Source organism: Notechis scutatus, chromosome 3, assembly GCF_049901735.1.
Source record: "Notechis scutatus isolate UNSWTSFEM ecotype Mainland chromosome 3, rNotScu1.2, whole genome shotgun sequence".
Classification (NCBI taxonomy): Eukaryota; Metazoa; Chordata; class Lepidosauria; order Squamata; family Elapidae; genus Notechis; species Notechis scutatus.
The window spans coordinates 15,109,215-15,662,567 of record NC_142011.1 but is presented as its reverse complement, the minus strand read 5'-3'; the positions used below and the strand labels follow the sequence as shown (position 1 = coordinate 15,662,567).

The 553,353-nt window shown below is 39.2% G+C and overlaps 6 protein-coding genes, 1 long non-coding RNA gene and 1 pseudogene across 12 annotated transcripts; 5 read left to right on the top strand and 3 right to left on the bottom strand.

Annotated features, from left to right (window-relative positions):
• The first annotated feature begins 137,070 nt into the window (after nt 1-137,070).
• On the top strand, nt 137,071-522,243 carry STX16 (syntaxin 16). Of its 3 annotated transcripts, XR_015748426.1 has the most exons (9): nt 138,833-141,759; nt 145,984-146,091; nt 147,642-147,782; nt 149,617-149,779; nt 150,450-150,541; nt 151,708-151,851; nt 153,452-153,532; nt 154,478-156,204; nt 522,106-522,243. XR_015748426.1 is itself a non-coding variant. In XM_026664923.2 (8 exons), the coding sequence occupies exons 1-8, from the start codon at nt 137,672-137,674 to the stop codon at nt 154,580-154,582; spliced, it is 915 nt and encodes a 304-aa protein (XP_026520708.1). In that variant the 5' UTR covers nt 137,071-137,671; the 3' UTR covers nt 154,583-155,064. The 3 variants fall into 3 exon arrangements, 2 of the variants coding, with proteins under 2 accessions (XP_026520708.1, XP_026520706.1); XM_026664923.2 differs by lacking the exons at nt 138,833-141,759; nt 522,106-522,243 and adding an exon at nt 137,071-137,752 and having other exon boundaries at nt 154,478-155,064; XM_026664921.2 differs by lacking the exons at nt 138,833-141,759; nt 522,106-522,243 and adding an exon at nt 137,150-137,806 and having other exon boundaries at nt 154,478-155,064.
• Nucleotides 160,793-184,677, top strand: NPEPL1 (aminopeptidase like 1). The gene is made up of 12 exons (XM_026664919.2): nt 160,793-161,002; nt 167,248-167,433; nt 168,710-168,880; nt 170,782-170,871; nt 172,606-172,687; nt 173,516-173,658; nt 174,096-174,173; nt 177,859-177,959; nt 178,852-178,975; nt 180,333-180,509; nt 181,305-181,415; nt 182,842-184,677. Exons 1-12 carry the CDS (start codon nt 160,853-160,855, stop codon nt 182,998-183,000), a joined length of 1,572 nt encoding a protein of 523 aa, XP_026520704.1. The 5' UTR covers nt 160,793-160,852; the 3' UTR covers nt 183,001-184,677.
• Nucleotides 183,800-260,374, bottom strand: LOC113410493 (piezo-type mechanosensitive ion channel component 2-like). Its single transcript, XM_087959029.1, has 50 exons — nt 260,320-260,374; nt 260,056-260,151; nt 259,002-259,103; nt 256,716-256,758; nt 254,063-254,249; nt 248,239-248,331; nt 247,504-247,618; nt 243,437-243,570; nt 242,145-242,408; nt 241,621-241,726; nt 240,113-240,294; nt 239,285-239,433; nt 237,124-237,297; nt 233,537-233,578; nt 232,578-232,610; nt 231,521-231,591; nt 230,775-230,938; nt 230,126-230,302; nt 229,497-229,640; nt 228,824-229,024; nt 227,844-228,048; nt 227,557-227,658; nt 227,099-227,264; nt 225,980-226,223; nt 225,034-225,130; nt 221,222-221,384; nt 219,453-219,542; nt 218,581-218,672; nt 217,678-217,749; nt 214,259-214,371; nt 213,498-213,627; nt 213,184-213,255; nt 211,988-212,154; nt 211,121-211,287; nt 209,457-209,699; nt 208,539-208,797; nt 207,090-207,278; nt 206,050-206,206; nt 202,304-202,427; nt 201,073-201,220; nt 199,645-199,856; nt 196,840-196,998; nt 194,560-194,707; nt 192,641-192,823; nt 191,936-192,028; nt 189,820-189,989; nt 189,059-189,175; nt 188,603-188,682; nt 187,525-187,750; nt 183,800-185,969 (listed from the first exon to the last, which is right to left on the bottom strand). The coding sequence occupies exons 1-50, from the start codon at nt 260,372-260,374 to the stop codon at nt 185,714-185,716; spliced, it is 7,176 nt and encodes a 2,391-aa protein (XP_087815155.1). The 3' UTR covers nt 183,800-185,713.
• Nucleotides 271,841-273,851, bottom strand: LOC148131084 (uncharacterized). The gene is made up of 2 exons (XR_015748429.1): nt 273,759-273,851; nt 271,841-272,120 (listed from the first exon to the last, which is right to left on the bottom strand). It is a non-coding gene; the product is annotated as an uncharacterized LOC148131084 (long non-coding RNA).
• GNAS (GNAS complex locus) lies at nt 273,036-496,851 on the top strand. Of its 3 annotated transcripts, none has more exons than XM_087959239.1 (12): nt 273,036-273,624; nt 360,541-360,613; nt 403,302-403,356; nt 403,443-403,562; nt 441,106-441,203; nt 485,031-485,085; nt 486,515-486,588; nt 487,532-487,590; nt 488,242-488,362; nt 488,631-488,761; nt 490,670-490,737; nt 492,687-496,851. In XM_087959239.1, exons 1-12 carry the CDS (start codon nt 273,417-273,419, stop codon nt 492,831-492,833), a joined length of 1,209 nt encoding a protein of 402 aa, XP_087815365.1. In that variant the 5' UTR covers nt 273,036-273,416; the 3' UTR covers nt 492,834-496,851. The 3 variants fall into 3 exon arrangements, with proteins under 3 accessions (XP_087815365.1, XP_026520701.1, XP_087815366.1); XM_026664916.2 differs by lacking the exon at nt 273,036-273,624 and adding an exon at nt 355,400-356,947; XM_087959240.1 differs by lacking the exon at nt 273,036-273,624 and adding an exon at nt 357,010-357,193.
• LOC113410510 (U6 spliceosomal RNA) lies at nt 458,807-458,898 on the top strand (annotated as a pseudogene).
• On the top strand, nt 511,601-533,908 carry NELFCD (negative elongation factor complex member C/D). Of its 2 annotated transcripts, none has more exons than XM_026664915.2 (15): nt 511,601-511,938; nt 514,773-514,882; nt 515,153-515,262; nt 516,091-516,200; nt 517,282-517,389; nt 518,114-518,266; nt 519,904-520,034; nt 521,164-521,329; nt 522,954-523,088; nt 524,030-524,169; nt 526,192-526,306; nt 528,514-528,609; nt 530,793-530,933; nt 531,819-531,948; nt 532,940-533,908. In XM_026664915.2, exons 1-15 carry the CDS (start codon nt 511,873-511,875, stop codon nt 532,972-532,974), a joined length of 1,746 nt encoding a protein of 581 aa, XP_026520700.1. In that variant the 5' UTR covers nt 511,601-511,872; the 3' UTR covers nt 532,975-533,908. The 2 variants fall into 2 exon arrangements, with proteins under 2 accessions (XP_026520700.1, XP_026520699.1); XM_026664914.2 differs by having other exon boundaries at nt 511,811-511,938; nt 514,770-514,882.
• A 3,274-nt stretch (nt 533,909-537,182) lies between these two features.
• LOC113410378 (cathepsin Z) lies at nt 537,183-550,947 on the bottom strand. Its single transcript, XM_026664913.2, has 6 exons — nt 550,513-550,947; nt 544,850-545,013; nt 543,389-543,568; nt 540,966-541,116; nt 540,240-540,402; nt 537,183-537,448 (listed from the first exon to the last, which is right to left on the bottom strand). Exons 1-6 carry the CDS (start codon nt 550,650-550,652, stop codon nt 537,335-537,337), a joined length of 912 nt encoding a protein of 303 aa, XP_026520698.1. The 5' UTR covers nt 550,653-550,947; the 3' UTR covers nt 537,183-537,334.
• Between the last annotated feature and the right edge of the window lie 2,406 nt (nt 550,948-553,353).

Here is a 553,353-nt window from a genome sequence, read left to right as displayed (position 1 = left end):
ATAAATGTTGGGCCTCAATTGTGGTTGTAAGTTGAGGATCACCTCCTGTATATTACCATAAACATCTTTGATAGCACTGAAAGTCATCCATGGACTTTTAATCATGGATTTTAAGTATGGATTTTTGTTCTGTCAAACTCTCCTCAAAATAATTTAATTGTTGCTACACCTAGGTGGATAGAGGTGTCCAGCTGCCAGACTGGGATGTGGGAGATGCCCATACCAAGCAAAACAGCCAATAGGAGCTGAGTAGTTTCTATTCTGACTACAACCATTTGTTCAATAAAGTGTGGTGGTTAACGCTGACTTTTAAACACTTAAATCAGCTATGGGTTGGGCATGAGGCAACTGCAATGTCATGTGAACATAGCATAAGAAGAACATTTACTGGATAATGTGCATGCTGCACTTAAGGAGACATGGAGATAAGGCTTAGACTTTTTATCTGTTTTTATACAGGTCAAATTGTTCTAGGAGCCATTTCTGTGTACCCAATCCAAGCTTTTATTTGCTCATTCCAAATGTTGCTGAGGTTAGTGTCTTTGTGTTATGTTTCATGACATTTTTTAACCTCCAAAAATATACATTCTTTTTTTTTAAAAAAACAAGTTTTATTAATTTTTAAAACACACAAATTATCATTATTCATTACATGTTTAAACCTTTTTTCATTGTCAATTTAACAAGTCAGATAAATTATAATTCTATTTTAAACCATTTCCATACAACATACCAAAACCTCTTATTCAATTTCTCTTTACTTCTCTTTACTCTTATTCAATATCATTATTATTATTTCATCTGTTTCTTTCTGACTTAGTTACCATTATTCTCATTCTATATTTCTACAAGTTTTAACTAATTCTCCCCCCAAAAGACATATACACACAACACACAAAACATAAAAAAATCTTTTGGAAAGTAACTTGGACCCAGGTGTCTCTCTCTTCATGGACTTCAATTATATTCATGCTCATCTTACATATCATTACTTATTTTATTTACCATTCTAAGCCTTCTATATTAACTTCCCCACATATTTCACACTTCTTACTTCTATCTTAATTAATCATCTTAGCTTGAATCATTATATTTATATCTTTTGTCCATTTTTATCATCCCTTTGTCTCATTCCTTAAAAAAAAAGAAAATAAGTTTCTCCTGAAATCATTAATCAGAGTATGATGCCTTTCTATCTCCCCTAAGTTAATCAAATTAATCTTTAAAATAATATCTAATACCCAATCCGACTTTGCTTGGTACATTCTATCTAACTAATACATCCAACATAATTAAGTACATAATTAGACAATAAATCCAAATATTAAAAAAAAGATACTATAATAAAAATTTTATAATAACATCAATACCATAGTCTTATTAAACTCTTTAATTAAAACAATATTCTAAACCTCCCTATTATTAAGTTTTAAAGCCAATCATTTTTAAACATTTTAACATTTTAATCTCTTATCAACTCTTAAGTCATTACAATACTACCATCTCATCTTATGTACCTTGCAAAATCTTTTTTTTTTTTTTTTAAAAATTATACTTTATCCATTATCCATAAAAATTTCTTTTTTCATTTAATTTCAAAACATTGTAGCTTTTCTCCACCTTTTCCTTTCTTTCTTCTCCCAACAAACCTTTCTACCCCCACTTCTTCTAGCCTCTGCCTTACCAGCTTCCCTTCTCTGTCGTATTCCTTTTCCCTTTGTTTACTATCATCATATTGGTTTTGCACCTTATTTTCCCTTTCTTAAATGTTTTTTAGATCTTAAGTCCTTAAGTCCTTTAGTTTTCTTCTTTTCTCTTTTCTTTTCTTTTCTTCTCTCTTCCTTCTTTCTGGATCAAATTCTGAGATTCATTAAAAATGGCTCCTTCCTTTCTTTCTTGTTCCTCTGCTGTCTTCATCTGTTGTAATGTTTGTTGATAATTAGTAAGCGCCATTTCTAAGAAAAGGAAAGCTTCTTCCACACCATCTTTACCATTTTTTTTGCTTGTTCATATTCTTTTCTTAGTTCCTCAACAGAAAGAGCCATTATAAATCTTTTCTTTTCTTTTCCCTTCTTTCTTCTTACAACAACCAGAATATTCAAAAGAAAATAAAAAAATAAAACAGTCCCAAAGTTATCAGTCAGTCCAAACCAAGGCAGAGTTCTCACTTTCTCCTTCTGGGGTAATATCAATCCAAGAGAAAGAAAGTCCAAATCTGTTTAAAATCTTATTGCAATATATTCTTGTCTTCAAACCCTTAAGGCATCTGCTCCAACAAAGTCTTAGCATACAAATATTTTCTTTTAATCCTCTCTCTTCCCACTCATCGCTTAAAACCAATTTTCACCTAAAAGAAATAGGTTTCTTAATATCCAGTTATTTATTCCGTGAGGAAAAGAGGGAAAGCTATCCTTTCAGCACCTTCAAACAGCCGCTTTTTTCCTCTTCTGGCAGGTATTATTCAGAAAGTCATACTTTTCAGGAATTTTATTAAATATGTCTTAGAGTCCTAGGAGCCAAGAAAACTTTCTCCTCTCAATCACTTTCTCCACTTCCTCCTGCGCATTCTTACCCGGCTGCCAGCTTCTTTGTGGCGGCCATTACAGACCGCCGCTGCACCGTCCTGGGAAAAGGGAGTTCTGCGGCCAGGGAGGGAGTCTGCAACACCCCAAACCCTTCTCCGGATCCCCACTACCTTCAGCTGCCCTGCAGGGCAGCTTCAGCTCCGCATCCGTCTGGGTCGGAGCCCCAAAACGGCTAGCGCGGCAGGGATCGCAAGTAGCCGCAAATCCCTGCCGTCTGGCGGCCGACAAACCGGAAGTTTTCCAAAATATACATTCTTTTGTGGTGTTCCTGAGATTTCATTTTATTTTCCTGGAATTTATTTGAAGATTTGCCATTTAGTAGTAAGGAACGTGTTATCTAAGTGTTTCACTGTAATGCTGTTCTATCTTACCTGGGTCAATGTTCAACTTCCTAACTGTACTCCAAGTTTCCTTGCTGTTGTGAATCAAGCTTCATTGCTACTGTGCCCTATATTGTTTTTTAAGCAGCAAGCTCTTTGGTGGAGTTGGTGTTTTCCACAAATAGACCAAGACAAGGAAGAACATTGTTTCTAGAACAATTATTTAGGAGAGAGCAAGAATGAAATCAAGGTAGAAGAGCCTTCTGTTTTTTATACTCTGCTGACTGTTTCCTAGTATGATTTGATTTCTTATTGTACCCTATGTACCCTATGACTATCATTAAGTGTTGTACCTTATGATACTTGACTCTTGACAAATGTAACTTTTCTTTTATGTATACTGAGAGCATTTGCACCAAGACGAATTCCTTGTGTGTCCAATCACACTTGGCCAGTAAAGAATTCTATTCTACTCTATTCTATTCTATTCTGACAGAAATGGAAAGGAGTGCATATTTCTTTTCTTTGGGACTTTTACAGCCATTGCTTGTTTCTCTTTCTTTCCTCGATTGCTCTCAGTGTCTCTGAATACCTTCTTTTTGCAGTCTCTCGCTTAAGAATTCAACGTTTGGAGTTCTGGCATCAGAGGACACCAGCTGTGAATCTTCCTTTGGTCTCATGGGGACTTGAAAAGTCAAATAAGTAATTTTCCACCTCAAAACAGGAGATTTCCCACATCCAATGGACCGCTGGTTCTCCCTCCCAGAGAGCTGCCTGAGGACAGTACACAGTATTCGCCTAGAAATTAAAAATTGACTAATCTTAGACAAAAAAATATTATCCTTGCATTTTGCAAGCAAAAAACCAGCTGTTATGACAAAGATTAATTTGGTGTTGACTCTTGCATTTTACAGTAATTGTTTTTTTAAAAAAAATGAATGAGTTTGGGAAGAGGAGCAAAAATATAAAATGAATTTGTCTCAACTCATATCAATAGATGAAAAAATAACATATCCTATATTTTAACCCAAAAATAGCTACTTTTCAGCCAAACAAAATTAGTTGACTGTTTATTTTGAAAAACTGCCAATGTTCTTTTTCTGCAAAGGGAATTAAGCGAAAAATTGGGAAAAATAAGCATCCAAAATTAATTCAGCTTCACACACAATCAGTTTGACTTGTTTGGAGTCTTATTGATAATAGTCACAAGCTATAACCCAATGCATGTTGGTGCAAAAATAAGTTCCTCTACTAACCGATAAATAAATAGGCACAGGAATGGCTTAGAATCAATCTTATTGAATCCCAATGATTCTTCCTATCAAAATATAATCCAACACTACATGGATTCACAAATTGTGCTACGCCCTAAGTGTGATTTCTTTGGGGCCTTGAACGTTGCTTGATCACTTCAATTGTGGATCATGGTTTATATTTTAAGCTGTTATATGAACTCAGCCATTGTGGATTATTCAGCAACTCATGATTAAAACAGAAAAGTGACTTATATAAGCCCATATAGCTACTCAAAACATTTCATCAAACCAAATATGTATGAAGATTCTCAATCATCCAGGTCATGGTTGTCCCAAAGATGCTTTTTCAAAAGGCAACTGGACTTTAATTTTTTTTCTAAAACACCAAACTATCTTTCATGCTTCTTTCAGAGGAGGAATGAACCAACCAACCACATAGTGACTTCTCAGTAGCATCACTGAGAATGGTTCCATTCTTCAAATACCAGAATGGGCATCACACATAAGATCCCCAAACTTCCTCTCTTCTGTTTGAGAATATGGGACACTGGATAACAAATTTAAGTTAAAAGAAGGACGATTGTTTCGGAATGTTAGAAAAAAAACTTCCAAATAAAAAGAACACTTTGATAATGAGCCAATTAACCAGTGGATTCTCATTCATTAAATGTGTTCAAACAGAGACCAGATCCTCTTCAGGGATCCTTTGATTTGGATTATCCCACTAAGCAGAAAATCGGGCTTCATGGCCTAAATAGCTGTCTGTGATTTTAATCATTCCAAATTGGTAACCTCAGTATGGTATCTGAAGTTGTCAAGACTTCCCTCTGTACCTGCCCAGAGTCCCTATCCCACCTGATTCTTTTTTTTCTTCTTTTTAAACAGAAAACTAGCATACTGGAAAGCAATGCACCCATCTTAAGTATTAGCAGCAATGCCAAGGGCCCCACATAGTTTCCAGAGGGAGTCATAGAAAATCAAAATGGTGGGCAGCTTCAACCCAGTGCTTTGTTTAGAGGTGTGTTTGTTTCTCCAGAAAAAAAGGAGAGCTGAGATGATAGGAGAGAAATCTCAACTATGTTAAGTGTTTGGAGATTGGCAAATATTTTATTTCTTTATTTGTTTCATCTTTTTTCCCACCACAATCAACTGTCTTTTGTGACTGTTCTCCCAACATGGTCTCAAAAGACCAGAGGTGTATAGCAGTCCCCAAGATAGAGCCCTTCTCATGTAGAGCATATGCTGAAGCTGGATCAGCAAATTGTTAGTGCCTTTTGTTGGGTACGACCAAGCACATAATATAGCAATAGCACTTAGACTTATATACCGCTTCACGGTGCTTTACAGCCTCTCTAAGCGGTTTACAGAGTCAGCCTATTGCCCCCAACAATTTGGGTTCTCGTTTTACTGACCTCAGAAGGATGGAAGGCTGAGTCAACCTTGAGCCTGGTGAGATTTGAAGTGCCAAATTGCAGGTAGCCAGCAGAAGTAGCCTGCAGTACTACATTCTAACCATTGTGCCACCACAGCTCTTACTACTAAACTATTGTTCATATCATTAGAGCCACTATTCCAAGAATTGGCAAACCTCTAAATCAGAGGTGTTCAAATATTTGCTAGCAGGGAAATTCTGGGAATTGAAGTCTACAAGTCTTAAAATCGCCAAAGTTGGACACCCCTGCTGTAAGCTGTAATACAAGACTTTCAAACAGTCAGGTCATCATTAGTGCCATTGCTTGATCCAATCCCATACCTGTAGTTTTGGCAGCAATGTTAGACTCTACACAAATGCAAAAAAAAAAAAAAGCATATGTTTAAGAAGTTTTCTTCTAGAGAATAAACCAAGTGTTAGCAATCAGTGGGATAGAACAGCCCATAAACCTCCCATATCCCATGTTTCTTTACTGTTTGCTCTGCTGAAAGCCATTCAAGCTGAGCCTTGTTATGACTGGCACGGCTGGAAGCTCAAGCTTCTCCATTTATCAAGGACCAGGTGAGTGTTTCATAAAGTTCCCTTTCATATGGATGCTTGCTTGGGGACTGGCAGGATTTTTCAAAGAATTCTCTCCTAAGAGTCAGAATGCTTCTTGAAATAGCCTACAGGATGTTCTATGATCTATTGCAGCTGTGCAAGGCTTTGAGGCATGTGGGGATAGGAAGTAGCTGCATTGTTTCCAAAGATCACAGGGCCAGTTGATGGACTTGGAGATGTCCTTTTCAAAGAGGCTGAGATTTGGAGCCACATATTTAAATTCCCCACTTGCCATGCCATTGCATCAAGGAATTGGTAGATCTTTAAATGTGTGACAGTTGGTTGCCATAATTTCCACAGTCACCAGGTCGTCTGAAATTCCTAAGAACATTGCAACTGTCCATCATCAACACTGGTACCACTAGGAGCAATTTAAGCCCATCTCAGTCATGAGCAGGGGGCAAAATGATGATATGGGAACATAGAAGGAAAAAAAAAAGAGGACATGTCTGTGTCCTGGGCAGATGGGATAAAATCTATGTTCCAAAGAGAACTAAATGTGTGCAGCAGCAGCCAAAAAAGCTAATGCAATCCTAAATTGTATTAACAGAGGGATACAATCAAGACCAAGTGAGGTACTAATACCACTCTATAAAGCCTTAGTAAGACTACACCTAGAGTACTGCATCCAGTTTTGGTCACCACATTATAAAAAAGTTGTTGAGAAAAAGTACAGAGAAGAGCAACCAGGATGACTAGGGGACTGGAGACTAAAACATGAAGAACGGTTACAGGAACTGGGCACGGTTAATCTAGTGAAGAGAAGGACCAGGGGAGACATGATAGCAGTCTTCCAATATTTGAGGGGCTGCCACAGAAAGGAAGGGGTCAAGCTATTTTCTAAAGCACCTGAAGGCCAGACAAGGAATGATGGATGGAAACTGAATAAGGAGAGATTTAACCTGGAAATAAGGAGAAACTTTCTGACAGTGAGAACAATCAACCAATGGAACAGCTTGCCCTCGGAAGTTGTGGGAGCGCCATCACTTGAGACTTTCAAGAAGAGATTGGACTGCCATTTGTCAGAAATGGTGTAGGGTCTCCTGCTTAGGCAGGGGGTTGAACTAGATGACCTGGTTCCTTCCAACTCTTGGTTATCTGTTATCTGTTAAATAAGCAGCTACTCCATTCAGGATACTCCAACATGCATCTTCACCATTTTGCTTCTATTGGAATCCTTTATTCCTTTGGAATCGTCCAAGGAAGCTGCAGTTTTAAATGCAGTGTGGTAGACTTTCACAATAGTTTTATGGCTTCCAGTTTAAATGTTTCATTATTAAATCTTGCACACATGTTTTTCCAAACTTTTTCCATACACAATTATGGCAATAGATGGCATCCATCTCTGAGTCTGCAATATCCAGTTTCTAAAAGTCTATCAACTGTTCCAGTGCATGTTAATTGTAATTTTTCAAGGCTATTGAAGAAATAGAAATTCCACCCACCCACCCCCAAAAATAAGAGCCACCCAGAGTATTTTTCTGTTTAAAACTCACTAACATAAAGTGAGCAAACAAACAGAAATCTTGCCTGATATGAATCTTACAAACCACCCCAGATATTAGAACGAGTTGGGATGGCAATTTTGTTTGTTTTCTCTTCTGCTAAGAAAAGTTTATATTTTAATGATGATCAGGGATAAATTCTTCCAAAATATTTCTGAAACCCTCTAGTTCCAAACCTTTATGAAAGAAGAAGCCAGCGTGATTTGGATTTCTACCTTGCACAAGTTGGTTCAAGATATTGTGCAAATTAAAAGAGACAGCAAATGGATGTCCCCCTGATTCCTAAATACTCCTGTTCTATGATGACCCTCTTAGCCTTAAGAGGGCAGATAAGACTTGTCCCAAAGGTGCTTTTTCAAAAGGCAACTAGACTTTGTTTTTCCTTGAAGATGTTTTGCTTCTCATCCAAGTATTTTATTTAGTTCTGACTGAAGCTTCTTGGATGATAAGCAAAATGTCTTTAAGGAAAAACAAGCTCCAGTTGCCTTTTGAAAAAGCACCTTTGGGACAAGTCTTATCTGCCCTCTTAAGGCTAAGAGGGTCATTGGCTAATTGGAACAAAATAAAAAAAAATATTATTTAAAAATTCCAGTCTGGATCTCAACGATGGAGGCGATGATGCATCCAAATAATTTAGACCTTAATAAAATGATAAAATACAAAGACATTCTTGATGCGCAAGGAACTTTAAAATCATGGCAAGATCTCCAAGAACCAGGGCTACAAGTAGACCGGTGGGCTTATTTGCAAATTCAAAATAGATATAGCCAGGACAAGAAAAATTTTGGAATTTATTATAAGGCACAACAATTAGATAAAATCCTATTAGGTCCAGATAAATATAACTAAATTTTATAATTATTTATTAAAGATGGAATTAGAAGAGGAAGTAGTCAAAGGCAACGTGATAGCTTGGAGTAGAAACATAGGACATAGCATTACATTATTAGAATGGGAAAAGGTCTGGACAAGGAACAATAAAATTACAAAATCAGCAACATATAAAGAAAATGCCTATAAAATGTTTTATAGATAGCAACTCTCACCCTCAAGAATAGCGAAAATGTCTCCTAACATGAATCCGAATTGCTGGAAATGTAAAAAGAAACACGGAACATTCTTTCACATGTGGTGGTCCTGCACTGAAGCCCAAAGATACTGGCATAGAATTAAAAAATGGTTAGAGGAAATAACGGCGTAGCAAATTGAATTAAAACCAGAATTATTCTTATTGGGGATATTTAACAGACAAATTTCAAAAAAAGTCAAATATATAATACTGCACATTCTTACTGCAGCTAGAATAACCTTTGCACAGTGTTGGAAACAAGCAGACATTCCAACAGAGGAAATGGTCATTCAGAAGATAACAGCCTGTGCAGAGATGGATAAGTTAACCTTAGCACTTAAGGAAAAAGAAACATAAGAATATTATAGAAGCTGGGAATGCTGGTATGACTGGATAGATCAAAAATAGAAAATATATTAGTAAAAAACGTAAAATGTAAAAGAGGTAGTAATTATATATTCGCAATAAGATGTATTTGTAAACATATCACCAATATTGATAACAAACAAGGAACCATAGACTGTCGATAATAGAATTGCTAGTTTTTAATCATTTTCTTTGTTCCTTTTTCCTTTTTTTTCTGTGTGTATGTGTTTGTTCGATATTTTAGTTGTATAATCAATAAAGTTTGTTTAAAAAAGAAAAAGAAAAAGCACCTTTGGACAACCAGGACCTGGATGACTAAGAGTCTCCATAGGCAGTTAAGATTTGTTTATTTAGTAACAGATAACAGATAACAGATAACAGATAAAGAGTTGGAAGGGACCTTGTAGGTCATCTAGTCCAACCCCCCGGCCAAGCGGGAGACCCTACACCATTTCTGACAGATGGCAGTCCAATCTCTTCTTGAAAGTCTCAAGTGATGGCGCTCCCAAAACTTCCAAGGGCAAGCTGTTCCATTGGTTGATTGTTCCCACTGTCAGAAAGTTTCTTCTTATTTCCAGGTTCAGTTTCCATCCATTATTCCTTGTCTGGCCTACAGGTGCTTTAGAAAATAGTTTGACCCCTTCCTTTCTGTGGCAGCCCTCAAATATTGGAAGACTGCTATCATGTCTCCCCTGGTCCTTCTCTTCACTAGACTAGCCAAGCCCAGTTCCTGTAACCATTCTTGATAGGTTTTAGTCTCCAGTCCCCTAATCATCTTGGTTGCTCTTCTCTGTACTTTTGCTAGAGTCTCAACATCTTTTTTATAATGTGGTAAACAAAACTAGATACAGTACTCTAGGTGTGGTCTTACTAAGGCTTTATAGAGTGGTATTAGTACCTCACTTGATCTCAATTGTATCCCTCTGTTAATGCAATTTAGGATTGCATTAGCTTTTTTGGCTGCTGCTGCACACTGCTGGCTATTATTTAGCTAGTTGTCCACTAAGAATCCAAGATCCCTCTCACAGTTACTGCTATTGAGCCTGGTTTCACCCAGTCTGTATGTGTACTTTTGGTTTTTCTTGCCTAAGTGTAGGACTTTATTTTTCTCTACACTGAATTTCATTTTGTTAGTTATGGCCCAGTGTTCTAGTCTGTCAAGATCCATCTGGATCTTGAGCCTATCTTCTTGGGTGTTAGCTATTCCTGCCAGCAGTAATTAATTAGCATTTTGTAAATGGGTTTGCTATTAGATTTTATTTTAGTCTTAAGGTTGGCTTGTTGCATTATTGTAAACTGAATCACAGCAGGTAGTATACAAACTGTATACTACAAACAGCAAAGGACAGGCCTGTGTTGCGTCTGCCAGTGAAAACGGAGCTTGGGAGGGCCACATGTGGCCTTCCCAGCTCCATTTTCGGCCACAGTGGCCTCCTGCAGCCGTCTGCCAGTGAAAATTGAGCTTGTGTGTGGCCTCTGAACTCCATTTTCGCTGGCAGAGGGCTGCACCTGGAAATGAGTGATGCTGAGCTGACATGAGTGACATCCAGCTGGTCACACCCACCCCAAGGTCAAACACAACTCTGATGCAGCCCTCAATGAAATTAAGTTTGACACCTTTGCTGTTGATAAAGCTGTTTCAGGGCTGTACAGCAACTGCAGAATCGGGGCAGGGCACCATGTTTTATAAAGACCCTAGTTCTGCTTAATGTGTGAAGCCTACTCAGACTCTAATCCCAATCAGGAATTTACAGGTTTAAAGTAGATGGGTGAGTTAAAAAATATAACTGGAATATCCATGAAAGGACTATAGGTTATCAGTGGGATAATTTGTGATTGCATTTGTGCTTATAGTTAACTAGCAGTTCAATTTGCCACTGTGGCATTAACCAATAAATTCTAGGAATTATCCCAATATACTATTTGGTGAGTGCCAAGGTAGGGAAAACCAACACAAAACATTTTCATTGCAGATATTTCTGGCACAATTCTGTTTTCCTTCCAGAAGGTTATTTGTCAGATACTCATACTTTCATTCCATAAAAATACTGATGCTAGCTCGTGCTTTAGCTTTTATGATTATGGAATATATGCATGGCAAAGAGTTATGAATCAGAAAAACCAGGGAGACACGTGGAATTAAAATGAGGACTTGTGTATTCTTGACCTTGAAAACAATTTACTGCTCTACATACGGTAATAGTAAGCAAACATTTCACCACACCTTAATATCTGGAAGATCTACTATTGGCCAGAGGAAATTGCTCCAGGGATTGGATCAAGTCCATGAGCTGCCAACTGGTTTCCTTGCTACAAACCACTGAATATGTTCTTTTTTCAATAAATCATAAACATTCTCCATTTCGGACAGGAACTTTTTTCCTCAGGGCTCAATAGTTTGTCCTTACAAGAGCTGGCAGCTCTACAAACTGAAGAAGTAAGCTTATAAATGTCATTCAAAATGGAATAAACATAATTTTCTGTAAATAAAGTAAGAAATCATAAGCTAATTCTGTCTTTCCATAACCGAGGGATGTGGAGTCTCTTTTAGAATACATATTTCTTAGTGGGATTGTCAGTTTCCAGAAGCAACATCACCTCAGGACAATTAAACAGTCTTCAGGTAGCCAAGTTTTCAGGCTAGCTGATTTTTAAGTTTCAATCCTATTTGCTTTGTCTTCAAATCATCCTGCTAAAGTAAGTGAATACAATATCACTTAGATGTATATACTACTCCACAGTGCTTTACAGCACTCTCTGAGCTGTTAGAAATGTCAGCATATTACCCCCCAACAATCTGGGTCCTCATTTTACCAATCTTGGAAAGATGGAAGGCTGAGTCAATCTTGAGCCGATCAGGATCTTGACTGTGGGCAGAGTCAGCCTGCAATACTACATTCTAACCAGCAGGGCTCAATAGGCATAAAATTGGCCTGTGGGTTTTATTTATTTGTGTGGGTGTGGCTGTATGTGGGTGTGGGTGTGCTTCTAGGCATGTAAGTATGTGTGCATAAGCCATACAAAACCATATATACATTGTTTTTCATAGCAAATAATAGCTGAGTAGGATAATTCCTCTCCATTTCACCCAAGCAGCATAGAGTCCAAATAATATCTAGAAGTATTTTACCTTTGACAAAATACTCCTTTCATGAATGTTTCCAGTGATACTAATGGTGTATGAAAGGTTGCCTCAACCCATTTGGCCTTTGTGAATTGTGTTTCTAAGCTAGGTACACAAAGTCCAGCAATCACCTTTGCTGTTTATCAAGGAAGACATCTGTCTTAAACTCTCCAGTTCTCCAGCAGCTTAGTAATGAAGGCTCAGGTTGACAGAACTGTCAAGGTACTACTTTGTGTTGTAAATACAATAAAATGATAGGCTTAGCAAATTTAAAATAGGCATTCAACCAAATCTGCTACCACCTTACTGAAAATAAAATGGAGTCTTCTCCATCAATCATTTTACTTTCACTTTCTTGAAAAAAAAAAAAAACTATTTGCCAAACACAGATTACACGTGCTAAATCTTTTGAAAGGAGAGCAAGCATTTTTCTCTCTCTAAAGTATTAAGTGAGTTTAAGTTAGACTAACAACAGATCAAAATATAAAGAAATTTCATGTTTTCCTACCCCTCCAGTTGCAAAGGCAAAAATAAAGGCATAATTTGGAGATACACCATTTTGTAGTGTGCATCTGTGAATGTAAGCTGCCATTAACTTTTTTTTAAAATCACAACATAATTAATAACCATCCATCAGCTGATTCATTTTGGACATGGATTTAGTGCTCTTCCAAAATAACACTAAACCTGTTTTCAAAACCAGTCTAAAATACTGACAGACACTAGAAGCATTCTGTCCTCAAAAGAAATTAGACACACACACCCCTCTATCACTTCTCTCCCTGCCTTGCTAGATAAGGTTCTTCAGGTAAGCAGATCCAGGTTTGCAATCACATTTTCCTTCTGTCCAAATCAGCTTGTCTCTGGAAGACAGCCCAGAAGAGGGTGGGGGAGGGGGAGGGAGAGAGAAAGTGAGAGGGGGGGGAATTAGGATCATCTCACAAGTGAAATGACCCTAATTCCTAAAAGCAGGGGTGGGATTCTACCAGTTTGCACCTATTCTCTAGAACAGGTTGTTAACATTCTAAGCAGTTTGGAGAACCGGTTGTTAGAAGAAATTACTGGCCTAATCCTGTAAGGAAGGCAGGAAGGAAACATTCTGGTGTTGCTTACAGGAACTGCCTCTCCATTAACCCTTATTACATTCTTGGCAGGACTAGACTTCCTGTCTCAGGAACTTATCTGGAGTTTTTTTCCTCTCCTTTGCTGGTACTTTGCTTGTGTGGAGTGACCATTCAAAGTTACAATGGCACTGAAAAAAGTGACTTATGACCATTTTTCAAACTTACGACTGTTGCAGCATCCCCACAGTCATGAGAGGACAGGTGAGGAGATGTGTGCCTCGATGTGAGTGATATTGAGTTGGCCACACCCAGCCAATAACATAACCACCAAGCCATGTCCACCCAGTCACATGATTACCAAGCCACGCCCACTACCTAAGCCATGCCCACAGAACCAGTTGTTAACAACTTGAATCCCACCTCTGACTAAAAGTCACCAAACTGCTTTAGCCACAGTAATATATGTTGTGAAATACACAAGATTGCAGCTATGGCAAAAAATATGTTAGAATAAGGGGGAAAGCACTATGTAGAAAACAAAACAACTCAGAATGAATTAAGCTTTTTTGTTATTGGTTGGGAACAAGACAAGGTATGGGCTGTCACAGAGAAGAGGGAGTCAACTTATTTTCCAAAGCACCTGAGGGCAGGACAAGAAGTAACAGGTGAAAGATTATTAGAGAGAGAGATCCAACTTAGAACTTAGGGGAAATTTCCTGACAGTGAAAACAATTAGTGGAATGGCTTGTTTCTTGAAGTTATGGATGAAGTTATGGATCACTGGAGGTTTTCAAGAAAAACCTGGACAGCCATTTGTCCAGAATGGTATAGTATCTCCCGGACAGGTGGTTGCAACAGAAGACCTCCAAGGTCCTTTCCAGCCCTATTATTCTATGGTCTAAAGAGGAAAGGAATAATCAGAAGGATGTGGCATAAAAATAAGCTGCTGGGACATGTTTATGCAATTATTAGGTGCAAATGAGGAAAAGTTTTGAGATAAAAAAAAACCTGGAAGATACATCAAAAAGAACCTTGGAGTTGCCTCTCCACAGTTAGTACTGGGTTGCTACCCTGAGTAGCAATCACCGATAGTAGCTTTGTGTGCCATGATGAAGTTGCACTGCTACATAAATGACAGCAATGATTCTAATTCAGCAAGCTTAGTTTTATGTAATCCTTTATTCTTTTTTTTAAATTCTTTTTCCTGTTTTTCAGAATCGGTGGCCACCCAAGTAATTCTTCATTGAATGAAATACATCTAAAACAGCTTCTCCCAGCTGTTGTTCTACAGATGTGTTGGAAGTTAGCCCTCATTATCCTGAACTGTCCAGCAGAATCAGTAACTGGAGTCTAACACATCTGGAAAATAACTGTTGCTCTTCAAAAATGTACAGACTGTTATCAAAGAGAGTTAATTTTAAATGACACACAGAATTCACTCTTTTTCTGATGTTCTTCATTTCCCCTGTACCATCCTTTCCATTTCTCTTCTGTTTCCCTATTTCTGTCCCCCAACCCCCAAGATTTTTCATAAAGCCTCTCTTCACTCCCCCTCAAGAGTTATTCCTTCCTCTTCCTCTTTGGGGAAGGACTGGTTGTTGCAGAGTTAGGAGTTGTATTGCCTCTTCTAAGGCAAGAGTGAATAATCTTGAATAATTGATTTCTTGTCTGATACCTCAGACTCCTGCAGACCTAGGCAAAATTAATTCCCACAAGAGGTCACAGTTGAGGCCTCGGGACCAGGGAACTATCTACAATAAACACAACCATTTATCATTCAGCCTTCTGTCTCAGAGACTAAATTCACTTTCAAGCTATCAGTCCTCCCACTAATTTAACCTAATGGCCAGTAAGCAAATTTACAGATCTCCTGAGTGTGTTGAATTTATCTCTGGGGGTGGGTGTGGGGGGGAGGCTTCAGTTCTATTTCTTTCCCACCATCCTCCCATCAGTAAGATAACCAAGAAAAGTGTTGTACATACAACCAGGTTGTAAGCTATGTCAAGTGAGTTTCTGTTCATGAAAGGGTTTGGATAACCTAGCCAGATAATCAAGGCTGACATCTTGTTTAACCCACTTTGCTATCAGGCGTTGGGAGGATGAGAAATGGATGGGAACAGAAAGGAGAGGAGGTGGGGTGAGAGGGGCAGAGTTGTGTTGACTTTGTCAGTGAGAAGTGAGTGCAAATTCTCTTGGGTGGCCTTGTTAAATATCAGCACCAATTCTTATTTCTCTTCCTTCTTTCTTTTTTAAAGGAAGTGTGGCTCTTCAGATAAGTAGTGCATCAGACAAAAACCAGGGCTGGCAACTGTAAGAAAACGCCTTCCATATAGATAATACTCCTTGGCATGTATGCAATTGAGCACCATCTTGGTGGGATGAATAAAAGTAGTCTTCCACAATACCTCATTCTCATCCATAGGTCTCCTGGTGACTATTTCCACAATGAAGTTGACATACCATGTATGGATAGGCACTCTGGAACTACAATTCCAATCACCTGTCACCATTGGATGTGTTAGTTGGGACTACTAGGACTTGTAGATCAGCAACTGCTGGGAACTAATAAATTCTCTAATGTTGAACAACATCCAGAGGAAATCCCAGGCTCATAAACACACACACACCAACACAGTATTTGTCCTTTACTTATACAGCCAAGATTAGGAAAAGATTCTCTTCTTGTTAATCTCATTTCTCCATATTCTCCAGGGTCATAATTATGGTTAACACTGATTTATTTCAACGTCCATTTCATTAGCTATGCCTTAAAGCTAATATATTTGAAGTTAACCATCATTAAATGTAAACAGTATATTACTTCTTATTACCCTCTCAAAAAAAAACAAAACCACCCTATGGAAGGCTAAAAGTAAAAATAATTAATCTTGAACTTCTGCCAATTGTATGAGAAGAGGATAAAATATATAGGTAACTGCGTTACCTAAGGCCCACTTTTTAAAAAAAAATCACAAAAAAAATTATAGCTTAATATGATATGCAAATACCAACACTGATTTTATTTCCTGATTAAACAACTATTTGAGTTTTCATCTTCTTTATCAACATGTATATACTGCCTATTCAAACAACAAAGGGGATTATAATAAAAATTAAACATCACTAAACAAAAAATTTTGAGATATTTACAGTTATTAAAACCTTAACTGAATGTTCTTTGAAAGAGAATTATCTTTGCCAATTTCCAAAACAACAACAACAAGGGAGACAGCTAAAAAGGTAGCACTACATAGAGGGAATTTATGCATACTGAAAGTTCAAATTTTTTTTTTTAACAAAGGAACATAATATTTTTTCACCTGTATTAATGTTAAGGTACAAAGCCTTTTTTAAAAAAATCACAGCGCACAAATATTGCACAATGTCTCTGCAATTTCAGTCTGAACCTGCCCCAAGATAGGCCTTTAAATCTGCTGTCTTCAGTGACATTCCTCTTCCAGTTGTTTAAAGTGCCTTGTATATTTTACCTTATAGCCTTTTCTCAAAGTAGCTCAACATACAAATGTTATCACTGCAGCAGTTGGGACAATAGAAAGTTTGCTTGCCTAATCCCACAGAGTGAATCTGTGGTTAAAGTAGAATTGGATGAAGGGATTTTATAGCACACAGAGATCCCCATTATTATGATGATGTTTGATTTCACAATCAGCCAGATGTTTAGGCTGGATTTGGCATTATTGTCCACTTATTGAGTCCTTCCCAAGCACCTGGGCTAAGCAGATGTTGTTTAATAATACTAATGGTATCATTGTATTGTATTTTCAGCTCTGGGTTAGTTGTGCCTTCTTTATAAATTCTGTGTCCTTTTCCAATACAGAGCGGAAGAAGCTTCTTGGATGAGAAGTGAAATGTCTTCAAAGAAAAACCAGAAAGTCCAGTTGCCTCTTGAAAAAGCACCTTTGGGGCATTATCCAGACTTTTTTTTTTTTTTTTTTTGCCTTTCTTATCAACAATTGTTAAGTGTTGTCATTATTTTTCTAATTTTCCTATTCAGGGCTTTTATTTATTTTTTTATTTTGTTACGTTGTCGTTAGTATTTAACAGGAAGCCTTCCAGAAGAGAGTTTACGTTTAAAAAAGAGAAAACACTAAGATCAACATTAAAACCGAAAACACTGTGAAAGGGGAAACAATACAGCAAAATATTATACTTCTGATGAACTCCAACAAGAAATTCAAGGAATATTTGAGTGTCTAAATGATGACCTGGGGCTTTCTTATGAATTGCGCTGATGGATCCCAGGTGGGAAATGTAAAATTGCACTTTAATGGCTGCGAACACAATTTAGGCTTCACTTTAGAACCCATCCATTATAGTCTGTTATTAATATACATTATTTATTATTTCATACAATGTGGTGAATTTTTCCCATATAGTAGAAGGTGGCTTAAACCACTGTGAATTAATAGAACATTCTTATAAAAGTCTTCATTTTATGCTATGATGGCATTATATATTTAATATTTATAAATGCTATTTTTGTTCCTGGGCATCTTACTTAGTAGTCCTCATTTCCCAACAACTTTTTAAAGTTATCTTGTTGTGGGGGAGAAAAACAGTTCAAGAACATTGCATATGGTGCTTTTACTTCCTCTACAAAGGTGGAATAAAATTTTTATATACATTGAAAAATATATTAATATGTGGAGTTGCCACAAAGAAGAGGGGGGCAACCTATTTTCTAAAGCCCCAGAAGGCAAGACAAGAAACAATGGGTGGAAATTAATCAAGGAGTGAAGCAACCTGGCATTAAGGAGAAACTTCCTAATAGTGAGGACAATTAACAATTAACCAGTGGAATGGCTTGCCTTCAAAAGGTAAGGGTGCTTCATCACTGGATGTTTTAAAAAAGAGATTGGACATCCACTTGTCTGGAATAGTATAGGACAGTGAGGGCTAACCTTTTTGTCATTGCGTGCCAAAAGTACGTGCATATATGCACACATTTTATTTATTTATTTTATTTATTTGATTTGCCAATTGTTTACAAGATAATAAGTATAAGTGTATACATAGTTGTGAATACATGAAATGGGTACATATAAGAAAAATAAAAGAATAAGAGAAACAATAGGACAGGGACGGTAGGCACGATGGTGCGCTTATGCACGCCCCCTACAGACCTCTTAGGAAAGGGGTGAGGTCAATAGTAGACAGTCTAAGGTTAAAGTTTTTGGGGTTTGGGGAAGAGACTATAGAGTCGGGTAGAGTATTCCAGACATTGACCACTCTATTGCTGAAGTCGTATTTCCTGCAATCAAGTTTGGTGCGGTTTACTTTGAGTTTGTATCTATTGTGTGCTCTTGTGTTGTTATGGTTGAAGCTGAAGTATTCATTGACAGGTAGGACATTGCAATGTATGATTTTATATACCATGCTTAAGTCAGACCGAAGACGGCGTAATTCAAGGTTTTCTAGTTTTAGAATTTCAAGTCTGGTGGCATAAGGTATTCTACAACGAGTAGAAGAGTGGAGAACTCTTCTTGTGAAATATTTCTGGACTTTCTCAATTGTGCTAATATCAGATACGTAATGAGGGTTCCAGACTGATGAACTGTATTCGAGTATTGGTCTAGCAAATGTTTTGTATGCTCTGGTTAGTAGTGTGATATTACCAGAGAAAAAACTACGTAGGACATGTGTGCCTGCACCTATAATGCAATGCACGACTGACCCTTCCCACCTCCTGGCCATGCATGCGCCCCCTCCACATGCACCACACACCTCTGAGCATGTGCGCACGCCCCCCCATGCACCACACACCTCTGTGCATGCACATATGTCTTCCACACGCACCCCCACCCCCCGCGCATGCATGGCAGATACCCAACAATCAGCTGGCTGGTGGGACGCACGTGTGCATGCGCAGTGAACCTGATCCGGGACGATGGCTCGCATGCCAGAAGAGATGGCTCTGCCTGCCATTTCCAGCACCCGTGCCGTAGGTTCGCCAACATGGGTATAGGGTCTCCTGCTTGAGCAGGAGTTGGATCAGAAGACCTCCAAGGTCCCTTCCAGCTCTTGAGTCTGATTGATTGACTGATTGATCAATTGATCGATTGCTTGGTTGACTGACTGATTTACTTCCCAGGTGAGGCAGTTTGGTTTAGTTTTTAAGGCAGCATGGTAGAAGCCAGAAGACTGTGAGTTCTAATCCCACTTTGGGAATGAAAGCATGCCGAGTGACATTGGGCCAGTCACCAGGAGATGGTGAGTCCTTCCTTAGGCATGAGAGCCAACTGGTTGACTTTGGACAAGTCACTCTCTCTCAGACCATCTCCCTCATAAGGCTGGGGTAACAACCAGTTCAGTGAGCGTGCGCTTTGCACGTGCGCAGGAACTTCAGGCGCATGCGTGCCAAATGTGCACTTTGCAGCTCACCTTCTGCTGCAAGCCCTGTGTGTAAAATAGCTGATGCGTGGCAATCCACTGTGCCACGTGAAGCAGCTGAGCTGGAAAACCTGGAAATAAAGCACAGACTAGAGCCGGGGTGGGTGGGCCCAATAGCTGATCTTCGGAGCGAACCGTTTCACTCCCAGCTGATCTTCAGAGATACCGAACCGGGGCCGAAGCGGTAGAACCCCAGCCCTGGTGGAAAGTAGGAGGAAAAAGGAGTATTGCGTGTTTCCACCATCTTGAGTTATTTATCAAAATAACAAAGGTGGGATATAAAGAAATACATTAAAAATATCATCACGCAGAATCCTTTAGCCATCGTGTACTTAACAGTATTTTAGACAGAATGGTGAAAAACGATACTTGTGATATAAATAAATGAAATAGAGTATGAGAAATTGATATTGCCGGTGTCTCAAAAGATTGAGGAGGCTCTATCTTTTCCCATACCCGCCTCGGATGAAGAATTGATCTCTCTTTTTTTCCCCCTGGAAGACAGCAGATGTTCTACTGATGTTAGCAGCAGAAGCAAACCACAATGAAGTTAGTCTGTCCAAAAAGACCCCAGCAGGATGGAGAAGGCAGAGGCCAAAACTAACATTTCAAGGCCATGTGGTGAGTTTGTTTTCCATAAGACTCTCTTGGCTTTAACCGGCTGGGTGTATGACTCAAAATTAATGGAATGCAATAATTAATTTCACTTGTCAAGTTTGCCTGACCACATCTTCCGTGTTGGAAGTAGAGTCGCATCATGCTGGGTTTGTAGAATCATCTTCAAATGCATTTAATATGGAAAGCAGGCCTATGTAATCCAAGGTTGCTGCCTTAGAATTGGAGGGGGGAGTGGGGCGGGAAATGCAGCAATTTGAAAAACATCATCATCAAATACACGGTGCAGAGGAATTCTAGTATGCGACTGATGATTCTAAGGTCAAAAAAAGGAGGGAGTTCCTCAGACAGAAATATACTTTCCTGTCACCATCAAATTTCTTTATGCCCAGGAAATAACCCCATTAATTGCCTTCATTTTGGATGGGAGCTGCAGGCAGAACTTGATTGCCATTGTACAGGTAGTCCTTGACTTACAACCTCAATTCAGCCCAAAATTTCTGTTGTTAAGTGAGTTTTGCCCCAATCACTACAGTTGATGAGCTAGTAAACCGGGTGTTAAATGAAACTGGCTTCCCCACTGACTTTGCATGTCAAAAGGTGTGATGACCCAGGGTGTGGCACAAAGGCAACACAGTCGGATAATCAGTAGGAGTCCCTTTATTAGCTCCCAACTTTGCCCCCAATGTCCAGGTTATCTTCTGGCTGGAGAAAAACTCTCCCAGGAACAATGAGAAAAGTAAAGTCCTACACTTAGGCAAGAAAAACCCAAAGTGCGCATATAGACTGGGTGAAACCAGGCTCAATAGCAGTAACTGTGAGAGGGATCTTGGAGTCCTAGTGGACAACCAGCTAAATATGAGCCGGCAGTGTGCAGCAGCAGCCAAAAAAGCTAATGCAATCCTAAGTTGCATTAACAGAGGGATACAATCGAGATCAAGGGAAGTACTAATACCACTCTATAAAGCCTTAGTAAGACCACATCTAGAGTACTGCATCCAGTTTTGGTCACCACATTATAAAAAAGATGTTGAGACTCTAGCAAAAGTACAGAGAAGAGCAACCAGGACGATTAGGGGACTGGAGGCTAAAACATACGAAGAACAGTTACAGGAACTGGGCTTGGCTAGTCTAGTAAAGAGAAGGACCAGGGGAGACATGATAGCGGTCTTCCAATATTTGAGGGGCTGCCACAGAGATGAGGGGGTCAAGCTATTTTCTAAAGCACCTGTAGGCCAGACAAGGAATAATGGATGGAAACTGAACAAGGAGAGATTTAACCTGGAAATAAGGAGAAACTTTCTGACAGTGAGAACAATCAACCAATGGAACAGCTTGCCCTCAGAAGTTGTGGGAGCACCATCACTTGAGACCTTCAAGAAGAGATTGGACTGCCATTTGTTAGAAGTGGTGTAGGGTCTCCTGCTTGGGTGGTGGGTTGGACTAGATGACCTACAAGGTCCCTTCCAACTCTGATTATCTGTTATCTGTTAGCCTTTGGCTGCAGAGAATCAAGTCCAAAACGTGGTCAACAAAAACTGTATAAGTCCAATCAAGGCAAGATGAGATAATTAGTCCGGCAGGGCAGGAGCAAGAATTCCAGACATGAAGGCATGGCAATAACTCAACATGGTTGGGAAGACGCCAGGAACACAGATAAGCAAAGTCAACACAAGATAAACTCAAGTTTGCTCCCAGCAGCTGCTGCACTCAGCATGCATTTCCTTTAAAATCTCTTCCCAGCTGTGGGAATGAGGGCCCTTTCCTCCCCAGTAAGCCATGGAACCCACGTTGCTCTCTTTTCCATTCCTCCCTGCGTGCCCTTGGATGAAAAGGGGTTGGGGTTGGGTCTTCCTCTGAACTCCCTCTCCCTTGTTCTACCTCTTCCCTGCTCTGCCCAGCTGGACTTTGCCCTTCCCCAGTTTCCTCCATAGCCAACAGAGCCACACTCCCACTTCCTGTCAGCTGTTCATCTTCCTCCTCAGATTCAGACTCCGACAGGGGCATAACAAAAGGTTGCAAAAGGTGATCACATGACCTTGGGACATAGTAAGGTTTGTTTTTCTCGCCATGTATATGTATACATCTGGACTAGACTGTGTTGTTTCTCCGTGTCATATAATATATGTGATTATATGTTTAATTTTATATTTATTTATTTATTCATGTTCATGTGCGTGTATATTGGAAGTGGTGACTCTTTGAGAGCTATACACAACGAAATTTCATTTTAATGTATTAGTGTATGATTAGTGTACATTCAAAGTGACAATAAAGTAGTTCTAAGTTCTAAGTCTAACAGTCATAGGTGTGAACCGGTTGCCAAGCATCTGAATTTCGATCACATGATCATGGGGCTGCTACAAAGGTCATAAGTGTGAAAAATGGTCACTTTTTTCACTGCCATTGTAACTGTTGTGGTCCACCGGTAGCCTGCGGAGATGGCAGCAGAGTTGGACAGTGGGGAGGAACATGGGCCAGTTCTGGACTCTGGGGACGGCTCGAACGACAGATCTCCATCTGACACAGAGGTGGGGCCAGGGCCATCTGGGAGGTATGTGCTGACTCTGGAGCCTCCAGAATCTGACATCAGCAAGGCAGAGGAACAGGGGGAGCCTGTTCCCAGTGTGTGCTTGCGCAGAGCTGCCAGAAGGCAAGAACAGTTAAGGCAAAAGGGGCGACTCAGGAGTAAGGCTTGGAGATGGGCCCTCCCAAAAGACATAAAGGAGGAGTAAAGGGACATGAACCTTTGCAGGAAGCAACTTTATTTGTTCTGGTCAGTTTAAAATCTGAAGCTCTGTGTTGACTTTGTGCTCCATTTGGCCTTGTACAGCTAATTGGCAATTTAGTCATCGGCAGCATTTCAAGGGTGATAAAGGTGGGTGCTTATCGGCCTTATCCCAAAAGACTGTGGCAGACTTCTTTTGGACTATTCATAAACTGTTTGGGACTCATTACGGGCTGTGAATTTTTAAAAATGGTTTTGGGGAACAGGTGTAATTGTTACTGTCTCAGGAAACCTTCATCAGAACAGTAACTTTGAACAGTCACTAAATGAACTGTTGTAAGTCGAGGATTACCCATAATGCTTTCCTCTCCCCTCTCCCCCCTCCTCCCAAACACACTCACATATCTTATCTACAAACCTTCCTGCCCTTGCTTCAGAACAAAGACTTGTCCTGCCATTTATGTACAGGTAGTCCTTGACTTACAACAGTTCCTTTAGTGACTGTTCAAAGTTACAACAGTACTGGAAAAAGTGACTTATGACCATTTTTCACACTTACGATCGTTTGCAGCATCCCCATGGTCACGTGATCAAAATTAAAATGCTTCGCAACTGACTCATATTTATGACGGTGTCCTGGGGTCATGTGATCCTCTTTTGCTTTCATCTTTCTGACAAGCAAACCAGATTCACTTTACAACTATGCTACTAACGTAAATGCAGGGATTCACTTAACAACTATGGCAAGAAAGGTTTTTAAATGGGGGGGAGGGGAACTCATTTAACAAATATCTCGCTTAGCAACATAAATTTTGGGCTCAATTGCAAGTCGAGGACTACCTGTATTATACTTAGATGCCCCTCATCTTACCAAAAGTGCCTTGTTTCTCTGAGCATTATCGCAGACCTTCTCTTCCATAGTATTTAGCAATGATTTTTTCTCCTAAAGAAATTCCAGGCAAATGAGTAATAGATGTAGTAGGTTCTATCTTAGAGCACAAAATTATTTTTATTTTATTTATTTGTCAAACATGTACAAGATAACAAGTGTAGGTATGAACATAAACATGAACTAAGGAAGTAAATGGGGGCAGTAAGAGAAGGGACGGCAGGCACGCTGGTGCACTTATGCATGCCCCGGGTTGTTAAAAAATTTGAATCCCACCCTTGGTTAAATCCGTCTCCCCAAACTATCCCCTTCTAGAGGAATTTGCAACTGTAGTAGGCTGGGGGGTGGAGGAATTTTGGGATCTGCAGTCCTCACAGTTCAGAAGGGAGACAATTTTAAGATGGCTGTTCCAGTTATATTATTTATTTCCTCCTATATTTAATTTTAGAAAGAAGAAACACCTATTGTGCAATTTTTTTTACTTCAGGAACTAATATTTCAGTACCAAATGTGAAGGAATGAATTAATATACTGGGAATACTGGGAGACAGTTCCAGATATGGTAAAAGAAGTTTTTTTAAAAAAAATGCAGGTAATTTTGTTTTTGTATCTTCCAATAGTAAATTCTATAGAGAGATATTTGTAATCTGGCAAATAGGGCATATATTTTCTCTCAAGATCTTCAGCACCCCAAAACATCTCAGGACTGGCTTACTAGCGGATTGAAATATCTTCCATTTTTATGTGTCTCTGATTTTTTAATTCTTTTACCCAACAATATATCCTAAATCCATATCTGGTTTCCTGCTGTCTCCAAGAAGCACTTTGAGGAGTGAAAAATCAAACCCAACTATTTCCTCCAGTCGATGAAAGATTGCTTTCAGGTGCTTTAGGGGTTCATCCAGTGGATGTCCATAAATCAAGATATCATCCAATTGCATACTCAACATTTTTGCACAGCAGTGAACTCACATTTGCAAAAATGCTAAGGAACACCTTGTAATTCACACCAGCCATGGCCTAATACCAAGGAAGGCCCCTTCGTTAGTGTTGAAAACCATTTGGGAAGAGTTGTTTTTTGGATCTGCCAATACTTTCTAATAAATCTGAAATTTTAAAACACATGTGCATACACACATACCCAAGCATAACTGAAGCCTGGTACTTCATTAATTTATATAGCTTGGTGAAATAATTTGTTAATGCAAAGATGTACAACTTGTTGAGCATGGAATAGGCAACTCCCAAGTCACTACTTGTCCATCTTGTTAAATCTACAAGGAACTTTATTTCTGACTCAGCGTCCATGAATAAATCTTTTGCAATGTTTTCTTTGCGTAAATCTGAGTTTGTGTGTGCACACACAGATATGTGTGTACACACACAAGATACTGCTTTCCATTGAGGACCTGTATACTGCACTTCAAAAAGACAACAAACCCCTCACATCCTGGATATAATTTGTTTCAACTTCTACCTTCAAAATAATGTTATAGAGCAGTGCACACCAGAACAACTAGACACAAGGACAGTTTTTTTCCTGCATACCATCACTCTGCTAAACAACTAATTCCCACAACACTGTCAAACTATTTACTAAGACTCTTTTTCTATTCTTCTTCTCATCCTTTCTATTACCTATCTCCTTTTCTACTGATGACTATAACCTTGTTACTTGTATCTTACTATTTATATTGTTTTATTTAGTTTCCTAGTATGATTTTGATTTATTTAGTATCCTATGACTATCACTAAGTGTTGTATCTTATGATTCATGATCAATGTATTTATGATGACTTTGATCATGATTCATTACTTATATCTTTTATGTACACTGAGAGCTTATGCACCGAAGACAAATTCCTTGTGTGTCCAATCATACTTGGCCAATAAAGAATTGTATTTCTATTCTATTCTATATTGTGTGTTTCCTTTTCTTCTCTATTCTTAATCATTAGCACCATGGTTGACTTGTTCCGGCTTCACAGAGATAATATCTTCCCTTTCCTCCAGTTTCATCAGAGGGTGATTTTTTTTTCCATTGATACTTATTAATGCATTCTTTATTTATTGGTTTTAATTTTTTTCTTCTATCTACTTGAGAATCAAGACAGCATACAATAATAAAAATAGCAAATACACAGTAAACTACAATATAATCAACATCCAGATCAAAGCCTGTGAACTCTTTTGTGTGAGCCGTGGTGGCGCAGTAGTTAGTAGTAGTTAGTATTGCAGGCTGCCAGCAGTTTGATCCTGACCAACTCAAGGTTGATTCAGCCTTCCATCCTTCCAAGGTGGGTAAAATGAGGACCCAGATGGTTGGGGGCAATATGCTGACTGTGTAAACTGCTCTGAGAGAGCTGTAAAACATTATGAAGTCGTATATAAGTCTAAGTGCTATTATAGCTTATAAAAAAGGGACTAAGTGAACCTCCAATTAAACTTCCACCTAGTAAGGTTGAAACCAAATAATCAAACTCGGCGATATACAATATGTGATCACATTTTACATAAGTTGCTTTACAAAGAGAAATTGCAGGACTGGTACCATGATGTTTGAGAAGGTAGTACTTCTTTCTTGAAGACACTTGAACACTCACTGACTCATTAAGATTCATTAAGACATGCCTCAATTATTAAAACATACCTCCCCATATCATTTTAGTATTGCCAAATCATTTCATCAGAAGTTAGCAGGATTGGAAAATTTAGCTGGCAGCAGGTGCAGATGACTGAGGAGAGCGATGACTCTGATGAGGGGCCAGGACCATCAGGGAGTGGGCTGCTCCTTCAGAGATTGTGGGGGCTGGCAGCAGTGATGAGGAGGTTCCCGAGGAGCCTGTGCCAAGTGCACGTACACGAAGGATTACTCGGAGGAAAGAACATTTACAGCAGCACAGGCGACTCGGGAGGAAGGCTGCAAGGTAATGGCCCCTCCCTCAAGAAGATAAAAGACAGGTTTGGAAAAGCGTTCTATGCAGACAGCAAAGAAGCTCTGAAGCTCAACTGGTGGGCATCTTAGTTCGTGTTTGGAGAATTCTGTAAATTAGTTCTTATCTCTGGGTTTTTGGCAGCCTTGACAAACAACTTGGCAAGGCTCTTTCTTGTTGGAGCTAAATGTTGGAAAGCAGCCTTTTATCTATAAAGGAACAGAATTGTGATTAAACCTTAAAAGGTGGGGCTGCTGCCTTTGTCTGTATTTGCTCTCTGGGAACCCGGTTGGGTCGGAACAATTTTTGTGAATGTTCTACTAAGATTCTGATCATCAGTCTGGAACCCATATCATGTATCTGATATTAACACAATTGAGAAAGTCCAGAAATATTTCACAAGAAGAGTTCTCCGCTCCTCTACTCGTTGCAGAATACCTTATGCCACCAGACTTGAAACTCTAGACCTAGAAAACCTAGAACGACGACGCCTTCGGTCCGATCTAAATATAGTATATAAAATCATACATTACAATGTCTTACCTGCAAATGAATACTTCAGCTTCAATCATAAGAATACAAGAGCACACAATAGATACAAACTCAAGGTTAACCACACCTAACTTGATTGCAGAAAATACGACTTCAGCAACAGAGTGGTCAATGTTTGGAATACTCTACCTGACTCTGTGGTTTCCTCCCCAAACCCCAAAAACTTTAACCTTAGACTGTCTACTATTGACCTCACCCCTTTCCTAAGAGGTCTGTAGGGGGCGTACATAAGTGCACCAATCGTGCCTACCGTTCCTGTCCTATTGTTTCTTTTTATTTTTCTTATAAGTATCCATCTCATGTATTCAAAACTATGTTTGTTCTTATACCTGTATCTTGTAAGTGATTGACAAATCAAATAAATAAATAAATAAATAAATAAATCTCTTTGGGAATTTCATGAGATGTTGGCAGTGGTTGTGAAATCTAGCAATATTTTTACAATCTCATGAGAATTCAAACAACACCACTGGGTGAAATGATGTATATTAACATTAATTCATAAAAACAATCCCATGAATTTTTATAGACATTTCCCCCAAAATGCATATTTTTTTAATGTGCACATTTCTCTTTTTTAGTATACCTGTTTTTTAAGCAGTTTTTCAGCCACGAACTGGCTCACAAAATTTGGAGAAGTACACAAAGGATAACTATGTTCTGGTCTTCATTTCAATTCATGAAGTTAAAATTCATATCACTAATTTTAAAAATATTTCCAATAAGAAGTCTTACAAAATGATTAAACTGGAGCTTATATTATTGACAATTATTATATATTTTTTTAATATTGCAAAAGATTTCACACAAAAAACAATCAGATGTAACCAAATCCAGTATTCAAACATTCTCCTTATCATTTTATTCAAAAATATTTATGTCCGTCATGAATGGCAGCCTTCCATACATTTAAAAAGCATATACTCTGTAGAGTACGTTTCCAGTAGTTTTCAGCAGTTCTTTTTAATACTATATCGAGCCATGTCAGGTTTATATCTGAGCTATGCCAAAAATATCTCCCTTCTACATTTATGCAGCTTGGCCAGATTAAATCTGCTGCCACCCAAGTGGTAATGTTGCCTTAATATTAATTTTTATAGGAAACCCTATAACATTGTTTGTTCCCTTTCCCGCAAAAGAAAAAATAAACAAATGATAAAGTGCATTGTGGTTGGTCTTTCTTGTACAAACATGCCAGTCCTGAATTTACTGGATGACTTATTGAGAAATTAACAATTTAAAATAGCTGGCACACTTTTTTATACGAGAGCCGATATTTCAAAATGGTAGTATTTGGATAAAAATTACTATCTTTATTGCTTTAAGTGAGCTTTAGAGAATCTATGTGAATGTTTCATCAGTTGTTTTAAGTTGAAAAATAAAATACATTGTTTTTTTGAGTTTTGTCACTTACTTACTTACTTACTTACTTACTTACTTACTTACTTACTTACTCTATCGAAATAACACCTGCTTGCAATAATCTTCAGTTGCTCCTATAGGAAAGCTGTGTCTGGTTGGGCCTATGTGAGAAATATCTTCAGTTAGCAGTCAAAAAATTTCCCAAATCCAAGGCATGGAAAATTTAGCTATCCTGTTGAATGTTGAATAGTTGTGTACATCCATGTATTGGATTTCCTTCACAAGTGATTTAAATAAAAAGCTGATTTTATCCTTAGTTTAAGTTACTCAAACGTCAAAAGCTTACTACAGGATAAGCTGTAAGATGGTTGAATATTGGGCGCTATCACAATGAAATATTGGGCGTTAACACAATTGGGCATTAACACAATGAAATTAACACAATCAAATTAACACAATGAAATTCAATGGTAAAGAAAGTAAGGTTCTACATTTAGGCAAGAAAAATCAGATGCACATATATAGTATAGGTGTTACCTGGCTCAATTGTAGTAACTCTGAGAGGGATCTTAGAATCCTAATGGACAATTAATGGACAATGGTACACGACAAACTACTCCAAAAACTAAAATCTTACGGTATCTCCGGATACCTGCATAACTGGATAGAAGCTTTCCTGTCAAACAGACAACAAATGGTCAAAATTGGGAGCGTCCTATCAAATTCTGCACCTGTCAACAGTGGTGTACCCCAAGGCAGTGTTCTAGGACCAACTTCTCTTCATACTCTACATAAATGACCTCTGTGATCATATCAAGAGCAACTGCATTCTCTTCGCTGATGATGTAAAGCTATTCAACACCACAGACAATACTGCTACCCTTCAAAAAGAACATGACTATGTATCAGAATGGTCAAACAAATGGCAACTTCAAATCTCAGCAAATAAATGCTCTGTCCTACATATTGGCAAAAAAAATCAGAAAATAAATTACAAGCTGAATAGTCAAGACCTTGTTGATGATCCAAGCTCTGTCAAGGATCTTGGAGTACTAATCTCTAATGATCTAAGTGCTAGAGCCCACTGTAACTACATAGCCAAAAAGGCATTAAGAGTTGTTAACCTAATCTTACGTAGCTTTTTCTCTGGTAATATTATACTACTAACTAGAGCATATAAAACATTTGCTAGACCAATACTCGAATACAGCTCATCAGTCTGGAACCCACATTACGCATCTGATATTAACACAATTGAGAAAGTCCAGAAATATTTCACAAGAAGAGTTCTCCGCTCCTCTACTTGTTGTAGAATACCTTATGCCACCAGACTTGACATTCTAGACCTAGAAAATCTAGAAAACCTAAGCCGCCTTCGGTCCGATCTAAGTATACTATATAAAATCATACATTGCAATGTCTTACCTGTCAATGAATACTTCAGCTTCAACCATAACAATACAAGAGCAAACAATAGATACAAACTCAAGGTTAATCGCACCAAACTTGATTGCAGGAAATACGACTTCAGCAACAGAGTGGTCAATGTCTGGAATACTCTACCTGACTCTGTGGTTTCTTCCCCAAACCCCAAAAACTTTAACCTTAGACTGTCTACTATTGACCTCACCCCTTTCCTAAGAGGTCTGTAGGGGGCGTGCATAAGCGCACCAACGTGCCTACCGTCCCTGTCCTATTGTTTCTTTTACTTTTTTATTTTTCTTATATGTATCCATGTATTCATAACTATGTTTTACTTATACCTATTAACTTGTAAGCAATTGACAAAAAAAATAAATAAAATAAAATAAAAATAAATAAACAAAATTACTTAATATGAGCCAGCATTGTGCTGTGGCTGCCAAGAAAGCCAACACGGTTCTAGGCTGCATCAACAGAGGGATAGAAACAAAACAATGCGAAGTGTCCATCTGCCACTTTACAAAGTGAATGCTACTTTGTAATGCCTTGGTAGGACCACACTTGGAATATTGCATCTAATTTTAGTTGCCACAATGCAAAAAAAGATGTTGAGAGTCGAGAAATGGCATTAAAAAAAAGTTGACTTTCTTTTGCAAATGTACTGTCAAATGGATTATTTCCATCCTCGAGCAAAATACCCCATGATGGGTTTAATTAGAAATCTGATTTTGCCATAATTAATGACACATTTAAAATCAGGACCTTTCTTTTGATTTAGTACAGTTAAAACCACCCTCCTCCTAGGAAAATGAAATATTTTAGGACATACTAAAAAGGCAGAATATTTCCCCAGAAAGAAAAGTAGAAACTAAGAGGCAGAGTCTGGCCTGGGCCAGTCTATTTTACATAACAAAGCCCTCTACCCATCTCACCACATGGCCTGGGAAGATTGCATCAGCCAGCACTCAGGTGAAGCCATGTAGCCCAGACAAAGCCTACAAAGTTAGCTAAGACCGCCACCCACCCCTGGGAGTCTGACAGCCAATGGAATACAATTCTTACACAGGAACAGGAAACACTAACAGATAACAGATAATCAGAGTTGGAAGGGACCTTGTAGGTCATCTAGTCCAACCCCCCCACCCAAGCAGGAGATCCTACACCATTTCTGACAAATGGCAGTCCAATCTCTTCTTGAAAATCTCAAAAGATAGCGCTCCCACAACTTCCGAGGGCAAGCTGTTCCATTGGTTGATTGTTCTCACTGTCAGAAAGTTTCTCCTTATTTCCAGGTTAAATCTCTCCTTGTTCAGTTTCCATCCATTATTCCTTGTCTGGCCTACAGGTGCTTTAGAAAATAGCTTGAACCCTTCCTCTCTGTGTCAGCCCCTCAAATATTGGAAGACCGCTATCATGTCTCCCCTGGTCCTTCTCTTTACTAGACTAGCCAAGCCCAGTTCCTGTAACCATTCTTGATATGTTTTAGTATGTAGTATTTAGTATGTAGTATTTAGTACGTTGTATGTTTTAGCCTCCAGTCCCCTAATCATCTTGGTTGCTCTTCTCTGTACTTTTGCTAGAGTCTCAACATCTTTTTTATAATGTGGTGAACAAAACTGGATGCAGTACTCTAGGTGTGGTCTTACTAAGGCTTTATAGAGTGGTATTAGTACTTCCCTTGATCTCGATTGTATCCCTCTGTTAATGAAACTTAGGATTGCATTAGCTTTTTTGGCTGCTACTGCACACTGCTGGCTCATATTTAGCTGGTTGTCCACTAGGACTCCAAGATCCCTCTCACAGTTATTGCTATTGAGCCTGGTTTCACCCAGTCTATATGTGCACTTTGGGTTTTTCTTGCCTAAGTGTAGGACTTTACTTTTCTCTACACTGAATTTCATTTTGTTAGATATGGCCCAGTGTTCTAGTCTGTCCAGATCTATCTGGATCTTGAGCCTATCTTCTTGGGTGTTAGCTATTCCTACAAGCTTAGTATCATCTGCAAATTTGGTAAGTTCCTCAGTTCCCCTATTCCCTCATCTAAGTTGTTAATGAAGATATTGAAGAGTACTGGGCCTAAGACGGAACCTTGTGGCACCCCACTGCTTACTTCCTTCCATGTAGACTTAGACCCATTAAGGACGACTCATTAAGTACGGTTTGCCAGCCAGTTGCGAGTCCATCTAGTGGTGGTGCTATCTATTCCACTTTTTTCTAGCTTACTAAAAAGTAGGTTGTGGTCTACTTTGTCGAATGCCTTGCTGAAATCTAAATATATTATGTCCACAGTATTTTGCTGGTCTAGTAATTTAGTCACTTTGTTGAAGAATGAAATAAGATTGGTTTGGCATGATCTGTTTTTAACAAACCCGTGCTGACTGCTAGTTATTACTTTACTTGTTTCTAGATGTTGGCAGATCTGGGTTTTTTTATTATCTTTTCCAGTATCTTTCCGGGTATTGATGTTAGGCTGATTGGTCTATAGTTTCCAGGGTCTGTTTTTTCCCCCTTTTTTGAAGATGGGAACCACATCAGTTCTTTTCCAGTCCTCTGGTTGTTCCCTGATGCTCCAGGATTTTTAAAAGTTATGGTGCAGTGGTTCTGAGATGACCTCTGCCAGCTCCTTTAAAACTCTGGGATGTAATCCATCAGGCCCTGGTGATTTGTTTTCATCAAGATCAGACAGGTGTTCTCTTACTATTTTTTTGCTTATTTTAACTTTTATTTCTGATCTGTCTTTTTACAGTTATGTTTTTGGTGGGTTGAGCTATAGTTTCTTTTTGCGTGTAGACGGATGCAAAGAATGAGTTAAGCAGTTCTGCTTTCTCTCTGTTGCCTGTTACTTCCATGCCATCTTCTCTCTTTAGTGGACCGACTGTTTCCTTGATTTTTTTTCTTATTATTTATATGTTGGAAGAAACTTTTTATCTTATTTATTTATCTTTATTATCTTTGACTTTTGTTGCAAGTCTAAGGTTTTGCAAGTCTATGGTGGAGCCCAACAGAGGGTATATAACTAAGGGTCTCTCAGCAACTTGCCCCTTCTTTTCCTTCACCCAACATTTTGAAGCATGTGATCGTCCTTTTCACTTTGGAGCTCCAAGCCATGTGGTCCTGTCCACCATTAAACCACCATCTTTCCAAACAGCCTCCATGTTTTCAGTGTCTTTCTTCCCCACTTGGAACGGAACCCAGAAGGATAATTCTTCCAACATTTCAGTACAATATTTTAGGGAAATTCTACTTCTTGTATCTTAATCTGGAATTGCCTTCGTGTATTACAGTCTGATTAATTTTTAACTTTTGTTGGGATCATTTATTCAAGTCTGTTTTCAGCTTCCATGTACCCTCCAGGAGGTTACTAAAAATTTTGGGTTGTTTTTTAAAGAAACTATGCTGACTAAAGCATTAAGTCATTCTCTATTAGCTTCATTGTGGAGAATAAAATAGGTTTTGTTAAGAGTGTGGATGGATCCAGTAGGCTTTTTAAAACATCCTACTTCAAACAAAGAGGCCTACACATTTTAATGATGAGATTGCTATCTGGCAAGTCTGCACATAAAACTTATATTTTACAATCCACTGGTCAAATCATTAAAACATGGAGCACAAGCTCCAAAGAGAAATTAAGGTTAATGGATCAGAAATAAGTGCAAGAATGTTTATGGTTCAGAAATCAGTAAAAAAATATATTTGCTTTTAGATTTCTGTGCAGGCAAATCATTCAAAGGTCATGGTATTAAGACTTACCTTTGTCATGATCCCAACATTTAATGAGAGAAAAAAGAAAGAAAGGAGAAAGCAAGAAACAAGCAAACCCTTCCAGGAGCTTGTAAACATGGGCACTAGCAATTAAAATACAAAATGAAAATCATTTGGATTTATATCTAAGAACAGGACCTATTTTCCTCACAACAATCCAGTGAAGTCGGCTGGCTCAGAGAAAAATGATCCAAAGTCACCCAGTGAAATTCCATTGCCAAGAAGGGACTATACCTGGCATGTCCATGCAGCCCTGGACAGGTAGTAATGTAGCCGCACAAAATCGTAAACATTTAACATTATTATGTATATTTATATACATTAACTATATTACATATTTTATATGTGTACCAAAACAATTCCTCTTCACTCAATGCGACCCAGGCAAGGCAAAAGGATGGACACACCCAGATGATACCATGCTGGCTGGGGAATTCTGGGAGTTGAAGTTGCCAGATATCCCTTTTCTTAAGATTTTCTCTGTGTAGAGAAATTATTTTGGAAATAGCAATTGTTGAACTTATTCATTTATTTATTTATCCAATTTATATGACCACCCATCTCACAGAAGCAACTCTGGGTGGTATGCAACAATCAATAAAAGCAATATAAAAACAATCGTTATAAAAATATAAATTCTGCAGCAATAGAAGGTATCTGTTTTTACTTAGATCATCGCCACTGGCTCGGATCGGGGAGGTGCTCAGGCTAGGTTAGTGATGGCAAACCTTATACCGGGTCTAGGACAATTTGCCATGCCCAACTCGTTGTGTAACAACTCACCGGAGTCAAGAGTTACACTAACATTGAAGAAATGGTGGAATAGAATCATTAAAGAAAGGATGCCAAAGGAGGGACAAAATGAAATGTGGATGACAAAAATTAAAATAAAATTTAAATTATTTTAAATGATTAAAGTGAATTGTTGAATTGTCCTATAGTGAGTTGTCCTGTGGTAAGTTGGCCATTGCAAGTTGGGCATGGTGAATTGACCATGGAAAGATGGCCGTGGTGAGTTGGCTGCAACAAGTTGGCTTCAGCAAGTTGTCCAATTCTGACCTATACCATGCATGTCACAAGTAACATGTCTTGCCATTTGGGGTAACATGCCAGGCCTACAGACCCTCTGGAAGTTGCATGAGAAGTTTATTCTCATGCAGTCTCTGAAGCAGTGGTGGGATTCAATTTTTTTTACTACTGGTTCTGTGGGTGTGGCTTGGTGGGCATGGCAGGGGAAGGATACTGTAAAGTCTCCAGTCAGAGGCGGTATTTGCCGGTTCTCTGAACTACTCAAAATTTCCGCTACCAGTTCTTCAGAACTGATCAGAACCTGCTGAATACCACCTCTGCTCTGAAGTATCCAAAAGTCATGTGAGCTTTCTCACATGAATTTTTTTCAGGATCCAGAGATCCTTTGGCAGAGGTCTCCAAATTTGGCAACTTTAAGACTTGTGGACAAAATATAGAGAAACAGGGCCTATTTAGAGATAATGGGTGAAAATTTAATGGAAAAAGGGATTCTGCAAAGGTACACAAGATAGTATTGTTATATTAGAAATAGAAAGAATTTTAGAAAATATGAAACAATGTATGCTTAAAACGTTTGATAAAATAGCTATCATAATACAGTGGAATGCTTGTCAATAAATAAATGTAACAAAATGAATATTTAATGATTTATAAAACATATGTGAAGAGAAATAAGGGAAAAATTATTTATGGAGATTATACGTGTCTTTAAGGAAGTATGATATTTAATTGAAAAGAAATGTTAAAGATGTTAAGATTTTAATGATTATTAATGATAGAACTGAATTGGAATGGAATGAGGGTTTATAGTTACATATATTTATAATCCTTTTTTAAAAAGAATATAGTGTGTATTATAAGACTGTACCAAGCAGAATTTGATTGGAAGTTATGTATTATGTATTATATTGAAGGTCATAAACTTAAGGTATATATTGAACTTTAAATAAGAGTTGAATGGATGTAATTAAAAGATATAAAGGTGTCATACTCCAGTTAGTAACTACAGGAGAAAATTTGTTTAATGAGAAAAGATAATATGAAATTGAAACAGAACAGACAAAAGTATAAATATAATGATTTGAATTGAGATGAGATAATCAAAATAAAATTGAGAAAATTAAAAGAGGGGAAAAACTATATAGAAAATGTAAAATAGTATAAGATATGGAATAGAACACAAAAAGGAGCATGAAATTGAGTTTTGTGTCTGTATAAAGAAGTTCAACCCGGGACCATGCTATTTTCAAAAAAGATGTTTTACTTGTATTTTGTATGTGTGAAAACCCAAATAAAACTTTATTAAAAAAAAAAAAGACTTGTGGACTTCAACTCCCAGAATTCTCCAGCCAGCATAGCAATTATGGGAGTTGAAGTCCATAAGTCTTAAAGTTGCCAGGTTTGGGGACCCCCTGGTCTACGGTCTCATGCAACTTCCAGAGGGTCCGGATGGAAGAATCCAGAGGACAGGAGATTCCAAAGAGGAGGTCTGGAGAGGCCTGTTTTTGTCTTGGGTGATCCACCAGCAAAGTCAGGGTAGGCATTTTCTGAATTTTTGACATGCCGACCCCAAAAGATTTGCCATCAATGCTACTCAATGATGCTCATACTCAATTTTTTGATATTAAAGGGCAAACTGAGCATTCCGGGTTGGCAGCCTGGGACTGGGGGGAAGGGGAAGGAGAGGGGATGGTTTTGTGCAAGCTTCATTTGTGTGAGCAATGGGCATGCATGCCTGCCACTTGCGCAAGTGGGCCTGCAAGCTCTGGTGCCTGCCACTCAGGTGAATGGGATTGCCAACCCACCACTCACATGGCCCTGTTGCAAATAGCTCATAGCCCGGTAGTGGGTCACAGCTCATCGGTTGGAGATCTCTGGTCTAAGGTGATGGTATTCCTGATGGGAATGCACAGTAATAGCAACAATGCCCAGCCTTGGTGTCAACTCATAAAATATTTCTATGGTCTTTTTAGAGTTGCCAACAGAAAGGGAGGGGGGGAGCAGTGCGGCAGCTTGCAAACCGAAACTGCATTCCATAAATGTTTTCAAAGATAGTAACTAGGTGAGTGAAGTTTCTGCTGCGCAAAATTCTAACTGGAGAGCATGATTGATGACTCTTGGCTATGGATGTGTCCCATTGGAGAATATGAATTATGATACACCCAGGGGGGGGGGGAACCAGGGTCAAGGGTGGCAATGAATGATGTGTCTCAGAGTAGGCTACACCCAGGTAGTGCTGGACATTTTAACTCCCAATAAATCCTTTTGAAGTTTTGGAAGTTTAGCTTGAGACCCATGATTTAAATGGGGGTAACTGCCAGAATCCTGACACTTGGTGCATGCCAACTTTCACAGAAAAGGTGTCAGAAAGGGTGGCAGTGCATGATAATTGGCTGCTGGTATTAACATAAAACATTTGGACCCATTTTATGAATAGCTTGGGCACACCATGATTGAGAGTATGTAAAATTCTTGCTTGTTTTATTCTTTTGACTAAAACACATTCATTGCCTTTCAACATGCTGGCACTACGTTTTAAAGACCTAAACAATTGGGGAGCAGGATATTGATATTACAAATGGGTCAGCATCAGGTTCTCCTTGTCTGTGTTTGGAAGCTAAGCATGCTTGGGTCTGGTTGATATTTGGATGGGATTTCTCCCAGACATACCGTAGGCTAAACTGGAAAAAGCATCCTAGAAAAATGCAATGCCAAATTACTGCTATAATATTGCCAAAAGAGCTACAGGATGTACCCATGAAGTCACTAGGAGTTGGGCTTAACCCAAAGACTTTATTTATTTAAGCAACTAACTTCTACATTCTGGTGCAATCCTAGACAAGTATCTTTGCAGAGGTCATTCTTGAATGCTTCTCATTAAGGAATTGGCCTGGAAGAGGTACAGACTCTTCATGGTAGTTGCCTAAACACTGTGGAACTTAGTTTCTTTGGAAGCACTTTCTGGGCAAACCCTGGCAAATAATCAGGACTTTTTTTGTTTAAAGTCCCCTTTCCAGTCTAAGCAGCTATATACGGTCTTCCTTATGTACTGGCTCTCCAACTGTTCTGCCTTTCAGCTGGCTGTGTTCTTGTCTGATTGCTTCTCTGTGAAAGCATACCTCTGAAAAAGGCCTAAGATGCATACCTGAAGTGAAATTAAGCTAATTAAATTAATGTTTTCATATATTTGCTTGTACAAAGCATTGAAGGGAAACGTCCTCCTTTTGAATTGAAAAACTAAATAGCTGGACACTCAAAGCCAGTATAGCAAAACTATAAGCATCTTCACACACATGTGTGGGGCAAGCATGGGTTTGAATGATACAGATTCGATCTTGACAAGACCAGTTTCTAGTTAGGCAAAGACTTGGGGTCCCATTCCATTTTTAGAGCATGAGACAGTTTGTTTAGGAGTCCATGCATTGAGAAAGGCAAGCCCCATGTGTAGATTTATCTCAAGAGCTGAGCAGAAGGGTATCAAGAATTTACACTGTTTAGAGTGGTTTGAAGATGCACTTAGTCTTCTTCTAGAACAGCACTACAAAGTTAGGATTGACTTCAGAAAAAACTGCTGATGACTGATATTTGGAGTTATGAATGCACCCTCGCTCTCATGCAGTCATATGATCCAGTGGCAGGATTCAAAAATTTTTACTACCGGTTCTGTGGTCGTGGCTTGGTGGGCATGGTGTGGCTTGATGGGCATGGCTTGGTGGGCATGGCAGGGGAAGGTTACTGCAAAATCCCATTCCCTCCCCACGCCACTAACCTGCTTTCCAGCTCCGTTTTCCTGTGCAGGGCAACAAAAAAAAACCCTAGCCAATCAGCTGTGACTCCGGAAGCAGAGAATGGATGGGAGCAAGCCTAGTCAGAGGTGGTATTTGCTGCTTCTCCAAACTACTCAAAATTTCCACTACCAGTTCTCCAGAACTGGTCAGAACCTGCTGAATACCACCTCTGATATGATCATATTTCAAGCACTTGGCAATTGGCTCATATTTATAACTAGTTGTGGCATTTTGCGATCACATGTCCACAATTTGTGATTTGTTTTGCTGGTTTCTGATATAAAAAAAATGAACGCTCTTTCGGGAGAATTGATTCATTTAACAACCATGAGGTTCACTCAACAACCACATGTTTTGCTTAATGATTGCAGCAGTTTGCTTAACATCTGTTGTAAAACTGGTTATAAATTTTAATCTAGTCGTGTGAGAATATTTTCTCCTTTCTTGTGCCTGTTACCACTATTTTGATTTTTAAAGGGGCTTAATTGTTTCTTTTAGTTTGGCTGCTTTTAGCACTTAGCAATAGCACTTAGACTTATATACCACTTATAGCCCTTTCTAAGCGGTATACAGAGTCAGCATCTTGCCCTCAACAATCCGGGTCCTTATTTTATCAACTTTGGGAGGTTGGAAGGCTGAGTCCACCTTGAGCCTGGTGAGATTCAAACTGCCAAATTGCAAGCAGCCAACAGGCAGAAGAAGTAGCCTGCAGTACTGTATTCCAACTACTGTACTACCACAGCTCAAAATTTTAGAGATTTTTTTTTTAAATAAATGAGATAATTTTTTAGATAAAATCAATTGTTTCAACAGCATATTTCACACCTGGATATTTTGATTTTGGCCTATTAAGAACATCTGTTTATGAAGGTACATGTGATGGCAAAAAAGCTGGGGAAGTGTTGAAATTAATTTCCATTGAATGAAAGTGGGTTCCAATGTTTAGCACATCTGCCAGGAGCTATTAGAATAGAACAGAACAGAATGATGCAGTTGGAAGGGACCTTAGAGGTCTTCTAGTCCAACCCCCTGCTCAGGCAGGAAACCCTATATTATTTCATACAAAATGACTGTCCAATCTCTTCTTAAAAACTTCCAATGTTGGAGCATTCACAACTTCTTGAGGCAAGAGGTTCCACTGATTAATTGTTCTGTCAGGAAATTTCTCCTTAGTTCTAGGTTGCTTCTCTCCTTGATTAGTTTCCACCCATTGCTTCTTGTCCTGCCTTCAGGTGCTTAGAATAGGTTCAGCCTCTCTTCCCTTGTGGCAAGTCTTCAAATATTGAAACATTGCTATCATGTCACTCCGAGTCCTTCTTTTCATTAAAGAATTGGATGGAGACTGAGAATGGGTACAGCAAAAAAAAAAAAAAATATGCTGCTTAGTGTTCTGCTAGCTCAAGGATATCACTCTTAACTCAGCCATGAGAAATGGCCCATGGTGGATTTGTTTTAGGGATGGTGACAGAGTGAGGCAGGAGGAAAGATGGATAACACCTTCCTCGGTCTTTGTCATGCCACTGGCCCCTCCTGAACCACATTATCCTGAAGATACCCATAGGTCCTACTTCTCCAGCCTTGAAACAGCATTAACAAATATTATTCTTTGGCCTGGAGTTAGGATGAGGTGGAGAGGCTTTGGTCTGTTTTTATCTCCATGGGTGGGGACAGAATTGGCGGTGTCTCCCTCCAAATGATGCTGTCTTTGGAGTTTTATTTCCACATTTTACTAGTTTTGATACGTTTTATACTCTAAGCCACCCAGAAATAAAATAAAACAAGCAAACAAATTTTGATGGAGAGAGAGAAACCCATCCATCAGCATCCTTAGTGAGTGTAGAAGCTATTTGGCTCTGTCATCTATTATTTTGGAGCAAAATCAGCCATGAGGCCAGTCAATTTCATGCTGGGATAATTTGTTATTGATACAAGGATGAGCAGAGGACATCTCAGTTTAAAAATAGGAAAAAGCCCTAATTGCTGAATTTATTTTTCAAGCTGTGCCTCGGAATATTAACTGGTAGACCCTTTAGGAGGGTTTGCTATGATGTCTGGTAAGTTATAACTATTCCAAAATAATATAAATTAAAAATAATATTATAACACTGTAACACTGCAATTCATGTGTCACTGCTCTGGATATTCTTGATTTATTCTTCTACTTGCCTGCTAGGATATGATGAGGTAGCAGGGAATCTACACACCCTGTAAAAATAAAGGGAAGAGAAAAGGTCCAAGATATGTAATTCAGTATGTTTAGGGCGTGTGCGGCTCGCTGAAGGAAAATTTTGTGGTGGGGGGAAAAAAAGCAGAGAGAAACAGAAACCATCATCTTCAGGTCTTCAAAGGGAAGAGTTTCTCCGAGCTCTATTTTCTTTGTCATGTTCATAGAAAAATGAAGAGAGGGAAAATTCATCGTCGTGATATGTTCAAGATAGAGCCAAGCAACCTTTTCTGTTTCATACAGCATCTTCCGTATGCTCAAACTGAGGCCAATTCTGCCATTACACAGATATCCCAGCAAGAGGGACAGCTAGTCCTCGACTTACAACTATTTGTTTAACGACCGTTTGAAGTTACAATGGCACTTGGCAACTGGTCTGCCTTTAAGATGGATGCAGCCTCCTGGGATCGCATGCAACCTTCCCAAGCTGCCTTCTGACAAGCAAAGTCAATGGGGAAAACCAGATTTGCTTATCAGCTACTTCAAGGGTGTCAAACTTGCAGCGTCATGTGACTTATCGTGACTTTTCCCCCACTTCGCTAAATCGAGGGTTGGCATGGCCACCACATGGCGCATCGGGGCCACAGGCCATGAGTTTGACACCCCTCAGCTACATGATTCATTTAACAATTGCAGTTATTCATTTTGCCCTGCCAGGTTTTATTTTGGGGTGGGGGGGGTGGGGGTGTTTTCCTCCTTGGTGGAGTAATGTTTTTTACATGATTGTTTGTCTGGTATTGATTCCTGCTTATCTGAGTGTTGGCTCTTCAAACAGTGTCAAGAACTCTATAGCATTATCCGAAAGGTGCTTTTTCAAACAGCAACTGGGCTGTGTTTTTATCCTTGAAGACGTTTCGCTTCTCATCCAAGAAGTTTCTTCAATTCAGAAATTCTTCAGTTCAGAAGAAGCTTCTTGGATGAGAAGCGAAACATCTTCAAGAAAAACAAAGGAAATCCAGTTGCCTTTTGAAAGAAAGCACCTTTGGGACAACCATGACCTGGATGACTGAGAATCTCCATAGACATCCACAACATTATGACTTCCCATGTTTTTTCATATGAGCTGAGCTGAACTGTTCTCTGAGCCATTCTCACTTCTAAGAAAACAGCTGTTGGGTTGGGCTGCAGAGAATGTCTTTGAAGATCCTTCCAAGACAGTATTCTCACCATTTGGGAGGCAGGGGGGATCCGTACATGGCCATGTACAGTCTAAATGCATCCTTGATACAGAGTGGGATGGTTTCCCCTTAGAAAATGTCTTTCATTGCCTGTCTCATGTCTGGTGTTTACATTGCCATGGATCCTCCAGAAGAATTGTGCTCTTTTGTTTTCATCATGATCAACCCTTGGGGTCAAAGTCAGTTTCTCAGCCGCTTATTACAATAAAGAATTTGATTGGTTTTGTTTTTTTCCTTTACCGAACTGGGAGGACAGAGAAAAATGATTGTGTCTCCTGATTGCATACCAGAGCAAATGTTCTAGTGTGGGGACAGAAGCCATATGTAGATTGGCTTGCTAGTGTAATTATTTTATTATTATGGAGCTAGCAACTCCAACTGGGGATGTAAAATCAATTCTTATCTCATCAGACTTTTTATAATGTACTTTAATATAGTTTAACCTGAAATCTTCTTTTATCTCTTCTTACCCTTGTACTGATTTGATTCTGAAATATGTTAGCTCTTTTTTCAGAACTGAAAAAAAAGGTGGAACTGTTTTTACAAACAAAACAAACTTGACAGTTTTTATGGTAATATTCTGATTTCACAAGAACATATGACTGAAATCCAAAATCTCATTCTTTAGACAGGCCTTAATTCCTCTCATACCAATGTTTTCTTATGGTCTAAAATACATTTTTAATAGCAAATTCAAATGGAAGGCATCTAATGGAGAGGTTTGGTGGAAATGAAGGTAGTGATTTAGTTTAGTTTAGTTTATTGTCATTGCACCTCATACAATGAAATCAAACACCATCTTCAGTGCACATTGAAAATAAAACACAAACACACATCCTTCACCCTCCACACATTGAACTGAAAACTCCCGATACTGCACCAATACTGCACTATACAGCAGAATTCAAAAAAAGTTACTGCCCTGGGATAGAAGCTGTTTTTCAACCTATTTGTCCTTGTTTTTATTATTCTGTACCATCTACCAGATGGTAATAGTTCAAAAAAAGGGTGTCCAGGATGAGATGGATCTTTGAGAATGTTTTGAACTTTCTTAAGGTAGCGGGAGCTATAAAGCTCTTCCAAAGAGGGAAGAGGGCAACCAATGATCTTCTGGGCAATGACATTAACTCTCTGGAATGCTTTCCTATCTGCCACTATGCAATTGGCAAACCATACAGAGGTGCAGTAAGTTAAGATACTCTCCGTGGTGCAGCGGTAAAAGATCACCAGCAGTTTTTCATTCAGTTGTTGTTTTCTGAGAAGTCTCAGGTAGTATAATCTCTGCTGGGCCCTTTTGACCAGTGCTGCAATGTGAGCACCCCAGATCAGGTCCTCTTTTATGGTAACACCCAGAAACTTAAAATTGGCCATTTGCTCCACTCAGTCTCCATTGATAAGCAAGGGCTGGATGTCTGATAGGTTCCTTCTATAGTCTACTATAAGCTCCTTGGTCTTATTGGTGTTGAGGACCAAGTTATTGTCTGCACACCACAAAAGCAACCGGTCCACCTCATTTCGGTAGGTAGACTCATCCTCCCCAGAGATTAGTCCCTCCACTGTTGCATCATCTGCAAATTTAGCAATAGTATTACTAGTGTGAGTGGGAATGCAGTCATGCACATAAAGAGTATAGAGGAAGGGACTCAATTTCAGCTCAAATGGTGACTGGTGGCAAAGAGACATGAAGTAATAAAAGGATGGATAAACATTATGAAATACCCAGAATGACAAGAAAGACTTTGCAGGAGAAGGACTATGTTAGTTGGGGGTAGCCAAAAAAACAGGAGGCAGCATTCGTGGTACGTTTGGACAAGATGTGATTAAGCTGGGCTTCCAGTTTGAGCTTCTTCAGTGGCAGACTGAAACCTCGTCTCTGCGAGGCTTCGATCCGTGCTTGCTGCTGGAGTGCCCCGAGCCAGCTGGTTTCGGGGCTAAGCCACCCCGTAGAGGTGGTGAAGAGGGGGAAGATTGCCTGCAGGGTTGAGGAGAGCCACATCTCTCCTCCCCAGCTGGCCATTACTCCCTTTCCCAAAGGCGGTTGTAGCGGTGGTCAGAAATGGCCACCACAAAGAAGAACTCGACCGGAAAAGAATGTGCAGGAGGAAGATAAGAAGAGAAAGTTTTGGTTGACCAGGTCAAACAGCAAAAGCAACAAATAAGGTACCCTGGAATTGAAACTATTAAAAAACAATAACATTGTTCCCTAAGAAGATTTTTAAGCTGTGAAGGAGAGAGAAAAGGGAAAAGATTTGGTTTTCTTCTTTTCCTATACTGACAGCTAAGAGACTTAAGCAAGAAATTGGAAAAAAATCCACTTTGACATCAATAGGCATTTAATGCTGAAAATAAAAAGTCAAAGGGATAATAAAGATTTCTGGATAATTAAAAGCTTTTGAAAACAGGAAAGGAGAGAAAAAGAATAAAAGGGCAGGATCTGGAAGGGAGGAGACTGCCTGGAATTAAAAAAGAATTTACAGCAAAATCTCAACAAGACTTCCAAAAGATACATTCTAACTGAAATATTGCAACAAAAACCCCAGGAAAAGAAAGTCGAAATAGAAATAAGAAGATATAACTCAGGACTATCTGGATTACTTGATGATTTCTGGATTCTTGGTTATTGTTTTGAATGACTAAAATCAATCGGGTGGTTGTTTAAAACTGTTTAAAATGGCTCCACTTTTAGAAGAACTGAAAATGGAACTTAAAAAGTACAAAGAAGATGCACAAGAAGGGAGAGGTTCTTTTGGCTTCGTATTTCAGTTTTTAGAAATGGAGATTTGGAATTATGAGAAACAACAAGAAATGCCTGCAGAACAAGAAGATTGCGACAAAGAAGAAGCCATCTTTAATGAACAAGTAATCTTAGATGGGGGGGGGAAGGAAAGGGGGAAAGAGAATGGAAAGTTTAAGATTGGGAAAAACAACTCCAAAAAAATAGAGTGAAAAATAAGTATAAAATCAGAAAGCAACAGAAGAGAGAAATGCAGAAGAGAGAATTAGAACTAGAGAGACAAGGGGGTAAAAGGGGGAGGGAGAAGATGAGAGGGAAGAAAGAAAGGAAAAGAAGTTATAAAGGACAGAAGCAAAATATAGAGAAACAGGGCCTATTTAGAGATAATGGGTGAAAACTTAATGGAAAAAGGGATTCTGCAAAGGTACATAAGATAGTACGGTTATATTAGAAACAGAAATAATTTTAGAAAATATGAAACAATGTATGATTAAAATGTCTGATAAAATAGCTATCATAATACAGTGGAATGCTTGTCAATAAATAAATGTAACAAAAGGTATATTTAATGATTTATAAAACATATGTGAAGAGAAATAAGGGAAAAATTAATTATGATTATATCTGTTTTTAAGGAAGTATGATATTTAATTGAAAAGAAGTGTTAAAGATGTTAAGATTTTAATGATTATTAATGATAGAACTGAATTGGAATGGAATGAGGGTTTATAATTACATATATTTACAATCTTTCTTTTTCTTTTTTAAAGAATATAGTGTGTATTATAAGACTGTACCAAGCAGAATTCGATTGGAAGTTATGTATTATGTATTATATTGAAGGTCATAAACTTAAGGTATATGTTGAAGTTTAAATAAGAGTTGAATGGATGTAATTAAAAAATATAAAGGTGTCATACTCCAATTAGTAACTACAGGAGAAAATTTGTTTAATGAGAAAAGATAATATGAAATTGAAACAGAATAGACAAAAGTATAAATATAATGATTTGAATTGAGATGAGAATCAAAATAAAATTGAGAAAATTAAAAGAGGGGAAAAACTATATAGAAAATGTAAAATAGTATAAGATATGGAATAGAATACAAAAAGGAGCATGAAATTGCGTTTTGTGTCTGTATAAAGAAGTTCAACCCGGGACCATGCTATTTTCAAAAAAGATGTTTTACTTGTATTTTGTATGTGTGAAAACCCAAATAAAACTTTATTAAAAAAAAAGATGTGATTAAGCTACACAAGGGTTGAAACAAGCCACAGTTCAGCTGTATCTTAGAAACTTGTTTTTTTTAAAATCAGTACTAATCAAGATTAACCACAATCTTGATATGCTTAATTCTGAACAAAGGCTGGAAAAAGACTCACTTTTATAAAATTAAACTGTGATTCAACAACATGGTTCCCAAAGCATGCTAAGACATAAGGTGGTTTGGTAAGTACTGAATACTGTAGACTGAGAGTGCAAGAAATGTAGCATGAGAATCATATCCCATATGTAATATGCATTCATTTTGTGGTTCCTGGGGGTGCGGAAAATATTTTACCCTTTCCCAGATGTTTAAGGAACCTGTTTCACCCTTAAATCTTCTCCCCACAAAATAACTTCTTTCCCACCACCTGGGGAATATAGCTCTTACCACACCTGGGCAACACCTGGTAAGACTCACCAGCAAAGGAAGTTTTTCATTCCAGCATGAATCCAGCATCTGTGATTTGAAATTGATAGTTTATGTTTAATAAATTGTACAAATGCAGCCTACTTGTACTCTATTTACTAAGTTTTAGTTTGAAAGCCACAACATAATACAAGATGTGAGTCTGTCTACATCCAAATTCAGATAAAAAGTGTCATGGGAAATCTGAATAATTTCTTTTTAAATGTGCTTGAATAATTTGTAATTTAGCTTAAAAGCCCACAGTTTTGACATGTAATTTGCAGGTTTGCAAAAATGTGAGGCATATATTTGTCACTTTTATTAGGAATGCAATTCTTTATTCATCACAAGGAAAAGGTGAAAAGTAAACTTCCTTCTGGGGTGTCCCATCATACCTGCAACCACCATTTAAGACTTTTTAATTTTTTAATATATAATCTGATCTTTGAATTAGATTTGTTCTGCTAGAGAAATGTGATGGATTCCTTTAAGAAGTGGCTTTGGGGGAAGGCAAGTCTGGAGCAGAAACAAAACTGTTCCAATTCTGCACAATCTAGTCTCACTTTAAATAATATGAGAATTTCTGCCCTATCTGCTATGCTGATTTTTGTCAAAGCTGTTGAACCAATAAGCTGAAAAACTTCCAATTAGCATCATATGCAAATTTACCAAACTTTCCACTTACCTTTTTTTTAAAAAAAAAAAGTTGCAGTTTTCTGAAATTTGCAATAGTATTCGGTTTAAACAAATAGGCAAAAGAGGGGTATTTTAGGAAGAAATGTGGCTATAAAGACATAGCTAACTGAAAGCAGCATATCCAAAATTCAATCCTGTGAAGTAACGCTATTTGCAGAACATTAGAGGAAAACTATGCACTAAGATACCTGTATTAGAAGAAATAGCCTCAGGGGTGCCAGGTTTTTTTTAAAATTCTCAATCCAATACAGGCATATAATGAACCTGGATTAAAATGGGGAAATGAGAAATTGAAATTGATATTTGTTGATGTCTACTTAAATTGTTTTTTAAAGTTCTCTACACACCTTCTCCCAGGAACTGTGACTCATAGACCCCAAAATAAAAGCACCTCTCTAATTCAAAATTTATAAGAGACCCAAGGAGTTGTTGATGATGATCTCAGCCAGCAGCTGCACATACAAACTTGCTCAACATTCCTACAGAGTGAAGTCTACTCACCTGCAAGAGACAATAATGACCAACTAAGCATTAATGCTTGCAAATTCCATTTCCTTTTTATGGGTTACAGTACCACACTAATTGTACAACAGTTGTTCCAATCTAAGCAACTTAGCTCAGTAGACAGAAGACGATGTCCTACCTACAGGGAACTGAAAATGGCTATACATCACTTCCAAGATATGCCTCAAATATTATTTTTTAATAACAAAATGGGAATGTCACACTTCCTATACAAAGTGGGGTTGTACAAATAGGTCCCTTTCAGCTTTCGTATCGTAAACTCAGGTCATTTCTGCTTCCACCTGATATTTTTGTTTTCAAAACAGGAATATGAAAAATCCCTTTGATATACAAAATTTGTAAACAATTTCATACAAAGATTTTGTAAGCTGCAATATTTACGGTACTTTTACTACCATACGCATTCTTGCTGTCCTCTTTATATCAATTTTGTACTCTTTTTAATCAGATAAGGAGAAATGTCAATTTTAAATAATGGGTTTTTGTTTTACATGTTGATTATAATGCAAAATTACATAATTGAATATTAAATAGTGAAACAAGTTAATGTATCTCTCATTATGCCAAAGAGTTTAGATAAAACAGTTTCGTCTGCATAGCCATCTTGAAAGACAGAGTTGTTGGAGAAACAGCAAGTTTTATATATCACGATTAACATTTCAAGTTATATACTGTTGAAATCTTGCATTTAATTTAGAAGCTCCAATTCTTTAGAATTGCCAACTACTTTAAATCTTGGAGTCACATCCCATAGGCATTCTCCAAAAATTAGATAAGTCAATGCAAACATACCATCTGATTGCAGTCTAATAAAATAATAACATTTAATTAACATGATGGGTCCAAAGTATTAACTATTTTTATTGGGGTGCTATAAAAATATAATTTGGTGGTAACTTTTAGATGGGCATTGACAGTTATAACCAAAGCATTTGAGAAGCATTGAGCACTGGATTGCATATGCTTTTGAATCCCAATTATTGCAAAATATTACACAAATGTCCACTCCTTCAAATTTTGAATAAGATGATAAATATCTACACTTGGATGGCTAAATAAGGTACTAGTTGGTATTGAGAATTTTTGCCCATAAATCTGAAGAACATTAGATTGAGGAAAGTTGCCTTAATCTTAGAAGGAAATCTCAAATATGGTAATCAGGAAGGAACATAAGTATAACATTTCACACAAAGAGACAAGAAATATTATCATAGCAGCCCCTGGTAAAGGCAGTGAAGAAGGAAAAATACACAGAAAACAAGGTAAGTCTCAGTGATGGGTTTCCAAAAAAAAATTTACTACTGGTTCTGTGGGCATGGCTTGGTGGGCATGGTGTGGCTTGGTGGGCATGGTGTGGCTTGGTGTGGCTTGGTGGGCATGGCTTGGTGGGCATGGCTTGGTGGGCATGGCAGGGGAAGGTTACTGCGAAATCCCATTACCTCCCCACCTCACTAACCTGCTTTCCAGCTCCATTCTGCTGTGCAGGGCAACAAAAGAAGACCCAGCCAATCAGCTAGGATTCGGGAGGCAGAGAACAGATGGGGACAGGGCCAGTCAGAGGTGGTATTTGCCGGTTCTCTGAACTACTCAAAATTTCCGCTACCAGTTCTCCAGAACTGGTCAGAACCTGCTGAATACCACCTCTAGTAAGTCTTCCAAAAGATCTCCAAACCCAGAAGAAATTTTGAACCTCAAATTCTTATGCTGAAGCACACCAATGGAAGATAGTTACTGATTCAGTAGAATTGACACTGAGGAGGTGATAGCTTCTGTGTTTTGGGATTGACTATAAACACTAAAAAAAAATCAGCAGTCAAGAAATATGGCAGTTGGGTGATATGATGCGTCTTATCAAAAATTGAAATCATGCAGCCAGTGGATGTCAAAGTTAGACTTCAAAGAAGCCGGACAGAAAGAATATTGATGGATGCTGAAGAAAACAAACAAATGGATGATAATATAAATCAAGTCAGAGTTCTCATTCAAGGCACAAATGTCCAGACTCAAATTATCATATTTTGGACACATTGTGGGAACCAGCTCCCTTGAGAAATCCATAACGGTACGAAAAGTGCAAGGAAAGAATAACAGAAAAACAGAATTGGAAGGAATTTTCGGGTCTTCTGGTCCACCCCCCACCCCACTCAAGCAGGATTTCATTTCAGACAGATGGTTGATCAATCTCTTCTTAAAAAACCTCCACCCATGACTTCTGTAGACAAATAGTTCCACTGGTTTATTGTCAGGAAATTTCTCCTTAATTCTAGGTTGAAAAGGACCTAGAACTGGAAAAGGAGAAGAGAATGATGGTAGGTAGATGGACTAAGACATCATTCCCCAACCTTTCTGGCTTTGCAGAACAGAGGATGGTTCCACACGAGTGGTGAGCGAGCACGTGTGTGCAGCTCCATTTGCACAAGCGGTGGGCACACACAACTGCTGGTTGCGCAAATGGAGCTATGCGCATTCTCACCCACCTCTTCCGTGGCCCAGTTACAAACTGGGCCATGGCCCGGGGACCCCAAACTAAGGTACAGCACTGATGGGATGTGCTGTTGATGACCAAAAGGCAGATGTAGAACAGATCGTCTGGGATAAAATATTTCTATACAAGAATCAATACCAACTTGATGGAACATAACCAACTGTATAGAAAACAGGTGATAGGTATATTAAGTAACTGGAACAGGAGCGGGGGGAGGAATAGAAAAACATCCCTTCTAAATCAACTAGTTGGAGTTAAAAAATGCTAGTTTGGACTTCGTAATGAAAGCACCCAATCTGTTGCTTATCAAAAAGGCAGCTGTTTCGTTATAAAGCATCTTCCCCACCCATTTTTCCAGAATGAGCTAAAAGCTTTTCTGCAAAATCAACACAAGCCTTCATTACAAAATGCACCATATACAAGACTTCAAGTTGGATTAATTGTACCCCACTACTGGAAACAAAGGGGAAAAAAGTACACATATTTCATCAATGCTACGGTTTTCACTCAGTGAACTTCACATTTCCGCCCTCTGCTGAAGTCTATAATCTCCTGTCCTATCGCACCCAAAGATAAATAGTTAATGTGCTTAATTTATCTTCTAAAATGGCACACTAACTTCATAAGCAAAAGGGTGGATTAGAACCGGAAGGTAAATAAATTTATAAATACAGTTCTATACTCTCCTTAGAATTGTCTCATGAGTTCACGGGACATTTTCATGAGTCGATAAGCACAGAACTGATGCCTAAACCATTTTGGTCTGTGTGGGAGAGAACAGATTTAAACCATATATTATGGGAAGTACAGCAAAAAAGAATAAGTGAAATGTTCAAAGGCAAAGGGGTAAAAGATATATCTACCTAAGGCTTAAGTTTCTGAAAGCTATTACAATTTATGAAATGAGCTTTGTGTTTAGATTACAAATGGGCTGGTCAGGCTCTTTGCCACGTCTGGAGAATATCAATCACAATGCTGGCAATAAGCCAATACTGTCACAATAAATCTACAAAATAATGATCATAGCTAGAATTTTATTAGGAGGAAAAAATTCTATGCTTGGCCAACATTTTCTTCTAAGGAAGCCAAATTCTACAAATGATGCACATCATGCAAATTAACCAGATTTATTTCTTTAAAACCTTTTATTGTGGGTCTACTGCCTGTAAAGCATTGTCTATTTAATAGAATAAAGCAACAATTAAAATATGGCTGGCGGAAAATGGCACAATCCCCTTGAAAGCATCCTTGATAGAACTTAATTTTAATTCTCTCTCCAATCTCAGGAGAAGAAAATCCAACCTCAGAAATACTTGTCAGTGGTTGTTAGGGATATACACCCTAGCAGAACCTGCACGGCAGTCAGGCAGGCAGGCAAATATGTGAGATAAACGTTTTTTGTAGCTTACACTCAGTAAAACAGATACAATGTGCTAGTTAAATAGTTTATTCCAGTAATAGTTTTTAGCATAGTCAAACAGTCCATATATCATACACTATTTCAGTCCATCCGGGGATTATTCAGTTGCAAAGTCCAGTGTCGAAAAAGAGGTCAGTAAACTTACAAATATCAGTCCAGCAATTTATCTCTTCTCAGTAGAGATATGAAGAAGTCAAACCTCTTTTCTTCCTTCAGCAACAGCAGAGAACACTCAGTTAACAATTCATCATCGTCAGCAAGCAATCCAGTAAGCCAGCAATCAATCCAGTTCTCTTGCTCCCTCTTATGGCAATTTACAGCCGCACCCAAAATTACATGCTTTGCAGTTAAAGTGACACACACTTAAACTCACTATCATAGTTTATATATATTATTTTACCCAAACCACGTTAGGTAACCTATGTTATTCCTAACAGTGGTTAAGAAACTTCTCAGGCCAAATTCTTGAGATCAAAAGTCCAGGAACTAACTTCATTTAATCTATGTTGGTCTTGTTTCCTGTAGTGGGAATCATCGTCATCCAATGGACCAGGGAATGAAGGAAAAAAGTTGATATTCTCCCACATCAACTGAAGCCCAACAAGAGTACTCTTTTCTCGAAGGGTGCTGTATTTAAATTGTCTGCAATAATGACATTCATTAAACATGTTTAATTGTCATATTAAATTAATATGTTAACATGTTTTCTGTGTTTGCATAATATACCAAAATTCAACTAACCACATGGTTCATACAACATGCTAGGCTACTTGTACACAACTCGAATTAGGGGACTGGAGGCTAAAATATATAAAGAATGGTTGCTGCATGTTGTATTGGGTATGTCTAGTTTAATGAAAAGAAGGACCAAGGGTGACATGATAGCAATATTCCAATATCTAAGGGGCTGCTACAAAGAAGAGGGTGAGGGCAGGACAAGAAGCAATGGGTGGAAACTAATCAAGGAGAGAAGCAACCTAGAACTAAGGAGGAATTTCCTGAGAGTTAGAACAATTAATCAGTGGAACAATTTGCCCCCAGAAGTTGTGAATGCTCCAACACTGGAAGTTTTAAAGAAGAGATTGAACAACTATTTGTCTGAAATGATATAGGGTATCCTGCCTAAGCAGGGGGTTAGACTAGAAGACCTCCAAGGTCCCTTCCAATTCTATTCTATTCTATTCTATTCTATTTGCCCCTGGCAAATGTGTCGAACATTGGAACCCACTTTCCTTCAATAGAAATTAATTTCAACCACTTCCCCAGCATTTTTCTCTCCAGTAAGGATCACCATCACACTTTTACATGTACCTTCATAAACTGAAGGACTAGAAACTTTACCCTTTTGCAATATGACAGATGTGCTTAATAGGCCAAAATCAAAATACCCAGGTGTGAAATTTGCTGTTGAAACCATTAATTTTATCTAAAAAATTATGCCATTTATTTGTCTTTAAAACTCTAAAAGCAGCCAAACTAAAAGTAACAATTAAGCCCCTTTAAAAAAAATCAAAATAGAGGTAACAGGCATAAGAAAGAAGAAAATATTCCTAGCAGCAAGGAAATAATAAACTACAATGCAGCATTTTTATTTTTATTTTAAAAGGAAATTTCCATGAGCTTGTAGACAGTGCTACTGAAGATGCTCGAGTGGAATTAAGAAAGCTTTAGTAGCAGTAACTGGAGCTTTGTCCTATCCAGCCAAAGGCTTCCCTGCATAACCACATCGTCTGTAGATGCTTATTTATGTAGCATGCTCATAAACAGAATTCCTTCACAATCCACGCCAATATTAAAAACATACCTCTGTTTTCTTGGCAGGAAAAAATGACACAGGCTCCAAGTCAGCCTTGCTGTTATGGATTTTCAAATGTCAGTAGGCAGATGAGCCAATGGCAGGCCTTCAGCTGGGCTGCAGCCTGCGGAAAGGTATCTAATAAATGATGTTCGTTAAATCAGATAACCCATCCAACTCCTATGAACCATTACAGGAGTTGACTTTTTCTTTTTTAATAATGCTTACCTGCACAATCATCATCATCATTTATCACCCCATCGTTATCTTTCTTACCTGCCTTTTTATCCAATTTAAAAACATACTTAAGATTCTGATTTTCAAAATAGGCTGAAACTCTTTCATGGACCATGACTTCTGATTTGAAAAAACCTGCCTCTTCTTTTTTTTTAAAAAAAAATGTTTTTTTAAATTTAATTTTTTATTAATCACACGTCTTAGCACTTAATAAACATCATGTTGTCTGGGTATTTAATTTGCTTGACAATACAGGTGCCATTTTTACTCTCCAACCCATATTTTCCAACCACTGGTAATGTTGGAAGAATTATCCTTCTGGGTTCAGTTCCAAGTGGGGAAACAGACACTGGAAACATGGAGACTGTTTGGAAAGGTGGTTTAGTGGTGGACAGGACCACATGGCTTGGAGCTCCAAAGTGAAAAGGATGACCACATGCTTCAAGATGTTGGGTGAAGGAAAAGAAGAGGTGATATGCTGAGAGTGCCTGGGTTTTATACCCTCTGCTGGGATTTGAATTTGAGCTTGTGTTCTGATTGGCTGTCAGACTCCCATGGAGCCATGCAGGGGCAACTCTATAGGCTGTCCTTAGTCCCAGGCTTGGTTGACCCTTACAAGATGATGATGTAATGAAAGGGCTTTGGGCAAGTCCTATTATAGCTCTACCTGGAGTAGATCTTTGTTATGTAAAATAGACTGGCCCAGGCCAGAGTAATGGTCCATTAGCAAAGGTGTGGGGGCTGAGTTTCTGCCTCTTTGAATTTCTACTTTTCTTTTTAGGGGAAATATTCTATCTTTTTAGTATTTCCTAGAATATTTCATTTTTCTAGGAGAGGGGTGGGTTTTAACTTCCAACAGTAAAATAAGTTCCATGTTTAATAATCTTCTGTGTCTATCTGATTCTCAATGTAAGTCTATCCATTTCTGCACAATCTAATATCTTCTTAATTGTCTCTTCATATTGCGGTGTTTCTTCATCTTTCCAATATTGTGCAAGGATAATCCTCACTGCTATTAAAGCATGTAGTACTAAACAAATACTTTGCTTATTGATTTTTTTCTGATATCATCCCTAATTTTTTTTTTTAAAAAAAAAAGTCCTGCCTTTTCCATCAGCAGTGAATTGTTGTTCATTGGCTGTTGGCTACCTTTCTCTTTAAATTTTTTCCTCGCATTTAATTTTTGTTAGCTTAATTCCTTCTCGCTTTCATTCTTTGCTCTCATGCTTTTGGAGGAGACCAAAAAGCAAAGCAAAAGCAAATTATTCAGGGGGAGAGAGGAACACAAAGGAATCAGAATGCTTTCATATCCAAAGTACTTTGAAAAAAAAAATAACATCAAAACAAAACCCTAAAGTGCTTAATTTATTTTAAGTAAATAGGAAAATGCTGCCAGTTTTTAAAAACCAATTAAATTAATGCAAGAGAAAAATCTCCTGGATGAAGCATAATTATATGCTTTGCAATGGTTTAAGGGCTGTTTTTGTTTTGTGTTGTTTTTAATCAAATTGCCTTGGGGGATTTTTTTTTTCCTGCAGTGTTTGGAATCAGCCTTTTAATTCTAAATCAGTTACTAATAGTTGTTCTTTCACAGTCCTGTATGTATGATACAGCAGTGATATCCTCTGTCTCTTCTATGGAAAAATATTACAATATCTCGTGTTAATAAACAATTTGTTCTCATTTCACAATTTCAAAACAGATTTTCTCTAACCTCTTAATTAGAAAGATACATCCAATGCTCAATAAGTTGTGCACATTGATAAATTATTTTTATTAAAAAAAATAAGATACAATAAAAGAATAAAGCAATAAAGGGAGAATTAAAAATAAATAAATAAAAAGAAAACATAGAATTACGACTTCTGGTCTTCTTTCTATCAAGTCGTTCCATCTTATTTTTCTTTTCTTTTTTTATTACTTCCCCTTCCCTCTAACCTTTTTTAGTCCCCAAATTCATAAATTATCAATTCAGTCTTCTCTTCTTTTAATAAAAAGTCCATATAAGGTTTCCAGTCTTTCAAAAAAAGGGGGCCTTTTTCGATTTTCCCCTCACCAACGTGGTTCAGCTTTGCCATTTATGCAAGTTTTATCAGTTTTATAATCCAATCTTCCACTGTGGGTGTTTTATTATTCTTCTACATTGCTAAATTCCTTTTTTGTTCTCATTCCATTTTTTTTTATTTTTAAAAACAAACATACACATACAAAACATAAAAACATAAAACCATCTTCCATTTTATACAGTGTGCCAGTTGGTTACGTATCTTTTGTGCTATCCTTTTGTAGTCATTTACTCACAATTTATATCAGTCTTCACATTGTCAAACTAACATATGCTTATATATTTATCAGTTATTAATCATCCATGACTAAACTATTTATTCCATCATTTTATACGAGATGTTCCAAGTTTTGTCTTAAAATTTGTGTTATACTTTCAACCAGTGGTTATATATATATATATTATGTTTTATATCAATCTATTAAATTTCTATCACAAAATTATCTAGTCTATTACATTACCATGCCTTTTTATCCAACCATTGATAAAACAAATCCCATATCATATAAAATTGCTTGTCTTCTTGTTCTCTAATTTCAAATGTCAGTTTACTCATTTCAGCACAGTCCATAATTTTTTGATAACTTCCTCCTGCATAGGTATTTTGTCATTTTTCCAGTTCTTCACAAATACAATTCTAGCCGCTGTTAAAACATTTACAATCAAATATTTCAATTCTTTATTGTATACGTCCGGTATGACTCCCAATAAAAAGATCTCTGGTTTAAAGTCTATATGTTGTTTTATTCTTAATGGGTTGGACACAAACTTTAGGGCTGATGATTCAAAACTCAGAAGCACATAGCAAAAGTGTTATGTATTCTGTCAGAACTGAAATATTTAGAAATTGGTTATGTGAGCATTGGCATTGAGCATTTCTGTTAAAGTCCATGAATTAAAATTTGACATTAGCATGCAAATTTGGTTGTTTTAGTGAGTTGTAAAGCTCTGAGGAGATTTAGTAAAATGGCAAGATTTTGTTCTGAATTCTGCCATAAGTTATCAATAAAAACAGCCAAATGTTACTGCTATACACACAGGACCTTAGATAGTGAAGTGAGCTCAGGGCAGGCAATTGATCTGCAAATCATCCAGATATTTATTTCATATTAGTGAAGTTTTGCTCCCAGGGAGAGGCACTTGAAGGCTTTTCTGCTTCAATTGCAAAAATAACTTGGCCTCTCTTGAATATTATGTATGTAGATGTGGGAAGGAACTTTCAGGGTTGGCTCAAAGAGTGAGGAGTGTTATATTTTGGGAATCATGTTAGAGTGGCAAGCTTTTACTTTTATTAGTTATTATATTTTTATCCCAAGGAATGGGAAGAATTGTTTGTGGGGATTTTTTTCCTTCTCAAGCTTGGTAACTTAAATCACACTGGAGTTGAAGTCCACATGTATCCAAGCTGCCAAAGTTGAGACACATGTTCTAGATGTATACTAGAACTAGACTAGAATACTTCAGAATGTGGTTGGGTTCATGTTCACAATTGTGTCAATACATGGATGCTCTTTTCTGTGCTTTCTCAAACAACAAAGCACTTAGAGAAAGCATCATCTTCAATTGGGCACCATCAATTGCCAGGTACTACCCAAATACTAATTTTAGGGAAAGAAACTTGAGATGTCAAATTATGATGGTCAAGAGTAGATATCTGCCAAATATGAAATCACTCCAAGAGTGTTCGGTGTTTCTCAGTCTTGACAACTTTAACAACTTTAAGCCAGCATGTTGGCTGGGGAATTCTGGGAATTGAAGTCCACAGATCTGAAAGTTGCTGAGGCTGAGAAACACTGGTTTAAACCACTGATAGTAAATGCAAAATTCTATTGACCCTTTTTGGGAAGGTAAAGAGATAGATAGCTGGTTGTCATTGATAGTCAGATCATTTCTGATCAGGGACGAATTACATTATTTAGGGTGAGGGCTCCACTTATCTTTGGATATCACACTAAAGGCTACATTCAGAGACAGAAGTAGGAGAAAATTTTAAAACAAAAATCATGAAAATACAGGTAGTATTATTATTTCCAATCCATTCCCCTGCAATTCCCCTATTCTGTCACATTAAGATTATTCTTTTGGAAAGGATGGTAGATCTCCGATACATAATATACATGACAACAAACTGTGGTTTCATGATAAATGACTTAGGCAATGAATGATTTTGGAAGCAGGCTTCCAACATTTTATTTCAAGCCGCTTATCCAAGAAGAGAAATTGCTTTACATTCTTTGTTGAAGCCTATAATTATACCAGCAATTATGCTTCTCCACAACAAAGTTCACCGTTACTCCTTCCATGTATTTTATGCAATCAATTTGTAGAACTGACTAAAGCTGATGCTGCAATAACATTTCCAAAACACCATGATAGAACTCAAATTGCTTTGATCTCATATCAACAAATAATAAGCATAATTATAGGTTTTGAGTTAATTATCCCTGATCCACCCACTCAGATGACTTCTGGATATTTACTCCCAAAAGTCAATGCGGACATACTTTTCATTGTACCTACCTTCCATGAACTCTGTTTTGGCTGGTAGCCTGAAGTGGGATGACGTGGGGGATGATGGTGATGATTGGGATGATAAAATTTGGGTGCCAAACATTACAAGAAACCTGATTGAACTAGAAAGTGTTTACATATGTTATTGGGTAAATGTCACAAGCAACTTGAGCTGAAACTTTGAGAAAGTTCTAATTGTTGTTTCTTGCAAAAACAAAAAAAACCCTAACATTTGAAGAATGCTAACTGAACTCTAACGAGTCAGAATAGCCCTGGATATGGGGGCTTGTGGAGGTAAATTTATTGATGGCACTATCCCAGATAGATGCTGTTGGAAATCTAGGGATACTTCCAGACTCACAACTTCTGTTCAAAAAGCAAATAGCAGACATGGCTAGGAGGGCCTTTGCACAACTTTGCATTGTGCACTAGTTGTGCCCTTTCTTGGACCACTCAGTGACTTATGCCCTGGTCACCAGTAGAATGGATTACTGTCACACACTTTATATAGGGCTCCTCTTGAAGAGTATCTGGAACCTTCAGCTGGTGCAGAATGCAGTTGCACAGACAGCTATGTACAGCCCTGGGGTGGTGCACATTACACTCTGTTCCACAAGCTACGTTGGCTGCCAGTTTGGATGTAATTCTAAGTAAGGTGCTGGTTTTGCCCTACATGGCATGGGGCCAGGTTGTCTAAGGAACTGCCTTTTCCTGATTAATCTACCCACCCCATCAGGTCCAGCTGAAGAGGCATGCTTCGGATTCCATCTGCGAAAGAGTCCCATCTGGTGGGAATCAGATGTGTTCCTTTTCCTGCTGTGACCCTTGCCCTCTGGAGCATTATTCCTCCTATTATTACCTTCATTGTCAGAGTACAACATGTGTACAATGAGATTGGCTGAGCCTCCCTTCGTGCACCCCCTCCTCCAACTCAACTCACAGTGAGGACAGAAATCCCTAACCCAGTCCCAATCTTATTACACTTGATCTTATTACACTAATCCTGAGGAGAGATTGGTCTCATACCTGCTTACCTTTTGGAAGGCCCTGCAAACATAGTTTTTCCATCAACCCCCAGGCATCCAAGGTGATTCTATAATATCAAGTAATGGCTGTTTTCTCACTGTTTTGGATTTTTATGTTTTCTGGGTGGGGGGGGGGGAGTATTTATTTTTGAGTGTTTTATGGTTTTAACTGTTTTTCTAGATTGCATGCCATCCAGAGTCACATTTTGTGAGATGTAGGTTACATAAATTTGCTAAATAAATAAATGTCTATACCAGTCAATGTTTTGTTCCAAGATAAATGTTAATCTCCCCATTCCACTTAGATGTTTTGCTTACATTTTAAGAAAAATGAGAAATGAATCGTGACTATCAATGCAGGTTTACAAGCAGAAGAACTGAGACTGATGTTGGTATATATCACCGTTCTCCAAAGGATGGACTTTCAGCTGGGCTGGGACCAACTTCTCAACATTTCCAGTTCATAGAAGGTGGTGGTAATGATTTAAATATACTTTCATTATTTGGAACACTAATAAGAATAAAGAAAATAGAAATTTGTTGTAGACGAGCCATAAGATCCTACAGAACTATTAAAATAAAATAAAAAATCTATTTAATTGCTAAAGTGAGCATGCTGACTAGAGGTGTGTTTTATGCCTGTCCTCACTCTCTCTCTGCATTTATTGATCAAAACAGCATATAGAAACTGATCTATGCTTGACAACACTGGAAACAACATCAAACTCCATCAGAAGAAATGATTATTGAAAAAATCTCAAAATGCGCAGAAATGGATAAATTGACTTTGGGGCTAAAAACAAAGACACTTCACTATACTACGATAGTTGGAATTGTTGGTATAATTGGATTGACCAAAGATACATTATATATCATAAGGCATAAAAGAAAAGTATCAACCCATAATAACGAGGTAGCGATATAAGTAAAAAACAGGTGTGGTTATATGACACAAGTTAAGGTTATGAAAACAAAAGAAGATCTTGCAAACTGTTAAAATAAGAATACTTTTAACCTTGTAACCTCCTTCTTTCTCTCTTCCCCCTTTCTTTTTCTTTCCTTTCCCAAATTCTTTCCCTCTCTTCCTTTCCTCTTTTCCTTCTTTTCCTTTCTTTTGCTTATTTGTGTATGTATTGTGACTGGTTTTAATTGTAAAAATTAATAAACTATATTTAAAAAAAAGAAAGAAACTGATCTATGCTTGGAAGGTTATAGCTACACACCAGCGGTATACTCAAAACTGGCATTAATCCTTACAAAAGTATCCAAATATCTTTCAGGAATGTGTCGCACCCTTTACATGCAGCCAAACTTTTCTTAATTCCTTCTCTAGCACCCACATGTATTCTACGAATAGCAGGCTGTATCTTGCTTTATGATTTGATATACAGTCAGTTCTATCCTTAGGGTTCAGGTGTAGGTAAAATAAATATTGTCAGAAATCTCCTCCACTCTTTTATACTATTCCATTTACTACTTAGATCCACCAAAGTCAACTTGAATTGCTTCCATCATTTTTGAAAAAACTTCCTGTAGACTAAACCTTGGCAAGTACAGAGAAGAACATTCTGGGATGGGGCGGGGTGTAGAGTTTGTAGACTTTCACCATCACTTTACACCGTATTCAAACTAGGACAAGATGTTAAACTACGAAGTCCCAGAATTCTCAGTGATGTAGGCTGGAAATTCTGGCAATTGAAGTTCAATATCCTTGGAGGGTATTTGTTTGAGGGGTATTTATGCAACCAAATTTATCTTTCTCTTTTAGACGTGACAGAACAAAGGAATCATGTGGATCAATTTAAATTAATCTACATCACTGCAGAATGAGCACTCACACACAGTGGTGGATTCAATTTTTTTTACTTCCGGTTGTGTGGGTGTGGCTTGTTGGGCGTGGCAGCGGAAGGATACTGTAAAATCTCCAGTCAGAGGTGGTATTTGCTGGTTCTCCGAACTACTCAAAATTTCCACTACCGGTTTTCCAGAACTGGTCAGAACCTGCTGAATACTACCTCTGATCAGACAACATTCTGTTCAGTCCAATATTTCGAAGAACCTTTTTTAAAAAGAGAAAATGCATTCCCCAAATTTGAAGTTTTATATAGATCTGGGTTGTCAATATATGTAGTGTTGTATGAATTGTGTGTTGCAAGGGATATAAGTATCCATAATTTACATGGTTTTTTTAAGCTGTTCCCATTATATACATTACCTCTAATATATACTTGTATTAATTGCATTTTATTCTAACGTATTAAATTTCTTAAGACGAACTCCCAAAATACTTATTGCTTATTTTCTTACTATTAGCATTTAATTTTGGTTTTTGGCAAAACTGGTCAAAATTTGTTTGCTAAACAACTGTAATGTTGGTTTACTGACTACTTCAAAGAAGATTGTTAAATTGCGTCATTCACAAAAGTGACCTGCTTTGCTTCATGACTTACAACCAGGTTCTGTTATGCTTGCAAGTGAACGACTACCTCTATCTCCCTGTTTGCTCCTTATCTAAGAGATTGCTAATCAGAGGTCACTTCCTTCTGCCTTTCTTCCCAGATACACAAAAACGGAGCATGTGTTCTGAGACTTCTGGTAGGATGTAGCCAGATTCTTCAGTTCTCCTGAACTTCTTAAATACGTGTAACTTCCTTCAGGTCTGCATCAAAGAATCAAATCTAACTAAGCTGTGTCCCAGTGTTGGAAGAATTATACAGATACAGATCATCAGAGTTGGAAGGGACCTTGTAGGTTATCTAGTCCAACCCCCTGCCCAAGCGGGAGACCCTATACCATTTCTGACAAATGGCAGTCCAATCTCTTCTTGAAGGTCTCAACTGATGGCGCTCCCACAACTTCCGAGGGCAAGCTGTTCCATTGGTTGATTGTTCTCACTGTCAGAAAGTTTATCCTTGTTTCCAGGTTAAATCTCTCCTTGTTCAGTTTCCATCCATTATTCCTTGTCTGGCCTACAGGAGCTTTAGAAAATAGCTTGACCCCTTCCTCCCTGTGGTAGCCCCTCAAATATTGGAAGACCGCTATCATGTCTCCCCTGGTCCTTCTCTTCACTAGACAAGCCAAGCCCAGTTCCCGCAACCGTTCGTTGTATGTTTTAGCCTCCAGTCCCCTAATCATCCTGGTTGCTCTTCTCTGTACTTTTTCTAGAGTCTCAACTTTTTCTAGAGTCTCAACATTATCCTTCTGGGTTCAGTTCCAAGTGGGGAAAAAGACACTGGAAACATGGAGGCTGTTTGGAAAGATGGTTTAATGGTGGACAGGACCACATGGCTTGGAGCTCCAAAGTGAAAAGGATGATCACATGATTCAAGGTGAAGGAAAAGAGGGAAGGAAGGACCAAGATGCTGGGAGACCCTCTGTTGGGCCCCACCTTACTGTTTTCTGTTCCTGTGCAAGAAATGTATCCCATTGGCTGCCAGACTCCCAGGGGTGGGGTGTTAGATTGGGTAGCCACGCGGCTTTTCTTATAGAGCCGGTCGGCGGCTCGGTGGCCAATGACAGCGCTTTGAATCTCCCGCGATCGGCTCGTCCAATCGCGGTAGATTCTTAAGCGCACCAATCACAGATGTTTAGTTAGCCAATCAGGTTGCGGTCCGTGTGGACCAATCAGAACTCAGGATTTGGAGAATGTTAATATAGAACATGGGGGTCTTAGCTAACTTTGTAGGCTTTGTCTGGACCACATGGCTTCACCTGAACTCCAGGCTTGGTTGAGCCTTGCTGGATGATGATGTAATGACAGGGCTTTAGGCAATTTGTATCGCTCTACCTGGAGATCTTTGTTATGAAAAATATTCTGGCCCAGGCCTTAACGGCCCACCCATTAACAAAGGTGGGGGTGAGCTTCTGCTTCTGAGGTGAGTTTCTGCTTCTGAGTTTCTACTCTTTTTAGGGAAAATATTCTGCCTTTTTAGTATTTCCTAGGATATTTCATTTTTCTAGGAAAGGGGTGGGTGCTAACTTCCTACACCCTAAATTTCTGCTGAGAAGTGCTCATAAAATACATAAAATACAGGATGCCGTCTGAGCAGTATCAGGCTAGAAAGCACCATCCTGAATGATTAAAGCAGGGGTGTCAAAATCAAGGGCTGCGGGCCGAATCCAGCCCATGGGGTGCTTAGATCTGGTCTGCAAGGCCATCTTAGAAACAGCAAGAGATCGGCCCGTGGTGCCTCTGCCAGCAAAAATGGAGGCTCCAAGGCTACTTTTTCAGGCGTGACAGCCTCCTGCAGTCCTCTGGCAGCAAAAATGAAGTTTGGGGAGGCTGCACAGGGCACATCTAGGATCTGTTTTCAGCCATGACTGCTTCCTGCGGCCCTCTGCCAGCAAAAATGGAGCCCCGGAGATCCGCATATAGCCTCCCCAAGCTCCATTTTTGCTAGCAGAAGGCTGCATGAGGCCTTCGTGGCTGAAAAAGGAGCCTTTATGAGTGATGTCAAGCTGGCCATGCTCCCTGGCCACGCCCACCCTAAGGTCAAACACAACCTTGTTGCAGCCCTCAATGAAATTGAGTTTGGATTAAAATAGTGTGGTACAGGTAGCATTCACTTAACAACCGGTTGATTACTGTCCATTAGAAGTTACAACAGACCCTCCCCCCCAAAAAAGGCTCTTATGACCCAGATTCAAAGTTTCAATGACTACCAAATCCTCATGGTCACATGATCGCATTTTGGATGCTTGGCCCACAATTTATGGCCATTTGCAGCATCCTGCAGACACATGACTGCAATTTACAATTTGTTTTGCTGTAAACAAGTGTTTACTTCCAGTTACCAGCAAAAAAAAAAAAAATCCATTGCAGACAATGGGTTCACTTAACAGCTGTTAATGAATGCTGTGTTCACTTAATGACCACCACAAAAGATGTCCTATAATTAGGTAGGTAAACAAGGGTGCCTCAACTTATGACAATCGTGACATATGATGGAAAGTCCATTACGATTGTAAGTCAAGGACTACCTATGTGGTCATCCTGTAAGCTTTGCACATGCACATGCATGTAATGATACAACACATGAAGAAAAGAAAGAAAAGGGTTTGTGCATAGGCACACCAACGTGCCTACCATCCCTGTCCTATTGTTTCTTTTATACATATTTTTTATTTTTCTTATATGTATCCATGTATTCATAACTATGTTTTTTTTTATAAATATAGTTTATTAATTTTTACAATTAAAACCAGTCACAATACATACACAAATAAGCAAAAGAAAGAAAAAGAAAGAAGAGAGAAGAGGAAGAGAGGGAAAGAATTTTGAGAAAAGAAAGAAAAAGAAAGGGGGAAGAAAGAAAGAAAGAGGTTACAAGATAAAAAGTATTCTTATTTTAACAGTTTGCAAGATCTTCTTTTGTTTTCATAACCTTAACTTGTGTCATATAACCACACCTGTTTTTAACTTATATCGCTACCTCGTTATTATGGATTGATACTTTTCTTTTATGCCTTATGATATATAATTTATCTTTGGTCAATCCAATTATACCAACAATTCCAGCTATCGTAGTATAGTGAAGTGTCTTTGTTTTTAGCGCCAAAGTCAATCGATCCGTTTCTGCGCATTTTGAGATTTTTCAATAATCATTTCTTCTGATGGAATTTGATGTTGTTTCCAGTGTTGAGCGAAGGCTAATCTGGCCGCTGTTAAAATGTGTATTGTTATGTATTTGGTTTTTTTGGAAATTTGCTTATCAAAAATCCCTAGTAGGAAGGACTCTGGTTTGTATTCGATCTGCTCTTTGGTGATTTCTTCCAACCAAGTTTTGATTTTCTTCCAATACTTTTGGGTTTCTGCATAAGACCACCACATATGGAAAAAGGTTCCTTCTTTTTTCCTACCATTCATAACTATGTTTTTACTTATACCTATTATCTTGTAAGCAATTGACAAATAAAATAAATAAATAAACTTCAGGATAGCATTTTCTTCAATCTGAACCCTCCAACTATCCCCATGCCATAAATGCTGCTGCTTTGCAAAATGTGGAATGTTACTATGTTTTGAACACTGTAAAATACAACACTCTACCTGCTTCTCTCTCTCTCTTGCTATAAGCTTGCATTAGTCTAATACTGTACCAATCCAGGCATGACTTCAATACCCACAAAATGTCTCTAAATAGTTTTTAGATTCACATAGGAAGTGCCTCCGCAACAGATGGTAGGTATTGTATAACAACCTCCCCTGCCTGTGTTTTTGCAGTTATAAAAACAAAGCTTAAAACTCCCCCTTACAATCTCGGTGGGAGCCTGACAGGTGCCATCAGCAATAAAGTCAACCATGATCAAACCTGCAGGTGATAAATAATATTAAAAGAGCTGTCCAGGCTGAAGAGTCCGTGACAAATACCAAGCATTACATCCTGTAGGGGCTTATGAAAAGGTTCCATTTAAAAATTGTACTAAAAATGTTGGGCAAAGTTGATGGTGAATTGCCCAGAATTGCCTTTTGTCGTCTGCGGAGTTTAGAATCATAAATAAATTTGGGGTTTGGGTAGATTAAAAATCAACAACACCTTTCAATTCTCTAAATTTGTAAATTGTAAATATGACTCTATAATATTAAGCATCATCTTTGTTTTATAGATATAGTTTTAAGATACATAACAGTTGTCTTAAGACTCTAAGAGGCCCAGGAGCAGAACATTAATGTGAAGTTCACCAACCAGCTTAGAGTCCATCTGCTTTTTATTCATTTCATTTCATTTATTCATTAAATTTAAATACCATCCATCTCGTTATCAAGCAACTCTTGGTGGCATATAAATTTAATTCCTTTCGTTGAGACTTTTATCACTGACATTATAGAACCAGTAAATAGGAACTGGTAGTGGAAAAAACTCAAGATGGCAGCCAGAATAGTGCAATTGAAGTGTGTATGTGTATTTTGATACACACAAAAAAAGCCAGGCAGTTTTAATCATATTATCATGGTTGCCATCTTCTTGACTTGATTCAGATTAACAGAGCTGGAAAGGATCTTGTAGGCCATTTAGTCCAACCCCCCACCCATCCAAGCAGGAGACCATATACCATTTCTGACAGATGGCAGTCCAGTCTCTTCTTAAAAACTTCCAGTGATGAAGCTCCCACAACTTCTGAAGGTGAGCTGTTCCATTGGTTGATTGTTCTCACTGTCAGAAAGTTTCTCATTTCCAGGTTGAATCTCTCCTTGTTCAGATTCCATCCATTATTCCTTATCTGGTCTTTGGATGCTTTGGAAAATAGCTTGACCCCCACTCCTCTCTGTAGCAGCCCCTCAAATATTGGAAGATTGCTATCATGTCTCCCCTGCTCCTTCTCTTCACTAGACTAGCCATGCCCAGTTCCTGCAACCGTTCAGTGTGTTTTAGCCTCCAGTCCCCTAATCATCTTAGTTATTCTTCTCTGCACTCTTTCTAGAGTCTCAACATCTTTTTTATAGTATGGTAACCAAAACTGGATGCGGTACTCTAGGTGTGGTCTTACTAAGGCTTAATAGAGTGGTATTAGTACCTCACTTGATCTTGATTGTATCCCTCTGTTAATGCAATTTAGGATTGCATTGGCTTTTTTGGCTGCCACCACACACTGTTGGGTCATATTTTATTGATTGTCCATTAAGGCTCGAAGATCCCTCTCACACATTTTTGAGCATACCTCATGAACAGCCCTGAGAACCAAAAATACTGAAATAATTCTCTTTGAAATCTTATCTATCTCAACAGTGAATCCCATTTAATCTCACCTAGGAGAGGGATCCCCTCCATTTATGAGGCTGAAGGCAATTATACTGTATTTTTTAGTGCAGCACTCTTGAGTCAGTGTGGATTCCTAGGGACTGCCTGGATGAGTCCTTGAGGTTTTCCTGGTAAGATTTCAGAAATGGTTTGCCATTGATTGCTTCCTAGGGCTGAAAAAGAGTGACTGAACTCAGAGTCACCCATTTGGCTTAATGCTTCAGGCAGGACTACAACTCCCAGTGTCTTGGTTTCCAGCTTGTTGCCCTAACTATGTCATCAAGCGGACTCTCCTCTTTATTGCCCTACTTTTTGACATTAAAAAATATGCCCAATTCCAAATGTACTCAAGAAAATAATTTATCTTCTTCAGTTCTTCTGTCTTTCCTAACGTTATGAGGATTGAAGTCAGAGGTGGTATTCAGCAGGTTCTGACCGGTTCTGGAGAACTGGTAGCAGAAATTTTGAGTAGTTCAGAGACCTGACAAATACCACCTCTGACTGGCCCCGCCACCACCTATTCTCTACCTCCTGAGTCCTAGCTGATTGGTTAGGTCTTCTTTTGTTGCCCTGCACAGGAGAACAGAGCTGGAAAGCAGGTTAGTGGGGTGGGAAGGGAATGGGATTTTGCGGTAACCTTCCCCTGGAGCGGGGTGGGAATGGAAATTTTACAGTATCCTTCCTCTGCCATGCCCACCAAGCCACACCACGCCCACCAAGCCACGCCCACAGAACCGGTAGTAAAAAAAATTGAATCCCACCACTGATTGAAGTCCAATGCTTCTGCATGCCATGAGACTAGGGAAAACTAGAGAATGCAATAGATTGCTAGACAGATCATGAGGCTGGTTGAGGCAGGCTGGTATGTTTTTATGGAAATTCAAGAGGGTGCAGGGTTTTTTTATTTTATTTTTATTTATTTGATTTGATTTGCCAATTGTTTACAAGATAATAAGTATAAGTGTATACATAGTTGTGAATACATGAAATGGGTACATATAAGAAAAATAAAAGAAGAATAAGAGAAACAATAGGACAGGGACGGTAGGCACGTTGGTGCGCTTATGCACGCCCCCTACAGACCTCTTAGGAAAGTGGTGAGGTCAATAGTAGACAGTCTAAGGTTAAAGTTTTTGGGGTTTGGGGAAGAAACTACAGAGTCGGGTAGAGTATTCCAGACATTGACCACTCTATTGCTGAAGTCATATTTCCTGCAATCAAGTTTGGTGCGGTTAACATTGAGTTTGTATCTATTGTGTGCTCTTGTGTTGTTATGGTTGAAGCTGAAGTATTCATTGACAGGTAGGACATTGCAATGTATGATTTTATATACCATGCTTAAATCAGACCGAAGACGGCGTAATTCAAGGTTTTCTAGTTCTAGAATTTCAAGTCTGGTGGCATAAGGTATTCTACAACGAGTAGAGGGTAGAGGAAATATTTCTTGTGAAATATTTCTGGACTTTCTCAATTGTGCTAATATCAGATATGTAATGTGGGTTCCAGACTGATGAGTCAACATCTTTGTGGCTGGGGCTGGGAATATGCCAGAAACCAAATGATGGTGACTTCTTAAGCCACCCCCCCCACACACACACCCCATGGAAAGACCAAGAGAAATGGCTTTTTACAGCTTCTAGGACGAGAGAAAACTCTGCAGGGTCACTCCATTACTTTGAAGCCAATAGCCCAGTAAATACCTGAGGAGTGTAACCAGGAGCCAAGGAAACAAGGGAAACATTATAGTTTAAGAAACTTGTGGAAGTTACAACAAGGTCACAATTTATGGACTATGGAGTAAATAAATATTCGGTCCTCATTAATGCAGATGGGAGCTAAGTGGCTAATCCTCTCCATATTTTGTAAAGGATTTACCCTTCTGCCTTTTATAGGGCAGATTAATTTATGACCGCCTCGTGTAAGAGGCTGAGAAAATAAGAAAGAGCTCAGAACAAGACTATTTACTGCTGCTGCTTCTCCTTTTTTTTTTTTTTTAAAATGGGGCCTTTGGAACTAACACAAGAATTGGAGGTTGAAGAGAAGGAAATTTTAGATGAACTGTCAATGGAACTGCTCTCTATGAATCAGTTATCAGTTACTATGAATTAGTTGCCAAGCATCTGAATTTTGATCACATGACCATGCTGCCAAGGTTATAAGCGTGAAAAATGATCATAAGTCACTTTTTTCAGTAGTAACTTTGAACAGTCACTAAATGAACTGTTGTAAATCAAGGATTACCCATACTATGCGCACAAAGCATTTTTCAAGTATATATATTTCTCTTATTTGATTTCCTTGATATTGTTCCTTTCGGCAACTTTTAAAACAGAATAGAACACTTTTGCTAAATGTTCTTCTATTTCCCACATTTAACTTCAACATGTAGTTCGCTCAAGCTTGATTGCAAAGCACAACTCAACTCACAAAATAGCATTTGGTCCAAACATAAGTAAATGAGAAGGGAAACCAGTAGCAGTGATAAACATGAATTGAAAAGTTGGCATATTGACTAACTGAATTTTCTGTTTGAAACTAACATTCCTGACATATCTATTATTTTTTTTATGGGATCAACCTGAGAGAAATGATATATGGTCCCCAACATGCAGTCTATTACATTTCTCAAATATATTTCCTTTCAAAATCTTGAATTTGAACCTGAGAGAAACGATATATGGTCCCCAACATGCAGGCTATTACATTTCTCAAATATATTTCCTTTCAAAATCTTGAATTTGATCTGAGTGAGTCCTAGCAGATAATCCATCATTTGTTGCAGGAATTATCAAAGAGCCCATACAGTTAGAGAGGGCACTTTCACAGCCCTCTCTAAGTGGTTTACAGACTTAGCATATTGCCCCCAACAATCTGGGTCCTCATTTTACCCACCTCTGAAGGATGGAAGGCTGAGTCAACCTTGAGCCTGGTGAGATTCGAACTGCCAAATTGCAAGCAAATAGTTGATGTATTGCAAAATTTGACAATATTTCTCAGAATTTAGTGCTCCAGAATTTATAGCCCCATGATTCAAGCTATTTCATAAAGTCTCAACAAATACAATAAGGTTTTAGCACATTACAGTACAATTGTTAATTGATAAAATACTTGTAAATTTTCCCATATGCAGCCTGCATCTACTGTATATGTCCATTTTGTCTTTGTCACCTTCCCCATCCCCCCACTTCTTCCCAATTAAAATCCTAAATTAGGATTTAAATGTCTCCATGCATCATATGAAATGAGATATATCTCACCAAAATGTAGGTCTTTTAATACATTTTGTTAATCTGAAAAATCTGCTACCAGTTTCTTTCTGGTCCATAGCAGGAATGAGGGTAGGTGGGGGGAAGCAATTTGCATTCATTTGACCTCTAGTGCTGTGTTTCTTAACCTTGACAGCTTGAAGATGTGAAGACTACAACTTCCAGAATTCCCCAGCCAACATCTGGAAGGCGAAATCCACACATTTTCAAGTGGCCAAGGTTGAGAAACACACTAGCATTAGCTCATTTCAAGAAAATTCCTCAAGGAGTCACTGGTACTCCAACCACACATTCCAACATTTGTTGGAGAAGGTTGTCGATGACACAAAATAGGAATTGTTGGTTTATCTTGACGATTTAACTGTCTTTGGAAATATATTAAAATAACTTGAATGCAGATTTATGAAAGTCCTTGATAAAGTAGAAGCCTGTGGTTTAAAGTTGTCACTGGCTAAGGGTCACCTTTGTCACTGCAAATAACTTGAGTTGGTAGGACTTAAAAAGGATATTTCAAAAAAACTGGCTAAGACGGAGAATGTAACTATATGGAATCATACATAAATTGTTTTATAGTCATTCTGGGGTCCCCCCCCAGATTCTGTAGTTTTATAAGCAATTTGTAAAATGAAACTATTCCTCTCTCATTCCACAACAATAACAAACGAATAAAAAAAGATTTGGCACATCATCTGCCAGGAATCAAAATCCCTTGAAACAGATGAGATGATAAATTGTTTGAAAAACCTTTCCACAACACTGTGTTCTGTTTCAGTCACATTTCTGGCTTGGTTTTTTGCTGAGATCAGTAAAAGGCAAGTGTTTTGCAGACTGATGCCAGCTTGAGTGGCCTTGGCACTGTTTTATATCAGGACCAGGCTAAGGAATTACAGGTAGTCCTCAACTTACGACCTCAATTGAGCACCAAATTTATGATATGCGTTATGTGAATTTTGCCCTGTTTTACAACCCGCAGCCGTCCCGAGCTCTGTTTTCATTGGCATCTGTTTTTCATTTTCATCTGTTTTCACTGTTTTACCTTTGCTGTTTCCAGGACAGCCCCGTGGGCCAGATCTAAGCACCCTGTGGGCCAGATTTGGCCTCCAGGCCTTGAGTTTGACCCCCCTGATCAAGGACAAGGATCCACTACCCCTGAGCTGTGACCCACTACTGGGTCGTAACCTATTCACAACTGGCCTGCATAAGCAGCAGGCCAGAAGGCACATGCTCAGCTTGCAAAAGTTGAACTGTGCACGCATGCGTGTGTCTACCACTCACACAAGTTGATCTGTGTGCATGCATGCGCAAGCCAGCTCACCACTCCGATCTCCCCTCCCCTCTGCCAGGCCACCAAGACAAGGTTGGGGACCGCTGACCTAGGATGAAATCAGTGTAAATTTATAGCTTTACTCTGATTTTGTCCCATGTCAATTATTTCAATCTTAGAGATAGCAGCTACAGAAAGAGACAGCTTATAACTTAGACAGCTAATAAAACTTTCTGCTGAATTAAAATACCTTCAATAACAGGATGTTGGATCATCCTTCCAAAAAAAAAAAAAAAAAAACCCATCTGATCTTGCTGAATATAAAACTGATATTAGTGTAGGTTTTCCAACATAAGGCTTTTTGGAGACGCATCTTAGAGATTGCAAGGAATCACCATCAGTTTTATTCAATAGCCTTTGAACTCTTTGAGAAGCATCCAAGCATTCAGGATTGATTTTTATGATGATAATATGGTCTTGCCATTTGTTTAAATGTCTTAGTTAAATGCGCAAATTTGCACTGGTCTCTATTACAGCCAGTATACTATTGTTCTCACTTGGCTAGGCACATACATGTGATTATGGATACTGCCTAATTCTAATTATTCTCTATTCCATAAAGAAAAATCCAGCATTACAATGCATAGTTTTTGTATAGTTAACTTTGCTTGCGTAGTCAAACCTTTTTACTAGTTAAAAGAACAAATACTGCAAATATTGTTCATACCTGTCACTGAAAATTATAGTAATGTATTGTCCAGCAAAAACTTTGCAGAACTAATTTGCGGTCTTCACGGTAATCACTATATTCCAATCAATGCCTTGGGAATATTGAAATCATTGGGAAATATTACCATTTGTTATTGGAGCTAAATATGTTTAAATATAAGGATATTTGTTAATGCTTGCCAACTATACTCCTTGGTAAGAAACCTGATATTTGCTTAAGAGAGTTTTGGGGTGAAAATGTGTTGGAAATTGAAATGTTCTATATGCACACGAGAGTCTTCTGGGCAGTGAGAATCTGATCTGAGCAATGATTAGTGAAGCAGTTTTAAAGTTATATGAGAAAAGAGATGACTCTATAGGGAATGCATTTTAGGGAAAGCAAAGGCCAACTCCTAGGTAGCTCCATCCTACCAGGAGAAGAATGCAATAGCACGTGTTTCACATATTTATGCCTGAGATGAAGTCCCTTGAGTAACTGCGGAGTCAAAAGAGAGAGAGAAAATGACAAACAGGAGATACAGAGTAAATCAGGGTGGACAACTATGGCAATTTTATGACCTGTGGACTTCTACTCCCAGAATTCCTAAGCCAGCATTGCTGTTGAGGTCGCCAGGTCATAAATTTGCCATATTTACCCAACCCTGAAGTAAATCCTTAACTCTCTATCTACATCCTACTGCCCTCTTGTGGCCAGGAGGAGTTGAAGAGTCAATGGGATTGATGTTTACTGCAACTTGCATCTTCTGAGCAATAAAAATGGGCTTTTATTACCTTGAATAAGATTAGTTGTATGGTGAAATTTGTTTTCCTGGTAATTTTTCCAAAAAATTACTGTGCTGTTATTGTAGACCTCTGACTTCAAGATCTAAATACTAGCTTAGCCAGTTGACCTTATAATCTATCTGGCACTGAGTGATCTGTGTTCAAATGAGCCAAAAAGCATTTGAACTGACTTGAAAGCAAAAAAATTTGGACAACGAAGGACTTTGATATGAAAGAGTTGACTTACTTTAAATTAAGCATGTTTAATTCCATGTTTTAACCAAACATGCTAAAAACAGAAATCTTGCAAGTTTCATACCAGCCTATCCAGAGGTGATATTCAGCAGGTTCTGACCAGTTCTGGAGAACTGATAGCAGAAATTTTGAGTAGTTCGGAGAACCGGCAAATACCACCTCTGACTGGCCCCACCCCCATCTATTCTCTGCCTCCTGAGTCCCAGCTGATCGGCTGGGTCTTCTTTTGTTGCCCTGCACAGGAGAAAGGTTAGTGGGGTGGGGAGGGAATGGGGTTTTGCAGTATCCTTCCCCTGCCATGCCCACCAAGCCACACCCACCAAGCAATGCCATGCCCACCAAGCCCACCAAGAACCTGTAGTAAAAAAAAATGAATCCCACCACTGAGCCTATCTCCATTAGAATCATATTATGCAAAACCTTTGTGTAAAAAAATATAGAAGCTGATAAGTAGTAGGATACCATGGCCAGAATTTTAAAAATCAACCTTTATACAATACCAGCCTTGATATTTCCAATATGTATCTATTTCAAAGATAATATATGGAGAAAGTATCATTTAAAATGATTCATGAAAAATAAGTATTACTGTTTTACTAATCTTGTATTTTCACTGAAAGTCTCAGGGCAAACAGAACCACAGGTGGTTTCACAGGTGATTCCTTGATTAGGATGTTGATTATTCCTTGATTAGGCCTCTTCACCAGCAATCAACACCCAAATGAGCAGAAATTGATACCAAGATTAACATTAGACCAGGAGTGTCAAACTTGCAGCCTGCAGCCCGGATGCGTCATACGCTTGCCACACCCAGCCCCAGTTTAGCAAAGGGAAAAAAAGTTGTGACACAACACATGACGACAATGTGACACTGCGAGTTTGACACCCCTGCATTAGACCAACAATCAAGGAGGCAGGAACGACTGTACCAACTCAGACAGTAAAGAGCCCAACCAAGATATCTCCTGCCAATACTGACAGGGCAAGTACTATACCAGTATATAAAATTAAATGCAAATGCCACCCCCTACTAGCACTGCTGATGTTATCTAGTTTGGTAATGAACCGCCAGCAAGAAGTCAACCAAGCTCAGAGAGCACCATGGACTCCTCAGTTCAATTCTGAGCTATACATATTCTCTTCCATAGGTCCTTAATTAAACCACAGGGCCTCCAGAGGTAGAAGTTATTTTGCATCTTATGGGTAAAGAGTATGCAGCTGGTGCACCAGACATAGGTTAAAAAAGATGTTCATGGTCACTGCAGCACTACTTGAGACTCAGAAACATTTAATAACATATATAGAGTGTCTATGTCTTTCTTATCTCACATCAGTATGAATTATGCAGGAGTATTATAAAAAGTGGATTACAGGTTCTCTTCCTTGGAAATGCAAAACATTTAAGCTGTACAGAAACCATGTACTTCTACACCTGGTTAAGCACTGAGGCCCCCTTTCATAACCAGAATTCTTGAGCATGCTTCCAGATCCCATTTAAGACCTCCCATCAAAATGTAATTTCTTACCAGACAGAAAACAAGGGAAGGGATTACTAAAAGCACTGAATTAACTTCATTTCAATAACTGAATGTCTGAATCAAACCTAGATTTTATCCTAGCTCCAATTATGTTTGGCCTTTGGCTCCCAATGGGTTACTCAGTGGCCAAATGCAGCTTCAGATCTATTCATTTGTTTGTTTGTTGATCAGGTTTATATTCCACCTTTATTACTTTATAAGTAATTCAAGGTAATGAACATACCTACTACTTCTTCCTTCTATTTTCCCCACAACAAAAATCCTGTGAGGTGGATTTGGCTGAAAAGATGAATGGGCCAAAGTCACACAACTGGCTTTCATGCCTAAGGTAGGACGGTCTCCTGGTGATTCACGGTCTCCTGGTGATGGGCCCAAACTCTCACAGTTGGTTTTCATTTATTTATTTAACAAACATATATTGCCCATTTCCCTGAAGTGATTTTGCCTAAGGCAGGACTATAACTCCGAGTCTCCTCATCTCTCAAAATCACCCAGTAGACTTTCACTCCTAAGGCCAGACTAGAACTCACTGACTCCTGATGTCTAGGCCGGCAGCCTTGTCTCGAAGGATGTTATGCTTTCCACAGATGTGTGCTGTAAGAATGACGGATAGGTGTGTCTTTCTCCTGTCTCGGAACTCCTAGTTGCAATGGAAACTTACAGCTTCTGTCTTCCTTTTCTTCCCAAAAATGTAAAATGAAAGTAACCTGCAGGTTCCTTTCACAGCCAAAGATGCAGTCCCACCCAAGCTGTCCAGGCGACACCAAATTCATGACACGTCGAGTTTTCCACTGATGTAAAAAGAATCTGTTTTTTTTTAATTATGAGAAAGAATAGAAAGAAAAGGCACATTTGAATATGCTTCCATTGAGAAGTTATTTACTGTCTAGTAAATCCATTTATAACCACACCACATTTCACATCTGAATATTCTGAAGGACACACATGCTGTATATCAGCCATTATCAGGCACTGGAAGCTTTTGCAATGGTTCCCAGGCACCATTTCGAGACTGCCAAAGAATTCAGTACAACAGAGTTTGGAACGCTATGATTTTTCCCCACAACTCATACTGCCTGGGCTCAAAAAAAAAGGAAAAGAAAAGGAAGAATGCATTGAGGCTAGTGTGCCAAACTGATAGGCAATTCCTGGCCATAAAAAGAACAGATTTTGCCCTAGTCTTTCTTCCACATTAAGGTTACCAGATGTCTGGTAAAAGGAGGGTATGTCTTCCTTTTTTGTCCTAATTCCCAGGCTTAGTCTAAAAATCAAATACATGTAGTCTTATGACCATCATGAATTACAACCATAATGGATGGGCTTCATTAAGGTCGTAACTCAAGGACTACCTGCATTGTCCAGCTTTTTGAGTGTTTTAGTTGTTTTCTGGAGCGTTTTTACTTCAGTATCATTCAAATTTTCCTGCATGGTGACCTTGTAAGTTGTCTTCAGACACAACAGCCTAGATTTATGTTATCTCATTTATTTCCTGATTTCAGCCATCCCCTTCAGATCTACGATCATTGTCATCTGTAGAGCACAGGACCTGTTATACGTTTCGATTCTTTATTATCCCTTTTAAGTTCTTGAAAATAAAGATTGGTTGGAAAATAAAAAGTAAGTTCATATACATGTGTGCTTAAGTACAAGTGTTGCTGTTTTTCAGTGTAGCTTTTGTCATAGATGTCCAGAAAATAAAACACTTTCTGTTTTCTGTGTCCTCGTTTCCTAGTTCTGATATCTGGATAACTCTATAGACAGACCTATGAACAGGACTCCTTTTGAAGATCTATAAATTTTTCTCACAAAGTAGAGAAGGGCATAAAAGAATAATTAAAAAGCAAAATTTTCCACAAGTTTAACCAATAACTTCATGATGGACCATCCATACTTCTACTAAATATGGAGGAGGCTTGTTGTGGCCTTTTTTCCCACATGTTTTCCAAACTTCTTGGTCTAGTCTATAGCCCTGAAAATGGCCAATACTTTCCTATCCCTCGACTAATCAGACTTTGTTCTATTTAATTTGAGGCTTCCCCCCAAATTACCCAGATGATGTCAAAAGCATGGTAATGTACAGGATTTGCAGCCTATGCTAAGGATTTGCAGTCTATGCTAAGCTATAAACTGTTTGACCATGATTGTGGAATCCTTGGTGCTCACACTGATGATGTTACCTACTTGGGTAATAAAATGTCTGCAAGCAACCAACCAACCAGAGAGCACCAAGAAAGTCCAGAAATATTTCACAAGAAGAGTTCTCCACTCCTCTACTTGTTGCAGAATACCTTATACCGCCAGACTTGAAATTCTAGACCTAGAAAACCTTGAATTACGCCGTCTTCGGTCTGATTTAAGCATGGTATATAAAATCATACATTGCAATGTCCTACCTGTCAATGAATACTTCAGCTTCAACCATAACAATACAAGAGCAAACAATAGATACAAACTCAAGGTTAATCGCACCAAACTTGATTGCAGGAAATACGACTTCAGCAACAGAGTGGTCAATGTCTGGAATACTCTACCTGACTCTGTGGTTTCTTCCCCAAACCCCAAAAACTTTAACCTTAGACTGTCTACTATTGACCTCACCCCTTTCCCAAGAGGTCTGTAGGGGGCATGCATAAGCACACCAATGTGCCTACTGTCCCTGTCCTATTGTTTCTTTTTATTTTTCTTATATGTATTCATAACTATGTTTTTACTTATACCTATTATCTTGTAAGCAATTGACAAACCAAATAAAATAAAAATAAAAATAAAGAACTTCACAGTTCAACCCTGAGCTATAAATATTCTCTTCTATATGTTATATGGTCTATAGTAAAACTACAATTAATTGGATCCATGCAACTTCCTAAACTATAAAGGATGATTTATGCATCACAAAGATCGGGTTCCAAAATCTAAATTGGAATCAAGCAAACTACATTTATAGCTTAACATAAGACATAATCCCAGCCAAAGTTTCTTTTTCTAAACAAGCACTTCAAAGGAGGAAAGTCTCCCTCAGCTGTTATCGATTTTGACTTTAGGCTGGAAAAATGAAGCATTAAATGTTCCCAATTGCGGCTTTACATCCTTCCAACTCTTTGGTGATTTCCAAATGTGCCAAACTATAACTCCCATCATCCACAACTAGTGTCATACTGTCAAGGATGCTGGAAATAATATGTGGTCAGCAGCTGGTTGGGCCAGTCTCCCTTCAGATACAAAACAAGAATATCTGGAAGAAGTTCTACCATGCTGTTAAAACAGTATGCAGATGTTTCTCAACCTGGGTGACTTTAAGACACGTGGACTTCAACTCCCAGAATTCCCTAGCCAGCATAGTATAACTGGCTGGGAATTTCTGGGAGTTCAATCAATCAGAATAAAGCTGGAAGGTACCTTGGAGGTCTTCTAGTCCAGCCCCCTGCTTAAGCAGAAGATCCTATACCAAGGGTGTCAAACTTGCCACATCACATTGCCATCATATGATGTTTCATGATGTTTTTCCCCATCACGGAGCTGGGGTGGGCATAGCCTGTGCATGATGCATCCGGCCTAGGGGCCACCAGTTTGACACCCCTTCCTATACCATTTCAGACAACTGACTGTCCAGTCCCTTAAAAACCTCCAGTGATGAAGAACCCACAACTTCTGAAGGCGAGCTGTTCCGTTGGTTAATTGTCCTCACTGTTAGGAAGTTATTCCTCAATTCCAAGGTTGCTTCTCTCCTTGATTAGTTCCCATCCATTGTTTCTTGATTCCAAAGGCTTCTGGTGCTTTGGGAAATAAATTGACCCCCACTCCTCTTTGTGACAGCCTCTCAAATACTGGAATACTGCTATCATGTCCCCCCTAGTCCTTCTTTTCTCTAGATTTAGCCAAACCCAAATCCTGCAACTGTTCATATTCGTCATATGTTTTAGTCTCCAGGCCTTTAATCACCTTTGTTGCTCTTCTTTGCACTTTTTCCAAATTCTCAACATCTTTTTTGTAAAGTTGAAGTCCACGTGTCTTAAAGTCACCAAGGTTGAGAAACACCACAGAATGCTAATCTTCTCTGGGTAAGGAAAGGGGGAAAGCAGTTAATCCTACATTCTTGGCTCGCTGTCTGAAACAGAACAGACCATGAACATTTTTATCATGTACAGTAATGAGCTACTGGACGAGGTGATTTTTGATTATATGGGAAGTTGATGTCTGGAGTTGAACATAAGCTTCCTACGTGTTCATGCTTATCTTGGACTAAACCCCACCTAACTCAATGAGATTGACTTCTGTGCAAGCATGGACAGAATTGTACTGCATGATGGCATTTCTTATATGCATTTATTAAAAAGAGCAACCCCCCTCCTCCATTAAATTCCAAGTCACTTCCAAGTAAATAGGCATAGCCCCAGGCTACAAGGCAGTTGTCAAAATGAGTGGGCAAGAGCATTGTGTGTCTACCACGCTTCGCTCCCTTTGAATGTTCTGACACACCCTAAGAGCGTGTTGTTGCAGATAGAGCCAACAGATTAAAAAAAAAATACTTAATTGCTCTGTAAATGGGCCCAGTTCATTCCAAGGCATATATGAGCATCCTGCTGAGATGATTGGCAGGTGACAAAAGGATTGCTTAAAATAATAGAATAGAATAACAGAATTGGAAGGGATCTTGGAGGTCTTCTAGTCCAACCCCCTGCTCAGGCAGGAAACCATACACCACTTCAGACAAATGGTTATCTAATCTCTTCTTAAAAACCTCCAGTGTTGGAGCGCCCACAACTTCTGAAGGCAAGTTGTTCCACTGCTTAATAGTTCTGTCAGGAAATTTCTTCTTAGGTTGCTTCTCTCCTTGATTAGTCTCCTTCCATTGCTTCTTGTCCTGCCCTCAGGTGCTTTATAGAATAGATTGACTCCCTCTTCTTTGTGGCAACCTCTGAGATATTAGAACATTGCTATAATGTCACCCCTAATCCAAAGAATTAACTGGGTGACGATGTGGTTAGTTTTCACTGGCCTCCGTTGAGTTGGATCCTGCCTACAGAGATAGCTTCTGTGTTCTCTTCTGCTTGCCAAGAGTATACCTTGTCTCTTTAATAATTCATTTAGCTTTGCTGATAAGTTTCTTTAAAAAGAATAAAAGAAAAACAAAACAAGGCTAACCGCCAAGCTAAAAATGTTCCTGTTGTCTTAAAAACTTAAAACATATCACTGTGGGAAATTTAAATTGTCCAGATTGCTTCAGAAAGCACTGGGGATGAGGGAACAAGAAAGCTACAATAATACACTTTGTTATTTTAATCTCTTTTGCTCCCCTTCCTCTCCATCTAATGCTTAATTTTCTGCACACATTACGAGGTGCTTAAAAGCCTCTTTCCTTTAGTTCAGAATGGTAGTACTAATTGGCCCAGTCTGCACAGTATTTTGCCAAGACAGATAGTTGCTGCATATCAAAGAAAATGCATATCAACTTTTATCTTTGTTGCTGGAAAAACAATGTTGGAAAAATAGACAGAGCATTACAAACCTACAGTGCAATGCCTCTATATCAGTGCTTTTTAACCCCAGCAGCTTTAAGATATGTGGACTTCAATTCCCAGGATTCCCCCGCCAGCATGCTGCCCTAAAGACAGAGCTTCTTTGCGCCACAGGGGAATGAGTCATTTTGATGAAACCAAAGAGAACAGCTCTCAGATGTGTACTATCAATGATTAATGGACTCCCTTAAAGAAGGAACAGTTTTAATTATGTGCAAGTATGTGTAACTGAAGGGCTCACAGTTTGCCTTCCTCTATTTCCCTTCTCTCTCTTTCTTGTTTGCTTGTGTTGGAATTCTGGATTAAAATTGAGAGATTCTCTTTTTATATACCATAATCAACAGTAGAATAGAAAAACAGGATGTCCCTGGAATTTTCTCTGGTGAAATGAAGCCAAGATGGCTGAACAATTAAGATGCAAATTAGTGTGTTTCTGTACACATACACAGATCCACATAGTATTAAGTTGAATTTATTCTTAACCTTTAAATTTTATTCTAAGACTCAATGTAGCTTGCAACAATAAGAGTTGGGGGAGAGGGGAACAAGCCAGCATCTGTTGACTCAAAAGTACAGAAGAAATAACTCCAAGAGTTCAACACTGGGCATATAGGTATTCCCATAAATTATATCTGGCTATTCTGCAGCTGGGTCTCCAGGCAGAAGCTATTTGGAGGCAATAGGAGACTGGATGGCTGCAGGAACTGGGTATGTCTACAACATGAAAAGAACATTTAGGGGATGACATGATAGCACTCTTTCAATATTTAAGGGCCTACTAAAAAGAAGAGGGAGTCAACCTAGTTTCCAAAGAACCTGAAGGCAGGACGTGGGTCAGCTTTTGCCTTCAGAAATTGTGGCAACTTCATCCCTGGAAGCTTTTAAGAAGACTGCCATCTGTCAGAAATGGTGCAGAACCTCCTGCTTGGGCAGGGGGTTGGACTAGATGACCTACAAGGTCCCTTCCAACTCTGTTAATCTGAATCTAAGAAGTAATGGATGGAAACTTATCAAAGAGAGAGCCAACCTAGAACTAAGGAGAAATTCCTGATCGTAAAAACAATTAATAAGTGAAACCTCCAGAAGTTGTGGGTGTTCCATCACTGGAGGTTTTCATGAAGAGATTGGACAGCCATTTGTCTGACATGGTATATGGCAGGGCTGTCAAACTCATGTTGTCATGGTAGTCATGTGACATATGGCAACTTTTTTCCCTTTTGCTAAACTGGGCATGGCCGGTGAGTTTGACAGCCCTGGTATAGGGTCTCTGCTTGAGTAGGTTAGAAGACCTCCAAGGTACCCTCCAACACTGTTATTCTGAAGAACAGGAATAGTAGAGCTACCTGCCTGACACAACCTAGATTTGAAAAGGGGATTTCGGAATGCAAAAGCATTGGTCCTTATACCAAGGAAGAATTGTTACAGGAGCATGCTTGTATCAAGCTATATTTGAATCCTGACATGGTGGACACTACTCAAAAAAATGGGATTTGGCCAAGAATGGCTAGATGTGGATCAAAGAAGTCAAAATAAATGCTTTAGACCAAAATGTCGGACAGCGGAGTGAGAGATAGGATCCCCTCTCGACTGTCTCAGTGCTACTGATTCCTTAAAGGTATTTACTATAATTGCACAATTGAGTGTAGTATAAAAAACCCAAACTTTCCCCAAAGGAGCAATAAAATAAATATCCCCCACAATCACCTCATATTAAACCCAGTGGAGCCCACCTAATACACAGCCTACAGTTATGTTCTGCCTCCTAACCCAATGATCTTGGTATTAAAAAACTAAGAGATCACAGAAGTTAGAGTTAGGAAAATGAGTCTAGCAAATTTAAAAGCATGGGAATAGAAGCATAAATAAAACTACAAAAAGGCAGAGTAATGGGGTTTTGATATCTACAAATTATGAAGCTTGAGAGGACAGGGTAAAGTTTGCTTGGGTCCTATTATATCTAGGGTAGTCAACTTTCTCACTTCTGAAGGCACAGTGGAAGCCTCCAGAGATGTTCTCAGCTGACAGGCCAGTTCCAATGGGAGAATGCCTCCATGGAGAAAGTCCCTTTGAAAGAGATGAAATGCAACTCATGGCGCTCTTAATTCCTTCTCTGTTTCCATATCTACTTCCCACGTTTTCTCTTCGTTTTCTGGTTCAAGAAAGCCTACCCATGTCTGCTTTTTTGGCAATAACCATTCAGAAGTTCTTGCCAAGCATACTACATAAACACCAGCAACTCAACACTCTGAATAAAGCAGCGCTGAAGTATGTGATTTTTTTCACACACGACCATTGCTTATTGTCTTACGAGGGTTGGTTAATGACGTCTATCTCTTGTGGTCATGCCAAGACTGGCCTCTTTGCAGCTTCTCATGGGTAGGGAAAGTCATTTTCTCCCTTAAGTGAGTTAGGATACATGTGTTTGGTGGTGGAGTTTGTTTAAGTTTAAGTTTCTACAACTTTAACCATATAAAATTAAACACTTGTTGGAAGAAATTCCCGAAGCATCACTTAGAGAGGTTTTATATTATATTTATAAAATAAATATAAAATGTATATGTTAAAACAGATCACATGACAGATCAGCAGTGGTGGGCAAAGTGCTATGACTTTGGCTACAATACAGGGCAATGTTGTTTGTCTGAAGTCCGACAGAGTTTTCAAAGGAGGTGAATGGCTTAGATCAATGCTATGTCAGCCATTTTAGAGGCAGATCAGCCATTATATTTGGAGTAATCTAAAATGGCAGATATGAGCTAAGTGTGACATCTGAATGACTTTCCTCAATCTTGAAAAGCTCAGTAGGTCTGGATGTGTTTAATGCTTAGATGTGGACCATCATAAAATATCATGACCATAGCCTATACTGGGAAATAAAAACACAAGCATTATAGAAGAAGAGAGTGACAATTTCTGTATTATAGGTAGTCCTTGACTTACAGCCATTCATTTAATGACCATTTGAAGTTATAACAGTGCTTTTAAAATGACCTATGACTGGTTAGCACACTTAACGAGTGTTGTAGTATGATAAAAATTCAAGCACTTGGGAGCTGGAACTGTCCCGGGGCTTATCTGATCATCATTTGTAACCTTCTCAGCCAGCTTCTAACAACCAAAGTCTATGGGAGAAGCCAGATTCGCTTAACGACTACATGATTTGCTTAACAACAATGGCAAAATAAGTCATAAAATGAGCACAGCTTACTAACAATTTCCTTGTTTAGGAACAGAAATTTTGACTTCAACTGTGGTCCTAAGTCAAGGACCACCTGTATTCCCAAGCAAATTACATTCATGTCCATGTCTAGCAAGTATAGCAGCATTCCAATGTTTGAGGGGCTCCTACAAAGATGAAGGGGTCAAACTATTTTCCAAAGCACCAGAAGGCAAGACAAAAAAACAATGGGTGGAAACTAATCTCGGGGAAAAGCAGCCTAGAACTAAGGAGAAATTTCCTAATGTAAGAGCAACAAACCAATGGAATAGCTCGCCTCCGGGGTTGTGGGTGCTCCATCACTGCAGTAAAGAGACAGCCCTTTGTCTGAAATGGTATTGGGTCTCCTGTTCAAGCAGGAGGATTGGACCAGAAGACTTCCAGGGTCCCTTCCAACTCTATTATTCCATGTTTTATAGAGTTTGACTTGAAGTAGATTTTAAGATGTTAGACAGCTTAAGCAGAGTGTACTGGAATCATCACATCCGTCAACCACAATTCATTTTATCAGCTCCCTTTTAACTTATTTCCCCCAGCAGGTCCTATCATTTTTCATAGGAACCAAAACTCCACTGCAGACACACACACCCCCATAGAACACATCTGGGCGTTGAATTGTGGGAGTCAGCAGAAGCTTGGAATCAGGCAGAAGGAAGTCAATGCAGAATTTGACTGTGATGTGTGCTATAAATAGTGCCAGGCCTGAGGGGGCACTAAATTCTGGCGTTTCCTACGCTAAAATATATTTATAGCAATCTTCCCCAGTGCCCCTATGCAGCAAGACTCAGACTGAAAAAAAAGGAGTGAATTATTCCATATGTAGACTAAGGCATGATTCATGTAATCAGAAAGCAGTGCTAGTCACCATATGGGCACACATTTTAAGCCTCACTTAAATATCTCTCAAATGATGTCATTCTCCTAAAAAAAAAAAAACCCACCTGTGCAGTGCAAATATCTAAAGCAGAACAATCTTTTTGTGTTAAACTGTTTTGTAATCCATGCAAGATGCTGACAGCATGAAAACCAACAATTGTGAAACCAACAAAATCACAATTGCATGTATAGGTGTGTAGCCCCTCTTACAGACATCGAAGGGTCAATTTCATCTAAGCAGAACTTATGGGGCATGTTCAGATAGTACGTGATTTTTTTCTAAAATGCCTGATAGTCTCATTTTTCACAACACGGTTCAATGTAAGGCATTAAATGTTTTTAGTGATTTAGTGACCAACTACGTTATCCTCCAGATGTATGAGCTACCAGATGTATCAGAAATGGTCTCAGAAAATGTTGGGAATTCCAGCATTAGAGAAGACTATTGTATTCATTTGTTGGGAAAGCAGCCATAATACCATATATGAAATCCCACCAATTTATATTTAATTATTCCATTTTCTTCTGCTTTTCCATTTTTGGTCTTTCTGACATTTTTCAAAATGAAAGAAACTATAGAAATGTGATAAGCCACATGGGCATATAAGAAAGAATTTGGGTAGGTGCAGGCAAAGACACAAATCCAACACAATAATTGCTTTAGAAATCATACTAGGGAAATATTTAAATCTGGCAAGTAGCCCTTTGTTTAGGGCTCACCATCATCCAAGCTTGTTCTTCTACTCAGGATGTGTAGGCCCACTTTTAGCAATGCCCTTTCTGTATTGTCATGGTTTTTCAGTGGCTTTGTAATGTTGGAAGAAATATCCATCTGGTTCAGTTCCAAGATGGGGAAAAGACACTGGAAACATGGAGGTTGATTGGAAAGATGGTTTAATGATGAACAGAACCACCAGAGTTTATGGTTCTGGGTGCAGCTGACAAAATGGAGTTGAGAGTGAGGGTTTTTTAAATACTTTCTTTGTATTTGAGCTTCCTGTTTCCGTGCAAGAATATGTATTCTATTGGCTGTTGCCAGATTCCTATGGGGTCATGTAGGGGTTATGCAGGCGTCATAGCTGGCTCTATAGGCAAAAGAGGAAATGGAAATCCTAGGTGTTTGTCTGAGCTAATCTGGTCAGCCACTGGCTTATTGTTTATCTGAGCTTCCAGGTGACGTTTGGACCTCTCTGGGATGGTGCAATGAAGGCTTGTGTTCTGAAAGGGTGTTGGGCAATTCCTATTGTGGCTTAATGGCTTTCCTCCTGTTTTGGCTCTTGGGTGAGGGGCTGCCTCTAATCCTACCATTCTGCCTTTGTTCAGACATTGCTGCAGGGAGTTTCAAAATATCCTGTCTTGAATGGATTACCAAATCTGCATTTCTAAAAGTTAGCCTCCTCAGTTTCTGCTTGGGAGCAGGGAGACAGTGGCTGGTTTAAGATCATGTTTCTCCATTTCTCCCTTTGGGGAAATATAATATTTTGTCTTTTTAATATTCCTCAAAATATTTCATTCTTCTAGGGGAGGGCTTCCCACAGTAATTTTCAATGAGGTCCACTTCTGAACTTTTCCTTCCCCCAAGGTACAAGTTGCAAGGGACGTAGGAAGAGGCATGGCCAACTGTTCAGTGAAACTCAAAGGAACTATTGGTGGCAGTTTAAAATGCCAAGCAGTTGGAGAAAGTTGACTGTGCATTCAAAACTGAAGCAGCAGCTGCTCTTTTAAAAAAAATTAACTCAGTAAAACTGGCCTTTAAACTTGCATGCTGTATTCATACAGCAAGGTGCAAGTCACATTTATTTGGAAGGAAATCTCAATGCATTCAATAAACCTATTTGAGAGAGAATCTACATACACCTATGCTCTGGGAATGCCTTACAGATATTTTAGTGTGTACTCACACATGCATTTAGGCATTTGAGGTGCAGACCTCAAAACTGCTATTTTGACAGCAATTTGTTACAACCGTGGGAATTTCATTCAACCACTCATGTTCATTATTGATTAGATGGTGAATGCTTCTTGATGGACTTTTTAATTATGTATTCTAAGGAACTCTATGCCATTTTGCTATAAAATATGACCGGCTTCACACTTAGATTTATACCACAGATACCAAATGTGCTCCTGGAAGCTATTCAAATGCCTGCCAGCTTTCCTTCCCCCTTGATTTTAAGGTTCTTTTAATAACAAAGATTTAATGGGAATCCAGCATGCTGCAAAGAGAGCACAAACATTAGAGGTAGCATTTTCTTTCTTTCTGAGAATGTTCCCAAGCTCTCCAAACTGCACTGTAAATGAAAACACAGTGAGTGGTTGCAGCCATTTTTTTCTGGTTTGGAAGCAAGAAAAACTAAGATGGCAGAGAGGATTCTGTGGACAAGTTGTGCATAGACTATGGTCAAAAAAAGTCAAGATGGTGGTAACAAGAGATGGTGGTAAATGCACATAATTGGTTTCAGAGGTGATATTCATCAGGTTCTGACCAGTTCTGGAGAACCGGTAGCGGAAATTTTGAGTAGTTCGGAGAACCAGCAAATCCCACCTTTGACTGGAGATTTTACAGTATCCTTCCCCTGCCACGCCCACCAAGCCACGCCCAGAGAACCGGTAGTAAAACAAATTGAATCCCACCACTGATTGATTTTCTTTATCATGCCCTGTTATGGAACCCCCTTCTTGGGGAGACCAGAGGAAGTGACAGGGACTGACCAGTTTGTCTATGCCACATCAGCCATTTTGTAAACAGTAAATGGAGTAGTCCACTGTTTCTCAACCGGGGTCATTTTAAGATGGGTGGACAGGAATTCTGGGAGTTAAGGTTCACCCATCTTAAATTGACCCAGGTTGAGAAAAACGCTGGAGTAGTCAATTAATCCTTCCTGTTCATTCTTTGAAAGACCTCAATGCTTCAAAGGAAATAAATGGAGCTGAAATACAATGTATTCTCTGAGGGTAGCCAGGGTCTGGTTTATTTCTTCTTTGGCCATGTGCATAATATTATGGGATGGAGTTCTTCATGGAACATTTTCTTATTTTAAAAGGATAACCAGCATCTCCTACTTCCTTGATTGGAAGCAACCCACTCAGATAATGAAGCAAAAACGTCTCGGGCTCGATTTTGGATGTTTATTTTATTTCATCATTAATCCCTCCTATAATGAACATTCCTTTTGGCAGTGAAGATATCTAATCTGTCCAAACCACATAGAATTTGTCCACAGCCAGTACTATATCTCTGACTGCAGAGTTGTTTGCTCAGCTACTCTTGCCAAGAAAGTCAAGCAGCTGAAACTGAAAATTGGAAAAGGGTTGCGGTTACGGTCTCAATGAACAAAGACGGTTCTCTCCTGTTTTAGATACCACTGAAGTCCAGCGTATACTTGACATTCTGCCTTTATCTAGGAATGGAGAGCAAAAGAGTCTAGATACACTACCAAGAGACTTTGAAGGGGTCAAAAAAGGAAAGGTGGGAGTGGCATTCAGAGCCGTGCCTCCTTTTGTGTTGCACACAAAAAGCTTTCAAGGAAGACCAGACTAGGAAACCAAAGTTATGAATACTAATGCTACTTCTACTCTAAAGTTATAGTAACAGAATCTTAACAAGTCTGAATGTCTGTCTTCCTTCCTTCCTTCCTTCCTTCCTTCCTTCCTTCCTTCCTTCCTTCCTTCCTTCCTTCCTTCCTTCCTTCCTTCCTTCCTTCCTTCCTTCCCATGGTGGTGCAATGATTAGAATACAGTATTGTAGGCTAATTCAACACACTGCCAGGAGTTTGATCCTCACAGGCTCAAGGTTAACTCAGCCTTTCATCCTTCCAAGGTCGGTAAAATGAGGACCCAGATTGTTGGGGGCAATATGCTGACTCTATATATTGCTTAGAGGATGCTATAAAGCACTATGAATATTTCCCTTTTTTGGCTGTTTTTTTAGGTCTTAAATTCTCCATTCTCTCTCCCCCCTTTCCCCTTTCTTCCCCAGATAAAGCTACTTGTTCATTAAAGATGGCTTCTTCTTTGTCCCAATCTTCTTGTTGCGCAGTCTTTTCTTGTAGTTTCTCATAGGTACAGATCGCCATTTCCAAGAATTGAAAAACGGAGCCAAAAGAGCCCTTCTCTTCTTGTTTCTCTTCTTTATATTTTTTAAATTCCATTTTCAGTTCATCCACAAGTGATGCCATTGTAGATTTTGTTTTTAAACAACCACCCAATTGTTTTTAGTCATTCAAATATAATTTCCAAAAGTCACAAAGTCACCAAGCAATCCAAATACACACAAGCTGTTTCTTTTAACACTTTCTTCTTTTTTCACTTTCTCTTCCAGGGGTTACTATTTAGTTGCAAAGTTCCAGTTAAAATGTATCTTTTAGTCTAAGTTATTAGTCCAAGTGCTATTGTTATTCCTTGCTTCCTTGCTTCCTTCCTCTTTGTGAGAACAAGGAAGAGTCTTGCCTGAGATGCTTACATAGATTACAATTCTGCCCTGGACTCAAATCTCTGTTATCCAACTGTTATCTTGGTTGCTGCTCTTCCCTCTGCTCCTCATGGTTATTCCTTCTGCGCATTATCAAGAGATGGGACTTCAATTTCATAATTGCAGTTGCCATCTTGCCTTTTTGATCCCCCTCCCCACAGGTACACCAGCACAGCATGTTCTCTTAGGTATGTGAGTCAAGTCACTTTGCAGGCAGAAGTGATATGTTTCTTATTCAGACTTTTGTAGAATAATTGGCTGGGAATTACAGTCGGTGCTAAGTGTTGTTTGCTGGGAATCAGCTTCTCTCACTGGAAAGCAAGAGGCAGAAGACACATTTTATCCAAAGGAGAATACTGACTTTAAAAGGAGTGCCAGGAAGTAATGCAGTGAGAAATGTTTCACCAATCATCACTGCTTTGTCATCAGTTTTTATGTTTCAGGCTCATTTTTCTGAATTGCCCAGTGCAGTTTGCCAATATAATGCAGTATATAAGGTATATTAAAAAGTCTGCCAAAAAGTGCATAGATTTATACAAATAAGGTACAGGAATGCCTCTCTACTGGAGAAAAGGATGCAAAAACAGCAGACAGTTATGTGGATGCTTGGAAAAAAATGATCATATGCACAGAGTTTAGGGTGAACTTTCTTTCTTAAAAAATCTATTAGGTTAGAATAGGAATTGCATGTACTGAACTTAGCAAATGGCAAAGGAGAAATGGAATATAACTGGTAGTATTTAATACCAGATAAATTATCAAAGATTCATAAGGGTGTTTTGAATATAAAAGTACAATGAAAAAAAAACTAGCAAGGAACATTTGTACCATGATTAGAAGTAAGTTGAGAGACCCATGATAAAAGGTGGACTCAAGATGGATTGGGAAATTGTAACGTCCATTGTAATGCAAACTAGTTTCATATTAATTTTTAAGATTTTGTGGAATGAGGAATTAAGAGGAAACAAAATTGACATATTATGTAGCCCACCTATGTCTTTTTATTCTCCCTGGTGGAAAGTCCCTAAATAGCCGAGCACCAAGGGCTGCCATCCCAGTCTCTTTTTTTGCATCTGTTGCTTCTGATCTTTGCCAAAGGTTTAGGCTGAGAAGAGGAAGGAACATCAATCTTGGAACTGATGAGAAAAGAGAAAAGGGTGTAGCCTACAAGGATATACCATCCATTCTAAGTAATTAATTGTCATTTGAAATGAGGATTTCTAACCAGCCAGCTTAAAAAAAAGAGGGCCAGTATGAAATGAACAATGTGATTAATCTACAAGCTGTACAGCCAATATATTTTAAGCAAACTTTGAAAGAGTAATTTAAGTGGCCATTTAATTTACAGACAGTAACATCTTCCTTAAATTATGCATTCAATTGCTTTATTAAAATACACTCTTTTCACAGTACTTTTATTTGATTAACTAATAAAATCATAGACTCTTAGATCATTTGGAAGGAACTTTATAAATCATCTAATCTTGGCTCAGTGGAAAATCTCCAATATTACACAGGTCATTTTAATTATTACATATCCCTAAAATAGATTTAAAGAAAACATTCACTATTAAAATGGAATATTATATTTAAATGTAACTCTGATTATTTTAAAAGCCTGTGTGGGAAGCTAGATAACTACATTCTACACTGGAAACTGTAATGAAGTGCCATTGATGTGCAGTTTTAGCATTTTGGATCCAAGTTGCAACTCTGACATATTAGCTCATGTAGCTGCAGAGTTGTTACCCAGATCTCAATTAATTCAATGTAAAATTCTACTGCTTGCAGTTGAGCACCTAGGGGCATATCCAGGTTTCTTTGATGAGTCATGCGGTTTTCAATAGCCCAAGGGCAACAAACAAATGGAGAACCAGCTTTGTCCAAAACAAAATTGTGAAATGTTTTGAAGTTTCTCCACTGACATGCTTTTATCCCATGTGATTTTTCCTAGGACTAACACAACTGTACTACCAATCTCAGAAATGTGATTTTAATGTGACATAATTGCTGTCTTTATTGGAAGCTGTACTTTATGGGAGGATAATGTACTTCATGGTTTGGTCTACATCTAACCCATTGGAAAAATTGTGATGGGTTCTCATGAATATAATTATCCCTGAAATGATTAAAGAGTTGGTACCATAGTCTATGAAAGTAGGGTTGTGGTCAAAGGCACCGGGTCAGAAATTAGAGCAACAGCATGAACATCTTGATGCAGTCACCAGGAGTTAAGACTGACTTGAAGAGTATAGGTAGAGAGATAGTCTTGTACGTGGACAAGACCTTTGTCACAATAGTAAAACATTCTGGAAGTGAAAAATACAAGATTAACTTCTCCTGTTTCCAGCCAGGGAAATACTAACAGCTAGTGTATTTATATTCTTGCTTTGTGGAATCTATTGGTTTGTACTCTTGGTTGAGATGCTACATCAACTTTATCACTATCTCTTATTCCTTTATTTCTTGGCTGATACTTGCCAGAGTCTGCTTTCTTTCTTTGCTTTAAAGCCCAGATAACTACATGCTGACAATTTGTCCATTTTTAGAAAAACCATTGTCATTCAGGTTGAAAAAGAGATACAGCTTTCATGGTTATTTGAAGGAAATGAAAATTTTCATGGCTAAAGTGAGAACATGTAGCACAAGATGATTGAAAGGTATGTGCAACTGACCTCTCTTTCTACAAATATTTCCCTGAGGAAGGGACCTATCCAAAGAAGTATGAATAGTGGCCAGATATGTAGATTGAATGACCCCAACCATTATTATTTCTTCCTTGGTCTATGAATTTCCATTAGATGCTACTGCTACTAAGTTTGGCAATGTTCAGTCATTCCCCTGAGGATCCTCTGGTCAGGATTGAACTCCTGGCAGTGGGCAGAGTAAGCCTCCAATACTGCATTTGAAGAATTGACTCTAACTTCCCAAGAAGCTAGAATGACATCATGAAGGAACTAACTTGTGAGAATTAATTCTTAACATCAGAAGAAGAAGAAAACAACTCAATATCAGATTTGTCTGTTACCAAAACAAGAGACAGATGGAAACCAGACCAGCTATCCAAAGCAGAAGGTCACCCGGTCTGTTGCATAACTTCAGCAGCAGAAAGAGGTACAAGAATCCAAATATTAATTTCACTGTAAACAGGTTTCATATTTGATAAACAGCAATTACTGGAATTCTTTTCTAACAGCCTCTTACCTTTTTTTAAACAATAACATAACAGAATAACAGAGACCTTGCAATTCTGTTATTCTATTGCAAAAAAATGGTAAGGTACTGTTATAAAAGAATAAAACTACTTAAAAATAAAATATAAATAAATAAAATATGAATAAATAAAATTACTTATCAGAAATTCTTGGATTTTATGTCCTGCTTAGTTGAGTCCTGTTTAGTTGCTGGGAAAAGCATAGCTTTATGCAGCTCTCAAAAATTTTCAAAATATCCAGGCCTCTTCTGCACTCTGGTGCAGACACACACAAATGCCCATCATAAATAGCCATTTTCCCCCTATACCTAGAACTCATTAAAACGTGCTTTTCCTTCATTGAAATCAGATGTGGACATAATGCCAAAACTCTTCCATCCTTGAGAAAGAACAATTGTCATTGCTTGACTTTCCCTCCTAGGTCTTGTGTTAATAATGATAAGGTATTTCTGAGGTAGAAACCCAAAATCACGTCTCAATTGCAACACTGGGTTCATTTCTGTTTTTTTTTTTTTTTTCAGTTAGGGGCCATTTCTTCTATCTCTTCTGATTACAGTAGCTTCCATACCCAGCTGGACCTGTGCACTAAGTAGGGTGGAAATTCTGCAAAGATGGTATTTGTTCTGTACGATCCATTAACATACTTGCAAGCGCCGCATTGTGATTGGTCAGAACGCACGGCAACCTGATTGGCTGAGCGAGCCGCACTGATTGGCCTGCCGCGAATCCCCCGCGATTGGTGGAAACTAATCGCGGGAGATTCAAAGCGGTGCCATTGGCCACGGCCGCCGCAGCCAGAGAATAAAAGCCGCCACTTTTCTTCTGTAGCCCGGGCCGATCTCGGGACTTAATAAAGAGCTGAACTAAGTCACTGGCTCCCGAGTCTCCTTTCCCTGCGACGGACACGACAGTATTCTTTTGAGAACTGTGGAACATGTGGAGACTTAATTCATGCTACAAGCTAGAACAGTTTTTGGCATGAATGGAAAATGTACTTCATCTCTCTGTGGTCTTCCTTTGGCTTCCTTCCTTTGCCATATTATTCTTGAATAGCATGCAAAAGGCACTTCACTGCTAGCTCCATTTTGTCAATCCAATCCAACCCTTCCTGGCTTCTGGGTGGTCTCAGGGAAAGAGGAGAAAACCACACTGTGCTAGGGTGATATAATAAGCACAACAAATACTGATGTTGTTGTGTCAGGGGGCTTCCAAATCATTGTAACAATGGGATGTTTCCACCACCTAACCTTTCATTTCATTTCCTTTTCTCTTCTACTTCCTTCCTTCCTTCCTTCCTCCCTCCCTCCCTGCCTGCCTGCCTTCTTTTTATATATAAAGCTTTTATGAGAAAAATAGTATGTGTCCCTGAATGCTAGGTACAAAGTAGGGAATTACATTTTTAAAAGGTGATGATGCACTGGGAAAATATGATACAGTGGTTTAAAGCAATGGGCCAGGACTAAGATCTGTGTTAAAGTCCGATCTCAGCCACTGAAAGTCAATGGGTGATTTTGGGCGAGTCTTCTCTTTTTATTCCACTCAGCCTGCCTCCCAGGGTTGTTATTGTGGGTATAAAATAAAGTCACTTTGAGCTCTTGAAGAAAACATGAGATATAAAGATAACAAGTCTGTACTGGGAAAATTTCTTTTAAAAATAACAATGTGGAGTTAACTCAACACTGAATCCTATATGTTTGAAGACACTTTTTTTAAAAAAAAAAACAGCTCTGATGTTAGGATATAGTAGTTGGCAAGTAAAGTGAATTCAGATTTTTAATTTTGTTTTGTTTTTAAATAAAAACAGTGGAATGGAATACTAATTTCTAGCCAGTAAAAGAAATTTTTTCCTGACCAACAAGAGTTCATGGCATTTTTTTGTAACACCAAGCATTTTTGCAAAATTAGGCGTATTGTTACAATGCTTTTCTGAAAATTAACAATGCTGCTTTTCATACGGGTGAAAAAATTTGAAATAAACTGGAGTGTGCATGCCTGCAAATGCATAAAATATGATTTTCCTCAACAGATGGGGAAGGGTTTCTTGCCCTGTCTTTTTTAATTACCCCAGATCCTTATTTTCATATTAGATGTGCAGATTCCTGATATGGATTGAATACGAACCCAGCTTTTCTGGAAACCAGTGAAAAAGAAGAAAAGAAAATTTGTTCAACAAGGCTGTTCCTTAAAACTGAGTTCAACCTAAGATGATATGCTGCTCATAAATTTTCCATTGTTCTTGAGTTACGTTGACTTGATTTTACATGAGTAATAGTTTTATTCAGCGTTTTAAAATATGTGTGCCAATTTGTGAAGCTTTCCAGGAAAAGAAAGGGAGTAAGAAAATTATAGACTTTTTGTGGAAATTGGCTCTTCCAATGCTTGGCAAATTCAGAATTTGGAAATCCAGTGTACTAATTTATCAGTAAATCAGATATGTACTACCACACAAATTTATTTTTAGGATACGGCCATTTTGATCTGTTGCAGTGGAAAAATAACAGACTCCCACCACAGCATAATAGCTAATGTACTTTCTCCAACTTTTATAGGTATGAAAATACATTTCCCATTGATTACAGCAAATGCAGTGGGAGCTGTAATCCAATAACTGATTGCACAATTCAGTGGCTTAAAACCTGACTAAAATAATACATCAAATCACCTTCATAATTAAACCATTCAAAAAAATTAATTGAGGTAATTGTATCTTAGCACGTTTACACATTTAATAGGTTTTTGAGGTATACAAAAATAAAAAGATATACAAAAGATGTAAATGCTCTTTTGACCAATAGAATAAATATTAATGGATTTAAAAGTGTTCCCTGTATTCTACTTAAAATCTTTAAACTCAAGATGGATCTTCATTAATTATGACTCAAGCATCTCCAGAAAGAGATGGCTGGAATAGTGGTGGTCCCTGTTCATCTATATTTATAGTAGTTGTCAAAATTCAATAAATGTTTTGTAATTACTTATTGATTCACCTCTCTGCCCTGTATGTCTTTCAAAAGGGCAACGAAGGAGAATGTCTGTAACCAACTTGAATGAATAGTTCTACTCCATTTTTCAATATTGCATTAGGCTGCATAAAGAATATTAGTGATGATATTAGCTCTTAGGATTATGTTTTGTAACAGGTTCTAACAGATTATAAAACTAAAGACAGATTGAATGCAATTATGTAAGACTGGATTATGTTCTCCAATTATTTTTGATTTTTAAAAAAGTGATGCGGCATTGCCACCACTGTAGTTCTCAATTTATGACGGGGTGCTTAGTCCCAATTTGCAATTACATCTAACCCCAAAAATGGCACTTTAACATTTGAAGTTCTGACATCGGCCTAACCTGCCCATAGTCATGTGACCACATTTTGGGCCCTTAGCAACTGGCCCAGATTTACAACTTTTTGCAGCATTCTGCTGTCTCATGATCACAACTTAACAAAGTTTCCCCCCCCAGAAACTTGTGTTTACTTTGAGCAAAAAAAAAAAAAGCCCCATAGCAAATAATGGGTTCACTTAATGACTGCCACATTCATTTTACGATGGCCACATTCATTTAATGATGGCTATATCCACTTAATGAACTCTGTGAAAAAGGTCATAAAACCAGGCACAGTCACATGATGAGCCACTTTTCAACGAAATTATCACTCAATGAAATCATGTATCAAGGACCATAGGTTTGTGTTGAATTTATATTTACTGCGGAAGCAGTATGCTCCATCCCATATTTGGGTAGATCAGGTTACCCTCACTGGAAAAAAAAACATTCAAGGACCATAGGCTTTCTGCATTTTGACACCTTTCTAAATGTGGAAAAACTCATCACAATATCCCAGAGAACGTATGCCTTCGTTTGGGAATAACACAGCAGAAGAATACGTAGGAGATGACGTAGGAGATGGCTGAGCCTGAGGGAGGGGTCAAACGCATCATCAGTCTTGAATCCCTGTGCACCCACAAGTCCAGTACACTTTGAATGTCTTTCTTATCTCCTGCAAATTTCCCTTGACTGTTAGTAGCTCAGATTCTTGTAGAGAGCTTAAGATTCTAATAAATCTGTATACTCATCTGAATTGCCTGATTCTCCCGATTTCCCTGACAGAATATCCTCTTTCGTGTAGTTACTATGTTCCACTGCATATTAGGTAATTTAGAAGAGCCCTAAAAAATTTGCAATCCTCCAAGCCACATTTGCACCATCATTTACGTTCTTGACAAACAGGCAAGCAAGAAGTTTATTACATCCACAGCAAATGAAAACAAATGGTAGTTGGTTTCAAAGACATTGTCATCTGCTGTATCCCATTCTGCAATTTCCAATGCATCAACTCTTCTTTAAGAACCACCTGTTGAGAATATAGAAAGAGCTACCTATTTCAATAGTAACCAACAATACAGTAATAATTATTACTAACTTCATCATAGACGTAGTCCACAACTTACAATCATTCATCTAATGACTGCTTGAAGTTACAATAGCCCTGAGAAAAGAGTGATCCTTCACTCCCTTCCCAACGCAGCAGCAAGAAATTGACTCATAAGGCATAAACATAGTCTCCATCTTCCCATATTTCTTCACAGCAGCCCTGTAAGGAAGGTTGGACTGAAAGTCATCAAAGTCTCCGTCTGTGGCAGAGGTGGTATTCAGCAGGTTTTGACCAGTTCTGGAGAACCAGGTAGCGGAAATTTTGAGTAGTTCGGAGAACCAGCAAATACCACCGCTAACTGGCCCCGCCCACATCTATTCCCTGCCTCCCAAGTCCCAGCTGATCAGCTGGCTCTTCTTTTGTTGCCCTGCACAGGAGAATGGAGCTGGAAAGCAGGTTAGTGGGGGTGGGGAGGGAATGAAATTTTGCAGTAACTTTCCCCTGCCATGCCCACCAAGCCACGCCCACAGAACCAGTAGTAAAAATATTTGAATCCTACCACTGATCTGTGGCTACAGATATAGTAGAAACAGAATCTCTCTGGTATCGGTCAAATACATTAGACTCTACACCTGAGTCCTTGGCCTTTCCTATTTCATTTTTCAATGGTGTCCTACTCTGACGGGGTGGAGTGGTGGCTCAGCAGTTAAGATGCTGGGCTTGTCAGCTCGAAAGCCAGCAGCCCAGCTTCAAGACCCAAGAGCCATGCAACAGTGTGAGCTCCCATCCTTGCCCCAATTCCTGCCAACCTAGCAATTCGAAAGTATGCAAATGTGAGTAGATAAATAGGTACCATTTTAGTGGGAAGGTAACAGTGCTCCGTGATGTCATGCTGGCCACATGATCATAGAAATGTCTTCAGATAGCACTGGCTCAATGGCATTGAAACGGAGATGAGCACCACTCCAGTAGTGGGATTCAAAATTTTTTACTATTCCTTGGTGGGCATGGCTTGGTGGACATGGCAGGGGAAGGATACTGTAAAATCTCCCTTCCCTCCCCACCCCACTAACCTGCTTTCCCACTCCGTTCTCCTGTGTAGGGCAACAAAAGAAGATCCAGCCAATCAGCTGGGACTCGGGAGGCGGAGAATAGATGGGGGCAGGGCCAGTCTCAGGTGGTATTTGCCAGTTCTCCAAACTACTCAAAATTTCCGCTACCGGTTCTCCAGAACTGGTCAGAACCTGCTGAATACCACCTCTGACCCATTCCCTATAACCAGCAACTATTAGCAGAGTAAAATCCACAGGGATTCTTTTTTTTGTTTTAACTTACTCTGATGCTGAGGGTGGACTACCCTTTTCTTTGGTTGCTGGAGATCAGGTTGACTGGTCCCACCCTACCCCTCTGGATATCCTGTGATCCTATTTTTAAGGCATCAATGTTGCTGAAAATACTGGGTGATGCCACAGGAATAGCAACCTCTCCATCTCTCCTAACTTTAGCAAGGATCAAATTGGAACCATCTCTGAAAGGATAGTCATGAGTTGTCTAATAAATATTAAGAGGAACAACTGGTACCTTCTTCTCCTGCTGGTAGCTGATGTTTTGGTGGAAAAGTGGGGAATGACAATAAGGAATCAACCAATCACTTTCCTTCACTTGGTCCACATCAAAAGCATAAGGCCAATAGCGTTTAATTCTTGCAGCTTAATTCTTGTAGGCACTTTTCTCTAGCAATTTGAGCATTCAAAGAATGGTTTAAGATTGAAGGATTAGAAAAGGCCAGGGGTGGGATTCTACTGGTTTGGGCCAGTTCTATACAACCGGTTGTTATGATTCTACGCAGCTCGGAGAACCAGCAAATCGTGCCCCTAGCCAGCCCCGCCCCTCTCTGCCCACCCCTCCCCACCCAGTCCTTTTCATGCATGCGCAACATTGCACACATTGGTGACTGGATTCTTCCCTGCCCAGTCACTCCTTAAAGTATTCCTTTTATTTTTTCCCCCTCCTGACCATCAACCGTTCCTATGAACAGATGTGCCGGGATTCCCCTCACTCAGGCTTCCCTGAGGTCCAGGAAGGCAAAACATGGAGGGGGCGCGCAGCATCATCCCCACCCCACCCCGCGCTCCATTTTTTTCCTTCCTGGGCCCCAGGGAAACTTCTTGGGAGCAAAAATGCCCCCAGAAGGCTTTCCTGAGGCCCAGAAGGCTCCAAAATGGAGGAGGGGTATGTGTGCCAAAAAACCCCAAGCCACGCCCACCCAGTCACATGGCCATGCCCACCTAGCCATGCCCACAGAACCGGTTGTTAAAAAATTTGAATCCCACCCCTAGAAAAAACTAAGATAATTGTTAAAGAAGAACCCTTCAATAGTGGCTATCCTCCACCATTAGCCATGCTTAGTTGAAGTTGCTTGGAGCTGGTTCTCCCATTCCTTACATCAGAAGTAGGTAGAGGCTTAGGAATATTCTTGCTTTTATCTGCTCCGGTAAACCCAGCAGCTGACTTCAACAACACCCTGACAAACCACACAGATTCCATCAATTTCCTATTTCTATACTATGAAGCACTGCATACATGCGCAAACTTGGCCGAGCAAATTCAAAAACTTCTTGATTTTCCATGATTAGAGTTTAACATTTCCTTTGGCTAAAAAACGGATGGAAAAATATGTCCAGCTATTTAGCCAAATCTTACTGCAGATCTACTCCCAGTCCACCTGATGTCAGAATAAGGAGGAGCAATTACATTGCAATAAGGATTTTCTCTTTTATTCATTTGTCATGCTTATTGCATTCCCCCCAAACCTCAGTGGCTAGTTGCTTTTTTGGGTGCACTCCAGAGGTTTGGCCCAACTCTCATTTTACTGATGTCACATTGGGAAGGATGAATGGAAATGTAAAGGGACACAGGGCTTGCATCGTTTGGGGCTGGTGAATCATCTCAGGCTTACTTGGGGAGCGGGGTTTGCAAATGGGCTTGGGGAGGCTTGGCCACGGCTTACATGAAAATGTAAACAGGCACCCTGAGTACAATGGACTTGAAGGGGGAGGGTCTTCCTCACTGTTTGTTTTTCTGAAAGGAGGTTGGAGTTGGAGGGGGGGGGACTAAGGGGGAGCCCAGCACAAAAAACAGAGATGGCAAATGGCTGCTAAATCATAGCAAAGAAGAAACCGGGGAGTAGGTAGAGTGCTATAAACTGTTCAAGTTGCTTTCATTTCCCCTTGTGATGTCAACAGGAATCCTTTGCATGGCCATAGAGTTGTTATCAATCATCCGCCATCTGCTTTTCCTCCCTACTGTACGGTATAGTAGGAGGCATTGGGGTGAAAACAGTTTGCAAAGGCAGCTGGAATCTCTAAGCCTTGAATGAACGCCAGTGGGCTGTGCAGATTGCTCCGAAAATCCAAGCAATTAATCTCCAAAGTCTGAAGATAACGCAGCCCAACTGTTGTAGGTTGGGATTTCCAAACAACCCGATAACCCTCATTATTGTGAAGATATCAATGCTATTATTAGGAGTTGGGGGATGATTTAAGCCCATCTAGATATAGCTTCCAGGGCCATGAGTAAATGAGTGGGGGGTTTTAAAAGCAAGATATGAGTAAATAACACAATACAGAACTTCATTCTTCAAAGGCTAGTGAGTCTGTTATCGTTTTCTCTCTCTCTTTTTTTGTTCCCTATTTTTCCTTTCGTTGTGGTCACTAGCAAGACATGCTATTGCAGTTACAGGTCTGCCTCGTCTTATGACCACAACTGAGCCCCAAATTCCCGGTGCTAAGTGAGACATTGAGTTTTGCTCCATTTTACGACCTTTCTTGCCACAATTGTTAAGTGGATCCCTGCATTCGTAAGGCAGTTAAGTGAATCTGGCTTCCTCATTGACTTGGCTTGTCAGAAGGTCTCAGTAGGTGAACACGTGAGCCCAGGATATTGCAAACTTCATAAATATGAGTCAAGTTTCCAAGAGTCTGAATTTTAGACTGTGGGGATGCTGCAATGGTCATAAGTATGAAAAATGGTCATAAGTCATTTTTTTCAGTGCCATTATCAACTCATAAAACATTCCTATGCCTGTTTTAGCAGTTGCCATAAAAAGGGGGTAAAGGAAAAGTGCATCCCAATCCTTATCTTTAAAAGATGGTAACTAAAATACCAGAGTTTTTGCCCATGAATATATTTAATTGGAGAACATAAATGATGACACCCAGCCTGTGAACCTGTTCAATTGGAGAATCTGGTTTATGAGACATCCAGGGGGGAGGGGGGAAACAGGGTCACAGGTGACTGTAAATTAGGTATGCCAGAGTTGGCTTCATACAGGGCAGTGCCAGTATGTGTTCTGACCCAAACCCTTTTCCAGTAAAACAAACATGAACCAAAGGGAACAGAAACCTTTTAATGATTCTTACGAATCCCTGGTTAAAAGGCTGCTGCAAACTAATTAACTTTGATAAGCACGAGCCACGCCAAAACTGTGCGAGGCTGCCAAGAATAACAGATAAGGTTACCTAGAGATAACAACAACACAAGAGTCTTCAAATACCAACTAAGAACAACTCACCCCTTTCCTAAGAGGTCTGTAGGGGGCGTGCATAAGCGCACCAACGTGCCTGTCCTATTGTTTCTCTTATTCTTTTATTTTTCTTATATGTACCCATTTCATGTATTCACAACTATGTATACACTTATACTTATTATCTTGTAAACAATTGGCAAATCAAATAAATAAATAAATAAATAAATAAAATGTCCACAAGGCTTGAGTTTCAAATCGTCTTTGCTTCCTACAAAGAATGTTCAATTCACAGCTGGTTTTTTTCTTCTTGAAGGAGGGGCCATTACCTTGCAGCCTTATTCCTGAGTTACCCGTGCTGCTGCAACTGCTCTTTCCTGTGAATAGCCCTGGCACACTTGGCACAGGCTCCTCGGGAACCTCCTCATCGCTGCTGCCAGCCCCCACAATTTCTGAAGGCAGCAGTCCACTCCCTAATGGTCCTGGCCACTCATCTGAATCCTCGCTCTCTTCAGCTGTCCGCACCTGCTACCGGCTAACGACAACAGTATGTCGCCTCTAATGAATCCTTTGAAGTTTATTGAAGTTTGGCTCGAGAATCATGATTTAATTAGAGAGATTGCTGGAATCCTGACAGCCGTTGTAACTTTGAATGGTCACTAAACAAATTGTTGTAAATCGAGACTACCTGTACTACTGAAGATAATGGATGGTGATTTGGGTTTGGACTTCAGAGAGACTTACATCCTCTTCATTTTTGATTCATTTTAGTGCATTTTAGAAAGGCAAACAATCTTCACTGTTCTGCCTTGCATGGGGAATTTTCAGAAGCCACAGTGGTTCTTCACTTCATAAAGGTAAAGGTTCCCCTCGCATATACATGCTAGTCGTGTCTGAAGACGTCTCCATGGTCATGTGGATGGCATGATTAAATGCCGAAAACACACAGAATGCTGTTACCTTCCCATCAAAGGTGTCCCTATTTTTCTACTTGCATTTTTACATGCTTTCAAACTGTTTGGTTGGAAGAAGCTGGGAGCTCACCCCATTACGTGGCGCTAGGGATTCAAACCGCCGACCTTTCTGATCGACAAGCTCAGCGTCTTAGCTGCTGAGCCACAGCGTCCCCTTCTTCACTTCATACCACCAAGTAATTACCCTCTGTTTTTTATTCTAATTACAGTGTTGTTTTTTTAAAGAAATGTTTTCATTTCAGTTTTATGAAAGAGCCAGGACACCTAAAGGCACCATCTGCTTCCTGGTTTATGATAAAAATTATTCAAAAATTCAAAAGGCTAAATCTGTCAAAATCTTGTGAGGCTTTGAAGATTCCATAGAAGATGATTTGAAGCCTGACTTGAGAACAGCTGAACTCCTGCATATAATGTGGTCGAATACCACCATCTCATGCCCAGATTATGAGATTTCAGAATTCTGTTTTGGAGTGTTAGGAGATCAGGAGTTTTGACAAGTGGCTTAAAGATCTGCAAGTTTTAAAGCATCTCTTGTGCTCCTTAAACCTTCCAGTGCCCCAGGTTCAAAAAAAAAAGAAAAAAGAAAGTCAATATTTCTGGCACCCATCCTACCATCTGGAAAGGCTGAAAAAGAAATGGTGGCAGACAGCAAGTTTTTTGCACTCCTATTCTGCACAATGCAAAATGGCAGCATCAAGCCGATTTTGCTCAATCTTAGAAAGCCGAGTAAGTTAGTTCTTGGATGATTGACACCCAAACATTCCCAGACTGTAGACTAGACTGGGAAAGAAACATTCCAGCATGGAAAATCACCTCCATACTGTTGCCAACAAATTACATCGATAGGCCCAGGAGAACACCAAAAGTCCAGCTCAGTTCAAAGGAGGTTTTATTTATATGTACGATCCAGACAATTACAGGTCCTAAGCTATTGATGAGACATCATTGGCAACTTCAATGCTGGCAGTTTGCCTTACCACCTGCCACCTTTCCATTAAGTCCTTGCCTAAAGTAAAACTTGTGACTGTTTCTGTACTGCTTCAATAAACACACCTGGACCCCACGCTCTGCTTCTCCTGCTTTCAATTTCTTCAAAGAGGTTTTGGAGATATTGAGGACTTGTTTTTTGCAGCAAAAGGTGCCACAGAATATGGGATACCCACTTTTGATCACCACATTACAAAAAACATGTTGAGACTTTGGAAAAAGTGCAAAGAAGAACAATTAAGATGATCAAAGGCCTGGAGACTATAATATATCAAGAATGATTGCAGGATTTGGGTCTGGCTAGTCTAAAGAAAAGAAAAATTAGGGGTGACATGGTAACAGTATTCCAGAATTTGAGGGGTTGCCACAAAGAATAGGGGGTCAAATATTCCTCAAAACCCCAGAAGGCAGGAGAAGAAACAATGAATGGAAACTAAATCAAGGAGAAAAGCAACCTGGAATTAAGCAGAAACTTCTGAACAGTGAGGACAATTAACCAGTGGAACAGCTTTGCCTTCAGAAATTGTGGGTGCTTCATCACTGGAGGCTGTTAAGAAGAGACTGGACAGCCACTTGTCTGAAATGGTATAGGACCGTGATGGCGAACCTATGGCACACGTGCCAGAAATGGCATGCAGAGCCACTTCTGCCGGCATGCAAGAGGTCACCCAGAAGAGCCCCACTGTGCATGTGCGTATGCGCTCCACCAGCCAGTTGATTGTCGGATATCTGCCGTACATGTGCAGGGGGAGACGCACACATGGGAAATGCACACAAATGCACAGAGGCATGTGGCATGCGGGGGGGTTGTGTGCGCATACGTGGGGTGGGGTGCCGGCACGTGAGGGCACGCGCACGCACTTTTGGCATGCAACGTGGAAAAGGTTAGCCACCACTGGTATAGGATCTCCTGCTTAAGTAGGGGGTTGGACTAGAAGACCTCCGAGGTCCCTTCCAGCTCTATTCTGATTCTGATTCACTTTTGGCCCTTGCCATTGTCATCACACTCAGCTGTGGCAGCCCACAGTTGCCTTCATTTTGGAAACTGTCGTAAAGAAGATGAGTATCATTCTTCGATACACACGAAGGTAACCTTGGCCAGATGCCGTCGCAAACCAGCCAAGCCAGAGCATCCAACCGCTGCTCACTAGAAATGTAGGGAAACTTTATCGCCCAGAAAGGAGAAATGAGGTGTATTCAGCCAACAGCCATTTCTGCTCATTGACTGGTTAAAAATGTAATTGATGGCAATTTCCATAACAAAAATCCAGAATGTAGAGTCCAGTGAAAAGGTAAGCAAGCCAATGCTAGTGGGAATGGAAATATATTTTATTTCTTGTAGACTCTGTTAACTTAGGAGGAGATTTGAGATGATTTTTTTTAAAAAAGCAAACAAATCTGCCAACGTAACGAAGACTTCTTTCTTTTGGGCTGATATTTTTTCTTTCTAAGAAGTCAGAGTAAGGCTACATGCAGTCTTCAACTTACAACAGTTCATTTAGTGACCATTCAAAGTTACGACAGCAAGAAAAAACTGACTTATGGCCATTTTTCACACTTACAACCTTTGTAGCAGCCCTCGATCATGTGATCAAAATTTAGATGTATGGCAACTGGTTCATACTTATGACCGTTGCTGTGTCCCAAGGTCATGGGGTCACGTTTTGTGACCTTTTGACAATCAAAATCATTGGAGAAGCCAGATTCATTTAACAACCGGGTTACTAACTTATCAACTTGCAGTGATTCACTTAAGAACTCTGACAAGAAAGGTCGTAAAATGAGACTAAAACTCACTTAACAAATGTCTCCGTTAACCACAGAAATTTTGGGCTCAATTGTGGTCGTAAGTCGAGGACCACTTCTACAAAAGTATTATCTCTTCCTGATGTTGGCAACTGAGTTTGGAATGGAAATTTTTTTTTGCCCATTTTTAGTCCACCAAATAAGGATTTCTGTCTGTACATTTAGAAGCAGGAAGTTTTGTACAGGTAGTCCTCAACTTATGACTGGTCACTTAGTAAGTGTTCAAAGTTACGACCAACTCGAAAAAGGAGACTTACAACCAGGGGTGGGATTCTACCAGTTAGGCCCAGTTCGGCCGAATCCCTTTCCCCGAAAATCAGCTGGCAGCAAACCGGTTCGCTGCAACTAGTTGGCCCGCTTGCCCACCCCTACACTTTACCTACCTATATCCTCTCAACTGATTAGTGCAGCACAGTGGATTGCCACTTCTCAGCTGTGTTACTCAAGTGCTATGCATGCATGCAAATCACGTGATCAGCGAACCGGTTGTTAAACCTGGAGAATCCCACCCCTGCTTACAATTCAGGTTCGAAATTCCAATGGCTGAGCCCCCTCTCCAGTCACGTGATCCGAGCAGATGCTCAGCAAGATGGCTGCATTTATGGGTGTTTACAGCATCATGCAGTCACATGACCATGTTTTACATGGCTTTTGCCAATAACTGGTACTTACTTCCATTTTTTGGCAAAAGTGCACCCAAAGCAGACCATTGGTTTCCTTAAAGACCATTGTATTTGCTTAAGGACTGTGGCATTTGCTTAACAGCCATGATGTTTTCTGAATGACTGCCACAAAAATGATCTTAAAATTGGCTGGGTCAGTTTTATGGCCATCACATCATATGACCGTAATGGGCAGGCTCCATTACAGTCATATGTCAAGGATTACCTGTATGGTTGACATAGGTACTATTGGGTGCAAAATGAAATTATCTGCCATAAACCCTATGGAAAAGAGTGTTATGAGTCTTTTGATGTGATATTTTTAGGCAATAAAAAGCCTTAAAATTATATAATAATAATGCTAATTATTTATATGCAAAGAATCGTTCAGAACAATTTGCCTCAATCTGGCAGCCTTTCAACCTGTTAGATTATAACTCAACTTGCAACCAGCATAGCCAACACATCCTCAAATTACAAATTACCTATTGTTCAACTGAATGAGTATCAATCATCCTCTAACTCTCATCCTTTTTTTTCCTTTTGGACTCAGTTGTGAGACACAGCTGAAATTTATTATGTTATGGACTTTTCATAAAGGTGAATTTAAAATCACATTTTTTTTAAAAAAGGAAACTAATTAAATACTTTAAAAAGCCAAATGTAAATGAATGAATGAATGAATGAATGAATCTACCTACCTACCTACCTACCTAGCTATCTATCTCAGCTGGTATATTTGTCAGCCAGTAGAACTCTTTTAGTATCACAACTCTCAGCTTTAAAACTAAATACACATATTAAAAATAAATAAATATTCTAGTGGGACAAGCACAACCATCAATCCTTCTAAAAGCCTAGAGGACAATTTTGTCCCCATTCTTTTGGTTTCTGCTATACTGTAAATGTCTGCTTCTACCTCTGCTTTTCCAAGGAATTTTGAAGAGGGAGAGGTAATGTTGTGGCATGTACTCCTAACACTGAGTAAATTACCTACTTGAGACCTGATAAAATCATTACAGGGAAAGGAATTGGTCATGGGGTTGCCAGCTTCCTTTTCCAAATTACCATTAAGGAGATAAAATGGTGTATTTATTCAAGAAGTTTTCCTGCCGGGGATCTAGATGAAAGGAAAGGAAGTGGGAGAGAAGGGATTGAAGAAGCAGTATGAGCTTGAAATGGCTGGAGACCTTGCAAATTACATCTGAGCTCTTCTCCTAAAGCTCTTCTTTATACAAGTTGAAAATTAGTCATAGTTCAAACCCCCTACAGACTGCACTTAACAGAATAAGAGTTGAAAGGGACCTTGGAGGTCTTCTAATCTGACCCACTGCTTAGGCAGGAAATCCTATACTGTTTTGGACAAACGGTTTTCCAATCTCTTCTTAAAAACCTCCCATTTTGGAGCATCCACAACTTCTGAATGCAAGCCATTCCACTGGTTAATTTATTTATTTTTATTTATTTATTTTATTTTGTCAAGCGATTATAAGATAACGGGTATAAGTATAAACATAGTTATGATTACATGAAATGAATACATATAAGAAAAAGAAACAATAGGACAGGGATGGTAGGCACGTTGGTGCACTTATGCACGCTCCCTACAGACCTCTTAGGAAAGGGGTGAGGTCAATAGTAGACAGTCTAAGGTTAAAGTTTTGGGGGTTTGGGGAAGAAACCACAGAGTCAGGTAGAGTATTCCAGACATTGACCACTCTGTTGCTGAAGTCGTATTTCCTGCAATCAAGTTTGATGTGGTTAACCTTGAGTTTGTATCTATTGTGTGCTCTTGTATTCTTATGATTGAAGCTGAAGTATTCATTTGCAGGTAGGACATTGCAATGTATGATTTTATATACTATACTTAGATCGGACCGAAGGCGGCGTAGTTCTAGGTTTTCTAGGTCTAGAGTTTCAAGTCTGGTGGCATAAGGTATTCTGCAATGAGTAGAGGAGCGGAAAACTCTTCTTGTGAAATATTTCTGGACTTTCTCAACTGTGTTAATATCAGATATGTATTCTCATTGTCATGAAATTTGTCCTTAGTTCTAGGTTGGTTCTAGGTTGGTTGATTAGTTTCCATCCATCGCTTCTTGTTCTGCCTTCCAGTGCTTTTGGAGAATAGTTGTCCCCCTCTCCTTTATGGCAGTCACTTAGATATTAGAACACTATCATGTCATCCTTTTGCAGTTTATAGTATAGAATTATAGTTATAAGGTGTTGGCCAAGAATTAGGGAGACCCAAGTTAAAAGCTCTATGGAATTTTTTGCATGGTTGAGCTACCGGTAATCACTATTTTCAGCCCAGCTTTCATAGAGTTTTTTAGAGGAACATATCCTCTCCATCATCTTCTGTCTCATGTCATAGAATAAGGATGGGATGAATTTTGGGCTGCCTCAGCTTTGTTGAGGAAGTATTCTCCAGACCTGTTGGGATTTCAGCTCCCAGAATCCCCAACCAGCACACTTCTGGAAACCTGGGAGTTATAGTATCTCATCTAGGGAGCACCAGACTGAAGAATTATATAGCATGTATAATTCATCTCTCTTTTTGTGAAGTAGTTAATCCTTCCTATATCCCTGGGATGGAAGCTCTCATTGGTACCAGCAGTTCCCCATCTCTGTTAAAGAATGTTATCAGCAGATACATATTTCATTCTTCATATACCCAACGATAGGGCTGAGCTATTGCTAAGCCTTAGTTTATTTATTTTTCAGGTTTGCCCTCTACCATAATCAAAAGAATCTTAACAGCTGTCATCATGAAAGCATAGAATATTTGGCAAGTTAGCAGAATCTCACAAAATATTACAATAATAATAAAATATTCATCTGGGCTAACAAACCAAGATCCTGCAAGCCCCATCATTCTCTAGATATTCTCCATTCTGTTTTAGCCAACTTCCAAAGCCATCTGCTGCATACCAACCTGATTTCAACCCTTCAAAGGGCCCAGAAATTAAATCCAAACTGCTTGAGAACCACATAAGGAAAGCAGTGGAAGAGGTCAAAAAGTCAACAGTGAATGGAGCCATCTGGATCAGGATGATGAAGGCTCTTGGAGACTGAGCCAAGTGGAAGAGCCATTCCTTCTGCTCTAATGAGGAGGAGGTTTAGGAAAGCACATTTTAATATTTTAACATTAATTGCAGAGGGACAAACAAAAAGAGAGAGAGGTCAGAAAAGGAAAATCTCTTCACATCTGGGTCAAAATTTTATTTTTCTTAAAATAAGTTTATGGAGATTCTCAATCATCCAGGTCATGGTCGTCCCAAAGGTGCTTTTCAAGAGGCAACTGGACTTTCTAGTTTTTCTTTGAAGACATTTCACTTCTCATCCAAGAAGCTTTTTCAGTTCTGAGTAAGTAGTGGGGAATGGAAGGATTTTCTACTCCTTGTAGACAGCTGGTCATTTGCATTCTTTTTCCCCTTACAATAAAGCTGTGGGTGAGTAAGACTGTCCAATTCTCCATTTATTTAATACAGGTAGTCCTCACTTTGCAACTATCTGTTTAATGGCAATTCAAAGTTATGAAGTTACATTGAAAAAAATAGCTCATCCTTGAAGTTATGACTGTGGCACCGTCTTTGTGGTCATATGATTGAGGTTTGCAGCTTCCAACAAGCAAAGTCAATAGAAGAATTTGGATTTATTTAACAAGCATGAGGATTTCATTAAAAACTGTGGTAAAAATGATTGTAAAATCAGATCTAGTTATGAGATGAGTCAACAAATTACTAAAGGACTGAAATTCCAGTCCCAGCTGTGGCCATAAGTTGAAGATTACATCTGACCACTTAAGGGCTGCACAATGAGGGTGCCCTTACAATATAGGGACTTCTTTAAAAGAAATGGAGAAGATTTAGTCCCCCAAATTAAATTGACTTTCATTTTGCCTCACTGTCCTTTTCTTATGTTTTTCATTCAGTCATGCTGCGAACTGATATAAAGCTGTCCTTGTCCATGTATAAAGATAAATTTGCTTGTACAAATCTGAGTTATTTCACTGATTATAGGGATAATCATTCACAGAATAACAGAGTTGGAAGGGTCCTGGGAGGTCTTCTAGTCCAACCCCTTGCACAAGCAGAAGACCTTGTACCATTCCAGACAAGTAGCTGTCTAATTTTTTTATTAAAAACCTCCAGTGATGGAGCACCCACAACTTCTGGAGGCAAGTCGTTCCACTGATTAATTGTTCTAAATGTCAGGAAATTTCTCCTCCGTTCTAGTTTGCTTCTCTCCTTGATTAGTCTCCATCCATCTATTCCCTCTTGTCTTGCCTTCTGGTGCTTTGGAATATAGGTTGACTCCCCTCTTTAAACTTATATGCCACACAATTAAATTAAAAATGAAAGAAGATGTATATGCCACACAATTCCCAGTGACGATGGGTAGTTTACAAAGGCTTAAAAACATACAAAAGGAAACATACACACACACACACACACCAAAAAAAACCCTCACAAAAACAACAAAAGCAGCATGACTGCTTTTCAGCAGAGGTGGTATTCAGCAGGTACTGACCAGTTCTGGAGAATCAGTAGCGGAAATTTTGAGTAGTTCAAAGAACCAGCAAATACCACCTCTGCCTGGCCCCGCCCCCATCTATTCTCTGCCTCCCGAGTCCCAGCTGATTGGCTGGGTTTTCTTTTGTTGCCCTGCACAGGAGAACGGAGCTGGAAAGCAGGTAAATGGGGTGGGGAGGGAATGGGGATTTTATAGTATTCTTCCCCTGGAGTGGGGTGAGAATGGAGATGTTAGAGTATCCTTCCCCTGCCATGCCCACCAAGCCACACCCACCAAGCCACACTATGCCCACCAAGTCACGCCCACAGAACCAGTAGTAAAAATAAATAAATACCACCACTACTTTTTAGGTACCAAATGACCCAAAGCTACTTGTTGGAGAAAATCCATGTTTTCCATTTTTAAACAGAAAAGAATTTAAACCCAGCAGTAACGTTCTGGAGTTTGGCCTTACAGATTAGACTGGCCCCATTCTAACACTTTCGGAAGGGCCTGAAGACGTGGTTCTGTCAGTGGGCCTGGGGAGCCCAGAGTGAGATGGAACCCATTAAATGGCCAGGATGAATGTGTGTTGTTGCCAGGGTCCAGGGTGTGTTTGTGTTATTATTTTATTATTTTTCTTTTTATTGTTTTTATTTCTTGTATATGGTGTTTTTATATCCTAGTCAGCACCTTGAGCCATGTGCAAGTAAGTGATAATATAAATTTTCTAAATAAATACATAAATAAATAAATAGTACTTTTAATACTTGGGGTGGCGCAATACCTCAGCAGTTAAGAGACTGGGCTTGTCGGCTGGCAAGCTGGCAAGCCAGGTTCGAGACCTGAGGACCAAGTGACTGGGTGAGCCCCCATCATTTGTCTCAATTCCTGCCAACCTAGCAGTTCAAAAGCATACAAATGCAAGTAGATAAATAGGTACCACTTCGGTGGGAAGGTAACATCGCTCTGTGAAGCGGTGGGATTCAAAAATTTTTTACTACCGGTTCTGTGGGTGTGGCACGGGAAGGATATTGTAAAATCTCCAGAGGTGGTATTTGCCAGTTCTCTGAACTTCTCAAAATTTCCACTACCAGTTCTCCAGAACTGGTCAGAACCTGCTGAATACCACCTCTGGCTCTGTGACGTCATGCTGGCCACATGACCATGGAAATATTCTTGGACAGCGCTGGCTCAATGGCCTCTAAACAAAGATGAACATCACCCCCTAGAGTCGGCAATGACTAGCAGAGTAAAATCTACAGGGACTCCTTTACTTTAATACTGGTTTTTATTATTTATGGTTTACTTGTGTATCAAGCAGTCTTCTCTCCAAACTGATCTCCCTATTCAATTCCTTTTTCAATATGAAGTTATTTTTCTTCCTGGGAAATTTTTATGATTCTATTCTCTCACTCTGCACTCTCCTGGCGGCATCCAGGAGTTGCGGTTTCTATGTGCAACTGAGTGATACATTTTCCAGTCTTTTGCTCTTCTGCCTCTTACAGGAAGATGTGATTTTAAAGCTGAAGATCCCGTTTTGCAAGAATTTTCACCGCCTTTCTCCTTCGAACCTCAGGAAAGGGAAGAGAGATTTACAAGCAAAAAAAATGAAAGTTGTTTGGTTTACCTTTTTCAACATTGTCTTCTGTGTCGATATGTATTAGATGTCATTGTTGTTATCTGTGTGCGGCTAGAAATACTTGATCCATTGCATGTTTACAAATACTGAGCGAAGAATGTGTTAAAAGATGTTGGCTTTAATGGTGTCGTCGTTGCAGTCTTTACCATCAGGTCCTATCAAGGGGAGGATGGTTGCTTGAGTCTTTTAGTTTGTTGTTTACAAAATTGGCAAAAGCACGGGTGGAATTGGTGCTTAGAAGGTTTTTCCTCTTGTTTAATGTGGTTAATTGGTGCATTTTAATTTGACACATTAGTGCATTTCAATTTGACACAATTCCAAGTTGACACATACTGAATGGAACATTTTATATATATATTGACTTAGGACCACAATTGAACCCAAAATTTATGTTGCTAAGTGAAGCGTTTGTTAATTGAGTTTTGCCCCATTTTACGACTTTTCTTGCCACTAATCAGCCATCTAATCAGTCTTTGAAGAAAATATGAATGGAATGTACTTTTGATTCCATACTGTTGCCTGCTCTTTGAAACTCCCCCACCTTCTTTATACAAAATGTTTTATGAGTTGACATTGCTATTAAGTGAGTCATTGCCATAGTGAATTTAGTATCCTGGTTGTTAAGTGAATCTGGCTTCCCCATTGACTTCGTTTGTCAGAAGGTCACCAAAGCTGATCACATGACCCTGGATACTGCAACAATCACAAATCTGAACCAGTTGCCAAGCACCTGAATTTTGATCATGTACCATGGGGGATGCTACAACAATCACAAATGTGAAAAATGGTTACAACAATCAAAAGTGTGAAAAATTGCTACCATAAATCACTTTTTTTGGTGCCGTTTTAACTTTGAATGGTTACTAAATGGACTATTGTAAGTGGAGGACTACCTGTAATAGGCTGTGGCTTATGGAATGTGATCGTGTCATCAGCAAAAGGAATGCACTGATGTCTTTGGCACTAAGTTACATTATAGTTGCGCTGGGACTCACACGTTCATTGGAATGTGCCTAGGAAAAGCCATTGCTTTCAGAAAACAGACCATTCTAGCAATGCTTCAGATCCTATGTTACGTTAGCCAACTCTGGCTAAAGAGACCATTTCACCAAGGCTGCTGTTGGTGGCGCCATCTTGGCAACCAAACAAGACAGACGCAGACTTCAACAGATAATTAGGACTGCAGAAAAAACAATTGCTACCAACCTGCCTTCCATTGAGGACCTGTATACTGCATGAGTCAAAAAGAGGGCTGTGAAAATATCTACAGACCCCTCACACCCTGGACATAAATTGTTTCAACTCCTGCCCTCAAAATGACACTATAGAGCACTGCATACCAGAACAACTAGACACAAGGACAGTTTTTTCCCGAACGCCATCACTCTGCTAAATAAATAATTCCCTCAACACTGTCAAACTATTTAATAAGGCTGTATTACTATTATTCTTCTCATCTTTCCTATTACCTATCTCCTATTCTACTTATGACTATAACCTTGTTGCTTGTATCTTTATGGTTTATATTGTTTTATTTAGTTTCCTAGTATGATTTTGATTGTTATTTAGCACCCTATGACTATCACTGTTGTATCTTATGATTGAAGATGAATGTATTTATGATAACTATGATCATGATTTATCACTTATATCTTTTATGTACACTGAGAGCTTATGCACCGAAGAGGAATTCCTTGTGTGTCCAATCACACTTGGCCAATAAAGAATTCTATTCCATTCCATTCCATTCCAACTCTGGTCAATGACCCTGGATGACCTTCAAACAGTTATGCAAGTTTGATATGGCTACTGTATAAAAGGGAGGCCAGGTTTGCAAGACCAGATTGAAGAACTGAAAAAATACCCTGAAGAAAGGCAATTCCAAAAAATAAAATAAAAAAAGAACCCCCGAGTTTCGTATTTTTGCTAAAAAGAAGAAACACAGGCTGGATGTCTCAATGGCGTCCTAAGAACTCAAGAGAGATTTCACCTTTTTAACCACGATGTCCTCACTACATTGTCAAGCATGCCTGAGAAAGAACAATACTGGAGTTGTTTGCACTCGCTTTTCTCCTCTCAAACTTTTAATGGCATGTTAGAGATTAAGCTCTCGATCTTCTTCGCAGCCAACAATTGTTATGTGACACCTCTGTGCAACATAAATAGAAGCAATCTCTGTTTTTGATCAGAGCACGCTGGAATGCTGTGCAATCACGCATTCTGATTCCTCCAGTTTGTCTTATTTACTTAGCACCTGGGAAGTGAAATGTTGTGATAGTTTTTTTTGGCAGAGTTGTGACTAGAGAGGCTTCCACGGAGGTGTGGTTGCTGGTGAGGAATGCTACTTACTTGTCCTTTTTACTCGAGGACAGCATCCGTGCAGGATTTGAGGCATTTAAACATGCCACTATTGGGGGCTGTTTCCAAGAACATTAGATGCAGAGCCCCCAAAACAGAAATGTCTTTCTATATGGCATTTTAACGATTGATTTTTTTCCCCCAACACCTTGTAGGCCATTTGTGCATATCCCAGTCTTGAAACAATAATGCAAGACCCCATCTTTGCATAACCAGATGGAAGGAGAACAACGGCTGCAGTAGTGCTGTATTTATTTCAATTGGTGTTTTTCAAACTTTACAACTTTAAAATGTGTGGACTTCAATTCCCAGAATTCCCCAGCCAGCAACTTAAAAGTTGGCATATTTGAAAACACTTATTTAAATTGTGGCAATCCTATTGAATGAAATGGGATCAGGTTGTGAACAGCTGTCAAAGATTTATATTAAAAAAAAAAAATTATAAAAGGAAACAGGTTCATACAACTGCTACAAGGGGAAGATATTTCCTTGCTGGTGGCTTCCATGCTTTAAAAAAAAAACCTTTTCTGTAGTCCTCGGGATACAGGTAGTCCTTGACTTATGACCACAATTTAGCTCCAAAGTTCCATTGCTAAACAAGGCAGTTAAGTGATTTGTGCCTCATTTTACAACAGTTTTGCCACCATTATTAAATGAATCACTGCAGTTTTTAAGTGAATCATGCCATCATTAAGTGAATCTGTCTTCTCCCACTGACTTTGCTTGTCAAAAGCCAGCTGGGAAGATGGTGATCACATCACCCCAACACAATCCAACTGTCACAGTGCATAGAGTCACGAAAGGGTTGGGGTTTGGATTAGGGAAAGAGGTTAGGGTTTATTGAAAAAGAAAGAAAGGAAAAGATTTTCCTCCACTCGTCATTGCTGACCAGAGGGGGCAGTGCTCATCTCCATTTCAAAGGCCGCTGAGCCAGCTCTGTCTGAAGATGTTTCCAACGTCATGTGGACAGCAAGACATCACGGAGTGTTTTGTTTCCTCCCACCGAAGTGGTACCTATTTATCTATTTGCACTTTCATGCTTTTGCTGGAAGAAATATCTTTCTGGGTTCAGTTCCAAGCGGGGAAGAAAGACACCAGAAACATGGTGACTGCCTGGAAAGATGGTTTAATGGTGAACAGGACCACATGGCTTAGAGCTCCAAAGTGAAAAGGATGATCACATACTTCAACATGTTGGGTGAAGTAAAAGAAAAGGGGCAAGATGCTGAGAGAACCTTAGTTTTATACGCCCTGTTGGGCCACACCTTAGTGTTTCCTGTTCCTGTGTAAGAAATGTATCCCACTGGCTGTCAGACTCCCAGCAGCAGGGGTCTTACCTAACTTTGTAGGCTTCACCTGAGTGCTGGCTGATGCAATCTTCCCAGGCCAAGTGGTGAGGTGGATAGAGGGCTTTGTTATGTAGAATACTCTGGCCCGGGCCTTAATGGCCCACCCATTAACAAAGGTGGGGATGAGCTTCTGCTTCTGAGGTGAGTTTCTGCATCTGAGTTTCTACTTCTCTTTTAGGGGAAATATTCTGCCTTTTTAATATATCCTAAAGTATTTCATTTTTCTAGGAGGGGGGTGGGTTATAACTTCCAGCACTTTTGAACTGCTAGGTGGGCAGGAGCTAGGCAAAGACAGGCGCTCACCCTATTGTGCAACGCTTGGGTTTCTAACTCAGGTTGTCAGCTTTCTGACAAAGCCCAGCATCTTAACCACTGAGCCATTGCGCCATTGTTGAAAAGACATATCTGAAAATGAAAGAAGAAATGCAAGGTAAAGTACAGGACTTTCTTACTGAAAAAACAAAAAACAAAAGAAATAAGCAGTACTGACCTACTTGTTGTAACAATGCCCTTCTGTATAATGCCAAGAATGGCATTTCAGTGGAAGTACTTTATGCTTTGCCAGTTTGCCTTTTGACACTGCATCGCATGCTCAGGAAATGTGTGAAACATTAAGCATTTCATACTTTTGACATTCCATTTTTGGCACGCTATGCATTTCCTGGTATTCTATAAAATGCTTAATTTCACACACACTGACGGTAACATATATACCAGGCACAACCAGCAGCACTTAAATTCTGCCTGCTAATGAGCTACATTTAGCTCATTGTCCGATGTTATACAATAAAGTGATTTTTCTCACCATTTCCCAGCAACCCATAAACTATTATTCTCATCCAAGGGATGGGAAAAGATGATATTTCCCAATTTTGGCTCTGCAGATAATGTCACACTACAGCAGCCAAAGCTCTAACGCTCCTTCATCGCCCCTCACCTCATAAGTTAAATGACAGGAGAAAGTGCAATCAAGAGTGACCATCCTAGCTGGCCAAAGTCAACCATTTCTCTTCTCTCCAGCTCCCAGCCAAGTCATTAGCAGCAAGAGAATATAACTTATTGCTGCTTACAAAGAATCGAACAGCTTCTTTGTTGCCTGAAGTTCTCACAGCTCAGCTCAGAATATTTTGGATCAAGGAGCCAGGGGACAATAAAATAAGTAGTGGGATCCTACCTTAATAACTACCGGTTTGGTGGGTGATTGATTGCGTGCCCCACCCCCAGTGGTGGGATTCAAATATTTTTACCACTGGTTTGGTGGGCGTGGCTTGGTGGACACGCTTTGCACGCATATGCACACACTTTGCGTGTGCGCGTGTGCCAAACACGCACTTTGCATAGGCGTTTGCACAGAGGCGTTCTAACTCACCTCCTGCAAGCCTGCATGATCCTGGTCGCTTCAGCAGCTGCCGCGCACGGCACTCTTCTGTGCCGCGCGAAGCAGCTGCGCTTCAAATTCAGAAGATAAATGTGAGTATGGGAGCCCGGGCAGGCAGGTGGGCCCAACAGCAGCTCGGCCGACCTCACCCCTTTCCTAAGAGGTCTGTAGGGGGCGTGCATAAGCGCACCAACGTGCCTACCGTCCCTGTCCTATTGTTTCTCTTATTCTTCTTTTATTTTTCTTATATGTACCCATTTCATGTATTCACAACTATGTATACACTTATACTTATTATCTTGTAAACAATTGGCAAATCAAATAAATAAAAATAAAAAAATAAACATTGGGAGTCACCTTCCCCGTCCCCTCTCTCCATTTTTTCTTAATTTACACCAATGATCTCTTCATCAGATATCCCCTCTCTTATCCATAAGCAAATCCTTAAAGCATCATGATTTCAATCTTGGTGTCAGCAAAAGTCCTTTAAGAGTCAGAAGTAACATGTTTTAACATTGATCAAATAAACCAATTTTATATCCCTTCTTTTACTTCTAATACTCTTTGGTCCATTCAAGTAATGTCAATAAAATTTGATTTCTTTTCTTTCCTTTTTTTTTTTTGCAAGATTCATACAAACTTTAAAAAAACCTCTTTTGCAAATCCAATATATAAGAATTATCCAAGTCACTCTCAGTTTTTTATTTGTAATTCCCTTTTAAATTTTAAAGCATCGACTGATTTCTTTTGTATGTCCAATGAGACATCTCTTTCCATGTCATTCTTTTAGCCTTCATTTGTAGATTCACTTTCATTTCAACTGGGTCTCTCCTGTCAGTTAAAACTTGTTTTTTCTGCCAAAACATATTAAAATTTGTTCCTTTTCTTCCAAAACATATTTTAGACACAGTCTACCGATAGAAGCAAACATCACTATTGACATTGTTGTTGTTTTTTGAAAACAATTTTATTGATTTTCTACAAACAAGACAAACAAAACATTAAAACATCAACTCTCTTATGTAGTAAGTACATATTGACATGTTGATATTAACTTGGTTCCATTTTTTAAAAGTGTCCATCAGTATTTCCAATGTTATATTTTGTGTTATTTTATAGCTGTTAATTAGATTTATGTATTTTTCTCCTTTAATTAAAATCTTTAGTTTCCTCTAGTGTCCAATTTTGAAAATGGCATAGCTTTCTTATATTTTAGAAAAAAATTCAAACCAAGTCTATTTTCCCGTGGGAAGATTTCTTCATAATTAATTCTGAAATCTTATTTTATGCTATCTGGATCCTTAATCCATTTACAACTTTCTAAAATGCAAGTCTTAATCAGCTTTCTGCTGTTTATATCAATTTTTTAAAAAAATTCTTAACCTTGTAGTCAATTTTTTCTTTCATTGGGGATTGAAATCAGACCCAACTGCGTTTTTCTAGACTTGTTGATCCAAAGATCTCTAAAACGTGAAAAGTAGTTAACAAGCAAATTAAAGTTAACAAGCAGAGGGAAGATCAGCAACCAAGATAACAGTCGGATAACAGAGATTTGAGTCCAGGGCAGAATTGTAATCTGTGTAAGCATCTCAGGCAAGACTCTTCCTTGTTCTCACAAAGAGGAAGGAAGCAAGGAAGCAACAAATAACAATAGCACTTAGACTAATATACTACTTCACAGTGCTTTACAGCCCTCTCTAAACGGTTTGCAGAGATAGCACATTTTACCAACCTCGGAAGCAGTGGTGGGATTCAAAAAATTTTAATACTGGTTCTGTGGGCATGGCTTGGTGGGCGTGGCAGGGGAAGGATACTGTAAAATATCCAGTCAGAGGTGGTATTTGCTAGTTGTCCGAACTACTCAAAATTTCTACTACGGTTCTCCAGAACTGGTCAGAACCTGCTGAATACCACCTCTGCTCGGAAGGATGAAAGACTGAAGCAGCCTTGAGCCAATGGGAATTGAATTGCTGAACTGCAGCTGCCAGAAGTAGCCTGCAGTACTGCATTCTAACCACTGCGCCACCACGGCTCACCCATTATCTCTGAAGGCTCAAAATCCACAGGAAACTGCTGTCTTTTGGTTTCCTTGTGAGAAGCAACTGTCTGAAGCACTTGTGGGTGATCTCCTGCCCTCTCTGCCTGGAGAAGATTCAAGCACCAGTCTAGTCACCTATTCTTTGTTGTTTTCTGTGGTTGTTGGCTCCACTTTTCACTGGAACCATCTTCACACTTTATGACTTTTTTCCCTCTGGAAGTCCATAGCACTTAAAGTGTTAAAACAACAAGAAGACATTAGTGACAATATTTATTTATTTATTTTATTTATTTATTTATTTGATTTGCCAATTGTTTACAAGATAATAAGTATAAGTGTATACATAGTTGTGAATACATGAAATGGGTACATATAAGAAAAATAAAAGAATAAGAGAAACAATAGGACAGGGACGGTACGCACGTTGGTGCGCTTATGCACGCCCCCTACAGACCTCTTAGGAAAGGGGTGAGGTCAATAGTAGACAGTCTAAGGAATATAAGGAATATGGAAAGAGTTATATTATTCTTTCTTTCTCCCGTAGAACACTACTGTATAACATAAATATCTGGTAAAGGTGTTCAGCACTGAATCTGCAAAAAGAATTTTATGGCAGCAAACCCTAATGATTCATTATCCACACACACACACAAAAAGAGGATTTGGACTGGAACCTGTGAGCAAGTGTCTTCACATAGCAATCCCAAACTCCTAAATTGTATCAGATGAAATGGAAACCCCCCCTCCCCCATCTTTAATGCTCTTGGCTAACATCTTCCATGCAGGGGAGGAAGCGGTGGTCCAAATAAGCAAATTCCTGACCATTAAGATGTTACAACTGGTTTCCTGCTGGCACTGCAGAGCATTACTACAGCTGCTTCATACTTTCAGAATGGACCCCTGTAAAATGTGAAGCAATGAGCAATAATTAGAGTAGCATCTGTGTCCTTGCATTTCTCTTATTTACAAAATCTGCCTCATTTGCAAAAAAACAACAGGGCTTAATGGACGTAAACATTCCTCATCCGCTATCATGCTGAAGAAAAGCAGGTGGTGATTTGAAGGCCCCATCCCTACTGTTGGATGCTCTTTGCAATCATTTCAGAAGCTGAAGCTTTCTTCATTTCCCAAGGCTTTAACGAGTCCACATGCCCAAGTATTCAAGGAGTTCATCCAAAGTACAAAATGTACTAAATAAAAGGAAAATGAATCAGACTTGCTCTCGCCATCCCGTCCTCTTCTGATTCACTTTGGGAGGTGAAGTTTGCTCCCGGGTTCTTCAAAATATCTTTCTCCAAAATGCAAATTGCTTTGAAAGGAAAATTTGGTACTGTGGTTTTCTTCAGACAGAATTCCTTTGTCATTCAGGCTTTATTCAGGCTCTTAAAAGAAAGGCACAGAGAGACAATCTGGTTCTCCTCAGAAAATATTTGAGTGCTGTTGTAAATGTCCTTCTTCTGTTTTAATAGTTTATTATTGTATAGACTGCCTAGAGTTGCTTCAATGAATGAGGCATCTAATAAATTTGACAAACAAGCAAAAACAAACCCAATTTACTTTTGAACTTTCTTTCCTTTCAGCTATACGTTTGTGCAAAGCTGCAACCAGACACGTGAAATGCTGGATCTGCAGAGATGAGAATGAGAGTTGAAGCCAACGCTTCATTCTGCCAATACATCCTCTTCACTTGTTCTTCCAGATATGCAGAGAACACAAAGATAAACGGAACTGGGGTGGTGTGCCTAGTGGTAGAATGGGACAACTTACCATGGCCAACTCGTTGTGGCTCATCGAGGGACATTTCAACAATTCAATGTAATTATTTAAAATAATATATATATTTTTATTGTTATCATTCACATTTCATTTTGTCCGTCCACCATTTCTTCAATATATGTAATTCTTGTCCTATAGCAAGCTGTCCCACAGTGAGTTGGCCATGGTGAGTTGGCCATGGTAAGTTGGCTGCAGCAAATTGACCACTGCAAGTTGTCTGTGGCGAGTTGGCCATGGTGGGTTGGCTGCAGTGAGTTGGTCATGGCAAGCTGGCTGGGGTGAGTTGTCCCAGACTCCTTGGTGGACAGTTGTACTCATTGCCCAAGGAAGAACATCTGCACCTCAAGTCTTTTTTGGAAGCTAAAGAGGTTCTCCATTATAGTCTTTGTAAGAGGAGAGTTGTGTTTGTCTATGGTGGCAAAAAATAAAAATAAATCAGAAGTCCCACAGCAATTTTTCTGACAAACTTTATTAAAAAGGCATAAGCTTTTGTGAGTTTGCATCTGATCAAGCAAGCTGCAGCTCACACAAGCTTATGCCTTTTAATAATATTTATTAGTTGAAAAAGGTGTTAGCATATTCTTTTGATTTCTACTAAAGTCCAAATGTTTTCAGAATTAGCTATGATACCTTAGTAAAACCACACTTGGAATATTGCATCCAATTTTTGTTGCTATGATATATATATATAAAAGAAGAGACTTTAGAAAGAGTGCAAAGAAGAGCAACAAAGATGATTAGGGGACTGGAGGTTAAAACATATAAAGAACACTAGACATGAGTATGTCTAGTTTAATGAAAAGAAGGACTGGGGGTGACATGATAGCAGTGTTCCAATACCTGAGGGGTTGCCACAAAGAAGAGGGAGTCAAGCTATTCTCCAAAGCACCTGAGGGCAGGACAAGGAGCAATGGGTGGAAACTAATCAAGGAAAGAAGCAACCTAGAACTAAGGAGACATTTCCTGACAGTTAGAACGATTAATCAGTGGAACAACTTGTCTCCAGAAGTTATGGGTACTCCAACACTGGAGGTTTTTAAGAAGAGATTGGACAACGATTTGTCCAAAATTATATAGGTGCAGTGGGTTGGACTAGAAAGAAGACCTCCAAGGTCCCTTTCAACTCTGTTATTCTGATCGTCAGTGCACAAAGCGATCTATCTCCAAAGACTGGAAGCTGATGGCTATTATTGAACTGGCATGTGTGGAGTGAAATTGGCTGTGGTGGACTTAATAGGGCAATTCTTCTTTTGTTTGCTTTCTGGCCCAATTTATTCTAACAGTCTTGGTTGTAGTTCCAAGAATGGCAACCTTCCCAAGATGTTCCATATTTGTCGTCTGGAATGTTGTTTTCCGTGATATACAGCTATCTTCTTAGTCCTATGGGACACTATTTGGGGCAGGAAAATTTGAAAGCCTTCTGCCTTCAGACATCATCACCATCATCTATTAAATGTATATGTCACTCAACTCCCAGCAACACATACTGGTATGTGCTTTACTTTCAAGTAAAAGTTCTTACAGTGTGTGTACATAAGTATAGGCAATAGAGCATAGATCGTAGAACAACAGAGTTGGAAGGGACCTTGGAGGTCATATAGTCCAACCCCCTGCTCGAGCAGGAAAGTCTATTCCAAATATTAGCTTCTAGCATTCATTTACTAATGGTTCAAAATTACAACAGCCTTGGAAAAAATGACTTACGACCAGTTGCAATGTCCTGTAATCACGTGATCATGATTTTTCGTCTGTTTTGCTGATTTCCAGCAAAAAAAACGACCATTGGGAAACCTGGATTTGCTTAATGACTGCAGGATTCACTTAACATCCATGGTGATTTGCTTAACAACCACCATAAAATTGTCATAAAATTGGGTCCAACTCGACTTATGACCACAATGATTTACGATGGAAATTTTGGTCACCGATATGGTCGTAAATCAAAGACTACCTATAGTTCTCCTTCAAAGAAGCAGAACAGACATATAGTCTATGTCTGTGTGTTCTGTGTTTTCACTGTACATTAATGTTCTTAGACAAATAATTCTGGTTAAGGCATATGGTTTTGTAATAAAGCATCCACGTTACTCAACATTTTCCCCAATGTTCATTCACTCAACATACTTATCTTCTCACCTTAAATCAGCCAAGTCATCCAAATCCTAAAACTCTGCAGCATCTCAGTTAAGGGGAAGGGGCTGCATTTTTGGGGTCTTGTGGCTGTGATATATTTGGAAGCTGGAGAATGCCTGGATAATTCCACTGATTGTCATTTATTGTACTGCACAGACTTCCTTATTCTTTAATAAAGAATTCAAATCTCTACAAATAGTGTCCACTCTTTAGTGTTACAATTATCAGTGCACATGAATTCTTACAGAAAATAAAATTTAAATGCACGGCAGAGGTAATAAAATTTGTGCTGCACCAGGCAAATGACACAATGGAGTACAGAATATATTGATCAAGGAAGAGTCAAGCCCTCAAACATCATTCTTGCGCACCCCCTGCTGTTCACAATGGGAAGTACTAAAAATTGGTAGCCCATTTTTCCAAATTCCACTCCTGAAAAAGGCTACTGGGGAAATAACATTTAATATAAAACAGAATGAAGTTGTTTTCACTACAGTTCCAAGAATAAAATAAACATTATGCAATCTTTCTGAATGTTATATTTTTATATTTATTTTACATTTAAATGGCTAGCAATAAGTCATTACTTTGGAAAGACGTCTTGTTTAAGTAGGATAGAAATCTGCCTTGAATTTGAATTATTATTCCTGGAATATTCTTATTAGCACAAGCACTTCTTTATCAATCAACTTGCTCCATTCTTCTAACAATGCGAAATATCCCGAGGCAAGAATAGTGGGAAAGGAACTGGACATTATAATGAAAAAAATATTACGGGATCAGAAAAACTACAAACACAAATAGAGAAAACACAGGCATCTAAGGTTACGTTTCTTACATGTACCCAAAAATGTGTTTTCCACTGGCATAGATATGAAAGATAGAGTACAACTCAGTGGACGAAGATCACACTTTATTTATTTATTGTGGAGTTCTAGCATGCAAAGGAAGAAGAATGGAGAACATTAAAAAAAGAATGATTATAAGAGTTTTGAACTGTGGGCAGAAAATTCTAGGACTCTGATTTGCTCTCAGGATCTTGGGACCATTTAGGGAAAACCAAATAAGTCTGATTGTGTACTATTATGAGATCTTTTTTGCTGTTAAGGGGAAAACGTATTTAGATGCAGCAGCTATGCTGAAAATAACCTCTGTCTCTTGTTCATACTGTAAGCGATGGATGTGGATAGGATTTTGTCCCATCAACAAATTAACTTTGTTACAACTGCCTTATGAAGCTTGCCTTAAATTAAAATGAACTTACCATAAAGCTAAAGGCAAGGGGAAAAAAACCAAATATACAGGTAGAGAAGAGGTGGTATCTGGTACAATAGTGTGAGAGGGATCTTGGAATAATAGCAGACAATTATTTAAATATGAGCCAGCAGTGTGCTGCAGCTGCCAAAAAAAGCCAATGCAGTCAGTCCTAGGCTGTATTAACAGAAGTATAAAATCAAGATCAAGTGAAGTGTTAATACCACTTGATAAGGTCACACTTGGAATACTGCATCCAGTTTTGATTGCCATGATATAAAAAAACCTTGATATTCTAGAAAGAGTACAGAAAAAAAAAAAGAATATTAGGGACTGGAGACTAAAACATATGAAGAACAGTTGCAGGAATTAGGTATGTTTAATTTAATAGAAAGAAGGACTAGGGGTGACATAATAGCAGTGTTCTTATACTTTAGTGGCTGCCACAAAGAGGATGGATAGCAACTAATCAAGGAGAGATCCAACCTAGAACTAAGGAGAAATTCTTGCCTTCAGAAGTTGTGGACGCATCATTACTGGAGGTTTTCAAGAAGAGATTGGAGCACAGTTTGCCTAAAATGATATAAGGTCTCCTGCTTGAGCTAGAAGATCTCCAAGGTTCCTTCCAACTCTGTTATTCTGTTTTTCAGTTATTCTGTTAAATGCACAGGACAATGGTAACTTGTGGGGTGCGGGACTTCAAGTCCTAGAAATCCCACAGCCAACACGATTCCTTTGGGCCTGACAGTGTTATGTAAAGTGAGATTTTGAATCTTGTCCCTGTCACATTTGCAAGGTCTGGGAGAAATATCCTGGACATAAACTCTTATGTCATTTCAGCTATAATAATCCTAGCAGAAACTTTTATTTTTATATATATATAAAAATAAATATATGTATATATGTATATATGTATATATGTATATGTATATGTATATGTATATGTGTGTATATGTATATGTGTGTGTGTGTATATATATATATATATATATATATATATATATATATATATATATATATATATATATATATATATATACCGTGTTTCTCATATAATAAGGCAGGGTCTTATTTTTTTTTGAGCCCCCCAAAAATGGCTAGGCCGTCTTTTCGGGGGTGACTTAATTCCCCCCCCTTGCATCTTCAGGCAGGCGGCGACAGCTTGGATGTTGACCTCGGCATTGGTGGGGCACTTCGTATCGGGGTCAACGCAGGCAGCACCATATCTGAGTGTGCAACAAAAGTACTTCCTAATGGCAAGCCCCCCCACCATTCCCCCCATTTTGCATGTTTTAATATAGGTCTTAATTTGGGGGGAGGGGCTTAATTTCATTTCATGCCTATAAAACATGCTGGGACTTCCTATTGGGGGAGGCCATATTGTTGGAGAAACAGGGTATATATATATATATATATAAATATATTTATATTTATATTTATATTTATATTTATATTTATATTTATATTTATATTTATTTATTTATTTATTTAAAGCTCATCACTGCATTTAAGCCCCAGATTCTAACTACTCCGAGTTCAGGGGTGGGATTCTACCAGTTCGGACCGACTATATAGAACGGGTTGTTATGATTCTGCGCAGTTCAGAGAACCGGTAAATCATACCCCGAGCTGGCCCTGCCCCTCTCTGCCCACCCCTCCCCTTCCCTTCCCGCCCAGTCAGTCCTTGTCACGCATGTGCAACACTGCGCACATGTCAGACATCGCTGGCTGCATTCTCCCACATCCAGTCACTTCATAAGATATTTCTTTTTTTCCCCTCCCGACGATCAGCTGTGCTGGGATCCCCCTCGCTGTCTTACTGCTTCGCCCAGGAGGCTTCCCTGCAGCCCAAAAACGGAGGCAAAAAAAGGGGGCAGGGGGTGCTACAAACAATGCCACGCCCACCCAGTCACATGGCCATGCCCACCTAGCCACGCCCACAAAACCAGTTGTTAAAAAATTTGAATCCCACCCCTGGGTGAACCCCTTGCTCTGAAGATCAGCTATCTCCAAACCGGTTTGCTGCGACGAGCATGTGGGACTGTCCACCTGCCCCTGCTCTTTCCTGTCCTTTACTTCATTTAGAGCACAGCTGATTCGCATGGCAAGGCGGTTTGCCGCGGCTCAGCTGTTTTCTTCACAGGGACTGCTGTAGAAGGTAATTATAGATGTTTGAAATGCGGAGCACGCGCCCAGAACACGCGATCACCGAACCAATTGTTATATCAGTGGAATCCCAGCCCTGTCTGAGTTCTGCAGAAATAGGCAAGAGGCAAGACAGAATGGACCCTATTCTACAAATCACAATTGTTTACAATTGCACATTAATCAAAGAAATCATATTACATCTCCTTAGGGTATATGATTTTGACACATATATTAGATTCGACTACAGATAGTCCTCAACGTACGACCAAAACTGAGCCTGGAATTAGTCATGACAGTGATTAAGGGGTCACAACATGACTGAGCCAATTTTACAACCTTTTTTACACAGTTGTTAAGCAAACACTGCTGTTGTTAAATGAACACTGCAGTTGTTAACGAATGTAGTGTTATTAAGCAAAGCCATTGTAATCATTGGGCTTTATTTTCCAGAAGCTGGAAATAAATTCTGGTTTCCAAGAACAACATTGTAAATTGCAGTCACATGAGTGCAGGATTCTGCAAATGGAAATAGGTGGCATAAAAATTAATAAATAAATAAAGGAAATTTTTTAAAAAATAAAAATAAATGTAAGACAGCTGCCAAGCACCCAGAATGCAATCTCATGATTGCCAAGAGAGGCAGACATCAGAACTCTGAAACCAGGTCCTAGGTAGCTCTGGAGATGTCTATTGTAAATTCAAACAGTTGCTAAGCAACCAGTCATAAATTGAAAGTTACCTCTACTTTGTTGGAACAACTAAGGAAAGGCCAAAACTTTATTTTAAATGAACTTTGGGGTGGAGGTACCGTGTTTCTCCAACAATACGGCCTCCACCAATAGGAAGGCCTAGCATGTTTTATTGGCATAAAATCAAATTAAGCCCCTCCCCCCAAATTAAGGCCTATATTAAACATGCGAAATGGGGGGGAATAGGAAGTACTTTTGTTGCATACCTGGACATGGTGTTGCCTGCATTGACTTTGGTGTTGGTGGGGCACTTCGTATCGGGACACCTTCCGTCACCATTGCTTTCCCTTCTCCCTTGGTGCCGCGGCGTTTAGAGCAACACCACGGCATTTGGCGCAGCCACGTGTGGCCAGCCAGGGCTCCTCCCTGCAACCGGAGCCTGGCGGAGACACTCGGTTTCAGGCGCTCCTGTCGCTGCCTTCCCTTCGCATTTGAAGGCAAAGCCAATTCTTTTAAAAACGACACCCTACTACTGGTATGACAAAGCCTCCCCTGCTCGAGAGGGCAGCCTAACCCCACGTGGGAGGCAAATCTCCCGGGCCGCAGCACAGGATCGGCCCACCCGGGAGAAGCACCCAGTCGCCATCCCTGCCTGGCGACGGGCAGGTAAGAGCTTCACCTGGGGCACCCAGCGCAGTTGACAGGTGGGCCCTCCTGCCTGGAGGCAAAGCTCTTGCCAAGGCAGCGAGCGCCTGCCCGCTGGACCGTCTGCTCATCCTGTCAGGGCCGCGCCAGAGCCGTGCGGGCTGGGCAAAGCCGGGAAAGCAAGCTGCAGGTGCACGCCCGCCTGCCAAGCGAAAGAGCCGGGCCAAGAAAGCTTGGCTTCCTTCCCAAGTCCCTCCAGCCCGAACCCGAAGGGGCCACCGGGAGGCCGCCCGAGGCAGTGATAGCGCCCACCCATCCGTGGACAGGGAGGCAAGGTGACAGCCTGCGCTGCGTCCTCCTCCGAGCTGAGCCCCGCCGAGTCAGCGCCTCTGCCTGATGCCCGTTCCGCTGCAGCGTTTGGAGCTGCCAGCGCATTTGGAAGATGCGTGGGGACGGGGACGGGCTGGGCGAGGGTGGAAAGGATGGGCGGCTTCGGGCTCTCTCTGCCAGCCAGGAAGCAGCGCTGCCATCACCTCGCCTCCCTGTCCGCAGGCAGTGGGCGCTATCACTGCCTCGGGCAGCCTCTCCCAGTGGCCCCTTCGGGTTCGCGCTGGAGGGACTTGGGAAGGAAGCCAAGCTCAGGTCAGCCCAGCTCTCTTGCTTGGCAGGCGGGCGCGCACCTGCGGCTCGCTTTCCCAGCTCTACCCAGCCCACACTGCTGTGGCGGGATGAGCAGAGGGCCCAGCAGGGAGGCGCTCACTGCCTTGGCGAGAGCTCCGCCGCCGGGCAGGAGGGCCTGCCTGTCAGCTGCGCTGGGCGCCCCAGGCAAAGCTCTTCACACTCTGCCTGGCACCAGGCAGGGATGGCGGCTGGGCGCTTCTCCCGAGGTGGGCCAATCCTGCACTGCAGCCCCGGGAGATTTGCCTCCCCACGTGGGGTTGTGTTGCTCTCTCGGGCAGGGGAGTCTTTGTTGTAGTAGGGCGTCGTTTTTAAAATAATTGGCTTTACCTTCGAAGGCAAAGGGAAGGCGGTGACAGGAGCGCCTGAAGCCAAGTGTCTTCAAAGGGAGGAGCCCTGGCTGGCCGCACGTGGCTGTGCCAAACGCCACGGCGTTGCTCTAAATGCCACGGCAGCAAGGGAGAAGGAAAAGCAACAGTGGCGGAAGGTCTCCGATGCCCCACCAATGCTGAAGTCAACATCCAAGCTGTCGCTGCCTGCCCACCCAAGGATGCAAGGGGGGAATTACGTCACCCTGAAAAGACGGCCTAGCCTTTTTCAGGGGTTTAAAAAAAAAAGGCCCGGCCTTATTTTGTGAGAAACACGGTAGCAAAGCATGAAATAAATCCTCTATAAATCCTGTGAATTTATACAGCCTTCTTTGAAGTAGATCTAATTTTGGAAAAATATTAGAACCAAAATGGTAAATTCTATATTTTCATTATTTATGTATTTATTTTTTATTTATTTATTTATTTGATTTGTCAATTGTTTACAAGATAATAAGTACAAGTGTATACATAGTTGTGAATATATGAAATGGGTACATATAAGAAAAATAATAGAATAAGAGAAACAATAGGACAGGGACGGTAGGCACGTTGGTGCGCTTATGCACGCCCCTACAGACCTCTTAGGAAAGGGGTGAGGTCAATAGTAGACAGTCTAAGGTTAAAGTTTTTGGGGTTTGGGGAGGAGACTACAGAGTCGGGTAGAGTATTCCAGACATTGACCACTCTATTGCTGAAGTTGTATTTCCTGCAATCAAGTTTGGTGCGGTTTACTTTGAGTTTGTATCTGTTGTGTGCTCTTGTGTTGTTATGGTTAAAGCTGAAGTATTCATTGACAGGTAGGACATTGCAATGTATGATTTTATATACCATGCTTAAGTCGGACCGAAGACGGCGTAATTCAAGGTTTTCTAGTTTTAGAATTTCGAGTCTGGTGGCATAAGGTATTCTACAACGAGTAGAAGAGTGGAGAACTCTTCTTGTGAAATACTTCTGGACTTTCTCAATTGTGCTAATATCACATACGTAATAAGGATTCCAGACTGATGAACTGTATTCGAGTATTGGTCTAGCAAATGTTTTGTATGCTCTGGTTAGTAGTGAGATATTACCAGAGAAAAAGCAACGTAGGATTAGGTTAACAACTCTTAATGCCTTTTTGGCTATGTAGTTGCAGTGGGCTCTAGCACTTAGATCATTAGAGGTGAGTATTCCCAGGTCCTTTACAGAGCTTGGGTCATCAACAAGATCTTGACTATTCAGCTTGTATTTTATTTTCTGATTTTTTTACCAATATGTAAGACAGAGCATTTATTTGTTGAGATTTGAAGTTGCCATATGTTAGACCATTCAGATACATAGTCTAGGTCTTTTTGTAGGGTAGTAGTATTGTCTGTGGTATTGAACAGCTTTACATCATCAGCGAAGAGAACGCAATTGCTCTTGATATGATCACAAAGGTCGTTTATGTAGATTATGAAGAGAGTTGGTCCTAGAACACTGCCTTGGGGAACACCACTATTGACAGGTACTGGATTTGATAGGGCGTTCCCGATTTTGACCATTTGTTGTCTGTTTGACAGGAATGCTTCTATCCAGTTATTCAGTTGTCCAGAGATACCATAAGATTTTATTTTTAGGAGTAGTTTGTCGTGTACCACTGAATCAAAGGCTTTACAGAAGTCTATGTAGATTGCGTCTATTGCTTTGCCCTGGTCGAGTTGTGTAGTCCATATGTTTTTGCAGTGTAAGAGTTGCAGATTACAGGATAGTTTTTTCTGAAACCAAATTGTTTATTGGAGAGTAGGTTGTTTGTCTCTAAATGGAGGATGATGGATTGGTTAATAATTGATTCCATGACTTTACAGGTGACGCAGCATAAGGAGATTGGTCTGTAATTTTCAACTAGGCTTGGGTCTCCCTTTTTGAAGATAGGGATGACTGTGGCTTGTAACCATAGGTTAGGCAAGGAGCTGGTCCTGAAAGATTTTTCAAAGATTATGCTTAGAGGTTTGGCTATGGCAGTGGATAGCTTTCTTAAGAAGTAGGCACATATTCCATCCGGTCCAATAGATAGAGATGGTTTTAGATTGCGTAGTGCTTTTTCAACGTTGTCTACTGTAAAATCGATATGTATTAGATCATTGTTGTTATCTGTGGTACGGCTAGGAAACATTGGGCATGATCCATTACTGTTTACAAACACTGAGCCGAAGAATGTGTTAAAGATGTTGGCTTTAATGGTGTCGTCGCTGCAGTCTTTACCATCAGGTCCTATCAAGGGAGGGATGGACCTTGAGTCTTTTAGTTTGTTGTTTACAAAATTGTAAAAAGCACGGGTGGAATTGGTGCTTAGGTTTTCCTCTTGTTTAATGTGATAATTGGTGCATTCGGTCTTTATCTGGTGGCATAAATTTTTGTATCGGTTTTTGAAATTAGCAACGTGACCAGATTTGTTTTTTCGCCAGAGTGATCTCTTTTTGGATTGAAGTTTCCTTATTGATATGGGTAATCTGCTTTTTGTTTTGTTTTTGGAGTTGTTGTTGGAACATATAGTTTGATGACTCTTTTGACTTCAAGTAAAAAATGTTGTAATGGTCTTCAACAGTATTGCATCCAGTGAATAGAGATTGCCAATCGAGGGATGAGAGATCGTTATCTATAAGATCATAGTTGCCTTTTTGAAGTTACAATTAGGGATGACATCATTGTGGTGATTTTTGTGTGGACGTATGTTGAGCTAATTATGCATTAGCTCCATCTACTGTCCTTTCAAACTGCGTATAAAAAGTACGAAACGAGGATTTCCGGTCTTCAGCGCTTGAGCAGGCAGGAATCCGCGACTGTGCGCGGTTCCTGCCTGTGTTCACTGCCTGAGTGCCCCAAGCCATTTGGCTTGGGGCTAAGCCACCTCCGTAGAAGGTGGCGAAGACAGGGGGTCTGGCAGGGTCGAGAGATATCGCACCTCTCTTCCCTAGCCAGCAAAACCTCCTTTTCCAAAGGCAGCTGAGCGGCGGTCAGCAATGGCATAACATAGAAGAGCTCAGCCGGAAAAAGAAAGTGCAGGAAGAGCTGTGAAGAAGTGAAAGTGATCTTTGCTGACCGGGACAAGTAACAGTGAAAGTATCCTGGAATTTGGACTTCCTGTTTGTGAGGCTTCGGCGGCGGCAGGGTTCCGCGATCCAGCGCGATCCCTGCCGGGCTCATCGACTAGGTTCCCCCGATCCACTTGGATTTGGGGGATATAGCTGCCCTGTAGGGGCTGCTGAAGACAGGGGATCTGGAAAGGGGGTAGGGGGTGTCGCAGACCCCTCCCCAGCCAGCTAAACCCCTTTTCCCTAGGCGGAGGAGCGGCGGTCAGCAATGGCCGCCTCAAAGAAACCTGCAGACGGATAAGAATGTGCAGGAGGAAGAGAATCGGAGAATCGTGAGAGTTGCCTATGGTCCAGGATAAAGTTGCTAAGCAAGGAACCTCCGGGATCGGAGAACTGTTGGAGAAGTTGCTACATTGTTTCCAGAGAGAGTTACAAGCCATGGATAGAACTCTTAAAGGGAAAGTTTTTTTTTCTTTTCACTCTCCTTCCTAACGTGACAGCTGTGGAACAGTAAGAGAAATCTGAAAATCCAGGTAATTAAACACTGAAGAGATAAGGATTTCTGAATGTTTTTTTTCTTTCTTAAAAGAAAAAACTTTTAAAAAATTTTTTTATGCTGTGAGTGGGAAGGGAGAGTGAAAGCTGGACTATAATTTGGAAATGAGGAGTATGCCTGGAATTTTAAGGAGATATAAATATTAACAAGGCTTCTGAAGATATATATTAAATGCAACTTTGTGATCCAATTTTAACCCCAGAAAGAGAAATTGAGGAAGGAGAAGGTGCCTAAAGAAATGATCTACTTGGACTGCTTGGTGATTTTATTACTTTTGAAAATTATCTTTAATTAAAAACATCTGGGTGGTTGTTTGGGAAAACTTTTTCTCTTCACAATGACATCATTTGTGGATGATTTGGAACTTTTACGTCAAAAAATTCAAGAGGAAAAGCGAGAAGGGAAGGATGTTTTTGATACTCTGTGTCAGTATTTAGAAATGGCGGTTTATGCTTATGTGGAAGGGATTGAATACCAAGAAGATTTGGAGGAAGAAGAAGCCATCTTGGAGGAACAAGTCACTTTGGCTGGGCAAAGAAAGGAGAAGGAGAAAAAGGAAAAAGAGACTTTAAGATCTGTAAAAGCAATCCAAAAAAAGAAAAATAAGATGAAAAGGAGGTATTATGTTAGAAAACTGCAGAGGGGAGGAAGCTGGAGAGGAAGAGAGGTGGAGAGACGAAGGGGTAATGAGGACAGAGAGAAGAACAAGCAAGGGAGAAAAGGGATGAGAGGCCTCAGTAGTAGAGAGCAAGATGTAAAGAAACAAATCTTTTTTTAGAGACAATGGGTAATCTTATTGATGAAGGGATTCTAAAGGTACACAAGATTGTTTTTTATATTTGTACTTAGAAATAACTTTTAGAAGGTTGGAAATAAAGTGTAATTTAAAATGTGGTAAAATATTTAATATAACTTAGTGAAATTGGTGTTAAGGAAAGGGGAACATTTTATGAAATAAAGATTGGAGATATGATGTGGGGGGGAAATAACTGTGGAAAATATAACTATTATCAAAAAGATATGATATTAAATTTAATGGATAAAATGGTTAAGGTATAAAAGAATGTTGGGGAGAGGAGGAGAAGGAGGATTACCTTAATGAAATAATGATTTAAAATATGTGATGTGGGGAGAATAATTGGAAAGTAGGTCCTCCCACAAAAGTATGTTAATTAATTGAAAAGCAATGTGCTAAGTTTTTTATGTTATAAAAGAATATGAATATTAATGAATAGATTAGTTCTGGTAGTGATAATATTGTATAATTTTTGAATGTACCAAGCAGGATCCCAATGTAAGTTAGGTGTTTTATATTAAATATTATAAATGTAGAGGAAAGAGGTAAAGGCGTTATACTCCAATTAGTGGACAGGAGAAGTTTTATTTTTTATTTTAAGGAAGAAAGCAAATGGATAGCTGGAAATAAACAGACAAAGAATAATAAATATTATGATTTGAACTGAGATGAGATGAATAAAATAAAATTAAGAGAATTTAAGAGAGAAAATAAACTATATATAAAAGTGAAGATGGTAATAAGATATGAATGATATATAAAATGAATATGAATTTGAAGTTGTGTCTGTATAAAGAGTTTTGACCGGGATTGAGCAACCTTCAGAAAAGATGATTTTTTATTTTCTTTATGTTATGTCTTATGTTATATGTATTTGTGTTTGTTTTTAATAAAACTTGTTTAAAAAAAAAAAAAAAAAAGAAAGTATCCTGGAATTTGAAACTTGCTAAAGAAACATCGTTTCCAGAATGTGTCAAGCGGCGAATGTAAATTAAAGGAAAAGCTTTTTTTTTCTTTTCACTCTCCTTCCGAACGTGACAACGATAGAACTTTAAAAGAAATCGGAAAACCCGCATTGGAGGTATGGATTTCTGAACATTTAAAGGAAAATTGTTGTTATAAGTGGGAAGGGAGAGGAAAAAAAATTGGAGCAGAATTTGAAAAAGAAGATTGCCTAGAACTTTAAAGAGCTTGAATATTAATACGGCTTCTAAAAGATATATTTTAATTGGAACTCTTTGATCAAACAGCAACCCCAGAAAGAGAAATGGAAGAAAGAAAAAAGTATTAAAAGAAATAGTTTATTTGGATTCTTTGGTGACTTTGGAACTTTTGGGAATTATTCTTGATTATTCTTGATTAAAAACACTCGGGTGGTTGTTTTGGAAAAAAAATTTCTCTTCACGATGGCATTGCTTGTGGATGAACTAAAAATTGAATATAAAAAATATAAAAAAGAAGAACAAGATGGAAAAGATACTTTGGGCACTCTTTTTTCAATTTCTAGAAATGGCGGTATGCACTTATGAAAAATTGACTGCGCAGCAGGATGACTGGGACAAAGAAGAAGCCATCTTTGATGAACAAACGGTTTTATTTGGGGAGGAGGAGAAAGAGGAAAAGAAAAAGGGGATTTTAAGGCTTGAAAAAACAACCAAAAAAGAGAAAAATGAGGTGAAAGGTGGATACAAGGTTAGAAAACAACAGAAAGGGGGAAAGCAGAAGAAGAAAAGGGAGGAGGAGAGACAAAGGGGTAAAAAGGGCAAGGAGAAGAATAAGCAAGAGAGAAAGGAGGGGATGAGAAGCCTTAATGGTGGGAAGCAAGATTTAAAGAAACAAAACTCATTTAGAGACAATGGGTAAATTTAATTGAAAAAAGGGATTCTGTAGTGTAAGGTACATAAGATTGTGTTTTTATATGTGTATTTAGAATAAAATGCTTAAGATATAAATGAGTATTAATATGTATGATTAGTTTCTTAATGGCATTGATAGTGGTCTTATATGCTTTTTCTTTGCTATTGTTGTTTTTTTCCTTTCTTATAAAATTCATTGTGTAATTTTAGAATGTACTAAACAGAATCCCAATATAAGCTAAGTGTTATATTAAGTATTATTAAGCTAGGGGAAAGAGTTAAAGGCGTCACTCCAATCAGTGTACAGGAGAAGTTTGTTTAAAGAGAAAAGATGAATGGATAGCTGGAAATAGAACAGACAAAGAATGATAAGTATTATGAATTGAACTGAGATGAGATAAATAAAACTAAGAAAGATAAAAGAGGGAAGAAGCTATATAGAAAATTGAAAATGGTTATAAGATATGGAATGGTATATAAAGTGAATATGATTTTTGAATTTGTGTCTGTGCGAAGAGTTTTAACCCGGGATCAAGCAACTTTCAGAAAAGATGTTTTATGTTTTTATGTTCTACGTTTTGTTTGTTTGTGTATTGTTTTTGAAAAGCAATGAAATTTTAATTAGCAAGAAATATAATTTGGATAATAGAATGAAAAGGGGAAGTTGGGATAAGATACGAAGTTGAACAGATAACGTAAATATATATATTATAATTTATATATATAATTTGGAATTATTTTGTATGTTCTATTGGTTTTTTTCAGAAAAGATCTTTTATGTTATTATGCCTTGTTTGTTTGTGTATTGTTTTGTAAAACTAATAAAACTTGTCTTTTTTTTTAAAAAAAAGTACGAAACGAAAGTTGTAAGAACTTCCAACAGAAAAATCAGATGTGCATTTATTTTGACAACTGCCCGAGAAGAACAGAGGATATAACTTCCTAATGATGATCCAATACTGTAAAAGACTTGAATGGAATTGTATTCCCAACATATCTCTCTGCCTAGTAAGTAATGAACGCGAATAGCCGCAGAGGTACAGAGGGCAAGTTCACTTCTCTCCAGCAGCCGAATCCACACAAGACTAGGCCCAGATTTACAAACTGAAATTGCATAAAGTGTTATGCCAAATACATTATGTATTAACAAGCTGGCCTGGCTCCTATAACATGCTAAGACCAAAGCTGCATTCTCACATTTAAATTAATCAGAATAGAGCTATTAGGGACCTTGGGAGTTCTTCTAGGCCAACCCCTTGCTCAAGCAGGAAACATGCAATTTGAGATGTGTCTGTCCTCCTCCTCCTCCTCCTCCTTCTTCTTCAGTATTAGCTTTTATTTAAAGTCACATCATGTAAAGGAAGTACATGTCTACTAATTTTTCAGAGCAAATGTAGCTACATCATAGCCTGTTATACCGGTAGAAAATATTTGTGGAAGCTTCGTATTTCTTCTTAAAGACCCCCAGTTACCCTGATTTCTTTCCTGCAATTTCTGCTAGGAGGATGGGCAGAATGCACGATTAATATTTACAGGGAGAAGGATCAATTAATTTTATACATGGGATTACAGTGGTAAGATTCAATTTTTTTTACTACCGGTTCTGTGGGCGTGGCTTAGTGGGCGTGGTGTGGCTTAGTGGGCATGGCAGGGGAAGGATACTGCAAAATCTCCATTCCCTCCCCACCCCACTAACCTGCTTTCCAGCTCCGTTCTCCTGTGCAGGGCAACCAAAGAAGACCCAGCCAATCAGCTGGGACTAGGGAGGCAGAGAATAGAAGGGGCAGGGGCAGTCAGAGGTGGGATTTGCTGGTGCTCTGAACTACTCAAAATTTCCGCTACCAGAACTGATTAGAACCTGCTAAATACCACCTCTGATGGGATGCCTTATTTTTCAGGCCATTACTTTCAATCAGTGGTTACTTAGATTTGATCAGTTACTTCCGTAAATGAAAATCGATTCTACTTAGCCTTGTCTAATGCGTTGCATGAATTCAGTGAGGCTTGCAAATTAAGGCGGTTCTGAACCGGTGACTTAATCTAACCGAAATCTCCCCACATCTCAAAATTGCTGAGGTTGAGAGAAATACCGTCCTTAACCGGACTCTCCCCACTTTCTCCTCCTCCTTCAGGCCACGCAGGCGGACCGAATTTTGCGCATCGAACGGGAGCCAGCGATAGAGGGTCAGCCCCAAAGCGCCGAGCCTCTTTATCCCGCTTCTACTGCTGCTGCTCCTCCTCCTCCTCCGGAACTTTTAGTAACCACGCCTCTTTCGGGGAAGGATTTGAGCGCCGGACTAGGCGGAAGTGAGCCGAGCCGGGCCCGTGATTGCAGTCGGGGTGGGTGGGGGGAAGTAAGCAAGAGTAGGGTAGTCGGAGGGAGTCGGGGCTGGTTCCCTTCTCTTCCGTGCCCGGCCAGCGGCGGGGAGGAGGAACAAAACAGCCGCATCGCCGCCCGCGGAAAACCTTCCAGGGCTTGCCTTGGGGGTGTGGGGGAGGTTGCTTGCAGGGAGACTAACACGGGGAGGCTCCGCGGGCTACTCCCGGGGGCGTCTGGGTGGGGAAAGGGAGCAGTTTCCCCTTAGGAGAAGGCACTTCCTTGGATGAAAGGAGCAGTCCGGTGGAAGGGCTGAAGAACCGCATGGGGAACCCTTGCAGGGAAAGCCCCCACGAGAACCCCTTTGCAACGGCCGCTCCACAACACCGGGGGCCGTTTTAAGAACCGGGGTCCCGCCTGGAAACTACCCCGGTTGTGGGGGTGGGGGAGGATCCCTTGGGGTTAAGCCTGAGTAGTGGGGCGGGGGCTCCTGCAGTCTCTCAGCGAAGCGGGTCGGGGAGGGTGGGGGGGTCCTACAAGGACCTCTAGGAAACTTTCAGGCATGGCCACCCGGCGTTTAACAGACGCGTACTTGTTGTTGCGGAACAACGCGATCCAAAGCCGGCAGCTGCTGGCCGAGCAAGTGAGTAGTTACAGCTCCTCCAGTCCTCTGACTTCACGTAGCATGGCTGCTGCGGTGAGTCTCCCTTCCTCCTACTGTATCCCACATGACGCTTGTTTTGTATGCCAACCGCTTGAGATAGCGAGCATGTCTTTAGGGGTCCCCCCACTTTCCCCAAGGTCTGAATCCTCTCCGCTTTTCTCCCATCTATGAGATCTGGCTGACCGTCCAAACGGGTTTATTTCGCGTGTATTTTCCCCTTTGATGCTAGGCAGCCCTAGGTAGCATGTGGACTTAACTATAAATGCACCTGGTCGGCTTCTGGGTGACACAGAATGCTGGATTAGATGGGCCTGGTCCAGCAAAGCTCTTATTTTCATAATGCGGGCTGCCAATCTGGTTCAGTCTGATCAAAGAAGGTTGGACTGATTAGTGGGTGTTAACTGGGATCAATGGCTGTGTTATGCCAACATATTGAAGGCCATCTACTGGGAGACCAGTGGGCTTCCTTAGGCAGATGGTTGCCCTCCCCCCCAAAGACTGCTGAATGTAGGGATGTAGTCCAGCAGGGCACTAGTTTAACTTTTTATGTTTTTATTATACTCTGTGATTCCATAATAAAGCTAATAAGGCTTTTTCTAAAGATGGATCATTCTATACATTTGTTGTGGAAAAACATGATCTGTAAAGATGTGGCCAGTTTTGGTTTTTAAAACCAGCTAAGGATAATAACAAAGGGACCAGAAATAGAAGGTGTTCTTTATTGCCCGGGAAGTAAATTCCCCCAATATTTAATTCATTTTGTTGGGTTGGATTTTTTGTTTTTGGATGAGGGAATATTTATTTCTTCCCCATTTTCTAATCAGTAGTGCATGTATAATTATTTTATAATGCAAAATGATCAATCCTTATTCATCCTATCAATTGAAACTGCTTATTGCCAGATATTGGTATAGCTCAGAAGCTGAGAGAGTTGAAATAGACTTGCCTGGCTGATTTTCTTTTGATTTGCCATCCACCTGGCAAGGACACACTCAGAAAAACTCAGGGTTTTTTTTAACAAGCATTTTTATGCCATAACTGTGGAGGTGCACTAAAAAATAAAACTAGTGAATACTTGTCATTATGATTGGAAATATTTGTGTGGACCTAGGCTGTGTTTCGTTATGTTTGAAATGCCTTTTATCATTATACAGGTAGACATAAAGGGGAAGTTAAAATTAATATAGCCCTGTACTTTCTCATGCCATCTTTAAGCAATTGATTGCCTTTGAACAAGCTTCTTGGCAGTATGAAATGGCCTGTTTCAGTATCAAAATAGAATGTGTTGAGGTCAGGATATTTCTTTTAAAGTTGGAATACCTGTTTCAAACTCCTAATGTTCCTGGGCACAACTATTTAGAGTACATAATGGGGAGTTTCAGGCTCACAGTAGTATTAATACAGTATCTTTTGAACACCTTCTGAAAACCTTTCATCTAGTATTAAACACAGAAAGTTGATGGTGCAAAGTTAGCAATAGTTCATATGGTTCTATTGATATAATGCTGATAGAATCACATTTTTCTTGAGAGTGGATGTATGAAACTAATTTATAGCTGAGGTACAGACTTTAGAAAATCATCTAATTTATCTTCAAATGTTTTTGAATTAGATTAAAGAAGGGATTCTCAAATTCTTCAGCTCATTGACCTCTCCATGAAGTTTCAGATTGTTTATTGACACCCCCAAACATTTATATTTGAAAATATAATAAATACTATTTTAACCTTTACCTCTTTTTACCTTTACTATGAATGACATCAGCTCCTTGAATAGTTCATTCAGCCTTTGGGGTTGATATTGACCACTTTGGAAAACGGAACTAGAGGAATGTTTCTTCCTCATCCTTTATATGCAATGGATCTGCTAATGGAGCCCAGAATTCCCATCATAAGTCACGACAGTCATAAGTTGAGGCACTTGTGGGACCACCCCTGAGTTTACAACTGAAATTTTAATAAAATAATCCCTCACTTTCCTCCCCAGCAGGTAACTGGCAGGATATATCATTTTTTCATTTTACTGTCTTAGCTGGCAGTATGAAAATTTCCAAGGTTTAAGCAGATACATTATCCAGCCCTCTCTCCTTAAGGGGCTGATTCCTGCAGTGTGCATTCAGAATAGTTGTTATTTTGGTCTTGTATTATTTCCAGAATTATTCCTCAAGGGAATAGAGTTGAAATGACTGAAAATGCTGTATAAAGTCACTATGGAGTTCACAGCAGTTTTGAAATGCTGGAGAAGAGTATAATCAATCAATTAAAGAAGACTATAAAACAATAATCAGCTTAATGTAAAAGGCATGCCACATTGCCTTTTGATGTGGACTGTGCTCTGTGGGTGTGATCAAAGGAGGCAGTTGAAGCCAGAAGAAATAGCTGAATAATCCTGATGCATTACATTTATAGACCTTTATAACACTGAAACAAAAGGAGTTTAAGCAAACAGGCATATTGGTGTTAAAGGAAGACAGACAGGTATCTGCAGAATAGAGCAGCATTCTTAGTATCATAAATTATTGGAATGAACTAAATTGTTAATAGAAAGAAGGATGGTCAGCAATATAAGCTGACAGGCTTCATACGTCATCTATCGTTGTTCCAGCACTAATGAAGAGCAGATTAAGTCTCCATAAGAAGCCCTTAGTAAGGCATCCATTTCTGTCTACGTCAGGGGTGTCAAACTGGTGGCCTGTGGGCCAGATGTATCACGTGCGGGCCACACCCACCCCAGCTCCGTGAATGGGGAAAACATCACGAAATGTCACATGATGGCATTGTGATGCGGCAAGTTTGACTCCCATGATCTACATGAACCAATTGTACCTGTGCTTTCCTTTTACTTTTTAAACTGGCCTAGTTTCCCCCTCCCCCCAGTGACATCACCCCTACAGGTTATGCCTTATTTCTCATTACCTTTTTTGACCCGCTAGAAAGGATAATTGTTTAAACAGGCAAAAAAGCATAAGACTAAATGAGGGATGGAAGTTACGACTAGATAGCAAAATTGTAGGATCGAAAGTATCCTCAAGAATTCATCCTGTCCTCCTAATTAGGAAATCCATTAGTGCAATTCTCTGAATTAAGAAGAGACGCCTTCTTAAAAATAGGAACAGCGCTGAATGTGAGAATTCTTTTGGCTTCCACTTGGCCACACTTGATTCTGAAACTAATCCAATTTAGAGATTGGTTAATGAATGTTGCAAATACAGACTTTCTGTAATGAATGATCTGCATGTAAACTTTGACTATTTTTCCTGTTTCATTACAACGTCATATGTACATAAGCCAGTAGATTCTTTTTAGACATCTCATGGCTACATAACTTAAATCTTAAATTTAAGATCCCCTACTTATTGTTTCAGTGTTTATCATGCATTTTAATTGAATGTTTGTAAGCCACCCTAGAGTCGCTTTGGCAAGATTTACCAATTTGGTAAATAAATAGTTGTGTTATTTTGAAGTGTCATGTAACTGCATTAAGATCAGAACTGAATCAGATCCTCTAAACTAGGAATCAGTGAACAAGTTTGGATTGAATGATTTCTTTTAATGGCTAGGTTAAGTAGAAAGTTCTGGACCCACTATCATATTAAGAATTAGCAATTTATACTGTTTGTGAGAGTCTTTCTTGGTTTTTTTATTTCCTTAATGAACTTTTAAAAAGTTTGTTTTGTAAAGCTCCTAAAATGTGCATTTCTTTACAGATCAAGAATATGATTAGAAATATATTGAAAGGAAAAATACAATATGCAGCTATTCCCCAAGGCTGAATGCCAAATCCACTTGAAAACTGATACTGCTTTAAAAGACTGTTTTGTTTTCTGTGATAATCTGCCAATGTTGATCAATAAAATACTTGCATTCCTTCATCTGACTGTACCCTGTGCTCTGTCCTGTTCTTTTTGTTTCCCTCTCTTAAAATTTTTGCTGTCTCTATATGGATGGGCTGATGTGATCAACAAACCATCTCAGGAGCTGGATGAGGTATAGTGCTGTTTGTCTAATCTGTTCTTTCAAATAAAATGTCATCCAAAGTTGCCTTGTTCCGGCAAGGCAACTACTGCATTTAACTTAGGGTTATCCTCCTGGGGGTTTTTCCAAAGAGAAACCAGGAGACTGCTTTGCAAATAGTCATCTGGAATTTGTCTCTGGTTTACTTCATTTCCTTACTTACAGCCGTATGCATGGATATTTTAAGTGGCCAGGATTTAAAATATTACTATTTAAACCAGGTATATCCAATCCATGGCCCACGGATCGCATGCAGACCTGGCAGCTAGTAATGTGGGCCCCACAAAATAATAATAACAATAAAAACCATCCTACTTGGAACAGCTTATATCCTCCGACGCTACCTGAACAGTTCCTGGGACCTTGAGCTGTTGAGCTACCAACCAGCCCCAAAGGCTGTGAATCTCACTAAAGACTAATAATAATAATAATAATAATAATAATAATAATAATAATAATAATAATAATAATAATAATAATAGAAAATACCTAGGATGCTGGCAGCAACCCATATAAACCATCAGTGCCAATCAATGATACGTGATACATTTTTAAATGTTCAGTTGACTGAGTTTCATGTTTAATGAATAAAAGAGATAATGATGTTAATAATAATAGATATATGATATCCAACAATGCAATACAACTAGAAATACAATACAACGTAACTAAATAAAACAATACAACTAGAAATATAATACAAAATAACTGGAATATAGAATAACAGAGTTGGAAGGGACCTTGGAGGTCTTCTAGTCCTCAGGCAGGAAACCCTAGACCATTTCAGACAAGTGGTTGTCCAATCTCTTCTTTAAAAACTTCCAGTGTTGTAGCATTCACAACTTCACGAGGCAAGTTGTTCCACGTATTATATATGCAGCCCAGACAATTCCCCTTCGCTCAATGTGGCCCAGTCAATCCAAAAGGTTGGATAACCACTGTATTTTATCACAACTACCTTCTCTGAAATACTATAGTTCAGAGTGATTAATGCCATAGAGTGGGCTTTTTGTAGCGAATGCCACAATTAATGCCATAAAGTAGGCCTTTTGTAGCTTTTTGATCAGTGATTAATGCCAAAGAGTAGACTTTTTGTAGCGAACCTTACTTTTATGCTTGCTAAACATACTGTATATAGTGGTCACAAATTAAAATGTCTAGTAGAAGAAAGTTCAGACTGGTTCATTCTGATTTTCTAAGTTCATTTCCCAAATTTTACAGTGGTAATCCTAAATGCCTATACTCTAACAAATGTGCATTGCTTAACTAGCATGCTTGCTATTAATGCAGTATATCTGTTAGTTCAGTTACGTGCTTATTTGCCTTCTACTCAGGAGATAATGTGACTTTGTTTTTCTCCTCATGAGAGTTGTGTGAAGCACTAAGTTATTTCTTAGAATGTTTAGACGGGAGAGTAGAAGATGATTGCCTGGTGTATTAATAAATTTAAGTCTTCTAAGTGGACTGTTCCATTCTGATGCCTTAATAGAAATCTTAACAGAAATAATAACAACAACAACAACAACAACAACAATAATTTGTGGCTTTTGAAGTGGGAGCAAGGGCTGGGAATAATACCTGCCCTCTGGGTTAGGCTCTACACAACACCTGTGACTGCTCCCTGTGGCTGTACCAGGAAACCAACACAACCTAGCTGGACCCTGCAACCCATATTTAAGAGTCCAGACAATTCTTCCCCAGGGGAGAACTAGCTCAGTTATTTTTCTGCTTCCTTGCACTCCGGTCCCAACTATGTACAATGCAATCGGCACAGGAGGATGTGAACATTTGCTGTTTATCCAGGTATTTATATTTAGAGGAACAAAAACTGGAGCTGACTATTGCCCCAAACATTTTCCCTTTTTATATTCGCTTTTAAAGCTATGGATATATGGAGACACTTTTTATTAGCTTAGCTTCAGCGTAATTGCCATTTCCTTTTTCTAGAAAGGACTAAAGCCCAACAATACCCAAATGTCTTAACTGGAATGTTCACTTGGAAATGAAAGAAATATAGAGTTTGACTTTGTGGGTAGGTTTTTAGGCTTTAAATATATCGCTAGGAAGACCCTGAGGGCCACTTTTAAAAACATAGCTGCCACTGCAGATGAGCCACCCTGTCTAACAGGGTGGATTGTTTTAAAAGTTCCTTAAGTGCAACATTTTCTCAAACCAGGAGCTAACAAGGTCTGAACAAAAGAGGTTGTAAGCTATAAATAATTTTAATATATCAAGCCTACCACTTCCTTTAATTATAAAGCCAACTGTAGATTTTTATATAGCTTCCTGAAGAAACAATACCCTTTCATGGGTTCTATTGTGAGAGGCAGCCAGCAACTACTTGTCCTTAATAAGCAGATGTTGCCTGGATGTTAAGTGGAAGAATGTAGTGCCAATATAGACCGGGACCCAGAGCTAGCTAAATTCTCAGATCTAAAGATTAATTTGGAATGGATGCCCAAAATCAGCTCCCTCTAGCCTGTTTTTTCCCCACTATGCTCTTTGGGCTTCGGTTTCATTCACTCTGTCTGGCTTACTGTGCACATCCAGCTAAGTTGTTATTTATTAAACCGTGACTTGTTAAATGAATTATATTAGGATGGTTTTGTCCAACTTGCTGAAACATACAGTTTGCTAAATATAGTGGCTGGATTCTTTCGACATGCTTTGCCAAACCACATTTTGGCTAAGTCCAGTCTAGTAGATTTGCGCTTTTTAAAACCCCATTATTCCAAAGGTTAAGCATGTTATATCAAATGTAGAATTTGCTTCAAACTCAATCGTGGTTTAAACCAGAATGAAGGTATTTATACCTATCTTCATTTTTGATGAAGTTGATAATGGATAGACAGCTAAGCTGGTACATAAAATGTTCCTTGGTCTTTGAAAAGAAAATAGTAAAATAAACTTGTTTAATAGTTACCAGCTTGGCCCAAAATAATTTATCAGGTATTAACCCTCACTTCAGTTGCATAAAAAGCACACGTATGTTTGGAAAGTAACATAGAAAATAACAAAAGCTGAATTAATTTCATACTACCTATTTTGTTTTCTTTATAACTTTTTAAAGGGGTCCAAAACTAAATTTTGCTTTAATCAAATTGCAGTGTGAGCCTTCTTTCCATTTGCCCTAAATTCTTCAAGCCCTTCTTTTTCCTTGTGCATCTACTTTTCTTGCCTAACTAGATTTACTTTTTCAAACTTGGCTTCTGTTTTAAGTAAAACTTTGCATTTATATGCAGCGTATTTAACATCAGTGTAAAATGAAGCTTGGCCTGGGAATTTGTTTGTCAAATGGTATGAATGAATCATTAGTTGAAATATTTTAGGTATTATGTACAGAGCCACAGCCTTTCCCTTACGCCAATGGTTTTAAACCTGAGATAACTTTGTACATCAACTTGTCTGTGATTTTCTGCCATAGAACCCTTGCAAATTGCAGAGTTCTGAAGAGAGGACACTGGATGCATGTTTGTTTGCAAGTATGTTGGCCTAGTTTGTGGGTTCTTATAATGTCTTACATGACTATCTCAAGAAATACATTCAGCTCTCCTTTGCAAATCTAAATTAAAATGAAGTGATCTAACAATGGTCAGACTTCACTTGTCTCTCATTACAGTTATAGAGTCAGTTTGGTCTACTGGTTAAAGCACCAGACTAGAAACTGGGAGACTGTGAATTCTAGTCCTTCGTTAGCCACCAAAGCCAGCTGGGTGACTTTGGGCCAGTCACTCTCGCTCTAAGCCAAACCAACCACACAGAGTTGTTGGGGGAGAAAATAGGTGGAAGAAGCTGCATTGGATATGTCTGTTGCCTTGAGTTATTTGTCAAAAAATGTGGGATATAGCAATAGCACTTAGACTTGTATACCGCTTTACAGTGCTTTACAGCCCCCTCTAAACTGTTTACAGAATCAGCATATTGCCCCCCCCAACAATTTGGGTCCTCATTTTACCCACCTCAGAAGGATGGAAGCCAACCTTGTATTTATACAAGTCAACCTTGTATAAATAAATAAATAACCATATTTCTGACCAGAGAATCTTGGTTAGCATCCAAGAAATCTCAAGAGTTGCAAAGAATCAGAAAACCATTAGCTTGAGCCCTAAATGCTCAAGTTATTTTCCTCTGAATATGGAAGCTGTGTCATTTTGATTCACAACAGTCTAAACACATTTCTTCTATTTTTTTCTCCAGCTTGCAGATGATCGCATGGCGCTGGTATCAGGTATCAGTTTAGATCCTGAAGCAGCTGTCTGTGTATCTAGGAGGTTATCTCCCAAGTGGATTGATGGTATAGAAGAAGTAAGTATATAAAGAATGTAATCACATGCATAATTCTGGAAAAGCAGTAGTAAAAACTGGCAGTATTTTGTTCACTTCATTTTTACCTTCCGATGTTCAGAGCAGAATGTAAAATTTAAAAAAATGATGTTTAGAGTTACAGTTCTAAAAATAAAACTCCATGAAATAGTCAAAGGTGAATTTGCTTTTTACAATTTTACAAGTTGTACTATTCTTTACAATATATTACAGTATTTCAGGTTTTAAGACAGAGAGGAATGGGGGAGCATAGTATAGAAATATATGGTATTTTATTCTCCCATTTATAAAGGATGTTCAGAGTATTGCAGCATAAATTCAGTGCCAGAAAAATAAACACAGATGACTGAGGCTTCATTTAACTTCTTTATAAACATGTAAAGTAAATTTTACAATACCAGTTGTAGATTTCTCCAACATGGAGCAAACGCAAACAGAAGCAGATATGTTACAGGTTCAGAGCAGAGCTCTAGTTTTCAGCAAGCAAGTTAGTTTCTCTTTCACTTTAGAGCTGAGCATGGAACAGAGATAAATCACACCCAGATTCTCTTTTTTAGTTTCAGCCCTCAATTCAGCTCTCATTGGCTGACCTTGTTACTGAGCTCTATTCCAGTTCATGAATATACTCTGACAAAGGAGGAGGGTTTTGATAGGGGGATCCATTTGATTTACAAAAGTTCAAGTTGCTAGCATTAGCTGGAAGAGGAAATGCATAGGGTTGAAGACAATAACATTCCTAAGGCAATAGTTGGATTATATCTTGCTGAAATTGCACTTAAAAAGGAATAAGTGAAATTACAGGTAATGCTTGATTTATGACCACAACAGAGCCCAAAATTTCCATTGCTAAGCAAGACAGTTAAGTACATTTTCCCCCATTATACGACCTTTCTTGTTGAGTTGTTAAGTGAATCCCCTGCGGTTGTTAAGTTAATAACATGGTTATTAAATGAATCTGGTTTCCTCATTGACTTTGCTTTTGTAAGATGGTCGCCAAAGGTGATTACATGCTCCTGGGACAATGTAGCCCTCATAAATAAATGCCAGTTGCCAAGCGTCCGAATTTTAGTCATGTGACCGTGGGAATGTTGCAATAATCATAAGTGTGTAAAACAGTCATAAGTAACTTTTTTCAGTGCCATTGTTACTTCAGATCGTCACTAAATGAATAGTTGTAAGTCGAGAACAACCTGTATTTCCATCAGTTTACTTTTGACTGAATTCAGTTTCTTGGTCAAGACAGTGAGAGATCAACCATTTCGGAAGTGATCTGAACCCAAAATATGCTGACTTTCCCCCCCCCCTCTCCCCCCCCCCATGGATCCAACCCTAAGTCTGAAAAGGGTAAAAGCATTCCACTTCTGTGTATATAGCTGAAATTGAATAGCATTTTTTTTTATAAAAAGCCAATGTGATTGTTTGAAATATAATCAACTTTTTTTAAAAAAACTTTACTATTGTCTGGAATGTTTTCTTCTCTTAAGTTTCTTTGTTTCTAATTTTGCCCTTTTTTTTTTAAATTTCATTTTAAGATTCAATATGAGATATCCAGGATAAAGCAGAAGATGAAAGAACTAGCCAGTTTGCATGACAAGTATTTAAACAGACCGACTTTGGATGATAGCAGCGAGGAAGAGCATGCAATAGAAATAACCACTCAAGAAATTACACAGGTGCCACTGTGGTTCTCTTTTCAAAATAGAATTGGGTTTTACCAAATGCAGATATGTGAGTAAGTTGCCCTTATGCCCTCTTGGATAAAGGGAAAAATCCAGCAGCCAGAAGTCAATTTTGTTTTACTTTTTAAACAAAAAAATTAAAAATTGCAATATTGTACTGATATATGAATACATATGTAATTTTAAGAAGAAAAATGCAAAGATTTTAAACATCCACAGTCAAGAATTCCAACCAAAACACATTTGTGTAGATTGATGGTAATGGGAAAATGTTATTACTATTTTAAACAATGGAAACCCAATTTGAATAAAACAGTACTTGAGATTCTGTGCTATAGATTTAATTGTTCAGCTGTTGCAACTACATATAATTTAAATGCCACTAATGCAAATAAAGATTTATTTCAGTTTAACAACATTTCGCAGCAATCTAACACTTGAAGAAGAAATTTTTGGGTTGCCTGGTTTATAAGACTTGGGAAAAGGTTGTTGAATAATTTCCCACTTTTCTTGAAAAAAAATCAAATGCGCTCTGCCAGCAAAGATAATAGAATTTGGTTAGAAACCCTCTGATGCTAAATCTACCTAATCTTATGGATTCTTTTGCTGGGCCGGTGTTGCAGATCCCATGGTTACTTGTCCTTGGGGATTTCAGTTTCCCACTATGTGACAAGGAGTCTGGAATTTCTCAAGCCATGAAGCTTGGTAGCTCCAGAGCAACCATGGACTTGCCCCAGGTCATTGACAGTCCAGCACAAATTGGAGGTTGCACATTGCATCTGAGTTGTTGTTTTTACTTGGAGCAAATGTGGCATGATCTGGTTTTAGAGGTTATTACCATCCATCCATTGCCCTGGTCAAATCACTTTCTGATTGCTTTTTGGCTTGCTGGGGTGAGCCATCTTGAATATGAGCCATCTTGAACCCACTGGCTCAAGATGGCTCATGTTCTACTGGGGAGGAATAAGACCTAAGAACTTCTATCGAACCCTTATATAAGGATTATTTTTGCTACGGTATCTTGCTGGCAAATAAAGTCACTGTGATCTCCTCCCAGTTGGAATCCAGTGGGCAGGCCCTGTTGAGATGCCGGAAGTGGAGTCTTGCAGTTATCTGGGGCAAATTTGAGACTATGACTCATGAGGAAGTGGACATAGTTCTCCAGATTGTGAACCCGGATATCTGTTTGCTAGATCCAGGTCCATCCTGATTGGTCAAATCTTCCTGTGAATTGATCTTTGAAGTTGTTTCCTGGGTTTTGAAAGAGGTAATGGTATACCAGTCCTTCAAGAGACCATTGGTGGACTCAGTGATTCTGGACAATCTTCATCCAGTCTCCATCCTTCCCTTTGAGGACAAGGTGGTTGAATGGAATCTGCTTCCTGCACTATTTTGAAATTTTCAAGAGAGCCTGACTAACTGTACGTAGGCTCCTTATTGCTGTATACCTCAGTCTGGATTTTGTTCTGTTTTTTCATAAAGGTCAACACAGCTGCTTTTGCTTTTTATCAAGGAGATATCACAATAGCTTCAGTTATTGTGATAAACTATATGCATATTCTCAACTCTTGAGATGCATATATTCTCTTCTCTTGGCTTCAGTTATTCTCCACACAGTGAAAATCACCAGATACTCAGCACAAAAAAATTACTGCGATTCAATTAAATAAGGCTTTAAGACACAGTTGAATGCTACAGCTCTAGAAGATAAGCTTAGTTTAAAGAAATAGTTTCTTGGGTATTCTTTGTTGTTGTTAATTGCACGAGCACTGCTTGTTCCTGTTTCACTATAAAAATGATTTGTCTTCTCTCTCCCTCTCTTCTGCAGCTATTTCACAGGTGTCAGAGAGCAGTCCAGGGTTTGCACAGCAAGTCTCGAAGCTGTACGGACCAAGAGTGCCGTCTTCTGAAGAATGTTGTGTGTTCCTTAGCTCAGTGTCTGCAGGACCTCTCCAGCAGCTTTAGACACGGGCAGTCTGACTATCTCAAACGTAAGTGTTAAGCCTGGATTCCCCAACGGGTGTTAAGGAAAACAAACTAAACAGAACGTGCAGCGAAGTCAGATAGGAAGACAGGTAAATGTGTGAGATAAGTTTTCTAGTTAACACGCAGTAAAAATACAGATACGCTTGTGCTATCAAAAATATAGTTTATTCCATTTAAGAATTATAGCTTAGTCAAATAAACGGTCCATTAGTCATATATCAATTTCAGTCAAGTCTTGTCGGGGATATTCTATTTGCAAAGTCCGTGTTGAATAGCCAATGTCAGTACAATTACAATAAATCAGTCCAATCTTCTCTCCATTGAGAAAATCAACACTCCTTTTTCTCTCCCCGTTTCAGCAAGAACGCAGTCATCAATCCATCCAGTAATTAGAGATCAGTAAGCCAGAGAGAGCGAGCTGCAATTGCCTCGCTTCTTATATAGTGCTTTTACAACCACACCCTTAATTACATTCTTGCTGTTAAAGTTACACACACTTTAACTAACAAACCATGATACCATATTTATTATTTTTACCCAAACCAGTTAGAGTAAACAATGTTATCCCTAACAGTAAGCCATGGACCATTTGCCTCCTTTTATAACAGGGCCTCTTCCCTCTGTGGCTGAGAATTCTTAGTGACTTCTTAGTGAATAATCTTCTTGTTCCTGTAGGCATGAAAAATCGAGAAGAAAGATCCAAACATTTCTTTGATACCTCGGTCTCTCTTATGGATGATGGGGAGGATATGACACTCTATGACAGGGTAGGTGCCAAATTGTCAACTGGGTTATTTTTTTATGAAAAAGTACAAAGCGTCTGGTGTTCATTTGCCTGCTATGAAGAATTTATTTATTTATTTATTTATTTGATTTGCCAATTGTTTACAAGATAATAAGTATAAATGTATACATAGTTGTGAATACATGAAATGGGTACATATAAGAAAAATAAAAAGAATAAGAGAAACAATAGGACAGGGACGGTAGGCACGTTGGTGCGCTTTATGCACGCCCCTACAGACCTCTTAGGAAAGGGGTGAGGTCAATAGTAGACAGTCTAAGGTTAAAGTTTTTGGGGTTTGGGGAAGAAACTACAGAGTCGGGTAGAGTATTCCAGACATTGACCACTCTATTGCTGAATTTTAAAGCAATGATTTTAATGATTTTTAAAGCAATGATTTTAATGATTTTTAAAGCAATGATTTTAATGATAAAAAAAATGATTTTTGCTGAATTTTAAAGCAATGATTGCATGCATCAGTTAAGTTTAGTGAGTCTCTCTTGTATTAAGGTACAAATTTCTCAGAAGAGATGAACTTTTAAAAACTACATGCTATTAGCTGGCATGCCAAAGAATCAAGAGCACTAACACCACCCCCTTCTCCCTCCTTCTCCCTCTCCCTCTCCCTTTCTGACATTTTTCTCTATTTCTGATCACCCAGCAAGCTGCAAGGGAAATGATAAATCACTCTTGCAGGAGGGCTTTAGAATTAAGCTTAGAGTCCCATATTATCCTCTGGCTTAAGGCTGACTACCTGCTGTTAAAAAAAATTGGTCTCTAGAATATCTGCCAAAAATCATCCTCACACTTGCTAGGAAAAATGGGGTTGCTGCTGGATTTTTGGACACTTGGTTATAAACTGATTCATTGGAACTCTCAAAGGGTGCAGCTGGGCTCAGAATTATGCCACAATTATAGTGCTTATCTTTTTTAAAAGAGAACTTTTAAGACAAAGATTAAAGAGATTGCAGAGAGTAGGAGGAGAACAATGTTTTAAAAAATAAAGGAGGAATATTACATTGTATATTTGTATGGGAAGCTATGCGTATCCAGTTCGGTTTGAAAAACTTTTGGTTTTTTTTAATGCATTTTGAATGGTGCAATATTTAGCTATTTACAGTCTGACATTTTTGTTTTTATTTCAATAAGGGTTTTACAGATGACCAGTTAGTATTAGTGGAACAAAACACTATGTTGGTGGAAGAGCGGGAACGAGAAATTCGACAAATTGTACAGTCCATTACTGATCTTAATGAAATTTTCAGGGATTTAGGAGCAATGGTAGTTGAACAGGTAAGTGGTTCCTTGATATCAATGCTGTTTGCATCTTATAAGATCTCGGGTTAGAACATTATATGTCTTCCTGGAGTTCACCTGAAGAAAAGCAGGATGGGAACATAATAAAAAATCAGGTGGGCTGGACCTAACCACATTGAAGTAGCATCACTGAAAAAATGGTCTGTTAGATCTAATCATTTTACTTTGACTTATCAGCTGAGGGTAATTCTGAAACTTGTCCAAACCTAATTAAAATTAATCGTTTTATTTTGTATTTCTGTTTGTGTTTGCCTTAATTAGGAATGATTACTACTGTCAGGATTAAAACATTTCTATGCATGTTTTGGAGTTGCCAACTGCTTTCAAACATTGTCAGAAATCCTGAGTTTTGCTAGGTATCTTGTCTTTAATTTTGTACCAACTCTGTGAATACACTTAGAAAGCATACTGATGGAGTCCTATGCATTCAGAGGCTATAGTAAGTGCAGAGTGCAGCAGTGTGGGCAGTTTTGGGAGTGGCCCATGTAACACCACTACTCCGTAAACTGCACTGGCTGCTGGTTTGCTTCCAGGTTGGTAATCACCTTGAAAGCGCTTCATGACATGGGTCCAGGCTACTTGCAGGACCATCTCATCCCACTGGGATTGGCCAGCCCCATCTGTGTCAGCAGATCCTGCAGGCCCCATCGCCCGCGATATTATGGCTGGCGGGTGTCCAGGAGAAAAGCCTTCTCTGCCATTGCACCTTCCCCCTGGAACATCTTGCCACCTGGACTGAGGTTGGCTCCAACTCACCTGACCTTCCGCAAGAGCTTAAAGACCAGGCTGTGCCCAGTGGCTTGGGGCTCCAATGAGGCTGGGGTGGGGGCTTCACGGGGGGGTAGTTTGACAGACTAATAACACATCCCACCTCCCCCAACACGCACACCCCGCTGGTCCTATTCCGTCTCTCCCCATCTTTTAGTTAGGGTTGGGTATTTACCTTTTTATATTATTTGGATTTTGTAAAGCGTTATCCGTTTAATATTGACAATCACCCAGAGTCACCTGGTGATCAGATGGGTGATCAGTTAGATGGATGGATGGATGGACGGACGGACATACATCCTAAAGTAGGAGGGTCTCATTTGGATCATCAGAAAGGTTGTGGGCAAAACTCACTTAACTGTGTCACTTAGCAACATAAATGTTGGGCTTAATTGTGATTGTTAGTCACAATTGTATGTGTACATACAAGAAGCAAGAAAAGGATGAATTATCTGCATTTGGTTCTTCAATTTATTTTGATATTGAAATATAGAATATTAAATATTTCTATATTGAAGAATGTGTGTGTGTGTGTGTGTGTTTATATATACCTGCACACCCACATACATTATTAGAGGTGTAGAGGAAAGCTTCACTTATTTTTGAACATGCTTTATTTTCATGTGCTGGTTTACCATCATATGCCGGTTTTCCAGCATTCAGTAGCCAACCTATAGTTTATATTAATAGAAAACGTTCTATAATTTAAGCCTATCTTAATACATATTGCATTTCAATCAATCAATCTTTATTATGATCACAGACCAGCATTCCAGTGTACAGAACTGATGCATATTTTTTTCTTCAGGGTACCGTACTCGATAGGATTGACTACAATGTTGAACAATCATGCATAAAAACAGAAGAAGGATTTAAACAACTACATAAAGTAAGCAGATAATGTGTTTCCGAGGTCTTATTCTGAATGCCACCATTTCATACTGTTGAGGATCTTGTTATTACCATTCCAGAAATGTGAGGCATAACATTGTCTCTTTCCATAGCTATTGTTTTAGAAGTTAAAAGGACAATAATGGGAGTTAGCTAAAATTAAGGAAATGAGACAAATGGCTCCTATCCTAGATATCTCAATATCTAGCATTTAATGATTGCACATGAATGTGATTACGTATTTCCTGATTATTCCTCTGTGCAGTTCTCCCCCAAATCTCTTTGCAGTTGGCAGATGAGTATTGTACCCATTTCTTTTTACCCGCAGAACTGTAAAATAGTCTAGGTGTAAAGGTTGAGTTCACCTTTGAGTTCATAGAGTTGAGTTCTATGAGGATTAAGATAATTCCTTATCTTATTTGTGGGATATAAATCAGTTATTAAGACTTACACTACATACACTTGTGCCAGAAAGGGAAACACCACTGATGTATTTATAATCTAATAATAATTTTGTCATAGGACCAAACTTCCTATGAGTTTACATAATGAAAAAAAAGGTGCAAATTTATTGTCTGTCGACAAAACAAAGTCCAGAAAACAACAAAAACAAAAAAAAGAAAAGAAAAGTTCAGAAAACAAAGGAACCATTAGAAATAAACTCAAACTGGTTCTGTCCTTACTCCCTGGGATATAAGAGGAGTGAAGAGAATATGCTATCAAGCTTTTTAAAGACTTTGAGGTAGGTCATACCAGTCAGTCTGAGCCCATTATTTATTTCTGTCTTTTCCAAACTTAAAGCACATTTTTGTGCACATTGTCATCATCTCTTCTCAGTTTCTCCAAGGTGATTTCTATGGCTCTCTACAAATTATTCCTTATTTAGAGTAATTTATCTACAGGAAAGAATCTGTGTTAAAAGTCCTCTTTTCTGTATCTGCAGGCCGAGCATTATCAAAAGAAGAATCGGAAGATGCTCATCATTTTAATTTTGTTTGTCATAGTTATTATCCTTATCATTGTCCTTATTGCTGTAAAATTTCGCTAGGCGATGTGCCGGTGATGCTTTCCTTTTTCTCTGTGTTTGTCTGAGAGGTAGCCACAAATTTTTGTGTGTTGTGTTTCTCCCGTTTTGTTCCTGACAGGAATGGTTGAGCCTCTCTGCTCTTGAAAGCTGCCTGTTGGATGAATGTATGGGATCTAATGGTGCAAAGTCTGTGCAATGTTCATACAGAAAACCTCTGTTTTACATGTTCAGTGAATATGGAAGGCAGTGATTTGTAAAAAAAAATCAGAAATGTGCAGAAACGTCAGAATTTCTGAGAAAAGCTACCAAATCAGGCATTACCCAGGCCATTGAAATGCTAGAATGCATTTTTAAAAATGATTTAAACATTTTGGAAAATGCTTTCACTAAACAGGAATAATAATGTGCTTTCTGTTATGGCTTAGCCTACGGTTAATTTTAGGGTAAACTGTCCAAATTGTGATTGTGGACATCATTCGCAAAATTATTAAGTTGGAGATTTTTTTTAAAAAATGCCTTAAAGGTAAAATATTTCCTCTTTACCATCTTCCCCTCCAGAGTTAATATTGGTATGGGTTCACAGAAGTAAAAAAACGATTTCTAATTTCATTCTTTTATCCCAAAAGTGGCTGTTGGCATTATCAATAATACTCTAACCACAGAGAGTATTATTGTTTTAAGATTATTTTTAAGTTTTAAATAATCAGGAATGTGTTTTGATTATTTCCACCCCTTCCCACTATTGAACTGAAAGATGTTTCTCTGATCTTTCTGAATCTTCCTTCCCAAACTGAATCTGTTAATATACAGCAGCAGTTAACATATTTCATCTTATTATTTTCATAGCGCAAACGGAAAAAGGCATGGTACAATTCACACACGGTTTAAATTGAACTCTAATGGCAGTATCAGGAACCTACATTTAAATAAAATCACTTTTGTTCTCAGCTGTGGGATCTCAGGAGAATTTGGAATCCTGTTCAGAGCAAATGTTGCTTTGCGTCAGTATTTCTTGTTTCATTGTAGGTGGCTCTGTTTAAAAAGAAAGTTTTCGTGATTAAAAAAAAAAAATCTCGTCCTTTTAAGTGCAACTTAAAATTGCTGCACTATTTGGGTGTTCAGTCATTTTTTTTAAAGCACCCTCTATCGAAGAATTAAAAAGTTGTACTTTGCATCTCTTTTTGCTGTGATTTAGCAACACCAATGGCCAACTTTTTTTTTTAACTGCCTTAGATTCTTATTCATTTGATCGTGGAATAATTGCAATGCTGCCTGTATACTTGTTACACCTTGTTTTCTTCCTTTCATCCAGCTCTTTGCATCATTCAGATTTCTTGTATCTGATGACAGGGAAACAGAAATCATAGTCCTACTTTGGGTCTCTGGAAGATTCTGCTTGCTAGATAAAGGGAAAATCCAAATCTGTAGTTGAAACCCCTTTGACGTAAAGAGGATTTTCACAAGAGAATTGTGTTTAGCTGCTGCTGTGATTCTGTCAGTGAGAAGGTGAAGAAGTGCTCTTGGTGAACTCTGCTCAGCTATTTTGACTTACCTCAGTGTCGCAGTGATTGTAGTATTGCAGGCTACTTCTGCTGACTGCGGGCTGCCTGCAGTTTGGCAATTCAAATCCCACCAGGCTCAGTGTTGACTCAGCCTTCCGAGGTGGGTAAAATGACCCAAATCAGTGGTGAACCTTTTTGTTGTAGTGTGCCGAAAGTGTGCGCGCATCAGCACCCACAATGCAATGTGCCCTGCCCTTCTTGCACATGCGTGCACAACCCCCACTTACCTGCACTGCGTATGCAGAATGGAATTCAATCTCTTTATGTTATCCTTTGCAGCAACTACAGTATCAGTTGTACAGGTAGATTTGTGACTTGAACAAGTTCTATTTGGCCCAGCCAAATAGCAGTGAATAACAAGATACCAGGATAGCATGAGAAATATAGAAAATAAACATACTGTACTTTATGCACGTGCAAAAATCCATTTGCTCTTTATGCATGCATAAAATAGAGAAAAATGTGCCACGAATGATAGTTGCCAGAGTCTGATCTGTATTTTCCAACTGGATAACCACTTATATTTACTGAAAGTATTATTTTGTTACCTAAAGTAGAATACCAATTACACACTGGACTTCTTTCCTTTCAAAACAAGGAAAAGCTGAGCATCAGTTGATTTACATTTCTCCATGATTTGCTCAAGATAACAAATTTCAGCAGGCCATGCTTAACCTCCTTCTGCCATTTATGCTTATTATTAACATCTTTAATCAATTTTATTAGGTTTCATAACAAGAAAAAAATATTTATAAACACGTACTTAAAACCAGTGGCATGATTTAGAAAAGGCCATCTTGGCTGCAGTCTAAATCGGGTTGCCAACCTTTTGGACCTCGGGGACCACCAAACTCATAATTTTAAATGCCGGGGACCACTAATATGAATTTTGACTGACGGTGGCTTGCTGACATTGGTGGGAGGGAGGGAGGGGGAGAGAGAGAGAGAGAGATCTGATCTAACCTCTCTCTTTCCCTCTCTCTATCTCATACACACACACACACACACACACACACACACACACACACACAAACACAAACACACAGAGGCAGGGGTGGGATTCAAATTTCTTAACCGGTTCTTGGGTGTGGCCTAATTTGTGGGTGTGACTTGATGGTCATGTGACTGGCTGGGCATGGCTTGTATGTAAATATTATAAATATTTATGTAAATATTGAAGTTTTTATAAAAAAAGAGCAACTTTTACCCAAAATCAGGCAAAGCAGGCAGGTAGATTGAGTTGCTCACAGAATCACAGATTCAGAGATCTATCTTTCTGCCATCGGCTACCTGAGTCAGTCACAAAAAATTTGCTTGCAAGCAAACTCACAAAATAAACTCACAACACACCATGTATGTTAATACAGAATTTTTTATTTAAAAAAAGTAATTTTTACCCAAAGCAGGCAAAGCAGGCAGGCAGATTGAGTTGCTCACAGAATCACAGATTCACTTAGAGATCTCTGTTTCTGCCATCAGCTATCTGAGTGCACTGAATAATAGAACCTTCAGTCCTAAGGGAGGTTTGGCTCTGTTTAAAAGCAGAGCCGAAGATCTAAAGATTATCTAGAAAGCAAGAAATCCAACGATTTCCTGCTTTCTAGCTAATCTAAATCTCCCAGCACAGCAGAACAGCTGGTGGTTGGGGGGGGGGGGAGGAAAAATAGCAACTTAGCAGGCAAGTTTGCCAGGTAAGGAGTGAGTGGGCGGAGAGGGTTCCCATGGGCCATGTGGGCAGGGCAGACTTGTGTTCCAGCACAGCTTGGATTAATTTCTTTGGGGGTGCTCTGGGCGTGACATTTCTCTGCGGACCACCAAAATTTTCTCACAGATCACCAGTAGGCTCACCAGTTGGCCACCACTTGTCTAAATTGGTGCATGTCAATGCGTGTGTGTCCTTGAAGTCAACCTTTAATCCTTGACTACTCTGGATACTCTACTGTCACATCTCTTCAAAAGTATATGAAAATGGTTTATCATTGCCTTTTCTCTGGATGATTTCTAGACTTCCTAGTGTGGCCTACACCTTGGAGACCCCACTGCTTAGCTCTGAAAATATGCACACATGTATAAATATTGCAATCTGTGTATCACTGTGGGTTTAATTAAGACTGGATCAATTGGATACAGAAACAGATTTTACTTCCTTCTCCCCCCTCTTCCCCCCAGAAGAGGACCAGGAAATAGGGAATCATGGAAAAGCATTGAGCCAAGAGAGAAATGTGTTCTCTAAAGAGGATGGTGGATAGAACAAGCTGGATGTTTGGAAGAAAAAGGTATTTTGCTGCTAAAAAAAATCACTGCTATTCTCCTTACAGGAAAAAAAAATGTCTTTTGCAAGAGAAAAAGTTATTTTCATGCCACCACCACCCCAACCGTACGTTGGTTAATATAATTTGCCATGTTATTGCCACTAAGGTTATTTGTGGATACTGTTTTGAAGTTTCATTTGTATTTCTGTCTACTGCAATATATTTTTGGAATTCTCCCCAATCCACAGATTCTCTAAAGTCTTTTTAAAAAAAATCTTAAATCATGAGAACAAATCAGTGTAAGATATGTACATTCCAAGGGGTGGGTTTTGCAGTTTGGAGATTCCTTGTGGTCATTGGTTTCATATAGCATCACTGTACTTTGGGAAGAATTTTTTTTAAGTTTATTTAAAATTATTTATTTAAAATGCAATAGTTTAATGGTGGCAGGGGCGTTTCTACGTTGAAGATTTGTCTGACCCATTGGTGAAAAACTAAACTTGACTTGTAGTTTAACTGGACCGAAAAAGGGTCAGGCAAGAGATAAGTTAGCAATTTACAAAAGAATGGCCTGAGATTTGATCATTCTTGTCTGCCTTATTTGGTGCTTCTCTGTTTTGGTAGATTTGTTGCATAAAATTTACTGGGATGTTTTCTCTGTACCAACTCCCCCCAACCAGCAACTCCTCTAGCAGACTCGATCTCCAGAAAAATTGCTGGATGCTTTATTTCTCAGGCTAATATTATTCTTGGTAAGCCTTTTTATTTCCTAAATAAATTGGCTCCCTACAACCCTGCCCTCTTTGCAAAACTGGAAAACCAAAGCTGAGAAGTAGTAGCACCCTTTTACCCAAAGAACCAGTGGTTACAGCCTGATTTGAACCGAGTCTATTAATCGGGTGAAAAAGAGATGTACAGTAACTCTGACTTTCGTGTGACCGTTCACTGTTGAATGATGCTTGTGGTGTGTTCCGGAAGGTCTTCCCTTCAGCCTGCTTCAGGGTTGAATGCATTTGGGATTAAACGGGATTTAAAGCTACAAAGGAAATCTCCACAGCCTGTCATAGAGGTTCAGCCCCGTCGCTTTGTGGTATTGCTGCCAAACAGCCTTTCAGCAAAACTCCACACCTTGGTTGGGCCCAGAGTGAAGGCTCCTGATACACCCAATAAAGGAGAATCATCCTTAAATGAGAAGTCATTAACTGGATACATCGCGTAGGGACTCCAGTAGGACCAACGGTGGTTTCAAGCAATGATGGATTTGCTTTTAAATCAAATGTATTTATGGTGTATGTAACGGAAGGGATCTGTTTTTACCCAACAATGTACAGTCTATTTTCATCCATTTCTGTGGACAATTTGTAATGTATAAATAAACTATTCAACTCTAACTAGAAGCTGATTTCTTCTCCCTTCTCCCCCTTTAAAACTCGTCACAGGACCACTTGGTCTTCGGCGAGCACCACCGGCCCATTAAAATCTAGTATTTCCATCTATTAATTTGTTTAACAATAATCCAAGGGGTCTTCTATTAATTTGTTTAACATAAAAATCCAGTGGAACAACTTGCCTCCAGAAGTTGTGGGCACTCCAACACTGGAAGAGACTGGACAACCATTTGTCTAAAATGGCAGGAGGTTGGACTAAAAAGACCTCCAAGGTCCCTTCCAACTCTGGGTCTACTACTGGGCTCATTCCTCCCCTTTCCTTATTTTAACAGATTAGCAGAATTGGAAGAGACCTTGAAGGTCATCTAGTCCAACCCCAGTCCCCAAGCAGAAGACCCTACATCATTTCTGACAGATGTCAGTCCAGTCTCTTCTTGAAAGCTTCGAGTGATGAAGCTCCCACTACTTCTGAAGGCAACTTCTGTTTCCATTGATTGATTGCTCTCGCTGTGAGGAAATTTGAAAGGCTCCATCAATTCAGTTTTGTCCTACTCCCTGTGAAAACTCTAGATTTCAATCTGGATTCAACCTTGGAGCAGTTTTTTTCGTGGGCAATGCAACGAGGGTGGGGTGGGGTGGGGGTCACAGGGCTGCTGTTTCCGGCCCACGTGGTGTAGGATCTCCTGCTTGAGCAGAGGGGTGGACTAGAAGACCTCCAAGATCCCTTCCAGCTCTACTCTTGAGTCTTTCAATACCTTCCTGTGAAGCTTGGCAGAGGCACGTTCCTCTTTGCCTGCTGCTTCTCCTACCTGTGAATTTTCTAGCGGGACCAGACTTCAGTTTAATCTAGCTGGGCCCCCAGGAAACAACCTCCCTGACCCTGACGATGATCCACTGCAAAGAAGGCCAACGGCAGCCGCCGGTGGCATATCGGGATGGCCCGTTTCGACGCGTGGAAACCCGGCCGGCCCTGCGGCGGCTCCAGTCGGCGGCCTCCTCCTCCTCCTTCCGCGCTGCCCTTCTTCTTACGGCCGCGGGAGGCAGGCGCGGCACCTGCCTGGGAGGAGCCGCCGCGCCGCAGGCAGAAAGATGGCGAGCGTGCAGCTGGAGTTCCAGGCCAGCGCTGGCGAGGCGGACCCGCAAAGCCGCCCGGTGCTGGTGCTGGGCCAGCTGCAGAACCTCCACCGGCTGCCGTGGGCTCACGTGCGGGGCAAGCTGCAGCCCAGGGTCACCGAGGAGGTAACGCGGAGTCGGGCTGGCATCGCTTCGCCTCCTGGGGCGGGCTTGCCTGCCGAACGCCCCCTTCGCCCTTTGGAAGGGGCGCTGCCCCCACCGCCGATTTGCAGCCGCGGCTTCCCACCCCAGCGCGTTGTTCTTGCAGCCGCGGCCCCTGCTTGCTTCGAGCCGGGGTCGCCCTCCCCTCGCCCTTTCTCTTTCCCGGCAGGCCTAGGCTGAGCCGGGAACCGCTCCAGCCGCGGCGGTCGGGTTGAATCCCTTCGCCTCTCCCGGCGCCCTGCTCGGGAGCGGAGTTCCTTCGGTGCTGCCCGACTTGGGTGGTTTGCCTGCAGATGTTTCATTATCTGAACTAAACTAGAATAGAGTAGAATAAACAGAGTTGGGAAAGGGACCCTGGAGGTCTTCTAGTCCAACCCCCTGCTCAGGCAGGCAGGAGAGGCTATATAACCATTTCAGACAAATGGTTGTCCAGTCTCGTCTTTTTTAAAAAAAAAACCTTCCAGTGTTGATGACTAGCACGGATGGTGTTACCTAGTGGGGTAATGAAATGTCACCAAGCTCAGAGACAACCTGTGACTCCACAATTCGACCCTGACCTACAGATACTCACTTCCATTGGTAGAATAGTTTTCTGCAGGGGGGGGGTTGCAGCCCTTTGCCCCCATGGAGAGCTTTGCAAGATGGAGAGAGGTGTGTGGGGAGCAGCGGTGCTCTGGTCTTCATTGCTGTTGGTGCAGATTCCGCATGAAGTGGATTTTGAAATTGCTAACCTCGTGGCAATCTGCTGCCTGCGCTTTATCCCCCTCCCCTGTCCCCCCCCAGCCCTTTTCCCCCAGTTAACCAGATAGGCTTCCAGGTGTTTGCCTGCCTCTTTATCATATCTTCCTAAGAGAGATATACAATGTCCTTCAGAGAGATTTATTGCTTGGTAATGCTATGTGAAGTCACAGATTTTTGGGCTGGGCCAAAATGTTGCTTGCTTCTTTGAGGCCGTTGGGTAAACCTAATCTTTGTGCCTAGTAAAGAGTTGTTTGTGGTTTAAGGTGTTATGTGAGTTCGGCCAATTGTGTTTGAATCAATATGATTAAGCAAAATAAATAATATAAGATGTGGTGTGAATGGAGCCTTAGATCATGCTGGCTGGGGAATTTTCTGAGTTGAAGTCCATCCATGTGAGAGTTCCTGAGATTAAGAAACGCTGCTCTAGATTTTATTCCATTTTCCCCAAGGTTCTTAAATTAACAAGGAAATTGAATGGATTTCCTTACAGGTGATCCTCGACTTAACAACCATTCATTTAGCGATCATTCGAAGGCCAGGAATAAAGTATAGGCGTAGAAATTTAACAAATAAATGAATAAATGATGAAAAAAGTAACCTATGACCTATCCTCGCACTTACAGCCATCATAGTTCCCCAAGGTCACATGAACAAAATTTGGGTTTTTGGCTACTACTATTTACAGCTGTTGTGACATCCTGGGATCGTGTGATCACCATTTGCAATCTTCCCAGCTGGCTTCTAACAAGCAAAGTCAGAGGGGAAGTCAGGTTTGTTTAACAGCTGCATGATTCACTTTACAACAGTGGCAAAAAAAGGTCATAAAATCAGGCATGACTTATTTAACAACCGCCCCGCATAGCAATGGAAATTCTGGTCAACTAGTTGTGACTGTAAATTGAAGATTAGCGGGATTTTTCAGTCTCAGCACTCTGAAGACAAATAATTTCACAATGGGAGTATGAAATTCAAGCTTTTTAAGATTTAAGGTGTTGAACTAGGGCCTAGGGCTAGGCCTACCCTCAGCCATGGAAACACATGGAGGATGTGCTACTTCCCAGTCACTCACAGCCCAATTTACAGGATTATTGTTGAGAAGAATTGAAGAATGCTACAAATGCAGGCTTGGCCTTCTGGTGAGCTTTAAATCTAACAAACGTTATATAGAGCTGAAATAGAACAGTATTTCTCAACCTTGGCAGCTTTAAAGCGTGTGGACTTCAACTCCCAGAATAATTCCCCAGCCAGCATGCGGAGAGGAAGAATGCTCATCGCCAGCACAGACAGACAGACAGACAGACAGACAGACACACACACACACACCAGTAGTGGGATTCAATTTTGTTTTACTACCGGTTCTATGGGCGTGGCTTAGTGGGCGTGGTGTGGCTTGGTGGGCATGGTGGGGGAAGGTTACTGCAAAATCCCCATTCCCTCCCCATCCCACTAACCTGCTTTCCAGCTCTGTTCTCCTGTGCAGGGCAACAAAAGAAGACCCAGCCAATCAGCTGGGACTCAGGAGGCAGAGAATAGATGGGGGTGGGGCCAGTCAGAGGTGGTATTTGCCGGTTCTCCGAACTACTCGAAATTTCTGCTACCGGTTCTCCAGAACTGGTCAGAACCTGCTGAATACCACCTCTGACACACACCATCCTTACCCTGTCAGCAGGCATGTGAGATGCTTCCTCATTTTCCCCCTCAACAGCTACCACTATTAAAAGATATCAGATGCCCAAAGCAGCCAGTGGCCACTCACTTATTGGGTCTTGCTACCAGCCAGTTGAGTACAGGGGCCAGAGGGAGGCAGGAATAAAGGTGGGAATACACCCCTTCCATCTTCCCTTGTGCTGTGCAACCTATGGGCTTCTGGGAAGTGTTGTCAGAAGCTTTGGCACAATTCTCATCCCCACAGAAATTATAGATCCCAGCATTCTTTAAAACTAGCCCATTTAAGTTATTGTAGTTCAATCACTCTTACCCTAGTCTTTCCTATTTTGTCTCATGGAAGGTTACAAGGCACCAGACGCAAGAGTTTTAGCATTTTATATATAGGCAGAGTGCCACATAAGCCATAATTTGCTCTGCTGAGCCAGGAGAGACGTGCAGGTTCTGTTTTGATTAATCGGGATGTTATTCTCCCAGTTGAGCAATACTGGCACAGCATCAGGGCCATATCATATCATACACTTGAGAAGCATTTTGTGAAAGTGTGTGCCAACAGTTACATTAAGGACACTTCCCCTTTTAATGACTTTCCCCAGCTATTTTTATTTACTTTTCAACAGCTGGACTTCCCCGTGATTGGAGAATGGTTTTGAATCTGGACTGAAGCCTTTGGGATCCTGGTGGTGTACAAATTTAATTGTAATAATAATAACAGCAACAGCAGCTTTTTATGGCCTTTTTTGAAACAACCCCCTTCTTGGGGATTCTTTAAATAGGCCCATAATTCTTCAGGGGAACTATTAATAGTTAGTATTTGCTTTCTCTAATATTTCCTTCCCCTTTCTCTGAAAAAGATGGGGACTGCCATGAGAAATCCATGTTTAAAATATTGTCTATCTGGGCTCTCCCAGTGCACTAAGACAGAGATAGGCTTGACTTAAAACCATATCTAGTTTTGGCCATTGCAATTTATGAATCATTAGCTTTCACCCAGCCAAAAGAGTCTAACCAAAAAAAAAAAGCTATACTTAGCATGATGTGCGAAAGCAGCCACTTAAATGCAAAAGAATCTTCAGATTGTCTAGAAAAGGATTACACATGCATACATTTTTAAAGGACTATAAGTTAGGACTCGCTGGTAAATCCCCCAGCCATAGAGGGGAACTAATGAAGGGTTCCTTTACATGCCCACACTCCCGTTGCACTGGGGGTAATGAGTGATTTCTGTTTCCTGTATTAACCGCTATGGGAAGCACTGATGTTGACTGCTATTCCTACATTGACTGCTGTGCCAAAATGTAGGGCTGCAAAAGTACAGGTAACTGCTGGATAGCAGTAAAGAGCTGGAATTTTCTATATTTCTCTGCTACCATCTTGTACTCATCTGGACTGATAGGGTACAGATCTGATAGCTCTATAAAAATTAGATTTTGGAGGCTCAGACCAATAGGGATGACAGCCATATATGTAGGTTAACTCAAATGACTTGATTGCCCCTGAATTGCCCAGAGAACTGTCCCTCTCTCTGGCCAGTGGGCCTATAAGAGCAGTTAATCATAGCTGCACGTTTTTTTTGGACAGGTTGATTGGTATAATTTTGCTTGATAAAGCCACCCGAATTCAAAGGCAGCTCTGGGTAGCATACAATTAAAACCAGTGCCCTCTTTAAAAACAGCAACAAAAACTCAGAACATTACATATTGTAATCAAAACCAGCACTACCTGTCAGATTGCCACACCATCAACTTTTTGAGGGGAAAAAAACAAGTTCTTAAAAGAGGCTTGTACGATTAGAGGGATCTGAATGTTGGGAGGAGATATCATTCCAGAGGAAAAGTCCGCTTCTTAAGTGCTAGGACAACGTTGCTGTTGGTTACATGCATACTTTACATCAGGGCTGTTAAATCCCGGCTCATAGGCCGGATGCATCACACACCAGCCATGCCCACGCCCGGTTTAGCGAAGTGGAGGAAGTCTCAATATGTCACGTGACGACGTGAGTTTGACACCACTGCTTTACATTGAGGAGCATATAACAATGTGGTAATTAAGTGGCAAATTAAATTACACTTTTGAGCCTTGTTCAATCTAGACATCACCCAGATGTTGTACTTTAGTTCCAGATAACAGATAATCAGAGTTGGAAGGGACTTGTAGGTCATCTAGTCCAACCTTCCACCCAAGCGGGAGACCCTACACCATTTCTGACAGATGGGAGTCCAATCTCTTCTTGAAAGTCTCAAGTGATGGCGCTCCCACAGCTTCCGAGGGCAACTTCTGTTCCAGGGGTTGATTGTTCTCACTGTCAGAAAGTTTCTTCCCGGAATCCCCAGCCATTGCCAAGAATTCTGGGAGTTCAGGAGAAACCACTTGGCAACCGTTCAGTCTAGAAAAAGAACATTGTTGACTTTCCAGTATCTCATGATTTTTAACTTTTGGTAGAGGGATGAGAAAATAATCTCCCATAGACAGTAGCAAATTGTCACTTGGTAAATGGTTGCATGCAGGTTTAAGAATAAGAATAAGAATAAGAATTTATTTATTTGTCATTACACTCGCAAGCGGGTGCAACGAAATGAGGTGCTCTTCCACAAAGTAAAAACTGGACAAACACCACTAAAAAGAAAAAAATTAAACTAAACACAACCAACCATACAATCATCTCTATGCAATTTAAAAATGTAAATACCCCATTACTCTCAGCCATTTAATTCCACAAAAATCTTATGACCCTGCATTCAAACTCAAAACTGCACTTTATGACCCTGCATTCAAACTCAAAACTACCCCATCATAATAAGAGTACACTTAAAAAAAAAAAACACCTTGAATTTTAAATGCTCCCATTATCCCTGCCAGTTGCATCAGTCTTTTCTGTGCAGGAAAACCTTCAGGCATCACAGAAAGAAGAGTCCCAACATGGTTCAGATCAGACAAGGGTATCCATCCCATAAGAGCCCAGGTGGCACAGTGGTTAGAATGCAGTACTGCAGGCAAACTGCCCACAGCCTGGAGTTCAATCCTGACGGGGCTCAAGGTTGACTCTGCCTTCCATCCTTCTGAGGTCGATAAAATGAGGAGCCAGATTGTTGGGGAGAATACTCAAATAATGCTTGTACATTGTAAACCACCTAGAGAGTGCTTCAAAGCACTACAGGGCAGTATTTAAGCCTAAATGCTGGGTATGGTCCAAAAAGGACCATGATGGCAACCACAAGGGTACAATTGAAGCTCTGCCTGTTTTTTTATATACCACACACATAAAAAAATGGGCAGAGTTTCAGGTGCACCCTTGTGGTTGCCATCTCGACTTTTTGGACCTACCTTTGAGGATTTCCCTGGGCTGAAGATTCTGCTTAAAGAACAGTGTGCCTGCTGAAGACCGAACTGTCAACTCATAAAATATTTCTATGGTCTTTTTAGAGTTGCCAACAGAAAGGGAGCGGGGCGCAGTGCAGCCACTTGCAAACTGAAACTGCATTCCATAAATGTTTTCAAAGATAGTAACTAGGTGACCAAAGTTTCTGCCGTGCAAAATTCTAACTGGAGAGCATGATTGATGACTCTGGGCTATGGATATGTCCCTTTGGAGAATATGAATTACGATACACCCAGGGGGTGGGTGGGTGGAAACCAGGGTGAAGGATGACAATGAATTATGTGTCTCATAGTCGGCTACACCGAGGTAGTGCTGGACATTTTAACTCACAATAAATCCTTTTGAAGTTTTGGCTCAAGACTCATGATTTAAATGGGGGTAACTGCCGGAATCTTGACACTAACCTTTTCCCCTCTGTTCTTAGATATGGCAAGCGGCATTAAATACTTTGAACCCCAACCCCACCGACAGCTGTCCCCTCTACCTGAACCATGCCACAGTAGCTGCTTTACCTTCCCGGGTGAGCCGACATAACAGCCCATCTGCTGCTCAGTTCCTGACCCGGGTTATCCGAACATGCTTGCCTGGAGGAACCAAGAGATGCATCCTTGTAAGTGAAGATGGGAGAGAAAGCACTCAAGGTGGAAAGGGGGTGATTTTTCTTAAAAGCCAACTTGCAATTTGGAGGTGTCCTCATTTCGTGATTGTTCTCAGTTATGAAGTCACCTTGTGACCAATCATTGCATTGATAATCTTTGCAGATCTGTAAAGCAAATCTGTAATTAAATGAAACTGCAACTGTGGTTATGATCTGTAAAGCTGGAGGAAGATCATAACCACAGTTGCAGTTTCATTTTATGGCCACTTCGCTTAACAACCAAGTTGCTGGTTCCAATTGTGGTTGCTAAACAAGGACTAACTTTAGTTAATTTCTAAAATGGAGGTGAATATATACTTGAGACTAAGTGTGTATCAGTTAAAGGCCTGGCAATTGTCTCTTTGTAGCGTGCAAAATATTGGTGAGATTTTTTTTCTATGGTGTGTTGTAGTAACCCAGACCAATTGGTTATCTTACCGAGAATATGCCAATCCAGAAACCCATCAGATTAATTGGTTGTGTAAATGCAATTGCTGCGATCTGAATGTTTGCTGTAATTCTCTCTGCGGTCTAAATCAATTCACCTTCTCTGCAATGGACTGTACAAATTGTCACTATTCAAGCAAAGACCAGTTTCTGTGTGGGTGGACTACATAACAACAAAGCAATTATCATTCTTCCAGGAAATTAGCCATCCATCATAATGCTTTGCTTATTTTAATCTTTTAGCCTGCTTTCTGTGTCTAGAGACACAGAAGGGAAATGGAACAAAATAATTGTCTCCAGCTTCATTGCAACTCAAAAGCCATTGATGAAAATTACTCCTAAGGCTGTAATTTTCCAAGTATAAGTGTGTAAGATGATAGAAGGGATTTTGAAGCTTTTTCAAGCTACAGAGCCCATTGATTCTTTTTTTTTTCATCCTCAGAATTGCTGACCAAAAAGCAAAGCTCTAGCGTAGTGTTTTTCTACCAGAGCAACTTCAAGATATGTAGACTTCAGCTCCCAGAATTCCCTACCCAGACATGTTGCCTGAAGAATTCTGAGAATTGAAGGTCGTACTCCTTAAATCTGCCCAGGCTAAAAAAAAAAAACATTGCTCTTGTGTTACAAAATGAATATTTTGGTTTTTCTTTGTCTCTTGCAGAACATCACCGGGTTCTTGTGGGGTTCAGGGGTTCCAGGGAAGAAGTTTGAAAAACATGGATTAAACTCCTTTTATCTAAGTGAAAACTAGTTCAACGTACTTGTTGTTTTTTTTTTAATCAGTGTTGGTTATCTATTTCAGATGGTATGTGAGCGCTCAGAGGTCTTCGCTTCAGCTTGTGCCATAGCTCGGGCCTTCCCACTTTTCACCCTTCGCTCCAGTTCATCTAGACGTACGGAGAAGAAGACAGTGGTTGTGGAGTTTTTCTTAATTGGGCAGAACAATGGCCCAGTAGAAGTCGAGATGCTGAAAGTAAGTTGACATTTTCCAGAGAGTTCTTCAGATTACAAACAAATTATTTACAGGTAACCTACAGGAATTGGAACCAGAACCAAAACCAGGGACGCGGTGGCTCAGTGGCTAAGATGCTGAGCTTGTTCATCAGAAAGATCAGCAGTTCGAATCCCTAGCACCGCGTAATGGAGTGAGCTTCTTTTACTTGTCCCAGCTTCTGCCAACCTAGCAGTTCAAAAGCATGTAAAAAATGCAAGTGGAAAAATAGGGACCACTTTGGTGGGAAGGTAACAGCGTTTAGTCATGCCAGCCACATGACCACAGAGGCATCTTCGGACAACTCTGGCTCTTCGGCTTTGTAATGGAGATGAGCACCGCCCCCTAGAGCTGGAAATGACTAGCACGTATGTGTGAGGGGAACCTTTACCTTTAAGCAATGCATTTGTAAAGCATGACATCAAGTGACTGTGCCACTTGGCGTCGGCAGTTTTCGCAGTGCCCGGTTGCCGTTACTAAGCAAATCATTATGGATGAAGTCACATGATTGCAATGTCCAACTTCCTGCCAACTTCCCCATTGACTTTGCTACTGGGAAGCTGACAGGAAAAATCTCAAATTGTGATCACATGATTGTAGGACACGGCAATGGTCAGAAATCCAAGCCAGTTGCCAAGTGACCAGACTGCAATCACATGACTGGGGAGGCTCTGCAACAGCTAGAACTTCGAGGTTCAGTCATGACTACCATTTGTTCAGCGCTGTCTCAAGTTCAGTCACTGCACTAGTGATCTGTCAGATGGTGCTCCATTCAAAATCCAAGAAAGAAATACTCAAGACTCCATTATTTAGAGAAAAGATATCTTTTACTGGAAATCAAGCGGTAGCAACAAAAGAATTCTGAATCTGAGAAAATGAGCACATAAATCACATATACAAAGTGATGGCAACGTTCCCACCCCCAATAGTTCAATTGGCTCATCCAATTAAAAGTTGTGTACCACATCATGTGGGCATCTCCAGGTGGTGATGAGGCCTCTGTCCATTGACCTTGACATATTTTGATAGAGTTGTGGCTGTGCGTAGCATAAGATAGAAGCCTAAGCAAGAACCTTTCCCCCACCCCAATTTATACAGTTCTGTTTTGTAAAATCCTCCAGCTCGCTTCCCATAATCATGTCCCCCCTCCTCCCCCCGTTACTTAATGACAGCCGAAAGATGCAAAGCAAAGGAAGAAAATCCTGAAGGCTGACATGATCCTTAAGTGAGGACCAGCTGTGCTGATCTCTTCCACCAGGGCATGGTCCAACCTGCCATTAAAATGAACAATGAAATTAAAATGTGCACATATCAAACATATCAGTGGTTGCAAAAAATGACCATCAACAAGCTTTTTCGAATATAACATCCTACATGTAGAAGTTCGCATTTCCTGAATAGATACCCTGCAGAGACGTTGGATGATAACACCCATTATCCCCAACACAAGCATTTTTCCTTCCCGGACTCCGAAGGCTTTCCTCAAGCCTCCGGGAGGGCGATAACAGCTTCCCCGGGCTCCAGAGGCTCTCTCTGGAAGCTGGAAACAGGCCCGTTTTCAGCCTTCCCAAACTTCTGGGAAGCCTGTTTTTTGCCCTCCCCGAGCCTCCGTGGGCACCCTGCACTTACGTGCATCCAAAATGGGCCATGTGAGGACTCCTGGGAGGGGAGGAGGGAAGGGGTAGGCCAGCCAGGAGTGGGATTTGGGGGGTTCTCCGAACTGTGAAGAATCTTAGCTAGAGGTTTTCCTGAACCCCCGCGAACCCCTAGCAGCCCACCCCTGATAATCCATTTGTAAAAGTCTATGGGCAGTAAAAATGCACTGTTTGGATGAAACAAAACTCCGCCAACACAGACTCCCTTTATTTCTTTTATTCTTTTAGTGTCTAGAAAGTGCTACAGAAGGGGTTAGATTGGCAGCTCGAATCGTTGACACCCCTTGCAATGAAATGAACACTGACAAGTTCCTGGAGGTTGGTGATGCCTTTCAAACATTGGTATTTTTCCAGTGAATTTGAAAAATGCTATGTAGGATTCATTTTTATATCTACCGAACTCTTGTTTTTTTTCCTGGTAGCTCAAAAGGGTGAAGGTCTTTACTTACTATTTTATCCTGAAATAATTCACAGTTACAAACTTAGTTTTATGAAGCAGAGCTTAGAATCGTTATGTTCCCACACATGGTCCGTCCTCCTCTGAATTTGGCTGATCCTTATCTGGCACCAATTTAATGCTGAACTTTATTTAGTTGACCAAATTCCTGTGTATAGGCTTGAATAATTAAATGTTCTAACCTTATGAATAGTCCTGATTCTTTACGCCTGATATTAATCCATTTGTGGGAATACAAGGACTCTAAACTTAATGCTTAACTCTGTCCCCAAACTCTATGTCCTCTTCTCCTGCACTAATATATCTTCCAGTGCTGGGTCCAAGAAGGCCCCACTGGCACCACAGATACCAGATTGGAGCCCCAAGAGACATTTGAAAACTTGTTCAGTGTGTGTTGAGGTATGAATAGTTGAAGTAGGTGGTGATATGTTTTTGATTATAGGATTTGAATTATTGTGACTGAATTCCATTATAATATTCTTATAACTTTGATTTGTTTTATGAGGATTGTAATTCTTAACATTGTTTTTTGCTGCTTGTGAGAAGCTTAGAGATAAAACACTTGAAGCAGCATTAAAGCACTTCTAATGAATAATAACTGTCCAACCAACAGAATTGATTGAGATTGGAGGAGAGGTGCCAGTGATAGAAAATTAACCAAAATATTAATTTGCTTGCCCTTTTCTAATTTCTTAAACAAATCACCTAGGGTGGCTGCCTCATTATTTCATAGTAGAACCTACTGTTGAACTTCTAAATTCTTTCAGGATAATAGTTTATAATTCTGCCATTCCTAATCACTCAAGATCAGAGATTTTTCCATACTGCTTTCTCTTAAAATCAGAACAGAAATGATAAGCCTTCTTCTTTCAAAGCAGCTTTCCCACCGAATGTTCTCCATAATAACAATGGAAAAATACTGTAAAATCCCCCATGTAGAAATTATAATTTCACTGCATATGGGGACTCCTTGCTGTTAGGACCTGTTATGGCCTCTAAAGTTTCTCATACATACCCCCACATTTTTTAAAATGAAAAATATTGATCTGTAATATTAGTAAGGATTATTTAATTTTTTTTCTAGATAGATGTGCGTGCTTCAGCACATCCTTTTTCACATGGCAACTCAACACTGCAGAGTAGAAATGATATTATTGGCCCAATGGCCCTTAAAGTCCATCATTTTTAACTGACCATGGTAGACAAGACCTTGCCCTTGTCAAAAGGGCGAGAGAGTGGGGACTATAGTGAAGAGGCAGGAACAGTCCCCACCAGCAAGTAAAATGGATCAGCAGCAACTCACAAGTTATTGGCTTTGCAACAAAATGACATCTGAGGGTGAAATACAGGGAGTAGATGATAAATGAGGTAGAAAGAAAAAGCTCTCAGGTGAGAGAATTCTGCCTTTCTTGCAAAGAAACCCTGTAATAAGGACCCAGGGGAATTGGGTGTGTAAGGCCCGAGAGTTGCAATGACATAGCTTAAATGTTGGACTTTACAATATGGTTTTGTGTTTTCAACATTGTTGAAAGCGATTGGTCATTTGATGATGATCAAGTGATGCCTTCTTTCACTTTTTTTTTTTTTTTTGAAAGGAAATCAGAAAAGTGGGAAAGGATTTGGGGATTGTGCCAACTATTTTTCAAAATGAAGAACTAAAGGAGAAAGGATTTGGAGGTCAGTCAAAGCAGTAAAATTTATTTTTCTTTCTTTCTCCTCCTCCTATACCCTAGAGAATTATTTCTTAATTCAGCCTTTCCCAGATGGCACTAGAGTTCTTAAGAGTTTGCTGTGCTGGATGAGAACTGTAGTCCTAGCCTGATTAGGGAAGACTGGCATCTTATGATTTCAACCCCTTCCTCATTCTGTTGATCAAAGTCATTGATTGATCATGTAACGTCAAGTCAGTCTATAGGTAGACCTTGCTTAGTGACTGTTCAAAGCTACAACAGACTCCTTAAAAATCTACTTACAACTTGGTCCAGGAATTCCAATTGATTGATTTGTTCAGTGATCCATTTGTTTGTTTTCTTAACTACCATGGGATTATCAAGAGTCTTCAGCACAAAATTTCAAAAGCATCAATGCTCTTTATCCTGCTTCTTCAAAATCCTCTAATGATTTGGGTCTTGGGTCTTGAAATCTCAAATAAGATTTCACTGGTCATTGTTCTAGACTTAATTCTTAAAATTTGTCTGATGCTGTTCAGAAATTTAAGGCTTGTAGAACAACTTTAAAAATAGGAAAGTGAGGAGCATGGGAGAACCTCAAAGATGTTACAGACTTGGTGCAACTCTTTGAGCTCCTGCCATGTATTTTACAAGTCCCTCTACCCATCTCTTAAGTAGAACAACGATACCTGACGATATCATGCTTAAAGTACAGATAGTCCTTGTGTGGTGACTGAAATTGATTTCAGCAAAATGGTTGCAAAATGAACCACATGACTGATGAGGGAAAGAGAGAGAGAGAGAATAATTTCTTAGTATCTTCCTTCTTCTCCAGGCATCTATGGGGTTGGGAAAGCAGCCATTCACCCACCCGCTCTGGCTGTGCTCAGTCATACCCCAGAAGGAGCCACCCAGACTATTGCTTGGGTTGGAAAGGGCATTGTCTATGACACTGGAGGACTCAGCATCAAAGGAAAGGTAAGTTCAGAGTCCTGGAAAGACTCCTGGCAGATATTACTCTAATATCCATGAGTTAAATGGACTCCAAGAAATGTTCTCCTTTCCCTTACTCACATCTACCCCTCGACATCTAAACCGAAAGCATAACTGATGACTAACTGGCATTAGTTAATTAGTTGGTCAAATATGCAGCAGCATCACAAATTAGGATTTATACTTACCCTTAACCATTTCAGACTAAATTTTGACAAGGAAGGAGAGGCAAAGATAAGCATGGAAGGAAGAGATGGAAATGTTGTCTTTAGGTCACATCTGGTACCTTGAGTTGGAGGAAGTTCCACTGAACTTGTTGCACTTCGCTTTTGAGAAGAAGGACGTGCAGCTGTTAGCCGGGGATACTTTGTCCTTCAATGGCTTTGAGATAAATGCTTGCATTTCTGCTTTTATTTTGCTAGACAACAATGCCTGGAATGAAACGAGACTGTGGTGGGGCTGCTGCTATTTTGGGTGCCTTCAAGGCCACTGTGAAACAAGTAAGTGAAATTCTGTAGATCACTGAAGAAAGTTGGTATTAACTATCTATGGTTAAGCCATCTGGCAATAATGAGATTGATTTATTTATATTTATTTATATTTCGTGTTTCTTAATCACCCATCTGCCTCAGAGATGGCCTTTTGGGGGTTTTGAAGATACTTTATCTGAATCTGACCCATAGTAAACAAGGGGGTTAGCTTAATAACTCTGATGTTCGCTTAATGACCACCACAAAAAAAGTTAAAGGGCAGGCTCCATTTTGGTTGTAAGTTGAGAACTGCCTATAATCCCTTTTCCTCAGATTGTAAAGAAACTGTTTTGGCTAGAGGTAACATGGATACTCAGGTCCTGTGTATATGAATGCATGCACACAATTCTCCAAATCTCATCCAAGTCATGGAGCCATATATTCACAGTTCTAAATGAACTTTGCAAGTAGTGTTTCAATATAGGATATCTTTCACATTCACTTTGAAATGCTTGTGATAAAGTTGGGACATCATTGGAGAATTTGAAAAGTTCTGCACACCTGTAGACATTTGATTTGATTTTATTGTAATTCTAAATACTGTGTGCATGGTTTTTTTTTTCCCTTTTCATACAAGGAAGGCATCTGGAATGGCTTACAAAGAAAGTCACGGTAAAAAATCAAATGGAATGTAAATCAGTAGAATACATATACAATATATGCACAAATTCAGCCAGATGACAATAGCACAGCAATTAAAGTAATGTCATCAAAAACGTAGCATCCATTCAATAACATTATGTGCATACTTGGCAATCAGTATGTCTATAAATGAAGAAAAAAGAATCTTCCAAAGTTCTACATTTCAAAATTTCAACCTTGCAACAGAGAAACCTTAATTCTCACCCCCTCTCTAAAAAATGAAAACTTCCTTATCTTCAGCTTGACACTTCCGGTTAAGCTGTGAGTCTTGTGTGATGGAGTATAGAAGTATGAACTATAAAGCATATTTGAAGTTCTCAGTAAGGAAATCTAATCTGATAAATATGCCAAATTATGATTTGTTCATTATTTTGTTCCTTCTATTAAGAAGAATCTTTGCTACCAGGCTCCATTTCCCCTAGAATTCATATAGAGGCATGTTCAAGATGCGCAGTGGCCATTTTCATTGTCACTGTGCTCTCAGCTTGTCTGTGTGTGTTCTTCGGTTGAAGTCAGATTCAGCAAATCACTGTGTTGACTTCTGGCTCTGCTGGGAACCCCTGGGAACAACATACGAAGTTGGAAGGAAGCCACCAGCTGCTCCCTTCTCTTGATCTCAATTTATCTTTAGGACCAAGCTCTTGAGTCCATCCACCTCCCCTGTTGGTTGGCAGGAGCCATGCTATCAGATTTAGACAATAATTTTCCCCCAACCCTACATGGAAATCCAAGGGATTGAATTTGGGATTTCAACAAAGCACATGCCTTTCTACTAAGCTCCTTCTCATCCATAGAGCAGGGGTGTCAAATTTGATTTCATGGAGGACCGCATCAGAGTTGTGTTTGACCTGGGTGAGGGGGCATGGCTGGGGTGGGCATGGACAGCTCACTCATGTCGGGGGCACCTGTGGTGGCCCGAGCACTCTGCCAGTGAAAACAGGTTCCTGAGCTCCATTTTTGGCTACGGTGGCCTCCTGCAAGCTTCTGCCACTGAAAACGGAGCGCAGGAATCCCATTTTCACTGGCAGAGGCACCATGGGCCGGTCCTTCGCTGTTTCCAGAGCGGTCCTGTGGGCCAGAAGTAAGCACCCCATGGGCCGGATCCGGGCCCCGGGCCTTGAGTTTAACACCCCTGCCATAGAGTATCATCTTCTATCTTCTTCATTCTGCTGCAGTTTGGGAATGTATGAAAGTGGGGTTGTTCTCTTTGCTAGATTTGTCCTTCCTGGCATTTCTGTACAAATGTTGACTTCAGAAATTAAATCCCATGCACCTGAACCAAACAAGTCACAAAGATGTGAGCCCAAATATTTTCCACTTGGTCAAGTTTGACAATATCAAAGCTGTATAACAGTTTATTGCCGGTCACACCTTCATTTCCTTTTCTCTAAATATTCCCCAGATAGGACTAGGATCAATATTTTTACATCAAATGATTCAGTGGAGCAGATTGGATCCTGAGATGAATATGCTAATTGTAAACACACTCAATTAATAGGAAAAAATTCAGATGCAAAATTATTCGTTGCTGATCATTACATAAAATTGAATGTTACATGATTTTTACTTATCACCCAGATATGGAGGATAGATGGAATAGACAGTGAAAACACAAGGGTTGGAATATTCAGACATTCGAAGTCTTATTGAAGACTTTTTTTTCTAAAAAGAAATACGGAAGAAATTTCATTCCCACAGTAAATCCTATTGCTGTGAAGCTTGCTGGCAGCTCTGATGCACTTTGTCCCTTACACCAACTGCCTGGGGATCCAGATCTGTAAACACATTCTCTGCAATAATTTAATGAACAGTAGGCCAGCCAAGAAAATTGGTCAGAAGATTACTTAAATGTTAAATTAGCATTTTCCTGGGCAATTGCTTTAAACAGCATCTCTGTTAGAAAAAGGAGTTGTATCAAAAGTTTGTTAGCAGTCCCTAGTGAACCTTCCTCAAGTGAAAGCTAATTATTTAGATCTCTCCAAATCAAGCCAAATGAAAACATAAGAGAGATGCTTTCAAGTTTTTTAAACATTACATTTAAAAGGAGGGAAGATAAAGGGATGTGTTCCAAGTTAACCAAATTCAGTAGATTCAGCTTTTTTTTAAAAACAGGGACTTTTTGATAACAATTCAGTTTTAACTTTTCTTATCTAAGCTCTTCTATATTTAATTTTTGCTTATATTAATTTCTAGTATTGTTTTGGTAGTATGTTAATTTTGCCTATAATTTTTAATCTTAACTTGTATGTTGTATGCATAGGAATAAGAATAGAATAGAATAGGAATAGGAATAGGAATAGAACAGCATATAGAATATAGAATGGAATGGAATAACTTTATTGTCACTTTAAATGTATATTAATATTAAATGTATATACATTAAAACGAGATTTAGTTGCATACAGCTCTCAAAGGGTAACCAACTCCAATCTATAACTATATAAACATAACAAAAAAAAGTATTTATATATCCACATACACACATATATATGACCCAGAGAAACAACACAGTCTAGTTCAGATGTATGTATATACAGGGCGAGAAAAAAATCTTGTGAGTTTATCAGACAGATGGTATAGGGGACAAAGCTGTTACAGAATCTGGTAGTCCTGCTAGAAATAGTTTGAAACCTCCTCCCAGAGGGGAGCAATAGAAACAGACTATAAAGTGGGCTTAAATGTGTAAGTTGGAGGGCAGTGTGTGTGTGCATGCACATGTGTGACTCTATTTGTGTAATGTGCTGTCTAGTATTTTTGCATGACTTGAGCCAGGGATACTGTAAAATGCACAGGCATATATCTATAGTTTGGCTATGGTACATGGACATTTTACATTTCTTTGTATGCCTTCCATTCCCAAAAGCTGTTTTGAAGCAGATAACCAACAAATTTTAAAAGGAGAAAAAAAAATGAAGAAAAAAGAAACCTAAGGGAGGGAGCTGTGTCTCCTAGAGAGGTGCTGGTTGGATTCATTGATCCATCATTTGATGTCTTCTTTTTCTTCCTGTAACAGGGCTTTAAAGACAACCTTCATGCAGTGTTTTGCTTGGCTGAGAATTCTGTTGGACCAAATGCAACAAGACCTGATGACATTCACGTTCTTTACTCGGGAAAGTAAGTTTAATCTGCTCACTGTCTCTGTTGCTTCATTAAATAAATTTACCACCTGCTTTCTATTTTTCATTTTGTGATTATTTAATTTTGTTAGGTTCCTTCAGTACTCACCAGGGTTGAAAAACAGGATAAAAGAAGGAGGGAGGGAGGATTGGGAATCTTTTTTTTTTCACATTAATCTTTAAATTTTCCTTTTCTGGTTGGCTTTTACTTGGACAAATAATTGAAAGAGCCCACATCTCTTTAATCAAACAATGCCGTGAATGCCTCTCAATGGAGGTGCCAGCCCCCTTGAACAAAATTACCATATAGATAGCTGCCACCCTATTTTATTTTATTTTTGTCTTTTAAAGACCCCATGATCCCTTACATTGGGGTGGAGTCGGGGCAACTGAGTGAAGCTGAGTGTTTACTGGCTGGAGGCCCTTCCTGTCACCAATGTGGAGCTCGCAGCAGATATATTCTCATTGTGCCCAGAGAGAAATATCTGCCTCTACGTAGGATCGAACTCACAGCCTCCCGATTGTGAGGCGAGAGCTCCACCTCTAGGCCACCGCACCACTTTGTTACCACCCTAATGATGTTCTGAAAATCTTTAACAACTTCACTGTTGTGGGGTAGGATGTTTGCATAGCCCTATAGATGATGCATTTGCTGATATGGGATTTTCTTCTTTTTAAATCTGTTTTCTATTTTTAATGTAAGCTGCCCAGAATAATACTTGGGTCAAATGACCTCTAAATCTCATAAATAAATATTCTGTCGCTACTATATTAAAAACACAGCTTACCACAAGAAAGGAAGCCTGTGAAATTAACGTAGGAATGTTAACACTAACTTGGGTGGTGGTTGTATATAAATGAACCATTACCGCCTTTTGCCTCTTTCTAAGAACTGTGGAAATCAACAATACCGATGCAGAGGGGCGTCTGGTGCTTGCTGACGGCGTCTCCTATGCTTGCAAAGACCTTGGGGCTGACATCATTCTTGACATGGCCACTCTCACAGGTGCTCAGGTACAGTTGGTGAACACATAAATAGCATTGCTTGCCTCCATTCTGCTTTAAGCTGAAGGGGGGTGGGGAGAGATCCTTCTGACACCCCACCCAAGGGAGATGGTGCTTGCACGAGTTTGTGTGCGAAGTCCTTCCCGAGAGACTCAGCAGAGTTTGAAACGAAGGTTCTTCCACAAATGCAAAAAAGCTATCATTGATCTGGTTAATAATATCAAGAGAATAATGGCAGGAGGAAGCAGGGGGGAATTGTTACTTGTATGGTTTGCACTGTAATTAACAATTCATATCCTGTCATTCAGAATAACATCATGTTCTTGCTAGTAGTCCTCAATTTACAACCACAGTTGGGATTGGAAAACTCATCATGAAGCAGTGTGGTCATTAAGTGAGGCACCATGTGACCACACATCCAATTTGATTAAATGTTTGTCTCATTCGTTAAGTGAACCCCTGCAGCTGTTAAACGAGACGCCATGTGATCGTATTTTGCAGTCTTCTCTGCTGGCTTCCCCATTGACTTCTTGGAAGCCAGCTGGGACAGTTGCAAATGATAACCATACGATCGCAGGCACTGCAGCAGTTATAAGTGCAAGGACTGGTCATAAATCATTTTCTTGAGCTCCCTTCTAACTTTGAGTAGTCGTTAAACGAACAGTTGTAAGTTGAGGACTACCTGTACAATAGCTTAGTGAAGAAACAGGACAGCATCTCTCAACATTAACAGTAGTTCATTAAATGTATGTATATATGTATACATGCACACACACACACACACACACACACACACACACTTATATGCTGCTTATTTATTTTAGTTCTTTAACATATAACAGGATATAAAAGCCACGGTAGCGCAGTGGTTAGAATGCAGTATTGCATGAATTCAACGCTGATTGTCAGAGGTTCAATTCTTACTGCCTCAAGGTTGACTCAGCCTTCCAAGGTCAGTAAAATGAGGACCCAAATTGTAGGGGACAATATGCTGACTCTGTAAACTGCTTAGAGAGGACTGTAAAGCACTGTGGAGTAGTATATATAGTCTAGGTGCTATTGCCATTGCTTGACTCCCAACAACTCCCAGGGAACAAAAATCCTGAACCTATGTTTCCTAGGTCACCAATAGTTCGGGAACCCCCTGATTTACCTACAGCATCCTTTCAGAGTAAGGATCCCGACTTCTTTACAGGTCACAGAGGATACAGAGATACATTCTCTGTCTCCCCATCACGTTTTCAGCATCTGAAAAAGAAGGAGGAACTCTTAACCCCAGTGCATGGGGAGGCATCTGGCTGAAACACTTCTAAGTGCACATTCGGATAACTTCTGCTTTTACCTTTTGCCCTTATACCCCTTCTAGGGAATCGCCACCGGGAAGTACCACGCGGCTGTCCTCACCAATAACGAAGAGTGGGAACAGGCCTGTATCAAAGCAGGCAGAAACTGTGGTGATCTGATTCACCCCCTCGTCTATTGCCCAGAGCTCCATTTTAGTGAATTTACCTCAGCTGTAGCCGACATGAAGAACTCAGTGGCAGTAGGTTTGCTTCATTTATAATAATTTATCAATTTATAATTTGTAATGTCAACTGCCAGGCTGTTTTCTGTCCTCTGGTTTTTTACAACATGGTTTTTGTTTTTTTGTTTTTTTAGATAGTAGCTTTGCAAATGTATTGTGCATCCTGTATTGTGTGGGCTAACGGCTCCTCAAAATCAGATTATTTTATGTATAAGGCCAACCATGAAAAAAGGCAGGGGAGGGGGAAAATTTGAAAAAAAGATTCCAGATCTCCAACTACACTGCCTGAAGGATTTTGAAAATGGGATTCTTCTATAGGATTCTTCTGCTTTAGGAGCCATAGCAAACTGTAGCATTTTGCAGTGATGGCAGACTGATGTTGTCATCCTGCAAATGCTGATATTGCACATTCCTATTCTCTGATGAGTATATTTACTCATCTCTGCAGAAGTCCATGTCTCAGTTTTAAATTTGATGTTCTAAAGCAGGGGGTCCCCAACCCACAGGCCACTGCCGGGCCGTGGCCTGTTCACAACCAGGCCTCACATGTGGTGGGCCGGTGCACACACACACACACACACACACACAGCTTGACTCACGCAAGTGGCTGGCTGGTGCACATACATGCAAGCTCAACTTGCAGTCGAGTTGCATGTGCATGCACATGTGTGCCAGCTTGCCACTGACACGGGGTCTGGTCTCTCCCCCCCACCCCCCCAACCAAGCCATTAAGCTGCAAAGTTTGGGAACTGCTATTCTAAAGCAGACTGAAATGAATTAAAGGCAGCTCCCCTGTGTTGTGTTTTTCTTTAGGACCGGGATAACTCCCCCAGCTCCTGTGCTGGACTTTTCATTGCTTCACACATCGGGTTTGATTGGCCTGGTGTTTGGGTCCACATAGATATTGCAGCTCCCGTCCATGCGGTGAGTAAAAAAGATTTTTCTTAATGCTCTGTCTGCTGCTTGTCTTTCTGGAGCTTTGTCCCAGTTATTTACGTCCTTGACAAAAACTTTTTCCTGATACATAAATGTTTGTTTCTTTCAATTATGATAAAACACAGGGTTTTTTCCCCCTCTAATGTTATGTCCACTGTAACTGTTTTCCCATTTGTTTTTTCTATTCTTTTATCTAATTAATACATACAGTCTCACTATGTGATTTCATGGTTCTGGATTGACTGCTGAGTTGGTTGCATCTATGACTGTCCTTGACAGTTTTCTGGAAACTAAAAGCCGTACATTCAAATCATAACTGGCGGTAATTGTAAGCTTCTCACCTGAATCGAGTATTGGGAATACTCCATTGCTTAAAGAAATACACAGGCTTGCAGATGGCTTTTGGAATGTGGTACAGATAGTCCTTGATATACGACCACAGTTGGGAACCGAATTTCCATTGCTAAGCAAAGCCGTTGTTAAGTGAGTTCTGCCCAATTTTACAACCCTTTCTTTGCCATGGTTGTTAAATGGACCACTGCAGTTGTTAAATGAATCATGTCATTAAGCAAATCTAGCTTCCCCAATTGTCTTTGCTTGTTAGAACCTGGTTGGGAAGGTCACAAATGGTGATCACATGACCCTGAGACACACAACTGTCATAAATTCATTTTAGTTGCCAAATGCCTGAATTATGATCATGTGACTGTGGGGAAGTTGGTCTGGTTGTAAATCACTTTTTAGCGCTATTACAATTTCAAATGGTTGCTGAACGAACACTTGGAAGTCAAGTACTACCTGTATCAATCTTTAAAGCATTCAAGATTTCCCTGGTGTTTGCATGGATGTCTTTTGGGGGTTCAGCAAACTCAATCATGCTGTATTCTTTGAAAATATTATAAAATATTCTTCTCGGGAGTTGTGTGTAGGATTTCTTTATATTAGTTTTAGGAAAAATTTAAACAATTGTTTGTTCTTCAGTGGTAACTCCTAAGTTACAATAAGAAAAAAATTACAATGGAATATTGTGGATGTTACAGATGCTTTCTGCATTTTACTTCTTTTAACAAGCAGTGGTTGGTCTTTACATCTTTCTTGAATCCTTTTCCCTAAAGTTTCTTCTCTCTTGAGAAGAAGGGACTTGTTTGACTGACAGATGTGCTTCATTATATTTTCTTTTTTTTAAATGTAACTGTAGATTCAGGTGTGCACCCTTTATGCTACATTTGGATAACTAGAATTTACTGAATAAACCCAAGTGGTTTTGGTTCACACAATAGCCTGAGCCAGTCCCAAACAAGCTGCTTGTGTGAATGGACATTTGGCATCAGTGTCCAGAGTTTTCTCCTAGTGTTTTGTGTGTGTTTTGGGCTCAAAGGCTAACCATCTGAGATGCCTTTCTGTTTGCCTCTAGGGAGAGAGAGCCACTGGCTACGGTGTGGCTTTGTTGCTGTCACTCTTTGGGCGTGCCTCTGAAGACCCTCTGCTGAATATGGTCTCACCATTGGGCTGCAGCGGAGACTCCTTGGAAGACGACATGGGGAGAGATAGCAAGAGACGGCGCTTAGTTTAATTCCCCTCCTCTCCCTATTTTGGAGCTGGCATGCCAGAATTACCTCACTTTGCACTGATCAATTTCCTAATCCTAAAATAGCATGTGTCAGAAATGGCCATTTCAAGTGTAAAAAGAGAATAGACACAAAAGTTGTGGTTGCTTGTATTCTGGTTTTCCCTGATGATGAAAAGTCCAGTTTTACTGGTTTCTAAGAATGGTTTGCATTACAGGTTTTTTTTTTTTTGCGAATGTGTAACAGCTTGCAGCTCCCAGCAGCCCTTGTTGAGGAGGGCCAAGAAATGTTTCTCATCTCTTCTCTTTCAAAAACTATCTGAGCCTATTAATAACAACTGCTTGATTTCTTACTTCCTATAGAGTTTTTTTAGTTAGTTTCTGGATTCTCACTCTTGTCAGGGCTTCCTTAGCCCCTTGTCTTTCACAATATATAAAGTAGAGGGGGAAACACCACACAGTTGTCACCATACAGTCTAGACCAGTGGTCACCAACTAGTGGGCCGGGAGGGTGGCCCTTGAGAAAATGTTGGTGGTCTGCAGTGAAATGTCACCCCCAAAGCAATTAATCCAGGCTGTGCGGGAACACAAGGCTGCACCGCCCACATGGCCCTCAGGAACACCAGGCTTCCATCGCATTGCGAGCAACACGAGGTAGTGAAGGGAGGGGGGAAAAGGCAGAGGGGGGAACTTGCCCCACTCACCCCACGTGCCTCGCCTGGCCACCTGGCTGCTTCTTTCCACTTCCTTCTGCTTTTGGCTGCATGCAAGGAAAGCAGCAAAAGCCTTTCTTTCTCTCCCCCAAACTCTGCCAGAAATGAGTCTTTGGGACCCTGCAAGGCCTCCTGCTCCAAGGGGCTGCACCAGCAAAGACTCATTTCTGGCGGAGTTTGGAGGAGAGAAAGAAAGACTTCTGCAGCTTCTGCTGCTTTCCTTGCATGAAGCCAAAAGTCTCTCTCCCCCCCCCCCTCCGAGAATGGGATCCCAAATAAAGATCTGTAGGAAAACAGGGTGGGGAATTTTCCTGCAGACTTTTTTGAGGATTTTCCAAGGGTCTCTGGTCTGCAGGATTTAAAATTATAAGTTTAGTGGTCCCTGAAGTCCAAAAGGTTGGTGACCCCTAGTCTAGACCAGTGTTTCTCAATCTGGGCATCTTTAAAATGTGTAGACTTCAACCTGGCTGGCTGGAGAATTCTAGGAGTTAAAGTCCACACATCTTAAAGTTGTGACCAAGTACATACTTCATGGTTAAAGGCACTCTGTTTCCAGACATTCTGCTTCTTGGACATCTCAGTCTGCATTTTTGTCCCCTGCAGGTCGGTAAGCAGGAACTAAAGAGGGAAGATTTGGAAGAAACAATGTCTCTCTTGCCCTGCATCACACTGGGAAATGTGAAGCCCAACACCTGCTTAAGTTGTAAGGTGGCAATCTTGGGATAACAATCACTTTGGACTCTGCTGTCTCCCATGACATTAATGGAAGCCTTAATCTCTTTCTTTAAAAATAAGCTTTAAACAAAATACTTCCCCACATGCTTTTCTTGCATGATTATTTTATTAGTGTGACCCAGTGCACATCTCCATGAAGTTCTTAACATGCTTGTGCTGATGAATTACATTAATGTTTAGAATTAAAGACCTTGTGGGAGGTAACCACGCCAGAATAAAGCTTCTCTTGTTTCAACATTGTTTGGGTTTTTAAATCAGATTTACAATGCATTTTTTGGCTAATTCCTGAAGGTGTTCCAAAGATGGTAGAGAAATTTATGGAAGAATTGAAGATACACAGATTGCTATGTTGATGGAAGGCAGCTAAATGCAGCTGAAGCAGTTAATGTCTCATGAGTAAGTCATGAGAGCAATTGAAACCATGGAGGTTCCAAGAAAAGCAATCTCTCTTGCTCTTCTTGGCACCTCCATGGGGTCTCTGGTTGGCCAGTCCTTTCTGGAAACAAAGAGCTGGATTGGCTGGAATGCATTTTTATTATACCTTTTGTGTCAAAGGCCTAAAGTGGGATCATGCTAGGAAAGTCACTCTGTCTTTTAACCCATTACTAACATTAAAACCTTAGTGTCAATGAGTAAGGACTACCAAGACCATGATATCCAACTAAGCATCCACTGCAGGAATCGTAGCACTTATGACAGATGCTCTGCTTGAATATATCCAGCAAAAGGGAGTTACTATCTTTATAGATAGAATTGGTTCTATTATTGAAGTGCTGTCACTATTTAGAAAACCTTTTAACCTTCAGGCAGACACTTATTTTCCTAGGGCAAAGTCATTCTGTGTTTTATTTTATTTGTATGCCTATGTAACATTTTATTTTGTTCATGCCACAATTATTTGACAAAGACATAATTCCTAATTCATTGCTAACTTTACTGCCCTGTTGAATTGAATTGGTAATTTGGAATCAGACTGCATACAATTAAAAGGGGGGGGGATCATAGGAGCAGTTAACATTTACTGAGGATTTCCCCTGGCCCAAATCACTGTACAGCATTATAAATTCCAATCTCTGTGCAATATAAAACTGCATATCACACCCTGGATATTAAATCTTACATGTAGTTGCACACCTCCACAATGTAGATTAAATATTCAATACACCAAAACAACATTGCCTTGATGTCCTGTGAAGTGATGCCCAACTCCCAAGTGCAGGCCCTGTTTTTCGTAGAGTTTCTTAGTGGTAATCTCCCATCCATGCTGCTTTTTATTTTTCCTTGCGTTCTCTGGTCCATTTGATCATTGTTTCAGGTGATCTGTACAGAAAAATGAGTTTAGCAAAAAGCTGCTCTTCTAGCTCCAATTCTCCAGCCTCTCTGGCCAAGAAGATATCTGTGCAGAGTTTCAGGATGCGGTCCACATTGGGCAGCTCTTCGAACATGATGGAACGTGAGAGACCATTGAAATACTGTCGGATGAATTTCCCAATAACCAAAACAAATGACATATAGAGACCGGCAATGCTGGTGTTTGGAGAAAAGAAAAGCCAAGGTTAGTTTCAGAGTGAGTAGTGTAAGATTTGAAATGCATTTTCCTGTTTCTGGCCCTCTGAAGTTATCTTCCAAGGCAAGTCGCTATAGCCCAAACTCTTTCTCATATGTTCCCAAATTTGTATATCTGTATGTGTACCCTGCCTTTGAATTACTGAGCTTCCTGGGCAAGTGAAATCTTAACCCTGATCAAATATCCAAGAGTTGAATCTGACAGTTAACCACAAAAACTATATCAAAATAATATATACAGTCCATTGTCCTTAAGCTCTCAAAGCAAAAACACACGGATGTTACATTAGGTCATGTTCTCATGTTTACATGATTTTAATTTCTCTTGGAGAATTTTGCTCGGAAGTTTATCTGCTCGGAAGTTTAACGATCATGGATTTTATATACCATTCTGACAGACTATCTCTTCCTACAATGTTGGATGGTTTCTGTATAAAGTCTTAAAGTGGAACAGTCCATGAGTTCAATTCCTGGTAAAGTATTAAAACCTCACAGAATAAAATCTGGCTGTTTATGTCTGATGAGTTCCAGTATAGGATGAAACCAGTCATGTAGTGCTTCCTATTAGTGAATATAAGTAAAAGCTATGTTCAGTAAATTGCTAAGCAGGGTTTTCCCAGAGGATTTTATTCTAGAGCAATCTCTTCCTACAACGTTGGATGGTTTCTGTATAAAGTCTTAAAGTGGAACAGTCCATGAGTTCAATTCCTGGTAAAGTATTAAAACCTTACAGAATAAAATCTGGCTGTTTATGTCTGATGAGTTCCAGTATAGGATGAAACCAGTCATGTAGTGCTTCCTATTAGTGAATATAAGTAAAAGCTATGTTCAGTAAATTGCTAAACGGGGTTTTCCCAGAGGATTTTATTCTAGAGCAAAGCTATTCTAAGGCTTTAAAGAGGCTAGATTTTTAGTACTTAAAGTTAACCCTTGTTTTTTAATCACAGATTAGCTAGCATTTGGGTGTAAAATACAATATAAAAATAACCATTATAATTTAAAAAACTGACAACTCCTGCTCCCTTTTTTGAAATTGTACATAGTGGGAAACTTAGAACACTTCTAAGGCTTGCATGCTACAGCTTGTGAATAAATAAAACATTGGAGATAAGATTGGTGATATAATGAGATTTCTTTTTTATGTTCTCATTAGTTTATGAGAAAGTTGCCAACTCCCTTTGCATATTTGGATCAACCACCTATAGCACTACTACCTCAAAAACATTGTAAAGTGTGGGCTATAACTACCAAGGAAACTCTAAATCTCTAGGACATGGGTGTCAAACTCGTGGTGTCACATTGCCGTCAAGAGACGTTTTGTGACATTTTTTCCCCTTCACGAAACTGGGGTGGGCGGGGCCTGCGCTTGATGCATCCATCCTGTGGGCCACCAGTTTGACACCCCTGCTCTAGGACAACTTCCTCAAGTTGGTGGCGTTCAGGTTCATTTAACTCCAATTCTGTCAATGGCTGATTAGGGAGTCAGAGCAGGAAATGTTGGCTCTACTATCCTTACCCATATCCACTGATGAATCCCAGGCCAGAAGGACTAACTTTATCGTTACAAATTATAATCTCCATATTCTTGCTGCATCTGTTATCCAAACAGAGAGGTATCTGCTCTTTAACAATCCACCATTCAGAAACGTGACTTGAAGACTTGTCTGGCAAGCGCTGCAGCTTTATGGTTATATTTCTGAAGAAGGCCATTGCATCAATGTCTTCTACCTTCTGGGAATGAACTGTTGAAAGCAAGTTAATTTCTGTTTCCCACACTTTCTCCCTGATAAAGAACAGATGCCTGTGCTGCTCTCAATTCTATTTACATCTTATAATAAGACAGGGAGCAAAACACTGGGTTCTGGCTGGGGAATTCTGGGAGTTAAAGTCAAAATATCTTAGTTGCCAAATCTTAAAAACACTGCTTTAGGCTGTGTATAACGCTAAGTTATAATTGGCTCTATTTTCTTTTGTTTTCATATGAATATGTGAAACCATTTATTAGGGTTTTTAGGGCATTATAACTTATTAAATTGAAAATGATGATTTAATATTATGTATGAACAGTCAAAAGTGGTTTGCACACTCACATCTTCTATCTTCTGATTGTACAGTCAAAACTATAGAGCACACTAGCATCCCCCTATTTGTGTGCAATTATTACCAAATGCTTCAAAACACAGGAAAAATGTAGTCTACTACAACTGGGCTCGTCCATTCTATTAAATTATAATTTGTTTTAACCATGGTTTGCTAATTAAGCTAGAGTGATCTAGTTCACATGAGATGTTAAACATTGACTATGATTTTCATGCATTGCAATAACCCCTAACCAATCCAAGCAAACGAATATAGCTCATTGTGATGTGAAATACTCTTTTTTTTTCAAGACATAGGAACTAGCTAGCTATGATGGGTAAGCATATGTATTTGATTTTAAATACAAAAAAGGCTTTATATCTTCTCCCAGCTTCTACTCAGCCAAGCAACAGTTATAAAATTTGTCTGTTTCTTAATAGCAGTTTAGAAATTGGATTACAGGGCAGTATCTCAAAGTAGACAGCACATGTTAATCTGCCAATCATAGAACTTACCAACTTTCAAGCTATTTGCTATTTTAGCATCTGCCTCATTAGTTGTTCTGAGATATTTTGGTAGAACACCAGGAAGTATACTTGAGAAGGAAAAAAGAATAACATTGTTATTTTTACAAGCTTCCAAACCAATGCTAATGCTGAATTTCATTTTTTAAACACACTCATCCAGCCTACATATTTTACTGCCTAAAGTGGAGCAAAAATATTGTATCTTCTCCATCCAGATCAAGAAACATTGTGCCTAAAGCTAGAAAAACAATTATAAACTTGAATCTGAAACCCAAGAAGCATTAGCCTTAACACTGGAAATACAAAAATAGCCTTCCCCAAAAAATCTAATAATGATATTGCATTATTTGATCATGCAATTGCATCACCACCTTGACTTGTTGCAGACATTCCTGGTTATTGGCCAGAGTGAACTTTTAGACTAAAACAAAAAATACTACCTACATTGGTTCAGTCCGAGTCCCAGAGAGCATGTGAACGATTTGATCCCTTATTTTCTTCTCTCCATATCGCATGGTATGTACGCCAGATGCTTCAATATTTGTCACAAGAGAAGCATTCCTGATTTCATAAGGAAATGAACAATAATCTTAAATTAACACCACAGAAGCCACTTGGGGAAGGTCTGATGCATCTTTCTGATATTTTCTGGACTGTACATATTTGTGAAAGCATAACGAATAGGGATTTAAGAAGGGTGCCTCTTTTTGGAAAAGAATATTTGCCTTCGAGGAGGATTACGAGTCTGATGTACATCTAATGCTGCATCATAATATGATTGCTTTGGCTTCAGTGGAATTTGGGAAACCACCTCAAGATGTTTGTAGACAGGGTCAAGGGCAGACAAATGATGGAAGCAGCATTACATGAATATAATGCAAGCCCCACCTCTTCTACATAGATCAGCACATTGCATACACAATGTTCACAAAGAGGCAGGGCTTAAGTTGCAATAGCACAATACTGGTTTCATCCTTTTTAGAAAAGCGCAGAGATGCCTCTGAATCTGCTTGACGTTGTTTAGTGTTACAGAGGAACCAGGCCAGGGTCCCTTGTTAAACCATCTATGGTTTAAAAAGAACCTAATATAACATGGGAACCAGGCCACAATGTAAGGAAATTAATGCAATAACTAAGGACTGTATTTCATTTTCTAAGCTAGCTTCAATATGTGCATAAAATACATTCTTTTGTTTTTCTTTTACCTGGTAAGTGTCCAGTGGAAGTTGACATAAACTGCAGAGGAATTGGAGAGCTCTGCGATCATAGCTTTCCGATTCCCTGGACTGATGCTCCAGAGCAGGCTGGCATTGCCTTTTATCTTAGCAATTACAATGTCCTCTGGGCTATACCGATCTATAAAGTACGAGGCAAACTATAGGGAAAATAAAATAAATTTGAAAACAGTTTTAAAAGCACAATGTAAAACTCACAGTTTACCCCAACCCAAGAACTTCCAAAGATATTGGAATTGCAGGCCTTAGGGTTTCTAGCCAACTCAAAACAACAACAAATTTTCTATCAATCTATGAATCTATCCATCTATCAATCAATCTATCTATCAATCTATCAGTATCTATCTAATTTAGGTATCACTCATCTCTCAGCAATTATTATTATGGCTGGTTGCACAGTCAATCAGATGCTTACACTGGATTTGGCTTCCCAAGAACCCAGATATCTTAGTGTATTGGTGTAGTATATATGCAGATCCAAGCAGTGTTGTCTTTTGTAATTGTCAAATGGAAATTTTGTCAATGTGCAGATTTTCAAAGTGTCATTCAAGATTTTTTGGACAGGTGCCAGTGGGCCAATAATCGCCAAGATCACAACAACTGGTATATGCCACTATCTTTCAATTCTGATGTTCAGATCTTATGATTATACCATTTTATTCGTAGTTTGAATTTTTTTTAATATCAAGAATATGCCAAGAGAGCCCAGAAACATGTGAACAGTCCCAATCCAGTGGCGTGCTGAATTGTCTCATGCCAATTGTGAGATCCAGTTGTTACATTTTCTGGACTTTTGTGAGCTGGTTGAGTGTAGGCTAAGCCATAATCATTTATTGATGGCATGGCATGGAGCCAGCAGAGCTAGTTTGAATGCATTTAACAGGACACCACTTCCCCAATGTGCCCTGCTTTCTATTTCATTATGAAAACGTGATAGCATAAGAAATAGGCTACAGTCGACCTGGGAAATTCCTTCCAGGCATCTGGTAACCAACACATTTTACGCTGAATGCAAAGGAGGGGAAGAATACAACTTCCAGCCAACAGCTCCTGCTTTTCATTACGAAAGCAGCTAGTAATTGAAAAAGGGAAGATAACCAATAACAACGTGCATTATCCCTGCTTCTAAAGCTGTAATATGGACAACACTCCCTAAGAGAGTTGGTTCAGTTTGTTGTACTGATTCAGTTACATCTTCTTTTCCATAATTCTGTTGTTTTAGGGCTTGAATTGAATTTAAATCAGAACTCACCAACACCCTGGGCCAAGAACTGGTTTCTCAGACCAGGATTAAAACCAGGAATAATATGAAATTAACAGTAAAACGGGATGCGGAATGTATTTTTCTCAAAAATGAAGTAACAAAGCCAAATTTGGAGATACATTGTAATATATGCTGTATATATTTAGTTTTGGATTGTTTCTGTTGGTTTTAAGTGCTTTATTGTTTTAGAATTGTAAGCCACCTAGAATCATTTGGTTGAGATGGGTGACCATAGAAATTAAATAAATTTCCTTGAAATCTGCAATGTGTTTTTATGGGGCAACTGGAAGAAACAATGCAGTTCACATTGGAAACATGATCCCTGCAGTTCACATTGTCTTTGTGTGTGTATATACAGTACATATATTTACGGTATTCAGCTTTGTTCAGGTATTTTCCCACGTCATTATAGTTGTGCTTTTAAAATTGTAGCAACGTTTCGGCAGAATCTCACCTGCCATCATCAGGCTTCTGTATTGTGTTCGTCTGTGAGTCAGACTTTCACAGCTGTTTCTGTTTTAAATTTGGTGCTAGCCTACTAGCTATGCTAGTTATGCTAGCAGAACACAGCAAACTCCAAGACCAATAAACTCAGACCAAGACTCCCAACCAATCAGGATGAAGAAAAAACCATTCTGGCACAGCAGCCTGATGATGGCAGATGAGATTCTGCCGAAACGTTGCTACAACTTTAAAAGCACAACTATAATGACGTGGGAAAATACCCGAACAAAGCTGAAGGCCATACATATAAATACCCGCGAAAACTTAAGAAAATAAAGTACATATATTGTGTATATACAAAGGTACATATAAACTTACAGGGTAGAGAGCATATTGAGCGGTTAATTGGTTATATGCTGCACGAGTGAAAGGAACCAGATTTTGTTGCTGAGCACTCATGGTGAACAAGGACTGGGGGGAAAAAAATGAAGACTACATTACAAACTTTTGCTGTGCTAGAAATGTAACTCACTGTATTAACTCTTGTAAATTGGCTTATATTAGCCTTGCGCTAATGCAGCAATGCAGCTCTTTGGATTCATCTCCAAATAATGCTCCAAAGGTGTGGGCCAGGAATTTCACAGCATTGTTTTCCAAATTACACAACTTGTGTTATTTATGTGATGACATCATGACACCTGTGATGTCATCATGGCTTCTATCAGACATTTAAGTCTCCAGCTGACCATTATCTCCTCCACCCATTCTTTTCAGATGTGCTCAATTACAATTTCCAGGATGGGCTCCCAAATTTGGAACAAGTTGGGGAAAAATTATCTATTCTGATCAGGAAGAAAAATCTTCCACATCACCAACTGTGTAATTCTTTCTGATAGAGATAACAAAGACTGAATGAGGCCTTATTAATTTAATAAGTAAAAATCTTTTTCAGGCGAGGATCTGCTTAACCACAGACCCATAGCTCCCTTCTTCTTTTAGTTGATTTAAATTGAGCAGTGGAAATGGAGCTATCGTACTTGTAAAAGCTTTAAATGTTCTCTTCTCAATTGTCCTCTCTGTTACCTCATAACCACTGATGGTAATTTTGACAGAAATATCCAGGGGCTGGTTGGTGACATTTGCCACAGATTTCAATGACATAAGAAGTGGAAACCATACAATGAAGACAAGTAAGAAGACAGTGAAGCCACCCATCACAGATTTCATAATTGGTTTCTTCTTCTGCCCAGGAGGTTGGGGATATTTCTGGAGGGGAAAGAGAAGTTAATTGACAAAGACTTTGGTTATTCCATATACATACTGAAATAATAGCAATAGCAATTAGACTTATATACCACCTCATAGTGATTTACTGCATTCTCTATGACAGAGTCAGCACATTGCCCCCAACAATCATTTTACCAACCTTGAAAGGATGGAACGCTGAGTCAACCTTGAGCGAGTCAGGATTGAACTTCTGGCAGTGGGCAGAATTAGCCTGCAAAGTTTGCTTTCTAATCACTTTGCCACCACGGCTCAATAAGTAAATAGTATAACCAATCTATACAGTATAGAGCCAACTGAAGCCAGAACCAGGAGCAGCAACCTTAAAATTCTACACAAGGGCTTCAGCATTGCTAATTTTGATTTTGAAGGTGATCAAAACTAGCAACGCAGCATGTTCTGAATTCTATTTCCTAAGCTCTGGTGATCAAAGCTACACTGGTGGTGGTAATATTCCAAGGCAATGCATGACTCAATGTTTTTCTCCCTTTCCCTTCTCCCTCTCAAATAACAAGGCAGGGAGAGTCAGCTACAGCAGTGATCCCCAACCTTTTTGACGCCGCGGCCCGGTACCGGCATCAGCTGGGCGCCGCCATCTTTTTTTGATGAAAAAGTGCTTCCAGTGACCTCACCGGAAGCACTTTTTCGTCAAAAAAGATGGCGCCAGCGCTTCCGGTGAGCTTTTTCGGGTAGAAATGGCTTTCTACCCGGAAAAGCTCACCGGAAGCGCTGGCGACGCCATCTTTTTTTGATGAAAAAGTGCTTCCGGTGAGCTTTCTACCCGGAAAAGCTCACCGGAAGCACTTTTTTACCAAAAAAAAGATGGCGGCGCCCAGCAACCAGCGGCCCGGTAAGACTTGTTTTGCGGACCGGTACCGGTCCGCGGACCGGCGGTTGGGGACCCCTGAGCTACAGGATCTAAGTAAATTGTGGGAAGTGGCATATAATTTGAATAATTTTAAAAGGGGACTGGAGAGGTTCATGGAAGACAGGGATAACAGTGATTACTGAGATTTCTGCCCTCTGAATTATGAGCAATGGGCCTTAGTACTGACTGCTAAGAAATTCCAGTAAATTGCCTTCTGGTCCAGGGTTGTTAGTTTCCCCAATTATCTAGTTGAACACTGGAGGACACCGATTTATTAATTTATGTACTGCTCATAACAACACTGGGCTAGATGGGCTTAGGGTCTGATCCAGAAGAATTCTGATAAGATTTTTAAGACTATTTTTTTTTCTTAAACAAAAAAAAAAAAAAAACCAGCATCTAGGACATACACATAACTGAAAACTCTATCCCTGCTGATGATATGCATCAAGCCCAGCAACCAAGGAAAGCATATTTTTGTAGGTATAATACAATTTTTCCAGTGCCAAATATTTCAAAATCCCTTTATGAGTTATCACACAAATGTACAATGATCTCAGTGTTTTCATATCAGTGTTTCCAAAAACCACGTTGTTGCCATATTTCCATATATGAGCAAAAAGATGGCTATCACAGAAGTTGGAAATCTTAAATACAGTGTTTATTGTAATATGGCTAATGAAAACCAACCGTTTCAGAGGTTGACTACTAGACCATCCCAGACTTACCCACCCACCCAACCTGACACTTTGTAGAAGTTTTACTCTACAATTTCCAGAGTTCCCAGCAAGTTTATCCTGTGTCACCTGCATTAAGAGGGTTAGCAAGATCCAGAAAAAATACCACTCACTTTTTCACATTCTCTCTGACATTTTAGAATGAAAATATTTGCATAAATATCCTCTAGGCAGATCCAACTGGACAAGCTGAGTGTAGAATCAGTCCAGATCCAGTCCATGGCAGCCTTCAGCTCAATCAAGAAAGGCATTATGCGGAATCTATCCATGAGAGAATAAAAAAGGGAAATTGATATTGGTACTAGCATTTTGTAATAAACAGTTCAAACATAAACATTTGATAAATTAATTTTAGGAGTTTATTCAAAGGCTTTCCTCTAAAGAAAAATCTGCAGAGAACTATCGATCTTTAATTTGGATACCAATAATATCCTGATATCGGTAATTCATCTTTCAAAGAATTACAAATCAAAGCATCTACACTCATTTTAAATGTACACTGCAGAAATGTTCTGCAAATAAATAATTTAACCAATGCTGCTAACACTGGAGCTTCCCTATATGTTTTCAGGTACAAAATATTAAGACAGAATGAAAATGATAAATTGTACTTTTTTACAAGTGGCATAGAGGCAACCCAAAAAATCATATATTATTGATTGACTAATTGATTGATTTTAGGACCAGTCACTCATAGATTTCCATTTATAACTTAAACAAAAGGATGACTCATAAAAAATTTACAATCGTAGTTTTATGGCTGTTTATAAAAAAATCTATTCAAATTGTCAAAACTAAGTGATTTATTACTACATGAAAAAGGAAATGGGGATAGCCAGGACTGTTCCTTGATTCCGTTGTCTGGGAGCCACAGAGTTCTGATTATCATTCTACTTAAACATAGACATACTCTTGAACATAGACCTACTAGTTCCCCCCCCCCCATAAATCATATTCAGTAAATCAATCCCAGTGCATCTATGCTAAGCAAATGGCTACCCAATCTTCTTTCTTGAAAATCTCCAGTGATAGAACATTTACAACAGGTGCTGCTCTCAGTCAGGAATTTCTCCTTATTCCATGTTTGGATCCCTCTTAAGTTTCACTTGCCAGTTTTGTCTTGCCCTTAGATGCTCTGGAGAAATAAATCCAGACCTTCTGATGTTCCTTCATGCATCTGAAGACTGCTTCCATGTCTTCCCTGATCTTTCTCTTCTTTAAGCTAATCCTATTAAGTTCCTTTACTCAATCTTCAGAGGATTTAGCCCTCAAGCCTCTTGCTAGTTTTGTATTCTTCTCTGCACTCTTTCCAACTCTTCAGCATCTTTTTTCACATTGTGAACTCCAGATGCTCAAGGAGGCATGTTTAGCACTTTTTCCTCTAATTGCCCCTCCCACATAAACCCTCTAAATCTAGGAAGTTTGATTGAAAGAGATTTATCAACCTAAAGACAACTAGTGACCTTCCTTAATTGAAGGTGGAGTAGATCTTGGGTCTTCTAATTCCTCATTCAGTACCATAACAACTACTGGTTGTTGGGCTGGAAAGAAAAAGTGATTGAAAGTTACCTAGTGAACTTCTGTGCCTGAGGGAGGACTAGTACTTCGTCTTCCAACCTTAGTCCCACATTTTAACCATAAGGTCATATTGTTTAGAATATTGTTTAGAAATATGTTTGGAGTTGTAGAATAGAGCTCACTTTCCCTTCCCACAATCTATATCAGTAGAATAGTTTGGGCCAAAGAAGAATCTTTTTGCTGCTGAAGTTATTTTATTAGTATGAGAGTCTAAAACCTACCAGTTAGTTCAGTGGTGGGATCAAAAAATGTTAACTACCAGTTCTATGGGCATGGCTTGGTGGGCATGCCGTAGCTTGGTGGGTGTGGCTTGGTGAGTGTGGCAGGGGAAGGATACTGCAAAATCCCCATTCCTTCCCCACCCCACTAACCTGTTTTCCAGCTCCATTCTCCTGTGCAGGGCAACAAAAGGAGACCCAGCCGATCAGCTGGGCCTCAGGGGGCAGAGAATAGATGAGGGCGGGGCCAGTCAGAGGTGGCATTTGCGGGTTCTCTGAACTACTCAAAATTTCCGTTACTGGTTCTCCAGAACTGGTCAAAACCCGCTGAATACCACCTCTGAGTTCGTTCCAATCTCTCTTCTGGCCACCTTTTTCTAAGTGAGCACATCAGATGTGGTATTCAGCAGGTTCTGACCAATTCTGGAGAACCGGTAGCGGAAAATTTGAGTAGTTTGGAGAACCAGCAAATACCACCTCTGACTGGAGATTTTACAGTACCTTCCCCTGCCACGCCTACAAAGCCACAGAACTGGTAGTAAAAGAATTTGAATCCCACCATTGGAGCACATGTCCTGTCATGAAATTACTACTTACCCTTGGAATAAGTAGAGGTTTATATAGTTGTAATTCTTGGTTAAAAAGTGGCCTGTGGTCCGATTTGCGTAGCCACATTTGATCTGATATGCAGACAAACCAAAATAAATGCACTTGACCAAATACCACACCTGAGCCAATCTATTCCTGTTAAATCTCCTGCAAAGGAACAGAAAAATAAAAATTTTCTTAGTTCTTGGCTGTTACTTAATTTAGTGTCTATGTACAGCCTTGTGAGGGGACAGACAGAATTGTCATTAATTACACACGAATTACATTATGTATTCACAGGGGAAGAGTTCAAAATCTGCAGGATGGCAGGCACAACATCACAATGAAGCTCTGCCACTTTTGTACATGTGAGTTAAATAGATGCATGGACCAAGATGACAGGGATACTATTGCCACACTGTGCTTGCCATCTTACAAATTTTGATAAATACTGCAGACCAGTTGTGGATGCACAGAAGAGAGAAAAGAGAAGAGTTAAATCCTCTTCTTCATTCCCTCAATAACAACTGGAGGCTATATAAAGTAAAGGGTTACAGCTTTATTAGGGACATGAACTACATGCAGATAATTCTGTACCTTATATTTATCAGTTAATGAATGAATTGAGGGCAGATTCTATGAAGCATTAGGATGGCTATAAATATAAGACTTTATTTTCTCCTGGAGAATTGTTCATCGATATACTAATGTAAGCATGCACAATAAATAAATAAACAAACAAACATAATCCCCAAGTACAAATATATGTTCTACTGCTTAGATCTGGGTATACTTTCTGCAGCACAAGTATCATAAACTCAAGTTCCTTGTATACATGGCTATCAAAAACTTTAGGTGCATCCCCCAAAGATCACAAACATTTTCACCAATTTGCATTATTTTAATGTGGCAGAAGAAGAAACATATTAAATACATACTTGGAAAGTAATCTGACTAGTTACCTATATACTACCATGTTTCTCCAACAATACGCCCCCCCCAATAGGAAGACCCAGCATGTTTTCTAGGCATAAAATGAAATTAACCCCTCCCCCCAAATTTAGGCCTAGTTTAAAACATGTGAAATTGGGGGGGAGGCAGGGGGGATCTTGCCATTAGGAGTGCCCCGCGGGCAGCTATGCCTCACCATCAGCCGCTCCTAACACCATGGTGGAGCATGGAGGGCTCCCTTACCTCTCCCTTACCCAGGTCAGCAGGCGGGCGGTGTTGGTGTGGATGTCCAGCAGCGTTTCAGCCGCTTCTGAGGCCTCCGTAACTTCCACAGTTCCCACCAATGCTGGCACCTCTCTCGCCAGCGCTGTCTCCAACAACAGCGTCTGAGTTGCTCCCGCTTTTCCCCCAACCCCGTAACAACAAGAAAAAAAACATTTTGAGGTACCTGAGAGCACTGTGCACTGCATTTTGGTTTAATCCCGAGCGGCTGGGTGGGCGTGAGAAGAGCTGAGCGAGCGTCTCTGCTGCTGCTACCCTTGGTGCTCCACCCTCGGGCTCTGCAAGTTTGCAAAAGTCCCAATGTTCCTGCATTGCAGCTGCAGCTGTCCCTCTCTCCAGCGCCGTCTCCAATAACAGCGGCAGTAGCGGCGGGAACCGTGGAAGTGTTTCAGCCACTTCTCGGGTGGGGGAGCCGCCTCTGTAACTTCCACGGTTCCCCCCGTTGCTGCTGCTTTTATTGGAGATGGCGCTGGTGAGAGAGGGACAGCTGCAGCTCGGCCTGGGCGCTTAGAATGCAGGAACGGGCTAGACACCGGGACTTTTGCAAACTTGCAGAGCCCGAGGCTGGAGCACCAAGGGTAGCAGCAGCAGAGATGCTCACTGCTCTTCTCACGCTCACCCAGCCGCCGGGATTAAACCAAAACGCAGCGCACGGCGCTCCCAGGTACCTCAAAATCTTTTTTTTCTTGTTGTTACGGGGGATGGGGGGAAAGTGGGAGCGACTCAGATGCTGTTGTTGGAGACGGTGCTGGTGTGCGGGAGGGGAGAAATTAATTCACCCCCAAAAAGACATCCTAGCCATTTTTTCAGGGCTCAAAAAAAAATAAAATAAAAAATAAGGCCCGGCCTTATTTTGTGAGAAACACAGTACTAAAACTATCCTGTCTTTTTTTTTTTCATTTCAAATGCAATAATATTTGTACTTTATGCCTGAAAGTAACTAAAGACACTAAACAGAATCATCAATATCTAAAATGGTATTTAACACTCTCAGTCTAAAGAACAATACATATTTCAAACAATCTTTAAAATGATAATTAAAGCAATAAATTATGAAATGCCCAATTACATTCAACAATGACTGAAGGAACATTCCACAATGTGGGTGCAACCACCAACATGAATCTAAAACAGAACTAGGTAAACCATAGGCCATACACAGTACCTAAATTTGAGTAATCTCCAGAATTCCTTCTTTCATTGCTTCTGAAATCTGGTAGCACCTTTTTGGTATTTTTTTCATTTCTTAATCATTTGAAACCATTACATCTGTTAATTTAAGTTTCATGTTCCTATAAAGAACACTTTCACTATAATTCAGCTTTGTAAAGGGTCTTTTTCCTGGACCTACTCATGACTTTTTGTACAGCCCACCACATCAAATTAATACAAAATATAATACTCAACCTGAGAAGACTTGGTTATCCTTGAGGACTTGAAGTAATACCTCGAAGCACACAGAAAAGACACATATAGAATAAAGGCCATTCCACCCACTGAATATATATCTCCCATTTGAATTGAGCCCCAAAAGATCTTTGCAGGAAGCAACTCCCAGTTCCTTCCTGGATGTTGCCATACCGTTGTGTTACTTGTGGCAAAATGAAACACATCCAAATATGAACGCCAAAGACCAAGATCATTTGGAAAACACACTTCCCAAACGTGTTCTTTCTTAGGTAGAGTGCCCTATCAATTATCATGGTGCCAAACTGTATCAAGAGTATCACAAGCCAAGGTACAGGGACTTCATCTTCCAAAAGGGATTCTGCGAAATCATCCTCTGAATGTTTCTGAAATATGTTAGAAAAAATTAATAATAACACCGTGACAAAAGAAAGCAAAAGACAGTATTAATAGCAATAGATACCTTGCAATCCCAAAACATGTGAAAGACCACTTGAATAGCATCAGCACTGACAAAAACCCTTAACATCTCTGCCTATCCCAGGCCCTTGGGAAAGACTCCATTGGTGGATAAAAATACCAAGTTGAATCTAAACATCTAGCTAAACATATATGACCAAACATCATCATAATAATGCCAAATAAAACTAGATTACGTTAAATTTCCTCTTTTTTTTCTGAACTCCAATTTCTTTTGTCTACGACTTTTTATACAGTATTTCTGCACTTTGCTTAGTGCTGTTTATTCCAAAGGAATAGTATGAGACATATGTATTAATATCAATAACCATAACAATAAAAAATCAATGTATTCACACATATAATGGTTCCACACTTTAGACTGGCATTTAAAATCATTTAAAGTTTTAAATGCAAATACTTGCATTTTATTTTCAAATCCAGCTTCATAAGTTTATTTAACAAGTATTATCTCTAATTTCCATTGTATCATATAGAAGCCATATTGCTCCTATGTTCCATAGACTCAGTTCCAAATATGCTTCATCAACTTCGGGTTTACTTTTTGCTTTAAAGCATTTGAGTCCTATCCTCTTAGATCTGTAGTGTCTTCTAATATCATTTTCCTTTCCTTTCCTTTCCTTTCCCTTCCCTGCAAGGTAATCATCTTTTATATTAGGGTCACAATGACTGCATGAGCTAACAGTTCTTAGCTCAAGGTCACCTAGTGAACTCCACAATTAAGTGGGGATTTAAATCCAGGCCCAATAATCGAAAACTAAAATTACTACCCCAAATTGGTTCTTGAGCATTCATACATTCACAAGACATCACATATTCTTGCAACAAAAATATCTAAAGATACTTTTATAAGAGCATTTATTTCATTGAACTTGAAATTGTTCTGGACTGAAGAACTTGAAATTGAAAAGTATTCATGGATTTGGAACTTTTGAAATAATAGCAAAATAGTAATAGCTTTTGAGCACATCATGAGCATATGAGTATTTCTTCTTCATCACTGAGGGAAGCATTATCTGTTTGAAATTCTGGAGAAAAAAAAAAACCTTTCTTCCAGACCCACCAAAACATACTCTACAAAACCTTTCTGTTAGAATCTCAACAACACACATTGCTACTTACCCCAAATGCCCCATAGCCAAAGATGGTAATAATAAAATTAATCACATCAGCAATAAAGATGTAACCATAGATATCGCAGACTGGACTGCTCTTGAGATAAATGATGTCATAGAAGAATTGCTTGATAGGCCGATAAATCCAAAGCACACTGGGGGTAAGAATTTATCTAGATCCGTCAAAGTGCAAAGTAGAGTCATATTTGTTAAGATAAAGTCCTTGCTTAAAATTCAAGAAAAAAGTGATAGCATTATAGCAGACACTGCAGAAAACACATATGCTAGCTAGTTGAGATGAGGTTGTAGACCCAAAAAGTGGTCTAAATGTGAACTAAGGAACCCATCATTTCAGGACCTCCTATTTCTAGGGCTGGATACCTCCTCCTCCATCTGTTCTTTCACACATACAGTAGTCTGATGCACATTACTTTTTGGTTGGGTCAGATATCAAGCCGATATATCTGATTTCATTCTAGGACATCTCAACTCAGATAACCATGAAAAGACAGTTATTGTAATCATAAATGAAAGCAAACCACAGGATGTTATTCTATTTTACATCATCTATCTTTATGACAAAAATTTCATCCCGTCTTATTATGGCTAAATTGGAGGGCAAGGTGTGTGAGGGAGGCTGAGTCTGTTTCTCAGCAATTGACTGATTTGTCTATTCATAAAGCCATGATCACAGAGGCATCCCCAGAAGTAAGCAAATGACAAAATGAGCATTACACCGTTGTGATTAAGCTCTGCCCATTTTGTCCATGCATTGTGTTGTGACACATACATACAAAACATGCAGAACTTAAGTACAACAGTGCAGTACTTCTTGCATCATTCTGACCCCAGATCTTCTCTCAGAGCTATGTTTTTTGCATCATCAAGTCAGCTAAACAAACTCTCAAAGATCTTGACCATTTTATAGTCAGAAGCAAATGTAGCATGTTTCTTTCTTGTAGAATTCTATGTAGAAGCATTGTTTTTTCAGGCATGGTCATCATCAGGCAATGTCTACTCTTCCTGACATCCCTTGCCCTACTTGCAACTCTGCTCATTCGGGTTGCAACACCTTACTTTCTCTAGGTCAGTGTTTCTCCATCTTGGCAACTTTAAGATGGGTGGATTTCAACTCCTAGAATTCCCCAGCCAAGGGAAGTTGAAGTCTGACCATCTTAAAGTTGTCAAGGTCAGGAAATACTGTTTTAGAATAAAAGGAAAGGAAACCCTCCATTTACATTTTAATCAGCAACTTTTTAGTCTTAAGTATCTTCTGGTTCCTTGTTTCTTTAGAATGTCTCTTCTTGCCAGAGGGAGGTTTTCTGAAAAGGCTGCATGTCTTCTCTTCTTTCAGAGATTTGTCTGTCAAGAGTAAAGGAAAACATTCATTATGCTATCTGAGAAGCTTTCACATGACAGGATAAATTTTTTAAATGCTCCCCAACTTCTGATGCGGTTCCATTCCCAAGCACATAACAATTGATCTTCAGTCCAATCATGTCTTCTGAAACATTAAAAGAAATGCCCCTGTGCAAATTCCTGTGTGGGAGAATCCCTCCCCAAATGGCAACAAAAGAATCTAATGAACACAGAGCGATCAAACTTTCACTTTTTGATTGCAAAAGAAATGTGAAACTTCTCAACATAAACCAAACCACAGCAATAACAGTAAAAGTGAGCAAGCTGTTAGGACAGGGAGAGGCCATTTGGTGGAGGTTGAGAGACACAGTGGACAGAGTAATTAAAAAAGGGAAAACCCTTGGATTTTCTATTTTTATTTCCATTTTTAAGGTAGGGGCTACTTTTGTTTCTCAAATAGATTGAGTTTATTTTACAGTTTAAGCTACATTTGTACTCTCAAAATGATGGGAAATCACACTGCCCATTTTCAGCAATGGCACTGTAGTTGGAGAAGTTTCTAGAATCACAAAAGGGGATTCCGAGCCTATGGTTACTCACTCTAAGATAGGATAACAACAAATGCAAATGGACTTCCGGTTTGCTCCTCGTTGGAGTTGGAGCAGAATCCGCGATTGTGCGCAGTTTCGCCTGAGCTCACTTGCTGGAGGGTCTCGGTTGAGACCAGAATCACCCTGTAGGGGTGGTGAAGAAGGGGGGAATAGCCTGGAGGGTTGAGGGGAGCCACAACTCCCCTCCCTAACAGGGAAAAACCCTCCCAAAGGCAAGCTGCAGCGGTAGTCTTAAAATGGCCACCACAAAGACAAAGAACACTCTGGGAAAATAAGTTTTGTGCTGGAGCAGAGAAGTCGTGAGCAGAGTGTGAACCAGGCAAAAGACATCATTTTTGAGGTACCCTGGACTTAAAATAAAGGGCTATCTTGGAGGAAAGTATGTGGAAGTGGTGACCAAAGAAAGTGAGAAGGAAATTGGATTTTATAAAATTCAGATTGAATTACTGTATTGGATTAATTTGGAGGAGAAAATTTAAAGGAAAATACTTTAACACAATAAAGGTTTAGAAATTAAACTGGATAACTATTGAACTACTAATGCTAAAATTGAGTGTGTTGAAAAGAAAAGAAATAACAGCTAATGATTGAAGTTAGCGAACTTAATAAAAGTATTACATTTAATAAAGAAAGTTAAAGGCAAAAGACTCAAGAGTGCCATCTGATGGTACAGGAAAGTTTTAGTATGTTTTAAAAAGTGTCTGGTCTTCTCTAGAGTTTGGATTTTGGAACTTAAAAGAAACTTTATTATTGTCATAGAACCACCCGGTTACTTGGGAAATAGTTGGGGCCAATTAGAAGACCTGGAACAAAGGATCAAGAGTATGGATTGTTGAAAATAAATTGGCTGAAATAATATACTGGACCCTGGGATTGAATATATTAAAGAAGAGGATTTTAGCTATTAAGGAAGAGGAAAGAAAAAGAGAAAAAAAGAGAAGATATAATGGAGGAACTTTTTGTTGATATAAGACTGGACTTACAAGATACAAGATTGGACTTGCAAGATATAAGGGACACGATAAAAATTAAACTTGAAATGTGTAATTACGTATTACAGAAATTAGAAACGGTGACTCAGCATACACAAGAACAAAGTAAACCAGAGGGGGAGGAGGTCTACAAAGAGGAAGCCAACTTTGAAGGACAAATGGAACAACAATTACTTAAACAGGGGGGGAAAGGAATTAGAATTAAAAATTTGTGGTCTGATGGGATGGTAAAAGGGAGAATGGTTCAGGAAATGGATAAAGGGAGAGGGAAAAAGCAGAAAAGGGAAGTGCAAAAGAAAAATTGAAAGAGGGGGAGAGAAAAGTTCAAAAACTGGAATGAGAAATGGAGGGGAATAAGAATAAGAATGGGGGAAAGGGGAATTAAGAAAAAGGACTAGAAAATAAAGAGGAGCTGGAAACAAACAAGGATGAAAAGAAGTTACATTGTCCAAAGAGTGAGAGATAATGGGTGAAAAAAAAATAGATAAGGAAGGAGATTCTGCAAGGTAATATGTTGTGATGTATAAGAATATATTGAGAATAGTATTTTGTAATGTATAGATGATTTATAAGGTGTTTGAGAAAATGTAATGAAGAATCTGAGATTATATATATATATATATCCACATATATATAGATCATATATATATATATATATATATATATATATATATATATATATATATATATATATATATATATATATATATATATATTTGTGCTATAATCTAGGTAGAGAGATTGATATTAAGGTAGAATGAAGGTGGTTAGCTCGAATTATTAATTAGAGGGGACAATTATATTTATAGATAAGGATTAATAAAATGACAAATGTGACAGAAAAAAGTAATATGAGAAATGAATATAGAAATGTGATGAGAATTTTAGATAACATGGTAAAAATGAACATAGAAAGGTGATGAGAATTTTAGATAACATTGTAAAATAAGATATGAGAATATACTAACATAACATGAATTGGAACTGGATAAGGTAAGCTTAATATTTAATAATAATAAGAATGATGCAATATGAAATTAAACAAATAAAATGAATAGGTAACTATGGTCATGTCTATATTGAGATGTGAAACCTGGAACCACACTGCTTGCCAAATGAGAATTTTTTATTTAAAAAAATAAAAGCAGGGAGAAAATTGAATAATGGAATTACTAGGTATATTTAATTGATATGGTGGTAGGCATTTGGGGAGAGTATTGAAAGATTGAAAATAAGTAATGAAGGATTATGAACTAATGTCAATGTATGCATTGAGAGATATGATTGGTACTATTAATTTGCCTATACTAAAATGTATGATATATTGATGCCACGCTGCTAATATATCATTGTGTATGTGTAGATTGAAATAAAAAAAAATTATAAAAAAGAACAAATGCAAATGAAATTTGAAAGGATCACCTCAAATTATTTCCTCTCTCAATACGAGAGAGCTTAAGACATTTCTTTAATGGGCCCTCTTCCTTTGAGAGGCAGATTAGGATCATCCGTGGGTTTTCTGATCCCCACAGAACAGAAGAGCAAAAATCACAGGCGGGAGGCTGTCAAGGGGAGTGCAGGTTATTATTTTATATTTCTGTCAGATCTTAAGAGTGAGTTTAAATTAAGGATATATATCAGGTGCCAAAATATAACTAGGCTTTTGTATTCATCTTGACTGAGTAGGAAGCTGCTGTTAGCTTCTCCCACTCTGGCAATAAAATGTTCACTTCTCCAGCTCTTCTTGCCCTCGGAAATTGTGGGAGTGTCATCACTTGAGACTTTCAAGAAGAGATTGGACTGCCATTTGCCAGAAATAGTGCAGGGTCTCCTGCTTGGGTGGGCGGTTGGACTAGATGACCTACAAGGTCTCTTCTACTTCTGATTATCTGTTACCTATTTTATTAGTATATTTTTGACTTTTACTCTTCCTGCTGATCAGGAGGGACAGGATTACCCTTTTCTCTTCCTCTCCTCCTTTCATAGCAAGAATATTTTGTCCACATATTTGCATTTATCTACCTCTATTAGTCCTCTTAAAAATGTTCCTAGAGAGATGCCATCGTTCTGAGCTAGACTTGGGTTCCTTCGAATGACCTTTGCAACCTTTCTTCTTAGATTTCTTGGCCATGTCCTTTTGTTTAGGATCTAGTATTTTAGAATCCCAGAGACCTTGACACTGTGGGACAAAACAAAGTAAAAGTTATTCATGTGGGAATCTTAAACCACATTTAAAAGAAGTGAAAGAGAATGCTGGATCAATACATGCATAATTCCCATACATGTCAGAGCACAGAGCAGGAAAAATAATTGGAGCTTTCACGAAGAAAGTTGGCTGTCAAATAACCACCCAAATTTCGGTATTTGAGGGAACTCAGACTGATGCTTTAGGACAGAAAAACATTTGAAGAGATGATCCTTCAAATATTATGACCATAACATTGACTACATTTGCTCTATGACAAGTCTATTATAGAATTAGGGAAACTTCAGTGATATAGCTGGAGGAGTTTTGTGTTAAAAATTACAGCTTGGGAGATTTTAGTTGAAAAAAGAAAATAATTGGGAAAAGAAAGAAAGGTGTAAATAATTATACACAGTATGAAGAATATCCAAACAAGGAACATCTCTCTTTCTCAATGATAGTACAAAACAACTGGCTACTCAGGACAGACCAAACGAAATGTTTTGTTACAAAATATTTGGCCAAGCTATAGAATTTTTTGTTTCCAGAAGCTGAGAAGTTACAGACATTAATGGAGCATAAGGCTGCCAATGGATATTAGCTGCAGTTTCAAAGGTAATATATTAGCAATGACATTTCCATCTGCTAGAAAACCTGAGTGTCATTCTCTACTGTATTCTCTATTGCATCAATGTTCTTCTGCTGGGACATGGTTGATCACTATGGGAAAGTGACCGAAAGTGACTGGACTAGATAGTTTTTTGATTCACAGGACTCTTCTGAGGTTATCATAGACATCTGCTATACATGTTAACAAATCCATGCTTGAAAAGGTGGATTAAAGTCTTTCTTCCTTATTAAGGATAGTTTGCAGTACCTTCAAGATGTACCTGTGCAAGAACAAGGCTAGGAGCTGCACTAAATCATACTGTGCATATCCGTCTTTCTTCTCCATCCCAATTAGATTTGGCAAGGCAAATGGTGCTTCTGCACTGATACTGCAATATAACTTAGAAGACCAAGGAAAGAATCCAAATTGGGAAATACATTTGATCACAATCATTATCTGGCAGAGGAAGGAAACATATGTAGATTTACTATTATCATAAAATGATAATTCTTCAAGATTTCTAAAACAGTGAGCAATGCTAAAGTGCGGGGTAGTGATCTGTTCTATGACACAGGCTTCGTATTTTTATCCTGCTTATTAATAATAATCTTTTCAAAGGAGACAGTCAATAGAAACTGTGGGACAATATTAAAATTTATCTTGTAGGATTCAGCTGAAATCAGTGTTTTCCATTCTTATCCATGTGTTTTCCCAGGATAATTAGCAGGACATATATTCCAGATACAAATCACCAAAAGGCCTGTATTGGAAGATACTAATAAGAAGTCCTGTTTTCCTAAACTTGTATAAGATGTTTTATAGATGGCATTTTGCACCAATGTGGTTGGCAAGGATGTTTAAAGACAAATCAGCTAAATGCTGGAAGTGCCACCAAATACCTGGGTCATATTATCATATGTGGTGGACTTGCCCAAAAGCAAAAAAATACTGGACAAAAATACATCTGTAATTGGGAAAAAATGATAAAACAGCATATTGATTTAAAACCAGAAATATTTCTATTGGAGATTCTACCCAAAAAATACATTTAGGAAAATGCATATTTAGTTATTCATATATTAACTGCTGCTAGAATTGTATTTGCAAAAAATTGGAAGAGTGAAGATGTGATTAGGAAATGTGTAGAAATGAGTAGATTAACATTGGCAATTAAGGAGAAAGAGCAAACTGAATACTATATGGAATGGGATCTATTTTATCAATGGTTACATAATAAAAGTTAGAAACAGGGAAACAAAATTAAGAAGATATGTTAAAAGAGATAAGTAAATATGACTAGTATGTTGAATATTACTATTTTAATATTCTAGAATATATGGAATATTACTATTTTAATATTATAGAATTAATATTAATGTAACAAATGATGTTGCATTTGTTAAAAAGATATTTGTATTCAGACAACACACTGTTCAATTAAAGATGGAATTATTACAGTAAACTTTTTTTTAAAAAGAAAAGAAAAAAATGTCCTGCTTTCCTCCTTTTTGCCTGAGACCTTGTACCATGCTCTGTTCTAGTTTTCTTTCCAATGTGATCAGTAGTTGCTTCCAAGTCAGAGACTAAAATTCTCAGGTAGGCTTGTGACCCCTTAGTATCTAGTCAGTTCTTTATTTCAATGAAGCTCAAAGAGGAGTGAAAATGATATACGGAGAAGACTAAAGCAGCTAAATGCAGCATCTACTGAACACTTACCTCAGTGTAAATGATTGCTATCATCCAAAAGAATTTGGAAGGCCTTGGAATGGACAACATAGGCCACAGGAATATCAAGATGGAGAGAACCGAAGTAAGAATGGAAGCAGAAACCATGTGGTTGATAATGATAACAAAATAACAAAGCATTTCTGATGTAGAGGCCATAACATGGTACAAAGCAACTCCCAGCTTCAAGGGACAAGGAAGGCACTGGTAAAATTTATCAGACTGCTCCAGCTCATTGTCATGAAGAATGCTAGACCATATTTAAGGAAAAAGCACAAAAAATGTCATTAACTAATGCTACTTATTTCCCCTTCTTAGCATTTTCCCTCAGGTGCAGGGTCCTTTTTTTGGATCAACCAAATATTGATCCATTGGTTGTGACAAGAATTAACAAAGTACTTTGTTGTCTGAGGCTGACATTATGGGCTGAGAAAGACTCACCCAGACATCTTTTATGCCAAAGGCGGGATAACTCACAGTCTCCTGTTTCTAGCCTGGCTCCTTAACCATCAGACCGAACTAGCTCACAATTAATAATTGTAACTAAAATAATATATACCAGCACAAATATATTCTAGAATAAATAATATCCTGAACTTTAGATACAGTTCATTATGAACACCTCCTTCATTTTTCCCCCGCACTGGGGATTTTTAAGGTAGTAGGTCAGCCTTCCACAGCTGAAGTCATCTAAATGTGGGATTGTGAATCTCGGCATTTGACCCAGTGTGTTGAAGAACATAATAGAGCTTTGAGATGTCTGCTTTGGGTTATGTCAAAACAGCAAACAAGAGTCACTCACTGAAATACTGTGGACCTAAGGATTTTGCAATCTTGAATTCATGCTCTTTGAAAGCAAAGTGAGGTCAGAAGGCAGTTTTAATAAAAGCATAATGGGATATGCCTTGCCTGTTAAGCACCAGCTCACTGGTTGTCATCATAGGAGATATTTCACCTAATGGCTTGTTGGCTTTTGGACTTCTAGTAAACAAGGAATCTGCAGACTCTTGAATTTCTGATGGAGAGCTGGAAAGAACGGCAGGTTCTGCACAGGAAGTGGCCAGAGTGAATCCTTGGGAGAGGGCTTCTTTTTCATTTCCCCCTTCTATCTTCTCAGTCCCCATTACATCTTTGTCAGTTTCACTGGCTCTCCTGATTTCCAAAGACATAAAAAATTGCCCAGAAGTCTTTTAGTAGCTTCAAGACTGAGAGGCATTTTTACAATGGTGCTTCTTCCAAAGAGCTGTTAAAAACAATTCATTATCCTTCACTTCTGAACCATTTTTACCATCAGGGATTTATGCATTTTTACCACCCAGTATAGTTAGGCTGGGAGAGACCACACATTTGATCCAACAGGTTACTTAATCTTGTTTTAAAACATAAAAATCTAATGAATATTTTCTTTGTTCAAAGCCAAGTTGAAAAATCTAAAAAAGCAAAGCACCAAAAAAGTGGGTTTTGTGTTCCTTCTCAGTGTGCACAGAATGTCTCTGTGGGAGTCATAAAATCATAGGTTTGTAAGGGATACTTGAGATCATCTAGTCAACCTCACAGTATCCAGTGCTTTTGGAGAACACCTAACTGTAACCTGCCCAGTGTAGAAATCCTCATGCTTGTTTATTTATTTGTTTATTTATTTCAAACTCCTGTGGCTGTCCATCCTAAAAGCACAGTTCTGAACAGTTTACAACCATTATATAAAAAATCAATGAAAGCAAAAACAAACAAACAATAAATCAGAAAGAAAAACCTGACATCACAACCACTCTTCTATTATGCATCCAATGCTGGTACCTTCCAAATCTCACTTCTCTCTATCCTAGTGTTTGCCAGTGGAGCCAAGAAAAATGGCTGTGATGAAAGATAGTGTCATATTGCAAAACTCACAATGTTTCTGCTTGCATCAACATGTACAAAGGATGTAAATATGCAGTGGAGGGATGTGCACCATGACATTGATACCACAGTGTGCATTTCATCAATTTAATGTAATTTTGGTGCACCAAAATTGTCTGTTTGCATGCTCCTTTTCTGTCAAAAGGATTTTCTTGCATACACCCTTTATATGTTGGTAGAAGCAATATCTGCCATCCAAGTCCAAACTTATCTTAAACAGTCATATTATCTGGAAAGGCAGCCACCTTTGAAGGTTTCCATTTATGAAGACCACTTCAGCTCTCCTTCCCCTGTACCTGCAGTGTGAAGACTGCCAGCACTCTTTGCTTTAAAGACAGCCTTCCTCAACCTTGGCAACTTTAAGATGTGTGAACTTCAACTCTCAGAATTGTCAAGTAGCATGCTGTCTATGGAATTTTAGGAGTTGGAAGTGCACACATCTTAAAGTTGCTGAGGTTGACAAATACTGCTTTAAAGGATCAAAGACAAAAGCTGTGATAATGTCTTTGTGGTTATGTTTTAATGGGCAAAAGAGATACTACAGATTCAAAATATATATAAATGTACATTATCTGTTCCCCAACATCACAGTATATTTCCTAATGTACAGGAATATTATAAGAACCTGAAGAAAAAATACTGGAGGTTTCCATCTTGTGGCAGGTACTTCTTACCTGAGTTGCAGAGATGAAGGCTCAGTATTCTCAGTCGGTGGAGATTCAGATACCTTGCCTTGGCTTTCCTCAGTTCTTATTACTTTGGCTTTATATTCTCCATAAACTGACTGATTATTCTCAAATCTGTAATGTTGTAGAACCATATCTACTGAAACCTCATTTCCCTTTAGAAAATAATCCAGAGCACAGTTAATTGGGTGGAAAAAGAACAGTAAAGGAGAATTAAATGGAATTGCTTCAGTTTATGAAAGCTCAAAAGAAATTAGTATTATCTGGAATTGATCTTATAATCATAGAATAATAGAGTTGGAAGGGATCTTGGAGGTCATCTAGTCCAACCCTCTACCTGAGCAGGAGAGTCTATTCCAAATATTAGCCCCTACCTAGGATGCAAAAAATTCCAGTGAAGAGAAAAGCTCAACACATTCCACTGTCTTTAGTAGAAATTAGTTGTTAGTCAATGCTAACTAACATTGCCTACATTATACATTGAGAAATGCATACGGCTGTCTTATTCCTGATAATTCTAAGTAAAAAAAACATAATACATTAAACTGCACAGCAATATTCCATCATAGTACCACAAAGTCCCATGCATTCTACATTTATACTTGCTGAATTCATCCTAGCAGTCTGAAAGCAATCACTCCAGCAAAGATTGGCCATCTGAGTGAACACCAAATGCAATTCAGGACAACTATCTACAAAGTCACTATGAATTGACATCAACTAGCAACAATACAACTAAGCCCAGTAAAAATAATAAAACTCAAATCCAATTTCGTAAATTCAAATTGCAACTAAAACACAAAGCCTCTATAAACTGAATGTAAGCTACAGTACTTCAAAATCCAGGAACCTTACCTTGTACATCTGCTGCCAAAGAATATGTTTTTCCATCCTCAATGCATTAGCAATGTCCAAATTATCTTTAACAAGGGAATTAAGAGCTTCTATAGTTCCATACATCAATGCATGCATCAAGATGGAGATAAGCTTAATAATGTTGATTATTCTTTGCACAATACTTTCTGTTGTGAAGGGAACAAGCATAACCCACATATTATAGTTATAAAAACTGCTTCACTAATCTTGCTCTCAGGAATACTCATACACATATAGAGAATATTTCAATCTCTTTAACATTCAGATTTTCAAAATGCAAATAGTCTTAATTAATCTGGTGGAGCTACAGAGAGAGAAAAATTTATCTGAGTATCTTATCCTACTACATTCCTTAAGAAAACCCTTTCTCTGAAGTTGATACTTTGGGGGAAAGTACTCTAAAACTGTCACTGTGATTTTCTCCCAATTCTCCAAAAATTCTTCTTTTACAAAGAGATTTTTCTGAGTTCTGAGTTCACCAGGAGAAGAAAGAGTTAAATACCTCCCTTGCTTGTGATTTTAATAATTGCTATCAACTGTTGCAAAGTGCAAAAATGCATTTAATGTGATATCCATGGAGATATCTTCATATCTCCATGGAAAATTTTATTATACCTGCTTGATCACAGTTAAAATCCCTGCAGTTAAATATACCTGCAATATAATATTAACAAGATAATAAAGTTGGAGATACATGGAATAATAATGAAATAGAAACTGTATCAGAAAGTCATGATTATTCTTGGTAGATATGGTAAGCTTATTGACTCAAAATTTACTGTAGAATCTGTCCCTTCAAAGCAGCATAAAAATGTCACCAGTATCACTATCATGGAATTAATCCCATTAAAATTTAATTTGCAGGGCATTTGTACACTGTAGCCCTCAGCTACTTGTCTCCCATGCATAAACTGGAAATGAAAACATCTTAAGAAATCCCAAATAGACAGAATAATAGCCAGGTGTCCTGTCTCTACTGCAATTAGCACAGATCCTCATTGGTGGATTCCCCTGCTTCCCCTTTGATGACATGGCCTTGCCACCCTTCCAAGACTGGTAGGCTGAGTTATAGCCCTGAATACCTTGATGATTACTCACCTGTGACCTACATGAGAGATAGATGATTGACTCATTAATTTGTACGCTAATGATTTCTGTACAATGGAATTAATTACCTGACTTATCCAAGTCCTCTTCAGAAGCCAGTATCTCGATATTTTCATCAGAGGATTCCAAACTGACATTACCTAAACACACAAAACAAAACAAAAACTAAAAAATCAGAACAGCATCCCAGAATTATGACTTAGGCCAATGCCCTTGATGAAGGGACCAAAGTTGTATATTGAGGTTTCCACCTTTCCATCAACAAGAATTTAAATTTATTTTTAAGTGGAAAAGTTTCTCAAATATATTAATACGTGGTGGTGGGTGCTTTAAAATACAGTATTGTCCATTTCTAACCAATCATAAGTATAAGTACTCCTACCTTTTTCAATCCCTGGCAATTGCTCGTTTTTCCTTTCCTCCTCTTTTGTATTTTTTTGACTACTGATTTCATCTTGCTCTCTCATATTTTGAGCTGATTTTGTATTCCTCATCGAGGCTTCATATGCAAGCTGCAAAGAGGACAGAATCTTATTTAGCAATGGCTAACCTGGGGTAGAATATATTAAATTATCTCCTACTGAATTTCTGCCTATCTTTAAACAAAATGGTGAGTTTTGTACAACAGCCAAAACAAAGAATAACATTGATGTACTGAAAGAAAATAGAATCTAGTTCCTCTCCCCAGTTTAACTACTTCTGAAGCCATTAGGGGAGGACAACCATTGACATGAGGCGGTTGTTAAGTGAATTGCTGCAATTGTTAAGTAAGAGTAACAGTTAAGTGAATCTAACTTCCCCACTGACTTTGCTTGTCAGAAGTCAGCTGGAAAGTTTGCAAATGGCCATCACATGACACTGGAATACTGTAATTTGGGTTTCAGTGATCACATGACCCTGGGAATGCTGCAATGGTTGTAAATGCGAGGACCAGATGTAAGTCACGTTTTTCAGTGCCATTGCAACTTTGAATGGTTGCTAAATGAATGGTTGTAAGTCAAGGGTATAGAATTGTATTCCCACAAAGTGTGAATGAGCTGTTTTTCCTACCATTTAAAAATAACTACATGCCTATGTGCTATTTTCATTTGTTCTCAATCACTTCCCCAGCACAGGTTTTTTCCCTTCAGAAATTGGTCACACCTGCCATGCTGTTTTCTTTTTAAATAATTCTTTTTTTTTCATTTCAGAGTGTTCATGTTCTTCTTCATCTTCACTATCTGTATCAAAAAGGCAATAGCTCCCACTTCGAACCACTGAAATTGACAGGAAATCCAGATATTAAAAACCTCTTATGGAATTATGTGCCACATGGACAAAACTCAGATTTTTCAGCCAAGTTTTCTGCTTCTCAAAGATTGCAGCTCTGCTGCCACATTACTTACTCACAAATACTAAAATCAATTAAAATAGCTTTTTATCTAATCTAGTGTCCTGCAGATGGAATTAACTTCAGCTCCCCTCTATTCAAGCCAATTGTAGCCTAACCCATCAGAAGAAAATTAGGTAGAAAAGATGGAAAACCGTAATTGTTTAGCCAAACATTTTACTGTTAAGCTACTGCACTTGCATGAAAGAGAGCTATATGCAGTACCTGAAGATGACACCTATATTTTTTGTAAGTCCTTTTCATTACATATATTTTTTAAAAAAACTTTGACTATTAACTCAAAGACATCTTTTTGATCTACCAAAATGTTTTTAACCAACTGATTTAACTCATTGATCATGCTTTTTCAAGCCTAGTAATAATCATTTTACAACATAAACGTCAAAAAAACCATGAAGGACAAGTTGAAAAGATGGAAGATTCTGTTCAAAGGGGATACCAAGTAAATAGACCTTTTCTTAGTAAGCACAGGTAATTTACCTGAATTATGTGTCACCCATGGCTGCCACCAATTATTTTTATTCTTTTTTTCTATCTTGCTGGTATCATCTCCTGCAGAAAAGACAAAAAGAATTACTCAGTAAAAAGTGCCTTAAGAAAAAGAGAAAAACTTTACTCAACCTGTCACTCTCCAAATATCTAGAAATTGGAGTTCCCAGAATCCCCAGATTTCATGACCAAGCATGGGCATCCATAGGGTCAGGGGGTAAGTAATGATGTGCAAATGACATTGTCACACAAACATTGTGGCTAATACAGTCATTGTAGCAACAGCAAAATTTGAGAGTGCCATCATTACCAAAATACCCATGTAATTTTAGTGTTGTTTATTTTCAAGATAAACAGAAATAATACTTGTTATATATCAGCATCGAGCTGACCTTGGTTTATCTCAAAAGCTAATTTGGTAAAAGCCCTTTTCATGTTTGGAATCCAGTGGAATTCCAGGACTCTAGACTGGTTTGAGAAGCTGAAAACAATAAAAGACAATCCATGTCTATGTTGATAAGAAAAGTACACAGATGTGTTCATGAAATTAATGGGATTATTCAAAAGAAATTTTAGAAGTGCAGTCATTCACACCAAACAAATACTTAATATGTGTGTGAGAGATATATACAGATAGTTCTTAACTTATGACCATAATTGATCACAAAATTTATGTTGCTAAGTGAGACATTTGTTAAGTGAGTTTTGCCTCATTTTATTACTTTTCTTGCCATGGTTGTTTAATAAATCATCGCAGTTGTTAAGTTAATAACCTGGTTATTCAATGGATTTGATTTCCCCATTGACTTTGTTATCAGAAGGTTGCAAAAGGTCTGGGATTTTCTAAGCAATAAGGCTTAGGTGTTTTGTGAAAAAAAAATGAGGGTTTTTACCTGGATCCTCCTCTTCCAATTTCTGATCAGATTCTGCTTCTAGTATTTTGCAGGAACTTTGGTTTTTAAATTTTGGTTTAATCAGGTCCATCCTCAAAAAAATCACAAAAGAACAGATAATTTCCTGCCTCCCCAAAAAGTCAAGGATGCTTTTATACTAATATAACTGAGATTTTTGAAAGACTATGCTAGTATTATGATTTCTCTCCTTTCTTTCTTTTGTGGCCTCTTGCTTGCCAATGTATAATTGAGCATATATTCTTCCTATGAAGCCTAAAGTACAAGATATCTGAAATTTGAGCTTATTTTCCCCAATAATATGTACCACATTTCCGTATTTGTGATGAGTGCTATCAAGGAGCAAAATTTCCATTTAGCATCTTTAATATATCAAGATCCTTTCATTGAGAAGATGTTTGGGGATATTTCACACCAGCTGTAAGTATTTTTGCAGTTATGATATGGATTTAGACATGCAGACTTCTTTGGACTACTGAAGACAACAATAAATATGTATTTGTATTTGTAAATTGTCTCAAATTTCACAGATTTTATCTCATGAACATGTTGTATGAGATAACTACAGTTTATGCTACAGCTGAAGAAAAAGCTGCCACAAAACAAAATTTAAGAAAGAAAGACGAAGTATCTATCCAATACTTCTGGTCACAAAGAACAATCTGATTGAAAGCTATCCAGCCTACATGGGTGACATTAATAATATTGACATGCTAAACTGAAACTTTTTGCCTTTAAGCTGAAGACCCATCTTTACTGCCTTTGGTGGGGGAAGAAAGAAAGGGGAAAGGCGGAGAAAACCTCAGCTTTAAAAAGAAAATTTTTTTAGGATAAAGGATGAAATATAATTTTCTGTAAGAAAGATTCTGCTAAGGTACAGAAGATGGTATTGTAACATTTATATTTGAAATAGTAAATTAGAATGCTTTAAGATTTAATAAGAAATTAAAATGTTGAAGTTTTTATTAATGATTGATTTTTAAAATGTAATAAAATATCGAAGGAAAGGAGGATACAATGTATTTAAACATTTTTGGTGGATAGAATGTACCAAGCAGAACCAAATTGGGTATTTGTTATGTTGAATGTTAATTTTACTAACTTAGGGGGAGGATAGAAAGGCATCATACTCTGATTAGTGATTTCAGGAGAAATTTTTTCTTTTATTATAAGAAGAGATAGAGGGATAAATGAATGGGCAAAAGATACAATTTAATGATTTATTAAGATGGATTAAATAAGATAGAAATGTGAAGAGTGATATGTGTTATTATTTTAGCCCATGCAAAGAGAGGTAACTGGGGCCAAGGTACTTTACTAAAAGATTTTTTTTTATGTTTGTTTGTGTTTGTTTGTGTTTTATGAGAATATTGGGGAAATTATTGTAGAAAAACAGGGAAAGATTCAATATGTAATGATTTGTTTGTTGTTGAAACTTTTAATAAAACTTGTTTTAAAAAAAAAAAAAAAAAAGAAAGAGAGCTATATGCAGTACCTGAAGATGACACCTATATTTTTTGTAAGTCCTTTTCATTACATATATTTTTTTAAAAAAACTTTGACTATTAACTCAAAGACATCTTTTTGATCTACCAAAATGTTTTTAACCAACTGATTTAACTCATTGATCATGCTTTTTCAAGCCTAGTAATAATCATTTTACAACATAAACGTCAAAAAAACCATGAAGGACAAGTTGAAAAGATGGAAGATTCTGTTCAAAGGGGATACCAAGTAAATAGACCTTTTCTTAGTAAGCACAGGTAATTTACCTGAATTATGTGTCACCCATGGCTGCCACCAATTATTTTTATTCTTTTTTTCTATCTTGCTGGTATCATCTCCTGCAGAAAAGACAAAAAGAATTACTCAGTAAAAAGTGCCTTAAGAAAAAAGAGAAAAACTTTACTCAACCTGTCACTCTTCAAATATCTAGAAATTGGAGTTCCCAGAATTCCCAGATTTCATGACCAAGCATGGGCATCCATAGGGTCAGGGGGTAAGTAGTGATGTGCAAATGACATTGTCACACAAACATTGTGGCTAATACAGTCATTGTAGCAACAGGAAAATTTGAGAGTGCCATCATTACCAAAATACCCATGTAATTTTAGTGTTGTTTATTTTCAAGATAAACAGAAATAATACTTGTTATATATCAGCATCGAGCTGACCTTGGTTTATCTCAAAAGCTAATTTGGTAAAAGCCCTTTTCATGTTTGGAATCCAGTGGAATTCCAGGACTCTAGACTGGTTTGAGAAGTTGAAAACAATAAAAGACAATCCATGTCTATGTTGATAAGAAAAGTACACAGATGTGTTCATGAAATTAATGGGATTATTCAAAAGAAATTTTAGAAGTGCAGTCATTCACACCAAACAAATACTTAATATGTGTGTGAGAGATATATACAGATAGTTCTTAACTTATGACCATAATTGATCACAAAATTTATGTTGCTAAGTGAGACATTTGTTAAGTGAGTTTTGCCTCATTTTATTACTTTTCTTGACATGGTTGTTTAATAAATCATCGCAGTTGTTAAGTTAATAACCTGGTTATTCAGTGGATTTGATTTCCCCATTGACTTTGTTATCAGAAGGTTGCAAAAGGTCTGGGATTTTCTAAGCAATAAGGCTTAGGTGTTTTGTGAAAAAAAAATGAGGGTTTTTACCTGGATCCTCCTCTTCCAATTTCTGATCAGATTCTGCTTCTAGTATTTTGCAGGAACTTTGGTTTTTAAATTTTGGTTTAATCAGGTCCATCCTCAAAAAAATCACAAAAGAACAGATAATTTCCTGCCTCCCCAAAAAGTCAAAGATGCTTTTATACTAATATAACTGAGACTTTTTGAAAGACTATGCTAGTATTATGATTTCTCTCCTTTCTTTCTTTTGTGGGCTTCTCTTGCTTGCCAATGTAGAATTGAGCATATATTCTTCCTATGAAGCCTAAAGTACAAGATATCTGAAATTTGAGCTTATTTTTCCCCCAATAATATGTACCACATTTCCGTATTTGTGATGAGTGCTATCAAGGAGCAAAATTTCCATTTAGCATCTTTAATATATCAAGATCCTTTCATCGAGAAGATGTTTGGGGGATATTTCACACCAGCTGTAAGTATTTTTTGCAGTTATGATATGGATTTAGACATGCAGACTTCTTTGGACTACTGAAGACAACAATAAATATGTATTTGTATTTGTAAATTGTCTCAAATTTCACAGATTTTATCTCATGAACATGTTGTATGAGATAACTACAGTTTATGCTACAGCTGAAGAAAAAGCTGCCACAAAAACAAAATTTAAGAAAGAAAGATGAAGTATCTATCCAATACTTCTGGTCACAAAGAACAATCTGATTGAAAGCTATCCAGCCTACATGGGTGACATTAATAATATTGACATGCTAAACTGAAACTTTTTGCCTTTAAGCTGAAGACCCATCTTTACTGCCTTTCCCTACCTCAGAAGAAAATAGGTTTGTCATATTTCCTAGGTATGTTTTTTGATGCTGCTGAAACTAAATGAAGAAACTTACTGCTTTTTCATGATTTCCGTTGCTTTTCTATTTTGTTCCATCTGAGAAGTCACCTTTTTTTTCAGCTTCAACTCAAACATCTCAGCTGCCCTGTTTTGAAAAATAAGTTGAAAAAAATATTTCCAAAATTGTGCCTTGTTAGATCAAGGATCTAATATATCCAGCATTACTATTTTTTTCTACATTAGAATGGTAGCCAGTGAGCTGCCTTTGTAGGAAACCTATGAAGCTTACAGATTGCTATATTGATAATATTCAGATGTGTACTATCTCCAAACAGATGTGTATGCAAAGGAACTATTTAATTAATATTGCTAACAGCAGAGGAATCTACAACAAAATTTTAGAACATGGAATGCACCTATTATTTTCTATTGTCTGTACCATGTGGCTTTTTCTTCCAACAATAATCAACAATAGTCAATAAACATGCCCAGTCTTTGCTGTTTTGGAATCATCTCCCTTTAATCTTGGCAACTGAAGATCAGAACTGTTATGTTTGTAGGCTGGATCCCTCAAATATGTGGGGTTGAAATTCGCAGAATTTTCAGGCAGCATAAACTGAAATTCCCTACAATTAATTATTTATATAATATTAAGATTTTTAAAGATCACATAAAAACTAACACAAACTATGAAAATCCCTACAATTACTGAAAATTTTAGACATTGCCATTCCAATAAATGTAAAAATCATTCGGCTGAAAAAGCAATTTAATTAAGTATACTTCAGACAGAAAAAAGTTATAAATCAAGCCATTTATATATATGTGTGTGTGTATGCCAACCAATTAAAAAAATCACAATCCATTAATAATCAGCAATTTATTAGACAACTGCATTTATAGAAACTTTAATTCTCCAAAACCTCAAAATATTATTTTCATAAAGAAGATAGTTCCCCTTATGCATAACAATCTAATTAAAAATGTGCAGTGAAATTCATTGTTGGAGAATTATTTTCCCTTATATCACATCTGGAAATAGAACATATTAGCAACCAACAGTGCTGAAAAATATAAGCAAATCAAAGCCTAATCAGGAATGCTATAACTTGAAAACATGATATATTATGACTAGAGACACACTTCTAAAAAAAGCTACTCCTTTTTTTAGAAATTGTGGGAATGATTCCATGATATTAGGAACCCACATTTGCCCAGGAAATTTGAATAGGTAATCCATATTAATTGGATTATGTTGTTCTGAAAAATCACCACAATCCTTGCTCAATCCTGTAGTGGTTTTAAATACATCACGTGATTAGAAGGACATAGTCACCAGTTTCCCTAGTAAATTCAAGAAAAGCTTAAAGAGAATAACTTTAAGGCAATGTTAAAATTTTCAGGGCACTAGATTTATTTTATTTATTTATTTTGTCAAGCGATTATTAGATAACAGGTATAAGTATAAACATGGTTATGAATACATGAAATGGATTACGAATAAGAAAAAAAAGAAACAATAGGACAGGGATGGTAGACACGTTGGTGCGCTTATGCAGGCCCCCTATAGACCTCTTAGGAAAGGGGTGAGGTCAATAGTAGACAGTCTAAGGTTAACGTTTTTGGGGTTTGGGGAAGAAACCACAGAGTCAGGTAGAGTATTCCAGATATTGAATAGATGCTTTAACATCCCACTTAGTTCCATGTTAGTTATCTGCTTAGATGTTAATTACATCAGTTCATCTCCCATCTTTAGCCTTGTTTCCATCTCCACTTACAATAAACAATTGCAATATTTTAAATTCAAATATTGTTTATAAATACCTGGAGGCTAAGAAAGCTGTAGCCTTGAGATCAGTCACAATATAGAGATAATAGTGGCTCATAAAAACTCTTCTCTGAATCAGCAAGAATGTGAAACATACTGCATCCCACAGTATTCCTGCTTCATTTTTGGGCAATTCACATATCTCATTATTAGGTGGATCTGTGCAGAAACAATATATACAAACTTGTTTTTCTAGATGGTAGGTTGGAAATGTAGATCATACAGTTTCCCTACAGGAAGAATCATGTTGTTGTTGTTGCTGCTGTTGCTGTTGTTAATATTAACAGATTTATACAAATTTGCATTTTGTGCAATGCAATGTGAATATTGTGGAGACCATTAATGAAATTATTTTTCAAAGATAGCAAAGATAACTTTAGCTCTCCCAAAGAAAACAAATCACAAACTATGTTTACTTTTATTTATCCACAAAACAAAACAAATAAATTCATTACGGCTTCTCTATCACATTATATGGATAAAATTCCACAAAATTTAAAGTATATGCTATTGTAAAGTAACTCTAACTCTCAACAGAGAATATATTTTTGCATAGAAATAATCCAAGCTATCACCTTCCATACATTTGATTTAAGGGAAAGTGTCCTTTTAGTTAAACTTTATTACTGGTGAACATAAAGTTGCTAATTTCTTGGTAATGATACAGAAAAGATTTACCATTGTTTTCTTTCAGGATATGTTTTCAATTCCCAATCTAGTCTAAAGTCTTGGGAATTCTTGATAGTCTCTATTAATCCTACAGAACCTTTTTGATCTGAGTTTAAAAACTTGCTTTTCTGCTTAGGCAACATGAATCTCCTGAATCTATAGAACATATTTATAAAATTCAATCGAATCTTGTATAGCAAACCTACATTACTATGTATGAAGGCTCTCATAATTTAATGTACCAGTGGAGAAGTTTCCAGCTATCTGTATCAATCTGAAACTCATGAAGGAGCACAACAGATGAATGAGTACAGGCAATTAGAATATCGTGCAAAAGTTCATTTATTTCAGTAATGCAACGTAAAAGATGAAACTAATATATGAGATAGACTCATTACATGCAAGGCAAGATAGTTCAAGCCATGATTTGTCATAATTGAGATGATTATGGCTTACAGCTCATGAAAACCCCAAATCCACAATCTCAGAAAATTAGAATATTACATGCAATCAATAAAACAAGGATTGTACATAGAACAATATTGGACCTCTGAAAAGTATAAGCATGCATATGTACTCAGTACTTGGTTTGGGCCCCTTTTGCAGCAATTACTGCCTCAGTGCGGCGTGGCATGGAAGCTATCAGCCTGTGGCACTGCTGAGGTGTTATGGAAGACCAGGATGCTTCAATAGCGGCCTTCAGCTCTTCTGCATTGTTCGGTCTCATGTCTCTCATCTTTCTCTTGGCAATGCCCCATAGATTCGCTATGGGGTTCGGGTCAGGTGAGTTTGCTGGCCAATCAAGCACAGTAATCCCACGGTCATTGAACCAGGTTTTGGTGCTTTTGGCAGTGTGGGCAGGTGCCAAGTCCTGCTGGAAAATGAAGTCAGCATCCCCATAAAGCTCATCTGTGGAAGGAAGCATGAAGTGCTCCAAAATCTCCTGGTAGATGGCTGCATTGACCCTGGACTTAATGAAGCACAGTGGACCAACACCAACAGATGACATGGCTCCCCAAATCAACACAGACTGGAAACTTCACACTGGACTTCAAGCATCTTGCGGTGTGTGCCTCTCCATTCTTCCTCCAGACTCTGGGTCCTTGGTTTCCAAATGAGATGAAAAAGTTGCTCTCATCAGAAAAGAGGACTTTGGACCACTGAGCAAGAGACCAGTTCTGTTTTTCTTTAGCCCAGGTAAGATGCTTCTGATGTTGTTTGTTGTTCAGGAGTGGCTTGACAAGAGGAATATGACATTTGAAGCCCATGTCCAGGATCCGTCTGTGTGTGGTGACTCTTGATGCACTGACTCCAGCCTCAGTCCACTCCTTGTGAAAGTCCCCAACACTTTTGAATGGCCTTTACCTGACAATCCTCTCCAGGCTGTGGTCATCCCTGCTGCTTGTGCACCTTTTTCTTCCACACTTTTCCCTTCCACATAACTTTTTATTAATGTGCTTTGATACAGCACTTTGGGAACATCCAACTTCTTTTGCAATTACCTTTTGAGGCTTTCCCTCCTTATGGAGGGTGTCAATGATGGTTTTCTGCACAACTGTCAGGTCAGCAGTCTTTCCCATTATTGTGCTTCCTACTGAACCAGACTGAGAGACCATTTAAAGGCTCAGGAACCCTTTGCAGGTGTTATGGCTTCATTAGCTGATTAGAGTGGGACACTTTGAGCCTAGAATATTGAACCTTTTCACAATATTCTAATTTTCTGAGATTGTGGATTTGGGGTTTTCATGAGCTGTAAGCCATAATCATCTCAATTATGACACATCAGGGCGTGAACTATCTTGCTTTGCATGTAATGAGTCTATCTGATATATTAGGTTCACCTTTTAAGTTGCATCACTGAAATAAATGAACTTTTGCACGATATTCTAATTTTTCGAGTTTCACCTGTACTTTCAGAATAATTATCTGTCTTATTCTGGATAAGAGTTCTTATCTAGCTGTCCTCACATTACCTACTGTGATTGGCCACTGCTTTTTAAGATTTTTCCAAGGACTCAGGAACAATTGAGACTAAGATTTTTTGCATGGAAATCAAACATTCTACTATTAAGCTTCTTCTCCAGATGCAACATTTTATATTCTTTTTGGTTACTTGTGGTACTTATCCATATATACATGAATGCCTGTGGTGACATCGATACATGCAAGTGGGAAGATTAGAGAAAGAAAAAATAATAATTAAAAACCTTTCTGCCAGTTTCAGACTAAAATTTCTATTTTCATGGCAAGAGTCATAATCATTATACTATTAGGTGTTCATGCTAAGGGAACTCAAAGGTGCTTTTTCAAAAGGCTACTGGGCTTTTGTTGTTTTTTCTTGAAGATGTTTCACTTCTCATCCAAGAAGCTTCTTTAGTTCTGACTGAATGTGGAGAATAGAAGGATTTATATTTCTTGCAATCATCTTGTTATCAACACTCTCTCTGAGAGTTGTTGAGGCCACTTGGAGTTTTATCTGTGTCACCTGAACAGTGCAAATGGGTGTGGAACCTTCTTGGAACTGCTGAAAGGACAGTGTTGTAAACATGTGATAGGTTGTATTGTATTCCTCCCCTTCTGTTGAGAGACGGCTGTTCAATTTCAATGTAGATGGCCTCTTTGACCCCTCTTCAAACCAGCAGTCCTCTCTGTTCAGAATGTGGACTGTCTTCAAAAGAGTGTCTTCAAAAGAATGGCCTTTGTCTTTCGAACGCAGATGGACTGCCGAATTCTCTCCTGATGGGTTTTTTCTCCTATGTTGTGCCATGCTTTGTTTCTCCAATGTATTGTAGAATTAACACCACTACATTGAAAGACCATAATCTACCATCCAGGTCCAGTGCAGATCAATAGATAGATTATTTTGACTTTCTAGCCCCAGGCTGAGGGAAATGCCCCAGAATCACTCATTTGGCTTTTGTGCCCAAGGGAGGACTAGAACTTGAATCTCTCAACTCCTAGTCTTACAACTTAGCACACACAAACTCAGGAAGTAAAGTGGATAAATAATTTTCTTTTAGGAATATTTGGGGTGCCTTATAATATAAAGACTTATAATATAAAGACTTATTGACAAATCAAATAAATAAATAAAATAAATAAATAAAAGACACTTTCTATTGAATTGCTTCCCACTTACCTACTTCATATCCTGGTATTGTGCAATACATAGCAAAGGTCTGAATTAGCCAACAATAGTTTATTTGTAATTTATTAAGGTATGCACATGATCCAACCTGTAGAAAAAAAAGGGAGGAAAAAGAACAATTTAGCAGGGATTAGGACTCCAAATCTTTTATCAGTTATCAGAAATAACCACCTATCATGTATTTCTCTTTTAGATTTTGAAGAAGCATGTTGGAAGCTGCATAATCCCAACCTCTGCAACCAATTGTACTGCATCCCTTTAAGAATTATGAGCAGTGTCTAACATGTCTTATTTCCCAATGAGAATTACAATGTACTGCACTTAAATTGCTCCTGCATCAACAGTGGTTCCAAACTATATTTCTAAAGATTATGCCAAAATATTGACATTTCTCTCATTACCCCTTAAAAAAGAGGCTTAAATTTCTCTTTTTCTACCTTCTTCTTAGAATACTTGAGAATTTCCTTTAAATTTCTCTTCTTGGTACTTTGAAGCCTAGTTAATTTTGGAATTGCTCTCTGTTGTTTTCTGCTGCCTAGCTTTCCACCATTCTCAAGCTTCTTTAGCCATCCTAATTTCTCAATTTCAAAAATGCCCAGTGGGATAAATTACTTAAGAAAATGTCCTTGGGATCAAATCAAATTCCTTTAAGATTTAAATATAAGAAGCTATGAAGATTGCAGATCTCTGAAAATCAATTTGTATGCCAAAAAACAGGACCTCCATATCTACTTCGTATCTAAAAAGAGCAAAAACATGAGAAACTCTTCTATCTTTTGAAACACCATTTCAAAACAAATAAACAAATCTTTTTCCATCCAATTAAAGAGTGTTAGAAATAAATGTAGAATAGCTGTTTTTCTGAGGCAGTTTACAATAAAGAAATACCTTTGCCCAGCCTCACCCAGTTAATCACAAACATTAACCCACTACGTACAGCAAGAAGATTCTTTACTGTTATAACCAAAGTAGTGTAGGCAATCAAGTAGTCCCATGGTCTAAGAATGTCTCTGAGGGGCTTCAGCTGAAGGCTTTGTCCAAAGTGCATAAAGTAAAAGCAGGCAACAAAGTAGCCCACAGAGAAAATATTGATCCTGGCTGTCGCAGTCACAAAAATTAGGCAAAGGACAATCCAGAAGAGGTACTTGAATATAAGCACTTTCATCAGATCCAAATAAGATCTGTTCAGAAGAAAATCATGAGAATAGAATTAATGTCAGCGTTCCAGCTAAACTCTCCATCCCAAATTCAGCACTCAGAGACAAAGTCCATCCAAGTAAGAATGTATTGAGAAGTCATATTGGCACATCTGAGGGAAACCTGAATCTGAATTCCCACATTTTCTGCCCTCTGCACTAAAACTCACACCCTGCCCTATTGATGACTCTCAAGTCACACTCTCCAATCCACCTCAATTCTGAACTGTCACCAAGTCCAGTCACTCCCCTCTAAATCCCAGTGACTTGACCTTGAGCTATGGTGAAAGAATGTTGTTGTGGCTATCCTCCCTTTTCACTACTCTCCCATTCCCGCAGCGTGCCCATCCCCCACTGTGGCAGCCCTAAATCTGAATCAAGATGTATCCAGTGCTGACAATTAATAGAAACTAGATTGTATAGTAACAAGGAAATCAAAGACAGAATTGGCTATAGGTTCTACAGAATGTGCTGATTCAAATCACTCACTGTATAAAGTAAGTTTGTTTATAACTATGGCCTTTTGGGATTAGAGTTAGGGTTAGGGTTGACATAAGGTCCCAAAATGTAGGAGCCACCAATGCTGCCACTTCTTCCAAATTATTCTAAAAATGAAAACCTGTGCATTAGCAGGTGGTGGCACCACCAGTTAACATTGGCACCATATACCTTGAGCTGGCACTGCTCTCAATACCTGAAAAAATCCACATTATATTAAGAAGCAGTCCCAAATTCCAATAGTTGTACCAGCCAGGAATTATGAGGGCTTTAATCCTACATATCTAGAGGACAGTATATTGTAAAGTTGGTCTGTTCCTGGAGAAACCCCAAACATAAACATGTTTTCCTTTATTTCTTACCTGCAATGGATAAAGTTTGGTACCCAACTGAATTCACTGAGACCTGCTGGGCCCAAATCTTGATTAATCTCTGAGTTATCTCCAGCTTGCAGCCTGACTACAAGCTGATCCTCATCTTCAAAAACTTGCCATTGGAAGGAAGCAAAAAGCAGAAGAAGGAAATCATCTGCCATAAAGAAGGAAAGATATATATGTGTGTGTGTGTGTATATATATATATATGCGTGTGTGTGTGTGTGTGTGTGTGTGTGTGTGTGTGTGTGTGTATAAATAAATCTGGAAGATTTCAACTCTACCTTCTTACCATAACATGTTTCTCCAAGAAGGCACTTTTTAGCATCTGTGATAAGTAGTCATATAAAAATGTCATCTTGCTATCAATTACAGAAAGGGCCATGCTCTAAAAATAAGTTACATTTCCTCATTAAGCAGATATTACCCTTTCCAAATTATACTTACACAGGAGAAAATTAGTATTGGGTCTTTCAGCAAAATCAGGCAGATAAAGCCACTTAATCAGATTTGAAGGGAACAACCAATGGGAACTTCTCCATGGATAATCTGCCAGCAAAGAGATCAACCTCATTATACAAAACTTCATAAAGTAATTTACAAATTTGCTGTCCATATAAGTTTGATGCAAAGGGAGCTGCTGAACATCAGTGGCAAAGCCAGCCCTCTGCTCAATTATGGCTATTACCCTCCGCATGACATATCTCTGCTTCCCCACACAGTGCTGCATTCACCTTGGCACAAAGCAGGTGGGAGACCAATACAAAGCAAATACTGAAAGGCCACAATGCTGGCAAGGAAGAAACAGTATTTTGGCCAGACTTGGGCTATTGCTTTCCTCTGACGGTAGCTCAACAGGTAAGTCAGCCAACTTGCATGGATAAGTGCATAGAGGTCCATGCGTTGCCCAATCACATTAACTGCCGCCACAAAGCATATCTGAAAAAAGGAAAAGAGGCAGCTGAGCTAGCATTACAATGGCTCCAGGCTGAAGGGACTTAACACTGAGTGCAAGAACTGAATCTGCATACAGGTAGTACTCAACATATAACTATAAAGAGCCTGCCCATTGTGGTCATATGTTGTGATGATTATATAACTGGTACATCACAATGTTTCTTGTGATGGTTGTTAAGCACTGCGGTTGTTAAGCAAACCAATGGTTCACTATGGGCATTTTTGTGTTTTACCTTCTATAGACAGACAAACTCACAGTACTTCATTAAATGAATTATATACAAGTAGGGGAAAGGGCAATTTTGATACACCAGTGACAGCAATTCACCATCTGTACAATCCAACATAGATGAATTCAGTATTTCCTAATCCAGTAACTTTGAGGTCTGTTATGATTATAACTTCCAGAGTCCCCAATTAACATGCCTAGAAGAGTATTTTTTTGTGTAATATGGCTAAAGAATTGTGGATATCAGTCTCAAAACATTTGAAAACATTGGACAGGAGTACGGAGTCTTATCTACATGTTTGTAAGGAAGACAGATGGATTTCTCTCTGAATTCCCAAAACTATAAACTGAGATAGTCCATAATGTGAACCAGGTGTCAGAAAGCTTCACCTTGCCACAGCACTTGGCTCTCTAGCGCCACGTCAGATTATTTCCTACTTGAAACCAAACATCTTTTGTCTTCTAAGCTGCCTGTCTCATTCCCCAATACCAAGAAGTTATGCTCCTTTCTTACCAACATTTTCTCACCTCCAGTCCAAATTTGTAAAAACTATAGTTGAGACAGTATTTGATGCAGTTGAGTAGCCCTTCGTCCAAGTTCTCCCGGCCAATATTATTAAAAAGGCTACCTGTGACAGGTGGTAATATTTGATTCTGAGTCCAGTAAAAATATTGGTGGCGATACACAGTTGCTTCTAAAGCCATTAGAATCAGAATGGTAAGATGGTTCTAAGAAATATAGGAAAATACATCCTTCATAAGAATGTTCAGTTCCCCAAGTACCCTACCTACCTAAAGCATCTATGTTTTTCCTCTTCAATAGCTCACCCTACTGAGACAACTATATACTTGTTTATGATGGTCATTATTCACGAATCATTCTCTTTGGTGGAAGACAGAACTATCTTTCTTATGATCCTCCTTAATAGTAGATGAATGGAAATCAAGTACTAGTGCAAAAGTATGATTTAGGTCTGCTTCTGAACATCTAACAGACCATCTGTTTTAAATAGCAAAATGTCTTGAATCAGTCTTGTTCCTAATTTTAAAATGATATTACAAAGTTAACTGATATTATTAGGCAAACATCAGTTTTCTCATTAGAAGAACTAATCTCAAAATCACTGTCTTAAAAGCAAAAAGATACATTTTGTAATATTCTCTTGCTTACCATAATATTAGTGGCTAAATAGAGTCCTACCTTTAGAGAAAGAAAAATATTGTCACTGCACTTCATCAGCCCTCCAATCCAAAGTGCTGGGTCAATTGGTGCTACGTACAAAGATGATTTCTCCAAAAACTCATCAACATTGATAGAACGGTAAGTTATATTCAAATGCAGATCCTGAAGAGATGGACATTTTATTCACTCATTCATTCATTCTTCATTCATTCAGTTTATATGGCATCTATTAGCCAAACACTTCTGTTTTCAAAATTCTATTACTTCATATTTAATTTATATGGTAGCTCATTGGCCAAATGACTCTACAGTATACAATTGTACTTCTTGTTTTCATTTTTAAAGAAAAAGAACAGGCAAAAAAGCCTTCAAAGGAAAAAAGAAGGGGGCTTTATTTCATAAAAATACACTCTCATTTCTTTATTTTCTTCAAACCTCCCCACTTCTACTCCATACTAATCATAAGTCATACCGGTTGGAAATTTTGGGATTGCAATTCCAATATATCTTGAAGATACCAAATTGTAGAAAGTTAAGTTAATCATCAGAAATGTGCAAAACATTCTGTATATGATTAAGGGAGCTGGAATACCTTCAAGGAAGTATAAAAAAATGCTTGAGGAATTTGGATCTATTAGCACACTGACCTGAGTGCAGTTTGAGGAATAATTCCAGGGCTTGATAAATTTTAGCTGATATAACATTTTACAGATGACCATCACACAAGACCAAAATGTACAGATTCTTGAGGCATACAGACGAAATTTGGAATAAGGAATAGCAAATGTCCACACAAGAAAGAAAACGTAATTCATCAAACACACCTACAGAAAATTGGAGACAAGCAAAGAAAGTAAAAAGCAACATATTTGCAAACAATTCATTTTCAGTCTTGATCAAGTGAAGCAGATGATCTAATCCAGGTTGGAAAATTTACCCTCAAACTTAACCATAGTAATAGCAGTTTGATTTTTCATGCATCTGTAGCTAGGTACAATATATAATATACAGATCAAGATGTTGATGAAGAAACACACTATATCTATAATCACAACTAAATTTTAGAGCCTTTGTAACTTGAAGAACCCATAACATACCTAAATAACATTCTAAGTTATTAATTTATTAATGCAAATCTACATTAAATATTAACAAATCAACTTCATGAAGAAAAGGAGTGTTCTTTTCTTCAAAATTTATATCCAGATTTATTTTGTTCTGCTTTCTTGACTGAATTACCTTACTTCCTGGTTTTTCCTTTGAACTATTTCCCAGATGCGATAGTTATTTACTAACCTCTTGAAGTGTGATCCAGATAGTGCAAGTGGACACAATCTTAAGGATGTGCAGCTCCAGAAATCTCCATGCAAACACCTGCATATCCTGAGCTATTGCTATGATCTTCAGAAGACAAAGTGCCAAATTGTCTACCTCTTCTGCCCATTTATTCCTCTTTACCTCTAAAAAGAACAGTAATAGATTTTAAAAAAAGCAGACTGAAAAAGGACCTGGGATTTGCCCAAAAGTTTGCACTTTAAAAATTTCTCAATGAACGGATAAATGAATAACATGGCAGAGAGAAATATGATAAAACTACTGCTGTGACCACCGAAAAAATATTAGTTTGATTAAAATACTGGTAATTCTTTTTGAAAATATGCAATTATGTAAATAGAAGTATGACTATTAAACTGGGTTGGATTTGCATATGAATTCATCCACTCTTGGCTTCTTAGGGAATTCTGGGAATTGAAATTCATACACCTTAAAGTTGTCAAGTTTGAGAAATATTGATTCAAAGTGTGATGCTGTAATCTGCACCAGCCAAGAATATCTGCCAGAAATTCATCAGTGGGGAGATTCATCCCACTGATGAATTTTGTTCCTCAAATCAAAAAACAGCAAAAAAAAAAACCATGTTGTTTTGTAGTGGGATTGGGAGACAAAATATTACATTTACAAAATGAATGCCAAATGAATTAAAATAAAGCAAACCATTACTTTCTATATTTTCAATAGAAGAGTTCACTTTTCCACCTTACCATTTTCTGTGGTATTCTCAGACTTGTCCAGTCCATCTGGAAAAGACTGTTGTAATGGCTCAGGAGCCAGCCTGTTTAAAATACGTTAGAATAGCTATTGCATGGTTAATGAAACAAGATACATCTTAGGTCATTCAGGTAATTTTTTAAAGTTATTTTTCTTTATTGTGTATTTATTGATCAAATTTACATGCTGTTCATCTTGTGTTGTATTACAGATAATGAGGGAGACAATAACTTCTGACAAGTAAATATTTTCCAGGAATATTTTAAGAAAACCTAAAGAAAAGGAATGTTAGACTTGCATTCTACATGGCACTGCCCTCAAAAACCACCCAGTATCTTCAACTACCAGTAGTTCAGAATGCAGCAGCACAGGCAGTGTTGGGCATGCTGGTCACTACTTGTAAAGCCTTTCATGGCAAAGGGTCAGGATGCTTGAGGAACCACCTGTCTCCCATTGTGTCTGATCCACTCTGGTAGAGCTGGCATTGCATTATTTAATCAGTAGGATCTACTGATTAAATAACGCAACTTTCAGGACATTGGAAGTGGGCTTTCTCTGTTGCAGCCTCAGTCTTCTGTAATAAGATTCCCCTTAGATTCAAGTGGCCTTGATTCTTCTGGTATTTAGAAAGGCCTTGAAGACATAGCTTTTCACTCAGCCCTCTGTGAATCCTTTTCCTTTTTCCCATTTTTTCTTGCAGTTTCTTATATTTTTTATCTATTTTTAAATATTTTTTTAAAAATGTTAAACTACCGAGAGTTTCTGGGAGTCAGGTTGCATATCAGTTTAATAAACTCATTCTCCATAGGACTGTCCTAAAGACCAACCAAAAACTTAGTTGGTCTAAATTGAAATGACCCATATAGTTAATCAGTACTGCACTGATTAGCTATATATTTTCAAGTGCAACTCAAGGCACTACTTTTATAGTATTGAATGGTTCAGAGTCTAGGTAACTTTTTTTCTGATAAAATCTGTCCACCTGACCTGCATAGGTTTCAAAGGTTAAGCAGATTCAAAAATTTAATATTTTATGCATTTCAATCTCACCCACTTTGCAGTTTTTGGAGTGTTTCTTTAACCCTGAAAAGATTAAAAAAAAAACAAGTGACATTGCCAGTTCAGAATTTCCCCAAATCTGGATTTTAGACAAAGACTTTTCCAACTGCTACCAGAAACATCTAACTGGAAATGCCAGTTAAGGGCATCAATAACCTTTCAATGAGCTACAGCTCTTTTAGCAGGATCTTATAGTGCAAGTATTTACATATATATTTAGAAATAAGAGTGTTTGAATTCAAGCTCACTTACTTCAAGCAAATCTACTTATGATTGCAACACTCAGCACCCTAACGATATGCAGAAATGCATCCCTTCCTGGAACATGACATTTCAATAATTGCTGACTCTGATTTCATACTTTCATATTTTATTTTATCCGGGTTTTAAAAGTACTTATGGTTTAACTCTAGTAATCAAGTTAATAATCTCTTAACTTTGGCTAGCTTTCAGCTTGATCAATAACTGGCAAAGGTGTGCCAATCCTTCAACAAAAGTGTTTCACAACACAAAGGAGTGCATGTATAAAGCATCTCTTCAAAGCATTAAAGTACTGCATCTTTTTTCAGTCTTACACAGCTGCCTCAAAGTCTGCTTCAGGCTGACTCTTCATATGTATGTATGCACATCCTTGTGGGATTTTTTTTGAAAAGGATTTGCATAGCTAGTATCTGTTAAGCAAGCATGGCTAAAGTAGAAGCCTGTCAGAGACACAAATGACTGACAATGGAAACAAGAGTTAACATCACAAACTCAGATGTACCTGGAAACATTTATTTTCTTATTTATGTATTAACCATGTTTTACACTGTCTTACTGAACACTTCAAAATAGTTTACAAGAAGTTGCATATGAAACATAAAAACACACTACATGAAATTGTACCATTCTTTTTTTCTAGACAACGTGTCATTTGCAAGAGAAAGTTTCAAAAGATAAAGCTAACTCACCTATTAGCCAAAAGACACACAAGAATTTCCATTTGCTTGTCACTGGAGAGAAACAGAACATAAATCTCAGTATTTATTCAATTCCAATTACTGAAAGCCAGTATCATATTAGCAAAGATATTCTATCCCTTAAAGAGAAAATCTTTCTGGTTTCACTTTCCATATTCTATAGCCCTCCCATATTTGATAATCTGCCTCAACAGACAGCAGTATCTGATAAACCTCAATTGGTCTAGGAAACTAATTTGTGGATTGAAACACTCAAAATGGGAGACCTTCCAAGTCTGTGAGCCAGATTGCCAGTTAAAAAAATCTAGAAGACACTGGTAAACCATTTCATTATCATACCAAGAAAATTGCAGACATAGGTTCATATAAATCATGTGGACCAGCTAGGTTTGAAGGAGACCCAACTTGACTCTTAACTTCCCAGGTAGAACAACAAATAATTTGGCTAAAAACTCAACATTCTGAAAATTGTAGGAAATGTAGCACAACAGGCCCAGAGAAAGAAGCAAGCTGGAGAAAAGCTGATGTAATAAAAAACCAATTACTTCACACAGGAGTTATGACAACCAATTAGAAATGAAGAATAATAAAAGTTAAGATAGTTGCCTTGCAAGTGCTACTTGTCTTCATGGTCATGGACTCTAAGAAAGCCAGATTTATGATGAGACAGAAAATTGTGATAACTTTTTGCTGAATGTGAGTAGAACTTTATACTCCAGAGAATGAATGATACGAGAAGACACTGAGGTTGGAGACAGCGTGCATAGTCCCAACACCTTTCAGTTTCAAGCAGTTACACATTTAAGCAAAACCCTAAATAGGATTGGAGAATAAAAACAAGGTGGGAGAGTATGTTGAAGCCAAAAAAATAACCAAGTATGTTGAAGCCAGATAAATAACCAAATATCAAAAAGAGGAAGGAATAGATGAGAATATTTAGTATTTTTATTTGACATGTACTTATTTTCCAATAACAACAACCACCTATGAGTTAGGTTGGCTTGAGATAAAATGAATAGTTATGACCTGAATGTCCATGGGGATGGAGTAGAAGCTGGATTTTCCCCATTCCAAATTTAACACTTTAACCACTATGTTGGATCTCAAATTTTGGGCCAACCCATATCAGTGCCATTTTAACAACCCAGTGACATCTCTTAAAAAAACTAAGTAGATCTTCCTCCATGAAGGTTGGCACATATATTTATGGGAGAAAAAGGGTAAAACATAAGCTTATTTTAATAGACATCAAATAAGAGATTCCTTACTACAAACATGGAGAAAAATCAGAAAGAAACACTGCACAAGAATACCGCGCTGGCTGTCAACCATGGAAGCCATGATACATCCTAACAGACTAGATTTAGGCAAAATGATAAAATACAAGGATCTATTAGATACCCAAGGAAGATTAAAATCAAATCAAGAATTAAAAGAACAAGGAATTACAATTGATTGGTGGCCATATCTCCAAATTCAAAATAGATACAAAACAGATTCAGAAGAATTTGAGTTTGATATGGGACAGAATCAATTGAATAAGATATTAATTGGACCAGAGCAAAAATTTATATCTAAAGCTTATAAATACCTGCTAGATTTTAGAATGGAAGAAGAAAAAGTAAAAAAATACAATGATAGTATGGGCACGGAATTTTGGTTACAATATAAACTTAGATGAGTGGGAAAAACTATGGAGTACAAATTATAAATTAACAATGGCCGCAACATACAAGGAAAATTTATATAAAATATTCTATCGGTGGCACTTAGCCCCGACAAGACTAGCCAAGATATATCGAATGCCAATCCAAAATGTTGGAAATGCCAACGAGTTGATGGTACCTACTATCAAATGTTGTGGCTATGTCCTCAGGCCAGGACCTATTGGAATAAAATTAGGAAGTGGACACAAGAAATTATTGGATGCCAAATTGAATTCAAACCGGAAATCTATTTACTTGGGATTATACAAAAACAATATCAAAAAAAGATTAAATATTTAATTTTACACATATTGACAGCGGCCAGAATAGCTTACACGCAAATGTGGAAAGAGCAGAGGATTCCAACTGAAGAGTTAATCATACAAAAAATAGCAGACTGTGCTGAGGACATGCTCACACTTAGAATGAGAGAGAAAGAAGAATCAGAATGCTACTCGATTTGGCATAGATAGTACATGTGGATAGAAAAAGAGTGATAAGAATTAGAAAAGATGACTAAATAAGAATTCTCAAGAAAGTGATATACAAGATATAATAGGATAGACAGAAAGATCAAAGATGTATAATAATAAGTGTAATATATGTATTAAAGATAGGTATGAATAGATGTTAAAAGAATAAGACAATATTAAGGATGTATAATAATAACTATAATATATGTATCGATGATTAATGATAAACAAAGATAATATATACTAAGATAGGTACGAATAGATGTTAAAGTATAAGACAATATTATATGTGGATGTCAACGTTGTTGAAAAAGTATTAAGATTTGTATTGGTGGAAAATAATAAAAATTTATTTAAAAAAACAAAACCCTAAGGCGATCTAGGAGCCGTGGTGGCACAGTGGTTAGAATGCAGTATTGCAGGCTAATTCAGCTCACTGCCAGGAGTTTGATCCTCATTAGGCTCCAGATTGATTCAGCCTTCTATCCTTCTGAGGTTGGTAAAATGAGGACCTGACTGTCGAGGGCGATATGCTGACTCTGTAAACCACTTAGAGAGTGATGTAGAACACTATAAAGCAGCATATAAGTCTAAGTGCTATTGCTATCTAATTAGCACTTGTCCTGAGGGCTAGCTTTGGAACTATTTATTTGCAAGAAATTATATCCCTGAGCAATTAACTTTCCATATGAAATACAGGAGGTATGAACAGAAGTGGGATGCTACCAGTTCGGCCCGGTTCTGCCGAGCCAGTAGCTCTGAAGGTCAGCTGAGACCAAACTAGTTCTCTCAGATGATCTGCTGTTGGGCCCAACCGCCTGCCCGGGTTCCCATAATGACCTTTATTTCCTGCTTTTGAAGTGTAGCTGCTTTGTGCAGCACAGCAGATTGCTATGTGTCAGCTGTTGAAGACATAAGGAGCGTGCAGCATTGCAGGAGGTGAGTAGGAAAGCCTCTGTGCATGCGCAAACTGTGCGTTTGGCATGTGTGCACGTGGGCACACCCACCTAGCCGCACCCACCAAACCGGTGGTAAACCACTTTGAAAACCATCACTGGATATGAAGCAAAAATAATCTACCTTGCCATCTCTGTAGAGCAAAAAAAACAAAATAGTTCCTAGGGGTTATTAGCTCCATGACCCAATAAGCCAATCAAAAGGGAAGATGTGTGTACACATACTGTAGATTCATTACTAAGAATACATATACTTAAAACATATTTATTTCTAAAGAGGAGTTTCTCTCTCTGTGTGTCTCTCTCTCTCTTCTTTTTCCTTCTCTCTTCCTTTCTCCATTTCTTTTTCTTTTCTGTCTCTGTCTCTCACACTCAAACACCCATCCATCCATATCTTTTCTACTATAGAGTGCAGATTAAATACAGTAGTCTGCATATAATACCTGGCAGATGAAGAAGATGGATTCACAGAAATATTGGTCAGATCTATGATATTCAGGAAATCTTTATGGAAATAATGCAGCTGAACAATACAAACCAGAAGAAAGGCACAGAGTAATATAATCTTTGCAAAAAGTTCCTTTGTGCTGAACCACTCAAGGCCCAAATCTTTTAATCTGCCAAATGAAAAGACAAAAATATATGCAGAGTCAGCTGATGAAAAGGAAGAAAAGAATTATTTCACATTACAGATATTAAACATGTCAATATATGTATAATTATTAATTTAAAAGAATGATGACACTAGCCAGTTATTTGGAGAAAAGGGGCATTCTCTAACCTTTATCAGGTAAACATATTTCAGGACAATATGAGTGTGAACCTGCACACCTGTGGCCACCTTGACTACCCATCAGGCCTCAATCTAGCTCATTATAGTCCTGTCAACAGCTCTGTATTTAACAGGTAAATAGGGTGAATGTGGAAAGTTATTTCTGTAAATAATATTCTAAATGTGTAGCTCATAGGTCTTTGCAGGAAAAAACTTTGACAGGACTTATATGTAATAATCTGATACAGCTCTCCAAAGAACACTTTTCCCTAAAGAAGAAGAAATGTCATCTCATGGGATAATGTGTTGATTGAACCTAATAACTAGGCCAAGTAACTTGTCTAACTATTTAACCCTATTATGAAAAGGCATCAAGATTAGCTTAGCCAGCTGTTTCCTCTTACAGAAAGTAAGGGGCTGCCACAGAGAGGAAGGGGTCAAGCTATTTTCTAAAGTGCCTGTAGGCCAGACAAGGAATAATGGATGGAAACTGAACAAGGAGAGATTTAACCTGGAAATAAGGAGAAACTTTCTGACAGTGAGAACAATCAACCAATGGAACAGCTTGCCCTCAGAAGTTGTGGGAGCGCCATCACTTGTGACTTTCAAGAAGAGAATGGACTCCCATCTGTCAGAAATGGTGTAGGGTCTCCTGCTCGGGTGGCGGGTTGGACTAGATGACCTACAAGGTCCTTTCCAACTCTGACGATCTGTTATCTGTTAAATTCCTTTAGATACCCTTCTCTGGGCAAAGAAGATAATCAGTGATGAGCCTCCATTTAGAAATTCCAAGGAATACTAGAGGCATTTTTCAACCTTATTGATTTAAAAAGCAACAGAATGTAGCTAAAATTTCCCATTGCCATATTATTAATCTCAGTAAGCAATTCTTACCTGACACTTTGTATAACCTAACAGGACCCACCATATATGCACATATACATATGAAACCCAGTTTGGTGTGGTGGTTAACCACAAGTTCTAGTTCTGCCTTAGGCATGAAAGTCAGTTAAGTGATTTTGGGTCAGTTATTCTTTTTCTACCTCACCTCACCTCACCTCATAGGCTTATTGTTATGGAGAAAATAGGAGGAGAAAGGAGTATTATATATGTTCACTAGCATGAGTAAAGTATGTATACACTTATACTTATTATCTTGTAAACAATTGACAAATCAAATAAATAAAAATAAATAAATAAATAAAGGTGGGATAAAAAAACAATCTAATAATAAATATATCTGTGCTTTGCATTGCCTCATTTCCATCATTTATATGGCCTTTTCCCAATAATTTATTACACCTTAAATCTAACTCCCACAAGGCATACCAGAGCTACCTATCAGACTGAGAAATTGACAAAAAAACAACAACCCACTTCTATATTACTACAGAATGGTAATTGGGACTGGAATTTCAAATTTCAGCACTTCCAGTTCCTACACTTAAGCAAATCCAATGCCATTTTAATCATGATGGCCATTGCCTTTGGTTGTGTAGGTCCCAAATGGTGAGGTGTTGCAACACTGTAATTGCAGGCTAGTTACTAAACACCTGTATCACAATCAGGTGATGCAAGTACATTTCAATTACTGGAACTTTGAGGACTCATTGTAAGTCACCCTCATTCAGGGCCATATGTGTGTGCCATGACGTGCCCATAGTTGAATTAGATTTGGAGAAGATTTGAAAGATGTAGTTGACTTCATCTAGTACTGGCATTTATATTTTAATACCACAACACATTCTTTATTTGTTTCTTAACACAAGAGAATCTGGGGAAAAAATTTCAAGATACAATAGCAATATAGAATCTTAAATTAAAGTTCTTACCTTTCCTCTGATATTTCCAAAGTTTTTAGGAAAAATTCAGAAACCATCTCAAACTGGTAAGTATATAAAGCAATGAGGATTATCATTGAATAGGAGACACTTATCAGCCAAAATCCCTTCAGGATTCGTCGCCATCCTTCATAATGAATCTAGAACCAACAAATTTAATTTTGTAGCCTTAGTATTGAATATAATCAAATAACCTACTGGAAGGCTTATAGTAGAGTCACAACAAATCAAGCTGAGCTACAGAGTTTTCAAAGTCCATTTGTCTTTATATTGATATCAAAATGCATCTATAGACAAATGTAGTGGGTCTGCAATTATTTTCTTTCCTGAGAAATTTCAACTTCTTCTGCAATCCTCAGAAATTAAAAAAAGAAAACTCTCAGTAATCATAGCTACTTTATGAGGCATAGACAGTTTCTCCCATGTGAATTAAAATAACATGGCTAGACTATAGAATAAGGGGATTATTTTTATTGTAATTTAATATGAATCTATCACAGGCATGCATTTCTGAAGCCAAGGAATGAACTAATTTTAAAGTACTTCTAAGTCACTTTTGCAAATAGAATAGCACCTGGAATGTGATATAAGATTATAGATAGTTATACACCTTTGGGAAAAATATACAAATACACGGAAATGTATTTTTCTGCAAACTTCCACACAAATTACAAATTAATGTAGAAATAGAAAAAGATTAAAATTTCAAAGATAAAGCATCAAAAGAACTGCAAACTAACAGATTTGATTTGGCAGTCCTTTTTTCCCCCTTCAGATGTTAGGAATCAAACAGAAGTCTCAAATTCCAGATCTGCTTACCTGATATAAAGCCACACAGAACAGAAAAAATATAACGTAAGGAATTTTATACAGGACCACTTTGCCATTGAAGCTGACAATAAAGAACATGATGGAACAGAAGTATATCCAGTATTTTACTAGGATCCTCTTAAATATAGAACTGAGTATTTCTATAATCAGATTTTGCGATGTGCCCATTTCTGCAACAGGAATGTACATTCAATCAGGAGCATCATTAATAGTTAATGGACCAGAATACTTTTTAGGATAAATGTCATTGCATTTGACTAACTATTTATGGTATAATATTATAATCCAGAGTATGCTTATTTAGCCACAAGTCTCATTGGATTCCATGGGATTTCCTACTGAACAGCTCTAAATAAGACTGAGCTTGGAATAAGCACAGAATACCCATTTTTCCTCCACCTCCACTGAAATGCTACCTATATATGCATATATGCCCCCTCTTTTTTCTTAAGAATGAAATATTTTACATCTAATGCCTATGCTTTATTGAACTTTTCTATTTATACAAAGCATAATGTATATAGCATCTGTCTCATCCCCAACAATGCATATTCTTCTTGTTCATTCTAATAGACTTATTCATTTTCAGACTGTACAGTTTTCACTCCCTTTCCAACCAGTTTTAATACAGCATCAATCATCCCCATGCCTAGTGGTTCCAAACCACATGAGTCAAATTGTTTTCCCTTTCATTCACCAATAGAAGAGTACAAAAAATGAGACTGAAACATAGCCACTGAGTGTCCCTGGCTTCCAGAATAATACAAATAATTTTGACCTCAGTCAATAGAAAGAAAAAAATAGCTAGCATGCATCCATGGGCATACACACATATATGCTTTCAATGCTATGAGATGGTGGTGAGAATAATGGATTTCTTGAACCCAGAAATTGGGAGCAGGTGTGGGGAGCAGAATCTGGTGCTCAACTCACTGATTTTTAAACAGGGAAATCAATCTTTTTTTAAATGAAGGCTGTGAAATAGAGTAGAAAGATTAAGTTTAAGTTCACTAATAGGGTTGCCTGTATTTCTCTCCTGACATACTGAAGTTGCAGTGAAGTTGTAGAAGAGACGGAAGTACACCTATCTGCCTTGAGATATGGTGAAGCAAGACCAAAGCCAATAGAAAAACATAGTTTATAAGCCCTAGTAGTGTTTCTCAACTTTGGCAAATTCTACAGCCAGCAAGTTTTCAACTGACAAATACTTCTCCAGAGTTACAAAAAAATCCAAATTGAAGAATTCATGATTCATGGCTACCCAGGTTCAACCTAAACATATCTTAGAAAACCCCTAAATAAGTTGTACTCTCAAACTGCTTCTACAATAAAGTAGATTTTTCCCCTAACCATCAGATAGAATCTTTCTTTGTATAACTTAGGACTATTTCCTAACTTAATTTCTCTGCCACCATTCCTGGACTGAATGAAAACTTTTAAAATCCATTTTAAAGAGAGGGGCAAAGGATCAGGGTAATTTTACCCAATGTTCTTACCAGTTTGATGTACTATCACTTCTTTAAGAAATTCCTCCTCTTTTTGCTTCTGTATTTGCATCACATACTGCCTCAACAATAACCAGAAAGTTAACTGATATAAAATCTGCAACAGAACCACATAGGTATTTTAATGAGGAATATGTACATGAGAACTAGCCAGCACTGGAAGCATGCCTTCAATTTTACTGTCTCTTCAGCACCCTGCAACCTCTACTGATCACAAGGACAGGAGGGTATAAAGAGTGTCTTTTGGAAATGTATTTACTTATTGCTTGTTTGTTTATATTGTATTATTTTTAATAAACAATTTAAGGTAGTAAAAATATCTAATAGTTCTTCCACCTCCTATTTTCCCCATAGCAACAATCTGTGAGGTATGTTGGGCTGAGTGAAAGTTACTAGCCCAAGATCACCTAACTGGTTTTCATGCCTAAGGCAGGACTGGAACCCACAGTCTCCCAGTTTCTAGCTTAATGCCACTAGACTGAAGTAGCAGTTCATTTTAGCAAGTATATGCTTACCTTGGCTCCCAGATGGACACAGGGAAGAGAATAAGGTTTCAAATCTAAGTCAATGAGTAATGAAGTTGCTACTCCTGGAAATAATTCCTCTTGCGAAAGATTCAGTCCCACAATAAAATTAAGAATCACCAGTACATTTCCATAGATGACAAGAAAAGGTAAACTGCGCAAGGCATAGAGATGACGGTCATGTACCATCCAAATTATACAGGACCAGATTAGCAGAACAAAAGTTAGCCAGCTGTTGTAGGTGATACTCCAAACCTATGAATGAATACATAGCAATTATGTATTTTAAAGCAGACAGATTTTGATAAAATTGCAGTTTCATAGACCAATTGGATAATAGGACAGTAAAAATATAGCCAGTATATAACAAGACACATTTCTTATATTCATTTCATTCTGCTACATTCGTGTCTGATTTCTGGCAACTTTATAGGCAAATGTTCTCCATGTTACCGTATCAAGCACAGTTCTTTTAGTTGTTGAATGTTTATCTTTGTATCAGTTTTGATAGTATCAAACCATCGAGTTCTTTGATTGCTTCTTCTTTTTGATCCACTAACCATCCTAGCAGTTCCCCAATGAATTTGCACACATGACTTGGCTAAAGTAAATCAGGCATAGCCTTGTGATTTTGGCTTCTAGTGATATTTCTAGTTTTATACAATTCATAACCTCTCTATTGGTTGTCCCATCTGTCCATGCTATATGCAAATATTATTCTCTCTTAAGTGACTATCTACCAGATGCACTTGTAGAATGTACTTCTCTGATGTTCACCTTTTGTAGTGTAACATGTGCAAACTTACTGCATTTGGTTAGTTTATGTTTAGTATATTGTGCAAATCTTGAATGTGGATGCATTCAATAGTTAGATTAACCCTATTTTATGAATGAAGCCATAATTTTAATCTTAACAACTTTATACAAAAATATACCTAAATATAACTCCAGAATAATCACATAAATATCATTATGGTATAATTTTGATTTAAGACACGAGCCTTTTAAATGGAGAAGTGGAAAGCATAACATCATAAGATTGTGAACAGGGTGAGCAAAATCAAGTTCAAAGTAGATATGCATTCAGATATGCAAATTAATAATTCCCCAAATTCCTGTTCAGATGACTTTGAAAATTTGATTTATTAAGAAAGTACACAGCCAACTTGGAAATGCTTCTGGTCATTTGAAAGGCAATGGGTTCTCTAAAACAGCAATGCAGGGATGCCTGGTTGCTGATGCTGGTAACAGCTCTTAAAAAGACCACAAAAGGAAGTTCTTACCATCATAGTAATCAATGCAATGACATAGCTCTGATTTGCAATGAATTGTGCCAATGCTAAGAATGCACCAGATTTTTTTTCCATGTTACATTTTTCATTAACTTCTTGTGAGGTTTCAGAATATATTGTGTGCTCTGCAAAATATATAAATTTGGAAAAATGACAAATTACAAGTAATGTCCAGGTTTCTTGAAGTCCGTTTTCAATTTATTTTATTTGGTGAAAACAACCCAGTGTCCTTGAAACTCACTTTGAAAAATTCAAAAAAAGGGGGGGGGGAGGAAGGGAGGGAGGAAGGAAATGAGGAACAAGCATTAATTATATATGAGCATTTTCTTATTCAGTGTTTTACTTCTGTGCTATACATACTCATTCCTCCGATTCTGCCTTCTATTTCCAGCAAACCATTGTTACATTGAAACTAATACTTAAAAGGGGTCTTAGGAGTGGGTATTTGAAAGGTAAAATCAACTGACTCGCAAGGGCTCTCTTACTCATTTCCTTATAAATCTCCCTTATAAATGACCTATATTGATCACTATAGGTGATTTGATGAAACATGACATGCTGAGTTTGACTGAAATTATAGTCCAACACTCCTGCAGGGCATAAATATGAATAAAAATATGTGGTAAGTGTCCACATTTTCTGATAGTAACAAAGAGCTACTGGCTCCTTCAAGAATAATAGATTTAATGTAATTTACTTTCAGGAGAATAAGAAGTTGCCTTATGTTGAATCATACCATATAATTCAGGATTAAAGACCATGATTAGAAGCAGCTTGTAGGCTAGACAGATTTTCTTATAGACTTATTTGGACATGCCTGGGATTAATCCTGGCCCTTGTGTCAGGAATATGACATGGTCTAATGCCTAAGCACAGTTATTTATGGATTCAAGTTCATTTCACCAAATGCAAGAAGTATTACAATTAATTAATTACAATTACAATTAATCACCACAATGATGTAATCCCCAATTGTAACTTCAAAAAAGGCAACTATGATCTTATACACAACGATCTCTCATCCCTTGATTGGCAATCTCTATTCACTGGATGCAATACTGTTGAAGACCATTACAACATATTTTTACTTGAAGTCAAAAGAGTCATCAAACTATATGTACCAACAACAACTCCCAAAACAAAACAAAAAAGCAGATTACCCATATCAATAAGGAAACTTCAATCCAAAAAGAGATCACTCTGGCGGAAAAACAAATCTGGTCACGTTGCCAATTTCAAAAACCGATACAAAAATTTATGCCACCAGATAAAGACCGAATGCACCAATTATCACATTAAACAAGAGGAAAACCTTCTAAGCACCAATTCCACCCGTGCTTTTACAATTTTGTAAACAACAAACTAAAAGACTCAAGGTCCATCCCTCCCTTGATAGGACCTGATGGTAAAGACTGCAACGACGACACCATTAAAGCCAACATCTTTAACACATTCTTCGCTCAGTATTTGTAAACAGCAATGGATCATGCCCAGTATTTCCTAGCCGTACCACAGATAACAACAATGATCTAATACATATCGATTTCACAGAAGACAATGTTGAAAAAGCACTACGCAACCTAAAACCATCTCTATCTATTGGACCGGATGGAATATGTGCCTACTTCTTAAGAAAGCTATCCACTGCCATAGCCAAACCTCTAAGCATAATCTTTGAAAAATCTTTCAGAACCAGCTCCTTGCCTAACCTATGGTCACAAGCCACAGTCATCCCCATCTTCAAAAAGGGAGACCCAAGCCTAGTTGAAAATTACAGGCCAATCTCCTTATGCTGCGTCACCTGTAAAGTCATGGAATCAATTATTAACCAATCCATCATCCTTCACTTAGAGACAAATAACCTACTCTCCAATAAACAATTTGGTTTCAGAAAAAACTATCCTGTAATCTGCAACTCTTACACTGCAAAAACATATGGACGACACAACTCGACCAGGGCAAAGCAATAGACGCAATCTACATAGACTTCTGTAAAGCCTTTGATTCAGTGGTACACGACAAACTACTCCTAAAAATAAAATCCTATGGTATCTCTGGACAACTGAATAACTGGATAGAAGCATTCCTGTCAAACAGACAACAAATGGTCAAAATCGGGAGCGTACTATCAAATCCAGTACCTGTCAATAGTGGTGTTCCCCAAGGCAGTGTTCTAGGACCAACTCTCTTCATACTCTACATAAACGACCTCTGTGATCATATTAAGAGCAATTGCGTTCTCTTCGCTGATGATGTAAAGCTGTTCAATACCACAGACAATACTGCTACCCTACAAAAAGATCTTGACTATGTATCAGAGTGGTCAAACAAATGGCAACTTCAAATCTCAACAAATAAATGCTCTGTCTTACATATTGGCAAAAAAATCAGAAAATAAAATACAAGCTGAATAGTCAAGATCTTGTTGATGACTCAAGCTCTGTAAAGGACCTTGGAATACTCACCTCTAATGATCTAAGTGCTAGAGCCCACTGCAACTACATAGCCAAAAAGGCATTAAGAGTTGTTAACCTAATCCTACGTAGCTTTTTCTCTGGTAATATCACACTACTAACCAGAGCATACAAAACATTTGCTAGACCAATACTCGAATACAGTTCATCAGTCTGGAACCCACACTACGTATCTGATATTAGCACAATTGAGAAAGTCCAGAAATATTTCACAAGAAGAGTTCTCCACTCCTCTACTCGTTGTAGAATACCTTATGCCACCAGACTTGAAATTCTAGAACTTGAAAACCTTGAATTACGCCGTCTTCGGTCTGACTTAAGCATGGTATATAAAATCATACATTGCAATGTCCTACCTGTCAATGAATACTTCAGCTTCAACCATAACAACACAAGAGCACACAATAGATACAAACTCAAAGTAAACCGCACCAAACTTGATTGCAGGAAATACGACTTCAGCAATAGAGTGGTCAATGTCTAGAATACTCTACCCGACTCTGTAGTTTCTTCCCCAAACCCCAAAAACTTTAACCTTAGACTGTCTACTATTGACCTCACCCCTTTCCTAAGAGGTCTGTAGGGGGCGTGCATAAGCGCACCAACGTGCCTACCGTCCCTGTCCTATTGTTTCTCTTATTCTTTTATTTTTCTTATATGTACCCATTTCATGTATTCACAACTATGTATACATTTATACTTATTATCTTGTAAACAATTGGCAAATCAAATAAATAAATAAATAAAATAAATAAATAATTGGCAGTGATACATTAGCATTTGTTCAAAACATTCATGCACAGATATTCAGAAGACAATAGCAGACAGGAAATATTTTTGCAATAATTCTATGCAAAACTAATGATACTTGAGTGAAATAACTGTCAGAAAAACAATCTGACCATACATTCTGCATTTTACATTTTGCATTTGGTTCTGCTTTAACATTCCATGCATCCTGAAGTTCATGCAACAATGTTAGATTTTAAAAAAATTAAATCTATTATATTAAATGTTTAAATATTTAATATTTAAATATTAAATAAATATTACAAGATGTTTAATTGTTTATTTTTAATTATTTACTATAAAATAAATATTCAATTATTTTAATATTAAACAAATATTTCATTAAAATAAAATATTTTAAATATTTAAATGTTAGATTTTAAAAGAATGGTTGCAGGAATTGGGTACGTCCAGTCTAGTAGTGAAAAGAAGGTTTAGATGATAGCAGTATTCCAACACTTGAGGAAGTAACACAAAGCACCCTGACAGTGAGAACAATAAACCAGGAGTTGTGAGTGCTCCATCACTGGAAGCTTTTAAAAAGAGAGTGGACAACTACTTGTCTGGAAAGGTATAGGGTCTCCTGCTTGAGCAGGAGGTTGGACTAGAAGACCTCAAAGGTACCTTCCAACTTTGTTGTTCTGCTATTCTGTTAAAATGATATATTTCTCTGTTGTTAGTATAGCTGCTCTATGCATCAGTGTAGTAACTATTTCTCTGTACAGTATTTTTTTAGAGCAAACAGAATGATCTGGCATTCAATATACAACATGCAATATGCTATGTACAGTATACCTGATAGAGAAATTCTGTGTCCTTGATTAATACAGCCATCCATACTGCAACTGCTATGATTCTGATTTTGCAAAAGGAAGCATTCCTGTGGAATTTCACTCGAAAGAGAAGCCACCTAGACAAACAATGGAAGTGTTTTTATTTTATACAAAGAGGGGGGGTTTACAGAGGTATCACACTCAAGGTAAAAACACTGCTACACCTTTTCTTTTGTCTAAAAGCACTATTATTATTATTTTCATTTTTGTTAGGTCCCAAAAGTTTCATAGGCTCTTAGCACTGTGCCTCTTATGCCTAATCTAGGTTACAGGCATGCTACAGTAAGAACTTTTATGGACTATCTTGGGAAGATAAACTAGAGACTTTGGGTTATTGAAAAGTACAAGATATATGTACAACTTGAACATAACTGGAAACAAATAGCAAACTATCCATACAAACACTATTCCCAATACCTAATAACAAATCAAAATTCATTGGACCATTTTTTTTCATTTTATCAGTCTTCACTTCATATTGTATTTTTTTCTTATGTACACCTGAAGATTTATTTTTAGAAGGCAGCAATAAAGGGCCATAGAGTGTTTTTCTCTAATTATCTCTCTCACTCCAAGGATTCCAAAACGGTCCCTATATCAAGAAATTATTTGCCTGAACACCCTGGGTTATTGTTAAGTGATTTCATTGACAAGGATTATGATCACTCCAGAATTTTTAATACCGGTAGCATTTTACCTTGCCATTGGCATCCATGCTCACCTGAAGCGTAGAATGCATCTTAATTTCTACATAGTCTTCAGAATGAAATTGAATAACTTCTTTGGATCCCTATATGATGCATGAATTTAAATGGAGGAAAGCCATCATGAAAACAATAAAACATACTATTTTTATGTCCATAGTTTACACCCAACCTGAGCTATATGTTTAAACCTGGATCTATAATCATTTTATAGCAGGTGAAGTGATCTCTTTAAGGAACAGAAGGTATAAAAGTAAATAATGTAGAATCTTCTCAGTAGCTAGGACTATCTTCTCATAGCCCTTTATTTCTGCCATTTTTCTCTCAGCTAAAAGCCTGATACTTGATATTAGCCAAATAACCCAGTTTCTCTTTCTTGTGTGCATCCTTTGCTTTTTAAATGAGATCTCATACAATTAGAATAGATCATCTAGTTTTAAAGGTTGATTATAGAATTTAGGATCATTGCAGGCATTGTAATTGTAATCTGATTTACTGGCAAGATCTAATACATGTATCTTCTTAGCAGAACTAACACAAGACTGCAACAGAGTTGGGGAGGTTTCCCCTGAGGCACTAGAAACAATATGGTAAAAAACTGAAACCTACGTTCTGCTTAATAGAACATGCAGTTTATTCACCTGACTAATGTCATAATAAATTATTTAGCATATCCATGGTTATTAAATATAACTGCTGTAGCTAATAGGGATTATGTTTTACTTCTTGCATTATCTCATGTGTCCTTTGAGCAGAAGACTGAGTTAAATATGCTTGTACTGTAGTAGCTATGTACATGAGTGTACATATGTGCATGTGTGTGTATCAAATATTTTTTAAAAAACTTGTGACTAAAATAGAAGAAATATCTTCCACTAATAATAAGATCAGGAATATAAGCCAAATTAAATCATTCTGTATCCTTGAGAGGAAATCTCAAAGGTCTCACTTATTCATACTTAATTTTAATATACACCATACCTTAGCAGGCACTGCCCACTGCTGCAACATTCTGACCAATAAATAATACAGGGCAAGAAGGAAAAAAGGATTCAAAGCGACTGGCCACTTTAGGTGAGGATGAATATGCAGTTTCCAAGGTGCAGTAATGTTTGTCTTAATAAGTGGTACTATGCCCAAGATCCTAGAGAAAAAGACAATAGAAGAAAATCTGCAGAGAATTATTTTTTTTATAAAAATGAAAAATAATAGGGCCACAATATATTAGTCTACTAATATATCATCATTACATAATAACAGCAGTATCAATTCAGCTTTCTTAATAGCTCAATGCAATAGTAGTAAGTCATAACACAGAATTTTTACTACCATTTCATACAAGCCAATCTATATGGCTTGTTGACTTACAACATGGTTAAAACAAATTGGCTTTGTAATATGATTAATGCACAGATTAAAGGATTACAGTTCTGGACAGTGTCATCTCTAGCAAAAGGAGAAAGTCACAAAATGTTCTGCAGAACTACGCAATATATTACCTTTTTTTCTTTTTGATGCTCCAGTTTATTTTTTCAAAGATTTAAAATAAAACAGAATAAAAAACTCAGATTCATACATGTTGGAGGAGTGGATCCAAGAGAACTAATTCCTCAACATCTAATTTAATCCTAACCAGTTGATCACATGTATCATGTTGATACATGGCATTAAGGATTTTTTCTGTGTCTTCTTTGCTCATCATTCTTTGCTCATCATTCTTTTTCTCAGAGACTGTTAATCTGGCTCAAATTGTTCTATCTTTCTTCCCAGGCATACAAAAAGAGAACACAAGTCATTGAGTCTCTCCCTGATAGGTTATAGCAATGTAGATGTTAGGCTTTGCTCCATGCATATGTAGAACAAGAACAGAGATGTCCTTGAACAAGTGATTGAAAAGGTGTTGCATAAACAAGAGTTTAGCCTGAGAAGAGGGAGTCAGAAAAAACTCAAAATTGCCTAGCTTTGAAAAAAAGAGGGAATGTAAAGGAAACAGTGTCAGAGTGCTAGATTTCTCTTATTATATCTTGTAATTAAAAAATAGAGTTTGGATAGACTTTTTCCTGATTTGGACTGCTTGAAAAAAATAGCTTTAATCTTGAAAACCTGACAGGTTCTCTCTCCCTCCCCTTCTTCCAAGTGATGCCCAAGAAAATACAAACAGAGCAATCTTGAGTGTCTTTCTCACTTCCTCCTCCCTTGCCAGGCTAAGCTGGTGTTTCCATAATGGTTGCCAAATACTATTTTCAGAGCTATCTTCAAACTTTAACATTCTACCATATTTTCTGTTATAATTATAGAACCAAACAACTTTCTATTGTAATTACTACACCTGCCGAGCTAATCATTGGTCAGATTAGATTCCCGCTATCAGGAATACATAATATATACTGTACATCAACCTCAAATAAAACACAATTTTAAAAAGCAAACTTCCCTGAATCTGCAAGTTCTACTGCTTCAGTCTATTTCAGGCTTCTGCTTTTGGGTGCATCTGGTGGACTTTATTTTCCAAAATTCCCTGTCAAGTACAACAAAACTTCAGAATGCTGAACACATCTGAAGAGGGCAAGCAAGTTGGTAATATCTGTTCTGCTTCATAATTCAGTGAAATATGTATAATATTTTCCTCTGAGTAGAGCCATTTCAAATAATAATTTGTGAATACATAAATGTGAATGAGCAAATCTATAATCTTAACTATTATGGTACTTAGAATGATTCTGCAAATAATTTAGATGCACCTGTACATAGGAAGCACTGAGAACTGGTAGCTTTTCCTAGGATAATGATCTCAAAGCACCCTGCTTTATTTTTCTTCTTATTTTCCTTTTCCTAAATCTAAAACTAAACAGAAATAATGATAAAATAAACAAAATAAAAATTTCAGAATTATTTTGTATGCTATGTGCTCTGTACTTCTTCAACTCAAATCATTTTTTCCAGTGGCAAACTACAATCAAGACTTGAAGTGAGTGATACGGTGAATACAAGGTTTTATTACCTTCTACCAAAATGACTGAGATAATCAAGTTTAAATAAAATAAGCACAGTCAATTGTGGTTTCATCTTCATGCTTTCTCATCTGTGAGATTTGTTTTTACCTGACATAAATGATTTCAGAAGAAATAAGGTCTTGGAAGTATGGCAGTTGGTACAAGTAAAGCACAATGATGTGTCCCGTGGAAAATATTGCAAGAAAAACACACAAACTATTGAAGAGAACTGGGCTGATTGGACAATTCCAGGACCACCAGGTGCACAAACCCAGGAAGGTAAAGAAATAAACTGCTGAGCATGCAGAAGGTAGAATTATACCTAGGGATAAGGAAATATGATTTACTTGGTTATAAAGTCCAGTTTATACCATTGGAAAACCATCACAAAATTAAGAATACCTCCATAGAAATAAAAGCTCTCGGGATGTAATAAGTAAAATAATAAAATAAAATAAAATGGAATGGAATACAGGTAATCCTCATATACAGTACCAATAGTCTCGTTTAATGACCAAAGTTACGATGGTGTAAAAAAAACCACTTCTCACATTTACATCCATTGTCTATGGAGATTCTCAATCAGGTCATGGTTGTTGCAAAATGTTTTCCAAAAGAGAATTGGAATTTGTTGTTTTTTTTCCTCATCCAATAAATATCTGAAGAACTGAAAAAGCTTCTTGGATGAGAAGCTAAATGCTTTTTTTCCTTTAAAAAAAAACCCAGGAAAGTCTAGTTGCCTTAGAAAAGCACCTTGGAATATACATCCATTATAGACTTAAAATAACTTTAGACTTAGAATAACTTTATTGTCACTTTGAATGTATACTAATTGGCATACATTAAAATGAAATATCATTGTATATGGCTCTCAAAGTGTCACCACCTCCAATATATGCTACATAAACATGACAAAATAAATAAATAAACAGATACAAAATTATGCATATACCCACATATATTACATGGCACAGAGAAACAACACAGTCTAGTTCGGATGTATAATAAGTATGGAGAAGTCTGCATTGGTGGATGTGGGAAGACACAGATGAAAAGCAAAAGCTAGTCCAGTGAACACTTCCAAGTTACTACTACTATGGGGCCAAGCTTGCCATTTATGACTTCTTCATGTGGAGAAAGAGGGATCATTATTAACTGAAACAAACCAGGAGATACCTGTTCTCTATTTGGTATAATCTGTAGTATCTTGTCATACAAATACCCCATTGTTGTATCCAGATTTAAAAATGCCAAAGATCACCTTCCCTTTTCTTTCCTCTTGTGGGGGCACTATGTGCCTAACCTAACCCACTGCCCCACAAATATGTGAAGCAACTTGTACCTGTTGAGCCTAACAGAAGCATAATGAAGACTTTGCCAGCAGTTCTAAGTGTGTCTTCACAAAGAATCTCCAAGTCTGTTAGGAACAAAGTGAATTTCAGAAAGAAACCTGAATGGCAGCATCTTAAACAATCCTTTTCAAGCAGACAACCAATGTCTATGTCCTCAGTATCTTCAGTTTCTGCTTCAGATTCCTGCGGACATGGAATACAATATATTGATCAAGAATCTGTACTCAACACAAACAGCAATACCATCAGACAACAGGAGGGCCAGAGATTCTGTTACAATTCTGTGTAAGGAATTGTTGTTTCTCCAAATAAAGAACTTAAAACAAATCCAATTGGGGGGAATGTTGATGGATTATTTCATCTTCTTAAAGACTGATACCCTATCAATAAATAAATAAATAAAATAATAAATAATAATAAAAATAAATAAATAAAAGGCTCTGTTGATATACCAATGTATTCAATATATCTGTGCTGTCTTGTTTTTTAAAAATAGACAAAACAAAAAACTATTTTCTTATCTGATAAATGTGGAAAGGCTATCTACTTTTGGAAGGAATATGAGAAATTAGACATATCTAGCATGGATATTTCTTTCTGTGCTCTTCAATGAGTACAACACTTGTTTGACTGAGATCTATCTAGGAGATGCAAATTTCTCTAGTTTTTAATGTAATCTTTTTAAAAGGTATTTTAGGCTGTAGCTATGTTTATACTTTGATTCAGCTCCTCTGAATTTAGTCAGATTTATTTCTGAATAGATATGTATCACAGAAGGCTAATGAGTCCAAATCAAACATTTGTACACAATTATTGCTACTTAATTATAAGGATTACACACAGATTATTAGGTAGTTTAAAGTTCAAGTTCAAGCCAAATAACTCATTTGATGAATTATTTCCATTTCCAATTAACTGATTATATCCCATTTCTCAGACTTTGAAGTATGTTAAGCCTCAATTTCTGTCATCATAGTTCAGTAAATAAAGCAAAATTGACTGAGCCATAAGTTACTATACAAAAGTCTTCAATGCAAAAGTCTGAGCTAAAAACTAACCAACCATACTACACTTGTGTAGATTAAGATTTTGATTCATGTTATTTATACTTGACAGTTATATTTACACAAATATTTTATGAAACTAACTCAGTTCTATGGATTTGCATGACATATTTGTGTATATATGTGATGCATATAAGAAGAATGAAGAGCTTTGACTGCACAATTGTGGCCACACATTTTGACAACGTCTGACAAACAGACATTGAAATAAAAATAAATAACACAGTTTAAAATAGCACAAGGTACAAGGCTAAAAAATGGCTGCTAATTTGAGGTTCAGAATATCATGTAAATTAAGTCACTGGCTGCTTCTATTATAAAGGATAAAGGAAGACCCTCTCCCTTTCCTTTTCTAATCTTCATCTGTTTCTGTTACACTAAGAAATGAAACATATGCAGCATCTCTACCGTCTCTTTCATGTCTTCTTCCTCATCCGAAGAGAACTGATCATGGTCTCCAGATGGAAGCTCACTTTTCCGGTTGTTGAGTTTCACTGTCTTACGGCAAAGCAGCATGACAGTCAGACCAAAAAGAAACATGCCAATGTCAGGAGCCAAAAGATGTATAATGTTTCCAGCATCAAGCCTGCTAAACCTACAGGATACATGGAATGTTAGTATTTTATAAAGCTAAGATTTTTACAATCTAGTAGGAGAAACTTCTTTATTTTTGCTCCATTTGCAATAAACCAGGTTCTGATTTAGGCAAAGCAATACAAGCTTTTCCTTAATCCTTGGAGCTCAGAAATCTGGAGAGTGTCTAACACCATCCAATTGCATTTTAAATCCACGTGCCTGGAAATAAATTCTACTCCTAGCAGTAGGATTTAGGTCCAGTTTATTCACTGAGAAAAGAGAAACCATGCACCAGCCAGTTACCTTGCATCACAGTTGAAGTTGTCATTTCTGTATTCATCTATCCTCCTGCATCTTATAGATAAATCTTCTTCAGTCAGTAAAATGTTGTGTGTTAAACTTTAATCCACATAATTAAGGCTATCCAATATATTTTAAACTTTAATTCCCATAATTAAGGCTACCACTACAGAAATCTAAATAACCATTGGATGGAAACAGAGAGATACAGAAAACAAATTATTTGCTGCCATCGACAAGTCTGCTGAAGGTTTGAAAAAACCAAATTTAGTAGGCAGTATTAATAAAATGGCATTTGCACTACTGGCATGTGACTTCACCATACTAGAGGGTACCAAATGATAATGAGTTTGAGAAATAAGAGGATGCCACCAATGTTTTATGCTCCCAAACATTCACAGCACAATTTACAAGCATCCTCTTAATTTCTGTTGCCTTTTTGCTGATTTCTTATCCTTCAGCTTCCAAGAGGCAAGTGCAAAGAACATCTTAGAATTAATCTCCTGCCCCATCCAAACTTCCACCATATAACAAAAGTCCCCTCTATTTTCATGCCACACACAAAGAAAATAAAAATGTGAGCACATATTTTCCCTTCCTTCCTTTTCAATACTTGTATTTGTTACTGGGTGCATGTCCCCAAAGCTGTGGCCATTATTGCAAATTGCTCTGGTGGCTGGATTGGGGAAAGGGGGATATTTTCTGGTAAAGAATGGGTTGCTTCCCCAAAAAGCATTAAGCAGACTCTTTGTCCTGACCAAACACCTTTTATTAAACGAATGTGAATTTATTGCATTCCCATTCAGCCAACGGCCTGGCAAACAGTCTTTCTAGGGTATAATTAGGAGCTCAAACCTTATCTATCTTGGAAAGCTGCCCAGTAAATATTTCCAAACTCAGTGCTGACAAGGAAGGGCTGAGCACAGAGCCTCTAGGATGCAGACAGTCTCTAGATCTTCACAATGAGGGAACGAACAAACGAATGAATGGATTCCTGCAAAAGCCCCCTCTCCTTTTGCTCTTCTTTTAATTCTTATGGGAGGGGGCCATTAATCGTCCATCTGTGGCCTTACTCCTACGTCGATCCTGAGTTTGTAATTGTTCTTTCCTTTTGGCAGCTCTGCGCATGCGCAGGCTGGGAACCAGTTCCAGCTGCTCCCCCTGCCTCACTGCTATCCAAACCCAAAGACAGCTGATGACTGCCAGCCTGCCCTGGCCCCATCTTTGCCTCTGATGCAGATTCCTCATCCAAGTCTTCCTCAGCCTCCAAGACTGTCCCAGGTTCCTCCCCAACCTCTTCGCTGTCCGACTCTGCTGCCAGCTCCACCAGCCGCTGGCAGGCCACAACAAGAGGAAAGATAAAGAGAGGAATCCTTGGCTTAAACTTGGGAGCCAAGATGTGAGAGTTGCTATTATGAGTAGAACAGACTGCCCACCAGGTCTGAAATCAAGAGATTCAAAGGAAAATACTATCTACAAAATACTGGAGAAGAGTCATTAACGTATTGATTCATTTTCTCCAAAACAGACAGCATCATGAGATCAGTTAGGGCTGGAGCCAATCCCAGAGTTGTGCAAAGTAGACGTGTCTTTTAGAGCTTTCCGTAATGAAAATGGAATAACCTAAGATGGGTCACTAAAAAACAACTTGCACCAGTGAAGCTGCTACAAACAGGCCCCAATGCATAGGTTGAGGGTCCCAGCCCAGTAAGGTCACAAGCTATGCCAGAGTGAAAAACAATTGGTGTGTCAAAAATGCCAATAACTCAAAATGGAAGCAGATGCGGCATACATTTAAATAGGTTTTCCCAAAGTGTGAGGAACAAGCCACTAGATCCATCAGATCTGGCTGTCAAAAAGACAGCAGCATTGAGCTTTCCTTGTGACTTTCTAGAACCTTTGGAAATTGGTTAGCAATGGGAGAGGAAGGCTTGTCTGCCATAACTGATATTTATATATATATTTATCAAAATATTAAATTATTTATAAATATATAGAAATAATAAAATATTTATTCAAAGACTCCAGTTATTACCCCGGATGGTGCAATCAAAGCTCTGTGGCACACATAAAAAATGAGCAGAGTTTCAATTGTATTTCATGGCTGCTATTTTGACTTTTTTCAACTATGGATGCCTAGTTCCCATGCCAACAATAAAATCAGGCAATTTAATTAAGATCTTACCGTACAATACCAAAATGTGACAGCACTTCCTCCCCAAAAAAATCTGTGAAAAGAAAAAAACATTGGTTTGGAAACGGCCATTATGTTCCATTCCTCAATATTTTAACGTATTGTTTGTACTAAAAAATGTATATTTTGGTGGAACTGGGGTGTGTTTGGGGATGTGTATTTTACACATGGATTGTGTTATTGGCAAAAACTTTAAAATGAAACATTTGCAGTTTGTAAATATGAATGTCTTAGAATTTTGAAATTGGCAAGGAAATAAGTGCAAAACAATGTCATTCTAATTCAAATTAAATCAATTTATACAGTATAAACATGAGGGACATGTCACTATCCAAGTCATGCTTGGCTTGAACCCTATGAGTAATAACAAATGTTTTTAATAAGCTATTTCTGATAAGTTTCAAATGGCCTCACATCACCAAAATCAGAAAATAATTTTATCCCCAAATAACACTTTTAAAAATCTTTGTGTCTAGCTTTTGAACAAAGTAACTTGAGCATTTTATAAGATTTTTTTGGAAGATTCCAGAAAAGGGAAAAAAATTCTAAACATACAAGAAACAATTTCCCAGTAATTCAGATTTATCTTACACTGCAAAAACATATGGACACACAACTCGACCAGGGCAAAGCAATAGACTTCTGTAAAGCCTTTGATTCAGTGGTACACGCTCAAACTACTCCTAAAAATAAAATCCTATGGTATCTCTGGACAACTGCATAACTGGATAGAAGCATTCCTGGCAAACAGACAACAAATGGTCAAAATTGGGAGCGTACTATCAAATTCTGTACCTGTCAATAGTGGTGTCCCCCAAGGCAGTGTTCTAGGACCAACTCTCTTCATACTCTACATAAATGACCTCTGTGATCATATTAAGAGCAATTGCGCTTTTTCGCTGATGATGTAAAGCTGTTCAATACCACAGACAATACTGCTACCCTACAAAAAGATCTTGATTATGTATCAGAATGGTCAAACAAATGGCAACTTCAAATCTCAACAAATAAATGCTCTGTCTTACATATTGGCAAAAAAATCAGAAAATAAAATACAAGCTGAATAGTCAAGATCTTGTTGATGACCCAAGCTCTGTAAAGGACCTAAAGATAAATTTACATGGAACTAGACATTGTTATTTTGTAACTGTAAGTACCTTCTAGACTTTCTTTCTTCAAAAAACTTAACACGATAGCTTACTAAACCACACATAAGCCAAGTCTTTGCATACTAAAATATATTCTATACCCTATTTCTATTTCTTTTTCTATAGAGATATTGTAAAGCAATAATGTAGAAGCCACTTTGAATTTCTCAAATTTCAAACCACCTCAGAACAAATCACTCTGAGGTAATGTTTAAAACTTGAGAAATTCAAAATGGCCACCCAGAATTTTACCTATGATTGCTATCAAGAAGATTGGAAGCTACTTCTCTCTTCTCTTTTTTTTTTCTTTACTTTTACCTTCTTTTCTGGATTTTTTAACTTTTTCTTTGACTTCTTCTTCTTTTCTGTTTCTTACTTTACATTAGTTAAAATTAGTTTTAATCTTTTATTTGAGTTTACAAATATTTCAGTCAGCTCTAATTGATGGTGTTTTCAAAGAACACAAACTCCTGGTTAAGGAATCAACATTAATTATGTTGAACAAAAATATCATTCATAAATTATTCCAAGTCTGATCTCTAGTTGTAATGGCTTTTTACCAGGGATGGGATTCAAATTTTTAACAACCAGTTCTGTGGGTGTGGCTTAGGTGGTGGGCGTGACTTGGTGGTCATGTGATTGGGTAGACGTGGCTTGGTGGTCATGTTATTGGCTGGGCGTGGCCAACTCAATATCACATCGAGGCACGCATCTCCTTGCCTGGCCTCTCATGACTGTGGGGATGCTGCAACAGTCGTAAGTGTGAAAAATGGTCATAAGTCACTTTTTTCAGTGCCATTGTAACTTTGAATGGTCACTCCACACAAGCAAAGTACCAGCAAAGGAGGGGAGAAAAACTCCAGAGATGTTCCTGAGACAGGAAGTCTAGTCCTGCCAAGAAATGTAATAAGGGTTAACGGAGAGGCAGTTTCTGTAAGCAACACCAGAATGTTTCCTCCCTGTCTTCCTTACAGGATTAGGCCAGTAATTTCTTCTAACAAACGGTTCTCTGAACTGCTTAGAATGTTAACAACCAGTTCTAGCGAATAGGTGCAAACTGGTAGAATCCCACCCCTGCTTTTTACCCCTAGAATAAATTATTGCCATGAAATTTTGAACTGATCTGTACCATTAGGTGGTAAGTAGTAGAAAGCAATTTGAAAAGACACTTGTAACATAAGGAAAATGAAGCTGGTATAGCTGATGGTTCTAAGCAAGTGCCCAGTGAACCCTGAAAGACAAAAATGAAAGATAAACATTATTAACATTCAATATAAATTCAATAAATAAATAAAATAAATAAAACATTTCTATTCATCACACAATCTTTTTTTTTAAATGCAACAAAGGAGTAAAAGCCTATAATTTAAAAAGTTGCTTTCTAAATTATGATGCTACTATTTATGAGAGAGAAAATATCTGCCTTCCAGAATGGAATTAATCATAAAGGGATATCTAATTAAAATTAAATTATGATCTAATTAAAGCCAATTAAAGTCAAGTATGTGTAGATAAATTAAATTAGTCACAGATTTTCAGACCAACATTGAAATAGTGCTGTGGCTCTTCAATATGATCCAAAGAATATTGTGATTTAAAAGATTCTGTGGGAAATGTTCTGAGGCAGAAGCAACAAGTGCAGATCAGAGACCATAAAAGATGCAGTCTAGCAGTTTATTCCACTTTAGTCAACCTTTTACTTATTCATTTCCATACAATCTTTATTATTTTTATAAATAACTCAAGACAGTGAACATTAACTTCCTTTCTCCTCCAGCTCTTGTCAGGTGACTTGGGCTAAGAGAAAGTGACTGGCCCAAAGTTATCCAGCTGGCTTTCATGGCTAAGGTGGAAGGAACTAGAACTTACAGCCCTGTTTCTAGCCTGGTACTTTAATCACAAGACTAAATTGATTAAATTATATATGATATAATTTAGTTAATTTAGTCTAGTGGTTAAAGTCATAAAGTACTACTAGATTACTAAATTATACACTATAATTAACCTGACTGTAGTTCAACATGCTATAGTCAACATGGCACCCTCAATGGGTTGAAACTATGATTCCCAGAATTCTGTAGGCATTTGGCTTTGTCAATATTGACTGTAAAATATGGACACTAATCAATACCTACCTGGAGGTCATCAAAAGGTGAATTAGGATTTGGTGGATGTTTGCCTACCTTGCATTGTAATATCATTTGGTCTGGGGCACAGTGGGAGAATTAGCAGGAAGATGAGGTAGACCACAGATAGCCCATTGTATCTGAAACCTATAGCTGTGAAAATAGCAAAATATTATTCTAAATTTGTGTAATTTTACTATAATACTAAGACAAATGAATACAAACATAGTTGAATATTTGTCTTTTTAAAATATGTTTGTTCCAAAATATTTTACATTATTAGCTAGCTGTTCATTTTCTCTGAAATGCAAATGATTTCACCCAGATTTCTCTCTGCTGACGTAGCCAATTCAGTGATAAATGTCTCTGAAACCATCTCTGATTATCTAACAATAGCAGGAAAGTTTTAAAAAATGCATATCCAGTGTAAATACATTGATTTTACATATACATTAATTAAAATTTAAGTTATATAAACTATACATGAAAGTGTACCTTGTGTAATAATGCTTATAAACACATCTTTCACTTCTGAAGATTATTTATTTTATTTATTCATGATTTTAATTACATTTTAATTTATGCCTTTCTTTTGTTCCCTGCCATCCTCTTTTCCATCTCTTTTTATATTGCTCACTTTTTAGTGTGACTCTCAACATACCACATAATTTGTTCTTTGACACACATATATACCCATAGTTTATTCTAGAATAGAATAGAATACCTTTATTGTCATTGCATTCTACAAATACAATGAAATTTGAAAGCTACTCCAGCACAGTGTCCCAAACACCACATAACAATCACACTACAGAGTATTTAAAAATTAAAATAATTAAAATAATAATTTTAATTATTATAAAATAATAATAATATTCTACCTATGTCATGAGACTTTTTCCATATAAAAATGGCTTTCACATCTTTAGTTATTCTTCTAAACTTTTTGCTTCAACCCTAGACTTGTGACTGTAACTAAGCCCATTGTACTTTTAAATGATGGCTGCATTTTTTTTCCTTTTTGCATAAAAAGATGGGAGATTCCATTGAATTTAGTTGGACTTCCTCACAAATAAACATGCATGCACTTGCACTCAGGCAAATCGCTATTTTCCAGCAAGCCTGCCAATCTGGTTATAAAAAGTAAATTTTTCTTCAAATTGAGGTTGATTCTGATGATTACAAATTACAGATTAACAGAATTGGAAAGGACCTTGTAGAGTCATCTAGTCCAACCCCCTGCCCAAGCAGGAGACCCTATACTATTTCTGACAAATGGCACACTATGTTGATTTCTTGGCAAGAATGCAGAAGTTATTTGCTGTTGTCTCTTCCTAGGAAGGTTTAAGTTTTAAGCCTTGTAATTCCCAACTAGCACTAACCAGATTAAATAGATTAAACAGATTAAACACTTACTAGTTTAGCCAAACAAACTCAATTAAAAGCTGTATCCACCCTCTTTAAATGAATTCCCTGATTTGAATAACATTTTGTAATTGTTTCCGCTTATCAAAACAAAACAGCAATTGTATGTTTTAATGGAAATATAGAAAAGTCTGTAAATTTTCAATCTGAAAAAATATACAGCATTCCCAGCCAGCTGTTCCTTTTGGACAAGCATTCCAGTATCCCCATCAATTTTGTTTTTCACTGAAACCGGTACTAAATATTTCACAGCTACAGAGCGTATCTGCTTTGCTTGGTGCACGCTGTATTTCCTTTCTATTTTATATTGTACTTAATATCATGTACCTTCAAATCACCCCCTGGGTTTGCTTTACATGATAGATAGTATATGTTTTAAAATAAATAATATTAAGCCTAAGCAAACAACCAATTCTTATCCATCCTGCTGATTAGGTCTAATTCCCTTCTTCTGTCATTTTCTCCATTTCATCTACATATTCTAAAATTGAATTCTTCAGTTTCAACTATTATAAAAGTATCTTGAAACTATTAGAAGCCACAGTCTTTATATCTTTGATCTATATTCATTCTAGTAAATATGAAATTATAAGAAATAATTTCAAAACAGGTCAATCTTCACTACAATTTCATCTAGAATCAAGAAACACAATTTGTAGAATCTAGAAGGACTCAAGGCAGTTTTGTTGATTCCTACAGAACAAATGTAAACCTGCGCATAAGCATAAGAGAATACTACAAGAAAACCTGTTCTGTGTCTAACCAAATTTGAAAGTGAAGCTGTTTCATTATTTTCTTAACTCCACACTAATATGCACAATTTTTTCCCTATGACCTTAACACAACATAAATGCATAATCTTATTTTCCCTATGACCTTATTACAACAAAAATGGAAATGTCTTACCTGCTATTAAAAATAGTGGTAGTCCTATTTTGAAAACGAATCTATAGATTAAACAATTTCCCATGATCTTGTTCGTTTAGCATAAAGTTGCAGATAGGAAGATATCAACAGAAGCAGTGAATAGCATGAATGACTTGTCTTACACAACTTGGCTAGAATAAGTAACTTCAGACAACCCAACCTCTTTCCACTGTCCATTTCACTGTAAATATGAATTCCCCACACCTTTTAAAACCTTACTCCAAATAGCCTCAGTTTACTGATCAATTGCTCTGTATTAATTTTTTACAAAATGTAAAATGAAAATGGGTGAATCTCCATTGATCTTCATGTTATATAAAATGGGAAATATTGATCCACTTGGCTCTCCTTCTCTGACTCTGCACTTTAATCCTATTTCTTCTTTGCTGTCAAACAAGTACTCAGAAACCTGGCTGTTGGATCATCATTGATCTATTTCCTTTTCCCAAGTTCTCTTTGTTTGGTTCCTTTTCAGATCCAAGTAATCCACTACAGCAGTACCAAATGGCTGTAGAATTACTTCAGTAGCTACATATACTGTATTTTGTACTTTCTTCCTTTACTAAAATTTCAGTGTGAAATTCCTTTAGACATTAAAAATCTCATTTACCTATTAATCTTAATACAATTAAGAACATTCAGTTCCAAATCACTTTGGCAGCTTTGAAATTCAGCTGCCGCATTTTTTAGAGAGTTAGAGGAGTTGAAAAGTTCAAGGTTATTCTGTGTGTCGTAATAAGAATTTCTAGTTGCAGTTAATTGGTTCTCGTGATTTATGAAGTGGGAGGAGAGAAGGTGGGTTCTGTGTAATGCGCCAAAAAACTTTCACTTGGGAAATTGCTTTTGAACATGCCAGATCTGTTCCTAATAAATCAATTGGAGAGATAACATCTCGGAGTGATTGATATCATGGATACTTTCTGGATGAATGACATTTATTTCCCAACTCTAACTTTTATTTTTTGAATGGGCTTGGCTGATGCCCCTGGAGTTCTTTTCCCAGAAATGGACAAAGAGCAGCAATCAGTCGAAGTTGGAGGTGTGCAGGGGGGAGCGTGTGGGGGCCCTCCCTCCGGAGCATTAATTGAACCTGCCAGCCCTTGTTTGGAGGAGATGATGGATGCTTTCAGGATGGCAGTAGGAGAAAGAGATTTGGGAGCTATACCGAAGTGTTTCAACTCAAAAAGTTGTTATAACCCAGAGGTAACCCAGCTGTCTGAAGAGAAATCTTTCTCTAGCCCCAGGCATATGGCTATTTTGTCGGATTGGAGGGAAGAGAGACAATTGGGGTCGTATTTCTTTCAAGAAGACAACCCCCAGATTATTCCTGGAAGTCCATCAAGGGCAGATTTACATCAACAGTTCCAGAATTTAAAGATGACAGATTTGGTTTCACAGTCTGTTTGGACAGGTGGAAGCTTGAGACCACCCATATTCACTTACCCAAATATCGTGAGGAACAAGGAGACTATACAGATGCCAGTTGGAGGAAGCTAGAAAGAAGCATCAACTAACAGAGGTATGTTGCAGTCTCAGAGACAATCCCCTCATTTCCCAGAAGGAATTTTGCCCCCTGCAGAGAGTATCCCTCCAGGGTGGGGATTTTATCCAGGCCACGGGTGGATTCAATGCCAATGGCAGCCAGCACCAACACAGCCCTGGTCTGAAGGGGGGTTGCCCAGACAGCAGACAACAGCCACATCACCTCCACCTGACCAGGGAACCAGGCCACACCCATCTTCCTCCTGGCAACCACAATTGCAGCCCCAACCAGAAGCAAGGCCACAGGGACCCCTATTCCAGAGAGGCACTACCCAGCCAGGATTCAGGGGGCCTACCCAGCCTATGTACGCCACCTGGCCTGTTCCTTCCATTCCAGTACAACCTGCAGGAGCCTGGCATGTGCCACCTCTGCAACCACAACCCAGGCCGGACTGAATACCCTTTGAGGCCATCACGAACATTTCAATTACTTCCTCACTCAAATCCGATCCCATATAGAACAATTTGGAGATCAATATGCTACAGAGCGCAATCTGGTTACAGCCATAATAAATGGGATGAAAGAAGGGGATGCTTCAGACTGGGTGGCCCAACTACACAATGAACAAGCCCCCAAATTACACGATGTAAACGGATTTATCCAATTATTAAGACTCAGATTTGAAAATCCAGACAGGGTAGCAGAGAATTTTAAGAGAAGTTAATGGAAATGAGGCAAGGCAAGCAACCATTGTCAGAATTCATTCAGGACTTTAGAAGGGTCACGAGCCACCTCATGGATTGGCCTGAAAGAATGACTTTACACTATTTTTAAAAAGCCATTGATCCAGAAGTAAAGAAGGCCTGTGAAATTAGGCAAATCCCAGAGACCTTACAGTCGTGGTATACTGCCTCCCTCAGCTTAGGTCGCAACATCAACCCACACAGGAAACCCCTTCCGGCAGCCCCGACTAAGAGAATTGTGGCGAGGAAACCGCTGACCGGACCAGCCGAACCTGCTCATATCCGACTCACCAGGGTGCTGAAATGTTACTGATGTGACCAAACCAGTCATAGGGCAACAAACTGTCTAGCCCCTACTCCTGTGCCACAAGCTCCGCAGTCAAAGCCTAATACAGCTGTTAGAGGTCAGAAGAATCAAGGAAGACCTCTGGGCAGAGATGGGTTGAACAATTGGGCATAAAGCTAAAACGCCCAATCAGATTTGAGCACGTGGATGAAACCTTAATTGGGGGGGGCAGCCATTCAATTGACAGAATTAATCAAGATTGAATTAGGGCCCCATCACGAACTCATACATTTCATAGTGCCCCCAAAGATGTCAGAATCAATAATACTGGGACTTGCTTGGTTAGACAAATGAGCCCCAACGATCAAATGGAAGGATGGATTCAGAAAAATCCATATTGGACTGGGCCCATTGCCCCCTCTTCCACCCACTACAAAGCCACCAGTCAGCTTGAACCCAGAGCCTGAGCCAGCATCCATGGCATCCCACCTTCTCCCAGATAACCACCAGGTACCTGACCAATAGAAAGATTTGGCTAAAGTATTCAGTGAAGAAGAGTGTAATGTTTTACCTCCCCATCGAGCCACTGATTGTGCCATAGAATTAGAGTCCGGGGCGAAATTACCAAAACCAAAGATGTATTCCATGATGCCTGCTGAAATGACTGAATTAAGGAAATACATTGACAGCAATTTGGAACAAAGTTTTATTGAGCCTGCCAAATCAAGATTAGCTGCCCCTGTGTTGTTCAAGGAGAAGAAAGATGGTGGATTGAGATTGTGTGTTGACTTTAGAGGCGTGAACGCAGTATGCATCAAAAACATGTATCCTCTCCCTTTTATGAAGGACTTATTGAATCACCTGTCGAAGGGCAAAGTATTCACCAAGCTAGATCTCATGGAAGCTTACTACCGGGTCTGCATCAAAGAGGGACATGAGTGGAAAACTTTTAACTGCCCTCTGGGTAGCTTCCAATTCAAAGTTATGCCTTTCGGACTTCAGGGGGGTCCTGCAATGTTTATACAGCTCATCAATGAGGTGCTACACCTGCACCTTTACCGGCGGGTCCTCGTGTACTTGGATGACATCCTTATCTTCAGCAAAACCATGGAAGAACATGTTCAATTGGTCCGACAGGTTCTAGAAAAACTTCTAGCCACCAAATTATATGTGAAACTCTCAAAATGCGAATTCCACAAAGAGTCGCTAGACCACCTAGGCTACCGCATATCCAACCTGGGTATTGAAATGGACCCCGGAAAGGTGAAAGCGGTGCTGGACTGGCAACCCCCCAGAACCCAGAAAAAACTTGGGGTTTCTTGAGGTTTGCCAACTTCTATAGACAATTCATTCTGTCCTTTGCTGAAGTTGCCCTCCTGTTGACAGAGCTATTAAAAACGGTCCTGTCACCCAAAACCTTTCACTTGGGAAATTGCTTTTGAGCATGCCAGATCTGTTCCTAATAAATCAATTGGAGAGGTAACGTCTCAGAGTGATTGATATCATGGATACTTTCTGGATGAATGACACACTTTTGTTCACATCCCGAGTCATAAATTAAGACTCCTCAGTTTTACTTCATTCTTACAGAAACTCTAATTAAAATATTTATTCATCATAATTCATTTTATATATGTAAAATAAAAATTTGGAATTGTATTGAACCCTATAAAGAGAGTCCATTAACATCAATATTATTGAACATTTTATTTAAGCAAAATAGATTTTGAATTAAGTGTTTACTGAATATATGAAACACACTAGATTTTCTTTGGTAATTGATCTATTTATTACCATTTATAAACCATCTTATTCTCAGGTTTCCAGGCAGCAATTTATTAACAAAATGTTTGGCAAACTTATCATAGCAACCCATATGGAGATCTTCTGATCTGACCGTAATTCAAGAGAAAGTTGATGTCAGAAATTCTGTGAAAATGTTAAATAAGAAAGAAATTAGTTTGTTAAGTGTATCTTGTTTGGCAGAATTCTAACTGAAAGGGTATGTAAGGTAGCATTAGTAAAATTTGTGCACAGCAATTTTTCATTCTTCTGAAATCACAGAGAAATGCATATCAGAAAGAAAGTTTATTGATTGAAGAAATATGCATGTTAATAAAAAAAAAAGCATTTGATAAAATGAAAAGGGTTGAATTATAAAAAGTTTTGTACAAAGATTAAATTGTGTTGTTGAATGCAATAAGAGCAATATACAATGGAGGAAAAGACAATGGGGAAAAAGAATGGAAATAAGACAAAATATAGATTTCCAGTACAATCATGGGGATAAAAAAGCTTCTTGCTCTGACCCCCAATACTTCAAAGTATTATGATAAACACCAACAGAATCCAAATTTTGTATAAAAAGTTCAGCCTTTACGTATTGGCTGTGGAGCTTGCAGACTGCTGAACTGAGAGCCTGAAAAGCAAAAACCTATCAATTCTGGGTTGTTGCCATACCAAAATTGGACACCAACTGGCAAGGTATCACTCTCTCAACTCAGATTTTGGATAGTCGGAATTTTCCCCATAACTGATTTGAAATTCTGTAAAGACTCACTGAGTTTCTGGTATGGCTACCAAAGACCCAAAAAAGAAACAAGACAGTTTGATTGCTCTTTCTTGGCCTGCCTGACCTCCAAGGCCATATCTATCATTTGCTCAATAATGGAAGTTTGCTCTCTGCCTCAACCCCATTCTGAAGGCTCTATCTATCACTTTAAAAGTGATTTTACAAATAAATAAAATATAACCACGCAGTAAGTTTCCCCAACACATTTTCACAGATAATACAGGGAACACAATACATAACATTAAATAAAATAGGATAAAAGCTTCCATGCTGAATAGCATAGTGGCAATTAACCTGCACTGTAAAATAGAGTGAGCAGTTAATAGCCACAGCATTGGTGCAACCGTACATTGTAAACTGCAAAGTAAACACAATGCTGAACTATTTATCATATGGACAGGGCAAGGCAAGCTTCATGGATGGCTCAGGCAAGAACCTTCATCTGAACAGATTGATTTTTTCTCAGATCCTTTCATTTAAAAACAAAAACTATCGACAATTTTGGTTGACTAAAAAGGAAATCTCAAGCTTCTTAAGAGGAACTTAAGCTTCTTAAAATTCTTCCTGGAAAAATAATATTCAAATTACTGTTAATACCTCCACTGTACTCCTAAACAAGGCTGTATCTTAGTGTCATGCCCTTGTTAGAGTCAGACTTTGAGGAAGAGGAGGAACAGCCGACAGGGAGTGGAGGTGTGGCTCTGGAAGTTGTGGAGGAGGCTGGGGAAGGGCAGAGGCCGGCTGGACAGTCAGAGGAAGAACCAGGGCCATCCTCTCTTCATCCTAGTACACGCAGGGAGGAATGGAGAAGGAAACAACTTGGCTTATGATAGAGGAAACGGCCATGATCCCCCTCATTGGTTGCAGCTGGGGAGAATAGTATATGAGAGACGGTTAAAACACAGCATTGCCAGAAGTAAAGCATGTTTTATTTTGGGCTGAAGTTATCTTGGTTGGTGTCCTTCCAACAGACTGTGCCTTGTTATCTCCTTGAAGTTGGTAATTACTAATCCTGGTCCGTTGTGAAAATTCCTTCATTGTAGTCTGTTTTGTTTTTTTATTTCACCTCTATCTGCTCATTAAGTTCGAACTGTATTGCTTTCTTTTGAAGACTATTTTTGAATAAGTTTTATCTCCAACTGAGAATTATTGAATAGTGGGGCCAAGTTGGAGGCATTAAAGGATATTTATTTACGTTTTAGATTTTGTTACATTTGTATTACACTCCGGGTTATCACACTTAGACATTAATTTCTACAGTAGGCAGAAAAGTCCCCAGACAGAGATATTTTAACATGCTTCATGGTAGGTAAATATGGGCTAAACACTGAGGCAAAATCAGTGTTTCTCAATTTTGGGAACTTTGAGATATGTGAATTTCAACTCCCAGAATTCCCCAGCTAGCTTCACTGGCTAGATGCGTTTGTTAGACACCACTGTCTAAAACTGAGCCTTAGAAAATGCATACCATGTCAACTTGTCACAGGTAAAGCTCCCAGGTTCTTTTAAGGACATTCCTTGTAATCTCTTTGATCCCACCTAGCCATATTATCTCGTAACTTCCCTCAATTCTGCCAAGCCTACTCATTTTTCCTAAAATGAAGACAGCAGTTTCAGTGGCAGCCACAGATTTGCAAAAGATGCAGCAGTTAAAATATTTTTCAAGAAAGATATTTTATCTGCTCGTACCTTTTTTAAAGATGGTGCATAACCCAAATGATCTTTCCATCTCATTTCACCAGATCTCATTTCCAGCAAGCTGTTCATCTTTCTTATTATTTATATTTCCAGTCTGTTTAACCAATGGAACCCATTAGATCATCTAATTCCCAGAATTCTTCAAGGACCTGATTTGAAATTATTCATTATATTTACTAAAGAGTCAGTCTCTCTCTTATCTCACAAGACGGCTCCAAAGAGTACTTTGTGTATTGTCAGGAAGATGGTTAACATGGAAATATCTGCCTTGGCAGCAGTGTTTTGGTAGAAAGCATTTTTGATAATGGAAACTTGTAAACCAGATTGAGAAGTAAGCACTTAGGATGTAATTGCTATAGATTGAAAGGTATCATTTTGAAATGGAACAGAAAATAAAGGTGCTGACAAAAAGATAGTAAGGCACATGAGATGAAGTACCTCCCTTTATGGAGAATAATAGATGGGACACTCTTTTGTTGACTATTCTGTCCTTCCTGAAGAATCAGCACCTTGATGTTAGTATGGATGCTTATGGCTCCGTAGTTCCAGTGATCCAAAATATGTTGGCAACAACACAAATCCTTGCTGATAATGTTGAAAGGATAAGGGTGACAATAAAAGTAATTAAGGAGTAATTAAGAGTAATTAATTAATTAGGAGTAATTAAGAGTAATTAAGGGGCTTGCATAAGTGCACCATCATCCCTGTCCTATTGTCCCCATTTAATTGTACCTATTTTCTGTATTCTTACTCATGTTTATACTTATACCTATTATTTTGTAAGCAATTGACAAATCAAAATAAATAAAAAAATAAACAATAAGAGTACTTCATAATGAAGTGAAAAAAGCAAAGGTCTACAGCTATGTAAAGGATCTCCAAGACCAATCTCAGTAGAAGACCATTGCAAGCAACTTCAAAATTGTTACTAAGAATGTAGCTGGACATTTTTGGATACTTGGCAACCAGCTCACCTTTACAGCTGTTTGCAGTGTCCTATGATTACATGACCATGATTTGCAATGTTTTTTGCCATGATTTAATGCTCTTTCACAATTCATCCTGCAATATGAGCATCACATTCCCTTGGGAATAAACTAAATTGAGTTAAGTATATCTGAAATTGTGCTTGCATCCAACCATGCTGATCCTGCACAAAATGTACAACACATTCTTATATATGCCTAAACAAGTAACACTTCCCTAGTGATGCTGTGCCTTCATGTTTCTTCTAGGTACAATATGGAGGCAATTCACCAATTCCATTTTGGGATTTACATGAGCAAGTCCAGAAGTATTTTACAAGAAGAGTACTACACTCCTCTGTTCACAAGAGAATACCCTACACCACCAGGCTTGAGATTCTAGACTTAGACAACCGTGAACTACACCGGCTAAGATTGGACTTAAGCATAGTACATAAAATTATCTGTTATAATGTCTTACCAGTTAATGACTATTTCAGCTTTAACCACAATACAAGAGCACACAACAGATATAAACTTAATGTAAACCACTCCAAACTTGATTGCAGGAAGTATGATTTCAGCAACAGAGTGGTCAATGTCTGGAACTCACTACCTGACTCTGTTGTCACATGCTCAAACCCCCACTACCCTCAAACTAACCTCTACTGACCTCATCCCATTCCTAAGAGGTCTGTAAGGGGCGTGCATAAGCCCCCATCGTGCCTACCATCCCTGTCCTATTGTCCCCAATTATTCGTATATTTATGTTTATTCTTATTTCTATTATATTGTAAGTGTTTGACAAATCCGATAAATAAAAAATAAATATATCAACTACAATTATATTCAACTGAGGGATTTAGTTCCAAATAAATATTTTTGGGATTATAGCCAAAGCCATAATACTGCACAAATTTACCAGAAAAGGAACCTGTTAACAGAATGGTTTTGGATTTTTACTGATAAAGTATTTTCTTTTTCCCTTTAAATTATTAAAAGTTCTTTTTTTCCTTTACATTCTGAACATCCCTTTAAATTCCTTTAAATTATTAAAAGTTCTTTTTTTCCTTTACATTCTGAACAATGTGTTGTATTGTTCCTGTTGTATCATTTCTTGGTAAATTGTCCGATCACAAACTACAAGGCCATTCTTCTTCTTGTACTTTCTAAAAAAAGAGGAAAGAAAAAACGTGCCAACCACAGAGAGGACTATTCATTAAACTTTTTCTATGTAACTGATATAATTTATCAGTTATTGCAATACCAAAGTACTGTATTATGTTTACTGTCTTAGATGGTTCTTATAGATCTAGTTTGCAGTGTTTATATTGCCTTTGATAGGATTGTATTACTCTATTTTAAATTTCTAGGCTTCGTGCTGCATATCAGTTTGCCTTTAATACTCGCACCTTCCAAATGTTGGAAGAGTGAAGATACGTTACATGTTTGGTTCCTTTGGATTGCTAAAACCTATTATCACTCCTATGATATACATTCCATTTACACATGTATACTCTGAGTACAGCTCTCGTAGCATAGGAATCCCACCAATAGATGAATCCAGGCTCACTGCTTCCTCATCCAATATCTAGGAGATCACTCCTCAAATGCTGTCAGCATCTCTTTCTCTGTTCCTTAGCATGAAACTAAAGCAAACTGGAGAGTGACTGGAACAGAGAGAATACCTAACCGCAACTTAGATGTAGTGCAAAGTTATTTGTTATCATATTGGGAAGTGAAGAATATTTATTTTATTTCTTTATTAAATTTGTTTGCCATCCATCTCACTGTGAATAGGAAATGATTGATTAACAGAATCCAAAGACCTGTGGAAATAAGTGTTTTAAGCCAGTAAATAAATACCCTCAGGAAGGGAAACACAAATGACTTTGGCTTGGATGCTGTCTCAGTATGAAGAAAGTGTAGTTGAAGAGCAGAATATATGATCATGGCAGACTGCAGAAGGTAAACATGTGAGCCACAACATGGATGGAGGAGTCCCAGATGTGTTGGCTAGACCCTGCAATTGAAAAAGATTTCTTGAAAAGAGGCCATTGCATACAATTTCTCCATTAATACTAAGAAAACTACATAATTGAAATCAACAAGTATTAAGGTTTTTGCGGTTTTGTGCACTGCACATTCTGAGAACAAATTTCAATGCAAAAACTTTGCTTTAACTGCTTATATTAACAAAAAAATAAGTTGTTGGGGTAGGTCAAAAATTTATTTCATTAAAAACTTGTTTTCCAATTGTCCAGAATTTAGGGAAAGATTCTTTAGAGATCTTTCTAAAACAATATCCAAATCTTCACTCCATTGACACCCTCAAAGATCAGAGGAATAGTCTTTTACAGACAAATTTTAAAGGGCACAAAGAATTTTTTTAGTACAGACTATCATTATAGAGGTATCATTTAGGAGCCAGATTGTTGGGGGCAACATGCTGACTCTATAAACTGCTTAGAGAGAGCTGTAAAGCACTGTGAAGGTGTATAGGTCTAAGTGCTATTGCTATTTATGGCTGGAGGAACAATGGAACTTTTCTTCACCATATTTGCTATACATCAGCTAAAACGTTTTGCCTGGGAGATTAACTATGATTGTCTTATTGAAATCAAAAAGATAACCTGGTCCTTAACCCAGACTGGTTGGTGCCCAACTATGTGCATATATTGCTTTCAGTAAGTCTCTCTTCGCAAGGAATTAAGATTGTCGCGCGCTCTCTTGTCCCTTGCAACAGCGAAGTGTGTGGAGTAGATCGGAAGGAAAAAGAGGAGAAAGTACGAAGCAGCAGTGCTTAAACATTTAAATAAACCTAAAGAAGGAAGCAAAGGCAGCGTCGCGGTAGGAAGTAGTTTTTCGCTCTTCGATTTCTGGAGAATACGGTAAATTCGGCTCAGTCACGTGCTTTGCGGTCGGACACCCGCACACACCCAAATACACAAGCACAAAATACACACGCACAGACTGAAAGAGAGAAATAGACAGAAACACACATACATACATACATACATACATACATACATACATACATACATACACACATACATAAAGCAAAAGAGGGAGACTAATTTGAAAGAGGGGAAGTAGCAGCCAAGGAAGAGCAAGGCAAAACGCGTCGCTGGGTTCCGAGGAAAAGTTTCCACCACTCTTGAAAGTCTATGGAGGTTCTCGGGGGCCGCCACTTTGAAAGTCGCCCAACTTGGGAGAACTGGCAGAGACTCCCAAAGTCCGCCCGGCACGCGCGGAGCGAATAACAAACGCGCAGAGAAAAGCGAGCGTGCCTTTCTACACGCTCTCCCTCCTCGGCAGCATGGGGATGTGCTATAGCCTTCGCTCCGGGGGAGACCACCTGCCCATCCCCGCCTATCCCGCAGGCGGAGAGGCGGCGGAGTTGCAAGCCGCCAAGAAGAACAGCAGAATCAAAGAAAAAGCGGATCGGAAGCGCAGCCAAAGCATCGACAAGTCCCTCAAAGCCGAGAAGAGGGAGTACAAGCAGACGCACAGGCTGCTTTTGCTAGGTGAGAGGGAGCGAGCCGGGCGCGAAGGCGGCGGCGGGGGGCGTGTGTGGTTGGCGGGAACCGTCGAAGGGAGGCGGTTGGCATCTGTCTGGCATTACATCCATCTCTTCCCCCGCCTGTCATCACATACACACCACATCCTGGCGCCCTGTTGGTTTGGGACACCTCTCCCCCTCACCAGCCACTCTGGCAGGGACGGCAACGGGCGTAGTTCACCACGCTTCGAGGGCGTCACCTGTTTGCCTCGCCTTTTCCCCGTCGCCTTTCTTTGCTTTGTAATTCAGTTTGCTCCTCCTCCTTCCCTCTTCCTTTTTACGGCGCCACATAAAACAGGACAGTCACTGTGGAAAGGGAAGTTTTCCAGCGTTTGCGTTTGCCTTTTGTGGGATTCGATATTTATATTACTAGCGTTATTGTTTCTCTCCGCTGTAGAGTCCGCCCGCCCAACTAACTAACTAGCTAACTAACTAACCAACCAACCAACCAATCAATCCCTCGGTGCCTACCAAGACGTTTTTGCAAAGATGATGCAGAAAAGGGAGGGTTCTGTTTATGTCCAAAAGTTTGGGAGCTGTAAATTATACTGTTGTTCCAACATGACTTTCTCCCACCACACCCACTAATCACCCAGATTAGTATTTGAAAAAGCATGAGCCTAGCCAACCTGCCTTGAGGGCCAAGTAGCTGAGAAGAGAGGAATTATCCTGGGACCTATGTTGGGGAAGGTACAATTTAGCTATTGTGAAAAGTGTATGGAAAGGGATGATTTGTTAGGGCTCCTCTGGAGAGTGGTTCAAATCTAGTCCCAGGAAGAGCAGTGGCCGACATGGGGATGTTTGGATGGAGCACGCTTGAATCAAGTGCCCAAGGTTTAATAAATAAACTTTAATAAATCAAAAACTCAGAGGGAGAAAAGCTTTATCCTCTTGAAATCCATGGAGAGCCCCAATGTGTGTTGGCAGTCGCTTCTTCCAGATGGTTAAATGGCTTCTTATGAAAAAAAAAATTTAATAGTTTATCTTAAAACTTTAATTAATGTAAAGTTTATCTTACATTAAAATGTAAATTAAATCAAGGAGATGAACTTTTCACTCTCTTCCCTGCCTGGCTCTGAACTCTTCCTGTAAGTGAGGAGCTAAGTCATGGCTCTTCTTCCTCCTTACTGACCAGGAGGATCTGGGCGAGAATTGATTGTAGTAATTATGAAAGGATTATTCAGGGCAGCCTTGCATTCTTCTAGTCTTCGCTGAAAATATTTGATTTATCCAACAGAAGTCCATATGTGTAGCTGAGGGTTGAACTGTGGTGTCCTTGGTGCTTTCTGTGCTTGGTTGTGCACTTCCAGATATTTCAGTACCCAACTGGGTATACAGTAGTAACTTCACTGCAAGTAAGTCTGGGACTCCACAGTTCAACCCTCAGCTGTATATATATTCATATTTATTGGTACTTGTGGTAGTGCATAACATTGAGCAGTGATGTTCATAGGGAGAGGAGAGATCAAAAAAGGCAAAATGGTGGAAGTAGTGTCATGATGCCAGCCCCCCTTGTAGCCACTGCAGCCCTCCACTCTTCTACTAAGCAGGGATGTGACCTGGCAGACCAAAAGGGGGCAGGGGGTTGCACTATGATGCTATTTCCACCATGTTGACTTTTTTTTTTTATCCACCCACATCTCTGACACTGCTGAAAAAATTGCTTCCTTCACACAAACACACACACACACATACACAAGGGGTGTGTGTGTGTGAGTGTAGTGAGAGAGAGAGAATGCTTTATTACAGACATAGGCAGCCCAAGAAAAATATCATTCCACAGTACGAACAAGTTAATGTAAAATCAATGAAACTGTATAGAAATATAATGCATAAATATAAACAATCTACTGAATAAACAAATATGGCTAAAATAGGTGATGATCAATACAGTCAGACAATATCTAAGAGCTGCTTAAAGGCTGTGGTGTATTGTATAGAGAGTGGAACAATATTTGGAGATGTTCCGCAAAATAGAATCAGATTCATCTGCTGATAACAGGTACTAGAGATAAAAAGAGCAGAACAACCAGAACATTTGACTAAAAATGGAGGCATGTCTCCTCTGATATAGATAATATACACCCCGGTGTTCCTCCTGGTAATTTCCTGTGTTCCTAAAGGTAACTGGGCAGATACCACTTCATTCCTCATCCAAAGTTTCTACGGTAGTAGCTCATATCTCAGTCAGAAGTGAAATACACAGGCATATGTCACATTTTAAGCATTACAACACACATAAAAAATTCCATGTTCAGCTTCTGACATGTCCAAGAAGGGCTAAATAGTGTTGGAGAATTGTGGCCAATCATTATGGACAATACTGCTGGGCAGCACTTGGGTTTCTGTAAAAAAATAAGGGGGCACAAATGTAGCATCCATCTACGACTCTTTAAAACAGCCACTTCTTCTCCAAGCATTGTGTAGTTGTGTATTTTCCTGATATAATGTGGCAGGTGTAGAAGACTTTACCTTTTGGAATCAAACCCAAAGCCCTAGTAGATACAAGTGGCCTATATGAGCTTTTCCTATGACTTATGTCACCAGGTGTCCATCCCAAAATAAAGCATACATCTGTTGTATATCCTAATACAGCCACACCGTTGTCTTCCCTTTCATTCATATTTATACAGCTGCATCATGGAGATAGAACTGAATGTCAGATTGGGACTTCACCCTAGGCAGCGGGGGAGTGGGCTGATGATCTCCTCTTAACATCATCTTATTATTTCATGCAGAAGAACTAGGAAGTGATGCTGTTTGTCTCCTGCATACAGAAACCTTGTTCTTCATCAGCATCTGTTTTTTTCCCTTCAAAGGGAAATAACTTTATTTTAGCTTAATGTTGACATGTTAGCTTCCATGATGGACAAAGGTGTTGAACGTGGCAGCTTTGATGTAGGCTTCTCGTGTGATCATGGAGCATTTATTGTTTATTTTCAGTTGGGGCATGTTTTGCAATCTGCTGGACCAGTTCCTCTCCTGTGGTTTGGCACCAAGCCTTTCAGACAAGGCTGCTGAAGCTTAGAAAAACCAACCATTTCCAAGTAAATGTTGTTTGTGTTCCCACCTGTCCTGGATATTTAATGACCCCTCCATAAAGTTCAAACAAGAGGCCCCAGAGAAATGGAAGGGCCTCATTTTTTTTTCCAATTTTTGTAATTCTTCTTTTTGTCTTCATTGATTAAAAAAATTGAGAATTTATGTCAGTTATTTAGTTATGTTGTTGTATCATCCCTATATTGCCATTCTGCTAGTAGCTTAGAAGAATTAATGCATAAGATTTTTGTTGTGTTATCAAGGTTGCTTATTCTGTCATGGCTTTAGAGGATAACTCTGGTTTCTAGCCCAATAAGTTGGCTAAGTTGACTTGGACTGCAGAGATTTTTAAGATCAGGACTAGGATATTTTATTTATTTTATTTATTTGTATCCTGCTTTTATTATTTTTACAAATAACTCAAGGCAGTGAACATATCTAATATGCCTTCCTCCTCCCTATTTTCTCCAGAACAACAACCCTGTGAGGTGAGTTGGGCTGAGAGCGTAACTGGCCCAAGGTCATCCAGTTGGCTTTCATGGCTAAGGCAGGACTAGAACTCGCCACCTCCTGCTTTAGCATTCATCCTTCATGATCTGTTCCTAAACTGTTTGTAAGGACAGATTAGCTTTTTTTTCTGTTGTTTTTCATTCTCTTCATTAGAATTGTTTAGAAATAGACATTTATTTATTTTTAAACAAATTTATAGTTGACTCTGGTCTGGGCAGCAAACAACAATCAATAAAACAATGTACCTGTACCATATTTTTAAAAATACATTAATAGGTTAATAACAATGTAACTGTTTGTTGAGGATTCTTTTAATAACAATTCCTATCCTTTTAAAGCTTTTGCCCAAAAGCAGAAGATTCGATCACTCTTGTTAATGTAAACACTTCTCTTAACTTACTCTACACTTTAGAACATAGAATAATAGGGATGGAAGGACTTTGGAGATGTAGTCCAACCTCCTGCTCAAATTCTAGACAAATGGCTGTCCAGTTTCTTCTTGAAAACCTCAAGTGATGAACCACACACAACTTCCAGAGGTAAGCCCTTCCACTGATTAATTGTTCTCACTATTAGGAAATTTCTCCTTAGTTCTAGTTTGGATCTCTCTCCTCAGATGCTTTGGAGACCCCATCTTCTCTGTGACAGCCACTCAAGTACTGGAAGATGTCTACCATGTCACCCCTAGTCCTTCTCTTTATTAGACTAGAGATATACCTAGTTCCCACAATTGGTCCCTTCTCATCTTTGTTGTTGATGAGCCTATATCCTTTTGGGTATGTTTGTTGAGACAGCTTTAGATGGTCTTGGATGCAGGGGAATATTTAGGCCTATTTCACTGCAATTTTCTTTTTTAGTAAACGCATTTAATATTTTTACTCAGTTCTTGACTGATGCTACTGCATCCAATGTATTTCTGCTCAGAAATAAGTACGGGACCTGATTCTTCTAAGTGGGTACAAGATTGCTGCCTCAGTAGTAACACATTAATATATTAATTCATTGGAGAGTTTACATCCCTTTGTTGGAATTATTTCCAGAAAAATAATGTTGATATGTAAGAGCATGAAAATGGACACAAATTAGATAACCATTGTAATAAAAATGTAAAGACAACTTGAAAGGGCACTTCCCTAAGACATGATGTTCAGTGTTTGTCTTTTGAGCATTCTGATTGGCAAAAACTGGGACTATTGGTTCATTCAAGAGTTTGGAGTTAAGAAGAGCAGCCTGCCAATGGCTTAATGTACATCTCCATACATAGGATGTTAGTATGGTAGAGGAAGGCGATGTAACTTGTTATGTATTTAGCCATATGTAGTTAGAAATGTTATGTAAACTTCTTTCTCTGAAGAATAACCCTTTTCACCTACTTGAATTTCACAAAAGGCACTTCTCTTCCATTGCCCTCTGAAAAGCTCTGATTCTCCTGGAAATTATATAGGGCACGTCACACATGTCTTAAATGTCGACTTGCTTGATAATGCCTTTCTAAGGAACTATTGTATTCTAGAAAGGCTCTCAGCAAGAAGCCAAATCTTACTGGCTTTAATTTTAAGAAAAGAAAGAGGAAGGGGGATATAACTTGGAAGATTGGATATTGGAAATGAGGTCTTCTCACTGTTGTAAGGAGGCTAAGGATGGGTTAACCGTGGCTCCAAAAGAAAGAAAAGTCTGGGAGATGGGGGAAAAGGGATTTGTGCAAACACCGACAAAAATCCTTCCATTCAATCCCAAAGACAACTATTAACAGAATAACCAAATAACAGAGTTGGAAGGGACCTTGGAGGTCTTCTAGTCCAATCCCCTGCTCAAGCAGGAGACCCTATACAATTTCAGACAAATGGTTGTTCAATCTCTTCTTAAAAACCACCACTGATAAACACTTGTGAAGGAAAGCTGTTCCACTGATTAATTGTTCTAACTGTCAGGAAATGTCACCTTAGTTCTAAGTTGCTTCTCTCCTTGATTAGTTTCCATCCATTGCTTCTTGTCCTGCCTTCTGGTGCTTTGGAGAATAGCTTGACTCCCTCTTCTTTGTGGAAGCCCCTTCGATATTGGAACAGTGCTATCATGTCACCCCTAGACTTTCTTTTCATTAAACTAGACATGCCCAATTCCTGCAGCCGTTCTTCCTATGCTTTAGCCTCGTTCTTCCTTTGCTTTAGCCTCATTCTTCCTTTGCTTTAGCCTCGTTCTTCCTTTGCTTTACCCTCGTTCTTCCTATGCTTTAGCCTAGTTCTTCCTTTGCTTTAGCCTCCAGTCCCCTAATCATCTTGGCTGTTCTTCTCTGCACTCTTCCAAGAGTCTCAACTTTATATCATGGCAACCAAAACTGGATGCAATTTTCCAAGTATGGCCACTTGGAATTCCACATTTCAAGTGACCACACTTCGAATATTGCATCTAGGCTTGGTCACCGCAATATAAAAAATATGTTGTGACTCTTAAGTGGTTACTTAAAAGGGTGTCAGTGTTGTGGCACTTTCCGGGCAAACTATTGGTAGTTGTATAGGCCTCCTAATGCTCATGAATTCATAAAGCAATTGTTTCTCTGTGTTAGGATAAGGGTTGGAGTTCATGGACCTCTCCTTTGGTAGTCCCTGAGTTCAGTACCCCAAATGACTGTCAGTGGAAAGATTGCTTATAAGGATTTTTTTTTTTTCATCACCATCATCACCACAAACAGTCCCTACATCAACCAGTTGCTAAGTGAGGATTACCTGTATATGAAAAGGAGACTCGGGAGAGAGAGAAGAGAGGAAAATATAGTGGCCAGTTCTTCTAGCTGAACTATGAATTTCCAGCAATCACCAGGACTCAGTGCGGACCCAAAGGTACACATAGCTAATGAATATGAAGGCTCTTGGAACAATAAGGATAACGAGTATTCCTTGTTTATTGGTTTCTAATAGATGAGAGTATTTGTAGCTCAGGGTTGAAATGAGCAGTCCTGGGTGAGCAGTCTGGGCTTCGTGGTTTTCTTGCAGACATTTCATGACCCAATAAGGTACTAGCTAGGTGTACTGATGATGTTACCTAGTTGGGCAATGAAATGTCTACAAGAAAGTAACCAAGCTCAGAGAGCACAAATGTGCTCTTCAACTTATGACAACAACTGAGCCCAACATTTCTGTTGCTGAGCGAGACATTTGTTAAGTGGAGTTTTGCTCAATGTTATGACCTTTCTGGCCATAGTTATTAAGTGAATCCCTGAAGTTCAATCGGTAAGACGGCGGTTAAGTGAATCTAGTTTCCTCATTGACTTTGCTTGTCAGAAGGTCACAAAAGGGATCACATGACCCTGGGACAATGCAACCGTCGTAAATATGACTCAGTTGCCAACTACTCAAATTTTGATCATGTGACCATGGGGATGCTGCAATGGTCATATCCCTTTTTTCCAGTGTTGTTGTAACTTTGAATGGTCACTAAATGAACTGTTGTAAGTCAAGGACTATAAAATTCTTCTTTCCAGATTTATCACTATCTGGATTAAATTGCCATTTATGAGACTCAACCATTGTCTTTTAATCATTTAAGTCTATTTTTCTTCCATTTTCTTCTCATATTCTTTACAGTCTGTCACAAGCAGGGGTGGGATTCTACTGGTTTGGACCAGTTCGTGCGAACCGGATGTTAAATTTGCATCTGGTTTGCGGAACTGGTATTTGAACCGATCGGCTGGCCCTGCCCACCCCACCCTACCCTCCCAGGAGTCCCCATGCAGCCCATTTTCGATGCGGATAAGTGCAGGATCCACGTAGAGGCTCTGGGAGGGGGAAAACTGGGCCTTCCGGAGGTCCAGAAATGGGCCTATTTCTGGCTCCAGAGCCCGGGGGAGGCCATTTTCGCCCTCCCAGAGGACCCTTGGGAAGGCAAAAAATGGCCCTCCCGGAAATTCCGATAGGCCATGCCCACCATGGCCACGCCCACCCAGTTGCTGGGATTTTTGAATCCCACCCTTGGTCACAAGCTCTCTTATTTTTTGTCCTTCGTGGGCAACCCACCCTTCTTGGAACCCATGTCTAGGCATCCAGTGGTGGTATTAAGCCGGTTCGCTCTGGATCGGGGGAACCGGTAGCAAGAATTTGGTGTGGGTCGCCAAACCTGTAGTAAATTCTGGCTGGCCACGCCCCCAACCTGGTCGCCCTCCTGCCCAATGCTTGCTCACTCCGCCTGTCTGACGTTTGCCTAAGGTATTTCTTCTTTTTTTTTTACCCCTCCCGACAATCAGCTGTACATAGATCAGCTGTGCCGGAATTCCCATTGCTGAGGCCCAGGAAGGCAAAAAATGGCTCAGCCCCCACCGTCCATTTCTTTTCTTCCTGAGCCTCAGGGGAGCAAAAATGCCCCCCCAGGCTTTTCTGAGGCCCAGAAGGCCCCCAAAATGGGTGGGGGCTGCAAAAAAAGGAAAGCCATGCCCACCAATGGAATGGAGGCACTACCTTCGTTTTTTAAATACACGCCCTCCCCTTCATTTGCAAGATATATATTAGTAAAATTAGTATATATTAACATAACAATTTGAATTTCCCATGAATAAAGAGTAAGTTCACTTCCTCCTGTTCTCTATAACATGTAGTATTTATTAAGAACTTACTGAGGAAAACAGGATATCTGTACAAGCTACGCTAGCATCCCAAAATAACTAAATTATGTCATTTAATCTTGTACAGACACCCATGCCAGGAACTAAGCTTCCTTTTCCTTCAGAATTAGGAATGATCCATTTATTTATTTGTATCACATGTTTCTAATCTGAAGATCCCCAGACGTTTTCCAGGCAATTGCCGATAGGAATATAGATCTGCTTTCTTGTCTCAGCACAAGGATGCCCAACCGTTTCCAGAGCAGGTGCTCTTCATGCCTCCACCTGTATCTCAGCATCTTACTGTAGCAGAGACCGCCATGAACAACTTAAGGCTTTGTGGCTCCATTTGGTTCTACTGGTTTTCTGTTGGACCTTCTTCTTGAATCTAATCCCTGACCCCTTCTTCCACTCAATAGTCCCTTTCTGGCGAGAAATACGACTGGAACTCTGGCTTTTGCAGCTGCTGCCACCGAATGGTCAAAATGCTGAACAAGCTCAGAGCACCAAGGACCTCTCATTTCATCCAGGATCTACAATATATTATTCTCCTTTATTGGCAGAACAAGCAGTCTGTCAGTCTACCCAAAATTGGACAAAATTTTCTTTCGGGTAATGACAGGGTGGGAAAAAATTATTTTTTTAAAAAAATAAAAAAATAAAAAAATTGGATTTTTTGATTTAAATCGGATTTTTTGATTTTTTTATCAAATTTAAGGCAATCTATCTAAATATAGTTTTCTATTTAAGATACATTAATAACTTAGTTTATTCAGCATGAAATGGAATTCAGTTATTTAGCATGAGGCTGTATATTCTTCAATATTTACATTTTTGGTAAACTCATTCAATGTTCTGCAAGCTGACATAACATGCACTGCTTCGATGCATTCACACAATTTCACAGTAACCATGAGATAAAACATCCAAAAGTTCAGGAATATTCCTTTATCCCATTGTTTTGTCAATCTGTGTACACTACAAACTGTATGATTGTTTGAAGAGAAATGCATCTGTACCACCAGGTTCCAAGCGTGAGGAGGAAGGGCAAGCAGTAAAAATGAAAGTGAAATCTTCTAAGCAGCTTATAAATATAATATTAGTGCACCTGTCATTTCAGATCCATCATGGCAGCGCCTGTTAGAGGGCATCCCTTCATCTGTTGCCTGCCACGTCCCTCACCTTGTTGTATCACTGCCACATCACCAGACGTCCCATTAAAGTGAATGGGACTGTTGGTGAGTCAATAGGGGTCAGAGGAGGAGCTGCTGCAGGACAGAGATGACAGCTGCTCTTTAAAAATTATGATTTAAATCGCTTTGATTTAAATCAGGGGTGTCCAACCTTTCACCTTCCCTGGGCCACATTAGAAGATGAAAATTTGGTTTGGGCCGCACATAAAATAAAATAAAATAATAAAATAAAATAAAATAAAATAAAATTAAATTAAAATAAAATTAAAATTAAATTAAATTAAAATAAAATAAAATAATAAAATAATAATAAAATAAAATAAAATAAAATAAAATAAAATAAAATAAAATAATAAAATAAAAATAAAATAAAATAAAATAAAATAAAATAATAAAATAATAAAATAAAATAAAATAAATAATAAAATAAAATAAAATAAAATAAAATAATTTTTTTTTTATTATTTATTATTAATTAAAAATTATTTATTTTTATTTTATAATTTTCCGCCAAATTTTGCGGGGTGGGGGAGGGGAAAGAAAGCTCGCCCGCCTCGCGCCTACCTCTCCTCCTGCAAATGCAGCAGTAGCGGCGGGGCAGAAGCAGCGGTGGCGGCGGCAACAGCAGGAGGTGGCGGGGTGGGACTTTTGGGCTGCGGCTGCCCGCCTTTTCTGTTGCTCGCCTCGCCCGCCTCGCGCTTGCCTCTCCTCCTCCTCCTCCTCGCTGGATCTTTCACGAAGGTTGGGGTGGGCGTTGGGCTGCATTACGAGGCGACCTGGGCCGCATGCGGCCCATGGGCCACGAGGTTGGACAAGCCTGTTTTAAATCAAGCCTTTTTACTAGTGATTTAAATCATGATTTAAACTGTGATTTAAATCAAATCCATTCTGGGTAATGATACAGGAATCTATGATCCAATCACAACAGGATCATTTAAATAAGGACTTTCTTATTTAGTGAAAGAAAAGGTTTGGGAAACCCTGACCTCCAGAGTCCAAAGCAGTGTTGGCTTGGAGGACGTGGCAGGGGAAGGATACTGTAAAATCTCCAGTCAGAGGGGGTATTTGCTGGTTCTCCCAACTACTCAAAATTTCCGCTACCGGTTCTCCAGAACTGGTCAGAATACCACCTCTGGTCCAAAGCCTTGAAATTAGCTTGCCAGGACCCTGCTTAACACCTGTAATGCTTATAAAGGACTTATACTGTGGCTTTTGGGGTTGGGAATTGCTTCCCATTGGCTGCTCAATGGATGGATTGATTTTAGAAATGTATAAAGCTGCTCAACATTTCAGGTAGTCCTCAACTTATGACCACAACTGAGACCAGGATTTCTGTGGTTAAACGAGACAGTTTTTAAGTGAGTCATGCCCAGTTTTATGATCTTTTTTGACATAGTTGTTTAAGGGAATCACAACTGCAGTTGTTAAGTGAATCATGCAGTCATTAACAAGTTTGGCTGCCCCCAGTGTCTTTGTTTGTCAGAAGCCAACTGGGAAGGTGTCAGATGGCATTCACATGACCACGGGATGCTGCAATCGTGATAAGCACATGCTGGCTGCCAAGCGCCCAAATTTTGAACATGTGACTGTGGAGATGCTGTGCAACAGTTGTAAGTGCGAGTACTGATTATAAGTCACTTTTTTCAATGCCATTGTAACTGAGGACATATGTCCGCCCCACCAGAGCTGATAAGGTGAGCACATTCCCACCCTCCCACTCTTATTCCTGACTCGGGAATTCTGGGAGTTGAAAGTGCACAGGTTGTAAAGGGACCATAGTTGTCTACCTCTGCCTTAAACATTGCCATCTTGTGGGTCCTTGGAAGTGTGCCTTTTCCCCTGTAGTTCCTATCCCATGAAACATTGTCTCTAAGATCCAACAAGCCCCCACCCTTCTATCCTTCCAGAAAGTACTTAAAACTTGTTTCTTTCCCAGATATTGGGATAGGTTGAGGCTAGGGTGGGACAAGGCTAGGGTGGGACAGAAAAGTGTCATTGTGATGCCAGGTTTTTCTGTTTTGTTTTATTGATGTTGGTTTTATACTGTTTTATATTGTTTTATTGGCTGTCCAGAGTTGTCTTAAGGTGGGCACTTATATAAATGTTTTAAATAAATAAATTGCCCAATCTGTAGTTGAGATTGAGTATCATTAGCTATGATTGTCTTCCTCTCCTAATATTGTGTTGTTACAACTCCCATATTAATCCCTGCAGCAAACTTCAGGTCTTCAGCAGCATTTAACTGCTGCGTAAATACAGATGACTACCAGACGGCAGCCAAGAGATATAGTATAAAACCCTAACCCTAGGATTTTGCTGCCACATATTGGTTGATAGATCAGACAGTCATTTGGTCAACTCATAATTCCAAGGAACACAAACAAAAGTTCAGTCAGTCCTCAGTAAATCAGAAACTCCTGCCTATCTGTGTGAAATTTGCAGTTCATCTTTTTACTCTCAGTATCCAGGGAATACAACCACTTATCTTGCACTGATTATTCTCATTAATATAAAGGGACAAGTAATTTCCTACATCATTCCCTCTTGCCCATTTCTAACACGTATAGAGACATTCTTTGTAGCTCAACACTCAGCTGGAACCAGAGGGCTCCCAAAATCAATTAGCCACACATTTCTTAAATTACGCCACTTCATGGATTCTGTGCAGTGTTCCTACAGGCAACTTTTGAAGAAGGCAAGGAATCTGAGCAAGGCAGCATAAAAGTTATACGTTGCTGGGTTCCTAAAATAAATCTGTTTATTGAAGGAACATTCTGCACTTTGAGCTCAGGATACACACCCAGGATTTGGGGGACTGTAAAATTGCTATTGGGGGGGCAAAGGCTCTTGAAACTATCACAGCTCATAAGCTGTAAACGGTACTCATAAATAAAGGCTACATTCAGAATGGGGTGGTTTAAATCAATTGCACGTTTTGTACTTAGGCAGAATGCCACATTATTCCATTTACTTCAGCTCTCAATTTTATTTGGGGAAAATAGGCTGTGCTTTTCTGAAGATGGTATGTGTCAGCTATGGCCCCACACTGTTTTTTCTCAGCCTTGTTTAATGTTTATGGAGAAAATTGTATACTATTTTAGTACATATTATTCCTTTCAGTTAACTTTCTCTCAACCAAATCCGTTTCACATTGTATAAAGAAAAATAGGAGTACACCCTGTGTACCCTTCTTAGGTTCTCGTGCAAAAGTCAGGATATAAATAAATGAGCAAATAAGTGTTTTTACATGTGCATTCTGCTTTTTCTTCAGGAGCTCAAGGCAATTTGAACAGAGATTGCTTTCTTTTTATCCTTACAACATCAATCCTGAGTGCTCAGAGAGAAATGGATTATCCCAAAGTCACTCGTGAAGTTTCCATGGCTGGAGTGGGCTTGAATCTGGGTCTCCATGATCTGGATTGTAGTGTTTTTGTTAAGATATTGGAGATTTAAGAGCTGACCAGCTGTTGTAAGGCTGCTGTAAATGCTAATGCAATGAGAATGATTCAGCAGAGTATTGCCGTTTTAAGACAGAGGTTGGGTCAACAGGGTTTTACCACTTTAAGAAGCTGTATATATAAATGAGGCCGTAAGAGGGCGTACCTCTCTCTCCTTGAGTTCTGTCTCGATTGTGATTCTCTGTGCAGAGTAAAGAAGACTGATTGCTTGCTAGGTATTTGCCACATATATTTATGTATATAGCAGCCTTGTATATAAACCACTGTTAAAAGACAAAGCCTCAGTATGCTGTGTTTTGCTTCTGGGTTGTCTCACAATGGTAGTCACGCTGCAGACACTCTGATAGTTTTCAACTCTGGCTTTCTTTTCTGTTTCACCCCATCTAATTTCCTTTCTAAGTTAAAATGGGGCTGTTTCCTTGAAGCTGATGACACTGGGTTGAGAGAAATTGCAATCCAAAACATTTAGAAAGGCACCAGCTTGGAAACAGCTAAAGCAGAACCTAAGCAATTCCAAAGATGTGGTGCAATTGCTCACAATTGTAAGTATTCTTGTGGCACGTTTATTAACACATTTATGGTGACATAAATTTAATGCATTAAAGCCCATTGTGCCGGATACAAATTCGCGAATGTTTATGTCACAATGATTTATTTATTGGGTATCATTAGTATTTATTATCATTTATTCATTCATTCTTGTTAATGCTTTGGGGCTGTTTTCAGCAGAATGCATCCCGGCTGTGCCCAAACCACAAAACACAACCCCAGTAGCATCAGAAAGTCATTAATTCAGTAACACCACCATAATAAAAACCTAATAGAAACAACAGAAAGCCACACACAAAAAAATAGTTTACTGAAGTGGAGTTTTGATTATAACTGTGAAAGGAATCTGTTTAATTTGGAACTAAGAGCCTTTAAGGCAGGAATGAGTGTAGGATGTTCATAGGATGCAGTCCAAAAAAATGAAAATGGCTGCCACAATGAAGCTTCATATACAATAAACAATAGCTAGAGCTTCAGTTGTGCCATTGTGGCTGCCATCTGCATTTTTTGGACTACACCTTCTGGATACCCTGAGTCAGCAACTTGGTGTCTATAGGTAGTTTTCAACTTATGACCTAACTGTTTGAAGTTACGATAGACTTGAAATGGGGGGGGGGTTATGACCCAGATCCAAAATTCTGACACACCTATGGCCAGTTTTCAGCTGTTTGTAGTGTCCTGTGATCACATAACTGCGTTTTGCAATGGTTTTGCTGAAAACTAGTACTTACTTCTGGTTCTCAGCAAAATCAGACCATAGCAAAACAATGGGTTTGCTTAACAATTGCAGATTCACTCAACAACCACCACAAAAAAAAAGATTGTAAACTCAGGTTGGTCACATAACTGACCTGTTTTACAATGTATGACCTATGATTATAATAGTAGAAGAGAATATAGCTCAGGGTTGTATTATGGGGTCCTTGGTGCTCTCTAAGGCTGGTTATTTTGTTACAGATGTTTCATTATCAAACTAGGAAACATCATGTTGGACCCAGGGGTGGGAAAGTACCAGCAAAGGAAGGGAAAAAAACTCCAGAGAAGTTCCTGAGACAGGAAGTCTAGTCCTGCCAAGAATGTAATAAGGGTTAACAGAGAGGCAGTTTCTGTAAGCAACACCAGAATGTTTCCTTCCTGCCTTCCTTACAGGATTAGGCCAGTAATTTCTTCTAACAACCGGTTCTCCGAACTGCTTAGAATGTTAACAACTGGTTCTAGTGAATAGGTGTGAACCTGTAGAATCCCACCCCTGGTTGGACCCCATAGTTGTGGGCAAAATTCACTTAACAACTTTCTTGCTTAGCAATTTTGGGCTCAATTGTGGTCGTAAGTTAAGAATTAGCTGTCGTGTCTCATTTCTCAGAGAATGTGAAACAATCTTTCTAATAAAATCCCACCATTCCCATACCAACTGTAAGATTACCTTGGAGAAACGATATTGATTTTTTCTTCTGCAAGTCTTACTCTTCTGGGTGCTTTATTTCTTTCTTTTTTTTTAAATTGATATCTCTATTGTTCATCCCAGAATTGATATTAGGTTAACCAGTCTATACTTTTCTGGATCTTCTCTGTATCCTCTGCAGCTCTGTATGCTACAATCCTTTGAAATCTTTCCTGAAATCTTTCCATGTGAAGAAACTTTTCCCTTTCTAAAAATCCCAGTTTATAAAATCTCTTTTAACTTGTTGGCTTTTGCAACCCAGCATTTACTAATAATATTTTTTAAAGATTTGCTCTTTGAGTGGAAATAAATTAATATATTTCCCCTATTGATTTTGTAAAGAAAGAAAATAATCTTACGTGATTACAAAATATAGTCAATTATATTAAGTAATTGGCCAATACATTTTATATATAAATAAAAATAAATAAGTTATTTGTGAAATATCATCAAAGTTCAACTCAACTTTACTAGAAGTTCACAGTTTCAAAATATTGGTTATGAAAGCCAGATAAACTTTTAAAGTTGGGCTATACTCCTGCTTGTTCTGCAACAAAAATGTAATAAAAATCAAACTGGCCTTGTTAGAAAAATTCCTTGATGAAAACAGAGTTTGGGTTGATGTGTGGGTGAAGGGTATCAGTTGAAGGTGTAGCTTGGTTTTGCATAAGATGAATCCCCTAATGATTAAATGAGGTCATGACTAGCAATTTTAAGACATTTTGATTTATTCATGTTTTTCCCACTATGGACTGTGAAACTTCCATTTATAAGGAGCTGTTGCTGTTTCAGAAATCTCTGAAGATCCAGTTTATTCTTCTATCAGAAGGGATAGTTTTGCTCTGTCCTTGAAATCCTGGTGTCATGATGAACTGAAATGCTAATATATCACCATGATGGGCACAGGAGGGGAACATAATCTCTTTTCTTTTTGTGTGTGTGTGTGAAAAGTTGGAAGCATGGGCCTGAGCTGTGAAACTAAATTACTAGTCAGTGCTTAGTCACTATTGTCAGAAGAATAATTTGGGGTTCCAACTCGAGCCGGGACTACACAAGAAAAAGTATAAAAATGAGGTCCAGTCAGCTGTTAGGAAAGAAGAAATATTTATTCCTAAAAGGAAAACAGTTTGTATTTAGGGCCAGGCTGCTGAGAAATGGGGTACAGCAGCAGATTTTTATAGGGAGAGCTTATCTGGGGTGTTACGTGCTGATTCTAGGGTAACACTGTAGGAGCATGTATGTGTGTATGTTTATTCTTGATAACATGCATTTCCACTGGGAAACCTAAGTTAATTGAATCTGTTTTTGTAGACCTTATCCTTTGATATGCAGATTAGGTCTGGGTAATTTATTTGAGGGATTGAGGAAGTTAGAGGAAGGGATTTGCCCCTGTTTGCTATTTTTATTGATTAATTTAGTTTCAGCTTCATCATCAATTACCTAGTGGAGACACTGATTCTTAGACCATTGTGGATACTGTTAATATTTTAAGGGAAGATGGAAACATTATAAAGAGTAAAACATATTTTTACATATCTCACACTATTGATTCATTTCTATTCTCTATCTTAAGTTATTGTTCAGAAAGGACAAATTATAGGTTCTGTACAAGTTCTACATACAAACAAAATGCCAAAGCATAGCCATTTTTATAGCCTCTAGATGTTGAAAATAATAAAAATAGTCTGAATCAATCCAAACAATTTTTAATCTAAAATCAAAGAAATTACTTGGAATGACCATCACAGATGAAGTATCCTAACTACTTGCTTGGGTAAGATGAAATGCCTCGCTCAGAGGCAACTTAGTATCTGATCCACCCATCTTTTTTCTAGTTTTCATGGGAATTTCTGAGCTTTCCCTCTACATGAAAAGCTGAACATTGAAATTATATTGCCTAAAAATTGTGGCTTTTTCTGCCTTCCAAAGAATTCTGGGAATTGTAGATTGATGAGGTAGTGAGCGTTTTCAATTAATTAAGGATCATTTATTTAGTGTTAGTTTGTATACTTGTTTTAATGTTTATTTAATATTTAGTTTGAATTAGCTTATTGATTTTATTTATTATTGATTACATTGTTTATTTAATGTTAGTTTTCATATGCTTTGTAAAACTTTTATTTAAAAAATTAGGATAGTTTATGGGAGGATGAGGACTGTTTAAATAAGCTACAGCTAGAATACAATGTTTTCACTCAGTGGGGTGTTTCTCCACATCAGAGATGTAAAATGTCTTGGAATCTGTCATGGATAATGCATTTATATAAACCTTTGGAGACATCTGCCAAGTGCAAATGAGCAATCTGGCTGAGGTTTTACATTTATAAAGCAATTAAAATAAGAACCTTTTAAAGTTGCTTGGGTAGAAACCACTCCAGATGATATGCAATCTATTGCCATTCAAGAATTATGACCTAAAATTGTTTACAGCTTTGACAAATCAATAACTTGTGCCTCTTAAAATGTGCAGAACGGGTTGTATTGGCTTCTCTGGATAGGATTATTCAGCTCCATACTAGGAATGAGGAAAATAATACGTGGAAAACGAAGCGTTGTATTAACATGAGGTTCTTCACACATCTGAAGTTTCCCAAAGATGAATTGAGAAATCTGTTTTCCTCTTGCAAATTCCATGATTTCCCCCAGTAGAGGTAATGACCTGTTGTTTTGTTTCAGCAAGTTTTCATCCCACGTGAGTGACTATAGGCATATATTGTGGGTTTTGATTTTGGGCTGGATTTCCAATATCGATTTGAGTTTCCGTTATCATTGTTTTTATTTGGTGTTGAAGTTGTAGGCTGCCCAAAATCCTTCAGGATTGGGACACATTATAAATACAGGTAATATTTGGTTAAGAATAGTAATTGTGACCAGCAACTCCATTGCCAAACAATGTGATTGTAAAATGCAATATCATATGACAGCAGATCCAGTTGCAGTCGTGATCATTAAGCACAATGTCACATGATCATCATTTGTTACTTCCTGCTGCTTCCTCTTGATTTTGCTTGTCAGAAGCTGACAGCAAAGGTCACAAGAGGCCATCACGTGACCATGGGACAATATGACCATTTCAATTGCGAGCTGGTTGCCAGGTGCCCAACAGCCACAACTACAAAGAAGCTGTTGTAAGTTCCACTTGTTCAGCACTGTCATAACCAGGGGTGAGATTCTACAGGTTCGCACCTATTCTCTAGAACTGGTTAACATTCTAAGCAGTTCAGAGAACCCATTGATAGAAGAAATTACTGGCCTAATCCTGTAAGGAAGGCAGGAAGGAAGTATTCTGGTGTTGCTTACAGAAACTGCCTCTCCGTTAACCCTTATTATGTTCTTGGCAGGACTAGACTTCCTGTCTCAGGAACTTCTCTGGAGTTTTTTTCCCCTCCTTTGCTGGTACTTTGCTTGTGTGGAATGACCATTCAAAGTTACAATGGCACTGAAAGAGTGACTTATGACCATTTCCCACACTTATGACTGTTGCAGCATCCCCACAGTCATGAAAGGCCAGGCGAGGAGATGCGTGCCTCGATGTGAGTGATATTGAGTTGGCCACGCCCACCAAGTAAGCCACACCCACAGAACCGGTTGTTAAAAAACTTGAATCCCAGCCCTGGTCATAACTTCAAACATTTACTGAACAAGTGGCTGTTAACCAAGGACTACCTATACTATAGAGATATATGATCTCCCAGGAAGCAAGATCTGGTCAATTCGACCAAGGTAACTGTGATAACAGATATAACCGATAACATAGCAGATGATTGGAAAAGTGTGTCTAGTGGCAGCTTGCTGTATCATCTGGTGCAGCATCCATAAGTAAACTGTCTCTGTCTCCTATTAGCACCAAAGCTGGCGTAATGTGCTATGTGAACATTTTCAAGGACTGGTCACCAGAGGTAAACTGACTCCTGCCCCACTCCAGTGCAAATGAATGGGAGGATTTACACCATAAACCAGGTTAAAACTAATTTGACATGGGAGCTCAGCCTTTGTGGTTAGTTTGTGACCCAGTGCAGTGAAACCCAGCAATTCGTTAAAGTTCACACTCAGAACTGGATGAATGTGAATAAACTATGGGTTAGCATATCAGGTGAATAGACCTAATCAATTAGGAAAATCTTATCCAGAATTCCCATTTAACATCTGAATTAGAATTCACTTCAGTGCTGGAGGAAAGAAAACCAGGTATTTCTAAATAGAAAATCATCCTCTAATCATACCACATCACTACCAGTATTTTCAAGAATTCCCACTTCCCAATCTTTACATCCTAATTTTGACACATATTTCAAAAATAAAAGAAAGCAGGGAAGTTTTGAAAGTTTAATTTTACAAAAGCAGTTTTCTCTAAAATGTTCTTTCTTCATTTCCTTCAATTTGCCATCGTTTTTCCTTGAAAGTATTTTAGATTGTAATGTGGAATTAAACCATGGGATGGTTTTTTTGTTTTCAGTTCTGTTTCTTGTTTAGAGTCATAGGGATGCTGTGGAAAAAAAAAAAAAGAAGGTCAATAGCTGGCTAGATTTGCATTTTTTTTTTCTCAAAAAATTTTTGGATTCTTTGGAAGGAATGAAAACTGACTCAACAGCGGCCTCCTGTGTTGGATTAGCAGAATAGTCTTACCTTAAACCTGTTTGTTTAAGTCTTCGGGGGGGCAATTCTTACACTATTTTTGTGGTCAGTTATGAGACTGCAAGATAAACACTCTCTTTGTACTTCTGAACAGTGATTTTAATATAATTGTGCACAGGGGACCAATCTGCATCTGTATTTACACGAATATGAGAGGAAAGCAGTGTGTACAGGTAGTCCTTGACTTAAAACAGTTCACTTAGTGGCCATTCAAAGTTATAACAGCTCTGAAAAAAAGTGACCTATGACTATTTTTCACACTTATGACCATTGCAACATCCCAATAGTCACATGATTTATATTCGGATGCTTGACCACTGACTCATACTTATGACTTTTGCCGTGTCCTCGGATCATGAGATCCCCTTTTGCAACCTTCTGAGAAGAAAAATGAATGAGGAAGCCAGATTCACTTAATGACCATGTTACTAATTTAACAACTGCAGGGATTTGCTTAACAAATGTGGCAAGAAAAGTCGTAAAATGGGGCAAAGCTCACTTAACAAATGTCTCACTTAGCAGCAATAATTTTGGGCTCAATTGTGGTTGCAAGTTGAGGACTACCTATATCTATATTCAAGAGAAGGATTTGCAGTTCTCTCTAAATGCTTCCTCCTGCATAAATACTCCATAACAATAACTCCATAACCCATAACTCAATAACAAAGGAGAAACATCTAATAAGTAAATATATATCGTACTGATAAGTTGTGAGATTTCTGCAATGATTTGCCACCTTACGATGTGTCACTGGGAGGAGGCATTGCATAACAGCAGCAAGAGAGCTGTAAGTGAAGACCTGGATCCAAGTGCCACTCTTCCTAATCTGCTGCCTAAAGAGGCTGCTTCTCTGTTGCTTCTGGAGGATTCCACTGTTGGAGCGAAGGATTCAACAGAACTGATATGAAGCTACTTCAGATAAATCTATGGATGGTCCATGGATGTGCAGATGTTCCTTAATAATCTCATCAGAGGTGGATATAGAGACTTGCCCTTGTTTACCTGGGGCTTAGCAGGCAAGAATGATCCTGGCTACAACCTATTCTGGACTGCATCAATCAGGACTTGAGGAATGGAGTAGAAAGAGAAGAAAACTCTGCAACCAACTAGAATAGAAGGTTTGCACCTGGTTTTCAGCAGAATTAGGATTTAAGAGAATCTAAACATCTGGGGCCCATGGCTTTATCTTCACTAGACATCATAATCTGACCTGAGAAACTCTGGGTTGTTTTATTTTATTTTTTATTTTTTTGCTTCTCACTGATCTTTGATCTGGACTTCTACTTTATCATGCCTTTCATTTAAAAAAATCCTGGCTAGAGAAACCCCACTTTTGAGTGTGTGACCAGGACATGACTATTTCATCAGGTTCAGAAAGTCTTTTTTGAAACGTTGGTCATGTAATCATGTATTCTTATTGGGAAGCCCCATTGATTTCAAAATGCTGATGTATTATACCGTAACAGTGAGCTCGACATTTGGGTTGCTCTGGAATCTTGCAAGGGAATTATACCCACCTCCCAGCTTTATATCAGGCACCTAGATGGGTGTCAGGAAGCATAAGGAGCTTCCTAAGAGCCCTGGTGGCACAGTGGTTAAAGTGCAGTATTGCAGGCAAACTCTGCCCAAGCCTGGAGTTCGATCCTGATGGAACTTGAGGTTGACTCGGCCTTCCATCCTTCTGAGGTCAATAAAATGAAGACACAGATTGCTGGGGGAAATATGCAAATAATTCTTACATTGTAAACAACCCAGAGAGTGCTGTAAAGAGCCATGGAGGGTATATAGGCCTAAATGCTATGGCCACTGGTATAAGCCACGTCTGCATTGATTTTGCATTTGTCACAAAGACCCTTGAACATGCTATAGTCACCCTTGATTTTCTGGTTTATTTACTCTCCATGGTCATGACATTATTTTGTGAGCATATAAATATAATGCCTCTGCCAAGAACCATAGAAATCCAGTGCTTTAAAGATGGAATAAATAAATCGATACCCCGCACAAGGGAATTCTTATTTCACCCACTTGCAACATGAATAAGATGATGAGGAAAATCCCTGTTTTGGACCAATGCCTAGATTAGTGGTTCTTTGTCCAAATGAAAAGTCTGAGACCAGAGTTTGTAGCTCTGACAGCCCATAGATCAGCCACAATCCCAGTAAAGTTTAATAATAATAAAGCCTATTTTCATGCAGAAATGCTGCCAGAAGTATTAACATGAGACCTTGTGCAAACAAGAGCTCTTTTCTGTAGAGAAGATATTCCCTTGGCCTGGATTCTGGAGTTGCATAGTTTGGGTAGACCTATAACTATGCAGCTCAATTCACAAATCCTGTAATGCCATAATGTCCTTGGTCTCACCCAGCTTGAGGCACTGGATTCTGGATGACGCTGTTACGGTTTGTAGAAGCAAGATTTAGAATTTCATGGTATCCAGATCTAGCCAATTGGGGTTTATTCATGAAACTGTGGCTTGGCTTGATCAGCTAGACTTGTAACTAAGGGGCGAGGAAGGGAGGTGCAGCATTTATTTATTCATTTGTTCATTCACTCATTCATTCGTTTGTTCATTCTTTGGTTCGTTCATTCTTGGGGCTTACATGCTGCTCCAATCAGTCCAGCTCACAAACTTCCCAATGCAATAAAACTGCATTAAACATAAGATAAATATAAATGTAAGAACTAAATGATCAAGCAGGCTGGTTACTTGATGAGTTTGAGGAGTTTGGGATGTAAAGATACATAGATTTGTTCTTTGAGCGTGGATTGGAATAGCACTTTGACAGACAGTAAGGGAACTGCTGTAAGCAAAGTATGTTTTCCAATGTATTTGAGATTCCTATACAAACTAAAAAAAAAAGAAATTTGGGGCCCTTTAAAGACCAGCATATCTATTCAATTTGCTCTTCTAAAGTGCACGCAATTCTGTGATGGTTTTACAGCAAGGGCTACCCATCTGGAGTCACTGTGGTATACAATCCAGGAAAGAGCTGTGAATTTTACCTTGTTTAAAATTCAGTCCAATGGAAGAGAAGTTGCAGAAGCAAATTTAGATCCAGACTGAGTTAATGAAAGATGGCTCCTTTAAATTCATATGAGCTCAGGTAGAAGGACCACAAACCACGCCTCTTCTTCCCCAGCAGATCCAGGGCACGTCTGGCCAGTTATAAATGGATCACGCCTTGCTATTTTTAGCTTAAGAGAGGCTTGTAAATATAAAAGGGTATAAAGTGCAAACGTAGCAACGGCAGCAGCAGCGTTTGTTTGCTTTATTCCCTCTCCCCCACCCCCCTCTTCTTCTTGGCAGGAGGGTGTTTCGAAGGGGAGAATGAAAGCTGGAGTTAAAAGAGGCTTGTTGGGTGATCAGATGAGGACTTTGCACTCTGAACTACTTCCCCATCTCAAAGGCAGCATGGATTATGCAGAGAGGAAAGGAGAGTGTTTTTTTCTTTTCTTTTCATGGACTCTTTTGAGAAAGTAGTTTTGCCAAATTCCTTATGCTGGGGAAGGGAGAGCCCCGTGCGAAGAGTGTAGAAGGAGTGGGAGAGAAATGGAAGGAAAGGCTATGATAGAAACGACAAGGAAGCATTTGTGAAGGAAGAACAAAGGGTGGAGGAGCAGAAAAGAAGCATCAGCTTGGAACCAGCTATCACAATAATATTAGGCACACATGGTTAGGCCCTTGAGTTCTGTGGGTATGGATCTTTTTTTATAATAGTTATTTTATCATTAAAAAGTAAAACAGAAAACAGAAAAAAAAAATCATGCATTCAATATCAGCAACAACAAAAAGGGTGAGGGAATCTGTTCATTTGTACACTCCTAAGAGAAAGTTTTTTTTTCCCTTTTTGCTGTGGGTATAAATCCTGATCATAAGTCAAATCTCTTTATTAAGTCAAACCTGACTTAGTGGGATGTTTTGTGACCATTTGAAATAACTTGGCCATTCCTTTCTTTTGACTCTTACTTCCTGGTCTAGCCCACAGCCCTGGGATCTCTTGACAGTTTTCATTCAGGTTCAAAGACTATTTGATCTTTTTTAGAGCATCAGCGAAGAGTGCCACCTAATCAGTTGTGTCAGAGCTGCCATTCTTGTACAATTACTTCCCCTTGGGAGTGTGCAAATGAACAGACTTTTGTTTTTGCATTTTTGTTCAAACCAGCTTTCTGTACTTAGTGAATATGTAATTCAAAAAAAACCTGGAGACTTAAGAAAAAGTACAGAGAAAAGCAAACAGGACGATTAGGGGACTGGAGACTAAAACATACAATGAACGGTTGCAGGAACTGGGCTTGGCTAGTCTGGTAAAGAGAAGGACCAGGGGAGACATGATAGCAGTCTTCCAATATTGGAGGGGCTGCCACAGGGAGGAAGGGGTCAAGCTATTTTCTAAAGCACCCGAAGGCCAGACAAGGAATAATGGATGGAAACTGAACAAGGACAGATTTAATCTGGAAATAAGGAGAAACTTTCTGAGAGTGGGAACAATCAACCAATGGAACAAAAGTTGCTCTCAGAAGGATTTCCGGTTTGCTAGCCTTCGGCGGCGGCAGGGATTTGCGACCGCGCGATCCCTGCTGCGTTCGCCGCCAAGGTTCCCCCGATCCATTTGGATCTGGGGGATATAGCTGCCCCGTAGAGGCAGCTGAAGATAGGGGGGATCCGGCAAGGGGTTTGGGGGTGCTGCAAACCCCTTCCCCAGCCGGCTAAACTCCCTTTTCCCGAGGCGGAGGAACGGCGGTCAGTAATGGCCGCCACGAAGAAAGCTGCAGCCGGGTAAGCAAGTGCAGGAGGGAGAAAGCTGGAGAAAGTGAAAGGTGCTTTTAACCGGGACAAGACGGGAGAAAGTGATTTGGAACCTTGAAAGCTGTTAAGGATATATTGTTCCTTGTGAGAGCCACAAGCTGCGAATACCCTAAAGGGGAAAGTTTTTTTTTTCTTTGTTCTACTCTCCTTCCTAAAGTGACAGCGGGGAAAAAAAATCTTTTTGGCTGTGAGTGGGAAGGGAGAGTGAAAAAAAATCAGAGCAAAATTTGAAAATAAGGAGAAGATTGCCTAGAATTGCAAAGAGTTTAAAAACTTCCAAAAATATATTTGAAAAGGATTTGTGATTACTTTAACCTCAGAAAGAAAAAGTGAAGAAGAAGAAGGTATTTAAAAGAAACAGTCTGTTTGGATTGTTTGGTGATTTTGGAACCTTTGGAAATTATTTCTGATTAAATCATCTGGGTGGTTGTTTGGAAAAACTTTTTCTCTACACAATGGCATCAACTGTGGATGGATTGGAACTTATATATCAAAAATATGAAAGAAAAAAACAAGGAGGGGAAGATGGACTTGGCACTATTTTTCAATACTTAGAAATGGTGGTTTATATTTATGCGAAGCAGAATGAGGATGATGGGGACAAAGAAGAAGAAGAAGCCATCTTTGATGAAAAAAGGATTTTGATTGGAGACGGGAAAAAGCAAGAGAAAAAGGAAAAGAGGTCTTTAAGATCTGAAAAAACAGCCCAAAAAGAGAAGAATAAGGTGAAAAAGGGACATTATGTTAAGAAACAACAGAAAGGGGGAAAGCAGAATAAAAGGGAGGTGGAGAGACAAGGGGTTAAAGAGGACAAGGAGAAGAAGAAGCAAGGGAGAAAGGAAGGGATGAGAAACTCTAATGGTGGGGAGCAAGATATTAAGAAGCAAAAGTTTTTCAGAGATAATGGATAGATCTTATTGTTAATGGGATTCTAGAAAGGTACATAAGATTGCATTTTTATATCTGTATTTAGAAGTAATTATAGAAAATTAGAAATAATATGTAGCTTAAAATGTGATAAAATATCTAACATAAATAAGTGAAATTTTTGTTAAGAAAAAGAGAGTACTGTAATGAAATATGATTCAAGATTGTGATGTGGGGGTAATAATCGTGGAAAGCATAAGTGTTCCCACAAAGGCATGATATTCAATTGAAATGGATAAAATGTTTAAGATATAAATGATTGTTAAAATTAATGATTAGAACATGGTATACTAGCAAAATCTTTTGTGAAATGAGATTTGAAGTAGAAGGAGGAACATTTCAACGAAATATTGAGCTATAATATGTGATGTGGGGGGGGGATAATTATGGAAAATAGGGCTCTCATAAAAGTATGTGATTTAATTGAAAAGTAATGAGTTAAACGTCTAAGATATGAATGAATATCAATACTAATGAATAGATTTGTATTATTTTTGATAATATAGTATAATTTTAGAATGTACCAGACAGAATCCCAATGTATGTTATGTATTTTATATTAGGTACTATAAATATAAGGGAAAAAGATAAAGGCATCATACTCCATATAGTGTACAGGAGAAGTATTTCTTCTTTTTTTTAAAGAAGAAAAATAAATGATTGACTGGAATAGAACAGACAAAGAATAATAAATATTAGAATATGAATTAAGAGTAGGAAAAAAAATTGAGAAAATTTAAAGGAGAGGAGAAGTTATATAGAAAATTGAAAATGTTAATAAGATACGAAATGGTATGTAAAATGAATATGAAACTGAACTTGTGTCTGTACCAAGAGTTTTAACCCGGGACTAAGCAACTTTCAGAAAAGAGATTTTTTATGCTTTTATGTTTTGTGTTTATGTGTATTTATGTATTGTTTGTCTTGAAAATAAAACTTGTTTTTTAAAAAAAAGTTGCTCTCAGAAGTTGTGGGAGTGCCATCACTTGAGACCTTCAAGAAGAGATTGGACTGCCATTTGTCAGAAATGGTCTAGGGCTTCCCGCTTGGGCAGGGGGTTGGATTAGATTACTTATAAGGTCCCTTCTAATTCTGATTATCTGTTATCTTATCTGCTTGACTAAGGCTGGTTTAAGTGTAAAATGTTGGCTTATCGGATTGACTTAAAAGCCCACTCTCTTGATCTCAGATTAGAAAATGGCTCTTCAAAAAGATCATTGGCTGAAGATCAATATGCTGGCTCCCCCTTTGATGTTGCCTGGATTCTCACCAGATTTTTTCATCTTGTTTGATCCAGAGGTCTTTTTCATAATGAAAGGAGACTTAATTTTTCTTCTCTAATCCAGGAAACAAATAAGGTCATAGGATTTGGAACTGGTTCACAGTGGCTGTTGAAGAGGAAGCTTGAACTGAAATCTGTACAGTAGAAGAATGCTTCTCAACTTTGGAAACTTTAAGATGCATGGACTTCCAACTCCCAGGAATTCTCGGAATTGAAGCCCAGACATCTTAAAGTTGCTAAGCTTGAAAAACACTGTGTTAGACTACAATTCTCTGCATTCTCAGTTACAAGGGCTGAACGCTAAATTGTAATGACCACGACACTAACACGAGAGCTAAAATGATAAAATTCAAATTATAAAAGCAGCATTCATCAAACTAGTTTAAAGCATATCATGGTGCTACAAGCTATTTTTGAATAGCATCTGTGTATTCTGTGTGTGCGGCTGCTGCATTGAAGTGTGCTGGCTGGAGAATTGTGGGAGTTGCAAGTCCATGCACCTTAATGTTCCCAAGGTTGAGAAACGCTGCTTTAACTGGGAATTTTAAGCATTACAGACCCTCCCCAAAAGGGCCTGGAACAAGTTTATCACCCCAGAACGCCTATGGTCCCCCGGAGGCCTTTTTTCTGGCCAACTTATAATTTATGATGTGGCAAAAAAGGAAACAATATATAAATTACACCACAAGAAGATTATATTGTCATTAAATACAAACCAACTTTAGTCTTGATCCCCTTCCCACCCACTAATTTGGGGTGGTGGAGCTTTTAGCATATTATTCGAATGTCAGATTTGCCTTTTAGCCTGAAAAATAGTTTTTGAAGAGGGGAAAGGAAAGGAAAAGAAAAGAAAAGAAAGGAAAGGAAAGGAAAGGAAAGGAAAGGAAAGGAAAGGAAAGGAAAATTTAGCCTATGAATGACTGTGAGTGTGTATGTGCACACAGGCTTGTGTGTATAAAGAAAAAGTAAGCTGGGGTGGGGCTGGAATAGGAGAAGCTGCCATGTGAAAAATGAGGTGTGTTTGGAGCCAAGAGAAACATGGGTGGGGGGAGGGGGAGAAGGAGGAGGCAGGGGCTGCCTGGGGCAACTGTGGGGAGAAATTACTTGTTGCCAGGATGAGGTGAAGGTTCAGCAGCCTTGTCTAAAAATAGCAGCAGCTCTGTTAAAAATAGCAGTTGTTGAAAATGTCTGGTGGAACTTTGTAGGAACTTCTGTTTCCTTTCCTTTTCTCCTTTCTTCTCTCTCTCTCTCTCTCTCTCTCTCCCTCCCTTATGTACTGATTTTGCTGATTGTTCAAAATCTACTTTCAGTGATTCTTTGAAATCTCTATATGGTAATTATTATAAATTTGGAAGGGAGGAGAGGTGGGTTCCTTTTATCAAGGCCAGCTTGGAATATTATTTTCCTCCTCCAATTTGTAAAATGTTGAGGGAAATGGGAAACACCAGTAGCACAACCAAATCTTTGGCATTGTTACCTAATTTACAACAATTAAAATATCTCACATATAAATCATTTGTGGCATGTTTCAGTTATTTTATATCTAAGTCTTCCTTGTAATAAGAATTTTTTTCTTAGTCTGATGTTAATAGTCAACAAAATGGGAGCGCTGATAATTTCCAGATGCAAAGCAACATATTCCAAGGAATCTTCTACTGTTTTTATTGTTCTGTGGTTTGGGTGGATTGGAATGAAATAAATTGATTAATTAAAAGTGATTTATCATTTCCTCTTTCCTCTCTAAAATATTCCCAGCACAAAGATATCACATTGTTACTTAAAAGCTGTGTCGTATTTTTGAAATCTGATCTTAAACCACCTTCCTTCCAAGTTTCTATGCCCAGTTGTGCAGTTTGAGATAAAAGGATGAAACAGCAAGTGTCAATATTTAATGATATTTTAAAATATTTAACCAAAAGTTTTTGGTTAGTAGCATTATTTTTTATTTTTACTTTTTAAGATAAATTGTACATTCCTACACTTTTTTCCATAGATCTTTTTAAAAAATTATATGTTATACAAGTAAAGCCTATAATCATTTAATTGCATAGAAAATAGAGAGACTCTATTTTCTATCCTGTCTGCAGGAGGAGGGAAATATTCTAACAGAATGCAGAATTGTGTTTTGTTGAATCTGAGCTATACATTTTGAGGGGAAGAAAGAAGAAAATAATACTGGTAGTAGAAACATATACATCTCTAGACTTTGACTCTATAAGACAAAGAAATAATAGATTTGCTTTTCTTATCCCCAGTCTATAAATCCAGGAAACACCTAAAATCTGATTATTTCACAATGAATTCAAATATAAAGTATTAGACTATTTGTGGGACTACTGAAAAACATTATGTGGATTTAATCACCAGCAGATCTTAAAATGATAATATGTACTCAATAGTATTGTAGAAAGTTAGCATCCACACCTGTCATAGAAAAATGAAATATTCTAGGGGTGGGTGCGAGCTTTCTAGAGTATCATCAGGTCTGTCCTAGGAACACTTCTTGTATTTTCAAAATACAACTTTCTCTTAGAGAGATTCTTTTTCTCCATTATTCTAGATGCTGATAAAGTAATGGAAAGTTAAGAAAAGTAATATTCTAAATATACTTCAGGCATATACTACCCTGTTTAGGTTTACTTGGCAATATGTTTTATTTGGTTCACTAGGTTTTCTGTGAATTTTCAGAAGAAAACTTCAAAGAATTCAGTTCTGTTCTTTCCCATGCAGGGTTCTAGGTAAGATATCTGATTATATTACGGATATCCTGCTCCATGACTCACAGATTAGTGAATCTATGTCTGACTTACAATTGATGTTGAAAAAGTAACTCTAATGAGCAAACGGCCCAAATAACTAACATAAACTCTGTTTATTTTTTGCTTTTGCTTTTTTTCTAACTAGCAGCTATATATGAAAACTAACCAGTTTCTGGCAGAGCTATCAAAAACAGAGGATCTATTAACTCCATTTTTGTTTCAATATTTCTTTAGTATTTAATAATATTAATAAATGTTTTAGTAACAGAATAAAGTTGGAATAAAGATACTCCTGTATTGATAAATTGAATTATCAACTGGGTGTTTATAACAAACATATTGCATGCATATTGCGTATGTTGCCTATAGTTTCCATTTATGGATTTTTCAGACTTAACTCCTTTATGAACAGTTTTCACCAAGAAAATAGCAATATTCATTAAGTGTCATAGAATCTTAACTTTCCTGCCTTTATTAATAAATTTAACCAATGAAAAATATTTCAGTTTGAATAGGAGAGAGAGAGAGAACACATGCAATTCTTGTAAAATGCTGCTTCCAAATAAAAACGTAACAAATAATAATGAGGTTAGTATGTAATATTTGGGCTGTCAAGAATGTTCATTAACATACTTATTGTTGAATAAATTTGGACGAACTGCATGAGGCTTATGTCTGAGAAACACAAAGGATTCTTTTGCACATTATAAAGAACAAGAAAAGTTAGGAAAAATTATTCACCGCTTTGTTGTTTTGAGACAAATAATTCAGATGTTTAAATTTAATAAGGAATGAAGAAGAGGAAAAAGTATTCTAGTTATGAGTGATAACTTGGTTTATGAAATTAGAACATGATAAAATATTTCATATTCTCTCTTTTCATAAGTGTTGGCATTACATTTCTTCATATCTGTATATAAATGTTCGTTTAGTGAAGCTTATAGACAGGGGTGGGCTTAAAAAAATTTAGCAACAGGTTCTCTGCCTGGTTGCTGGGTGGGCATGGCCTAGTCAGCCTCCTGCATCACAGCCAGGTGGGGCATTTTTTCCCTTCCCGGGCTTTGGAAGCTTTCCTTGAATCTCCGGGAGGGCGAAAACGGCCTCCCCGGGCTCTGGAAGCTCTCTGGAAGCCAGAAACAGGCCCATTTCCAGCCTTCCCGAACTTCCAGGAGGCCTGTTTTTTGCCCTCCCCGGCCTCCGCACACGCCCTGCACTTACCTGCATCCAAAACGGGCCGCGTGGGGACTCCTGGGAAAGGTGGGTGGTGCCAGCCAGGAGTGGGATTTGGGTTTTTTCCAAACTGTGCAGAATCTTAGATAGAGGATCTCCCGAACCCCTGCGAACCCCCAGCAGCGTACCCCTGCTTATAGATATTTGTTTTATAAACTTAGTTGTTAAGTTCTACCAGTAATATGTAAATTTGATGAAGAAAGATTATTACTCAAAATGTTCCTGCATTTTAAAATACATTATTTAATAATCTAAATTAGATTTCATGTAAAACAATTTACTAAATTGTTATGTTATAGGAAGAATAGAAGGACATTTTCCTCACTTCTGAGCCGTTCATCTTCAAATTAGCAGAAGCTTCTCACATCTCTGAAAGAAAGTAGCTAGCAACTGATTGGGAAACCTGATAGTAGTTGCTTATATACTTTCATGATGTGTTTGTTTATTTAATTTGTATGGCTACCTGTCTCACCATAGCAACTCTGGGTGGGTAACGAAAAAAAATAACATCTATAATAATAAACAACAATAGGTTAGGCCTTGTATGGCTACCTGTCTCACCATAGCAACTCTGGGTGGCTAACGAAAAAAATAACATTTACAATAATAAACAACAATAGGTTAGGCCCAAATCTGCAATATCTGCATCTATCTCTACCTAAATGGCCAATAGCAATAGCACTTAGACTTATATACCACTTTACAGTGTTTTTCAGCCCTCTCTAAGCAGTTTATAGAGTCAACGCATTGTCCCCAACAATCTGGGTCCTCAACTCTCAACCGTTTGTTTAGTGACCATTTAAAGTTACAATGGCACTAAAAAAAACAAGTTATGACACAGCCATTGAAGCATCCTTATGGTCACATGATCAAAATTCAGACGCTTGGCACTAACTCATATTTATGACATTTGCAGTGTTCCCGGGTAATGTGATCACCTTTTGTGACTTTTTGACAAGCAAAGTCAATAGAGAAGGCAGATTCACTTAACAACCGCGTTGCTAACAACTGCAGTGACTCACTTAAGAGTCATAAGGAGAGATCATAAAAATGGGACCAAACTCACTCAACAGATGTCTCACTTAGCAATGGGAGTTTGGGGTACAGTTGTGGTCGCAAGTCAAGGACTACCTGTATTTCCCCCCAACAATCTGGGCTCTTATTTTACCAACCTCAGAAGGATGGAAGCCTTGAATGGGTGAGAATTGAACTGCTGTCAGTCAGCAGAGTTAGCCTGCAATACTTCATTATAACCACTGCGCCACCATGGCTCCCCAATGCTAACAATAAAAAACACAAACTCAAGCTAACTTCCTGGCCCCCACACCTCGGAGTACATCCAAGTCTTTGAAGCTTTCTAAAAGGCTGGCAAGATCAGGGCACGTCAAAACTCAAGGACACCATGTTCTAAAAGGTTGGTTCTGCAGCCAAAAACAGCTGCTTTCTCGGTTCTGCTAGTCAAGAACCATTAGTTGTTGGGGCCCAGTGCATGCCTCTCCTGTTGGACCTGGTGTGATGGATACAAACATAGAAATAGTCCTATAAATGGGGGCACTTATGATGGTGTTTATGATAGAGGCAAATTGTGCTCTATGTATAATAAATGGCAAGAACTAGGACAAGGGTCTTCAAACTTGGAAAGTTTAAAACTTGTGGACTTCAACTCCCAGAATTCCTGAGCTAACATGACTGGAGGAGGAATTCCGGGAGTTGAAGTCTACAAGTCTTAAAGATGTCAAGTTTGAAGACCCCTGAACTAGGACTTCATATTAAGCCACAATATAATTCATTTGTTGGAGCACACTTAGTAAATTCACAAATAGCATTTTATTATTTCTGGTTTAGAGTTTCACATCTTGTGTGAGCTAGACGTGTTAGGAAAGCCCTGTTCATAAACTGAAATGAGTGACGATTGGGTACATAAGACATAGGGAATTCCATTCCTAATCTTAATTCTTACCATCAAAGTAAAGAACAAGCAGTCAAGAAACATGCTCCAGACTAGCCCTCCATAGCGCAGACATGAAAAAGCTGTTCAAAGGCTGTAATGTATATCTACAAAGATCAGAATCAGGCAAGCTGTGATATTCCTTACACTCTATGGAGAGGTGAAAGCTAGACTCTTAAATACCAAGATGTGAAATGTTTTGACCCTTTTTCTTCTGCTGGAGAAAATACCTGAGAATACTGTGGACAGCCAAGGAAATAATTGAACAAATCAACCCAGAGTTCTGACTAACACACAATTGACCAGATTCAAATTATCCTACTTTGTACACATTACGTGAAGATCTAGTTCTCTGGAGAAGGCTCTAATGCTGGGAAATGTTTCAAGGAAAGAGAAGATGATGACCACCTGGAAGGTGGATGGACACAGTTTATAGTGATGATGAGTGTAGAGGCAACAGCTAAAAGGAGCAAGTTAGGGACAGATTGTCATGGACAAAATCTTAATTACTAATAGTTGACAATGATTTGATGGCATATAATTAATAATCAAAGAAAATGAAAATTTAAGGCAGACCTATGAGGAAGTTATCTGTCAAGGGAGAGATATGGATAGGTAATTTAAGATTAGGTTAAATGGTCCTACCAAGGTTCCTTCTGTAAAAAGCAATGGATTGGATCAAGATATTTAGAAAAGATCCATTGAAGTTGGTGAAAGCTTTATTAGTTGGAAGAAGCAATTCCCAATTGCCTTTGTCGAAGATTGGAAACCACTCTTTCATATAGCATGATAAGCTATCAATTGTTTAACAAGAGCGTAACTAATAAACCACAGAGATGTAAATTCTACCATGACCATTTACAAACTGTAACTGACTGAATTCACACAAAACAAACACCTTATGGCTTAGTGTGAGGTATGAATCCATACTGAGTGAGGCAAGACATTCCTTCTACAAAGCCTCAAGAGCTGTTTCTTTTTCTAAATATTCCACTATTGAAAATAGATTCTTGGGTTGCCTCCTGAATTTGTTGTAAATGTTTACTTTTTAAAAGTTTGAAAAACAAAACAAAAACCATGGTAGCAGAAAGAACATGCTGAGATTGTCCTTAGCAAGACAGTTACTAAAAATGTTTTTTCCTTTGGTTAGCTGTAACAGCAGTGAGACATAGACAGCAAATTGGAGAATTAGGATCAGGAAGAGGCCAGCTTTCATTGCAGACATTTATTAAATTCTTCGCCTTTTTATGTTTGCAGAGATTCATTGGAAAACATAATGGAACAAAATGTTTTAAAACACTGAAAGTAAGCCTGGTTGTAAAGACTTGTTTTTTTAGTACTTCGAAGTCAATATTTTATTATCTTTCTCCCAAAGTCTCTGACTTTCATCTATTTTTTTCCTCAACTCTCCACTACATCTTTCCATATATTATGTTGTTTTTCATTTTCTTAACTGTAGAGAGAAAAGTAAAAATGTCTATCTAATAATCATTCTCCAGTGTTTACATTTTTAATACTTTGATCATATAAATTAGAATAATAAAATTATTCTGCCAATCCTTACTGATCTATCATGCCCTTGGAAATGCTGTCCTACCTGGAGATTCAAATAGCCCTAATCCTGTTAGTCTTTTGTGACACGCTGAAGATCAGGATGTTTCTCCAGGGATTTGGATCAGGAAGTTAGATGAGTGGGGTGTTTTATCCATGGTCATCATTGGTTGTATGTTGTGATTTTCCTGCTTCTGTTTCTTCTATGCCAACCACAGTTATTTGAGTTTACCTGTGTGGTAACTCTAGTCATATACATCATATTAAAAAAATAAACAATAAATGAATAAACTCAATTTGGGGTTTCTAAATATGTTGGACTTCAATACCCAGAATTCTTGAGAATTTGGGAACTTGAAAACATCTGGAGGGTACCAGATTGGGGAAGACTTATTCATTTGCAAATGAGTAACTGCAAAAATTCTGTCACCACATAAAAGGTTGTACCTGAATACAGGTAGTCCTCGACTTGGGGCTACAGTTTTGGTTGCTAAGCAAGGTAGTTATTAAGTGAGTCACTCCCGATTGTATGACATTTTTGCTACGATGGTTAAGCGAATCACTGCAGTTATGCAGTGAATCACGTGGTGATTAAGCAAATCTGATTTGCCCCATTGACTTTGCTTATTAGAGACCAGCTGGGAAGATCACAAAGAGCAAACACATGACCCCTGCAATGCTGTAATCCTTGTAAATAGATGCTGGTTGCCAAGCAACCAAATTTTGATCACGTGACCATGGGGTTTGTAAGTGTGAGAATTGGTTGTAACTCACTTTCTTCAGTGCCCTTGAAACTTTGAACGGTTGCTAAACAAATGATTGTAAATCAAAGACTACATCACAGACACCAGTTTCACTCCTGATCAACTTGTCTGATTCAACCTTTAGCGGAAGTTTAATGTAATTGACCCAGAAAAATCATACAATAAAAGGCATGATTATGTCTCATCCACATCTAGGGCGAGTGCTGGAAGAATAGACTTATTCATTAAAACTTCCCTGTAAGTAAAAGGCAAAAAGATTTATATGATTTGAAGACAAATTAGAGTATCTTTTTTCAGATAAACTGTAGAATCTGTACTTATTTTATTTTACCTTCTCTCTCTCCATTTTCTGTTTTTCTTTTCCAACTGAAACTCAAATGGCCCTCACTAATAATCACATTTAATTGGCTAGTAGATTAATTACGCAGATTCTCATATGATTTTATCTTTTTGCAAATTTGAAAATGGAGCTTTTCTCCCACATATTAATTTTATGAGTAATGTTGCACAGAATAGGGATAACCTGTCCCGTTATGTAGACAGGGGTGGGATTCTACTGGTTCTGACTGGTTCTATAGAACCGGTTGTTATGATTCTGCACAGTTTGGAGAACAGGTAAATCACACCACTGACTGCCCCACTCTTGGCCTGCCCCTTCCCTCCCTGCCCACTCAGTCCTTGTCGCGCATGCGCGGCATTGCCTGCAGCCTGCTTTTGCCCACCCGCCAGGCCAGCTATTGCTGCCTGCCTTCCGCTGTGGTCCTGCCTGATCATCTCCCTGGGTGAGGGAGGCTCTGCAAGCTCTGGGGCCCAATTGCCTACCTGCCACTGCTTGTCGCCTCCCCCCCTCACTTGCCTTTTGCCGCCTCCACTTGCTGGCCTAACCTGGGCAACCACTTTGCCATCCGGATGCCCCTTTGCCTGCCACCCCTTCCCTCTCCCATCAGCAGCCCCTTTGTCAGACCCGGAACAATCGCCCCTGGTTGGCTCCGCCATGTCTGCCTGGTCGCACCCGTGTCGGCAACAGGCGTCGTCATTTCAAAGTTGAGAGAGAAGTTGGGGAAGGAGGGTCCTGCAGTGGCCGGCACAGGAGTGCCACTGAGAAGCGGGGAAGTGGCCTTCTAATGGTCCGACCCGGCATTCAGGCCGGTGGGCCACGGGAAGTCAGAGCACCAAGGGAAAGGGGGATTTACCGGGGGAGCGCCCTCTCCATGCCAAATTGGGACCATTTGGGGTAGTCCTAGGAACTGGGTGAGCTGAGCCACAGCTCCTTGTCTTCTTAGCTCAGGAAATGGCCATTTTCTGCAGGAGGAGGACTGCAGAGGGGGGAGGTCTACCTGAGCGATTCCTCCGTCCACTGGATTATTTGGACACTTACAAGCGAGCACAGCTAAAGGCACTGCTGTCACACATAAGCCCAGGCCTCACCCCTGGCTCTGTAAAGCCAACACCAAAGAAGTGGGCATTCAGGTGAACCTGCGGTGCAATGCTCGCTGGGATTGCGGCTGCTCCAGGCCATCCGACCTCAAAGCTCCTTGGGCCGGCTGAGCCGGGAGCCGCCATTCCCAGGCTTCTACTTGCCTGTGCTTGGTCACCGCCTCGTCACCTTACCTGAAGCGGCTGGTCCTGCCCCTCACTCTCCCCTCCCTCGCCTGGCCTGAGAAGGTAAGGGCGATGGTGGGGGGCACCTGGGTCTCTATATTCCCCTCTCTCTCCCCCACACTCTCTCTCTGTGTATCTCTCTCTCTCTCTTTCTCTCTCCATGGCTGGACCAAGCCAGCAAGCTCTCCTTGGCACTCTTCGTTACTTCTTTCATTTGTTTTTTTTGGAATCTAGACTGGCTGAACAATGATCACCAGCCACGGTGGAAGCATCCCTTTGGGCGACCTTTCTCCTCCTCTTCCTCCTCCTCCTCCTCCTTCTCCTCTTGTGACTGTCGGCTTTGGTGGGGGAAGGAGGGTGCACATGAGTAGGGAGACGCTCCTCAAGTGAGTGCCAAAGCACAGCAAAACCGCACGGGGCGGGCGGCCGCTCGCTTGAGGAGGGTCTCACCGTGCATGTGTACCCTCTCAGCCCCACCACAGCTGATGGTCGTGAGAGGAGGAGGAGGGGGAGGAAGAGGAGGAGAAGGGTTGCCCAAAGGGACGCTTCCACTGCGGCTGGCGATTGTTGTTCAGCCAGTCTGGATTCCAAAAAGAAGAAATGAAAGAAGTAGCGAAGAGTACCAAGGAGAGCTTACTGGCTTGGCCCAGTCAGCTTTGAGAGAGAGAGAGAGACAGACAGAGAGACAGAGAGACAGACAGAGACAGAGACACAGAGGGGGGGAGAGGGGGGAGAGAGGGAGAGAGGCAGAGAGAGAGAGACACACACACACAGATACAGATACGGGGGGGAGAGCCATAGAGAGACACAGAGAGAGGGGGGAAGGGAGAGAGAGGGAAAGAGAGAAAAAGACAGGGAAAGAGGGAATGAGAGAGGGAAAGAGAAAAGAGAGAGACAAGAAAGAAAAGAAAGAAAAAAGAGAAAGAAAGAAAAAAGAGAAAGGAAGCAAAAGGAAGAAAAGGGATAGACAAAGGGAGAGATGGAAGGAACAAAGATAGAAAAAGAAAGAAAGAGAGGGAGGGAGGAGAAAGTGAATGAGATATATGGATGGATAGATACACGGAGGGAGAGAGAAAAATAGGAGAGGAAGGAAGGACACAAACCCTGGCTTCAGAAGACTCTGAAACAGCACAGCAATCTAGGGCTGGAAGGGATCTTGGAGGTCATCTTCTAGTCCAACCTCCTGCTCCAGCAGGAGATCCTTACAGAATCATAGAATAACAGGGTTAGAAGAGTGTGTGTGTGAGGGGGGGAGGGAGGGAGGGAAAGAAGAAAAACAGAGAAAGAAAGAAAGAAAGAAAGAAAGAAAGAAAGAAAGAAAGAAAGAAAGAAAGAAAGAAAGAAAGAAAGAAAGAAAGAAAGAAAGAGGAAGGGAGAGAAACAAAGAAAGAGAGAAAGAGAGGAAGGAGGAGGAAGGGAGAGAAAGAAGGAGAAAGGGGGAGAAAGAAAGAAAGAGCAAGAAAGAAAGGGAGAGAAAGAAAGAGAAAGAAGAAGGAAGGAAGAGAAAGAGAAAAAGAAAGAGAAAGGAAGGAAGGAAGGGAGAGAAAGAGAAAGAAAGAGAAAAAGTGGGAGAGAAAGAAATAGAGAAAAAAGAAATAGGAAGAAGGGGCAAGAGAGAAAACTCTGTGGTATTATTTTTAATTGTTCCATTATTTATAATATATTAATATTTTACACTGCCCCTACACCTAGAGTGATTTTACTGCCTTTCTTTTGCCCAGGTATTTTTCAGGGTTTACATGTCTATAGTCCAGAGCATAAATACATGTGTGTTTAACAGGGTTGAAAGGGACCTTGGAGGTCTTCTAATCCAATCTTGGAGGTCTTCTTTCCTGCTCAGGCAGGAAAACTGAGAATGCCAAACTCTGAGTAGAGGTCCTGGGAAAGGTGTCAGAATAACCAAATAACACTTAGAAGGGACCTTGGGGGGAATCCTATACCATTTCAGAGAAAAGGCTGTCCAGTTTTTTCTTTAAAACCTCCAGTGTTGGAGCACCCAGAACTTCTGGTGGCAAGCAGTTTCACTGGTTAATTGTTCTCATGGTCAGGAAGTTTCTCCTTAGTCTTAGTTTGCTTCTCTCTTTGTTCAGTTTCCATCCATTGCTTCTTGTTTGCCTTCTGGTGCTTTGGAAAATACATTGCCCCCCTCTTTCTGGCAGCCCCTTAAAAACCTGTTGCCTATCACACCCTTGAGCAAAGCATGTGAGCCATTTCCTCCTTTCAGTGGTCCATGAAAGCACATCTATAGTACGTAGATAATAAACTCAAAAAATGGTGTACAACATTTTTACAGAACTATAAAGTTGAGGCTGGGTGTGACAAAGAATGGCTGGGAGGGGAGGGGCCAGGCGAGGCACCCCTTGACGTGAGTGACATTGAGTTGGTCACGCCACAGTCACATGACCACCAAGCCACACCCAGACAGCAAGCCACACCCACAAATTAAGCCATGGCCATAGAATCGGTTGTTAAGAAATTTGAATCCCACCCCTGTATGTAGGTCACCCAAAAATTGTTGGATTTTAACTTCCAGCAGCTTCAGACAGTGATGAATACTGGAAACTGTAATTCAGCAACATCTGAATTACATTGGATGTCTTAGTTTGTGGGTTTTATTAATAAGATTTACTGTAATAAAAGCAGTAATAGAAGCCGCACTAGATGGAATTCAGTAGCATTGCTGCCAGGATAGAAATCCTAAGTAGGATTGTGCAACGCTTTGAAAATAATTTTGAAAAGATACTTTGCAGCTCATGAAACAGTCCCAGGGAATGACACAGCTGCTGTAAAGAATGGCAAATAGGTGCTATGTTTGCATTCCATTCCATTCCCAAATTTGGGAATCAGATTTGTACAGCCTTATTTGTTTCTAAGCACAGTTCTTTATGACCTGTAGTCAATCCATACTTCTTTGATGCCAGAGTATGAGGATACAAAACAGAATGCAGAATACAGAACAACAGTGTTGGAAAGGATCTTGGAGGTCTTCTGCTCCAGCCCTCTAATCAAGAAGGAGATCCCATACGATTCCGGACAAAAATGTCCAATTTATTCTTAAAAATTTCTAGTGATAGAGCACCCACAACTTCTGGAGACAAGCCATTCCATTGATTAATTGTTCTCACTGTCAGGAAATTTCTCCTTAATTCTAGGTTGGATCTCTCTTTGATTAGTTTCCATCCATTGCTTTTTGTCCTTCAAGTACTTTGGAGAATAGATTGACCCTCTCTCCTCTTCTCTGCAACAGCTTCAAATATTGGAATACCGCTATCATGTCACGCCTAGTCCTTATCTTTGTTAGACAAGACATACCCAATTCCTGCAACCTTATTATCATTTGTCTTAACCTCCAGTCCCCTAATCAACTTTGTTGCTCTTTTCTGCACTCTTTCTAGAGTCTCAACATCTTTTTTATATCATGGTGACCAAAATCGGATGCAGTATTTCAAATGTGGTCTTTCTAGTGCAGTATGTTAAGATATTTAATAGCTGGAACAGTAAAGTGTATAATGGACCAGAACACACAGTTGCAGTTGATTGATTGGAGAGTGTGGGCTCCTGCATGAGGCAATCTACATTATGATTGGTTGCTGGGCATAAAGGGGGAGTTTCCCTTTTCCCCTGCCCCACCTTTTTCTTCTTCCTGCTCTGTATGCTGTTCTGTGATTTACCGAACAATTTACCTCATGATGTAATGACTATCTTGTTTGCTGTAAATATAAAATATATTTATTTATATAAACCTACCAAGTTCGTGTCAGCGTCTCTCTTCATTTGGACACCAGCTGCGCAATTTCCTGATATTAGTGACCAAAAGTGGATGTAGTATTCCAAGTTGTGGTCTTTCTAGCATAGTACAATACACTTCATGTGACTTTGATGCTATGCAGCCCAGGACTGTGTTGGTTTTTTTGGCAGCTGCGTAACACAATTATCCCCTAGGTCTCCAAGACCCCTCTCTTAGTTACTGCTGTTGAGCCACATACTATCTATTCTATACCTGTGTGTTTTATTATTCTTGCCTATCGTTTCAAGAGGGCAAGAACAGATGATGCCATCCTTAGCCTGCCTCTAAGAAGGTGGGATGGTGAGCTTTATCCATATTTTTTGCTCAGTATCAAAAGGATTTTCACTGGTGAGAGCAGGGCAGTTTGATTTATCTACTGCACTCCATCCCATCTTATGCAAACACCTCTGTTCCCATTAGCTACATTCTCTCTTTGATAGCTATTTTGTACTGGGCTGCTTCTGAAAGGCTGGATCTTTGGAAGGATTTTATTTTTTTAAAGGTTCAGTAACAGAAGGGTGAAGTGCTGCATCTTTGCTTTTACTTGGGAGGAAGGTCTCCTAGCCCAAATGACTAAACTGTAAAACCTGTCCTTTTTCCCACCAGCCTCCCTGGTTGGCACTTGGCATGGACAGCAGGATAAAAGAAGTGCAGAATCTGCCAATTGTTAACTGCATTTTGGACAGAACGCTTGCCTATTCCCATGGCCAGCATGGAGGAGGAGGCTGACATCTGGAAAGGGGTGCCTTAAGTGGCTTTATCTCCAGCCAGTTATTGCACAGCAGACAAGCAACTGAAGGTTACAGTGAAGGCTACAGTGTGGAAAATTCCTGAGAAAAAGAATGGGAGAAAATAGCTACATTTGCTGAGGATGTTGGAGACTGAGTTATTTGAGAAGGAAAATTTGGAGATAGCTCAGAAAATGCCACGTGAGGGTCAGGGCTGATTTTCTTGATTTGGCGTCCTCCTGTCCAGTCTCAAGAATGGAGAATTATGAACATTTTAGTCCAGTGCACCTAGAGGAAACCTGTTAGTGAAGAAATCCTCTAAATACATCTCGGATTACCTGCATAGGATTGTGGTGTTCATGAACACCAGGTGCCAAATTAATATTCACATTGACTTGTTGAAAACTGTTAATAACCTTGCAGCTTTTGTGTAGGTTTCACCTTTGGGATCCAATACTGGCCTTTTCATCCTTTCTCTTTTTTCCACCCGATGAAGAATATTCCCTTAGTTCCCTTAGTTCATATGTGCACATTGGTGTGGTTTGGGGATGGTGAGGTAAAAGTTGTGGGAGGGAGGACCTCCTACATAATTGACAATTTTAGAATTTAGATTCCTGCCCTCTTTTCCAACAGAGAGCAGTTCACAAATAACTTAGAACACAGACCTATATTCTCAGCTTTCTGCCAAAGACAGCAAGAACCCAACAATAGTTAATACGGTTGTTGGGAAGGAATCGAGTTTTTATCTTTTAATAATCTTGTCTCCAAACAGTGATTTCTCACATTGGAAACCAGCAGTCTACAAGCAAGATTATTGAGGCTGCAGGAAACCCATGTTGCTTTCCCATTCCTATCAGACAATCTGCTCACCTAACCTTGTTTGGGAAAGATTTGAGAATATATTCTCAAAATTGGCTTAAATCAAGACCTGGCATGCTTTGGCAAGCTGTAAAGACAAAAAAAAAAAACACTTCACATTTTGCTCATTAAATCTTCTGATTCAGTGGAAATTAAAACAAAAGCAAAAAAAAAAAGTTGTAGGCAATTTTGTCGTTTGGTATGGACCATTCTTTTATTCGATGAGTAATGTTGAGCTGAAACTAGTAGAATTAGAAGTCTGGCATGGCATGGCAGGTTCAGACTAAGCCATGGACACCTTGATTTTCATTTGTTCCTAAAGTCGTTTTCATGAGCTGCTTTGAACACAGACTTACTAAATTGTAATCATTCGGTTTGTATATAAAGGGTCACAGAACTATCCAAAAAAATCTCATGAGATAAAGGTGACAGTTAAGAAAAAAGATTTGTTTGAAACAAACCCCACAACGCAGAACCTTAACAGATATATCTAAAAGCTTTTTAAAAAAATAAATGAATGAATGGGTGGGGTTTTCATTGTTTTTATGAGCAAGTGAACTGCATTGCTTGAATTGAATTGAAATACCATGTTTGTTTACTAAATAAGAGGGCAGTTCTAATCTCCTGATGAAAATGGCTGAAGGAGCTTAGTCTAAACATCTGGCTGATTGTGCAATCAACCATAACAATAAAAACCCATTTAATATGGCAAAAACATAAAACCACAGAAAAAAGAATCCTATACCAGACCAGGTCAACAGGGAGCATATCAAATATTATAGTTCCTGGGCATCTGTTGACAAATGGATAAGGGGATTCATAAACTATGGCTGGGCAATCAGGGTTTAGCCTTGCAGGATTACTAGAAGAACTACAACCACAAAAAAGACAAAAAGTATACTCTATTTGAAAATTGCACCATTATGCCCCGCTATCATGAATCAGAACCAACACACTAGTTAAAGTGAATGTTTAAACTGCAGAATTTTTTTTATCCAAATTCAAATATCATTGAACCACAATTAGCTGATCAAAAGAAGTTCATTACCAGAAATAGAGTATTCAGGAATGTAGAACTGGAAGAGATTCAGAAAAATTGTGAAAATGGAAGAGCCCAAAACAATAGAAGAATAAAACAGTAGAAGGAACCATTGCAAATATAATGGTAAAGCTGATATGAACTACAGAAATGACAACTTAGAAGGAGTAATAACAACAGAGCCAGTATAGGCCAGTACTGAAACAACCCACGAATTGACCCCTGACAAGAATTAAAAGAGAAAATTATGGCATGGGAAGCATTGCCAATAGAACAACAAAGGCTTTGAAAGTAGTGGCCAGTAAAGGCTGCTCTTCAATGAAGGATGTATATAAGGTGGTAGCAAGAATTAAAATAACATTTATCAAACAGACTGATCAATTTGCCTACAGTACGATCAGCTTTGACTACAATATGATCAGCTTGGTTGGCTTCAGTGATTACACAAGAACTAGGTATCAAAATTAGAAAACCAAAAGTAAAATCATATTCAATCCCAAAGTGGAAGATCAGATTGGAAGCCAAGATAAAGAAATTAAGATCAGATGTAAGTAATTTAAAGAACATAAAAGAGCAAAAATGGAAAAATGTAAGGATCAAGACAAGTCTAATAAAAAAAAAATACTGGCTTAGTACCAGAAAAGCTGAAGAAGCTTTGGAAATCATAATAAAGCAACAAATAATAGCAATAGCAGAGAAGATGGAACGCCTGTGAGGCACGAATCTCCAAGTTAAGCATAATCAGCTATTTCAATCAGGCCAGAAGCAATTTTACCAAAGCAAGGCAATAGGAATTCTGAAAATGGAAAACCAAACAAAAAGGAAACTATCTACTTTTGGAAAGATGTATGGGAAACTCAAAAGGGCTATAATAAAAATGCTGAATGGATAAAAGAATTTGAAGATGAATTTAGTAAAAATCTAATTGAAGAAATAATAATAACAGCTGCAGAAATTGTTAAAAAATTGAAAAGGATTAAAAAGTGGACATCTGGAAATGATTAATTCCATGGGTTTTGGCTCAAATATCTGACTAGTTTACATCCAATTATAGCTAATCAGCTTAATGAAGTATTGCATAAAAGAAACATCAGTGATTGGTTAATAACTGGCAAACGTTAATAACTGGCAATATCTGATTCAAAAAGACCCAGCGAAAAGGACACCCGAAAACTATAGATCAATAACATGGTTGCCTAGTATGTTTAAATTACTTACGGGCATAATAGCAGGCAACACCCAAGATTATTTAGAAGAAAATAATGACCTTCCAGTAGAACAGAAAAATAAAGAAAAGGAAAAGCAGAGGTACAAAACATCAACTTCAGATTGATAAAATAATTTTGAAGAATTGTGAAAACCAATGTACCTATGACTGGATTATTTATAAAAAGGTGTTTGATTTGTTATCACATAGTCTGACCTTAAAATATTTAGAAACAACTGGTGTCAGTAAAAACATTACCATGTTTATAGAAAAAATAATGAAGCAGTGGAGGATAGAATTGGTGGTTGGAAATGAAAACTATGGACTTGTCAACTTTAGGAGAAGCATCTTCTAGGCTGACTCATTATCACCTTTATTATGGCGGGCAATAGAAGAAGCCATTCTCCTCTAATCATCAGTACATGTAGACCATGACTACCGAACCTGGAATTACGGTAATAAGTCATTGCGGTCATAAGCCGAAGCATCACATGGTTGGACCAATTTTTTAACATGTTTTGCAGCAGTCATTAAACAAACAGTGCAGTCAGGCAAATGCAGCAGTCATTTAAGTAAATCCTGTTTTTGCCAATGTTTTTTTTTTTTTTTGCTGAAACTAGAAGAAAACAATGGAAATGCACAAAAAAAGTCACAAATCATGGTCATGTGACCAAAGGATTCTGCAAATGGCCATAAAGCTGGGCCTGTTGCCAAGTGCCCAGAATGTGATAATGTGATCATTGGGGGTGGGGAAAGCTATTGTAACTTTGAAATAGGTCATAATAAGTATCTCTGGGATAATTGTTGTAACTTTCAAAGGTTGTTAAATGACTGTTCATAAGTCAAAGACTACCTGTAATCTTTGGCCATCACAGCTCCCATAAAATAATTCACCAATTACCCCAAGCAGAAGATGTGTTTGAGATGATTTAATTTGAAGTACTATACTGATTAGGAGTTAGATTTAGATTAAATGGCCACTTCAAGCTCCATGGTTCTTTATTACCAAATACTATGAGTTGTCAGTATCTGTGATGACCCGGGCGTGGCACAAAGGCAACACAATCAAATAAGCAATAAGAGTCCCTTTATTATCTCCAACTTTGCCCCCAATGTCCAGGTTACCTTCTGCTGGAGAAAAACTCTCCTAGGAACAGCCTTTAACTATAGAAAAACAAGATACATACAGACTGTAACTAAAAATCCAAACAAACAAAGCTGCAGTAATTAACTTGACAGGGCAGGAGAAAGACTTTCAGACTTGAAAGCACTGCAACGCTCACACAGTTGGGAAGACGCCAGGAACACAGATAAGCCACGACAATATCAGATAAATTCACGATTTGCTCAACTCAACTCCCAACAACTTGCTGTGCCCTTTTTAAACACTGTGTTCCCAGCTGCAGGTAATGAAGGGAATCAGGGCCTTTTCCTCCCCCAGTAAGCCACGCAACTCACGTTGCTCCCTTCTCTGTTCCTCCCTGTGTGCCCTAGGATGAAGAGAGGGTGGGCCTGGGTCTTCCTCTGAATTCCCTCTCCCTTGCTCTACCTGTTCCCTGCTCTGCCCATCCAGACTGTGCCCTTCCCCAGTTTCTTCCACAGCCAATGGAGCTACACTCCCACCCTCTGTCAGCTGTTTGGCCTCCCCCTCCAAATCAGATTCCAACAGGGGCATGACAATATCCTTTCAAGTGTGAGACATTGGTCAGGCTAATCAGCAGTGATAACTCTGCTTAAAAAAAAATCTGATTATTGTTATGGAATCAAGTATCACGTATTTTTACTGGGGGTTTTTTTCCTCTAGGTTTTTTCTCCCTTCCTCTTTATTTTGCTTTGATACTTCCAGGTATTTTGTGGAATTGGATGTGTGTATGAATAATGGAGCTAATATTTTTGTTCCTATGGATGAGGGGTCTCCAACCTTGGCATCTTTAAGCCTGGCGGACTTCAACTCCCAGAATTCCTCAGCCAGCTTTGCTGTTGAAGTCCTCCAGCCTTAAAGTTGCCAAGGTTGGAGACCCCTGCTATAGAAGATTTCCATCTTGTGATCTTTCAAAGCTGGCCTTTGCTCCTCCATGATTTCTGCTACTCCAGCCAGGGACAACAGTAAAAACTTTTCTTGGCAGAGCCCTCTCTCAGAAAGGCGAAGGGGTATCAAACAAGTCCTACAAGAAGCTACTATGGCAGCTTTTTTTTTTTTTTTTAAAAAAGAGAGTTTAATATGCTTGGTTTGCTGTCGTTGGCTTGCAGGCGCCTGCGTGGCCTCTGAGCCAGAAGTGTTGAGAAGTGCCTTGTGGTGCTCTTAGTGGCTTATCCTGGTGTTTACGCATTGATTTGGGGCTACAGTAAAAACAGTCCTTTGATGGGAAGTTGGCTGAATAGCTCGGCAGCAAAAGTGGTGCAGGAACAGAAGAGATTTCTTTGCTTTACAAATCATATAACTTGGTTCTCCAGCTGGCATTCCCAAAAGAATGCATCTGCCTCGTATAGATTCTACCACTGTTCAGTCTGAGCATCATTTGGCTCAACTGAATTGTGCCACAACTCATAAATGCACGTTTTTGGAAGGGAAGGGAATGGAATGGAATGGAGCACAACAGAACAGAATAAACTTTATTGTCATTTTTTTGTAGAAACAATGGCACACATTAAACTGAAATTCCAATAAATTGCTTTAAAAAACCCCCAATATTAAAGTAACAGTAGCAGCAGCTAAAAATGCCAACTTGTCCAAATACACACACACATACACACACACACACACACACACACACACACACACACACACACCAGAGGTAGTATTCAGCAGGTTCTGACCAGTTCTAGAGGACCAGTAGCGGATATTTTGAATTGTTCAGAGAACCGGCAAATACCACCTCTGACTGGAAATTTTACAGTATCCTTCCCCTGTCACGCCCACCAAGCCATGCCCACAGAACTGGTAGTAAAAAAAAATTGAATCCCAACACACACACACACACACACACACACAGAGAGAGAGAGAGAGAGAGAGAGAGAGAGAGATGCCACGTCCAATAATCTTTTCAGCCATCCTCGCCACTCTCTGCATAGCCATAGTTCCTTACTTATTGTGCGCATTGACCTCTCAGTTGTTTGTTGGCCTATATTAAACATTCTCAGGGTTACCTGAGGAAGAGTTTTCTTCCAGATATTTCTACCTATCCAGCCAGGATGGGCCTGTTCTAGGTTCTGTCAGATAAGGAAAGTCAGCTGGTGGAGACATGGCTTTTTTGATGTAGCATCTGCTCTCTGAAACACCCTCCCTCCTGAGATTAGGAGGGTCCCAATCTTGAAGACCTGGCTATGTGCCCAGTCCTAGGGTCTCAAGAGTGTGAAGGACCCCATTTCTTGGATATGCTGACATCAATAGATTGTAATATCTCTGGTGTCAGGGTTCCGATGGATGCCCTAATTAATTCATGAGCCTTGAGCCAAGTTTCAAAAGAAATCCAATTCCCAATTGACTTAATTTTTGTACTTAAATTTTTAATTGTGTTTTAATTGCTTTATCATCACTATTATGGATGGCTATGCAAATTGAATAAATAAATACCTTTGTTCCTATTTGGATCTCCCAGCTCTCCTATCAATAACCCAGAATGGCATAAATTGGATTTTTAAAATGTATTACTTTACAGTTATGTTGTATAGTAGAAAGTATTACACCGAAACTTGTAGAAACTTATACAATTTTTCCATTCATACAACATGCCCTGCTTATTTTTATCTTCACTACAACCCTGTGATGAAGGTTTAGCTGAGAAGTCCTGGCTAAATCTCATACTGTAATGCATTGATGCTCAAACAAAGCTTTTCAAAAAGCTGTTATGCTAAGCAGATTGATAAAGGAAAAATAAAGATATATACTACAATATTGGGAAAAGAAGGTAGATTCCAAATGAATCATTATGGTAATAATAAAAGGGCAAAACGGCCTGCTTGTGCTATAAACAGAAGTTGAGAAAAATGATCATATTGCTCAAAAATCTTCCTTGTCTCTCTGTTGAAAACAATAATCTAATTCAAATGTTTACAAATGACAGATTTCTATTGCTGCAAATCAGATGATCTCCTTCTAGTATTAGATAATATATTATTTTGGCCAGTCTCCATGTCTGAAAATCATATATTTTTAAAAATCATAGTTGGGTGAATTCACATGACACACTAAGACATAAACCAGTGGGTTTTTTTTTTTTCCACTTGGCAAGTTTAAGGTGCATTGACTTTATTTCTCAGAATGCTGGCCCCATGCTGCCTGAGGAATTCTGGGAGTTGAAGTCCACACATCTTTAAAGTTGCCAAGTTTAAAAAATATACTGCCATTTTGACCCCCTAATGGCTGGATCTGTACAAATCATAGACATTGCAGCTAAGTGTAACACAGTGTGAGAATTCTCTTAGTGTTGGAAACATAACCAGTTAGTTAGTTAGTTAGTTAGTTTGTTCAGGAAAGTTTGATATTCCATTAAGGAACCCTAGAGAGAAGCTCAGGATCTCCCCTGCAGGAGGCTTTTTAACAGACTCTTCTCTTTCTCTGATCAACCCAAGGCTGCTGAGTCTAGAAGAATTTTTTTAATTTCCTGCCAAGTTGTGGAGAGATACCAAATTGGACCCTGGATGAAATTCAAATGACAATTCCCGGAGCCAGTTGCCCTTGGTTGATAGTGAAATAAAAGAGTAAAGGGGAAGAGGGAGCAAATACACCCCCTGATGTTTAGCAAGGTTCTTTGCTGCACAGCTGGACTATTGCAATTCCTTGTTATGCTGGTTTTGAGATGTATTGAAGGTAAACCTAAGAGAACCCAGTTCTTTCAGAGTCTTGTTCCCTTATATTCACCCAAGACCCATTTTTGTCCCTGGAGTCTGTCTCTTTGCACTCCAAGCCCTCGTGCTCTACAAAAGTCTAATCCAGGGGTTTTGTGGAGAGGAATGGATAGTACCTATGTGTGCCTTTCTTGTAAACAGAGGAGGGAACTAAAGGGATTCCTCAACTTACAACAATTCATTTAATGATCGTTCAAAGTTGCAACGGCTCTGAGAAAAGTGACTTATGATCATGTTTCACACCTGAGTCCATTGCAGCATCCCTATAGTCACATGATCAAAATTCAGATGCTTGGCAACTGGTTCATATTTATGATGGCTACAGTGTCCTGGGGTCATGTCATCAGCATTTGTGACCTGACTAGCAAAGTCATTGGGGAATTAGATTCACTTAACAATCGTGCTACTAACTTAACAAATGCAATGATTCACTTAACACCCGTGGCAAGAAAAGTCATAAAATAGGGCAAACTTACTGAAGAAATGTTTCACTTAGCAACATAAATTTTGGGCTCAATTGTGGCCATAACTCGAGGACTACCTGTGTTAGTAGAGGATGAGTGAGCCAGTGCCTTCATTAGGGCATGGGTGGAAGAAATGGCTTCAAACAGTAATTGAAACTACAAAGTAACTGTTTATGCCAAGAGCTACTGAAGCCAATACAAGAACTGGAGGGAAATTCATAAGAAAATTAGCTGTATAGTGAAGGAGAGACCAGGAAATGTCAGGGCTGATTACTTAACAATCTCTTATTTTGCAAAATGTTAACTCTCCTATGGCAGGAAAGCTATGAATTTTGCCAGTGTTGTAATGATAGTCTGGTGTTTTTTTTCTCTTCCTTTTCCTCATTCCTTCTCTCCAGTTTTGAGTTTAAGAAGCAGAACAAAACTACGATTTGGCCTTTAAAATAACTACATGAAATGACAAGCTCATAGAAAAGGATCCTCTTTGAGGAACCTCAAAGGTGCTTTTCCAAAAGGCAACTGGACTTTCTTGTTGTTGTTGTTTTTCTTGAAAACATTTCACTTCTCATCCACGAGGCTTCTTCAGTTCTGATTGAATGGTGGGGAATAGAAGGATTTATATTCTTTGCAGTCATCTGGTCATTAGCACTCTGAGGGGCAGTTGTTAGCTCTTTGAGAGTAATTGGGGGTTTATCTGTATCCTCAGATTCACCTGAATAATAGGATACAGATAAACTCCCAATTGGCCTCAATGACTCTCAGAGAACAAACTAACTAAGAAAGTCCAAAAGGAAAAGCATATTTGGGACAACAGTGACCTAGATGATTGAGAATCTCCACAGACACTCCTTGAGGAATGCTTGAAGCAAGATTACATACTGAAAGTGTCCTGGGGGTATCAGAAGTGAACAGAAATATTTATGTTGTGAACAAAACTCAGACATTCTGCTTTTGGGATGAAGCTGGATTGCGTTTTTTCTGCTCTTCAAAGAATTTTAGGTATAATATGAGTTTATCATGTGAACAGGTTTAAATTCCCAATATATAGATATCCCTTTCTATCGTAAATATCAATATCTATGAATGGGTTGGGCGGGGGATAATGGCCCTTAAAGACTGTGCTGATCAGTTGGCTGGAGTCTTTACCAGGATCTTCAATCAGTCTTTATCCCAGTCCACTATTCCATCTTGTTTGAAGGCTTCCACCATTGTTCCTCTGCCAAAGAAGTTCCCTATCAATAACCTCAACAATTACAGACCAGTGGCACTCACTCCTATCATCATGGAGTGCTTTGAAAAATTGGTCTGCCAGCACATCATTTCTGGTCTTCCACATACATTTGATAAACACCAGTTTGCATACAGAAGAAATAGATCTACAGAGGACGCTATAGCCATCACTCTTCACACTGCTCTGACTCATCTAGAACGGGGGGAGGATATGTGAGAATGCTTTTTGTAGATTTTAATTCTGCATTTAACACAATTCTTCCACATAGACTAGTATCTAAACTTCTGGACTTTGGACTTTCTTATTCAATCTGCTTTGGGATTATGGATTTCCTGTCTGGCCACTCACAGAGGGTCAGATTAGGTAATCATACCACTTCAGCCCTTTTTCTTAACACTGGTACACCACAGAGTTGTGTGTTGAGTCCCTCACTCTATACTCTATTTATTTTTATTTATTTATTTGATTTGCCAATTGTTTACAAGATAATAAGTATAAGTGTATACATAGTTGTGAATACATGAAATGGGTACATATAAGAAAAATAAAAGAATAAGAGAAACAATAGGACAGGGACGGTAGGCACGATGGTGCGCTTATGCACGCCCCTACAGACCTCTTAGGAAAGGGGTGAGGTCAATAGTAGACAGTCTAAGGTTAAAGTTTTTGGGGTTTGGGGAAGAGACTATAGAGTCGGGTAGAGCAGGGATCCCAACCTTTCGACGCCGCGGCCCGGTTCCGGCGTCAGCTGGGCGCCGCGCCCGGTTCCGCGTCAGCTGGGCGCCGCCATCTTTTGACGAAAAATCACTTCCGGTGGCGTCACGGAAGTGATTTTTTCAAAAAAATGGCGGCGCCTAGCGCTCTGGTGAGCTTTTTCAGGTAGAAATGGCTTTCTACCGGAAAAGCTCACCCAAGCGCTGGCGCCGCCATCTTTTTGACAAAAATTGCTTTTTTACCAAAAAAGATGGCGGCGCTCACAGCAACCAGCGCCCGGTAAGGCTTGTTCCGCACCCGGTACCGGTCCGCGGACCGGCGGTTGGGGACCCTGGGGTAGAGTATTCAGACATTGACCACTCTATTGCTGAAGTCGTATTTCCTGCAATCAAGTTTGGTGCGGTTTACTTTGAGTTTGTATCTATTGTGTGCTCTTGTGTTGTTATGGTTGAAGCTGAAGTATTCATTGACAGGTAGGACATTGCAATGTATGATTTTATATACCATGCTTAGGTCAGACCGAAGACGGCGTAATTCAAGGTTTTCTAGTTTTAGAATTTCAAGTCTGGTGGCATAAGGTATTCTACAACGAGTAGAAGAGTGGAGAACTCTTCTTGTGAAATATTTCTGGACTTTCTCAATTGTGCTAATATCAGATACGTAATGAGGGTTCCAGACTGATGAACTGTATTCGAGTATTGGTCTAGCAAATGTTTTGTATGCTCTGGTTAGTAGTGTGATATTACCAGAGAAAAAACTACGTAGGATTAGGTTAACAACTCTTAATGCCTTTTTGGCTATGTAGTTGCAGTGGGCTCTAGCACTTAGATCATTAGAGGTGAGTATTCCAAGGTCCTTTACAGAGCTTGGGTCATCAACAAGATCTTGACTATTCAGCTTGTATTTTATTTTCTGATTTTTTTTGCCAATATGTAAGACAGAGCATTTATTTGTTGAGATTTGGAGTTGCCATTTGTTTGACCATTCAGATACATAGTCAAGGTCTTTTGTAAGGTAGCAGTATTGTCTGTGGTATTGAACAGCTTTACATCATCAGCGAAGAGAACGCAATTGCTCTTAATATGATCACAGAGGTCGTTTATGTAGAGTATGAAGAGAGTTGGTCCTAGAACACTGCCCTGGGGGACACCACTATTGACAGGTACTGGATTTGATAGAACGCTCCCGATTTTGACCATTTGTTGTCTGTTTGACAGGAATGCTTCTATCCAGTTATTCAGTTGTCCAGAGATACCATAGGATTTTATTTTTAGGAGTAGTTTGTCGTGTACCACTGAATCAAAGGCTTTACAGAAGTCTATGTAGATTGCGCAATTGCTTTGCCCTGGTCGAGTTGTGTCGTCCATATGTTTTTGCAGTGTAAGAGTTGCAGATTACAGGATAGTTTTTTTCTGAAACCAAATTGTTTATTGGAGAGTAGGTTGTTTGACTCTAAGTGGAGGATGATGGATTGGTTAATAATTGATTCCATGACTTTACAGGTGACGCAGCATAAGGAGATTGGCCTGTAATTTTCAACTAGGCTTGGGTCTCCCTTTTTGAAGATGGGGATGACTGTGGCTTGTGACCATAGGTTAGGCAAGGAGCTGGTCCTGAAAGATTTTTCAAAGATTATGCTTAGAGGTTTGGCTATGGCAGTGGATAGCTTTCTTAAGAAGTAGGCACATATTCCATCCGGTCCAATAGATAGAGATGGTTTTAGATTGCGTAGTGATTTTTCGACATGCGTAGTGATTTTTCGACACTTTATGTGTCGAATTATTTTTCGACTCTTTATGTGCATGATTGCATTCCCACTCACGCTAGTAATACTATTACTAAATTTGCAGATGATACAACAGTGGTAGGACTCATTTCTGGGGAGGATGAATCTGCCTACTGAGATGAGGTAGACCGGTTGCTTTCGTGGTGTGCAGACAATAACTTGGTCCTCAACACCAATAAGACCAAGGAGCTTATAGTGGACTATAGAAGGAACCTATTAGACCTCCAGCCCTGGCTTATCAATGGAGACCAAGTGGAGCAAGTGGCCAGTTTTAAGTTTCTGGGTGTTACCATAAAAGAGGACCTGACCTGGGGTGCTCACATTGCAGCTCTGGTCAAAAGGGCCCAGCAGAGATTGTACTACCTGAGACTTATCAGAAAACAACAACTGAATGAAAAACTGCTGGTGACCTTCTACCGCTGCACCATAGAGAGTATTTTAACATACTGCACCTCTGTATGGTTTGCCAATTGCACAGGGGCAGATAGGAAAGCACTCCAGAGGGTTAACGTCATTGCCCAGAGGATCATTGGTTGCCCTCTCCCCACTTTGTTCAAAACATTCTCAAAGATCCATCTCATCCTGGGAACCCTTTTTTTTTTTTTGAACTATTAAATCTGGCAGACGGTACAGAATAATAAAAACAAGCACAAATAGGCTGAAAAACAGCTCCTATCCCAGGGCAGTAACTCTTTTGAATTCTACTGTATAGTGCAGTGTTGGTGCAATATTAGGGGTTTCGGTTCAATGTGTGGAGTGTGAAGGATGTGTGTTTGTGTTTATTTTCATGGTCATGATGTGCACTGAAGATGGTGTTTGATTTCGTTGTATGAGGTGCAATGACAATAAACTAAACTAAACTAAACTTTCCCCTAATACAATGATAGACCTGCCTTTGGGCATTCTGATTACTGCTTTCATTTAGAAAAAATAATATTAATTCAGTAGAGATTTGTAAGGTATTTTTGGTTTTGTGTGTGTGTGTATACAAACACACACATGTATACATGCACGTGTGCGCATGCACGCACACACACCCAAACACAGAGGTATACTGTATGCCAAAAATTATTTTCCCCCTTTCATGGTGAAACAAATAGCATAGAATATATGCACAGAAAAAAAAATGCAAGCAGAAAGCATGCATATACTTCTTCCAAAGGCAGCTTGGCAGTTGTCAGAATGTGTTGTCCTGCCCAAGCTTTTCCCATGACTGTCCTACAATACCAACATTTACATTAAAGGTTATTCTGACACATTCAAATTCCCTTAAGTACAAAGATAAACTATTTTTTGTGGTTTAAGCCAGAGCCAATTCTATTGTTTGGGAGGAGAATATCTTTAACTTGTGTTCTCATGAAATGAGATGCTGTATATATTTTAATGTGTTAGAAACACTGCTGTTGTGTTGTGCATTTGGTGTTAAAAATGATTGGTCATTAAAAAGAAATGCCAGAAAAAAACGCATTGAATAAAAACCTTCAGTAGTTTAGGTATGCCAAATTCTGTTATCTTTTCAGCTCTCTGACTTTTTGTATACTCTGTTGCCAGTTTGGAATGGGAGAAGGCAGCATAATTTAAATGTGTGACATATTGGCCAAGCAATTCTATCTTTTTTTGAAAATACCTTCAATTTGCTCTTTTAACTTACAATCATTTAATAACTCTTCAATGCCACTGAAAAAAGTGACCAACAACTAGTCCTCACACTTATAACCATTGTAGCATCCCCACAGTCAAGTGAACAAAACTTAATGATTGAGTGGTTTACTTAAGAGCTACAGTGGTTTGCTTAACAACTATAGCAAAAAAAAGGTCTTAAAGTGGGTGTGACTCATTAGACAACCATTTCGCTTAGCAACAGAACTTCTGGTTCCAATCGTGGTCATAATTCAAGGACTAACAATACTGCTACGCTTCAAAAAGACCTTGACTATGTATCAGAATGGTCAAACAAATGGCAACTTCAAATCTCAACAAATAAATGCTCTGTTTTACATATTGGCAAAAAAAATCAGAAAATAAAATACAAGCTGAATAGTCAAGACCTTGTTGATGATCCAAACTTTGTCAAGGACCTTGGAGTATCTAATAATCTAAGTGCTAGAGCCCACTGTAACTACATAGCCAAAAAGGCATCAAGAGTTGTTAACCTAATCCTACATAGCTTTTTCTCTGGTAATATCACACTACTAACTAGAGCATACAAAACATTTGCTAGAGCAATACTTGAATACAGCTCATCAGTCTGGAACCCACATTATGTATCTGATATTAATACAGTTGAGAAAGTCCAGAAATATTTCACAAGAAGAGTTCTCCACTCCTCTACTCGTTGCAGAATACCTTATGCTACCAGACTTGACATTCTAGACCTAGAAAACCTAGAACTATGTCACCTTTGGTCCGATCTAAGTATAGTATATAAAATTATATATTGCAATGTCCTACCTGTCAATGAATACTTCAGCTTCAACCATAACAACACAAGAGCACACAATAGATACAAACTCAGGGTAAACTGCACCAAACTTGAGTACAGGAAATACGACTTCAGCAACAGAGTGGTCAATGTCTGGAATACTCTACCTGACTCTGTGGTTTCTTCCCCAAACCCCAAAAACTTTAACCTTAGACTGTCTACTATTGACCTCACCCCTTTCCTAAGAGGTCTGTAGGGGGCGTGCATAAGCGCACCAACGTGCCTACTGTCCCAGTCCTCTTGTTTCTTTTTATTTTTCTTATATATATATATATATATATATATCCATTTCATGTATTTATAACTATGTTATACTTATACCTGTTATCTTATAATCGCTTGACAAAATAAATAAATAAATAAAAATAACTGTACTGGGGATGAGGGCAGTAAAAATGTAATCATCCAGGTGTTCATCACTGGATTCAGGAAAGTATTGCCCCACCTTCTTGTAAAAATGTTTTTCACCTATGAAATGAACTCTCTGAGGAAGTGGGGTTCTTTGGGAGTCTATCAAGGCTCAGTCACTTGGTTGCAGGGCATCTGATTGTTTGTTTCCAGTTGAGGTTGCAAAAATCTTCCAAATGCATCTGTGCCTGCTGGGGAACAAACTGAGCCCTGTCTCAATAGTCCTATGATGTAGCTTGGAAAAGAAATGTTGCTTGGCTTTCTATGCCGAAGTTTCCAAGGTTAGCCCCAGGGAGCGACGAGAACAGCTCCTTCAATTTCAGGACATTTTTGTTGTTCATCCTCACATTGGAATCCAAGCCATCACAATGTGCTTTTGATATGCTACATTTCCCCCCTTTTTTGCTTGCTTATAAACTCCACTGCCAAGTTCCCCAAGAAGTTGTTTTTGTTACATTCTATACCTGTGACGTTAAGCATTTTTAAAGCTAAAACACTGATAGAATTCCTTTTCTTCAGCTAACTTCATAGTAGGGCATCAGTTCTCTAGCCTGTAATTAACAGCAATAGCATGTAGACATATATACCACTTCACAGTGCTTTACAGCCCGCTCTAAGCAGTTTACAAAGTCAAAAGTATTGCCCCCAACATTCTGGGTCCTCATTTTACTGACCTCAGAAGGATGGAAGGCTGAATCAACTCTGATAATAATAATAATAATAATAATAATAATAATAATAATAATAATAATAATAATAATAATAATAATAATAATAATAATAAAGTAAACTGATCAGCTGCAGAGCATTTTAATCACCACGAAGTCTTCCCCCCGGCATGTAGTACTAAAACTTAGGATACTGAACCAAAATGAGGCTTGGTTTGTTTTGCCAACCCAACCATTCTGATTGGAAAATCATGGTTTGTGAGTCAGTGTGTTGTGTGAACCCACCAGTTGTGACTTATTCAATACATTGTGATTAAAGAAGCCGTGGCAAAATGGAGTTTGTGAACTCTATCAGTGTTTTTTTTCCCCGTTGATTAAACTCATAACTCTGCTATTTTAAAAGCAAGCAGTGATTCTGCTTTTGTTATCAATTTACTGGGAATCCCAGAACATAAATTTCCCATTCCCATCTTGGGCAAGGGGGTGAATGAGAAGCATGGGTGGAGGAGGTCTAGGACAACTTGATGCAGCCAACTTGTGGCCAACTCACCACAAAACACCCCACCATGGTCAACTCGCTGAGGGACAACTTGCCCCAAGACAAGAGTTACACTAATATCAAAGAAATGGTAGAATAGAATGATTAAGGAAAGAATGCGAAAGGAGAGACAAAATGAAATGTGAATGACAAAAATTAATATATTTTTAAACTATTTTAAATAATTAAATTGAATTATTGAATTGTCCTGTGGACAAGTTACCCCACAGCGAGTTAGCAGGATAACTTGCCCACATGGTGAGTTGGTTGTGGAAAGTTGGCCATGGTGAGTTGGCTATGGCAAGTTGGCCATGGTGAGTTGGCTGTGTCAAGTTGGCCATGGTGGGTTGGCTATGGCAAGTTGGCCATGGTGAGTTGGCTTTGGCAAGTGGCCCATTCCATAGGAAAAGCCAGGCACAGCCTTGGGAAGGCCTTGCAAGATTTCAGGAATGCTATGTGTCGCCAGCAGCTACCTCACAAAGAGGCAAGACGGGTGCATCTCAGCAACAGCAGTAGAAAGAAGATCAACTGGGGGCAGCAGGGGTGGCAGCTTGCAGGATGATAGAGGTCCAGGAAGCAGGGGTGGCAGAGTGCAGGGCAGTGAAAAAGGCAGAGACAGATGAATGAGAGGAGTTGAAGCACAGCCTGCAGTTGTAAATGTGGGCAGGCTGTCAAGCCCATGAATTTTGATCACATGATTGTGGGGCACTCAGCAACTGTAAGTTTGAGAATTGGATATAACTACCATTTCTTCAGTGCTATCCTAAGTTTGAACAGTCACTGAATGAATGTTCATTAAGCGAGGACTACCTATACAATAAAAATAGATCTATCTGGCATTGGTTTCTGTGTTTGTTCTACATTGTTATGCTGACCCAAATTCACTTGTAAAATCCAACTTTATTATTTTGTCTCTTTACCTATCCTTATTTTCTTATACTATCCCTTCTTTTTCTTCCTGTCTACACTGATTCCAGCAAACTTTGTCCAACTATTCTGGTTTTGTCTTTTCAAAGCAAGCACTCCTTACACCAGGGGTCCCCAACCACCGGTCCCCGGACCGGTATCGGTCCGTGGATCATTTTTTACCGGGCCGCAAAGCTTGGGTGCCGCCATCTTGTTTTGACGGCGCTTCCGGGTTTTCGGTTGCTTCCGGGTTTTCGGTTAGAAAGTGCTTCTGGGTTTTCAGTTGGAAAGCGGCGTTTGGGTGCTCGCGCCTTAGTTTCGTCGAAGGGGGGAGTGGCTTCAAACGAAGAGCCGTCCTGATGGCGGTGGAGTCTCGTGTTACTCAGGTACCGGTCCGTGGAAGAATAAATAATCGTGAAACCGGTCCCTGGCTCAAAAAAGGTTGGGGGCCACTGCCTTACACAATGGGAACATTGCTTTGTCTGTAAAGATGCATAAAATACAATATGTCTGACCAACTGACCTGTGGCAGCTGGAACTGCAACAGGATGCCAATATAGTATACATTCATTTTAAAAATCTATTATCAAATTTCTGCCAATCATAGTTTCCAAGTAGGAGATGCTCATGTTATTATTTTCCAAGTGGTCTGTGATTTAACGGTGGTTTACCAATAATGCTATCCAGGTTTATATGTTAACAATAATTTACAAGCCCACTTTGAGTTACTTCTAGTCATTCCTTCTAATGTCATGTAATATTTTGTCAACTACTTGCACTTACTCTTTCCCTAGAATTGTCATTTAATATCTTGCCAACAAAGATATATAACAATGAAAAAAAGAATACTTTCCTAGACTAATTGCATATTCATGTGCTAAATTTTCAAGCTACAAGACTGTTTAAAAACAATGAATACAATTTTTCTCTTCGGAAGGGAAGCAAATTAATTTCCCATTTAAATCATTCCAAATAAGTTCTCAAATTAATTCATATCCATCCCAAATCTTCTTAAGCATTCTTTGTTCTAAATCAACCTCTCCTACAATAAATTCAAAATAAATAGAATATATAAACTCTGGATAGGTGGGTTCTCGAATTATGGCTGCACTTAGAAGAAGAGCTATGCAAGCCTGGCGATGATTCTTCCCCAGTTATCTATTCTAGAGTGCATAAAGAGATGGTTGAAACACTAAAAAAAAACCTCTACTTGCACCATCACTAATATAGCTGTTATAGTATTTTCAAATACTTCCTTTTCCAACTGTTCATTTTCTATGGCAGAGGTAGGCAACAGTATGTGTTTCTTCCATTGGCAACTTTTAGCACCATTGGTGGCAAGGAGCATGCTGGTTGGAATTTTTATTATTTATTTCATTGGTTAAGCTCAATACCATGTAAATAACCAATATAGTACTCACTCAATCAATACAGGACATGGTATAAAAACTCATCCATCAAGGAGGCCCTGTCTACCCCAATTCAAGGCCTGGGAGAACAGCCAGATCTTCAAGGCCTTCCAGAAAATGATCAGGGTGTGAGCCAAAGAAATTTCAGGGAGAATAGCAGTCTAAAATTTTCAGGTTGTACTACGATGTCTGTTTTTAGTATTAACTGAAGGTATCTTTCTTCTCCAGGCTGCATCTGTATATTTTCCAATAAAAAGTGAATTGAAATATAAAAATGACTAAATATCAGTTGCTTCAAACTAACTCCTGTCCCCAAAGCTCTGGCTATGATAGAATAGAATAAAATGGAATGGAATGGAATGGAATAGAATAGAATAGAATAGAATAGAATAGAATAGAATAGAATAGAATAGAATAGAATAGAATAGAATAGAATTCTTTATTGGCCAAGTAGGGTTGGACACAGGCCTTGAATTCTACCAGTTTGCACCTATTCGCTAGAATCGGTTGTTAACATTCTAAGCATTTCAGAGAACCGGTTGTTAGAAGAAATTACTGGCCTAATCCTGTAAGGAAGGCAGGAAGGAAACATTCTGGTGTTGCTTACAGAAACTGCCTCTCCATTGTCCCTTATTACATTCTTGGCAGGACTAGACTTCCTGTCTCAGGAATGTCTCTGGAGTTTTTTCCCCCTCCTTTGCTGGTACTTTGCTTGTGTGGAGTGACCATTCAAAGTTACAATGGCACTGAAAAAAGTGACTTATGACCATTTTTCACACTTACGACTGTTGCAGCATCCCTATAGTCACGAGAGGCCAAGCAAGGAGATGCGTGCCTCAATGTGAATGATATTGAGTTGGCCACACCCAGCCAATAACATGACACCAAGCCACGCCCACCCAGTCACATGACCACCAAGCCACGCCCACCAACTAAGCCATGCCCATAGAACCGGTTGTTAAAAAAATGGAATCCCATTCCTGGTTGGACACACAAGGGATTTGTCTTGGTGCAAATACTCTCAGTATACATAAAAGAAAAGATACATTCGTCAACCTCATGAGAGAGACCAGACTTGAAAATCAAGTCCACAAAAAAAATCTACTAAATAGGCTATAATGGGTAGAATTTTGCAAATCTGGATTGTGCTTTTCCTTCTTTCCTTTTTATATCCCAGTGAATGGCCAGCCTGGGTATCAGCCTCCATTTGGAATCGTAGAAACTCTGTTAATAAACCATGTTACTCACAGTTCTTTGTGGATAGATGTGTTTATTATAATCTGTTTCTTCCAACCACGGCAACAACGGCAATCCCGAGTTAAGCCAGTGCTGAGAGCATCTGCATCTCAGTGCCTTTTATGATCCAGGTCCACCCCTCCCATCTACCTAACATCCGCCCTCCCCATTAACCCAGCTCGCCTCCACCCCACAATGCTGATCGCTACTACCATTAAGTGATAATCACGTTTGCAATCCTTCTGCCCCCATTGCTGGCTGTTCCCCCCACCCATCCATCCCAAATACACCCACATCACACAGCAATGCTCAAAATCGACGCGGATCTCCGAATAACCGACAGTGTTCCCTTCCCCGAGCTCTGTAATGACGCCGCAAACATCGCCTTCAATCAACTGGTCCCGCTGAGCCAAGCATGAGAAGAGCGGTAAAACCCTCCCCCTAGCCAGTCTTTGCGTGTGGTACGTGCCGAGGTGAATTGTCTGGCTTCACTGCAATCGAGTTGAACCGGGAAGGACAAGAACGGAAAACCTTTCCCCAACCACGTCAATATGTTGGACTTCACGCTGTAGGACGGGCCGACAGGATCTTTGAAGCCCACCACTGGGTGTCTTCTTGATACGGGGAGTCCTCGACTTACAACAGTTTGTTTCATTTGCAGTGGTTGAGAATATCATTTAGTTCATTTAGTGACCACTGAAAGTTACAACGGCCTTGAAAATAGTGACTTATGACCGTTTTTCACAGTTATGACCTTTATAGCATACACCCCATGCTCATATGATCAAATTCAGATGTTTGTCAACTCGATCATATTTATATGACTGCTGCTGTATCCCAAGATCATGTGATAATTTTTTTTTGCAACCTTCTGACATGCAAAGTCAACGGAGAAGCTAGATTCACTTAACAACAGGGTTACTAACTTATCAACTGCTGTGATTCATTTAACAACTGGGGCAAGAAACATCGCAAAATGGGGGAAAAGTCACTTAACAAATATCTCACTTAACAACAGAAATTTTGGGTTGAATTGTGGTCATAAGTCAAGCACTATCTGTACTATCTCTGTTCCCAGGACTTAAGAAATGCTTCTGTCCTTTTTGCTTAATCTATGGTTTCTGAATATTTGCTTCAAGGCCATTTGCTTCCTGCCTTTCTATAGGTGTAAATCTTATGAGGGTTATTGATTTTAAAAAAACAACTCTGTTTCTATTTTAGCCCGCATAAATTTTCATAACTCAACCATAACTTGTTTAATGGTAGTTATTTCACCACTAATGATTTATAGGTTCATGAAGCCATCACTATGACAAAATCACTGTGTACAGGTTTTATGCCTGTTAAGAAATGATAACAGATAACATATAATCACAGTTGGAAGGGACCTTGAAGATCATCTAGTCCAACCTCCTGCCCAACCGGCAGACCTTACACCATTTCTGACAAATGGCAGTCCAATCTCTTCTTGAAATTCCCAAGTGATGGTGCTCCCACAATTTCCGAGGACAAGCTATTCTATTGGTTGATTGTTCTCACTGTCAGAAAGGTTCTCCTTATTTCCAGGTTAAATCTCTCCTTGTTCAGTTTCCATCCATTATTCCTTGTCTGGCCTACAGGTGCTTTAGAAAATAGTTTGACCCCTTCCTTTCTGTGGCAGCCCCTCAAATATTGGAAGACTGCTATCATGTCTCCCCTGGTCCTTCTCTTCACTAGACTAGCCATGCCCAGTTCCTGTAACCATTCTTGATATGTTTTAGTCTCCAGTCCCCTAATCATCCTGGTTGCTCTTCTCTGTACTTTTTCTAGAGTCTCAACATCTTTTTTACAATGTGGTGAACAAAACTGTATGCAGTACTCTAGGTGTGGCTTTACTAAGGTTGAATAATATTGTACTATAAAGATGCTAGAAGTTAGTAGTGAAGAAATGGCTTCTGGAGCAGTTCTTCATGTCTTTCCCAAGCCAGGTTTACTGCCTAGAATTAATATTGATATGCAAATCCCAGTTTGCATAATTATGGCATGTCAACCAATATACCAATGGATATTAATCCAACATTTTTGATGTAAAGATTGGTATGGTTCAGTTCACTAGCATTCTAAGCTAAAAATCGAATAAGGCTAGGTTTGCTGTGTTGTATGAACCTCACAGTAGTGATTTCTAAATCATGGTTTATGATTTAGCATAATATCTGAGTCCAGCCAATTATAATAGATTAAACATTGGCTTAGTGCAGTGCAAGAACCAGGTTTAAGAGGCAGTGCTGGACATTAAAAAGTCAGTATGGAAAAGGGTATGTTTTAAGAGCTCCACACCCACAAGTCATCAGTGTTAGCAAAAACTAAGGGATTTCTACTGTGAAAAAGGGAATTGTCCTCCTCAAAGGCCCATCTGTGTCTTGTGCACCGTTTTCTCATTGTCCTTCCACTTTCTGACCAAACAGTACCACTTCCCAGTGAAGGGGAATGGAATAAGGGCAAGCATCTGGGACGTTGACTTTCCTTGTTCCTCCATAACTAATGTGCTTTAATTGAGAGCCAGAAATGACAACGTGATATGGGTAAACTCCATTATAGGAGCTTTGCTGAATTTGTCACACTCTTTGATGCCATCTCCACCCATCTAAAGATGAAAAATCATGCATGCATAAAGGCTATCTTTTCTTCAATATGCTATTTTGCAACTTAAAAAAAAAACAATTCTAAGGCCCTGAAGTTTAGGAGATGCAACTTATATTAAGTAACTGATGTTTCATTTGTGAGGCCCATCTTGAATGTGCAGCATAACCAAATTTATACTACTCAGGCTGCATGTTACAAATTCACCACTTTTGCCTTTGAGAGAAAAGCACAATTGGTTAATACTTTATACTTAAAACACAAAGTCACTGGGCGAAAAATTAATCAATTGGTAATTCTAATTATGGTGTTTCATTTCAAAAAATTTTCCATCTGATTTAAAGAATCCGTGGCAGGGAATATTGTTGCAATAAAAAGTGGATATATCGCACAGTACAATCAGCAACTTTGTTACTGCTGCAAATGGCTTTGTGTTAAAATCGTGTTCATTTGGAAGAGGAAAACATAATTCATGCCATCTGTATTATTAACTTAGAGAAAAGAATATTTTGGTGGCAGGAAAACAACCTTTTTTTTCCTTGGGAGTATAATAGAATTTAAAGGGGATTTATTAATTGAAATAAAGCAGACTGGAATGGAACTTGGACACTGCAAGTACGCTTAAGGCTGTGGTGACAGGAATGAACATATGGTGATAAATGGCTCATAAAAATACTGAAATACTGTAATAGGAATGGTTATTATGATGCCTAAAACAACAATAGGGTAATAATTATTTCAAAAACATGGGAAACAATTGTTCCCAGCTAACATTTCTTATTTTGATATCAGCCTGTTTATCAAGGGTTATCCAAGCTTTAGATTGAACTTTTCTTACAAAAAAGTTTCATCCTCCCCAACTTAAAAAAAACCCTTCTGTCCGAACCACAACATGCCTCAAAACATCTACAAATATGCAGTTTATTTAATGCACATATTATACAGTCACAATCACACTGGGATTTGATGGGATAGGGGTGGGGTGGGACGTGAGTATTTGGTTTCTTCTTGGCATTATCTGAATTCCTATATTGTAGGAATTATCTGAAACTATATTGTAGAGTTTCTGGTACAAAATGAAACTTAATGTTACTAAATTCTGCTGTGGACAAGCACTCATTATTCCATGTGGTTAGTTGTCATTCACCCCACACCGCTCCTAAAAAAGAAGTTTTGAGAGGCCGGTGTTTGTTACAACATTTGGAAACAAACAGCAGTTCCCACTGAAATCAGAAATGCATTAAAATAGATAAATAGGCATCAAGAACTAGTGACAAGAAATAAGACCTAAATTATTCTTTTGTTTGCCCTAATTTAATATATTTTTTGCAATTGTATATAGTCAAAAATGATTTAATGACACAATCTAATAATACTAGATTGATTTTCAGGTGTCTGAATATTTGAAGTATCATTATCAATATGGGTCATACAATTGACATCAAGTAAGCAGAATTTCATTCTGAGGGACGATACCATGACTGAGACAAGTGAAATTTGAGTTAATGATAGGTCTCCATAGGACTGGAAAAACATGAAACACAGATAAATAATTATCTCAGGACGCAAACAACAAGAGTGACACTAATTTGCTTCCACAATAGCCCCTAACTGGCCTTCTACTTTCAAGGGTAATGAAAAATTGTATTTATTTATTATTGAATTTCTATCCATAGTGTCTTAAGGAATCAATCCCTGGTGGTATATATCACTGATTTAAATACTAAAGGCAACAATTGAAAAGAAGAAAAACAAGTGGTAAATATTGAGAAAACTATAGGCAGAATCATTTTATTTACACACAATAGTTATTCTAGTATTAAGGGAAGATTAAAGTTCAAGAATGATCTTCAGTTTCTTTGGTATGCGCAAAAGCAATCCAGAAAGGAAGAAATGGTGCCACCCCTGAAAAGGCTGTGACCTTGGTTTGTTTTTAATTTAATTTTTAATAGTTTTAATTATGCTAGATACCTAAGCAACCTGAAGGAATTGTTCTGTTAGACCACTAAGACTTAAAACATAACACAAACCTTGAAACCGGCTAAGAAAACAATAGAGACCCAGTACAGCTGAGCCAGGGCCAGGTATCCTGTGCTCCCAATGAGGAATACATGAGAGAAACTTGACTGCCTCAATTAATTACTAGTCCGTTTTAGGATTGAAATAAAATAATTTTGCTAGTTCAATTTTGATTTTGAACCCAGCAGGGAGAAACAGCACCCTCTCTGCCACTTCCGACAGCAGAACAATCTAAACCCTCCTGTCTATGCAGTTTACTGTGATACAAATTATTAGACTTCCTGGGTTTTCTTCATCCATCTAACCCAAAATGTGATGTGCTTCATTTTGAGTTAGTCAGTGTAACAGTTTAGTCAAACTATTGCAGCTACTCTAAAAATGATGGTGAAAAGCAATCATAGCTTGGTGTGTAGTATGAACTCAATTCTTTTATCCAATCTGGCTGTGATATCTGCTAAACAAAGGTTCATCAAAATGTGGAAATTAAAAGAATACAGGTAGCATGTAATCCAGAAAAAATAGGTATTCTTGGTTAACATCAATGTGACATGCAGGGCATTGTGAAGCTTTCTGGAAACTGTATTGTATAGGTTTAGGTCAGAATTTAGTGGTAGATAAGCTAGTTCACCTTGGACTCAATTTATGCAATGGCAAACTAGACCCATTAAAAATACATAATCAAGAGAATCTTTATTGGTATCAAAATCTAATCGTGTTAGGCCTTGGGAATGTCAGGGCCAAACAATGAACTTAGCATCCATCTCTGCCTGCAATACATTTTAACAGAATTAAATTTTCCCTTGTGGGCTAAGTGCAAATGACTCTGCATTGCACCTTATCTATGATTTAAGGCAAAATATATTTGTAATTATTGTGCTAAAAGCAGAATAGGAAGCATCTGCCTATTGATGGATTAAGAAGGTGAAACTCTTTAACTCTTCTGCTATCTCCTTTCTGAGTTCTTTTTATTGACTGCAAAAGTAAAAAGGTTGTTAAGGTTTAAGCTTGAAAAATATTTTGCAGATGAAGTTATTGTTTATCAAACAACCATATAGAAACCAAAAACCCTGCCTCCCATTTTACCTCAGACCTCACAAAGCTTATTTTGTTCCTGTTTTAATATCTGTAGACCAAAAGGTGCCCTGATATGATTGCATTGATTCAGAGAGGTAGATCAAAGATCTTTCATTACCAGCGTTTTTGTTTAGACATAAAGAGGACTGGCTACTTTTAAAATATTTTAAATTTGCTTGGTAAGCTGTTAAACTTTTAGTTCTAAAAGTTGTTGGAAAATAATTTTAGAAATATAATCCAAAATACTGTACTTCCTGGGTTTTATGCATAGCTTTCTTTTTGCTTTCCTTATAAACAGCACAATAGCATAACACAGAGCAAGAAAAAGAATGCATCACAAATTCTCTTTTGTGAGGGTACGCCAAAGCAAATGGTTATATTACAAAATGAATGCCCCCACCAGAAAGAGGTTTAAATAAACTGCATCGTACCGTATAATAACCCCTACCTGAAACATTTTACCTGCTCTCAGGAAAAGGGAGCAGCACTATTGTATCGGCTTCAGGAACCTTGCTGTACAAATTGACCATCTGCAATTAATTCGCGCACTGTATAAATAGTTTTGAAGACTGAATAGTTTGCATTCCGAATGGAACAGTCTATTTTTAGCTTTCGAAGCTGGCGTGTTTTGTGTTCTCTGCAGAGGCAGGAACATAGTTGTTGTTTTTTTAAAAATGCATGGAAGAGATGTTTTAATTACTCAAAAAGAAAATAATCAGAAGGGACATCAGGAAAAGAAATTTCTGAATAATCTTAAAATTCTATAAAGGTGGTTGCTGCACAGTGAAAAAACGAGAGAGAACAGATGTTTTATATAGGGTTTTTTCTTTTCTTTTTCCTATGCTTTTGTAATATCTATTGGTTACTGAACAAGCTTACTTGAAAGGGGTGAAATAACATAAAATTGTTATATTGCAGCCAAGATTGTTCAAGAGAGAATTATATCTGGAAAACTTCACCATGGCACCAAAGCATTAGAAAATACAAGATTAGAAAAGATCCAGAAAAATATTTTACCACATTCATCCCCTGTATTTTATTGTATTTTTATTAGTGAAAAGTCTTTTTAGAAGTCCTTAAGTCCTTTCTATTGAGGGAAGTCTATCCATACAATGATTAAGTTTTGTAACAAGTGAAATTTTGTTTGAAATGTAAAAAAAACATGGTCACTGCTTTTACATGACTTGGTTCAGGATCTACAACTTCTTCTTGGCCAAGGCCATATTTTGCCTATGAAAATCATGGTGAGGATGCACAGTCCAAAAAAGATAACTGGATCAGGAAAGGCATTTTATTTAATCTGCATTTACATTCAGCTTATAAAGAACTGAGCATCTTCGATCATGTATGGTTTCAATATCAATGGTTATCTTCTGTCACGTTTGAGGGCTCTGGAAATCAAATGCAGTTCTTGGCTTCTATGTCCCTCTAGTTGTCATCACACATTATAAAAAGATTAAAAAGTAGCAGTAATAGGTATTCTTAAACAATATGAGAAGAGAGTTGTGTAGGTCTACAGTAACTAAAAATCAGAAGGAGAAGGAGGTAGTATCTTTTCAGAACAATACATTTTATTATTAAAGGAATAAGCTTTTATGAACTGGAACTTACAAGCTGCACGGTAGACTGATGTAGGAATTCCTTTTTTTCTCTATTTTACACTCATGTACACATATATAAAGCCTATAATTTGTCTCTGACTGTAGCTTTGAAGTTTATATTTTTTTGTTTGTACTAGTTACTGAAATATTATCAGGCTTCTGCTTTATGTTTGTGACATTGTCTTAAAAAGTCTGTTTTTATATCCCCATGTTGCTGAAAAGTATAATATCATTGCACAAGTGTTGCTTTTAGGTTTCTATTACACTTCTGTGTTGGATGTTTGTAGTTTTATAGAAACTCATCCTTAATTAGCAAATACATGTGAGACTTCTCAGAAGAAAGTCCTCTCAAGCTGAGAGGGCTATTGCCAGCTAAAATGTTATAGGATTGGTTGCAGAATTAACATTGTTCAATTTTTGATCTCTTATTATAATTTTCTCCTTTTTCCTTTTTTTTTTTAAAGAACATTGTCTTTTCTAGTATAAACCATTGTTGTGAGAATGTGGATAATCAAATACCACCTACGTTTTCCACATCTCTGCAAGCTCAAGATCATTTAAAACTGTCCTTCCATAAGCATTATATATAAATGATGTAATTTTAAAATTCTAAATGTTATTCTGCCCTCTCCTAGTGGCTTGGAAAAAGGAACAAAAACAGATTCATGGAAAAACAGAATTTAACCAATTTCCATCCTTTTCCAGCTTAATCTGAGTCCAAAGAGAGACTCACAGAAGTAAATTAACAAAATTTCCACATGTTACTCAGACTAGGATTTCAGCAAATCCCATCCTTAGAAGAAAGGTTTCATATTGTTGCTGTCCGAACTTGGTATTTTGGGATAATCTAGGAATTATATTAAACATAATATGTAGTTGTTGAAGGAAATATGCCAGCCTGGAAAAAAACAATCCAGTGGGTTAAAAAAAAAATAGAATGGGGAAGTCATTGGGTTGGCAGCTTGGAACTAGGTTCAAATTTTGACTTAGTTGCATTTACATAAGCCATGGCTTAAAGCCGCAATTAGCTGGGTTCACACAAAACAAAAACCCCACGTTTGTTGAGTGTGTTACATGAATCCAGACAGAATTTCATTGAATGTTGAGTCCGAGAGGCTAATCACTTCTTGGAATAAAACCTAGAATGCAGATATGATGCAGTCAGTTACAAGGAAGGAATTCAGCATTTAACTCATCTATATTATTTGGAGAAAATCTGCTCCTTCCTCTGAAATAGGTATGTTTAAGCTGGGTTCACACATTGGTGGTTGTTCAGCATGCTTCCTTCACCTTAAAGTAGGACTGGTGAGTTAATTGTGTGGTCTTTTGACTCATGGTATAGGGTTTTTTGCTTGAACAGGGTTGGACTTAGAAGACTTCTAAGGTCGCTTCCAACTCTGTTAATCTGTTATATTGATGAATTTTCCAGATAGTTATGAACTTAATTGACAGTTCAGTGATATATGTATGTTTTTTAAAAAAATATATATGTGAAACTGCAGTCCATACTTATTGGGAACAAAATGAAGCAAGGTCTGCCCTGCCAGTTTAGGTATAATTGGACCTGAAAAATAGCTCATGTAATTTTCTCTTATTTTGAAATTCCAAATGGTTGAACAGATGTAAAACTAGCCTAAAATGTAAACAAAATAAATTCCAAATAATACTAATACTACATTTACCTTATAGCCAGCTGGGTTCTACACTTAAATAAGACATGATCTACCAAATGGCTGGAGCAAAGTGTACAGTATTAAGCCTGAATAAAATCAAATTGTATCTCAGCTTGATGTTGGCTAGAATTAAGGAGGATTGTGCTCTTAAATATCAGAAAGGCTCCAAGTTACCTATTGCTTTTCCCATTTTAGATATACCAGGAATAGTCAGTTGGATTGGGGTCATATAAGTGGTTGTAAATAGTTTGGAAAATAAAGCTCTTCATAATTTGGTTAGCAGTTGGAACTTGGGTTATATGCCTGCAAATTTTAGGGCTGAATTTTGCTATTTGCAGAGAAGAGCCTTTGGCCAAACACTGGTTTCAACTTACAGAAAGTTGAAGAGTCTCCTTGGGAGACTAGCATCTGTGTGGACTGAAGTAATGAAAACTGTCCTTCAAAAACACAAGGTAAGCATTATCAAACATAGTAATCCACAAAATGGATTAAAAAGTGCAGTCCTCTCTAACCAGCCCACAGTAGTTAGTGGAAAGTTCATAATAAGCTTTAGCCTGGAATAGCCAACAGATTAAACAGAAATAATAGTGATACTGAAAGGTAAATTAAAAAGATCTAACTAGTGAGCACACTGTGTGTATACTTGTGCACATATTCCTATTAAATCTTCTGTGTGTGTGTGTGTGTGTGTGTGTGTGTGCTGTATTTGCCAGGAAACTTACATGCTAAATGTTTTGAGCTTCTTTTTCATACAGGCTTTATGGAATTTATATATTTTCATTAGCTATTTTCAGATAGATTTTTTTTTAAGTAAATAAATAAGAACCGTGGGATTTTCAAGTTGGTAGAAATCACAGCACCTCTACTGCACCATCTCTTTGTGTGTGTTTTTTTAAATCATTGGGAAAATTTACTTTCATTCTCTGTATATCTCAAAATATAGTAATAAAAATTGACTTTGTCCCCAGTCTACCCCACAGGGTGGCTGTGGGTAAAAATGCAATTGGTATTGTTACGTACATCCAGGAGGAAATAAAAGATTCTTGCCTTGTTTCATGTCTTTTTAATTACAGGGACTAAAGCAGACTAAATCTTGGTAACTTTTAAGACCTGTGGTCTTAAGACCCCTGGCTGGCTGGGGAATTCTGGGAGTTGAAGTCCACTGGTCTTAAAGTTGCCAAGGTTGGACATCCTGGACTAAAGAGTAAATATGAAGGTCAAGACAAAAGAGTCCTTATTTATTTACTTATTTATGCTATAATTAGCTTGCCCCAATCCCAATGACCATATATGGAACCTAGTTTGGCATAAGAAAGACATTCTCCCAGTTAGTTTTTTCAGTATGATTTTATTGAAACTTTTAAACGAGGATAATGACTGATACAAGCTATTTATTATAAGAAAAAAGTGAAAGAAAAAAAGTTGAAGAAAAATACAAGAAAAAGAAATAAAGGGCTTCCAATATTTTTCACAAGACTTATTAGTTCAGTACAGTACCGATATAACTTCTTTCTCTAAATTGGTATCATAAAACTCTTCTTTATATAATCTATCCTGATTAATTATCAGAGGTATAAATCATAAGTTCATTTTTTCATTTTTATGCAAAAACTCCATAGGTTTTCGGTCATCAATATAGACAGACCTGTTTTTAGGTTCATTTACATGTTTTACCAAACATGATAAAATATGCCTTCATGTTGTTCACATTTGCAACATATATTTGAAGTGCCTTTATAGATACTAAATAATTTCTCTGGGATCGTATATCAATGAAGCATCACTTTATAACAATTCTCTTTTAAGACACAAGGTAAAATTCAAAGTTTTTCACCATGTATTTTCCCATATTATATATATATATAATATTATAACTAAAATTATATTATATATAATAATAATATATATATTATTATATATTATATATTATATTATATAATATATATTATAACCAAAATTCTTAGCCCACTTTATCATATATTGTTTAATTTGTTGTTCCTCTATTTGTGATTTTAAAAAAAGTTTATACATTTTAGTGATTACATGTTTAGCATCAGTGAGGGAACTATATTTCTAATTCTCTCTTAACTTTACTGCATGTCATATTTTTTGTCCATTTTGAATCTGATAACTGTAAATGGGAAAACCATTGACAAACATAAACTTCTGCTATCATCTCTTGGTTTAATTTTAAATTCCCCTTGATGGTTTTTCAATAATTCCTGATACATTAACCATTTTCCTTATCTGTGGTTTTGCTTTCATGATGTGCTTCTTGAGCTGAGATTCACAAGGGTGTTTTCAGCACAGCCTGGGTTTATTTCTACAGGTAATCCTTGACTACCTGAACCCTGGAGGCCCAGTAGTTAGTATGCAGTATTTGCATACTGCCTTCCACTGCCAGGAGTTTGATTTTGACCGGCTCAAGGCTGGCTCAGCCTTCCAGGTTGGTAAAATGAGGACCCAGATTGTTGGGGAAAATATGCTGACTCTGTAAGCTGTTTAGAGTGCTGTAAAGCTCTGTGAAATGATACATAAGTCTAAGTGCTATTGCTATTGACTTATGACCACACTGGCATTTAGAATTTTGGTCATAAATGGCAGTTGTGAGTTGAGACACCACATGACCAGAGTCAATCTTACAACCATCATAAAGGGAATCAGCATGGTTTTTAAGTGAATTACATGGTAGTTAAATTAAGAACCACCATGTGGTTCTTAATAGAACTCAGGATATCCAAAAGGCACTTTTTGCTGGAAAGCAAAAAAGTAATCACAAATCATGGTCATGTGATCATGGAAAACTATAACCGTTTGTAAAAGTGAGCCACATACCAAGCACCTGAAATGTGATCATGTTGTAACTTCGAGGATGAGTCATAAGATTTAAATCTGTTGTAGGTTCAAGTGGTCATTACACTACAAATCACAAGTTGAGGACTACCTTTATTCCATATTATTAATATGACACGTCTAATACTTTTTTTAAAAAATCCACTTTAAGTTTTCGTTTTATCGTATCATAAATATCCATGCCATCAGAACTTCAGGCTTTGATCTAACTCTAAATCTCTTGTCTCTCAGTGAGATCCATTCTTTCATCCAGACCAAACAACAAGCAGCAAAGTACAATTTCAAATTGTTCTTAGCATCTTCTAACACTTTATATTTAATTCAGTGTTTTTTGTTGCCATACACATTTAGATAAATATTTTTGCCATTGTGTAAATGGAGTATCAATTGTCAAAACAGGTATTGTCAGGAACAAAAGCATGATTCTTAGGGGGGAAATCATTTTATTACAGATGTTGATTGCCCAACAATCACCATTTTAATTTCTCCCATCTTAATTTCATTCCACGCCCCAACGTATTTTGAAAGAACATACAATTCATATTTGCCATAGGAATTCCCAATTTTTTCTCAGTCTGAAAATCAGTTTTCTCCATAAGTTCTATTTAATCTTCCAGTTTTAATATTTTTGTTAGCATCTTTGTCTTCCAAGTATTAATCTTAAAACCTCACATGCCAAAGTATCTTTTCCCATTAATACCTCTAGTGCAGGGGTGTCCAACCTTGGCAACTTTAAGACTTGTGGACTTCAACTCCCAGAATTCCTCAGCCAGCAAAGTTGAAGTCCACAAGTCTTAAAGTTGCCAAGGTTGGACACCCCTGCTCTAGTGGAATTCTAAAGCTAATACCAATCATTCACAGATACTCTTAAGTTTCTTTTTTATTCTCAATTCCCATAATTCTCTCATCTTGTCTCTATTCCGTACTTCAAGAACTAGAATGAACCAAATTGGAGATAGCAGAGAACCTTGTCTTGTCCTTTTGGAATCTCACAGGGTTTTGTTAGTTTCCATTAACAATTTTCAGCCGGGTAGTTATTCCACTACCCTGGAATAACAGATTCTCCAGTTATGTTGAACATCATGGGTTCTTATTCTTCCTCATATACCTCTGGGTCAAGACCATACTGAAGTTTGGCTAGAAGGCTGAAGCGCCACAGAAAAGATCGTTTTCTTCTTTGGAATGCTGTATCCTCCACCCATCCACATCCCCATGGTCTGTGGCTTGCATCTGACACATTATGGTGGCAGTTTTGGTAAAACTGTGGCTAAAGAATGTCACTCAGTTATTATCCTGCCTATTTTTATTTTACCTGCAAAGTAATATATCTGGTTATATACTATGGACTAATACATTTTTCCTTGAAAAATTTGCATCTTTACTCTCTCAGTGTTGACACAAAATAGATTATATTGCTGTCAGGCCCCAAATTTGATGGGCATTGAATGGCCCAGATTAATTCCATGTCTCTTATTTTCAGAAGCACAGTTGGTGAATGTACTGAGCCTCATTTAAATGGCTGTCAAATTTCAGTTGTGCATCTCTTCACTTTTTAGAAACTGGCAAAATTAATCTTGGCTCATTGAGCATTCACATACGGATGCCAGCATACATATACATAATCTAATATGAGCTCTGTCAAATTCTGGCACACACATATATTCTAGTTAATGTTATCCTAAAAAAAGATGAGGGAGAGCTGTTCCTAAAATAACATTTTAGCATCTATTTTGCTAACTCCAAAGCTAGACATAGTGACAGGTCCTCATCTGGGATATATCACTGTAACTCCCTGGGCCTGTTTTATTTTGACAAAAGGCATTTCAAATGTAAAAATAGTTGCATTGTTTTTCTCCAACTAATGCTCCTCTATTTACATGGAGTAAATTTTAACATGTGTTTTAACAAGCTAGAAGTCTGATTTCTTAGCTGACTTTGAGCAAATGAGATTGGGAAACCAAAAACAAAATTATACAGACGACTAAAAACGATTGATAGAGGTTTCGCTCTGTAGGGTTCTATTAAAGCCATTTTTAAAAAAAATCATGCTTGTCAAAAGTCAATTTTTAAAATTGAGATAACCCAGAAAGAAGACTTAACCTAAGTTTCAGCCTTTTTCTACTCACAGCCTTATAAGACGGATTTACTTCTAAGAAACTGCACCCATACGTTGATGCTTAAAATCAGAAAATAATCAAAATGTCTTGATCCTTTTGGGTTAAAATATTATTTTATTGTTCATGCACATAAACCGAAACTTTTTTCATTTTCATTAAATGGTGGACTTACAACCATTCAAAAGTTATGATACTGCATACATAACTTACAACTGGTCCTCGCACTTACTGTATAACCATTGCAGCATCTCCATGGTCACATGATCAAAATTAAACTGCTTGGCCACTGGCAGGTATTTGCAACCATTGCAGAATCCGGGGACCATGAGATTGCCATGTCCAACCTTCACAGCTGGCTTCCAGCAAGCAAAACAAATGGGGGAAGCTGGTTTTGCTTAATGACCATAGGATTCATTTAACGACTACAGTGATTCGCTAAAAAGGTGTAAATTCACCTAACTGCCTTGCTTGGCAAAGGAGATTCTGGTCCTAATTGTGGTTGTAAGTCGAGAACTTACCTGTATTCCAGTACGTGTCTTTTGGTATTGCTGAATAAGTCCTTTATTAAGACTGTCATTGGATATGGTTCTAAAAGAATCCTGACTTTTTCATGGAACATTTAATGCATCACAGATGTTTTTCTTCCAAAAAAATACACTGCTCAAAAAAATAAAGGGAACACTTAAGCAACACAATGTAACTTCAAGTCAATCACACTTCTGTGAAATCAAACTGTCCTCTTAGGTAGCAACACTGATTGACAATCAATTTCACATGCTGTTGTGCAAATGGAATAGACAACAGGTGGAAAGCATAGGCAGTTAGCAAGACATTCCCAATAAAGGAGTGGTTCTGCAGGTGGTGACCACAGATCACTTCTCAGTTCCTATGCTTTCTGGTTGATGGTTTGGTCACTTTTGAATGCTGGCGGTGCTTTTACTCTAGTAGTAGCATGAAACGGAGTCTACAACCCACACAAGTGGCTCAGGTAGTGCAGCTCATCCAGGATGGCACATCAATGCGAGCTATGGCAAGGTTTGCTGTGTCTGTCAGCATAGTGTCCAGAGCAGGGAGGCACTACGAGGAGACAGGCCAGTACAGCAGGAGACGTAGGAGGGCAACAACCCAGCATCAGGACCGCTAACTCCGCCTTTGTGCGCGGGACAGGAGGAGCACTGCCAGAGCCCTGCAAATGTGCATGTGGCTGCTCAAACGGTCAGAAAAAGACTCCATGAGGGTGGTATGAGGGCCCAACATCCACAGGTGGGGGTTGTGCTTACAGTCCAACACCGTGCAGGACGTTTGGCATTTGCCAGAGAACACCAAGATTGGCAAATTTGCCACTGGTGCCGTGCTCTTCACAGATGAAAGCAGGTTCACACTGAGCACATGTGACAGATATGACAGGGTCTGGAGACGCCGTGGAGAACGTTCTGCTGCCTGCAACATCCTCCAGCATGACCGGTTTGGCAGTGGGTCAGTAACAGTGTGGGGTGGCATTTCTTTAGGGGGCCACACAGCCCTCCATGTGCTCGCCAGAGGTAGCCTGACTGCCATTAGGTACTGAGATGAGATCCTCAGACCCCTTGTGAGACCATATGCTGGTGCGGTTGGCCCTGGGTTCCTCCTAATGCATGACAATGCTAGACCTCATGTGGCTGGAGTGTGTCAGCAGTTCCTGCAAGATGAAGGCATTGATGCTATGGACTGGCCTGCCCATTCCCCAGACCTGAATCCAATTGAGCACATCTGGGACATTATGTCTTGCTCCATCCACCAACACCACGTTGCACCACAGACTGTCCAGGAGTTGGGGGATGCTTTAGTCCAGGTGTGGGAGGAGATCCCTCAGGAGACCATCCGCCACCTCATCAGGAGCATGCCCAGGCGTTGTAGGGAGGTCATACAGGCACGTGGAGGCCACACACACTACTGAGCCTCATTTTGACTTGTTTTAAGGACATTACATCAAAGTTGGATCAGCCTGTAGTGTTTTTTTCCACTTTAATTTTGAGTGTAACTCCAAATCCAGACCTCCATGGGTTGCTAAATTTGATTTCCATTGATAATTTTTGTGTGATTTTGTTGTCAGCACATTCAACTATGTAATGAACAAAGTATTTAATAAGAATATTTCATTCATTCAGATCTAGGATGTCTTATTTTTGTGTTCCCTTTATTTTTTTGAGCAGTGTATGTCTGTGTATGTGTCCCCACTCCATTCATATCCCTCCTTGGCCTAAACAGCTTTTCTCTGACCTTGTGTGTTTTTTATTGCCCAACAACAACTTCATGCATTAATTAATTAAGAATAATAAGGCCACCCAATCAGGAGCCCAATTTAAAACATTAAAAATACAAACACTAAATCGGGCAGTTTCAAAATGGCAAAACCATCAGAATCTACCTGGTATAGTCAGCAAATCTACTTGAGTTGTGGGAAATTGGCAGGGTGAAATTGAGAATAAGAGATGGAAAGTGCTTGAAATGGAAAATGCTTGGAAGGAATTCAGATGGTCCTCAAATATCAGCTGGTGAAATTGATTTTAAAAATGGGTAATTCTGCAAAGGGAGAACAGTACAGACAGATCATTGGAGACTTTCAAGAAGAGATTGGACTGCCATTTGTCAGAACTGGTGTAGGGTCTCCCGCTTGGGTGGGGGGTTGGACTAGATGACTTATAAGGTCCCTTCCAACTCTGATTATCATTAGCCACACTAATTCTTCTTCAGCAACATGAATCTTCTGGCATAATTTATTTCTTCTGTTTATAAGGTATATATATTAGGCTGATGGTGTAAACACAGCAAGTACAGGTAATCCTCAACTTATGACCACAATTCAGTTCAAAGTTTCTGTTGCTAAGTGAGACATTTGTTGAGTTCTGCCCCATTTTACCACCTTTCTTGCCACGGCTGTTAAATGAATCATTGCAGTTGATAAGTTAGTAACACGGATAAGTGAATCTGGCTTGATTTTGCTTGTCAGAAGATTGCAAAAAATGATCACATGACCTTGGGATATGAGTCAGTTGCAAGGGGATCCTGCAATAGTTGTGTGAAAAAATGGCCGTAAGTTGTATCATTGTAACTTTGAATGGTCACTAAATGAATTGTTGTAAGTTGAGGACTACCTGTATTGCCCTGTAGTTTTCAAGTGCATTTCAGAAAAATATCACCTCATGTACAAAGGGTGTACCCACATCAGTGTTAAAATATGTTCTGATATTTTGTACTTTTTAATTATGCGCCTTTATTCAACATCAGAAAATTCAAGTGTACAGAATTACTAGAACAGTTTTGTTCTGCACCTGGGACAGGTGCAAAATCTGTCATGATAATTTCATCACAAAGTTAATTCAAATCTGACAGCTAGCCCGGTATTCAATGCCATCACATGTTACAGCAACCATTTTGCTAACAATGAATCAGTTGTCAGTATATATTTCGAAGTCTACCTTGCCAAGTTTCCTTTTCTGCAAATACATCTTCTCATACAAGTATTCAAACTAGTTCCCTGCATTTAAATCTTAAGGAGCTTTAACGTTTATAGGATATAACATTTATTCCACAGTAACACAATTCCACTAAATATATGTGAATTACCTTGCTATGTTAAATAGAAAACAATCTCTGTTTTCTATCTCTGACACAGTACATTGTAAATTATGGTTTACAATTATTTGTTTCATTAATATGTGATCAATAAATTGGGCTATCATATATTTCATTCCAACTCTAGCATTGCTCCTCTGAAAAGATGGAGGCACCTCTATTAATATCCCTATCTATTTCCATTCTTTGCTTCCTAGTCTTTAATCAGTTCTACCAATCTATAATGTGCATTCCTTCTCATCTCATGACTGCTAAGTTTGTTTTTAGTGTGACTCTGTCAAAACAAAACATACCTGCCATTTCATCTTTATCCACTGGTATATAGACATTCTAAATATATATTGTATATATTATATATATATAATCAATGAAAGAAGATGTCACTTGGAGGAACACTAATTCTTCTTCAGCAAGAATGTTTATTTTATCTTCAATAATTGCTCAGAACAGGTTTTAAGCTAGCCAGGGCAGTTTCCTAGTACCACAAGATTCCTTTCTTGTCCTCTAATGCAGAGGCCGATCTTGGAGAAGTATTTCTCCTAAGAATTCTTGGATGGCTACCATCTGGACTCTGATTTACTTTCAGTTTTCCAAGAAGATCTAAAACTTTTATCACTTTTCACCATGATTTTGCTTCAATTCCTCAGACTCTATTTTTCAAAATACTATTCCAGGCATAAAAAGTCATTCTACATTCTCTGAAAAGTGACATAAATAACTTTTAAAAAAATTGTATATTTTTTTACTCTCTAAATGTATTCTTTTTTGTGGATTCCAGTTCTGATGGACAGATTAGTATTTACTGTCATTAGCAATTTTCCCTCTATACCATGTACTACTCTTTAATGCCTACTCTTTATGCTCCCCCTCCATCTCATTTATAAATAGAAAATAAGGTCCATTCCTTTATCATCTAAGAAGCTAGGATATCCAAATTTGGATATATTTTAAGTCAAATGTGATTATATTGGACTTCCTTGGTAATTCATTTATATTTAGATTTAGGCTACTGTTACCAATGAATTCAACAATTTTCTTTCTTTCCAGGGTTCCATATTTAATAGGGAAAGATATATGTAATTCAGAAAGGATTCTGTTCTTTGAACAAAACTTGGTAATTAAAATGAATTATAAAAAAAATAACAAAGTTTACACTGTAATATTCTGAAGTTCTTACTATCAAGTCATATATTTCATTATTCTAAATCTGACATTTTGCACTCCTCACAACAGCCATTTTGTTAATGGACACTTTCCCCAAGAGAGACATTTTATGGCAGCAGTTCTAACACTTTTTGCAAAATTCCAAATCTGACCATTGCTGCTAAAATACAGGATATTTTTTTCTTATATTTTTCCCATATATTCCCTTCAATTAATTTTGGTTTCCCCTTTTATCCCCTTTGCAGCATGGGATATATGTACAGGTAGTGATCAATTTACAAAGGTTCATTTAGTGACCATTCAAAGTTACAGTGGCACTGAAAAAAGTAATTTATGACCATTGCAGCATCCCCATGATCATGGGATTAAAATTCAGACCCTTGGCAACTGACTCATATTTATGACTGCTGCAGTGTCACAGGGTCATGTGATCACCCTTTGCGACCTTCTGACAAGCAAAGCCATGGGGAATCCATATTCACTTATCAACCATGTTGCTAACTTAAGAACTGCAAGTGATTTACTTAACTGTAGCAAGGAAGGTGATAAAATGAGGCAAAATTCACTTAACAAATATCTCGCTTAGCAACAGAAATTTTGGGCTCCACTGGTCAAGGATTTACCTGTAGTTGCTTTTGAAATAAATAATCTCATAAACTAAGAACAAGTTAGGTTCATGACCATCTACTTTATACTTCTGTTGTCTAATATAATTCTATTATCCACTATTAAGACTTGAACTGAGGTTTAGAACTAGTTCTAATTGCTGGCCTTAACTTTTTTTGATATAATTTTTTATTTCACCTGGGATTAAGCTCAATTGGGCTCAGCCTTAACTCAGTATTGAATGGGTCTGGATATGAGACAAAGAATCTGGGAAGAAAGAAGGGCTTTGAATTGAGGTAAAGGTTAGATAAACTATAAAATAGTATCAGAAAAGGCCCTAATCTGCTCGAAGTAAAGCATGGAGAGAAAATAAGTTTGATTCTACTGAGGAATTTCCAAGTCTAATTGATCACCAAGGATTTTCTGTTCCCAGTGTTTTAACAATATGAGGAAAACAGCTTTTTAAAATAAGAAATATTTTAAACAAACACAGTATGACTAATTTTAGTATAACTAGGATCATGCCTAAATTAAATTCTAAAGTTTTGGTCAGTTGGTTTAACAGGCTATGTTAATCAGAGGCTCATTCACAACAAACTATAACTTAATCACTGCCTGTTTTCAAATATCTTGAAGACTTGGCTTTCTTTTTGGTGCATGGTTTGTGACCCGACTTTCCATTTACACTTTTGTAAGGTTTTATTATTATTATTGTTGTTGTTTCTGCACTATGAGTTCTTCTAGCTATTTTTTTGACGCATCTTGCCTTAAGCCTAATTATATATATTCCTTAAACGCATAATTTGCAGTTGTGATTGAAGCCGCCTATAAACTGATTATTTAGTAAAAAAAAAAAAAACAAAAAAAAACCTTGCCTTGAATTGTTGGAGGACAATAAATATTGTTGGCAACATTACTTGCCAACGTCGGGAAGATCCTATGTCTTCACCATGAAGATACATAATTAAATGAACAAGATTCAGACGCTGCTTAGTCTCGGAAGGAGGCAAAGGGACACGTTTATTCCCCCTGGGCCAAGGGCTTAAATACAGACAGGAATCGTAATTTATATCGTTGGAATAACAGTTATATTGGATCGATTCAGACACGATCGCAACCTAATCAACCTAAAATGGAGCCTCTCTTCGCTCTCCCCCCGTCACCTTCCAGGCTTTTGGCTCTCCCTGCCTCCCCCTCGCCAGTCAGATTATAGGGCTGGAAGGTCTTCCCTTCCCAGCCAGGATCCCCCAAACACCCTCCCCCCCACCACACTTTTCCCTTTAAGTCCTGCTTCGTCTCCTTTCATTGCCGGGATCGACGGCGTCGGCTCCAAGCTTCTCCCATTTCCCCCGCCTTCTCCTTCATTCCCCCAAAAAGATTTTTTTTTTCCAACAAGCAACCAGGATTTATTTCTCCTTTGGGTGGGGATCCATCTGCGCCCCTCCGTTTTCGGGGACGGGAAGGAGATTTGTGCGTTTTTGCGCCCGAGTCTACCTTTCCCTCAATCGGTCCGAGGAAAGTTGCGCTCGGAAGCGAAACTGCAAGCGTCCCCCCGCCCCTTCCCCCATGAAAAAGATTCTACCCCCCCACCCAACCCCTGTGTTAATAGGAAGAGCCCCCCGCCGCGCCTCCTACACAGGCACCTGGGCGGGGGAAGCCAGGAGGGAGCGGGCCAGGCAACACGTGCAGCCACCGCCCGTCGCCCCCCGCTCCGTCTTTCCCTGCGGGCGTTTGAAGAGGGCGCCTCTAGTCAGTTAACTCCTGACGTTTGGGTATCATGTGAATGATTGAGTTCCCATGGTTCACTCTGAGCCGAGGCTTGCCCCACCCCGTCGCTGCCTCGCTCGCGCTCCCTTGCCTCGCTCGATTTTAATATTAAAATCGGCTCCCCCCTCGCCCTCCTTCGCGGGGAAATGCGGGAAAGTGGAAGGGAAATTAAATAGGGAGTGGGGAGGGGGAGCGCGGAAGGAAAGCTCCCCATAGGAGAGTTATTTTTGTTTTGGGGGAGGAGATCCACACTGCGTTTTCCTCTCTGCTGCCTCTTTCCTCCTCCTTCTCCCCCCCCCTCCCGTCCCCTTTACCCCCTCGTCTCCCCGCATTTGCCGGAGAGGCGAGAGCCGATCGAGCCGCCTGGAAGCCGAATGTGAATAAGCAAAAGGGCGAGGAGGAGGAGGAGAGGGCCTTGGATTTGTACAAACCACCATTAAGGGCAGGAAGACGCGCCGCCGCCGCCGCCGCACCGCAGGCTGGAGAGAAGGAGGAAAATCTACCCAGCCCAGCCCGGAACGCAGAAGGGACTCGCCTTCTTTGCCTGCCCGACGCCGCGGAAAGGTTAGCGGTGACCCTTTCGGGCGCTTTCACCCACTTTGCAAGAAGTGCCTTGGAAGGGGAAGCCGCGAGGCGGAGGAGGAGACCGAGAGAAAACGGGCAATTTTTAGCAAAAGCAAAAGGAGAAAGAAAAAAAAAAAGGGGGGGGGCAGCCAAAGAAGAGAGACGTTTGCGAGAGCTTCGGTGCCCGGAGTTGGGAGGGTCTGATTCCCCCCCCTCCCCCCTCCCCTGGCTTTCTGGAGCTTGCTGCTGCCGTCGCCTCGATCCTGAAGGATTATATGTAAAGTGAAGAAGAAGAAGAAAAAAGACAGATTTGGCTTTTATTCTGTTCCCCACCAGCACCACCGGCCGAGGTGGCGTGGAAGCTGGAGATATTTAAAGAAAAACCCACCCAGATTTGGTGGTGGCTGTCCTTGCGGGGTTTGGGGGGAGAAGGAGGAAAAGGGAAGCCAATTTTTTAACCCGTGATCCTTCCCCCTTCGGGTGGCTGCCGACCTCTCTACGTGCCCTGCCCCCCCCCCCCAATTGCCTTCCCCCTCTTTTTGTGTTTGTGTGTGCGCGCTTTTTTTTTAATTGGGGGGGGGGGAAATCTGCATTGCGAGCGGATCTGGCGGCGGTGTTAGGGGAGAAGGAGGTGAAGGCCCGGCTTGAGCAGTAGCAAAGTCATCGCTCTCTTCCACCCCCACCCCTTTCCTCGGCCCCCACCCCGTTGTAGGCTCCGGGCTCTCCCATGTCTTTGGGTAGCGACAGCTGTGCGTGAAAGAATAATATTGAACGGGGGCAAGGAGACTCGCCGCCGCCTCGCCCGCCACCCCCGGTCGCTTCCTGCTTCCCCTCCTTTTCCCCTTCCCCCCTCCCCCTCCATTTCACCCCACCCCCAAGATGGGCTGTTTAGGGAACAGCAAGACTGAGGATCAGCGCAACGAGGAGAAGGCGCAGCGAGAGGCCAACAAGAAGATCGAGAAGCAGCTGCAGAAGGACAAGCAGGTCTATAGGGCCACGCACAGGCTCCTCTTGCTGGGTAAGGCGCGCGGGCGTCGGGGGCGGGAAGGGAGGAGAGAGGCCACCCTTCTCCTCGGGGCCCGGGGGGGCATCGGTGGGCTGGGTGGCGGAGACTGGGCAGGGGAGGTGGGGCCCTGCTGGGTAGCTCGACCGACCGCCGCCTCCAATGAAGCGGGCCCTGTGCCAGGAAGAGGACGGGGCGACGGAGGGGTTTTGCTTTCTGCCCTTTTCCCAGGCTGGCGGCCCCGGCTTGACATCTCCCGGTGTAAGGAAGCGGCCGAGATGCCAAGAGGAGGAGGGAGGGGGAATGCGAAGGGGCGGGGGGGGAGGTGTCGGGTTGTCGGGAAGAAGTAGGCCTCGGCCCTCCCTACTGGTGTCTCCCCATCTTGCAGTTTGGACTAAACCCCTTAGGGGGTGACCCTTGGGGGGGAGGAGAAAGTGCCCGTGAAGGGACTAGGAAGATCTTCAGGCGAGTTCCGGAGGGGAGGTGTCTTTCTCCCCTCCTCTTTTAAAATTACCCTTTTTGTGGGCTTAAGGTGGAAGGGGTGGCCTGGTCATTTCCTTGCCACAGATGACACATGATGATGATGATAATGTTATTATTTTAATAACACTCCTTTTTCTTCTCCCCCCATAAGACCCCATCCTCCTCCTTTGAAAGCCCTTGGTCTTTTGGGTTTGGGACTTTTTTGGCCCCCAACTTGGTTAATAAATAAAAATGGCTTCATTCTACCTCTGCCCTTCTGTTTCCATTGCTTGTCATTCGCTTGTGTAGGGTGATACAGGTGGGCAAAGCTTTGCCCCTCATGATTTGGGCAGCTGTTAACTGCCCAGTGAACTGTGGAAGGGAAAAAGTCACTTTTACATAAAGGAAATATCCTGATTGATATTGATGTGGTTGGCTTTGGGGATGCAACAGAATATTCGGCACTTCCGTTAAGGTACTTGATGCCACAGGCCCTTGGTGGGAACTGAAGTAAATATAGTGGATGGAAATAGAGGATATAAGGAGAATCAGGACTCACTGTGCTGTCTGCTGAAGATGGCACATTGAATTCTTGCAGGAAGTCTGTTGAATATTGATGAGGTAGAGAGAGAAAAATACAGGTATTTCTTTGGTGACATAAGGGAAAGGGAATGGGTTAAAAAAACCAATACTTGGTTAAATTTTAAATACTGGGATTGGGTTGCATTCTTCTGTGATATTTTTGTTGAAAATGTGACTGGGAATAAGTCTTTTTGTTCAAAGAGCTGGAGTTTTAGCATATGTCGGTCTTGATATCACAGAGTGGCTTATTCAGATATATTTTCCACAGGCCTTTCCTTTCTACAGTTTTATCTGAAAATCCCAAATAAAAATAAAGTGAATAGTACTGTTTTCTAACATGTATTTTATCTATATGTGATAGTGCTTGCTAGTAGAGTATTCCTTCTGAGTAGGCTGATTTTGGGGAGGAAGAAAATAAATAAGTGAGGTGTGTGAGTTTTACATTGTTGATTTGGAGGACTAAAGATCAATTCAAAGAATAACTATGTTTCCTATGATAAATGATTTGTCAAGATCTTGTTTAACTTAAGTTGGAATGAAATAGTTGACCTTATACATACATATTACAGACATCCCTTATTGCTAGGGTTACAATCTTAAGAATACATATAATGCTAGATATTAAAATCTTTTTAAAATCATTGGATTTACTTCCATATATGTATGTTTTAGGCTGAGGTAGCAGTCAATATGATTTTGAAATTCTGATGATCAGAAAAATGCCGAGAGAAAAGGTCAGATTCTTCATAGTTAGAACATGTCTTCCTTTTATGTTTGGCTGGGCCTAAAAGTATCATCATACATACAGTAGTAGTTTTATGATTGCACAAAATAGTTAACAGCAAGAAACCTTTGCTGTTGTAAATGCTACAAAACAGCACAAAGCAGATTATTTCAAGTATTCCAGCATATTATGAACATATTAATAAAAATTAAATGGGGGTGGAAGCTTTGTCCAATCTTATTTATAAGGCTTCATATTTAAGATGTTTAATGTACTGTCTCAACTAAGGAAACATTTAATTCACATATTAGTGACGAATGTTTTGTGGCTTCTATTTATATGAGAAAAATTAACACAGTTCTATTTGGTCTTTTATAGATCAATATTAACAATGTTGGAGTTAATATTTTCATTTAAATGTGTCATTGCTTCAGTTTTAATTTTTAAGTCTCCGGTATTATAAGACTTATATATATTTAGGCGGAAGGTGTGGGAAACACCCTTGCTTTTGATCAGTTCTTTTACTGATTGTTAGGAAAGACATATTACAGTTCTGTGACTGGCAAGGACTTGATGCAATTATTTGTCTGGCTGTGAGAAATGGGGAATTTGATTTTCACCATGGAATGAAAGGAAAAGGCAGTGAAAATTTAATATTTTGGTCTCACCGCGTTTAATGGTTGGATTTGAAGAAGGCTAAAAACATTAGCAGTATGCTATAGTAATCAGAGGCCAGAATGGCAGGGCAGATAAAGACAGACAAAGAGAAGGGCAAAATTGGAGCCTTCTGCAGCCAAATAGCCTTTGATATATAGCTGTTAAAATTTAGTTTTGTGTATGAGACTCAAAATGGAGGATTGTGCTGTAGTGAGTGCTAAGAGAAAGAGCTTGGCACCACAGATACTACTACAGTGCTTTCGTGAGCAATGCCCTCTTCAAGCAGTGTATCCTTTTTTATTTTCCTTCAGGCTGGTGGGAAGCTATCTTAGAAAATGAATTGCCACGCCAAAAGATACTGGGGTATCTGTGGGTCTGCGTTAGTAAAGCAAGTCTTGCGCTCCTGTAGAAGAAAAGGGTGCTTCTGTGTAAAAACAGTGCAAACTAATTTGGGCTGGAATATTTGGTACCTTCTGTCTGATTTTGTGGCTGAAACCATCCCCTGGGCTGGCTTGAGTGGGGGCAGATTTGGAGAAAGCTTGTTTCAAGAGGGGGAGAAGGAGAAAGGATAGGGAGCAGAACCAAGGATGTAGGGTAATCTGCTGGCTAGGCAGTTTAAGGTCATGCAGCATACGTGAAGTTGATGGAAAGACTGTTTTTTTGAGGGCAGATGGGAGATACAGCACAAAAGGAAACTTTTATGCAACATTGGAGTGAAGGGGGGAATGTGTATCTTCAATGTTCGGTGCATTTGACTGGCTGTGGAAGGTATGAAGGATCTCCAGACCAAACTGGCAAATGTTTTGCTCCGTATGGAGTGCGGCAATCTGGTCTTGCTACTTTCATGGGTTGGAAATGGTAATGGCATTATTAGACGGCTTACCTTTTTCCTCTTAAGGTATTGAAGTTCCTCTGTGCCTGTTTCAATAAAGACCCTGGAAAAAATGGGTAGTGAAACATTCCAAGCTTCCACTCTCACACATGACTTTAGCTTGGCATTTATTTTTAGTTACAGTTGCAGTTTCCAGTGGCAATTACTTTTTTTTTTTTCCCCTTCCAGTTTTCAAGTTCCGATTGCATCGTTCAGGTTTGGGAAATATTGCTTGTTGAACAGGAGCAGCCGCACACATCCTCCTGGATTTTTTCTATTATTTTCTGAAATGGATTTCTTTTTGCTTTCTAGGTGCTGGTGAATCTGGTAAAAGCACAATTGTCAAGCAAATGCGAATCTTGCACGTCAATGGATTTAATGCAGAGTAAGTATCTCGATTCCGTTTACATTCCTTGAAGATGCAGGTGTCATTTCATTTTGGGAATTATTTTGTGGGTTCCTCATCCCTCTCCCCGTGTTTCATTTAATCCAGGACATGGAGATTGGATTTCAGAAATACGTTTAAGGAAACTGTCATTAGCTAACTTCATCAAAGGTTCGCTTGTTAGGTTTTTATGAAGGCAAGGTTTTGGCTGCCATTTCTTCCTCATTGTGGCTGACATGCCAGCTTTTGCTGTCGCTCATTATTTTGTGCTGTTCTCAGTGCTTTCTTGCAAAGAAGAGTAAACATGAAGTAAACGCCACATACTTGATTATACAACATTAAGATTTACTGTACTTCAGGAAATTTTTCTTGCGGTGGTGTGCTGTTTTAGATTGTTGACATATGCTAACTGTAGTTGCATTTTGTTTTCCATAGATGGGTAAAACACTTTGATATTGTTTAACTCTATTGCTCTGATAGGCCACATGCTATGAAGTGTGAAGATATATTCCAAATTTAATTGACAGGCTTAAAAAAAACCCATGTAAATGTTACATTGCAACCAAGCCATTAATGTTAGATACTTCGAAACATTTCATTGAGCATTTATGCAGAAATGGAGTGAAGGGGAGAATGTGTGCCCAGAAACAAACTTTCTGTGAGAGGATCTATGCAAATTAATGGTCTTTTAATTAGTATTCTGGGTTGGAAGTACATGTTTTATAGAAAACTATGCTTGTAAGTAATTTCTTCAAAGTGACTGTTCAAAGATCATATTTCCCTTCAGGTTATGCCTTCATCATTTCTATAGGCTGTCCCCAAAACCCTTTGTTGGTAAACGCACCATAATCCAGCTATCGGCTCCAGTAATTTTGGATACCCAAAGTTCTTTTCTGCTTTTTTTTAAAAAATGGGATTACATGCAGAAAACTTAACAATAAGAAGAGGAAGGAGACATACAAAAGCAGTTTGTTACAATGGCATGTAGGAGCCAATTTGGGGTAGTGGTAAAGGCCTTTTGCTGGAAACCAGGAAATCGTGAGTTCTAGTTCAGCCTTAAGCAGGTAGCCTGCTGGGTTACTTTGCGCCATTCATTTTTTTATCAGCTCTGGGAAGGAGGCAATGGGAAATCCAATTCCAAAAATGTTGCCAGGGAAATTGCAGGCCTTATCCAGGCAGTTGCCAGGAGTTAAGGCTGATTCAAATGCACTGGAGGAAAAAACTGTAGAAGAAGCGGCTCCACCATTGGGAATCCGATGTCAGAAACCCTACAGATACAGTAGCTAAATAAAACGAGGCATTTAGACCCCAGTTTTGCACTCCTCATTAAGTTCACATCTGTTACATCATAGGAAGTTCCCTGCTTACCAGCCAGAAGGACTATGTTTTGATTCTGTCTGTCTCAGCAGGATGCCGATGCAGACTTTCTTGGAATTTTCTCCTCACCTTCCTCTCAAGTGTGTTCAGCAATATGTTGCTCCTGACCATGGCAGTTCTGTTTACATAGCGGGGCTAATTATTGCAAAGGACTTACCTTTGAATTCATTCAATTCCTCCTGAAAACGTTGCAAGCTAGCATGTTGTATTAAGAGATACTAATTACTGCTGAACAAATTTATTGCAATTTTGAATCATGAAAAAGTGTCTCCCCCACCCTAGATATTTTATAAAACCTCTTGGATTCTCCAAACCAACAAGTCATAATGATTTTGTTTTTCCCCTGGGGAGAAGTTGCTTGACTTTCATGATCAGGTTTTTTTATATCTTGCCCTACTTTATCTTTCAAAGAAGGAGTGATCTGTATCATACTTTAGTGTCCTAACAGAGCCTTATCATGCTTAATCTTTGCTAGTTTGGAAACTATTTTTGTTGCGGCTAACAAACTATGAATGGCTTGGCTCTTCTCAACCCTTTGAAAAGGGAGGCCTCATTTATTTCTCTCACTTTCTATCTTTTATCTTTATTGGTTTTATTATAATTTCTTTGATTGTATACAGATTTTATAAATTATTATAAACACGGCATGTGAAATAACAGCTGTGAGGTCTTTAACTATAGTGTTGGCCTTCATAGGCACTGAGTTCTTGCCAAGAACCCAGGATATTGTAATATAAATAAACACAGTGTTTATTTATTAAATTTGCTTGCCATCCATTTCGTATATGTGCAGATCACGCAGGTGGACTTTTGTAATTGACAGATGGAAATTTTGTCAATGTGTAGGCTTTCTAACTGCCATCCAAAGATATTTTTGTTGTGGTACTCAGTGTGCCAATAACCATTGGAATCACCATGACTGGTTTATGCTATAATCTTTCAACTTTTCGGATCTTGATATTTTGTGTTGTTCTCCAATTCATTGTCTTTTATTCTATTAATCCTCTGGTATTGCCACATTGATTATCCACACTTTACTTTTTTATTTTGTATAATTTTATTTTAACTTTTTATTGTTCACATTATTATGGTTCATTGCACAATCAAGACAGATGTTTAAAATTTGGATTATTAGATTTGGCATTATTATTGATAAGTCATCTGTGTAAAGGCTACATGAGGTCTCAGTGATCCATATGATGGTTCAGATAAGATAGTAGCTATATTTTGGCTGATATTCCGTCATAGTGTTACACCATTTCAAAAAGATGAACTTGAGTTAATGTAGCTTTCCCTTCAGAAAAAGGATATATTATGTATCTAGTATGTGGTTTTGGTTTTTATGTGCTGGGGTGGCACAGTGGTTAGAATGCAGTATTGCAGGCTAATTCAGCTGACTGCCAAGAGTTCAATTCTGACCTGCTCAATGTTGACTCAGCCTTCCATCCTGCCGAGGTGGGTAAAATGAGGACCAAGATTGTTGGGGGAAATATGCTGACTCCTAGTTTATGTGTTATGTTCCAAAAAATTATCTGCTTTTTCCAGTATATTTAAAGATTACGCCTTTTAGCATTATTTTTCCTTGTTTTCCAAAGAATTAGATATTAAGCAAGTTTAATATTTGCTACTGGACTTTGACTAGATAATGTATATAAAACCCCTCCTTATTTCATAGCATTTTGAACTTTTTCTAAATAATCAGTGTTTTATCTTCCCTTCCCCTCCCCCCCCCAACTACTCTATAAGGTAGATTGCAGTGAGGGAGGGTGGACTCACCCAAAATCACACAGGAAAAGCTTCTGGGCCTGAGGCTGAATTTGAACCTGGGTGTCTCTGGTGCTAGTTCACTCTGCCAAACCAGGTCTCCAGGGTTAAGAGCAAGGCACCTTAAAGAGCTAGACCTCAGAATAACATGTACTACATAAATCCAAGTATTAGTGTAACATTTTAACATTCAGAGTTTAAGAACCGTGAATCTTTGTTACATACGGTGTGTGCTGGTTAGGATTTCACCAGCTCTTATCATTTCTTATGTTTCTACAGTTGAATATGTTAATCTGAAAACTCCAAGCTTCTTCACTGTTGATAGATTACCATTTTACTCACAAAATGGTTATCATTCAAATGGATGTTTGTGCAGGCCTAGTAGGGTGTATACAATGCAAAGAACCCAGGAAAAAGTTTTTTTTTTTAATCTCTTTCAGTTTCCTTGGTCATGCTAAAGTTCAGTATCAATTGTAAATATGAAACTGACTTTCTAATTTACATCAATTAGTTTTTATGGATGTTACTACAATAGAAATTGTCCAAATGCTAATTTGGTCTTTTTCTGCTTTAGTAAAGGCCTTTTTAGCAGTGACTCTCATAAAGGTATTGTAGATTCTGCCTTTTGTAGCTATTATGAAGATCCCATAGACAATTTGATTTTATCAAGAGTTGTATTAATTTTATTTCTGGCCTATTTCTGTTTATGTAATGGTGTTTTTATTCTCGCTTGTCCACGCCATTATGATACTGATCTCAATATTTGTACACTAAGATGTTCCCTGAAGACTTTCCCTATAGGGTAGGAATAAATGAAATACTTTAATGCTTAATAGAAATTAATTTAATGGCATTTTATATTTTATAAAAAGTAGAAATAGTTGCACAAAATCTTGTATGTTTAATGCTTTATGAAGCATCTGGAAACGTTACTATAGTATGGTTTTGAAGTAAATGATAAAGTTAAACAAAACCCCATAAACAAATTATCTTCCTATGCTTTGGCTAAAGCTTCCCATACTTCCCAAAATTTGGGGGCAGATTCTTGTAAGGAGCTCCAGGGAAGTGAATAAAAATGGTTTGTTTTGCTGTTGTACAAGCTTTTATAAAGAAATAGTTTCTGTGAGATGCAATCCAAACAGTTGGAAAAGGGGGAGAGGGAATGAAAGGCAGAATGTACATAAAAATAAACACTAAATTACATGAAGTGCCACCATTATATCTACCTTATTTTTAAAAAAAATTCATTAAAACTGAATCCAGAATCTGCATTTATTAAGGATAGCACTTTTTCTTTCAATAGTTAGCAGAAGAGAACATGAAATATATCTTTTCAGGAGGCGAGCGTGATGTATCAACTTTTCAAGCTGTATTATCTCTGTCTTGTGGGAGCTGCAGAATATTCCAGAATCAATCTGGGCGTTACTCACATATTCATTAATTTATTTTATCATACATTTTAAATGACTCAAGGCAGTTTATAATTGAAAAAGTAAAAAAATTTAAAAAGTCATGAGCAGCTAATAAACAGAAAAACTGTCCCATCAAGGGCCCAGTCAACACCCTATCAAAAGCCTGGGAATTCAGAGCCATATCTGACAGTGAGAACAATCAACCAATGGAACAGCTTGCCCTCGGAAGTTGGGAGCTTCATCTCTGGAGGCTTTCAAGAAGATTGGACTGCCATTTGTCAGAAATGGTGTTGGGTCTCCTGCTTGGGCAAGGGTTGGACTAGATGACCACAAGGTCTCTTCCAACTCTGATTATCTGTTGTCTGAGGCTAACATCTTGAATTGCTTCTCGAACAACATCAAGGTGAGAGCCATCCAGATCTCAGGACTGGAATATCTTTCCAAAGGACAGGTGCTACTCAGGTATAGAGAAGGCAGGTTTCCAGGCTCCCACTATATCAGGGGTCCCCACACACCCAGCCATGGCTCATTACAGGGCCGTGAGCCATTTGGAACTGGGTTGCGGAAGTCATGGGTAAGCATGCGTATGCATCCCCACTTGTGCAAGCAACTGGCGAATATGTGGGCGCTTGCTCCATTTGTGGGAACAGGCACATGTGCCTGCCCAAAATCATCTCCTCCCCCCGCCAATCCACAAACCCAGAAAGATTGGGGAACTCTGCATTATATGACATTGCTTAACTGATGGGACATGAAACTGTTCCTTTGTCCCGCTGCCATTGTTTATTAATCATATATTAGATTTGTTTATATATTATTGATTGATTAGCCTATAGCTCATATCAACTTACAGGTTCAAACACATGTATATTTGATTACCTTTCAATTACGTTACATGTAATTACATTTTAATCAAATCTATATGGCCACCCATCTCATGGAGAGTGATTTTGGACAACATGCAACAACCCAATCCAATAAAACAGTAAAGTAAATAAAACCATCATTACCTAACATCATTATACAATAATGATTGAAAGAGCATTAAAAATAAAAAATCAGAACTAAATCAGGAAAAGAGAATAATAGATAATTAATACTGTTAATAATAATAGTGATACATGATTTTTCCTGTGATACCAATCAGATCTAATGGAATGGGGTAGAAATACTTGATCATTCAGCCCATTTCTTGTGTATTTTTAATTGATTGGATAATAGATTTGATCCCAAATTTTTGTAAGTTGCATGGCTGTCTAATTGTAGGAGAATACTTTTAATTTTATTTCCACATATTCAGGTATGCCAAGGCAAGTGTTTCAATCTTTATTCAGATTTATCCACATTCTAGTAATCAATTTTTTTAAAAAAGAGTTTCACTCAACAAAAATAAGCAGAGTTGAGAAGGCGGTTGTGTTCCAAGCAGAAAAGGCATATTTATTTCCCCTCAACATGATGTGAAACTCAGTTTTCAGTCCCTTTTTTTGTCCCTTATCACATCCTCTATATCAGGGGTGTCAAACTCAAGGCCCGCAGGCTGGATATAGCCCGCAGGGTGCTGTTCTGACCCAGGCTTTGTCTAAATTAAGGAAATACAAATTGAATGTAAAATCAAACCTTTTTTAATGTGACGCTGGGAATTTGTTGCATTCCCAGCCTAAACTCATTAAACACAATTCTCTGAGATAAGCTCATGCCTTCAGGGTTGTAGAAGGCTGCCAAGAAACAGAAGTCCACTTAATTAGAATATATACCGACAGAAGTTCCAGCAAAGACAAACCAGAATTAGCAAGGCTTCAATGAGGAATCAGAATCTAATGAACTACTTTGCTTCCTGCAAAGAGCACGTCACTGAGGACTGACTTTTATCCCTGATGGGAGGGGCAATCACCTTCCAGCCTTACTCCCAAGTCACCCTTGTTGCTTCAGCTGCTCTCTCCTTCGAGGAGCCCTGCGCACACGCGCACTCAGAACAGGCTCCCTGGGCCCCTCTGCTTGGCTGCTGCCAGACTCCGAAGGCAGCACCACATTCTCAGGTGGTCCTGGCCCCATTCCTGCATCGGATGCAGGACCCTCGTCCAAGTCCTCGCCAGGCTCCCTGACTGGTTCCCTTTCATCCTCAGTGTCCAATAACTCTGCCGGCTGCCGGCGAACCATAGCAGGTGCTTAGATCTGGCCTGTGGGGCCGTTCTGGAAACAGCGAAGCACCGTCCTGTGGTGCCTCTGCCAGCAAAAACAGAGCTTGGGAGCCCATGTTTTCTGGCAGAGCGCTCGGGCCACCACAAGCGCCTCCAACACAAGTGATGTTGAGCTGGCCATGCCGCCCTGATGCGGCCCTCAAAGAAATCAAGTTTGACAGCCCTGCTCTATAAACACCAATTTGGCTGTTGAGGGAAAAATATGGCAGGAAGTAAAGGTAAAGGTTTTCCTACCCAGTCATGTCTGAGTCTAAGGCACCTAACAGATAACAGATAATCAGAGTTGGAAGGGAACTTATAGGTCATCTAGTTCAACCCCCCACCCTCGCCCAAGCGGGAGACCCTACACCATTTCTGACAAACAACAGTCCAATCTCTTCTTGAAAGTCTCCAGTGATGGCTCTCACACAATTTCTGAGGGCAAGGTGTTCCATTGGTTGATTGTTCTCACTGTCAGAAAGTTTCTCCTTATTTCCAGGTTAAATCTCTCCTTGTTCAGCTTCTATCCATTATTCCTTGTCTGGCCTTCAGGTGCTTTAGAAAGTAGCTTGACCCCTTCCGCTCTGTGGCAGCCCCTGAAATATTGGAAGACTGCTATCATGTCTCCCCTGGTCCTTCTCTTCACTAGACTAGCCATGCCCAGTTCCTGAAACCGTTCTTCATATGTTTTAGTCTCCAGTCCCCTAATCATCCTGGTTGCTCTTCTTTGTACTTTTTCTTGAGTCTCAACATCTTTTTTATTATGTGGTGACCAAAACTGGATGCGGTACTTTAGATCTCGATTGTATCCCTCTGTTAATGCAATTTAGGATTGCATTGGCTTATTTTTGGCTGCTGCTGCACACTGCTGGCTCATATTTAGCTGGATCCAAGATCCCTGTCACAATTACTGCTGTTGAGCCTGGTTTCACCCAGTCTACCCTGTTTCTCCAACAATACGGCCTCCCCCATTAGGAAGTCCCAGCATGTTTTATAGGCATGAAATGAAATTAACCCCCTCCCCCCAAATTAAGGCCTATATTAAAACATGCGAAATGGGGGGGAATGGTGGGGGGGCTTGCCGTTAGGAAGTACTTTTGTTGCACACCCAGATAGGGTGCTGCCTGCGTTGACCCCGATACGAAGTGCCCCACCAACGCCGAGGTCAACATCCAAGCTGTCGCCACCCGCCCACCCAAAGATACAAGGGGGGGAATTAAGTCACCCCCGAAAAGACAGCCTAGCCATTTTTTTGGGGCTCAAAAAAAAAAAAAAAAAAAGACCTGGCCTTATTATATGAGAAACACGGTATATGTGTACTTTTGGTTTTTCTTGCCTATGTGTAGGACTTTACTTTTCTCTACATTGAATTTCATTTTGTTAGATACGGCCGAGTGTTCTAGTCTGTCAAGATCCATCTGGATCTTGAGCCTATCTTCTTGGGTGTTCGCTATTCCTGCCAGGTTGGGCTCAGTGCTCGTCTCTGTTTCTTGGCAGTGGTCGCCAAGATAGTCCAAAGTCATTTTCTGTGGTCATGTGGCCAGCATGCCGATATTTATGTATGTATGTATGTATTGATTGATTTTGTCAAAAGCTTACAATACAATATAAATAAGAATAAATGTAAGTTTAAGTATAAGAAATAGGAACTAATAATCGGGGACAATAGGACAGGGACGGTAGGCACGATTGTGCGCTTATGCACACCCCTTACAGACCTCTTAGGAATGGGGTGAGGTCGATAGAGGTTAGTTTGAGGGTAAAGGAGTGGGGGTTGAGCAGGTGACAACAGAATCAGGTAGTGAGTTCCAGACATTGATCACTCTGTTGCTGAAATCGTACTTCCTGCAATCAAGTTTGGAGTGGTTTACATTAAGTTTGTATCTGTTGTGTGCCAAAAGGCTCAAGGAATGCTATTGTACAGGTACTAAAATAGTACCTATTAATCTACTTGCATTTGCATGCTTTCAAAGTAAAAGACCCCAACTTGGTTCCAGTAGGAAGCTTTGGCCTAGCCCTGTTCTGTGGTTAAATCAAACTAGGAGACTCTTAATTGATCTGTATTCCATCCTGAACCTCTGGCCTCAGCACATGTTTGATGGAGCTTGTGGGTGGTTGTACTCCAAAACATTTAAAAGGAAGCAGGTTGCTACTTCAGCTGCCTGGCTTTAAATTTTCAATCAGGAAGTAAGTTAAAGAATTGTTCTAGCAATTTAGGAAATGTTATTTCTTGGATAATCTCGGGGGAAGTGGCTTCTCGGTGCTTGTGTATTCTTAATTCATAGCATTATTTATGCTATTCTTATGTATTTGCTCTTCATATTTGGTCATTAAGATAATATAAGATAGCGTGGTTTCATTTTAAGCTTTAGCGTTGCAAGATGAGACCAGGGATCTTACTCGATTTATTAAAGCCCCCAAATTTATTGGGAAAGATAAAATTTCATCTTGATTCTTTTGCTTCAAATCAAGCAGTAGTAGAAAACTTGAGACTTCAGTAAGGGTAACAACAATAAAATAAACAGTAAAGGTTCCTGGGCCATATATTTTGAAGGCCTAAAATAATAGCATTTCATAACTCATTTAGTAGGTACTTTCATTTTTAAGTCTTCCATCAAATTGCTGTTCCAACATAGTTTGTGCTACATTTGTATAAGTAGCACCTAAAAACTAATTTCTATAATAATTTCAAGGGCATCCTATATTTGTAGCAATTATGGTAATTATTTAACTAGATTTACAATGTAATTAGATTTGTATCCTTCTTTTCCTGCAGGAGCTCAGGGCATTGTATACCCACATCCATCCAAGAGGTGCCTGTCTATTCTGTATTTTCATACATATGTGTTATATAGGATAGAAGAAATGATCTATTTTAGCCTACAAATATGACCCTTGTCTCTGGTTTGGCTATTTATGGAAATTCTCTTTGCAGTCTAGTCCACCAAGAAGATGGAAAAGAATCTTTATAAAAAAAAGAGGTAAATGCTGAGATTCTGATCTTATTCGAGAAAATCAGCATTTGGACTATTACTCCAGAAAAGAGCATTGACTGTTTTAAGGATGCAGGTGTGCCCAAGTTTTGTCACCTTTTCCACTCCCCCTAGGACTGTAGATTTCATTTATGTATTCTAAAATATCAGTTGTCAGTTTGAATAGTTGAACAATTCGTCCCCTTTTTAGTTTACTTGTCCTATAGCTTGCATGGGCTTGAATTGAGCAAAATGCATGGATTTGAGGGTTACATTTTAATCACTTGCAGCTGCTTTTTAAAAAGAAAACTTGGCATTTCACACCCAACTACAACTTATGTTGGCAGGGTGAATGGAGAGATATTTGCTAAGTTTAGCATCTTGCATGATCGATGGGCTGGCCAGTAGATTCCTCCCCTCCATCCATACACCCACACCAACACAAAAGGTGTAAATACATGTAAATACAGGCCTAACTGGTCCGTTTCTTTGCTTTCCCAGTTCTCATATGATCCAACCATTATTTGTTTGTAAACTTTTAGATGATTCTCCTTCAAGAAACTTACAGACAAGATGCCGGTATCCTGGGAGTATATTTGCTGAAGCAACGTAGAAATAAATTGACCATATTCGTACATTTTCTTTTGCTGTCTTCAGACATTTAGTATCATTGAGTGCAGAATTTATCAGACCTAACTCTCCTTGTCAATATGGAAGGAAAAATTCATAGATACTTGGATTACATAAGCAATAGGGAGAGGTAGTAGGACTTAAGAAATACGGAATAAATAGTTTTATTTTTAAAAGTCCATGCTTAATCAGTACAGAAGTTGCAGATGAGGAAAAGCTTACCTAACATTTCATCTTGGTAACATTTGAAGGGCCAATTGGTTATTTATGTTACGATTTTTAAATGATCTAATTCAACGCCAGAACGTAGATTTTTTTAAAAAAAAAATTTATTATTTTTTCTTCCGTTCAGTTGTATCTTGATTCTCAGAGACTACTGGGACAAGTCTCTACAGTTTTGTTGGCAAGGTTTTTCAGAAGTGGCTTGCCCTTGCTTACTTCCTAGGGCTGTGAGAAAGAGACTGGTCCAAGGTCACACGGCTGGCTTTCTGCCTAAGGATGGACTAGAACTTTTGGGTCTGAGATTTAGATTTTATTAAAGTTTTACTAAAGTTTACTAAAGTCTCATTTTTTTAAAAAAAATCCTATCTCTAAAGATTTATTGAAATAGCTATTACAGGTAGTCCTAGATTCATGACTATTCATTTAGTGACCATTTGAGTGGTTCAGTGGTCTAGAGGTGGAGCTCTCGCCTCACCATCAGGAGGCTGTGATTTCGATCCTAGGTAGAGGCAGATATTTCTCTCTGGACACATTGAGATTATATCTGATTAATATAACTCTGCATTGGTAACAGGAAGGTCATCCGGCCAGTAAACACTCAGCTCCATTCAGTTGCCCAGACTTCCACCCCGCAAGGGATTATGGAGTCATTTAAAAGACTATGATTTATTGACCATTTGAAGTTATGGCAGTGTGTTGAAAAAAAATTACAGCTGATCCTTGCACTTACAACCAATACAGCATCTTTGTGGTTAGGTGATTAAAATTTGGGTGCTTGGCAATCAACATGTATTTACGATGTTTGCAGCATCCCTGGGTCATGTGATCGAAATATGTGACCTTCCCAGCCCATTTCCAATAAACAAAATATTGAGAGAGAAGTTGGATTTTTCTTAACAACCACATGATTCCCTTAACTATGGTGATTTGGTTATCAGCCATGACAGAAAGGTGGTAAAATTGGATGCAGCATGCTTAACGCTTAGCAAGAGAAGTTGTAGTCCCAGTTGTGGTTGTAAGTTGAGGACTACCTGTATAATTGCAAGTACCAGCACCAGTGTGGAAATAAAAGTAAACTGAAATAGCCTTTGGGAGTTGTGTTGTTTTTTTCCAGTAGAACTGGAATTGTAGAATTTTTGGAATTTCAGCTGGAAAAAGGAATGGCTGATCAAAGATATTTTAGGAAGTGGTGGGGGACATGAATAAGATTCTACTGCAGTTGGCCTCTGAGATTATTTGGAGGAACTGTGCTTGGACTTTGAGCTTTTCAAAATGATATTGTTTTATGAAACTGACGTTACAGCTGTAATGCTGAGAAATTCACATAAGGCATCTAACTAGCTAGCTGCCTATAAGTTGCAATTCCCTAACTTTCCCCCCTTATGCTGCTGTACTTTTATCCTTCTGAATTTTTTTTAACAAGGATAGGCACTTTTAAGATGACTATCTGTCTGAAATGGAACAGGTAGTCCTTGACTTGCAATAGTTCACTTAGTGACCATTCAAAGTTACAGCGGTGCTGAAAAAAAGTGACTTTTGGCCATTTTTCACACTTATGACCATTGCAGCATCTCCCATGGTCACCTGATTTACATTCGGATGCTTGGCAAATGACTCACATTTATGACAATTGCAGTATCCCGGTGTCATATGATCACCTTTTGCGACCTTCTGACAAAGTCAATGAGGAAACCAGATTCACTTAACAACTGTGATACCAATTTAACAACTTCAGTGATTCACTTAACAACAACACAGTAAACGTGGCAAGAAAAGTCATAAAATGGGGCAAAACTCCCTTAACAAATTTGTCACCTAGCAACAAGAAAATTTTGGGCTCCATTGTGGTGGTAAGTTGAGTGTACAGGGAGTTGAACTAGAACAGGGGTCTCTAACCTTTGGGACTTCAACTCCCAGAATTCCTCAGCCAGCAAAGCTGGTTGAGGAATTCTGGGAGTTGAAGTCCACAAGTCTTAAAGTTTCTAAGGTTGGAGACCCCCTGAACTAGAAGACATCTAAGGTACCTTCTGTTATTCTATTATTTTAAATTGTAACTTTTAACCTTGTTTTTAAATTCTGTTTTTAACTGTGCTTTTATCATGTTATGTGTTGTTTTATGTTGTTTGTAAACCACTCAGAGTTGCTTAAATGGGATGGGTGGTGTAGAAATTTAATACATAAATAAATTTGAACCAGTTCCTTGGAGTTGAAAAGTTTGACTCACAGAATAATGGTTGCTCTCTTTTCTTTTGGTCTAAACCAACCTTTTAAAAAATACCTCCTTAAAGTAAATCCTGAATTTTTTAAAACAAATCTGCGTTACTTCCACTGTGATGTCTCTCATTCAGTCTTTCATCAGTTTTAAGTGAACACATGTTTTAAATTACTATGGATGTATATATACATTTAGTACTGCCCCAGAGTGCTGCTTTAAATATTTTTTTGCTTAGTTGATTATTTCAGTGTTAAAGAGTTGTTTACTGTGTTGCTGTTAAATTCCGAACTAATTTTACTGAATTGATTTGGAATTACTGTATTTTTAAACCTTGTAGTAGTAGAGGAATGTCATAACACAAGTGGTCCTCAATGTACGACTACAATTGAGCCCAAAATTTATGTTGCTGAGTGAGACAGTTAAGTGAGTTTTGCTCCATTTTGCAACCTTCCTTGCCATAGCTGATAGGCAAATCACTGCAGATGTTAAGTCAGAAACCCGGTTGTTAGGTGAATCTGGCTTCTCCATTGACTTTGCTTCTCAGAAGGTGACAAAAAGGGATCACCTGACTTTGTGATACTGCAACAGACGTAAGTATGAACCAGTTAGCAGCCATCCAAATTTTGATCTCGTGACCACAGGGGTGCTGCAACGGTTGCAAGTGTGAAAAATGGTCATAAGTCATTTTTTCAGTGAAGTTGTAACTTTGAACGGTCACTAAATGAACTGTTGTAAGTCGAGGACTGCCTGTAATAAAGATTAAATCTCAAAGTCAGGGAGTGACAGTGTTGTTTGAACACAGTCTTTGAGGAGCTGGCTGATAGTTAGCACAGGATTGCACTGTGCTGTATAATTAAAACATTCCTTCCACCCCTTAATCCAGGGGGTGTCAAACTCGATTTCATTGAGGAACGCATCAGGGATGTGCTTGACATCGGGGGGGGGGGCGGTGTGTGTGTGTGTGGCCAGGGTGGGCATAGTCAGCTCAACGTCACTCATGCCTGTGATGGCCCAAGCACTCTGCCAGCAAAAATGGGCTCCCGAGCTCCATTTCCAGCTACGATGGCCTCCTGCAACCCTCCGCCAGCAAAAACGGAGCTCGGGAGGACTGCACAGGGCCCTCCCAAGCTCCGTTTTCACTGGCAGAGGCACTGCAGGCCAGTCCCTTGCTATTTCCAGGGTGGCATTGCAGGCCAGATCTAAGCACCCCGTGGGCCGCATCTGGCCAACGGGCCTTGAATTTGACACCTCTGCCTTAACTCCTTTGCTAAGGGACTCATAGGATATAAATCAGGTGTCTGGTAATGCTTTTTCAGACTAATAAATTTTATTAAAAGGGATAGATTTTTAGAGTTACAGCTGGTTTCATCAGATGCAATGAGACACAGATTCCTGATAAGTTTTCACTTGGCTAATTCTGTTTTTGCATTCTATTTTAAAGCCAACTAAACATTTCTTGGTGGCTGCTTTTTTTTTTTTTTTTTGTCCAAGAGGATTTAGTTATTTTGCTGACCACATTCTCATGCTAGATTGTTAAATATAGCCTATGCTTTTCATGCAGATATATATATGAAAGATTTCAACCTGGATTCTCCTGAGACCAGGTTAAGAGTTATTAATCCCATAAATGGTACAGTTCTACCTATAATACACAGCAACAAAGATCTTGCACTCTCTGTTGTAGGATTGGGGGTGCAACATTATTGTCAAAATCTAATTCAGTGTTTCCCAACCTTGACAATTTTAAGATGAGTGGACTAATCGATCTGATGGTTCTCATTGACCAAACCACAGGAAGAATACTCCACAAGAGCTTGTGAGAGTAAAAAAAGATGAACCGGATCCCTAATTATCTTTGTAATTTTATATTGGTGCAAAAGTAAAAGACTGCTTCATATACATAACCCCCAAAGTGTGCCTAGTATCTTGCTTGCGCTTGTTTTCTTTTTACAGCAGATGTTTATTATAAATGCATGCAGCTTTTCCCATAATAATGATTATAGAGTTAGTTCCTCTTTTCTCTAATGTCTGTTTGCTTGCTGTTTCCTATATTTTAATTTAACTTTATTTTAATTTAACTTTAATTTCCAAGAAATAAAAAAAATGGTCCAGATCCTGGAGTCATTTTATTTTAAAACTTGGAAAACTATTTTGTATGTGTGTTTAGCAGACATATTCAGACTTGATACCTTAAGTTTGCTAACCTAGCTTCATAAGGGTGGTTGCAATTCAGTTAATAGTCTATGCTTTTGGATATTAGATTTGATTTTGTTTGATACTGAATGTAGATAAGTCTCTATTGGTGAAGATGGAAATATGTGCGACTAGGGGTATTGCAAATCCTTTTTGCTGAGATGCCTATGAAAATCATTTGAGATTAATTGCTTTGGTAAACCTGTGTATGCCAAAAAAAAGCTCTAATTTATTAAAGTATTACTTAAAAGTGGTCTGGAAATGATTAAAGCGCCTTCAATTAGTCTAGATCAGGGGTATCAAACATCACGGTGGCGTCACATTACGTATCGGGACTTTTTTCCCCTTTGCTAAACCGGGCATGGGTGTGGCCAGTGCATGACGCATCCAGCCCACGGGCCAGGAGTTTGACAGCGCTGGTCTAGACTATCCCTGCTAACTAATTTTTACATCTAAGAAATTCTGTAACTGAGAAATTTTGTAACTTATTTCTCTATGAAGGTGGGCTATCGGGAGAGCTTAGTTCTAAGATTTTCTATTTTTATTATTTTAATGGAGCCATAAAAGGTATTACAGGGTTTTGGACAAATTTTACTATAACAGAAGAAAAAATGCCAGTTGTCTGCTTTAAGAATAAATGGTAAGATTGGCTATACCTTGCAACTATGCAAAGAGGGAATTAGACACCTTTATTTCTGTTTTAAGAAGACAGTTTATCAACTATGTCTAAATCTGAGCAAATTGTTCTTAATTTTAATGTATCATGTGTTGGGGTGGGGTTAAAAGTTGACTTTTTGGAAATGTCTTTTTGTTCAACCAAGTATGGCCCCATCCTTAAAATGATTATACTATTTTCCTTCCTTCCTTCCTTCTTCTTCCTTCCTTCCTTCCTTCCTTCTTCCTTCCTTCCTTCCTTCCCTCCCTCCCTCCCTCCCTCCTTCCTTCCCTCCCTCCCTCCCTCCCTCTGCCCTGAGAAGGGATTTGACAATCCCAAAAATAATTCAAGCATTGAGTTGGCCCTTTAGGGTTTTTTTCTCCATCACATAAAAAGCCCAGCTTAGCTTAAAGATGACGTGTTACATGGAAAGGCTTCTTGCCAAGTCTGGTCTATGAGTAAATTCACTGTTTTCCTAATGGATCGTTAAGATTAATCATAATGGAGAGTTTGGATAACATTAGAAATGGAATCTAGCTCTTCCAAATGTTTTCACTAGTGATAAAGAAGGACATCTAAGAGAGTATGGTGTCCAGAGCAGGTATTGATGAACAGGAAATCTAGCTAGCTGTCTTAGTATGTTCTAACACAGGATCACATTTGCTAGCAAAGTAGAACTGGGCTAAGGAAGATAAATTGTTCAAAAAAATGCAGGATTTCTTAATAAACATTTAGTTGATCTCAGTGTTTTGTATTAGGCTGTAAGAAATACATTTTCAGAAATAATTAAATACCTCATGTTCATTTGAAAAGTATAAGATTTCCTATGAGATAACCGAATCTAACAGAATAACAGATTCTGTTTGATTCTCTTACCTCATAGGAAATTCTATATTTTTTGAATGAACATGACATAAATGTATGTAAGGCTCAGTTATTCTTAAAGTAGTGAATGGGAAACCCCAATTTACTCAGGCCTATCCATCCCTTCCCCCATATTCACTCAGACTTATACAGTCTGGGCCACATGTGGGCCAGGCAGGCAATCCTGCAATGAGATATAAAATGCAGACAGATATCTGAGCAGACAGGCAGGAGGTTTTTTTGTCTGCAGAATCCAAGCCTTGGAAGAGGAAAGAAAGATCTGGAATCTGTAGGGCGAATGAGAGTTATGAGGAAGTGCTCTTTAAACATTCATTGAAGGCTACCGTCTATGGGAATCAAGAATTAGTCAGGACCAGGTAGCTGGTGAAGTGAGCTGTGGGAATTCCTTCCTCTCTTGAGATGAAGTTGAATTTGTAGGCAAATTTGTAGGATTTGTGATCTGATTCCTTTTGTTTAAATGAAGAGTCTCCCGCTTGGGCGGGGGGTTGGACTAGATGACCTACAAGGTCCCTTCCAACTCTGATTATCTGTTATCTGAATGCTGATTTGCATAATCTCTGATCCTTTGATGAATAGTATAATTTCAAGAAATGTGCCTCTGGTTTTGTATTAGATGTTTTGTTGTCTAGTGCTAACTCAGTGATGATATGTCTCGAAGGATGTAATAAAGCTTCCTGTCTATTTGTAGTATTTGGGTTTAAGTATAACTGAGAATATAATGACATTTCAAGGACATTCTTGTGTATCACGTCCCATTGAAAACACCCTATTTTTCAGTTGGAATGTTTGATACATAAGACCTTTTCATGATTAAGTAAAAAAGAAGCATACCTATATTGTGATGCTTTCTCACTATCATTCTTAATACCTTTTTCTCTTTCTCTCTCTTCATTGTGTTACTGATTACTCTTTCTCTTTTTCTGTCTACAGCCACCTAACTATAAAATGTAAGGTCCTCAGGAAAAATACTGCTTTGTTGCCTATGTTAGTTTATAACATGCGGTACCCACAGATGTTCTGCATAATTAACAATATTACCTGCAGTAATTTAAAAAAAAGAACATCGCTTTTGGAACTGGCTATAAATACTCTACATCTTTTCTCACCTCATGTTGCCATTCAAACAGTAGCCACTAAGGATTGGTTGGAAAGGCCTGGACTTTATTTGGCTTTACTGTTTAGGTTTATGATGTCCCAGAATTTACTGCTATTAAATAGAGGAATTTTCGCTGTGCCTCATGGTTGCCTGGACTTTTAAACAATTTTAAGCGATGTTGATTCATCCAGCAAAAATAGTAAAAGCTAATATGGCATGATTTTCATGGAATAAGATCCATTTTAAGATGATATGGAAATATGACTCCCAGTTGACAAATGTACATAGAGATAAGAGCTTGTAGAGTGGAACAGTGGGTCTAGATCAGGGGTGGGCAAACTTTTTGGCTCGGGGGCCGCATTGACTTTTAAAATTTGACAGACGGGCCGGGTCAGCACAAGATACGATACATATAAAAAACTGCATTTGTTAACAGTTCCCCTTTTCAAAGCGAGGGGAGGAAAGAGTTTTGTTTTTTAAGCGGGAGAGACGCCTGCCGTACTCGGGGTAGGAAAAATAACTATTTTTTTCTCCGAGACATCCTCCAAAACTCAAGTTTGGCGTCATAGTTAAATTTGCACAACATAGATAGATAGATAGATAGATAGATAGATAGACAGATTCTTCCCCTACGAATAAACGACTGTGTGTGTGTATGTGTGTATGAATGTACCCCCTCAGCTTACAAAAGTTGGCTACTTATAAGATAAAAAATAAATAAATGCCCACACCCCAAAACATAACTCCTCCGGTGCCCACGGATAAACTGTGAACCACCAATTAGTAGCAGGGCTGACCCTTCCTCTTGAACCAACGTCTAATTGGGGGAGCAGACCGGCCTTCAGTCTCTTGCGAGAAACTGCTGGCTAACCCTGCAAACCGCTTGCCGAGGTGTGTGTGTGGGGAGGCTTTCGCTTGCCTTTCCCCCCACCCACCGAGCGCCCATTCCGCCGCCGCTTTTGCCATTAAAGTCCTCCCGGGCGCTTGGGAAGCCCGCTCGGCAGGAAACATCTGCGCGCCTCTCCCAGGACCTACCGGCTCCGCCCAGCCTCCCCTCCCGGCTTACCTTGAAGGCCACGGGGAGGGTCTTGTTGCATCTCCAGTGGGAAAGCAGCACCAAGCACAAGAAGTTGGGGCTGTCGGGCCTCACCAGTTCTCCCGGATGATCGGCCAGGACGTCCACCACCGAACACACCTCGGTCTGGCTGCGAGGTCCCGGGACCGGCGCGCTGAGGGCGCCGCTGTTCTCTCCCATCTTACCGCAGGGGAAGGCCATGGAGGGAGGTGTGAGCGCCTGCTGGTGCTCGGGTCTACGGGAATACGCATCACAACAGCGGGCGTTAGGGGAGGAGGAGGTGGCGGCAGAGCTGCTGCTGCTGGCCGAGAGGTGAGGAAAGGCGCGCCTAGGGCGCAGCGAGCCAGATGCCCAAGATCACACAGTGGGCCGCTCCGAGCCGGGCGCAGGAGAAAACCGCCCAGCCCCACCTGTGCAGGTCGGGCCCTCGCCGCCACTGCCAGTCCCGGCCGCTCCGGCCACCAGTTGCTCCTTGGGGCGCAGCTTTTCCCATGGCCCCGTTGTGCTTCTCGTGAGACCGGTGCTTTCATGATTAAGAAAAAAGAAGCATACCTCGTCCCGTGGCTTGTGATGCTTTCTGCCCGCCACTATCATTCTTAATACCTTTTTGCCTCTTTCAAATCGTCTCTTCATTGTGTTACTGATTACTCTTTCTCTTTTTCTGTCTACAGCCACCTAACTATAAAATGTAAGGTCCTCAACAGGTTTCTCAGGAAAAAATACTGCTTTGTTGCCTATGTTAGTTTATAACATGCGTACCCACAGATGTTCTGCATAATTAACAATATTACCTGCACTTAAAAAAAGAACATCGCTTTTGAACTGGCTATAAATACTCTACATCTTTCTCACCTCATGTTGCCATTCAAACAGTAGCCACTAAGGATTGGTTGGAAAGGCCTGGACTTTATTTGGCTTTACTGTTTAGGTTTATGATGTCCTGTGAATTTACTGCTATTAAATAGAGGATTTTCGCTGTGCCTCATGGTTGCTCGACTTTTAAACAATTTTAAGCGATGCGTTGATTCATCCAGCAAAAATAGTAAAAGCTAATATGGCATGATTTTCATGGAATAAGATCCATTTAAGATGATATTATGGAAATATGACTCCCAGTTGACAAAATGTACATAGAGATAAGAGCTTGTAGAGTGGAACAGTGGGTCTAGATCATGGGTGTCAAATTTGCGGCATCAAGTTGCCGTCACGTAGTGTTTTGTGACGTTTTTCCCATTTGCAAAGGTGGGGCAGACATGACCTGCATGTGACACATCCAGTTTGACATCCGTGGTTTAGATTAACCGAATAGAAAGGGTCGTGAGTCCAGTTCCTGCCATCTCAGATACACCTCTCAATAACTACAAAGAAATGCTCTGGGTTGAAAAAAAAACTGAACTCAAAACTCAGCTAATAGATCAAGATAATCTCCATGCTACTCTTTGTGAAACCAAATTTTTACAAAATAAGAACACCAATTCATGATTATAATGTAGGACTGAAACTGGACCGTGTTGGGTTCACACTCCACTTGAACTGTGGAGTAAGGGGAAGGCCAGTGATGCTGCCGCTTATGGACAAATAATTATTCCAGTTTAATTTATCCCAAAGGGGAGTGAACAGAATAAAACGAGGAAAGCCATGTATGTACCTCAATGTGAATTGCTAGTGAAGGATATTATTTAAATTATTAGCATCTGATCTGTGCCAGTGGTTTACCCCAGTACCAGGACACTGGAACGATGTGTGCTCTTCAACTTGTTTTCTATCTGTATTCCATTTTTGTACTTTTAAAGAATCAGTCCAGTTTCTTTGCATTATTGTTTGCAGTGTAAATGAGGTAAACTTCTCATTGGAGGGAGGGATTTGAAAGCTGTAGAACCAAAGTTTCCTAATTGTGTGTCATGCAGCCCAGAGTGCTAAAACAAACTCACAAGAACACCATGGGAAATTTTATCATTTAATAAACATAATTGTCCCCAGGGCACCACAGTTCACCATTTGGGAACTGTAAGTGGTACCATGAAAAAAGAATTACTGAGACACCAGGAGGGCCTTGAAAAGAGAATGCTTGGGAACTTTCCTATAAAGCTTGCATTGTAGGGCTCTTCTCATCCTCTTCGACCTTGTTGTGGCAGGATGAGGTGAAATCCATGGTGGCTTCATCTTTTTTGGAAAAAGTAATTTTCACAGTATAAAGGTAGTAATTTTCACGATATAAAGGTAGTCCTTGACCAAATTGAACCCAAAATTTCTGTTGCTAAGTGAGACATTAATTAAGTGAATCACTGCAGTTGTTAAATTAGTAACACAGTTGTTAAATGAATTTGGCTTTCCCCATTGACTTTGCTTGTCAGAAAAGGTGACATGACCCTGGGAAATAGCAACTGTCATAAATATGAGTCAGTTGTCAGGCATCTGAATTTTGAGCATATGACCATCGAAGTGGCAACGGTCATAAGTATGAAAAACGGTCATAAGTGACTTTTTTCAGGGCCATTGAAACTTCTAATGGTCACTGAACGAACTGTTGTAAGTTGAGCACTACCTAACCATTTTTTCACCATGAATAAAACACAAACTTTTATTTTTAAATTTGTGTTTGTCTGCATTTCCTTACTAGACTTTTACAAGCCATCCAAAATAGCAGTATGAATGGAAACTAAAACCAGGGGTTCCGTGGATTTTTTTTTCCTATGGAGAAGAAGATAAAACTTATATTTCTTTGACTTGGGTGGAGTTGAACTGTATGTTTGTAGCAATCTGGACTCCTTGTCCAGCTAATGTGTGCATGCAACTTATTGGAGTCATAAAGAAAAAAGAAAGTACTTTAGGACTTTGCAACTCTGCCTGCTTCTTCTATAATTAGTGTATGGTATTGGTTTGTGACAGATACCCTGGTGTAGTTCTTACTGTGTGTCCAACAAGCAATTGCATTTTGGGGGAAAAACTAATTATTTAGAAGCAAAAAAGGGAGTCCTCAGCAGTCCCTGCCAAGGTGTTCAAATTTTGAAATTTGCAATGAGATCATAAGCATACATTAACTACCTTTTGATAAAATTAACTATCTCTCACTTGCTATATTCTCTGGTGTCCTATTATGTAGGCCGTTTTGCTTGCTCCTGTCTGTCGTCAAGGCTCCAGAAAACAATTATCTATCTCTGATGCATCCTTTCAGACTCCCAAGACACACAAATAATGGTACAGTCACTTGTGAAGACAGTGAATAGTCTCTTTAGTCACGTCTCTAAAATACTGTAAGTTTTTCCTTTCCAGAGCCCCCCAAAAAATTGAAATTAAAAGGTTATATTTTAAATGAAGAGCTTTTTGTCTGAAATGTTGTTTTGTGATGGCTGTAGAAAGAGAAGTCTTCCTGTAAAAGAACAAGGAAGTGAAAATTATAATCAAAAGTAATATTAAACAATAATGTATCTAAAGGTAAAAGCTGAGCTTCCACACCAAGGCCACTTTTCCTGTAAAGAATGAGTAAAAATATTAGAGTTTGCTCTGTAGTTTTGATTCTTGTAATTTTTGCAATTCTGAAGAATATTGTTTCTGATGCCCTTGCCCCTTTCCAGATACTCTTTTTTTTAACTTTTGTACCACTCTTCAGATTCTCATAACTACTTCAGATTTCTTCTTATAAGCAAGTATAAAGGAGTTCATATTTTTAATTCCTTTTTCTTACTTAATAATGACATGTTCATCAAAATCTTGTCCTCTGAAGTTTTGAGCAGTGTTTTTTCAAAAAGCAGATGTTTTAATCCCACTTTAATATCATTTTAATGAGTCAGTGTGTTTTTGCTGCTTTAATGTTGTTGTTGCATACTGTGTTGGTACCATTTGTTGAAAGGTAATAAATTTTCAATCCTTTTTTATTCTCCAATTCTGGGAGGCTGTTCCATTCAGTTATGATAAATATTTACTTTTTTCTATAATTTTCTTTCCTCAGTGAGAATTAGTTCATTTTCAGACTTCCATAAAGGAGCTTTTTTCTTATACTGCTAAAGATCTGTTGGTCTACATTTCCTTCTCCTTGACTTACCGCTGTTTTTAAATGCAAAGGATAACATTAAAATCTTACTTTTTTTCCTGCTGACTAGTTTTATTGATCCCCCCCCCATTTCTGCTACTTGCCTTCATTTCTTTGGTTGGTCATTCCTATCTTGTTTTGGACTCCATGCCTACAGTCTTTCAGGTTTTCAGTTATGTATGATAAAACTTTAGGTCATTTCTATTGTTGTCCTTGTCTCCTGCATAAGGAGTACCCAACCCTTGGCCACGGATGGGTACTGGTTTGTGGCCTGTTAGGAACTAGGTTGCACAGCTGGAGGTGAATGGCGGATGAACAAACCCTACTGAAAATTGTGCATACATGGGATCTAGGCTGTGCACTTCTCTCAGCCCAATGATGGAATTAATTTGTTTTTCCTCTTATTGATCTTAACTTTTGTTTCTACAGTATGTTTATTCCATATCACTTTTATTTGTCTAAGTAGGTTAGACATTAATCTATATCAATGATACAGAAATATCTATATTAATGGATTTCTGCATGTTGATTTCTGCATCTTGGTTCCTGAGCTTTTGCTATCTAATACTTTTATTTGCCCAGAATAAATTGGACAGAATCTGCATTTTATGTTAAATCTTCTATATATAAAAAGGCGAAATACCACTCACACATGATCACAAAATCTCCAGAACCATAAAGCCTACAAACTTGAAATTTGGCATGTATGTTCCTCTTGGCTTTTAGGTGCTCACTAAGAAAGGATTTTTTTGAAATGACCATCAGAGCATTAGTATTTCATATATATTTTTTTAACACACTGATGCTAAGGAGTTCTATTCCCCCTCCCCACCTGAAAACAAATCTGTTCCAAATACAAAACACAAGCAGAGGAGTGGAGTTTCAGTTTTAGTTTCACAGCACCAAGAAGCTTTAGTACAGAACAGTTGAGCTAAGCCACGCCCAAGCTCCTTGCTGTCTCCTTGCTCACACAGCAAATACTCTTTCAGTTTCCAAACAGGACGCTAGCCAGATGAATACCGATGGATGCTGGTAAGCAGAGGCACCTTTTCCCCCTTATTTTCTTCCCCCAAAACTAAGCCTGATCCAGGGGTGGGATGCAAATATTTTTACTACCAGTTCTGTGGGAGTGGCTAAGTGGGCATGGCCATGTGACTGGGTGGGCGTGGCTTTTTTTTTTGCAGTGTCCCCCCTCCCCCGCACTTAATTTTTTTGCCTCCTGGGAGGCCATTTTTGCAGCCAGGGTGGGGCAGGCGGGGGAGAATGCAGTCACACGTGTGCGATAAGGATTCTGGTTGTCCGAACTGCGCAGAATCGTAACAACCAGTTCTTCTGAACCGGTCCGAACTGGCCCTATCACATAGTTTCTTAGTGAAGCACAGGTATAGACCTAGTGTGCTTGAAACCTTCATGTATTTGTGCTGCTACTATACTGTACTGTAGTATATATGGTATAATATATATACTATAGCAGCACCAGCAGTAATTTAGCTTCAGTGCTGGCCAAGGACTTCTACATATGAATAAACCTACTGTTCAGTTTAAATTACAATATCAAAAATTCAGTCTGATTGAATTTATCATTAGTTGTTGAAGGGCATGTAATTTAATGTTGTCCCATTAAGTTCATTTATTTCTATTTCTTATTAAAATCTGCATGCAGAACAAATTTCAGAATCACATCAACTCATATCTCTAATGGAAATCAACATTTACTTATTTAATCTCTTTCTTGGTGTGGAATAACTATTTCTAGCGAGTCAAGACTGTCATCATCATCCTAGAATTTTTCTCGCAGGTCCACTTTTTGGATCTACAAGCGCCCTCTTGTGCGATCAAATGCAGCATCCGAGTGTAACTGGGCATTTTTCATGTCCACATTTATTGTATCTTGTTAGCTTTGTTTCGGCTTTCTTTGTTTTGTTTTCATCACAACCAAACGGGTTAAGACTATAAATATGAGGGAAATCTAACATTATGAAGAGACTTACTATACAAAAATGTTTGTATTCATGTTAGTAGTTACAGTATATCATACTTTTTAAATAGAGAAAGATAAAAAGTGGTCATATGATTATTAAATAGGTTATTTACTATTTTTTTTTAGCAAAGAACACTACTATTATTTTCTCTTATGATCCATATAATGAACTTTGCCAGAAGGAATAGGAATGTAGTTATGTGGTTTCTGTATTTCTTTATATCTGGGGAACTTTCCTCTTTACTAACTGGTCTTAAACTAAAATAATGAGAAATTTTGGATATATATGCTCATATATCTTTGATGTTTTTACATTGGTCAGAATGTCATTTAATATAATTATGACCTTCTTTAATGATTCCAAGGAGCTTGAAGATTTAAGCCAAAGTGTCGTCAATTCATTGATGATACCAAAAATGTTTCTTCTTTTCATCTAATGCAGCCAAGATGCGAGAAAATTCCAAAGAGATGTGTGCCATCAGTTATGGCACAAGATATAAAATAATTAACTGATCCACAGCTCAAGCAGAGGGTTGGGAAGTGAATTGATCCCAGAGTAGGTGGTCAGCCTGTTCTTGCTAGAATTTTATTCTTTCAGAGGATGAAGTTTACAGCTTGGTGATGGGCTTTTCTTTTCAAAGAGAAAGGAGGAGAAGGAGAACAGACTTCTCTGCCGTGGTTCCTGCCCTTTGGTACGTCTTACCCCCTGAGCTGAGATTGGTTCCCATCTTTCTAACTTGCCGTAAAATTAGCCTTAAGATCTGGTTCTGCCAGGTGACTTGAAGCCCCAATGGAGAAGCTTCAAAGTGGAGCTGGTCAATTAAGTAAGAGCTAATCCCCCTTCCCCCTTTGCATCCCGCTTCCCTCTTCTCCATCTTGTGTCCATGATTTTATTCTGTTTGTATTGCCATTTTATTGAGTATTTTTATATTTGACAATTTATATTGTAAGCTGCCCGGAATCATTTTGAAACAAGATGGACAGCAAATAACACCCGTCAAGCGCCAAGGAAATCAAGAGGTCCAGGAAGTTCAAATGGGTACAAAGCTTTATTGTAAACTTAAGCTCCTACAAGAATCTGAACTATTAACGGCCCAAGCAAATGGGCGGTAGATAAGAGTCACTGGAATTCAAGCTGGGCTGGACTTAGATCTCTTGTGGGCATGAAGGGACTCATGACTGATGATGTCTTTCAAGCTCAGTCTGGCCATCTCCTACATCAGGGGTCCTCAAACTATGGCCCGTGGGCCGGATATGGCTTGCTGAGGCCATTAATCTGGCCTGCACAGGACCATGAGGATGCCCCACCCACATCGCCCCACCTATCCACTGGCCCCCACCCACCTTCTGGAAGCTGAGGAGGCCAAAAAACAGGCCTGTTTTTGGTTGGCAGAGTGGTTTTGGAGGCCAAGGAGGCCAAAAATGGGCCTGTTTTTGGCTTCCCCAGCCTCCACAGAGATAGGGAGGGAGGGAGAGAGAGAGAAACACACACACAAACGTCCCTCACCCCCCCCCCAAGGCAGCCACATCCTTTCACTAACCTGCTTTCCACCCCCAGGAGCATAACAAATTAAAGTTTAATTTGTGTGTATTGTTTAATCGACTACTAATTTGGCCATGCCCACCCAGTCACATGCCCACCCAGTCACATGACCACTTAGCCACGCCCACCCAGCCAGTCCAGTCCCCCAAAAGTCTGAGGAACCATGAATTGGCCCCCTGTTAAAAAAGTTTGAGGACCCCTGTCCTACATCATCATCGGCATTGGCAAATTCGCCATCAATCAGTTGCAAAAGACAGATTTACTTGGAACCGCTTACATCCTTTGATGATATCTGTACACCACCAAACATCCACATCTGCCTATCCCAAATCCTTGGAGAAGATTTGATAGGTAGGTAAAATGCCAAATCTAGTCTGAACATCTAACTAACTATTCAAATAACAACAATAACAATAGGTTTTGCTCTGGCACACATGGTGTCCAGAATCCTTTTTAACAGTATAGTATATCAATAACCTCTCTTGTTAAAAGGTCTCCTCTTGATCACTTCTGCCTTAATAAGTTATCAATCATTTTATTATGCTGGGCTTTCAAAGGGGTAGCTGCTTCCAGAACATGGTGGTTAGCATGGTGGGGCTTAAATACCTGCATCGATCTCCAATAATTTAGGATGTTTTTGTTTTTAGGTATTGTAGAACTGTTAGAAGAAGTCTTTCTTGGAAGTTACACCTCATATTTGAGAACTTTCTCCGCAGAGTATTCTAAGCAAATTTAGTAACTTGCTCAATATTGGAATCGTATTATCTAGAGCCAGAAGGAAATAGAATATAGTAGGCAGGGTAACTGGGAAGTCTTATAAATTGTATCTAAATTAGGAATCACTTTCCATATCACTTTTTGTTCAAAGCTGGTTAATTATAGAATAAATGCAATCAATGGACTGGTAACCAAACAGTTCATAATATCTGGCCTGTTGTTTAAAGAGTTTAAATTTAAAAAGTGTTTGAAATAATATAAAGTATAAAAGAGAGGCAGGCAAGCATTTCAAATGTCCATTTCTGTGGTATGAATGCAAACGCTTAATAGCACTCACTGTTTTTGTTTATTCTCGGATAGGTTTGGTGTAATAAATTTTAAAAGAACCCTAACAAAATGTCCATTTAAAAATCAGTAAGTTATCAAGGCATTATGAGCAGTGATTTTCAGCAATTTTCTTAATATTAATGACCAGTTATTAAGATGGATGGCCTGGGGTTAAATGTTTTAGCCTGCTGATTTTTTTTTCCTTTTCTGTTTTGATAGTGCACATTCAGTAATAAATATGAAGTTAAGTCAAACAGTTACCTTGAACATTGCTCAAGAGGCATAACCTTGCTAGCAGAATGCTTCAGGCAACCTTTTATACGTCATACTGTAACCATCATATCTTAACTGGAAAATTAAGTGGAAATATTATATAGTGACCTCGAATTTCTGCAGAAATCAAGGTAGAACAGTTGTCACAGCTGGGGTACTCTGTCAACCTTATTTTTTCTAAAAAAACAAATCTTTTCTCATAAGGATGTGTCTTCCAGAAGGAGCTGTGAAGGAGGAGCAGTGGGTTTACATATTGAGAACAGGTAGTCCTCAACTTACAACAATTAGTTGAGTGACCATTCAAAGTTACAACAGTACTGAAAAAAGTGACTTTAACAAGCGTTTTTCACACAACCGCTGCAACATTCCCCATATTCACGTGATCAAAAATTCAGATGCTTGGTAACTTTCTTATATTTATGACAGTTGCAGTTTTCTGGGGTTGTGTGACTGCCTTTTGCAACCTTTGCAACAAGCAAAGTCAGTGGGAAAGCCAGATTCACTTAACAAATGTGTTATTAACTTAACAACTACAGTGTTTCACTTGAAAACTGTTGTCAAGAAAGTTTGTAAAATGGGAGAACATTCACTTAACAAATATGTCACTTAGCAATGGAGATTTTGGGCTGTATTATGGTTGTAAATTGAGGATTACCTGTATACAGGTTGAACCATTTGAAATTGGGTAGAATGGATGGTGCTTCGCAAGATATGTTATAGCAATAGTTTTTAGTCTGATATACTGCTCCATAGTGCTTTAAAGCACTCTCTGGGCAGTTTACAATGTCAATATATTGCCCCCAATAATCTGGGTCCCCCTTTTACCAATCTTGGAAGGCTGAGTCAACCTTGAGCCTCATCAGGATCGAACTCCATCCTGTGGGCAGAGTTGCCCGCAGTACTATAGTTTAACTACTGCGCCACCAGGGCAGCTTTAGTATTGTTCTTCAAAATGTCAGTGATGATTCCAATAAAATGCTGCTGTAGTTTGTTTAGACGTACACAGGTATGTCCAGATATTATTTCATTAGAAACCTCATGTTTCTCCTCGAGCCGCTCCGGAGCATCCAGAGACTGGGATGTGCTTCCGAGTCCTCTTCTGCAGGCTGAGCTTTAGATGAGGAAACGCTCCGCCCCTCACGTGACATCGCGGAGCGCCTCCCCAGTCTTTTGCTCAGCCTCGAAGAGTCAGGCTGTGTGTTAGAGAGCTCCTTGGCTGATCGCAGATTTCCTTCCTATTACACTTTCTGATAAGGTTTGCCTTCTTTCTCCTCCTGCGCAAAGGGTCTGGACTTAAGGGAAAATTTTCCTCGTCCCTGAGACAAGCTGCGGGCTCGCAGCGCGTTTAGCGCACCCCCATCCTTATCAGATCGCATCGCTGCCTCCGCGTTGCCTCGTGGCACGCGTTGTTTTTCTTTCATTTACGGCTGGATTCCCCCACCCCAAACGCCGACCGGGAGGGTTATTGCCCCTAAGGCCCTAGGCGTGCCGAGCTGACCGGCAAAGCCCTCCTTTTCCGTCCCGAAGGCGCCCCCGACGGTTCAGCTCGCGGTCGCCATTTTGGCTCCGCCCGTGGTCGGGCGCCTTTTTTCTGATTCTAGCTGCGGTGAATTAGAGCCCCAGGCCTTGGGTCAGAGCTTTGCTGCCCATTTCTTTCTACCTGGCTCGCTCTTTTATCTTAGTTGGCCTCCCGCAGTCCGTTTGGGCGAAGTTGCAGCCCCCTCCGGTTTTGTTTTCCCTTGTCTGGAGGCCTGCTGCCAGAGGCCCTCTCTTCTACATAGGCCTCAGGCGTTTATTTGACTGATCCGCCTGTACTGAGATACCAGTTATTGCTACTGTTCGAGAATAAAAGGAATATATTTGCAAAATAATAATAATAATAATTTCTGTTTTTTGTACAGTAATAATTTTTTTCATAGATATATAGACATTTACGGATAACCTGTATATATATTGCGTACAAAAAAAAAAAAAAAAAAAAGAGAAAAAGATAAAAAGAACAAACAAAAAGAAATCAAAGGAATTACAAATAGAGTATCTATTTTTTCCTGTACATACTATATTATTCAGATACCTCACTGTTATCTCTGTACACTACAAATTCCAAAAGGGGAGAGGGCCAGCTTCACCTTCACCCGGCCTCATCCAGGCCTATTCTGGGCGAGCCAACCGCCTTTGCTAGTATTGTTACCTAACATGGCAGACGACAATCCATCTAAACTTCCTTCTTTGAAGGCTAAAGCAAAGTCCCACTACTTGCGCAGGCAGGACAAGGAACCTAAGGGCTCCAGACAGGACAAGGAACCTTCCAAGGTCGCACAACGTGACGCCTTGAGGCGCCACAAAGCGTTAGAAAAAGAGTTCGACCGGCGTTCAAGGGAGTCCCGCTCGGAGACGCCCTACCTACCTCCTCCTCCAACCCCTTCTACCTCTGCTCTACCTCTCCCCTCAGACCCTCTTCCCTACCTAGGCGCAGTTCGCTCAGGGTCTTCCGACCCCCGGACCTCCGACCAGACGGACCCCGAAGCCACCTTTACACCCACAGCCGCTGGTCTGCGCCAGGATGAACCCTCTACATCCGAGGTTCCACCTCACATCAAGGCTTGGATGGAATCAGCCATCCGCCAGGGCATAGCAGAGGCACTACAACACGTGTCCAGATCAGGTTTCTCTCCGCGAGCCTCTGAACACGATTCGTTATCACTCAGATCCCTTCCACAACCGGTCCCCCAACTGATCAGGTACTCTCTCAGAGGGATAGCCCTCCACCGGTTGGGGCCCAGATGGAGGAGGAAGGGGACTTTGGGGATTTCAGGGAGGAGGAAGAGGATTCCCGGATGGGATCCTCCCGCTATAGTGAACCCCTCTTAGAGGCTGACATCATGGAGGGGGAGATGTCGGAGGACGAGGGTCCTCCCTCGACCAACCCACCTTTGGGGGCTGTTCAAACCACATATGTTCAAGTCCCTCCTCCTTAAGGCCAAGAATGTATCTGGCCTTCTTCCCCAGTCCCCTGCTGAACCCCCCAGTCCAAGAGGGCCCAGAAGACTCCATTTTCACCCAACCAGTGGTGGAAGCCGAGGTCATCCCATCCCCTCCCATCTTCGTAGATCTGGTTGCAAAGCAACTTACCTCCTCAGGGACACCTCCTGCTCCATCTAGCCAAGACAAGAGATTCTTCAATCTCGATGCGGCTCTGTCTAACCTTCTGAATATCCCGGAGGTTGATGACCCCATTGTGGGTCTAGCTTCTTCCTCTACCCCTAGTGAGGCCCTAGAGGCCTTAAAGCCTGAGGACAGGCGGGCGGAGCTGGCGCTGCGTAGGGCCCACCTATCTGACGCCTGGGCCATTAAATGGCTACGGCCGCCTCATTTTTCACCAGGTCTTCCATCCGCTGGCTACGTCAGCTCAAGGACCACATCCCTGCTTCCAATCTGAGAGCTCACCAGGATATAGCGAAGTTATTGGCTGCAGCCGAGTTCTCGGCTGACGCCACTTACCAGTCGGTAAAATTTTCTTCCAGAGCCATCACGTCGCACGTTTGGCTCGCCGCATGCTATGGCTCAAACACTGGCAGGCGGACGTAAAGAATAAGGTCAAGCTGGCCACTGCTCCCATTACGGAGACAAACTGTTTGGCCCAGCTTTGGAACCACTGCTGGTCGAGGGCCGCAGTAAGAGAAAGTATTTGCCCTTCCTTTTTCAAGATCGGAGACCAGGGGCCCCCAGCCCTTTCGGAGGAGCTTCCCGCCCCTTCTACCAACCCCCTTCCCGCCCAGATACCCTAGACCTCCTTCCTTCCGGTCCCAGGACCGCTCGGACCCGGGTGATAGAACCAGACGCGGTGGCGGCTACAAGAGACCATTCCGGGATCGGGAGGAAGGCCCCACCGTAGAAGGTAGATCCTCTTCCTCCCTCCCCATTGGCGGCCGCCTCTGCCACTTCGCCGCCCAATGGGACATATCCACCTCCGATGCATGGGTTAGGGACACAATCAGGTTTGGTCTCGCCCTGGAGTTCAGGTCCGCCCCTGATTGTTTTATCCCATCCCCTCCTCAAGGGATCCCTCCAACGGGCTCTAATGGATGCAGCCATCCATCATCTTCTTGACATCCAGGCCATTCAACCTGTCCCTCCGGCCCAGAAGGGAAAGGGTTTTTACTCCCATCTCTTTCTGGTGCCCAAACACTCTGGGGTTGGAGAGCCATCCTAGACTTGAAACGGCTCAACCGTCACCTCATCCAGCGTAGATTCAAGATGCACACCTTGCAATCAATTCTCTTAGGCACCAGGCGGGGAGACTGGTTATCTTCCATAGATCTGTCGGAGGCATACCTCCACATTCCAATCAGGCCCTCCCATTACAAATTCCTCAGGTTCTGCCATAATAACCTTCATTATCAATACGTGGCCCTACCCTTCGGTCTGGCTTCGCCCCGGACCTTCACCAAGGTCCTGGCGGCCCTGGCGGCCCATCTCAGGACCGTTCCCGTCCGCCTCCACTGCTACTTGGACGATATTCTTATTCTCTCCCCGTCCAAATCCCAGGCAGTCAGGGATACCAGGGTCACCCTCTCCGCCTTACGGGCACACGGTTTTCTAGTCAATTGGCAAAAGAGCCAACTTACCCCTTCTACTCGAATTAACCACTTGGGGGCCATAATTGATTCGGTGTCACAGAGAGTTTTCCTCTCCGGAGAGGTTCCTTAGCATTCAAGCCCTGGTCAATCAGATCAGGCGTTCAAGGAGGGTGGCCTTGTTGGACCTCTCTAAATTGTTGGGCAAAATGGTATCATGCATCTCCATTATTCCCTGGGCTCGTCTACACAGCAGATCCCTCCAATGGTTCCTGCTCCCGTTCCAACGATCCGGAAGAAGCAACTCGAGGGTCAAGGTCAGGGTCCCTCCAAAGGTCCTCACGTCTCTTCTCTGGTGGACCAATCCCGCCATCAACAGAGGCCACCTATTCGCGGAACCTCAACGACTCACCGTCACTACGGACGCAAGCCTATCCGGGTTGGGCGCTCATCTCGACTCGATCTCTGCACAGGGCAAATGGTCGCTGACCGAGCAGGGTGCAGCATCAATTGGCTAGAGCTTCACGCCGTCCTTCTGGCCCTGCGCAGCTTTCCTCAGATCCGCAATCATCACGTTCTCGTGCTCACGGACAACGCCACGGCCAAGGCCCATATCAACAAGCAAGGGGTACCCAGTCCATCCAGCTAATGAGGGAAGCCGAGCGCCTTTGCCGCTGGGCAGAATCCAACCTCCTATCTTTAAAAGCCGAACACATCTCCGGAGTAGACAATACTCAGGCGGACTGGCTGAGCAGGGCCACGGTGGACCAGGCGGAATGGCGTCTCCATCCATCCCTTTCGAGGAAGCGTCCAGAATATTCGGCCTTCCGGTGGTGGACCTCTTCGCTTCCCCGACCAACACTCAGCTTCCACGGTTCTTCTCCCGGTATCCGTCTCACAGGTCGGAGAATCACAACGCTCTGCGTTGCCCATGGCCCCCAGGGCTCCTATATGCCTTCCCTCCGCTCCCGTTAGTTCCCAGAGTAGTTCAAAAACTCATTCAGGAGAGGGCAGAACTTCTCCTGGTGGCTCCCTATTGGCCCAGGCGACCATGGTTTGCGGATCTCCGCATCTTATCAGTAGCGCCCCATGGAGGATCCCCGGACAAGGTCTCCCTCTCTCAGGGGCCCCTTCTGCATCCGGAGCCTCAATGGCTCCAGTTAGCCGCCTGGAGGTTGAGCGGATCCGTCTGACTTCTGAGAATCTTTCAACTCAAGTCATCGACACTATTTTGGCCGCCAGGCGCCCTTCCACCACACGAATTTATGATGCCACTTGGAAAGGGTTCTGCAAGTGGTGTGGCGGGTCTCAGGTTAATCCCCTCTCTCCTCGGTGGCACAGATCCTGGAATTCCTTCAGGAGGGTCTTCGCAAGGGGCTCGCACCTAACACCCTGAGACGGCAAGTTTCTGCTCTTTCAACCGTGGTCTCCTGTGATAACTACGGTTCCCTTTCTCACCACCCCAGGGTTAGATCTTTCCTTAGGGCGCCACCAACCTGTGCCCTCCTACCGTTCACAGGTTCCCCACATGGGACCTCAACAAGGTCCTCGTTTCTCTTACACGTCCCCGTTCGAGCCTTTGAGGGAGTCATCCCTGCAGTTTCTCACCTTCAAGGTAGTTTTTCTAGTAGCTATTACTTCTGCTCGTCGAGTTTCGGAATTAGCAGCTCTGTCAGTCAGGAGCGATCTATGCGTGTTCCACGCAGACCGGGTGGTCCTTCGTCCCGACCCTACCTTTCTACCCAAAGTTAACTCTCCCTTCCATAGATCACAGGAACTGATTTTACCAAATTTCTGCCCCAGGCCCTCCAGGGGCAGGGAGGTCCTCTGGCACACCCTAGATGTTAGAAGGGCCTTGCGTATTTATATTAAGCGCACTCAATCCATGCGAAGGTCGGAATCCCTCTTCCTATCCTTTCAACCCAGGTCAATGGGGCTTAAGGTTTCCCCTTCCACCATCAGTCGCTGGATCAGGGCTACTATTGCGAGGTGCTACCTTTCCCATTCTCTGCCCGCTCCGGGTGGGATAACCGCCCATTCCACCAGAAGTGCAGCCACCTCGGCGGCCTGGGCCACACAAGCCCCCATCGCTGACATTTGTCGGGCAGCCACCTGGTCCTCTCCGTCCCCGTTTATCAGACATTATAAAATAGATACGTACGCCTCAGCGGAGGCCTCTTTTGGCCGACGGGTCTTACAGAGGGTCATCAGTGATCCGGAGGGGCCTTCGGGCCAGACGGAGTCCCACCCGTAGGACAGCCCAGCTTTGGTATGTCCCAGTCTCTGGATGCTCCGAGCGGCTCGAGGAGAATGGGCGTTGGTTCTTACCTGATACGCCCCTTCTCGGCGAGCCGCAAGGAGCATCCAGCCCCACCCTAATTTCTCCGTCTGGTGGGGGCTCTTTCTTCAGCCAAGGAGCCAATAGTAGATTAGAAAGAATCAATAACCTCTCTTCTCGTTATCGCAAAAACTGGGAGGCGCTCCGCGATGTCACGTGAGGGGGCGGAGCGTTTCCTCATCTAAAGCTCAGCCTGCAAGAAGAGGACTCGGAAGCACATCCCAGTCTCTGGATGCTCCTTGCGGCTCGCCGAGAAGGGGCGTATCAGGTAAGAACCAACGCCCAGTTTATGGTTTGTTTACCAGATTTTGTTCAGAACATTTTCTGAACAGGGATGTGACGGACTTTTCTTTAGAAAGTTATAATGAAGACTGAAATTGGTCACTGTTGACCATACTTTTTCTGCTTCTGTTGGCACCAGCAGTGAGTACTATAGTTTTAGAAATGGAATCGAATTGTCATGCTTTTTATATGATGCTGCCTCTGAAGGTATTTCGGGAAAATAATACAATTTAGAACAGAACAGCTAGTCTACTAAGAGCAACTGGGCATAAAGAACACATTTTAGGACTTCATGAATTCTGGCTCCCTTTATGGTAAGAGGCCAAAGGCATGAGGTTCTTTTATTAGAGGTGGAAGCATCTGGCAACTTGAATGGAGGCCTTTTCCACTGGACTGCCTTGGCTTTCCCTGTTTTTCCAGATTTGTCCACAGATAATTTTCTAGTGATTAATGAGGAACTTTCCCCCCCTATCTCTTGGATATTACTTCAGTAAAACTTGATAAGCCTTCAGCTTATTTTAATGTACGTTTATTTTGTTTGGGGTATTATATTTTAAGTCCTCCAATTATGTATTTGATATAGGAAGAATAAATCTTGAAACAATTGCAACAGCAACAAAAGAAAGGGATTTCTCCCTCCGCCTTTATCTATTTGCAATTTTGGCGGAGTTGCTGTTTCAAGAAAGTGTCATGTTAGGAGCAATCAAGTTATTGTGATTAAAATAATATTGAAATGATTTATTTATTTTTATTTGACTTGCATATCATCTATTCCAGGGGTATCAAACTCAAGGCCCACAGGGTGTTTAGATCTGACACATGGGGCCATCCTGAAAACAGTGAAGGACCGGCCTGTGGTGCCTCTGCCAGTGAAAAAAGGAGTTCGGGAGGTCCGAACATAGCACCTCCCTCCCCAGCTTCGTTTTTGCTGGCAGAGAGCTGGAGGAGGCTGTCGCAGCTGAAAATAGATGTCAAGATGGCCACATCTCCTGCCCCCCCCACACACACCGGCTTCTGGAGGTCAGTCTGATGCAGCCCTCAGTGAAATTGAGTTTGACACCCCTGGTCTATTCCAAATAGTTTTAGGAGTCTAACCACAAAAGGTTCAGGTTCTGAAGTAGAAAGCTCCATATGTAAGCCACCTTAAGTTCCCTGGGGAAGGCCAGGATAAACCTATCAAATTACAGTGCTGCAATTTGTATGTATGCAAAATACCTGTCTGTGTATCTATAGATAAGAACAGCTAATCAGTGATATCTGGGCTGGGCAGCTAAGCTGGTAGGGGACACAGTAGCTTAATGATCTGGAACTGCTGACCATAAATAGTCTGCACTCCAGCGGATCAAGTCTGACTCCGTGAAACGGAATGAGCTCCCGTCGCTCAATCCCTAGCTCCTGCCCATCCAGCAGTTCAAAAGCATGCAATATTGTGAGTAGATAAATGGGTACCACTTTGGGGGAAAAAACTAGTTGCATTTGTGTGTGCGAAGAGTGCAAACTGGGGCTGGACCTGGCTAGACACGAGGCAATGCAACATGAAGTGAGGTGAGACTAAATTGGCAGAGTAGCCCAGGAGAGTCAGTAATCCAAGTGCCGCCAGTCAGCTGGTGCAAGCTAATTTGCCCACTGTGGTGCATCAAGGATAAACATGCAAGTGCTGAACAGAATGAACTAGCAATTTAGGCGGTCAGGACTGCATTGTGTCTAGCATAAATTTCCTGACATTGCATGCCCTATGCTAAATAAATAAATCTAAGCTGGTTAGTATTTGGATTGAAAGACCACCAAAGAACTCCAGAACTCTTCTGGCTAGATTGGGAAATGGATGATAAATATCTGAAAAATAGGTGTAGGCACTGACAAACCGTAACCATACTATAGTAAAAAATGCAATATAATTACATCCATGAAGCCGCTCCAATAATTTATAGATACTTTTATGCAATTGATCTATGGGGGTTTGAATGGGAGGGAGATGGAAGCTTTCAATCCTTATACTTTTTCTTGTTGAATTGATCCCTATGGGAATTAACCCTAGTAGATTCCCTAGTAGTGTGTGCTATAGAGCAGGGGTCTCCAACCTTGGCAACTTTAAGACTAGTGGACTTCAACTCCCAGAGTTCCTCAGCCAGCTTTGCTTTGCTGGCTGAGGAACTCTGGGAGTTGAAGTCCGCTAGTCTTAAAGTTGCTAAGGTTGGAGATCCCTGCTATAGAGGATTGGAAGCAATTATCACTATCTAAATACTCAAATGCTATTTCTCTCAAATAAATAGTTAATCCCAGTGAGGATGACTTTAAATACTCATTGTTATCCCTTTTCCAGTCTTTTTTCCCCTTGAGTACTGCACATGTTTAGAATACATGTGAGGTAGATTATGTTTAAAAGGCACATCTCCTGAAAATTGAAAGTAGTTTGCATTCAGACAATGAGGTTGCTGTTCTCCCATCCTTCTCTACAAATGTCCATAAACTCGGATTATGAAATATCACATACAATGTCCTACTGTCTCCATTTGCCTGCTTATACGATAAGCTTCCATGATGTTGTGAAGATTAGGATTTGAATTTCCATAGATGAACTTCTAGGTGATGGATTAGGAACACTTTTGATAGTAACCCATTCATTACTTTAGGGAAATGAGGTGGCATTTTTGCAGTTACAAACTAAAGAATAGTGTTATAAATAAAATAAACTTCGGAAACTTAGGAGTGAAAGTTCAATAAATGAATCACGCTAAATCTTCTTAAACTACTTTCTGAGAATTTTGGCATTGTTGACAGTATTGAAAACTGCCAGCATTTCTGGAGTGTACTATAGTGTATTGAAGAATTTATTTCTGCTTTTCAGTGAGGAGGCTAGAAGTACATCTTATTCTATTTTTGCTTAAACATAGGCTGGGTAATAAGGTATTGACTAAAAACCTATTATTGGTCTTTTTGAACACTGTTTACATCAAAATGGCAGTTTTGATTGTCCTGAACATTTAGTTCCATTGCACCTCATACTAGTTTCCTGATTCTAACATGGGAAAGGAAGGAAAATACTCTCCATTCAAGAAATTTTATACATTTCTGTCATATTTCTTCTTCAATTAGTTATTGATAGATTTTTTTTCCATTGTCCATTAGGTTTTCCTTCCATACAAGGATGAATTTTAAAAAATAAATAGTATATAATACAGTTAATTCATATCTGTTGGGCAAAATTATCATTCCTGCATAAGCCAGCTACAATACAAGAGGCAGTGTTTTGAGTGATCTCAGCTCAACCATATTGGTGTGCCGTAGACGTTATTATTATTATTATTTACAATCAGCCTTAAAACTTCAGTTTTGGTCTTCAGTGGGTTTAGTATAAGTAGATTAGAATGGATTGATGTTAAATCAAGGCAATTCAAATAATTGAAAAGGTAGATTTCTTAGGTGGTGAAAATCTGATTAGTCAACAATACTAATTTATAGTTAAGTAGACAATAATTCAGTCTATGCAGGTTTATTTCTTAATTAGCCATGTTTGATTTATTTGATATTCCCCTTTTTTAAGCTATATGGTTGGCTTTGATTTTAAGAATGAGAATATTGCAGATATTAATAATACGTCATTTGAATTACCATGTGATCATTCAAATAGTACTCAGACTTCTTTAAAAAATATTTAAAATTACTTAATGACCAACATTGTATGTAATCGAATTCAGATCTTGAAAAAAATACCAACCTTTGGATTATAAAGAGGCTTTGTATAGGATAATCTAGCCTTCAATTCTTTCTTTACTTTGCCAAAAAAAAAAAAAAAAAGCTTTTCATTCAGATACTTGGTTCATAAATTGCACTATAAACCATGGTTGATTTAATCATGATCTGTGAGTAAACTGGAAATATCTGGGTTTGTATAATATGCTATGCCAAAATTAAATCAGATTGTGCCATTAATTAGGAATCCTGTCAATATTCCTAGCTTTAGAACAATCTTGCCATTATTCCTAGCTCTGCATTGTAGAGTTAATGACAAGTTTATTCCGAAGCTAGGAATACTGACAGGATTAAGGTAACTTTAATAAACATTTTTTAAAATCTAATATTTAATTCTAGTGCTTATTTGTTTTTCTTTAATAGATTCTTCTCTCCTGGTATATTACTGATGAATTAAAATGTTAAATCCTCAGCCTTTGGAAATACTGTACATTTATATATGCTTACATGTAAGCATACAATGCATTCAGTTTTTTAAAGTGACGTCCACAGTAAAATCTTGTTTTTAGATGTGAACACATATTCATGATGAACTGAATAATTATAACATCTCAGGTGGCTTTATGTCTTTAGATAAATTAAAGCACTACTATTTAGTGTTTTTTCAGTTTGAGAGCTAATAGGTGTTAATTACTCTTGCTTTCCTGGGTTATCATCTTAATCAGATGCCTGATAAATTGTTAATTGGTTTAGAAACTCATTTCAAAGTTCTTGGGGAAAAACTAGAAAAATATTACGGGCAAATGATATCTATCACAGGGCTTGTCCAATATTGTATATCAAAATCTTTATTGTAAGATATCAGAGAATTTTGAATTTTTTCTGGATGGAAAGCTCTGAAAACAAACTGTCATATTAATTCCAGTTATAGAATTTTAAGGCAACATTACTACCACAATCTTTTATCTGTTGTTGTTTTTTAATTAAAATCTTTAAACAGTAATGGGTTTCCCCCCCCCTCCTTTGGTGTCTCATGGGCTTCAGTGACCTTCCCGAAAAAGTTCCTCTTAAAGTCAAAATAAGAATTTGATCACTGTTGGGATAATTTACCTGGTCATAAATAGCTTCTAAATTTTTTTAGTCTAGAACTTGATTGGGTTGAAGCATGATATCAGTAGGACTTAATTTTATAGCACGGGCGACTTCATCAAAATAAAACCACTCATTTGCATTTAAAATTTTGTTTAGACATAATTTTGTATAGAAATAATTGGAATTGACTTCAAATTTTCCCTTCCAGTATTATAAGAAAATAAAATTTAAGCACCTCTTCTCTTCTCTTCTCTTCTCTTCTCTTCTCTTCTCTTTTCTTTTCTTCTCTTTTCTTCTCTTCTTTTCCCTTCCCTTCCCTTCCCTTCCCTTCCCTTCTTTCTTTTTTCTTTTTTTGCTAATGTTGCTTCATTCCCTTTCAAGAAAAGGGAAAGAAGAACTTTCTATATTGTTGTTCTAAAAGAAACCTTATATTTATCTGATCAAGGATAGGTTTTTTTTAAATAACTTACTCAAAAAAAAAACCTGTTAGCAAATGGGTAAGATTTGGAATTCTAGTACTGACAAAGTTTCTTTCCCAGAAGCAGACAAATATCTAATATTAATCAGTATCTGATATATCTTTATAGTAGCTCATAAAATAATGCAGAAGAGGAATGCTGTGCTTGTTGGCGGCTTTTAAAAATATACTGTTCTGGCCTTGTGGCTTCTCTAATAGCTCTTTTTTATTATTATTGAGAAAAAATGTTTTAAAATCTAGCAATCTTTAGGAATAGAATTTTCTTTTTGCATATTGCTGAAGTCAGCAAATGGTTTTAATGCTGAGAGCTTCAGTCAAGCAAGGCGTTTATTGTATTTTGTAAGTCCTTGAACCATTAGTAAATTGCACTTGAAAGTAAGTTATTAGTCACAGTCATGACGTACCTCCCTCTGTAGGAGATGCAGCATACAATTGTCATGGAAAAAGTCCTCTTGGGGAATATTGCAAAATACAAATTAAGATTATATATTCATTGCTGTATAAAGAGTCTATTTACTGAACTTACCATAGGCCTACTATGGTAAACAGGTGAAAATAGGGACATAAGTGTTCTTGTGGCATCTTATTTTTATGACTGCCATCACTTAAGTATCTTGTTCAAAATCCATTAAAAGTTCTTGATGGGAAAGGAATCTAGTGAATCAGCTTCTGTTTTCAAGTTTTTTTAAAATTTATTTTTATACCACTTTTATTGTTTTTATAAATAACTCAGGGTGGTGAACAAGCATAATATTCGTTCTATTTTTCCACAAAAACAAACCTGAGAGAAGTCACCCAGCCGGCTTTCATGCTTAAGATGGGACTAGAACTCACCATCTCCTGGTGATTGGCTCAAAGTCATCAGTCAGCTTTCCAGCCTAAGGTGGGACTAGAATTCCCACTAGTCTCCTGGTTTATAACCTGGTGCCCTAACCACTAGACCAAACTGGCTCTTAGTAATACCACTTGGCCTTGTAAACATTGATTAAATAATAGAAATAGTGGTTATTTTCCTTTCCCTTTTTTTAAAAGTGGGCATTCTGTGACTGAATATTTCATGATGTGCTAAACCCAGCAGATTTCTCTTTTATTTTAAATGTTGATTTCAAATAAAAAGCAGATGGAAGGGAAGGAGACTTTTCCAGGCCACGCTGAACAAAAGAACATACTTCTAAATATCTGTTTCTTTGGAAACCTAGTATAGCTGCTATAATGCAGCCTTTCTTCTTCGGCAACATTTTAAAATTCTACGTAGTCCAGATTCTGAGTGCATCTACATGAAACATTCCATAACAGCCTGTCCAAAATTAACTGAAAAATGGGACAGACTTGGGGTATCTCCTTGATTTTCCTCCATTTATGAAGTTTCAAGAAAATGGGTATTGTCTGAAACTTTGATGCAGTCCTAAACAGATACTGTAGTTATATAAGTATTTCTAACCTAGGTGTGAATTCAGCTGCTTATCATCACTTTGTAATGGAAATATTACATTCCATTGTTGTGATTGTTTTACCAATATAGCTGTACATGTAGTTCTCAATTTGCAATCATAATGGAGCCTACCAAATATACTGTAGTTATAAGTTGTAACAGTTGTAAAGTGGGTCACCTATGTGACTGGTTTGATTTTGTGGTGGTCGCACTTCTAATGTGAATGTCAGGGTTCCGACCGATGCCCTAATTAAATCATGAGCCTCAGGCCAAGCTTCAAAAGAAACCCAGTTATTTATTAGGAGCTTCATGTCAGCATGTACCAAATGAAGCCAACTCTGACGTCACTTAATTCACGCTTTGGCTCTGACCCTGTTTTCCCCTCCCTCCAAGATGTGTCATCAGTCACATTCCCCAACGAAGGGATTTCGCAGGTTGTAGAAGTCATTCCCTCCGGCCACTGTGGATCTCCGTGGAGATGACCTTGATGTTGCCGGCTGGAATGTGCTTTGTTTTGACTGGAATGCACGTTCCTCGATGCAGCTGTGAGGTTGGGTTCCCCATCTCCCTTGCCTATGGCAACTTGAAAGCAGGTTGGGAATGCTTCGCGAGTTGACCGTGAACCTGTTATTCGTTATGGGCCATTTTTGTCAAAAACTGGAAATCAGTGACAGTTTTCAGCAAAACCCTTGTTTTCTTGAAATCATGTGGACAATATTGTTTGGATTTTTGAAGGCATTGCTAAGCCCCATCCCCATGGTGGGCAGAAGGAATTCTGGACTAGGACTACCTGTGTTAGTTTAAGTATTCTTTAGATCAGAGGTGGGGAACTGTGGCTCCTTTATAACTTGTAGACTTCAAGAATTCTGGGAGTTGAAGTCCACAAGTCATAAAAGGGCCATAATTCCCCATCCCTGTTTTAGACCGACACTTTTAATTATTTAGAGTTTCAAAAATTGGAAAATTGAGGAAAGACTTTTGAAAAGGTAGGATGCAAAATCTGTTCATGGGTTTCTAAACAGTTTTGCTAAATTCATGTAGAGTAATTATGATGGGGAACATTACCTATAAAGACAAATTACCTCTTGCAAAAAAAAAAAGCTGATTGGAGCTGCATGTGCATTTGAATGAGAAATTGGTTATGATTTATTGAATATATTTCACTAGCTCTAAAATGCCTACACTTAGGTTTTCCTTTTCAAATTTAGCCTTCACAATCTAGACATTTAATTTTTTTGTTTCTTGATTACAGGGAGAAAAAAATGAAAATTCAAGATATTAAAAATAATATTAAAGAAGCTATAGAGGTAAGTCTACCAGCTGTTCCTTGTTTTGGCTAAATTGTTTTAACTGTAGCATTCTGGTAACATGCTTGAAATCATTTTCTCCACAGACAATAGTAACAGCGATGGGAAACCTGGCACCACCAGTTGAACTAGCTAACACAGAGAATCAGTTTCGAATTGATTATATATTAAACTTAGCAAACCAGATAGATTTTGACTTCCCACCAGTAAGTATACATTTTTATTGAAATGATATTCAATTAATATTTAAGCTTTTGTCTCTTTGTTCCTGTGGGTATTTTGAAAAATAGAAAGTAATTTGTTGGATTTTCTGATGTTTCCAACTTGCATGCATTGATTGGTATCCAAGTATTGATCTACAAATGTGAATTTAGAACCCGACTTTTGTTTCTTCTTTGGGCTTTTCTGCATGAACTATAGGTTGAATGATACAGATGTATAAACTCTCCAGTGGATGTGCATGTTTTCCAAACAAATTGAAGTAGTCCAGTATTTGAAGTATATTGAGAGTAAAGTGATGAAAAGGGAGGAGGCATTTTAATGTTTACCATTAGTCTTTCTGTGACCCTTAAATATCTCTGCATTTGTGTACATGCACAAGCATGTGAACAAGCCATCTCTGCAATGTATATTAAAAATGCTCACAAGAAAAGCTCCAATCATATTTTCAGGCAAAATTTGGTTACCCATCAATCAGGGTTCTATTACTATGGACTTTGAGTTGAACATGTAAGTTATGTATGGTTGAATGCTTAAATTTATATGGATCTTCTCAGTGAGGCTTTAGATCCATGGGGCCACCCACCCCAAATAAATGTTATCAGTATAATACAATTCAATTTAAAGTGAAGCAAGCTGGAGCAGCGAGCTAAGATTGGTTTTCATTGGCAACATCACTTCCTCCTATTCAGTTGGTCCTTAATAAAAAAAAAGGCTTTTCTGGTAGGGGCCCAATAATAAATGTGGAGGTTTTCTTTTAGGATCCAAGACAGATTTTATTTAGTATTGTTTCTATCGCTTTTTAAATGCATCAAGGGCCTGTGTCAAATAAACCAAAAATTTTCAACAGTGAGCCATGTGTCAGTTCCCTGCCTACTATTTTTTACTTTTGTTAAACCTGCTGAGTCACTATAAAAAGCATTTCCGGATCCTTGTAGCTCTGAAACTGTTGATGTTGGTGTCACTGATAGAAATAACTTTATGAATGGGGCTCCTTATTTCACTACTGTCACCAGTGTCAACTCCTGGTTATCAGAGAGGTGGTTTTTTTTGCTTGCAGTATAATTTGACAGAAAATTTTCTTACACATCTAGATGGGGGAAAAGTGCAAAGATTAGTCATTTTGGGCCATCTCGAAGCATTTCTGGCCATTAGGAATGGCCATTGTCTTACTTGCTAACAAGTGTCTATGGGAGAGGGAGGGAGGGGGAAAGGGAGGGAGGGAAAAGTTGAGAAGTTTCCAGTTAGGCAAGGCTTCAGAGGAAGTCATGGTTAATAATCTTCCAGTAGTTGAGGATTAATGAGTAGGTTCTTTAGCACTACAGATTTCTAAGTTACAATAAATTCACCCCCTCCCTTTATGCATTGGATATAATGCATGCACAATACCAGGTGCATTGATTGACAGCAATTTGCATACTATGAATAAATCTTACCAGGAAATACAACCCAGATTAAGCGAGTGCTGAAAACTGTTGTGTTGCTGAATTGTGGATTCCCTTCTCTATTGGCTATCATCTGGAACTGCTATGGATGTTGAGATGCATTTATATTTCACTGTATAGCTTTTTTTTTATTTAAAGAAAACTTGTAAGTAGCTCCCTGTGCACATATAATAGAGAAGTATTTTGCCGAAATCTCTGTCAGGTCAGGTCAGATCAGGTGCTTCCACTCCCCAGTCCTTTTGATTGTGAAGCAAAACTGACTGCTACATTAGGTTGTTTACTGCAGCATAGGAGTCGGGAGAGAAAACCATGGCAGGAATATTTGGGGCATCAAATGTCATTTCTGTAGTGCCTTTGCTGGGCTCTGCAGAAGATTATACGGCTACAGATGCAGCCTGTTCATCGCATCAGGTTTTCTCCTCTGAGATGTGTCTTCCTGATTCATAGAGTCTCACCTGAACTCATTTAAATGTTGTATTCCTTTGGTACTAGAAAGAAAAAAAACCTTGGGTATTAATTATATGTAAAGCAATGTCATACCCTGGAATATCTCTATACTTCTAACCTCCTGGGCACAATAATTGAAATGAAGAGTCCTCAGAGAAAATTGGAGACTTTATAACCTTAGTTTATACAATTTTTCCCTTCTGAATACTGTAAACAATGGAGAGCAGCTTTCTCTGGTGCATTGTGAAGTATGTACAAGTAGCTGGACACATCCAATTTTGTGGTGAAGTTTGAAAATTTACAATACTCCATCTTCTTAAAAATAGCATGTATCACAGGTTTTCTGTAAAGTATTCAACTCTGTTGTCTTATTGCAAGCTATTGTTTCCTAGGGCATCTATGGACATGTTTTTGTGTTAATTGCTGATTCAAGTTCTTATTTGTATACTTCTCTTTGATTACCAAGAGCATTTTTGTAAACCTGTTTGTTTGGTACTTTAGCCTAATTTTTCTTCTCTCTCTTTTTTTTAGACTAGTTACTATGGCATCAGTGTCTCAGCCTAAGAAATACAGAGGCAATTTAACATTAAGATGCTTTTTCATTAATGTTAACACTTGGCTTACACAAAGCCACCAAGCATACCTGATCTATCTATGGGCCACCTAGACATTCTCTCCATTTCAGTAATCTATAGACCTGTTTTATGATGCCTTTCTGCTTTATTATGTGATATACCCGTGAGATTGTGGAGCAAAAGAGTAATAAGCAGTTATGACTTGAACTGTTCATAGTTCCTTCAGCCTGTAGAACTGGCTTGGCAACTTTACACCTTTCACCTCATGCATGAGGGAAATGAACAGTGGGCAGGAAACTGGAGTCTGGATGCTGCTTGTTTGAAAAAGGCTCAATAATAGCTGTGGTGTTTTTTATTTTATTTGTTTATTTGACTACGAAGATGTAAATATCAGGTAACCATTCATTTTAATAAAACTATTATCTGCAAAAAGTAAAAGCTACTAACTATAGCTGTGAGATTGGCTTTGGGCAAGATCCATTTTTTTTGTCTTGTGTTTCATGTGATCTCAGCAATTGGATGGAGGCCAAATTTATATGTTTATTTTATTGTATATTTGTAGCCCTCCTTTATTATTTTTACAAATAAGTCAAGGCAGCAAATATATCCAACACCGCTTCTGTCTCTTAATTTCCCCACAACAAGTCTGTGAGGTAGGTCGGGCTGTGCCTGACCCAAAATCACCCATGGCTAAAGTGGGATTTGAACTCACGGTCTCTTTGATGGGTTGACAAGTGACTGTGGGCATTGAATTGTTGACTTCCATTTAGTGAGATAAATTATACAGAAAGTTTACCACATTAACATACTAATTTCAAAGTAATTGTAGTTTGGAATGTTTGTTTCATGCTTTTGGGATTGTTCTCTCATTCCCCTCCTAAAGGTACTAGGAAGCTGAAGGCAAACTCATAAATTTCTGCTTTGTCTGCTTAGAAGTTAAGATACTTTATGTGGGCTATATTGTTTACCTTTTCCTTTAACAAAGGCAGGTTGGAGAACTGGAGGGAAGGGTTTTTGGAGGGTGGTGAGCAGTGTAGTATAGTATTTTTATTTGAAATTTCAGTATTTTTTTTTTTCACAACAACAAACATAAAATGGTGAGGTAAGTTGGGCTGAGAAAGAATAGCTGGCCAAAAGTCACTCTATGAACATCTGGAGTGAGGGCAATTTGATCCTGTTTGTCTGAATGTTCCTAGCACAGGTCTTTAACCACTACACCACTCTGACTCAAGGAGCATTAGGTGAACTTTAGGGAAAGAAGAATGTCTGTGATAAAAAAAACAAAAACAGGAATAAATCTAGTTCCTCCTAGCCTGGGGAGATCTTCTCCTTTGTTAAATAATAAATGCTCCAAGCCTGAACAAGGGGATTCATAGACTGAATGGCAGTCTTAGTGGAGTAACCAAATGGGCATGATTCTTTAGGGAACTGTTGCCATAGATTAGCTCCTATCTTTCTTCCTTCCCTTCCCAGGTTGTTGAAGCAGACTTTTGACATAGTTTCTTTCATGCATTAGATAGGCCTTTTCTATCACTGTTAATGGTGGCTCTGAAGAAGTTGAGGAAGTTGGTGGGTGTTTCCCATATTGCAATGCATATTAAAGAACAGATCACTGAATGCATTGGCAGAAACATCAGGTGTTTCTCTGAAAGACAGGGGTGGGAAAACATGCTTCCAGAAGCTTATGGCATGAAAATCACCTCCCTCTCTAAACTAGTTAAATTAATTGATGCAGTATTGTAAAACACATACATCAGCCTCCTACTCATTATGAATTTTGTGTGCGGGTGCTATTTAAGAAAAATTGCCAACAGCATTACACAGGCACAAAATTATCATTAGATATCTCTGTTCAAGTCATCTTAGTTTAATTTGTAGCTTTACAGTACTAAAGTTATGAATTAAATAAAATACTTATTTATTTTGGCCATTAGCCGGTACATCACGTAAGGATCATGCAATATTATCAAAGACTAAAGTCAAAACAGGGAGATTTGCACAGTTGACATCTCAGAAACGAAAGCTAAGTGTTAAATTGTGTGTATGCTATATAATGCAGGAGTTCAAGTGAGGATGTGGCTTATATTACTTAGCAGAGCTTAAAAGGATGAGCTGACCATATTTGTACCCACCATGGGTACAGTGTTTAACGTGACCTTCTGTTTGAAGGAATGATGTTTGTTAATGCGAGATAGTTAAAGATTGAGCACAGTTGGTAATGGTTTACTACGCTTCCTAAGTCGAATGAGTTAGATTTTGTATTAGCTGTACCTTGCCAAGTAACAATAAGGAATTTAGGTGCTTAATAGATGACAGTAACATCCCTTTTTGTAATCATTGCTTCCTGTTCAAGTTTTTTTTTAACCATCAGTAGCCATTTGTGTCTAAAGAAACTCAGCAAAACCAAAGTAGAAATCTTTGCTATAAAAAGACAGAGGGGAAAAACATAAATTAAAAAAAAACTTTCTCAGGAAATGGGCACTGATTTATATGTTTTCCCTTATGAAAAATGTGCAGAAAATGCATACCTTTTAAAGAATAATGAAGAAAAAGATCAAATATTGATGAATCATTGCTAGGAAGGGAAGGTAAAAATTGTTATAAAATCAGTGCCAACAATCATTGAGGACTACCTTCACTTTTTCCAAGGGACAAAGCAAAGGAAGATAATGTGGGAATAGGGAAGGAAATGTGTCCACTTCACTAGAGAATAATACCAATATTGTCTATGGAGATTCTCAGTTATCCAGGTCATGGTTGTCCCAAAGCTGCTTTTCAAGAGGCAACTGGACTTTCTTTGTTTTCCCTTGCACGTGTTTCACTTCTCATCCAAGAACCTTCTTCGGTTCTGAGGAAGCTTCTTCAATGAGAAGTGAAATGTTTTCAAGGAAAAATGAAGAAAGTCCAGTTGCCTCTTGAAAAAGGCATGGTTCAGTGGTGGGATTCAGATTTATTTTACCACCAGTTCTGTGGGCGTGGCTTGGTGGGTGTGGCAGGGGAAGGTTACTGCAAAATCCCATTCCCTCCCCACCCCACTAACCTGCTTTCCAACTCTGTTCTCCTGTGCAGGGCAACAAAAGAAGACCCAGCTGGTCAGCTGGGACTCGAGGGCGGGGCCAGTCAGAGGTGGTATTTGCCGGTTCTTCAAACTACTCAAAATTTCTGCTTCTGGTTCTCCAGAACTGGTCAGAACCTGCTGAATTCCATCTCTGACATGGTTGTTAATGTATCAGCACAACATACAAGTTAAGCCTGGGAACAAAGGATTAGACGGATAATATTGAAACATCTTTCCATCCCATACAAAAACTTTTAACTACTTAACAGTGTCTCAAGAGGGATAAACCAAAGATTCAATGACAGCAGAATCAGTATATTCCCAATTCTTAGATTAGTTCTGAGCCCTTTATTGACGGAAAGAATACATTTCATTGGCAAATTTATTGTGCATGTTTACTGTGATATTAGTATAACACCATGTAGGGATTCTGTGGGAATTGTGTATGCTATGTTTCCATCAAGTTGCTTCTTAAAGGAATACAGAAAATCAGTTTTCTGTTTTCTGTATTTCCTCTGTATTTCAAAGTCAGCTTTAAAAACTTTTAAATAAATAAAAAGGTTGGTTCTTCTCAGAAAATAAAGTTTGGCACATTTTAAACTTTTGTAAAATGTGTTTAATGGTTTTAATACAGACCCAAAGAATAAATAATGAGTCTTCTTTTATGACTACGTCTTTGAAATACTGTAAGTGCTGTTAATATTCAGTATTCAATTCTGAAATAAGTATGAAACATTAATGAACTTCTTAGTAAAGTAACTTTATTGTACATTAATTTCTGTAGAAAACGGTAATGTTTTATTGTTCCTTAGCTAGAATATATATTTGCTATATAACTTCTGAATGAGTATCAGAAGTTTTTTTAAATGCTAGCACTGTCTAAAATGAAATGCCAAAGCTTGTGGGTGGATGGAGGATGAAGGGGGGAAAAACTTTGAACTGAGCTTTCTTTGAATGCTACTGCATAGCCACTATTTGCTCGACCGGTAAAGGATTCTGTATGTCCCAAACCAAGTTTATGAACTGAAACAATTGGTTCACTTTATACAATTAAATTTTCAATGGAAATTTCCTTTGACTGTCATAGAAATGTAGTGGTTTGTGTTATTTATGAATACCAATTTAAGAAAAGAACATTAATGAGATTGTTTTGGTGTAGAATGTTGGATTATTTTTTTTAAATGAACCTACGTGATATGTAATTCCTTGACCAAAGAATTATGGGACTTGATTGACTTTATGGAAAACTTAGATGTGATAAGAATATGAATGAAGGAATCCAACACTTGTTATTTCAGAAATCAAGTAAAAATAAAATCACTTTAATGTTGAGCTCAGCTCCTGGCAACTTACATTGACATCATCATGAAGTTTCCACAGTATGACACCACAGTGTCATAAAGCATCCCAGCCCTTTTCCGAGACATTTTAAAAGCTTTCTGTTCTCCTCCATGCTGCATCGAGAGCCCAGGATGGGTTGACTCCTTCCTATGACGTCATTTAGCTGAGTCTGTACTAAGATATAAAAGCCAGCCCCCGGAAGAGACCCCAGCTTTTGACTCAGCTCCTTTCAGTCAGTAGCTGTGTCTCTGAAAGCTTCTGTTAGATAACACTCACCAGCTATCTTCAGTGCCGTTTTTCCTCGTTTCAAGCAAGGTTGGGAGCAGCGTTGCCAGAGCGCTGTTGGGCAGCATCTGTAGACCTCCCCCACACCTGCGGTTTGAGCGGTTGTAAAAAGCGATCGGCAAACCGATACCAGCGTCAGCCAGCTGATCGTGTGGCCAGAGGCTGCCCTTTCCTTTGCTGACTTCACTCGGGGCTCTTTATAGCCTAAGGAGAAATTCTTCGATCTCGGAGCCTGTTTCCCATAGTCAGTGGCCATCTTGGATTGAAGCCTTCCACCACGAGGTGAGCGGCCATTTTGTAAGCCCGGGGCCAATTTATACTCTAAGTCAGGGGTCCCCAACCGCCGGTCCGCGGACCGGTACCGGGCCGCTGGAACAAGCCTTACCGGCGCTGGTTGCTGGCGCCGCCATTTTTGGTAAAAGCGCTTCCGTGAGCTTTTCCGGTAGAAAGCTCACCGGAAGTGCTTTTCGTCAAAAAGATGGGGCGCTAGCGTTTCAGTGAGCTTTTCCGGCAGAAAGCCATTTCTACCCGGAAAAGCTCACCGGAGCGTTGGCGCCGCCATTTGACGAAAAGCGCCCAGTGATGTCACCGGAAGCGCTTTTTCGCATAAAGATGGCGGCGCCCAGTTGACGCCGATGGTCGCGGCGCCCAGCTGATGCCGGAACCGGGCCGCGGCGTCGAAAAGGTTGGGGATCCCTGCTCTAAGTGGCTTAATACAAAAAATTTACAAACAGTTTATTTCCATCGTAAGAGCCTTTATTCTTCAAATGGAGCAAGATAAGGTTCAGGCAGAGTTTCTCGCCCCCTCCCCACCTTGATTTGAGAGCCCAGCCCCTCCCTTGATTCGTCCGGAGAGGGTAAGTCATATTTCTGTATTCATTTGTGCTTTCAGAGACACCTTTCAGTCTGTCAAGTATCTTCGCCAAAGCTGGGGTCTCTTCTGGGGGCTGGCTTCTATATCTTAGTACAGACTCAGCTAAATGATGTCATAGGAAGGAGTCAACCCATCCTGGGCTCTCTTGCAGCATAGATAGAAAGGGCGTTCAGGGTAACTTCTACCAACGCCCAATTTAATGAATGGCAACAATCTTTTTTTTTTGTAAAAAGTTTTTTATTTTTATCTTTTTCAAACATCTCTTGGTGAACAATTTGGTTTCAGGTTTTTACATTTCCATACAAACATGACCATAATTACATATTTATCTTTCATATTCAGTTTCTTACATAATTACATTTTCCATTTTCTGTAAATTTTCACAAATATTCTTATATTTTTGACACTTTATCTATTTCAGTTCATAACTTATTCCATTTTTCTTTAATTATACTCATATCTTTTTTATATAATATCTCAAAATTCTTATTTCTTAATATATGATCATTATACTTTTTACTTTTATCTGCCATATTTTCAATTTCATTGCATACTCTTATTTCATTATTCAGTAAATTCCATCTTCATTTTAATAATTCCAAACATTTCCCTCTTAATTGCCTGTTTGAGTGCAACACCCTTTTGTCTTATACATCATTCAGTTTACTCCCCTTTAACCATATTAAAAATTACCATAATATAATCATTTTTAGTTATCACCTAAACACTACCTATCATATATACATGTTAGGTTAGATTCCACATGTTATTCTTTCGATTAACTTCTAAGTCATTTATTATTTCAAATACATTAATCTTTTCAGCTAATTATAGAAACTGATATTAATCTTTTTAGTACAATTCTTATAGTTCATTTTAGGTATATTCTTAATTTAATTAACATTCTTATAATAGTTTCTCACTTTTACATTTATTCCAATTATAGTTTAACCATCATTCTTAAAAAATAATCAGATAGCAAAAAAACATCAGTTCCAATCATTCCATTTTTAAAAAATCGTAAGTTATACCTCGCTATACATTACCTTGCAGAATCCCCTTTCTTATTCTTTATCTACCCATTATCTTTAGGTCTTCAAGCCATGTAACTTTTTTTCATTTTTTGGGAGGGGGCTTTCTATCTCCCCTTCTTTTCTGGTCCTTTCCCTTATTCCCCTTTTCCTTTATTTTCCCCCTCCATTTCTGACTCCAATTTTTATCCCCTTCCCTCTTTTGAGCTTTCTCCTGTAATTCCTTTTTCTGCTGTTTTCTTGTTCTTTGTTTGACTTTCCAAACAGTTACCTCTTTAATTGTCCCCTCAAACCTCCAAGTTTTGATTTCTATGTTTCCCCCCCCCTTGTTTTAACGTTCGTTACTCCATTTGTTCATTGAGACTGGTCTCTTCTCTAATCAACTCCTCCCCTCTGGATCTCCTTCTTGTTCTTTGTTCTCTAACATCGCCATTTCTAAAATTTGTAAGTCAATACTGCACAATTCCACTCTTTCACATATCATTTCCATTATACTTCTTAAGTCCGGTTTTATTTCCAAACAAAATTCGGCCATTTTTGTGAACCTCTTTCAATTTTAGTTTTTCTTTTTTCTTTTTCTTCAGTTTTTAAGTCCAGTCTGGTTGTCCAGTAGTTTATTTAAACTAGCTTCTAGTCATCCACTTCTGTTAAATCCTGTTTCAATTTTCCAGGGTCAAAATAGTCCAATGTTTATATATTTTTATTATTAAGTTCCTTTTGTTGAATTTTAAATTTTTCTCGAAGTCACCTAGTATTCCCAGAGTTCAAGCTTCTTTCTTCTTCCTTTATAACATGTTAATTTCACTTTTCAGGGTTTCTATATCTTATTGTATCAAAGTTCCTCTTTGTATCAAGTTCCAATTTTTAGAGAACCAAACACTTTTTAAGGAGTCACTGAAATTTTTCCTTTACCATTAGGTGTCACTCTCTGTTATCCAAGTTCCACCTTTTCTTTTCACTTTCCTTTCCCTTTTAAGGCTTTTAAGTTTCAATTATCCAATAAGTCCAATGGTTAAGTATTATTTCTTTTTGGCACATTCAAATTCAGCTTTTAATTATGCCTCTTTAGTGCCAATATCATATAATTTAATATAATCCAATTTAAGCAGATATTTTCTTCTAGCTTCCTCTTTCAATTTAACTCTTTTAAAGTTCAAAGCCACTTTCACTTATGTCCACCCCCTCCCTCTGGTCGCCACTTTTCCAATCTTTCTTATAAGTCTTTTAAAACTTTAAATCCGGGGTACCTTTATATTCAAATATTGCACCTAGTTTGCCTGGTCTCTACACTGTCTGTTTCTTCACCGCTCTTGCACAATCTTTGTCCTGGATAGCTCTCTGTCTTCAGGGTGGCCATATTTAGCCACCGCTGCATCCTGTCTTCAGGGGGAGTTTAGCCAGGGAGGGGAGATGTGGCTCCCCTCAACCCGGCAGGTGGTCTCCCCCTTCTTCCCCACTCCTCCAAGGTGGTTCTAGCCCCATTCAGAGCCCTTTAATGAGAACAACATGGATTGAAGACACGATCACGGTCTCCAGTCCGTCCTCGACGAAAACACCACCGGAAGTCTGAATAGCAACTATCTTTGAGGGTTGTTGAATGAAGCTTGATTAAACTTAAAGCAGTCACGTTGGTCATATTCTACAATCTATTGAAGCACAACTGAGAAGTATTCTGCATCAAATGAAACTTGCTATTCAATTAGTGGGTGTAGATGGGCAGTATTTGTGATATATAGAATTGTTCTATAATTAGGTTCCCTGTCAAACATACCAACTGCTTAAAATCTTCCATAATATTCATTTTCTGCTAATATGCAGTCATAGGTATAAAAAAGTATAGATAGTCCTTGACATACAGTCACAATTGAACCCAAAATATCTGTTGTTAAGTGTGAGTTTTCTCCCATTTTACGACCTTTCAGGCCACAGTTGTTAAGTGAATCACTACAGTTGATAAGTGAGTAACACGGTTGTTAAGTGAATCTGGCTTCCCCATTGATTTTGCATGTCAGAAGGTCTTAAAAGGTAATCACATGACCTTGGGACACAGCAGAGGTGGTATTCATCAGGTTCTGACCAGTTCTGGAGAACCAGTAGTGGAAATTTTGAGTAGTTCGGAGAACTGGCAGATACCACCTCTGACTGGCCCCACCCCCATTTATTCTCTGCATCCCGAGTCCCAACTGATCGGCTGGGCCTTCTTTGGTTGCCCTGCACAGGACAACGGAGCTGGAAAGCAGGTTAGTGGGATGGGGAGGGAATGGAGATTTTACAGTATCCTTCCCCTGCCACACTTACAAGCCACACCCACCAAGCCACGGCACGCCTACCAAGCCACGCCCACAGAACTGGTAGTAAAAAAAAATTGAATCCCACCACTGGGCACAGCAATGGTCATAAGTATGAGTCAGTTGCCAAACATATGAATTTTGATCACATGGGATTCTACAAGGATTGTAAATACAAAAAACGGTCAAGTAATTTTTTTCAGTGCTGTTGTAACTTTTTGAACGGTCTCTAAATGAACTGTTGTAAGTCGAGGACTACCTGTATAAAGCAGAAAAGTTCCTGGGTGAATTTACTTAGGAAAGAGAACTTGATGAATTGGTTTTCATGCTTTATATCTGCTTTTATTATCAACATGTTAAGCAACATGTTTACAGATTAAATGGAAATGGAAAGAAGTATTCCTGATTCCTTGAACATAATTTTTGCCTAAATGTATTCATTCTGATTGGTCATCATTGTTTAAGGTTTAACCTAAGGTGAAATTTTCATTAATGTCTTATCCAAACCATTTGAAACTAAAGAATGGTTCATTGTGATCCATGTATCAAGTCTCAGTAAATTTACCTTCTTCCTTTGATGGAGTAATTTCTATTAAATTGAAATAGCACAGTTGCCTGCCAGAAACTATATTGTGTTTTGTGGTCCATGCTTGTTCCTTTTATCAGTAGGACACAACTGTTGTTTAGATGTATAGTTTAATTATGCACATGGGCTACAACAACTCTTCCGGTGTGATTATTAGCCAGCTTTTATGGTGACTTTTTCTGCTGCAGAGAATGACACAATGAGGAAAATGGATGCTCGAGACTTTCTTCATCAATCAGAAAGTTAAAGAATCCATTCATTTCTGTTTAGTAAATGGTTTCTCAGATTTAAAATGAGAAAATTTATAACTTGCAGGTTCAAGTAAGTAGCCTGTGAACTCATGGGACTAAAAACTCTGTTACCTTTCCCATGTTAAAATATATTGTCACCAGGTAAGAGTTTGAGAGTCATAATCTCTTGAAAGATAGATAAAAGGGGAAATTTTTGGAAAGGAAGATGGAATTTTATATGTTCTTGATAAGAGAAGGAATAATCCATTCTTTTCATCCTTAGTATTCATTTTTAAGGGTTAGGCTATAAATGAGAAATGATTTTCTTCATTGATTAGAAAAAAATAACATTCTTTTACTTCTACTTTTGCTTTACTTTATATTTATTTTTGCACATATGTCTACATAGGTAGATGAATCAAAAACTCAACAGGATAAAAAAAAGAATGCTTGGAAGAATTTCACCTTTGGTTTTCAATCTCTGCTATTATTTCTAATAACTAAATTCTTTACATGGAAATATAAATAGTAATTGAACAACCCAAACTGCTTCTGAAAAGTGAATGTTCTATGTATATTGCAGTAATATGTTTTTGAATTTCAACAGCAGAATTGGTGTGAAGGAATTTATTTCACAGGTTCAGATAGATGCTTGTCTAAACTTTCCCTTATATCGCAAAGAATAAAATTCCCCGATCTTGTAATCAGATTATTCCATTATTAGCATACAGGAAGTCCTTGACTAATGATCACAATTGAGCCCAAAATTTCTGTTGCTAAGCAAAACAGTTGTTAAGTGAATCATTATAAGTTAGTAGCATAATTGTTAAATAAATCTTGCTTTTCAGAAGGTTGGAAAAGGTAATCACATGACCCCAGAACACTGAAACCATTATAAATACATGCTAGTTGCCGAGTGTCTAAATTTTGATCACATGACCATTGGTCACTAAATAAATTATTGTAAGTTGAGGACTATATGTAAATTACTATAGTACAGCACTGTGATTTTAGTACTTGGAACAGGTGACGAGAATTCAGTTCCTGCATAGTGTGGTCTTTGGCCATCACTACTTCTACTTCTCCTGGGACAACTTGATACCCTCATAGAGTCACACAGTTGGAATATTTTATTTTTTTAGGCAAAGATCAAATAAAAGTCTTCACAGTACTTTAACTATACACATAGTGAAAGGGAGCCCGCAGTGCCTCTGGCCAGGAAGTTTTTCTTAATGTTCAGTTGGAATCTGCCTTTCTACAACATAACTTCATTATTCTGCACTTTGGAAGGATAGGAAATAACTCTTAATGATCTTCTGTCTTTTAGGAATTGGGAGTACTGTTGCATCATCTCTTAGTGTTCTCCTATCTAAACATCTCTGCTCCTTCAGTTTTTCTGTCAGAGAGTATCTTGCCTTTCTCCAAACCTGTTCACTTGAACATTTCATAAGATGTGTCTGTTCTTGTAACCTATGGTTGAAGTGAGATCTGACCACAACAGAATAAAATTGAATTATTACTTCCACTCTGAATTTACAGGAGGAAAAAAGAACATTGCATATAGTAAATCTGAGAAATATTAAATCTAAACCCATGACAGTCACAAACTACATTCCCAGTAATTTACAGTTACGTGAGGATCATCCAGGGGCTCAACATGACATCAACATACTCTCAAGATTATCGTGAAATTATAAGCTCTTTATTGCTTTGTTTCATTTAAAAGAGAAAAGTCAGTGACAAGGCGACAAGGCATTACTTGAAAAATTTGCTAGAGAGTTCTGCACTGATTTTTCATATTGAAAAATATTCTTCAGATATCTCCAGTTTCAAGACTGCTGGTCTAAAATTTTACAGGTTCTCCCCATTTTCATTTTACCTAATCTTTCCTTTGTATAATTTAATTTCACTGTTTTTTGCTCCCATGAATATGCTTGAAGTTTTCAAACGTATTACCCATGTTATTCTAGCCCAGGGGTCTCCAGACTTTAAGATTTGTAGACTTCAACTTCCAGAATTCATGCTGGTTAGAGAATTGAAGTCCACTAATCTTAAAGTTGCCTAGTTTGGAGGCCCCTGTTCTAACCCAAGATTAAATAGATTTTATCTCTAATTTGAATAAATGCGATAGCAATAGAATCCTACAGCTAATGTATTCTCGGTTGTGAAAGTGATATCTAAGCATCTCCCATATTTTTATATGCAAACTTGTATTTCTGTTAAATATTAGCTTCATAATCCCTGGTGCTCAGTATTTCTCTCTTTTTGTTTGTTGTGTATGGTTACTTATTTTACGTGATTCAAAATGTCACAAGTCACATTTCTGATTACTTTCTCTTCTCGTCTGCTAAATTGTTGAACCATTTGAGAATGGAATAAGATGAGCACAGCAATCAATTACGGTTTGCATATATGCCCTTACAGCTTGCCTTCTGTATCATCTTTCGTATGTGTCATGATCCTCTTTTTAAAAACATATTTTTAAAGGGGAAAAAAAGTAAAGACCAAAGATAAACAAAGAAGGCATTTTATATTCCTTAAAAAGGAGTTCATAGGAAGTACTGGTTCTTGACATTGAGGTACTGAGCATTTTTTGTTTTTGTTTTATGAAAGAGGTGACAAGGCCATCACATTCAGCAGAATATGGAAGAACTAACTGCTTATTAGAAAAAAATGTTTTGTTAGAGTTTACAATACTAAAAAAAAAACCCTCATAAACCTTCTCTGCTATTTTTTTTAAATACTGTATATCAGGGAAACCAGTTCTAGTCTGGCCTTTTGATTGTTATACTGGCTTTATGAACGTTTATAATCTGGAGGCACTTTACAAAATCCAGCCTGTATTTCATAATTGTTTCTACTAATTTTATCTAAATAGATTACTGCTGCATATGTTAAGCCTCACTAAACATTGCCTCCCTCCATGACTTAACATGTTTATTTTCTGCTCCCATTCTCAGTTTTGCTTTTGCTTTTAGCTGATTCCTCTGACTTTCACTTCCTTAAGGAATGAACTCAAATACTCCTTGAGAGACCTGTGGGTTTCATGGCATTATCTACTGATTGAAAATGTTGGTTGATAATGTGTTATGTGAGAACTACTTTTAATCTACTAATTTTTAATGTGGTTTTTTAGTAGTTTTAATTTTAAAGGTGCACTGATACTTGAAGAAAAAATGGCCCATGATAAATGAGGATTTTCTTTCTTTCTTTCTTTCTTTCTTTCTTTCTTTCTTTCTTTCTTTCTTTCTTTCTTTCTTTCTTTCTTTCTTTCTTTCTTTCTTTCTTTCTTTCTCTCTCTCTCTCTCTCTCTCTCTCTCTCTTTCTTTCTTTCTTTCTTTCTTTCTCTCTTTCTTTTCTCCCTCCCCCCTGTTTTTCCTCTTTTGAGAATATTCCAACATTATTAAAATAATTTAATTAGTTGCCAATTAAATGCTTTATAAGATTTTTAGGCTGGATACTGGTTATTGAAAGGAATTTGTATGTTATATGTCATATCAAATTTTAAAATCTTTTAAAACATAATTCTTTAGGAATTGTCTTTTTTGTTTTAATGCATCCAAGGTTGGCTTTAGGATTCTTTTCAGCTGAAGAATCAGGTATAAATGCTTTAAATACATACATTTGCCATCGTTCCTTAGCTTTCTCCTGCCATTAAATATTAAGACACCAATAACAAGGGAAATTGTTTTTGGTTGTGATCTCTTGTTTGTGAAACTTTTTCCCCGTCTATGTTGTTTTTCAGCATCTGGTAAACTACTTTTGATTCTCTTAGGCCATCTAAAGAATTTTTATAATCTTTGTTGACTGTTTTTAATGGGTGCTTTATTCTGTTTGTTTTGTGTTAGCTCTGACTTATGTTTTATTACAAGCTCTAGATACAGAACTTGAACGTTATTTTTTAATGGAAGGTTTTTATAATTTAGTATTTGATTGGATGTTTACATTGCAGTAGAAGAGAACATTGCAATAGAAGAGATTATATGTAGCTGAAGTTCCCGTTTATATTGCATTGCAAACATTAATAAAAATTAATCCTTTTTGTTTTAACTTGGTTAAAAAACAAGTTAAAGTTCCTTTGACACTCGTTGAAATCAAAAATATTTAAGAGGCTTACATTTTATTTTTCACTTGTTTTGTACAGATTTTTTTTGCTTTTGAACTGTAGCCTATTTTTTTTATTAATCTGAACATATTAATATGTAATGTGCAACAACTGTTATAGTTTGTGCTGTATTATTACAACACAAGTTTGTGCTTTGTAGAATAGATTTGATTTGACTGTTCTTTGATTATAACACACACAGGGAGATCTAGACTTAAGGAAGCACAGCCTTATCTTTTCCTGGAGTAATGAGATGCCAGCCTGTTTGAAATTTAGAGAGCCTGTGTAAATCTGTCGCTTTTTTATGCAGTCGTGGGTTGACTGTCTCACTGAATATACTTCCTGTTTCTAAAAAAAGCCTCCCGTTTAGCTGCTTAAATAAATATGACAGCACCTGCAAAACTGGATGTGTAGCCTCACCATTTGTGTTGAATCATCCAGATTGTTTGGCTAGTAACAGCAATCTCCAAAGTTAGAGACCAGGGCACCAGTTATATTTAAAGGCTTCAGATAAGTGTTCAGAAGGAGGAGAAGCTGCAGATGCCATTAACATCACAATTCCATTAACACTCCTCTCAGCATTGTTAGACCCATTCTGTTGTTTTTTTTAAAAAAAGAGAGAAAATGCATGCCAATCTTAATAATCCACAAACAGTACAATCTATTTTGCTGAATATGACTAGGAGTTTTTTGGTCGTAATAGGGATTAAATGGAGAAAGGGAATTTTTTTGAGTTTTTTGGTTTGGTTTTTATTTATACCCCACTTTTCTATTTGTATAAATACACAAGGCTTATAGGTCTGAATCTTGAATATGGTTTCACCGCTGAAATGAGGCAAAATTAAAATTGTACTTTCTCTCATGTTCTTTTAATCTTTTTATTTATTCTTGACTTCCTTTATTGTTGCCTCTAAACAAATCTTGCTTTCAGAATTGTTTTGCCTGAGTGCTGTTACTTTCATTTATTTATTTATTAAACATTTGCCCAACATAGTCTGGCAACTCTCAGCTGCTGACAAAAGTATATTATATAGTCAATGTTAAAATATCCACAGTACAATTAAAAACAGCAGTAACAAAACAAAACAAAAAAATAAAGGAATAAAAAAGCAAGAATAAAGAAATAAAGATATCCCAGTGCTTAAGTTAAAGAGCAATAGCACTTAGACTTATATACCGCTTTATAATGCTTTACAGAGTCAGCATATTGCCCCCAACAATCTGGGTCCTCATTTTACCCACCTCAGAAGGATGGAAGGCTGAATCAACCTTGAGCCGGTGAGACTTGAACTGCTGGCAGCTGGTAGTCAGCAGAAATAGCCTGCAGCACTGCACTCTAACCATTGGACCACCACGGCTCATAGAACTTTCTATAAAATAGAGTTCCCTAACCATTCTGGCTTTGTGGCCCGGTATGAGGTGGGAATGGTTCTGTGTGAGTGGCATGCTAGCGCATCTGCCCGTGAGTGGCATGCTAGCGCATATCTATTTGCAAAATATATGCGCACTCACTCGGCCACTGCTTTCACAAGTGGGGAGGCATACGAGCTCACCCACCATTTCCATGGCTCGGTTCCAAACAGCTTAAGGCCTGGTAGTGGGCCACGGCCCATGGGTTGGGGACCACTGCCGTAGAGTGACTACATGTTCAACATTTTCCTAAGGCCAGTAGGGAGATGGCAATCTTGATCTCCATTGGCATGAATTCCAAAGCATAAGCACTGCCAAATATGTGGTATTTTCCAATCTCAGTCCCCTTTACCTATTAGAAGTGTGAGGTTGTTAGCAACTTTTTCCTGGAAGTTCAAGTAAAAGTAAGAGTAAAGGTTCCCCTTGCCCATACATGCTAGTCATTTCTGGCTCTAGGGGGTAGTGCTCATCTCTGTTACAAAGACGAAGAGCCAGCGCTGTCCGAAGACGTCTCTGTGGCCATGTGGCCGGCATGACTAAATGCTGAAGGTGCACGGAACACTGTTACCTCCCCATCAAAGTGGTCCCTATTTTTCTACTTGCATTTTTACATGCTTTCGAACTGCTAGGTTGGCAGAAGCTGGGACAAGTAACAGGAGCTCACTCCATTACGCGGCACAAGGGATTGGAACTGCTGACCTTCCTGATCGACAAGCTCAGTGTCTTAACCACTGAACCACCGTGTCCCTGAAAGTGGGTTGGGCCAATTCTGTGTGGAACAAGCAGTCACGTAGGTATCACCTATCTGGGTGCTCAGATCTATTAACTTCTATCTCCCAATTGGACAAAATAATGTTAGATCCTCACTCCCCAGTCCCTTTTCACCCTCCACTGGTGAAGTATAGCACTCTCGCACCCACCAACCAGAAACCTATCAATAATTCAGGTGGAAATCCCAATCTCACAGTCCAGTTTGAATAAATCCAATTGTGCTTTACTCTAAGCCAAGGGTCTCCAAACTTGGCAACTTTATGGACTTCAACTCCCAGAATTTCCCAAATATGTAAAATTTCAGGATGTTTTTAACTACAACATTCCATGAGATTCTGTCGTTATAAGGTGAAGTAGTAGTTTGATGTGAGGCCACCTGTTTCACTGCTAAGGTGAACTTTGAATTATGATTTCCGATTCACACCTCATAACCTTAATTGCTTCTCAGTAAATTTACCAGTAAATCTAGTGTCATTTAATGTTCCTTTCCTGGAACAGAAACTGAGTCTAGAAATAAGTAGTTTACAATACTAATTAAAGTTCCAACTTCCAGTGTTGAAAGTTGAACTGTGTGCGTAATTATGGGAGTCCCATGGCTTGTCACACACTCTGAAAATCCTGTTAATTATATGAAAGGGAAGAATCAATTGCTCTTCTTTGCACAACAGTATTCAATTTTAATAAATTTGTGATTGAGAAAGAAAAACCTTACCTAAACGATAGTTGTGGATAGTAAAGATTTTTGTAGATACTACTACATTTTCTCAGCCAAAAAAAAGATGGTAGTAGTCTGATTTAAAAAACTAACACTTTGTATTCCATTTTATTACTATTCATCCTCTGCATTTGTCTTGCTAAGAGCTTCACAGTCAGACGTCACAGAAATTTAAGTTCCAAGTTGTATATGATATATATGTAGTCCTCAACTTAGGACAACAGTCAGAACCAAAATTTCCATTACTAAATAAGGCAGTTGTTAAATGAGTTGCGCCTGATTTTATGGGGGGCGGGTTTGCTATGATTGTTCAGCAAATCACTGTGGTTAAATGAAATCTGCAGTTGTTAAGCAATTCCTGCTTCTCCCATTAACTTTGCTTGCCCGAAGTTATATAATGGCCATCACATGACCCCAGGATGCTACAGCTGACATAAATTGAATTCTTCATTGTCATTGTACATATATACACAGTATACATACAGCAAAATTCACATAAACACCCAGAGACCAGACTCAACATGCACACACCTGACAATCCCCAAACACCTCCCCATCCACATAACAGACCAAGTAATAATGTCCAACAGTTCACTGAGGGTGGTCCTTAAGTTCATTGTTAAATGCAATTATTGCTCTGGGATAAAAACTATTCATAAAATGTGTGGTCCGAGTTTTAATTGTTCTGTATCTTCTGCCAGAAGGCAGCAGTTCACAAAGATTGTAAGCAGGATGGGAAAAGTCTCTGAGAATGTTGTGCAACTTCCTCAAACAGTGAGATACGAAGATATCATCCAGGGCTGGTAGCTGGAGCCCAATGTTATTCTGGACAGTTTTAATGTTTCTCTCTAGAGCTTTTTTGTCCGCTACGGAGCTGCTCCCATACCATATAAAAATGCAGTATGTCAGGACACTCTCAATGCTGTTGCAGTAGTAGGACAGAAGTAGATACTGAGATAGATTTATCTTCCTGAGCATTCTCAGGAAGTACAGCCTCTCCTGTGCCTTCTTTACAAGTATGTCAACATTCATAGTCCATGAGAGGTCCTCTGAGATATAAGTGTCCAGAAATTTAAAACTACCAACCCTCTCCACCTCCTCACCATTTATGTATAATGGTAAATGTACATTTGTCTTTGTACTGGTTGCCAAGCACTCAAATTTTGTTCATGTGATAGTGGGGATGTTATGATGTAGGTGCAAGGGCTGGTCATAAATCACTTTTTTCAGTGCTATAGTAACTTTGAATGGTCACTAAACAAATGAATGTAAGTCAAAGATCACCTGTATATTGCAATTTGATTGGTTGAAATTCAGATAAACAGATGTTGAATGGATGGGTTAACCTATCTTATTTTTTGCATAGCCTCATGCTTCATAGGGTCCCTTAACTTCCAGAACAACTTGAGGAGAGGAACACTAGTAGAAAGCAGACTATTCCTTGCTATAAAGTCCGTTAAAACAGAGTTGCACCCCATGTCCAGTTGTAGTCCAGTTCTCCTTTTTAAAGCACTGAGAGGAATAGAAATGGTTAGATTGTCAAGCTGCATTCACCTATTTTATTGATCACATTGATACTGCTATTCATTTGGGGGCATTGCACCCTCATGTCAAAAATCATTTGAAAGAGCGTAATAATCTAGTAATAAAATGGCTACTTGTAGAAAACAATTGGAACTATGTAATGAAAGAAAGGAGGTTTCTAGTTGTATTTATGTTACGATGGGACACTAGTCAACTGAGGGCACATGAAAGTACACACCAATATATTTAGCTTCATTTTCATTCTCAAAAAAACCAAATCTACGATGAGCTTCAGAAATTTCAAACCTTTTAAATAGAAGTGAATTTAGAACTGGAATCCTAGGCTGCATTAACAGAGGGATAGAATCATGATCGTGAGAAGTGATATTACTGCTGTCTAATGCCTTGGTAAGACCACACTTGGAATATTGCATCCAATTTTGATCACCATAATATATATATATATATATATATATATATATATATATATATATATATATATATATATATATATATATATATATATATATATATATATATATATATATATATATATATATATATATATTTGAAAACAATTTTATTAGTTTTTAAAAACAAACAAAACATAAAAACATCCGCTTTCTTTCATAAATATATACAAACAGTGTGTCGGTTGGTTTATCAGTTTTTGTGCATTCACCGCAAAATATGTTGAGACCCTGGAAAGAGTGCAGAGAAGAGCATCAAAGATAATGGGGGGCTCTTGAAGGTTATAACATGAAGAACGGTTGCAGGAATTAAGTATGTCTAGTCTAGAGAAAAGAAGGACTACAAGTGACATGATAGCAATGTTCCAATATTGGAGGGGCTGCCACAAAGAAGGGGGGGGGAAGGAACCTATTTTCCAAAGCACATGAAAGCAGGACAAGAAGCAATGGATGGAAACTGAACAAAGAGAGAAGCAACCTAGAACTCAGGAGAAATTTCCTGACAGAACAATCGACCAGTGTGGAAGAGTTTTCTTCCAAAAGTTATGGGTGCTCCAACACTGGAGGTTTTTAAGAAGAGGCTATCTATACCCATGATGGTGAACCTATGACATGTATGCCACAGGTGGCACACAGAGCCATTTGTGCCAGCATGCGAGCTGTAGGAAAACTTACCTCACTGCTCATGCGCGCGCCTCACAGCTGATTTTTTTGGCTGGTTTGAGGCCTGTTTCGGCCACCTAGAGGCTTGAAAAAAGGCTCTGCGGGCTTTGCAGGATGAATAATAGCCCCGTTTCATCACTTCCTGTAATGTCAGAAGGGACAAAACAGGCCTATTATTCGGCCTGCAAAGCTTGCAGAGGCTTTTTTCAAGCCTCTGGGAGGCCGAAAAGGCCTCAAACCAGCCGAAAATCAGCTGTGAGGCGCAGTGCAGGTAAGGAGGCAGCAGGGGCGGGGGGGGGGGGGATTGCACGCATTGCCTTCTGGGTGCTGGCACGTGAGCACACACTTGTCTGGAATGGTATGGGGTCTCCTGCTTAAGCAGCGGGTTGAACTAGAAGACTTTCAAAGTCCCTTCCAATTCTGTTAAATCTGGATAACTAAATCATTACTTATAGTCCTCATAAATTAGAAATCGGGCTATGAGATTCTTCTTTTCATTCTATGCTCATTGAACAAGTGAGAGTCGAAATCTCATCAAGAAATAGAGAGCACATGAGACCCTGCCCTCTCTTATCTATCGCCTTGCTTCTCTTCTATGTTCTCCCGCACCCCATTCCTGCCTCCTAAATTGCATATGGACTTTGTCCTCTTGATACAAACTGTTCTGTGAGCAATGCATGCTTAGAATAGTTCTCAAGAAACAAATGCAAGTAGGCGAGTTTGGAGAAACCTTCAGGATTTCTAAAAATTTGAAAGTGGCATGAGCTGAACCTTTTTTCTATTTCTGTTTCACTCATCGCATTAATAGAATTTATTGCAACCACAGACTGCTTTTTGTTCTTAACTTCATCCTGTGAGTTGGTTCCAAGCTTCTCTCTTTTTTCTCACCTCCCATTTAAGATTTAAGGTCATTTAAATACACAATATCTAATGAAAAAACTATTTATCTAGATTTAGAGCAGGAGTGTACCTGTTTTTCTCATATGGCTTGAGTGCAATCTGCATCTCCAGAATCTATTTTCTTTTTCTCTTAATGTTATTTAAGGGGAAGGTACAATAATTTTTATTTAAGAAGCTACAATAGTGTTAAATAAATTCATTTCTCTACCTTATGGATTTACTGCAGGGTTTCATCTGTCAGGGCTTTCTGTAATTCTTGACAATTCTGGCTATACTTAGAATGCTTTGGTTGACTCAAGACAACTTCAAGTGTGCTTTATGCGCACTTCTTTTGGAGACCACTTGGAAACTACAGCTGGCCCAAAATGTAGCAACCCATTTGATGGTGGGTAGGGGCTCCTGCAAGCATATAACTCCTAGGTTGCAGACTCTATGGTGGCTTCCAGTAGGTTACCAGGTGAATTCAGAACATTGGTTTCCACCTAGAAAGCCTGTGTGGTTTGCTCCTAAGCATCTTCAGGATGAGCTGTTCCACATGGCAGCAGCCACCACCTCCCCCCAGCTCTGCTGCATTTGCATTGTGCCCCCTCCACCACTCACACAGGTCCTCCCACCCAGTTGCAGCGACCCCAAGTCTCGCTTCCTGCCGGCTGCTTATGAACCACCTGAAACTTTTGACTTTCTGCTGGCTTCCCCACTGACCTCAGTTGTTGGGAGCCGGCAAGAAGTCTTGAGGAGGTACTCGCTTAACAATCCATGATCCTCGCTTAACTACAGGTAGTGCTCGATGTGCAACAGTTCATTTAGTGGCAACTGTTCCATACTTACGACTGTTGCTGTGTCCCAAGGTCATATGATCACCTTTTGCAACCTTCTGACAAGCGAAGTCAATGAGGAAGCCAGATTCACTTAACAACCAGGTTACCAATTTATCAACTGCAGTGATTCACTTAACAACTGTGGCAAAAAAGGTTGTAAAATGAGGTGAAACTCACTTAACAAATGTCTCGCTTAACAACAAAAATTTGGGGCTCAATTGTAGCCATAAGTCAAGGACTACCTCTACTATATAGCAGTGGGGATTTCAGAGATTGTTGTTGCTAAGATGTGGTCATTTGATATCACACTTTATGACCACATTACTTAGTAACATAAATTCCAGTGCCAATTTCCATTGTAGCTTGAGGATTACTTGTACTGCTTGCACCAACACGTTCTGAACATAGTATTTATTAGAAAGTGTATAGTATAAAATAGTAGCCACTGAAGTTATGTTGAACATGTACTGTGCCAATAAATGAAAAACACGGTTTGAATCCTGACACTCAAGAGTCTTTATAAGAATATTTCTAGACCGATTCTGAAAAATGGTAACAGGTCCTTTGGCTTGTCACAAGTGCTTTGTTTTCTGACTATGTACCAGGGTACAGTTAAAATTTATATTTGTTCCGAGGAATGTTTATTTCCTTTATGATAACATCAGGCCTGCAAGTTTTCAGTCGTAATTAATATGTGGTACCATAGTTACATGCAGCAATACTGAAATATGAGTATAGAAGGGTCATTTCCTTGTACCACATTTCAGATAGATGAATCCCCTCCTCTTCTTACACAGGTCCAAATCACACAAAAAAAGATTGAGAGAAAGAGAGATGAAGATGATGACCTGCATCCAACAGAGGTTGGTGACTTCGGAGTCTCCACCATCATAGACGCGAATTCTCTAGTGCAGGGGTCTCCAACCATGGCAACTTTTAAGTCTGGCAGACTTCAACTTCAATTCTGGGAGTTGAAGTCTACCAGGCTTAAAGTTGCCAAGGTTGGAGACCCCTTCTCTAGTGTTGGCCTGTCCAACCTGCTACCCACTGGGCTGGAAGTGACCAGCTAGTAATGTGGCTCCCACAAGATGATAAAAAAATGTTTTTTAAAAATGGAGTTGGTTATTTATATACATTAGCTATATTTTATATGAGGCCCAATACAATTCCTCTTCACTCATTTTGTCTTGTGTGAATTGAAGTTCCTCTTTCATCCCTTTATAGTTCCACTAGACAGAAATTTTGGGCTAGAAATTAAGCTTGCAGGGATTGTGTTTATCCATTGCATTAAACCATAATGTGGTTCATTTGGTTTTACCTTAGGGCAGTCTACACACCCAGCCCAAAGGTGGCTTGTTCAACAAACCATAAAAATCATAAACAAACGTAAACAAAAATTGTGTCTTAGAGCAGGGGTGCCTAGCTGTAAGTGCAACCAGTACTCAAAACCTCCAAATCCTCTCCAGAAGTTTCATTAAGGCAATGTTGAAAATGTGACAAAACTGAGAGCACTACCAGCAGCAGAATAATTGTACTATTTGTATTGAATTGAATTATTGTTTGGTTTTAAATTAAATCGAGCCCATTTTGTTCTAATGCACTCACACTTTTGTATTTCCCTCATTCTGAATTTCACTCTGCAGTAGACACACGGAAACTAAGCATGCCCCTTTGCCTTAAAAAAACATTGCAAATTCTATCTTAAAAAAAATACAGAGTTTGGCTAACACATTCTCACTGTAGGAAAATTACAACATTTGGAAAAGCCCAGAAAGTGTAGATAATTAATTATATTCCTTCAAGTTAAAAAAAAAATACAATCAAGAGTTCCAAACAGGAACGAATAAAGCAATGGTTCCAACTAGCCATGCTAGGAAAAACTGCTTTACAATTATTTATTATTTATTTGTTAGTGATACTTCTGTGCCATTCCACTCCAAACATTATTCAGCTGGTAGGAAGTAATAAAAGGTTTTTGTGGAGAAAACAAAATATAGAAGGACAGAATGTGGTTTTCCAGCTTTCAGCTGGGCAACCAACAGTAAAAATGTTGGTCATTGGTGTTCTCTGAGTTTAGTTGTTTTCTTGCAGACATCTCATTACCCAACTATGTAACATCATCAATGCACTGATCATCATTGACACCAATAATGTTATCTAGTTGGGTAATGAAATATCTGCAAGAAAACAACCAAGCTCAGAGAGCACCGAGAACCCTGCAGTTCAACTCTGAGCTACAAATATTATCCTCTGTTGATATTAAAAGCATCTTTCCAAGATCTTGCTGTGTTGTGGCTGTGACCTCAGCAGGTATATCTTGTGCTCTGAGTGAAATACATTTGAATTGCTGACCTCAGTAGAGAGTAAATGTAACATAGCTATATTTATAAGAAGGTTTGCAGCTGAGGTTTAGGAGTCACATTTGGCTTTAGGAAAAAACGAAGAGGCGTATGTGAGAGAGACAGAGACCTTTTCAAAATATAGCCTAATTCTGACCTTTATTTCTAAGGTTTACTAGGCAATGACCTATTTAAAATTACTATTGCAAAAAGCAGTTTCATGGGGCACTGAACTTTGTCCTAACGAAATTGGATCTCTTGTTTAACAGCAGTGTTGTGCAACTTCTGTGCACACACCTTTCAGTATGGGGTGTGTGTGTGTGTGTGCGCATGCGCACAAGCTTAAAAAAAGCACCATTGCTGTCTTAAACTGCCACTGGTAAACAACAAGCGCTCTGTTTTTATTTTACAGCATTGCCTATGTCTATTCTCAGTGCCTCTTTTCTGGAGTCCGTATATAGCATAATAAATGCAGAGTCATTGCTTTGTATCAGGAGACCTTTGTACAGAGAAATGCTGTTGGAAACACACTGCATTTTTCCTAGCACTGAAACAGCATTATTTTGTAATTGAGAGCTCCTGCAGGTGTTGTCCACAATATGTCCAGCAGCTCCTACTGCAGTACACCCACAACATTAGCTGGCCTCGCTGCCAGAACATATCAGGGCTTATTGCACACTGTTATTCTAGAAGAGAAAAATTAATTTACTGATTCCCAGAACCCCAACCCCAAATTCCCTCCTTCATCTCCGAAAGATTATTCTTGCTCAGCATCAGTAGCCACTAGGTGAATGGCTGTTTTATGGCTAAGTCCGAATGACTCCATCATGCCTGTGGCTTGACATGCACAGGTTGTCTTTATTCTTTGTGGCTTTTGGAAAATCTAAAAGATCCTGCGGTGTGACTGCAGTTTCAACAGAAGCAGGACTATTTTCCTCCCTGCATTTTTGTAACCACCTCCGTTGTCTTCATGCTGGTATTAATATGAACCCATTCCAAAATGGACATTATCTTTCAGCTTTCTTTCTTTCTTTGGTTTCTTTTTTCCCCCCAGGAGTTTCTCAGTTGATTTATTTTGACCTATTTCCTGCTTGCAATTATTACACAAATGACTTGCTGAATTTAAGGTTTTTTTCCTTGGTTTTCATTTAGCATTATTTTAACTTAATATTTAACAACATTTAATTTAACACTGCATAGAGCCTCTCTCTGAGGAAAATGGTTGGTTAAGAAATGGTAAATACAAACAAACAAACAAACAAATAACTTCTACTCCGATACTCGCTAGAAAGTAGAGAGTATCTGTTCTCACCAGCAGAAAACATAAATCAATATGAAAGGTGGAAAGTTCTCCAAGTAGAGTATTCATATCTGCAGCAATGTGCTTAGAGTTGTGTGAAATTTAAATGCTGAGGATACTGAGACATTGTTTTGTGATAGGATGCTTTTTGGTAAGTATCAATTGAGAATGGTGTTAGCTCCATTCTGTTTGTTCTGCCTAGTCAACATTCTGTATGGTTTGAATCAGAAGCTAGACTGGATGGTAGATTATATCTACTTCCATCAATGTGTTGATTTGAACACCGGGAAGACTATAAAGACTACAGATACTGCAAAGTAATTCCAATTTCCGAACTGTTGAGCCATGGAAACCTCACTGGAATGCGAAGTAAACATCTCCCCAAATTTGATTTTAACTTTAATATTAATCTTCCTAAGCCTGAGAACCCTAAGTAAGAGTATGTACAATGAACCTTGACTATGGTTAATCAGAAAAATCCTTAAGCTGTCCAGCTACTTTCTATAATAAGTGTTCACCATTTCTTCCTTATTTATTGAATGATTATGTTGAGTTGTTTTGATCAATGTGAGGTTTAGAACTATAACCTAATAAAGTAAGATCTGCTGTTACAGTTCAGTTTTCCTTTGCTTAGCTAAAAGTCTGTAGAGATTCTCAGTCATCCAGGTCATGATTGTCTTTTTCAGGAAGCAACTGGACTTTCTTGTTTCTTCTTTTGAAGACGTTTCGCTTCTCATCCAAGAAGCTTCTTGGATGAGAAGTAGAACATCTTCAAAGAAAAAAACAGAAAAAGCACTTTTGGGTAGTACCAGAATAATTAATTTTAAATGTTTTAAGTCATTTTGATACCATCTATACAAGAAAGGACAAGTGTTGTCCAATGGATCAATAATTCTAACCTGGCGAAGGATTGGGTTGTCATTTAAAACACCTTTTTTCTTTTCCCCAAGCCAAATAATTTAAAATATGCCTACCGGTATATATGAATAAGATTTTCTCAGTTGCAATCCTGTATAGAATTATTTGCCGGAATAATAGAAGTATACTGGGGTAATGCCCTTAAAAGTTATTTAGAGTCAAGTTTGAAATGTGGCAAGCATCACAGATTCCCAGAAAATGTTATCTTTGGTTTACTATAAACCTACACCTGCTAGGCTAGAAAGATTATTGAATCAAGGAAATTTGAAGTCTATTACATTTTCAATGTACAAGAAAAATGTTCAGGGCATGTTCTAAAAGTAGATGAAATAACAACATTGCTGAAATGAAGCTGTTCTAAGTTATGGTTTAAATACTAAACCAAAGTAAATATTAAGGACCTTGGGGTTTTCACTCTCTTCTTCATTTATTCAGTACCCGAAACTAGGTTGCTTAAATTGGGACTCTAGTCATGAGATGTAAGTTGTTTTAGTGTGCATTTCCAGGACAAAGTCATAATCATTTTGCTCAATCCAATGAGTTTAAGAATGGATATCAATCTGTCTGTGTGGTCAGATAGGAGTGGAAAACGATTTGATGGCACTTAATAATATATAAGGCAGCAATTAACAGGAAAATGGTTCTTCCTTTTCTGGCACTCATTTTCGCAAGTGTCCTGAAATCGGGGTGAGCTGGATCTTTAAGGCTGCTTTTGTGTGCCTTGAGCAACACAGGGTTTTGTAAGAGAGTTGTTCTTGAACAGCATTGCAGAGAAATATTAGATTAAAAAAGTCACTGTGGTGTATATAGACAACCCCAAGCAGACATTACTATCTCTGCTCAGAAAGTATCAATTTTAAGGCTTTTTCTTCCAAAATACACACCTTTTGAAACCTGTAGTAGTTAAGTGTTTTCTACATTGTGCTTTGTGTCACAGATCTTAGGAATATTTCTTTTTAATATGACAAGTGCTTTGATAAGGAAATGCAGATGTTTTACCTAATTCTGTACAAGATCTGTCATTTAATCCCCAAGGTGGAATGTGTTGCTTCCTTAAACCTGAAAATTCTATTTGAGGTAGGTTTTTTCTATACTGAATTCATCATTTTACCAAATTCATGAGAAGACTCATATTTATTTCTGTTACTGAGAATGACTGCTTGATCATCTAAATGGGGAGTTAAAAAATGGAAACAAGGTAAATAAGCACATTTATTTATTTATATTCATACCAGAACAACTAGTCACAAGAACAACAGTTTTTCCCCGAACGCCATCACTCTGCTAAACAAATAATTCCCTCAACACTATCCAACTATTTACTAAGTCTGCATTAGTATCACTATTAATCTTCTTATCACTCTTATCACCCATCCCCTCACACTTGTGACTGTATGACTGTAATTTTGTTGTTTGTACCCTTATGATTTATATTGATTGTCTCCTATTAGGATTTGATTGCCTATTTGTACCCTATGACTATATTAAGTATTGTACCTTATGATTCTTGATGAATGTATCTTTTCTTTTTATGTACATTGAGAGCATGTGCACCAAGACAAATTCCTTGTGTGTCTAATCACACTTGACCAATAAAGCATTCATTCATTCATTCATTCTTTAGGCCCCTTAAAGATACAGGTTATCCTCGACTTCCAACTATTCATTCAGTGACTGTTTGAAATTACAACAGCACTGAAAAAAGCGACTTATGATCGTTTTTCACATTTACGACCATTGTAGGTCAACATTTGGACAATTGGCAACTGGCATGTATTTATGATGGCTGTAGTATCCTGGAATCATGTGATTTCCTTTTGCGACCTTCTGACAAGCAAAGTCAATGGGAAGCCAGATTCACTTAACAACTGTATTACTAACTTAAACAACTGCGGTGATTCACTTATCAACGGTGGGAAGAAAGGTCATAAAATGGGGCAAAACTCCCTTAACTGTCTTGCTTAGCAACAGAAATGTTGAGCTCAATTATGGTCATAAGTCAAGGATTACCTGTACTTTTACCCGTTTTAAATTCAGCTTGTTGAAATATGCAGAATTGTTTCACATGGTCAATCACTATTTAAATTGCTGGTGGTTTAGAACCTGGAAAAAGGTGGTCTGCTTTAATTTATAGCTCCCAGAACATGGTTTTTCTTGCCCCCTGAAATCTATTTAACCTTCTCATTTTTTCCCCCTTTTGGTCACTGGCTGAAAATTTAGCTATATCCTGAGTTTTGTCTAATTTTGCCATTTTTGTTTTGTTTTATTTTTTTGACTTCTAATTGATTTCCCATGGTTTATTAGAACAGCTTGTTCTTCATCATGGTCTCAGATTCACATTCAAGGACTGGGCCAATGTACTGTATTAGGTTCATTTAGATTTTCTAGAGCATGGTTTCCCAACTTTGTGGATGTCAAACCCCAGAATTCCATGGCTAGCAGAGCCATTGATAAGAATTCTGGGGATTGATGTTTGCGTACCTAGAAGCTGCCACATTTGGAAACACTGTTCTGGAGTTTATAGGAGTGTTTGAGAAGTCCGGTGGCCTTGAGGAAAGCTCCCACCAAGCCCCTTCAGTTTGTTTTTGATTTGCCAAATCATCAGCACTTTCATCCTGGAGCGGATTATCCTTTTGCCTTAATGAAATGCTTGGTTTTCCCCTTATTCATTTTCATCTACTCTTCTTAACAATTCGTGTTCAAAACTCCTTAGAGGGTTGTCTGAAGAACAGACCTGCACCCTCCTGTCTTTGGCATTATAGCCCCAAACGGGTCTATCTCACAAATGCCATGTTGCAAAAATAATTTTCTCCCCTCAGAGGAGCATAAACCATGTTTTTCTTTCCTAGACGTTTGTAGGTACTGTCAAGTATAAGCTGCTGTTAATTTTCATACCACCCCACAGTATATTTTTCCAGAGATAAAAGTAGAACTTGTGGCTGCATAGCTGTCATAAATATCTATGAAGTGTTTCTTGAAGAGGTGATACCTCCAGACGAGGCATGTTGCAACAATTCGATAGAGACTCTGTTTCTAGGCCTCTTAGTTGCTGTTGCTGCTTTCCTCATAACCCCAAGCAATTTTGCCTTTTTTTCAGCATACAAGAGGAACAAGGAAGTTCCTACAACTTCCTTATTATTTTGCTGAAAAGTCTGGAAGGCTATAAGAACTGTGAACAACTGGCAGTATCAGAAATGTTGCGTCTTTGCTATCATTCATTGGTGCTTTAAATACAGAATTTTGAGGGTTTTCCAGTGATTTCCCTTTTCACGTGGTTATTTATTCATTTGATTTATATGGTTTCTGAACTCACAGCGAGACTCTTGGTGGGTGACATCTCATTAAAGAGCAAAAGTCAAAAAAAAATTCCTGTTGGGAATGTTGGGCTTGATAGATAATTTAAAATTAAAAAACAACTCTATCTATGAACAATAATACAGTATAAAATTATTTTTAAAACATACCCCATTTCCCAATAGAAAAGTTCTTTGTGGAATGCATTTGAATTAAACACTTTCTCCACATTTATATATGTGCTATTGAAAATTACTTATTGTACAGGTAGTCCTCAACTTAACAACTATTCACTTAGTGACCATTCAAAGTTACAATGGCACTGAAAAAAGTGACTTATGACCATTTTTCACACTTAACGACCATTGTAGCCTCCCCACGGTCATGTGGTTGCAGTGTCCTGGGGTCATGTGATCACATTTTGCGATCTTCTGACGAGCAAAATCAATGGGGAAGCCAGATTCACTTAACAACCATGTTGCTAACTTATACTGCGGCAAGAAAAGTTGTAAAATAGAACAAAACTTACTAAACTGTCTTGCTTAGTCATGGAAATTTTGGGTGCAATAGTAGTTGTAAGTCAAGGATTACTTGTACTTTGCAATAAACGTGATTAAAAATATGTTATTGAAACGTGATGTCGACCTGACCAAAAATCCCCAAATAGTAAGGTTTTTTTGTTTTGTTTTGCAGCAGTTTGAGGTCTACCATCATTTTTGTGGTTGTTTAATTTTAATTGCCACTGAATGTGTCAAGATGAATGCTAAATAATCTATAATTCTCATTCTCTGTATATTCCACTATTATCTCTTTTCCAACAAAAAAAGGAAATTTGAAATCTGATACTGATTAGTAATGTATTACTCTTTAACTCTCCTCATTTTGCTGTGCCATTTTCGTACAGGTGTACAATATTTTCTGATTTGCTGTGGGATAGGGACTGAAGTTTTTAGGTGAGAATCTAAACAAGGAAAAAAGGTGTGTATCTGGGTGAGGAACCTCATGTAATATATCTCATTATAGTTCTGCAGCATACAGGAAACCCTCAACTTAACTATCACAATTGCAACCATAACTTCTAAGCAAGGAGGTTGTTAAGTAAGTCACCCCCATTTTTATTACCTTTTCTGCCATGCTTGTTAAGCAGATCACTGCAGTTGTTAGGTGAATTATGTGGTTGTTAAGCAAATTTGGCTTCCCCCATTGACTTTGCTAGTCAGTCGTAGATGGTGATCATGTGACCCAGGGATGGTGCCAACTTTGTAAATACATACATGTCGATTGCCAAGTGCCCAAAATTTGATCGCATGACATTGGGATGCCATGATGCCCATAAATGTGAACTAGTTTGGTAAGTCACTTTTTCAGTGCCACTGTAATAGTCGCTAAAGGAATGGTTGAAAGTCAAGGACTAATCTGTATTCACACACCATACATTTTGTACAAATTGATTATTTTTTTCTTGTTTGTTTGGGGTGGATTTCCTCTTTTGTGACAATATACAAGCAATCATTTCATGCTACTAGGCCATTTGTTTAAATTGTACTTTCGTGGATTAAAAGCTAATTCTTACCAAGAAAATTAGATAACCTTATCTAATTTGTCACTTAAGGTTAAACCATAATATATTTCAGGATAAGTAATGTCCAAACTATGTTTAAATTGATTTACATTGGATTTGAATTTGGAGTGAAAAACTGCAGAATGGAGGGGCTAACTCATGTGGTTCATTTCTTAGGCACTTGTCTATAATCCAGTAAATGTTAGTATTGATTGTAGGCCCTTGTTTCGAAATCTCAATCAATAAGTTCAAAGAGTGGACTTAGTTTCTTTTTCCATCCCACGTGGAAAGTTAATAGCCACATTAAAAAGATAGCATAACAGTTGCTGGGTTATAGTTCAGATTAAAAACACCAAGCGAAATAGTATTCTCATTGATCAAGTATTTTGGCTATGGTTCTGATTTCTGCTTAGTCAGTTCAGTAATTGATTCCCAATAAAATGTGATCAAGAAAAAATTCCTCCTGTGACGCGTTCGAACAGTTTCATTTTTGTTTTGTTATTTTTCTTTAATTACTTGGAATAGAGTAACAAAGGGGAAAGCATTGCGTGAAACTACATTACACATCAATAGCACATCAAGCTCAAATGGATTAAATCCCCTGTTTGAATCTACTGCTACTTGCCCAGTCAAAGAAATAGACTAGATATATTTTTTCAGAAACAAATTGCTTCTGGATACTCCAAAGAGACACTGCTATCAGGACATTAATTATCCCAATATCTGATTGGAGATAAAAAGCTAAGCACAATCCATCCAGAAATTTCCTGAGTTTTGCTGCTGGTAATTGTCTCCTTCAGATGGTATTAATTAGTAGGGGGACTTGGTTAATAAATGGAAGAAACAACAAGATGACAATGAAATACTGGAATTCTGGATTTTAAGGGAAAGTGGATTTTAATTAATTTAAAGCAATCCTACATAAAATTCTTTGTCAAAAGACAAACAGGAAAAGGAGCTCAAAATAGGTGGGCATTTCTAAAATGTGCTAAAAATAATTCTATAATTCACAGAAAAAAGAAAAAGAAAAGCAGGAGAAGGCAATATGACCACACCAGAAATTTAGTGAATATCTGAAAACAGAAAGGATGGATATCAGAATTAGAATGAGGAAAGTTAATCAATTTAGGGATAATCTAGAATTGCACCGAATGAACTGAGGTTACCAAAGGGTGCAAAAGGTGAGAATACAAAGGCAACAATGCCCTCCTAAAGGTGCTTTTCCAAAAGGCAACTGGATTTTCTTGACTTTTTCTTTGAAAACGTTTCGCTTCTCATCCAAGAAGCTTCTTCAGTTCTAACTGACTGGTGTGGAGAATGTAAGGATTTATATTCATTGCAGTCATCTGTCATTAGCTCTCTTGAGAGAGCTATTATGAGAGCCAGCTTGGTGTAGTGGTTAAGGAACCGGGTTAGAAAGCAGGAGACCGTGGGTTCAAGTCCCACCTTAGCCATGAAAGCCAACTGGGCGACTTTGGGCCATTCACTCTCTTTCAGCCCAATCCACCTCACAAGGTTGTTGTTGGGAAAATAGGAGGAAGAAGATGTGTTGGATATATTCACCGCTGTGAGTTGTTTGTTTGTGGAATATAAACAAACAAACAAATATTCTGTGAAGCACATACTTTGCAGCAATATTAAACATTGTACCAGTGATGGTGAACCTTTTTGTTGTGGTGTGTCGAAAGTGTGCACATGTGCGATAGCGTGCGTGTGCTGGCACCCACAATGCAATGTGCTCCGCCCCTCCTGCACATGCATGCGCAACAACCCCCGCCCCCTTACCTGCACTGCGCCTACACGCACCTCCCAGCTGATTTTCGGATTGTTTGAGGCCTTTTTCACTCTCCCAGAGGCTAAAGGGAAGCCTCTGCAGCTTCAGGAGGCCGAAAAACGAGCCTTCCAGAAATACTGGAAGTGCCCATTTTCAGCCTCGGGAGGGCCTCTGGAGCATGGGGAAGGCCATTTTTGCCCTCCTGGGGGCTCAAGGGAAGCCCCAGCAGCCTTTGGAAGCTGAAAAACGGGCCCGTTTCGTCACGTCCGGTATTTCTGGAAGGTCCGTTTTTTGGCCACCCGAGGCTGCAGAGGCTTCCCTCGAGCCTTTGGGAGACCGAAAACGGCCTCAAGTGGGCCGCAAATCAGGCATGTGCATGCGCAGTGTAGGTAAGTTTGGCTGGGGCTCGCGTGCCGCACAAACGGCTCTGCGTGCCACCTGTGGCACGCGTGCCACCGGTTCACCATCACGGCACTATACTGATCCTTCAAGAGTCTTAGATGTAACAGCAGTCATTTCATGTAATACACTTAGGTTACTGTATTACATGAAATGATTGCTGTTACATTGTGGATGTCATCTCGGAGCCCCTTCAATAATTATTGAGAAATCCAGAAGGACAAGTGCACTGCCATAGAATTAGAGAAGGGCAAACATCTCTTATCTTCAAAAAGGTCCTGGCCAACTATACACTGATTGGCTTGGTGTCAGTACCAGGCAAAAACAGATTATAAAATAGTCAATTTGTAAGCATTTGGGAAAGAATGCATTGCTTGGCAGAGGCCAGCATGGGTTTATTAGAAAGAAGGCTTGCCAAATCATCCTGATTTGTTTTTCTGATAGAGTGACCAATTCAGTTAACTATGGAGTACAGTGGGCATTGTGTACTGCGATTTCAGAAAAGCTTTCAATGCTATCTCCCATGAGATCATAGTAGAAAGGATGATTAAAAAGTGGCCTGGGACAATGGACAAGATGAATATTCATTAGTGATAAATGGGAAGATAAATGCAATTGATTTTTAAAAGACATAATTATAAGGGGGGTATACTAGGCAGTAGTACATGCATAAAGAATCTGGGGTGTTTTGGTGAATCAACCGATCGTGTTAATGTAGCTTCACCAAAAGAAAATGATCCTAGACTTTATCAGCTCCAGGATCAAATGAAACAATTCTTCCCTGTTCTCCATTGATCAGACCAACCTAGAACATTGCACTTAGTTTTGGCCATTGCATTTTCAAAAATATATTATCAATATGGGGTAGAATCAGAGGAGAAGAACCAAGATAAGAACCTGGAGAAAATCTTAAGAAGGAATATTTGAAAGTATTTGGTGTGCTAAGTGTGCAGAAAGGAAAACAGTAAAGAAACATGACCTCTATCTTCATGTATCCAAAGAAAAGTCATGTCATAGAAGGAGCAGAATTGTTCAAAATTAGGATAGATCCCTCAAAATGACCCAGATTCAAAGTTCCAATGTCCATCTCCCCCTGTGGTCGTCACATTCTGGACATTCAGCAAACGGTCCCTCATTTACAGCTGTTTGCACATCCCATGTGACTGAAATGTTTTTCAAAGTCGGCAACTATAGATGAGTGGACTTCAGCTCCTGCTGGCTGGGGACTTCTGGGAGTTGAAGTTCACACATCTTAAAATTGCCAAGTTTGAAAAACACTGCACTCTAAGGCATCATGAGAATATAGGAAGTGCTGGTAATGAGGAATTGCCTGGTTTGGCACAGATAACATTTACTTTCTTGGATTCTTTGTTGTATGAATAACTGGTTGAAGGTGTAAGAAAGTTCACATAACTTTACTGTATTTTCTTATTGTAGTCTTTGCCAGAAATCTCTGGGCTTTGTTTAGGTGTGTGTGTGTGTATGTGTGTGTGTGTGTGTGTGTGTGTTTTGAACCTGAATTTCCAGTACTTCACTACAGTAATTCAAAATAGATTCCAAAACAAGTCAACACAAGTGAGCAGTGTTTAAGAAATGCTCTTTGGAACTTTCTTAACTAGTTTGATACTTTGCAACATACTTTAAAAAAGTATTTTTAAAAAAATATCTGTTAAACATACAATAGACTTAATAATTTGAAGAAGAAAAAACGTATTTGGTTCTGAGTTAACAGCAGCTTGCCTCTGTCCTCATGAGTGGGGTTATTATTTCCCCTGAGTGAGGAAAATAAGTTGATTAATCTATGAGTATGGGGAGAAAGACTAATGTAGTAGCTGCAGTGAACATTATTTAAGGTTCTAGTATTCATACTTTCAAAAAGGGGAAATGAACATATCTACATTTTTGAAATTCATTTGAAAATTTTCAAAATCCCAGTTCTTTCAAATCACAACTCATTAAACATAGAATGACAGAGAAACAGATAACACTTCTCTTCTATGTCCGGTTACTCTTAAATTTTACTTTGCGTTGTATCTTGTAAGAAGCTTATTTGAAGGCAAGCTTCTTACAAGATACAGGATACAATGCAAGTTGAACAAATACAACATAATTGCCATATGTGACTTAATTCTAATATTGAATTAGAATACATAAATTTTGCCTAAGTTAAAGGAGCTTTTTTTTAAAAAACAATCATAAATATTACTGTTTATCAAATATCAGCTAAATCACTTGGGGATACAGGATTTGGTTAATGCAGAAACCCATTTGAAAATGACTTGAAACTTTGCCATTTAGTGTTCTGTTTTATTGGTTGTTGCTCATTATATGAAAGTGTGTTGCATTTTATGTGTTCCTTTTCTGGTTGTTGATATAGATTTATTCTTTTTTTTTCTTTTCTGCTTTCAGGAATTCTATGAACACACAAAAACACTTTGGCAAGATGAAGGTGTGAAAGCGTGCTACGAAAGATCTAATGAATATCAGTTGATTGACTGTGCTCAGTAGTAAGTACAGCTTTTCTTACAATTAATTTTACTGATATATTAGGAGGAGAATCAGTGGAAAGATTCTGTTTTATTAGTGTTGATATAATGACTCAGGAACTCTGGAAGTCCATAAGTCATAAAGGGGGCATAGTTCCCCACCCCTGATGTAAATAGTTAAACTTGAGCCACATATCCATAATATAGTATGTTTTCTGGGTAACCTGATATTGTTGTAACTTTATCCTGCAGCATTTAATTTATACATTTTTGATATTTTGAAGGATAATATGCAGTGGGATCTTCACAGAAAATGAACAATTTCGAATGTATAATTGCAGTATTTGAGAAAGCATTCATTGTGTTGATATATGAGAAAAATCTACTTTATAGCACCGCTAAGGTGTGGACTAGTCTAGGAGAAAATCACAAACTAATGAGTCCTTTTAATTAACTTACATCCACCATTAACTCTACCACTAAAATAAGTTAAATATTATATGCAAATATGAATCAAGTTATTATGTATCTTAATACAAATTAGCATAGCCTTGGTTTGTTGGAACAAGCTCAGATGATGTGTGCTAATATTTCTACTTCTTTTCTTTTGTTTCTTCTAAGACACCCTTGAGAATTAATCCATAATACCATATCATTTTCAAACAGAGCCATCACATGTCTTGCTATATGTCATTTATAGCCTGATTATCTGTAAAACAATTCCCTGGATATCAACCTCACAGATACAGCTGGAAAACTGCAGTTTTGAGGAATCAAGTAGACTTTCTTTACCCTGTCAGAAGATGAGGTTCATTCTGATCAGACCTTTTTAAAAAAGACCTTTCTAAAACGGTTTTCAAAGACCAAGTAGCCTTTTTTTCTATGCTGTCAGAAGATGAGGTTCATTCCTGATCAGACCATTTTAAAAATATGCTTTTTTAAATGAATGAATGAACCTCATCTTCTGACAGGATAGAATAAGTCTAATTGGTCTCTCAAAACTAGTTTTCCAACCATATCTGTGAACGTTTATACACAGGAAAATGTTTTACAGCTAATCAGGCAGTATTTATTTGGTAAGATACATTTTTACAAAGGTATTTTACCAGACAAAACTCTTGTAGATTGGTCTACAAGATTAAAACCCTTAGAGGTTGGTAGAGATCAATTCTGGTCTAGTGGTGAAGAAGGTACCAGGCTAGAAACCAGAAAACTGGGAGTTATATAGTTTGCCCATGAAAGCCAGCTAGGTGACTTTGGGCCAGGCATTCTTTCTCAACCCAACCCACTTCACAGGATTGTAGAAAATCGGGAGAAGAAGTTTTGGCATGTTCAGTGCCTTCAGTTATTTATAAAAATAATAAAAGTGAGATGTTAAAAAATACATTTGAAGAATACAGCAACTACACAGTTCCTGTTGTAGTTTGCTCTCAGTTGCCATCTTCTGGCCAGCCAAGAGGTCAGAATTAGGTTGTGCTGATTTGTCATAACTCTTGTTGCAAAGGCTTTAGAAGAAGTAAATTACTTTATAGCTTAGGCCTCTTTATAAAATAAAAATAATAATAAACGGGCACAATGCCTCTCCACAATGTCCTAAAACATGTTTGTGTGAATTACTATTTTACTATTACTAAACTATTATTATTTCATTGGTCATTATTTTAGAAATGTCTTACCCAAGCTCTGCACCTCTTTAGGTGTGTAACTTAAAATACTATAATATTTTATATTTGTAACCATGATTGCAGTGTGGATGTATCAGAATGTATGACTAGCAATAAATCTATATTTGCTAGTTTGAAATGTTTCTGTTGCTTTGGCCAGTTAAATTATACATATTGATTACTAGTTAAACAGCCATGCTTCTCAGTTTTATGTTGCTGGTTTTATTTTCATTGTTGCAGTACTGTTTGTTTGTTATTGCCTGAAGTCCCTTATGAATTAGCAGATAGTTTTGGAAGCTTTAAAATAAGTAGATCAAGCCAAGAATGTGCTTGTGTAACCTTTGTACACTCCCATGGTATAATAATGCTTTCTTAAAATTGCTGAGAGCATCCTCTGTTGGCTCCATCTTCTTTGAAGCCCACAGATGACTTTGCTATGGGGTTGATGGGATGACTAAATCAAGAATTCTAGGAAAGGATCTCAGAATACATATCCATCCTACTTAATAGGATGCATGGTGTGACTTCCATCTTTATTCCAAAGTTCTTTGCTGGAATTCCTGATTGAAGTCAATTTTGTCGATGTTGATCTCACAGCAGATAAAAGATATGGTGATTAAGAGCCGTGGTGGCGCAGTGGTTAGAATGCAGTATTGCAGGCTAATTCTGCCAACTGCCAGCAGTTCGTCCTTACTGGCTCAAGGTTGACTCAGCCTTCCACCTTTCTGAGGACAGTAAAATGAGGATCCAGATTGATGGGGGCAACATGCTGACTCTGTAAACCAGAGGTCTCCAACCTTGGCAACTTTAAGACTAGTGGACTTCAACTCCCAGAATTCTCCAGCCAGCATAGCTGGCTGGAGAATTCTGGGAGTTGAAGTCCACAAGTCTTAAAGTTGCCAAGGTTGGAGACCTCTGCTGTAAACCACTTAAAGAGGGCTGTAAAGCACCATGAAGCAGTATATAGGTCTAAGGGCTATTACCATTGCTAAACAGTTTCCTTTTCTCTATGAGCAAAATACAGTGGGTTATATCATTCAATGTAATGTATGATGTACTTGTTAAACCTGTTAAAGAACAAAATAAGAATTTCATCAGCAAGAAATCATTGGGCATAAAGAAATAATTACTTTAATATCCATCCATACTATCTTCTTTTAGCTCCTTTGATGAATTCTCCATTCATATATGGGACTTTTTAAGGCAGAGGCTGCAGTCTTCCATTGCACCTTAGATTTATACTTGTTTTCATTAGATTTTTTTTCTCTCTCAATCTAGTCTAGTCTGTTAGAATAGGAAACCTGTCACTTTTCAAGTACTGCTGAACCTTTTCTGCTTCTGGGAAATTTAGTTCATCGCCACCCCCTTTTTAGAAGAGGGATTGCTTGATTCTGTACTTCCTGCTTACTTATGCAGAAGTGAACAGCTTGAGGGGAGGGGAAAAAAGCAATTTCCCTTCCCTTAACTAAGGTTACCAAACTGGTTACTTTCACTGGAGCTTCAAGGAGAAAAAATACCCTGTGATCCTGAGCCAGAGATGTCCCAGTGCATTTTACTTTGCAAGATTAATAAAAGCTAGAAGGGAAGTGTCAATGCCCTTTGTCTCTCAACAGACTTTCAGGTGACTATAAAAAAAGGAAAGGAAAAAATGGGTGGGAGATGTTGGCCTCACTATTACCATCTAGAATCAGAATAGTCGACTTTTCGTTTGATGCCAAGTAATTTCTCCATATTTAGCATTAAATCGAAAATTATTTTATTGTAATGAGAATACTTGGGGAGTTATATTCTTATCAATGTAAATGAGATTCTGGAAGGGGCATAAAGTAAAAAGAAAGTGAAAGGAAAATGAACACCTCTTTTAATAGCATATTACTGTAAAATGTTTGCTTGAAATGTATACCGTCTGGTAAATGTTTCCTTGATGTATTGAAAGTCAGTTGGAAGAAGTAAGGTGGCTCCATCATGCCATTAGCCTTCCACACATAATGCAAAATTATTTTACTGAGGAGTTATTGGGGGTTGATTTTCAAATATCCAAATCTCTGCTAAAAGAGTACAGGATAAACATATTCAGTGATTTTTGATTTAGAACTTTTTTCTACTTTGTATTATTCTTTGCATTATTCTTGTGTTATCATTATATCTTTTATTTTGACATAATAATTTGGCATATATTTGGGTCATATGTTTTGTATAGCTCTGATATCCTTAAGAAGTCAGAATAATCTTAAATAACTAAGCATCGAACACGACAATTGTATTACAGTAATACAAGCTCTTCCATTTCCCCCCACAAAATCAAGGCAGAAGGGTTTGTGTATATGTGTGTGTGCATGTGTATACACACACACACATATACACACACACACATATATATATATATACACACGCTCATGCCCTTGTTCTGCTAAAGATTTGCTATATGTATCCTCCATTTAACATTTCCTGGACTTTTACCAGGGTGGAAAAGGAAATAGGGCAAGGGAAACCTTTCGCAAGCTGTTTCACACCCCTTCGACTTCAGGAAGGGCTGGAAGTAGCGTGAGAGAGTTTCTGTTCATGGTGTTTCCTGCAAGAATGCCTCTACGTGTTTTCTTGCTGTCTGCCATTTCAAAGGAAGAGCTTAGGAGGAAAGCATAGAGTCAGGTTAGATTGCCTGCACTTTTATAGTTCCAAAAATCCTTGCTTAGCTTTAGAAGTGGGTCAGGCAGCCATTGAGAGCTCTAGAAATCACATATTTGTAAAATAGTTGGTTTTATGTTATCATTAGAAGAGAGCTGAATACAGCAAATAATAGAGAATCATCGGAGGTGGCTGAACTACACCAACATTATTGCGTCCTTTGCGTTGACTGTTCTTTGCATTATTTCTCTGCAGTCCATAAATGTTTGCGCCTATTGACAGCTAACTGTCCCAAACTGGTTCTTGTGTAATTGTCTCCTTTAAATGACCCTTGTAATAACACTCTGGGTTTTTTTTAGTAAGTATTCAGTCCTGTCCCCTTCAACGGTGGGGCATGTGCTTTCAAGATAGATGTTCTGAATGTTGTTGTTTTTTTCTGTAACTTTCCATTGATTTTTGTTGTTTGGTTGTTTCCTGCTATTACTTCTGCCCATAATGAAGACATATGGTGAGTTGCTACTTTCTGATATACCCAGAGATATTAACAACATCAATGAAAAAGTGGTCCTTTAGGTCAGGGGTTGCCAACCTTTTGGACCTCAGGGACCACTAAACTCAAAATTTTAAATCTCATGGACCACTAATATGAATTTTGGCTGACAGTGGCTTGCTGATGTTGGTGGGAGGGAGAGAGAGAGAGATCCGATCTAACCTCGGAGGGCTGGCAGTGATGTTTCCACCCCTCCTCTCTCTCTCTCTCTCTCACATACACACACACACACACACATACAGAGCTCATACACACACACACACACACACACACCCTCCAAGGCAGCCACATTCCTAATCTGCTTTTCAGCTCCGTTCTTAGAGGGGTGGGATACTTTTGGCTTCATGCAATGAAAGCAGCAGAAGCAGCAAAAGTCTTTCTCTCCCCCAAACTCCACCAGAAATGAGTCTTTGCCAGCGCAGCCTCTTGGAGCAGGATGCCTTGTAGGGTCCCAAAGACTCATTTCTGGCAGAGTTTGGGGGAGAGAAAGAAAGACTTTCGCTGCTTTCCTTGTGTGCAGCCAAAAGCAGAAGAAGAAAGAATTGGAAACAAGCAGCCCAGTGGCCAGGCCAGGCGCGTGGGACTCTTGGGGCAAGTTCCCCCCTCCGCCCTTTCCCACCTCCCTTCACTACGTCATGTTGTTCGCAATGCAAACAACGCAAGTCTTGTGTTCCCATGGGCCATGTGGGCGGTGCAGCCTTGTGTTCCTGCGCATCCTGGATTAATTGCTTTGGGGGGTCCTTTGGGGGTGACATTTCTCTGCAGACCACCAAAAAGTTTTTGTGGCCCACCGGTTGGCAACCACTGCTTTAGGTGATATAGCAGTCTTTAACCACTGAATCACAAGCCGATCTCATCGCTTAGCATTTAAAATCTGAAGATCAGAAATGGAAGGCAAAATTCCTTGAAAGACTATTTCCTTGCCACTTCCAATATTTTTTTTTTACAGAACACACTAAATTTCCAGAAGTATATTCATGTTATATGTGTCACCATTAAGCATGAAATTAAATGCACTCTAGAATAAAAACTAAGAATCTTCCACATCACACAGTGGTTTACTGATCATGCAGGGAAATTTAAAAGAATCTGGGATGCCAAAGTAAATTTATTTTTAAAGTAAAGCATGGAGATAGACGACCACTATTTTTACAATATTGGTAGTCTGTGGAAACAGGGGAAGCCCCTAGACCTGATGAACTTCTGGTTGAACAGTACAGAATTTTCTTATACATATTGTTAACGATCTATAATGAACCACTTAATCTCTGTATTCCCTTTGTGATTGTATTATTTCAGTACAAGGATATCGCAGCAGAGAAAGATTCTACTAAAAGTGCAAGCTATAGACTAATGCTTTCACTGGATAGAAAAATACTAACTAATGCTAGCCAGGAAGTTACAAAAAGTAATACCATCTATAAACCTCCCATCTCGGTATTGATTTATTAAAAAAGTAGCAAGCTTTCTGCAATAATTGTCTTGATATTTTGGATGTGGCAACAGATAAATTGGAATTGAATGTCATTGCATATTGAAAAGCTCTTCAAATAGTTCAAATTGAAAGTATATTTTAAGAAAAAAGGGATATTTTTTTTGTTCACTAGATTTCAATTTGCTATTTTTACTCAACAACTAGAACTATTATAGACATATTTGCCTCTCAACCAATAAATTTATACCTTAATATCCATCAAGGAGTCCCTTGTCTCCTTGGTTCATGAAAATTTTGGTGATTCTTTCAGGCAGTTTCATGATTCTCCTATGCAGGAGACGGTTACCAACCCCTGACTTATAGTAGTTGCTTCCAAAGCATCTGTAATGTAAGAATCCTTAATAGATACAGTGCTTGGATGGGAAGAATTCAGTTTTGTAAGGATTGGATCAAATTAAAGTTAGTATTTATTATACATCTGAATAGAATTACAAAATGAAATATCCAGTTTTGCAGAATCAGTGGATACATGCCTTATGAACTGCTAAGCGTATTTCTCATGATTTAAGAATGAAATTAATCAGAAAATATTGTTCATGTTTCTTGGGCCCCTCAAAAGTTGTTTACAAAGGGTTGAACATTAGATTTTTCATGCTGGTGTTTTTAAAAGTGTGAAGGCTGGCTTCAAGTCATTATCTGTTTCAATACAATTTTGGAAGAAAATATTATAGTTAAAGATCCTAATGTCTTCCGAAAACAGTGGTTCACAACTGTGGTCCGCAGATCCCTGGGGGGCCGTGATGTCATAGGGTGGCCGGGAAGGCTTGAAGGAATATTATGAATTAAATCTTGAGTCAAGTCTTGGTGGTCTGTGGCCATGGTCCATGACCACAAAAGGTATTTAAAGAGGATCCGTGGTGAAGAATAGGTTGAGAACTACTGTCATAAAACATGGGGCATATTACCCCATAACCTTTGCCTCTAGCATGTCTGGACATGATAAGGAGGATAAAGGTAAAGGTTCCCCTCGCACATACGTGCTAGTCGTTTCCGGCTCTAGGGGTGGTGCTCATCTCTGTTACAAAGACAAAGAGCCAGCATCTCCGTGGTCATGACTAAATGCTGAAGGCGCATGGAACACTGTTATCTCCCCACCAAAATGGTTTCTGTTTTTCTACTTGCATTTTTACGTGCTTTCGAGCTGCTTGGTTGGCAGAAGCTGCGGCAAGTAACGGGAGCTCACTCCGCTGTGCGGCGCTAGGGATTTGAACTGCCAAACTTTCTGATCGAAAAGCTCAGCATCTTAGCCACTGAGCCACTCTGTCCCTGATAAGGAGGATAATTTTACATAAATGGAAGGAAAGTTATCTTCCTGATAATGAGGAATGGATTCAAGAAATGAGTCAATTTATATGTCATTGTGTTGTAAAAATGAGCATTGGAAGCTCTAGGTTTCTTTATTGTCTAGATTTAATTACATTTAACCATTATCAATCAGAATATTATATGGATCCTCCCCGACTTTTTGTGGTTGCTAGTTTACTTTTTTCCTCTTTGTTGCATTTAGTTTGTTCTGATCACAATTTGAAAAAATATTGAACCAGGTGATTTGAAAAATACAAATTGTGTAATCAGGATCACTTGCCACTTTTGCTTCCTCTTTTGAGCCAGTGAAAAAGATGCAGGCTTACTGTAATGGGATACAAACACCTTTGTACTTTATTGGCTTCCTATTATAGATGGATGGCCTTATAAAATAATATAGAATATCATGTTTGTTTGAGGCCCAGAGTTCTAAGATTTTTAGAACCAAAGCTAATGCTAGGAAAGATGAAAAACCTGTAGAAAAAATGAGCTGGATTTAATGAAATAATTCTGATCCATTTAAATTGAGCTATAATTTATTGCTATAATTTATTGCAATTCAGTATAAAAGTTGACAGTTTAATCTGAATTAATAAAATACTGATAGTCCTCATTTAGTGGCTGCCTCATTTAGCAATTGTTACATCAGTGGTGAAAAAGTAACTTTTTACAACCAACCCTCATATTTTTGACCTGCGCAGGTCTCTAAAGCAAAGACCATCTGGGATAAGACCAAAAGCACAGTTGTGGTTTCATTCAGAAACAGTTTTGCTCAGCAACTGAATTGTTGGTCCCAGTTGTGATTATTAAATGAAGATTATCTGTATGCATTTGTTACCTATTACTTTTGAATAATTTACATTTAGAATTGTGCATGTATTATTTCCTTTTAAGTAGAGTTACACAGTGGAAATTGATATCACTCCCTATTATAGTGTAATGGATAAAATCTATTGTGGAGTTTCAATGTACTTTTCCGCTTTCATTAGTAGAAATTGTGATAGTACAAGTATTCCTCGACCACAATTGAGCCCCAAAAGTGAGACATTTGTTAAGGGGGTTTGGGGCCATTTTATGACTTTTCCTACCATAGTTGTTAAGTGAATCACTGCAGTTGTTAAATTAGTAACACTGTTGTTAACTGAATCTGGCTTCCCATGGACTTCACTTGTCAGAAAGTCGCAAAAGGTGATCACATGACCACAGGACATTGCAACCGTCATAAATACATGCCAGTTGCCAAGTGTCCGAATTTTGATCATGTGACCATGGGGGATGCTGCAGTGGTTATGTGAAAACTGGTCATAAGTCACTTTTCTTCGGTGCTATTGCAACGTCAAACAGTCACTAAATGAACTGTTGTAAGTTGAGGATTATCAAGAATTCAGTTAATGCATTGACCAGCAATATCAAGGTCATGTTCCAATATTCTCTCTGCCAACTAATTAAAATACGCTGAAATAAAAAGTACTTTTTTTAAAAATGTGGATTGTTTGAAGTTTGATAATCCATGTTTGTGTAAAACAGTTAATTTCATCTCTAGTACGAACTACATTGACTTGCTCCTTTCATCTCTACCACATTGTGCTGCTTCTTTTTTTTAGGTTTATCAAAAAACAAAAACAAAAAAAACCCCACCCCTAGCTGAACAAATTTGTCTCAGCAAGTGTGGCTTCTTTGTTTTGTTTCCTATTCATGTTTTTATAGATTAAAATTAATGAGAGATGATGTTAGCGTTGTTGATAGTTCCAAATAATCTCAACAAGGTAGATACTTCTTGCACTATTTTCTGTTTTAACTGGAAGAATATTGAATGTTGTAATTATAAATAGTAAGCTAAGGGAGATTTTCAACATTCTCTGTTTTGACTAAATGTGTGTGTGTGTGTGACATGTTCAGGTAGTTGAAAAGCTTTGCCAAGATACTGAATGAAAGAATTAATAAAGTGGGGAAAATAACTTTATGGCAATAAGGTATTCATTTTGATTGGTCAAATTTCTACCTTCTTGGTGGAAATTAAGTGGCTACATCTTGATCTTACTTTCAGATTTGCTCTTCAAATTATATCCCATGTAATTCACTTGAAAGTCTGCCTTTTTTCCCCTTGTGTGTCTAGCTACAACATTCAGCTTCTACATCTGATAGAATTTATTATTGTATGATTATGTCATGTGGCTGAGCATTTAGCTGTTTTTAATTCTTTTCATTTTTCAGATATTAGTTTTCTTGCAAAAAGGTACTCCAATAGTATAAGATAGATTGCTAAAATTTTATGAATTGATTTGTCATCACATAAACTCTTGGCCTGTAGGCTAGACTTGGGATTTGTAAGATACCTTGGAAAAATACTGTATTGTATTCTTAGATATGGTTGCAAAAAACCCTGCCCTTTTGTGTTCATGAAGTCATCTGCCCTGGACCTCAGCTTGAAGATGAGATTTAATTTTACAAGGATGGCACTTAAATTTAATCAAATGCTAATGGATTTATACAAGTAATGTTCTTTCTTTTTGAATGTCCTTATTCAAACCATCTTAAACCTGAGGCTTGTCCAGGTTGTACATCGGTGGAGGGTTTATTCATTTTTGTTCCCACTCCTTCAGGACAATAGTGTAAAATACGGGTTCTGTATGCTCAAACTGATTTTAAAATCTGCAAAATTCCGATAATGTAAAGGTAACAAGTCTGAAAATGTATTAATTTCAAACTACAGTCCCTTACATTTTTGAGATATGCCATTTTGTGATTACAGTCAAAATGATATAAAATTGAGGAATGCGTGTTTGGGTAAAACAATTATAATTATAAAACTTTATCCAGCAGCTTTATTCTTTATCCTGTTGCCATGTAGCAGATATGATTGGGTTGATCCTGATGGACATCATAATTCATATTAGGGTTGGTTAAAGCTCTATCAGAAAGGCAATGTGGCATAGTGGCTTGAAACTGAGAGACTCTTGAATTCCAGTCCCACCTAAGGCATGAAAGGGGATCTGGGTGACTTTAGGCCAGTCACTTACTCACAGCCCTAGGAGAGAGACAATGGCCAATGACTTCCAAAATCTTGCCAAGAAAACTGCAAGGACTCCTGAAGACAAGGAGACAGACAGACAAACGCCATGTAAATGCCATGCTTCAATTACCAAGTCCTTCTTAGTGGGAATACTTACCTGCCTCATCCATTTCCCCTCCAGTTATTTGGCTTACAGTACATGACATGAGTCATATGATTCAAAGGAGACATTATCCTTCAAAGTCTGAACCAGAATAACTGAAATAAAAATGTAATTGCGGTTTTTCATTCATCACTAAAAATGAGCAGTCTTCAACTCCAAAGCTGCCTGTAATATGGATGGCAGATTTAGACCAGATTATATACAGTAAGTGGATAACACTTGGAATCCCTTCCCAATCTGATAACCGTGGGAAACAACTGAACAGTGAGAGAGTTGGCACAGTGTTTGGCTATTGTGGGTGCAAAATTGGTGATAGGCTTATTAGCCACATGACCTTCCAGGAAATTCCTATACAGGTAGCCCTCAACTTTCGACCACAATTGCGACCAGAATTTCCATCGCTAAGCAAGGCACTTGTTTAGTGAATCACACCCTATTTTGTAGCCCTACAATCCCGGCTCTTTTTGCCATCATTACTAAACAAATCACTGCAGTTGGTAAGTGAATCACACAGCTGTTAAATGAATGAGGCTTCCTCAATTGACTTTGCTTGTAAGAAACCAGTTGGGAAGGTTGCAAATGGTGATGGTATGACCCTGGGACATTGCAACCCATTGTAAATGCACGCTGGTTGCCAAACACCCAAATTTTGACCACGTGACCATGGGGATGCAGCTACAATTGAAAGTGCGAGGACTGGTCATAAGTCACTTATTCAGTGGCATTGTAAATTTGAATGGTCAATAAACAAATGGCTGTAAGTAGAGGATTAACCTGTATACGAGAAATCAATATTTAACTAGGATATGGGGGAAGGAATTTACATGGCTGGGCCTCATTTTGCAAAGGATAAAGTTTGCATTGTGATATTGTAATGCATATTTTGCCCCTTGCTGCCTTGTCCACCATTCACCCCAGTGGATGACCGTGGTATCATAATTCAAATTAAAATGAGGGTGGAGGTTCGTTCTTTAAGCTTGTGGGTTGGTTTCCAAATGTTTCATTACCATGCTAGGTAACATCTTCAGCGGAGTTTAGGGGGTGTCAGTGTTGGTGTTCTACTTAATAAGGCTTTGTGAGGTCAGTAGATCTTGTGATGGGAGGTCACACCAGGTGAGGGTCTAACTCTAAACTCCACTGAAGATGTTACCTAGCTGGTAATGAAATGTTCGGAAAACAACCCACAAGCTCAGAGAACGAACCTCTACCCTCATCCTCTACCCGAGCTACAGATATTTGCCACTATCCCAAATTAAAATACCTGTTCAGCTGTTGCCTTTGTAAAATAAGGTCCATTTTCTCTCTAGCGTATTATTAGCCCACTACTGAAATTTCAGTAACAGTAAAATCTATCATTTTTACCTCATGATTGTTCTTCTGTGTTCTACATTTTGAGATGAAAGAGAACAAGTCTCGACTGCTTCAGGCCTTGTGTAACACTCCTTCGGGTTCTTGAAAAGCCCTGTCATATCCTCAGTCAGTCGTCTGTCTGTTCTCACTGCTCTTCCTTCAGACTCCCATCAGGTCTCAGTTTACAGTTCCTTCTCCATCATTGCCCTGCACCCATCCCAATTCTTCTGAACCATTCTTGAGTTATACAACAGGCGTGGAATGTGTTTGATCAACTTCCATTGCTCTGCAGACTTTCTGTACAGGTGGTCCTCGACTAATGACAACAACTGAGCCCCAAAATTTTGTTGCTGAGTGAGACATTTGTTAAATGAATTTTCTCCCACTTTACGACCTTTCTTGACACAGTTGTAAAGTGAATCATTGCAGTCATTGAGTTAGTAACATGGTTGCTAAGTGAATGACTTCCCCATTGACTTTGCTTGTCAGAAAGTTGCAAAAGATGATCACATGAATCCAGGACACTGCAACCTTCATAAGAATGAGTCCGTTGCCAAGCATCTGAATTTTGATCCCAAGTCCATGGCGATGCTGCAATGGTTGTAAGTGTGAAAAACGATCATAATTTATTTTTCTCAGTCCTTTGTAACTTCAAATAATCACTGATGAACTTTTATAAGTCAAGGACCACTGTATTTATACAGAGTAATATCCTGCCTTACAAGAAGTCTAACGTGGTGTTATTTCTACTAATGGTACATTGCTATGATGAGGGTTGGGTTGCAAGAAAATGACTGACCTCAAGACACCTGGTGAGCTCCATGGACTTCTCCGATCCCAAGCTAATACTTTCCAAAAGAGTTTTAAACCTACACTGTGCATAAAGTATAACATTTAAAACAATTGTGTAATATGTTTGACTAAAGTTTCAAGACAGCATGTCATGTGACTAGGCATATATGGGAGCAAAATGAGTCCTTCCCATCTAGGATTGTAAAAATGTACCATGTTGTCTAACTAAAACTGTTTCTTATCATATTTAATATGATATGGAGATACACCTGGTGGGACCCAGAAGAAGGGTCTTCTCCATGATGGCTCCCTCTCTCTGGAACATCATTCTCCCAGATATTAAAATGGTCCCCACCAGTGGTGGAATTCAATTTTTTTTAAATACTAGTTCTGTGAGCGTGGCTTGGTGGGCATGGCAGGGGAAGGATACTGCAAAATCTCCAGTCAGAGGTGGTATTTGCTGGTTCTCCGAACGACTCAAAATTTCCACTACCGGTTCTCCAGAACTGGTCAGAACCTGCTGAATACCACCTCTGGTCCCCACTCTAGCACTCTTCTGGAAGGTGCTGAAGGCCTGGTTTTGCCAGCAGGCCTAGGGAACGCGGAGCGGAATGCAGCCCACTAAATGGTTTGTATGATGTGTTGTCGCTGGGGTTATTTTTTATTATTATTTATTATATATGATTCTTTTAGCTTTATTGCTTTTTATATGAAGTTTTTATAGTTTTGTAATCTGGCTTGAGTCGCCATGTGCGAATATGCGGCAATATAAATCTCATAAATAAATAAACAAACAAATAAATAAATAAAGATAGTCCTCAGGTTACAACCACAATTGAGACCCAAATCCTCTGTGCTACCCAAGGAATTGTTAAGTACGTTTTTCCCCTTTTTACCACAGTTGTTAAGCAAATCATTGCCCTTACTAAGTGAAACATGCGATTGTTAAGCAAATCTGGTTTTCCCCCCTTGAGTTTGCTTGTCGGAATGCCGGCTGGGAGAGTGCAACTGCCATAAATGCATGCCAGTTGCCAAGTGCCCGAATTTTGATCACGTGACCTTGGCGAGGCAGCCAAATGTGAAAACTGGCTATTGGTCACTTTTTTCATTGCTGTTGTGACTTCGAACAACCACTAAACAAACAGATGTAAGTCGAGGACTACTTGTATAGTGTCACCATTAATTCCAAGAACTTTATGTTGGGGAATATCAGTTCTCATGAGACTTCCGTGTGAGTTTCTGGTGTTTGCACTGAGTTGCTGTAGAGACTGAGACAGAGAAGGGCACACGCCATAATTCTCAGTTAACCTCAGATCCCTGGAAAAAAGGCACAACAATCTACTGTGAGGTCTGAATTAGTGAGGCCTTTTTTTGGCATGTGGATCTGGAAGGTGCTTGTCAATGAATGCATTTTGTTTCTCTTGGCCTCTGAGGGCCTGGTATCCATTGCAAAAGGCCCCCTGCCCTGAAACTACTTATGTAAACGAGCAGCAAGCCAAGCAAGGACTATTTTTAGTAAGGCGGCAATAGTTGTGTGGGGAAAAAGTAAACTAGGCACCTTTTCTGAGTCATGCAGAGGACTGTTTTAAAGGAAAAGAGGGGATGGGAAGACTTAGGGGAGTGCAACTCCTATGCCCCATAATTTTGAATGTAATTCCAAACTAGGGGTTTTTTTTTGGACCTGCATTAAAACATCTGCTTAAAACAGGTTGGTTGTTTTCTGGAATGAAAATAAAATCTCTCTCTATATATAAAAGTGAAATACCACTCACGCATCATCACAAAATCTCCAGAACCGTAAAGCCTACAAACTTGAAATTTAGCACGTATGTTCCTCTTGGCTTCTAGGTACTCGCTAAGAAAAGATTTTTCAAAATGACCATCAGAGCATTAGTATTTCGTATATTATTATTAACACGCTCTGATGCTTAGGAGTTCTACTCCCCCTCCCCACCTGAAAAGAAATTGTTCCAATGCAAAACACAAGCCGAGGAGAGGACTTTTAGTTTCATAGCACCAAGCAGCTTTAGTACAGAACAGTTGAGCTAAGCCACGCCCAGGCTCCTTGCTGTCTCTTTCTTGCTCACACAGCAAATACTGTTTCAGTTTCCAAACAGCCCTCAACTCTCTCACAAACTGAAAGGACACTAGCCAGATGAATATCGATGGATGCTGGTAGGCAGAGGCACAATTATTTCCCCTTATTCTCCAGATGAGCTGTTCAGAGCATCCATTGTTTGGGATGATGCTTCTGTCGCTCGTTTGATAGGCTGGGCTTTAGTTGAGAGGACGCTCCTCCTCCTCCACAGGACTCCTCCCTAGCGTCCCCAGTTTTTGCTCAGCCTTCGTGGATATAGGCAGCTTAATTTCCTTTCCCTTGGCCGGAATAGCAAAGGCTTCAAAAGGAGTCAACAAAAAGGTTTGCTTTTAAATTCTAAACAACTCCTTTAAGGCTTTTAGTTTCAATGAGTCAAGCAGCTCCCTATGATATATAACTCGAGCCAAGGGAGCTCACCGTAGCTTCAGATAATGATCTCTCACCCCCAGGACGATCAGAGGTGATAACACCTCAGCTGCATGGCTAACAACTCACATTACGATCTTTTCAAGCCGAGCTGCTATGATCGCCACTGCCCGTGCCTAACGGGAGAGGCTCCATTTTAAAAGGGTCCGAGGCTTTTTTCTCTCCCCTGGGAGCACCATCTGGGGTGGGGGCATCACCGCCCATCTGCCCCACCGCGCCTTTTTATTCAAGGGGAAACACTGCAGTATCAACTCCCCACAAGGCGTGGAAGTGCTCAGAGAATTAAACAGCAGCACCACAGCGAGCACCAAGGCTTGTGTCCGCCTGTGCAGGAAGCTGTCACAGGCCTACATCTTATTTCAACAATTCCTCCTTTCTAGGTCTATGAGGTGTTCCTAATTTGGCTAATTCGGAAATAATAATATTAATAACAAAATAATAATAACAATAATAATAGGAACAAGAATAAGAATTCAGTATTCTTACGTAAGATTATACAAAACTGGGGAGCATTGTTTTAGGGTTCCCTGGCCATTGCTGGTTCAGGTCCCTGGGCATGCCAGCCGCCCAACATTTCAGCCTCATTAACAGTAAAATTTAATAAGCGGTCACAATGGCAAGTGGCAGTAGCTCAAGAGCCATGTCAAATTCTCAAAACAAATTGAAGCATTCTAAGTGTATTTCCTAAGCAGCAGAAAAAGACGCTAACAAGCGCCATAAGGTACTAGAAAAACACATGAAGAAGTTCATGTGGGAGGATGAAGAAAATTCTCAAACCTCATCTCCTCCAGGCCTACTTCGGCTCCAATCCCCCTCTGCAACCATCTCTGAATCTGTCTGTGTAATCCAGATGCAGCGCAGCTGCACAAGATCAGGTAGCCCATCTAGATCAGTACAAGTGACTCGAAGTGACTCTGTGGCCACATTGCTCCAACAGCGGCCAGATTCTGTCAAGATGATGACTTACCGGAAAAGATCCCCACAAAGATGTGACTGTGGATGGAATTAGCAATACGCCAATGTATCTGCAGAGGTGCAGCATACTGCTCTGAACAACAGAGCGCTCCTTCTGACTGGAATTCCCTATAACTCCGGTCACTAAGCAGGACAGAGCATCTTTACCCTCAGGTATCTCTCCACAGGAATTTCTGTAGTTTCAGATATACTCCCGCAAGGTATATAGAAGAAGCAAGGGCTATTGATCGGGTGGAGCCAGAGGACTCTGAGTTCTCCTGCTCAAATTCTCAAATTCTAGTTAAATTCGCATCGGCTCACATTAAAAGGTGATGGTTGACGCTACATCTTGACGACTAAAACAACGCCGGCATCATTCTGTTTATAAGAATTCCATGACATTATCTGTTGAGAAGCCACTTCCCCTCACAAGGATCTCCATGAGAGTCCAGGGGACATTTATGCCGATTACGGACCTCTTTCTGAGGTTGACTATTGGGCTTCCTTTTTCAGTTGGCAGCCCTCACAGAATTCCAGCAGCACAGTAACAGCAAGCACCAAGGCCTGTGTCTATCTGGGCAGGAAGCTGTTGAGAGCCAGTGACTGCAGGATCACCCAATTGCAATACAGGTCCTGAAAGGTGTTCTCTATTTGGCCTCACAATTTGATTCCATATTCAGTCATCTAATTATGAGTTTGGTAACAGCACAACAATTTATGTTAGTAGCTGTGCACAGATATAACAAAATATTATCAATAATAACAATATTAATGATATCAATATTATTATGAATAATAACATAATAACAAATTGAATTTACCAAAAAAATGGGGGCGGGGGGCGGGAAGCAAATATCAAGAGGATTCCCTGCCTCTGTTTATATCAGTCCTCTGAACCAGTCAACAGTCCATTAATATCTCATACACATATAGATACATAGATATAGATATCTCACCTTGTGGGCTTTAGGTCAGAATCTTCAAGGGCAACCAAAAATACCCCCAGAGGACAATAAACCAACTCAAAGTAGGTAAAAACTCCTAGAGAGACCTCTAAGGCAACAAAGGATGCCAAGAGACACCAAAATGCGTGAGATGAGCATATCTTAAATTTTAAAAAAAAATGCATGAGGGAAGTTGAACAGAAGTCTCAGTCCTCTTCCCCAGCCAGGCTGGTCCCAGTTCCAGAGTGCTCGCTTCAACAGCACATATGATACAGAGAAGATTAGCATGGCCCCTGCTTAAGGATGACACGCAATTTGTGAAGTGTTCCATATTTCACCTTGCCTCCATCCCTGGATCTCTCAATGCCATCCAGGAGAGCCTCAGAGAGACCAGTTCAACCCAGGCCTTCAGCAGCGCTACTTGCCTGACAGACAGTTGTGGGACCACACCAGAATTCCTCCTCCCAGAGGATATCCCTGATAAATTGAAGGCCTGGAGGGATATGGCAACTTGAAGAGGCATTGCAGTCGGGGTACAGTAGAAGCTGATGGCTAGGCAGCCTCCACAATCTGACCTCATTTCTCACTTGATTTAGTTACTATGCAGAATAGACCTTCATTACCAGCAGGTACCTCCTTCAGGGGAGTATTATATAATCCAGTTACACATTCACATGATGCACAGGATGAGGGAGAACTAGAGACCAGATGGAATAGGTTGAGGAAGGGTCTACTCACAACAGTGACCAAAATCTGTCAGAGGCGGATCCCCTAAAAAGGGGGGGCATGTCAAACATTGAAGGCATTAAGCCAGACAACCGACCTTCAGGTCTGTTTCGCCCTCAGACTTTTTTCAAGTCTCTGTTGTTTCAAAAAAAAACAAAAAAACTACTTCCTGCCTTGATATTCCATTTCCCCTCGGCCCAACAATTGTTACTATAAGGGGTGGGTGGGGGTCAGATGATTTAATCTTCTCCCAACCAATAATGTAAGAGGAAGTCATAACTGTCCCACAGAGGTTCTTGGACCTCGTCCAGAAACAAGGGGTCTCTTCAGTGGCGTATACCCCTCTTACAGGATATGATAGCAAATTTTTAATTTGGTTTTCTCATTCTGCTAAATTTCTCATCACCACGATAGTAGATAAAACAATAATGGCAATTATCATCCTCCTCTGCAATTCCAACGGAAGCAGAAGAGGCTCTCAAGTCAAAGGATATACAGGGTCGAGTTGTCCCCATGTAGGGCATCTCGATCTGATGTGAGGGCCATAAGAGCGGATTCGGCCTCATCCCCTCTTTTTTTACTAGATCGTCTCTCAGATTGCTCCGCCATCTGAGGGAGATTATCTCAAATTCCAATATCAGGGCACACAAGGACACCACAAAACTCTATTAAATTACCTGCTGAAGCCAGGGCATCTCAGGTTACTCCTCGCCTACTGCTATGGCTCAGACATTGGGAAGCAGATATCACACAACTAATGGAAGCTTGCTTCCTCCCCAACATAGGGAGATAATTTGATTGGTGGTGCCCCGACCTATCTCTGATAGAGACTAGAAGCAGAAAATAAGTTCCTTTCTTTTCATAGACCCCAAAATAGTCCTTCCCAGCTTTTTGGAGGGTTCCTTCGTTCCCTCTACCAGGGACTTTTTCTCTTCAGACTCCAGGGACCGTCTGGACGCATGAATCACGAACAGTCAGAAAGTTTCCGATCTGGAGATAGATACTGAAGGGGAGGGCAGAGCAAAAGAATCTCTTGAGGAACATGAAATAGAGGTCTCCGAGGCACAACATAGACCTCCCGACTGTGCCCCTATTGGTGGAAGGCTCAAGCCTTTCACGGACAGATGGGATGCCTCTACCTTTGTTTCCTGGGTTAGAGGTATCAGAAGATTAGGCCTGGCTATAGAATTTCCATCCTCTCCCCGGAACCTTTGCATTACTTGCCTTCTCTCTGGGGATCCTGTTAAAGGGAGCATGATGGAGACAGCTATTGTTCATTTATTGGAGATCCAGGCAACCAACCTGTGGCACCAGATCAGCAGGGGCAATTTTAGTTTTAAAATGACTTAATTGATCCATAGTTCATAGGAGGCTTAAGATGAGTATACTGAACTCCATACTTCTGAGCTTCAGAAGGGGCGATTTTTTACCCTCCATTGACTTAATGGAGGCCCATCCCCACATTCCAATTAGATCCTCACATAGCAAAACTCTTAGTTTTTGTTATAATACTCAATGTTTTGAATACATTGCACTGTCCTTTGGGTTGTCATCTGCCCAAGGTTCTTACGAAGGTTCTGATAGCTCTGGCTGTTCATCTCAGGGGAACACCTGTTAGATGGCAGTGTTATTTATATGACATTTCATTATTATCTTGTTCATATAAACAGGCAAAGGGGAGGCCTTAGCATCGGTCATCACTAGGAGAGACTTGCAGTCCATCTCTCATCACCCACGCATATGCCATTTTCTTGCACGGGGCTACAATCTTACAGCCTCCTGTAGTGCATTGATATCACATGTAGGACCTCAACAAGGTCCTTACCGCACTCAAGAAAACTCCCTTTGAGCCCATGTAGACCATGCGTCTCCATTCCTAACGTACAAGGTGGTTCTCTTGGTTGCCATTACATCGGCCAGTTACATCTTGGATCTAGTAGTCTTCTCAGTTAGACAGGAGCTCTGTATTTTTCACACAGACAAAGTGGTCCTTAGTCCAGATCCATCTTTCACCCATAGATAATTTTGGGTTTCCACAGACCATAGGAACTGATACTCCCGTACATTTGTCTGAAACCGACATAAAATCTGACACAACAATGCCACAATCTAGATGTAAAGCGAGCTTTCTGCATATATTTCAACTGTACGATGTGTGTTAGGAAACAAAGGTTCTCTTCGTTTCTTTTCAACCACCCACCATTGGGTGCAAGACCCCTTCCTCAATGACCAGTAAGTGGCTGAGAGCACAATTCCCAAGTCCTTTGAGACACAATCTCTTCCTGTACCCAGGGGCATCACTGCTCATTCGACCTGGAGCGCTGCGATGTGATGTTGACAACATGGGCCACAAGCGCCAATAGTGAAAATTTACAAGGCGACAACATGGGCCTCACCATCACCTTTTATTTAGAAACTATTAGAATGATGTCTTCGCCTCTACGGAGGCTGCCTTTGACAGGAAAGTGTTACAAAGGGTCCATAGGGACCAAGAAAAGGGGAATCCGAACCAGACGGAAGCCCTCCCGTAGGACACGCCAAGCTTTGGTATGTCCCAAACAATGGATGCTCTGAACAGCTCATCTGGAGAAGGTGCTTACCTGACACACCCTTTCTCTGTGAGCTGTGAAGAGCATCCATCCCCACCCTTATTCGTCTGGTGGGATGCTATTCCGGCCAAGTATTAGAAAGGGTGAAGGAGAAGAAATATTTCATCACTTCGACTTCGCCAAAACTGGGGACGCTAGGGAGGAGTCCCGTGGAGGAGGAGGAACGTCCTCTCAAGTAAAGCCCAGCCTATCAAACGAGCAACAGAAGCATCATCCCAAACAATGGATGCTCTTCACAGCTCACAGAGAAAGGGCGTGTCAGGTAAGTACCAACGCCCCTTTTCCTTCCCAAAAACTAAGCCTGACCACATAGTTTCATAGCGAAGCAAGGGTATCGAGCTAGTCCTACATAAAAACTGAGTTGATTGACTATGCTGCTGTGTACAGGTCATGTTCGCTTTACAACAGTCCACTGAGTGACCGTGCAAAGTTACAGTGGCACTGAAAAAAGTGACTTATGACTGTTTTTCACACTTGTGACCATTCCAGCATCCCCATGGTCACATGATCAAAATTTGCCAATAAAGGAGAATATTTGTAGCTCAGGATTGAAATGAGGGGTCCTTGGTGCTGTCTGAGTTTGTACCCTAACCAGGTAACCTCATCAGTGCTAGCTAGGTCAGCGAGGATCAAAATTGGGGTGCTTGGCAAACTACTCATATTTATGACAGTTGCAGTGTCCAGGAGTCATGTGATCACCTTTTCTGACTTTCTGACAAGCAAAGTCAATGTCAAAGCCAGATTCACTTAACAACTGCAGTTATTCACTTAACAACTATGGCAAGATAGATTGCAAAGTGGGGCAAAACTCATTTTAAAAATGATTTGGCAACAGAAACGTTCAGCTCAATTCATAAGTCGAAGACTACGTGGATAGTAGAAGTGCTGCAAAATCCATTTCTTTTTAGCAATTTGAGCAGCAGGCATTTTGCAGCAACTTCCTTTGCATAATCCTGTTTGGTTCCAGTCACTCATCAAATAATATCCACTGAGTTTTTCACTTTTTGTGAAACATTATTGTTTCACAAAATTATTTCTATTTTTAATAAATAGAAACTCATGGAAGTAGGTTGGCCACTTGTTATTATTTATTGTGAAATGGTATTGTATTCATTGCAAAACAGAAGTCTTTTAAGATAGAGTTGAATTTATTAAGATTTTTTTTAAAAAAAACCTGATTAAATTCTCAGAATTCTAAGTGTCTGCCAATTGCACAAAAGAGTCTCAGAAATAGAGCATTCCCCGCCCTGTGTAAAGAAGATTTTACTCTTGCCAGTTTAGCGGTGAATAAGACCTCTATTGTACCCACTTGTTAATAGGAAGCTGTAGTTGGCAATTTTGTTAACGTACATCTTTCCATCTATAACAGAAACAAAAGCACACACTCGTGAATTTTACTTTACTACCGAGGTTGGTTTTTTTTTAATCTGTCCTGCTTCTTCAATGTAATGCGATCCAAATTATATTTCTTGCATGGGATTGCAAAACGCCATCAAATGTTCCATTTCATCTCCTTAATTATCAACAAGTAGTTGTCTGCAATATTAACTGAAAATTGGTTTGCGGGAGTCACAACTGACTGGTTTACCCGCTAAAAAATGTTGCCTATGGAATATATCACAGTACTCTATGCACTCACTTAATACTATAATATCTTAAGGATTAGCAAAGATATTATGAAATCAATGTTGGGAAGTCTAAAGCTAACTTGACCTAATCAATTTAAAAAGTGCTGCAATTACTTGGCTAAAGATTTGAAAATATTTTTAGTTTGTTTTGTAGCAGGAAGAAACACAGCTACCCCTCTGGAATTTGGAATGCGTATTTTGGAACAGAATGTTCCTGCTGTTTTTTCAGTGTTCCATTGGCCAGTTTCTCCACTGTTGCCTTCTTGGCTAGGAAAAGTCCTTATACAGGTGGAAGGCACCAGTTGGAGAGAAAAGAAATCTAGTATAGTCTTTTGTTACCTGTCTGTGGCACTCATAAGAGCATCTTTATGTAGATTACAGCCTAGTTTCCTTGATTCTTGTCTTTATTTATTTTATATCACATTCCTTCATAAATATTTAAAAGCATTAAGACAAAATTACAAGACAAACAGAAAAACAGTATAACAGAGTTTGAAGGGACTTGGAAGTCTTCTAGTCCAATCGCCTGCTTAGGTAGGATATACAATTTGAGGCAAATTGTTGTTCAATCTCTTCTTTAGAGAAACCCCACAACTTCAGGAGGCAAGTTGTTCCATTGACATTGTCCTAACTGTCAAGGAAATTTCTCCTTAGTTCTAGGTTGCTTCCCTCCTTGATTAGTTTCCATCCGTTGCTTCCTGTCCTGCCTTCGTGGGGCTTTAGAAAGTGGATGGTCTCCCTCTTCTTTGTGGCAACTGCTTAGATATTGGAACACTGAAACCCAGGATCTTTCTTTTGATTAAACTAGACACCCAATTCCTGCAGTCGTTCTTTATCTATGTTTTAGCCTCCAGTCCCCTAATCACCTTTGTTGCTCTTCTCTGTACTCTTTCCAGAGTCAGCGAATTTAAATATATAAAGAAACAAAAATTTAAACGAAGTGACAGGGAAGATAGGAAAAAGCTGACAGGGCTTCACAACACCTGGGAAAGTTCAAAAATAGATTGCGGGGAAAGAGGGAGGCACATTGTGGGTGCCACAAAACAGGACTGTTGTATTTGCAAATGTCTGCAAAATGACAATATACAAATTGTAGCATTAGTTTCTGATGATCTCTGCAGCAGGGAAAACACTCTGGCAGGTGTCCTTGTCCTCAGCTGCTCAGGATTTTATCATGGTCTTCATGCAAGTTAAGCAGAATTATTTCAGTGACTTGCAACCTGCTTTATAATAAGCACCATTGATTACATTCTGAGAAAAGTTCCTGCAACTGATATGTGATGTATGCAGTATAATTCAGAATTGCATTAACTACACTTCCCATTTTTGAAGATGACTAAACAGTTACTATATTTAGTAATTTAATATGCAGACTATTATATTTGCTGCTAAAATGTATTTTTCATCAGGCTTCCGTTTTCTTTGTAAAAGAAAAAGACTAAAAATAGATTAATGTCCTTAGTGCTCTCTATGTATGTTACTCTAGCAACTGGAGGCATCTTTCCATTTCATATTTTAAGCATTTTAATGGTTTGAAGAAGTTCTGCTAATTTACATCATTTATGCTGAAGCTAACTATTTCTTAACTTTCTTGCTTTTCTTAAAGCAGGGAGCCATACAGGTTCAAGGGCAATATTTGGGTGATAAAAACATTTGTTGTTGCAGTTGTTGCAATGTATGACAACCTAATCTCTCCCTACCCTTGCTCTCCTCTTCAAATTTGGATAAACAAACAAGTTAAATCTCTAATTAAAAATCCCAAAAGCATATTTGGTTTACTTAGAAATTTTATGTGCCAGTCACTTCTTTATTAGCAGTAGCACTTGGACTTACATACTGCTTCATAGTGCTTTACAGCCTTTTCTAAGCGGTTTACATATTGCCCCCAACAATCTGGGTCCTCATTTTACCCACCTTGGAAGGATGGAAGGCTGAGTCAACCTTGAAGCCAGTGAGATTTGTACTGCCAAACTGTCAGCCTGCAGTACTGTGCCACCTTGACTCTCTTTAGGTGGCTTGCAGAGTCCGCATAATGCTTCCAAAATGCTCAAACTGGCCTGTTTTGGAGCTCAAAAAGCTATTTTGAACTCACAAAGGTTGAAGTAGAAATAGGTTTCTGGCAGCATTGCTGGTAGACATAAATATTAAATTAAAATGGCATTAGCTGACCTGGAAAGATAAATAAGTTCTGAATCCCCTCCTAACATTGGTGGGAGAGATGAGAGAGTGGTTTCAGCTTTAGTCCATCCCATAATAGTGGCTTTGCCTAGAAAAATGCAAATTGACTGTTGATGTCAAATTTCTCCATGGTGAAACATGTAAAACATCCGTTGATGATGTACAAGTAAGGCACAAATGATAATGGAATGGGCAGTCTTGTAAGGATCTTGCATGTAAGCTGTAGAAGGCTTTTAAAAACCATTGTGAACATCTTGAATTGAGCCTGGGGGATAATATAGTTTATCTGTGTAAGAAGCATTACAATTAAAATAAAGGCATATTATATGGCATAAAATATAAAATGCAAGATTAAAAACTGTACAAATTAAACAGATCTTGCCCAGAATCTAGCAATATAAATTGTGTTCTGTCATGCTGCCATGAGGGCCTTGAGTGTTCAAAGGGCAGGTATAAATGTGTGTCTGCATGTCACCACAATCACAAAGAACAGAAGCCACCAAATAGCCCCATTTGTTCAGAGGGTCTGTAGATCTTGTTGTACTCCTGCACAGTCTATTCAACGATTTCCATACTTATCAGCTTTTGTCAGACCCAGGTGGCAGCTTCTCCATTGGTTCCATCCAATGTTGGTTCTTTGTAGCTTTCCATTTGCTTTCTAATTCTTCAAAGCCTTCCATTGACCTAAGGAAGCTTTTCCTGGATTTTAGTCTCTGCTGAGCTAATTGTTGGCCATAGACAAGGTGTTGCAGCAATAGCACCTAAACTTATATACCATTTCACAGTGCTTTACAGCCCTCTCTAAGCGGTTTACAGAGTCAGTATATTGCCCCCAACAATCTGGGTCCTCATTTTACCCACCTCAGAAGGATGGAAGGCTGAGTCAACCTTCAGCCTGGTGGGGTTCATACTGCCAAATTGCAGTCAGCAGAAGTATCCTGTAGTGCTGCATTCTAACCACTGTGCCACCGTGGCTCATAAATAATTTTGACCCCCATTCTGTATGTTGTGGGACAATGTCAGCTAGATGGTAGATCTTATCTAGAGGAGTAGGTTTACAGAGGTAAGGTGGGACCACAGTGTGACTCTGTTCAGCAAATCTGTTGCTGCATCTGGGCTCAGTTCCTATACAGTCTTTGATATTGATTCCCCAAATATTACATCACATTACAGGAGACCAGGCTTATATCAGAGGCTTGGAAAAAAAAATTTTTTTTAAAGTTGCTTGCTCACTTTATAAGCAAAATTCCCAATTTCTGCTGGCCGTCCATGTATAACTTGAAAAATGTAAAAGTATGACAGATGCGAAAAGGGCTCTTTTGAATTGATCTCAGCTCCCAGTGATTGCCTGGAAATGTTTTTGGCCTTTAGCAATTCGACAAATTCCTTTGTAGTTGGCTCATTTTACATTGTGTATAAGCAAGCATCCAGCTGTTATGATTGCTTGAGAAAAATGTATGACTAACCTGATTGGCACAGAGGTTTCAGGCTTTTCTGGATGGCATTCTTTCAGGTTGGCATTTCCTGGTGGTCTCTCACCCAGGGCCTAACCTCTTTGTTCCTCACAAATACAAAGAGATTATCGCTGACAAAACCCTGGAAAAAAAACCACATACAATAGTGAAAAGAGAGCCAGTATGGTGTAGTAATTATGATGCTGGACTAGGAACAAGATTCTTAACATCTTGTCTGAGGGATTTCTAGCAATCACTCTCACTCAATCCAGTTAGCTTCAGGCTCTGCAATCAGGCTGATCAAGAAAGTAAACAGCTGTGATATAAGACAAAGGTAAGTATTGTGCAGAAATAAATGGATTCTGTAACCATGTGAGACAAAAACTAAGAACAACAAATTGCAGTTAAAAATACCTGATATCAGGTACTGGAGCAGGCAAAGGTTGAAAGAACATCCTAATGCAATGCAACATCTTTCCTTTTATAGAGGAATCATAGTGTGTCACACAGGTAAGAGATGGAGCTTAGGTTGCAACTTCACAATGCTTGTTTTGTCATTTGAAACCACTGGATTCTGTGGTCACCTTTGACAACGTTCATGAAGGCAAACAGTGGATCCCTGTTGCATTTTCTGCACAATGTTAATAGGGTCCAATCTGAGTCGGTCACCAGGACCAAAGGTGCTTTTTCAAAAGGCAGTTGGATTTTGTTTTTCCTTGAAGGCGTTTCACTTCTCATCCAAGAAACTTCTTCAGTACAGTCAGAACTGAAGAAGCTTCTTAGATAAGAAACAAAACACCTTCAAGGAAAAACAAAGTCCAGCGAAACATGACCTGTATGAATGAGAATCTCCATGGACATTCTTCCAAAAGTGCACACATTCTGGAGAGAAAGAAGTTACCTGAAGATGGGCTCCATCCAGCACAAGCCCAAAATCTTAGAAGAAGAATAAATCTTTGGTCCCAGTGACCAACTCAGGTTGGATCCTACAACATTATACTGGGACACGTATATTTGCCTGCAATGTTAATAGGGGATGTATTTATTAAATTCAGTAAAGATTTTTTGCTTGGCTGCAGACCAGCAAAAATATATATAATTTATTTATTAAATTTCTACACTGCCCATGTCACCTAAGTGATTCTGAACAGTGACAAGTATGAACACTAAGATACCGCCCTCCAAGCTGAATTGGTCAAAAACGCAGAAGCAGCAGGTAATATCTAGCTGTGGATCTGATAGCACTGGCATACTTTACATCAGGTATGGCCATTGTTTATTCATTTAAGTTATTTCAAATTTAATGATGAAAAATAAAGTCAAAATAACAGAATGTATGTGCTGTTATTTTTTTAAGTCCTTATCAGCTGGAAGCCAAGACTGAATTTGCATAAGATTGATTTTGTATATTTTTTCATTTTGATTTGTCTAGGCAGTCATCTCAACTGCATGACTCTGAGTGGCTTACAACAATTGTAAAAGTACAAAAATATATAATCAAACCACACAAAGACTGTACAAAAACCAATAAAAAGGAACAAAATCTACAGCTGGGGGCAAATTCGTCATTTGAAGGCTTATATAATAGATCTGGAGTACCTAATAAGGTGCAAAATTATTGAAACAGCCCTTCTCATGTCTGTCCCCCTAATTAGTTAGTTAAGAATGAGGTAGAAATAGAATCTTCATCTTTTTCTTATATGTTTTGTTCTTCAAAGTGAAAGCATAATACTATTAACCCAGGGATATCTGTGAAGGATCTGTTGGCCACTAGAGCGTTTCCTGATTTGGAATTTCTTCTGTTCTTCTCCATTTTTATATCTGTCTAGCTGTCTATTTGAGGACTAGCTGGAATGTGGGCACATTATAGAAAAACATAGTCACTTAGGCCATGTTTAAACAAGGAATCAAATTAACATTTATTTTAATAATTTAAAATGGGTTATAAACAAGTTCCCTTAATGATATCACATACAGTATATGTGGGCTATCAATCCTTTGTATCTTCATCAGCCTGTCACTCTGACAAATGGAGATTTCACAGGGTTCCTAGGACCCTGAGCTTCCTTAGAAGCTATCCTTCCACTGGCACCTTTCAAATCCCTCCTCCTCCGTTTGTTCCTCCCTCCAGAACATTGAGTGGCGGTTCTGATACTCAATGATCACAGAGACAGACCTGGCTAGGCATTGGATAGTATTCTAAAGTTGATTAGAAAATAAATGGATGAAAGCAATTTTAAGCCACCTATGTATTATTGCCAATTGGAAGGAAGGAAGGAAGGAAGGAAGGAAGGAAGGAAGGAAGGAAGGAAGGAAGGAAGGAAGTCAAATGAAAGCTTTTGTCCCCTGGTTTATAGGCAAGAAGCAGAAGAAAAAAATATGATATCCTACTCACCATTGAAGCAAATATACAGAAGAGGGTAAGCCGAAAATAATCCCTCACAATGATGTAAAATACAACTAAAGTAGCAGGGGCAGCAATAGTTCTATTGCACAGTTCTCCTAGATACAGTTTTCTACAGGAAGTATATGAATTTGGATAGTATAATAGGTTATCAATGGTAATGCTGAATCTAGAACAAACTCTGATGATTGGTGGTGGAGACCAACTCACTTTGCCTTTTGTTTGCAGGGTTGGATGACATATCACAATACATGAAACTTCTTGTGCAAACATGAAGTAAAGAGAAGAGATAATTTACCTTGGGCAAAATCATAATAGTTATAAATATCCAGTAGAAGCCACAGGTGTCATTAATCATTACATCATTATAGAAATTAGAGTTTGTGACAGAAGAAGACGTAACTTGTATCCTCAGAATGGGCAGTATCACAATGTATATGTTACTACTTGACCCTGCACTGTATACATCTAAAAATATCAAGAACAATTGGGCTATTATTGTACATTGTCCTACCCCAGGGTTCTCTTCATAGATTGTTGGTAGGCCTCCCTGACAAAATTGAATCAGTTTGTTTCAGGAAAGATTCTGATATTTTGGTTCAACCATTCCATGCTAAAGGGAAAAGGGCACAACAATGGTCAGGCTGTTGAAGAAGTTTTAGTTTCTTCTTATGCAGAATTAGATCTGGAGATACATAGAAATTTTCCCTGGAACATGTGACATTACAAAATTTAGGTGAGCATCTCCATTACCTGGCATTTTTTCACCCAAGACATCTGCCTTCAATGAAATGAGAAGTAGCAACTTGTTAACACAATTCCAAAAGTAGAAGTAGTAACTTGTTAACACAATTCCAAAAGCTTAAATGCACTTACCCACAGAAGTAAGCATTCAGGCAGTACATACTTTTCTATAAGCCTTGCCAACATTTTCAGCTCATTGTACAGACTTCAATGCTTGCCTTAATTCTTTGTGTCAGATTATAATGCATATACAGTATAATCATGAATACTGAAATTGCGGAGAATGTTGTATCTTGCTACTGTGTCTGCATGTTAAACATGACAGCATAAAGATGTTGTACTGGCCTCTCTTATTCTCAACTCAGGGCTGATTTCCCTCTCACACCAGACACTATTGCTCTTTAAAGTCCGGAAAATCTGCAACCTCTAATTATAGTAGTGCAAAACAAATGGAAATCTTGAAATTGTGGGTGCACTGTGACATGCACTGTGCATTAGAAACTAGTCACAGCAATATTTAACAATAATAAGTGAGGCAGGAATCCTCTTGTGACTCATCATTGAGGATTAGTCCATGTTATGTCCTGACATATTTTGACCTTCTATATCTCTGAACTAACCCTGGCTTGCAGCAGTTATTGGGACAATTTTTCTAAAATGGCTGACTCCATTCTAAGCAGTAATTACACACTGCTGACTTCTCTCCTTGCACACTCCTACCATGGATTCTAGACTTATCATATTTTCTGTCACTAGCTACGAAAGCTAGTACCTTCCTACCAAGCAAATTGCTATCTCCAAATTTTTTTAAATCATCTATTGGTGATATCTATACTCCAATGCTATTCAGGAAAGATTGCTGAAGAGCTATTATAAGCCAAACCTCTATCTTGAGATAACATCTGTTTTGGATGGTATAGAAAGTTTTCTGGCCATGACTTCTGTAGATGTTTAAACTTACATACAAGGATTCTCATTGTACGTGAAACAATGTTCCCTAAAAGGATCATAAAAAGTAAACTAAATAATGTACCACCATTTGATTTTCCAAAATACTTATATATACTGTGTTCCAGTTCCAGTTATTCATGAATTGTTTCACCAACTGACAGACATACTTTCCCAATGAAATCTAATTTTATTTTAAAGATATAGCATATTACACTAATTAATTTGTGAACACCTCAGTTGCAGAAACTAAAGTCTTTTCTTCAATTTTTTAAAAGCATGGACACATCTCTGAGGAGAGCAGAAATAAATGCATTTTATAGGATTTCAAACTTTCCAACATTCTAATCCCAGCAACATAAAACAACAGTTACCTAGGACAAGGATTAGAAATCTTGTCATGAAGGATTGTCTTTGTTGAATTTTGCTTTGGCTTGAAATGTAGATCCACACCTGGAATTTAAGTTGTAATTTGGTTTTTTTTTTTAAACAATAGCACTTTTATTGCAACAATTGCTTGCAAGTTAAAATGTGGTTGGCAGTTTTATGAGATTCAAAAGATATTCCTGAACAAATGCAAGTCTTTATATATCCACATTTGGCTAATATGAATGACTTACAGATTAAATGTAATTTTCCGATAGAAATTAAGTAATGTAAGGAAAAGTGTAGTACAGCAAACAATTTTTAATACTGTATTTTTAATACTGTATCTTCATAATTTAATATTCTCCAACAGGAACAATTTCTCAAATGACACCAGTGTTTTGTATCTTTTTAACTGAAAAACAATGCCCTGTTTCAGTTCCAGACTAAAAACTTTTAACATATGAACAGTCAGCAAGAAAGCCCCACTGAGAACTATTTTGCTAGTTACTACATTTGGAGCATTGTTACATAAATTCCATTGGCAGCATCTGTATCTGAAAGCAAGATATTTCGATTTGTTGCGATAGAAGTTGTGTGATATCTTAATCCCTTCACATCACACAACTACAACTTTGCCGCCCCAGCAACCCTTGCTTAGCCACAATGTCTGCAAGGTGACCCAGCAAATGGCCAGGTCCCTCTATCACCAATACCTTCGGCTCTATCGTGGCGGCTCTTCAGCGGCCACAGGGGAAAAGACTCTGCTCTCTCACATCTACCTGTAATTTAGTTTTTGATGTGATTGTTAGATTGAAGAAAAAACTGCATCGAAAGGATCAGACCTGAGTAATTCCTCACAGTTTTTCAATGTCTTATTAAATATATTAACAATATTACATCTGAAAAAAAATCATGATAAATCTTCAGGAGTCAGTTCAGATTTCATAAATCAAATATGACATTTTCTGAATTGGCCCTTTCTTACATATTATTAGTACAGTTTAAAAATGATTTAATTGGCAAACTAGGTTATTTTATTTTATGTATTTATTTGGACAGATATGATCTGTTTGTAGGATACATCTAGGTTATATAGTAATGGTGGTAAACCTATGGCATGTGTGCCACAGGTGGCACACAGAGCCTTCTCTATGCCTCCCGCCAGCTAGCTGGTTTTCAGTTCTCTGCTGTACATGTGTGGGGGATAGAGCACATGCAGAGTGGGGCGCATGCATATGTGAGGCACATGCGTACTACATTTTGGGTATGCGCGCATGCGCACTTTCGGCAATCATTGCCAAAAAGGTTCGCCATCATTGTTATACAGTAAATAATACTTTAGAGAGCCAGTGTTTTGTATGGTAAAATCCACAGGGAACTCAGGAGTCTCCTGATTAAGATGGCGATATGAAAAGTTGAACCTTACAATAGGTCCTATGAGATGAAACTTCAATTTTATATTGTTATTATTCTGGCTAATTATGAGTAAAAATATATACACATGCCATTCTTTTTAGATTTAGAATATTATCAATATATATCTTGGAGTTAGTTTCCTCTTTTTTCCAAGTCGATTTAAAAAAAAAAATGTAAAATAGTTCTTTTCATTCACGTAGTGATAAGTGGTATGTGCGTATTGAGTTTGTCTGTAATTTGCAGTCCCAACATTTTCTCACCTTAATTAAAAACTGGAACCCATTTGAATCTCTTTATTTGCTGACCAAGTCGAATACATTTGGTTCAGTAGTCTTTTTAACTTTTTTAATATCTTTTTTTTTTCAAGGACTTCATCTTTGATTTTTCATTTTCAAAATCCTTTGTTGAGCAAACTCCTTAATTAATGGAACATGGAAACCATTTTAGTTACAGTATTGAAAAATGGCTGCTGCAATCTAAACAGTTTTAAGAAAACAATGAAACTACTTAATTGCTTCAGAGATAGGTTCTCACTTAGGTGGCTTGAGCATTGCAGCGTTTACAGTAAGAAACCTGCTGGAAATGTGGGAGATAAATTTTAAGATCAGCATTCAGGTTACATTAGGCAACAGGGAAGCAACTGGCAGGCACGCGCACACACACACACACACACACACACATATAACATAACATAAAGTACATGCATAATGCTTTCTAAGAAGTGCAAAGTATTAGAGCTACTTCTGTTCATTTACTGGCACTTCGCATCTTATATATTCCCTTTGTTGAAGTGGAAGCTTGGAAGAAGGTTCTCCATTTGATCTTTCAAGCTGTTTTGCAAAAGAAAATGGAATTGCTAAAGTTCCACACCTTTTGCTATCTGCAGCCTCAATTCAGAGAAGTACACTTAGCTGGATTTTAATAGGCTTTTTAGTTTTCTTTTCTGCTTTTGGAAACAGGATACGGCAAATTGCTTTTGAAGACTCCAGTAGTTTTCAGAAAGTTATGAATGCAACATTTGGGGTGGGGAAAAATGCTGGTCTCTTCATTCAGAAAGTTTTCTCAAAATTCAATTATTAGTATTAATACATTTTTCTCATTCTCTCATTAATACATTTATCTCATTTTCCTGCTGCAATTAGTGAAATGTTTTTGGTTTGGTGATTATGTTAATACTTGGTTGCTTAAACAGATTGCAAAAGCCTAATGTTAAAGAAGTAAGACTGTTAAATTGCATAATAGTATTATACTCATCATAGATAGATCATCATAGAATAATTTAGACATGAGGAGCAGAAGGTTTTGTTCTGTGCATAAATATAGCTATTGTAGGGTTAAATTTAAGACTTATCATTTAGATTAGACTAGAATGAGCACTGAACAGGCTGAGATGTTTTTTGCGTACTTTTTCATTTGCATATATTCTAAGGAATCTATTTGCAGGATAGAGATTTCTCTAGACATTCTTAACTGAAAAGCTGCTTCTGATTGTATACTTCTTTTTCTAAATGGAACTTGGCAGCAATTTTAGAGCCTTAAACCCTTCGAAGTTGGGTATGTTAAGCTCTGTTCAGTACAAACAAATGGAAATATCAAATGCATATATAACCAGTATGTTACAGCATTAAAATTTTCCAAGATATTAAATGCAAGTTGAAATGTATATTGTTCATTTGACAAAATTGTACGTGGTTGGGAGTGAGGACTTATGAAGACTCTCATATAAGTTTGACAGTGAAAGAAGCTTAAATCTACAATTTGTAGAAGTGAAAATATCCATGTAAGGACCTAAAGGATTCCTGTAGGCTGATGGTGAGATTTGTATAAACACCTGCATTCATTCCTTTCCGGTATTTTCAAGGAATCTTTCTTTCTTTCTTTCTTTCTTTCTTTCTTTCTTTCTTTCTTTCTTTCTTTCTTTCTTTCTTTCTTTCTTTCTTTCTTTCTTTCTTTCTTTCTTTCTTTCTTTCTTTCTTTCTTTCCTTCCTTCCTTCCTTCCTTCCTTCCTTCCTTCCTTCCTTCCTTCCTTCCTTCCTTTCATACCTCCCTCCCTCCCATAAAGTAGTTTCATTTCATCTGCAGTCCTAATTAAGTTTACCTCATTTTTTTAAGTTATTGTTTTCTTTCAGGTTATTATTTCACTGCTATAGCTGGAAGAATATAAATAGAACTTATGAACCTAATTTTATGGCTATTTCAATTGTAAAGATAACTGAATCTGGGCTATTTAATCAATTTATATAGTGCTTTAATTCCAGCCATATTGATTCGAGATTATTTAGGATGGCTAACTTGAAAATTATACCAATGTAGTTGTATTAATGAATATAGTGGTTAAATTTTCACATGATAGATAGATAGATAGATAGATAGATAGATAGATAGATAGATAGATGATAGATCGATCTCATAGATGCATTTCAAAGTGGTTTCTAAATTATATTTTTAAAATTGATTGACCAAAGACCTAGGTTTAAAAATAGAATGTTTCTCCGATATTATGAATGAATTGAACTTTGAGCATAATATTTAATTATGAAAATGAGTTACTGTGATGTGTGACACATCAAAAGTTTTAGGAGAGATACTAGCAAATGTTGTTTTCATTCACTTCCTGTGCTCTGATGACAAGAGATTTAAAAAATCCTTCTGCTTTTTGAATGATCCCAGTATAGAATGATGACTGGACCCTAAATCATCATCACTGTTAACAATGGTTCATTGTAATATGACAGATTTACAATCCATCGTTAGAAACTGGTTTGTCACAGTAAATTGGTGTGCTGGTTTTAAATGAAACAAGGGAAAGGCAGAAATAGAAGACTCACTGACTTAATTTTCATGTTGCTAAACAAGGATGATGAAGATGGTGATGGTAGAGGTGGCAATGTATATTTAGTTCCACAAGGAGGAGTAGAAATCCTTCCATTCCCCACCATCCAGCCAGAGCTGAAGAAGCTCCTTGGATGAGAAGCAAAACATCTTCAAAGAAAAACCAGAAAGTCCAGTTGCCTCTTGCAAAAGCACTTTGGGGGTCAAATCAGGTATTAAAGCAATGTGAATTTTCTGGTAAGCTATGCAGGGACAATGTAAAATTAATATCCCCTTTTAAGAATTCCACATCATACTTTATTTTTTCTATGCAAAATTGACAGTATTTTCTGTAAAATGGGTTCTCCGTGGAAGGAGTCGTTCGACTGCAGACAGGCAGAAATGCAATCCTGTAACTAAAACCTGGAAGAGGAACCCGGGTTTTTTTTTGTGTGTGTGTGTGTGTAAAACACACACCCTCCCCCATAGGGAAGAAATTGCACAGTTCTGAGTCTCGAAATGACACGGTTTGCCACAGACTGCAAGAGGGGGAAGGGAAGGAAAAAAAGGGGGGGGAGTTGAAATCTTTAAAGCAAAGAATGTAAACGCCTAACTGCGGCTTTTATGTGAATAATGGAGCCTTCGTGTTTTTATAACCCTACTATAAACCCGATCCTGCATTAAAAAGCAATCAGGGTTCTTTCTCCGTTCAGCTCTGATTATCTTTGTCTACGAGTGGAGAGATGCATTGTACCTTTCCAACTGCCGGAGCCTATTTTTATTTGTCAAGCTGGGACTCGCCTGGCCCCTTTCCAGATGTGCCTCACAAGATTTGGTGCTGATGATCTATTTATAGAACTGTGGTTCCATTGTCATGGCAACCGTGCTAGAGGCCAAGACGGCTGGGAGCTATTTCTGGACTTGTGCTGTAATGTAAAACTGATTGGGAAAGTTGGTGCATCTTCTAAGCCAGACTAACTTTAGACCGGCTGAAAGAGAAAAAAAGAAAGACATCTCTTGTGTCTTTAAATAGACTTTCCTTTTTTCTTCTTCTTGCCTTTTTCTTCTGTCTGCTGCTTCGCTGGCTTGTTTGCTGCTTGATTTGCTTTTCTGGTTTGCGCCCCAAATGTATATAAAAGCACAGGTTGAATTGTTTTCCCAGTGCACCCATTGAATATTGAATTTTTAAGGAAAGAGTAATTATGCAAAACCTGGTATTCTTGTTCAAGGATTTCTCCCCCCCTCTCATTTCTTATTTCTTTACTTCCCATCCTCACCTCAGTCCCAAACCCTACATTTTATGATAAGAGGGCAAACATCGCATTCAGTAGTTTGTGGGTTTTTGTTTTTGTTTTGCTCTGTCTCTAATGTGTACTTGATGCATTCCGTAAGGAATTGCAAAACAATAAAGAAAAATGGGTTTCCAATAAATAGAAAAATCATACTTTACTATTGTCTTGCTATTTGCTTGAAATTTTGAGCACTACTGCCCCTCTGCCTCCAAGTGGTTGGAATGCTATCCTGTGGCCCTGTAATTAAAGCCAATTTATTTGTGAAAGCTGCTTTTTTAAAAAAAAAAATATTGCACCCGTTTTCCCCCTAGTCCTGCAAGTCCTACACATTTATTTCATCTACGTAATGATACAATTTGGATCTACTACATTTTTAGACAGCATTCAGAATGCGCTTTAGATTTTACTGCCAAACTGCAAGTAAATCCGTTTTTAAAATAAGATATAAAACAACTACATTTTTAATCAACAAATATTTTAATACTGCCCAGTGAGTTTGAGAATTGATGTGTAACATTCTCCTTCCATGTGCCAGTTTATTAAGAAGCAAAAGAAAGTGATTCATCTCCAAACTCTAAATATAGAGGATAATTTTAGCTAGTTACAATGATTTACTATAAGCTTCATTTGTGGCTTTTTAAGAGTTGGGCAGCTATTTCAGCTTAACAGTGTATTCCCATCTTTCTAAATATTCTAAACTGTGTGACTATTTTGTGAGAGTGGGGGTGTCATGCAGTGTGTGTCTAGGACACTGAGTCGAGAAATCTCCTGTTCAAATAATCACCTCCAGCTCAAAATATGTGGCAGATCATTCTGCACTCAGCGTTAACTTTCCTGCCTGCCAGCACATGGCAATATAAAATAAATGCGTACCCTTACCTCACAGGGCTGTGCATGGGTTGTTGAGATAATAGATTATGTGCTTGGAACAGGAGGTCAAAAAGCAAAGCTGCAGCCGGTTGATTCGTAGTCATTTGGTTTCATTTTAAGAATTTGAGATTTGCTACGGGCAAGGCAAATGCTTTTGGATGTATGCAGGTTATGTTTGTGCTACATCCAATTTACATTTTAAAATCTTTTCATGGCTTTTCCTTCTTACTGAGGCGAAACAAGCTTATTTTAGGCACGTTTCGAATAAAGTTTTTAGAGGGGTCAGTTGCTGTGTTGCTTTTTTTAAAGTTAGCTCTTCTTATTTTAGGTTGGGTTTTTTAAAAAAATCCCACCTTAACTGTTTTTTATGAATAACTCAAGGTGGCAAAAGTATCAAATACTCTTTCCTCCTCTCCTATTTGTCTCACAACAGCAACCCTTTGAGGTGAGTTGGGCTGAAGAGATAGGGATCAGCCCAGACTAAATTTTGTTCCTGCACATTCTGCAACAATTAAAAACCAGTATGTCTAGATATTGGGATTTGAAAATAGGAAACTTAGAAATTTAAATGTTATGGTTTTTGTGGACTTGGTGAAACCTATGCTACACACTTCTAGCTGAAATGGCAAGTTTTGCCTCACTTTTGGTATGCTGACCCTCATTTTCAAAATTGACTGTTGGAGGGGAAAACAAGAGTTTTTGCTACAACAATTAGCCACAGAAAATACCATGTTGTTAAGGATCTGCAAATCAAGTGGTGTAAACATATACTGTCAAAAACAGTAAGGGGGGAAAATACCATGAGATCAAATGGTGGCCACTAAATATGTTTAACCTTGAGAAAAGAAGATTGAAAGATTTGATAGCATTCTTCAAATTCAGAAAAGGGATGTAATTTGCAGGCTTGTTCTGTATAATTCCAGAATGCAGGGATCGTAAAATGACTTAAACTTTTAGGAAAACAGCTTTTTTGTTTTAGGGGAGAAAAGCTTTCTAACAGAGCAATTGAACAGGCAAACCAGTGTCCTCAAACAGCTGGTGGGACTTCCCTGGAGGAGTGAAGTCGAAGCTGTTTTTCTTATTTCCAGAGGATTTTAGTTTTACTTTCTGAGTAATCAGCAGTTGGACTTCCAGCTTTGGATTCCAGGAATTATAATTTTGTTTGTATTCATAGGACAAATATGGGCAGTAATCAAACTAGTTTTTTCTCCCTAATCGCCGTTATCTGATAAGATACAAATACTTACAGTTTTCTAGAACAAAAAGAGTTTCATACAAATGCTGAGAAATGTTATGAGTCTGTTATTGTTTTGCTAGGGCACAAATATTAAAAATTGAAATGACTTTGTGGAAAGGATTGGCAAATTGTCTCTGGTTGGTTGTTCTTTATTTCTTAGCATGAAAGTGCATTCATGTTAAAATGGGGCTTGTATTTTTCCTCGTATTTCCAGCATTGGGAAAAATGTAGGTTAATGGCAAGAGAGTTAAAAGTTTTTGAAGCTTCTTCTTTAATGTTTTTTTTCCCTTTCTCATTGGACTTTGGTGAATCTTCCTCCTAGTAATCCAAATATTAATATTCTGTTTCAATTTTTTCTAGTATAGTATATTGTTGTTAGGATTCAAAAGTACATGTAAGTAAAAACTCTTTCTGCTGAAGGAAACCAGATTTTATTGTTTCAAAGCTGGAATGTTGGTAAAGAAGTATACAGTCTATACTCTAAATTGAACATATTTAAAATATTTCCAGGTCTAAACTTATATTTCTTTGGTTTTTCCCCCCACCCAATAAGAAAAGGTAGTCTTTGAAATTGGGGAAGGCAAGCTTCTGAAATATAATAGACCACAAAATTGACTTGGGATGATAATCTGATTGGAAAGTGTGAAAGATGAAATTAATAAGCTGATTTAATTCCTGGCTGTTGTAACATGATATGCAAAACTTTACCGACACCAAAGCAGTTTATCTAACAACCAAAAGATGCATTGTGCTGATGTAACTCCCTTTCAGCATTATATGCAAAAAGAAAAATATATATTGATTTTTTTAACTCTATATAATCAAGGTACACATTAACATTTTTCCTTAAACTTTCTGATAGTATTGAGAGATCCTAATAATCTTAGAAACGGGTTACAATAATGCTGTAAAAGGGGTTTTTTTTGAAGCAGGACACAGAAATACACACACACACACACACACACACACACAAACAAACATGCACTTTCTGCAATTTGAGAGTTGTACTTCAGCACGCTAAGTTGCTCCTGGGTAGATGTTCTTGGAAACTTCTACCCCTTTTGCCCTTTTCTGCATTTGGGGGGGGGAGGGGTTCTTCTTTTATCCCACCATCCCCCCCCCCCCCAAATCTGTCTCACCCTTCCCCCCAAATTCACTGTATTGTTTCAACTCGGTTTGATATTTACAGCCTGCACTTCCTTCTCCCCCAGATCTTTCTAAAAAGAAAATACGGTATTGTTTGCCAAATAATGGTCTTCCTTGGTAACTATTCACAAGGACAGGTTTTTCTCTGAAAGTTTTAACTTTTAAATGCAGGAAGGTTGAAATGCTGGAACTTGTTTTTTGGGAAAAGAAGACATATTTATGGCATTCTGACCTGTTTTACCTAGCGTGTATGTAGCCCTGGAAGGCCACATTCAGCAGGGCGTGCTTTGCTGCCTGGCCTGAGTAGCTGGTGTTTTTCAAGGAAATCACAAGCCTAAAAATAGTCTGCATAAACAACTGCAGAACAGTTTTGCCTCTTTTTTTTTTCCTACTTCGCTATTTGGAAATTTCTTGTACGTTCTCTTAACTGTGCCAGTGTATCCGAACCCATTGGCACGAGTAGCACAAAAAAAAACACAAAAAAAACAATATTTCTAGGTGATTGCTAGAAATAAATATTGGATATACAATCTTGTGAAAAAGCAAAACCAGCAAGGATTGTTATGTTTGAATTAGCAAAGCTGAAATGGCACGAGTCAAGCATAGCCATTCAAAGCCCGTAATAATTGTTTTAGCAGTTTATTTTAGCAGTTTATTGCTATTTGCCGGTTTTGCTTCTCTACTTAGAATTAATCCACTCAGCTTCCCCAGAAATATTTGTCAATTGATTTGATTGATTAAATCAGAGGTGGGGAACAATGGCCCCTTTATGACTTGTGGACTTCAACGCCCACAAGTTGAAGTCCACAGGTCATTAAAAAAGCCATCGTTTGCCACCCGTGCTCTAAGATAGCATGGCTGGCTGGGAAATTCTGGGAGCCTGGATTAAATGATTGTCATTTTCAGCTTCTACCAACCACCTGGATTGATTTTTCTCCTTGACAAACTATCCTAACCTGGTCTTCCACTGTGCACTCAATCAGTACTGTCTGTCTACCTTGCTCTGATAGCAATAGCACTTAGACTTATATATACCACTTCACAGAGCTTTACAGCCCTCTCTAAACGGATTACAGAGTCGGCATATTGCCCCCTCTTCTCTTTTCTTCCACCTTTCCCAGCATTAGAGCCTTTTGCAAGAGCCTTCATGTAATGTATGATTATTTGAACCTGGTCAAATGAGAATTCTGGGTTAATTCGTTTGATCCACAGTGTTCTCAGGAGTCTTATCCAACTCCAACATTCAGAAAGTGTCGGTGCTCTTCCTATCCTGCTTCTTCAAAGCCCAACTTTAATTTCCATAAAGTGTCATAGAAAAAAATACCCTGGTTTGCACTATCCTGATCTTTGTAGGTATGTTCACATAACAGATAACAGATAATCAAAGTTGGAAGGGACCTTGTAGGTCATCTAGTCCAATCCCCCGCCCAAGCGGGAGACCCTACACCATTTCTGACACTTGAGGCATAGTTTTAATTTGGACTTTAGTTTATTCATGTAGTCCTGCCCAGCAAACCCCCATAGAAATCCTGTTTCTATGACTTCTAAAGTAAAGTTGCCCTTGATCAGGTGTGAGTCTGGTTGATTGTAGGGGCATGTGGAGCAACGTGGAAATGGCTTGCTTTCTTCTATTGCCCTTTTCATGAGTTCTATTACATCCACACATAATCTGGCATTTTTTGATAACCTCTCATCCATGCACTATCCAGGTCAAACTCTTCTCTGATTTTTTGACATCAGCAAAGTTGGCTAGGTGCTGCCACCTGATGTTACATCTAAGTGTTGCTCTTTCTTTCCTTTCTTCCTTCCCTCCCTCCCTCCCTCCTTCCTTCCTGCCTTCCTTCCTTCGTCATAGATTCTCCCTCTCTCTCTCACTGTAAATTGTAAACAAGTGACTTAAAACCTATTGGAGAATCAGAAAAAGATAGTCTCCCTGCCCCTCTCATAGGATCCCTATAGTATTATAGTTGAAGTCAGTTATTTGTCATTACATTGTTATATTTTTGTTAATACTTTAACAAATATATATTGTTCAGATTACATAGATTGACAAATTATCCCTATTTTTCTTCTCTTACTGTTTAAGTCCAGATAGATGGATAGAAAGACAAATATGAGATTTATTAGGGCCATACCTATGTGTTTTATGTATAAATATGATAAAAATGAAACAAGGAAAACAAAGATACATGATAAATCTAAGTCAAGAATCAGCAAGCACCTTCACATAGTGTTGCACTATGATCAATGTATCAGCATCTTCCAAGATTAAAAATGTGGCGATCTTGAGAGATGTTGGCCATTTAACTATTTTTGTGCCAGGAGACACAATCTTTCTATAGGTAGTCCTCGACTTACGATCACAATTGAGCCCAACATTTCCTTTGCTAAGCAATACAGTTGTTAAGTGAGTTTTGCCCCATTTTACAACTTTTCTTGCCACAATTGTCAAGTGAATTGCTGCACTTGTTAAGTTAGTAACGGGGTTACTATGGGTTAATCTGGCTTCCCCATTTACTTTGTTGTCAGCAGGTTGCAAAAGGTGATCACATGACCATGGGACACTGCAACCATCATAAGGACATGCCAGTTGCCGAGTGTCCGAATTTTAATCATGTGACCATGGGGATGCTGCTGTGGTTATGTGAAAATCGGTCATAAGTCACTTTTTTCAGTGCTGTTGTAACTTCATACAGTCACTAAAAGAATGGTTATAACTCGAGGACTACCTATATATGCAATATTGCCAACCCCAATGTGCTGTTTCCATATTCAGACAGTTGCTGTATCTGTTGTGACAAGGTCTAGATATTACTCAGGCCGTCTACGGTTCCAAGAAGCTACTCAGGAAACTTCATTTTTCCATAGATTCCTCTGATGCATATGCCAGTCTCTCCCTCTGAAGCTGCTATGTTACGCTGTCTTCCATTGGTGCCTGAAAGTTCAGGGAGGATTTGTAGCACCGGAGAACAGCACATAAACTAAAAATTCCCTCATTACTCATGTCTTCTGGCTACACATTGAGTCTGGTCTGCTGGAGCCAAACCGAATATGGCACGGATCCTCAAAATGCATAAGAGGAATCTAAAATGGTGTAATTCCTCTAGGGTCCAATGTGGGGTGGGGGGTGTTGCTGGACAGACCCCCCCATTACCTTCCTTCTAATTTATATTTGTATTAATAAATAGGAAGCAGTTACCTCTAGAGCCTGCAAGAAAGCAAATGAATGATAAATTTATGGTATTTTGAGGCAATTTGCAGCTGAAAAAAATTAACATGATTAATGAAGAACTGACAGGATATTTGTTTATAATTGGATGTCCTATGAACACAATATTACTTTATTATTTTGCATCAAATTGCTCACGGTGTAAGTCCAGCATCTTGTCCATTAGACCAGGGGTCCCCAACCGCCGGTCCACGGACCGATACCGGTCCGCGGAACAACTCTTACCGGGCCGCTGGTTGCTGGGCGCCGCCATCTTTTTTTGGTAAAAAAGTGCTTCCGGTGAGCTTTTCCAGGTAGAAAGCTCACCGGAAGCACTTTTTCATCAAAAAAAGATGGCGGCGCCCAGTTGATGCCGGTACCGGGCCGCGGTGCCCAGCTGATGCCGGTACCGGGCCGCGGCGTCGAAAAGGTTGGGGATCCCTGCATTAGACTACTTATTCTCTCTGTGTAAGCATCTCTTCAGTCATTACAGTAGAAGCAACATGGATACTTGGATTGTAGGCACCTAATAATTGGCATAAATAATGGTGATTTATTTGTTATTGTTCTGCATTTTTGCTACCCTGTATTCCTATGCAAATGCCACCCCTTTAAACTCCCAAGTTCAAAAACCTGTTAAAAGAAACATAAGAGATTTGAGGGAATACTCCCAGCTCTTGATGAAATATCTTCTTCTGGAGTGACTCAATATGGAATCAATTGATAGAATGATCCATCCTTGTGCTGCTTAGCTTGCAGTATCCTTGAATGTTACTTTGAATTAGTTCGAACAAGCATTTTTTTTCAGGCTTCCAATAAACAGGATGAGAGCCAGACCAATGTACATGTAGTCCTTGACTTACAGCCACTCGTTTAGCAACAGTTCAAATTTACAATGGCACTGAACAAAGTGACCTACAACTGGTCACCCTAGTCAAATTTGGGTGCTTGGCAATTAGCATGTATTTATAATGGTTGCAGCATCTCAGGCGGTCATGTGACCACCATTTGAGATATTCCTAGTCTGTGGTTCTTGACAAGCAAAATCAGTGAGGGGAAGCCAGATTCACTTAATGTCTGTGTGATTCACAACTGCAGTAACTCATTTAACAATCATGGCAGAAAAAAAAGTTTTTAAAATCAAGCACAATTCACAGCTTGCTTTGCAGTAGAAATTCTGGTTCCAGTTACAGTCAAAAGTTGAGGAGTACCTGTAGTGATTAAAGGCACAGAGCTATGTTTTCATTGCATTTTGTGGTGTGCTATATTGATGTGGTTACAAAAGTAAACTTATTTAATTACCCATTAACAGTGATCTAGAAACTGGAGGGTCCTGCCATAGGCTTTTCAATATGGACTCTTTTCAAAATTATAAAAAATTGTTATGTTCTTGTGTAAATTTATCAGTGAAAATATTTTCTTCCTCTAGTTTCCTAGACAAGATTGACATAGTCAAGCAAAATGAATATACACCTTCTGACCAGGTAAGTAAAATGCTTTTTGAGAAAATGAAGTTACATTTCTTCAAAACATCTAGTCTATAGATTTCTTTTGTTCAAAACCTGATTGTTTTAGTAGTGTCTGGAACAAAGTAATCAGACCTACCACAGGGTAACTTGCTTGATCACAAGTACTCACAGCCCATTCCAAGTCCCAACTCAAGCTTCGAGTTTTAAATTTTAAAACTCTAAACAATAGAACTATGCAGCACTTCACATTCTGTTCATACATGAGCTTCAGAACTCATGGGGATGTAGATGTGACTTTCTCTGCAGCTCTTTAAAAGAGCTCAGTCCAAGTTGTTTGTCACCTGTGGCTGCCATTTGATCCTAAAAAAAAAGGAGTGGCTATTTTAAAGAATTGGAGGTTGGTTGGTTGGTTGATTAAGTGGTTAAGTGCCATCAAATCAGTGTCAGCTCTTGCAACCATATAGATAGGTAGACCTTATCAAAGATGATCTGTCCCCAACGTGGCCTTTAAGGTTTTCCAACAACACATCTGTTTCTATTGTGATTGAGAGTATCCACCTTCTTCTATTAATCTCATTTTGTGCCTCCCATGTTTTCTAGCAGGTTCCCTATTCATGTCTTTGTGTGTTCTAGCTAGAATATATTTCAGAATAAAATCCATAGTTTCACATAGTCCTAAGATTGTATCTTCCTTGTGTTCTGTCCTGCATATGATTTTCATTTTCTGAACCTCTGCTTTGCATTGTAGTATAGAATGCCCTTTTGTGAGATTTTCCAAACTTATTTAGTTGTTCACCTGAAGTAAGTGGAGTTCTAATTAAAGATGAGAGCATGTAGAAAGAAAGTAGGGGAAAATGACCCCAATCCATAAATGAATAACTTTTCTATTTTATTGGTGGGGGGACCCTACTGTTATAAACATATACAATTAACTTTTATAAACAATAGATATTTTTATCATAGAGGATATTAAAAATTAACTACTACCTATATTTCATTTTTCCAAAACTACGTTTTTTTGTCCTCCACATTTTTCAGAAGTTTTTATCTCTAACTATAATCCACGTCAAAATGAGAGAAGGTTTTAGAAGTGTGTCTGTTTTCCATGGTTTCAAATTTTCCTTTGTGTCATGGTTTTCTGAGCTTATGGGTTGCTGTTTTTATCAACTGATTGTTTGGTTTCCAAGTTAGTATATTTTAAACTGTTTCTTAACTTTACAAATTTTATTTATTCTGGTAAGCGGCTTTGTGTTGCTAGGTAGGACTGGAGGAAATGGAAGAAAAAAATATGAGATTAAAAACCTGAGGTATAAATTACATTACTGTACATTTTTTACAAAGAACCTAAAGTTGTTATTTCGTTGACCCATTATTCCCTAAGGCTTCTATTTTTTTTTAAATAGAATGTTCTTTTAAGGGTAAAAACTCTTCTTTTTTTAAAAAGGACCTTCTTAGATGCAGAGTTCTGACATCAGGAATATTTGAAACCAAGTTTCAAGTGGACAAAGTAAATTTCCAGTAAGTATCACTAATAGTGGATGCTTAAATTGAGACTGGGCATTAAATTAACAGTGAGATAGTAGAAATGTGCAAAATATTCCATAATATAGTGATCTAACTTGAGAAAAAGCCAATTCAAGCAAGGTTTTTCCTGTATTTCTGGAAGTAGGCATGGTTTATGGCCAGACAACATTTGGAATAACATAAAGCACTTCAGCATCCAGACAGTCTAATTTGAGAAATACATTAACACTCTGTCCTACCCCATCCTCTGTTCTTATATTGACCTATTTTTGAGGAAAACAGAATGTTCCAATAACATGTCTATGAAAAATTAATATAACTATATCCATGTTGTGGTAAATAAAAATGTTGTTCAGTTCTGTTCTATTTCATTTTTATAATCATCTAAGTTAGTTTTGAGGGCCAGTTTGGTATAGTGGTTAAGGTCTCAGGCTAGAAACCAGCAGACTGTCTTGGGTACAAAGCTACTAGGAGTCCTTGGTCCAGTCACTTTCTTTCAGTCCTAGAAATGAGGCAGTGGCAAACCATTTCTGAAAAAATCTTACCAAAAAACTGCAGGGACTTTTCCAGGCAGTCTCTGAAAATCAGACACAATTAAAAAGAAAAAGAAGAAAGAAAGATAGTTTTAGCTTTTTTTGTAAGCTATAAAATTTTCAAATAATACAAATTCATAACTACAGCAACTGATAAAAAGTTTACAATCACCTAAATAACGTACTTCAATTTTTAAATTGCAATATTAGTTGTTGGAGAAAACACTTTCAATGAGCAGGCTGAAAAGACATTTGGAATATACATTTGAAGTATTGTCAGTGTTTGTTTTCCATCATTCTAATAGCATTTTTTGCAGCCTGCAACTGTTTGGCGGGGCGGGGGGGGTGTTTAATAATCCTGCTTCCCTAGTTCTGAATCCCTCCCATTCTTTTTTTCTTTTCAGTATGTTTGATGTTGGTGGGCAAAGAGATGAACGTCGAAAATGGATCCAGTGTTTCAATGGTAATATTTGGAAATCTGTTAACTTGTGATAGACTATGAACACCTTCCATGTAATATAAACTGTATATTAATGTGAAAGTGCAACTTTCCAATTACCTGAATACCATATATCTACTGTTTGGCACTTTGAGGTTGTCTCCATACCAGCTCAGCTCTTTAGTTCATTTGCAAACCTTCACTTTGTTTTCCAATGTCCTTTTATTTAGCTTCCATCACTTGTGATTAAATTACAAAATAGGAATGAATATTTCTCTCTCTCTCTCTCTCTCTCTCTCTCTCTCTCTCTCTCTCTCTCTCTCACACACACACACACACACACACACACACACACACAGAACTGCATGTTTTATTCCTTTCTATGGACCTATATTATGTATCCTACAAAATATCTTTTTTTCCTCCAGTCACATTAGAGCTGCATTTTAATTGATTTTTTTTCTTCCCTCCCTTAGTATCATACTTATTTTTCTTCTTTTGAACTTATTCTTCTCTAAGTGATTTACTCACATTTGAACTGTTCACCTTTTCCCTAAGCTTTTCCATTTTCTCTTTTTCTATCTTTTTTTCTTTACGGAGCCGAATTAAAGAAAAATACATTCAAAGCCAAAGATTATTGATTAACGGATGTTTTCCTTTGCTTTTGTTTTTTAGATGTAACTGCTATAATATTTGTGGTAGCCAGCAGTAGCTATAACATGGTTATACGAGAAGACAATCAGACCAACCGGCTTCAAGAAGCATTAAACCTCTTCAAAAGTATCTGGAACAACAGGTCTGTCTCTTTAGTTTTGACCAGTCATATCATTCATAATGCTAGCTTATGTTTATTCCTGTCTGTATTGTGTAAGACACCGAACCTAAGAGAATGTACATTATTTCAGTGAAGTATTTTTTAATTATTCATTTATTAAATTTGGATGCCACCCTTCTCACTATCAAGCGACTCTGAATAATTAATATGATGTCCTAAAGATTTTGCTTTGTATTCCTTTATACTTTGTTTTATTGCCAGTTAACAGTATATCGGCCTGTTTCTCTAGGTGGCTACGGACCATTTCAGTTATTCTTTTCCTGAACAAACAAGATTTGCTAGCAGAGAAAGTTTTGGCAGGCAAATCTAAAATTGAAGATTACTTTCCAGAATTTGCTCGTTACACCACACCAGAAGATGGTAAGAAAGTTGATAGTACATTTTGAAAAATGTTTTTCTCTGTTACTATAGAAAAAAAAGTGAGAGAAAGAAAGAAGGGATTGATTTTTCCTGTCTAATCTTTATGTGATAACAATTGTGTATAAAAATTGTGATAAACAATGTATAAATGTTATATACAATTGTTATAAACAGTGTGCAATTGTTTAGGTTTTTTTTTTACTTTTTTTGTGATCACTAATTGTTATATAATGTCTGATGCAGTTTTCTTTCTTTCAAACTGCTTGCAAGTATAAATCAGACAAATGCTTGATCCATGACGGAGTATTGTCAGTGATAGGCTTCTGTTAAAAATTATTCAGAGTCCATAATTTTCAGGGTAAGCAATGAAGAGCCTTCCAAAAATCATCAAAGTATTTAGCCTAAAACCTGGATATTTTTCCTCTCTGAGACAGAGCAGAATGTATCCACCAAGAGGATTCCTTCTGTTAACAGAAAACTTCTAAAATTTTGGGAACAGCTTTGTATGAGGAAAAAATGTCTCTGATCCAGTGAGATCCTTTTCTTTTGTTGTACTTTTTTCAGTAACATTTTATGGTCCTGTGTAGTTTCTAGACCGGTTCACTTTTTGAAATGATTATTCATTACATCTCTCTTTCTATAATACGAAGACTAGAGATCTCTGCAAGCAGATCACCCACAGTCCCCAACACTTAGATTGTGGTTCCAGAATATCCCAGGTCACAGATCCAAAATGCAGTGACAAACACTGGGCAGAGGTCCCCAACCTTTCTGGCTTTGCAGTCTAGCAGGGAGAAGAGGGGATGGTTCCGTGCAAGTGGCGGGCAAGCACGCGCAGGTCTATCTGCATAAAAATGCTCATGCAAATGGAGCACACACGTGCCTGCCTGCTACTCCCACAAGGAGGATTGCACCCGCCACTTCTGTGGCCTGGTCCCAAACAACTCAGTGCCTGGTAGTGGGCCACGCCAGTGATCGGATTCAAAAAATGTTTACTACCAGTTCTGTGGGCGTGGCTTGGTGGGCATGGCAGGGTAAGGATACTGTAAAATCTCCATTCCCTCCCCACTCCTGGGGGAAGAATACTGTAAAATCTGCATTCTCACCCCACCTCACTAACCTCCTTTCCAGCTCATTTTTCTATGCAGGGCAACAAAAGAAGACCCAGCTGATCAGCTGGGACTCGGGAGGCAGAGAATAGGTGGGGGTGGGGTCACAGGTAGTATTTGCCGGTTCTCCGAATTACTCAAAATTTCCACTACTGGTTCTCCAGAACTGGTCAGAACCTGCTGAATACCACCTCTGGCCACAGCCCAGGAATTGGGGACCCCTGAGTTAAGCCATCTACTAATTTTCAGGCCTGTCCTCACTTGATGCTTCACCTTACATCTTGTTAAGATCAAAAAATAAATAGGAGAAAATAGTGTAAAATAATATATTTATTGTTGTTTGAATTTCAGGTCTTTTATCTGAATCATTTTAATTAATGTGAAGTGAATGGGTCTGAGTGAGATTTATTTTTATTTTATTTATTTATTTAGAGAATTTATATGGCTACTCACTCGCTTTCAGGGGCACTAGGTGGCTTCCCAAAAAAATAAAATCCCAATATGCAAAGAGTAAAAACAATAATCTTCCCTACCCTTTATGATTGTTGGTGTTTTGTTAAAGCCATTTGAGTGCAACAATAATAATGAAAATGCAGCTGCCAGCTGATCCACTCTTCTAATAGGCAGCCCTTCATACAATGTGAGTCTATATTTAAAGAGGTGTTTTGCAATGCTTATGCTTTTTCGTGGAATGACACTAAAATATTTTCTTTAATCCCTCCTGCGAATTCAAATAAAAGTAATTCCTATTGCAAGATAACCGTTTTTGTTGTTCTTTACTTTTTTAAAAAACGAGCAGCAACACCAGAACCTGGCGAGGATCCTAGAGTTACAAGGGCCAAGTATTTTATTAGAGATGAATTTCTTGTAAGTAGCCTCTCTTTACTGTTCCTGTTTTTATCAAACATGCCCTTGCTTCTGCTTGCTTTTACAGTCAACTACTTTCAAAGTTTAGAGCTATTTAAACTTTTTTTGTTTGAGAAGCGTCTCGGTAACTGCGCAAAGCAGAATTGCCATTTGAGAAATATCGATGGACATTTCTGAGATAATGTGATTGGAGTGACCAAGTGTTTTAACTTGGGGTGTCATAGGCAGTCCTCACTTACCGATCACCATTGGGAGCAACAACTCCAGGACTTTGGTTGTTAAACAAAAAAATAATAAATCATGTGACAGTGTCAAAGGTATGACATCACTGTGCTTCCGTCATTAAGTGAATCCCTGCATTTATAAAACAGGCATCGTGTGACTGCAATTTCACTTATAGAATAATAGGGAAGGGACCTTGGAGGTGTTCTAGTTCAACCCTCTACTCAGGAAGGAAAAACTATAGACCATTTCAGACAAATGGTTGTCCAATCTGTTCAGAATAGAATAGAAGAGCACAGAAGAAAAGAGAAATATAGAATAGAATAGAAACATAGAATAGAAGAGAATAAAAATGTAGAGTAGAAGAGAAGAGAAATGTAGAATGGAATAGAAATATAGAATAGAATAGAAATATAGAGGAGAAGAGAAGAGAATATAATACAAATATAGAATAGAGTAGAGTAGCGTAGAATAGAATAGAAATTGAATATGAAACAGAACAGAATAGAATAGAATTCTTTATTGGCCAAGTGTGGTTGGACACACAAGGAATTTGTCTTTGGTGTACATAAAAAGGGTTCATTAAAAACCTGTGTTCTCCCTTGATTCTGCTTGTTGGAGGCCAGTTGTGAAACTTGCAAATGGTGATCAGGTGATCATAGGATGCTGTGATGGCCATAAATATGAGGACAAGTCACAAAGCTGCTTGTTTTCCAACCACTGTGACTTCAAACAGTTGCTAAACAAGGCAATTGGTAAGCGAGGACACCCTGTACAGTCTTATGACTTACAACCAAAGTTGACTCCAAAATTTCTGTTGTTAAGCGAGACAACTGTTAAGTGAGATTTTCCCCATTTTATGACTTTTCTTGCCACAATTGTTAAGTGAATCACTGTGGTGGTTAAGTTAGTAACACGATTATAAAGTGGAATCTGGCTTCCCCATTGGCTTTGCTTGTCAGAAGGTCACAAAGGGTGATCACATGACCTTGAGACATTGCAACAGTCATAGGAGTCAGTTGCCAGGCGCCTGAATTTTGATCATGTGACTACGGGGATGCATTGTAACTTCAAACAGTCAGTAAACAAACTGTTGTAAGTCGAGGACTTCCTGTACAGCCTTTTTACTTTGGTCGTTCCATCACAAATTCATGGAATGTAGTAGTGATTCATTAGCATTGAACCATCACCTTAACAATCATCATCATTTAATGACCCCATAATCCCTTGCGAGTCTGGGGAACTGAATGGAGCTAGCAGAGTGTTTAATGGCCAGATGCCCTTCCTGTCACCAATGTGGAGTTTTGTTCAGCAGATATATTCTCATCGTGCCCAGAGAGAGAAATATTTGCCTCTACCTAGGATCGAACTCACAGCCTCCTGATTGTGAAGCGAGAGCTCCACCTCTAGGCCACCGCTCCATTCTTAACCACCGCCTTAACAATACTGTTTTTAATCTTTTTTAATCATAGATTCAGAAGAGTATGGATTTGAACAAGTGTAATTTGCATCGACCTAGTTATCAGCAATTTAGCCCACAAAAACGCGTATTTTTAAAACCAAATTCTCCATTCAATTTGCTGGCTGATTTTTCCAGAGGATTTATATTCAATCTGTATTTGTCAGGACATATTAGATTCTTAGGGGGAAACAGTCTAGAGAAGGGGGAGGAAATAGATGATGTGCTAGAAAAACTGATGTGACTTTTCTATCTGCTGCTCTTCCAGAGAATCAGCACAGCCAGTGGAGATGGACGGCATTACTGCTACCCTCACTTCACCTGCGCCGTAGATACCGAAAACATTCGGAGAGTTTTCAATGACTGTCGGGACATTATTCAAAGGATGCATCTTCGCCAATATGAGTTGTTGTGATGGAGCGCACTTTTTCCTCATGTTTTGGACTCCTTGTTCCTTACTAAAAAGAAAACAAAAAACTGGCCCACATAGGGTGGAAGAGAACTATTGCAGTCTCTCTCTCTGATTTGCATCCCTCAGTCTTTTTTCCTTGCTGGACAAAGAGCAGCCTTTCTGTCTCGTTTCACTCCCTTGGAACGGTCGGAAATAGTCCCCGAAAAAAAAAAAAGGCTATTTCTGCGGTCAGGGTGAGGTTTCCTCTTTAAACATGGCCTTTAACGAAACAAAACCCAAACAATGCAAAACAAAAGAATTAACGCGGAAAGGTGAAGCACCTGAGAGGATTTGGGATTTCAATTAAATATTTAAAAGCAGACAAAAACACACACCAAAAAGAGAGAGAGAGAGAGAGAGAAAGAGGAGGGAGAACTTTAGATAATCATTACTGTTGTGGGCATGATCATTTATCCCATGATTTCAACTCTGTATCCATTCACTGCGTCCAACTAAGGAAGGTGCCAAGTTCTAAGGGCAGCCACTTCGGTTTGGGTTTTTTGCCTCTGAATGTGACTTTGAGTGGAAATACTGACATTTCTATGGCAAACCTAGACAGTAGAAAACCATCTGCTACCTTCAGAAAAGCGTTGCTGAACCGTGATGATCCTGATTATCAGGAACAGTGCAAAATGAACTGCATTATAGCCTGTGATTACAGAAAGATTTAACCACACACTGTTTTCAGTTTGTCCACTGTCGATCCTATCTTTTTATTTTATATATATATATATATATATATAAAATCTTTATATATATATAAAATCATCTTCTCCTGTTCCCGTCTTTCCCCTTCTTCTATTTCCTCTTATCCTCCTTCCATGCCTTCTTTTTTCCCCCCACCCCTCCCAGTTTTTATTTTACTGCTGGATTATTATTCTTGTACAGACTGTAAAATGTATTATTTTGTACAACTTTATTGAAAAAAAAATAACTTGTAGAAGATCTTTGTGCCTTGATTATGGCTGTACCTGTGCAATGAGCTAAGATGTAAGTATGTTTGATTGCGCTGTACAGCTTTGTCAAACCTTTCAGCAGCATTCGCTCAAGGTAGGGAAAAATTTATCTGTAGTTTAGGGATTTTTTTCTGGTTTATAAAAGGAGGAAAAAAATACTGTTTAGTATATTAAAAAAAAAAAGTACAAATCGTGCAAACTTTAACCACTTTAAAAGTGAGTTCTACAACAAGCGAGCAGATGTTTCAGCATCATGCTTTTTAATTTTTAGCTTTAATTCATTTAAATCTCTATCCAAATGCAAAACATGGCTTGTTTCTACATAAACCAAATTTTGCTACAAATTATCAATGTTAGTCTTTGTCATTCATAGTATTTTTTTTGTGCAAAAAGATAAAAACAGAACAAAAAAAGAATATTAATATTATAGGCACTGCACAGGCCTAGAGGCTGTCTTCATGCTGGGTCTAACTAAGACTTTTCCACCCAACGCTAACTCCTCTAACAGGCATAATGATAAAATGTACCTTGCCCCTAGATCTGGTCACTGAATTTCAGTTTCAAATGACATTTTACTTCTCTTTTAATAAAGAGATAACTTAAAACATTGTTTTATATATTAACTATATAAGTAGCTTAAAGTGGAGACGTGTGGAATTTTTTTTCTTAAACTTGAATAATTTATGCAAATTATATGCTTAGGACAACATGTGGTACAGTTTTTAAAAAAAGCAAAAATCACTGTAGCAATAAGACAGCATGTAATTTTAGTAACTATTACACTGCTTTATATTTTATACTTAGATGTTTCATGTCTTTGTGAGCATATTACTTTTTCATGTGTCTAAACCTACCTGTACAAATTTGTACAAAGTCTAAAATTACAGCTATAATAACACGTCTAGAACAGTGTTATCCTACTTTCCTCAAGCCCACTTCTTGACCCCTGAAGTAGGGGAACCTGGGTCTTAATACAGCGATTATTTTTTAAAATTGCCTTTTACACACATGCTTCTATTTTCGCAGGGCATCACCTAAGCTTCCCTGTTAGGAAGGCATCCCTTTCGGAAACTGTCTTGTCCCCCCAATTTCTGCTGGTGGCAGGAAGACTTTGTGACATCCAAGGACTCTACATATTCCAGGTTTTTCACATGGGCAATTGGAGAAAATTGAGAAAACGTATTTCCCTATCAATTTTCACTTTTAATAGACACGAAATGGTGGTGATCATTCCGTTTTTAGTTGATTAGCACCATTAGCCAATACGAGGATATATTTCTTCCTGGTAGAATAGAAACAAGTGCAATGTCTTTTACAAAAAAATCCTTCTTGGTGTTGGCCCTCCATGCATAAATTTGGGGTAATGGGGCAATCAAGGGGAAGGAGCATATCTTTTCCCGAGTTTTCCTTTCTGGTTTCTGCTACTGCAGTATCCAAGATCAACGAATCACATCAGATTTTAAGAGACAGCGTCTATCTCCTTGGGTATAGGAGCTGAAGCTGTTGAACAGTTGGCAACAAACAGTTGACTGTATCTGCCCCAGGGCCTTTGCATCTCAGCCTGTGTCTGTCTGCTATTAAGTGGAGTTAAAACATCAAATTGTAATTGTAAAACTCTTTGAAGAGGTACTGCCTTGTGAGCATTAGGAATCAGTGGCAAAGTCTGATCCAGAAATTCATTTTTAGTTGGTGCCTGCTGGGGATTCGGGGGGAAAAGAAAGAAAACCTATACACTAGCATTTCTCAACTTCGGCAACATTAAGCTGTGTGGACTTCAGCTCCCAGAATTCCTCAACCAGTTGGCTGAGGAATTATGGGAGTTGAAGTCTACACAGCTTAAAAGTTGCTGAAGTTGAGAAATGCACTCAATGTATGTAAATGCACTCTCAGACACATATACACAGACTATGAAATGTGAGCCTTAATAATTATTATTTTTTAAACAAAAGCCAAAACTTGTTTAGTGCCAAAATTATTTTATTATCTCTAAATCCTAGGGAAGGGAAGAAGATGAATAATAATTAAATGAAGTATTTACAAGGAATGTAATGTGTGATCTAGGAAAAACAAAATATTGCCTCATCTTTAAAAGTAAGGACTCTGGGTGAATAGATAAAAGTTTATGTGATAAAGTATATCTGCATGTGTGCATATGCGCACTTACACACATCCCATTAAAATATACTTCCTATGGAGCTTTATATGAATGGAAACATTTGACAGATTTTTTAAAAAAAGTTGGGTTGGAGGGAGCAGTTTGGTTTGCACATGTCTAGAAAGAAAACCAGTGTGTATGTGTGTGTGTCTTTCTGCCTCTGTTAGCACGTCTCTTGAGTTTGTGCAATTTGGTGGCCTGGTTAACCGCGAGTCTTATTTTTAACATTTTTCTTGTTTTGTTTTTCTTTTCAATACAAAAATCCCATAAAGCTTCAGTGCTTGCTATTTAGTTCTGTGTTTTCTTCTGTCTCTAATTTAATGGCCTTAACTTTGGAGTTAGTTGAACTATTTCCATCTAATCTTCATCTTTTCCTTCAATTTCCTATTTATTTATTTGAACTTTTGGTTCAGGTAAATTACCATGCCTGGGGAGAAAACTGGTTTTCACAGGTCCAGAAATGTCTGGTTTTTAACAGCCAAGGTATTTTCTAAGTATTTGTCCCCATCCTAAAATGCACGATGCCCCATAGCGCTATCTTGTAAAACTAAAGTGGGTTTTTAGGGTTGCATCATCATAACTATCAGAGTGTGACTTTGGTTACCAATAACAGTGCTATTATGAAAATATTTCTTCCCAGCTACATTACTGCAATGATTCCAACATATGTAGGATTCCCCTGGTTTTTGGTTTTTCCCCCCCTGCTCTTTGGATGAATTTAGGCTGCTGCTGTTTCATGTTTTACAAGTGTGTAAATCAAGTGAATTTAAAAGATAACATGCCATGCTACTCCCCTACAACACTGACTGACTATTTGACATATTTTGTATAAAAAATAAAAATAAAATTGTAGAGATATTTTCAAAACGGATCTTTGTAACAAATGGATGTTAAAATACTGCACACTTCCAAGAGTGGAATTGTACTATTTCTCAAGTTCTTTTTATATTAAGATAAATGTCCTGGGAATGAAAGAAAGGTTTGTAGAAGTCACCCAGTTCATAACACAAAACTTTGTAGAAGGCACCCAGTTCATAATAAATAAGCAAGAATCATACAGGTAGTCCTTGACTTATAACAGTTTGTTTAGTGACTGTTCAAAGTTACAATGGGGAGCTGAAAAAATTGATCTATGACCATTTTTCACACAACAGTCACAGCATCCCCATGGTCATGTGATCAGAATCCAGACTCCTGGCAATCAACTCATATTTATAATGGCTGCAGTGTTTCAGGATCATGTGATCACTTTTTGGGACCTTCTGATGAGCAAATTCAATGAGGAAGCCAGATCCACTTTACAACTGTGTTACTAACATAACAACTGCAGTGAGCCACTTAACAACTGTGGCAAGGAAAGTTGTATAAATGGGGCAAACTCAACAAATGTTTTACTTAGCAACAGAAATTTTGGGCTCCACTGTGGTCATAAATCAAGGACTATTTGTACGTGGTAATCATAATAATAACCCTTTTTAATTCTCATCTCCAACATATTTTGCTATTCTGTCTCAGTAAAATAAATTTGCATGTATTTTGGAATGGCTTAAGACCAGATTGTGGAGAAGTGGCTCCCTACCTCTAAGATTCATTAGAATTCACTGTTCTCTCTGGAGCAGTTCAAACAACGCTACCCACTCAATTATTCTGCCTATTTCATATTATTGTACCCAATTAGACTATGGAAAACCTATCACAACATAATCCTTAATGAAGTCTTAAAATTATTGAATACTCATATTGTGCAAAGCTTATTGATGTTTATAATGCAGTCAAATTAATCAAAAATTGCATTATACCAACAATTAAACATGCAGTCATGGTATTACAATAAATTCCCCTGACCATTTTCAACCAGAACATTTTCTTGAGAGTTCAGTAAAGATGGGAATAGTTCCTTAGACCAGCATGGATTAGACCTTGTTCTGCTTGCTGTAAAAATGCATAGAGTGAATGAAAAAAGTAACAGACTGGATAGAACCTTGATTATTGTTTCAAAGATAATCACCATGGAGTTACATACCATCAAAGCAATTGTGTGTATCTGCGTAAACTCTGTGAACCTGACTTGTGTGACTTCAAAAACATTTTCCTTGCCAATTTTAAGGAGATAATGTATGATCTATGGTTTATTGCAAGAACCGTGATCTTACTGTATAAATATAATGCAGTTTCTGAAGATTTTAGGTTGTCTGGTGTTTCAACCAGACATGAAAATTGGATTCTCACTATTTATTATGTTCCTTGGTGGTTCTAAAGAATTTTAAAAAAATCAGGGAAAACACTGAAGCAACTAATTTGATTAATAGTATTCAGACAGAAAGATTAGTCTGATACTCAAAGCATTCCAAAGTTAGTATCTCACAAATCTCTTCAGACAACCAGTTTGCTAATGGAACATCATCATTGAATAGAACAGTGTTTCAACCTTGGAAGCTTGGAGATGGATGGACTTCAATTCCCAGAATTCCCCAGCCAGCATGGTTGGCTGGGGAATTCTGGGAGTTGGTGTCCACCGATCTTCAAGCTGCCCCCCAGTTGAGAAACACTGGAATAGAACAATGTTCTACTGACTTTTTCTCCCAAGGTAACTTTTCTCTTTGAAAATCTTTGAGATTCCCATTCTCTTGATTCTTGCCAAATTCATGCATAAATTGACCATACACTTCATTTGTTAGTATCCATGCCAGTTGGTATCTTGAAATAACAGATTACATTATATTTTGGTATTTTTATGAGCTAAATACTAGAACCAGATACTGTATTTGGTGCTGCATTGCTATCTATTTGAATAATGGTGGTCTCTGCAATGCATACCAATAACTCCAGCATACTTACCTTCTGATATTGAGAATTCAGCAATATACTTTGTTAGCTAAGTGTACAAATCTCAATTCCACAGTGAAAAGCATTCTTCGCCAAGAAATAAGCTCTATTATAAATGTACAAAAATTTGGACTAATACTTCAAGGTGGCTTCCGTTAAAAGAACAATCTATGTCCCTATGCTTGCATATCTATCTGCAGCCTTCGGCTTGAATTCTGCTGTTTACTACCTTGTCCCCCCAAAAAATGAGTATTAACTATGCAACAAACCTTGAATTTAACCCTACAAAAAATATTTCAAGCAATTAGCAAAGCCTTTAACTGAAAGACCCAAGGAAGAACTTAGCAATGAATATGTTGTGGAGTAAGCAATTATTTAGATGTCAAACAATTGGAACTTTAACAAAAATTTTGAAATTTGGACATATTACTACACTGGATAATTGTTGGATAATCCAATATTTTAATTTAATAGTCCAACTATTGGCTTATATATTAGCCCACATAGTATCTAAGCAACCTCCATTATATTGACTGATGCTTTTTCAATACTCAAGTTGTCACTTCTACAGCAGCTCTCATAACATGTTGCTTTTCAGACTGAATTTTTAAAAAAAACTATGCATTTTTAACTTTCAAAAGGTAAAGAATTTAAAAAACACATACACAGCTTAGTAACATCAAATTAAAAGACATAATGAAATAAGCCAAAGCCAATGCATCACAACAAAAAGTATCAATGATTATGTGAAATTGGACATTACCTGAACAGAGTAACTCAAGTTCAAACATGTGCATATCAAATAAAATAACATTAAATGAAATAGTATTTTCCCAAAATATGATTCTCTTATAATTGGATTTACTGAAGACAAGCTTCACAATCCCTGCTGTTATTTGTTTGCTTTTATAGGCCACCCTAGACAACAGGAATTATTAATTAGGTAATAGAATGATTATGGACATTATTTTGACTTCATGGATATTTTGGCTCTTTATGTTAACACAGTAACATAATAAGCATTTATTGAAAAATATGGCTCAGAAAGTTTCATAGGCTTAATGCTACCTAAAAAATACATTGCATTCTAAATAAAGATGTATCATACTATTTTTAAACTGGGTGTTGTCTCAAAATCCCAAATATCTTCTCAAACTTGAAAAGGTGATATATAATCTGTTATAGTATATAAAATATGGTAGTATTATGCAATTATCTTCATGGGGCTGCTCTTGAAGACCACTTGGAAGCTACAATCGGTCTGAAATGCAGTGGAGTATCCTTGGTGTTTTGTGAACAGCACAAGAGGCCAGTTGCCTTCTGGAGGCAATTCAAGATTTACAAGGCCCTAGAGTCTGCCTACTCCAAGGACCATCTGTCTCTGCATGTTTCTGCCCATCCAGTGAGGTCAGTTAAGAATGACCCTATGCCAGGTCCCATCAATTAAACTTTGTGAGATCCGGGAAGTGTATTTTGTCAGTGATGGCTTTTCTGCAAATTATTAGCGGGCCCCAGTTGCTATGGAATTGGAAATTGGAATTAATAAATACATAAATACTTGTAGCCAACGTATGCAGTGATAGCCAATAATTTAGATGGTTTTAAAATGGAACTGAAGAAATGCATGAAGACTAGAAAGGCTGAGCTCCAGAATCCCTAGTGCTATAGTTGAAATGCCAGTTGCTGGAGGAAGAGAACAACTGATGATGATCCTCCTTTCCCTCTGTGTTTATGTTTCCCAAATGAAACTAGCTGGGCACCTTGCTGGATTAGACACCTCATCTAGCAGGACTCTTTGTGTTATTAACTCCTGCTAACACAAAAGGACAGGAAAGCATTCAGAAGTCCACACATCTTTAAGCTGCTGAGGTTGAAAACAGAGATTTAGGGCAAGGTGCTGCTGTTTCAGAGACATTGTTGTCCTAAAGTTCACTGTAATGTTTTTGAAGAGATGCAGAATTTCCAAAAGATGTTGAGCAAGCACGCTGAACCATTTTATCCCATCCTGAAGGCACTTGGAGCAGCTTCCCCTAACCCAATCCAGCCCAGGTGCGTTGCATTTCACACCTCATGCTGGACTATGACCATAATAAAGATTGGATTGCAATCTTTATTATGGTCAGTCACAGCAACTCTCTACCATTATATATCAGTTAGGAAACATTTCCTAAGCAAAGAATCTCTTCCTCTGTTAAATTCCAGCTATATAAACTTTTCTATGTAACCCTTTTTATATTAAAACACAGAAAAGCTGCATAGCAGCTCATTTATGTAAACTCTGCAGGATTATATGGTTTTGATAGTTTTATCCCAAAATGGTAAATGGTATTTTAAGAAAAGCTAAAAAGGTTTTTTTGACCTGGCATCTGACCAGGCAGTGTAAAAATTTAAGGTGTGCTTTGAAAATACTAAGACAGCCTCCTCAAATCCAACATCCAGTTCTGAGTCATAGGAACTCTGCACGTGGTCAGGCATGTCCTTGTACTGTTGCGATATCACCCAATGATCCAATGATACCATACCTGCCAGGTAACGTGTAAAGCTATGATTGGTCAACATAGTCAGCCAGGTAACAAAACAACCAACAACATGTGTAAAGCTATGATTGGTCAACATAGGTATTACCTTATATGGTCAGTATGCCTTATATGGTCAGTTACCTTATATGGTCAACTATGCAAATACATAGCCTTATATGGTCAAATGTACCCAAAAGGAATGTTTCCTCATACACCCTAAACCCCACCCTAAACTTGCACAATAAAAGAGAGGAGCAAAGTTTGCTCGGGGCTTCCTCTCCCCAAGGACATGCCTTTGTGTCTTTGTCATCATTGCATCTGCGTGAGAAGCCCGTCCGGGCAGTCGGTCCGGGCGTGGGCTGCCAGCTGACTCCCCATCCCTGCAGTGGGACCAGCAACGCATCAAACTGGTGACCCCGACGTGATCGCTTCTACGATACGTCCCTTCACAACGCGCTCCTTTTCTAGGGAGGCGTTGCCCTGACTCCTGTACTACAACACCGGGCAACGGTAAAGCGCATTTGTAAGTATGGGCTCTCCAATTTCCAAAGTTCTGTCCAAGCATGTGGATGAACTTCATTTTTTAGTCAGGAAGGCCAATGCTCTGCAAAGAACTAATGGCATGACAGTCTTTCCTCTTTCAAGGAAAGCTATAATATCTTTCCTCCTCTATCTTCAAAAACATTGCCCAGCCTACTCCGAGGATGGCACTCTTAAACGCTCCACATGGGAGAAAATTGGGAAATGGATCCATCAACCTCCTCGGGCAGCGCCACATATTCTCTGTACCTGAGAGCGCCTCATGGCTGCGATCGACATTTTTTATCCTTCTGATTCAACTTTGAATCAACAGGATTCTCTCCCTCCTCCTCCTTTGCCTTCTAATTCCCCCCCTGCTCTTTCAGCAGAAATTTCACCCACCTCTTCTTTGTCTTCAAATGCTCCCCCCTCCCCCTCCCTCCTCCCCTTCAACAAAAACCTTACATTCCTCTCATTCCTCCCCCTTAATTCCCCCTCTCCTCTTCCAGCAGAAATTTCACCCATCTCCTCTTCTCCCCGCTCCCTCCTCCCCTTCAACAAAAACCTTATATCCTGCCTTACATTCCTCGCATTCCTCTTCCCCTCCTCCCCCCCTCCCCTCCCTACAGCCTTTCAGCCTCAAAATCTTCCCTTACAAAACCTGACTCCATCCCCTCTAATACCCCTCCCCTTGCTTCGTAACACCTTTCAGGAAGCTTTAGCTAATGGGAAGATTAATGCTGAAGATCTTTCTTGCTTCCCCATGATCCTTCAAGTCCCAGCGGCAGGAGGCAATCCAGTTGCTCAGTATGCCCCCATGGAATGGAATCTTATGAAAGATCTTAAATCTGCCACCACCAACTACGGTCTAAAGTCACCCTATGTGCGTGCCATGCTGGAGAATATCTCTAACAACCATAATATTCTCTTTTCTGAATGGCAAACAATGGCTTCGATGCTCCTGACATCCTCCCAGCTTGCAGCTTGGCACAACGATTATCGCTTGGCCGTCTCCATGGCTGCTGCAGCAGGGCTTCCCCAGGGTGTCACCCTGATCACCTTTTGTGCCAAGGAGCTGTGATCACCCCACAAGATGAGATTCAAATGGCTACTGAGGGCTATCCTATCATGCGTAATGCTGCTCTTAATGCCTTTCGTAGGGTTCCTGACCCATCTCAACCCTCTTTGTCTTTTCATAAAATTCTTCAGGGTCCTTCTGAACCTTATACCTCTTTCATTGACCGTCTATCAGATGCACTTAACCGGCAGATAGAAAACCCCAAGCGCAAGCTGAGCTTCTCTCAAAGCTTGCAGTGACTAATGCTAATGATGATTGCCAACAAATCCTGAAACCTCTTCAGTCCATTCCACATCAGACCCTTGCTGACTATATTAAAGCATGCCAGAACGTGGGAACTGAGGCGCATAAAGCCACTGCCCTTGCCTCAGCCATTACCTCCTCGTTTGCCATGACCACCCCCGTGCAGGGAATTGTTTCAACTGTGGCAAACCCGGTCATTTTAAGTCTCAGTGCCGTTCGCCAGGAGGTGGCAGTGCACCCAAGGGAAGGAGACCTCCTCCTCCCTCTGTTAAGCCAAAAACAGTTTGCCCTCGCTGTTGTAAAGGTTTCCATTGGGCTAGCCAATGTCGCTCTAATCCACATCCTTCTCCAAATGCCCCCTGAAAACTAATTTCGGGGCCAGCAGCTAGCCCCGCCCCAAGGGCTGCACCTACTTCGTCCCAAACAGCTTTCCTGTTCTGCTTTCAACTGCTATTATCTATGAGGATCCTGGATCTGTCTTTACCCTCCCCTCAAAGTTACACTTCCCGCCCACTCTCACCTCACACGCCCATCTTGCTCATCCCAAACTCCTCTTTGATCATGGAAGGGGTGATCGCCCCCTTTCTTTATGACTCATCCGCTCTTAATTGCCTCTCTCTTACAGCAGTAGGTGATAGACCTTTCTCATTGCCTGCTAACACTATCGTAGCCACTCTTATTATTCTTCCCTCCTCCATCCCCACCTCCTCCTCCCCTCCCTCATGGCTATTGACTGCTCTATAGAAGCCTCAAAACCTCTGCTAACAGTGTCTCTTAATGGTCGCCCTTTTACAGGACTGGTGGACACTGGAGCAGACGCCTCGGTTATTTCAACGACTGAATGGCCCCCAGAATGGCCCCTTGAACAATCACCTTCTGTCCAAGGTGTTGGTGGAGTTCAAAGCGCTCAGGTCAGCTCTAATTGGCTTACGGCCATTACCCCTGATGCTTCTGCTTCTGCTCTCATCAAACCTTATATCCTTCCCCTTGCTTTCAATCTGTGGGGTAGGGATCTTTTAGAACAGCTTGGAGCTACCTTTCACATCCCTTGATTGTCATCATGTCTGTTTCTCTCCCTCTTACCCTTAAATCATCCATTCCTGTATGGGTAGATCAGTGGCCACTCCCCAAGAGAAACTGCTTGCTCTGACTGCTCTTGTCTCTGAACAATTAAGTGCTGGTCATATTGAACCTTCTACCAGCCCCTACAATACTCCAGTTTTTGTTATAAAAAAGAAATCTGGGAAATACCGCCTCCTTCAGGATTTAAGGGCCGTGAACTTTATCATTCAACCAATGGGTGCTTTGCAATGTGGACTTCCCAATCCAAACCTTATCCCACAGCATTTTGACCTTTTAGTTATTGACCTTAAGGATTGCTTCTTTTCCATCCCTCTTCAACCCCAAGATAGGCTTCTATTTGCTTTCACTGTCCCAGAACTGAATAACTCCAGACCCACCAAAAGGTATCAGTGGAAAGTCCTTCCTCAAGGGATGCTAAACTCTCCCACTATGTGTCAGCACTATGTTGACGTGGCTCTCCAACCATATCGCAACCTATATCCCTCCTTTCTTGTATATCATTACATGGATGACATCTTGGTCGCAGCTGAAGGCCCTAAAGGCACAGTTGCAAAACCCTTCCCATTCTCACCAAACTCTTGACCACAGCAGGCCTCCACATAGCCCCTGAAAAATACAATCTCACTATCCCTTTCAATATCTTGGTCACAAACTCCTGTCTTCTGCTGCCACTCCTGCCTTACCTTCTCTGACTCTCCCTCCCTCTCCAACCCTTGTACAACTTCAACAATATCTCGGCACGCTCAATTGGGCACGGCCTTATCTTTCTGTCACTACTGCAACCCTTTCCCCTCTATTCCATGCCCTCACGGGCTTGAAACATCCTTCAGATGTGGTCCATCTTACAAGCCAGCACTTGGAGGCACTAGCCCAAGTAAACAATACCTTAAAGCAAGTGTGGGTGGATCGCATCATCCCCAACTGTCTGCTATCTTTGGCTATCTTGCCCACACCAGCTCTTCTCACAGCTATTCTCTTCCAAACAGCCCCCAAAACAAAGAAGCTGTGCATCATTGAATGGCTTCACCTTCCCCATACTCCTAGGGCAACTATTACCTCTCGGGCCCTTCAGCTCGCTTTGCTCTGTACTAAGGGGCGTCACCGAGCTAAGGCCCTAATCGCCATGATCTCCAGGCAATACATGTTCCTTTCAAACTGTCTCAATGGGACCCCTTTTTCAGACATCTGATGTCTTACAGGACGCCCTGGAGAATTGGATTGGTCCCATCTCTTGCCATCTCCCTTCTGACCCCGTCTACAGCTAATTAAACGGTACCTATTACCTTTTCCTCTCCAGTAGTTGCTTTTCCACTAATTCAAGCCATCACAGTTTTACTGATGGCTCTAAAACTCATGGTGCTTGCATCTGGTTCGATCAAACTACCTGGCACAAACAATTGACTAAGCCACAATCATCAGCACAGCAAGCTGAATTGGCTGCCTTCAACTTAGCCTTAGAGTCATTTCCCACTCAACCAATCAATATCATAACGGATAGTTTATATGTCTCCCAATTGGTTTTGCATATTTTTGAAGCATATCTGTCTCCTTCTCTACAACCATCATTAATGACACTGTTACTTCAACTGCAAACACTCATTCAATCCAGAGCGCACCCCCTATTCGTGGCCCACATACGCAGTCACCAGCAGCTTCGGGTTTCCTTTCAGAAGGAAACCAGGTAGCTGATGCTGCTTGTAAATTACTTCCTATCACTGTTAAGTCACCCCAACCTTCCCTCTAACTGCAGGGGAAAGTCATAGTTACTTTCATCAAAACAAAAGGCTCTGGTAAAACAATTTGGCATTTCTTTGGCAGAAGCGACAGCAATTATACAACAATGTCCCACATGTAGTCTTCAAGCAAAGAACTACCCCCAAGGTATCAACCCTAGAGGGACTGATGCTTGTGACACCTGGCAAATGGATGTCACGCAATTTCAGCCTTTTGCACCCTGGAAATACCTTCATGTGTCTGTTGACACCTATTCAGGGTTTATTATGGCCACCCCTCAAAGGGAGAGGCGTCAAAGCATGTTATTAATCATTGTATTCGGACCTTCGTAGTGCTGGGATCGCTAAAAATTCTAAAAACAGATAATGGACCAGCCTATATCAGCTCTCAATTCTCTGAATTTTGCCATCATTGGTCCATTATCCATAAGTTTGGGATTCCATTCAACAGCCAAGCGCAAGCTATCGTGGAAAAGAGGTAATCAAACCTTAAAATTGGCATTACAACGATACATGGGGTCAAAAGGCCTTAGAGGCCCCCTAGCCTCCCGGCATTACAAAATGTTTTGAATGTTTGTCTGTATACATAACTTCCTCAATCTCACTGGCACCCCTCCCTGTCTGCTGCATCTCGACATTTTACTAAACCACCTGTTCCCGCTTCGAGACCACTTGTTTATTATAGGCAATTGCCTGATCCTGCGTGGAAGGGACCTGCTGAGCTGATCACCTGGGGACGAGGCTACGCGCTGTCCAACTCCCTGACGCAGTACTCTGGATCCCTGCCAGGTGTGTTCGTCCCTACCACGTGACCCTCGCTCTCCACTTCCTCTCCAAAAGGCGCCTCCACTGACCAGGATGAAGATCCTCTTGCTTCTTTTGCTGCTGCTTCCTTCCTGAAGTCATACTTTCATCATCTCATGACAACGCTCATCGCCCCTACAACATTACATGGACAATCAAGGACGCTTATGGACAAATACTCAGCTCCACAACTAACTACACTATGATTTTTTCCTATTTTCCTAAATTACATTTTGATTTTGCTGAAATGATTCTAGGTAAGATTGCCTACTCGTCTCACTGATGTCCCTACCCTAGCCATAGTGTTGTTAAATACCATTACCTGTATGTATGCCCAGGACATATTGCTGATGCAGAACATATTTACACCTGTGGAGGAATTTCTGATTACTATTGTAAATCCTGGTCCTGTGTTTCAACTGGTTACATCTCTTGGACACCTCCTTTGAACAATGATCTCATCACACTTACCAGAACCACCCAGGATATACGATGTACGGCAGACAAAAACAAATGGTCCAAATGTAATCCAGTGACTGTCTCCTTTACGGCCGAAGGAAAACGGCAGTAACATTTGGGACACTGGGGCAAAGTGGGAGGTCGCATTTATGCCAGGTGGCCTGGATATCATTATGGGAATGTCTTCTATATACAACGCCATGTTCATGTTTCCCCATCCCTATCTATAGGACCCAATGCTAACCAAATCCAATCTGGATTTTTGAAACCCCTAACAAATGCCCAGAACCCACTGGTATCCTCATTGCTTCTGCTCACGCATTATTGAATCACTCTCAAGATTCCTCCATTTCTCAGCACTGTTGGCTTTGCTTGTCTTCAAACCCCCTTTTATGAAGCCATCGGCTCTTCCCAACCTATTTCCAATTCTACTTCTGATAATAATTGCCGATGGAGGAATAGCTCTCTCACTATCACGGCCATCACTGGTCAAGGTTGCTGTCTTGGCCACATACCTACTAATTATTCACAATACTGCCTTAATGCCACCCACAGACACAAATGTGAACTTTATCTACCCAAAGAAAGAACGGCCTTTCAATTGGAGGTTACAACCAGGTATTCACCACATCTGGTGGCAATATCACAAAACGCTCCAAGGCCAATTTTTTATTCCTGGAAATAACTCTGTTTGGGCTTGCTCTACAGGTTTAACTGCATGTGTCCACGGAGATGTATTATTAGCAAAAAAATCATTCTGTATTCAGGTCCAGCTGTTGCCAAAAATTGATGTATATGATTCTGAAGATTTTGTTTCCATTTTAGAACCTCAACAATACCACCTACGAGCTAAACGAGAAGTTGTCACAGCTCTTACCTTATCTGTGCTGCTAGGTTTAGGTGCTACAGGTGCAGCAACAGGCATATCAGCTTTGGTTGTAAATGATAAAAGCATAACACAGTTAAGTGCCACCATAGATGAAGATCTTAGAAGGGTTAGAAAAATCCATTCTTGCCTTGCAAACTTCTCTTACCTCTTTATCTGAGGTGGTCTTGCAAAACCGCAGAGGCCTAGACCTCTTGTTTTTAAAACAAGGGGGACTATGTTGCTGCTCTTAAAGAAGAGTGTTGTTTCTATGCTGATAGCTCAGGAGTTGTCCTAGACTCCATGAAAGAACTAGACACCAGATTAAAGGAAAGAGAAAGGAGCGAGCTTCACAACATACCTGGTATCAAGGACTATTTAACCTTTCCCCATGGTTAACAACATTGTTATCTGCTATAGCTGGTCCACTTATCCTTCTCTTATTGGTATGTACCATTGGACCATGTGATAGGTAAATTCTTAGAAATCCTTAAAAGAAAATTTGGCCAAATTGATTCGGATTTAAACTCAAAACAAAAACAAATTAATGCGCTAATAGAGAAAAAGGCCCTCTTACAATTCTCCTCGGTTCGATAACTCTGATAACGAGTTCACCAAAGATGCTGCTAAAGGGGAACCACGAATTCTCATGAACCTATGACAGGATGAGTCGGAGGACCTAGACTGGACATAATAGTGAGGATGGTGAGTATATAGCCCTTAAAATAAAATAAAAACAGAGGAGATGTTGCGATATCACCCAATGATCCAATGATACCATACCTGCCAGGTAACGTGTAAAGCTATGATTGGTCAACATAGTCAGCCAGGTAACAAAACAACCAACAACATGTGTAAAGCTATGATTGGTCAACATAGGTATTACCTTATATGGTCAGTATGCCTTATATGGTCAGTTACCTTATATGGTCAACTATGCAAATACATAGCCTTATATGGTCAAATGTACCCAAAAGGAATGTTTCCTCATACACCCTAAACCCCACCCTAAACTTGCACAATAAAAAGAGAGGAGCAAAGTTTGCTCAGGGCTTCCTCTCCCCAAGGACATGCCTTTGTGTCTTTGTCATCATTGCATCTGAGAGAAGCCCGTCCGGGCAGTCGGTCCGGGCGTGGGCTGCCAGCTGACTCCCCATCCCTGCAGTGGGACCAGCAACGCATCATTGTACATAGTGAATGGAAGCGATAAAATGTTAATTCGTCTTCCCCAACGAGAGTTGATATGCTGGCTGCAGGTTACCAGCATCAGATCGGACAAGAGCACTATGGGAGATCTACATGCAGCTAACCCCCTTTGCAGCAAGACTGAACGGGCACGCTGCTCCTTTAAAAACACCCTTTCTTTGTCGTTCCGTCCCCTGCGGAGGCGGCCCCATTCTCTCCTGTCCACCAATCACCGCCTGCAGCACGCAAGTATCGAAGAGACACAGAAAGGCTAAATTTCATTAACTTCAGGTTTCACATGGGTTGCCTCTCTACATCGTAGGTTTGCCTGCGGGAATAAGTCGATAGGCACTGCCGAACTCTAAGAGAATACCCGTATGTCTCAGCACAGCCAATTAGGAAATGGGAGTCTTTGGTGCCGGAAATATTGTTGGAATAAACGGAAGCGCGCTCTCTTTGCTTTGAACCGCCTAACAGTCGAGAACCGCTTTTACCCAGAAATCTCTGCGGCGGCCTCTAGTTCTCATAGAGATAGATAAGTTGAGAGAGGACTTCCTCTTTTGTCTGAGAATGTTGGGGCTTTTCAGGTTCCTACAGAGAAGCATGTTAGGAGCAACTTCGAATTGAATACAGAAATCCATTTTTTTTATAAAGCTAAAAGATTATGAAGCCACATATTTAGCAATCTGAAGAGATGCTCTTGATGTTTCTAATTTTATTTATTTATTTATTTGATTTGCCAATTGTTTACAAGATAATAAGTATAAGTGTATACATAGTTGTGAATACATGAAATGGGTACATATAAGAAAAATAAAAGAGGAATAAGAGAAACAATAGGACAGGGACGGTAGGCACGTTGGTGCGCTTATGCACGCCCCCTACAGACCTCTTAGGAAAGGGGTGAGGTCAATAGTAGACAGTCTAAGGTTAAAGTTTTTGGGGTCTTTCCTATGAAATACTGTGGAGTAAATATTTATCCTTATATCCTTATCTGACTTCAGAACTTTTAGAAGGCAGAAAGACTTGGGGAAGCTGCTTCAGTCTTGAGCCAACTCTCAAATTGCTACATATCATTTTATGAACCATTCTCTCTCCTAGTACAAAACTGGTGTTCAAGGCACTTAAGTTTTCATGGCTTTCACGTAAGATGAGTTGTGCTTTCAGGTACTATACTCTGAAATGCCATCAATAACACTTAGACTTATATACCACTCCATTAGACAAGTTGTTTTTTTGTTTCGATTTGCATTTCACCAATATAGTAAATACAAATCAGGGTGTTGATATCCATGCTATTCAAATATGATCAAAACATGTATTTTAATAATCGTAATAAATGTAATATGTGGACAGAAAGATAAGGTAGACAGGTTGTCAAAGAAAGTACTAAAGTGGTTTTAGACCATTTTTAAGATTATGATCAGGGAGAGAAAGAGGTCATTTGGCCATATGATTGAAAGAGGCTAAACCCAACTGGATGGCACTTAATAAAAAGGAACAACAACAATAATACAACGTCTTCTTTGCCCTGCCTGATAATAATATAACTCCAAACCCAACTTGCTCTAAGAAAGTAGCACATTAGAATAGAATATTTATTTGTTTGTTTGTTTATTTGTCAAACATGTACAAGATAACAAGTATAAGTATGAACATAAACAAGACAATGGGAGTAAATACTTTATTGTCACTTTGAATGTTCATTAATTGGCATACATTAAAATGAAATTACATTGTATACAGCTCTCAAAGGGTCTCCACCTCTAATATAAACATAAACATGACAAGATAAACACATTAATTAATTAATGCACATACCCACATATATGACATGGAGAAACAAGACAATCTAGTTTGGATGTATACATGTACATAACGAGAGAAACAAATCTTGGCAGTTTAGCAGACGGAGGGCATAGGGAACAAAGTTCTTACAGAATCTGGTAGTCCTACTAGAAATACTAGAAATTATATATAAAAAGCTGGCTGGCTGGGGGATTCTAGGAATTGAAGTCCATAACATCTTCCAGGGATAAGGTTGGAAAACACTGTTCCACAAGGAGCTATGAAGGGTGGTGGGTGTTGTTGTTTTTTTTTTTTTTTTTTGCAAAATTGGCTCTGAAAAGCTTTCCAGCTCTTTAGAGCAGAGGTCCCCAAACTTGGAAACTTTAAAACTTGTGGACTTCAACTCCCAGAATTCTCCAGCCAGGATAGCTGGCTGGAGAATTCTGGGAGTTGAAGTCCACAAGTTTTAAAGTTGCCTAGTTTGGAGACCCTCTGCTTTAGAGCAAAAGTGTCAGAATACTTCAGCTCGCAGAATTAGAGAGGAAAGGCAGACACTGGGGCGAAGCAAGTCGCATTTGGGGCGAGAGCCTTTGCTCCCCTCTCCGGGGGTGGCTTAGTTCGCTCGTGGACCGCCTTCCCAAAAGCTGGGCTTCCCCTGGCAGCGCCCATTCATCAGCGCCCCGCAACGGAGGCTCCCAGGGGGCTCTCCGCGTGCCGTGGGAGGCGCGCCTCTACCCTTTTCGCGTCTCTGCGGCCGTGCGGCTGCCGGAGCGGGAGGCCAGCGGAGCCCATGGAGGAGCCCGAGTATTTCGCGGCCGGCACGGCGGAGTGGGGCGACGACACCGACGGAGGAGCGGTGAGCGAGGCGCGGCCGAGCGGGAGGTGGGGAGGGGAGACCGGAAAGGCCTCGGGGCTCCGCGTCCAACCCGGGAAGCCGCCGCGGGGGTCGCTCTTGCCCTCTCTCTCTCTCTCACACACACACACACGCACACGCACACACAGCCCGGCAGATTTTATCAGAGATCCCCGGCAAGCACGCGTCCCCTTGTGATATCTAGCAGACACTGATGCGATATGCAAAAAAACACACATTTTGTTGCACGGGACAAGTTTCTCGCGCTTCCTTGCAAGTGCAGCCTCGGAATATATTTTGTATAGACATACATGCACGCGCACACACACACACGTATACCATATATTTTGCCTATATGCGTGTATAGCTTATTGCCCATACGTATAGCATATTGTATAGCATATTTTGCATATTGTGCACACGTTCGCCTGCAAACACGCTTATTATATCTGTACGTGTGTGTGTGTGTGTGTGTGTGTTCTTCCAACAAAACATACACGTTTTTTTTCCAGCAGCGAAACCAATGGGGGAAGCTGGATTTGCTTAACAATATTGTGATTGATTGATTGATTTTATTTGTCAAGCAAGTATTAGATAACAGGTATAAGTATAAACATGGTTATGCATACATGAAGTGGATATGAATAAAAAAGAAATAGGACAGGCACGTTGGTGCGCTTATGCACAGACCTCTTAGGAAAGGGGTGAGGTCAATAGTAGACAGTCTAAGGTTAAAGTTTTTGGGGTTGGGGAAGAACCCACAGAGTCAGGTAGAGTATTCCAGACATTGACCACTCTGTTGCTAAACTCATTTATTCATTTAACTGGGCAATTTCCTTTACAGCCCTAGTGCTAAAAGTCATAAAATTGGGCATGACCCACTTAACGACCATCTTGTTTTAGCAACCAAAATTCTGGCCCCAGTTGTGCTGGTAAGGCAAGGGCAATCGGCAGTGTTCTAAGGCAGTGATCCCCAACCTTTTTGACGCCGCGGCCCGGTACCGGCATCAGCTGGGCGCCGCGGCCCGTACCGGCATCAACTGGCGCCGCCATCTTTTTGATGAAAAAGTGCTTCCGGTGACCTCACCGGAAGCACTTTTCATCAAAAGATGGCGGCGTAGCGCTCGGTGAGCTTTTCGGGTAGAAATGGCTTTCTACCCGAAAAGCTCACCGAGCGTTGACGCCGCCATCTTTTTGATGAAAAAGTGCTTCGGTGAGCTTTCACCCGAAAAGCTCACCGGAAGCACTTTTTTACCAAAAAAAGATGGCGGCGCCCAGCAACCAGCGGCCCGGTAAGACTTGTTCCGCGGACCGGTACCGGTCCACGCACCGGCGGTTGGGGACCCCTGTTCTAAGGCATCTTTTCTCACACAAAGCCACACCTTTTTTTCACTGAAGCCAAAAGAAGCGTCTTCTCCTTTAGGAATTATAATTATAGCAAAACCCAAACTGAAGTGGGTGTCCAAAGTCAACTTCCCAAGGAGGGCTTTAAAGTTTGTCTTCTGAGAACGTGTCTCAGAAAGTGGCAGCATGAAAATAAAGTTGATTGATCTTGGGAGGGGAAAAAACAAAAACAAAGCAGGCCAGATTTAGTTGAATACTGTTTGGACTGAGAAATTAAAAGAACAGCAAACCCCTTATGTTGATCAAGAAAACTACTTCCCAGTGACCACATAATCACCAGAGTTGGCTTTTTTTTGTAACCCAAGGAAAAACATTTTAAAACACTCCGAACTTTCTACTACAATTCCTGCCTGGGGGCGGGGGGGTCCAATGAATCATTGTAGGTGGGCCTTATTTTGGCCAGGCTGTTGCAGTGTGTCCTCTGAAAATGTCCAGAAACACAGAGTGTAGAATTTTTTAAAAAGGCATTCATTTCAGATTTGGGTCCTGTGTAAATTCACTTAAATCCGAATCCCACTCCAAGGTTCAGAAGGGACAATCCTAAGCAAACAATAAATAGGGTACGAGGTTTGATTTGGATGGCTGCATGACCACATTTTATGACACTTTTGCCAAAAGTTTGTGTGGCAAATTTTACCTCTGGTTTTTGTCAAAGCCATCTCATAGCAAACAATTGGTTCACGTAATGATTATGGCATTCGTTTAACTGCTTCCACCGAAAAAGGTCATAAAATTGGATTAGTCACATGGGTGACTCATTTTATCATGACTTATGACCGAAACGGACAGGCTCCACTGCGGTTGGGAGTCAACCTCTACTGTTTTGGCCATTTTGACTTCTTACAATCCCACCATAGCATGGAGATGGACAGCCTTTGGTAGGTCATTGATTTAGACTTGTCCACAACTACACATAGATGTTGATACATATCTATGCGGCAAAAGAGTTGATGGATATGTAAGGGTAGGTTGTAGATGGTCGCAGATTGATTGATGCACACACTTCCCAAATCTCAACTAAATGTTGTGGTGAGATGAGTATCCTGCATGCTGATTGGTTGATCTGACTCCCTTTTGGTGCTTTCTTCTGAGCGCCCCCTTAAATCTGCAGATTTATGTGAGTAGAATGTATTGCATAATTGAGAAAGTTGGGCATTTCAATTCCTCTCCAATAATTTCAGCAGCCTAGCAAGGACAAAGTGCTGGAAATCCCAAAGCTAAAACTTGAGACTGCAAGTTGCCCTCATCTACCATGACTTGAGGCATCCTAAGATACAGAAATCTGGCTGCCATTAGCATATTTCTTTAAGACTCTGGAACTCCAGTTATGAAATAGATTCATGCTTAGGCTAATGTTGTTGTCTGTTGCCACATAAAATAAATCCAGAGTGGTGGTGAAAATAATGTTGACAATTTTAACTTCCAACCAGCAGGATGATGAATATGGAGGGGAAGATGATGCTGAGGTCCAGCAGGAATGCCTTCACAAATTTTCCACCCGAGATTACATCATGGAGCCCTCCATTTTTAATACTTTAAAGCGGTAAGTGCATATTAATTCAGGCATTGTGGTTGGAAAGGGGGATTGTGGGGGCACTAACTGGCTGAGGAAGTAGATCTTCTGCCTTGAGATCTGATATATCTGATTTTCTGGGACAGTGTTTCATCCTTGGAGCTTTAAGATGAGTAGACCAACTCCCAGGTTGCTGGCTGGGGAATTCTGGGAGTTGAAGTACACAAATGTTAAAGCTGCCAGGGTTAAGAAATGCTGCTCTAGAAATTTCTTAAATGAGGATTCTGCGTCCTTTCACAGGTACTTCCAAGCAGGTGGTTCTCCAGAGAATGTGATTCAGCTCTTGTCAGAGAATTACACCGCTGTGGCTCAGACAGTGAATCTTTTGGCTGAATGGCTTATTCAAACAGGTAATTTGCTTTGGGGCTGCAGCTTTTTTTTCTACTTAAGAAAGACCCCACAGTCGAAAAAAACAAACCAATCAGTTATAGCATGTCTCAAATGATAAAACATGAGATCAACACATATATTGTCAGTTTTAGCTTCGTATCAGACACTCTAGAAATATTTGTCTGTCCTTTGAGTCTTGTTTAGTGCAGTAACTACCCATCTCTATGATGCAAGATTGTCTGTATATGAATGAGTACAGATAGTCCTTGACTTACAACCATTCATTTATTGATTGTTCAAAGTTACAACAGCACTAAAAAAAGGAGTTACAGCCAGTTCTCACGCTTACCCATCCCCTTTGTTCATGTGATCAAAATTCATGTACTTGGCAACAGGAACGTACTTAATGACAGTTGCACTGTCCCAGGGTCATGGGATCACCATTGGTGACTTTCTAAGCCAGCTTCTGACAAGCAAAGTCAATGGGGGAAGCCCAATTCACTTAATGACCACATGATTAACTTAACAACTACAGTGATGTGCTTAACAAACGTGGCCAAAAAAAAGTCATAAAATGAGGTACGACTCACTTAATATCTGCACTGCTTATCAACATTAATATTGGGCTCAATTGTGGTCATATGTCAAGGACTACCTGTACCTAACATTTGAATATGTGCTACAAAGATGATGTTAGAATTAGTGGTGCTGAGTCAAATTATTTTGAGAATCGACATATTCTAAAGCTGAATTTCATTAAAGGACTATGCTTTTTTGCACCAAAGAATATTGTGAGAATTTTGAAGGTTTTGCTGTGTGAAATCTGTAGTGAGTCTCTCTTACTGCAGGCGCTGAGCCCATTCATGTGCAGGAAACCGTGGAAAACCACTTGAAAAGTTTGCTGATTAAACACTTTGATCCACGTAAAGCGGATTCCATTTTCACAGAGGAGGGAGAGGTAATTTGAAAAGCTTTATTCTGTCAAGTGGGGTAACAGCACAGTCTCTTTCTCTCAAGTTTAGAGAAGAGCATAACTGGAAACTCAGAAACGTTTGTTGTGTTTTGAGCACACCATGTTCTCAAAACACATAGATTTCTCATTTATTTAACTGTTGTTTTATCTTTCAAAACAGATTTTTTTCCCCCAGGACAAAAACATTTCAAATTTACATTTAAATTAAAAATAGCAACTAAAAATACCAAGAAGCAAATGGGATAAGTTTTAAGTAGCAAAAAGTAAAACAGCAGAAATAAGATGAAATATACTGAGTTCTGGATGTTTTCTGAACTGTTCAAAGTGATTCATTCCTGTCCATGGGGTAAAACTGACAGTGAACCTGTACAGCACCATTTCTTTCAAGGCAAGCAGAGCCCCCACCCCCCAAAGAAAAGAAAAAAGAATAACGCGTGAGCAGCTTTCTCAGACTTTTTCATGTCGACATCAGTTGTGCTTTTGCATACAATTGAATAGAAATGCACCTGCCTTTTTCTGTGAGCTGGCAAACCTTGGAAGCTGTTGCATTCAGTACCTTTCTAGTCTGGTTCTTATAGAAAAGATATACACATTGCCATTTGCACCTTATCTACTTCTTTTTCCTTACGTGCAAGTTATCATACCACATGCTTAATCTGCTCTCTGAAATAATCCATGTTTGGGTTTTGCACAGTACTTTGAACCACGTACTCACCAAGTGGGCTGAATTTTGCTGAGTCACAGGTATCCTTGGGAGGGCAAGTGAATGGCACCCTATGTACCTTAGCCATCAAAAAAAGTAATCAGGTTTAAAATTCACCAAGCTTAGTATACTGTGTGACTGTATCTGCTTGGACCTTGATCAAGACATGGCAGCGTATCCCCTGACATGGCCATAAATGGTTTGTAAATACTCTGTAAAGTGAGTAGTAAAGAGTTCTTGAGAGAGGAAGCACTTGTGTCAATTTTGTGTTTTTCTTTGGATACTTTTAAAGCTATTCTAAAAGCAGGGTTGGTTTTCTTGACTGCCCAGTCCATATTGGTCTGTTGTTCTGGTTTTTGACAGACTCCAGCCTGGCTCGAGCAAATGATAGCACACACAACATGGCGAGACCTCTTTTACAAGCTGGCTGAAGCTCATCCAGATTGTCTCATGCTGAACTTCACTGTTAAGGTAAATACAGTTCTTTAATTCAACTAGCAAGCTTGTCAGCTCCCTCCTGTTTTTTCATGCAAATTTCTAAGTACATTGGGGAGGCTAACATTAGGAAGCCAGTTGCATAGTTGGTCTTTTGGGCATTATATTTGCCATGTTTATTGTTGAATAAGTTGCACACAAGATTGCCACATGGGATGTGAGCTTCTCTATTGTCATATTGCAAGAAGTTCTGCATGCACCCATCCATGTATATAAAGATTGCAGAAATTCCTAGGAGCCAAACTATTTCTAGGAGCCAATATATAATATTTGATCTGAAACATGACCTCTGTGGAGTTGGTGGCAGGATCTAGCCAACCATGGTTGCAAAACAGAGTTGGACTGCCAAGAAATTTGTTGAGACTGACTTATACTCAATTTGAATATATCTTTATCTCCTCCTCCTCCTCCTCCTCCTCCTCCTCCTCCTCATCATCATTCTCATTCTACTAATTCTAATTCTTATAATCCTCCTCCTCCTCCTCCTCCTCCTCCTGCTGAACTAGGAAGAAATCAAATGTTCAAGTTTTATTTCTTGATTTTCATCCCCTGGCCTAGGTGCTGAAGTGCTCTCATTTCCCCTTCAGTCCTAGCCCACATACGGAATTAAATAAAATGGTATTTGCGATAGTGAGGAATGAATCCTCTTGGGTTGCAAAACTGCTACCCTCTCAGTTGGAAATCCTCTGGTTGGTTGCAGCTTATCTCCGATGCTGGATACCAAGGGGAGATCACCAGTGTATCAACAGCTTGCCAGCAGTTGGAAGTTTTTTCTCGTGTACTGCGGACATCTCTGGCTACTATCTTAGATGGTGGAGAAGAAAATCTGGAGAAAAATCTACCAGAGTTTGCTGTGAGTTTGCAGCCTTGTCTCCTCTTTGTGTGTGCGTGTGTGTGTTTTTAAGGAAATGTCCAGTTCTTAAAAATACTTGCTGTGGAATCAGGGCAAGGGAATGGTAACATTCTAGGCCTGTGGTTAGATCTGTCCTATGATGTTATAACCAATTCTCTCTTCTTATGCTTGATATTCTCACCTGCAAGCCCTCTACTAAGTTTTGTATTGCATGGGATAGGGGTTTCCATAATTTTTCATGTCCTGGGTTCACATTTTTCTTTTTACTTCTAATCTCTCATGGAACTCACATCAAGTTCTTATAGAATCCTAATATTATATTCAATGGCACAAGGACCAAATCATTCAATATTCACACAGCTCTTCTATCCGTTAATGCAGGGGTGTCCAACCTTGGCAACTTTAAGACTTTGCTGGCTGAGGAATTCTGGGAGTTGAAGTCCACAAGTCTTAAAGTTGCCACGGTTGGACACCCCTGAGTTAATGGAAGGCATTGCAAGAGTGGAGCATTTGATCACATTTCAAAGGAGGTCTGTAATTTTCTAGCCAGCAGGAATTATTCATTCCTCATGCTGGTGAGTGTCCATGTTCTTGAAGCCTCAACCTCCAGCTTCTTCCTCCATCCCATAAGGCAAAGGGGAAATTTCTCAGGCCCTGGGCCTTTTCAGCCTGATTATCTGCCACCTGTTCCATAGCAATATTTCTTTTTTCAATGTCATCGTTCATGTTGGACTTTGTATTTGAAGGCAGAAGCTAAGGTACCAGTTGTATAATACCTTAGCTTCTGAAGTCCAGCAGAGGGACAGGTGAACTGTTAACTTCAAAGCTTTGGACCTACCAAGGAAAGAAGAGAACTACGTAACTCTAAACAATGCTTTGTCTCAAGGACTATTTTTGCCTTTTGTTTTTACTACTTAAAACAGGGGTCCCCAACCACCGGTCCGCGGACCGGGACCGGTCCGTGGAACAAATCCTACCGGGGCGCTGGTTTGCTGGGCGCCGCCATCTTTTGATGAAAAGTGCTTCCGGTGAGCTTTTCCGGTGATCACCAGAAGCACTTTTCAAAAAGCTTTTCGGTGAAAGCCATTTCTCGAAAGCTCACGAAGGTAACTTTTTGATGAAAAGTGCTTCCGATGAGGTCACTGGAAGCACTTTTTCATCAAAAAGATGGCGTACCGGGCCGCGCCATAAAGGTTGGGATACCGGGCCGCGGCATAAGAAAGGTTGGGGATCACTGACTTAAAAGATGGTCAATCTTCAGTGGCTATTATTATTGGTAGAAGGGGGAATGGAATGATAAGTAAATCAGTCTGTTCATCTTTTGGGCAAACCCAAGATTTTTAAAGGTGGGGTTTTTTTTGTGTGTGGGGGGGCTGATATGAAATAGTTAATATTTGGTTAACTATCTTTTTTTACAAAAAGAACACTGTGAACTGTTCAACAGCTTATGTTAAAGCTTTTATGAGTTCCCACCTCAAACTGGCTGGAAACCCTGCCGGATTTTCAGCACTGATAGTTCAAAGAAATTTAGGTTCTGGGCTGTTTTGTGGTGTTTGTGTGTTCTTCTGTAGACAGAAAACTATAACTACCCCCGACACTTTCATGTTTTTGAATGTTCTGTGACAATGTATTTGCAGAAAATGGTGTGCCATGGTGAGCACACATATCTTTTTGCTCAAGCTATAATGTCCATGTTGGCACAAGAAGAACAAGGGGGCTCTGCCGTGCGTAGAATTGCTCAAGAGGTCCAGCGATTCGCTCATGAGAAGTAAGATCTTGCTTCATTTCTTTTCCAATTTAATTTATGGCTCTCCTTGGTTGCATGCCTCAGGATAATTCTAGTCTATAGAAAAGGATGCCTGATTCAATTCTAAGTCTGATCCCCAAATTAAATTTTGCTTGAAAATGGTATCATTAATCCAAAATGTTATGCCAAACACAGCATGTCATCAGAACAACATCAAGTGCACCATGATATCAATATGGCAAATGTCACAGATTGTGTACTTTCAAGGTGACATTGTTTGTGCCTCTGTGTGCACTCTTGCCTGGAAGATCATTAAGTGTACAACATACATTAGAATTGGTAATTTAGAAATACAGCTTTATAAAGCTTTTTCTGAGTTCTAGATTTTTTACTATAAGACTTGCTTGTTCCACATTGTCTTTTCTAATTGGGATTCTGTCCATGTTGTTCGGATATCTAAAACGGTGTTTCTCAACCCATGGCAACCTTAAGGTGTGTATTCAACCCTCAGAACACCCCCATCTAGTATACATTGGCTGGGAAATTCTGGGTTTGAAGTCCAAACTTCTTAAAGTTGCCAAGATTGAGAAACTGTGATCTAGAGACAATCTGCTTAAGGTCTATGAAAGGTAAGAGGGTGTAGACCAGAAGGCAAACCTTAATAGTGATCCCCCCCCTCTCCCCAATTATAAAACCCACCCCCTTGAGAGGTCTATACCTGCCTCCTTTTCTTAGGACTTTTCAAAGAATACAGAAAATGCAGTTTTAGCAGGCTTTTGGCTTGGAAATTGTAGGCAATCATTTATTTGTTTCTGCAAATTTAAATCTCACATTATCCAGTCCCTTAGATTGGGGCAACATATAAAAATGGATGGATGGACAGACAGATGGACGGATGAAGACAGGTTACATACTACATAAATCTAGTCTACTTAATGATGACAGTTGTGAGACCCAAAGCTCATGTGAGCAGTTGAATCTCCTCTTTATTTTGTACATGCATCACCATTGATTCTATTTGGCTCTTAATAACAGTTTTAGGAGATTGCTCATTAGGTCTCCACTATTGTTGGTGGTCTGTTACCTCTTCTTTTGAAGCGTTCCTAAAGCAAGCTTGCTCTGTCTCTTGTTCTTGCTTGATCTCCTGAAGAGGGCATGATGCCAGTCAGATCACCCTAGCGTTGGGCACTGCAGCTTCCTATCCCCGCGCCTGCCAAGCCCTTGGTGCCATGCTGTCGAAAGGAGCTCTGAATCCAGCAGACATCACAGTCCTCTTCAAGATGTTCACAAGCATGGATCCCCCTCCCGTAGAACTGGTTAGTAGCAGCCTCCCTTGGGGGGCATAAAACCTCTAGGCTTCTTCAAAGCTCTCCATCCTCGCTCACTTGTTGAGAAGCAAACGTGATTTAGGTATGGATCAGTGACGGTTTCAAAGTATACGGTAGCTCTCTCAGAGTAGAAATGTTCATTTCTGAAGTTGGTTAGTTTTTCTACTAGTTTCTCAGTCTTAGCAACTTTTAAGATAGATGGACTTTAACTCTCAGAATTCCCTGGCCAACTCTGGTATACTATGCAGCCTGGGGAATTCTGGGTGTTGAAGTGCACCTAACTCTTACAGTTGCCAGTGTTGAGAAATGCGAATCTAAGGAATGATCATTGCCACTGTAATTTGAATTAGAGTCAAAGGAGATGTCTGGGTCATCCTTATTTATGATGCCAAAACCACCCAAGATGCAAGAGGAAATCTGCAGATGTATTCCACTCTCTACTTTTCAAGTCAGGAGTGCAATTCTGCCCTGTTGTGCCAGAGCAGACAAGGTGGTTTTCTTTCCTTGGTCCAGCCCAGTGCTTCAAAGGATCTCTGGCTACCCTAGAGCATTGGCCATCCAGTTTTCTTGGCCTTTTCCTTTCATATATTGCCTGTAATATTTGTGCATGGAAAGACAGCCTCCAACCTACTGGATTTTAGCAGGACCTTCCTCCCTGTGTTGTAGGTATTGAAAAATATACTTATCTGTTGGCACTTATTTTATGGGACGTCCTCTTCATAAGACATCATTCCTGAAGAGCTTTATGAGTCTTTGTTGCCAAGGTTGACTCAGCCTTCCATCCTTCCGAGGTGGGTAAAATGAGGACCCAGATTGTTGGGGGCAAGAGGCTGACTCTGTAAACCGCTTAGAGAGGGCTGTAAAGCACTGTAAAGTGGTATATAAGTCTAAGTGCTATTGTATTGCTAATGGACACCAACATTTATCTTCATCTTGTTTTGTAACAGGATAATGTTACCCCGTTCTGTAGATGCCTCATTTCTCTTGTATTTTGGATGCTTTGGGCAGCTGTTGCATCATTTCTCACAGTTATGACAGTTTGCTGTGTCCCGAGGGATGGTGGTCATGTTATCCCCTTTTGGGACCTTCTGACAAACTCAGTGGGGGAATCCAGATTCACTTAACACCCGTGTTACTAACTTAACAAGTGCAGTTTTCCACTTAACAACTGTGGCAAGAAAGGTCGTAAAACAGAGCAAAATTCATTTAACAAACATCTCACTTAGCAACAGAAATGTTGAGCTCAATTACAGTCATCAGTTGAGGACTACCTGTATTAAGTGATACGGTCATGTGACATCACGCTTCGCTACCATATCGCTTAGTGATAGAAATTCCAGTCCCAATTGTGGTGATAAGTCGAGGACTACCTGTATCTTGGCCTTCACAAACTTTTCGATTTAAGTAGTTTTGTGTTGTTGTTTTTCTTTTGTAGAGTGGGAGCTGATTTGATTTGACTTTATATATTTTTAATGAAGAAATAGTCTTTTAAGTAGTTCCAAAATTCACCTTGGAAATGGAAGTATTTTGAGATGTAATCGGTGCTTTAAAAAAATAATAATCTGGTTTTCCATAAGCCAGTGTTAACGTTTTTTGTTTCATTTCTCTACAGATTAGAGTTCCCGCTTTTTTAGATCTCTTTATGCTGTCACTGTTTAAGCCAGGAGCAAAAATTAATCAGGACCATAAGCACAAATATATCCACATTTTGGCCTATGCAGCTAGCGTGGTGGAAACATGGAAAAAGGTAAACTTGGGATGGCTGAATGATGGTTTAGAAGTAAATTGGTGCTTTGGAACAGGATAATAATTAGATTATTTTATGTGCTTGTATTGTTTAGAATAAAACTGTATGCTTGGCTTCCAGGTTTACAGAAATAGCTTTCATTTTCTTTAAGCAAAAGAGGTCTTTTGACTCAAGTACTTTTAATTCTTCTTTTTTTCTTTTTCTTTTTCTACAAATGCAAAAAAAGCTGAATGGCAGGTGATAATGATAGATGTTTGGGACTTCAACAGGAATGAGAAACTGTGATTTCCCTATCCTTGTTTTCCTAAACTACAATTCCCATCATTTTCACTACTAGGGCTGAAGGTGTACTTATGCTACAGATTCTGCATTCTTGTTTATAGGTGTATTTGTATGTATCCAAGGGATTTTATGGAATTGTGTCATTGGAAGGGACCTAGTCCAACCTTTTTCTATGTCCAGGAAAACCAGTTAAACCGCTAGCCACCCTCTTCTTCCGAACCTTTTGACGGAGAATCCACAATTTCCATAGTCAGACTGTCCCACAAATCCTACCATCAGAAAGATTTTCCATAAATTGAAATGGAATCTAGGTTTTTGAGCTAGATCATAGGTAGTCCAATAAATAGATAACTATGTTTAACAATTTTAAACAAGTGACGTCAATGAAGAAAATCAGATTCACTTAATGATCACATGATTCACTTAACGATGCTGGCAGAAAGGTCATAAAAATAGCATGGCTCACTTAATCACAGCTTTGTTTAGCAACAGTGTCCTAATTGTGGTCGTAAGTGAAGAACTGTCTAGTATCAATGAGTCTTCTACTTACTCAGAAATATATACTTTTAAGAACAATTCATTAAACAGGGCTTTGTGCCAATTCAGGTTTCAACAAGAATGTCCTTGTGTCTCCTATACCTTATTTCAACATTTCTTAGAACAAGAGAGTGAGCATCAATAAAGATGAGCTCAAGTCAACTTCAAAAGCGGTTGAAACAGTTCATAATCTTTGCTGTAATGAAAACAAAGGCGCTTCTGAGCTTGTTGCAGAGCTGAGTACCCTTTATCAGTGCATCAGGTAAACCTCACCTTAAAGCATGGTTTCTTTGCTTAAAAATGCAAAATTCTGTTTGCATTAAACAGAATATTAAGGAAGTATACAATTTCTGCTTAAAATTAAACGGATTTTAAGTCTGTGTTTGTGGAGAGCAGACCTGAGAAATCTGCAGGGTCATCTGGGTAACTATTTCAGAGTCTTGTTGATCTGAGTTTCCGATAAAGGACAATAATAAAGGGAGCAAGTTTCTTACCTTTAGTTTTGTAGAAGAAAATTGATGTGCAACTGGAATAATTCTTGAAAAGGCTGCGGAAGGAAGAGAACTAGGCCCGGGCTTTGACCGATTCTAAATTTGATTCTGGAAAACTATATGCTTAGCAACTGAAAGATCTATACTGGGAATATGTCAGGCAGTAACTAATTGATTAATTAGGTGATGACTTAATTTCCCACAATGCCCCACAGTGGAGACATTTCCTGCTATCAGGTAAACCATGTCCTGGTCCTACAGTATTTCATCTTTTTCTAGTTGGTTTTTAAAGGCTGTTTTTGCACAACTTGACAGCCCTTGTCCCAAAGGTGCTTTGGGCAACCAGACTTTGTTTTTCCTTGAAGACATTTCACGTCTCATCCAAAAAGCTTCCTCAGTTCTCATTGAAGAAGCTTCTTCAGAACTGAAGAACCTCCTTGGATGAGAAGCAAAACGTCTTCAAGAAAAAACAAAGAAAGTCCAGTTGCCTTTTGAAACAAAGTGTCAGGATTCCGGCGATTGCCCTAATTACATCATGAGCCGCGAACCAAGCTTCAAAAGAAACCAAAAGATTTATTAGGAGTAACATGCCCGGCATTAACCTGTATGAAGCCAACTCTGGCATACGTAATTTACAGTCACCTGTGACCCTGTTTCCCCCCTCCCCTCTGGGTGTCTCATAAATCAGATTCTCCAATGAGGCACACCTGCTGGGTGTCATCAATCACGTTTCGTGGGCAGAAGATCCAGTAGCTTAGGTACAATCTTTGTAAGATAAGTGTTGGAATGTACTTCTGGTTTTAAACTGCTGCCTTGCTCCTTCAGACCCCCCCCCCCCCATTTATGGCAACTCTAAAACAGGCATAGGAATGCTTTACAAGTTGACACAAAGCACCTTTGGGACAACCATGACCATCTCCATGGACTCGATAACCCTTGCTTTACTCAGTAAGCCTGTGGCCCATCCAAAAATGTAGCTATAATTTTATCTGACCTTCTGAAGAGAGCCAGTTTGGTCTGGTCATTAAGGTTCCAGTCTAGAAACTATTCTAATCCAGCCTTAGGCGTGAAAGCCAACTGGATGCCTCGGCCAATCACCAGGAGATTGTGACTTCTAGTCCCATTTTAGGCATAAAAGCTGGCTGGGAGACCTTGGGCTAATCATTCTCTCTCAGACCACGATATCAGGCTTGAGGGAGCAAGCCGGTCAGTCAGTTTCTGTCACAAGCAACATTCTGTTGATCTAGATAAAAAGCAGAAGCTGCACCTACAACTAGCAAAACACTAGAAAAAAGAACTAGCTTTCTAAACACAGTTTTAAAGTTTAAGGAATGAGAAGAGGCCAGCCTCTTAACCTATCCTCCTTCCCACCCAGCAGGCTATAGACCTGTTGAAACCTGCTGAAATGCAGTTTATCGGGTTCACACAACACAGCCAGCTACAACTCAACCACATTTTATCCCAGCATATGAATCAAGTGGCTTCTTTTGTAGGCCCTTGCTTTCTGTTTTCTCTTCCTCTAATTTCTCTGGGAGTTTTTTTTTTCCTCTTTTGAGGGAATTGTTTAATATCATTTTGCATTTTATGGTTTTCAGAGTTAAATTGCCAATTTTTAAACTGAATTTTTTAAAAAACACCTTGCACTGATCTGATTGGAAATAAAAAATAACAGGGAACCTTCTGATAATTGTTCTGATAATGTCCAAGGAATAGTAGATTAAAGATGATGTCATAGATATTGGGGGCATTTGCCTCAGTTTGACATGCCTTGCTCTGCTTCCTGCTGTCCTTAGATTTCCTGTTGTAGCCATGGGGGTATTGAAATGGGTTGACTGGACAGTGTCAGAACCCCGATATTTCCAGCTTCAGACAGATCACACTCCGGTACATTTGGCGCTGTTGGACGAGGTGAGGTTTTTGAGCTCTGCTGAGTGACAAGTCAGCCTGGCTTTATCTTTTATATATATATGTTTGCCATGATAAAATTTCCTTGCCGTCCTTTGAAACGGTGTTTCCCTCAGGGACCTGGATGGCCCCAATCTTGGGGCAATTTTGTAAGACTTTGAAGAGATGGGCATTCCCCCAGGCAATGAAGCTGGGAAGCTAATTCATTAACTGTTGGTGAATCGGTTTATTTTATTGTCTATTGACCCTGGTGTATGCTGTGCTTATCATTACTAATATTTTGGATCAGCAGAGTTACAACCATTTGGTTAGCAACTGTTCAAAGTTGCAAAGGACCTGAAAAAAGTGACTTACAACTGGTCATTGCACTTAGGATTGTCACAGCTTTACAACGGTCATGAATTCAAAATTTGGGCATTTGGCAACCGGCATGTATGTACAATGGTTGCAGTGTCCCAGGGTCATGTGATCACTATTTCCAGTTGAAGAGAAGCGAAACCTTTTTCAGGCCACAGTTCTAAAAACAAGTGGGGAAAACACCACAAGTGGAACTACAAATTTTCATTCCCTGTCTGTTAAATAAGTTCCATTTTTTTAAAAGAAATATTTTATTAATTTCCCAAAATTTTAAAAAAACATAAAATAAAACTATATGCACTATTATCCACATCAAGACATCTTTTACATTTCCTTACATTTTTCAATATATGGTTACTTATTCCATTACCATTACATCTTAATCTTGTTACAAATCAATATATTTCATCTTACGTTTCAATCTTCCCCATAATATATATACTTGTTTATATACTTCCTCATTCTTTTCCTAATTGCCATTTTATTTTCTTTTTATTTCTAAACCACTCATACCAGGCATACCAGGCTCTATAATATATTGAATCTTCTTTGTCTTTTAGTTTCAACGTTAGCCTGTCCATCTCTATACAGTCTATTATTTTCTTTATAACCATGCCTTCTCATGTTACCCTTTTCTCCTTCCAAAGTTGCACAAAGTTGCAAAGTTGCGGCTGTTAGTATACGTAATATAATGTACCTATCTTTTTTATTGCATTTTTGTGTTATTATTCCTAATAAAAAAAATTCTGGATTAAATTCAATTTTCTGATTTATAATTTCTTCTAGACATTGTTTGATTGACACACACAATAAGTTCCATTTTTATTACATCAAGGGTTTCAGTTTACAGGCTGTTTATGGAGGAAAATTATATCCCACTGCAATTCATACCCTTTGAAAGGTTCTTTTTAAAAAATTTATAAGTAATCCAGTTTCACTGTATGGGAAAAAAAGTGAGATAAAAGCTATTCTCTTTCACTCTGTGCTTTTAATTCACGGATAATGGTTTTCATACAATCTTTGCAAAAGATTTTTCTGACTTGTACACTAGATTATGCTAATATATTTCACAGTCTCATCCTGTGGCATACATCTGATTAAGGACCAAATTTTTGTATTTGCCAGAGGGCATAAATCCTAGTGGTCATCTACCTTGATTGGTAACATTTCTAAATTTGGGTTCACTGGCAATCGTATATATTCTATATTTTAAGTATTCAGGAGTTCTTAGTAAGGGTAGTCCCCAACTTACAGCAAGAATTGAGCCCAAAATTTATGTAGCTAAGTGAGACAGTTCCTAAATAAATTTTGCCCTATTTCACAACCTTTCGTGCCACAGTTGTTAAATGACTCACTACATTTGTTAAGTTAGTAACACGGTTGCTAAGAGAATCTGGCTTTCCAATTGAATTTGCTTGTCAGGTTGCAAAAGATTATCACATGATCCCGGAACATTGCAACCATCATAAATATGAGCCAGTTGCCAAGCTTTGATCACGTGACCTTGCAGATGCTGCAGTGATCATAAGTGTGAAAAATGGTCATGTCACTTTTTTCAACGCCATTGTAATTCCAAATGGTCATTAAACGAATGGTTGTAAGTCGAGCACTACTACGTATTCTACATTTTAAGGTTTGTGCCTCATAGTTGTCTCATAATCAAGGTTGACTCAGCCTTCCATCCTTCTGAGGTGGGTAAAATGAGAACCCAGATTCTTGGGGGCAAGATGCTGACTCTGTAAACTGCTTTGAGAAGGCTGTAAAACACTGTGAAGTGGTATGTAAGTCTAAGCGCTATTGCTATTGTGCATTAATATAAATGCAGATCTTACCTTTTGCATTTTGCTCTGCAGATCAGCACCTGCCACCAACTGCTTCATCCTCTAGTCTTGCAACTTCTGGTCAAACTGTTTGAGACTGAGCACTCTCAGCTTGATGTCATGGAACAGGTGATGACAACTCAAAAATATGGGATTCTTGACTATTGAGACATCCTGAAGCTGATTAGTTTAGTTTAGTTTATTGTCATTGCACCTCATACAACAAAATCAAACACCATCTTCAATGCACATCATGACCATGAAAATAAACACAAACACACATCCTTCACACTCCACACATTGAACCGAAACCCCTAACATTGCACCAACACTGCACTATACAGCAAAATTCAAAAGAGCTACTGCCCTGGGATAGAAGCTGTTTTTCAGCCTATTTGTCCTTGTTTTTATTATTCTGTACTGTCTGCCAGATGGTAATAATTCAAAAAAAGGGTTCTCAGGATGAGATGGATCTTTGAGAATGTTTTGAACTTTCTTAATGAAGCTGGAGCTCTAAAGCTCTTCCAAAGAGGGGAGAGGGCAACCAATGATCCTCTGGCCAATGACATTAACCCTCTGGAGTGCTTTCCTATCTGCCCCTGTGCAATTGGCAAACCATACAGAGGTGCAGTATGTTAAAATACTCTCTATGGTGGAGCGGTAGAAGGTCACCAGCAGTTTTTCATTCAGTTGTTGTTTTCTGAGAAGACTCAGGTAGTATAATCTCTGCTGGGCCCTTTTGACCAGTGTTGCAATGTGAGCACCCCAGGTCAGGTCCTCTTTTATGGTAACACCAAGAAACTTAAAACTGGCCACTTGCTCCACTCAGTCTCCATTGATAAGCAAGGGCTGGATGTCTGATCTGTTCCTTCTATAGACCACTATAAGCTCCTTGGTCTTATTGGTGTTGAGGACAAAGTTATTGTCTCCACACCACGAAATTAGCTGAAGAGCTGGGGTGGTGCAATGAATAGAATGTAGCATAGCAGGCTAATTCTGCTGACTGCCAGCAGTTCTGAGTTCGATTCTCACCAGCTTAAGATTAACTCATCCTTCTGAGGTTTGTAAAATGAGAACCCAGATTGTTGGGGCCAATATGCTGACTCTGTAAACCATTTACAGAGAGTTGTAAAGCGCTATGAAGCAGTATATAAATCCAATTGCTATTGCTATTATTTTATTAAATTGCTGAAGTGGCTTGCCTGCTTGTAAAATTACCATTCCCAAGGAGAGAAAAGTGTTGGGAATCCTAAAGTTCATACTCTTGAAAGATCCATTACAGAATGGATCTGTAGAAATAATTCAGAATTATTTTTATTTAAGGTTAAAAAAAAATGAAGTCAATCGTATCTGAGAGTCTATACTTAATGTAATTGGTTAGGAAAATCATCATGCATTAAAAAGCCTCTTCTTTTGTATATTGATAAAGAAAGATGCATTCCTGAGTATTGTCTGCAGTTCAGTTAAATACCGAAGATGCTTCAGAGGAAAACTCCATAAATTATATTTCAGTTGAATTTGCTGGTTATGCCCTTCTTTATGTAGTGTTTAAAGAGCCCCAGTTCAAAATTGTATGAAGTCAGAAGGGAGAAACTGTTCTTTGTTCTGTTCTATTTTCTGGTCTATTTTCCTAATAGAAAACTAATAGACTTTTTCGAATAACCTTACTAGGAAAACAAACACTGCAGCTGTTTTCTTTATCAGTAGAGGGCACTGTGACACAGACTTTTCTTGCTCCCTCTACTGATCAAATAAAAAACACGATATGTTTTTTAAATTTGGGGGGAAAGTCACCAGAATAGGTTGAGCCAAAATACTTAGTGGTGGTGGTGATGATTATTATTTGTTTAGCATATGATGAGAACATGACAAAAGAAAAGTAAACATATACACATATTCACAGTAATGATGACAATGCGATATGAATTCACTTGGGTGCTTTCATTGTCCAAAAGTCATCCCTCAATCAACTTCTTGATAGAAAGAATGGGTGTGATAGTTAAAGGGCTACAAGGCTTCTGTTACCCCTTAAAACTCCAAAATCGCTCTATTTAAAAAATCCTCAAAAATTTTACAAACATTTTGGTCCTGGGCACAGTGTATTTGTTTTCACTTATGCCATAAACAGGAGAAAACTATTTTCTTATGGAGCCAAGAAAGTAAATTCCATGATGTAATTCTCCTGGGTAGATTTTAGCTTTTATTTTTTCACCTCTGCTGATGTAAAGCAGGACAGAAATTGCATGGGAATAATATTTTCTCCGGTAACAATAGAAATCGCTATACAATTTCACGGACTTCTCTTTTTTCAGCTGGAGCTTAAAAAGACTCTTCTGGACAGAATGGTCCACTTATTGAGCCGTGGCTACGTCCTGCCAGTGGTGAGCTATATCCGGAAATGCCTGGAGAAGTTGGACACAGATATATCTCTGATCAGATATTTTGTGACTGAGGTCAGTAAATATTTGGATAGTTAGAGTTTTAAAATGCTGTTTAGATGGATTGATTTGCACTGGTGTGGTGAAATGTAATCCAGATTCCCAGGAGGGAGGGGCTGCATCCCAGAGGACCAAGAGACAGTTGCGAAGTTTAGATATGTTTGGTTGGATATGTTTGTATATCTTTAATGATGCAAGCAATTGCTTTTGTTTGGCAAGATTTCTGTTTATAAGTGAGGAACAATAAAAGAAAACTGCCTAAGAACAGGGGTGTCCAACCTTGGGAACTTTAAGACTTGTGAACTTCAACTCCTGGAATTCCCCAGTCAACCATGCTTGCTGGGGAATTCTGGGAGTTGAAGTTACAGGTCTTAAAAGTTGCCAAGGTTGGATATCACTGTCTTAAAAGAACTTCAGACTGTCTTTCTTGGGTTTTGGTATTGCAATAACACTGCCACAAACTGCTTGTGATATAATTGCTGTGCCCTTTGGGTTTGTTGCCATTCTTAAATTTTTCCTGCCCCTTGGGGAATGGGGAGTGAGGGCGGTTGTTGTTTTTTATTGTGAGTTTTGACTTTATTGTGGGAATGAGTGGGCAGCCATATAAGTTCTCCAAATAAGTAAATCAAATGAATTCGGCAAGATGGATGACAGGATCCAAAAACCAAGAAACACACTTATAAAACTAAGAAACACAATGTTATGACCATTGTAAATTTTATTTACTAGTTTGTTTTCCATTCACTATTCCTTTTTGAAATTATCTTCTTGCTTTCTTTTGCGTAGCAATTTATTTTCAAAATGTTTTAAAATAAAATTACTCAGACCCACTCCCAAAAAAGCAACAAGAACAACAATCACAATGAAGCTCACAGTCTTTTGTGCTACCTGATTTCGTAGGTACTGGATGTGATTGCTCCTCCCTACACCTCTGACTTCGTGCAGCTTTTTCTTCCAATTTTGGAAAATGACAGCATTGCAGGAACCATTAAGACAGAAGGTGAACATGACCCAGTGACAGAGTTCATAGGTAAATCTTTCTGGCACTGCATTTTTATTTCAAGTTTGCAACGTGTTTACATCCTTGAACACACACATATCTGAAAGAATTTACCTCAAGAAGATCTGAGCAGAATCCCTCCTCAGATGCTTTTTCAGCACTAAAAAGGCCAGGTGTTTCTATGACTCTCATGTTTTCAGGGTGTTTGGACTGCACAGAACACGTTTCCACAGTAAAAAAAAGTCCAAGATGGGAGCCATGATGCTACAATTAAACTCTGCACATTAAAAAGGGAAGGAGCTTCCATCAAACCTTTGTGGCTTCCATCTTGACTTTTGATTGTGGATATTCCTGAAGATATGTAAGCATCTTGAATTAAGGCTGAGCTGGTAGGAAGAGAAGTGTGTTAGTTTATAGCAATAGCACTTAGACTTATATACCACTTTATAGTGCTTTACAGCCCTCTCTAAGCGGTTTACAGAGTCAGCATATTGCCCCCAACAATCTGGGTCTTCATTTTACCCACCTTGGAAGGATGGAAGGCTGAGTCAACCTGGAGCCTGGTGGGATTTGAACTGCCAAATTGTAGGCAGCTGGCTGCAGAAGTAGGTTGCAGTACTGCACTCTAACCACTGCGCCACAGAGGCTCCCTATGGTCTTGAGATACCATTTTTAATAGTGTGGTCCTACCACCCCTGGGAATCACCCAAGACTGTCAGGAATCCTGGAAATCAGAATCATTTGCCAGCCTACAATACTTAAATCTCATCAAGAGACACAATAGCAACCGTAAATGCATCCATTTTAATTTTGCAGTACATTTATTATAGCTGCCCACTCTAGCAGACATTGGGATATATTATACTGTATGTGACTGTGGACAACTGGGGAATATTTTACAGGAATAGATTAAAGTGTTGAAGAATGCATGCAATCAGACCCTGCTTTCTGCTTGAATCAAAAGATTTCGGCACATAAAATTTTGTTCCAAGTCAACTTGTCTTGTTTGTCTTCTTTAAAGCTCACTGCAAATCGAATTTCATCATGGTCAGCTGAAGAAAGGGGGAAACTCCACATCCAGAAGCCATGGTGACCAGGCCCATTTTTGTGTCACATAAAGAAATTTCAAATGGTTTGCTGATAGTTTTCAGGTTAAGTAGGAACTTAACTCTGAACAATTTTACTTGCGTAGAAAGCAATTACTGGCACAGATTGCATCAATACTTCAAACCTTGGTCCTCTTGAAGAACTCAAAAGTTGGTGTAGTTTGTGTGCTCCATGTATATGACCCAGTGAAGTATGATAGCCGTGATATTCTTAAGAAATTCACTGTTTAGTATATGACTGGTTACTTCTAGAAAGTAGAGCTGACATCTCTCTGTGTTCCAGTCAGTTTTGTAGACTGGAAAAACAGTGTAATAATCTCTCAGACTTGGTCTCATTCTTGACAATCCTATAAACATGTGAAAATATTTATCAGATATGCCCCATCGGAAAACACCCTTTCGCAAACCTTCAACCTGGCCATCCTTACATATGTTGGGTCTACAGAGCCCATCCTTTGGTGGATCCCCAGGCTGGATAAATCTCCTTGCAATGTCTTTATAACATTGTAGCTCGTAAATCAACCATCACGGATGATTGTTGAGAAACAGACCTATGCTTAGCATCTGTTACATTCGAGTTCTGAATCAATTTTTTTAAAAAAGAAAATAATTTGTGCATCACAAATATTTGTTTGTGAACCCTAGCAAAGAAATACAGGTAGTGTGTCAGGGTGTTCTTTTAGGAGAAAATATTACAATATTAACCATTATCAGTAAGTTTCATTACTTTGACAGAAATACATATATTTGTTGTTACATTTCTCTAAATGCATAGCATATACAGTAATGTATAACTTTTTCAGATCTGTCTTCTTGTTACATATCAGATGAGTGAAAAGTATGACAGCTTGTAATTTTTAATAAATTTTCTTTTGGGTAAAAAATGTTGCGCGTGTTGAATGTAGTCTTCACTGTTTCAATTTGCAAATCAAACAAGGACACTGGGAAAAATAACTGAAAAGATTCCATACAGTTTTTAATAAGTTGAATAGAGAAATAGACATCAGTTTTCTTCATACTTATTGGCTGACAAAACGTTGAACTATCATGTTACTGAATTTACTGGGTCTTGTGAACCTAACCAAATGGAAATTATCAGTCATCCAGGTCATAATTGTCTCAGAGGTGTTTTTTCCAAAAGCAACTGGACTGGACTTTTTCTTTTCCTTGAGGAAGAAGAAGACGCTTCACTTTTCATCCAGGAAGTTTCATCTTTTGGGCTGGATGGTGGGGACAGGGGATGGAAGGATTCATTCTGACCATTAATCCTATTTTAGGTATAAAAGGTGGCTGGATAACTGTGCCTGTCCCTCTCAGCTCCAGGAAGAAGATGAAATGCATGTGAGAAATCTCCAGAATAGAGTAGAATAGGAATAGGAATAGAAGCGGAATAGAGCTGGAAGGGACCTTGGAGGTCTTCTAGTCTCAACACCTTGCTCAGGCAGGAAGACCTATATACCATTTCACACAAATGGTTGTCCAATCTCTTCTTAAAAACTTCCAGTGTTGGAGCATTTACAACTTCTGGAGGCAAGCCATTCCATTGATTGTTCTCCCCGTTCTTCTTAGTTCTAGGTTGCTTCTCCCCTTGATTAGTTTCCATCCATTGCTTCTTGTCTTGCCCTCTACCCTTTGAGTAGAGTAGCCAGCTTTTAGGGAGGTATCTAGTGTACCTTGGTGAGAGAAGCAAGTGCTCCATGCTCCTTGGGTGTTATAATTGTGCATGGAAATATTTGGCCAAAATTTGATTGCACTGATGGATATAGTTGGTCCTCAAGTTACAACAATAATGGAGCCTGCCTACTACAGTTCTAAATTGTAACAATTGTGAAATGGGTTGGTCATGTGACTGACCCAATTTTACAAAAAATTTTTTGCAGTAGTCATTAAGCAAACCAATCATTCATCATTGGTGTACTTTTGTTGAAAACTGGAAGAAACTCCTTGGTTGTTGTTTTTTTTACAAAATTATTGTAAAACACAAGACATATGAACATGGGACATTGCAAATGGCCATAAAAGTTCTGGAATTTTGATTCTGGGTCATAAGTGCACTTTTTCAGGTTGGTGGTAAGCCAAGCTCTATATAATATCTGGCCATTATCACTTGGCCTCTAGATGCTGCTATATTTGATATATAGGCCATGAGGTATTAGAATCTTGAAATATCAGCACTTTTGTGTTATATAGATTTATTAAGGCTGCTCAGTAGCTTATAAAAAGGTGACTGGAAGTCTTTGTTTAGATTAGAATAAAATCAATATGATTAATCATTTTTTTATTTTATAGAACAACTTTATTGCAAGGATCTCAGGAAGATTTGTCTATCAAGGACAATGTGCAAGCAATCTAGCCTACATTTCCTTACCTGTCAGCCTAGGGTTTAGTCTATCCATTCACCACAGAGAGTAGGAAATTTGACATCCATATTATTTTCAGATAATAATTTAAGAACTCTGCTCCCCAATTGTTACACTTTTCAAAAGAATTAGACATGATTATTTGTATTTATTTATTTGATTTATTTGATTTCTATAGCTGTCCTCTCAAGTGAGTCTGAGTAGCGTACATAATAAAACATTAAAATAATTTAAAAGTACAAAATATATATTGCACCAAGTAAAACTGCTACTATGGATGTTAACGCAGCCAGGAATGGAGTCATTAACACATTTGGCCTCCAACAGTAATGAAAGACCAACAGGGTTGGGGTCATCCTGATACCTGAAGGGAGAATCTTCCAGAGGGCCCTAGAAGGCTCTTCTCATGGTTTCTGCCAGGTGACATTCCTTGGCTAACGGGACCTGCAACATGTCCAACCTGTCTGACTGAGTTGGATGGGTAAAAATGATTGGGAGAAAATGGTCCCGAAGGTAACGCAGCCTCAAACCGTGTCGGGCAGGGGTGTCACCCTGGAAATAGCGAAGGACCGGCCCGCGGTGCTTCTGCCAGCGAAAATGGAGTTCGCGAGGGCCACACATGCCCCCCTGAGCTCCATTTTCGCTGGCAGAGCGTTCAGGAGGCCATCACAGCCAAAAATGGAGCTCACGAGCCCGTTTTCACAGGCAAAGCACTCAGGCCACCACAGGTGCTCCCTGACACTGTTGTCATGCTGGCCACACCCCTTCCTCCCGAAGTCAAATATAACTGATGCGGCCCTCAATGAAATCGAGTTTGGTTTGAGACCCCTGATGTAGGGCTTCAACATGCTTGAATTGCACTTGAAAAATATACTGGTAAACAATGCTACTCACAAAGCAGTGGTGCTATATGTGTTGACTATCTTGACACCCTTTACTCCCCATGGAGCTGCATTCTCTACCAGTTGGGAGTTTCAGAATGCTCTTCAAGGGCAGCCCCATTTAGAGCTCATTGCCGTAGTCCAGAAGAGAAGTCATGAGGGCATGAGTGACTGTGAGCAAAGCCTCCCAATCCAGACACAGGCACAACAGGGACATCACCCTAAGGTGTGCAAAGGCCCTCCTGGCCATGGCTGCTTTTCTGCTTTTCTAGCAGAAGCCGTGAATCCGAATGCCACCAAATTAAGGACTCCTGGTGAAAAACCTTATCACAGGAAGAAAGGCCCAAAGAACCCAAAGCCACTCTGTCTTGTTTGGCCCATTGGGCCCCATATAGACTCTTACATTCTCCCAGCACCGAGACACGAAATCCATGGCATCTTTCAGGCATTCCAGAAGGGAGATAGAAAGTTTGCATTTTGATACCTTACCACAAACTGTTGGATTACCTCATCCTGCAAGGCCTCATTCACGTGTCAACTGGGAGAGGAAAGAGAACTGAGCCCTGGGGCACCCACAAAGTAAGGGCTGTGGGCTACATCCTCCCCTTCCCCCCAAAATCAACTGGAACTGACCCCAGAGGAAGGAGGAGACCAAGACAGTGTCATTCACCAGTCCGGAAGGATGCCATAACCGATGGTATTGAAGGGTGGTGAGATGTGATTTTGCTTCTATGCCCCGGGAGTAGGAGGCCCATCCTGCTCCCAGCAGAGATAATCTAAGGAGCGCGTAGATGCAGTTTCACTCCCATATCCCGGCCCGAACCCCGACTAAAAAGGATAAAAGCTTAAATCGCAGTTCACTTCCATTTGAAAAACAGTGCCAGGTTTCCTCAGCAGAATCAGTGCATTCATCTTGATAATTTATGAAAAATCTTTAATAGAAAAAAAAAAGGTTGAAAACTCAGTTTAATTACATGTCCATGGGTTGCCAGCCAACCCTGCAGAAAGTAATTTTCCCTTTCAAAAGCTTAAAAAAAAAACCTAGCTGAAAAAGTTCTTGCACAAGAATTCAAGGTATAATGGGGTCTCCGTATGTGCACTGCTCTTCAACCGCCAGGTTGTAGTCTGCTCCTCTCCCACCTTTATACGTACTTGTCACAATGCGCAGCCAGCCCTTTTCACCCTGGAATTACAAACACAGGCACATCACAAAAGAATTCTGGCCCAACCCTCATTCTCATCTTACAGCTTTGTTCAAAAATGCCACTTAAACCTTGATTATGCCTGGACTTGCGAAAAAGGGGCCAACAATGCAAGCAGCCACTTTTGATGGTGAGCTGGAATAATCAGATGCACTGGGTATCAAGACCTCACCTCCTCCTTGTACCTTCCTTGCTTTTGTGATGGAATGCAGAAAGGAAGGGGGTCCCCAGAAGGGAGGGGTTGCATTCCAGAGGAGTAAGAGGCAACTCGGTCCAGATCTTATGGTGGGAGAGAAAGAGGATGTAGACAGTCCCTCCCTAATAGTTCACAAAGAATATTGTACATGCAGATGGTAGATTCTTCAGTCTGGCAGGAATTTGTCTCTAGGTGTGAAACAATAAAGAACTCAGCTTGGAATAATCCCCATGTGCAATTCTGAGTATTGGGCCCGGCAGCATTGCTGAATCTGAATTGCACAGCTCTCCATGGCCACGACTCCACCAGCATATTTGTGAGAAAGTCTGGTGCCCATGAGGATGGGGACATCATTCTGAAGATCCTCTTTCAGCAACACAGAGGATAAAGTAGTTCCTGCCATCTCTCATGGTGGCTTCTTTCGGTTTCAGGGCTTAACATACAGTAATAATAAGGAGCCCTGAGACTTGGTTGCCATTCAAGAGCAGTGGTGGTATTCTACCAGTTCGATGCCGAGCCGGTAGCAGCGATGAGCAGTGGAGACCGAACCGTTCTCTCTGCTGGCTCTGCTGTTGGGCCCACCCGGGCCCCCATACTCACCTTTATCCTCTGAATTTGAAGCGCAGCTGCTTTGCGCGGCACAGAATAGCGCCGATTGTGCAGGCTTGCAGGTGAGTTAGAACGCCTCTGCGCCTGGGCAAAGTGTGCAATTGGCGCATGCACGCAAAGTGTGTGCACGTGCGCAAAGTGCGCCCACCAAGCCACGCCCACCGAACCCACCGCTATGCTGGCTGGAGAATTCTGAGAGTTGAAGTTCACAAGTCTTAAAGTTGCCAAGTTTGGAGACCTTTGGCCTAAACAGACCTATCCTCTGGCTCCACAAAAGTTCCCATATTCCAGCACAGCCCAGTAACCCCAGTTCCTCATCTTATATTTTCCATCCTCTTTTCCAGGGGTGGGATTCAATTTTTTTAACAACTGGTTCTGTTTAGGTGGTGGGCGTGGCTTTGTGGTGATGTGACTGGGTGGACATGGCTTGGTGGTCATGTAACTGGCTGGGTGTGGCCAACTCAATATCACTCACATCGAGGCACGCATCTCCTCGCCTGGCCTCTCATGACTGTGGGGATGCTGCAACAGTCGTGTGAAAAATGGTCATAAGTCACTTTTTTCAGTGCCATTGTAACTTTGAATGGTCCCTCCACACAAGCAAAGTACCAGCAAAGGAGGAAAAAAAAAACTCCAGAGAAGTTCCAGAGACAGGAAGTCTAGTCCTGCCAAGAATGTAATAAGGGACAATGGAGAGGCAGTTTCTGTAAGCAACACCAGAATGTTTCCTTCCTGCCTTCCTTACAGGATTAGGCCAGTCATTTCTTCTAACAACCGGTTCTCCGAACTGCTTAGAATGTTAACAACCGGTTCTAGCGAATAGGTGCGAACCTGTAGAATCCCACCTCTGCTCTCTTCATCAAAAGGCCCTTGTGAGATTCCGAAGAACGTCTTTGTTACTGAAGGAATCATTTAATGCAACTAACATGGAGAAGAGTCCTGGAGGATTTATCTCTTTGGTTTCATGGGCAGCCCTGGGAATTAATTAAAGCAGGTCTGACGTAAGGATTTTGTGGTCACAACTGCCATCTTCAGTTTTTGCACACTCATAATACACATACACACACACACTCCCATGCTTGTGGACACCCTGCTCCTCACCTATCTATAGTGCTACTGCTGGTTTCTATGCCATTTCTTATTCAGGAGACAAAAGCTGGAATTTTAGTGATCTAATCAAGATCACATACCACCAACATGCCCTGATGGAGACCAGATCAAATACTACAACTGATTTAATTTCATTTAAATTTGCTGTATCTTGACTTTCTTGGCATGTATTTAAGCATTTCCTTCTTTTGTCACACTCAGAATTACTCCTTGCTGAAAATTTTTGCAGATTTCCATAGGTGGCAACCAAGAGCTTGGTATAGTTCAGGGGTAGGGAAACTTGGCTCTTTCATCACTTATGGACTTCAACTCCCAGAATTCCTGAGTGAGCCATAAAAGGTTCCCCATCCCTGGCCTACTGGTTTTTCAGTTGTGGGGGAAATCCATTTTTGACTTGAATGGGACTGTTTAATATACAAATGTAGGACATTTTGACTTGAATGGGACTACAAACGTCCTACATTTTGACTACAAACGTCCTACATTTTGACTTGAATGGGACTGTTTAATATACAAATGTAGGACATTTTGACTTGAATGGGACTACAAACGTCCTACATTTTGACTTGAATGGAACTGTTTAATATACAAATGTAGGACATTTGTATATTAAACAGTCCCATTCAAGTCAAAAATGGATTTCCCCCACAACTGAAAAACCAGTAGGCCAGGGATGGGGAACCTTTTATGTCTCACTCAGGAATTCTGGGAGTTGAAGTCCATAAGTGATAAAAGAGCCAAGTTTCCCTACCCCTGGTATAGTTTATGAAGAGTAAAAATAATCTCTGCCCTGAAGTGAAACATACCACTCTAACCATCCTCGAAGCTTTTTTTCCTTAAAAGAAAGATCTGCTTACCCATGGCTCGCCCCATGAGTTGCGGACAATCCAGTATTCAGTTCCATCTTCCACACCCCAACCAGCAACAGAGATAATGTGGTTGATGAAAGATGAAGAGTGATATTCAGTATAAATTCCTCCGGTATAGTTTTCCAGGCCTGGGGTAGCCATGATCCCACAACTGTTTAAATTACATGAAATTAGAAGGTTAGCAAAGTAAACAAGGCTGAAATGTGTGCAGTTATCACAGAAGTGAAGAGTTCCCAACTAGTTTCCAAATTAGCTAGGTGGCCTCAAGTAATATATCATGTGCAATGACACTTGCTGTGAGCCAATCATGGATTTGAATAGACCTAGGAGAAAAATCGAACTTGTACATTTCTAGTGAGATACATATAAGTTATAACCTTAACCTTAACTCAAAGTACTAAAGCTGGAGGGAGGGGAGACAAAATAGGTCAAATTCCCCCTCTCCAAGCCCCCACTAAACTTTAATTTCAGACTCCACCTTTAGGGAGTTAAATAAATAAAATAATGGGGGAGGATTTTTCCAGCTGGTGGCAGAGGAATTCTGGGAGTTGAAATCCACACATCTTAAAGTTGCCCTGGGTGGGAAACTTGGCTTTAAACAATTTTTTTCTCCTCCAGTGAACCAACATTGCTATCCACACCTACTTCAATCACATCACTTCTACTTGCCACATGAACTTTCTGAGCCATTAAAACTTATGTTCACTCCCGTACCTGATGGGTCCATTTGCATAGATTTCCGCCATCATTTTCTCTCGACCGCTCACAGATCCATAATCTCCCACTTTCCAGAGGGTGTAATTTTTTATCACGTGGCATTCCCCGAAGGTGGTACACGTTCCGCATTGGTTAAATTTCTTGCAGTCTTCAAAAATAATTGCACAAGATAAATGGAAACAGCAGTTTATTTTCTCAGGCTAGCCTATTACAGGCCCTCGAATTATGACCCCCCAATAAAGCCCAAAATTTCAGTGGCTAAGGAAGACAGATGTTAAGTGAATTTTGCCCCATTTTACAACCTTTCTTGCTACAGTTGTTAAGTGAATCACTGCAGTTGTTAAGTTTGTAATACAATTGTTCAGTGAATGTGGCTTCCTCATTGACTTGCTTGTCAAAGGATCACAAAATGTGATCAAATGTCTTTGGGACACTGCAACTGTCATTAGGACATGCCAGTTGCTAAGCATCTGAATTATGATCACATGACCATGAGATACAACAGTCCTAAGTGTAAAAACCAATCATAAGCAACTTCTTTCAGTGCCGCTGTAACTTTGAATAATCACTAAACAAATGGTTGTAAGTCAAAGACTGCATTTATCTGCCACCTCAAATTATGAAATGAAGATTCCTTGCAGGGCACCTCATTATTCTTATTCCACTTCCCATATATTTCCACTGAATAATGAAATGTGGGAATTATAAAACAAAATACAAAACTGGCAAGCGTAAAATGATATTATAAACAAATCAATTCCCCCCCTCAATTGTTTTAAAAAAGCCAGGAGGTTTGTGTCATATGATTTTGTGTCATAATAATTTTCAAAGTAAATCCATCATCAAATTTCTTTCCAAAAGAGGAGAGATAGAATCCGGCTTCACACTATGTGGGAAGAGAACTCCACAACTGGGAAGTTGTGGGAGGGAACAGAGGTGGCATTCAGCAGATTCTGACTAGTTCTGGAGAACCGGTAGCGGAAATTTTGAATAGTTCAGAGATCCGGTAAATCCCACCTCTGACTGGCCCCGCCCCCATCTATTCTCTGCCTCCCGAGTCCCAGCTGATTGGCTGGGTCTTCTTTTGATGCCCTGCAAAGGAGAATGGAGCTGGAAAGCAGGTTAGTGGGGTGGGGAGGGAATGGAGATTTTGCAGTAACCTTCCCCCAGGAGTGAGGAGGGAATGGAAATTTTAAAGTATCCTTCCCCTGCCACGCCCACCAAGCCACACCACGCCCACCAAGCCCCGCCCACGGAACTGTGAGGGAAGGTCCTATGATCCACTGATTGGACTTTAGGTAAAGGTGGAAAAGAGAGCTGGGCCTTCAATGAAAATCTGAAGTCCTAGGCCAGGGCTGTCAAACTCCCGGCCCATGGGCCATATGCGTCATGCGCTGGCCACACCCTCGCCTGGTTTAGCGAAGGGGGAAAATGTCCCAATATGTCACATAATGCTGCAGTGACAACGTGAGTTTGGCATCCCTGGCCTAGGCACATTCTGCTAAACAAGGCTAATGTGGATTAGAGTCCATTTTTTAGTGCAAACTATGTGAATTGAAAAATTATGAATACATCTTGTCTCAGCAATAAAAGAATTGCTGGTTTAAAGCTGGTTGCTCTCCTTTTAGCCATAGTCAAATTTGGAAGTAACATATTTATAAAGGCAATTAAAATTTGGAATTTGGAAGTAACATATTTATAAAGGCAATTATAAGCTTTTAATGAAACAATTATCAAAACTTTTGGATGTCACTAGACAATCCATGACCCACTGAGTCATCATTTCAGAGATATTTCCTTACCTAAAGAGAGAAACACAGTGACCAGAGAAAGTCAAAACAGCGGTGGAAGCAAAAGCAACAGAATCCATTCTAAATTCTTTACTAAGCAGTTCAATGTACATTCAATGTTTTATGTGCTTGAAGGTCAATTTTGTAATCAGCCTGGCTACCTTTGATGGATGCAAATTAGTTCCAGCTAATCTGAAAGGGGTTTAGATAAATAACATGGGTATTGGGGAGCTAACAGCCAAACTATCTCAACCTTTGTGGATACATTACCACAGCTGCTCAATTTCATTTTCCAACATCAATAGTATAGGTTTTTTTCCCAATGCCTTTAAACACCGCTGCCTTAATATGTTGGGTGAGTAGGGAGGACAGGAGTTGTACTCCAAGACTTTGGCAGAATATCTCATTGGAGAAGACATCGTGAAATTTACAACAACTTTTGCCAAATTGGGGTGATTGTTATTACCATTCCTTAGAAGTAACAATCTTAGTCTCATGTCATTAAATGAGGCATGTAGGCTAGTAAGCGTTGGCGTCCATTGCAAGGCCAATACAAATGATGGTGGGTTGAAATTCCCTTCCCTTTTTCGGAGCCCAGCTCATACACATTGTTGCTCTGATCATACACACCTTGGTCTTTAGCTTGATAATTGTTGCAGGTTTCATCCGGGATGCCGTGTTCATGAGCATATTGCCACACGCCACTGTCGTCCCCACCTTCACAAGATCCAGCATTGGCACAGTCAATCACATTTTGAACAGAGAGATACGCTGAGGGCCAGGCCCCTTTCTTCTTGATATTTATGCGGTCTAAGAGAGAGAGAGAGAAAAACAAGCTTTGAAAAGAACAAAAACTGCAACCCTTCTAAGCCACAGACTGAGTTCCCACAACATGCTAAGCCAAGGCAAAATATTTTTCTTTGAGGTCCTTGGTGGTCTCTGAGCTCAGCTGTTTTCTTGCAAATGTTTTATTACCCAACTAGGTAATGGTGCATGTTTTACTTTGATTTGACTGTGGCTTGGTGTGTGTTCTGAATTCAGCCGCGTTTTGTCAGGCCAAGCCAGATCACTTTTATTGTAATTTATTTGCAATCTACAACACAGCAAGCCATGACTTAATTCAAACCTAGTCATGAAGTAGAGATTGTCCAGGTCTGATTTATGTAATACAGGAAAAAAAATGATTCTCCATTCCATTTTCCCTTCCTGCCACTCACTATTTGTACCAGGCCTTAAATTCCAATAAAAAATAAAAAAAAGGATCCTAGAAACCTGCTTTTAGCTCCATAAAGTGACCACATGAATTCCTTCCCTTTTAAATCTCAAATGTTCTTTCATTTTTCTCTTCAATAAGATCATTCTGGCCAATTCAGTCCTTTACCACAACCATTTCTCATTGTCCATTGTCTTTTAATATGGCAAAACTTTGGCCAAGAACCTGAGCAACGTTGAATCTGTTTAGTACTTAGGTAAGAGTCAGAAAAAGACTGTAGGCTAAAGCAGTGTTGAAAAGAAATGCCCAGTGGACGACTGTGACAAATGGCTTCCATGCCACTGCCAAGAAAGCAATAGCAATGGCATTTATATATAGCTTCACAGTGCTTTACAGCCCTCTCCAAGCTGTTTACAGAGTCAGCCTATGGCCCCCAACAATCTGGGTCCTCTTTTTACCCACCTTGAAAAGGATGGAAGGCTGAGTCAACCTTGAGCTGGTCAGGATTGAACTACTGGCAGTCAGCAGAATTAGCCTGCAATACTGCATTCTAACCACTGAGCCACCAGGGCTCTCTAAGAAATCAATGTGGATGTGAAATTACCAGGAGTTGAACTCAGCTTGAAGGAGACTTTGCCTCTAATCAAGAGGCAGGAAACGGCACAACTAACTCAAAGATAACACCAATGAGAGAAGTCCTCCAGCTCTCATTCAGTATTGCCCAACCTCAAAAGGCACAACCACATTTTCAAAAGGAAACACTTAATTTGATTTGAAAGGCAGATTGTGGTGTGAGGTGTAGTGACTATGCATTTCCCCCCTTGAGATTTGTGATTCTCAGTGCTCAGAGGGAGGCCTCCCCACTAGATATTCCCTACCTGCTAGAGCACTGGTGCTGCCGTGAGCCCAGCAGGATCCACAGTATTGGGGAATGTGCTGGTTTCGGGTGGTGCTTGCGTAATTGACGCCATCTCTGTTTCTCCAATCCCAGCTCTTGGGCAGCTTAGAGATATCCAAGTATTCATGCGGTCGAGGATAGGTTCTTTCAGGGGGAGGGATGGGGGAGGAAAGAATAAGGAAAGTTAACTTTCTGCGAGCGAAGGTAAGAGGGTGATTTCTCAGCGCTTGCCCTGATTTATAACCAAGCCTATCCAGGGGTGGGCTGCTGGAGCTTCGCAGGGGTTCGGGAGAGCCCCGAGCTAAAATTCTGTGCAATTCAGAGAACCCCACAAATCCCACTCCTGGCTGGCCCCACCCACCCTGCCCCACCCCTCCAAGGAGTCCCCACGCGGCTCGTTTCAGATGCAGGTAAGTGCAGGGCGCGCGTGAAGGCTCAGAGAGGGTGAACAACAGGCCTCCTGGAAGTTCGGGAAGGCCGAAAATGGGCCCGTTTCCAGCTCCCAGAGAGCCTCTGGAGCCCAGGGAGGCCGTTATCGCGGAAAGCCTCCGGAGCCTGGGGCGGGCAAAAATGCCCCCTCCTGTGGTGCAGAAGGCCGACTAGGCCACGTCCACCATGGCCACGCCCATGCAGCAACCGGGCAGAGAACCCCTTGCTAAAATTTTTGAAGACCACCCTTGAGCCTATCTTAGTCTGAACAGCGTATATATTTCCCACTTTATTTGATCCTCTGGCTGTTTGTGAAATAACTTCGGCAGACAGGAAGTGACTTTATCACGAGGTGCCTTTTTCCCTCGGAATTCTGATGACCTCAACTACTTTCTAAAGTGATGAGATGAACTTTGTTCTCCTGCCTGTTTTGCAAAACTCCAGAAGGGGGAGGGGGGAACATCTCGGGACAGCAAAATTTTAACGTATCAACATTTGCAAAGGGATAGAAAGGAGAGAGGCCAACTGGCCCACTCTGTGTTTTGAATTATATGACCCATAATACCCAGCAGCCATGCTGGCTGAGAAAGATAGGTAATGTAGCTTAAAGGAGGAGAAAACTGTAAAAACAAGCTGCAAATGCATTGTGTGTTATCAACAGTGTGCAACTCAGAAGGATCAACGATGGGCAAATATATGTTTCATGGAAAAAGCAGAACCCCAAGAAGGCCCAGCCTGCTTGGTAGATAGACCCAGGGCACTTGACAACAAAGAATGTTCTTTCTGCGCCAACTCAGAAAGCTCAAACTGCCTAAGGAGCTGCTGATACAGTTCTACAGAGGAATCATTGAGTCTGTCATTGGCACCTCTATAACTGTCTGGTTTGGCTCTGCAACCCAAGAGGATAGACACAGACTTCAGAGAGTAATTAGGACTGCAGAAAAAACAATTGCTACCAACCTGCCTTCAATTGAGGACCTGTATACTGCACGAGTCAAAAAGAGGGCTGTGAAAATATCTATAGACCCCCTCACATCTTGGACACAAACTGTTTCAACTCTTACCCTCAAAACGATGCTATAGAGCATTGCACACCAGAACAATTAGACATAAAAACAGTTTTCCCCCTGAGAGCCTCACTCTGCTAAACAAATAATTCCCTCAACACTGTCCAACTATTTACAAATTCTGCACTAGTATTACTATTAATCTTCTCATCCTGATCGCCCATCCCCTCCCACTTGTGACTGTATGACTGTAACTTTGTCGCTTGTATCCTTGTGATTTTTATTGACTGTTTCCTAGTATGATTTGATTGCTTATTGTATCCTGTGACTATCATTAAGTGTTGTACCTTACGATTCTCGACTCTTGATGAATGTATCTTTTCTTTTATGTCTACTGAGAGTATTTACACCAAGACAAATTCCTTGTGGGTCTAATCACACTTGGCCAATAAAGAATTCTATTCTATTCTAAAAAGAAAGCAGGAAATGTAGGAAATACTAGGGTGTGGCTAGTTTGCATTCTGATGATTCCCATGAATTAGCACTTTCTTCGGAATCCCTCTTCTCTATTTCTGTTCTCATGAATTATTAGATAATCCTCGACTTACTCATCTAGTACAACAGTATTTAAAAACATGACTGATGACTGTTTTTCACACTTATGACCATGGCAGCATTCCCATGGTCACATGATCAAAATTTGGATGCTTGGCAACTGGTTCATATTTATGACGGTTGCAGCATCCCAGCGTCACTGATCACCTGTTGTGACCTTCCGACAAGCAAAATCAATGGGGAAGCCGGATTCACTTAACAACTGGGCCCTCACTTAGCAACTGCGGTGATTTACCTAGCAATTGTGTCAAGAAAGGTCGTAAAACGAGGCAAAACTCATTTAACAACTGTCTCGTTTTCCAGCAGAAATTTGGGGTTCTATTCTGGTCATAAGTTGAGGACGATCTGTACTGTAAAGAGAGTTAAATGCTGAACACCATCGTCAACAAATGCCAAAATGATGTAACCAGGTATTACTCCATGCCTGAGGAGCAGATGCTAGTCTAAACTCTCAGAGTCTTTTCCATGACTGACTGTCCCCTTGTCCTTACCCAAGAGACAGACGGACCCAGTGCTAACCCCTTTTTTCTGGGGTATCTCCATTAGGTTGACTTCAGCAGTCCCCAGACCAGAGGTGGTATTCAGCAGGTTCTGACCAGTTCTGGAGAACCGGTAGCAGAAATTTTGAGTAGTTCGGAGAACCGGCAAATACCACCTCTGACTGGAGATTTTACAGTATCTTTCCCCCGCCACGCCCACCAAGCCACACCCACAGAACCGGTAGTTAAAAAAATTGAACCCACCATTGCCCCAGATCATGAATGAGAGTCAGCCTTGGCTGCACAGCTATTGAAGTAGCCTTTCCTTCCATATTTAGCCATCAAGGGCTCAGCCTCAAGATATATACAGTTGTTCCCTCTTACCAACTGTGCATGGCTAGTCTAGTGAAGAGAAGGACCAGGGGAGAAAAGATAGCAGTGTTCCAATATTTGTCAGAAATGGTGTAGGTAGGGTCTCCTGCCTGGGAAGAGGGTTGGACTAGATGACCTACAAGGTCCCTTCCAACTCTGATTATCTGTTATCTGTTACCAGGAGGGAAATAAGGTGAGGACAGTGACCTGGAACAAAGGGCAAGAGAACCAATTTCAGGCTGGATAGGAGATTTTTTTTTTTTACTGACAGCAAGGATTGGTTGAGAGAACTATAAACTGGAGGTGGAGAGACGCCCTTAGGAAACTTCACAGCTGTAAAGTTTTTAATCTGCTATTTTATACTTCAACCAGGGATGGGCTTCAAAATTTTAGCAAGAGGTTCTCTGCCTGGTTGCTGGGTGGGTGTGGCCATGGTGGGCGTGACCTAGTGTGCACCACGGCGGGGGGGGGACACTTTTGCCCTCCCTGGGCTCAGGAGGCTTTCCTTGAGCCTCCAAGAGGGTGAAAAAGGGCTCCCCGGGCTCTGGAGGCTCTCTGGGAGCCGGAAACAGGCCCATTTCCGGCCTTCCCGAACTTCCGGGAGGCCCATTTTTCACCCTGCCTGAACCTCCACACACGCCCTACACTTACCTGCATTCAAAATGGCCGTGTGGGGACTCCTGGGAGGGGTGAGGTGGGCGGGGCCAGTCAGGAGTGGGATTTGGGGGTTCTCCAAACTGTGCAGAATCTTAGCTAGGGGCTCTCCCAAACCTCTGCAAACCCCCAGAAGCCCACTCCTGACTTCAACTTATAAGAAGCTGCCTTCTGTGATGGATTCATCCAGCTCTGACCAGGGGTGGGATTCTACCGGTTCGCACCTATTTGCTAGAACTGGTTGTTAACATTCTAAGCAGTTCGGAGAACCAGTTGTTAGAAGAAATTACTGGCCTAATCCTGTAAGGAAGGCAGGAAGGAAACATTCTGGTGTTGCTTACAGAAACTGCCTCTCCGTTGTCCCTTATTACATTCTTGGCAGGACTAGACTTCCTGTCTCTGAAACTTCTCTGGAGGTTTTTTTTTCCCCTCCTTTGCTGGTACTTTGCTTGTGTGGAGTGACCATTCAAAGTTACAATGGCACTGAAAAAAGTTACTTATGACCATTTTTCACACTTACGATTGTTGCAGCATCCCCACAGTCACGAGAGGACAGGTGAGGAGATGCGTGCCTCGATGTGAGTGATATTGAGTTGGCCACGCCCAGCCAGTCACATGACCACCAAGCCATGGCCATCTAGTCACATGACCACCAAGCCATGTCCATCTAGTCACATGACCACCAAGCCACGCCCACAGAACCGGATTGTTAAAAAGTTTGAATCCCACCCCTGGCTCTGACCCATCTTCACCCCCAAAAATTTTTTTTTCACCCTGGGCAACTTCAAGTTGTGTGGACAACAAACCCTCAGAATTCCTCAGCTGCCTGATGAATTTCCCCACACTGGCTGTGAAATTCTGGGAGGGGAACCAATGGGAGATATGTCCCAGAGTTGAGAAATGGATCTACACTGATCAGCCCAGGGAGTCCAGCTTTTCAATAACATTTCCCCACTTCTGAGATGTCGCAGAAATAATTTGAGATTCAATCTCTTTACAAATTTTCAATTTTTAAAATATGCAACTTGTACTTTGCTGCTGAGCTCCAGTTTTACCCGGAGGTAAAATGCCCATTTCTGCTAATAACCTATGCCTACCTCTTTCCCACGTGGATAAATAATTAATTGATCATAAATTAATAAAATTAATAAAAAATAAATAATTCATTTTAAATCACCTTTGTTTGCCAAGAGACTCAGAAAATCGTAGACGAGATTACATTCTTTTAAGGTAAAGCTGGAGACTCAATGGTTGCATAAGCCCGTTTAGGCAATGTCAGGGTTCAAGCAAGGAGGCGCCGTGAACCCGGGTTCAACCCGGGCCACTTTTTTGGCTCCGCGAAAACAGACTTGAACCGGCGCTGGCTCTTGCAATGCGGGCATGCAGCGGCTGCAGCCGACTCCCCCAGCCCACCTCCCATCCGCGTCCAGGTTACATCCAGAGCCCGAAAAGCGAGGGAGGCTCCCCAGTCGACTGGATTAAAAAAGCTTACGGGTTTTCCCCAAGCCCGTTGCGCGGAGATCTCCGGCTCTCCTCCCTCCCTCCAGCCGCTGCTCTGGGATCGCCCGCGGCCCCCTCTTCCTCCAAAGCTGTGGGACCGGCGAGAGGTTGGCCCGACGGGCCGGTCTAACTTGCTCAATCCACCCTCCAACATGGGAAGTGTTTTAAGCAGAGATTGGGCAAAACGGTGTCTGAAACGGTCAAGGCTTGCCTGCCTGAGAAGGGGGTTGGACTAGAAGGCCTCTAAGGTCCCCTTTTCCAACTCTGTTATTCTGTTATTCTGCCTCCCCTTGCCTAAAATCTCCAGCCGTGCCAGATCACCGTCCCAAATGCCACGCCGGCTGGGAATCCTGAGTTTTGTAGTTCTCATCTAACGCGCTTCATTGGCTCCGATGGAGGAAAGGCTACTTGCCCAGCCCTCGCATCCCTCGAGCTTCCTTCCCCCCCACTTTCCTTGGACCGGGACAATTCCAGAAAAGCCCTTCCGGCCGGTTCAGCCGAGCCTTGCCCCCGATCTCTGCCCGCTTATTCCCCCGCCGACGCATCCTCCAGAACCGGAGCGATTGATCGGGCGCCGCCGCTTTTACCGGACGCCGGGAAGGTTGCGAGGAAGCGGCTTGTAGCAGCTCCGCCCTGCTTGGAAATAGAGGCTGGTGGCGTCCACGGAGGCCACGAGCAGCCCCGGCAGGAGCCAGAGGGCGAGGGAGGAGAGGTCGCGCCCAGCCATGACGATCGCCGGCTCAGCTGGCCGCCGCCGCCGCCGCCGCCGCCTCTTGAGACAGTCGCCGGGAAAGGAGCGCGCAGAGCCGGGCGGGACTACTTGGGTCCTTTGTCCGGAGGAGCTGAGGGGAGCGAGTTAGCCAAAGGCCCGTGCAGGCGGCGACGTCATTGGGGGAGGTGGGGGGACGACGAAGAAAGCAGCCGCCCCGCCTTGGTTCGCTTCAGGTAGGCTGACGGGTTTGCCCGGGATTGCGAGAGCGGGAAGCGGTTGCGAAAGAGGAAACGATCAGGCGGCTCCTCGTGACTCCGGAGGCTGAGACGTGCCGTCGGCCACTGGGCAGTAGCGGACCTCAGCCAAGAGGGAAGGGCCAAGTTTGAATGCCCAGGAGAGGAGCAGAATAGCAGATTAACAGAGTTGGAAGGGACCTTGTAGGTCATCTAGTCCAACCTCCCCACTCCTCAAGCCAGGCAAGGAATAATGGAGGGAAACTGAACAAGGAGAGATCCAACCTGGAAATAGGGAGAAACTTTCTGACCCTGAGAACAATCAACCAATGGAACAGAAGTTGCCCTCGGAAGTTGTGGGAGCGCCATCACTTGAGGCCTTCAAGGAGAGATTGGACTGCCATTTGTTAGAAATGGTGTAGGGTCTCCTGCTTGGGTGGGGGGTTGGACTAGATGACCTACCAGGTCCCTTCCAACTCTGATTATCTGTTATCTGTTATGAAGCAGTCCCATTCCCAGTCCCAGCCATCCTGATTGGGGAGGGGGGCTGCCGGCATCCTTTTTGGGTCAGCTGTACCGGCAGTCCTCGACTTACAACGGTTCATTTAGTGGCCATTCGAGGTTACAACAGCACTGAAAAAAGTGACTTGGGGCCCTTTCCCACACTTTATGACCGTTGCAGCATCCCCACAGTGACGTGATGTAAATTTGAGTGCTTGGGTAAGCCTCTCCACGTGGTCATCTGATCAAAAGTTTGGACACTTGGCAACTGGTTCATATAGTATCCCAGCGGGTCATGTGACCAACTTTTGAGACATTCAGAGGAGCGAAGTCCACGGGTCACTAATTTACAACCAGGTTGCTAATTTAACAACTGCAGGGATCCACTTGACAGAGTCGGGGAGAAAAGTCGTAAAATGGGGGCAAAAGCTCACTTAACAGATTTCTCAGTTAGCGACATCAATTCTGGGCTCAGTTGTGGTCATAAGATGAGGACTACCTATATTTCAGAGTGCTGCCGGCGTTTACCTGAACTGGTTCAGGGAAGGCAACCAGAAGGAAGGGCTGAAGCAGATCAGTTTGATAGCATGGAGCAACATAACATATTGTGCCCATTATTTTTAGAGTGCAATAGCTGGGCACACGTGTTACTTGAGAAAGAGATTTGGGGTTGTTTTCAGATATGATTCATGAGTGCCAAGGCAGCTGTATTTTTCTGTATCGCCTACCTCAGGCTCCAGCTGGTTGAAAGAATTATTTCTAGGAAGTATAATTCGTGACCAGGGGGCATGATTTATGATCTGTAGCAGCAGCTGTGTTACTTTCATAAGAATGTGTTCCTCATAATATGACAGTTTGGATTTTACTTTTAAATGAGGAAGTTAACAAATCCCCAGTTTTGGTTGATTTCCTGTTTTTATCATACTCTTTGCAGATACCAACTGTGATTTGATGGGGATTTCCAATGCCCACAACAGCTGAGATTCAAAAAGAAGTGGCCTTATGACTTACTTTGGAAATTATGTTTCAAGAAATAGACAATAAAAGTGAATTGAAAGTGAATGAAAAATGAATCACCTGGCAAAAAAAATATAATAATACACAGGAGGTGGTAGAAATTCAAAGCAGCAGAAACTTTGAAAGACTGTTGATCGAGGCACTGCAGGAAAGGATTTTTTTAAAAAAAATCTTTATTAGAGATAGTAAGATATAGGATCCTTGGATCGTACTATTTACCACCTACTGTGCTACTTTTGCACTCAAAAGAAAGCCAAATAGATCCTTTCTTACTCCTTGGGTAACATTTTTTCTTAACTTGGCGAAATATTTGCATTAAATGAATTTGCATTCTCAGATACTGGCAGAAAAAACCCCCCCAAGGAACAGGAAACAATCCTGGCTTTTGGAGATAATCAGTTCTTCTTTCTGTAGAAGAAGCAGTATTCTTGTGACTTTGCTAAAGCAGCCAGTAATATAGTTATAGCCCTTAATTTAGAAACACCTAACGTGCCGCGTGTTGAATGAAATATCTCTACAGATCCTTGAAGGTGCTGAATGAAGTGACTCTAAAAGAACTAACTCTCCTGCCTCCGTGGCCCAAAGCCCATCCCTGTCATATTCATCAGAGTTGATGAGTACAGTAATTGACGAGCCACCTGAGGTTTATATAAATAAATGTTCGTTGTAGAATGAATAATTCAAGTAGGAATCTTATAGAAACCAATCTGCATAAAAATAAGTTCCCATGAAGGAAAATACCTTGTAAAAGTTTTTATAGTTCATATGTTTGATTAAAGAACTGCCATTTGCTTTTGAAGAAAGAACTTCTGTTTCATGAAGATAAAACATGCATATGTCAATGTTGCATAATATGCTGCTAATTACCTAACATAGCCTAGCATAGCTGGCTGGAGAATTCTGGGAGTTGAAGTCCACAAGTCTGAAAGTTGCCAAGGTTGGAAAGCCCTGGTCTGGAGAAATCA

Excerpts from the sequence above, each read along its gene's own strand:
- STX16 (XM_026664921.2), top strand. The coding sequence starts at position 137,672 with ATGGCCACCCGGCGTTTAACAGACGCGTACTTGTTGTTGCGGAACAAC. Across the intron at positions 147,783-149,616 it reads CCACTCAAGAAATTACACAG|CTATTTCACAGGTGTCAGAG; the intron begins GTGCCACTGTGG and ends TCTCTTCTGCAG. Across the intron at positions 153,533-154,477 it reads GATTTAAACAACTACATAAA|GCCGAGCATTATCAAAAGAA; the intron begins GTAAGCAGATAA and ends CTGTATCTGCAG.
- NPEPL1 (XM_026664919.2), top strand. The coding sequence starts at position 160,853 with ATGGCGAGCGTGCAGCTGGAGTTCCAGGCCAGCGCTGGCGAGGCGGAC. Across the intron at positions 170,872-172,605 it reads ACACTGACAAGTTCCTGGAG|GAAATCAGAAAAGTGGGAAA; the intron begins GTTGGTGATGCC and ends TTTTTTTGAAAG. Across the intron at positions 173,659-174,095 it reads GACTCAGCATCAAAGGAAAG|ACAACAATGCCTGGAATGAA; the intron begins GTAAGTTCAGAG and ends TTATTTTGCTAG.
- LOC113410493 (XM_087959029.1), bottom strand. The coding sequence starts at position 260,374 with ATGGTTTCAGAGACATTTATCACTGAATTGGCTACGTCAGCAGAGAGA. Across the intron at positions 225,131-225,979 it reads CAGTAAAGAATCTTCTTGCT|GTTGGATCATGTGCATACCT; the intron begins GTACGTAGTGGG and ends TTTTTTCTACAG. Across the intron at positions 196,999-199,644 it reads TTGCCACAAGTAACACAACG|GAGATTTAACAGGAATAGAT; the intron begins GTATGGCAACAT and ends GTTCCTTTGCAG.
- GNAS (XM_087959239.1), top strand. The coding sequence starts at position 273,417 with ATGGGGATGTGCTATAGCCTTCGCTCCGGGGGAGACCACCTGCCCATC. Across the intron at positions 403,563-441,105 it reads TAGATTTTGACTTCCCACCA|GAATTCTATGAACACACAAA; the intron begins GTAAGTATACAT and ends TTCTGCTTTCAG. Across the intron at positions 488,762-490,669 it reads TTACACCACACCAGAAGATG|CAACACCAGAACCTGGCGAG; the intron begins GTAAGAAAGTTG and ends AAAAACGAGCAG.
- NELFCD (XM_026664914.2), top strand. The coding sequence starts at position 511,873 with ATGGAGGAGCCCGAGTATTTCGCGGCCGGCACGGCGGAGTGGGGCGAC. Across the intron at positions 515,263-516,090 it reads TGAATGGCTTATTCAAACAG|GCGCTGAGCCCATTCATGTG; the intron begins GTAATTTGCTTT and ends CTCTTACTGCAG. Across the intron at positions 517,390-518,113 it reads TGCTGAACTTCACTGTTAAG|CTTATCTCCGATGCTGGATA; the intron begins GTAAATACAGTT and ends GGTTGGTTGCAG.
- LOC113410378 (XM_026664913.2), bottom strand. The coding sequence starts at position 550,652 with ATGGCTGGGCGCGACCTCTCCTCCCTCGCCCTCTGGCTCCTGCCGGGG. Across the intron at positions 545,014-550,512 it reads CGCAACCTTCCCGGCGTCCG|AACCTATCCTCGACCGCATG; the intron begins GTAAAAGCGGCG and ends TCCCCCTGAAAG. Across the intron at positions 537,449-540,239 it reads ACTCATGGGGCGAGCCATGG|GGTGAAAAGGGCTGGCTGCG; the intron begins GTAAGCAGATCT and ends TTGTAATTCCAG.